The sequence below is a fragment of the Sylvia atricapilla genome, chromosome 1 (assembly GCF_009819655.1).
Source record: "Sylvia atricapilla isolate bSylAtr1 chromosome 1, bSylAtr1.pri, whole genome shotgun sequence".
Classification (NCBI taxonomy): Eukaryota; Metazoa; Chordata; class Aves; order Passeriformes; family Sylviidae; genus Sylvia; species Sylvia atricapilla.
The window spans coordinates 6,021,914-6,598,629 of NC_089140.1; the positions used below are offsets into that span (position 1 = coordinate 6,021,914).

Genomic DNA, 576,716 nt, shown 5'->3' on the forward strand with positions numbered 1-576,716 from the left:
CTTTAAGAATTAGCATTGCTACATATACCAGTATTACCCAGACTTTTCCGCACTTGGCTGTGTTTAACAAGAGTTCGTCCTTCACTGTTTTTTTTGGCAAAGGTTCATATGCTCACAGCCTTGAGTAAACGTTAAATCCAGCTCTGCAGTCCTGATTGTCAACTCTTGTATGCAGGAGCTCTGGGCACTCGGCATGAAAACAACCTGAGTGACTTCCACAGCTTCAGTGCCACTCCTGACACAAGTCACTGTACTTGGAAGAAAGTTACCTCTTCATCTAGGAAGATTTCAGATGTTTTGTACTTGATTTGTTGTTTTGTTTTGGCTTTTTTTTTTTTCCAGCACAATGAAGGAAATGTCCTGCTTCTGCTTGACTTTTTCTTCCTTGTTGGAACAGATGGTAAAGGCTTACAAATACGTGACTGGTATTTTTTCAGTGACTCATAGCTCAGAGCCACAGGTTTCAGATGGTGATAAGAAGCTCACCAAGATGGATGTAAGCGTACTTGAGGAGCAGTATGACCATATAAAACAGAAGCAAAAACTGCAGCCACACATTATTGTATATAAAACAGGTACGCTTATATTTGTAGAAAAGAAATGCATACGTAATGTAAAGATTATATCTTTAAATCTTTAATAACAGCTAGCTTGTTCTTTTCGTGTTCAGCTTCAAAAGAGGTAGAAGTAAATTCCTTTTCTGTCATTTTGGGGTTTTATCCGTTTTGTTGAAAGGTGGTTTTATATTTATAGCAAGAAGCTTCACGTCAGTGAAATATTATTATGTTTTTGAAACAGATGAACCGATTGGAGGTAAGGTTTTACAGGTTTTATATCAGTAAAATAAAGTTCTAAATATAAATAGTAACCCTTACAGTAACATGTTCTTCATGTCTATGAATAATGTATTTGTGAAACATTTTCTGTAATATTTCTGCTCTTTTGAATGCTCCCATCAGAACCAGAAATTCTGGGTCATCTTTCTCTTTTTCCCTTCTCTATCTGTGTAAAGAAAGACTACAGGAAGCATCAGCAAATATCAAGAAACAAGCACAAGCTGGGGTTTTGTTAAAAAAAAACTTTAATTAAAAGTCATAGTGGCTAACTAAGATATAAGCTTTGAACAAAAGGTTCTGTTTTGAAAGTATTTTCAGTGCATATTGCTTGGAAAGTGCATACATAGAAAAACAAGTAAGAATATGTATCACTCATCTACCTGCCACGTCAAACAGATTTTATATAAGAAACCTGCAATTATTTTAAAATTTCTTGTTAGACTACTGCTGACAATACTGCATTGATACATTAGCTTTCCAAGTTAAAGTGATATTGAGAATACTAAGACAACTAATGAAGTTGTCTTTTGATTTTAACATAAAACCCATGCTTCATTCACCTCTCATATTAATGAGTAAATATTAGTATTTAGCTCAACAAATGTAGAACTTGGTTTATTTCATTCTTTGCATTTTCCTCTACGTTTTTCAGCAGTTCTAGCATTTGGCTGTGTCAGACTTCATGATCAAATCAATCAGAAAAAAACCATGTAATGATGAACTATAAAACAGATTTGCTTCTTCAATATTCTTTCATCCAAGTGTTTTGAAATTTTCCTATTAAAAGAATTAAGATCTCTGTGAGGAAGAAAATATATATATATACAAACTTATTTTCTCAGGTATCAAAAAGCAGCTAACTTGAAGACAAAACAGCCCATCTAATCAGTTATAGCAAAAATATGCTAGTTAAAGAAAGGGAGCAGAAGCCTTTATTCAGATTAATTCAAATGAAGTTTCAGATATAATGAATGTAATCAAAGCAGATTTTTTGCAAGGCCATTTGAAAATTAAAATATGTAAGTAGAACTGCACAGTTTCTGGGGAGTTTAAAATGTAGTAGGGCTAAAAAATCCACGTAGAAGTATTCTTTTACACATGCACATTCCCCAAAACATTCACAAAACCACATAACCTGCTGCACTGAACTTCTATCTTCAAACAACCTGTGTGGAAAGAATTTATGTCACTGTTAGAAGAAGTCAGAATTTGGGCATTTTTTGTTATGCTGGGTTCTCAAGGTCCTAAAAGTTTATCTTACACATTCCTGTGGAAGCTGGGAAAACCTATTACATGGCTCAGCACTTTGCACCTGTTACATGCACCAGTTTTCAGGAATATGTGGAGCAGAATAGAACATTGCCATATCAGGACTGCCCTACACTACCCCGAAATTCCAGGTAATTCCAAAAGGCAGTCCATGTATGTATCAGTGATTTGTACTGACAGCAAAGTGGGTGAAATTATGGCTGTGCTGGGAAAGGGGGGGAAACAACAGCACCACCACAAACCCCATACATACACACAAACCTCAAAGGCCAGGCACACAAACCCTCATGGAAGGAGAGCACCTTCAGTCCCTCGTGGTCTTACAAGTCCTTGCCAAAAGTCTTTGTTCATACCAGTTAAACCCTGCTTCTCTCCTGCCTGGCAGAGCAGCTGTCCCTCCGTGTAACCACAGGGGTTTTGAGCACTGTAGGTTTGTTGCACTAATGTTGGAACAGTAATTCCAAGTTTTCTGGAGGACTTTTAGCTTTGTTGGTCACTTCCTGTCTGCAGGACTCATGAAATCATGTATCTTTAAGCATTATTTAAAACTCTCTAACTTCCCTATTTTTTTGACAGAGGAGTTAGTAACCTAGAAGTCACCTGAAAACAACTTTGTTCTGTTTCTTCCCCAATACACACAGCCACATTCATGCTTCTGCCCACTCCTGATTATTTGAGAACAAAGACCATGACAAGATTTGAAAGGCACCAGTTAGGGGATAACACAGCAGTGTATTCATTACTTATTGGCTAAGAAGATGAAAAACAGTATTTACTTTAGGAATTAAGTGGGAGTATTCAGCACATGCAGTCACAACAGAATAAATACTGGAGCTCTGACTGCAGAAATCTCTTCCAAGTATTTCCCAAGCTAACTTGAGATAAGATTAACTTTTGCCACTCTGGAACCTTTAAAGTATCTATTAATGATGGCAGCATATGGCCAGATAGTAAACAACTCTGCAACAAGGCTATAACACACAATTTACATGGAGAAAAAAAAAAGACAGAAAAACAGAAAGAAAGGTCCATATAGTTGCAGCTTTCTTGAGAAGTTTGGACAGTGCTGGAGGTGGGTTAATTCAACACCCAGTGGCTCAGGACTATCGCATTTCTATCCAAGGTCATTGCTCAACTTTGTGTGCTGCACCTGTAGCCAAGCAAGAAATCAAATCAACCTTGAACTAAAAACCACTGCACACTATTAAAATTCTACTAGATGTGTCATTCTGAACTTTCTGATCCGCTCAAGACAGATCATAATTATTCTGATGACCTGTTCATAAGGCTCTAGATGTTCTGATGCTGCCTATCAATGTCAGTCCAGCCAAGAGCACAGTTAACACCACAAGAACATACAAAGGTGCTTCACCTCAGTCTCTCAGTCCCATTCTCTCTTGATTTTTCCCTCACATATGGAGAACAAGGTCTGCTTTTCACAGCTTGGTGCTACACTGTGCTGTTCTGCAGAACACACAGGGCTCTGATTTGCACGTGGACCTTTTTGTAGCCAGCCAAGCTCAGCTTTATTTCTTGGATGAGGTCCAGTCATAACTTTGATTCTCACTGTTGCATGATAGAGAGCTGTGTGTCCTTATCTCTCTGAGTGGTGTCACCCTGAGAAATTCTGTTAACACACCTCTCTGTACAGACGGATGCACAAATACACCTGTATCTCAAAGCTCTGCACGTGCCTCAGTCTCCAGTAACTCAGCACAAGAGCCAGTGTGGCCTGACGTGTTTCTCCCTCCTAGCCATGCTGCAAAACAACTCTTATCAGATCAACCCTTCATGGCCAAGGAGCAGAGAAAGTTCTGTGATATTATGCTGGGGTCGTTGTTTTGGCAGTGGGAGCCAAAGGCAGCAGTGAAAGCCCTTGCTTTGCAAAATCCCTGTTGTACAGGTGCGTTTACTGCCAGTAAATCAGCTGGGTCTGACATCTCCTAGTATTTATTCCTAAAGATGACACAGAAGGCAGCTACAAAGCAGAGGTTGTGCTGTTGGGTATTTGTGAAGGCAGAAATCTACTCAAACTAGCTTCATTTCAAATTCAGGGTTACAATCCTTTTAAAACAGTTGCTCAGAGACACTCAAAATAGAATCAGCACTCTTCTATGTCTACTTTTCTCCCTTTAATGTGTTTCAAAACTCATACTGCAGAGTATGAGTCAGTCATACAGACTGATATACAGACAGTCACTGTACGTCAACCCTGTAAATAAGGCCAGCATTCTGCACAACCTCTACTTTAAACTATATTTATACCAACTGAAGTATATTTCATTGGTGTCAACAGATTATCTTTAGTGTAATAGATTAGTTTCTGTTCATTTACAAGACACAGAAAACCAGTCATGTCCAGCAATTTGATGACTCCTACCTGTAATTAAAGTAGCATTAGCATTTCTGTCTCTAACATCTTAAACATTTTTAACAGTGACTTTCCTAGTGCTTTAGAAATTAGGCTATAGGGGTAGAAGAATAAAAAACAAAGAAGACCAGAATCTCTCCAACTGTTACAGCTACTCTATATCTTTCACAGAGGAAGTAGATTTCTCTAAGTTATCATTCAGGCAACACTATTGTGATAGGCTATTTACACATTTTATACTGACTGGAATAGTAAAATTGCAGTAAAATATTAAAATACAAGCCTATAATGTTAATGATGCCTCATTAAGAAAAACAAGACATTCACAACTTGTTTCATCTGGAAATAGTCACAATATTATTAAGCTGTGAATACAAACTTCAAACAGTTATCAAACATCACATTTTTGTCTTTCAAATTACAGCACTTGCCAACACCCTGAGGAAGTCCCTACTCACCTAAAGAACTTTTGCTTACAAGCAATTAATTACTGAAAGTCGATTCTCAATCTGTGCTGTTAATGAGTCTTAGAGTACCAGTTAGATCAATATTGTCTTGATAAATTTCCATTTTCATTTGACTAAAATTAGGATATCATTTATGTCCTCAGAACTGCAAAAACAAGCACAAGTAGGTCTACTCATTAACCTGGCATCAAAAGAACCTGCACTACTCTCAGCCACTGAAAGAAAGAGCACAGCTTAAACTCATGTCAAAGCTTTTCAGATGAGTTGACGCTGCAGAAATCACCCCCTTGCCTTTTGCCACCATAGTAACGTGCACAAATGTATTTCTCCTGCAGGTGGGCACGAATCTGCTCTGCCAGAATCAATGGTCAACCCTGTTTTAATTAATAAGAAAGTTAAAAGATCAAAGTCATGTAGAGGAGACGTCCCTGTCAGAAAGGTCACACTGGAGACAATCTACGGTGGCAACTCAGAAGATGACTTGCTATGGCACGTCCACCTGGGAGCACACCGCCTGGGGCAGGCCCCTGGACAAGGAGATTCCTGGGATCTTTCCCACTGCAACAGCTCACCATGGAGTTTCGACAACCAGAGACTGATTTCAAAGGGAAACTTCACACTGCAGACCAAGGAACCAGCAGGAACAAGTGAACTGTCTGAGCTCAGGAAAATGGGAAGCTCAGGCGTGTTGAACAGTCTCAGCAAAGAGAACGGCTGCAACATTCCCTGCCAAAAGCCTCCTCTGAAATCTGCCACTGCAGCACTTTGGGCTCATCAGCAGATTTCTGCTATAAAACGCATGCCAGCCTGCAACAAACTGACCTTTTACCCTTTCCCAAATAGGAAAGGGCCCAGAATTTCTGAAGCAGCAAGGAAGCTTGGTTTATATGTCTCACAATGAAGATATTCAGTAATACTTGACTAAAAGTTAAAATAGTTACACAGATCAACCTGCTGAGGGTCTACTACTTTTATTAGCCACAGAAGATTGTGGCTACACAATCTTTAATATCTTTAAAATTTTTAGCATATGATTTCATCATTTACTTTCGAGATATTCAAGATAATTTCTGATGTATTTTTAAAATCAATTAATAAACCCTCTGCTCATTTCTATTGTTGCACTGTGACTTAGTAAATATAATTCCTCTCTGATTGATAAATTTTATCATAATATATTTTTGGTTCCCATCTATTCCCAGTGTTTCATTAAAAAACTAATGAGATCTCCCCTTCTGCAAGATTTAGAGGGAGGAGACTCTTTCTTGCAGGAACTTTTCAATGACCTGCAATGAGTTCTGTATCACCCACATCTGCCTGCTAGTGTTCATACAGCTCTCTTTTTCAAATGTAGGTTTCACAAAAATTTGAGATGGGAAATGCCTCCCCATTTCCTAGTGGGTAGCCATGGGACACCAAAGTAAATGGGTTTTTTTCTTCACAGTAGTTCAGTATTTAAAGAATGATTAGGAAGGAAAAAAAAAAAAAAAAAGATAAAGCATAAATATACTTAATAGGTATAACAGGGAAAAATACTAGATAACAATTAGTCCACATGAAACAAGAAATTACCTGGAAGGAAATACTTCAAAACTTAATTGTCCTTTGGTTGATTTAGTTATCTTAATTAAACACGGACCTTGAAAACCTTGGTTTTAAAGTCAGTGTGGGTTTATGCATGGACTAAGTAACTAACTCCTTTGTAAAGTTTTTCATACAAACACTTTGTCCTTTCCTCAGGCTTCTCTAGCATATTACTGTGCTTTGTACTGACTGGAACTAATTTAGACAAGGCATTTTTGCTTTGGAGAATCTTTCAATTTAATTTCCAAGGACATTATGAAAGAGTATTTTCACTTGTTAGTGGAGTAATGAGAAAAGTCGCTATACCAACATTTCAAAAGAAAATTACGGGGTTTTTTCCTAAAGCAGCTGTAGTGAAAATGAAACAGAAAAATAAGAAAAAAATCCTAAAATTTCAAATACTAGAAAGTCTCACTTCTGAGGGGCACCTGCATCTGCAAAACCTTTCCTGTTAACTTCTGCGTGTTTGACCATCATGGGCAGAAGCTTTCATCACTGTTATCACAGATGTAGCCAAGTTTCAGCACTGAACTCAAGACTGCCATAAAGCAAGTTTACTGTGAGTTTATCAGTAGGCAAGCCCGACTGATTTATGCACGTTGGGGAAAACGGAATCCTGAAAATCTAGTTCAGTGTCTTGTTCACAAGCCCATGACCCTCTGAGATTCCCACCTCCAAAGCTGGAAACAGGACCCTCAGGGTAGTTTGCCTGACTTCCTAAGGAAAATGTTAGGACAGTCCTGAAGGTCCATCCATTCTAGAATAAAACACACTGCTGAGCAATTATTTCAGTCACACATAAATAAAATAGAGTAAAATAGAATGAAATCCCTTTGCTGTTGGGACAGTATGCTGTTGGTCACCTGAAAGATTTGGCCCACATGAGTTACTTGTAACTTGTGTTACCCATTGAAAGGAAAGTTCATGTCTTTTACAGGGACCAAAAACATTCCAGGAACAAGCCCCAATCCCCTGAGAACCTCAAATACAAAACACAGTATTGAGCAGCCCATGTTGTACAGCCAAATCCCTAAGGCTTTGCACCCTGCTCCCATTCCAGGATATTTTGGGGACTAGAAGTGACACTGAGCCACAGTCAGCCTGAGGTGGTGTTTAGCACCAGGTGATATTTAGCACCAGGTTTTCCACACCCCTCATGTATTCTTCCAGCTCAGTCTCTGAACTCAGTTTAACTTCTGACAGCCCCACAACCAGGCAAACCCTGCCCACCGCACTGATGGGGAAATACAAACTCCTGTGCTAAATCTTACCTGCAACACAGCTGCCTTCAAAAAATACAGGAAAAACCTCCACCTGCACACTTCTGCCTCACACACACACAGGTGGCAGGTCAGAGGTGGCTGCAGAACACTCACCCCCAACCCAGCTCCAGCCTCTCCTGGAGGGACAGACCCTCAAGCAGCCCTGGGACCCCCACCACATCACAGGGATGAGCCATCAGATACTCTGGAGCCAGAAGCTCCTGCTGTTGTCACAGCACTGGATTCATTAACCAGCATACAACAAGCCAATAATTACACACTTGAGAGAGACATTCTTTATTTTAGAGTTGTACAAGCACTGGGTGCTAGTGGTCTTCCACAAATCAAACATATTCACCATCAAAACTTTTTAATATTTATACATTTTAGCCATTTAGCCATTATTGTTCATCTGCTGCAAGTTAGTTCTTTTCTTAATTAGTATTCTATCTTCTACTGGTTAATGATTCTCTCACTTCTTACGCTAATAAGCACTTTCTCACTTTTGAGTCTGTGGGTTTTCTTGGGTCAGTATTTGTGATGTGTCCCTGCCAGAATCACCTTTTACCCAATTGGAACTGATTTCAGCACAGTTACTGAGTTTGTTTTATTTATTTTTTCCTTATCTTGGGAGTTTTGCCAAATGTCCTTGTGGCCTGTAAATTCTACATTCTTTGTGTATCAGTAGTAGCTCCTTCTTCCCAAGCTTTGTTAACCTTCCCCAAGGTCTGAGATCATTGAAATATGTCGAGCCCTAAACCTTAACACGGCAATTCTACCAACAGTTAATTTATTTTTCTAACATCTGGACGTCACTTAGAACTTGTAAGTTGCTGTTTCATGGATTATGTCTCACAGAACCACAGAATGGGTCAGGTTGGAAGGGACCACAGTGGTCATCTGGTCCCACCTCCTTGCTCAAGCAGGGCCATCCCATGGCACAGGATTGTGTCCAGATGGTTCTGGAATATCTCCAGTGAGGGAGACTCCACAGCCTCTCCGGGCAATCTGTTCTGGGCTCAGTCACTGCTCAGGGAAGAATTTTTCCTCGTGTTTAGATAGAATTTCCTGTGCATCAGTTTCTGCCCATTGGGTCCTGTCCTATTGCTGGACACTGTCACTGCTAGGGACACAAAAGAATGAGGCAGGCAGCAGAAAGGTCAGCAGGAAAAGCTTTCCACTTTATTTTTTTGACTCTCTATATACAGTTTTACAAGCAGGCTGAAGACTGGCTACACAGGGAGCCACCTCTTTGATCTCGCTGGTGAATATCACCATCAATCATCTTTCTCCTCCCAGAGGAGAAATATGTGAACAAATACATGAATTCTAAAAATATATATAGTTTACTCGAAGCTGCGTGAGAACAAAATGCAAACAGTGAAAAGCGGGCAAACTTGAGGTAACAGGGCACCACCAAGAGCCCAGTTCATGCTCTTGGCCCCTCTCTTTAGGTACTTAAACACATCGATGGGGTAAATCTCCACAGGACAAGGGGACATGGCCTTAACTGTGCCAACTTTTGGTTGGATATTTGCAGGAATTTCTTCATGGAAAGGAAGATTAGACACTGGAACTGAGATATTAATTTTGAAGAATTGAGGACTTTAGTTAAACTAGATATTGCTGACGTAGATTTCCCTTTGCTAACTAGATATTGTTGAGGTAAACTTCCCTTTCTTTAACAGAAGCTGGATTTAAGGAACAGCTAAATCAGGAGACCTGTCAACTTAATCAATAGACTCCAAGAACACAATGTGATCATAAATCAGATAGTCTTGAGAAAACAGGATCCAGGTGTCACCAACACTAAAAGGTTAAAAAGTCAAAGCGAGGAAGACCCATTTTACTTCATCATTTTGAGACCCCACCCCATAAGAAGGACCACCGACCCATTTCAAAGAACAAACCACGCATGCTTAATTGCTTTTTGCCTAATTACCATACGAAGCGGGGAATGGGATGGACCAGAGTTATGAATATGCATTTGTGTTTTGGGTATTCAACACTTTTGTACATAAAAAGACCCTGTCATCATCTGTAAATTGCGGCGTGTATTTGGGAGCTTTCCCGCACGCTGCCCGGCGTCGTAATAAACATACACTTTCTAACTTCAAACTGTTAGAGAATCTTTGTCCGTCATAGTGGGATATCGGTATTAGATCAATATCCATATTTTTTTAAACAAATCAGAACGGGCAGTCCAGGGAGGTGGTGGAGTCACCGTCCCTGGTCTGTGTAAGGATGAAGACGGGACATGTCACTGAGGGCCATGGTCTGGTTGTCACGGTGGTGTCCCACCATATGTCAGACTCGAAGACCTCAGAGCTCTTTTCCACGCCTAACTAACGCTTTGATTGTGTGATCCCTTCCCTTTTCACTAGGCCAGAGGAGACCAAACTCCGCACAACACCAAAGCGACCCAAACGACTCCTGCCGCACGGCGCACCGGGCGCTCCCCTCAGGGCTCCGGAGGGCGCGGCCATGGCGGGCGGGGCGCGGCTTCGCGCACGTCACAGCCGCCTTCTTGGGCCTTCCCGGCTGCCGTAGGAGCCGCTCCCCGTCCGCTCCCTCAGGGACTGCGGCCCTCGCCTGCCTCCCTCCTTCCCTCCCGGGAAACGGCTCAGGGAGCGCCTGCTTCCATCCCCGAGCTTCCCCCGGCGGCGGCTGTGCCCAGCCCGCGGGGCGCAGGTGGGTGCCCGAGGCCGGGGCCGGGCTGACACCGCCGCGGTGACGGCGGGGGACCGGCGGTGGCGGCGCCGCCTGGGCACGGGAGGCGCTTGGATGTGCTCCCGGGGAGGGATGAGGATGCCCGGGCACTCCGGGCCCGCAGGGATGAGGCTGCCGTCCCTGTGGGTTTATTTCCTCATGACGCTGCTTCAGTGCTTCCTCTCCGTCAGCTGGAGAAATCTGTCAGGGCTGTGCTCGCCTCCTTTTAAGGGAAAATTGATATGTCGTGTTTTGTTACCGAACCATTCTGACCACCCCCAGTTCCTTCCATCGACAATTCGCCTTTCGAACCTGGTTGTTGCATCTTATGTCACGCATTTTACTTCTCCAGTTGTTTTATTTCATGTATGAGGCAAACTGCCCTCAGAGGATGACACGTTATTTACAAAAGCTGAGTCTTGCATTCAGAGTGTTTCTGAGGAAATACCCCTGTTATTGACTCAAATGAGTTTTGGGAAAGTACCTTTAAACTCATACCGAAAGTGAAATTGCCTCAGAAGCGCTTGTGGTGTTTCATGGCTGATGGACGAACAAGTGTTTTTGCTATGCATTCTAATGCAATTTAGTGATGGAATTTATTATAAGTGTTAGGAAATGTTGCATATAAAATCACAAGTTTTGTGTTTGTGAAAGCAAAAGTTTGTTTTTTTAAATAGAGAACTTGTAAGAATTAGTTTAATTGGAGACTACAGTGTTGTTTCCTATTTTGATGGCTTAATTAGAAATCACAAATTTACCAGGCTGTAATATTGATAAACAGATGAATGACCAATTTATAAATGTCACCTGTATTTACAATTCTTAGTCTCAAGCATAGATTGCCATTTTAACTTTTATCTGGGTGACCCAAAACCATGAGTAACTTTTTTTGTAAGTGTTTAAATAGAATTATGGCCATAAATTGGGAAAGTGGGAAAATTATGGTTACAGGCCATTCATGAGAATTCCCTGCTGTGTTTTGGGATAGGGGGAAAGCTGCATTAATAGCTACAGTGCAATGTTTTGAAATTTGAGTGATTTTGTCACTTTTGGCTTTGCAAATGCCATTGTTTACCTTGGCTCTAAAATAATAGCAGCAGCATCCCAGCAGGAAAAAGAATGTCTGTTTGCCAGTTTTGACAGACACTGGACAAATTACAGCAATCCCACTGGAAGGGTTATTATCTAATTGCCCAGTTCATCCCTCTGACTCCTGTTTGGAGGAGACTGTTGTCAGTCCAGCTTCCAGGGAATTCTTTGTAGCTTAATAAAGCTGGGCTTGAGGCAAGGCTGACCAGTAAACTTACAACCTATTGGATATTTGCCTGCTTTTTTTTTTTTTTTTTTTTTTTTTTTTTTTTTTTTTTTTTTTTTTCCCCTCTCAAATAGTGTTTTTCTGGGCCAGGAGCAGTTTGTGGAACTGGGGGAATTCTTCCCTTTTCTCCTGACAGCTGTGTGCCAGTAAACAAGAATGGGAGATGGAAACCACTCTGAAAGAAAAGTGAAACTGATTAGTTGAATTTCATGGCCACCTTAGTGCGTGTATACCAACATTTTAAATGCTTTTCTGTATAATTTAAAAGACATTTTCCATCTGGTTCCCAGTGTCAAAGAGCCACAACTCTCCCATGCTTTGTTATGCACTTAAAGTTTGGGGGTTTTTTCTGTTGAGACCTCTGCACCCACCTTTCCTGGCCCTCTGTGTGGTTTCCAGGGTTTGGGTTTTTTTCCCAGGGACATGCTGATTATCTCAGAGCTTTCTGCTTTGTCTGAGCTGAATCAGAAGTGGTGGATTGAGCAGCTGCATCCAGAGCAGGGCAGAACAACTGAATTGTCAATTTTGATGTATTGACTCTTTCTGCAATCCCAGTTCACATGAGGGGATAGGAAGAGGTTTAATTTGTCTTGAAATAACTTATAAGTTATCCCTACTCCAGTCCAAATTTCACCCTCTTTTCAATAATTTTTCCCCCTATTTTTTCTCATAGTTTGGCTTCAGTTTCCCCTCTCCACCAAAATGTATGGAATGCATTTAATACTCATCATTCATTGCAGAAATCCAAAATGTCACTTAGACTTCTTGAAAAGCAGAATATCTTACTCTATGAAAACTATATTAAAGGATTGTTTATTTTTCTCTCTCTTCTCCCTTCCAACTGTGCTTTTATTTTAAAAGAATGGCGCAAAAGAAGTATTTGATAGCAAAACTGACAAGCTGCTTAAGAGAGGACAAAATTCAGCTATGGAAACCACCGTATACAAATGAAAAAAAAGAAGCTGGTGAAGAGATGAAGGTAAATATTTTCTCTGAGTTGATGTCATCCATCTTCCCTGTGATACTGCTGCTGCATTTTCCCGGTTTTCCTTCTCATTTTCTCAGGAGCTTGTACAAAAATATTCATCCAAGCTGAATATCAATGAGAATGATACAGAGAATATGCTTGAAGAAATACGGTGTAAAGCAATTGAGCGTGGGGCAGGAAATGAGAATTTTAAAGTGACTGGGATTGCAAGACTTGATATATATCTGCCCCGTAGAAAAGTGAGTAATGCTGCAGAAAAGTCTGCATAAGTAGCTTTACTTTGAGGTTTGATTTCTAGATCTGTGTCTGTGCAGATGTTTTCACTACAACTTTTTCAGGTGTTTTGTATGTGTGATCTGTGTCAGGTATAGAGAAAATGGGGAGGGGGAAATTACATATTTTAATTTTCCAGGTGTATGTGAATATTATGGCAAAGGAATATAATATTGAGGAGCTGAGTAATTTTCCCCTTTAGGATTAAATGGCCAATAATCTTTCAATTAAGAAAAGTAAATTAGATTTAAGTGTCTATTTCAGTTTGATTCCTTCTGATGTAACTGCTCGTATTAGCAATTAAGAGCAGATGTATTTTTTCAGCTGTAGAATACCTAAAGTTGATTCAGCATATTAATGTCACTTCAACTTGGAAATGAGAAGCAGGATTTTCTGTTGTGATGGCACTCACCTGTTCCCTTCATAGATCATAGAATTACAGAGTCACGGAACCACTAAGGTTGGAAAAGACCTCCAAGATCATCCAGTCCAGTCTTTACCAACCACCACCTTGTGAACTGAACCATGGCACTCAGTGCTTCTTGCAGTTGTTTCTTGAGAACTTGCAGGAATGGAGATCCCACCACTTCCCTGGGCAGCCCATTCCAAAGCTCAGCCTTCTAGAGCAGGCTCCTAAGAGCTTCTCCAACAGAGAACTGAATTAAGTTTTTGCCCTTTTGAAGTCAGGTTTCAACTTCTATTTCCATGCATAAAATACTCCTGAAATGAAAAATAATTACCTGGGCTAAAGGGTAGAGAGTTTTAAGTGATTGCCATGCAGTTAAAACAACTGAATAGTTTCATAATTCTACTTTATAGTGCTGCTGGGCAAATAGAGGCATGAATTAATTTAAAATTTCAGTTTATCTAATCTGGGACCAGAGACACTAATTAATTCCTATTCCTATAACTTAGCCAGTCACAGGTGAGTGGCATAATTGCAAAGCACAGTTAAGATCGGAGGTGCATAATTAAAATAATTGAAATTGTTTGGTTCTGAATTTAGATTTATTTAATTCTGAATATTCTGCTGTTATAATGCTTATTTTTAGCAGTATAGCAAGTGCAGTAGTGGAAATTACTACTATGTATGTCAAGCCATAACCCTCTAAATGTGATTGCTATTTGGAAAAGAAATGTTATTGTAGAAAGTTAATTGAGAAAATGTCCAAAGTATCTTGATATCGTGCTTTTCCTTCCCTTTTTCTTTTCCTCACCCAATACAATATCTACAGAGCAGGAAAATCCCTCTGGAAACCAGTCTGTTCATCACAGGAAAAGAGCTCAGATCCCAGTAAGTCCAATCACCCTTTGTGCTTCTCTCATGAGACACCACCCTGTCACAGAGCATTTTAAAGAAATGCAAACAAACCCTTATTTTTGTTTGATTTAAGCTTTTTCTTAGCAAGTATTCTCTGAACAGGATGTCCAGTGTCCCTGTAGGGCAGTTCTTCGTGGGAACAGCTGTGGTTTAACAGATGGAAAACAGGAAAAAGATAGTTCTGTGTATATCCCCAGCAAGTACCAGTGTTGCACATCTATAACCAGGCAGATCCTCTGAACAGTGAACATTACCTTCTCTTTCTTTTGTGTTTTTAAGCCTAAAAAAAATCAGATTCTTTTCTGTCTGTTTTGCTTTTCCCCTTTTTGTGTCCCAGGTTTTCTCTGTACAGTACACGAAGCTGTCTGACAATGTTATTTTCTGGCAGCCTTTTGTAGCAAAAATTTAAGTCATTTATAAGCACGAGTTTTTAGGTTTTATTGCTGTTGTAACAATATTCTATAACCTTATAAATTTATGTTCATGGATGAAATTATTTATTTCACAGGATAGCACAGGAATATGCATTGCAAGAAAATGCTGTCAAAATAATCATAAATAAGAAGCAGCTTGATCTGGGTATGTACCTCTATTTAAAGATACTTTTATGATAATTTTCTCATTTTCTGATTCTCAGAAGAAAAACTGCCTTCAACTATTAAATATCAGAAATTTCAAAAAAAAAGCTGTTACATTTGTCAAGTTCTGCTTTACAGGAAATGTATGAAATTATTATAATCCAAGTTCTTAAATAGAATAGATCAATTAAAGGAATACTGTAATGAATGTAGAAAATCCCCTTTCCTAGTGTTGAAACACTGAAAATGCACATTTAGGAGAAACTCTAAATTTCTTCAGAAACCCTATTGTATAATAGCACTTTCAAAGACTTTTTGAAATGCTTTGCCCATGCTCAACCTGTCAGACATATGGGAAGTGATGATACAGCTTTTTCTTTGCTGATGGCCCTGGAATAGATCAGAATTAGAACCACTGAACTGACAGAAGGAACTTGGATTCAGTTCACAATTCCTCTGTCCTGTACTCTTGTGGAGTATGATCCTGGACATGTTCCTATTTGCAGTTTTTTGCCTGAAGATCAATAAACTGAAATAGAAATCATGGTATTTTTTGAATGTTTGGAAAAAACAAGGAAAGAAACATGCCAGGAAAGTCACTTTAAAAGCTCTTTTAGGATGCTAGACTGATTTTGACTTTTGCTGACTGAGTCAGTAATTTTTAGGGGCTTTGACTGAGTTCTCAAATCTTACAATTTCAGTAGTTGCAGTAGTTGAATGATAATAATCACACTCTATTTTGCAGGTAAAACCCTTGAAGACCAGGGTGTCACACACAATGCAAAAGTGATGGTACTTCAGCTGGAACAGAGTGATGAGGAAACCAAAAGAAAAGTTCAGGAGGAAGAGCTTCAGTGTAAGAAGGAAAAAGAAATAAATGACAAGATGCAAAGAACTAAGAAGGGTTTGGAAATTCTAGCAGAGAGAGGTAAGTGGGCTTGTTGGGTTGGGGGGGAGGTGAGTGTTCATTAATTTTTGTGCATCAAAAATTACATTCTCAGAAGCCTTTCAACATGGAAGGGTGCCTATAGCATGGCTGAATTTCAATTCACAGTCTTCTATGTTTCTGCCTAGTTGAAAACTAGATTTTAAGTTGGCTAAAACTTTTCCCACCCTTTCTACACAACTAGAATGCTACAGAGAAACTTTGACACTTGGAGAAGGATGTAATATGAATCAATTGTTTAATTGGCACTTGGCAGTTAAGGGACTGATGACTTGTGAGAAGCTTTAGATTTATTGTAGACAAAATCACAGTGGCATAATGTGTTTTAAGACATTAAACACTTTTTTTTTTTTTGTAGTTTAGCTGTGGCTATGTGTAACCATGGTTTCACTGTGCAGAGCAGCTCATTTGTCACTGTCACCTGCAGCATGGCTGTGGTGTTCTCATTCCCTGGGATGCTGATTCTTGGCTACTGTGGATTAAGTTAAAGGGATCTAGTTAATTTAACAGTAATAATTCTTCAAAATGGGGTTGTGTTTGTGAACTGCAGTGCTTGATGGTGAGTTTAAATCACTTCTCTATTCCATTGTTTCACAAACCCACAAGCAAGGAACTGTGAAGTTGAGCAGGTAACAAATTCCTGCCAAATGCAGAAACACCCAAAAAGAGTTTCAAAGCTGGTGACTTCTGGTTTCTTACCACAATATCAGGTTTTGAACACATGACAGAAGTGTTTGCTTTGTTGGGACTTAAGGGGTGGTTTAGACCCCACGTTTTGAATCCTGAATTGAGTCTCTATGGTTTTTGCCACTGTCAGTTACAGCCAGTGCCAGAGTAAAGAGCAGAGTCTGTAATGGGCTCCCAGGCTGAGGGTTCTGTGGGAAGTGTCCTAAAGGTTTAACAATTCTTTTGTTTCCCCTGAGAGAAACCTCAGGGCAGAAACTTTTAATCTCAACAAACTCCATTAACAGTCTTTTGTCTACAAGAAAATCATCTTTTTATTGTTAATCGTATGGAAGTGAAAATAAAATTGATAGTTTGATAGCAAGCATTAAAGATGTGAGGAAGGAAACTAATGAGCTGTGATTTTTTTCCAGCTTTTATCAGCTGTGCTCAGTTGTGTTTTTCAAATATTCTATGCTTTAGTTGATAAATCATTTCAAATGCTATGTTGTGTAAAATGTAGATGTTTTGTCTTCTGCAAAAAAAAACTTCTTTATAATTCATGGAACTTCTGATATTGTGTCTAAATTTCTGTATGCACAAGGTCTTTTCTACAGTGACCTTTCCAGAAGTTCCTCATGTTTACCTGGCCAGAGCCACTGTTGGTTGGTATGTCCAGAAAAACACACAAGCAGCCTTAATATGTGATCTTTTTTGTTGTTGTTTGCTCTTTTGTTTAACAACATACTTACTAAAATAATCTTATGGCAGCAGAGTTGCTCTGTTGAAAGTGGTGTTTAAATTTTAAATTTTTTTATATCTTTCAGAGGAGTACTTGGATCCAGACTCTGTCCCATACCTAGATATAGCTAATCAAACTGGAAGGTCAATTGAGATTCCTCCTCAAGCTAAAAAAGTAGGTGAATGCAGCTTACACTGCCACTAAGATGGCTCTTTAAAGCTTAATCTGTGAAACATTTAAAATATGAGACTTTCTGGGGATGTAATCCTGGGCCCACTAGATGATTGTTTAATACAAATAATTTTGAAATACAATTGAAGTAGAACCCTATAGTGGGGAATATTTCAGTCATCTGGAGACAACCTCTGATTCCTGATCTCATTGCAGGTCTAATGTTGCACTAACCCCCGTGTGGTCCTTATCTTATTTGGGGGTTTAAGACAGGCTTTAATTTTCTTCATCTTAGTACCTATTATGAATTTGGGTGTCCTAGAAAGGCATGAAAGTAACTTGATTCTTAGGCCTTACTTCCATTTGGAAACTTGAGGAGTCTCTCTAAATTTGACTCTGTTAAAACAGTTTTTATGTCTTTTTCACTGTGTCCCCTTTCAAACTTAAATTTGCTCATCATTCAAGAAAGTTCCACATTCTCAACTGAAAATACCTTTGGTGGAGTGCAAGTATTTGAGCTACAGGAGGAGTGACACACCTGATGTTGGCCACTGAGGCAGAAGAATAGTGATAGGTGCTGCCTTTCAGGATTACTGGATTTTCTGAAGATAAATAAAATTTTACAAGTACTTGGAGTACAAAAGTGTGAAGAAATGAGCCAGTGTGTTCCAACTGCTGCTGCAGCCTCTCCTGAGGCCTGCTGTGATTTCTGCATCACCTGGAGTCTCTGGGTGATGGGGATGACATTGCACTCTCACAGTGCATGCTCTTCTGATGAAGTGCTGAATGTAATAATTCACCTGAAGAGTTAAATCATCCAGTGCTCAAGTAAATGAGATTTCATCAGTATTGATCAAGGATCAGAGGAAATTTTGCAGGTTGTTTCTATCCAGAATTATTATTACATTTTCATTTGTTATACAGGAGGAATTTCCCTGCCACATTCAAAATTTAATTTTCAGTAAGAGGTTTTTCAGGAGGTGTATTTTTAGGTTTTGCAAGATAATTGTGATAGCAAAGCAAAACAAGTTTGGTGTTAGGAAGTGCAGCGCCCAGAAAAATGCTGAGCTTTGTATCACTCACCATTGAAAATCTCTCTGGGGTTGCATACTTAAAGTAAGCCTGGTGCAGCATTTCATATGCCAGTAACATCCATTGCTTTTAACTAGACAATATCTGACATTGTCAGAGAAAAGTGTGAAGCAGTGTGAAATAGCACTGACCTTACAGTACTGTTGCAGTGATATTTTTCTAGGAAGAGCAAGGACTCTGATGGATTACTTGGATATTTCCTTTTAGCTCTTTGATTTGGGGAGGTGCAGTCAAAAGTCTCAATCTGTTTCTCTAGGCTCTTGTGCTGGCAATGGGTTACCATGAGAAGGGCAGAGCATTAATGAAGAAGAAAGAATATGAAATAGCACTGCCATATTTGTTGGATGCTGATAAGCACTTCTGGTAAGAACATTTTGAGTCCTTGTGTCTGTCTTTACTGTCAGCCCATAAAGGAACAGCACAACCTCTACCTGTGCATATAAATCAGGGCCAGTTTTGCCTGAGGTTGCTTCACACCCCCTCTTGCAGATGGGAAACAGCAGATAAAGCTCTGACTTGCAGTGACAGGTGGCTTCATGTAGAACAGCTGAAACAGATACTGCCACTGGGCAAGTTAATCTTTCATAACAGCATAAACAGAAACTGTCAATATTCATGTACCAGGTTATAAATTGCATTAGCTTGAGAGACAGTTACGGATATTCATTTGCAGTCGCTCCTGTGAAGTAATAATTTCTTGTAAAAGGTGGAGCAGATAGCTGAGGTCAGTAACCATACCAGGGCTTCTGCAAGTAAATTAGTTTCCTATCAGCTGTCAGAGCCCTAAATTGCTCTTTTGAGGTCCCAAAGGTAATACTGTCCCTGTCTGTTTCTCATCTGTGTGGGTGTGCAAGGAGACTGGCACAGTACTCAGCATGTTTGTGTGCAGAGACAGTTTCTCAGTCCTCCCAAAAATTACACTGGGTTTAATTCCATTATGCTTTTAGAGATGCCTTAATAAACAGTAGCCACAGCTCATTTTGTTACTGCAATAAGCTTTAAGATGTAGCATTGGCATCAGTCCTGTGTGTCAGTGAATGGAATGGGAGATCAGCATTTGATTGCGTCAGTTTGCTGCCTCAGATACAAAGGGTGTGCTTTCTCCAACATGAGTGTGCACACTTCTGATGTTGTTTTATGAATGTTAAAAAGTGATGGGGAGGGCAAAATAAACAACCTTTTCCCAGAAAAAACCAAAAATGAGTTGTTTTCTTTTCCAGTGAGTGTAGCACGGAGCTGCTGAACACGGTTGATAACTATGCAGTGCTGCAGCTGGATATAGTGTGGTGCTACTTCCGTCTGGAGCAGCTGGACTGCCTGGATGATGCAGAGAAAAAGCTGTCCACAGCACAGAGATGCTTCCAGAGGTGCTATGGGGAGAACCATGAAAGGCTTATTGACATCAAAGTATGCTGGGTTTGATTTAACTAGGGTGGGATTTAGTTCTACATGTATTCAGTTACTATTCAAGTATTGCAAAATTGGCTTTTAGAAGCTTAAAGTTTTCCTCTGTATCATTAGCTTGTCATCTGGTTCTGTCAGCACAGGGAAAAAGGTTGGGCCTGGCAAAAAGGTCATGGCAAACCTGTGTTTATATGCACAGGCATTATCAGGGGTTTAGGTGTGGTGCTTTATCTGCACACTGAGTTTCACAAAGTCCTGACTGTGTCTCCTCTAAATGTGTGGAGAGTTCTGTTGATAATGAAACAGTTTTTCTACCACATGCTTCTATCTACATGATCCCCCCCTCCTTCTTTAAACAACTCCTAGGGAAGCTGTGGTCGTGAGAAGGTTTTATTTCTGCGGCTTTACCTCCTTCAAGGGATTTGGCACTACCACAGTGGCAGAGAAAAGGAGGCTGCAGAGTACATTCAGAAGGTAAGACACCTTTAGGTAAAACTCTTGAGTCCTTCACTCCAGCCCCTCAGTTTGGGTTCCATCTTTCACCTGTTCTTTGCTTACTCAGAGAAACGGGAAGGCTTTTTTTTTTGTTTGTATTCTAACAGTACAAGTGATGTCATTTTGTTCTTGCTCTATCCAGGCATCTTCTTTGTACGGAGAGCTGTCCATAGATCCCGATAAAGTGGATCGCCTGTCGCTCCTGGGGTTCTCAGAACAGGAGGCTCGCCTTGCCCTGCGAGCGTGCCACGGGAATGTGGAGCATGCTGCCAATCTCATCACCAACAGGAGAGAGGTAAGGGCTCTGAGAGCATTCAGTCATGGGTCACCATGACATGTGTGTTGTGTGGCCGGAGCAGTGTGGTGCTAAATTAAGGACATGGATTAATCCCGCTCCAGCACTGTTGGTGTAGCTGACATTTGGATGTGTTGGCACAAGTTTGAACCCCAAACTTAATGCACTAACAAGGGAAGCCCTGTCTCAATACAGATGGGATGAGAGTGCCAAAGACCTGTGGTTGTACTGCAGAGGCACATGGGAAGGCTTTGCACCAGTGTTTGCTACTCATTAGTGATCTGTATGGGAATTAGCCACCAGGGCCAAGCTGTCACTCCCAGGCTTGGCTGCCTCCTATTGTGGCTTTGTACTTAGAAGGTCCTGGAGGGAAAAAAGATTTTTTTTTTTTTTTTTTATGCTAAGAGTGAGTGAAGACAGTGCTGTCCAGATCCAAAGTGATGCTTGGTAAGCTGAGGAGGCACTTCCAGACTTCAGACAGTGAAGTGTGGACAGAAAAGCCAACAGGCTGAGGGAAGGCTGAACAGAACTCCCTGGCTCCCTGCCCAGTTCTGACTGTCTGTCCTTGGCAAGTCTTGTCTGTGGGCCCATCTGCCAAACAGGTTTGTCACTTACCACACAGGGCCTGGAATAGCTGTGATGGCACCAGATCCTATCTGCAGAGCGGAAGTGAGGCGACAGGGCTGGCTCATGGAAATGCAGCTTTATTTAGGAATGAGTGTCTGGCAGCACAGTCTGTATTTACAAAAAAAAAAAAGCCTTTTCCTCAAGGGATTCAAACTTGAAGCAAAAAAATCCAAGAAACCCTGCATGCACAGGCTATGTGTTAAAGCATTCCCATGCACAGTGAGCTTTGCAGGGTCTGTGCTCTTGCAGGAAAAGGCACAGATCAGGAGGGAGGAGAGAGCAAAAAGGCGGCGGCGGCTGGAAGACATCAATACCCTGAAGAGTATGGGCTACTCAGAGAGAGCTGCTCAGGTAGCTCTTCAGAAGACACAAGGAAACCTGGACCAAGCCTTTAAGGTAAGTGATTTTTCAGTAGAAGTAGTGTTGTACAAAAGAAATCTGGTTGGGGGTTTTTTTATTGTTTAGCAGATTCTTATTTTCTGTAGTCTACATTTTTTTAGTTCATAGCTACCCTTTCTGAACTATAATGACTGAATTTGCACTTCCTGACCCAATAAATCAGATATCACTTCAGTTGGCTGAGGTTTGCTTATATCAACCATTGGGCTGCATTCATAACTGTGTTGAGGGCTGTGGTAGCTCTGTTACTCTGTTCTGATCTCTATCTGTTTTCTTGCAGTTTATTCTTGACAATCCTGAGTTACTCTTGGAAGATGATGATGATGATTCCGTGGCCACAGACCAGTTTCAGGTTTCCCAAGAAAGTATTGAGCAAGTAAGCTACACCACTTGCTTTCTTTTGAGTTGGTTGTCTTGTTTCTGAGTTGAGCTTGCAAAGACAGCAGATTTTCCTTAAGTAAAGCTGTACAAATATTCTTTAACCCGTGTCACTCAGGCTGTTGCACTCCACGGCCTGGCATCCACTCCTCACAGTGAAGTCACTGGGGCTAACATGTAATTTGTGTCCACTTCCTGCCCATTGCACCAACCTGCCATGCATGGATGGGGATGAAAAGTGTGTGCACTGTAATGCTCTATCCCAAAAAAGACAGCAAATGAGAAATTTATTCAAGTCTCTAAACTCTGCAGTACACAAGGGAGTTGGAGTGTATATTTCTCATGACAGGCTGTCTGACAAGCTTGTCAGTAGTTAGAGTGGCTGTGTAATTGATGTCAGGCAAGAAAACTTTATTGCCTAGGAAAAGTAAACAGCACATGCACTCCCCCCGATACGCTGGAGTGCTTTGAAGTTTCCTTTTGAAAACAGAAAAATAATTGGTCTGGTACTAGACAAGAGGCTCTTGATCCTGCTCAACATCCTCATGCCTTTAATAGGTCACTGCCCTGTTGTTAACTGTTCCAGTAAACCAGAGTCAGTGTCCTGGAATTCCTGGCATGCAGCGCTTTTCTCTGTGTGAGAGGATGACTGTCAGATGCAGAGTCAGATTCCTGTCAGACCCTGGTGTGAGATGAGCTTGGATTTCCCCAGATTTTCTGTATTATTCCTTTTCCCCCTCCTGCAGCTGACGTACATGGGTTTCAGCCGTGAGTCGGCAGAACAAGCTCTAAAGGTCTTCAAAGGGAACATCCACGTGGCTTCCCAAACCCTTGCTCATTATGGGGGAGTTCTTCCCCCTTCACTGCTGCTGTCCTCAGAGGGGTCCAGCCCATCAGAGGAATCCACTTCTTCCAAGGACCTGCTCACAGAGTCTGCAGGTGAGAATGTTGCATCCAGCAGGACGGGAAGGGGAGGCAAGGCTTTAGTAGGAAACAGTTAAGCAATTTCTGCTGAAATAGTGGCACAGGGCTCCAGTAATGCCCCAGGCTGTTTTATTGGGAACACAGTTAAGGAAAGGCAGCTGTTCCCTGCAGTGACACCACAAAGGGACCAGAGCACACAGGTACCAGCTGCAGGCAGGTGCAGCCCAGGAGAAAAGGTGACACTCAGAGTGTCCTAGGCAGGGCTGAGGAGTTTATTCCAGATGTGTGCTCTGTAGGTGGCTGACTTGCCTTCATACTCCATCATGTCCCTTACAGGATAGAACCATAAATAGTAACTTTCCACTTAACAAAGAAGAAACTTGCACGTATTTTTTACTCTCGTTATTTGTCAGAGCTGCAGTGATCCCTGCTGTATAATTAAAGGCTTTCCTACACCATGTTTAAATAATAAGGAAAAATGGCCATCCTGCCCTGTCCTTTGCAGAGTAGTTGTAAGAGGTGGTTGTGCAGGAAGGGGCTGGCAGAGCAGCCACACTGGTGAAACAGGGAGAGCACCAACTTCTTTCAGTGGTGAATTCACTGCTGCTGCTTTTTATTGGAAGGTTCCTCCAGTTCACCAACAGATGAAGACATGGAGACTGATGCAGTCAATGAAATCCTAGAGGATATTCCTGAACATGAAGAGGATTATCTGGATTTAACACTCGAGGAAGAAGAACAGATAATTCATGAATACTTATCCTATATACAAGTACCGCAGCCCTAAATCCCATTAAATCTTCTTCAGTTATATGTATTTACCTTGTCAAATTGAGTTTGGATTATAAATGCACCTTCAGCTTATCTCTTACTAAGGGCCTTGAATTCTGTTAAACTATAGTTGGAATACTTAATTCCTGCTTATTTGTAACTCTGCTTAAAACCTACATTTGTGATACATTGTAATTTATTGTCATAGAAAAATAGAAACATTTATTTTCAGAAGAAAATTTAATAGAACTAAACTATATTTTTATTGTGAAACAAGTTTACTCGCTTAGTAAAGAAGCATTTATATACCACTTCAAAATACCAGCTTTAAAAGAAGAACATGAGTTTGTAAATGAGAAACCGTTAGCTCATGAGGCTGTAGAGGTATATCAGCTTTCCAGCTTTTCTTCTGAAAGATTTCTAAGAGACATTAATATATCTGTTGTGCATGGGTTTATACCGTGTTCTGCTTGTCCCTTCCTGCAGGTGTTACACAGGCAATAAAGGTTACTCTGTGCTGCTTCTGCCTTCGGTGAGAGAGCTCTGTGCTTTGTTAAAAAAGTGGGAACCACCGAGCGGGCCCTGTCCTGGGACTGGGGGAGTGATGTTCTGCAATTTCCTTTTGTAACTAAATAGCCACTTTCCCCAAGCAGCTCTGTTTAACCTCTGCAGGTGTGTGGCTTAAGGTGGATGGATTTCCAGGGGACTGCAGGATTTTCTGCCATTAGCTGTTGAGCAGAGCTTGGTTCAGGCGCTCTTTCAGTAGTTGTGTGCAGCTCCAGCGCTCTGAAGAAGCGTTTGGGGGCTTCTGTGGTTTTATAACATCCCGTTTCCTGCCGTGTAAGCGCTCCTTTTCGCCGGGAACACATTCCTCTGCCTGGCAGCTTTCCTCGGACGTGGTTTACTGGTTTTCCATGACTCCCCGCTCTCGGTAGAGGGAGCCCAGGCCCCGTCTGGAGCCGGTGGGAGCAGGGAAGCGGCCGCGCTCTCCGCTTCCAGCCAGAACACCAACCCTGCGTGTGTGACAGCGTCTCCTTAGCCGGCACTTGGCGGCCGGGAAATGAGGGCGTGAACTGTTGTGCGCTGCAGGGAGCGGGGCCGCGGCCTGCGGGGTGACTGCTCAGCTCCAGCGGGGACTGAACGGGCTGCGGCAGAGGATGGGGTTTGATGCTGATGCCCTCAGCCAAATACAGCAAAAAGCAGGCAGTGATTACACTGTTAAGGAATTATTTGTATTTCGTTCTTCTCTATCAAGGCAAGTGCTGTAAAAATTGAATGGGTTTGTATCTCTACCCTGAAAGCTGAAGGATTTCCAAACCCAGTAACCCAGTATTTGCTGAGGCAAATTCAGCCTCAGCACCCATTATATCCTATTTCTTTACAGGCCAGCACTGAGGAACCCCTGGACAAAATGAAGAGCAAAACCAGAACAGAGAAAAGAATTTAGAACTGAAAACATACAAGTCATGGATGTCGTTTCAACAAGAAGGAGGTGGAAACACAAATTTACTCCTCTCTTCCCAAGCCCCTAGCATTGGCTGCCAGCCCCTGGGCATGCACTGAAGGCAGCATTGAGCTGCACATGCAGCAATTCTCCTTTTTGAAGTGGCTTGTGCAGCAAACTGGCAGCGACAACTTCAGAAGGGAAGGTTTGTCCTTGGGGAATTTAAAATTAGCATCATAACATGCAGTGCTTGTCAGAGCAGCCATTCATCAATGATGTAACTCTGCCAGCACAGTTGTAAGTGATCAGTCGAGCAGGAGGCATTGGCTGAAAGCTGTAAGTTAATTTTGACCGTGTATTTGGAGGCACTGTGATATGTTTAGCAACAGGCAGAAGTGGTAATGACTCATTAATTCCACTTTTTGAGATCTCTCTCTGCTGCCTGCATGTGCAGCTGCTGGGTGCCCAGATAGGCTCGTGTCTCACATACTGTGTGTGAAGTTTAAACACAAAATACAGCCCAGGTGGTCTGGGAAACTCTGTCCAGCTCCTAAAGGCCTCCTACGTAGTGTTGTCCTCAGAAGCAAATACAGTCAGCTGCATGGCAAGCCAGCACCAGCTCACAGATGTGTCACTGAGCTGCAGTGACCAGCCTGAGAGGGTTACAGTGGAATTAAGTCTGCATGATGCAATGACCTCCCAAAGTAGTCTCTTGGTAGGCATTTCACATCATTTAAATGCTGTTTCTTACTAGATGTGGAAACCTGCCAGGTAAGAACTACCCTAGCTGCTCAGCAGGAGAGGAGAGCAGGGTCTGTGCTGGGCCTGACCCACTGACACAGTGTTAAGGTGTCAGAACAGGAGGTTTTGGTGCCAGCAGGGCAGTGCGGAGTCAGGGACTGTAGCTCTTTGTCATCCCTGATTTCCCTTAAGTCTGTGCTTTTTTGTGTGGTCCCTCCTTCCCCAGAGAGGGGAACTGAGCTTTGGCACTTTGGTGCCTGGTGGGAGGCAGGACAGCTCCATACACACACAACTCCAACCCCAGCGTTGAGGAAAAGGTTAAGAAATGTTTCCAAAAGTGTATGTGGGGGGTTTTCCCCCTCTTCCATCCATTCTTAACTGCTGTGCTTCTTCTGCCAGGCCACACCCCCTGCCCTATAAAAATAAAAACTAGACAGTCAGTTGTCTGGAGATTCCACATGTTTATTAATCCATTCTAAAAAAAGATTACAGCATTTTTATCTTGCTGTTGTACAGAATAAATAAAGCCATAAAAATAAAAACATGTGGTTAGATATTTTTGTACTGGTTCTACAAAGAGCTATATCTGCAAATAGAAAAATATAAGAACCCTTGTTAATTCATGGCTCAGTGGTTATCAGAGAAGGATGAACCTGGAAAAAGACTGGGAAAACTCTTGAGTTTGACTGGTTATCCAATGCTACTGGCAATCTAGCAAGACACAGCTTTGGGAAGAGGAAAGACAACACAAAGTTGGCAAACAGCTGACCTTGGCACAAATGGGCTGAGGTTTAGCTTGCTCTGTGGCTTATGTTTTGTTAAAAAAACAATTAAATTAATTTCTTTCCTACTACTCCCAGCCGCGCACAGAGATGTCCAGTCTGCTTTAAATTCCTGCTGCAGAGTCAAACCCTCCTGCATTGGCCTTGTCAGCCAGTGGCCAAAGGCCAGCTGTGAATTGGGATTCAAGGCCACCTTTCACTGCAGGACAACTGCCACACTGGGCTGAACAGGGGTCATGGGAGTGGGCAACAGGAACAGGAAAACATCTCATTAGACACTGGGCAGCCGGAGGTGAAACACCTCTGTGCCCCAGGGAGCAGGCTAAGGAAAGTTCCTAATTGCACCCACACAGTGGTACCTCAGCTGAACCACGCTGCCTCCCCTCCCCAGAGCTGCTCAGCTGAGTCATCACAGTCACAGGAGCTGACCTGAGTCCATCTGGCAGCCACAGAGAATCCTGGCTCCTCACACACAGGTTCAGGCAAAGCCACTTCCCATCTCTTTCCAAGTTCTGGTTTACATGGACACAGTGGTGCAGAAAATAAAAGGTTCAGCTTTGGTCACTGACATAAAGCTTGCCCTGGACAGTCACATCAGTTCAACAGCCTCGTGTTCCCTGTTCTCCTGCTGTACCATACAGCCAACTTTATTGTTGAAGAGACGAGACAAACTCCCCTTCTGGGAGCTCCTGCCCTGCACGGACCTCTCCTTCTTCAAGCGCCGCTTATTTCTCTTGCATATCCCCCGGATGTCCCAAATCCGTAGCGTGCCATCGTGGGAAGCTGTGTAGAGCAGCTCGTTGTGGATCTGGAACAACAGGGTCACACTTAATACTGAGCCATACTGCCTGGAATCAGCACAATCAAACTCAAAAATCAGAGCAAACACAGCTTGATCCCAACACTTAAGGCCTGAGCTCCTTGCAAAAGCCAGTATAAATTAGCACAAAAGCTGCTGAAGTGGGATGAGACATTACCAAGTCAGGACTCATTTCTCAGCCACTTCACAGGGCCATAAACAGCAAAAGTTATTTATAACCCAGACCCTCTAGAAAAGCAATGGAGAACTAAACCCAATGTCAGAGGGGGCTGTGGCTGGGAATTTCTGATGTGGAGCTTAAGGAGGCACCAAAATCATCATCAATGGACAGTGGGGGGTTCAGGAATGTTTCCTTTCTTGCTTCCCTTCTTCCTTTGAACTAAGTTATAGGTACAATTCCTCCTTCAAACTCCACCGTTCTTCAAAACCTGCAGTAATTTAATCTGGATTCACTGCTGTTGTTTCGTTTCCTTTATGAACCATTCCTGCAATTGGCAATGTTTCCAATTGTCCTTGTCCTGCCCTGGAAGCCAGACATCAGTCCTGGTGATTTTCCTGTCCCTGTATCAGTCTGTGCACCCCGTGGGTGCCCTGTGGCTGCCTGTCCATGCTGTGACAGTGAGCATTTCCCTGGATTATGTGAAGTACCACAGCCACCACACCCCTCATCCAGCCCTCCTTATTATACTTAAGATCATCTTAAGGTTGCCGCTTCTCAGTCCTCTCTCTTCTCAGGTTTGTTTTTTTTTTTCCCCTGTACAATTGGAAATTAAGTTACAAAGAAGAATACAAAGCCAAGCTTTGGTCTTGTCAATACTCAGGGCTGCCCAGGTAGATTCTCAGGTACACCCCAGGTGCCTGCCTGCCACACAACTGCCCAGTCCCAAGAGTTTGCAGTTTAAGATCATCCAGACACTTGCTAATTCAGAAGAATATACAAGAGAAAACCAAATTTACAACTTTATGTGCCTGGGATCAGCTGCAAAAGGAACTTAGTCTCCTCTCTTTTTCTTTGGATTGTCAGCCTGCTGGAATTACCAACAATGTCTCACATCGTTAATGAAAATCTTCATCCTGCACACAGCTTACACTGAGATCCCAGTGCAGGGACATGCAGATTCTTGGAGTGGCTGCCCCATCCGTGGAAGTGTTCAAGGCCAAATTAGAAGGGGCATTGAGCAACCTGGTCTAGTGGAAGGTGTCCCTGCCCACAGCAAGGGGGGTGGAATGAGGTCACTTCCAATGCAAGCCCCTCTATGATTCCATGGTCTTTGCATGGCCACCAAGGATTACTAATTCCTGCTCTTTTAACTACTAAATGCCAGTCTCACTTGAGCCTAGAAAACATTAGCTTTCAGTTTTAAGCCAGTGGCAGAAGCTCCTCCATTTGCCTGGCAGGATGTGGGTCAGGTATCACTACTGAGCTGCTTCAGACTGTTCAGGGATGCCATGGCCCCGGGTGTTTGGGGGACAATGCTGTAATTATTCTGCCTGCATAAGGCAGGAACTTCTTTTCCCCTTAGAGCACTGCAAACACTTATCATTAGTGTCTTGTAATGGAAAGGGTCTCATGAGGCTGGAGTCCATTCTGTGCTCCACAAGCATCAGTTCATCTGTCTCAGTTGTCGTGGCTGCTTATCCAACCTGACCTGAAAAAAAACTGATCCCAGACACGGGGCTGTCCCTGAGGACTTGTTCCATCATTTTCACTTATCCTTATTATTATTATTATTATTATTATTATTATTATTATTATTATTATTATTAACAAGCTTTTGTAAAATTACATACAGAATATTCAAGTCTTATGCTAGAACAACAGTCAGCCACACCACAGTTCCCACGAAACAAATGAGGGAGCAATCAACAGGAAGAAACCCCACCAAGAAACCCCTTCCTGACCTGGATACAGTTGATGATGAACTTGTGTCCTCGGAAGATCTTCTGCAGGACTCCACTCCTGGAATTGAAAGCTCTTGCACAGGCATCACCACTTCCTGTGAACACTGACACACAACCACACAACACAGCCAGATGTGAGCAGCCACATGAGGACAGTTCATACAAGTTCAAAAATGTACCAAAACCAGCTCCTAGGGGGCATGACATATTTTAATTCTCTCCTCAGATGAACCAGATCATTTTAATTTTGCTGACCCCAGCATGCTTGTTTTAGGTTGCATTTTTTAAAACACTGAACTGATTTAAACCTGAAGTTCCTACACACACCAGAATTTCACTCTACACATGCTTCAAGTATCTATTTCTGCTCTTCTCTTCCACAGCTATTTCCCTGCCTAAACGTGCCTCAATAACTCTAAGCAGGCAATTTATCTCAAGTCTGGTTTTAAGGATTTCCACTCAACCTTTCATTTGTTTTACCAGAGTTATTTACAGCTTTCCATTCAGTACTCCAGTGTTTCCATCACCTCTGCTGCTGCAAGAGGGGCAGGGCTGGGGTAACTAAATTGAGCATGACCAGGAATTTTGGCTATTTATCAGGCTTCCTTAGAGTACCTTACACGTTCAAGGAACAACTTCTCAACACTTCAGGATCTTCACATCAGATCCCCAGACTGCTGCATCCAGAAACTGTAAGGCACTATTTAGATGTTTTACTTAGCAATAATGTCAAAAAGGAGCCCATTTGTGCACATTAAAGGTTACAAACTCTCTTGATAAATACTTTCTTTCCATTAAGCCAAACTCCTCAAGTTTATCCAGAGATAAGTATTTCAGAGCTCCAAAAAGCTATATATTCACTCCTCCTTGCATTTCATGTCTTTCTAAGAGCCACGAGCATGGAAAGATTTTTACAAAACTGGAGTGCCTGAAGCCAACAAATTCCTTATCTTTTGGGAGAAGTCATGAAACTGAATCTCTAAAGAGAGGTGAAAAAATTACCACGGTTGTAAATTCAGGACTACAATAACAGATGACAGAACAGACTATGTACTGCCACGAGCTTTTTAAATTCAAATGAAACAGCAAGGAACTGGGCACCTCCTGGGTGCACCTCCAAGAAACATCTGGATGTGGAAAATCAATGTCACTTTATATGGGCCACTATAATTCAGTTTCCAGCAGAGTCCTGAAAAAGCATCATGTCCCACTCTCCAAATGAGCAGCAACAAAGTAAAGCAGGGAACAGGTACAGATTTTTTCCCAGCAAATGGAAATCACTTAATTCTATTACAGACATACAGAGAGTAGGAACCAATTAAGAGCTGTTTTCACTATGCAGCTGCCAGTTTACTTCAGCTGTTGCTATCAGAACTTTGCTTTTGACAGACTGTCTTTACATCTTTTGAACTGCCACTTCTGGATTTAGGAAGTCTCTCTCCACCTCTGAATTTCAAAGAAGAGCTGTTGATCTAACCCACATTTAGCATTTAAATATATACTTATACATACCACCTGTGAAATAAACAACAACAAAATAAAATTAATTTTCATTTTTTTACTTAATTTTCAGACCCTTGGGAATTTTGAAACGTTCCCCTGGAGCTTTTGCAACATGAAAAAAATATAAACCACATTAAATTTTAAAAGGCTGTGCACATACTTTTAAGAGAAAAGTAATCAACATATCATTAAATAAATTAGTTTGAGAACCAGCTGCAATATTCCCGATGCTATTAATTACACAAGCAGACTGAGGAAAGGCACTGGAAACACATTCTGATGATTTAATGCTTAGTTTTCACATCTTTCTGGACTCTCTGTATACTATGAAGTGATTTTGTAAACAGATGTATTTTTCCTCTCTTTTTTCTACCCTATTTTCTTATTAGACCACAAACTCTTTGGGGCAATGAGCCTTTGGGCACTGATCAGAGAGAAAGCAGCAGAATTAAGATCTTCTAACAGAAGATTACCACTTCTTGGCAGAGATGTTGTTTTCATTTTCTTGCACTGGTGCAAATGTGACATAAACCATAACAAACATAATTTAAATAATTTTCTCTCAAATATTTTTGAGAGACAGTTCTGATCTGTCACAAGTAAACAGATACATTTTTAAGCTACACTAAATTTAAGCTACTAGTTCCAACACTAGTATCCAGTGAACATGTCTTTATAATCCTAATTCTAACAAAATTATTAGATACTGTGGAAATAAGTGATGAATGCACCACAATGATGCAAGCATAATTTATAAATCAATTCTTAAGGGGAAAATTCCTCTTTCATTAATTAAAGTGCAATAATACACTCAAACAAGTTCCTAATATTTTTCCAGGACTTTTTTTCTGGCATTCAAATGGAACAATTCGATACTCCCTGTTTGATATTTTCAGTATTTTTGCATTTGATTTAAAACAAGATCTTAAATAATTCTGTGAACTGTTCTATCACACTATCAGGATGTTCTTCACAGGTCTGACTAAATGCAGCAATATTGTCTGCATTTTAATTAAAAAATAAAAGAGTGTTGTGGAAAAATGATGTGTGTGTACGGCAGGGAGAGGGTGGCAGAATGAGGGGGAAAAGAGAGAAAGAGCTGATGAGGGTGGCATCAGATAATGAAACTTTTGTTTGAGCTAAAACTTTCTTTTCTTTGCAGTTTGGTCAGGTCTCTACAGATTGCATGAAGAGTAGGATCAACACCGAAAAAATGCAGCTCTGGAGGTCTCACTAATGAAGGAGACAATCTCTGTCTCCTACCCAGAGCTGAGTGTTTGTCACAGGATCAGGCAAACATCAGCTTAGCACAGATAGCTCACCTTTGGCCAGTCTTGACAAAATCAGTGTTTTGGTTTGTGTCTTTATAATTAGAAGGGGGAAAACACACAAAATCATCAGAACTTTGTCTACGAGTGATCATCCTAGATTACAATTTCTGGATCATTTCCCTTGCTCTACCTGCCTGCATCTTAGAGCAATAATAACTTGAAGGTGCAGTGTAGGTCAGACCCTTTCCCCTTCCATTTCAGCCTTCCAGCCAACTGCAGAAGCTGAAATCAGCAGAAATTACAACCTGCAGGTAGGGGAGAATGGGGTAATTCTGCCATATAGGTGAAAAGAGCTGAAATAACCATAAATTATAAATAAATATTTTCATTTATATGTATTTTTTATGCTGAAAGGAAGACCAAAACAAGGTTTCCTGACTGAAATTCTACCTGTGGGCTTGTTTACATGCTAAACATAATTAACATAATTTACATTCCAAACATAATTAAGAAATTCAGTTACTGGGTTATAAATGTAGTCAGGCAAGCATGGTGCCAGACAACTGCCACTAAAGTGTGCAGGTACAACTCTGCTAATGTGCACCATCTTGCATCTGTCAGCCATTTATCACCATCACACTGAGGAGCTGCCAAAAGAGATATCAAGGCCCGGATAGCAACCACTCATTTAGTGTGATGTGTTCACTTCAAAGCTGAAGTGCAGGAATCAAAATCAGGAAAGTGCTGTGAATGTCTAGGTTAGCTTAAGACAGCCATGGCCACCTCCTTCAGGGTAGGAGAGGAGAGAAGTTATTTTTTGGGAAGCAAGTGAAGGTACATCAAGTCAAACACCAGAGGCAGGATAAGACCAGGATGACAGAGAGGCTCACTGATAAAAACAGAGGTGCTATCTGGCAACCCAAACCCAGACATGCAGCAGGAAAGTCAGCACAGAGAGGGATTTAAAGAGGGAGGTTTCATGGTCAGAATATGTCAGCAATAGGCACTGATGTACAGAAACCACTGTAAACAGGACTGAAAGTAGGAGAGCTGAGTCCTGAGCATGTAAGGCAAGCACTGCCTGGCTACTGGAGGAAAGTGATTTGGGGAACAAATCCATGAATGATGACAGAACAGGAAAAGAACGCGTGCAAAGTGAGTCTAGGAGATGGTGAGAGCCTGAACAGGAAGCCTAACACTTAGAAAGGAGCAGTGAGCAACTGAGGTGTGATTCTGGTTTAGGACAGGGTGTTACACAGAGCCTACAAGGCAGCAGAGAGAGGCACAGGGCTGTGTCCAGCAGCAGCATGTCCCCAGCATGCAGCAGAAGCAGGTGACAGACACCAGACTAGTAAGGTTAAACCACAGCTACATAAACAACCCCCGGACAGCTCAGGATTTAAGCCACTTCCCTTGGTAACAGAAACAAAACAGCTACCTCTTCATTTGTGAGAAGAGGGAGGGTGAAAATGGAGGGAAAGCCTAAACTTCCCACACGGAGTGGTGAAGCAGTTTGGTACTGAACATAAAACATGCTGGAGTTGAAAAAATGTGACTTCACAAGCGTTCAAAATTATTCTGCATTAGTAACCTTGAATCAAAGACACACATTGAAAAGGAGACTGGAGGGGGCTGGAGAACATAGGAAAGGCTACTTACAGATGCCAGCATGGTATTTCAAAGTGCTAACACTGTGTTTGTGAGCCTTGTAGGTCTGGATCCGCTCCCCAGTGTCCACAAACCAGCACTTCACTGTCCTGTCCGCGCTCCCCGAGTACAGGTGACGATTCACCAGCTGAGGGGAGAGAAAAACACATCAGCAATGGCCCCTCAAGGAACCTTTGTGAAACAACTGCACTGAAGAGATCCCATCCCAAGTCACGTTTTCCAACTCGGAGAGCAACAAGCTGTGCCTTGAAACAGAGCAGTGGTGAGCAAACCAACCTTGAGTTCTTCATAGTCACATCTCCCATTGACTTCTGGGTCTTAACAACAGCCCCCAGCTTTCAGAACATAAAAGCTTAGCCCATCTGCTTGTGCCAGCAGGGAGGATTCCAGGGAGCTTAACAATCCAGCCTACATCCATAATCAGTTACATTATTACAGCCTCAAAAAAAATCCCAGCAGTGTTGTTTCTGCACAGCACATTTGACAAGAACTCTTACCAGATTGTTACGTTTTAATTACAAAATAAATCAGAACAATTCTGAGTAACAAAACTTTTTTAAAGATAAATTAAAACTAAAATCCTACACACCATAAACCAGGGTCTATGTTTAGTATGATCACCCTGTACAAGGTCAGTATTCAGAAACAATAACTCTTCCTTGAAATTGTTCTGTATCTGCATTTCCACAAGTCTTTTTAAACTGCTATTGAATGATTAAATAAGTAACTATCCTGACACAGGTTTATAAACATCTTCAAGAAGATTGCCTTCTCCTGTGTGCTACCCCTCACTGCACCAGTCACCCTGCACATTGTGAGAACTCACTGGTGGGGAGGATGGGGTTTGTTCCACATAGAGAGGACAGAGAATGATGGAAGGAAGGACTGCAGCCGGGGAACACAGAGCAAAATAACTGACCTGTGCAAGACTAAAGACCAACCAGTTCAAAATAAACAAACTACACAAAGCCTGGGAGCTCAGCAAGGAAAAACTCCATAGTGCATAGAAAAATCTGGCATTTTCTGCCTGTGTAAAGACATAAAACTGAAGGGTTTCCACAGCCATTGTCATGTAGAGCCCAACTCCTGCTGAAAGAGAGCCAGAAGGGAGAACCCTGACCCCCCAGAAGAAGTGGAATTTGCCCAAGGAGTAAAGAATGGTACCCTTTTGTTCACCAGACACACATATCAGAAGGTTTGAATGACCAGCAGTGCACAAACCCCTGATGCTTCTCTGGTATCTCCAGGAAACCAGCAAATGACAAATCAATCCACTTGTTGTGGTCCTGCTTGTAGAGCACTTTTATGGGTTGGTTTTCTTGCCACTTTAGATTTGGTCCCTACTCTTTGCACACTCTGTATCTGTAAGGTTGGAATGTTGTTCATGCTCTTCCATCTCCACTGGAATAACCCCATTCCCAAAAGGCATCAGTAGTGAGCTTTGTACAAAAAAAAATATTGTGGTATGCTACAACATGAAACAAAAGGTATTTTAAGATACAAAGCACTATGGTGATGGGACTGTGATAACCCACACAAGAAATGTGTGCAGGCAGACCAAGAGGTTCCCACCAGCTCAGCTAAAGAAGGACAGGCCACACTTCCTCCCAGCAGAACCTGGCCCATGGGAGAGACTTCATAGCTGAATGCCAGGAGCTTGTAAAGCACAAACCACTGTAAAAAGCCAGCAGTACTTTGAAATGTCACTTCCTATTACTTTTAAGCTGTTTTAGCAATCGCATTAATGCTACATCTCCGTGAGGAGAGAACGAATGGCCAGCAGTGCTAACAAAACCAAGAACCACAAGTTAGCCTGAGGAAGGACTTTTAAATTTCAGTCTCTCCCTGAACAGGCAGGAATAGCATTGTCATGTGCACCTGCTAAATGGAAAAGGATGCTTTGAGTTGAAATCCTGCTGCGTGGTTTGTGGCCGAGTTGTTGCATTTCTTTTTTATAGTCTTGCTAGAAGCATCAGCCCGCCCACTGAGCGAGGAAAAACACTAAATTATAACCTCCCACAGGTAAATGCCACTCTGCATTAATGGTACATTAGGTTATACTGCCTCATTTCTACATTTAAGTGGGTGTATCAATGAACAGGAGGGCTACAGCTTGCCTAGATTGCTAATTTGTTAGATACAAAAATGTTTCAAGTTATGTAGACTTACTCAGGTAATTTATAGCATCAGGATTTTAAGAGCCTTAGAATCATAGAACGGTTTGGATGGGAAAGGATCTTAAAGATCACCTTGTTCAAAAGCCCTGCCATGGGCAGTGACACCTTCCACTGTCTCAGGTTGCTCCTTCCAAACTGGCAAGCCTTGAAGACTTCCAGGAATGGGGCAGCCACAGCTTCTCTGGGCAACCTGTTCCAGTACCTCAACACTCTCAATACATCAACAGAATTTCTTCCTAATCTAAATCTACCCTCTTTTAGTTCAAAGCCATTTCCCTTTGTCCCATCACTCCACGCCCTCGTCCAAAGTCCCTCTCCAGCTCTCTTGGAGCCCCTTTAGGCACTGGAAGGGGCTCTGAGGTTTCCCCACAGCCCTCTCTCCTCCAGGCTGAACAACCCCAACTCTCTGTACTTGTCACCACAGCAGAGGTGCTCCATCCCTCTCCATCAGCTTCACAACCTCCTCTGGACATGCTCCAACAAATCCATGTCTTCCCTGAAGACTCTAGAGCTGGATGCAGCACTGCAGGAGGGGTCTCACAAGATAAGAACAGAGAAGAAGAACCTCCCTCCCTTGACCTGCTGCCCACACTGGCTTTGCTGCAGCCCTGGATAGGGTTGGCTTTCCAGTGTCTGAGTTCTGGTGAGGTGGTTGGCACACCAACCATCTCAATTAAATTCAAAGCCTCTGTACTGCCCCATGAAACTCTTCCATGCACCTTCCTTCCCCTCACCAAGTTAAGCAGGTGAGCACAGTAGCACAGGATTCTCAGTCTTGCATAGAAAAGGAAATAGTAACAGGTTAAACAATCTACCAGATTCCACAGACTGAGCCTGCAGCAGAGCCAACAGCAAAACCCAGGGCAGGCTCTGACTGTCACACAGCCCCTCATTCCCATGGCATTTTTATAAAACAGCATGAAATGGCTGTTAGTGAAGAAAGCCTTCAAGAGCTCTCCGCTCAGGCTGAAGTTGCCAATCAGATCTACCTTTAGTGATATGATACCCATAATCTAATCTAAATTGGTTCACATCTCCACAGCTAAGGACATCCCCCTTACAGTCACTGTGGTTAGGGCACAATTCCTCTCATCCTGAGGCACATCTGAAACAGATCATGCCTTAAAACTCGCTATTTCTCCTATCCAACAAGGACAACCTTCTCATTTTAGGTGAGATGACTCCTTCACGTGACTAAAGATAGGTCTAGTTTACAACTCCAGCCTAAGCTGCAACACTTCACATATCTGCATTTAATCTGCATTTAATCTGTATTTAAAATAATAATTATCATCACTTACTGTTCCCCCAGCAAAAACGCTTTACAAGCTCGCTCCACACTCTGTGGTTTCAAAATATTTAGCAGACACAGTTACATATTCCAGTCTGTGACTGCCCAGAGAAGAGGTGACATTTCTAAAGCTGTATTTTCCTTGGCTGGCTTTTTGAGCACTTGGTTCACATTGGCCAGCTGTCCAACAAAGCTCCTGACCACAGAAAATCATGGCCAGGCAAGGACATCTGTAGCAGAGTGGATGACACAGAACAGATTTGCAGCTCAGATACCAATGGGCTGAGTGGACATTTCAAACCCATGTAGCTTCAAAAATATTAAAAACCTGACAACAGTTTGATGCCCAGTTCTAAAGCCTCAGCCAGACAGCAGAAAAAAAAAATCACTGATTGCACTGATATTTGCAATTCTGGATTGTTAATTTTTCTCATGGCTCTGAGATCTTGCTTTGAACCAGATGAAACACTGACATGGGAATGGAGCAAATTTGTCTTAATCCTCAAGCCAAGTATTGGAGATGTAACTATTCCTGAAAAAGTTCAGTCAAAATGCTTGTGAGTTGCAGAGTAATAGCAATTTGCAGAACTTGTAAACACTTTAGTAGTTACAGGTCTCATTAATAAGAAAAAACCCTTGGTTGCAACCCACAAACACACCAGAATTTTAATAAAGAACAAATTATCACATCCAGGGTTGGACTCTCAAGACAATCACAATCCTATTGCTTCACAAGCTTGGCTGAACTGCAGCAGCTTAAAACAATTTCTATCTGTAAGAATGAAAATAAAATCAGCAAAAGAGCTGTTTAGCAGATATTTCAACCTTATAGGAATGGACTTTAACCTCCCAATTAACCTTTGCTATGAGAAACGATTTTTGGAGAGCCAAGGAGAAGCAATTGATTCTCCAAAGAGATTTGGACACACCCTTTTGCTGAGGGTCACTGCATTGAGACTGGCCCTCATGAACTTCAAGATGAGTTCACATGAGCAACCACATACCCCATCACCAGCTTATTCTTCTCCTGGGGGTGAGTGTTCCTACAATCAGGAATTTGGGTCTTCTGTTCACAGCCACTTCTAAGTCAAAAATCACCAAGCTGGACCAATCTCGAGTTACAACTATGTAAGCCTTGGGCCCAGTTAAGAGTTTCAGGATCCCGTTCAAACCACATTCATTTTAACGAGCTAACAAACTCCCTGTGGGCAAGAAATTGTTGTTTTTTTTTTTTTTTCCCTGAGATCCATCTAGAATGAGCTCTCTGGGCTGGCTGTTAAGAGAATGGTTTTCAACTTTTTTTACTGCAGTGCAAAGTGACGGCCCCTTGTTCCATTCTTACAGGTGTTGTGCACCTTCACGTTCTGCTCATTCACATCTTCATCCTCTGATGCAACAAATACAAACACAAATTACAAAAAATATGAGCACATAATTCAACTGGTGGGGCAAGAAAACATTTCTGTCCCCGTGATCACAACAGTTAAGCACATAAACAGAGTTCAGGCAGTGGCTTTGTTCAAAGCATTCTTTTCTTCTAGTCAGCTTTAAAGGCAACTGAAGGGAATGGTCCAAACAAAGGAACTTTTGCAGGAAAACCAGAAGCAAGTCCTTGCCCACTCATGTTCATGTTCTTCAAAAGGGAGTTTTCTTGCAAGAATGCTTGCTGTAGGATCCAAGCTAAATTCCAAGCTGGATCATTTCTCTCTGCCAGGTTTTGGCAGCATAATTTTGATAAATACTCGGAGGCAGAACAATCAGCAAAGGACAAAGCAATCCTTGTGAACAGTTTGCACAGCTACTTAAGAGAGACATTTAGAAAAACACACACAAGTAAATATTTAAATCAGGGTTATTCAGTCTATTGCAGGCAGTCACATCAACGAAAATGCATATTTGATTATTAATTGTAAATATTGGTCTTTAGCCAGGCCTGAAATTTTAAATGGAAGAATGAGCATGAGCTATGTGATTACACTCAGCCCACCCTTGCTTTTTCCCATTAGTTCCTATAAAATCTCATTATTGGCTCTTATATGAAGAGGGAGCTCCCAAAACAGCTGCTGTGCTTTGTCTGCCAAGCTATCAACACACTGCAGGAGGAGGAGAGTGAAGAGTTCTGGCTGCTCCACTGCGAGTTACCTTGCCTGACTGGGAAATTCAAGTAATCAGTGCTGCCAAAGCACCTAACATGGACACAGTTCCCATGGCAGACAGAAAGTCTCCCAGCAAAACCTCTCTCAGCCCAATTTCAATGGTAGAAGGAGAAGAGAAGTGGCATCACCACAAGCTGCAGAGCACACACAGTGGGTTCAGCTGGTCACAGTCACCAGACTGACCCCCAGACAGCAGGACAAGGCTGGGGAACACAAACAGCTCAACCTCATCACTCACCATGTCCTTGGTGGTTCTGGACAGGGGACAAGGGACAGCCCAAAGCTCACCAACACTTTCTCTTCTGCCATGCTAAATGAGAGTTGTTTCCAGGCTCTTCTACTTACACTATCTGGCAATAACACCTTAAAGGATCTTAGAGCAACTGGGGAACATGTTTAAAATCTAAACCTGTCTGTGGCATCACCCCTCTGCTTTCTGCACTGCAGGAAGCAGGGTGGAAAACATGGGTGTGCTTTATGGCTCTCTACCCAAAAATTCCTTCAAGAAGCTCCAGGAATTTCCATTCACTGCTACAGCAACACTATTGGTGTTTACTGGAAAGTAATGGGAGGTGACTGGAACAGGCCGGACCTAATTTGCAGTTCAGACCATCCCAGGGCATTCCCATTAACAACAGCTTTTTAAAGTTGGGGAAAATATGGTCTCAATATCCAAATTTTTCCTGATTTGTGTCCAGGATGAGAAATCACACTGAGCATTTCTCAAACTTTCTGAAAGGTCATCCTCCCTTAAGGATCTTTATTTGAATAAATAAAATGAGAAGAAGTCTTTATTCCTCTTTCCCTTTTTTCTCCCCACACAAGCATTGTACCACGCAGAGAAAAGGTAACTGCCTTCAATTCCTGGTACCAGCTCAGCTCCTCCAGGACAGCAGAGTGAAAATCTGATGTAATTAGCAGTTCACTGCTGCACTGAAGAAAATGAATTACTGTCAACAATTAAAACTTCATGCTACTGTGAGCAACTCACAACTACCTCCCAGTCCTTCCTGACCCAGAGTTTGAAAAATACTATCCCAACTCACTGCCATAGATTCCAATACAGTCACTGGAAAGCCTGAGGCAAAAAAAAGGTTCCAAACGATTTTTGAGAACAAAACAAAAATAATAATAATAAAAAAACCACCTCTATTGAGGAAGTTTCCTTTCTGTTGAAACATCTTTGTATGGATTCTGGTGATTGACCCCTTTCTAAAAGAATGAAAATACCATGTGGGTTGTGCTGAGTAGCAGCCAAGTGGAACAGAAGGGATAATGTTGAACCCAGAAAGGCAGAGGGAGGAATTAGGAAAGATCGACAGCCTAAAGCTATTCAACAGCAGTGACTGCTTAAGCTGGGATAATTTTGAGAGGCCTGGACACTAAATGCTCTCTGTGGGGGCTGTTTGTGCCTCAGCTGGACCCTCCCAGCTCCAAACATTAACTAGTGATGAGAGAAGAGAGGGGCTACCAGTCACTCAAGAAGATTTGGCCAGGACTGTCACCAACAAAGTCTTGGCAGCAGCAGCAGTCTTGTGTACTCTGAATTGTTCAGGTTTTCCAAATAGATGTATTGGTTTTGCTTTTCTTCTCCCCTACAAGAAGTTCTGTTTGTTTAAAGCCATTGCTTAACTCTGTGCTCACAGGCATTGCTCATTCCTGAGCATTCAAAGGGCATAATTGAATTTCCCAGGCTTCTGGGAGAGGGTCAAGCCAGCTTTGTGTAACAATTTTAGCAAGAACCCAATTAAATTAAGGCAAGCTCTGTTGTTGCCAATCTGTGCCTTGGAGAAGGTTACAATTAAACAACAAAACATAGCATGACACTAAGGACAGCAACAGATTTGCTTCAGCATCCTCAGAGTACATTACCACAATATCATAAAAACAAGATTTAACACTGAGAATTTACCCAAGCAAGACAAACATTACTCCAGGGCAATATGATATTGTGTGGCTTGTTTGTTTTTTGGGTTTTTTTTCCCTTTCTAAAAGTGAAGAAAAACAAAATTCCTTCAGTATTCTCAGGTTTATAGTCTGCTAGTGTCAGCTGTGACTACCTTATTTAGAAACAAAGGCAACTTTTATTAAACAGCTATTAAAGATACATCCTGCAGCCTCTGTAAGGGAAAAACACTTAAGGACAACAAACACAAACAGGGGGAGCAAGGAGAAAAACTACTGCCATAAACTTCAGTCAGACACATCCATGTATAAACATTTATGCTGACCTGAAACTGAGTGACAGACCATCATTTACTCTCTTTAAATACACTATCAGCATTTTCTGGTGGATAATGAGCATACAGGGTAAGTGCTTGTGTGATAGTTCCCCTCTTGCTTCATCTGCCTGACCTCCTCCTCCCCCCTGCAACATTAACAAAGCTGGCACCATTCAGCAGAAAAATACTGCAAACAGAAAAAAAGAGTATAGTTTTTCAGATTAGATTTTTCCCCCTCTCTCCTCCATAATTTCTTGATTTCTCTCCCCCATGCTCGGCTTCTTTTTTCCATTTTCCTTGCCTGTTTTCTTGTCTTGGCCATCTGTTTCTCCCTCTCTTTTCTCACATCTTGTCTGTCTGGTCTTTAATGTAGGATTTCTTTCAGCTTTATTATTATCTTCATTATTCTTTTAGCTTTCCTATTATCTTTTGCCCACAGTTTTGCGCTGGGCTTTGGGTTGGGTTTTTTGAAGTTATCTGGTTTACTGAGTGTTTTTCCTTTCCCTTTTTAAAATTACCTGACCCCTGTGTTACTTGCTCAGGTTATTTTCTTCAAAAGTCTGGTGAGCCTGACTACACAATCCCACTCAGATGAAATGTGCTTTCAGCACACCAACTCAGGAGTTCCACGATCTAGTGGAATCTGCCCTTACCTCTAGGCAAATTACTGATCCTTGGTGCTCTTTGAAGACTTTCAGCTGCTCTCCAGTGACAATATTCCAGGTCCTGATGGTGTAATCCGTGCTGCCAGAGAACAGCTCCCTGTTTGGTGCATCAAGTATAAGGCATAAGACGGCCCCAGTGTGTCCCAGCAGGGTCTGGTAGCAGCGCCCGCTGGACACCCACCAGACCTTCACAGTGCAGTCCGTGCTCCCTGTCACCAGCAGGTCCCTGCTCACTTTCTCCTCCTCCTCCTCTTCCTCCTCCTCCTCTTCCAGCACATCCCTGGAGGAATAGTGAGCTAGAGTCAGGACACAGTTCCGATGGCCCCGGAATTCCTGGATTTGTTTCTCCTTGTCCACGCTCCAGCAGCGGGCTGTCCTGTCATAGGAGCCACTGAAGAGATAGTCTTTAGCAACCAGGATCCTGCAAAAAATAAAGTTTGTGTATATGAACAGTACTGTTCTTTTTACATAACCATCTTTTGTCACAATTTCAGTGCTAAGTACCCTAAAGTATGAAACAACAGCATGAACATAACATCTTCGGCATTTTTAAAAATCAAACACTTCCCTGTTTCTACTTTTTAAATTGAGATCCCTCATTCAGGTACATTGATGCAGATATTTTTACACTATAGCATTGTAACTTTGTGCATTTTGTTTTGCTAAAATTCTTTCCAGCAAAGAATATGAACTTTCATATGTTATGTGTAATACCCAGAATTTTTTTTGTTGTTTGCTTTGTGTTTGTTCAGGTTTTTTACAATTTGCTAATTCTTGGTAATTATTAATTAATATTTCTTTATTTAAAATTATTTTAATTATTTTAACTTGACAATAACTTGGAATCAAAAGAACAACAAAGCAACAAAACAACACTCCAGGAATCTGAACTGTAACTGAAAGTGTGGAAAATAACCATCTTTCCATCATCAAATAAGAAGAATGCAAGAAAACAAAAAAACACTCAATTTCGCTGAGCTCAGGATCTAAAAAAGGTAGAGGAAGAGCACTTCAATAATAACCTAAGTTATATGCTCTATGAAGAGCAAACCAAAGATTACACCTCAGTAATTCAACTTCCTGGGCCTTCAAAATGATGAGTTGTAGCTGCACCAACACACAATAACAGAAAAAACTCTACAGTTCATGTTTCCAGATCAGAGATAGCAAACATCCATAACTTGCCTTCTTTGTCAGCTGAGCTTGGTCCTCTGGAACCTTTCAAACAGGCAACAAAGTCATACGAATGGGGAACACATTTCCCATTTGCTGATTCAAGCAAAAATCAGGCCTGTGCCAAAACACAGAACCAGCTTCCCTAACTATTTACAGAATCTCACTACACATCATATGTGTTTTGAGTTTAGAAAGGAGCTAAGAAGCCCACACACCTACCAGAAAAGAAATGTTAAAAAAATACCAATCTTTGACTGCTCTATTTGCCATTAATTAAATCCAGTCCAACTATTAATAAACACTTCAAATAGAAAGGCAAATCAGCCACACACAGTAGGTTTATTATTAAACTTCATTTGCCCAAACAGGAACAATAATTACAGAAAAATCGCTGACTTTATCCCTCTTGCTGACACAAAAGCTTGACAGGATGTTTTTAAACCTATTTATCAGAAGCATCTGTTATCAATTGGACAATTTCTTCTGGAATTTCATTCCTAGCCCTGGATTCCATTCCCCTGCTGTGTGCCTTTCATTTCCCTCCTATCTGTGTCAGCAATGTTGCTAGAAAAACTAATCGTTGCAGCACAGAACACGAACTCAGAGGTTTACACAGCCAATTTTATGAGTGTAGCAATGGGGAACTGCAGTGAAATGATAAACTGTGTGATAACAGATGACAGGAACACGAAGGGAAGAGCCTCACCTGTTGACAATGGACGTGTGGCCCCGGTAAATGGCCAAGCACTGCCCAGTCACCACGTCCCACTTCCGAATGGTGTGGTCAGCGCTGCACGTGAAGGCAGCCTCGTTCTCCAGGTGGCAAAAGGTGATGTAACTTTCATGTCCTAGGAATAACAAAGGAAATCAGTCACTGTGCAGGCAGAAAGGGCAGACTAATCCAGCTCTTCACCTTAACCAAAAGAAAAATACAAACAAATGTACCAAAGCTCCAGTTTTAAATGGGCCACCGTGCTTTTCATGTTAGAAGATTTGTGTAAAACACAACCATTTCAAGTCACAGCAGAAAACTTCACTGATGCAGGGATTAAGTGAAAGAGTAAAACAGTACAGTTCCACCAGTCAGGTAAATCAAACAGTATTATAAAAATGTAATGAGACAGACTAATATCAATATAATAAAACTCAAAGTAATGAAGCTTGAAATCAGTAAAAAAATAGCTTGTCTTTTTAATTAAAAATGCTTTTGCTTCCTTCTTATGAAAGCAGGGAGAAAAAGGCTGCATTTCAATCCAGCCCATTGACTGTCAGGACACAAACAGTCATAAATCAAAGCATAGAACTTGGAAAAAATGACCTGAGACTTACCAGCAAGCTTGATTTCATTGTCCAGGCAGAATGAAAAGCAAACAAAAAACATACCAGGTAAATAGTCGGCCAATACTTTCCCTCACATGACTAAAACCCACAATTTTCTAAGTATCAATTTTCTAAGTATTTTCCTTATACCTTCAAGGAAAAGAAAGGAAGGAAGAGAGGGAAAGGAGAGAAGGGAGGGAGAGAAGGATTAGAGCACAACTGCTTACACAATATTCAGAGTACACAGGGATTCTACAGTTACAATAAAAACAGACATAACCACAGCTCTAAAAATGTCATACTGACAAACAAGGCAATATCAAAAAAAGAGGAATCAATATTACCACCTCAAGCTTTTGTTGCTGCTTAGCAAGACGTGTCATTTTTCTATTGCAACACTGAACGCAGCACATGTAAAAATCACCTTAGGAATCAAGTCCCAGCTTCATCCAAGATCTCCTGTGTGAAATTGCTGTCTAATCATTCAACTACTATTACCTTGCACTCTTCTGTTTTTACATTTAGACTGTAAGCTTTCAGGAGCAGAACTGTTTCCACTTAAGTCACTATTACAAGAGTGACAGTTGTGGCTGAAGTTGGTGGGCCCTACTGTGACTTAAATATTATTCTTCGAGGAAAAAGAAGAAAAAATAAATCAAAGAAGGACAACTGTGATTAAAGAGAGACAGATGGACAAAGGTATTAGAAAAAGAGAATCTTGTAAAATAAAGAGATGGTACAAAACTGAGGGAAAGCAGACTGCCCAGTAAAACACTGTTTCACTGACTGCAACTAACAGATTTCACTACAATTCCTGAAGTTCAAAAGCCTTGTTGTAGTTCAAAAGCAAACCAGAATCCGCATTACAAACATATGGCTTGTTTCCTCTCAAACAAAGTCATCAGATGCCAAAAATTAAACAGATCACCAGGGCTATAAGCAAAACTACAGTCGTTCTCCCATATTTGTGAAACTTTTTGCAAAGCAGCCTGAATGGGTCAGGTTTCAATCACTGGGATTTTTCTCGCAGCATCACGAAATCCAGCTCTGAGATCAAAACAGCATCTTGATTACTGCACCAAAGTCTGCCAGGCAGATTTTAACCATCAGTAATACTCAATCCACACACAGGGTGCCAAAACCCCGTGTGGCAGACAAGGTCTGGTCTGGTGCTGGTCTGGCCAAAAGCAGCCACCACACAAGTCTGCTGCTTGTGCTGTGGTGGAGCTTGAAACTGCATTAGAGATACAGGTTTATCAGTAATTATAGCTTGTAAAATCGAAATTGACACAACAACTGTGTGTGTGCATAAGTAGAAAATACATACAATTATCTGATTCGACTGACAGTTCACAAACCACCCGGCCCAACCTTCTTCAGAGTTTACCCCAAACACTGGCAGTACTGGCAGATTCCATAATAATGAATGCTATCCAATACATTTCTCTTTCTAGTTAAAAGTTAATTAGTGGTTTAAAGGGATTTCTAAGCCTAAAGCAAATGCAGTGAGTTTTCCAGAAGCTAGAACCATGGCAGGATGTGGGGGGAAAAAAGACAATACTCCATAGTGAAAAACAAGCAAGCAAGCAAACAACAAGAAAATCACAGCTATGTGATTTCTTCTTTGGAAGAAAAAAAACAAACATGAGAAATTCCAAATGTAACAGCTTTATTTTTTTCTGTATGAAAAGAACATGAGTGGGAATACAAACATCTTAACCCCATATTTAGACTCTTGCATGACTGTACTGTCCAAAGGTTTTTTTCTTTTCAATTACTGACATGCCAGTCTAAGGATAATAATTTTTTTTAGATGCAAAATTAATTTAAATTGAAAAAGCCCTGCAATTAACATTTCTGTGCATCAAATAAGGAGGGAAAACAAAAGTAATCTATTTGGCAAGGTTCCTTTCCAGACTTCTGGGTCAAGAGATTCTAAATAAAGACCACCTGGAAACGAGATGATTAAAAGGACCAAAAAAAATTAAAAAAAAAAATAAAGAGAGAGAGAGAGAATAAACAAAAAGTCAGTACTTTTTCACAGTGTAAAACAGGGTTTCCAGAAAGTCACGTAAGTTAAACAACTCTGCACACCCTGAGATAAAGCATTCCGTGCATTCACTATTGCTGGTAACCTGATTTGGGTTGAAACAGCTTCTGCTTAACGTTGCTGTAACAAACACCAAAACAAAACAAGCACGATTTGGGACTGAAAGAGACCAGAACACGCCGTGTGTGGCCTGTGCCATGCCTCAGACGCCTTGGGGCGAAAAGCAGCTGCCGTACCTTGGAAGTGGCCGTGGCACTGGCTGTCGGCGGTGCTCCAGAGCCGCGCCGTGCCGTCCTCGCTGCCCGTCAGCAGCCGCTGCCCGTCGGGGCTCAGGCTCAGCCAGTTGATGCCCCCTTGGTGATCCGTGCACACCTTCACGGCCGAGCCGCTGTTCCCCATCCCGGCGGCAGATCACGGGCGCTTGGCAGCCCCCAGACCGTGCTCCGGAGCTCCGGCCGTGCCCCACAGACCGACTTCTGCCATTACCTCAACTCCGAAACATCACCGCGGCAGTCCAGGCTCCTGCACAGGGACACAAAGAGAGAACGGGAGAGCGCGTTAAATCGTTTCATCTCCCCGTGGCTGCATCGCCTCCTCGGCCAGGGTGAGCTGAAGGCACCGAGCGCGGTTTCCCCGCAGGATCCGAATGCCGCTAGATGGGCGCACACTGTGCCCTCTCCATGGGCATCGGGGCACATCCAGCGCTCGGGGGAACTGAGCCTGGGCAGCGGTACCGCTGCTTGGTGCCCTCGCCGAGGCTGCTTCTTTTGAAGCAATTTTAGGGCTGACCTTGGGCACGCCGAGGAGGAGACGCCTCCCAGAGCGGAGCCGGGCTCAGGCGGCCCTCAGCGCCCCGGGCTGCCTCCATCCCTCCCGCACGGCCCCCCGGCATCTCGGCACTCACCGGCCCGGGCACGGCTCCCGGAGCAGCGATCCCCACTCGCTGTCCGGGCACGGGGAACCTCCTCCCGCCGGGGCACCGGAGCCAGCGCCGGGCCGAGCACAGGGTCCCCGCGGCCACCGCCGCCTCCGCCCTGCGGGGAGGCGGGAAGGGCTCCCGCCGTGCCCCCTCAGCCCACCCCGGGGCGGGCCCTCACCCCCCGCCCCGGCCCTGCCTCCATTACTCCACGTTCCGGCTGCTTCCCCCGGCGGCGGCCGCTTTGCCCCGCCCGCGCAGCTTCCCCCGTGTTGCCGCTCTGCAGCTCGTCCTCCAGAGGTGCCCGGCAGTGCTGCCCCTCCGCCGGCAGCCACCCTCCCTTCCCGGGGCAGCGGCCTCCCCGGGGCTGCAGCCGCCCCTCCGGCACCTCGGTGTCCCAGCGGGGCGGGGGAAGCGCGGGGCCGGGAGGGTCTCTCCCGCCTGGGGTCTCGTTAACAAGCGCACAACAGCCGGAGCGGCCCGACAGCGGCCCCGCATCCGCGGCGGAGCCCCCGGGCTCATCCCGGGGGAGGCAGCGCTGCCTGCGGCACCGTCGCCCCTCAGGACCCCCGGGGACACCGGCGTTTCCTCTCTGGCTTCTCCGGTGCCTCCCGGCGGGGGCGAGGGAGAGGCTTGTGGTGGGAGCTGGGTTGAGGGAAACCATCGCCTTTTGTTCCTCTTCTCGCCCCTCTCCCTCTGCCACGTTTCGCCTCGGGAGCCCCCCAACGGGAGCCCCAAACCCGCTGTCTCGCTTTGCCCCGACCCCAAGCTTTTGGGGCTGTTTATAATGAGTGCAAACCCCTTGCCCATGCACCTCCTGCATGCCGTGGGCACGGCTTCGGCCATGGGCTTTGTGCTGCCGCAGACCACCTGGCCGAGGGCTGAAGGGTTCTGTCCCACCGTGGTGTAATTAAATGTAGGAAGGATAAATCCCCCGAGCAAAGTAACGTGGAGAGGCCGAGAGCTCCCAGTGAGGCAGCAGCAAGCGTCCGACGTGGATCCTCTCCTACAGAAAAAAAAGGGAGCCGCTGCTAATTTGCAGCTTAAAAACAAACTGGCAGGAGTAGGATAAACCACAAAACTTATTCTCCTAGCTTCTGGTTCATTTGATCAGAAAAGTACCTTTTTGTGTGAAATCCCCAGCCGGTGGCTCCATTTCACAGCAGTGTCAGGGTTTAAGCAGGCACTTGGTGACATGTAGTGAGGCACCAGCCCTGTTCTGGCCAGGGGTGTGGGCTGTACAGAAATTACCCATTAAATGGGTAATTCCCGGGATGTGTTATTTTGCACAGCGCCTTCTGGCAGAGGCCAAACAGGACCGATATGTCACACCCAGTGTAAACACGAGGTGATCCCAATTCAGCTGCCAGTTGTAGCCACGGAGGAGTTTTGCCAGACTGAGCTGCAAATTTGGGTTTTGTGAGGGTCAGGTCGAGCCCTGCGGCTTATGGTCCACAGCCAGCTCTTTTCTGAAGACAAACGTTTCCACACAACCCTTGTGCATTTAAGAAATGACCAAGAAGTTCTGGTGTGAGAAGTGAATTCTGTGTTTCTACTCTCTGAAAATCACATTATCTGTGAAAAGATATTTTTTTGGACATGGAGGCCTGGGAATCGGCTGCTCTCAGGGAGTGTCCCTCACCATCTGCTCGTACATCTGTCAAATCCACTCACAAACCCCTGCCCAGAGTTCTTGCTTGGGAAACTGTAGGATACATTAGCATTCCTTTTTATTTTCCTGTGTTTCTATGGTGTGAATAAGAGAAAAAAACCTCAGAGGGAAGGGATATTTTGTTAGGTTTGAAGCAGGTCTGCACATTTTAAACCCACAGTTTAAATCTCAAGGGGGAGGCTGAGCTAGAGGGGAAACCCTTGGCCACAGCTCAACCATGCATCAGCTGTGGGAGCAGAGGCTGTGCTGCTCCTCCCCTTGCTGTTTCTAAAGCCTTTTCGAGGTTTTTTATTATTATTTCAAATTAATATTTCCCTCCTGTGGTGACTAATGAAAACATCTGAGCTTTAAAATATTTTCATGAATATTTATTCTTTTTCTTGAGGGGTTTTTTGAATCTTTTTTTCTCAGTTAGTTTTATCCGCCTGAATTTTAGGTAAGTTTTCTTTGTTGTATTTGTGTTCTTCTGGCAGGTTTTTAATCGTAGCACAATGAAGAAAGTCAAAGAAAGTTACCTGCTGCTTGATTTTGCTCCTCAGGGCCCAAATCTTGTATTTGATCCTCCTTCATCCAGACAGATGTATTCATACACAGAAGCATGAGCTGCTCCTATAACATCCATGTAGTTAAAAAACCTTAGGAAAGCTTCTAGATGTTTATGGCTGGATTCGCAATACACGATTTGCAGGATCCAGTGGCTGTTGCTAAGTTTGGAGCCAAGTTTAGATTCTTTGGGCAGTCATCAGAAGTAAAGGAAGGATGCAGAGTTTAGATCAGCTACACTGTCTTTTGAAAGCGGAGAGGGATGCCTCTGCCCTTCACCATGGACTATGGCAGGGCTCCAACATCAGGAGGTTCCAAATTCTCCGCAATTAAGTAGAACAAATTGAGACTTTAATCTTCAAATCATACCTTAATTCCACCAAAGGTTCAGCCTGTTCTCACATTTCTGACCCAGCAACAACACAGTACAGGAAGACACTCTTGTTCCCACACACACAAGACAGTAATGATCAGGTGCAAAATCATCTGTGAACAACTTCATCCCAAATTATCCGTGCTTACACTCATTTGCCAGACCTTCAGAAACACAATGTAGGCTCCCAGGCCTTAGAAATTACTATGTCATTTTTTACATCACTATCTGCACTGATATAAATGCTGAAGAATATTTCCCTGGAAAATATTTCAGTAATGCTGCAAAATGCTTCCAATAATTTTACTGCTGTTGTTTGTGGAGGAAGGAACACAGACAGCTCCTCCATGTCCACCTCCCCCTCCTGGGGCCTTGGGTATCTGGATGGGTTGCAATGGTCTTTGATGGACAACAAAGGCTCTTTGTTCTGTCGAAGACACAGAGCCAATAACGCCCCAAAAGAAGTCAGCACAGAGATCTCCACCAAAAACAAAAGAATAAAGTGTGCAGCAATGCAAATTTTCTTTCTTAGAGAATTAACCCCTTCCAATCATCTCAGCCCCTCGTCCTTCTCTAAAGAAGGGCCTTTCCAGCTGCCAACGTCTTTTCTCTTTCATCTATTGGTTTGCTTCAGGCTGTCAACCTCAATCACTTTCAAAATTGCTAGTAATTAAGTATATTAAGTATTACCTCTTCCTTCACTTCAGAAAATTTCAAATGCCAACTAACTCTCTTAAAACTACTGTCAGATCTATAGTGGCACATCCTGCATAGACATCCAGCCTTGGTTGGTGTTTTTTTTTTTTTTTTATTTAATTCAACTAAATCATTATAGTCAATGAGAACTACAAACAAGAGCATGTTACATGGTGTCTCCAGAGGCAAGCTCCTTCACTGAGCCAACTACTCTAAGAAAATTTCCGTGGTAAAGTTTAATTTGATTTAAAAATCAATCCAGTTACATTGGTACAATGTAAATAAAATTTAACCTTAAATAGATTTAAATGTAGCTTCTACTGGTTTGATTTAATCCAAAATATTATCAACATCTAAGTGGCTTCACTTTGCAATAAGAGTTGACATTGGTGAAGGCAAATTAAGTTTACATGGGTTCAATTATCAGAATGGAGCAGATGTAGCTTTACTCTGAAGTGAGCATGAAGGGGTAGACTACAGACTTGCAGACCCAAAATGCACAGCTGAACTCAGCACTGCAGCTCCTCTGCAACTGGCCTCTTTTACAGGCAGTACAGTTCATTCCCTCCCTCATCTGAGTGTGAATTCTTTGCAGCTTAAAATGCCCCAGAGTGCTCAGAAATCTAGTTTGGGTATAAACATTCAGCAAATTCCCCTACAGGACAAAAGATGCTTTGAAACTGTCACTTACACTAGATTCTCCTGTTATTATATGTAACATTCTTTTGTTTTTTTAACCAGATCTGAAACTGTATTTCCAAAACGCTTATTTCCAAAAATACTTGGGTTTATGAGTTTCCTAACAAGAACGCCCATCTGCAAATCCCGTGTACATCCCTACTCCCCAGTGCTGCTTCACTGGGTGCCCCTAATCAATGCCAGGAAAAAGCCTGGCATCTGGAGATTCAACTGGCATCTAATGACCTAATGAATGGTTAGGTGATGGTAATGTTGCACAAATGGGCTCTTAATAGCTGACTCCAATGTCAGGCCCTGGTAGCAATGGGAATTTAGCTGTGAACTTGGAGCAGGCAGGGAGAGGATTGCATTAACTTTCTGCTGTGATGAAGCAATGGCTTAAAAGCACTGCTGCAAAGGCATCTTATCTCCCTGGCTAAGAAAGCAGCTGCAATTTCCTAGAAATTTTTAAGCTGTGACATGCCAGGAAGTGTAAGATCCCACGGCAGCTGTTTCAAAGATCACTGTAAATAGGTTTCTCCCCACACAGTCTATAGATGACAAGGCCCTTCCATCATGTCACGGCGTAGTGGGAACTTCACAGAACAATTCAAAATCACAAATATCTACAAAATTACAAAATAATAGTCAAAAGCTCATTTTACCCTGTTCCCTTCTTCGATAGGAGCCCTGCTGTTTCTTCCAGACGGTAAGTTGGCCTCTTGCCCAGACCATATATCTCTTATGACAGGCTCCTTAAGGACCACATCTAAATGCAAGCCAAAAGAAATATATCTTACTAAGTGACACAAGGGTAACTTTCTGAATTTGATTCTGAGCCCATTTAAACTGCTTTTGCATAGATACATCTCTGCTGGCTTTAACTGCATTAATCCAGATTTGTACTGATGCAAGCAGAGAGCCCCAGTGCCTTTGACATTGGTACAAAAACAAGTTTCCAAAAATGCTGAAGCTGCAGCCAGTGACCCAGGCAGTATTTTAACAATTGCATTCACATCTGGCCTCTGGAAGATTTCTCAGTTGTTTGTCTGCCTCGTTATTGGCAGAGCCAAACCCTGGGTGAGGGGAGAGCAGTCACGATCTCTTACACCTCGTTGTTGCTAAGAAAGTTTTGGGAACAACTGACACCAAACCCACTGACCACAGAATAATCTTCTGCAGCCTTGACTGAGCTTTGTAAGAGGCTTTCAGGGCCAGACTGCCCCTGCTTCTGACACAGCTGCCACAAGAAGTGCACAGCTCCTCCAGGAGTCTGAGAAAGGCAGGGAAGGTCTTAGATGGGTGTAGTTGGTGGTAGGAGTAAATTGTACCATTCCAAGGGATGTCAAAGGTTCTGCCCCACTCAGTGCCTCTGCCAGAGCATGTTTAGAGTCAGTGCTGTTCTTCATTTTCTCCACCAAATATGGGAGTGGTCCTTGGTAAAGAGAAGGACATCATTGAGCCCACCATGAGGTTTACAAGCACCTCCAAAGCTTGAACTGCTCAGCTGTAATTTCTCAAGTTGGACTCATAGAGAAAATATTCTTATGATGCACATCTTTTTTGGCACTTCATGCTCTTTTGTGCATTTCTCACCTCACAAGATCCATGGCCTTGCCTTCTCAGATACTCTCACCCTTAGGACTGGATTTTACTTCTGCCTGATCTAACATAGGTTTGCTCAGGGAAAGTGTGCTGTGACAACCTCCACCTCTGCTTGTGTGAGTTTGGGCTCACCAGTGGGCACAGTCTGTCTCTCATGTTCCTCTTGGGCTGAATAGAACTGGGACAGCAGCAGCATCATTGGGCCCACAGTGCCATCCCTGGCAAAATCCTATGGAAATCAATGGCATAATCCAAGTGCAAAACACAGATAGTGACTGATGTGTTGAGGAAGGGCATAAAGGAAACCTGATGCCATCCATACACTGATGCCAGCATTACAAATCAGGTCATGTCACTCCTTGATAATAGCTCACAGATCTCCTGGTGAATAAATCTTTCCCTGTGTCTGCCCTCCTTTTTATCTCCCCCGAGTTCCCAGGAGTGTTCATCCCACTCTTGTTTTGGAAAGGCACCCTAACTGAAGGGATTGCAGTTTAGCTGGTCTGTAACTGTCTGTTTCCATTCATTCCTGAGGTTTTCCAGCTGCCCACGAAAACAATGCATTGATACACCCTGTGCAGACTTGAACCACCTCCAGAACAAAGGGTTAGGTGGCGCTGGGAGATTCGAGGACTGTTCTTTGTCCTGGAAAATGGAGCAGATACTGGCATGATATGGTCAGAAAGATGATGGTAAAGGAGCAATCTGCTGATACCCCAACCCACACGTGGCCCAGCACCAGATTTTGGGCTCAAGCATCCAGCTCCTTGCTGAACAAGTGTCAAGAGTACCAAACTCAGGCATCTAAGCACTGGGAGGAAAAACAAATGGAATTCCAAGGGGGGGCTGATGCGGCACTTTCACAGATGTAGAGTAGACAGATTTCATCAGAAAGGTTGTAATATTTAATTTTCCAGTTAAACTCAATCCCTCCCTTTTATCTTCCCTTCCTTTTCACAAAGAGGCATAAAGTGAGTAATAAAAATTGCTAACAGCAAAACTTCATGATTTATACCACCAGATCTCAGACAGAATTCCCTGATGAGTTTGAGGGAACAGCCTGATTAAACATTGATGCCACAATATGGTCTGTCTTAGCAACAACATTCACAAGTGAAATTCATCAAGGATATAAACTCTGACATTTAAAATGCCTATTGGGTTAAACTTGACCAAAAAAAAAAAATAATACTGGTTGTGCGTGACTCTGGAAAATAAAGGCAATTGCTGTGCCACTTCATGGAATATTGTGTGTGAATCACTGAAGCTATTAAGTCTTCTGCTGCCTTTTTCCTGGCCTCAAGAGGTTAACTTCTTCCCAGAGCCATTCTCTGGGGGGGAAATAAGAACCACGTGCGTGTGCCACAGAGCTGTGTCTGGTCTGGGGAAGCGGGTGATCCAGATTTTGTGTAGTTTGCCTGAGAGACCCACTGGAGAGAATAATGAGGGGGTTCAAAAGAGGAATATTCTTCCTGCCAGAAGTGGTCGTTTAACTAGGCCTTCACTTATTTGTTGGGAGAGATTACTCACGGGGTCACCTGGCAAAAATGACTGGAAGTTAGGAAAGAAAGGGCCTCCTGCCAACTATTTAAGAGAAAGAGAGTGAGAAATTGAGAAGAAACAAGATAAAGAGCAGTGAGCTGTCTGCAGGGAAAGGGACATTTTGTGACTCAGAGAAGAAGCCAAGAACTGAGGCTGTGAGGAGTGAGAGAGGGCCCTAGGCTCCTCAGAAGGTTTGGTGCTGTATTCTGGTGGCATTCAAGAATAAATTGGCACAGAGAAATGTCACAGGCACTTACACATGGCTTGTGAAGCCCTTGCAGCAGAGGTGGAGCTCTGGGAAAGGGTGAGCAAAAGGCACCGGATTGCCCTGGGGCTCAGCCCTGGTTCTGGAGGTGCAGGGCAGCTGGGCTCCCCCATTCCATCTCCAAAGGGGGACAAAGAAAACCTGTGCAAGGAAACCAAGGCCAGGAGGCTCAGCCAAGTCACTCACGGGTTGATGGTTGTCCACTGCAGCCGAAGGGGTGCTTTGGAAATCTGCTTCTGAGATACCCTCATAAATCTCAGCCTGGACTGTTGTCTCACCAGGGACCTTCTGGGGGTCTGAGGCGGGGTGGACTCACACAGAATTTGCCCTTGATCATGCCAACAAAGGAAGTGTCGCAAGGCAGCAGTGATGCGCCCACTGAGATCCAAGGACAAAGGAAATACACAGACCCAGCACCATTCCCTGCTGCTTACACCACTTCAACAAAACATCTGCTCACCCAGAATAAAATCCCTCTCCTGTTCTGAGCAGATCAGTTCCCCCTGAAATAGCAATAGGAGCTGCTGCATCTGCTCACACCGTGGCCAGGCTTCAGCCCCAGGAGGATGAGGCCTTGGTTCAATCAGGCTGAACTGCCTGCTTTATCTTACAGTCTCCTGTGAATAACTTTTCTCTTTACACCTCTTTACACAAGCACCAAACCCCAAGCAGGCAGAAAAGCTGTCCAAAATGCAGAAGAATTATAACAGAGGCTCCAGCATCACGGGGTTTTGGAAAGGTTATTCATTTTGCAAAGAAGTAACTGCGCAAATCAGACTCTCTGGCAGCATTTGTGTGATGATAATCATGCTGATTAAGTGTTTGAGCCTCGGGATATGCTGGGAAAGGCACTAGGACCTAGGAAATGACCACCCCCTGCTTTTGGAAGGCAGCTGAGGGCTCTTCCTGTTCTGCTCTGTGAGTGATCCATCTCCTCTCACAGATCTGCTCATTTTGGATGCAGTTGCTCAAAATATGCATTACTTATGGTAATAAGTAATGGTCATACAGATAAATACAAAGGGGAGCAGCAGTTGTGCTGTTAACTCTTGGGTTCTCTGCTGACTGAGCCATGCAATGAGGAAAAGATTCAGAGCCCAGTTCTACAACTGACTTCAATTAACTCAAGTGAGTTGCATTAGCTAAGGTTATTAACTTAGGGAATATACTTTTCCTCTCTCCACTCTAAATTTGCTTTGGTGTCCATTACTCTTTTTTAATGAGGAAGGTGCATTCTAGTCTGATTTTTGTGTTGGTGAAAGAAAAGAGAAGCTGATTACACTAATGGTCTTAATTCAATTCCAGCCTTAAAGCTGACATACTGTTTTCATCTAATCAGCACTGTACAAGAGTGTCAGCAAATATCTGATGTTTAAGGCGTGGAGATAGATTCTCAAAGAGTTCCAAAGGCACAGAAGTGACAGAGGAAAAGAATTAGGACAGAGGAAATGCTATTTACCTCGGTTGGCTGTTCTGGGACTTTCCTCCGCCCCTTCTCCAAGCATGAATTTCACAACTAAACCACTGAAAAGATAAAAACAATAGCTACTTTCCAGAGGCACTACTGAAATATGCAGCCTTGGAGCGCTTGAACAGGAAGGGAAATGTGAAGAATGACTTTTAACCATCTAGGAACATGTGCACGCTGTGGGCCAGCTATTCAGCTGTGGTAAATTGGTGCAGTCATGCTAAATAAATGTGATTGAACTATCTGGCTTGCTTGATGAGCCAGTTCTGCACCAGGCTCCTAAAGCAGCCGGTGTCCCTCTGGGACAGTCTGCAGGAGCCAAGGCACAGCTCTGGGCCTGCCCTAATTCACACTAATTGCACCGACTGCCTTCAGTGCTGGGTAATCACCCTGTGCTGCCGGGAAATCAGAGCATCCCCTGCACTGCTGCACCCAGCAAGAGCAGCAAAGAACTGGGACTGACAACTCCTGACACAGTTTTGGGTCTTTTCCACACGAGCCAAAATACCCTGCTGCGTCTTTCAAGAGGTGATTTGAACCTAAATGGAAAAAAAAATCACTGTTTTGAATGTTTTTATTATTGTTGTTGTTACTATTATTAATGCTATTGTTATTCTGCCTTGCTTGGGAGGTGTTGGGGAAGGAACAACTCCTGCAGTAAATCAGTGCAAGCTTTGAGAAGCTGGTAATCTCTATCCTCCCCTGGAGCTTCCATCATCTTGACAGCAAGTTCATGCTGAGGAGTCAAATACCAAATTAAAAGAAAAAGGAAAAAAATAAACAAAGAACTAGAACAAGGGAAACTCTGTCTGGTCCTTTTCTCCAGCCAAAGAACCCTTTAATAGCAAACTATTAGACAAAATCCCAGGCCTGGGGGGTTGTTACAGAGATTTTGGATTCCTACCAGAATTTTTTTGTGTGTGTTTCCAAACCTGTATTGTCTGAATGCAGCTGAAAAGAAGAACCATTCTGTATAAGCAGAAGTATTTCAAGTGTTGTGGAAGCCTCTGGTTCTGATAGGATGTGTGATGTTTAATTGTCAAGGGAACCGACTATTAAATATAATTTATTAATAAGTTTTAAGAAGAGAAGTCTGGAACCTTTGAAATGCTGATTGTCAACTCTACAGAGGGACCTGAACACAAGTGATAAATTCCAGAAGTCAAAATGGTGTTTGCCTGGGTTTTTTCCTCTGTTTTAAAAAGGGAGATGACAAATGAATCTGGCCCCAACCCTCAGTGAAAAAAAAAAAAAGAAAAAAAAAAAAAAAAAAAAAAAAAAAAAAGAGGCTCTATTATTTTCAGAAGAATAATTTCGAAGGGCAAGTCAATAATAGCAGGACTCACACGAAATAAAACCTTTGAAATCCTATTATTATTATTATTATTATTATTACTACTACTATTATTATTGGTTCATATGACTCAAATGTTATTGTTTTCTTCTTGCATTACCAGCCAAGAAAACCATACAAAGTTTTGCAAATCTCAGCAGTTTTGATTCCCACTTACATTGCTGGAGCAGCTGTTGCCCTCACGGAGTTTAGCAGGTCAGCTCTGTGTGTGGAGTGGCCCACACTGTGCTTTGTCTTCCTGAAAACTTCATTTAAGAGCAGGATTTATGTACAGCCTGCCCTGCAGAACGAAAGGAAGTGTTAGTGTGTTAGTGTTCGGTGTGTTTCTGGGTTGGAGAGGGCTCAGATGTGTGCAAGAGGTCTGTCCCATGAACAGTCTTTTGCTGTTTCTTTCTAAGCTGTTGGTCTTCAACAGCACAAAAAAAAAAAAAAAAAAAAAAAGGAAGGGTAAGGTCAGCTGAAACCACAGAGTTTTGCCCATCTATGAGTCAGGATCATTCACCCACCTCCTCACCACCACGATCACAGGGCAGCAGCGTCAAAGCCTAAAAGCACCTCTCCCAAAACATGAACAAACCTGTGCTGGACATGAGCCTTGCCTGGTGTGGTGTCTTGCAGGGAAGGAGCTGCACTGCTTGCTTACCCCATCACAGATGATGAGCAGCACTGGTGGCCACCAAGAAATACTTCCATGAGAAAAGAACTTAGTTTATATCAGACTGAACAAACTGAGGGGCAGCATACCTGACCTTCTGCAATGAGTTAACCAAATATTTTTAAAACTGCATTTTTTCCCCTGGAATAGTAGGGACTAATCCTTCACCAGCCCAACCTCCCTAGCAGGAGCACATGAAACCATTCTGACTGAGAGGCAGCATTCAGTGCTTTTTGGACTGTGTGAGTGCAGGTGTGAATGCCTACAGGACATGTGGATTTACTGCAATCCACTAGAGATCATCATATCCAAAGAAGGAATTTACATTAACAATTTCTGTACGATTTCCTGTGTACTTCACGGACAATTTGACTGAATACACTGGTACATTCCTCCATATGTTCACATGCTTAAACCAGGACAGCTTGACTTGATTACAAACTGTCTCATTCTGAATCATGTAAAGATGGTCAGCTGTCCATGGAAAACCTGGTACACTCACTTGCTCTTTCTTCAGTGCTCCTGTTGCTCCGTGGAAAATTAATATTAATTTTATTTCTGTCCTTTTCCACTCTTTTCCACGTGTGTTTGGTTTCTGTCACAGCCACCAGTAAATATGGGAACAACTCAATTTGTGGGATTCTTCTGCTGACTGAAGGGTGACCCTTGGAAGAAAAAAAGCTCACCAGGGCCACTTGAGTCTCAACACTGAAGGTTGATTTAACTGAGTTTAACCTCTCCAATAAACCAGATAATTTAAAATTAAAACCCCAAACAACTCACCATTTGCAATGTTGATGATGCTGCCCACATTACGTAGATATTATCTGGTTCAGGACTTGTTAACTATATCAGATTTACTGCTGGACAAGAGTTTGAGCCCATGCATAGTAAAATTTCAAGGCCAAATGTGTTTTCACCCAAGTTAATTTTCCTTTGACTTCAACATCGAAGAAAATATGAAAAGAAAAGAAAGTGAAAACCAAACCAGATTAAGTATGAGAGCCAGAATATCCATCAATAGTCCCAAGTATCATAGAATCACAGAATGGATGAGGTTGGAAGGAATCACTGGAGGCCATCCAGTGCAACCTTCCTGCTCAAGCAGGGTCCCCTGGAGCACATTATTCAGGGTTGTGTCCAAAGAGCTTTTGAATATTTTCAGGGAAGGAGGCTTCATAACATCTCCGGGCAACCACTTCCAGAGCCCAGTCATTGTGTTCTCTCTACATCTTTACCTTGCTTAGGCTTTAACAATCACCAGGGCTCTCCTCCTGGTGCCAGATTTTGGAGAGACCTTTTGAAGCTCTTGATTTCCTTTCTGCACTCAGTCAAAGGGGTCACTGTTGAGCCAGAGTTTCTACTTAAAGAAGTAATAGAACAGGTCTAGCTGACACCAAGGAATGAATTCATTTCTGCCAGGTCCAGAGAGGTGTCTCTGGAGTAGGAGAGAAAAAAGCACTGGGGCGGCCTCAACAGCAGGATAACACCTCTTTGATTCTCCAGAGAAGAGAGATGGCTGTGCAGCCCTTTCGCCTCTGTAAGCAGTGATGAGAGATTCATTTGAACAGGACAACATCACACATGCAGTGGATCAGTAGGCAGTTTCCTCCTTACCTTCACTATATGTGCATGTACCAAGTAGTATAGCAAGGCAAAAGCACTGCAGTTCCTCAGATATTATCCATTTGAAAGAGATATTCCATCAAATTTGCACGTTATCCAGCTACAAAGAAAGGACATTCGTGTGTGCAGGCATTCTGGCAGGAGCTATTTGCTTTGAGGCCAGATGTAATTCAAAGTTATTCTGAGTATTACACTGCAGCATCTTAGCCAAGCACAGTAATGCTGATTATTAGGGTTTTTCTGGTTTTCCAGATGGAGCTGATTTCATTTAGTTCTCTCCATTGTAATTAATAACTTGTCCCTTTTGTTAATTTTGAATCTTTTTTTCATCTTCGGCATTTTGTGGAATAGTTTCCAATTTCCTTAATCCATTGCTTGCCTCCTTGGTTCACGTAGCAGAGCTCATTCAGCCATGCAGTTTAATGATGTGCAGCTTAAACCTCTGCTGCACAATCTCACATCCACTTCACATCGAGCTGGCATTTTTGTCATTTATATTTTATACGCTATAAACTCACAAATCATTCCATTTCATACTAGAGCTATGTCAATAATCTCTTTTTTTTTTTTTTTTTTTTTTTAGGGAAAAAACCCACCAACAAGCCACTAGCAAGCATATGGGATCTGTACGTTCTGTCCTTTAAACAAGTGCAGATTTAGCAAGGAGGGGGAGGGAAAAGGAAGAGAACGAGAGCCACGTTCCCCTACTGCCAACGCAATGCATGTTCCTGCAGCATCAGTGTTTGGATTAGGCCCATGGCCACCCTACTTAGGTTTCAAATAAGCAAAAAATAGATGGAATTCAATTCCCCGCTGCCAGTTTTTTAGTGAGATTAGGCTTGTGCACACAGAGGAATTTTTTTAATAGCCTTCACATGGGACCAGCTCTTTGCACTGGGGCTGTGCTCACAAATGGGATATCAGATGTCAATAAATGATGAATGTTTACTCTGTGGGCACATTACAGACTTGTGTAAAATGTACTACAGGTAACTAAACACTCGTTGGTTACAAACAGGGTTCCACACATCAACCAGACTATGTTTTTTGTACTTTTAACTCCTAGCACAAGGCATGGCTCAGTCCAGGACTGGGATCCTAATTACGCTTCCACAATTTAAGCAGCAACTATTAATCTACTAGAGCATATAAACAAATAGTTAGTTTGAAGTGTATAGATGAAGTGGGCTTGCACACAGTGGCTGGATGCTGGAGTCAGCCTGTACAACTGTGTGTACATGCACAGTCCCACGCTTCCACTCAGGGCAGGGATGTCAGTGGGTCCCTCTAACACTGCTCTGCAGTGGAACCATTGACCACTGGGAGCTGTAGAGCAAAATATCTGTGATGTCACAGCTCTGACCCCAACATCAGTGGGACAGTCACCTCCCCTGGCTGTGTGCACCAAGTGTTGAGGAACCCAGATGTGGGGGTGTCTGGGCTTATGCTGTTGTTCCCAGGGGAATGTGGGTGGATGGTTGTTCTCTGTTTTTTTTTTTCTTTTGTCCTCCAAATACTTGGAGCATCTGGGATTCCAGTTATTGTATATTTTAAAGCCTTTGTTTCTTTATCCTTCATGCAGCACCGTGACACTGAATGTGTTTCAAATGAATGAAAAGCCTCCTTTAAAGCTCATCCCAATTCAGTGCTTGTCTTTCTCTGGGACCACTTTGGGGTTTTTTTAGCAGATTAATGTCCAGGAGGTCACAACAGAGAGCACTGCATATAACTGAATATTAACTTTTAATAGAGTGCATTTTGCTCAGGAGCCGATTACATTCTTCATGAGGCAAGAGCAACGCTAATCCTGGAAGGACTCCTAAAATCTTTCATAAGCTGCATCTAATTAAAAGAAAATGAAATACGCAAGAGTTGATGCACGAGTTGTACATTTGTGCATCCCACTCAATGAATGAATCATTTCCCTGCCTTCTCTGACACAGAAATACCTTGCAACCCATTAAAGATCTTAAATATTTTTACAACCCTAATGGACCACATCATCACAAGCCACCCAGGACACGGCCACTGAAGTCCAGAGCTGAGCTGGTAAGTGCTTCTGTGATGATTTGCATGGAGGATACATCCAGACAACAGGCTGTCTACAAAAGGACATGATTGTCTGTATCACTGCTAAGGCAGACATCACCCAGACTGCTGTTGAATTCACAAGGTGGAACTTTTTTTTTTTGCATTTCCATATCCCCTCATAATACATATACAGCATATGTGCAGCTGGGGCAAATCTCTATCGATGCAACTCTGCCAAGGGTGTCACTTCATCACGGGAACAGCACGTGTCCTCACATAGGCCAAGTTGTTACCAGTCACCCCAGGCCTGGTACTGGTAGAGAGCCACAGGGAGCCAAGATCCAAGTGGAAGATGAATGAGAAGGTGGATGAGTGTGAGTTGGTGGAATGGCAGGCAGATCCGATGTCAGACTGGGATGCAGCACGGGACCAACCAGCCCCTGGCACAGAGCACGGTGCTGCTCCTCCCCATCGCTCAGGGAAGGGCAGATCGCCACTGCAGACCTGCAAAGCAGAGCAGCCCCGAAGGCACACACGCCTCAGTGTGCTGGGGACCTGTCAGCCTCACTCATGTCCCTTCAGAGGGCTGGGGTTAGATCAGCAGCCTTCCCACTGGATTAACACAGAGCTTTGCAGCTCTGCCGGCACCATGCCTGCGCCTGTCAGGATCTATCAGACAGCCAAGGCTTAACAGCTAATAGAGTAACAGAGTGAAGAGAATAAAATTAGCCCTTTCTGAAATAGCCACATACATCCTAGCGAAGGCTGAGCTCAGTTTATGATTTTACAGAAGGGAGGCTACTGCACTCCTGGGGGCTGCATGCCAGGGGAAGTCCCCAGGCTGCAGTGGATGGTCCATAGCTGAAGGGGCAGGGTGGTTCCCATCCCAACTGCCAACCATGGAATGGGGATCAGGGGCATCCCAAAACAACTGGGGTGGACTAGGAACACTGAAGGGGAAGAGGGTTTTGAAATAAATGGCAGTGCAGTGGCTGTTTTCCTTTGCTGCTGATCCCTTAAAACGTCATTGTCATCTGAAGGGTCGAGGGAACAAAGAGAAGGTTTTGTGCCTTCAGGCTTGGAGGTTTTTTTTAATATGTATTTTTAATGTGTACTGAGCTAGAGTAACTCAGGATGAATGGTTGCTTTCACCTTTTTATCAAGACCAGCATGTCATGGCCAGACAGACCCCACAAGTCACTCAGCTATGATCCTCACGTGTGTCCTCACATGGCCTCCAGTGGCTCTGCGCCTGCACTCCCCACCCATGTGTGCATCAACGTGACCCCCTCCAGGCATCAGGAGTCAGCTGGAGCCATCACATGGTGGCCCTGGTCGGGGCAGAGGGAACATGTCAGACCACAGCCACAACGGCAGGCGTGTTCCTAGATCTGCTTGTCACCACCAGTTCTGGCCCATCCTCCCATATCCTCCTTATAAACCACTGCAGAATAAGGAAGCAAATCCACAGCCTGAATCAAGCTTAGAAAGATTACCAGCCTCTTCTCTCTTGAACTCGTGTCAGTTACGGAAAAAAAAAAGTGCTTGTAGCCAACAGCTGGTGTTTGACAATTTATTCCAGGGGTCAGTGAGTGGAGAGGAGGGTGATGCTCAGTGTCAGCAGGCCATGGCTGGCAGGGTGAAAGCTCAGCTAGAAGTAGTTGACGACTCTCCTGATGGACTGGACGCTGGCGCTGCGCGCCTGCCACTCGTTGAAGCTGCTGAACTCTCCGCGCTCCACCACGTACATGCGTCCTCGGTAGTTGGGCTCCTCGTACAGCACCCACCTGGGCACAAAGGGAGGCTCACCTGGGACCCAGCCCCGTGCTCCTGCAAAGTGCCCACGCTGAGGGGTGCATTCAGGCCCCACTGCAAACACCAGGGCTGGCTGCCAGTCCCAGCCCGCACACAGAAATGCTCCCGGTGGAGTTCCCTGTGGGTGTTCCCCCTGCTCCCCACAGCGTGGCCTGGCAAATACCCACAGCCAGATTGCACCTGGCCTTTGGAAGGTGTTTTGGGTTACACCAGCAATAAAGCTTGGCCCCGAGGGCTCCCTGCTTCACATTACTGTAGGAATGGATCTCTCTGAGCTTCACCATGTGCAACAGAAGCAATTTAATAGCATTTGATAGTGCTAAAGAAGGACATGAATCCCCTCAGCCCCTGCATAAACCCCTTTTTTAGGGACTGTAAGGAGAAACATGCAATGCTTGATGGATGTTCTGCCTCTTTGAACTGACCATTACCTCTGATGGGAACCATATTTAGTAATTTCTCTGTTAGTAATTCCTAATGGCCTCTTTGATGCTTTCCAAGAGAGCAGGGCTTGGCTTGGTTATCTTTATCTCTACATCCAGAGTTAACGACAACTTTCCCTTGGAATGCAGTTAAATGGATACAACATGCAATAACTTTGGTGACTTTGGTATGCCTGACTTTTTCACCTGGCTTGGCTGCATTGTTCTCCATTGCCCTGGCTTGTGACACGTCTTTCTCCATTTGAATGTCAAGTCAGGAGCAATTCTGATGGTCAAGAAGGACAATTTTGCTGCTTTTTGCTGCCTTAACTTCACATGATTTGACTGTGGCCACAAGTGTCACCCCTCTCCTCTGTTTGAGTCTCCCATGCTCCTTAACCACATTTTGCCCTTGCTCTGACAGTTTTACAGTCAGGATTCCACCCTGTCATTGATGAGCTGCTCATCGCTGCCTCTTTCCTCTCATCCCCATATTTTTTAAGATTTTATGAGGATCTCTGCTGCTTTTCTCATCTATTTGTTCAGCAATGACAGCAAGGAAGAAATGCAATCCTCCAAATAATTTGGCTTCTGTGGTCTGTCGTTGCAGGAATCCAGCTGGGATATTGGGGTTGGGACTTACTGTATGTGGGATTTCCAGGGAGAAACTTCTTCAAGTATTGGAGGGGTCAAGGACTGCTGGGCTTTAAGGGTCAGACAACAGCTGGTGAACTCAGATCAGTCTAACCCAAAGCAAAAAGCTGGGGGCTTAGGAAAAAAAAGTTGTTTATAAAACCAGCCACCCACGGACATTATTTAAAAAACAAAACAAGAAAAGTTTGGGTCTTTATTCAAGGCACCTTACAGGTTCCTTGATGTATTTGTCTTGTGTTTCTGAGAGGACATGAGGTGGGACTGTGGTGGCCTCTTCTCTCAGATCCCTGTGCAGGCACAGGACCAGCACATGGATACCAGCATGGAATACTGTGCCTTGGTTTTGTGGAAGAACATCCTGTAGTATCAGAGCCCTGTGCATGGCATCGCTGACACGTGGTTCCTACAAACAAACAGCCTCATTCTCTGGCATTTGTTGCAGCCAGATTATATCCAAACTGGAATTTCAAAGTCATCCTCAGGCTTTTCCTTTGGTGCTCACTTTGCAGCACGAGGGGAAGGCTGCCCATTGTTCACTTGTGAGTGTAGTGTGTCCCCACCACATATCCCAATGTGCAGTGACAGAGTGTCCTCAGCTTAATTAACAACAATTTAAAATTTTTTCCTCCTCTTTCTTTTCAGCTCTGCAGCTCTAGGACATCTTTCAACAACAGGTGGACCCAGGGGAATAGAGCAGGGGGAAGAGCAGCCCCTCACAGTCACTGTCTTTCCCAAGATTTCTGTCCAGACACATGGTTGATGTGTCTGCACCATTACACGGAGGGAATGGGACAGGCTTTGGTGTAGATGGAAGCAGACTGAGTGACCTGGTGTGGTGATAAGAACCCCCGCTGGCTTGTTCCTCTGCTTAGGGGAAGGCTGAAAAAACCCAAACTCCAAAGGGATAAAAGGAATAGCAGGAAGATGGGAGAGAAGTGTGTTGGCAGTGCAAGGTGATGAGTGAAGGACTGTATGGCTTACTTAGCTCTTCCTTTATTGCCTAAAATTTACGTTCTCTGAGACCATCAGCAAGAGGGGAAATCAAGTCAGTCAGGAGCCCAGAAAACAGTAAAAAAAAAGAGATGATCCTGTCCTCAAGCCCAGCATGGGAGAGCTGATCCAGGCACATAGCACACAGCCCTCAAACATCTCAGTGCTGTGTTTCATTAGCACATAATCCCAGAGGACATGGGAATAAAACGCTCATGGAACCAACTCAAACTTCATAAGCCAAAACTGGCTGCTCAAACTGAAAAACGAGGAGAGGAATGCTGTAGCATCAGCCTGAATCAAGTAGGAGGCTTTCAGTGGAGCTCAAAGTCATTCATTCTCCATGCAGGACTTGAGCAGGTCCACGGGCAGGTATTGCCTTTGCTGGGAAATATGTGATGTTCATTGGGCTGCAGCATTTGGGTACCTGTTCTGCTTTGTATTTCACAGCCTGACTGCAGAACAGCTACCAAACACTAATGAATGCTTCAGCAGAATAAATGGTTGGTCTGGTTCTCTCAAGTTACTGCACTGTGGTGTAGAAAAGCTCTTTTTGGGGTATTCTCTCCTGGACCACAAGACAAATTCAGCTTTTTTAAATTGTTATTTCTAGGCCATCCTCTGTGGAGTGGCTGAGGCACAAAGGGGGGGGCAAGAACCACACATCTTCATCTAAAATCAGATGATACCATATGTGATACTGGAGCTGGCTCTGCCCGTGGGACGGGCTAAGCCACTCACCACAAACCTGCAGCAGCTTCCGAGGAGGCGGTGACACCTCAAAACTGCTCCGAAATAGCAATTCACTGCCAGCATGGCTTAAACAGCTTTGCCATCACCCTTTTTGGGTGTGAGGGGTAGCAATTGCCCAGCCCAGAAGGGAAGGTGCTGGACCCCCTCAGGCTCACCAAGCACCATGCCAAAGGGCAACGTTTGTCTCCATTCCCGTTTCCAGATGATCCATCATCACTTCCCGCAGGCACAGCCACCTCCACAAAGCGCAGGCAGCAACTTTTTATCAGCACATGACACCATCCATGGATTTTGAAATGGAAACAAATATTTCTGTATCCAAGAGATGTCGCATTGTGGGAATTGAGGGTGAAAATCACGGAGAGAGGCTGTGGCTGAAACTCCCTTTGTCTCCACTGACCCCATCTCCTCTGCTCCCCAAACAGCCAAGGATGAGTCCTGGAATGGCTTTGCCAGGTTATTTCCAGCACTACCTACTCCTGCAGCACCTCTGGAGGCACCTGAGTTTAGATGGTCCATCCAAAGGAGAAAAGTGGTGCTATAGGGTCCCTTTCTCTGCCTGCTCTCACCTCTCCACAGTGGTATCTCATCCTTCCCTCCCTCCTCCTGCAGCCTGGGACAGCAGGTCCCTCTGCATTGTCCTGCCTTTTAATTGCCTTTCCAGACCTTTCCAGGCATGTCCAACACCGATCTTCCCAGGATCTGAATGTAATGCTACAAACCTCAGCGAGTTTCCTCACCACACTCCTCTCTGCTTTATTTTTTACAATTTTTTTCTTACTATTCATAGACCTTGAGAAGTCCTGTAATGTTAACACGAACAATCCAGACTCCCATGTGAGGGAGAGCAAGCTTTGTGCCCTTTATACATTTTGTAGAGGAGGGGGAAAATCAATCTGAGAAATTCAAGTGCTTGAAAGTTTCTGGGCAGCTTCCCAATTTCTCAAGCTCCAGGCTCTGCTACAGGGACCCAAGCAGTAAATTGGCCCTAAGGCTCTTGCCAGAGTACTCCCTGTCTCCCTCTTGGCTTTGTAGGGTTGGTACTCAAATGCTCAGCACTAACAGGGTCCCTGGTGGGCTCCAGCCATTTCTTCCCATCAGGAGTGGGCAGCTCTGCTCCTTAATGAACTGCTATTGCTTAATCATAACCCTGGATTTTTGGAAGAGGAGACGCCTTGGCTGGATCAGAAAGGGTCCTGCAGGACACTCACTGCTGTCAGGGTGTCTTGAGCTCTGCTGGCAATAACCTTTCCCTATTCTTAGAAAAAAATGGACACAAAGGGTCCAGCATCTCACCCCAGGTGTCTGTGAGCTGCACAATATCCACTCCAGGGCAGGTGAAGAACAAAGTGTCTGTGCTCCCTCCTCTGCAGGGGCTTCCCTCTGCCCCAGTGTCTCCCTCCAGCCACCCTCTGCTTGGCTCTGGGAAGGTGTTATGGCATTCCCCAGCTCCCAGCATGTTTGCAGGGGAATTGCAATTGTCAGACAGAGGAAAGGGGAGACGGACAGATAACAGTCTGACAGAAAGAGAAAAAAAAAAACACAAAAAGGACCAACACCACTGAGAAAATACAAACATCAAGGAAAAGGCAAAACTGACATACTGCCCAGGCCTTCAGGAGCATCTGCAGGGACAGGAGGGTGGGGCTGAGCCTCAGTCTGGGCATCACCACTGCTGTCAGCCCTGTCTTTCAGAGGCACGATTTAATAAGTGAAGGGGAGGTGCTGCTGCCTCCATTTTGCCATCATAGGAAAAGGTGAAGGGTGAAGCCTTTTGCAAAGCAAAAGCCCTGACCTGCATCACCTGGAGCCATCCCTCCAACCTCTCTGAGAGCTTCAGCATGGATTTGAAAGGTGTGGAAGGCAGCCAGGCAGGCAGGAAGGCAGGAAGGTGGGAAGGAAGGAGATGGTTTTAGGCTTCTCGTGGAGTTGTCACACCACTTTGAAACAGCTCTCAGTGGGCAGGCACCAAGATTCACCTTTAACAACAGGCTTAACAACAGGCTTCTAGGCTTTCTCCAGGTGCCCCCAGCACTGACAGGGCTTTCCATGAGGGAGGAGTGTCTGCAGCCCCCTGTCCCCTGCAGTGCCCAGGGGAAGGAGCACAGCAGTGGCTGATGCCAGGACACATGGAATTACTTACGCGCCATCGCCGTACACTTTGAGGGCATTGATGCAGGTCTTGTCCCAGCCCTGTCCCTGCAGGAAGGAGCAATCTTCTGTCAGCTCCAGGCTGGGACCCCTAAAATGGCTCCCCTCGAATATTTCGATCCTGTAATGCTCGCCATGCTGGGGACAAAGGCATTGGAGTCAACACCAAAAAAGCGCAACCAATTATTTCCCTGGCTTTTATAAGACAAAGAGGGAGACAGAAGAGTGCTTTGGAAGGGGAATGAGAAGAGCAATCCAAGCCCACGGGTGCCAGCACAAGCAGAACACACACAAACTCATGCTGCCTCCCAGCACACCAACCATGAAAGCAGCCCAAAATCCTTCATCCCTGTGCCCGGCTGCACCTTCCTGCACTGCTGTCCGCATGCAAACACATCACAGGGTGCCAGTGCTCAGGAACATGCAGCCCCTAGTCCATCTGCAGATCCCCCCCACCAACCCACAAACCCTCCATCCCAAATGCAGCATCACCCGCAGCTCTGATGTTTTGTGCACTCAAACAGGAAAAAAGAAACATATCCTGAGTGTACAAAGATGTTGGACTATTCCCTTAAACTAATTCATATTGCCTTCAGTTTCATCCATAGCTGCTGCTCCTGATGAGTGATGTTGTGCCTTATTTTAGGAAAATAAAAACAGGAGAGGGGAAAGGAAACTTTCCCAGCATCACCGTCGCTGTGTGAGCCCTTGATGGTCACACAACACAAGTTACTCTGGGGAGATCTCCGCAGCCTGCAGCAGAGCTGTGTGGGACAGAGCGAGCTCAAAGGATATTTTTAAGCCGAATTCAAAGAATACCTAAATGCATTTTTCAAACAAACAACGTCAGTGCACGAGAAGGTCGGGCTGGGATGCCAAAGCCCACAGCAGGCAGCCGCCGGCAGCAGCCCAGCGGATACTGTGCCTGAGAAAACATTCCTCCGGGAATCTGCGCTGCACAAACGCCTCAAAGCCCTTGCTGGCATCTCACAGGGAAAATCTTGGGCCAGGAAAGGAGGAGGACATCCTTGTGCTGGCCAGGGTCCAGGGCCTGCGCCAGAGCATCTCTCCACGTACGGATCATGGAGGTGCTTTGGGAATGACGTTACAGACCTGTAAGAGACCCACTGCTGTGCCAAAAGCAGTTTTGGGGCCAGTGAGAAATCCCATCAGCTGCAGCTTGGCTCATCATTGCTCTGGAGGCCCTCAGTGATACGAGAATCAATGGAAAGACCCAACCCATATTCATTTCTCTTTGTTACATTTTAATCTTCCCATTTAAACCTTCCTCTGGACAGTGCTTTTAAAAGCTTGATAAGGGGAAGGGAAAATAATGGGTTTCGTTTAGGATTACCTGGGTCAGAGGCTGGTTTGCAACAGCAGAGAATTCAACTAAAACTTGCAAGGAGCAGCCCTTGGTCTGGTTAGAAAGCTCTCAGGCTGCCCTCTCTCTCCCTTTGGGTACGTGGGGAGATGGAGCTGCTACAGCTCAAACTTGCCTTGGGCAACAAATCTCCTCCTAAATTCCCCCATGAACATCTCAGAGCAGCTTGCATTAAAAGGAAAGGGACATGATACCAACAGGACCATGCCATATCATCTGGAAAACCACGGGAATATTTCATCCTGGTAAAGGCAGTGCATTTCACTGTGAAAGGAAGAAGATGTATCTTCCTCCTGTCTGGGGACACAGGAAACTCTCTCGGCTTTTGTGGCCTGCACAGACCACTCTGAAGGGGATAAACCCACCCAGGAAACTCTTTCCTGCTCAGTAGGACACCCTATTTTCTAAAGAGCACAAATTTTTTATGGCACTTACTCACGAGGCTCCTGTGACCAGGATAAACTACACCCAAGGGTGCTCCGGCTGGGAGAGCCACCACCAGCAGCATCCCACTCACCATCCCGATGGGCCGGCAGGAGCCCAGGTGGTCGCTGCGCCCATTCCAGCGGTAGAAATCGGGATACTCGCCGTGCTCCAGGATGTACTGCTGCCCTCGGAAGTCGGGGTGGTCGAAGCAGACCCAAGCTCCACTCTGGACACAGATGGAGTTCACTCGGTTGAGGAAACCTTGGTCCTGGAAGCTGTTGCAGCTGCCGCAGACGTCCAGCTTCCTGCCCGTGAAGCATTTGCCTTCGTAGAAAGTGATCTGAGGGGAGGGAGGAGAAAGGGCCCGTGGTGAGGAGCAGGGACATGGCCAGACTCCCATTCCAAGCAGATGGGAATCTCTTGCAGATGCATCATTTCAGGCTGGTTTGGGTTATTTTAGCTGCTTTCCAGCAAAAGGAGCACGGCATCGCTGGCATTTTTTCCTAAGAAGCGTATTTGTTTTTCTGGGAACGCAGCGTGTCCCGCGTTTATGACACTTCTCGCCGCCTCGTGCTCGCTCACACATACTTCCAGCAGGAATGTTTAAACAGGAAATTCAGCTCCTTCTGCAGCACCCTCCCCATCCCTGCCACCAGATTTGCTCCCGGGATCACCACTCACGCCACGTCTGCTGGCTCTATCATCCTCATCAGCTCCTTCCACCCGGAGGATGCTCGGGCTCTCCAGCCCCAGGCTGAAAGGGAAGCGGTTGGGTCGTTACTTACTTTTCCTGAGTATTGAGACATTTTCTGCTGGCTGCTATCCAAGACCAAGAGCGGGACCAGCCCCAAACGGCGATGGACAGATGGTTGGACACCCCACTATATAGGGGCCGCCGGGGAGGGGCCGGGCAGGGGCTGGTGTCGAGAGGGCTTTTTAACAAAGCCGCGGGAACCGGGGGCTTTGCGCTTTCCTGCTTCGTAGGCAGAACCGCCGGTAACGGGGCCTGCTGAGTCCGGGCTTTTGATTTTGGGCAGATGATCCCACAAAAGATTTGCTTGGCAGGGCTTTGGTTGATTAGCAGTGCACATTTACTGCTCCTTTTTGGAGGACTTCTTTTTTTTTTTTTTTACTTTTTTGACCTTTTCGTCGTCTTTATTTCTGTTCCTTGTTTCCACCCCCCCCCCTCTGTTTCCCCCTACTTTTCTTTTTTTTTTTACGTCCTTTTTCTTTTTCCTGAGAACAGATAACAAGTAAGTGAGGAAACAGCAGCATCTCTAAGGATGGCATATAATTTCTCTATCTCAGGTTTGCTTTTTCCCAGTTTCTTCCCACCTATTGCAGCGTGGCAGCCAAAAGAAGGTGTCCTTGATGACTCCTCACCAACAAATATTGCACTTCATCTGTCAAACCAATGGTTTCTCATTCAACCTTTGAACCTATCTAAATGGCACCTCTAAAAGCCAAGGGCCTGATCCGCTCCAAAGTGCAGAGGTTGGGCTCACAAACCCACTGATGTTACTCACGAGCATCGTTCTCTCAGGAATGTTTTGATCTTCCAGCACTGAAGCCCTGACTCACAGCTGTAAATCAGGATTAGAGGGACTTTTGGACTATAAAGTTACCATATTAAAGTAACTTACATTGCAGCTATATGGCACCATAAAGTCCTCATCTGTGTTATAAGAATATCCAGAGATTTTAACTGTCATATTCCCAGGACAAATAGCAAAGGAAGCTTCCAGCACATAAACCCCATCAGTTTATACTAACGAGCCAGGCTAGGAAGAGGTAAAGGCAGATGTATGGGGGTGGCCCATGGAGCAGCCTGCAGACACATACCAAGGGGCCACATTAAAAGGAGATTTGTCTTTTATGCTTTTTAATAGCTCTGGAAGAGACTTCACAAGCAGCTCCTGCTCACTGAATCCCCCTCCTCACCCACTGGGCTCCCATCACCTCCCCTTGCTGCTGCCTCTCTCCCTGGACCATCAGGCACACGTTTCAGATCCAAACTCAGATCCTTTCCTGGCAGGTCGCTCCCATCCTCACATGTGCCAGCAGCCCTCCTCTGCTGCCTGGGCTCACCACTTCATCTCGAGATTAAAGACTGCTTCAGGAGAAAGGATGTCATCATTTCAATTAAGATGTAAAAGTTAATAAGTGCGTGTGCAGACACACGTAGGCTGAGCCGGAGGACGTCGCTGACTGGGATGCACTGGAGGAGGAAAGAGGGAGGTGGCACTTTGTGCTGGGAGAGGAAGCACATCCTCCAGCTGATGCAGGCAAACCTGCCCTGGCATTGCAGGAACACGGTTCACACATATGTGCTGTGCTGTGAGGCAGGGAACAATCAAAAAACCCTCTTCTGAGTAAAGAAAAACAAAAAACAACAAACCAACCCTACCCAAAATCTCTTTGAAATGCTGGTACTAATTTTAAGGTGTTAAATTAATCACCAGATGGTGCAGGGAAAAGTGACAGCACGCAGAAAGTCCCACTTGGAAGAGCTGCAGCCAGGATGGGGGACATTAGTAGTGTTCCCAAGAACCAGCCATTCCTTGTGGCCTTGCAGTCAGTGCCCTGGGAGGGAAGGAGAAGGGTCCCTCAGATTCTGAGTCATGGCTGGGAGCACAGTGGGGTGACATTGTCACTGGCATTGGGACTCAGCTCTCCATCCTTTGGGGTCGCAGCTCACACTCTTTGCATTGGCCATGAGCTGTTGGGTGCCTGGAGAGGAAGACCTGTGTCATCTATGGCAAACTGCCCCAAAGCACCCAGGAAAGCAAATACTGCCTCAGGAGATTTTTATGGAACCATAAAAGCCTGGTTTCCTCCGTCTCATGAGGAGATTTTCTTGTTACTCTTAAGGTGTGACATTTAATTCAATGTGAAAGAACTTGATGAATCTGAGATTTGTGCCCAGCTGTCAGATTTCTTAGAAATTGTCCAACAGGTTCAAAAGCTATTTCAGGAGAGATGGAAAGAGGTTGTGGCAATTTTATCCCCATTTCTTTGAGAAACCACATGAAAGATATGAAATAAGAAAGGATCCATCTCTGGAATAAAACAAAAATGGGGACCAGAGAATATGGAACAATGGCAAATCATAATTCCTGGACAAACTCCCTTAACTCTTTGCCAAAGATGCAAAGGCTGCCAATGGAAGAGAGAAAAGAGCAGCCTGAGGAGCCTGTGGCCACTAAGCATTTCAGGCAAGTGATGCTGGGGCTGACCTCGCCTCCTGCTCGTGCCCAGGTGCATCTGACCATGAGCCCCACAACAAAAGGGTTGTGGGCAGCTTCCCTGCACTGTGGCTGCCTAAAGGATGAAACACTGGAAACTTGTAAGTTTGAGGTTTTGGCTTTAACAGTCAAAACCCAAAAATCTGAGATTGTTTTGTGGGTTTGGTTTAGAGGGAGGAATTGGGTTTGATGTCCACAAGGGCAGCTCCAGGCTGTGCTATCCGTGCTGCCCTTTGCTGCCACAAGGCTGAGGAGTGAAGTGGTGAGAGACAATTTGCTCTCCAGATTGTCCAGGCCAGAGCCAGGGGAGCTGAGCAGGGTGTGACTCCTGGAGGTGAATCTTTGAGAGTGACCTCACTTATGTGAACAGGAATATTCCGTGTCAGAGCTTTAGCAGGATTAGCATCCTGCTCAGAGGTACCTCCTACAGCTGGTACAGCCCCACACAAATAACCATTAATGCAGCAGCAGCCAAGAAGTTGCTCCACATCCTCTGAAAGTGCCACACTTCAGCTTCTGGAGGAGCCAGTAATATTTGCAAAGCAGTGTAAGACCTGGCAAGGAAAATCCCTAGCTCAGGGCTTTCAAAACACCACCTTGCTTTGAAAAGCTCATGGATTTTTCACATACCTCAGTATGGGATACTCTGAGCACATTAACCATGAAACCACCATGGGTCTTGCTTTGGCTTGCTGCTGGGAGTGATGAGCACATCCTGTGCTCCTCCTCAGAGCAATGACAGACCCGAATGAGAAACCATCTCCTGACCCAAGGGAGAGTTTCTGTGTGAAATACATGTTGCTTGTTGAAGGCCTGGCCCACCTCACACCAGCTGCCAAAATACCAATTTCTGCTGGTGATTAACCCACTCCCTCATGAGACTGAGTGCACCGTGTGCTGCTCCCAGAGCTGCCAGGGGGACTGGGTACACTGACTGCAGAACATCTCTGCAAAACATCCAACCCACACCCTCACTGACAAAATACGTCACCCGTTGCTGGAAATGGGGATCAGCTGCCAGGCAGTGGTTTGGGGTTCAATGTGCTGCCTTCAGCACAGATGCACTACAACATAAAAATCTCTGGAATATCTCTACCAAGGGTGGCCATCCCACACCCTGAACCACCACCCATCCCATGCCAGCAACACCTCGTGTCACCCATGTGGGGTAAGGACTCCAAAAAACCTCAGACTCAGCAAACCCAGCCACAAAATGATGGATCTGGCCAGGTTCCAGCCAAGAAAAACAGCTCCTCACCTTGGAGAGGGGATCTGCTGGTCAGGTTTAGCCAATTATAGTCTTGTTTTCAGTAATATTCTGTCCAGGGATCATCACACACCTCAGCATCTGACTGAGATGGGACTTGCACTTCATTTTGGAAAGCGTCAGAAAGCCTGGGAGGGGGTGACAGTTTTCACTGTATTTCAAAAAAATAAAAGGTCCAGTAGGGAAACAGGATATCCAAGGAAAAGCTGGATCAGAACACCCATCACCCAGACCAGTTTAGCCACACTTCTGCATACTCACAATAGTTGAAGGGATCTGTGCAAAGGTTTTCACTCCCTCTTTGACCTTATTAGATGAAGTTGTGAAGATGAGTCAGTATTAGCAAAACGCTCTGAAGATGAGCAGTCCTGATTACATAAGGGCTAATTAGAAGCTGTTGATTTCTCCTCCTGGAGAGGCTCAGCAGTGTTAATTAGCAGGTTAAGCCCAGCAAGCCCGGGCACATCATCAGCACCTGCACCGTGCTCGCACAGCACCTGGGACATCTGCACCTCGTCCAGATATGACAGCGTGGCTACTGCAGACACACAGGAACAAGGAAAAAGCTTTTCCAGCTTCTTCCTTCTCCAGCATGGACTCACCACCCTTTACAGAAGCTGGGAAGAAGCATTACAAGGTGATTCCTCACACTCCCTGTCATGGAGTTAACCAGGCAGAGACAAACTGCCTTAGGCATGGAAACAACAGGACGAAGGCAGCTCATATATCCATTCGGCACCTGCAGTCCATCCTGCCCCTGCCGAGCTCACCTGCCCCGCTGCCTTACTCATCCTCAGCTCTTCAGGCACAGCAGCCTGGGAGATGGGCAGCTCCAGCCCTGGGACTCAGGATTATTCACACAACAAAGGGAGGAATGTGGACAGGGGCACAACAAGGCAGGAGTCACTTCCAAACCAGGGCACTGTAAATCCACACAAGTCAGTAAGAACTTAACATTACTTGCAGCAGGTAATCTTCACATAACCACAGAAAGGCTGGGGTCAGCAGGGACCCCTGAAGGACACCATGACCACTGTTCATCAGGGCCACCCAGAGCTGGTTGCTTGGGACCATGTCCAAGTGGCTTTTGAGTATGTCCATGGTGGGAAACTGGTGGATTGTGCTCAGCCTCACAGTGAAGAAATTTTGCCCAACAGGAAAAGGATCTTTGCACTTTCACCTTTGCAAATGATCATCCCTTAAGAATAAGCTTATTAAGTCTACATAATTCTTCTCCTAGCCTGGATCAGAGAACTTCTACAAGGCTGTATAAATTCATCAACTCCAAGAAAACAACAGTTGGCTACAAAGCAGTATTTTTTCTGTAGATAACAGAACTTCCACAATTGCCCACCCTGTTCAGGGCTCTCAGGGTGATGAACCCAACCCGTGCCAGCTCAGTACAAAGAAGCACAAGGCTGCTCCAGCCTCTGTTAAACTCCAGCTGCTGAAGGTGCCACCCTGAGAAGCCAAGTGACATCTCTGCACAGCCAAGGATGAGGAGGAATTCACTGATCACGCTTGACAACACGTTTCAGACCTGCAAGACTATGGCACATGGCTGGTCTTTAGATCTTATTAGCAGTGAAAGGCTTGGATGAGCGGAATAATTTCCAATTTTTACTGGATGAAGCAGAAAAGAGGAAGAAGAAAACAACAGATATGGATGAGCTCAATACTTTAGCTGTTATGGAAAATGCAAGAGCAGTACACATCTCAGTGCTGAGTACATTAATTGTTTGGGCTGGAAGGGACCCAAAAGCCCACCCAGTTCCAACCCCCCTGCCATGGGCAGGTTCACTTTTGGCTAGACCAGGTTGCTCAGAGTCCTGTCTCCAACCGTGCTTTGTGGAGCATCCATAAACTCTGGGCAGCCTGTTCCAGTGTATCACTGCCTTAAGAATTTCTTTCTATTAATTATTGCAAACCTACTCTCTTGCAGTTTGAAGCCATTGCCACTTGTCCTATCACTACATGGCCTTGTGAAATGTCCCTTCCAAGTCTCTGAGACTCCCACCACAAATCATCCAGAGAATCTGCACTTGCCTTTAAGCCCTTCTGCAAAGCCTGACCTCTGGAAGGCAGGACCTCAGTTAGCCCAGACTGTTTACTGCACGTGCTCTCATGCATCTCCTTTAAAACTCTTAGCAGCTGGCACACCTCAAGAAGCTGTGATGGGGGCTAGACTCATGCCAGTATACCTGCAGCCAGTTTGACAAAAAAGTGGAGCAGATGTGATCACTGGGGTTTGTGTTACTCTAGAATTTCCAGCCTGTGACACAGAACACACGTTCTGTCCGTGATCCAGTACCACAGCCTCGGGTCATGCAGTAGCTCATCAGTCCTGGGGATCACTGAAGGATCACAGTGCACTGTCACAGCCCTGAGGTGCTGTGCTCCCCAGGCTGTGCTCTGCATCCTGAGCCATGCCACTGCCAGCCAAGTGACCCTCGCTCCACTGCTGCAGGTTCTTGGGCAGGAACAGGCCTGGCACAGTCTGGCTCCAAAATCAAAGTGTGGACTCATTTCCCTGAACGAGCTCTCTGCTGAACTCCAGCAATCCATCATGCATAACAATCATCCAGCTACTCAACCTGTGCTTGGCACAAGGCGTGAGAATTCACAGAAAACGGGTTTTCAGAAACATTGGAAAATATCCTAAGTGGAGAAAAAAGGCTTTTTTTTTTTTTACCAGTTACCCTCATGACGACCAAATTAAGTACCAAGCTTTCCTACATACACTGTTGAGAGGTTTAGATCATTTTTTGTATCATATGAGGAAACAACTGCACAAAGAAAAGAAAGGAATTAAATGCTTCATTTGTATCTTTTAGCACAGACTGGAAGGTAAAAGCTAATTTTGGTTGCAAAAACACTCTAACTTTCCCTTCCTATATTCTTCTGTCAGAAATTAAGTTCTCAAATGAACACAAAAATGCAGGCAAAACACTTCTTTTAATTAGCTGCTCCCCAAGTCAGCCTTGTTTGTTTTTACCGTTTTAGATTTTGTTCTGCTTTTCAATACAAAGTAGGTCAACTGCAAATTTTTAAAATATATAGTTGTGAGTAGTTTGTTTCTAGACTCGAGAGGTTACAGCTTGCTAAGCTTTCACTCCAAAAGGGAGGAAAAGCTTGGAGCTGGTCAGGGAAAGCTGTGAACTGTGCATGGCCAAACAGCAGGAGGCTGCTCACCTCTTACCAGGAGCACAGGAATTCACGACAAACAGCCCACACCAATTTGTTCAGGACGTGCAATTTATTTTAAATGACATTTTTGTTCTCTTAACAAGTCTACGCTTGTGACCTGGATAAATCCACTCCATCCTGACAGCACTCCCAGTCACAAGTCCGCGTGAACAGTCCGCAGCGCAGGAACTCGGGGCGGCTCTGCGCGCCCTTTACTCAACGCTTACAGGGGAAAAACACAGAGCAGGTTCTGACTGAAACCCAGGGCTTCCCTTCCAAATAAAGCTGGCACTTGTCTCTCCTTCCCATGACAGGGCACAAAGCAAAGCAGAGCTGCTTGGCCAGCCTGGAGTTCCAGTAGCAAAAAACGCTTGGGATCACTCGCAAACAACTTCCCGAGCAATAAGTCAAACAATCCATTGGCTCCAAGGATCTCACGCCTTCTCTTAAGGTCAGCAGGTGAACATTTTTCACAAAAAAAAAAAAAGAAAAAAAAAAAGAAAAAAAAAAAAGGAAAAAAAAAAAGTTGATATGGAGTAATCAACGAAAAATTATAAACAGAACATTTAAGGTTTGCAGCTATTTTATTTACAAGTATACATTTAACACAAAGAAACACTGATATCAAGCCTAGTTAATAGTAGTGTAACAATATGCATCATTTTGATGATTATTCTAACCAACAAACTACACTGAAAAATTAATGCCAGTAAAATTCTTGGTCATAATATTAAGAAATACAATATATAAATTGAAAATATGATTGCTTAAAATTTGAAAATGGAAGTGAAGCCATTTGCACAGGAGTCAGAGTTTAACATAATCTGAAGGGAAAGGCTCCAAACCAACTGTTTATCTTTCAGGTTAACAGAAGAAAAAAAAATAAAATTAAAAAAAGGAAGAAAAAAAAAAAAAAAAAGAAGCATAGTTTATCCTTAAAGATAATGGGCAGTTTTGCTTCTTCAGGTAGAATGTATTCCCAGTGTTTTCAGGTTCTGCAGTGGAATTACATTACTGAGCATGAAGACTTCCCTTGTGAAGCTGCCCCATCGATTTTTTCTGCCTCCAAAATTATCCTCTTAAAAACATCAACGGCAGTCTGCAAAGAGAGAGCACACTATTAGGAGGGAAGGCGGGACTGCCCACTTACTGAAAGAACAACTGAAAAATCGTTAGCACTTTTACCAACTACACCAGCAGATAAACACACATCCAATGCTTATTCCGAAAGTGAGGACGGCAAACACATTTTAGTTTCAAAGGAAAGCGCAAACGCTCATCCACAGCAATCCTCGGCAGGGAGGGCAGGCACAAACCGAGCCAGATTCACAACAGAGCTAATAACTGTAACCTTACTTTGCATGGTGAGCCTGCCCTGAGTGACTGACAGCACAGGTTTGGATGCTGTGCTGCTCCAGAGAATAAACCAACCCGTTTGCTCTCGATAATCTTTAAGATAATGAATAATTACAGAAGACAACAGATTTTTCAGGTCTCAGCACTGACTTTGCACAGCTCAGTAAGAGCAGTGACTTTCCTACTCCTGGTTTTCTCATTGTCCCTGTGAGTAAGATCAGTATTTGACGCAGTGCAAGGACACAAGTGGAAAGCACAAGCTGAACTATCACTGATATTAAGCAACATCCTCTGATAAAGCCCTCCTGAGAGAAAAGGGGCTACATTTTAAATAGCCTGAACTGCATGACTAGAACTTGGAAATGGTCTCCTGACCATCTCAGACTGCCATTTCATCTAACCTCTGGCCATCCACTTCAGGAATTCCAAGCACAGGAAAGTGCTTGGAACATAAAAAAGCAGTCATGCTAGAAAGAGGCTAAAAAGGCAGGTTTGTTGGTTTTAATCAGCAGGCTGAAGAGCACCCTGTGATTTATGGCTACAAGTCTGATTTCACAGATATTTTTCCACCTCCACAAGACATAATTCTTGACTGGATCACTTCCAAATTAATCTCATTGACTGAAGCCTCATAACAATCTTAACAAGATTAGACTTAATGTTAAAGTTTCCCACATTTATACTGTTTGTGCACAGTACAATCTCTGGAACTATATAAAGTATTTCACCAGCTGGAAAATAGGGTATTCCTCCCTATAACAGAGTTTCCTGCAATCAGAAGTGGCTTTTTAGTTCAGTAATGATACAACACATTTCCTGAGCAAATTAAGACTTTAAGACTGCAGTTGCTATCAAACTGCTTTCACTAATGAAGACTTTCCCCTAATCAAAACCTGGTGATGCACTGATTTACAAATACACTGCACCACCGTTTCCTTAGAATCAAAATTTTCAATGGTTTCATTTTAATACACAAGTTCTTTTTTGCCCACATTTCACAGCACCCATTAAAAAACCTCTACAACTTACTCTGTCAACCAAAAAACTGCACATTCCCTGTCAAAGACGTGCTGTTTGAAGGCACTAAGATGTAGGAGTTCACAGAGTTTGTTAATTCATTTAACAGAAAATACACATTCACTGGAAAGGTTTAATTACTGTCCTAGAGTGAACGCCTTGGAATTTGTAATTCAGCTCAAACGTGCTAAGGAGTTTTAGGCTGAGCCTTAAAACAACACAGGAAGATGTTTTGTGACGAGGAATGAAGGATGCAGCCAGACTTTATATGCATCTGCCTCCATATGGTCCAATTATGGAATGTGGGTCACACCTAGCCCACAGGAAGCCATCTGGCTTTTCCCTCTACCTTTCTCCCTGAGCAAACAAAAGAGATGCCAGCCTGGGCAACACCTGCTGCCCACAGAGCCCAGCAGTGAGCAGGGCACACCAGAGGCTCAGCTGCTGCTGCAGATGTGCCCTCAGTGTGAGCAGGACAGGCAGCTGGGGAGGCAGATTCCCTGCACAGCCAGAGAGTTGGGAATGTGCTGCCAGGAGCCAGCAGGAAAGTGGAACTACCCAAATCTAGCCCGCGGTGCTGGAGTCACCCTTTGGCAACTGGTTTATTATTCCGAAGAGGAAACTCTCAGCTGCTGGTTTACCCCAGCACACAACTGGGCACAGAAATTTGAACAATATCCAGGTAAAAGAGGGTTTTTTCCCCACATCCTTTGCCAGTCCAAACATGTCACATCCCCGGCTTCCTAACTACTCTGAAGCATTTACCAAACAGTGCATCTTCTGAGCTCCTAAATAAAGCTGCCCTTGAAAAAAGAAGCACAACCATGTAATGGCTTTTTAAGAGAGCTGCATTGTGGTAAGAAGCAAATTTTTTGCTACTTCCTTGCTCCTTTTGCCATTTATCTAATGCAATTTATCTAACACAATTGAGTTGCTTGTTACCTCCTAAATTCTTCCAGTAGAAGTTGGCTTGGAGCTTCACCTGGGTTTAAGACTACTTTGGATTCTGGCTGTATTTCCAAGAGTGAATTTATAACACTGATATTAAGATGAGGCACTCCACTACTGCCTAGGTGACACTGAGTAGGGAATTCCACAAGACTTGCAGTTCCTGAAGTTAGCCAGAGCAGTTCAACATGTCTGGTAATAATTAAGCAGCTTGAGAAGACATGACAGTAGCAGCCCAGCAGTCATCTCAGAGAGGTCTTTTCCATTGTCAGGACTGCCTTCCCAAAGCCCAGGGATTTCCCTTGATGACTAATGTGCTGGTGATATGCAGTCTCCTCCCAAAATCCTACCAGGTCACTCATGTCTGGAGGAGCTGGCACATACTCAAGTCTATCTGACCTTGAGAACTCCTGCCAGCCACCATCATTTATCATCACCACAGCTTTAATCTTTGCCTCTCTCCCTTTCCATCTACTCCATGTCATGCCACTTCTGGGACATGTTATCTTTTGATAACTCTTGGTGGAATAGCCACAGTTTGTTTAAATTAATCTCTAGAACTATTTTAATTGCCCAGTATAATTAGGTTATGCTCCTCAGACTCTCACAGATGCTCCAAGATGGATTTTTTGGGGGGCTGGAGGGTTAGAGCAGGAGGGTAGAAAAGGGAGAGAAGAGCCTTTGCTATCAGGGACACCCCCTCTCCTCACCACTGTGAAGAATGAAGAACGTCATGTACACAACCAATCTCAGACCAGCACACCAGAAACTGTTACATTTCTGCTCTAAATCCTCCAAATGCAGATGGGCTTGATTTCAGAGAGAATTAACAGATGTACCCTCAGTCAAGAAGGTTTGAACTCTCTGCTCAAGTTCGAAATCCCTCATTCAGTTTAGCTCATGCCTTAAGCATAAATCAGCTTTCTGTTAAGCAAAGAGAAGCTGAAACACTTTTGAAGGAGTTTGGAATTAATCTGTATAATCAAGTTACATTTGCAGTACCAAGCCGGTACAGGTGATTATTTGGATGACTTCCAAAGTGCCAACAGACTTCTTTTTCCAGTAACGTTGGCTTACGTAAGGTACCAGGAAAATGACAACACAGCTTGTTACCAAGTTCAAAACAAACCCTTTTACCTCCCCCCAGACCAAACAGAGTTACAGAGTAAGAGACGATGCCCTGTCCTGACAGAAGTCTATGTATCAGCCCTTTTGATCCTGTCAGATTAGGATTTGGAGGAGAAAACCCAAATGAGTTCAGAAGTGCTCCTGGTCCAACTCACGGGCAGGGATGTTACAATGCCTGGTGTCTCCTCTTCCCACAGCTCCAGACTCCACACTTGGCTCTCAAAACTCAATCTTCCACCTCTTCAGAGCTGGAGATGTGTGAGAAGACTGAGGCAGCTGTGCCAGTGTTGGGCTCCTTCACACTTTATTCCACACATCCCAAGCCTCCAAAGGAAAGACGCCAGAGAGCCTGAAGTATGGTCACGTGCTGTGGGTACCCATCTCAGAAGTGACATCTGATCTGCCAGACTTCTGAAGATGGACAAATTCACCAAGTGTATTATATATAGAAGGCATGAAGCAGGAATTGTGTTCAGGCACCTGCCTCTAACAACCTGCGGCTAAATCCAGAGGGATGGGATTTACAGCAACCTGTGATCACTGTTCTGAAGGATCCTGCAGAAAGGAAGACCAGTGACAGCCAGGATGCACAGGACTTCTGAATCTTTTGGTGGGATTTGTATAGGACTGTCCAGGATTTTGAGTATCTGACATACAATTGCTAGTTTGATTTCCCTGAAGGGTACCATGTTTGATATATAAACTCCAGCTGACAGCTTAACTTAAAACAGGAGCACAAATACATGGCAGTACAGGGGACTTAGTCAGGCAGCAAGTTAACACACAGGATATACCAAGCATCCTACAAAGCTTGTAGCTTCTTTACATAAATAAACATGACTTTTTTCTTCTTGGTTCAAGAACAATAAAAACTCCAGAAAAGTTACCAGTAAGATATTTTTCTGCTGGATATGAATTGCTGTGGTGTTACACATTGTGAACATATGCCAAATGAAAGAGAGCACAGGCAACAGCTTTGCCTAATCCAGAAGTATTAAGTCATTTAAAATACAGGGGTGGAAAAAAAGATCAGATTTTTTTAACAGCTTTATTCTTTACACCGTCAATTTAATTTCCTTTGGTATGTATTTGAAGCTCTCCAGCATACAGAGAAGATATTAAGAAATTTCATGCTTCCATCATGGCCAGTTTTGACAAGGTTAATGCAAGTCTTAGCCAGAAACAGAAATACTGATAAACTAACTCCAAGTGTTCCATATCTAGTGGCAAAAAATAATCCAAGTTTTTCTTTCAGGGAAATATCCAACTTTACTCAAGTACTCTTGTAGAATTGTTGACCATAAACATCAGACAAAATGATTACTCCCCCATTAGAGAGACTGAGCCTGCCCAGCACCTTAAAACAGGAGGTTCATCCTCTTCCACCAACTCACTGCTCTGCCAGCAGTGACTCCTGTTTGAGGGAACAGACCCTGCTCCACCCACCCCATGGATGTGAATTTTAATTTGTCACTAAGTGTTCTGATATGTTCAGTGAAGCTGAACTTTCAGTTCTTCATTTCCTCCTCCCATTGACAGTTGCAGGGAAAAACTTGTGTACATAAAGTGCAGACAGCCGTTCTGCTTCCATCTACACAAAATATCTGTGCAGTGCATGCAAGTATTTTAGCTTCCTTTATTTAGTGAAACTCTGAGTCATCCATTACACTGCTATTTGAATAAAGTGACTCTTAAATCCATTACCTGATTTTCTTTAGCAGAAGATTCCAAGAAAGCTGCATTCCAAGATTCTGCTAAAGCTTTCCCTTCTTCATAGCTGATCACCCTGATCAGAGAAAGAAAAATATGTTTCTTATAACTTGCAGAAGAATTGGAATCTGATATGTCAAGAAATACCTCAGAGTACCAAAGCACTTAAGTGCATTGTAATAGGAATGTCTTGTGAAGTCTGATCCAAAGCATTTGCTTTTGGCTGCTGTCGAATGCATTTCTGGGCCAGGTAAAACTGCTCTGTGACCCAGAAGAGCAGTTGTCCCAAAGTATTGCTTTGTTTTCATAATCTGTAATATCATCTGGTGTTGCTGCTGTGACAAATACACTTCTGTTACTTACTTTGAAAAAACCCCAGAGTGTCAAATGACTGTCCCTGGACCCTCACAGCAAAAATCAACATTACAACAGAAGTTCAAGGCTCATAGTTCACATTCTGGACACAATTCCTTTGCCAGTAACTTATTTTAACCTACAATTTGATTTTAGCTCTGGAAAGCCAAGAACAAAGGCAGCACGTTGCAGCCACAGGAATGCAGGCTGCTGCCTTGCATTTCCCACATTCTGGAGGTCACATACCGTTCCATATGCAGGTCTTTTTTATTTCCAACCAGCATAATGGGTATTCTGTGAAAGAAAGTTCAGAACTTCAGAACAGTTACAGTATACTGAACAAAGCACTAGCAACATGCCTGCAATGAAATGAGATGAAAGTGTCACTACTTACTGGACTTTTCCCACCATATCCAATAACTTGCCATGGATAACTTTTATCACTTCAAAACTGCAAAATAAAGGGATGAAGTCACACATGCACTCTGATGTTTATCCTCAATACCCAATACACAAGCAATTAAATGCATATGTAGGTTGTGTTTAAAACTTACTCTATGTATGCACAACTATAAAGAAGCTGGAAGTCTTACCCGTTTGTGTAACAACAGCAAACTGGTCCCAGCAGCAGCAGAGACCAGCCTGAGCCTACCCTTACAGCCTCCCCAGTTATGGTATTTGCAGAAATAAATAACATTACCCAGGACTGATGCATCTAATACAGAATCGCCCCAAGTCCCTCCCACCTCTCATCTGGTTTGTATCTGCAGTGAGAAATCTAACTGCTGCAGTCCAACAATCCTGGATGAGTATGTCAAATTAAAGCAAATTGGAAGAAAAAGTAATTAGTTAGGCAAGCTCCATCTTAAAAGAACACATTGCTTTTAATGAACATTTAGTTTATATATCATTATTAATTATGTAAAAGCCGAAAGAAGCCAAAATTCTAATTTTCTATGGAAAGTGAGTAAATTGATCTGCAAGATAATCACTGAAACAGTGATTATTCAAATACTCTTTGTTTGTTCCCTACAACGTGGGTGAAGTTTGGATGACAGGAGGTAAGAAGCAGTACTGTAGAATATCAAGTCAAAAACCTCACTAAAAAAATCCACTGCATTTGACATTCAGTACTTTTGAGAACAAGCTATAAACAGGGTTGGAGAGCAGATGTTGCACTCCTCTGGCTACACTATGGAAAAAATGCTGGTACATGAAGTGCATAACTTAAGAGAGCCATAGGCTCAGGGATGAGACACGCAACTAGACAACAGAAAAGGGACCAAACTTTTCCAGTTTCCAAGGTTGTTAGCTACAGGCAGTGGCTTGACTTGCACTGCATTTCAATTAGAATTGAAACTCTTAAAAATAGAGCAGCATTCGAACACACTTCCAGCTCAGAGCAAAGACCTGATGCCTAAAGACACCATTCAAAGCAGTAAAACCTTTCACTCCTAGAACAATAAACTCTACCATATTTAAGATGGATTTTCTGTGAAGTAGGTTAATTTGTTTCACTGCAGCAATAATATTTAAGACTGTGTGGAACACAATGCTTCTCCATGCTCAGCTCATAGTTTCAGTGTATCCTATCAAGAAAATGAGTTCTTTGTAAACAGAAGCATGACTTAGTCTGGCACAAATTGCTACTGGTAACTCAAGTTGGATTCTACAGATTACACTGTGGAAAATGTGGAATCAATGTAAAACGTGGAATCAATGAAAGGACTTTAGAAACACAGGGAGCTTATGCTGAAAGAGTATTAGTGAAATTTTAGTCATGAGAAGTCTTCTTGGATGCTCATAATTATTAAGAAAATAAGAGCTGAACGGAGTTAGGCTGTGACAGAGTCAAGAGGCATCACTACACACAAAACTACATGACCTTGCAAACTGAGAGAATAAAAATGCTACCAAAAAATCCATCTGCTACAGACCACAAAACTCTTTCTCAGTATGAAGCAAAGAGAAAGATCTTAGCACCCGATCCACAGGCTACCTGAATCCCTAGGACAGGGCAATCACTGTTTCCCCCTATTTAGTGTGCTGTTTCCAGCTAAGCCAGAAAAATGCCACAGCACAGCACCCTGGTGAGTCCTTGCCTGAGGCTCCCGTGTACAATGCTGCCAGGTGCTCTTGAGCCTGGGCTCTCCATTGCCCCACTTTGGGTACCTGTCTGCTTGTCTAAGACTGTTCACAAGCTTCCTTTTTTTAGTAAAAATACTACAAATAACAAAATCCTTGTTAACAGACCAAGGTGAAAACCTCAGGAGAAGTGCTATTTAAACTCCGACACAATTCTGACGCAGAAACAAGTTGCTAAGAACTGCCAAGAATGAAACTGGCTTGACCAATTAATGTTCTAGAAAGCTTTCCAAATTAATAATGTTGAAAGGAGCAAGGACAAAAAGGAGCAAGGACTGACCAATCCAAAAATAGCACCATCACATCAAGCTGTGAAACTGTGAGATTTGGAGACTCTAAGAGGTCCCTTCCAGTTCTGTCAAGCAAATGGGTTACAGCAAACAGCTCCATGTGTGAAATACAAAAAAAAACCCCACCATTACTAGCTGTCAGATAAATGTGTTACACAAAATCATGGAAGCTAGCAAGATACAAAATTGGAATTTAATTAAGCTGAACTAGAGCAAAAGCCTTTCAGTAACCTTGCTGCTGAGAGTCTGGGAATATGAAAAATGTAGGGCATTAGCTTTCATTCAAGTCCTATTCAAACTTCCCACTGGAGATCAGCTGGGAAGCTGATAACTTTAAAAAGAGCATTTCTATTAAGTCTGCTGTCAAAGCTCTTACCCAGCTGGATCAATATTTGGATCAATGTAGACACTTTGACAGAAGTCAGGACAGATGATGACTGTGATCTCATGGTCTGGGCAAGTCATCAAAGCTACCAGAGTACAGTGGAAGATTTTTTCTATAACACAAATACTGTCTTGATACAGAACATAAGGAACTGAACAAGATAGGATCATGGACACTTTGAAATTTTAAGGAAGAAACAACAACAATAAAAACTTGGAATAAACTGATGAAGATTAAATACTGATGAAAAGACTTTTGACCTACAGCCTTAACCCAGTCTGTCCTGTTTGTATTCTTAACATAGCTTGGTTTAACTGACTGAATGCTACCACAGAAAACAAGTTCATTTCTTCACTTGGTGAGCTCAAGACATCATGAGGCATCATGGAGTGTCTGAGAAGAAACATGTCCTTTAGGGGCCAAACAGGGACCAGCACAGGTTGCAGAATCCTGTGTCATGTACAGTGGTTCCAGTCAAAGTCATTTCTGTCCTCACAGCACCCATCTATCCGTGAACTTTTTTGTCCTTGCTTTAGGAGTGGAGCATTGCCTACCTAAGGCAGACAATACTGACTCCTATTTCATACAAGTTACTCAGCACCAACACTGAACTTCTAACTAAAAAACCCAGACCCAACAGAGTTTGGTAGCTTAGTATCTCTAGATACGCATAAAAGCCTGACACATGCTTGCCCTTCTCTGCTTCAGAACTTAAGATGAAAACCAAGAATGAAGAACTGTGAAATCCATTCAACACTAAAGACCTTGCAAGCAGCAGAAGTTTATAACCAGACTGTATCCTTCCTTTGAGAAGGAAAAAGAGCCAACAGGCAAGCTGCTTTACCTCTATTTTATGATGGTCTGTTCAAGAGCTTGAAATGACCAGTTGTGTTTGATTCAGAGGAAAATATATGAAACACTTCAGCACTTGTAAAAAGCTCATCAGCTGCCTTAAAAACAGAAGGGAAGCATCAACTTCTCTTGTACTTGATGAGACCGAAAGACCTAAGGTCTTAATCACTTTCTTCAAACAAAAATTTCAGAAAATATTCAGCTGACCTAATAAAGATACTGTACAATATTATAAAATCAACACTTATTCCAGGATAAGCAGTATTTAAACAAAGCAAGATGACCAGAGGAAGGGAAGAAATAAGAGAAGATGACAAAGCCACACAAAGGCTGATGCATCTCACATGATTCCAGGTACGATGGACTCTGGACAGGGAACAGGCCAGGACAAGAGGGATACTCTGGGACAACCTTCAGGGAGGATTTTTTGCTGCAGCATGCCAAGAGAGAGTCTACAGTCCAAAAGTAATTATTTGTTGTTTATATGACTTTTTCTATAGTTAATCAGGACAATTCAATATAAGAAGTCAAAGTAATCTCAGTACTGTAAAAAGCAACAAGGCTGAAGGAATGATCTGGCAACTAATTGGGTACTTCACATAAATGTACAGTGCCCTTTAGTTTTGTATTTACGTCTGCCTTTGTATCTGATGCAAGAGCAAGGAATTCTACTTATTTCTGAAATGATCCTTAGTACTTTTACTTACACCTCAAAACAATGTAGTTTAACACTGTCTCATTTCTTACATGGTACATTGCAGATTAGTCTGCAAAGTGTCTGTGACATTTGGGTCTGAGGGGACATTTCTGAAAAAGCATTATTATTCACTCCTATTATACTTCTAAGGGAGAGAGATTAATTGAAATAATCACACATAAAATATGGCAAAGGCAGGAGCTAAACCGAGAAAATATTTTAAGCAGAAGAACACAAACAGATTTTATTACCTTTTTATTGACGTGACTGAATAAACAAGAATGTAGCCATTGATGTCTATGGAGTACGTCTGAGGAAATATGGAGTATTCATCCTGTGGATGGAATATTACATTTAAAATTAAGGGTTCCACAGTTCAGACTTTGATGCCATCAGATCACCATCATAAGATGGTCATATCTCTAAGACATTTTGTATAGGTAGTACTTTCACAATCTTTTTATCATAATGTCACGAGGCATCTTTACCAAACCAAGAGAAAGCTGAAAGTCCATCTGTATACTCTACAATTTAATCTACAGCTTTTATGGTTTGCTCTCTCTAAGACTATGGATGAGCTGAAGCTCTTCCCAATCCTCTTACCCTGCTTAATTATCTGTTTGTATTAGTACAAAACATCCACTCTGTCCCACCACTAATTAGCAATTATGCCTCTTATCTTGCTGGTGATACATTTCCAAATCTTAATTTCAACAGCTGACAACAGGATCTAGCAGTTTGTAATTTCAAGTGACACTGATCACATCTAAATTACCTAAGGAATCTGGTAGGAAGTGAATAATTGTGGCTTACTAACTACTGCTTATCAAATGCAAAAAATAGAGTTATTAGTTGCTTTATGACAACTGTGAGTTTACATTATAGGGTAAGTGTTCACATAAATAAAAAAACAGACAAAACCACCAGAAACGTACTCAGTGAATTTATTACCCCTCTAGAAAAGGGACTGACCAAATAGGTGAACAAACCAGACTGACATACTGCAGATAATGCAAAACAAATACTTTGAATCCAATGCAAAAAGCCTGTTTCAACAGACATTCCCAGGAAACATTTCCATTTTCACAAGAGCCATACTTCCTAATGTATGAGTTCTCAAATTGTTAAACCTATGCCTTCGAAGATGTTAATTTTAGCTGAAAATCAAATAACCTCTCTGTTATTGTCATGGCTGAACAGATGGAGCAGTGCAATCACACAGCTTAAATCTAGACAGCCAAAAGGAATCAAACTTCCCTCATTGGCAGAAGAGGAAAAACTCCTTATAAATCAACTTCACAGATCCAACCAAAAAAAGTTTGAAAGAATAACACTTGGCAAAAGTTGCCCTCATTTGCCTTTATTGCTACACACTGAGGGCAGCCCTCTCTCATCTTCTCTGAAATGCCAAAGTGCCACTCCAATTGGATGCGAAATCCCAAAGTCAATACAGAAGGGATCTGAGCTAACTCTCTGCAAAAAAGGTGAAAGTGCAACTCTGTAGTGGCTTGACTTTACCCGGAATTTCCCAGGACTGCCCCAGCTGGAATTTCGCACTGGGTAAGATTTCCTCTTACACTCTTCTGTGAACCCTGCATCAAGACCCATGTTGGACTGAACTGCACAAACCTCAGTAAATAACCAGGAAAATAAACAGGCACAGGACAGAAGAGGAATACCAAGAAAAATAACTGCCATAATCTCAACTGTTCCTAATTCAGGACTTTGATTTTAGATTGTTAGGAGATGGAAGGAAAGTTGCTACACTCACTACAACTTACGGGTCAAATTAAGAAATTTGTCAAGTGATTAAACAATGCTGCTACAACTTTCCAAGCCATAGCCAGGTTTTCAAAAGTATGTAACATATTTGCAATACAATTCTTGCTGTGCTGTATACACATGAGGACTCCCTACGGGCCATTAAACAAGACAGACTTGAGAAAGAAATCTGTCCAAGCCACACCTTCCATAGCCCAAAATCATTTCTCCCCTCTAACCTGCACGCCAGAAATCAAAGTTCAAATCGTTCCATATAGAATTAAATCTAAAAATAACCACAGCCTGGGAAAGAAGCTATTTAGGTTCCACAATACTGTATAACATTAAATAATCCTCAGCAATAGAGGTATGTTAGTGGTGAGTCACACTGCCTTCCCAGAAGGCAATTTCCTCCTCAAAGAGGAATTTTTCTTTTATCACTATGCTACACAATTGGAGCTGTAATGGAAGTGAAGTTGCAGTGGCACTGAGTGACACCAATGGAGCTCATTCTGCTGCTCACTCTCCTCAGTCTGCCCCTCTCTCACCCTCTCCTCTGCAGAGCATTCCCCATCCAGCAGTTCTGCCCTGGGACGTGTGGCTGGTGGTGTGCTCAGACACCTCTGAGCGATTACACATGTTGCTGCTGATGAGCACCAAGGGCTGACACCATATAAATACAGCATGCCTATTCCCCACTCACACAGCTCTCTTCCAAGAAAGCAATCAAACATACCTAGAAAGTTACAGCCCCTCTGAACAGTCTCCCAGCTGTGAGCAGGCCTCCTGCAGCTTTAAAGCCTTAAGTACTGGCAGCCTATTTTACAACACCAACGTTGCTTAACACTACTCAGAGTTTGGAAAAACCCAAAGGCATCGTATGAGATCACAGAAGTCAAGAGCATGTAAGCAAAAAACTAAAAAGTTCAGGATAAAAATATAGGGGTTTAGTGGTCTCTGATGAGGTTTTTTTTCCTAATATAGTCCCTTAACAGACACAGCACTCTGATGCATGGGTTCAGCCAAGCAGCACCGTGTAATGAGCACCTGTACCTGCAAATAATGACACCTGCACTTCCCAAAGCTCCCCAGCACGCTGCAGGACACGTGCTCCCTGTCTCCTCACTCCATCATTACGTGGAGCTCGGACGCACACGTGAACCATCATGTTAAAATGCAGCAGTTTACTGGTAACTCAGTAAGTACCACCTACATGAATCTGTCTGCTCCCCATGACTGCTCCATGGATACAAGTTATGGTAGTGTAGAGAAATATGAAAAAGCCATGAAAAAAAATCCTCATGGTTTACTGAAGTGCCATTCTTCATCTAAAGCAAGATGAAGATATTTACTCCGCAAATATCACAAGCTACTGACGAACTTTTGGGAGTTAAGGTAGTTTCCTCTCCCTTTTTTTAGGCACTCATTCAATAGATAGGAAAAAAACCCAACCCAGTAACAAAACACAAACCAAAGCCTTTAAACAAACACTTCAGAAAAAAGTTCTTCAGACTAAACAATAAGTCAGGATCATTTTTAAGTTAACTTTCACCTCTGAATGCACAATCATTACCAACTTAGCTTAACAGAGTATGAATAGCTGTTGTCATAACTTGGAAGCAAGATTCAAAGAAAGATGATTTACCTGGCCAGCAGTGTCAACCAGCTGAAGGTGATATTCTTGGCCATTAACTGTGATCAGTTTTGTAAAAGCTGCAACAAACAAGAAATACATAAACAGGTCAGAGTTACACACAAGGAAGAGATCAGAAGTCACTCATCTGTGCTATCATCAGTAAGGCATGAAGAAAAAACTCCAGTTACAGGTTTTTAAGTAGCAATAAAAGGCTAATCAGGTACTGTACTTTTAAGTAGTCTGTTGCAGATAGCAAAACTCTGAAATTTAAGATTTCAAATTTCAGATGATTCTCACACTGGATGCAACAGCTTCTTTGCTCTGTTATAAGGAAAGAGGGAATAAGAGGAATAAAAAGGGGCATTTACAGACTTACAACCGCAATTTGGGGTAACAGAAGACACATTCAACTGGCATCAAAGCTATGTTTGAACTTATAATAAGAGCTTTTCTTTGCTTTTCAAGCAGTTTAGCAAGACCAATTTCCTAAACAGAAATACCATGAAGTAAGTGGTCTGGATTGAAAAAGAAAGGAAAAATCTTTGGGGGCTAAAACACACAGAACTTAGGATTATATTAAACCTAAATTATGACAATTAGCTAAGTTCACCATGTTGCTTTCACATTTGCTGTAGCTACCAGCCTATGCAGTCCCCAGTCACGAAGTACATTCAGTCCCTAAAAGTGCTGAGAATTGCTGCTCTTCCTTGGATTCATGAAATGCCAACGCGCTGTGAGCCGAGGAATCTTACTCAGTGTTTGTGTTATGCAACTGCAAAAGCAAACAGTGTCACAGCTCCTGCAGGAATAATGTCCCAACCAGAGCACACAAACCTGGCTCTGGAAGTCTCATGTGACCTTCAAGACACACTCTAAACACAAGTGCTGGACAGTACTGATACACTGAGTAAAGTCTGTGTTATCCTCTAGTTGGGGTGCTTTTCTCATCTAGTAACAGTCCTCAGAAACCTCATCTGCAGTGATGAGCAGGGACACAGTCAGATGGACAGGTCACTTAGGTGAGCTGAGCTGGCCAACAGTGTTCCACAGCTGCACAGCTGAATGTTCCTGACCCTGCTGTGCACTCTCTGCCCACGCCTGAAGTAGATGGAGTTGGCCAACTTTCCTCCTCCCAGCCAAAGCTCGTCCCTCTGTCAAGTCCCCACAATGTGAAGCATTATCTTGAGTAAGTGGGCTGAAATAGCTGAAACTGGAGGTTTACAACCCACCTCATAAATCCAATCCTCGAAAAAAAGGAGCAATTCAAACAGCAAAGCCAAGCTAACAGTATCTAAATCATCAGTGTAAAGTGTACCTATAGTTTCCATAACAAAATCAGCAAATGGCATTTGAAATGGAGCATTAAAGAGAGCTCCTGCCTTACCCTGGTCATCCCTTAAGAAAGCTGCTTTAGCACATGTGCTGCCTTCAAATCAGTCTGGATGCTCTTGTTATTGCTGCACAAAAGTTTTAGGTTATAAAACACAGACCCACAACAGCTCTTTGCCTTGGATGAATGCTGTGATGGGGACAAACTGTTTGAACAGATGTTAGCAGGCAGCGTTAATATATAACAATATCACTGCTTGGAGTCTGAGGGAAAACAGACTCCTCTGGAGACACACTGCATTTACAGGTGTGTGCAAGTAACAGCCTCTCCAGTCTCTTGACACTTCACATACACATCAAAGCAACTCTGCAGTCAAAGTAGCTTCAAGGGCATCATGAAGTTAATATTTAAAAAGGGACAGATGGCAGTTTTTTCAGACTATTCCAGAAGCCTAGAAGCGACACAGCAACAATGTCATCATCATCATTACTGAAAGCAGAGTGTGACAGAGACAGGAGAAGGGAAACAGTAAAGGAGTCACCACAGCCTGGTGAGGAGAGCTGTTAGTGCAGTGCAGAGCCTTGCAGCACTAAGCACAGCCCATTGTGTGGAGACAAATCTGCTTTGATGAAGTCACAACTAATGACTTCCATTTCTTTGCTGAAGCTTTTTAAAACATTCCTGGTTAAGAATTTAATTTTGTGAGAAACCTGGTCCCCTTGACTCAGCCAAAGTGTTCACTTCCAATTCCATCACCTATCATCCTGGGACTTCTGCTGTGTTTGTGCCCAAGACAAACAACAATAGGATCCCTGCACAATTTGGCTCTTCCTGGTAGACCAAGGACAGTTTTCAGCAGACCTGACCCGACATTAAATCATAATGTGAGCATCTCCAAAACACTGCTTATCAACTGGAGCACAGATTTTGGAACAGGACATTCTTACACCTTGCAACACGTAACTCCAGTGATCATTGCTACCTGAAAATCAAGTACACTGCAATCAGACCAGCATTAATGAAATGATTTGCATGTGCAACTCAATGACAGCTGCTGTGGAAACAAGCCATTAGGATACAAAAAAAAATCCCCCAAACAGTACTAGGCAAAGAAATTCAGGCCTTTAAATCAATAGTGATACTGAGGAAAGGTACAAGAGTGCTGTAACATCATTGCCATAATACGGCTGGTAGCTAAATACAACCACCTTGCAAGGGTTCCTTGGTTAGGAAGGAACCTACATCCCTTCCTACTCACCTGCACACCAAAGTCAATGCCTGCCACTAATCTACCAGGACATCTTTCACAACACTGAGATGTGTGATGCATCAGAGCTATTTTTAGTTTTCCTCAGAAGCCTCACTTGCACCCCTTAGAAGGCGGCTCACCAGGAGCTCCTGAGGAGAGGCACAGCTCAGCCTTCCAGGGCAGTTGCCAAGGCATGGGTAGATGTTTAGCCTTGAAGATTCTCTATCAGACTCTAAACCTACAGGTGCCCCCTCCACAACCAGCAGAGCCAGCCCCTTGCCCCTTTCTAATATGCTTCTACTCACATTTGTATTTAAAAAACATAGGATGGAGGTAGGAAGCATGGGGTATCATGCTCCTTTCCTTAGGGAGCTAGTGAGGCCATTTAGGGGAGAAAGGCAGCTACAGAGCTGTGAAACACTGCTAGAAGGCCTTCTAAAACTGCAACAAAAATCAAAAAGCAGCCAGGCAGGCTTTGGAGGATGCATTTGAGACCTGGGCAGTCAAGTCGCCTACCTTCCAACACAAGACATCCCTGTAAAGATGATGTGAGTGGAGGTAAGTGCACATCTTCATTACCTGTTCCTTCTGACCTATTTGAGTTTCAAATTCAGGCTCTAGTTTTCATTCCCATAAAATTGTTGCATTTTAATTTGCACTGGTCTCAGTTCATGTGAGCTGATCTGCCTGCAGAGCCCCATGCAGCCCAGTGTCCACAGAGTCCTTGCACACACTCCTTCCTGCCCTCTGAAGATCTTTCTCCTCTTTCCAACATTCCTGCAGGTAGTTCCACTCCTTTCTCAACCTGGTTGCCTCAAGAATAGCCACTCATTGAGATGTCACTCCTGTTGGGACATTCAGACAGGGAAAGTGTCCTCCCCAAAGTAATTATCTCGCACCTCCACTGCTGCCATATAAGGATACAAGTTACTCTTCCTGATGCACAATTTTAGAAGAAGCAACTGAATTCAACATGCTCCTTGCTAATGTAATACAAGCAAAGGAAAATGCAGCAGTGAAGCTGTCCTAACCTTCACAAACACGAAGCAAAATCTTATTTTCCTTTTATCACTTCCAAAGGCAGATTTCCACACTTAAAACCTGAAGTTTCTAAAATATTAGGTATTACTCCTATTGCTCAAGGCTTATAAACTTGTTCCTGTAAGAGCTTGACTACAGCTTGCCTTCCATACTCAACATTTTGTGCAAGTTTTATTATTTGAAGACAAAAATTACAAAGATGATAAAGACTGCATTACCAGCAGCACTGCAGCTTTCTACCCTTTCTTCACTGCTGGTAAAATACTGTAACAAATTATGAACAGCAATTTTCTGGAGACAAAACAGAAATCACACAGGCCAGACTATCCTTTCCCATGTATTCTTTTCATTTCCAAGTTTTGTTACATGTGTAGACCCAACCACCAGATGAAACTGAAAAGGTTTAACAACCTACTTTAATGCCCTGGAAAAATGCAACATCCTCCAACACTATCCCTAGTGTAAGAACCTGGACTTTCCAACCTTTTTTGCCAACAGTGTCTAGCAAATGTGAAATCATGAGCTAGGAAAAGTCTAAGAGTTGATCACGTACTTTGCATCTTATGACCCTACACAGAACCAGAAACACAGCTGGGAGTGTCCAAAGACTTCACTGACCAAAGATTTATATTTAGAAAAAAAAATAAAATAATGCATTACACTTTTAAGTCAAAGGAATTATTTTATGCTTAACCCATCAAAACTAGTTTCACATCTGTCTTAAAAAATTTTTCAATAAGTTATAAATTTTAGTGTTAAATTAGAATATATTCTCTTGTCTGTTCTTCACAGAAGCATGGTTAAAACATTCTGGAGCTTAAAGATGGAACAGATTTCCCACTGTTTTGAGCCTCAGGGCGTATCTTATCTTTTCAACCTTTACTTCCCAGCACTGTTTTCTGATGTCAGAAGGACCCTTCAATTCTCTACCTTTCAGAAAGCAAATTCTTCCAGCTATACCACAGATCACAAGATTTACACCAAATGAATCATGTTGTTTGTTTTTCCAAACAAGAAAGAAGTCAAGTGAAAGTTTTCAAGATGCCCCCTCCCAACAAATCTTCATTGCCAGGACAATGCTCAGTGCTTAGAACTCAGATCAAGCAAACAGGAGAGTCAAATAACAGCAAAATTCCTCTACAGAGTATTTTTTATAGTTCAGAAATGCTAAAGTTATGAGACAGACAACTACAGAGTTACAAACAGCAGCTACAGACAACAAGTAAAGGATAAAACATAACAAATCTTGTACCAATGTGTCAAAATTCTACAAGACACAGACTCAAGTATTTTGTAGAGACTTGGACCCCGCGTCTCTCAGTCTTTATTCATTCACATGTAGCTGCATAAAACTAAAAGATTGCTTTAAATAATTTGCATTTATATGGCACAGACAGAGAAAAATAACTTGCTCTAAGTGACATTAAGATTTAAAACACAGAAACTTAAACCCCAGTATTTTGCTAGTAGCTTTAATTCAAGACATACCTGACTTACAACTCAAACAAAGTAAAAAAGGATGATGTAGAGTATTAGTACTAATGACATCTGTATAACAGCTAACATTCAGACCAAGGGCCAAATTATCCACTCTGACTTGCTAAAGCAAATTGAGAGTTTCTCAAAGAGTAGCACTTGAATTTTAGTTCTAAGCAATAAAATAATCCCAAGTAAAATATCCTGATAGCTACTGATTTGTAGTTATATACCACATATATATACTCAAAAAACTTTGCTCTGCTGATTGCTTTATTCAAACTTCCAGAGTATCACATAGGCTTAACATCCTACTGCAGAAGTTCAAATCACTAAAAATGAGTGCTACAGCACTGCATTTCAGAAGTCATTAAAATACAAGAACCCCAGGGCTACGATCATGAAACCACTTTTATTTGCCACATGACTAAAGTAAGCCAACATGATCAAGTTACTCAGCCCAGCACTGCAGTTGCTCCAGTACTTTATGGTCACTGCTAGCTCAGAAAGAGGTGGCTGGATTGTAGTGAATGCCAGGTAACCTCTGATATGACTTCTTGCTCTTGGCAGCATTTTTAACTTGTGTCTTTACTCACCTGCTATGCCAGCTACTCACAAAGGTACAAAAATTATTTTTAAAAAAACTGCTAAGAGAGAAAAAAAAAACCACTTGAGAAGTCAAATATCCAGTATTTGCAGCAAGCTCATTGTGTACCAGCCTTGTTATCCAGGTGCTGGAAAGGAGTTAAGTAAAAGATTATCAAATTATCATAACCACACAGTCTACCTTCTAAGGCAGTGGTCTAATCCTGATGGGTATTGCTGGCTCTCTGTTCATCTGGATATACTGATCCTATGTGAGACTCTGGAATACTTGCATTTGGTGGCACATTTTCATACAGTGTGATGTAAGGAATTTAAAGTGCCCCAAGTACATTAGGGCAAGCAGATGCTCAATAACACACGAAAAATAAAAGGAAGTGCATTTTAGCCAAATTCATTAGGTGTCCCTTCATTTAGTGTTAAAAGTTCAGCTGTTTGGAGAAACAGGCACAAAATGATTCCTGTGTTGCAACAATGTAGCATTGCCTTTAAAGAATAATAAAACTTCTGTGGTAATTAATGGACTTTAATGCTAATATGTAAATACCCACATAAGTTACATGTATTACCCCAATGGCTTCTGATACAAGTTAGTTTGGTACAGAAGAGGAGCTTGGCAGCTATTTACTTACTGTTCTCTATGGTTGGATCATATGAATCAACAAACTGTCCTTCCACAAACTGGATCGTCAGTGAAGATTTTCCTGTAAAGCAAAGGAAAGAAAAATCTGGAATGAAACAAAGTGTTCAGGTTGTTATCAATTCATTGCTCACTAGCAGATACACCAATTTTGTATCTATCCAATATGAGCTCCGTGTGGTTCATTTAAACTATCTATACATGATAACTGACCTATTTTTTATTTAAGTGCCTATTTCTAGTAACTAGGTCTCCTGAACATATAAAAAGCAGTGCAAAAGCTACTTGGCATGTGTTCTGCTTTTGTCTTAACAGGGCATAATTTAAATGACTCCTCCAGTTTAAAACAAATCTAAAAGCAGCAGAGCACAATCCTCATAGAACTAAATTTAACAAACTGATATACTTGGAACATTTTTCTGCCAAGAAACAAGTAAAATTCAAAATAATTTTCAGTAACCACAGAGAAAACTTGGATAGAATTACCCAAATTTGGTATTACTAGGAGACTGGACAGATTCCCCATGACAAAAGGATGATCTCAAAATTCTTGAGACCAATACACTCTCCTATTAATCCTCCTACTGCCACACCACAACAGGCCAGTGGATGCTGTATTTTAAGCAGTGACTGAAGTGGCATAATTGGATTTTTCTTTAAAGCAATTTAACTGCTACTTTAGAAGACAACATTCCCCATTTCACTTAAAGAGTAATGCAAAGCAATGAACTCAGCGGCAGACTGAAAAAATGAGAACTCTTCTAGTCTTAAAAGATTTCACAAGATGATGAATCACATACATTGACCATAAAAAGCACCTCTAAAGCTCTGCAACTGAAGACTTCTCAAAACATTACTGAAGCCTTAACACAATTTCCATTACAGCACATCATCTACATTTGGGGATCTCCTAGATCCTCTTACATTATGTTTACTGGACAAATACCCTCTTACAAACATTGCCAAGTGCATTAGCTGCTTTTGGACACGAGCACATTCTTCATGCTCCTTTATACTCTTTTCATCGTCAAGAAGCACAAACAAAACACAACCTCAAGTTAAAATTTTGGCCCAAAACCACCCGACTCAGTAGAAACCTATCGATGACCTCTTAAGTAACCAACATTGTGGTGGAAATATACAGTATCATTGTTTTCAAGAATAAATTGCTTTGGGTAAAAACTGCCCTCTTCCAGTACTCAGAAAATGTTCTTTCTTAAGCAGTCCTTCAGGAGACATTAAAAAAAACAGTCTTCCATTTCACTCTCTGCCATGCTTACCCCTTTGCTGTCTCCTATCAACCATGAGAGTTCATTCAAGAAATGATGCTAAAAAAAAAAATTCCAAACCCCACAAAGAACAACCATCACCAAGATTTTATCAAGTTGCTTTTTCTAAAGTCAAGTTGTTAAGATACCATTTTCTAGTCTTATCTAACACCACAACTGAAGGTGTCATGCTCACAGTGCATGAGTTGACAGAGGACATTTCACTTTAAACTGCTGCTCCAGCAAAGAACACACACCACACCCCCAAATCATCCTAATAAAGTCAGATTAAAGATTGAAACTGTGTCTCCCAGGAACTTCCTGAACCTGTGTATTTTGGACACCACTTAGAAAGTGAGCAAACTTTCAAGCTATTTCTCCTTTAGCTATAAAGTTATGAAGTTGCTACCCAGAGTTCATGCTCCCAGATTCTTTGCCAATACCAGCATATTAAGCACTCCATGTAAAAAGGAAAAAAAGTTAACTGCTCCTATATTAGGCTGTTAGATCTTCAAGATAAGAGACCTAAGTTCAGTAAAGATGATCACTGAACTTTTTTTCCTCCTAAGTAGGATTCTGAAGTAACTGAAAGACTTGACTGCTGCTGTCTGTCTGCGCTAAGCCTGGAAACTGAATAGCAGAAACAAGTCAGAGCCAACATAAAATGCTGCATTTCACACCCAGCTGTATTAATTACTGCTTTCCTCCTAAGAGTGAAAGAGGAGGAAACAGACAAAATCAGTGTTCCAACACTCTCCTCCTAAATTCCTCCAAGCTTTATAACAAGCCTCCCAGTAACGATTGTGTTCGTGATCACGACAGGAAGCCTGCTTTCTTCCATAAGGCACAGGGAAACTCTCCAGTCTGGGATTCAGCACCCACCCCCTCGGGGTAAGTGCAGGCAACTGCATCCCACTAAAGCAAGGCTTCCATGGATATGAGAAATCTAAGCCCTGAGTCATTAACACCCTGCCACCCATGTGTCTCAGCCCACGAGCAAGCAGCAGGCAGAACCCTGTGACCAACAGCTCGGCTTGAACTTTGTCCCACAGGGTTCTATTCCAGGCCTCTGACCTATGCTCGTGGACAGAGCAGAAAATCAAGTTGACAACTTAGCTCCTATCTGCTCTTGTCCCAGAAAGATCAGGCAAGGCTTTCAGCAAGGATTGCAACACAAACACAACGTCCGTGAGGCCAAGGGACCACACGCAACCGCACCTGCCCATGTGCCAACTCCATCAGCGGGGAAGACACGGCTGTCTGGATGTGCAGGCACATTTCAAACCCAACAGCACTACAGAGTCTGACACCAGCAGCAAAGGCTTGATTAGCTGATTACTCAAGGGTGCACACCTCAAAGAGACTCAGCTCTAATGTGCGCTCCTTTGGAAAGCAGCCACGCTTTTCTGCAGTTTGCTAAGCTTCTCCTTGTAGCATACTCCGTGCTGGTGAATTCAACATATCCACTGTATTTGAGTTTTAGGAAAAATAAACATCCACCGAGACCCAAAAGAGAAGAGATACAAGCTGAAGCAAGGGGGGAAGCTGGCTGCAGAGCTTTGCTACAGTAACTAAAAGCACCAGATACTCCATGGCAGAGTTGTAAGCAAGATCCTCCAAGTTTACTCACTCTCCCTAAAGGAATGGGGCAGAAGAAATGAGAAGAGCTGCAAGAAATGAGTTTCATGAGTGTTTAGAATACAAGTCCCAGGTGGCTGAAAACTCAGCTCAAGTTGTCCCAAAGTGTATTTGCATACATAATTCATTATTTATGGTATTATGTGAGAGTGGTAAAGAAGAGTTTTCCACTGTCAAAACAGAAAAGGAGCAGATTTTCAGACAGAAAGCCAGCTCAAAAACTAAAGCTGTCGTGTTTCTGTTCATACACCAGACCACTTCCACCATAAAGCAGAACATCCCATAAACACTCTGACTAGTGCAATCACAGCACATCAATTTCAAATGCCATTGCAATTGTCAAGGCAAAACAATTGCCAAATTGTGTTTTACTCATCCTTTTACTACTTGGACAAGAGCTGTGGTATTTATAATCTAGCCTTAAAATTCAAGCTTTACAACATTAGGCAGTTTCCCAAGCAGATGAGTAATGGAGCCTGGGTGGGCTCGGGGACAGCTGGCCTCTCCAAAGAGGTCATGCCCTTCTTCTGTACACCACCACCTGCCTGCTGCCCCCATCTCACACCCTGTTCTCCTTGCAGCAGGCAGGGGGAAAGCCCAGATTAAACTCATCAGCAGCCAACTTCTCCTCAAACCCAGGAGACAAAAATGATGCAACCAGGCAGCGAGCAAGTCAAACAACAGCTCCACAAGCAGGGCATTGTGCAAGCGGGGCTGCACAGCTGCCCTCGGACGTGGCACGGCCACGGGCAGCACAGTGCAGCTTATCTCAACAGGAAGGGTTTCTCAATCCTTCAAACTGCCCACACAAGCCATCAGTAAACAGTTTGTCCTGCTCAAGAACAACAACTACTGAAGAGCTGCAGTTCTGTTGGCACCGTAGATGCAGTTGCTTTAACCCATCTTTTGCTATTAAAATGCACGATTATGCAGTTTGCATAATCATGAAACATTTAACAGCTGGCAGCATCTCACCCACAAGCCTTAAGCACCTTACCTGAGCTAGGCTCTAGACTAACTTACTAACTAGACTGACCTAGTTAGTCTCTTCAGATTCTCCTCAGGGTATCCAGTCTTGCCCACAGAACAAACTACTTCAGGCTTTGTCACAAAAACCACTCAACAAATTTCATAACGAAATGCTGTCAGTAACGTCAAATTAGTAAGTCTGGCTGCACACTTAACTTACTACACTGCACAGAGATGAAGTTTTCAAACCAAAAGATACACTTGATTTAACTTGAATGTTGGGATCTTTATATCCTTAATTTACAATACCGAGACACACAAAATGGAGACACTGGCATTTCCACAGTGCAGATTATCTGTTCATCCTCAGAGAGGGACTAAAGGACTTCCTGGAGCCGAGGGAGGTTGACTGGGTAGCAAAGAGGATTACAGCATCCCTCTTCTACAAAGATCTTCTCACAAGATCAGAGACTATCTCAGAACCCATCACTAGCTCATCATTCATCCCAGGCCACATCGTTAGCAACTTTCTACGTTTAATTAAGATACCACCCCCAGGTGCTAATTATGCCCGTGTAGTTGCTGTTTTGCTGATCACAGCTTTGTATTTGGTGAATTAGTCTAATGACTATAAAAATGATACATCTGGGTCAATAAAGAATTCTGTTTCTAAATCTCTGGAGACAGCAATACAACGAGCAGTTTGTGTTTTACTCAGATGCAACTTAATTCTACTATTGGACTTTCGATCATGAGGAATTCTATAAACATCTATTCTATAAATTCTATAAACATTGACCTGTACTTTTTATATTTTTGTAGTGATTTCCTCGTGATGTCAGCATTACGGTAACAGGACTAAAAAATTATTTTTTGATACTTAGAGACAAAACTCTTCCTCAATTCCTGCAAAGAGCTCAATTCCTGCAGTTGGTCGTGATATTTGTGCTTGATTTGCAACGCAGAGTGGTGGCACTCCTCTCTCAACATGTTCTCTGAGCTTTCTGGAGGATTAAAGGCTGTAATTCTGTAAGAGTGAAAGTCAGAGGACCTCAATGACATCTTTTGGTAACATAATAAGGACCCTCAAACACTGCAGAACCCCTTATGACAAACCAAAGACCAGATCAGCTTTGCAGAACAACAGAAGCTCTTCTTTAACTTCTTTGGCACTCTGTCTCATTGCTACAATTGTTCCCTGTCTTTTCCTGTCTTATTTTTTTTTATTAGCATATAAGGAAATACATTTGAAGTCTAAGTTTTGTAGCAAGAATTATTTCTGCTGTACAAGAGGAGTTCCTCATGATGGTCGAACACCCAAGAGCATGAGCCCGCTGGGAGATGCCCGTTTCCCTTCCATCTGCATTGCACAATCTTCTTGAGGTTTATCAAAGGTATTCTTCTGCAAGCCAGAGGAAATCTGAGAGCAGTCATTTAGAAACAAAGCCACGTGGCTTCCCTTATTTTCTTCAGATTTCAAAGCAATCAGTCACACTCACAGGAGTACTGCAGGCCCTTGCTAGGTTGGCAGCAATGAGCTCTCTGAACACAAACCAAGAGTCCTAATGCTATTTAGATCGTATTTCCTGTAAAGAAAGCAAGAAGAGAGCATGTGCTTTATTCCCTGATATTTAGCAGCAGGCTTGTTCCATCCTATAGCAGTGCTCATCGCTCAACGCTCACTTAAACTGTGTTGCAATGTATTACATGTCCAAGCAAGTATGTAAAGAAAAATTCCACTGTATTCCTGCAACAGCTTATACTTCCAGGCAGTCCATTTTGTCTCCAATAAAGTCAGTAACCACAGCAAACAATTGTCAAAAAGAAACTTTTAGTTATTTTAGCACACAGTCCAGTTACCCCTGCTTGTTACCCTTGCTTGAAGAAAAGCAGAGGACTGCAGGTTTCCTACTATTACCCTTTTAATAAGTTAATTTTAATTCTGTGTGTTTACTGTCACTTGTCAAAGATGGGAAAAGCTGCTACAAAACTTAAAGAAACAAAACAAAAAACCCACTCCTCTGTGGCATATACCTCACCTGCCCATGGAATGCATGCACACCTGGCTGCACCCAAGATGCTTTAAGTCAGTCAGGAGAATGCCATCCTGGTGCTCCCTAGCTGCAAAGGAAATTCAGACATTCATACCCCAGACAGTCAACCTGTATTTTCTCAGATAAATACCATCCTCTGGCTTCCTTTCAGACTTCCTGCAGAAACTATGCATCCCTGCAGCACCTTCCCACAGCACAAGGCCTAAAATACCTCAGGCAGCAGCAGAAATTCAATGGCAGCAGTAGGTGGGTGGTGAGCAACTAAGTTGTGCATCACTTGTATATTCCTTCACCATTACTATCATTTACCTTTCCTTTTGTGTCCTATTAAACTGTCTTTATCCCAATTCCATTTTATCTTTTCCCCTAACTGTGTCCCCATCCCACTCTGGGAAGTGAATGAATGGCTCTGTGTGGTGCTCAGCTGCCCAATGGGTTAAACCATAACAACTTCTAAAGGGAAGTTTATTCAAGATCAGCTCCTAACATTCCAGTTTATGACAGGCCTAAAGGTAAAGAGCCTGAAATTTGTACTTCCTTACTTCCTACCCAAAGGGGCAAAATTCACCTGCTGCTGCTGGGTAGAATCCAAGCCTTTTCTCCCTATACACAAACTTCAAGCAGCTCATTAGGTGTTTGAATAAACTTGACCTTTCCTTGGATCACCGGGTATGTACAACATGAAATGTCTTTGAAAGATCCTTTTAGGAACTGCCATTGTTTCATCATTATATCAGTTTTAAATGCTATGTCATTAGAAATAACACATCTCTCTCACTTTAAGGCATTCCATGCATCCCCCCTTTCTATCTTCAAGGTTTTAGGTTCCACACAAGGGATCAAACTCTCAAATTCCTGTCACTTCTTTCTTGCAGCTAAAGATTTCTGGGATGTACAACCTAAATTGCCTTTTTTTCTTCAAGTGGATTGTTCCAGCTGCAGTCACAGCACCAGTTCTCCACCCTCTGCACAGACACCGCCTATTAAACTTCCAAGTTCCACAGGAAACAGGATAAACTCTTCCTTCCAGAAATCTCACCTGAGATTTTCAGAGCAGTAGGAAAGAGAAGCCTTACCAAGATGCAAGACCTCAGTTCCAGACATGCAGGTCTTCCTTAAAAAGGACCTTGGGAAGCCACAGGATTCCCAGTTGCCAACACTACGGCCACTACACATCAATCACTGCTTACAGCCACCACCAAGCAGAGGGCCGAGTCTCTGAAAATGTCACCAAACCTTTTCCAGCATCATTTAAAAACACGAGTCTAGGAACATGACCCTGAGCACACTGCAACGCCAAGTAATACCAAAAGCAGCTGAAATGGCTGAGGAATAAACCATCCTGCCAGTACTACTGAAATGCACATGACCAGAGGGATTCAGGATCTTCCTGGAATTTCAAGAACAACAGTAGGAGATGTTTTCTTTGCAGGATGGCAGAAGGCAACTATCTGACAAAATCCTGACAGGACAGTAATGGTAATATTTTGTCTCTTGGCAACATCAGCCAATCAAATCATGTGATGCACATTCTGTAATATTGCTAAGAAGTTTCAGCCTTACTCTGAAGGGAAGTCCACAGAGCTCTCCACCAACTGTAGCAAAAGCTGGAAGATACAACTGATTTGTGCCAACAAGGGCAGGGTACTTGCACAACTTATTATAAAAAAATACATAAATCAAATGGCCTATTAACTACTGGAAGATCTTGGCAACAGCTCCACAGCAGCAGTGTGTAATTGTGAGACGGTCACTCAATGTTTCAGGCTCTTTGTGTCACCACTGATGGTCCAAGGTCTGACAAACCCAATGCCAGCAATGCACACGGGCAGTAAACCCTGACATTCACGGACAGCTGCTACCAGCATCCACCATCAGCACACAGCACCATTCACCTGCTTTTCCTACGCTGGGGGAAGTCCCCAAGGCTGCATGAGGCACCAGGCACTGCAGTACCAACCCTGACAACACCAGAACCTCTTAGCACAGAAAGGGAAGATGCTCTTTGGGGAGACTGACAAAGACTTGTGTTGACTCCTTCTTCCTCCAGCAGAGCAAAATATGGTCAACTCCATCACATCTCTGTCCAGAACTGGCAGACGCTCAGAGTTTTGATTAATGTTGATATTGCTGACCCTTGGCCATTTCTCCTGTGCTAACCTGATGGATCTGTACACAACCACACACCAACATAAAAACCAGTGTGTACCTGAACTGTTCCTTCCTCTACACAGCTCTCCCCCCACCACCACCTTCTGATCACTTTTTGTTGTTACTGTTGTCTCCATTTCAGCTCTAGACCTTCTCTGAATTAACTGTATAGGCACCATCCATGTTACTTCTGCTGATCACAGGAAGCTCCACCCCACTATTTATCAGGGTTGAAAAAAGCCACAATCTGTTAAATGCCACCTTCACAGCCTTGCACTTTACCCAGCTGGAATTAGTCATCAACCCCTCCTCACCAACGCTGGCTGCAAGCCTCCTGCATTTACACACTTACCCATCTACCCAGGAGGAGCTGCTGAATACAGTTGACAATCCATCAAGAGTAAGGAAGATTTAAAGTGATAATACATCAAAATATCTGCCTGATGCACATGGGTAAAACAGCAGGGCAAATATAAGACTCCAGGGTAAGAATAACATGATGCAGAGTACCAGAAGAATCATTAGAGCCCCCAACCTTGGGAAATGTTAAGGGAATTTAAGCCAAAGATCTGTCAGATATGACATGACCTAGTTGATTTTGCCACAGGGCAGAGAAGATAGTAAGATAGAACAAACAAGGGTTACCTATTCTATCTAGTTCTTGCCTGCCATGACAGCCAGCTGGTTCTCTTACCTTCCTAACTAGTACATATCCATCTGTGGGCTGAAAAGGTATTTCAAATTAAGAGGTTTTGGATAAGAATCATACTTTCCTATTCTCAGTCCTCATATTATGTAGTAATAAAAGGTCACAGTACAAAACTCTGACTTTTGCAGGGAAGCAGAAAAACACAGAACAAATTAAAAGAAAAAAAAAACACCACTGCCATCTCACTCCCACTCTTCCCCAACCACCTGAAAGTATCCCAGGGGGATAAATGAGGATGACACCTGCAACTTGAAAATAAATAATTTTTCCATTTTTTCACAAGTCAAGCATCTTCCAGCCAGTCCAGCTCCTGCAGCTGAAGAAGCCCTTGCAAAAACAAGCTGGATTCTTCACTACCCAGTGCTCCACTAGCACAACCACACAGCTTTGGACAAGCAGCTGAGCATTGAACTACAGCTTAAGACAACCTAAGGTCAGGCCAGGCTTCAAGAAACACAGTAGAACATTCTATTTGTCTGCTGCACAGGTGTCTGTCTGCACATCAACCATCAGCTCTGCAAGTTTCACATTAGATCCTCTCTGTCCTACCACTGCACTTGGGGATAAAAGTGCAGCTGTAGAAGGGCAAGCAGAAAAAAGGTTTAGGTGTCCTGAGACTCCTATACACTCTGTATAAGGAACAAGATTTCAAAACATTTAGACAACTTATTTTCCCTACCTTCACTGCTCAGAAAAACTTGCATTATCTTTCAACTGAACCATTTTTATATTTAAGTTTAGCAACCTCAAAAGGTTTATGAAGAGTTTGATGTTTTTTTTTTTCTCAAATAATGAAGGATGAGACAGCACAACCAACACCTTCCTTTAGAATTTATTCGCCAGGGTCAAACCATACAAAAGCAGCAAACACCATTTCCAAGAAAGCAATGACTAATAAGGTACTTCAGCACACTAAGAAACATGGTGCTTGTTTATATGCACGTTTCAAAGCCGAAACTTCCAGTTCTAATTAAAAAATGCTAATTTTAAAACAGATTTCAGAAGACCAAAAATTTGTTATTGATGGAATAACAAGCCTTGAAGGAAAATACACTTTACTGCATTAATGTCAAGTGCTTGATTGTTTTGACAGTCTGTAGGACAGATTTAATGGAGTTTTCCTACATATTATGCATCCCAGCTCTTTTGCATACAGCAAGAGTACCTTTAAAGGAGGTCATACATATTGAATGAAGTTTTGGCAATAAAATCTGACAAGTTGTTGAAGCTAGACAGATGTATCCCACTAACTCTGGAGACAATGTTGTCAAGAGATACTTTCATATCCTAATTTTGTATTACACTTGCACATGTTTATATCCACACACTGAGAACCACTTATATATTCCATCTTTTTCCAAATTAAAATTGATTTAACTCCATACCCCACAGAACACAAATAACTAAGTTTGGCACAAATTATGTTCTGGTTCCTGTAATCCAAAATACACAAGAACACTGACAGCCATCTCAGAAACACTGACTCCTCAATCTTTGAGATTTTAGTGTCATATTAAAAAAAGTGTTGAAAGAAAAATTCACTGCTTAAATCATAATTTATCAGGGAATTGATTTCTGCAGCTGATACCAAATTAACATAGAAAGACTACAACTTTTCTGAACTAATCCTTTAAGTGTCATCTTTCATTCCTTAAAAGTCCTTCAGAAATCATGCACTTAGTCTTATGCCTCATAACCTTTGGTCATTACCCACAATTTCCTGATGATTCCACCCAAGTCAAACTGCTGTACATTTCCTCCTTGTGTTCTAGCCTCAAGTTCTCTCATTCACATAAGAAGTCCTATATGAAATTCTAGAAGACTTCCCTTTTGCAGGTCTTTTGCTTGCCCTAACTTTATCTGGTGGAATATTGTGCTTGATAATCCAAAAACCTGCATTTTCAGTACCTGTGTCATCTGTTTGCACCAATGCCTCATTCACCACTGTCTCATCCAGCATCCTTCATACAGCTGCTCCTAAAATCTACATGCCCAGCAATCAGTGTGTGTATGTAAACTGAGGAAGAACCAGAGCACTTCAACAATTAATTAGCTGTGATTCATACACGCCAAGTGCTGATAAACACAACCAAAGGAGAGGTCATCCAAGTTGAGGAGTCAGCTGGCATTTGCCACAAACAGATACTTTGTAGGGTATCCTACCAAAGATAGAAGACCAAGCTAAAAAAATAACAAGGTCTAGATTTGTTTCCACTGCCTTTCCACCTAGGAAGGAAATCAATGACTCTAAATGCCTTTCACTTCCTTGATTATAGCAAAGTGGGAGTCAGCCTCATCTCCCAAATAACAATCAAAAAAACCCAGTTGTGCCAGGAGAGGTTTAGATTAGATGATAGGAAAACTTTCTTCCCAGAAGGTGTTGTCGAGCACTGGAACAGGCTGTCCAGGGAACCAGCTGAGTCACCAGCCCTGGAGGTATCTAAAAGATGAGTGGATATGGTTTAGTGGTGGACCTGGCACTGCTGGGTTAAGGGTTGGATTCCATGTTCTCAGAGGTCTTTTCCTGAAGCTTTGGCTTTGATCCATTGCAATGTCTTTACTAGCACACGTTTCCAGAAAATTCCAGACTGTATCACTTGAGGCATTATCTGAATTTAAAGGCTTTTGGAACAAGGTATAGGTTTACCCCAGGTCAAACATTTTCTTTTCCTCAATTCCGCATGAATTGATTAGATTTGACTACAGAAGGTTATTTAAACAAGAACCTTGAAAAACTCGATTTCTCCATGGCTCCCTAGCACACACCTCACCACCTGCACAAGGCCATCTTTTTCCGTAAAGAGAACGAGTCCAGTTCAGAGGTTCCACTGTTGAAAAGTTGGCCAAAAGGTGTCCATACCTATCTCAGGTGGTGGAGGACAGCACTTACAGATGTGGTTCCACAACAAGCCTGACTGAAGGAAAGTCTGCACTGCCACAAAGAGCCTACAGCCCCTCATCCCCCCCAAGCCTGTGCTCCTGACCCCATTCCCCCTGTCAGGGCTGCACTTACTGAGCTGACCAGCTGCAGGATACCAAAACTTTCCCTTCTTGTTGCTTTACTCAGCAAAGAAATCAATTCCCTGAGCTGGTGGATGGCCTTCCTCCACGCCAGTGCCAGCACCTGGACTGGGGTAGCAAGGTCCAACTTCCAGCCACAGTGCAGGATCAGCTTAACTTGGGCCAAGAGGTGCCCCACCCTTCAGAGTCATTTGCATCTGCCTTCATTACGTGACAATTGAAAAAAAAAAAAAGTGGCTTCGATGTTTCTTGAGAAAAGCTGCACCCCAAAGCCTGTTTCAACATTTTGTTCAAAAACTGCTTCAGTTTACTTCCTTGTGACAAATTCAATACAATCAACTTTACCCCACAAGAAACCCAATCCAGCATCGACTGTACTTTGTATTTCACAAAAAGAAAAACACATAACAGATTAATACATTTAAGTTTACTAAAAGCATATTAATATGGACCTGTAACAGTTCATATTATTAGGCTTTTCGTAAGCTTAATAATCTGAAATTGTGTTAAAAGGTCTGCCAGGCAACATCAAACATAGATTTTGTCCACATTTCTCTTTTCCCCCATCCCATACACCCTCATTTACAGAAGAGCTGCCCTCAGTGGGCAGGAACTACACTGAAATGCCAATGAAATGAAATCCTGTCCTGACCAGGATTGGAAGAGAGGAATTTTAAGGAACAACCACCCCCCAAACTCAAGAAGCAGATTTTCCTTTCTCACAGTACCAAATTCACAACAAATCTGCCATTCACTTCAAATATAGACCTTGGAAAACAAAAGGGAAACTCTCAAATCCTTAAGGAGGCCAATTCATGACTGACAAGGGCCCGCTTAGTGTTTTTACACACCGCACTTCACGTCTGCAGCTTCTGATTTCGGAAAATTTGAGATGACACCAGCCAATTGACTCATGCAGGATTCGCAGAGCTTGAGTGTATTATGAGCATCCCACAGAGAAGCTGTTTCGATTTTGGATGGAATGCACAATTAAGTTGAGCAGTTTTTAAAGCACGCCCTTGGATGTCACCTTCAGGAGAGCTACAGGAAGTTAATCATAATCGGCATTTATCACTTTTTAGCCTGCTCTTCTAATCCCGGCTGCGTGGTCACGCTGAGTTTCCGCAGCAGCCTGTACCACAGAGGTGGCTGCCTGAGCCAGAACCTACACTTAAGGCAGTGTAGTATATACAAACGAAGAGCCCCGACTTTATATAGCTAATAAATTACAGGATCTACGTTTCATTTGGCTTTTCCTGTCGATGTTAACTTCAAGTTGTGTAATCAAACACCAAAACGCCCCCACACATACAAGCAAAACGTGCAAGTGTTACCATTGACAGATCTGAGTAGGCAATTGAAGAGTTAATCCTGGAGCAGTGTCCTCAAATAACCCTACGGTGGCTTGATATTACAGCTGAACATGCTGCCTCTAGTGCTTCCAGCTACTGCTATCAAATGCTCTGTAGCAACTTTCGCTGCTGTAGCCACTATCGCAGTCACTAACACCGAAATGCAATTAAAGCTGCCATTTCCAGCCTCACGCCAGTCCCCTGGGAGCTGCAACCTTTCCTCCTCGCAGCATTGCCGCACCCTGGCCGAGCCAACTGCGGCCCTGGCAAGGGAAGGGCTGTGGAAGTCATCCTGCCACTTTCCAGGGGAAATGTTAACCTTCCCTATCAGCTGGCTCCCGAACCGCTCAATTTTCCTGTTAAATCTCAGGCTTTCCCCGTGTTGTGGACACAGCCGCTTGTGTAAACCAAATTACAGCACACGACAGCGGTAATTTCTCCATTCCTCCTCTGTTGACATTTACACGGGCAATTTATCGCCTGCTAAAATTACCACTTCCCCCGTCCAATCCCAGAGGGATCGCTGCTCGGGGCGGAACGCTGCTGTGCGAGCAGATGCCATCTTTCAGACGCGAACAGCAAAGCCTCAGCTCCATTTTACAGCGCCAACCTCCTAATATTCAAACAACTCGCCTTCTCAAACTGCGTTTTGCCACAGTTATTGTTATTATTTACAGGTCTGTACTGAAGGTACTTGCTTTTTCTGCCTTCCTTGCTTTTCAAGCAAAGTGGAGGGGGTGAGGCATTTTTTTAGCTTAATACAATCACCTGGAAGCCTTTCCATACAAATCTAACCCTGACAGATCATTTTGTTCCATCACAGGTTTTTTTGATACCTGCATGCCGCAGTCAGACCATGACTACTTTTGCCTGCAGCACGGTCTGCTCTACACCTACACACACAAAAGAAGTTGATTTATTTATCCAGGGAAAAAAATAGCTAAGTTCTCTACTATTAACTGGATTTTCCCCTCAGAGCCACAAACTGCCCGGGAGAACATTTTCAGATGACCAGTCCAAACGTGTAATATTCAGAAAGAGAATTCCTGTTTCTGCAAGTACAGCTGTAAAACCAGCAGCACAACTTATACAACCAGCAGAAAATAAATCAAGCCGAGATAGACCCACAACTGAAGCAGCTGATCCAAACAACACCTTCCTGCTTATCTTAAAATCCATCCATTCAATATAATTCAGAGAATCCCAGTATTAAGGTACTTTACAAGATGATCGAAGAAACCTTTCATACAGGCATTTGTGGTCTGAATTTGCATATCTGTTCTATAAACAGAAAGAATGAAACAGAGCACAAAGCATTTTTGGCGACTCTACGCTGCTTTTTAGAGTGGCTGTTACTCTGAAAAGATTCAGGAAATCTTAGTCCTGCTTGGTTTACTTCCAGGCAAATCCATTATTCCCAATTATATTTGGGATATTAAATTATGACCAAAATGCAAGTATGAAGATTCTTTTTAGTGAAGGCAAGGACTTTATAAAATTTTATGCTTCATCATGCATAAGACAGATATCTTCCAGAATCAAATCTCAAGTAGCTGCTCCACCCTCGTCACCTCCCAACTAACAGTAATGGAAGTCAAGTTCCTCTGCTGTGGAACTTGGATCTTGGTCATGATGAAATCCATCTGATTTCTACTGAGAACCTTGCTGAGACAAGCACACTTACATAATGGAATTTAACTTTCTTAGACCAATTTAAGCCTGAGCAAAACCCAACAGAAACATTCTTGCGTGATTTTGTCTCACGTCATGCCACGACCTGCACGCTATATCCACAGATGATCAACCTTCCTCACCAAAAGACAACTCCTGAAGCTCCTGGCAAATACTCTGTCTGCAGCTCAGAAAGTATGACTGCCTGGGAATTCACGAGGCTTCCACTATGATCTCTCCCATCAGCAAAGAAAGCCTTTCACATATGAAAGGCTTGATGGGGGTGCTGAAAGATAGAGGGAGTGTATTCAAACAAGCAGACTCCTGAATTTTCTATTCTGAGAACTATTCTACCAGAATACCACTCCCAACCTCTGGTTTACCTGACAACAGCACTGGGATAAGATTAAAATTTAATGTAAGTAAAATAAACAAGGCCTTAGCACCAATTCAGTATAATTTTCAGACCCTGTTTCACAAATCCCCACCCTTCACTGTACACACTCATACCCTGGGAGACCCGTGGTGTTGTTGGTCATCAGCTGTAGGGAACAGCTCACTGCTTGAAATGTATCACCAAAACCTGGTTGTTTCAGCACCTAACTGAGAGAGACAGGGCAAAAAGAGTTCCCCATTTTCTGCCAGCTTCATCTCAAGCCCTGTAGTTACCAGGGGAGCACCCAATTTCTCATAGCAGGTCACCTAAGCATTTAGGCCAACCCATAAAACTGCAAACGTTTTACAACTCACCAGAGTTCGCCCATTTCCAAGGTCCAGATTAATGTTAATGGCAAAACAATGCCATTCCCTAATTACAAAAGGAAATGTAGAAAGCATTTCCTTCCAGACCTTCAGATTCTGGAATTATTCCCCACTTTAATGAGTATTACCTCTATACAATGCAGCATTTCCTCCAACAGAAACATACTTCCTTTTCTACCACCCAAACACTTGTCCAAAAATGAGATTATATCCTTTCTTACCCAGGGTTCAAGTGATATTCTTGCCATCATAATACAAAGCAAGACTCCATCAAAAGTTTCCCTGAAGCCAAACTCTGTTCCAATCCTCCTACACTTTAGGAGGCATATTTGGGGAAGTAGAGGACAGCCCAAATCTCACAGGTTAACCTTCCTGCTTTTCTAACAGCTTTATAAGATGGAAATCAGACCTCAATGGCCCATTTCTAATGCTTGAACTTTTACCTAAGTATTTACCTAGAAATTTAATGACAATGAAAGGAAAATTCCAGTACACCAGATGTTTTTCCCCCCCCTCTTAATTCTATGTTCATAAAACTTGTAGCTCTCCTAATAAAATTGGTCTTGTCCAATCAAGCCCAATTCCACACTAGTCCCAGAAAACTTTAGTTGAAGAAGTTCAGAGGTAGGTCTTAACAATTAGGTAACTTTTTGGCCACCCTTTCCATGAGTACTATTGCTCACATCACCAAGCAAACTAACAACATTATACTACTTCTCTATTTTTCCTCAACTGTTCTTACACCCTTGCTAATATCTGATTTTTTGACTGCTGCTTGCCAATGTCAACAGATGAAGGACCAAAGCTCACCAGTACACACAGTCTCCACCACACACTTCCAAAGGACAGAATTTCAAGCATTCCCCCTTCCCACTTACACTGGCCGTTGCTTTGCTCCCACCAGTGCTCAAAGAAGAAACAAAACATAACACACGAGACAATGGACAGACTGCAACAAGTGATGTCATACAGGCTGCAAACTGATCAATCTACTACTCACTGTTCTGTTTAAGGACTGGACAAATTCATCATCCTTTGAACACCAACCTGTCAGCAGCTATGCACAGAATGCAAGAAAAAGCTTCCCTTATTTAGCCTTTTTTCCAAAAACTATTTTAAAAAGCTTTTTTAAGGGGTTCTTTATGCTGTGTGCCATGTAAGACAAATTACTGATATAGTCACTACTTTCAACGTAAATCCCCCTTTTACATCAGAGTAGTATCTCTCCGTAGCATCTTTTTTTTTTTTTTTTTCTCCAACCACACATTATCTTCCACATTGATCTGTGCTTTTAAGTTTGATCGATTAGCACCGGCTGCACTACAGCTTGTTCCCCTCTGCTTCCAAGAACCCGAATGCTGAAACATCTGAAACCGCTCTCCATCAAAGCCAGGGAACGCGGGAGAAAGGATCACACCTTTTGTAGGGAACAAACCCCTCCATCAGCTGCTACAGCCTCAGCGCTGGACGCTTCCAGGAAGTTCGTCCCAGCGGATGGTGATGCTGGATTGTCCCGGGAGCGCCGTGCGGGGACAGCTGCTGCCGCACCAAGCGGGGCACAAACACACCCCTGGCCTCCCCAGCATGTCAAACTGCCTCTACAGCACAGCACAGCACAACCGAGGCTGGAAAAGCGCTCCGAGATTCAACATCGCCGTGTCAACCACGGCGCTGAGCGCCACGTCCAGTCTCAGCTTAAACAGCGCCAGGGACGGTGACTCCACCGCCCCCCTGAGCTGCCCATTCCGGGGTCTAATCGCTCTTTCCGGCAATAAATTCTCCCTGATGGCCAAACTAAACCTTCCCTGGCGCAGCTTAAGACCGCGTCCTCTTGTCCTATGGCAGGTTGCCTGGGAGCAGAGCCCGACCCGCACCTGGCTGCACCCTCCTGTCACAGGCTTGTGGGAGCGATGAGGCCTCTCCTGCGCCTCCTTTTCTCCGGGCTCCGCTCCCCCGGCCGCTCCTCACGGGACACGCGCTCCAGACCCTTCCCCAGCTCCGCTGCCCTTCTCCGGGCTCGCTCCATACGGAGCCGGACCCCATATGGAGTCGGGGTTCCCATGCGGGAACCCTCTCCCCAACTCTCCCGACCCCGCTTTTCCAGGCTGCGTTCGGGGCGTGAGGGGGGGCCAAACTTCCTATTAAGGGCAGGGCGGCCGCGGGCCCGCAGCTCTGCGGCGCCGCCATGGCGGGGCCCTCCCTCGCTCCCTCCCTCGGGCCGCGGCTGCGCGCTCGGGGCGGCGGGAAGCGCCGCTGCCTCCGCTGCACCTGCCGCCGCCGCCGCCGCCGCCGCGGGGGAGGGCGATGCGGCGGCACTCGGGGCACCCCGCCCGCATCCCCGCCGCGACACCCGCGCCGCGCTCACCCACGCTCCGGTAGCCCAGGATCGCGATCTTGCGGGACTTGGACGGCGGCATCTTCTCCCCCGCCCGGCCCCGAACCACATCAAGGGCGGCGGCGGCTGCGGCGGAGGGCGGCGGCGGGCGGCTGCGGGGGCGCGGGGCGCGGCGCCAGCGACATGCGGGGGGCGCGGGGGGAGCGGCGGCGGCCGGAGCGCGCTCGGGACGCGCGGCGCTGGCAGCGGCGGGGCCGCACCACGTGACCGCCGCCGCCGCGCGCCGGCCCCGCGTACGCACCTGCGCGTCACAGGAAAAAACTCCCTGCGTCACCCCCGCCCGCCGCGCGCTCCCCCCCCTCATCCCGCCCGCCGATTGGCCAGCGGGGCGGCGGCGGCGGGCGGGGATTGGCCGGGGAGCGGCAACGGCCGCGTTCGAAGGGGAGGGGGCGGGGCCGGGCGGGCAAGGGCGAGCGGGGACGCGGGGGGGGGGGGGGGGGCAAAGGCGCGCGCCAAGGGCTCGGGCGCGTGCGCGCGCAGCGTGCGGCGGTTGGTGCGTCCCGCGCGCGCTGCACGGCCCCGGGCCGGCACCTCGGGCACCCGTCACCTGGGGCCGTCACCTGGGGCCGTCACCTCGGGGCCCTCACCTCGGGCACCCGTCACCTCGGGCCGTCACCTCGGGCCCCTCACCTCGGGCACCCGTCACCTCGGGCACCCGGCACCTCGGGGCCGGCACCTCGGGCACCCCCGGCCCTGTCCCTGTCCCTTCCCCTTCATTCCCCTCCTTCCTCATCCCTTTCCCAATCTCTGTACCCATCCCCAAGCACATCCCTGTTGCTATCCCCATCTACGGCCCTATCCCTGCTGGTGTCCCTATCCCCGTCCCTGTCTCCACTCCCATCCCCGTGCACATCCCTATCCCTGTCCCCGTCCCTGTCCCTATCCCTTTTCCCGTCTCTTTCCCCGTCCCTGTCTGCACTCCCATCCCGGTGCACATCCCTTTCCCCCTCTCCCTGTGGCTGTCCCCATCCCGGGGCCCGTCCCCGGGCGCTGGGATGTGGCGCTGTCCCTGCCGTGTCCCCGAGGCCCTGAGGCTCCCGGCCCGTGCCGGGAAAAGCCGCTCGGCCGGGATTGTTCGAATTTGTTTGAATTTATCTCGGTGCCTCTTCAGAGCGTTCCTCGTGCGCGCAGATGGTTTATGGAGAAGCGTCGGGTCGCAGCGTGGATAAAGTGCTGGGAATTGCACAGAAGGCAAGGCGGGAGGCGTTTGGGAGCTGGGGAAGGGTGAACTGTGAGATCCAAGCGGTGGAGAGTTTTCCGCTGTGAAAAGAGGGCTGCGTGTACTGGCGGTGACTGCAACACTTAATGGACGCAGAATTTAAGGGAGAAAGACACCAAGATAGAAAGTCATATTTCCCCCCTCTACTACTGATTTTAAACGTTTTGGGTTAATATTTACCCTCTACACATTTTATTGAGCAATGAATGTTAGTTAGAATTTTTTTTTTTTTAATGTGCGTTTTGTCTTCTTGGGAAACACTGATACCTAACATAAGGGACATAGATTGGCTTCTCCCTGATCTCACCCATCCATTCCCACATATTCATCTGACCCGGTGAAAGGGTTGGGAGCTAAAGGAAAAGAAAGCCATTTGTACACAAAAGGGATTCGCGTCTGGAAGAGCAGACAGGCTTTTAGGAGATACCTGCATTTTTTGGGATAGTCTAATTATACCATTCATCTTCTGGATTATGGGGTTTTACAGGAGAAGTGCTGGTAACCTCTTAAACAGCAGGAATAACAGCTTTCAGTGAATAGGTACATGATGGAAGAATAGTTATTTCGTGAGGAAACACGGGGGTTTTGTACTTTCTCAGTGATGGCTGTGATGATATAACTCTGCATGCTCATTCTCTGTGTCCAGCCTGTCTTTCCCACTCATTACAGTGCAGATTCCCACCTCATCCAGCCCTCGAGCATCACCCCACAGGGATTGGTGGGATTTGGGGGGCCTGCAAGAAAGCAGCAGCCTGTGGAAATGCAGCATTTGTGAACAGGGATCCAGTTCAAAGCTCCCCAAGAGGTGCAGAGGGACAGCCCTGCCTGATGTACAACACCATATTCCTCTTTTTCTTGTGCCTTGTAAAAGACACAATTGTTTATGAAGGATTGCAGTAGCCATCATCTTAACATCCAGTTCCTCTAGAACCATGCCATGGTCCAAAATTTGGGCTTTTTACTGAGCCAGAAGGCTGAGGGGACTGAGATAAGAATTACCTTCCAATGACATACGTGGATTTGGAAAAATAGCTGAAGTTTGTAGTAGTTTTTCAACTTCCACCTTACAGTTCTTGTTACTTGCCTGTTATATTTTGGCACTGGGCTTTTTACTCTGGTGAAACCCAATTTGTATTTTCAGGATATATATCTATACCCTTCCACATGCTCTGAGTGGTAAGCATCATAATTTTTTTTTTTTCATTTGTGGGAGTTTTTGGTTTTGTTCCCTCCACTTCTTTTGATTAGGTCTTTTCCCTTACTCTCTTTTTCTTATGCCATTCTCCTTCTGGAGCTGTGTCTGTTTATTTGTCTGTTTTTTTTTTTTTTGTTAACTTGCCCCTGGCTCGCTCTGTGCTTGTTTAGGGGAGTTCACTACTGCAGGGTTTCTGTTCCTCCCCCTTTATTGGCTTTATTGCCTCAAATTGCAATGGAGTTGCAAAAATCTCACCTTAGGATGGCTTGTCAGCAGCAACACAGAACTCATCCTTCCTGGGCATGGATTTATTTTGAAGAAAAGCCTTTAACTTCCTTTTCTTTCACTGTTCCTTTGGAGAGAATTGGCTAATAATCCTTCCTCCAGCAGAATCCTGTGCTTCATTTTGTCTTGGCTGGGAATACAGGGAAATACAGAGCTTTCAGGGAAGTTTGTTGTTTTTCCATGCTCTAGGGCTGGGTGACACTGCTGATGGCCTTTGGCAGCACTCTGAGATGCTGCTACTCCAGTGGCAGCAGCTTAAGCAGAGGTGAGAGGATCTGGACCGTGGGAAAGCTGTTACTGCATTTCTCCTGGCCAGGGGTGAAGTCTAAACACTTCTGGAGTGCTTTGAGCAGAGGGACAGCACAGCTGTGGCTGTGAGTGTCTATTCTGGGCATTGTGCATTATCTAAACTCTTAGTGTTTATATATTTAGGGCTGAACAGCCTCACACACCGAGTACCCCTTTGCTGAAATCCTCTCCCCCTGTAACAATCCAGGTGTGAATGCCTCAGGTTGTGTTTTCCCAGGGCAGCATTCCATAGCATTGGTTGCATTAGGAATTAGGGCTCTGCCTGTACATTCCCTGCTCCTGCTGCAGCCTCCTCACGTCTACAGTGTTTGCAAATTGTGAGCTCCAAAGGAGTTCAGGGAACTGTGGGACAAGTGACATACCCCATGTGACATGCCTCTGCACAGGCTGTGCTCCTTTTCCCAGGCCTTTTCCCTGTCTCCCTCTGACAGGTACTCCCTCAAATCAAACACAGCCTTGGGATCAGTTCAGATGATAGATGATATTAATGTTATTGTAAATGAGATAACACGCTCAATGCAACACATCAGATGTGGTTCTGAAAGACAAGCTACCAAAGGGGAAAACAGCAAGCAGGGGTGGAGTGAGTGTCTGTGGGGAGATCAGGATGCTGAGGGAGGCTGGACAAACAGTGCATGACTTTCTTTTGTTGCCTGTATCTACTTTTTCCTGATGAAGAACCACAATAGATTCACAGAGTAAAGGTAACTCCACAACCAAGTATTTTTATGCTAATCCAGTACGTGCAAACCCACAACCACTCGGCTCCTCAGCTCCCAAACACAGAACAGCTCTGACTTGTACCTTCAATTCCTGCAGCAGCAATTACCAGCACAATTACCTGCTCTGTCCTTCAGCAAAGCGGGACCTTCCCAAGGAGTGTTTTGAAGTGTGTCCAGTGTTTGCACTGGGCGTGCTTCCACAGGCACAGCACAGCCCTGGCTGCCCGCAGAGGTTACAAAGTACATTCCCTTCAGCCTTGCACTTGTTTCTGCTCCCTCCTGCCTTTGCACAGTTGATTGTATTTTGCAATATTCAGATAGAAACGCTGGCAAAATGTTAGGAGAAGCAAATGAAGGGACTAATTCAGTTCAGAGGGGCTGCTGACACCACGGGTTGGTGTAGGACGCCCTACAGGTCCTGCTGTGCAGCTGGCAGGGACACACATTCCATAGGGGTTTTTTCTGAAGGAATGAGTTTGATGTGTGAGTACAGGTCACCTCCTGCCCATTCACTTCAGCAGGAACAGGTCTGACTGCAACCACCAGAAAACAAATGAGTACCAAGAAAGTGACTTTCAAAACCACATTTAAATTAAGTCCTGAAGTGAAGAGTAAAGAGCAGTGTCTGCAGAACATTCTTTTTGCATAAATGCATTATGTGGGTACAAGGGTAGCATTAAATTATCCGGAATGGCATTTTCCTCTGGAAATTATCCTTAATAAGTGTTCAATATGGGTAAAAGTTCACAGAAACTTTAGAAGCAAACTGGTTACTTCTAAAGCTGCCTGGAGAGCTCAGTGGGAGCAGTTATGGGGCCTGCCACAAGACAGGATTAAGCACGTGTGGTTTCACTTCTAGCTGGACCAAAACTGAAAAATTCCAACTTACCCTCTAAAACTGGCAAGTGTTCTCCATGTGGAGTCTTGGAACTGCTTCAGTCAGATTCCTCCTGTCTGCCATGAGCACAAGAACTCAGGCCTTGGAAATCAAGGCTTGTTCTTTCTGTTTTACTCCAACATTCCCAGCACAACAGTATCACTTAATAAAAGATGAATAGGCCCCAGATACACAACAATTGGAATTCACTTCCTAGCAAGCAGCAAATACTGTCTGATCTCAGATCTTTTACCTAAAGGATTCCAGAAATAAAACAGGAAAGCATTTTTCATCAATGTCAGCAAAGGCTGATTTTTCCTTAGTTCAGAGCATCTCTAGGTTCTGAAAAATATTGAGGGCTGAAGTCTGCTAAGAAACATTTTCTTACACCTAAGCAGTTAAAAATATCCAGAGTAGGTAAAAGCCCTTCCAAGACAAGCCCTTCAGAATAATTATCTTTCACAGACATCTCTTGCTGGGCAAGGAAATGCACAGGAAAGCAAAGGCATCAATCACGTGTTATTACAGTCCTGCTGGTTAAAATAGAACCCATTTCTTCACCTGCACTGCTGAACAGCTTTCAGGAGTCACAGGGGACATTACTGACACCTCCATCTGCAGCATGGTCCTGTCTGTGACAAGGAAAGGAGCTTCTGGAGCTGTTGCTGTGGTCTCAGATCTATAGGTACTGCTTGCTGCCTGTCCAGAGGGGAGAATGCACAAGAACTGGAGTCTAATGACATTTTATTAATTCTTTCTCATGGCTGAGACCTCTAATGAGCTACATGAAGAGTCGTAGACTGAAGCTTTAGTTACACTGTCCCTTTAATCTGGAACATGCAGCAGCGCTGCTGAGTCACCCCTCTTCTCTCTAGCCTCATTTACTTCTCTCCCTCCCTTATGCTGGAACAAGCAATTTTCTAGCTCTGTACAAAACTGATCTGTATTAAAAACGACACCATTTCTTTAGCTTTGTTTACTGCATCAGCACTGGCACTTGTGCCAGCACAAGCAGAGTGCATTTTGATGGCACTGCTGTTTATTCCTGCTGGTGGGGTCACATCGCGGTTCTGCCACTCACAAATGCAGATTTCAGAGCTGAATTCCACAAAGGGTGGAAATTCTCTGAACACAGTTTTGTACCACTGAGGAGACCGTTCTCCATAATTTTGCCAGTCCTGTGTCCACAGCAGGTCAACAGCAGTTGTAAGAATGTGAAAATGGGAAGCTTGTATGTGGTTATCTGAAAACTGCAGATTCATTCTGGCTTTCTGCATACTGCAGCATGCAGCCAGGCCCAGAGCATCTGCATGAACAGGGACAGAAGAATTTGTGCTATAAAATATATATTAAAAACATGACCAGCGGTTCAACCCTTATCTTTAAAAATACCTTGAGCAGAGGGCCAGAGAATGTGCTCATGCAGACGAGTGATAGAGAGATCTCAGGATGCTTTTGGGCACCTCCCTGCCACCCCCTGTCCCAGAGGAGGCTGCAGTGCCTGTGCTGGAGCAGAACCCTGGTTTCACAAAGCTGCATTGACATGGTTAGTCTGGCATTTGCAGTAACACTACTGCCCACTTACCCTTCATCAGTTACCTACCACGAATTGTCCCCTCCACACACCCTAGGAAGAATGAGAGCCACTATTTTTAGTCTGAATCACTCCATCTCCCACAAGAGGATCATCAGAGCTGGTCTGGTATCAGCTCTGATGGCAGCAACCAGCACCAGGTTGTTGCTCTCAGGAAAAAAGCAGCTGCTCCAGTTCAGTATCACCAGGAATTGCAGGGAACAGAGTCAATATTTACCCAGTCAGAAAAGGTGCTGCAGAAGACTTGAAAATGTTTTTCACAAGTGGAAGAAAGTCTAGAGTGAACAGTTTCCATCGTGTGCTACAGGAATATTTTTAATCATGGAAGATACCTGTAAGAAGGAAGTTTTCACATATTTACTTCAAAATTTCAATTTTTGTGGAAAGGGGAAAAGTTTTGAAGAAAGTTTTTCATTACTGTTATTACATTTACATTTTATAAGCAAACTGAAAACTGTTCACCTTTTACCTCCACGTTTATAAATGAAAAAAAATAGTGTATCCCTTTCCTGCATTATTCCAGTGCAGTATTCAGGCTGGAAACACAGTAAAGAAGTCTTACCTGCAGTATTTCATCAGTGTAAGCCACCTTTACATTCAGAGGAAAATAAGAATGCTCCTGGTTTGCACTGATCCCAATGCATGTCCATTCATACATGCGAAAGAACTTGGCACGAACTGCTAAAACCAAACTGATGTTGTAGGGTTTAATTTCTTCCATCTACAAGAATCTACAATTATAAAAGTCTCATCTTCAAACTTTACAGTACATTTACATTAGCAAATACCCCACAGCTTTCCTCACTCCTCCACTTCTGTACAAATCATATACAATAAAAAGCTTTGGGTTTTCGTTGTACAAACATCATTTTACACTTTAATACAGGTGAAAATATTGTCCTCTGGCACCTCATTTCCTCCGTGGTGCCTGTGTATGACAGGACAGAGCATTTTCAATCCATGCTTCCGAAATCTTCAGCTCAAGTAACACAGACTGGTGAACAGGGCACAGCTTCTGCAACTCCAAAGTTTTAAATAATGAGAAAAATCTCCCACTTGTTTGTATAACAATCAACAGTTTATTAATGGATATGGTGAAATTTTAGCTATCCACCAAAGATGTGTAAAAAATTGTCATGAAAGTAAAAATAAATAAAGCTGTTTTTAAATCAGTCTTGTTTTACATTTCAGTTCAGAATGCAACATTGAACACAAAACTGTCATTGAAGTTTTAAAGAAGTCTACCGATACCCAAATTACAGCTTTTATGACAAATCTAATGAGAACTGAAACTGATTTGGTTTTAGGTTTAAAGACTTTCACATTCAAATACAGTGTCTCGTTTAGCACAACACTTCCTTTGACAGTGATGGGCAACAGTGATGACATATTGCTGTATTTTGACATAAGGCACTATGATATGAATATGCCATACACTTGCCTTATGTCACATATATCCATTGCTGACCAGTGACTTCTGTCAAATACAAAATGAAAAAGTTTCAGAATACAGTGCATTTTAATGAAGGACATCATGTGAAGTCTTCCAGCAAATGTTTTGAAGACATTTTGAAATACGAGCCTACATTTTAACATAAGCTTTTGTCATGCTGCTTTTTTTTTTGCGACATCACTGGGGGGAAGAGACTCATCATCCATCACTAAGTCCCAAAACACATTCTCAACCATCCTGCTCTGTTCCACTGCAGTCACTGCTCTTGAGACAAACGACCCAGAAACTCTGTTCAAGTTCTCCTACAAACGTGTACATTCACAGCAGTCATTCGCTCTCGTTCTCCTTTTGTTTGGCACCTGGGAACAGAAGAGGAGAGCAGCTGTCATTTCCTCGGGCACACAGAACTGGAGAAGCTCATTGCAACTGCTGCAACTTTCCCTGGTCACGTTACCAGAATCACAGTGCTGAATACAACATGTGTGAAAAATAAACGGCAGGACTTCTAAATGCCAATGTGAGACAGAGCAAGGGAGGCTCGAGCCCATCACTGCTTTAATTTCATTGCTAAATCGAAGTAACCCTTCTGGGAAGTTACTCCAAATGCCTTTGAAGATTCTCCCCAGCACAAAAAAAAAAATCAGTTTAAAAACTCTCAACTAAAAACCCACAGCCCAAACCTGTCCCTCAGCTTAGAGCCAAGCTTAATCATCATAACAGCCCCCGAAAAATGAGTCCTGCTTGAGCACCAACTACATAAGAATTTAGTTTAACTACATTGTGTTGATGGACCCATTTTTCCTGGCTCAGAGGCAAATTGTGCTTACAGCAGGATCTGAGAGACCTGTTCAGCAGGACTGTGCAGCATCTCACCTCTTCTCCAGGTACTGAAACATGCTGGGCAATGACTGAACCCTATGGTGAGCTTGCATTCAGCATCCAACTCTAGAGAATAAAAATCTCTTGCCAGAAACCTGGAGTTGCTACTTGTACTGTATAATCAAACACTGAAAGATTCATTAAATGCATCCAGTTTTCACATCACAACTGTTACTTTTTCCCAAATACAGGCTGATCTTAATTCCTGCCAGTCAATAAATTTTACTTTCCAGTCTGCGAAGAGAACTGGGCACGTGATTTATCTGGTGTTCTTAGGAGCAAAGTCACACTTCATACTCTACAAATCAGATTTACATCACAGACATCCTCCCTGCACGAGAAAAATTCTAATCTAAAATTGGGCAGTTGCCTGTGGAAATGCAATCTCATGCTCAACTGCTCCCAAAAACATCCTCCCTCACCTCCTCTCTACCAGTGGCATAATCCTGCCCTGTCTGTTGCTCTAACCCCTGTCCCCAGACTGTTCTGTGGGCAGGTTCAGTGTGCCAGGCTGACTAAACTGCAGCTTTTTTGCTGGCTCAGTTTCCTGTTATCTCAGTGAGTTACAGCAGCTCAGGGATCTCAGAGCCTGGTGCTGCCCCAGAGCAGGAGCAGGAACTGCCCTTTGCAATAATTCCAGAGCACTTTTAGCTCAGCTCAGAGTTCCAACGTAGGTGTCCATGTAACTCCAGCACAACAAAGCTCTTGGTTTGTCAGCATCCAAATGAATCTTTTCTGTCTGAACTTTGCACCATTAGCACTAAAATCTGCTCTCCTGGGATCCTTCTACCCTCCAGTCATGGATGAAACTTCCTCTCCTGCCCGGAGAGGCACTGGCTGCCTGTCTTTACACCTCCCCATTCTTTCTGCAGACAAGGATTCCATTTGACCCAGACCTCTGGGCTGATTTCTCATCCATGCTTTCACAGACAGATGGGTTCCTTGCTCTGCTCTTGCTCTTCCAGGTCATTAAAAGGAACCAGATGTACTGACACAACACCTCCAGCAGTACTGTTGATTACTTCTCTTCAGAACAGAAATATTTCTATTTAAACAAGGTGCATTACCCTTTTTTTTTCTTTCCTTTTTTTTTTTTTTGAAGTCTACAGAGGAAAAAACAATTTTACATAATTATGTTATCTATCAGGGCAAGTAGGTAAGAGATTTCTGTCAAGTTTACATACAGACTTTTTTTAAGGATGTACCTGGCTCTGTTTGTCTGTTTTTTTTTAAGACAATAATCTTCAAGACATTTGGCCTTCCTCACAGAGCCAAAACAGGGCTTTGCTTTAGTTCTTGTGACACTGAAGTAATTCATGAGGTCAAAGTTAAGTTACAATTAAGAACATAAAGCAGATTAAGAATTCGGTCAAACCTAAAACCAAAACCAAACAAAACTCAGCCAAACCAACACCCCACAACCAAGACAAAAGTAGCAGAAATAAACCTACTGCTGGATACTCTTGTTAAAAGGAACCTGATCACGTTTAGATTGATCACTAGAGATTTAACCTGATCACAAGAGAGTTTTATACTGGCAGAGTTCTGGTGGGCTGAGGTGCCATCTCGACTTCAGCTGTGCCAGCCAAGGATAGCTGGACAACAGCAAGGCTCCAAGAAGGCATTTTAGTGGAAAACACAGCTGTGACCACACTTGGCCAGGATACAAAAACTCAGAAGGTGGGGAAGGTGTTCTGTTGTGACATTCTCCATACATTCAGCTTCATCCACTTTAAACATTAATCAAGACTTTTTTTTTTTTCCCCCCCTAGAAAAGATACATGAACAGCAGGGACATTCATGAAGCTTCTGCATGCCCTCCTCAGTGAACAGGAAACTGACAATTAATATTCTGCCAGCTTTTTCCTGAAATGACTTGTGTATTTAAGAACTACAATCAGTTACAAAAGCTGGAAATCAGACGTTTATCACTGTGAAATAACTGAAAGCACCACGGCAGGGCCCTGGGGGCAGATCCATACCTGCAGGTGTGAGTACCAGAGCTTGTAGGATGTCAGAAAGGGAGATGATACCCACAATGCTATCAGCCTCATTCACTACCACCAAACGATGAACCTGCCAGCAGGGAGAAGAGCTGAGATGTATTTACCCCATTTAAAGTAGACAAAGCAAAGAAAAAAACCAAAGAAACAAACCAAACTCCTGAAATGAAGCAGTATGAAGACAAGTAGGAAAAAAACAACCCAAAATGGTTCAAATAGTCAGGAATAGCAATTCTCTCACAGTAACACAAATGAGCTTGCCCTACATAAATGAAAATAGTGCACGTTTAAAAAGCACACAGCTATCTGACATGGCAACAGATCTGACAGGAACTGACAGGTAAGTCGAGATCTAGGTCTTGAAAATACTTCTGCTCTCAAAATGTGGCACTCACATCAAACTTCCCCAAGTTAAAGCCTCTGCCCAGCTCAGCCTTTTGTCTCCAAAAAATTAAATACAATAAAAAAATGAGGGTTCCTTCTGAAAAATACTTCCTTACTTCCTCAGTGGAGAGGCACAACACTAAAACTTGTTGTATTTTGACATCTCTGAGTTGGTTTAAACTTCATTTTTCTCACAGGGCTACACAATGGAAAGTGAGTGCCAGATTGGCTTTAAAACAGTTTGTTTTAAACAGACTGTTTAAGACAGAAAAAAGATTCAATTTATCTATGTAAATAAACACAAGGACACAACTCGGAAGAAAGATTTATCAACAGTAAGATCATATTTTCAAATAATGATCTTATCTTTACAAACCTCTCCTATGGAACATTTTAGACCACAAAACTTTTGTCCTAAGTGTAGGGAAATTAGGTGGATGCTCCTGTATCCTGAGGCTTATTGGCCAGAGGAAGCTGTGAAAAGCCACTGCAGAACCAGGGAAGTGCCTGTCCAAAGTTCAGAGCCTACTACGTGTTTATTTTTACCCAAATTATCTCTCTTCACTATTAAGCTGAGAGAAAATATTTTATTTTTGATAAAACAATGGTGGTTGAATTTTAAACATGTTTATTAGTTTCTGCATATGCACATATTTAATAATTTTATTTTTTTAAATTAGTTTCTGCATATGCACATATTTAATGATTTTATTCCTCTCTCAGTGTAATGAATTCAAGAAAAATGGACAATGTTTCATTTGTTTAATTGCTTGTAAGATCAAGCAGTTGTCTGGCAGCTAAAAATAGCTTGGTAGTAGTTTTGACTGACTCATTTTTACATGTAATCTCACTCTGTTTAGACTGAACGAGAGGGTAGGAGTTGTTCTTAAAACCCAAATGTCTAAAGCTTCTTAAGATAGTAATAAAATAATCCAAGTTTGAAATCTGTGTATCAGGAATGCTAAAATTATTCCATTCAGGAGGAAGCTCAAGCAAATACAGAAAGTTACAAGCAGAAATCACCTAATGAGGTTCTAAGGGCTTGTTGACAACGTGGAAGTTTTCCTCATATCAAGTATATGCCTGGTTACAACCCCAAAAAATAAATAAATCTTGTAATTGATTAAGTTAAAGCATCTAAATGGAGCTGATCACACCTCAGAGATGACTGACACTGGGAATATTAATTTTCTTCTGCAGAGAAGCCTTACAGGGCAGGAAGACCTACAAACTCATTCACCTCTGTGTCTAAGAAAGCTCCCAGTAGTAACAAACAAGATGAACAGCACCAAAAGAATAAACAGCACACAGACAAAAAACTCACAAGAGCTGTTAGTGAAGACTTCTTCACAAGAATCTACTTTATAGCCCTGTTTCACTGCATTTCTGTGAGAGCAGTGCAGGATTCCATCATGCATCAAAATAAGTTGCACCCAATAAATTTTCTGAGCCAAGCTATAAACTAGAGTTAAACAAATGATTTGTTTGCAAAACTTATGACAGGCTTGGAAGAAACTTGGGAAAGTTTTGCATTCAGTTTAGTTAATGTCATGAAACAGAAATGCAAATAACTGAATATTATTACAGGTATATTGTAAAATATTTTGCACATCTCTGTATGCACCTAAATCCTAAGCCCATAGAGCAGACTAAGACCTAACACACATAATTATTCAAAAATACTTTCACCAAGTTATCAAAACAACTTGAAGAGGATAAATTTGTACTGTTTATCAGTTCCATAACACAAATTCCAACTTATTAAGCAGGGACTCACCTCAGCCTTCACTATTCTATCCACAATGGTCTCCAGTGTTTCCAGCATACTACACTTTACAACACCTTCAAAATACTGAGAGCGGTGCTGTAGGGCTTGTGTCACCGTGATATCTAAGTTATTATACGTTTTTTCAGCAGCAAGATTCTGCAAAAAAACAAACCCAGGCCACATCAGACAGCTCAGTACTTAGTAACAAAGTAGTCAATAAAGGAAATATTTTGGCATCAGGCAGATAGGCGTTTCTGGTCTAAGCTGAGTCCGTTCCAAGTAACACTTTAAACAAAGCAGATGCTCTTCAGCTTCAGGTTCTGGGAAGTGTCAAGCACAATGCTGCTAAAGACCATCTGACACCCTGGGTTAATTGATAAAACTGGGATATGCATCAGGCCAGTGAAAATCTTCCTTTGTATCTCATCCTTGGCTTGGTGCCACTCATCCTGCTTTTGCCATGAGTAGCAAATGTAAAGGTGAAGCTCTTCAGATTTCACGCCACACAGAATAAACAATTTTTTTGCTGTTTGTTTTTCATGGGGCAGAGGAAGACACCAACTGTTCTGAGCACCACCCACAGAGTAGATGTTGGTGGCTGAGAGCTAAGTAAAGAGCAAATGAATTCTTCACCTTTCTGATTTGTGGGCTCAAACTCCCTCTCCTGGACTCAGCTGGTGCTGTCATTCGATGACAACTCGTGTGTCTGGGTGTATTTTAACAAGTACCATGAGAATAATAACAATGAAATCCCATCCCCACCATTAAAAGGAAGAGATAAAAAGCATTTGAAAGCTGACATTTTTAACTTTCATTCTAAGAACAGGATCATGCCTGCAGTGAGAAGACTCTGTCCAGACCTGCAAAAGCTTTCTGTAGGTGAGACCTTGGTGGTATTTTAGTAGTGTTGGCACACCCTGGCCTACTGATTCTGCTGCTGAGGCACTGAAGGAAGAACAAAGAAGGAGCTTTTAAATGAAAGCACTGGACCAAACAATAAAATTAAATTAATTTTTGGCTTGAAGATACTCAGCTCAAGATTTTTTGATTGAATTACACCAAACGTGACAAGACAGGTTTGAGATGATCATGAAGATAAAACCAATTTTAGTTAATTAATTTAATCAGGTACTAATGAAGGTCATCGAGAGGACATAAAAAGCCTCTGCAAACTGAAGTCACCCTGTACACAATAATTGGTGCAATATAAAGGTATTTGTATACACCACTCCATTCCCAGGTTTCTCCAGTCAAGAACCTGAAAATTAATTCAGAACTCTTAAAATGAAAGAAATCTATCAACTTAGCCAGCTGCATACACAGACATAGCTTCAATCACCAAGCAAAGATACTAGCCACATGGTTAAAAGTTAAAAATCACCATCTTGGAAATTCTGTTTATTGGAAGTTCAGATCATACACTTCAGATTACATTTTTTTTCTTCTTCTTTTAAAGCTGAAGATCAGGTTGAAGCAGCCTGATGGAATCTGGAAGCTCAGAGGTGCTTATCTTTGAAGAATAGAATCTTTTTTACCCCAACTCAATAAGCAAACTAGGACATGTGAGGAAAATCCCAAGTAATCAATAGATGCCCTAACTCTTTCCCACGTTAGCTGGGTGCAAACAATTATATCCTAAAAATTGTATCTTTGTGGTGTGGGGATTTTATCCAGTTCCCAATAAATATTATTTTTTCTCAGACAAATGAGTTCTACCAGTTGGTAGAACTCAGATAAATCCTGTTTGTTGCCTCATCACTTAAAATGAGAAAAGAAGTGAAAAACATAAGGAGCCCTCCTCCTTTCAGTGTCTTTCTGAAGAAGAATAGGAAATGAAGGAAACACGTCCTGCCTCAAAATCTAACACAGTTATAAAATAAACTGAAACACTGATTCCACCAACTGTGAAATGTCATTGTCTTTGATACACCAGGTCATTCTCTCAACAGCTACTGCCTATTCTCTGACAAGCTTTTATGGAAGAGAAGGATCTTACACAGTTGAGAATCCCAAATAATGAAGACAAATGCCTAGGAGTGATAGGCAAGAGCAGTGACATCACAATCTTCAGTATTAAGAACGATTTTTGCAGCTAGAGATATTTATAAGCTTAAAGTATTTCCACTTGGGACTGTTCTCCACTTTACTGAAGGCCTTCTAGGCAGTGTTTCAGACATCTGGATTCTTCATTAGTACAGCTGGTTGGTAGCAACCTGGGCAGTGAAATCTCCAGAAAATAATGCAGTTGTCAGATGCTGCAATTAGAAAGCAGGTCCACACAGCTGGGAGGGGACAGGGATAAAAATACCTATATTTTTCAGGTTTCTGAAAGCCATGAGAATAGAAGACCCCTTGCTATATCAGAAGCTTGTAAATCATGGCATGAATCTGAGTATGCAACTGGAATCTTGAGGGAAATCCAGAAACAGTGTCGTGGGTTAGATCTGAAGCAGAAGGAATACAGATGCAAGACTCTGGATTCAGAGACACTAAAGAATGGGCCAAGTAGTTTTTACATCACTGAGAAGGTCAAGCTGTACAGAGTACTCAGACTGCAGGGAGAAATCTGCATTCTCTTTGAGAACAGACTGGAGTGGCAGCAGCTGGAAAAAGGAAGACCTCACTCAAAACCAGAAACCAACAAGAACAGAAGGGGACAGCTGTAAGGGACCTCCAGGGATCACCTGGTCCAAGTGCCTGACACAAGGGAGGAGCAAAAGCTGAGCTGTTTCATTAAGGGCACTGCCCAAGGGGCTCTTGGCACTGACAGGCTTGGGGCACTGACCACCTCTCTGGAAGCTCCGTGTCCAACCAGCTCTTGATAAATAAAAGCTTCCTAAAGCCCCACCTGAACCCTGCAGTGTGGCTTTGGACATTCCCACACGTACTGTCACTGCATCCCAGGGAGAAGAGCTCAGCACCTTATCCTCCACTTCCCCTCCTCAGGAAGCCTCAAGAGCAATGAGCCCATCACTCCCACTAATGCTAACTTAAATAGAAATAGTAATAAAAATAAATGCTGTGCAGGGTGAATTGGATCTCTTTCATTTAGTTTGTTAACTACAGCCAAATGAACAAAATAGAACTGTCACATCAACAAATTAATTTGCAAATTCTTACTATATGTAATATATACTTAATAGAATTTAAGAGATATACTTACTATTACATCAAATTTGGAATAAATATCTACAACTTTTCCTAAAAAGAAAAGAAAAACAAAAGTTAACGAAGTGCTTAAAATACAATATCAGTTTTCTTGCTTCCTGCTTTCATCTCTTAAAATTACACAGAAAGAAATGACAGGTCAAGAAGGAAAGACTGAAACAACCCCCCCAAATGACCTATCAAAAAATGAAATTCTTCTAAGCCCATCAACCTACATTTTGCATAAGTATTTCTTTATATTCCTTTTTTCCCCCATGCCTTTTTAATGATTTTTTTTGTACTTTTTCTTGTGTTTTCCCTTCTGCCCCAGCATCAGCCCAGGGCTCAGCAGCATTTCCCTTCCCACATTGTGAACCCACCTGACTCATCCACAACAGGTAACGCCGATATCCTTCGCTCTACAAATATATTCAAGGCTTTAATGATAGGAGTGTCTGGATGTATGAAGGCAATGTTGTGATAAGTTCCTATTCCAAGTTCATCCAGATTCTTCTTCATAAAGGCAGGCTTTGGCATCTCTGACATCTAGGGGAGTCAGAGGGAACGGGTTTACATTGACAGCCACTCATCCTCTGCAGACTCCAAGTGATGGTTATAGGTCACTGCAGTTTCCTGATTAATATAAATTAATACAAAACCCAAGAAACCTAAGGAGTTTCTATTCAAGGCAGCTCTAAGTTAAGACAATGTAACTAGGACTTTTGCTCCATTTTTTTTTGTAGTAGCACATCACTAAAAGCTGTAAGTCCTAAGCTATGTCATTCCCACTAAAACTGGAGAGAGAAGATAGAAAACATTAATCTGAACATTTATTCTGAATTCTTGTTGCTTTATTTGGCCTCCTGTTCATTGCTGTAACTAACATTACTACAGGGAGTAAGGACAATCTCATCTCTGGAGACAATTCATTTTTCTTTTCATGTAAACAAACTCCTGAAGCTGAGGAGATGTTCCAGAAACAACAGCAAATTACTCCAATAGCCAAGTCCTTGGTGTTTAGATTTCTTTAAAGGAGTAAAACGAAGTAAAGGTAAAACAGAGGCCTTGAATCAAGCCTTAATTTCCCTGCTACCAGTAAAAGATACACAAAGACACAATGAATACAGAATCTCATTATAAAATTTCTGCACTAAGACTTTAATTACTTAATTACATCAGATGTCTACTGTGGGGAAAAATCAGTTAGGCACAGCATAGCTTTAAATACTTACAAAAAGCTGGAGGAACTTGAGGATTCTTTTATGGGTAAGTATATAAAGTGCATTTCCACTGACTGGATCTATAACTGGCAATCTGTGGATTTTGTTTTTGATCAACGAATATACAGCATCAAAAAGGCTGAGGAGAAAAACATGTTATTTTTTTAATGAATTCCAGCTAATAGCAAGTAACACCAAGTGATATATATGCATACACTTATAAACCCACGTGAAGTATGTGTGGTGATTATTTGTATTCTTCAATGCTATTAAAAAAAACAGAAAAGGAGGGATTTCACATCAATTTTTGCACCTTTTTGCTTTGGAACACTTCAACAATTTTATGCTCATGGAAATCTAAATCCATTAAGAAAATGTGATGGAAAGTTCATTTTGTGCTATAAAGTATAGAAAAAATGTTTCTTAACAAGTGTTAACTGTTTTTCCAGAGAGTGCTGTGCTTGCAGTATCCCTGCACTCAGAATGGGTCTTTCTGTTAAGAGACAAACTGAAAAATGGGAGTTCTTGCACTTAATGAATCTCAATCCCAAACTTCTGAAACTTTTTCTACAAAGGGCATTTTTATGGCTACATGAATATATGCAAATAACCCCAAACAATAATTTCACTGAATTATCACTGGAGATTGGCAAAAAACTATCCTTAGGAGATCTAAAGCATTCCCATGCAGCACTGCAGACTAGGATTTAGCAATGCTCCAACCTGTGCAAGTCTGCTCTCCTTGCAAGTGACACTATTTTTTCCCTTGGTGTAGTAGGACCATGATAAAGCAGCTGACCAGCAACTGAGATAAATTAGCAAATAATAAAGTTGGTAGAACTCTGATAACTCCTACTTGCTTCTTCCCATACACAGGCTGTGTGTTCTGAGTCCAGCACAGGGATGAAACAGCCCCAGTTAATTAATGTACACAAAGCCAAGACTTCCCCACTGCTGCAGATTCCACTCCTGGAGTAAGTGTTTAACAATTCCTAAGTGCTGCAGTCTGACTGTCACAGCACCCAAGCCCATCTCTGGATCAGCTCTGAAGTTGACCTTTATGGAAGTTTTAACCTTTTATAAAAGTTTTACTGCATCTTCCTTATGGCAAGGCACCTCGTGCTGCACCTCTGACTGAAAACAACTAAGGCTTACTTTGTTGTCTTAATATTATTTGCAATGTGCCACCATTCAAAATCCATCTCTTGTGACTGAACTGAATGACTTATTCATGACTAAATGGCAATTAGCATATCATTCCTTCAATGGAATCAAGGGAGCTCCCTTCACCAGCTTCCTTTGCCAGGGCACAAACCATCCTGGTCCACAAACTGAAAGCAAGAACCAGAACCTCACTCACCAGTTCAGCAATTAAGTAGTACTCAAGATTTAAGCGCTCAACTGAATCTCTCTCTCAAGTTATTCAGTAAACAAGGCATAATGACCGTTTAAAAACTGTTTCTTTCAACTTGCATCAAGAAGAAAAGGACAGTCATTTACATTTTATGAAACAGAGCCTTACAGTAGAGCAGAACAAACCACAGAGATATTGTCTTTCCTTTAGTTAAGGAAAGTCACTTGCCTTGAAAAGGACTTTGAGTTTCCAATTACTGTGACTGCTGAGAACAAGACAGCTGAAGGGCTCTAAATGTTTTGATTTTTATGAAATAAAGATGACCTGCAGGCTAGCTTGAAGGGTCATCCTATTGCCTGTTTTGCATTTTAATTCTGACCCATGTCTAGCTCATTTACCAGAGCAGTTATGCTGATAAACGACAAAAATTCAATTAAAAATTCTTTTCTTTGGATAATAAAAAAAGTCCTCACTCACAAAAAAAAAAAAAAAAAAAAAAGCTCTTGCTCCTTCTTGATATTAAAAGATAGTTTTTCTTTATTGTGCTGTAGTTTACAATACAAATTGTTTCTTTTTATATAAAGACCCTTTAAATTCAGAGTTGAGACAGCGTTGGTGAATTTCAAGTTAGGCAGAGTGAACGGTGAAATCCTACCTTGCATCTGGGGAGATGTTCACTAAAGGTTTAAAAGTCTCTTGTAAATAAAGCTCTGTGGATAGAAAATTAATAGACTGTTACCACTTCACACGAAAACATCAGCTTTCTTATGAAAGCATTTCATTAATTCATTCATACAAAATTAAGTGGCAGACAGCAATTTACAGTTAATTATTCTGCCATTCATGCACAGTGCTCTATATTGACATTAAAAAGACATAAAATTTAAAAGCAGTAGTAAGCTTGATTCCAGCAGAGGTCACTGCAATTACAACAAATAATCCTTTACTCCTTCTGGTTCTGTGAGTGCTGCACACAGGTAACTCCATGCATCATTCCAGGGCATACAGACTACTTTTTACACGGAGCTGTCTCCCTGCATTCAGCACCTCTGCTCACACCCAGAATGTTGCATGAATTTCTGGCTGCATCGTGCAGCTCACTGGGGCACAGCTCTGCTCATTCCCACTCCACACGTGCCTCACTCCACTGCTTTGTTTTTCCTTTCTTCAAGAGCCATGAATGAGGGGCAAAGTGTTATATACAGCCCAGATCACCAGTTCATAGGTGTTTCAGATAGAAAAATAAGGAATAGAAGCCAAAAGAGAAGCTTTTACTATTCGTGCTTTCATTGAAAAATATGTGGAGAGAAGTCTATGATAAATTCAAAATCCACTATACTGGAAAATGTCAGAAGCTAGAAAATTATCAACCAAGTAGTAAACATTCTTACCCCTCCAGGTTTCTATCTTGTGCTCCTCCAATTCATAAATCTGAACCTACAATGAGTAGATGGAAGTTCAACTTGAAATCATTTAATATTAAATCCATCATTAACATTGAGAACACTTGAATAACTTTCTTTTATTTCATTGTCTAAAATCTAACAGAGCAAGAAGAGTCCAACACAACACTTCCTGTAACAAGGAGAAAGGATGCAGTCCTGTCCCTAATGCAGACTACAATCCTGGATTTGTCATTTCAGGGGACAGGAAAGCCTTTGACTGGTCTGGGTTTGCAATCCAGGTTTTTTCTGGACTCAAAGGCATCACCTCAGTAATCTGTATCACCTACAAACAACCATCCAGAGTAAACCCTCAGGTGATTCCTCACACACCCACACCAGTAAAAAGCTTATCCTGATCACCTGACTTCTTAATGCTAACAGAATAAAGTTACCTGATCACTAACGAGCAGGAGCACTTCTTTAGAGAGAAACTACCTGGATGTTCCTCATTCCTCAGTGGTGGGATATTATCTAGCACATGAGTAAGCAATGTGCTTCATACTATATGTCCTGATGTTTTCAGAAACAATGATTAATCCTTTAAGAATGATATTTTCTGCATCATTTCACAGATTAACACTAGAGCATTTCCTAATGGAACATTCATTTATTTATTTTTCTTACAGAAGACTGCATCAGTCACTTAAGTCAGATATTGTCCCTCCTCAGCTATTCCCCCTTACTGCTATTCCCAGTTTAAGCAGAACCTATGAATAGGACCTTAGATAATGTAAATGAGTGGGAAAAATCAGTAATACAGATGTAGAGGGTCATTACAACATGGAAACAATTTTAAAGAAGCCACCAGTGTGCAAGCACCTTTTATTTGTTCCTCTCCCCATTCCTTGTCAATCCCCAGGGAGAAAAGAAGAATTCTTTAACATGCAGAAAGGACAGTGCACCACACTAATGGCATCTGATGAGAATTTCACTACAAATTTTTAGAAGTAACATGAGCTTTGAGAAGGCAAATACATCAGATGTCTGCTCCATCCAATTGTTCTTGATTTTTTGTAGCTAGTAAATCATAGAACATATGTTTTAATTGGTAGAGGGGGAATTGTGATTTGACAGGAACAAGAAAGGGATGTAAATGTTTGTATGAACACGCAGGCTAGAGAATTTCATCAACTGACTGCCAATGGGAATTTCAAATTACAGTTAATTGAAGTCAACATCTCAAACTGATTGTGCAATTCAGCCACGTAACTACGATATTTGCATATATTTAACTAGTTTAACTTGCTTATTCTATACCATCACTCCAAGAACAGTGATTTTTTACAGCATCTGTAAGTTACCATCCACAGACTTAAATAATAATCACAATCATCATAAACTTCTCAGTTTGGCATTTTAGTCTCTGTACTGTATGGCAAATGATCAAATTATAACTTAACATCATACTTACCATTGGAGACTTATAGTATCTATGCAGTATGTTAATGAAATCTGTAATTGTTAACATTCCTGTAACAAGTGATACATAAAAAAGCAGGTGTTTAGATATATACTTAACATATGGAACTTTCAGCTGTTTTCTCAATTTATATTCACAATATGTAATATGATAAATGTTAAATCCATGTAAAATACTACTGGCATTGGACTGTTTAACAGCAGGATTTCAAACTCATGTCTGTTCACTTTCACACTCTTACAGTGCTTCAGAACAAAAAAACATCTGAAGTAATATTCAATATTATAATCCATGTGCTTCTCCTCATTTTCAATCTGACTCAAAAAAACCCCTTGAATTCAGACCACATCCACACCAAAAACATGGAAAGAAAAGAGGGGGTTTAGAATATCTTTCTAAGGTTGGAGAACTATTCTTGCCTTTCATTTTCTTTTTGAATAAGACACATTCTCATTATGCACTTGCCAAGTCAGGCAGACTCCTTGACTCAAATGAAGGAACAGCAGAATACATTTTTCTTGACTAATACTTATTTCAGAACTTCACTGAATCATTTCCATGGTAATCCTCAATGTCTGTATAGAAATGTGACTTTTCAAAAGAAAAAAATAGCACACCCATTGTATATATAAATATATATATAAAGCACCAACACCAAGCTATGTAATATAATACTGATGATTAGTTTAGTTACCTGAAAATATTAATCTTTTTTGAGCTTTCAAGTTCTAGATTTGAGAAGATGCAATTGCTCCACTGTTTACTACTCTTACATCTAAACTGAAGAAACTAAGAAATGGGGAAGGGAAAAATTAATCTGGAGGTCAGCTTTAAATCAGTAGAGCTTAGTTACAGACAGAACATGAAATCAAATGAAAAATAAAAAACACAGCTCTCCTATGGTGTATTGCAAGACTGCTCCTCCCCTCTTGGATTGAAAGTATTTTAACAAATGCTTTATTTGTTATTATTTATTTGTTATTAAGTATCTACCATTCATTTCCAGGAATCCTCAACGTTCCAGGTCACGAGACACACATACAATTCCTTTTGTCACTGCCACTGTGAGCTCATTTTCTAACTGCCAGAGAGATCTAGTTTTGGAAGATTATTGTTGTGGTAATTAACAACATGATTTTTCAAAAAGCAGTACATAGATCTAATGGTTTTCACCCAACAGGAGACATCTCTGTAGCTTCAGTCCTGGTTTTAGAGATCCTCACTGCACCTTACTGAGCACAGGCAGACAGGCTCCTCCTGCACTTATATTGGGATACTGGAATATTAAATTAATCTCTTTATAACTCCTGATTTCAAATTTTCCTTTCTGTGACCACTGCTTTTGTTTTTAAATACACACTGAAGTGCAAATATTAGAGACTGAATTTCAGAAGATTTGGACCTAAAAGAAGCATCATGGCTCTCAAGGCACAGCAACATAAAAGCTGGCACCATTTCACTGCTCATAAGGAGGGAAAAGAAACTCTTTGTCAGTATTTCTCTATGATGTTACATGATGGCCAGGCTCAGATCAACTTCTGAAACAATAAAGCACCTTGAAAATTCAAGTAATCCTGAAAAATGTCATAATTACTTACCTACAAAACTCTGTTTTTTACTCTCCCACAGTGGAGCTGCTCTCACACCATTTGCCACCAAGGCAAAAAAAGCTTTCTTTACCTGCAAAAATAAAAAAATAAATTAAAAAAAACTAAACAAATTTCACTTTTTTGCCTTGATTTAGCATACCAGACACCAACAGAAGGCTTTCCTTTTTCACCAGGAAAAAAACCCAAAAGCAGTATAAAAAGGTAGCTGGCATTCAAAAGGGAACAGAAACCACAAAGACAAACAAATTCTAAGGCCTTCACCTTTAAAATGGTTAAAAAGCTAGAAAAGGCTTAGCAAAACCAGATCTGTTTTTCTTTTATTTTGTGAATATTCGAAATGAAAGCCTCTGATATATTCATAAACTAGAGGGCCCTAAATTTAACCCATGAAGACTGAGCTATGTTCTAGTCAGTGTTTATTATAGCAAGTTGTTAAAAAATGACATTGAAACAACAGCAGTTCCATGTCTCCTACAGCTTATAGACACCTGATTTATACAGATTAAAAAAAGTTTGATTATTCTAAATATGACTGAAAGTTAAAATAATTACCTAGCTTGTTTTGTTGCTAAAGAAATCTGCCAGGTAGTTCATTTTTTTAGATGAATTAATCCTCCCCAGAATCAGAGGTTACAAGGTGGTGTCATTCTGGAAAGAAACACTTCCCTGTGAACTCTGGCTCTGTGAAAATGAAGGACTCAGGCACTGGTGCATCTAAAAATCCTGATCTGGTGATGTGCTGGAGTATGATCTCCTTCCTGCCCTGCCCACACCCCTGAGCAGTCTTCCTATGGAGAACACAACACAGAAGTGATGGTTCTTGCCCAGGTCTTGGCCTGGCACAGAACCAAGACACAACCAATCTTTATTTCTGTATCCATGAAATTCGTCCTTGGTGCAAATAACACAGAACTGCAATTGTTTGTTGACTGCAATCTGAACAGATCATGATTTCACATCAGTATTTTAAAGGTCTAGTTTAAATTATGTGCCAAGGGAATCCTCCCTGCAACAGATTAACAGGAATAAAAGGGCTTCACAGTGAATGGAATCACAATCCAATAAAGTAGTGGCAAAGAAAAAGGCAAGCAGTGATCTGTTTTAGTTGCTACATCTCTGCAGCCTGTCTGCTTCCCCTCTGACCATGAGAAGCAAATCCACCCTCCAAACATCAGCAGATGACAGATCTCAAAGCTGCCTCCTGACTTCAGAGATCCCATATCACCAATGAACAGCAATCAGCCATCATCCCTTAACTGCACTGAAACTGAAGAACCCATGTGGGGAAAAACAACAACAAAACCCCAGGGCCACAAGTAGGACCAAACACACAGGATTTATCTAGAAAATAGTTAAACAGAAAGGTGCCAGAGGTGCTCAGCCACCCAGCTGACACAAGGAGGAGTCAGCCTAAACAAACATTACCAAATCCACCACAGGAGCATCCTAACTCATGAGGAAGACTGAAACCACAAAGAAACCCTCTGGCCAAGATCCATGAGGTGTTCCCACATAACAGCATCACACTTGGAGTTAATGCAGCAAAAGCAGGGAGCTATTTGGAGAGCAGATATGAGACAGATGTGAGTTCACAGAGACCAAGTCCAGCTTGGGGCAAAATAAGTTCTAATCATTCTTCATCAAAAAAAGAGGAAAGGACACTCACACTGCCTGAAAATCCTGAGCCTTCAGCTTTGGTATCTTTCCCCAAGAAATGCCATCACACAAGGTCACAGTCACTATCAGCTCATGTCCCCAGTCTTTCACAAGAGAAAGATGTTCAAGGCTCCATCAGAGCAAGAACTGAACAGCTCATCTGTTGAGGCCAGGGGGGAAAAGCTTTCTCCCAGACAGCAATCAATCATGCAACACAACTCCTCCAGCAAGTTTACAAACCCTGTCATTGATAACCTGGAAAAGAAACATGCCAGCGGCAGAAAACATGTAGACAGCCAACTACAGCACTTCAAGCAGTGTCCAAAATCCTACTACTCCTTCTTTCCCAGACACACAGCAGCAAAGAACACCAGCTAGAAAAATGCTCAGATGGGTGAGACAGCAAGGCTGAGGTATTACTTTAGATTCAGAAAAGACACTTCAAGAGACAGAGTTCCAAAGATAAACTACTCAAGGTGCTGAGCTTGTAGACAATCCAGAAGGAAAAGAAAGGACACTTCAAAGGATAAGTTCTTGCCCTGATCCTGCTTTATTTACTTGCAAGATATTTGTCTCCAAGAATCACAAGAATCTTCAGTTAGGTGCCATCTTGTCTAGCTTTAAAAAATATGTTTTGGAAAACCTGAGGACTGCTGAACAGACACAGCTATTGAGACAGTTCAGAATTAAATCTTTCATAAAAGACAAGAATTTTAGCCTCAGCACTGGGATATTAAACATTTGATGTAATAAATCACCAAAATTTAGTAAAGAAATACTTAAACTCAACTCCTTGGGCTGTCCTCCTAGACCACAGCTCAAGTGACACTGCTATTGCTGCCTTCAGTTGTATTGTAGAAAGTGCTACATGGCCACCTTTTAAATAAAGTAATCATGCCATCAGTTCTTAATTGTAATACTTGTCTCTTATTTAAGTAAGGTAATTACAAAGCAAAACCCCTTAACTGCTTAATTAACCCTTAAACATCTTAATTCTTCTTTGCTAAAACTGCTTGCTAGTGCAAACATTCACCCACTCACCTTCCTGCAGTTTCTGTGGGTGACCACTTTCAGTTGCCCAAAGCACTGCTTGGTGGCCAGCCAAAGCACAGGGGTGTGGAGCTGGGCTTCTGTCCAGCACTTTTAGATGTTTCAGTGATGTTCATGCAGAAAATACCCACAAGGACCTTGCTTTCTGATGATATACTGTTAGCAGCCTTTGAAGATCTCCACCGTGTCCCATCTTTGGACCTCTGACAGTGTCAATAATTCTCAACCCCAGAGTTTTTGACTGGCCTGACCTTCACTAACCCATTGTTCAGCAGCCAGAGCACATAGATTGTTGCTGCTCAACACCATGTACAAACACTCTTTAAACAAAGTGCTTTTTTGTTCTTATTAACCATGTCCTAACACACACAATGAACCACTAAAAACGGGATTTATCTGCCCAAACTTAGACGTTGTTCTGACATTCACCCTGACCTTGCATATTCACTCTGACTTCACAGTCAGCTGGGGCACGACTCACCAGCCTTCCACAAGGATTAAGCTGTATCCCACAGATGCCTTCTCCCCCCACTAAGATGTCTAGATATTTATAATTAGAAGAGCAATCCTACTTTGTGGGACTGTCTTCTCCAAGATTCTACCCTTTAAGCAGAAGAGTCACATTTCAGCAAAAGAACACAGCAATTAAATACTAGATATATCATAGACCACCTCAACAATAGCTCCTATTCCACTACACTGAGCACAACAGGAACAAGCTTTTCTTACAGCATGAACTCATTACACTGGGAATATGCTGAATAAAAGAACAGACTAATTTAGGTCAGGCACAGCCTCTGGAGGTCACTGTTCCTGCACACTGTTCAAACATTTCCACTGCAAATCTGAAGGAGGACAAAGCCTCTTCCAATACAACAGTCATTACCAAGAAAGCAAGAGACACCCAGACATCAAAGTCCTGTTACTCAGGTAGAATATTTGGAAAACCTTGTCCCTTATGGTCAGCAAGCTCCTAAAATAGCTGGATTACCTGGCAGTGAAACCAGGAACAGCCACAGAAGATTTCACCACACTGCAGAGTAAGTTTTTCCTCACTGCTGGGAAACACTGAAAGAGACACTCCTTCTTCCGAGATCCCAGGAATTTTACAAGCCCTTGCAGAAATGCTCTCTCCAGTAAATATCTGTGAATGAGAGAACCACCTGAAAGGAAAACTCAGGCTGAGCTCGTTTTCAAAAATTCAGTGTGTGTACAACACACACAATTTGTTTTACCTAACCCTGTGTTATGTAAACTGTAACCATGTCCACAAGTAACCAGTGGTTTCAGACTTGTCTTCCTGGACTGTCCCATAAGGAAAGGAGGGTGACTGCTGCTGTTGGAATAATTGGCTTCATTTGCCTTGCAAGAAAATTCCTGTCCTTGACAAACTGCTGTGAGAAAAGAGCTGTCACAGTTCCTGGTGCTAAAGGGTCAGAGCTGAGTAGAGAATCCTACTGAGCTGAAAAACACAACTCAGCACCACTGCCTTATGACAAAATTCACTGAAAAGTCTCAAAGGTGGCAGAAGTAAGGAACAAAGCTCTGCAACCCCTTCAGATATGCCAGTATCAAGCAAGAGGATGATGCAAATCATGGTCCAGAGGCATGGGCAGCATTCAAAGACCTGCCAGAACATCTATGGTGTGGCTGCCATCAAAAGGCAGGATGATATATGTGTACCTGTTTCACTGTGTGAGCCAGCATCAGTCACCTGCCTCAAAAGCCCCTAATGTAACCCCAGGAAATGTCTATTTTATCAGATCACAACAGAAAGGAAGGAGCTCCTTACAATCTTTGGCACAGAGCTCCCATAAAAGCAGTATCAGACCCAGCAAATGCTTGACATTTTTATCATCTCTGATCCTTGATGGATGGATGCTCCAAGGTGATCCTGAACATTCATCATCATTTTCACGGATAAGTTGACAAATTCCTAGTGTATTTTTATTCCCAAGTATTTTTAAGGGAAACAAAACTATAGAGGACAAATACCTCCAAAAAGACACATGTGGACCACAGTATCACACCCAAATCTTTCAGGCAGACCCTGAGAAACAACCACCCTTCCTAGCATAACCAAGTATAAAGTTTGACATGCAGTTGAAAGGAATTTGCAAGAGGAAGGCACCCAGTCTTAGCAGACTGGGTAGGAATAGCTGAAAAACTAAAGGCAGTTGGATTTCTACAGCAGTACACTCACATGTTTTAAGAACCAAGCACCAAGGCATGGAGGGGCTTCTCAATGGCTTCCCCTTGCAAAGGGGGAAAAGTTGTATACTTTCAAAGGAATATGGTGTTATCTCTGTCTTCACAACATGAGCAAATGTGGCAAAGTCACTCCAGACACACACTTTGTTCTCACCATTAAGAGCATGAAGGTGGAAGAAAAAGTTACTCTGAGAATTCCTTCTTCAAGAGGCCAAGCACTCCCATTTCAATTGTTCTTACCAAGTAGGAAGACACCTGGTGTTTGCTGGAACAGGAAAACCATCAGGGCTTTGCTGTAACCTTTGTACAGCATAAAACCTGGGCAACCCACACTTTACTCCTTGGTTCAAGTGTGTTTATGAGCCAGGACTCCCGAATTAGGCAACAGTTCCTAGCCCAACATAAACAGGACTGTGTCTAAGTAGCATGGCGAGTTCTCTGGCTGCCCACATCTGAGCAAGTCTCCAAGAGACGAAAAAGAAAACACTGCTGCAGGTAAAGCTGATGGTGTGGCTAACAGGTCTCCCCTGCTCCTCTCTCACACCACCAGGATTTCAGGCAGTGCTCCCTCTGTACGAGGCTGCCACCTGAACAAAGCCCATGAAATATTATTTGGGAACATGTTATAAACATATTGCTGACTTGAAAATATAACTCTGCTACAGAGCTCTTTGGGCAGCTCTCCTCTTCCTTGCTGTTGGCATCACCTTCAAAGGACTTTCTCCTATGAGCTAAGTTGGAATACTCCTGCATTCATCCCCAGATCACACAATTATCATCCTGATAATACGAAAGCAATACAAGCTAGATATTCACCAAGTCCATAATGCACTTTCACTTTGAAGCAATTCACACTGGGAAACATATTTAACATGTAATTCCTTTTTTTTTTTTTTTTTTTTCTTCAAATAAAGCTGTGATGCCCAATCCAGATATCTTTTTAACTTACACAGAACTACTGTCCTGTAAAGGAGCTATTTTGAAAAGTTAAAAATCTCTCTTCTGGTGCATTTATATAATTCAGTGTTTTTACAAACTGGCTTGTCTGAGGAGACTAAACCAGAATGAAGAACACAACCAAACATCTCATCATTATGACTGCTGCACTCAAATTCATTTTCCAATAATTTTCTGCTCTGGTCTATGAATTTGTTAGAAGCATTTCCTCCTCAAAGGACTATACTGTTAAACAAAGAGCCTACTTAAGGACAATAAAGACTCTTGCCTAGGGCAAGGGACAAGCGCGCGAATTTCCTCTTTTACCTTCCCAAGTAGATTTGAGAAACACTGGACAAACCTGTTACTAACTGGGCAGCTACATTTCCTTCAACATCTGAAGGATGTCCTCTAGCTCAGGTGGAATTTTTGAAAGCTTGTATGAAACCAGACCAAAATTTATTTATCTTTTGCAGGTGATGGAAAGGGAACACTCCTGGTTAGATCATGCACTTCTTATTGCCATAGCTGAGTAAAATTTAAGATGAGATGGTTTAATACCCTTCAGGGCCAAGCCAAACCCCAGAAATAACTAATTATTATTAGGAGAGTCTTACCCTCAAGTTAAAACTATGCACATATTCTAGATTTCTCCCCCAGGAGCAAGTGCCATGTCCACATGTAATTCATCCCCACACCACATGCCTGTGGAAAGGTCCCAGTCCAGCTGAAGACACCAAACCAAGTCCTGCACTGATGTTGTGTGTCAATGTGTCCAAATTGGAGCTTTCTGCAGTCAGATTTCACACCACAATGGGCTGAGAGGGAACATCAGGTAAATCTGACAGGCAGAGCCAGTGGGATCAGATGTACAGGGAAGGGCACAGAAACTCCTTCACAGATCACAATCTTACCCAAAAAGGGGTGATGGGGCAGAGAAGGTAAGAAGAATAATACATAACTTTCACTCAGGCAAGCACAAACACCTTACCTACACCCTGTGTAGAAATTTCTGCTTCCTATTGATTCTGAGAGCTGCAGGAATTAAACTTCTGTGCTTGTATACCAGCAACAGGAGAAGTTCTGAAAAAACACAGCAGCCTTCCCATATTATGCTACTGATTCCAGCCTGATCTCAATGAAGGGAGCTTTTATGTGGCTGCTCAACTGCCTCAGCCCACATGCTGGTTAGAGGCTAAATTAGATGATTCTCTTACAGTTCTGTGGGCAGGGTAAGCAAGGAGGGGTATTCACACTCCTCAGAAATGCAGACAGCAGCAGCTTCATCGGGGAAAAACCTCAAAGCCAAGCAAGGGACAGACAGTCAACCCTTTTGTAAAGCTGTGTGACAGCAGACCCAGAGTCTGCTGTGTGGTTCTGGGAGCAAACCATTCTGCAGCATTATTCCTGGAAGCCTCATTTATCTCATTACCGTGGTGAGAGGCAACACCCCAGTCAAGAATGACCTGGAGAGAATCAGAATAATAAACCCACTTACTGAATACAGTCAGCACAAGGAAGAGAAATTAAATCTTCTTCCATGCTTCTAATGTTGAATCCATTGCATGCTCTGCAGAAGTTACAAGGTATATTTACTGTCAGCTTGTGAAATCACTGAAGAAGTTTCCAGAACACTGTTTAAAAGTGTTTTTTCAGTTATGTGGTAAAAAATTATTTGGGCTCTTACTAGAGTGACAGGTTCTGACAAAAGCCTGCACTGGTGATAACAACATCTGGTCCACTTACACCCTAAGCAATTTCATTAAACAGGTTAAATAATTTAACCGAGTCACGCAAAGATTTCTTCACCATACAGAAGGAAATAAAAGCAAAGAGTCTTTAGGATTCTGAAAGCTTATTCTGATGACTGTTTCCACATAAACACGATTTTTAATAGTTTATTAACTGCTGGACAAACGCTTTAAAAACAGTTTCAAGGTCATGGTGAGCAAAAGCTACTTATGTTTTACTACTATAACCCAAATTTACTAGTAACAGGTAAGAATATCATTTAGTCTAAGATCAGATAGAGCTTTTGACCCAAAGAGAGCTTATGCAAACTCCACAAGGCACAGTCACCACATCTGTTAACAGGTCATTTTTGGGCCTGGAGATTGTTGCTTGATACAAAGCAGGCAAGTCTCCATCTAATACTCACCTTCTACACTCCTCTTCAGGGGTTAATTGCTCTGTGCTAGAAAACAAGCTAATCCTTCTCATCTTTGTGTAGTCTGGGCAAAGCCACAACAAATTAATACATTTCTTTCAAGGTCAGACAAAAATCTGGCCTTAAGAAAGCTTTTGGAGTTAAGCTTCAGAGATTGCTATAAGCTAGGTAAGAGGCATTTCCTTAAAAAATGCTAATACAGTTCAGGATGGGGTGGGGGTGGAATGCATTGGTCTCCAAGAAAACCAGATGCATGCAGCAACAAGGAAAATCTGAAATCACATTAGATGGTGTTAGACAAAGTAACCTGGCAGGCAGAATGTGAACGGAGTGTTGCATTTCATTAATCTTTGAATTTAATACAGGAACTGTTTTGTTTTCCATCAAAGGAGAAGATCAGATTGCTGTGTCACTGAATGTACCTGATACAGGTTAAAACCAACAAAAAGAAAGGCAAGGCAGACCTGGGTGTCCCCTCCTTCCCCCAGATCATCTGCACACCAAATGCATGAACCCTTGCACAGTGCTCACATGCTGTGCTCAAGACACAAGCTGGTGACCAATAAATCTGCATTCAGCTCAGGGGTTTCCTGAAGTCTGTCAGGAAGACAATCCAGAGCCATTTATATTCAGCTTAATTAGAATGAAGAAGAACAGTTATGAAGAACAGTAAGTTAATACTTAGAGCAGCCCTTCAAGAGACAACCTCCCTAACCCCTCCCAGGGGCTGTGAAGGGTTTCTTCTCCTGTTTACATCCCAGGAGACGTGTAAAAGACAAGAAAGTTTATCCACTGTGAGCTGCACACTGTTGCAACTTGCCCAATTTCCCCATCATCCACAGAGTCAAATTTCCAGACTTCACAGGAAAGCTCATAACATCTAATTGCCTCCTGACTCCCTTCCTGGTCAGATGAGACTTTATGAAGTTTCTTTAATGTGTGCCAAGCAAAGACAGTATCTTCCCTGGGAAAATCCAAAGGCAGCAGCTTGTGACAAACAAGGAGCACTCGTGGGTCACAGGCAGGAGAATGCCACAGCCACGAAGTTCAATATGATTCTATAAATATTTATGAGGAGCAAAGAAGTATTAATAAACTGAAAAGGTGAAAGAACAGTCCACAGTCAGTCCAAAGCAAGAAAACTGAGCCAGCAAACACTTTCCCAGGCAACATCTGCCACTTCCAGGGTTCAGCATGGGACAGGCACCACTCCAGGCAGGCAGACCAGATGCAGATCCTGTTTTGGGGAAGCTCTAAATGAAACCTCACTGAGGCAAACTGAGCTGTGCAAGTTGGCCCCAGGCAGGTAAACAGAGCTCAGCACACTGCATTTATTTATTTAGTGTGGATGCTGGATGCCAAAGGGCACATTGTCCTGCTGAAGCACAGTTCTCCACCACAGGGGCTGATGCTCAGCAGAGGTGCGAGAGCCACAGCACAGCTGTCACAGCCACATGCAGGTGACAGATGAAACACACCACACGTGTGCTCTGGACACTCCAGCACTGGGAGCTGCCCATGCTGCAGTCAAGCTCCCCAAGCCTTCTCACTGACACATAAGCAGGGCTGAAGAGACTCAGCCCTTTCCTGCTCTTTATGAGCTGCTGTTTCAAACCTTCTATTTCCGATGTAAGGGCACCTCACCATTACCTCTCTTAGGGCTAAAACAAGATGCCTTTTGAAACTTCACAATTCCCTCACAGACACTGAGACTAAACATTTACTTTCATGAATCAGTGTTGCTTCAGTGGGACGACTGGGGCCACGTTATATAAGGGCAACATCTCCAATTTCCCCACAACTAACAACAGGTTTAGAATACTTTCCAAAGTATCTCATGAATAGTTTTCCAGGGTAGAAGCATTTGATGTGTGCTGTGAGTGCTGACCAGCAGAGGGAGACGGGATACTGTCACCAAACAAAAATCCAAAATCCAGAATCTTTCAAGGGATGCCAGGAGAACACAACCCATCTCCATTTTTCCTTCTTCCTCCACTCCAACTTTTATTAAGGCAGGCAAGAAGTGAGCGCCTAAATTGTTTGTTTTAGCTCTAATATTATTAAAAAACTGAATTCAAATCACTGGAGAACTTTCTCAAGGCACCAGGTCTTTTTTTTTTTTTTTTTTTTTTTTTTTTTTTTTTTTTTTTTTTTTTGGTGAATGTTTTCTGTTTGTTTTTATATTAGGTGAAACACTGATGTAGGTAGGATGAAACAGACCCAGGAAAGACAAATATCCATTTGAGAGGATTCATGGACGCTAAATGTTTCAGACCTGTGTCTTCAAAGTACAAACTGATACAAAGTCCTGAGGTACTGGACAATAAGTAATTTATACATTAAAAATTAAAACGCAAGGAACAGTTTGGAAGTTTTATTTGAGCACCCTTACTGGGTTAATTCTCCACCATGTACTTATTCTGCTGTTTTAGACAAATTAAAAAAGCTACTGTATTTTATATTCCATACATGTTTGTGCCCCAGCCACAATAAAACTGAATGACCATAATGTGTTTTGAAGACTGGATGGTGGCACATTAACACAGGGTGCCAGGTAAAGAACTAAACAGAAATACTGAACAGAAATATTTAAAACACCTCCTAACAGTGTAGGCCTGGTCAGCATTCACATCTACCTTTTTAGTGTTTTCTTAAATTGTTTTGCAAAACCTGCTAAGTTGCAAGATAGTGCTCATGCTGGAAGAGGACTCCTGCTTTACAGTATCATGACTTTATGAATTAAAAGTAATGCAAGTGGATTAAATGTAATAATGCAAAGTCAAAAAAATGCAGTTTAGAGGGGAAAAAAAAAGCTCCTCACTTGCAATACAAAGTCAAGATTTGGTAAATATTTATTGTATACTAGAGTCTGAATGAGACACTCCAGACTTCTCTTCTACCACCACTTCTTTCAAGTATCAGAAGAAGCAGACTGAGAATATGACTCCATGATCACAGACCAAGGCACTCCTCTAGCTGTAATCCATGACAATCATTAGCAATGCCAAATAAGACAGGGATTTTGGTGTAGTGCTGGTGGCAGTTTGTCCACCACCATTAAGTTACCTGTTCTCCTTTATGGTGAAAACTCCCAAGTTTCACTCACTCACACTCTGCTTCCCCAGGTGTTACCTTACACTGGCTCACCACCTGCAGAGGAAAACTCTCACTCCTTGACATTAACATCCTTTGCACAGCTCCAGCAATGACAACTGGTATCTGGTTTGATGTCACTCATCAAGAGATCCAGAGACTCCAAAAGGAATTGGTGGCCACCCCCAATGGCCTCAAGATTAACTGGTAAAAGGAATAAAGAACAAGCATCTCTCCAACTGCAAGTGACCAGGCTCAAACCTTTGACCCAGGTGAGCACAGATAATGCAGGTTTGTGGGTCATGCCCACTGCAGACACCAAGTCCCAGCACATTATCTCATAGAGCAAGGAAAAAAATATTTTGGAATGAAAAGAGGCCAACAGTCTTTGAGAAGAGCTGAAAGAGTGAACCTCATCATCCTAAATCTGATTTTTCAGCTCAAAGAGGTCTAAATTTTTTTATCAAGAGCTGACAGTCATCCTTTCTTTCAGGCAGAGGAAAGGGAACACTGCAGAACTTTTCCCCCTCTAAGATGGTCAAAAAGTCCATGTAGATTTTTCACCTTTCAGATCACAGCACTCAATCCAGCACTATATACAATTATCTGATACACAAGATGGTTCTGTGAATGTTTTGGGACTGAGTATGTGTTACATGGCTGCCCCTGACTCTGGAAAGCTGAGATCTGAGCAGACCAGACCAAAATTACTAAAGGGGCTTAGTTAAGTCAGAGTTGGAGCATCTTTACAAGGAAAAACACACTGAAACAGCAAAAACCAAAGCAAGCAAAAAAAATACCAATTGCAAAATCCAGGAAACAAAGAAAGCCACAGCATTCTACCACACTGCAGAACAGATTAGCCTGTTTCTATAGCAGGCAGTTAATGCCTTCTTTTGGCAAACAAATTCTCCAGACAGAGCCAAGAGTCTAGCAGATGATTTACTGATTAAATGCAAAATGAGAAGCTGAAAACAAAAATTTTCTGGAGAATGTAATAATTTGCATAATTAAGCCATCCATTTGAGTCCTAAACTGTCTTATCAGTAGAGCAGGAACAGGCTCAGAGCACCTGGGTACTCTTTAGCTGTTGCACAAGGATCTTACACCAAATGTCTTTACAGAGATTCAGGTAGCCAACACAAATCTGGGCTCATCTGAAATGTTTATTTTTGGACAGAGATTTCAACTGCAAACCAAATCCCATCCCCTCTTTTTGCTCTGCTAGGATGTCTTTCCCCAACTCCTCCTCCAGCATAACATGAAAGACACACTTGAAACAACACAGTTTTGCACAGTCAAAGCACAGCACGATGGCAGTGCTTCTCTTCAAGAGATCAAATTTCATTTAACGCTCAGGAAACACTCATTGGAAAAAAAAGAAAAAAAAAAAAGAACTGCAAGCAAAGGCAGACTGAAAGGAGGATACTCACTTGTAGCGTAGTGTCGAAAACAACAAGCTTAGAGCTTGTTGGAACAATGTCATAACACTTGTGTGACCTCATGAATCGCACATAAATGTCACTTTCCGATTCTTCAAGTGCTGCAAGTAAAAACATTACGTTGTTTTATTTAAGTAACCTTTAAAAAAATAAAAGAGTAGCAGAAAAAACATGCCAAATCAACTGAACACCGCTGCAGAAGGACAACCCTAAAGCAAAACTCAAATGCAAGCTTTCAGATCTGGGCAGACAGTCACAGGTTTGCACTTTGCATTTCAGACTCATCCTTCCTTTCAGATTAAATATGACAAAGACAAAATGCATTGTTCTTCTTTGATGAGAAAGGACTTCCATGCTGAGGAGTTACATTCTTAAAAAAAAAAAAAACAAAACTCGTTTCTTTTTTTTTTATCCTAACAGCAACCTACTGGAATATGCATCTCAACACTATTACACACAGAGGAAGACAGTTTGAAACTTAAGCAGTGTCAGGCTTCACTAACTCAAGCTCCTTAAATTAGTATTCTTGAATCTTTATTGCTACCTGTTTCACTTTTCACATAGTAATCTCATATTTTCTAAAGAGGCAGCAACCAAGTTCCGTAATCAGCTCCATTCTCTTCAGGCTGCACAGAAAATCACAACTCCAACACTTTGTTTCTAAAACCAGGATCCACGTGGCTGAAGTGATTTAAGTGTTGTATGTCTGTAGCAAGGACATGCAATCCTGTCCATATTACCTTAAATTTCCTCTGCATTTGTTCAGATGTATGTGCATACAACAAACCCAGATACATTAACTTTTTCCTTTTTTTAAGCAGTTTGGCTCTCCATTCTTTCCAGCAGGTATCTAGAACTTGGTCAAGGATAATCCCTCCATCAGAGATGTACCCTTTAGACCCTCTAATGATTCCATTACAGAAACTTGGATGCACATTACATTTTTGAAGAGCACAATAAAAAAAGACAAAAAAACCCAACCTTGAAATACCTACTGACCATAAAAGAACTCTATAGGGAGTTAAAACCTCAAAATTCTCATTTTCTAGATATGCACAAAATCAGTTCTCTTGCTCTGGATAAATTGTAATTTCCACCAAATGGCTCAGCACAACCTTTTTAGTCCAAATTTACAGAAGCAAAGCTGGATCTCCAGGATCCAGCACCTTCTACACACTGAGCCAAGTCCTTCATTTCCTACTCCCATAACTCTTAAAATAAATAAATGAACAAACAAACAATCAGCAAGTCTGGCCTTTAGAAAGTTATGGCTGTTTCTACAATCCAAAGTGCAGTCCCAAGAGTCCTTATTTACTTCAATCTCAAATTTGTAAACAGGTAAGATACCATAGGTAGAAATAAGCATGGGAACACCTCAAATGCCACCAGAATAGTGAAATCTCCATCCCTGGACATGTTTAAAAAATGTGTGCATGTGGCACTCGGGGACATGGGATGGTGAACACAGTGCTAACAGCTGGGCTTGATGATCTTAAAAGGTTTTTTCCAACCTAAATGATTCAATGATTCTATAAACCACAAAACAACCAGCTGAAACAAATGAACACCCTCACAGCACATCGTGGCTCCACTGAGTCTTGCCAACTCACTAACAATTTTTAAATGTATCAGGATAAGCACAATGAAGGTGTGCCCATAAACCCTCCTCTCACCATACATTCCCACCCTCCAAACACAACTTCACCTGGACCTCAGCAATCCCCAGCCAGATGCAAAGGAATGGTTAAATGTTATCTCACCCTGTGCTGTCTTCCTAGTTCAGGGGAGACACCACAAAGTGACTGCTTCCCTTTAATTTTAACTGGAGAGTTACAATTAAAAATACTCAGAAGCATGAGGTAGCCATGTGTGAGCACTGTTAACACCCCTGTAAATAGCTAGGAAACTCCAGCAGCATCTGGACAAGGATCCAATTGTCCAGCTGGAACTGAGGTTTGTTTCTACAGAAGATCCTTATACTCTAAGTAAGTACAATGCACCACTTTATGAGTTACTAACTAAACATGCAAAAAATCAGCAGCACTGATTTAACTCTCATGTCCTACACAGCTCCATCAAGTGCCTGTTGGAAAGGATATTTAAGACCTTCTACCACCTTCAGCTCCCTGGGAACACTGAAGAGCTGCCAGAGCCCAATTCTTTGTGCAGATGTGTGTTATGTCTACATTATGTACACAGCTGTTCAATAGAGAGGAAGGTCTCCCAAACCTAAGGCTCAGGGATGCACTCACATCCATCTTTCCTGCACAGCAAACTGCATAGGGCAAAATCTTCCTTACAGCTCCTCTCCCCTTCCAGAGGACAAACTCCTGCTTTGGGTTGTATCCAATCATCACTGCGCTGCAAGGGTAAGTGAGCAAATAACAACATTTCTACTTTATCATCTGCTTAGTTTCTTGTTCCAGTCTGATTTGTGTTCCCAATAACTGCCTTTTCATTCTGCAGCTTCTGCAGCACCTGCAAAGCAGTATTTCCTTTGGATGGACACAGACAGATCCCTTCTGACTTGACTTACAACCTCCCTCGGTCTCTGCACGTCATCTCTGGTCTGCACCCCAGATCATCTGCCCAGCAGGGAGGAGATATGAACAGGAGATAGAACAGAACTGCCTCCAGCCAAGCCCCAGCTCTCCACAGCTCATGATCTGGGAATCAGCTGGCTCACAGAGCACATTCCCAGCAGGAGACATCCGAATCTAGAGCAGGATCGGGGAGGAGAAGAATGCACTGATAAGTAGCTGAATGTGTATTTCTGTGGGGGTGCTCACTCATGCAAGCTCAGCTCCTGAAGATTCATCTGGAAGTTATTTTGCAAGTGGACATTGCCCATGTGCACCCCCTCTCCCCAAGCCATTGGTGAAGGCAAAAATATCCAAACTCCCAGTGCTGCTTTTTTGCCATTTTGAATGGAGCAGAAAGAGAAGTCACCTGGAAGGTTACAAATAAATCCTGTCAGACAATTTAACACCTGAAGTTGAGCACCTTGTCATACAGGATTTTACAGATTCTCTGCACTGGCATTTTATTTGCTTCTATTGTTAGAGATCCTTTAAAGAGCAAAAGATCAATCTATTTGTATTTCTGCCACTTTGCTCCCCAATCATATTCACCAAAATGACTTTTACTTTCTTCCTTTCACTGAGACATGCTTTTGTTTTTTATTGCAGTCAGTAGATGTTATTTATAAGAGCATCATAACTTTTTTTTTTGGACAGATTAATTATTCAACAATACTGACTCAGAGATTGCAGTGGGACTCAGCACTAAGCATAACTGTCTCTTCAGAGAATTCTAAGGTAGAGCTACCATCTGAAAATTCATGAATGACACAGAAACTTCGGCAGCATTGCTGAAGCCATTTCCTCAGAGATCTAGTGAACAGATGCCTTCAGTTCCAGTCATACTTTTGCCACCACACAGGGTGCTCTCCTGCTACAGCTTTCCTCTCAGAATTCCAAAGCCCTCAAAAGCAGAAAAAGAACACAAACAAACAAACATTTTTAAAAGAAAGTGTCTGCAGACAGAGAATAGGAATATAATGTCAACACTTATGGAAAAGCCTTCAAATACTGCAACATAAAAAACCTACAGAAAGTTCCTCAGAAGGGTCTATTGCAAGCCACAGGCAGCATTTCTGGGCTCTGCTCTTACTGGGCTGACCCAACACAATCCTGGACCACACAGTGCTTCCTGACTTCAACAATACAACATCACCACCTTTCCTACTGTATTTTATGTTACAGCTGTTTAATGCTCGTGGTATCAGTCATATTTCAAGTTGAGTCACTGGTTCCAGGAGCATTTGAAAGAAAGACACAGGTTCCACAGAGGCTGGGTTCTCTCACCTTCTTTAAAGTGTCAGCTCCACCACAGCACCCCTGTCCTCATGGTTAGATTGAGGGCTGGGACCTCTGGCAGCTCTCAGTCATTTGAAGAACTCAAACTTATGAACCTAAAGCTTCTTACTAACCTAAACAAGTGTCAGTATAACTGACTTCTCAAAGTTTCATAGGAAATTAACAGCCAAATTGAAAAGGCCCTTTAAAAAGCAGGGAAAAAGCAGCCGAGAGCAGTATGTAAAATATACACTCAGCTAACTGCCTAGGCTGGTGAACAGCTTGGAGGAAGACAGAAACCACAAATATACACAGTAATTGCCTCATTCTCTCTGATTTTTTAAATAAGAATCAGAATGGAAACTGTGCAACTTCAAAAGCTTAAGAGTTTTCTAAGTTTAAGAGTTTTCTTAGAGCAGCAGGAGCTGAGCTAAGCACTCCCAGCTCTACTTTTCACCTTGACTATTAAGGGCATAAGCATCTCCCCTCATCCAGATCCAATGGATAAAAAAGGAAATGGAGAAGTGGAAATGTAATTTTGTGATGTACTCACTTGTACTGAACAACCTAGTTAGGGGAAAACACATCTTATTTTCTGTTACTGCACATACATATATCTGCACTTCAGGGCACTCCAAGCCATACTTCTATTTTTAAAGCCACATGATATGCTGAATATCACATTTCACACGCCAGAAAATGAAAATATTGAAAGACCAAAGATTTTTCCATCACGGTGTTTACTATGGACCTAATCCAACAGCAATACATTAAGTCAAATTTATTAGTGTAATTACACTGATAAACTTAATGAAAAGGTGTCATGCCAAAGCACTCTATACTATTCTTATATGTATCTATAAATACAGACATGTATTTATATATACATATTTATATTTCTCCTGCCCTTTCCTTACCCTAGAAGCTACCCAGGACAATCTTTGCTAGGATCCACAGCAAAGATCAGCTTAGCTGTGCCAAATGCTGCCAGAAGTCACCAGGGTGAGTAATCACTTCAATAAGCCAGGACAAGTTACCCTCTCTCCCTCCTGTTACAGATAACCCTCGGCAGGGAAGACAACAGGTAAAAGACATCATTAACCTTGTAAATTGTTCTTCTGGCTGTGGTTTTATCTGAAAGCTGTCACCAAAACTGGCTTTAAAGTTTCTGATAACTCCTGGCCTGAATTTACTGAAGGAGTTCCTTAATATCCTTGAAAACCTCCCACACAGCTTTCACAGTGCTGGAGATTGTAGGAGTTCTAGTATAAGTCACTCACATAACATAAATCTGAAAAACCCATCCACAATGGATACAGCTCATCCACTCCAAGAGCAACAGTGACACTACTCAGAAGGAACCATGAACTATTCCTCATCACCAGGCTCTAGAACACAGCTTTTAAGGGAAATAGAGACATCTGAATGAAGCAAGGTTTCAAAAATAATGTTCTGGGAGTCAAATGACCAGGTAGGATTTTATCAGCATTTTTCAGCAATAGAAAGACAGGAACAATAGAAAGGCAGGACTCGCTGTGTACAGGATGTTGCTGTGATCATGAGCAGGAGCTTTACTTCAGCCTACCTTCTGTTACAAAATATGGCTCATTTAAGCAGATTTTTAGGTAGGTTTGAATGCTTCACAAATTAAAATGTACATGGGATAACCACTGAAGAGCTCAGGAACCGAGGAGCTGGCAGAGAAGTGCAGGAAACTGGAATTTTGTCACAGAATAATGCAGTAAGGGGACATGACTGCTCAGTCTGCTGAGCTGTCTGCTAAACAACCAAGAACACAGGAAACAGTGGACAAGAAACCAGACACCAGAAGCTGAACCAATGTCAGACTTGCTAAGAAGGGAATACTAACATAGTTTAAGAAGGGCAGGCACAGGAGAAAAGAAGTAGGTTCATGCTGTATTAATTTGATTTCTGTTTATTCATGAGGAAACTTATCTCAGAAAAAGAAAAAAAACCCCACCAAAATAACCACCCATTTAATCAGCCACAGGGTAAGACTAAGGGGTAAAAAAAGGCAGAAAAAGCAGGAAGAGATGGTCACAAGAATACCTGCTCTGTGTGGCAGGAGATACATCAGAGACTCAGAGAATATCCTGAGTTGGAAGGGACCCCCAAGGATCAGAGTTCAGCTCCTGGCTCTACACAGGACAGACCCAAAAGTTTCAGAATATGCAACAGAAAAACTCTGTTGCAGAGATGGCAGCCAAGACTAGCAATGTACTTCTTCCAATTATACAGAGGAAAAAACAAACAGGTTTACAGTCCAAGATATGAGAAATAGTATGATGATAGTGATAGGAGTTGACAACTCCACCACAAGCTGAACGGCTTTCGAATGCAAGGAGCAGGAATAAAGGATGTAGAAACAGAAACAAGACTTTCTTTTTCTTTCTGAGAACTGCAAAGAGCTTTAAAATATCCTGGAAGACCACACACTGAAGTTCCACAGTAGCATTATTCAGGCAGCCACAGGCTATGGGATATGGATGTTGCAGATTGAACATTTCCCACCCGGATCTAAAGGAATGTGTTAGCTGGCAGACACAGATTACAGCAAGTTTATAGATGTAAGAAACTCTGATACAAAGAATTGATAGGGAATGCATCAAGAGATCAGTATCAGGAGCTTCTTCAGCGTTCCAAGATTAATTCAATTGCACATTACAGCACAGATATATGATGTAGAAAAGAGAGGAAAAGGACTTTAAAAAGAAGTGTGAGCACATAGGAACAACAGAGAAAGGAGCTCTCCCCCTTGCTAACTGCACCTCATCCTGCAAATAGGAAGAGGGTCTAGAGGCACAGAAAATAAGAGAGGAGAACAGGTACAGGAACAGATAAATAACAGTGATTAGAGAAGTAAATGCACCATCTTGTTGCTCAGGTCTTCAGAAAAAGGTTAATCCTTCTAATAACAGTAACAAGCTAAAGAAACACATCTTTAAGAACGATATTCAAAATTGCTTAAGGCACTTTCAAACATAACCTTCTGCATTGCATACATCTACCTTTTATCTACCTTTTTTTTTTTTTTTTTTTTTTTTTTGGGCACACATTTTCGTGTCTTTTCTGAATTCTAGTCAGTGCAACTGTTCAGTCACTTTGGATCACCGAGGTAATTGAGATGTTTTCTCCCCTTGTCACAAGGAGCTGCTTCATGCAGAGACAGCAGGTTATTATGTGTGCAAACAGGAGTCACCCTAGCTAAAAACAATCATTCCTGAACTCTGCAAGTTCCTTAAGAGGAAGATATACCACCAGTCTATAGGAAAGTCAAACAAATTCAAACCGACCTAGAATTCCTAGAGTGTATTGAAGCAAGTTATTAAAATCAGTGTATTTGTAAGCACCTACAAAGGCAGCTCATCAAAAGCAAAGAAAAAAGGCAACATGGCTGTGTCAGGAACAGTTCATGCTAATCAGTTTTCACCCAGAATAAAACGATCAACTGGATGAAAAACAAGGTAGACACAAAATAAAAATAATATTAAAAATATCACAGTATGCTTGAGACACTAATTTTAAAGCAAGCATGGGTATCACTGCATGAGGAGAAGACAGGGCAGAGTCACCCCATGGCATCTGCCTAACGAGCAATCCCTGCTGCAGGAAAAAAAAAAAAAAAAAGTAATAAGCTTTTTTATCAGAAGGTTTGCAAGACTGGATGACAATTGTGTGTTTTTAAAAGACATGGACTCCAGTTCAAACTCTTCCCCAAGCTGCAGCATCTGCAAGGCTCACCTTATGCCAATCAGGTAGTGCAGAACAGCATGCAAGCTCATGCTGCAGGACTTTCCATTTCTACAACTCACTCTGGAAGTGCTTCTACCAGTAGTTTGGTACTTCCCATTACAACAGAGTAGCAGCAGATCAAGACTTCATTTTATTCAACATTCTCTTTAGTGATCTTCAAAACAGGAATAGGGCCTGCTTCAAAGAGCTTGCAGTGAGAGTTAGAAATTGTTGCAAGACTTAAAACTCCACAATATCTTCAAACTGAATTTTTAAGTGGCTTGGAGGTAATACAATTTTTCAGGAAATACCAAAATCTGAAAGAAACATTCAATTGGAAGAGTGCAAATTATGGAGTGACTAAATACCACCACAACTGAGAGAGAAGTACCTTGTTATTAACTAAATTTGCCACAGCAGTAGCAGGGAAGAAAAGGCAGTTTGCTGAAACAAAACTATAGGCAAACAAAAAAAACCACCACAGGCGTTAGAGGGCTATTAATGCATTCCACAAGCTGGTGAGGCAGGACCAAGCAATCTCAGGACACTGTACAACCTCCTTCCCTAAATGTGGAATGAGACAAGTGCCTTCAAAAGCACATCCTGCTTGGAACAAAATAGTTATTAGTTCTTGACAATACTTTAAAAGATCCACTTTTCTGGTTTTGAGGTTTAGATATCTACAGGTCTTCAAATTCCTGCAGTACCTAAGACTTGTAAGAGAAAACTGATACAAACAGTTTGAAACAATAAAAGATCTGGATTGTCTAGCAGTCTTACACTCAGAGCACACTTCAAAATCCTGCAGTGACTTTTGTTCCTCATTATTGGTGTCAGTAAGTCCTGGTAATTGGGCTGAGAAGTTAACATTTCTGTTTTACTGCAGCTCTCCATTGACAGTGTGGATAAGCAAATGATTATTGTAAGAATTGAGAAAGACAAAAAGAAGTGATGGGCAGCTTAAGAAACTCCACATTCCAGAGCTAATCATAGCAACTCTGAAGTTCCTTGTCCAGGCAGGCAGAGAAACTTATTTGTGTAGAAGCAAGAGCTGCCTTGTTTAGGAACTAACTGGTAAACACTATCATAAGTCCAACTGGATTCTTTTGAAAAATACTTTTGAAACAGCTCAGTATCTCTTAAATCAACTGTTGGTCAAAGGTTTGCACTTTGAGAAAAGCATCACTGTGGTTTTGTGAATAAAGGCAGCAACTTTAGCCTGCAACCTTAACACTTCCAGGATTTTCACCACAACAAAGCATAAGCTGACCTGAAGAATTTTCTAAAACATGTTCAAGATTTTCCCTCGACAAGAGGCACTGTGATTTTTCCCTAAGCATCCCAAAGAAAGATCTAAATTAAGATGTCGCCTGTCTGGAATGTGGGCCTGCTCTTCAAGATTGCGAGACACAAAACGCAAGAAACTAAAAATGGTATTAAACTCCTGAATATTAATATCAGCAATCACTCCGAGCAGAGCTGGATCCAAGGGAAGTTTAAAGTATGTGATTAATGAGAGAATAAACCAGCCTGTATCTCTGCTGCAAGATTAGTAAACAGTTTGAATTTTTGCTGTATCTTTAAAACAAGCCCAAGTCCTACTAGATACACAGTTTGCACAAACTTTTAACTCTTCTTTAAGTTTAAGATCAAACCTCAACATGCAGCTCAACCAAAGCAGTAATCACCCAACAAGCATTTTCAAAATGAGCACACAGCATCTTCACAAGCTGCAGCCATATCCCCACTGAACAGGGCAAATATTTAATCTGGAGAAAATCTTCCACTGGAGACTAAACTCAAAGTATCAATGCTTTAAGGGAGAAACACTTTTTTTAAGACTTCAGCCATCAGGACTTTGGACTATGTTCGCTGGAGAAACAGTTTTGTGAGGTCAAATAAATTGCTGGACTCAATCTGAATAGTTACTTACAACATCTTATGTTGAAGCTTTTAATAATTCAGTATTTACATTTCCATTTCTCTCTAGCTTGCCCTTGCACATTTCTTCTCCTTCCCTCCCTGTGCATGCCAACACCTTCTAAACAGCTATTACTGGCATTTCTTATAAAACTTTATGAATCCGTATGCACACTTTGATAGACTTGAATCAAGTGTTCTGTTCCAATATACCACTGAAGCTACACCAAGCAGGTGTAGCTTGAAGCTACACAGAAAAAGAACCAACAGCTCTGTAACTCAAGCAGGTGACATCCAACACACATTCAGTGCATTTGGAAACAGTTTTCTGGAACCCATTTCACAGGTTTTATTGATTCCTTCTCTATAGCACAGATAAACTGCAACTCTTCCCAATGCTGACCTTCCTCTGAGCTGACCTGATGTCTATGCAGAGTAGCTCTGGAGTTTTTGAGGGGTTCTTTTTGCCATATTTTTTTCAGGATCTGACTCAAAATTATGCTAGAGAAATTCAAGCAAGACTGTGGCAGGAGAGATCCATGCAATTAGAGCAGAGCATTCACCTTCTGCACTCTGCCATTCAGAGACTTCTATCAAAGGCAGCCACACAATCCCTTCCCTGAGTGATCCTGCTCCATCCTGAACCGAGTCAAAGCATTAAAGTCTTTCCTACAATCCATCTTACAGTAACTATGCTGGGAGTTGGAATATTGTTTCAAAGCTCTTATAGGAAGAGTTCACATCCATTTATTCTTGTGCCAATGTTGTTCTTCATTTAATTTCCCCCCCTGGTGTTTACCCCCCTTTCCCATCCCTTACAGGATGTTTTCAAGCATACAGTGTTATCACATGCCTTTTGGTTTTCTTTTTACTGAGTTAAATGAGCAAAGCCTTATGGTTTCCTCACAAATGGCTTTTTTCTACACCCATCTCAGTTTGCTCCATTCACCAGTAGCTCAGACATCTTTTTTCTCTCATCCTTGAAAATCAGCAGAAATTCAAAATAAGCAGCAGAAAAGGATGCTGGGTGTAAGGGACCAGTAGGGAAAAAAAAAATCCTTTTTGATTCTGTTTCTTATAATGCCCAGTGTCAGAATGAAATACTCTGTCACAATACAAAGACAAAAGCAAATAGTATAATAATGTCGTAAAAAAACCCCACAGAAGAAAACCAAAAAACAGCAACCTAAAAAACACCCTAAAAAAAGACAAAAAGAAAATCACATCACAAGTAAAACCAGTGGTCTGTAGCACAGGAAAATCGCTTTTAGACAAAATGCAGGAGTGCCATTAAATTCTGTCACAGTCAAAATGGGTAAAATCACCCAACTGGTTCACTGAAACAGTAAAATCCATAAAAACTTCAGCAGAGGAGTAAACAACCTAAAACCAAGTTAGTTTTATTCAAACAGTATTCAGAAGCTACCTTAAAGATAGCACAAAATACTCAAAAACCTTTTTGATGTGGTCCGCTCTTGGAAGGACAAAGTTATTTAAGCTCTCCAAAGTTCCATCTAGGTGCCAAACTGGAGGCTTAAAGGACAAATTCGACTTTGCTCGAACCTAGTTAGGCCTGTATTAAACTGCTTTGGCTTCATGTTAATCCCAGCCATTAGTGCAACCTTTCCACAGAAGGATATTCCCCTGAATTGTCAGATTTTCCATTTGTCAGTCTTCTCTACTCATAGAAGAGGCACAGTAAAACCCACCACAACAGGCACCCAAGGCAAACAGCCCCAGTATGGAGAGGAACATTTTGCTTCAAGACACAAGAACTGTTCTGAAAAAAACAATGCCATCAGCTCCTGCATGCTTTGGAAATGCTGCATTTCTTAACATGTTTCAGACTTCCCCAAACCCATCCAATGCTAATAGAGTTGTATGTTCTGGAAGCCAAAATCATTCAAATCAACAAAGTACCTGCAGACAGATCATTGCTACCCAAAGATCAAGCTCCTAACAAACAGCAGAACTGGTGCCAGTGTCGTGACTTCAGGCTCCAAATGCTGTGATCATGCACCCTCAAGTCATCAAAACCACGGTGCACATTACAAAAAGTCCTTTCTTACAGAACACCCACACCTGCTGCAGATGATTAACAAGCAGAAACATTTATGATTGTTTAGCAACAGTTAGGTCGAGCCAACTGATGCAAATATTCTGCTGTCATTCCTGTCACACTGGCATTATTTCAGCTCAAACCAAGCCACCTCCATGCAGCACTCAGCCATGCCCCAAGGCAGCAGGTTTTCCAAGAGCACTGACTTGATCAGCCAAATTTAACAGCAGAAAGAATCAAACCACCAAGACAGTAATCCTCTTTTATCCGTACTGTCCTGCCTCTGTAGGGCAGGGCGTTAAAGAAGTCTCTTGGATAAAACACTGGAGACCACCCCAGGAAGTTTCTCAAGGGAAGGACTCTGTAGTCACCCTCCTCCATCCTGGTAATGCTCAGCAGAGCAGACACAGACAAGGAACAAACAGCATTTTGGAGGCACCTACAAGGCCACACTGACACTGTCACGTCTTCCACATCTATCCTGCTAAAGCACAAGACACGGTGAACTCAATACCTCTAAACCAGAAAAAATTGAGATGATAATGGCCAAAAAGTCTTCCACCTCTTACCGAGCAGTTTACCAGCTGTAATAGTCCCACTGTCAAACCAAGCAGCTTTTGAACCAGGGAAGTTCTGCAGGGAAGCCCTTTGCAGAGCTGACATTGTCCCTCACCTGGTGCACACAGAAGTGGCAGCAGCAGCAGGAGTGGCTGGGGAAGGTGATTGTGAACCAGTCCTTGTCCATCAGACACTGACACACGTGCACAACCTGAAGCAGCAATGGCATTCAAGTGTAAGAATATCTCTCAGGGATAGGTGCTGGCCAACAATGGCTTTCCCTTGGGAGATAATGTCTGCAAGTCATGCAGGTGCAACCCTGGCCAGGACACAATGGCATTTCCTGTAAAACTGTTCCCTGTTCCCTGCAGTTTGCCAAAGCAACTACATGGAATTGCTGCCATGGTAAGCATTTTCTAGGAAGTCTCAGCCACTTGTTTCCATAAACAAGTTGGGGAAAATGTTTTGACCACATTCAAATTTTATGAAAGCTTTCTCATCAAGAAGCTCTTGCATCCCTCAAGACCCAAAGCAGAGTTTTGAAGCATGTCCTGTGTATCTTTTGCTGTGCTCAAACATCACTTCCCAGATAGGTAAGGCTTAAGAATTTTTGCTTCCTGAGAAAGACTGTAAACTTTAGCTGCTAAATGTTTTTTTTTTCCCTTGCCAAGACAGAGCAGGGCTTTGCTCACTGTAAGGCTAAATACCATGTTAAGAATAGGACAGCTGTATCTTCTGTAGGAGCAGGAAAACAGGACTGTCTGGAGTCAGTGTGCACTGGCTGACATGAACTCGTGCACAGATCAGAGGAACAGCCTTCACCAAAAACAGCCCTCACAACGAAACTTCCAACAGCTCCTCTTGCACTGCTAAATGAAGTTTTATACTTTGAATTATGCATCACTTTATACATAATTTTCATGTTTAAAAGATGAGCATGGAAGTTTCCTGGGGGGAAAAGAAAATCACATATGGTGTTCCTATACAGACAACTGGAAGGGAAAGAAAAAGGGTGCTCAGGACTGTGGAACACTCGATTGTGACTTTTTGCATAAACTAATAAAGCTGCACATCTGAAAACTCCAGATGTGTTGTTCTTGAACAACTTTGGAAAGTACATCATAGGAAAGACTGTATGAAATCCATTAATATCAGTTATCATCTCTGCTTAACAATTTCTTACCACGTTCACTCAGGATTCTAACCTATGGAAAGTTTAACACAAAACATCCCCTTATCACCACCACCACGTCCCCTGGTATCTCAAAGCACATCTTGTGGGCAAAATACCGTTTCTGTGTGCCAAAGAGCACCAGCTTTAACAATCACATAATGAATGTTTATTAGAAATTAATTACAGTCGCAAAACAACGGCTTAACTTTACCACCTCCTAACCCAAGCACTTGATCCTTCAGTCTTAAGAAGGAAACAAAACCCAACCTGCCTATTAACATGCATTAAAATGAAAATTAAAAGCTTCTTTTAATTATTTTCGGCCCCAGAGTGACATCTGTTTTCATACCTTGATTCAAATATTCACTTGACAGCAGGAGGCTGGCAGGCAGGAGGAGCGCAAGAAACTACTTTTAATAAGACACAGTAAGAAAATCCCCAGAGCAGGGAAGGAATGACCCCAGACACAAAAGCAGTGGAGATGCAATTACTGGTGAAAGTCTATTTGAGGAGACAGCCAGAAAGGAGCAGGTAACAGAAGAGCTGCATGATTCAGGGAGAGTGAGATGAAGGCCAGAACATTACCAGGGGAGATTCCACTCTAATGCAAACTGTTTATCCAATGTCTAAACGCTGCTTTGTGCAACAATCCAGAGAAGTAGAGCATTCAAGAGGGAGCACATCAGTCCCATGACGCTGATGCTACAACTGCTGCACACACTCTGCAGAATTCCCTTTTTCCAGACTAGGAACTGAGCACAGACACAGCAGAACCCTGCAATTAAATTAATTCAGTCTGCAGAAAACACCTCCAAAAGGGGGTTGCAGATGCTACAGAAAAGCAGTTAATTCTGCTTTCAGCAGCTACTACTTTGTTAGTCAAGGTGAGCAGAAGGAAAAGATTAACATGGATGAAAGACAACACTGCAACAAAACTGGTTTCCAAAATAACATGCTAGAACTATACCCACTGAATCAATACACCTGACAGGCATCCATTTGTTACTCTAACCTAGTTTCTCCTCTCAGAGGACAGGTAGATGTTGGAACACAACCACTTACGGAATTCCAGCTTAACAAAATAAAGCTTTTAAGTGTAAATCATTAACTAAAGTCCTTTTTCATATTAGATCTTCAGAATAATTTCTCCTTGTCCTTTTCCAAGCTCATCATATCACCCATAAAAGAAAACCCAGACCCCTTCTCGACACTGATCAGAAGCAGAAATAATCTTACTACAGAAACATTACTGCACATACACTAGAGCTGAAGAAGGAAATCCATCATGTGTATGAAGATAACCAGGTTCTGATCATTTATTACATTCATGAGAGGCCTCTCAGCACTGTATTTCAGGCCACAATGAAACACTCCACACCCATCAACAGGTAGCTCTCACACTTTTTGAGGAAATGTAGTAGGTCATTCCTATCCAAGGAATACTAAGCAGGATGAGTTGAGAATATTTTACTCAAAGTTTTCTGTTTATTTTTAGGCTGAGTACCCTTCTTTTAAAAAGAGACTCTGGACTTCTTACATGGGAGTTTTTCCTTTCCTGCTCTGATTGCTGCTTGGAGAAAGGTCCTTTAGGGAGCCCCAAATAAAATAAATATCCCTGACCTATCCAGTCCTTCTCCTCTGAGCACACACTGAGCCCACAGCCTGTTTCAGCTGTGGTGCACTAATGCAGTTTCACATCATCTCACTCACATCTAGACTTACACATCACCAAAGCAACATGATGAAGCCAGTCCCAGACCAGTGAGCCACCAGTAAGAAGTGACACTGATCTTAGAGAGTTCAGCCAGACATGAACATGTTTCAGGCTAAAAACATGACCAGCACTTCCCTCTGCAACAACAGCATCCTATCTAACACTGTCCACGCTAATTAGGTACCAAATAGTTTAAACACATTCTTCTGACATAATGAAAATTAAAATTGCTCTTCAGCTGACACCACTGTTTTATTTAGAAGTCACACCATCAGGCCAGACTCTGCATATTTCATTACAGTACTACATAAGATCATAAATCTTTCTAGCATCATATTTTTTTCAATTTCACCCTCTTAATTAGAATCCAAATTAAATGAATGCCTTCTGTGCCTTCACATTCTCATTTGTGTAACCTTTGAGGAGAGGGCCTAACAAATCCACATACTGGATGGCATTCAGCACACACATTGAGCCTCATTTTTCAGCTCATTTTATTAAGCTTCCTGTTTCAACAGAACTGCAGCATAATTTGATACACAAGATAGTTAGCAACTGTTGATGGATACAGAACTGGAAAGCTCACAAGAACAAGTACTCGAAAGCAGAGGCAGCCAGGAAAGCAGTTCCAAAACAAGTTTCAAATTTCTCATTCAACTCACAATTTTAAGTGTCAGTGGAGAAACTTTTTGACAAAAGATGATCAGTTACAGTTTGGCTGCAACCACTTAATGAAACCTTATCGAGATCTCAGAGGCGTTTCTCAACTCTTGAGCACTTACCACTCACCATCCAACAACAAAGCCAGCATCTCAGATGTCTTTTACTCTCCCACCTCCAATATTAGCACCAATACAACGGCAGCAACCAGTGCAAAAATTTAGGTCATAAAACAGGTACTGCAACTAAGCTGCTGCATTTCCAGCTGCATCTCAATTTTCTATGATTTTTCTCTGGGCAGCAGGTTTTGCTCTGACTCCCACACTCACTTTTACTCACACCCTAGGCTCTGAACACAGCACTCTACACCATTTACACTCGGCTTTAAAACCAGGCCTAAAGCCAGGTTCTCATTTAGTCTAAAAGCCTAATAAGGTGACTGCTCCTTTCAAAACCCACACCCTAATTTAAACTGGCCAGAGGTTTGCTATTACACATGATCTTTTGACAGGCCCCTGAACTGCTCTCACCTACCCAGCGGGAGCATCCAGAAAGCCTGAAATTTAGAGCCAAAAGAGAGACAAAGCAAAACAGAAGGCTGAAAATCAGAAAAAAAAAATACAAATTAAACTACTAAGCTTCTAAAGAATTCAGATTATTTTATTGCAGGAGTTTAGAAGAGCTTCACCCTTATCAAGTGTCTCCACATAACTCCATGTTACGCTTTTAAAAGCATAAAGGTGCCTCAAAACTGAAGGTTTGTTGTTTCATATTTTTTTTTAACCTAGAGATCCTTTCCAGACACCTAAATTTGTAAGATGTTTGAAACAGACTCCAAAATGGCTTAACTATTGATGATTCAGCAGGTTTTAGGAACCTGTATCTCACAGCAGCAAGCTTTATGTAAAAATCAATAAGTAAATTGGTCACTTTCTACTTCTCCATAAGCATAACATGAATGCCTAACTAAAAATAGTTAAACAATGTGAGGAAAAAAAAACCTGGAAGTTAGCAACAGATCCCCTGCACCAAATACTCACACTTCAGCATGTTCAAGATGCACAAAGGCACAAGCATTTCATTGCAATTCAAACTCTGTCTGGACTCCAAAAGAAAAGGAAAAAAAAAAAAAAAGAGGCAGCTCAAAGAATGCAATTGTTAAGAGCTTCCTTTTCTCACACACAGAAAGATTAAAATAAAAGGTGTTACTTTTCCAGACCAGTCCCACAACTGCAGGCAGCATACTAGTAACGAAGAATCTGCCTCATTAGCATACCAGCTTAGCTATATCTTCTCACAAAATGACTCAGCCTGCTATTTTCAAAGTTTTCCTTAAATATTTGTCCTACATTTTACAATAGGAGTTACCAGCTACAGAAAAACACATCCCATGAAGTCTTAGCCACTCCACGACGCTGAGCACAGAGATTAAGCCATGCGCCCACATTTGCATCCACTGAGCTAATCCTTTCTGAAAATGAAAGCTCGAGATATTCAGCACGGATCTTTCAGAGGTGAAGCGGCTGCTTGGTGCGAGTTGGAGAAAAAAAAAATAAAAAAATATCCATGCCTTCTCACAGCACGGTTTAGTGCCTGCAAGAAGGAAAAAAAAAAAAAAAAACTTGCCAGGAGTTGCCCTGTGAAAGCAGAGCGCACTCTGTCAGAGCACAGCGAAGAACCAGCACAGAGCGCAGCCACATAAGGAAAATTCAGCGTACAGCTGCCGCTTCGAACAGATGTATGCGCTGCCATAAGGAGTGGAAGCTTTAGTTGAAAGAGCTTTCCATCCCCGCGCCCAAAGCCTATATTTGGTATGGCAGACGTATTCGAGGAGCCGGGTGTCTCCCGGGGAGGAGGAGGGGGTGCCCTGAGGGAGCGGCTCCCGGCCGGATCGGGCACGGCCCGGCGGCGGCACCGGGACAACAGCAGCGGGATGGGGCTGGCCCCGCGACCCGCCCCGCAAGGACACGGCCCGGGGACATCCCCCGCCCCCGTGTCCCCGCCGGCCGCGTGGGTGTCCCCGGCCCGCCCGCCGCCCCCGTGGATTTTTACCTTCATCTTCGAGCTCTAGTTTCTCCAGCATCCCTTCGGAGGCGGCCGGGAGCTGCGAGGGAGCCGGAGCCGCTGCCGCCGCCTGCGGGAGGGAAGAGAGGAGAAGGAGATGAGCATCCAGGCGCGGACTCAGCGGCCCCGCGGCGGCACCGGGCGGGGAGTGGCGGCGGGGAGGGAAGGCGGGACGGCGGCAGCTGCCCCTCGGCCTCCGCACACGCTGCCGCTCACACACACCGCGGGGGGAGGAACCGGGGGGAGGAACCGCGGCTCGCCCTCCCCCAGCCCCGGGTGAAGCCCCGGGCGAAGCCCCGGGTGAAGCCGCGGGCTCCCCGGCCGTGCCTCCTGCGGGCGCCGCCTCTTCCCCGCTCGGCGGGAGCGGCTCCCCGGGCGCCCGTTCGCAGGACGGCGCTTCCCGCCACGCCTCGCCGCTCCCCCTCCCCCCGGCCCAGCGCTTGGTACGTTCCGTTTTGCTGCAGTCGAGCCCGTTGGTCAGCGGCGGGAGGGGGAGGGAGCTACCACTTCCGCGCGGAAAAGGGAGAACGAGGAGGGGAGGTTTAGTGCCCTCAGAGCTCTGCCGGGGCAGCCGCCTCTCGCAGCGCGTTCCACAGCCTCGGTGGTTCTCCGGGCTGCCCTGGGCTAGAGCGATACGACTGACGGCGGACCGGGGGAAACCCTTCGCTCCCCCCGCCGGCGGGGGTTGGTACGCTCCCGCGCGTTCACCTGCGAGGCAGCGGCGGGGAAGCGGACGGTTCCACTGGCCCCGGGGGGTGTCAGGGTGCTGAGGGGGTTTCCCCTGTGTGTGACGGGAGCTCCCGCAGTGCGCCGAGCCGTTATCCCGGGATACCCGCTGCAGCCTGGGACTGCCATCCCGCGGTGCCCTCTGTTCCGGGATACCCCCTCGCTCCTAGGGTGTCCTCTGTCGGGATACCCGCTCTATGTCAGGATGTCTTTTATGTCGGGATACCCCCTCTAAATCGGGATACCCCCTCTATCCCGGGGTGTCCGCAATCCCGGGTACCCTGTCCCAGGGTGTCCCCGATTTCGGGATACCCGCTCTGTCCCGAGGTGCCCTCTGTGCCGGGGAACCCGCTCTGGGCACGGGCGCGCTGGTTTCCATTTAAAACAATTCCAGATTAAGTTACAATTCCAGATCAGCCCGAATGTCGGCGTCTCCGGGGTCAGCGGGGGGAAAAAGCGCTCCCAAAGCCGCCCCGGGATCAGCGATGGCAGGACGGGGCTCACTCCGCTTCACGGGGGATTTACTGCGCCCAAACCTGCATCACAGCAAAGCCAGGCCACAGCAGAAGCGAGGGAAATGAGGAAATATTCGAAATAGATTGGTCATTTACATTTATTTTGAGCGTGAGGGAATGAGCAGGTCCCCGCAGCAGCAGCAGCTCAGACACAGATGCTGTAGAAGGGGATAAACAGATTATTTCTTGGGCGATGGCAGCGCATCTTGCGGGCGGACACACAGGGATGGTGCTCCCAAAGAGTCACAGGAGTCATCGAGACACATTTTAAAGCTGCTGGCCCCAAGGGGAAGCTCAGGATTCAAAAGTTCAGCAAGCCCTTCAAGGAGGGAAGGGTGATTAGAGGCAGCATAGCACAGTAAAGTGCATAAAACGTAGGGGAAAATGAAAGATAATGAGAATAAAACTGTGATGGGGGGAGAGAGCCAGCATTTATGGACAAACAGAAAGCTGTCTTCTAATTTCTCAAGTCCAGTGAAGCTTCAAGCAAGGAAACAAACTGCTGGTGACAGCTTTTTTCTTTTCCCAAGCTACCTCTTTCTAAAGACACTTTTAAGGATATATGAGGAAGTTAACAATAGCCAGTTCTTCTATACTGTAAAGATCCTTTGAAAAGAAAATTCTAAAATATTTCATTCAGAGATGTATTTTAAAGATGCTTCTAGGATTTCTCACTGACCAGTCACACAAAATACCAAAGCAGTTCCTATTAATTTATAATATTTTTCAGCCTACTAATCAAAAGGCTTTGGAAGCTTTTAATTACTTCTGGGAGCTGGCTTTAAAAGCTCTAAATTTTTAATCTTTCTTATCGTGTACCTTGCTACTGATAAGAGTTTTTAACACCTTTCCTTAATCAAAGGAAGAGAAGATGACATCTCTGATTGCAAATAACTGCCATGATTTGGTTTCTTTTTATTTTAATTTGCTCCCCATAATTACCTAGTAAGCACCAGCCATGAGGAAATACAACTCCGAGGTTGGTTGGAAGTGACACTGAGACTTGAAAGGCGTGCATTGAATTTCACTGCTACAGAACACGAGATGTTTATAAGAAGTTAGTTAAGCCAATTTCGTGCTGCAAACCTCAGAGCAAGATCAAGGTTTTACAGTGGCAGAACCTACATCCAGACCAAGAGCACTGTGAGAAACTCGGGATAATAAAAAGGCAGTAATTTAATATACAGCAAAGATTTGTGATGGAAACACGTACCACCCACACTGCTCAAAAAAGAAACCCAAAGGAAATGGAGAACTAAAGACTGAACCCCCATCCTTCAAGGTACCTGCAGTCTCACGATTTATTTAGACCAATTTTGAAACAAGCTGCTGATCATGGTGTCCGTTTTGCTCCTCACTTTGCATTCTGGCTCCTTTTGGCTTGTAGGCAACACAGTGACTCAGAGCAGGAAACTGATGCAGCTGAAAACCAAAGGGACTAAAAGAAAAGATTGGGTTTTGTCCAGATCAGCTCCTGATCCAACTCACTGTTTAGTTGTATCAGCACTGGCACATGAATTGTTCAGGGCAGGAGTGACAGTGGGACCACATCTTCTGGGAGCAACCCACTCTTAAGTCAGCCTAAATCATGGTCAAAACACCTTCTGGTTCCTTGCGGACAGGATTAGACAAAATAAAAGACATTTTTAACAGTATTGTCTCTCAACAAACTCCTTCTGTCATTTTACTCAAAGATTACTGGCTAAAGATAAAAAAAAATATTTATTGAAAAAGAGCTGTAATAAAATCTTGTAACATTTCCTACCTGGGTTTTTTTGGTGACTATTTGTTCTACTGCCACAGAAGGATTCCCTTAACTATAACCAAGGGATTTATCCAAGTTGTGCTTCAAAAGTTTGCAATCAGACTATGCCAGGTAACCCAATTTAACTGCTTGAGACACCCACTGTGACAGGACAGTACACACTTGTATCCTAAATATTGCCAGGTGACATAAATGCTAGAGAGAAAGGTTTAGAAGATGAATATGCACAAATGCATTTCTTCTTTGCCACATTTTTACAGGAATGTTATTTATGCTAATTAACGTGGACCTACAACATGACCTTAATACAGCAGTGGCATCAATCTTTGTAGACACAAAGTAAAAGAATTTATGGTTGATCGAACAGTAAAAGACACAAAAGGTAGATGTAAACAAAAGAGATTTTAGGATTTCTGGGAAGGCTGGGATGTAAATTTTAATAGCTAACTGCTTACTTTGTCTCTGGCTGTTCTCTTTAGCTTCCTAGGGTAAAGGGAGTGAGGAGTGACTAATGCTCTGTGGAAGTAAAATCAGTCCTGGAAATTATAGATGCACTTACAAGAAATACATTAAAGCTTATCTGATAATCTTTGTTTCTTTTTTCTGATAATCCAGGAGTCCTTTCAGTCCTTTGTCCTACTGAAGGAACCCCATCCTTTTCATAAGAGCATGCCAAGTATTTAAGCCACAGGGATGGTTCAGGGATGTGAACAACAACTAACATCAGCAGAAGATCATTTTTTATATAGTTTCCTGCCATCTTGCCTTACATTCTTTGGTGTAAGTTTGATTTTAAGATGATTAATAGAACAGCCACCCCCATTTTAAGCAGATACAGGAAAGAAGGAGCATCAGCAAAGTGTGCAACCAAAGCCAAAGCACCCTCAGCCTCTCCAATGAGAGGCTGGAAGAGCTGCAGGCGGCAGATCCAGTGTGAGTTCACTGGACTTGTGACACTCTTGCCTGACACACACACGAGCAAACCAGATTGTCTGGGTGAAACGAGGTCATAACAACGCTGGAGGTGCTAAAGGTCACAATATTCTCAAGGAAGATTTCTTTATCTTACTGGGAGGGTTTAAGAGAGGGTTCCACAGAGGTCTGTGTTCTGTCTAACATCATTCAGTGTTTCCACTGATGACTCAATGAAGAAATAATGAATAACCTGACCACATTTTCAAATGACTCAAAGTGACTCAATGGTAAAAGAAGCTGATTTTTTAGGGACAGGCCTAGAACTTAAAATAACTTTGAGAATTGCTGCAGTGCTTTGAAAAACAGGATGCACTTTGATATAGGTAAGTAGAATGTGTTACACAATAATCAAATGCAAAAATAAAATGGGAAGGGATTGACTTCCAGCAGTCATGCAAGGAAAAAACCTGGGAGTGAAACTAAATGTGAGACTACAATGTCAGTTTCTTGGAAATTAAAAAAAAAACAAAAATCACACTGTTTACAAATGTGTTATAGGTAAGACATGGAGCATCTGTGCTACACATTCCCTGGTTAGATGCCAGCTGGGATACTGCATTCAGTTTTAGGGATGAAACTCAAGAATGAACTAAAAGAGTCTAAAAAAAGAGGAACAGCAATGATCTACATGTTCAGAAAACATGACCTGTCAAGATGAACTTGAAAACTTCCCAGTTTCTTCATCTACAGAGGGAAAAAAGCAAACGAAAAACCACAAAAAAACAACAACCCCGCCCAAAAAAACCCAAACCAAACCAAAAAAACCCCAACCAACCCCCTCTTCCCCAAACCCCAAAAAACCACACCACCAGAAAAAGAAGACTGAAGGAAAATACCTCAACAGTCACCAAACATGATGTGTTTTTGCAAGAAGAAAAGTGATTAATTATCCTCTGTGTCCACTGGTTATGGGATGAGAAGTTATCTACTTAGCCTTTAGTAAAGAATTCTTAGGTTGGGCTTTGGGAGAACTTTCTGAGTGTAGCAGAAGCAAAAAACCAGCACGTTTTGCCAAAAAAATCCCTCTAAATTCTCTGTCACAGGAGGTTTTAAGCAAGGGATTAAAACCCCCCATTTGTTCATTTTTATTTCCCTACAGTTGATTTTGTTGATGGGGGAAAATGAATTTTTAATGTCTCTTTCAGACTTGTGGTTTTTTTTGTTTTTTTTTTTTTCAGTTTCTATTTTTGTCCAATCTTTACAAATATATATATAGTCTTAGTAGGGTAATTCAATGAGAATTCTTTAGATGTATGTTATGTACAAAACCAAGTTTACTAAACACCTATACAAATGTATTTTCCCCCCTCCCTTCAAACAAGTAGGCTTAATTCCGAAATAAAAATCTTCTAAAACAAATATTTTCTGAGTAATAATAAAGATTGTATATCAGTCTCTGCTGACTGGGTAAGAATAGAAAGAACAACCTAAAAAAAGAAATTCTGCTGCAAATCACAAGTCTGTGTGGAGCAGACTTACTCAGGCATTGCAACAAAAAATATTACCTGTGCTTTATTTAGAAATAGGCATTTCCAGGTAAATTCAAGGCTGCCTTTCTCTTTCCTGATGGCTCAAGATGGATATGCTGGGGTGTCACCTGCACAGTTCAGCAGGAAAACTGACTGCCTTTCCCAGCACTTCAGAAAAAATAAATAAAAATAAAAATAAAAAAGGCTACTTACCTTATAAAACCTAATGGATTGAAGAGCAACAGAAGGAATTCCCATCTAAATGCAAATCAAGGCAAAGCCATTTTGAATGCAAGAGTAAACTAGGAATGGTAATTTTCCCACCATTTGCTACTGCTCTGTACTACAATTACAGTTCAACACAACTGAAGTAGTTAACAACTCTTCTCCTGACGAGCTGTCAAAGAACAACTTAAAATTTTGTCCCAAATGTACGTCATAAATATGTTTATTCTCTTGCAATCTGTGCAAAATTAATTTCTAACAATTCCTGCTTGTTTTTGGTTTAATTTAGCCTGATTTGTGAAGTGGAAAAGGACAAGTTGTCAGGAAAAAAAAAAAAAAAAAAAAAGAGGTTTCATCTTCTGGTTAAAATGTAAATTAAACTTCTACTTGGTTTTTTGCTAGAGAGTAGTAACTGATACTGGTGAGTTTATGACAGCTGAGGACACTTGAATCAGTGAGGCTGAGGTCAGGATCCCAGCTTGGATCCCGTCTGTATTTGAAAATGCCACCTGTGTGCTGCAAAGGCTGCCAGAGTGACAGCCCCTGAGTCTGTTGGGTGTTTGGGGACACAGCTCTGGTGTGACAGAGTCCTCACCTCAAAAATCTCCGGGTGACCAGAGCAGCTGAGCAGGAGCTGTGCTTTCTACCATTTATTCTAAGGAAACTCTGCTCCAGGCACCGAACAAATCAGTAAGGAAGGGGATGTCTCATACAAAATACTGGATTAGAGGTTTTATTTCCCATATCTGGGAGGAATGCAGGAAAAACTGCTGTAGTCTTAAAAGGTATTTGGAATATCAAATGCTACAATCACGTCAGTGGATAGCATGTGTAAATGAAGGTGGTGGCAGCTCAGATTTCACCATTTGTTTAGGACAGAGTGAAAACAAGCCCCATAAAGAAGCCTGGCACTGACAGTGTCCCCCACTGGATCCTTACTGGATTCAGCTGGGTGCTCTGCTCCTAATCTGAGAGGCCTTTGATGAATTAGGGACACAAGTGTCCCACAGCAGGTAGGAAAGTGATGGAGTATCTATTCTAAATGTATCTCTAGTACGCAAAGTGAGGCTGAAAAAATGAATGATTTCATTTCAAAACACCTCAGACAGAGTTTGCCACTGGATGGGAACTCTACCCTGAAAGGATTTTTTTACTTCATCCCAATACCATCAGAGTATGGCTCGACCAGTGGGCCTAAGCAGGAGTCCTTTGGCATGAAATACAGAACAACTGTAATATTGCATTTTATAACTAGTAACCAGCCTCCTGCTACAGGGATCCTCCCACATAACAGCTATGATATGAATTACTTTACAGAGTTAATTACGAGTGATAAGCACTTGGGGATCTTTAGTAGGTCAAATGGATAACATAAATGTAACAACAATAAATTTTACCAAAATCCTAAAAAAAAAAATAGAGTGCAGGCTGCACTAGGAAAGATGATGAAATGGGCAATCCTAATTTCTTCATTTTTACTAAATCTTCACTGCAATACTGAGTATTGGAATCTGCTTACCCTGGAGATACATGAAAAAAAAATGTAGTTTTTAGAGGGGAGCTCTTCCTAAATATTTCTGTATGGAAATGAAGTTTAATCCCAGTGACTTTTGTTCCTGACTTCATTGAGAAGCAGAATACTTTTACAAAACTTCCTTTGATCTAACACCAGAAACAAAGAACTTGTTTTACACATAGTGTCCTCCAGCACCTCAGTTTAAGTCAAAGAAAAATGGTCCCAGTGAGAGAAGAGTTAAGCACTTCTGAAAAATAAACTTCAAAGAAAGTAAAATACGAAGGAACAGACTAGATCCCAAGCTATACTCCTAGAGAGAAATCAAGGCAGGAGTAGAAAAGAGGCAGGATTTGTTTACATAACCTCTAATCTGTAGCTGTGTCTGATCCTGTATCACTCTGCCACTCAGATAAGGTGGAGTTTAGAGTCAGGAATATCAGAGGCATTCTCTACACAAGCCCTTGTGGCCAACATTCCTTCCTCAGATTACTCCTGTTGAGTATAGGTGGAGGCCAAATCAAAATCATCAGTGTGACACGTTGTCAATCAAACAGCCCAACAATTTAAATCCTCTCCTTTTGAACACAACTTCCAAAGAAGTCAAGCACTTGTGAGGAGCTAACCTGAGTTTGTTATGAATACAGGTTTTACAAGTGTTCTGCCTGACTGCAAACACAGGGATGCCACTTAGTGTTAATCTCTTCCAGAGAGATTTTAAGTGTTCTTGTCTTAAATATTTGTTATTGTATATGATCAAAAAGATGTACTTCAGCTGCTTTTACATGTATGCTTGAGTGCTCCTTAGGTTCTTTGAAACAGGACCTGCCTCTCATCACACTCAGGGGCTCAGTTAAGAGCAAGGGGGAATTATTGCTGGAGAGCTGCAAGAACCAGATACTAAGCATGAATATAGTGGATATTTTCTGGGGGAAAACGTACATTTAAAAAAAAAAAAAACCCAAACAGAACAGATTAAGATACTACTAATGGTAAAACACAGGTGAGCATTCACTAATTTAAAGTGAATGGGAAAGAAGAAAGTGAGCCCACATCGATGTGTGTCTTCATGTGTCTGGCACTGAAGACAGGATTATTTGTGTTAGTTAAAGTTATGCACTTACTTAAGTACTTTAGCTGGATTGAGGCCAGAGTACTGATGAGTAATCTGCAGAACCGAGGCCACTGAGAATAACAAATGAAAAAAAAAATACTCAGAGCCAAATCTGATTTAAATAAACACATTTACTATCTACCATTTTGCTTTCTTCATCTTAGTTTTATATTTCAAAGCTTAGCCATGAGTAGTGACTAACTGTGTGGACATTTATTACACCAGCTTTCAGTGATATTTTTTAAACTTAAAAATGAAACATGTTCCCCCTAAAAAAGCCTGAAATTAGTTGATACAACACTTGAGGCTCGAGCGAACATCACAAAATTCTAGTAACCTAGTTGTAGTCTCATCGAAATGTGATTTTAGAATCACTGAATGGTTTAGGTCAGAAGAGACCTTAAAGATCATTTTGTTATAACCCTTTGCCCTGGTCAGAGACACCTTCCACTAGACCAGGTTGGCTCAGAGCCCCATCCACCCTGGCCTTGAACACTTTCAGACATGAGGAGCCCACAGCTTCAAGCCCAGTGCCTCGCCACCCTTACAATAAAAAATTTTTTCCTAAAATCTATTCTAAACCTTCCCTCCTTCAGCTCAAGACCATTTCTCCCTATCCAATCACTACATGCCATTGTGAAGAGTCTCTCTGCTGCTTTCTTGTAGCCCCTTAAGACACTTGAAGGTGCTCTAAAGGTCTCTCTGAACACTCTGCTCTCCATTCTGAGCAGCCCCAGCTCTCCCAGCCTGTCATTTTTATGACCATCAGCAGTTCTGAAAGGCTGAAATCAGATCTGTCGACCCTGGACATCAGATGTAGGGCAGAGTGACAAAGGTGGTTTTCTGAGAAGTGCAGACAACCTTCAGCTCGGAGCTGAGTCACCTCAATAAAACTTCATAAAATTTGCATAGACCTGGACTGAACAAATAACTCCCTCTGTGGCACGAGCTGCTGTGCCACAAGGTGCAGGTAACTGCAGCTAAACAGAAAATGAGCAGCTGCTACAGGTGGCCACTTTCTGCAGTGCTCATCACACAGAGGATCCCAGGAGGGCTCCCGAAGGAGATTTTGGAACTCTCTCAGAGCCAGGCAAAGATAAGGATGTATTCTTTCAGTTCTAGGAGGACTTTGAGCACTGAGGACTTGTAGCTCTTGGGGCTTGTGTGTTTGCCTTAGATTTCAAGCCCACCCCACAGCTGACAAACTGGAGGCGTGAGTGTTATCAGAGGCCCCACTAAGGCTTTGTGAGCCGTGTTATCTCACAGTGGCTGCTATTATATACAAACAAACCAATATATTAATGCACTTCCTTAACGCACAGAACACGGTTGGCCTGTAATCTCCCAGTAAATTAATTTTTGACTAAAAGCTGTTTTTCAGATGGCACGGAATGTACATAGCTTGAGGAACCTAAGCCTCTTCCTGAATTCATTCCAGATCTACTGCTGATCACTCCAGGCCTCGTTTTTGTGCACTGCTGCTTTTTTTTTATTGTTGTGCACGGAAAAAATCTGCAGTGACAGTAACACGCAATGGATACCCTCCCTCTGCCATGCATCTTTCCCTTTTCACAGCCTCTTAACTACATCCTTCCCTCATTCCAGGTACACTGGAACCAGACCTGGATCTGGATCAGTGAAACCAGATGGTGCTCAGTGCTGGTTCTGTGGTTTGATGCCCTCTGGAAGGACTGAAACGAGGGCTGTGCTGAGCAAGAAGCGTATCCAGCACGTGAGCCCAACGTTTCATGACTACAAACAAGACCATAAAGGGACATGCAAATAGTGGCAAGGCTTTGCCCTGTATTCCAGGAAGTAGAATTGAAAAAAAAATTGAAATTAGTTCCACACTAAGGACCAAGGGACACACCTCCAGCAAGCCAGCCACCCCATTCATGCTCCTGCAGAGCTGGGAGAGATGCAGATACAAAGGTTCCCTCATGGGCAGTGGGTGCTTTCACTGTGGATATGGCAAATACTGGGGTCGCAGCACAGCACATCATCTTAGATGCAGATTGAGTCTGTAGCTAAACGTCTCGAAGAGCTGAAATTATTTCTTGACACGCCTGCCTGGGGCTCAGAAGAGCAGCCAACTTGACAGAGATCTTTTGTGTAAATCTTGATGTGCTCTGAAAACAGGAGGGCTTGCTGGCCACAGTTACAGCCTGCAGTATAAAAGCCTGTTGCTACAAACTTTGAGCACAACAGATTCTATCTATGGGTAGCTTATCTTAAGCCACTTGCAACTCCTGTTCAAAAAAATCTGAGTTATGTAGAATTTTTTTTACATATTTATCACTATAACATTTCTGATTTAGAGCAGTGTAGCCCCATTTTTTTATAAATGGGAAACTGAGGCACTGAGAAATCAAATAACCTGGGGTTGCACAAGTGATCTCTGATGGGTGATTGCAGCCAGGTCTCTCTGATCAGCTACTAGCACTATTTTTCTCCTCTTCAAATTCTTGCTTTCCTTAATGACTCTGCAACTGAAACATTCATTGAATCCCAAGATCTTTTCCCTGAAATAGCAGCAGCCAACCCTCAAAGGCATGAGAAAAAGAAGGTTGAAGAACTCATCCGTATCTTCACAGTGCAACCTCTGCACCCATAAAATCTTTGATGATGGAAGAAACTACTTAGTGACCAGTTTATGCTGTACAATAGTCATTCCCTCACGGCACACTCCAGGAAAGAATGTCGTGTACTTTCTGTGCAGCTCTTTTGTATAAAGAATTGTGTCTGGCCAGCAGTGCCAGGGAAATGATTGCCCCTCTGCAGTCCAGTTCTGAGCTCACAACAAGAAAGGCACTGAGGGGCTGGAGCATGTCCAGAGAAGGGCAACAGAGCTGCAGAAAGGTCCAGAGAGTGAGTTCTCTTAGCAGCAGCTGAGGGAGCTGGGGCTTTCAGCCTGGAGAAAAGGAGGCTCAGGTGTGACCTTCTCCCTCTCTACAGCTCCTGACAGGAGGGTGCAGCCAGCTGGGGGTCAGCCTCTGCTCCTGGGAAACACTGACAGGACAAGAGGCCATAGCCTCAAGGGGCATGAGGAGAGGTTCAGTTTAGACATCAGAAGGAATTTCTTCATTGTAAGGGTTTTAAACACTGGAGTGGAGGCCCAAGGAAGTGGCAGAGTCACCATCCCTGGAGGTGCTCAAGAAATGGACATCGAAAGACTGGATATGGCACTCAGTGATCAGTGAAAGATTCAATGATCTTAGAGATCTTTTCCAGCCTGAATGATTCTGTGATTCTGTTTTCCTCACAGTGATTCCTAAGAGATCAGCTTTGGCAGTGTCCTGTTCCTGTGTGCAGGATGTCTCTTGGGATTTACTTTGTGCAGTTGTTTCTGGCAGGCTCAAGGGAAAGGGGTAGGAAAGGGTTCAGGTGTCTTCTCTCATAGGTCAAGTCTCCATTCTTTACACGAAGAGCTCTATCCTGAGGTGGGACACACCATGAATGTTTCCAAGTAAATACAACCCTGACACCCAAAGAAATGCCAGACACACAACAGCAGGGAGATAGCAATCTTCCAGCTGCTGCCCTCCTTACCACTCACTCAGCAGCACCATTTCCATTGTCACCAAAGCTCTCCTCTCCTCTCCTCTCCTCTCCTCTCCTCTCCTCTCCTCTCCTCTCCTCTCCTCTCCTCTCCTCTCCTCTCCTCTCCTCTCCTCTCCTCTCCTCTCCTCTCCTCTCCTCTCCTCTCCTCTCCTCTCCTCTCCTCTCCTCTCCTCTCCTCTCCTCTCCTCTCCTCTCCTCTCCTCTCCTCTCCTCTCCTCTCCTCTCCTCTCCTCTCCTCTCCTCTCCTCTCCTCTCCTCTCCTCTCCTCTCCTCTCCTCTCCTCCTCTCCTCTCCTCTCCTCTCCTCTCCTCTCCTCTCCTCTCCCTTAGGTTTTTTGAACATTTAATATTTTCCTCAACTTTTTTTCATCCTCTGTCCTTCAGCTTCCTTTCTCATACTCAGCACTGTTGTCATTTTAAAATATTTTAACAGACCACAAAAATTGCATGAAGACCCTGATCCAGCAAAGTGACTTGAAACACAGCTTTAAGTGCTGCAGTAGTGTTGACTCCAACAGAGCTACCACTGTGCTTAAACCCAGCCACACATTTAAGTGTTTTCCTGGATCAAGGCCATCACCACACTGACATCAGCCAGAACAACAAAACAGCACCTGAGATTCAGCAACATAAATACACAGCAACCCCAACCAAACCCAGTGCTGTAACCTTCAGGTTACCTTTCCTCAGTGCCTTCTGTCATTGCTAACTCTGTTGTGGCTACTTTGAGAATCTCTTCTGCAAGCACGCACTGGAAGCAGTGTTTGGGAACGACCCTGCTTAAGCCAATGCTTTCTTATGGTTTTAGGATTGCCTGGCCTGTTTTGCTAGCTCAGGCTCTTGGACAATAAGGCTCCCGTGGCAAAAAGCATGTTTATTTTTCTGCTTGAATCGTATGTGCTCATATACCACAAAATAGCAATTAGTAAGATGTTCAGAGGTACAAGGAAGAAGATTCTCTACATAGCACAGATGCCCTGACTTGTGCAGCTGTAAGTGAAGTATGACAGATCAAAATTTCAAAAGTCCAAAGTGTTAACCTGAGCACTGGCGCTTTACTGTAACCCTAAATGTGCAAAAAGACTGAAATAATCCCTCCCCTTCTGAATTCTGCTCCCTCCCTTTCTTTTGCTAACCTCCTGTCTCCATTATTTTTTCTCTTTTATTCTCAGTTGATTACTTCACAGGTTTACACTTCAGTTTATGAGTCTCATACAGTTGGAGCCTTGTCCTCTGTTAATCATAAAATAAAATAAGATTATGCACACCTTGGGCCCTGTACAAATCATTATTGTCTTCCTACAAATGTCTTCCACATGGCCCCACCCTCGGTTCCAGCTGAGAACTGAGCTGCTGTTGTGAACAAGCTCAAAGAGTAAATATTTTGCATTCATTGCACCAGCACAATGGAAACATTTTTCCAGGCTGCTGCCAAGATGGTATCTAGTCCTCCTCTGACTCAGCAGCCCATGCAGCTGACTTTCAAATGGCCAAACTTGCTTGATTGTAATCTTTAAAAAAAAAAAAAAAAAAACAAAAAAAAAACCAGCTGCATTTTTAAAGAGCTGTATTGCTCTCCTCTTGCACAAGCAGGTAGTGACACTATAAAATGTGAAAGCTGGGAGAAAGAAGCCAAACAGGAGTGAACCCTTTTTGAGATGTCCTCTTTATGTCTTCCAATTTCACCAGTTTATTTCATCCAGTCCCAGAGAAAGGGATTGGGGAATGTTGTGAGGAAGTGACAAAGGAATACGACTGCTTTGTGCAGAACATTTCCTCCTGGTATCAACCAGACTTTTACATTCTTTAAAGCCACTTTGGCCATTAAAGACAGTGTATCTAAAAACAAAATACAGACAAAACTGGGTTAAGAAAGATGAAGATGGGTAGGAATTCTGAGAGTTCATTTCCATAAGAATATTTTCCTTATTCTTGGGTCACTTTCCCTCTAGTCCAATCCAGAAGCAGGAAAGGTGAACCAAAGAGGTTCAAAGCTGCTTCTCTCCCTTCCATTCTCATGGGAAAACTATGGTCTATAATCCCTACTGCTTTGTGAATAAACAGCCCTGATGGTGAATAATTTTAGTGTTCCAAATTGTCCACGTACAGCTGGCGAGGAACTGTCAGTCACCCTGCAGGAAACTGCAGCTTTATATTAAATCACAGAGTAGGCATCCGGCTCCTAATCACTGATGGAGGTTACTCCTCCCAGAAGTTCTGATCTTCTAAGCAGAATAACAGGATGCTTATTAAATTAACAAGTCTGAAATTCCAAATAAACTGTGCCATGAGAAATCAGTCCAATGGGTAAAATGAGGCTGTCCCTCCAGCACCCTCTTACATCATGGTACTTAACCAAAAGATATCTATTTATATAGACACACGAGGCCAGATCCTTAGGTTTAGCCTTTTTATACCATGCACAGTGCAGGATTTAGGGTGATAAAAGTAATTTAGGTTTAAGCTACTAACTCTGTCTTCAGGCTGCTGGGGTCATGATTTCGGTACCAATGAGGATCTTAAAAAAGCCCCAGAGATGCTCTAGTTTTAATTGCCTTAGCTACTTATAGCCTTATGAGAGCTGTCAAAGCAGCTGGGAATTGATTGGACTCAGCATTCTGGCTATTCATCCTTTTCCACCTCGCCTTCCTCCTTTTGATCTAGGACTAGGAAGAACAGGAATTGTAGGACTTCATGTCATTAAAATAAATTCTCCACTGAGTGAACCCACAGATAGTTGATGGAATTATTTCTGTAGCTGCAGAAAAAGCCACAAGTTGACACAGACACACATTTCCTTAGGGTAGGAAAAAAAATCATCTTTATGCAATAAAATTTCTCTGCGTTGTAAGATTGATTGCATGGATCTGGACACTACACCCAGAATACAAATCTATGAGGACACCAGTGTTTCAGGAGGTTGTGGTTGAACATTTTTTCTTTTAAAACAAGTAAGTAGCTTTAAAAAAAAACCCAACAAATTAATCAATATAAAAGGGATAGCAAGATGCTTTTTGCATATTCTAAAATGGGACAAAAACACCAAATGAGATACAAAAGATATGACTAATAGGGAGAAAGTAAAGTGAGGAAACAGAATATTAATAAAATGGGAGCTGTGATTAAAAAGTAGTATGATATAGCTGAAGCTTTCTATTTTTGTAAAGTTCAGATTCATTTATTCTTTATGTCTATATGAACTATAGTCTACTATGGATTTCCCAACCATATAAAATAATTCTCCTATGAACTTATATTCGATTCAGCAGAGCCACCATCATGGTCTGTCAGATGAGATTGAAATTAAATCAGGTGGGCTCCAAACATTTTCCCAGCAGTATTTTCATAATTGTTGTAGGGTTCATCACAGAGTGATTCCATTACTAGGTTTGCAACTAATTAGTTATGTGCCCACTATTGGAGAAATATCTTAAATTTAAACACATTTTCACATGGATAGCAACAGCTCCCATAGGGAAAAAGGATTAAACAAGGATAGCTTGTAACAGCCCGTGGGATCTCTTAGGGAACACAATCACCTCCCAGGAGTGCTGCTGTTAAGGCACTTAAAAGGAGCCTGGACACACCAGCGCTGCCAGGGCTTTGTCACTGGTAAATGACAGCCTTTGGGGCTCTAATTTTGGTTTACTGTGGTGTGAATATTCACAGCTGAATCACAGTAATGTCTTGGCACTCTCATACACTGCCTTAAACCACACAGATACTGAAACAAGGAGTTCTGGTACATTGGAAAACTGGATTCCTTTCTTCTCAGCCTGCACTCTCTCTTTCTTTCTTTCTTTCTTTCTTTCTTTCTTTCTTTCTTTCTTTCTTTCTTTCTTTCTTTCTTTCTTTCTTTCTTTCTTTCTTTCTTTCTTTCTTTCTTTCTTTCTTCTTTCTTTCTTTCTTTCTTTCTCTCTCTCTCTCTCTCTCTCTCTCTCTCTTTCTTGCTCTTTCTCTCTTTTTTCTTTCTGTCTTTCTCTCTCTCTCTTTCTTGCTCTTTCTCTCTTTTTTCTTTCTGTCTTTCTCTCTCTCTCTTTCTTGCTCTTTCTCTCTTTTTTCTTTCTGTCTTTCTCTCTCTCTCTTTCTTTCTGTCTTTCTCTCTCTCTCTTTCTTTCTTTCTCTCTCTTTTTCTTTCTTTCTCTCTCTCTTTTTCTTTCTTTCTCTCTCTCTCTTTCTTTCTTTCTCTCTCTTTTTCTTTCTTTCTCTCTCTCTTTTTCTTTCTTTCTCTCTCTCTCTTTCTTTCTTTCTCTCTCTCTCTTTCTTTCTTTCTCTCTCTCTCTTTCTTTCTTTCTCTCTCTCTCTTTCTCTATCTCTCTTTCTTTCTCTCTCTTTTTCTTTCCTTCTTTCTTTCTTTCTCTCTTTTTCTTTCTTTCTTTCTTTCTCTCCCTCTCTCTTTTTTCTTTCTTTCTCTCCCTCTCTCTTTTTTCTTTCTTTCTCTCCCTCTCTCTTTTTTCTTTCTTTCTCTCTCTCTCTCTCTTTTTTTCTTTCTTTCTCTCTCTTTCTTTCAGACAACCTCAGAATCAAAGAGCACTTTTCTGTTCTCTCCATCAGCTTTCAATCTCTTTCCTCACCCAGCAGATCATGGAGCTCTGATGGGTGCGATGGCTCTTTGGAGAGAGCCAAAGGAGCTGCCGCACACATCCTGGTTCCCAGGCTCCCTGCCAGCGCAGGGTGTGCCGTAACAGCCTCTCTCTCGCTGAACAAGTTAACAGCCCTCTTTGGGAGTTTACTACATTTTGGCGAAGAAACAGCATGAATAGCTTTGCGGGGAAGCGCTACTGTTTAACAAGCGAGTAGCTGCAGGAACAATCTGGTTTCTCCCTTTTATCCAGGGCTGGAAGAGAGTCCCAGCTGTACTTTACATCGCTCCTCTCCCATATGCTGGAGCAGCAAGGACTGTGCACGGTGAATACAGACCAGAGTCCCTTCTTGTGTGCTCTGTCTGCACACAGGACTCATTCACACGAGCTAAGAGCAAGCTCCTGACTACCTTCTGGCTGACTTTTCCTCTGGTTAAGAACGCCCTGGGAAATTACTTGGCTTGGAAGTTATTTGGAGGACATGGCTCACTACACAATAATATGGAAAGGACCATGTTCTGCCTTTGTCACTTCTTGTGAGCAGAGGAAGCCCCAGCCTCGTTTTCCACCAAAAGAGACCCCAAAGGCAACTCTCTAGTTGCAAACTCTCCTTTGAGTTTCAACTCTCCTCCTTCTGGCCCATGGCTCCCCTCACGCTGGGAAAGGGGAAACCAGGAGATGAGGTACCACAGGAATTCTTGTGTTTGCAGGAAGCAGTGCTATTTTCACAGTGTCTTATGCATCAAGGGAAGAAGAAAAAAAAAATAAAAATTAAAGAAAAGGATACAACCACATAATGCCCAACGTGCCACATTCCACTCCAAAACCCAGACAAGGAGGAAACAGGGCAAACAGGTTCCTTACTGAATTTGCAACCTCTCTGCATTCCTTTCATGGCTCGTCATGTCACACCAGAGAAGAGTTATCATTTACCACTCACTGCCTGAAGGTTACACCATCCCAACAACGCCAGGCCAAAGTACAGAGTCGTGAACTGCATTGTGAGAAATCAGATTGCTCCTTTCCCGTTTAATGCAGCACACGGCGATCTTTAGGCGCAGCTTTGATCTCTTATCAGCCGAATTTCTCATTGTAACCTTCTCACTCAGCCACTAGAACACCTACACCTGCAGGGGAGAGCCTGGCAGAGCTGCTGCCGTGGTGTGTGACAGCTTTTTGGGCATCTGAGGAGCGCCTGGATCAGAAATGCAGCACCTGGAGTCAATCCCTTCCTTCACAGCCCCCTGAGGATGGGGTTCATCCCCTGCAAAGGGCTCTCTGGGGCATGCAGAGACAACTGCAGCTACTGTGCTCCCAGCTTAAGCAGCTCAGAGAGCTTTCTAAAGTTAGGTGGGATAAATCCAGACCTTGGTGATTAATTACCACAGACACCCATTTAGCATGAGGTTAATTGCTTAGCTTTGTGAGCTGTGTTGAGGTGATGCTTGCTGAAGGAGGATTCCCCTTTCTCAGGAACTGTCTCCCACTATTTATTTCCCTCCCTAGAATCAAAGGCTTAAAAAACACATGAAAATACCCACTGTTGGAAGTGCTACTACAACATGAAAGGTTTTGGTTACATCTGCTGGGAAATAAGTATTTTCATTCTTCCCTCCATGCCTTCTCTCTTACTGAACAGATTTATCTATTCTGCACCCGACTCTCAGACAGGTAAAAAAAAATTTCAAAACCAGCCTCAAATGCCATTAATTATAAAAATGGGTTAAAATTAAATCCAAATCCTGATATATCTTCCTATCATTATCTGTTCTTCTGGTTTGGTTTGTTTTGGGGTTTTTATTTGCAAATAATATTTCCAGGTCTGGGTCTAAGGGTTCCTCTTTCCTACTGTAATATATTTAGCAATCATGAATCATTTATAATAGTTCTAGGGTCTCACACATTATCATTAGTTAAGCAATGTAATAAGTAAATGAGATTTAAGTTGACAGAGCCCTGTAGATAAGAGTCAACTTCTCATTTCGGATGTCAACATAGAAGTTTTCATATCACTGAACTGATCACCTAACAGCATGGCCACTATGAAACCATTTAACATAAAATTTATAGTGTGTTTTTAAAATAACTGAAATTGTTCTGCCAGCAAATAGTGATATATGTAAAGAAGAAATTGAGTTAGCCTCTTACAGGTCTGCTTATGGCACATGATTGTGAAATGATGTATTTATTAACACACAGCTCAGAATAAATGAAATGTTTGAAATACAGTACCCAAGTCAAGAATGTTTTTCTACTGCTGTTGTATTTGCAAAGGAATGTTGGGTCAATAATTTGCAGGGATCAAAATACACAATAGTGCTGAGAGAACACTCATCAGCTTCAGATTCATATCCTTCAGCAGGAATTCAGCTTTCCCTCTAATAGATTCTCTTTCTAGAAGAGAATGGTAAATCTAATCTCTCTTCCTAGCCTCTGTTGAAAATTAAACATCCAGAGTTTTGTTCCTCACTGATCTCTGTCTGCTGACATTTACTGCCAAGTAAACCAAATCCCTAATGATTCCCTGGCAGCCCTGCACTGCTCTCAGACATAAATGAGCACAGAGGTACCAGTCAATCAGGTGCTACACACCTCGTCTATTTCTGTATCTGCAGAAATACAGCATTCTGAGTTACCCCTCAGACTCTCTCTTGTGCATATATACAACCACAACTGTTCATAAAAAACCTGCTGAGAATTCTGTTTCTTTATTCTGGCATCTTGTACTCAGCTTCATGTTGTCTGAATCAGCAAATAATCAAAAACAAAACAAACTTTTCAGTCTTTCAGTCGGTGGAATGTGCTAAGATTATGCTGTTTCTTCACTTCTATTCTAACAGGTACAAAAGACTCTTCTGTAGCTGCAGAACACAGATAAACACATTCACATGCAAATAATATGACTGACTGACTAAAACTACCCAAAATATTTTTGTACCCTACAAACCCTTGGGTTTAACAGACTCTGTATCCCAAGAATATACTGACATGGAAAAGCAGTGAGCTGGGTCCAGAAAGGTTACTGCTGGAGTTTCCTAACTATAAATGTAGAACTTATTTTATTTAAGATTTTAATGATTTACTTTTGCATAGCAGAAGAACAGAAAGTCTGTAATTTGTAGGGAGAGTTTGGCTTTCTTGATCTAAAAAAACAAAGTTTGGCTACTGGTACAACATGATGTGGCAAACAATGAATGAAAACTGCTATTAATTATAAGAGCAAATAGTTATAACCTGTCCATGAGAAAAATTATTTTGAAAATCAGAGACTCCCTAACCTTTACAGAAGGGCCCTCTCAAATAGGGCAGGTGCTTTATGGGATGTGTATGAATGACTTGAAAGTTTTAGCTGAACTCTGATCCAGGACCCAAATGCTTTCAGCATCACAACAGCTGCTGCTACTGGAGGTACCTCACACAAAGGCAAAAAGGCTTTGGGATTGCTGTGTTACTGTATCCAGATCCTGGAACAGCTTTCCCATGGGTGAGTGGGAGGAAACTTCCTGCTTTTAAATAAATTACTGAGAACTGGAATGAAACAGAACTCGTAGCTGTTCAACAGAGCAACTGACCTCATGAACCTGCGTGCCCTTTGCAGTTCTAGATTTCTAGATACAAAAGGTCTTGAAGATTTTATATTTTGGAGGAGGGGGGAAAAAAAAGGAAGAAAAGCTGGGCCAGGCAGATGCAGGGTAGTTACTCCGGTGACAGATCATGGACTGCTGGCTCCATGAGTCAGAGGAAAGATACAGGTAATGTGAAGGAAATAACACAAAAGGGAAAGAGGCCAAAAAGGCAGAGGAGAAAGAAAAGGAGGATAATGCCCTCTGAGGCTCAAGCTGGCCAAGGGAGAGGGGAGGAGGCACGGAGCTGTGCAGTACTGGAGAATATCAGAGGCTGGAATTCAGGTGTTCCCAGGAACTGCTTAGTTCATGCATTACCAGGAACTGAAGAAACCATTCTTATAAGATACCTTTGCTATGTGGGAGGCTGGATAAACACCCTGGTAGTGCTGCCCTTCTTCTTCTACTCTCTGAGCTGGGGCAGGAGGTGTGACAGCAACTTGTGCTATTAGTCACCAGCTGCCCCAGTCATCTCAGACACCAGAAGCAGCAGGAACTCAGAATCCCTACAGCTCAGACTGTGAATTTCTTTTTTTATGTGCTCTCTTTGGCTGCTAACTCTCTCATCAGCTCTTCTTAAGGGAGATAAAAGACAATCCTAAATACAATTTTATCCATCTCTGGGGTGGCATCTCAGCAGTGTATCCTGGGATCTGAAGCCACTGCAAAACTCACTTTGAAAGTAGTGCAAAGATTAGTTACTACCTGGGTAAATCAGAAGGGAGTCACCACCTTGGGATTCCCAGAGCCCTCTCAGCCAAACTCTGAAGTAAACTGAAGTAAAAAGCCTTGTTCTGGTTCTGTCCCACAGCACGGACACACACACTGCAGCCCATCAGCTGTAACACAAGACACAGCCCACACACACAACCCTGCACATTTCCCCGTGGAAAACCGGACACGAGCTTTACTTACTGGTTTTGAGGTAGCACAGGGAGCTGGTGTCATGATGGGAGGCTTGGCTGCACTTTGAGATGGAGGCAGAGAAAATCTCTGCCCTGTGTCCGGAGGCGAGGAACACTGAATCCGTGTTTCCAGTCTCTCAGGCTCATGCTTATAGGATTCCAGAGGAAACGTGGGCTGCTTGGTCACTTGTGTTGGGGTAGATGGAGAAGAGGAGAGGCTAGAGGCTGTGAACAACAATAATGGTCAAAGATCAGTTCACGTGAAAAGCAGAGGGAGATCTCAGCTTTACAGAAATCCTGTATTTTTTCATCACGTTTCCCCAAATTAAAAGTAGGGATCTCACTTATTTGTTTGTGAAAGGAATTTGTGTCTTGCCATAAAACTGTTTTAAGCTGGTTGAACTGTCTGATCCACTGCAGGGAGGCACAGTGGTAGGATGGAGTGCTGGAGGTTTGTGTTGTATTAACCTCCTGTCTGATTGCTTAGTTCTAAAATGACACTCAGCACAGACATTACTTTATTGTTGTCATTTTAATACTCCTGTGGGTCTCAGGATTACCTTTACCTCATGGCACATGGCTCAAAACCTTTAATGGTTGCTTTTTCTTCTTTTTCGTTATTTTAATAGCATTTCAGCCAGCAGTTAAAATACAATGAGGAGGAGAGACAAAGGAACAGGGCATATTTCTCCTGAGCCTCAGTTTGCTTTCTGTAAAGCTTCTGTACAGCCTTTGCACAAACTAAAATTGTTTTCAGCTGCCTTTGAGGAGAAAGATTGATCTTATCTTTTGCCAAAAATCAGTGTCAGCAGCAGATAATTTCTCTTGTGAGCACCCTGTTTTTATTTGACACGTGTATGTACCCCAGCTGTATTTTTGGTTCCTAGGGCAGCTCTGAATTGTGAACAAACAGATTTAAACTGTGTTTATTACCCACTTGAGAACCTGCAGACATCCACCACCGGTCAGAAAATTCAGGTTCCAACATCTGTGTTCCTGGTTACATGTACATCAGCAAACCAAGGATGGTTCTCTGGTGCCAGCATAAATCAGGACAGACTTAGATGCATAAAAACCATGAGGTTGAACTGGGGTATGTATTTTTAAATGAGATGTAGAACCTCTGAATTTGGCTCTTGTGCTTCCATAGATTTGTGTAGATGATCAGTTAGTCCAAAGGGAACTCAAACCCATCAAAAGAGAACAGATTAATGAGAATAAAATCCCAGGCCACTGAAAGGAGTGTTTGAGAACACAATGTTGCGTTTTCAGGGTAAGTCTGGCTCCTTGGTGTGAGCTTTCAGGGCTCCACCAGAGATTATTGAACCAGAGTCTTTTTCCTAAATTCCTAGACTTGGAACATTGGACATCCAACAACTCAGGGAGGGATCTATTACTTGAAGAAACTAATACTTTTGACATATCTGGAGAAGAGTTAGCATATTCTGTGTTTAAAGGAATTAACATGTAATATGGGTAACTGTTCTTTACCTATTATTCTTCTTTGAAAACAACCTTTCTGGATGGCATTTACATAATAAGAGACTTAACTCTATAATAATAGAGTCACTCAGCATGAAACCTGCAAAATAATTAGGCTCTTGTATGTTTTATTAATAGTGGGTTTAGTGGTACAGAGTACTGTATTTATTCCTTTCAAAGAAAATCTTAATTCTCACTGATAAATTTTAGCTGTGCTGGAATCAAAAAGGACCCCCTACTCAGCCCCTGTCTTTGGTCCTTTTCCAGACTTGCAGCTGGACTTCCATTTAATTTGATTTTTAATTTTTTTCCATTTAATTTGACTGCAGCTCTGCCAGTCAAGCAGCAATCCCTCCAACGCCAGGCTGGGGTTGGAGGCAGGGACAGATGTTGGCTGATGTGACATGCCACGGAGTGAGACAAGAGTAACCACCCTGGCATTTTGAATGTCCTCAGCCCCTGCTCATTTCAGGGGGACTGGAGAGTGTGTTCCACTTCCCTAAGGACTGAAAGGACATCTATAACTTGCCTGGTCAGTCTTTGCTTACAGATAAATTTAAATAAACAGTTCTGGGGAAAGATGCTCCTCTGTTTTTATGGAACAAACGTTCCCCGAGTGCTCAGACTGGTAGCTGAGATAGCTGTAATGGATGCAAATGGAAAACCACTAAAAGGGAGAAAACCACCATTAGATCTTAAAGTCTTGTGGGATGTGTTCATTGCGTGCTAATGTATCCAGCAAGCCCACAAGAAACATTCCCAGTGCCAGAAGAGCTTTTACCAGACATACAGGAACCACACACTCAGCAGCCGAGTGCAGAGGACATCTGTAGGACACAGGGACACAGATCCAAGGGGACCACGGAAGGAACGTCTCTTACATCCTGTGAAAACTACTGTCACCTCCTCACAGACATGTGCCAGCCCAGGCAGGACAGACAGCGTGGTTTCCATCTTATTCCTGGTGGTGAATCTCCTTTTGGATGCCAGCCTTTGATATTTGGCGTGAGCTTTTACGGATGAAGAGCATCTGTGCCTCCAGCACACTGAGCCTCAGAACTGTTTGTTCAACCAGGCACTTCAAACATAAAGTACTCACTGTGAGGAACAACCTAATATATCTGAGATTCAATTTCTCTGTCATTCAGTTTCTGCACAGAGTTGGAGGGAAAATACAGTTATTTTGCAGAGTACTTGATAAAATTAATGTAATTAAGCTTTTCAATCTTCTAGAAGCCTACCTTATAGCATTATTGTGGTATCCATGTTATTTACATTTGTACAATACTGAGATTGAAGTCATAATCACATAGGAAATGCTAATTTTTTTATGAATATTACAGCAAAATACTTTTGGTTGCTGTGATACAGCCTAACACCCTAAACCCTATGAAGCTTTTTATAAAAGCCTTCCACATCAAAGAAGGAAAATCTATAATATATCTCCAGAGCAAAATCAGTTCAGGAGTTACAGGACTTTGTGTTAACTTTACTCCTATTGGACTGACGACAGCAGCACTGGTGTAAATGTATTGTTACAAGCAGCAGGTGCCCTGCTCTACTACAGCAGAAGAAATCCAGTGAAGAGACAAGACACAACTCTATCCCATAGCTAAAATCAGTTTATTTGGGAGAATGTACTTAAAACAATTAAGCAGGGAAAACCAGACAACAATTCAGGATTCTTCTACAGTGGAGCTGAAACAATTCAGTATGTATGTAGTATTTGGAGGAAGAAACAAACTTTGACATTGGCTACAAACCCTACTAGTTCGGGTAACAATATGAACAAAATGTGCTGGTTTCATGCTATAAAACTAAATAGCTGTCCCTTTTTGTATAGCACAAAAGAATGTTAGAAAAAAAAATTAAAAAGAGAGAAAAAGGTCTAGCAGATTGGTTGCTCTGGCTAACAAAAGGGTTTGTCCTTTGGGGTTGGATGATCTGTAAGGTCTCTTCCAACACAAAACATTTGATGATTTAATGATTCTGCATTTCCTATTGATTGACCATACCCAGTTCTGAAACAATTAGAGAGTGTTGCTTTGTTCTGATTCATTCTCACATTACCTTTCTTGGGACAAAACAAGAGCAAATAAAGAGGATAACTTTGTGGCTTCCAAACTGATGAATCATAAGCACCACTATTTGCATAACTGATTATGCATCTGAATAAGAATATTCATGAGATTCACATGAATATGTGGTTCAAAACAACTTTCGTATTACAACTTTACGTGGAATGTGTACGTGAGATCTCAACAGGACTAAAAAGCACTAGACTTTGAGCAGGATGGGGCTGTCTCCAGCTGCCTTCCCCCTGTGACAGGGAGCACACAGGGATGGCCCAGCACTTAGTCTGGGCTCCTGTTTGAGCAATTTCAGCTGGATCAAGCCACACGTCATGGGTTGGATGCAAAAGCCCCAAGGAAGCACTGCTGGAATGGCAGTGCCCACACCTTTGGCTGGCACAGACATACAGAACCAATATCGCTCTCTTCACTTTTTTTCTCTGGGTATTTACAACAATTTCTCCTAAATAAAGCCCTTTTTTTGCACAGCATTACGTTTTACTGGGGCATTCTGCTCCAAAGCAGCCCTTCAGAAAGACATAACAGGAAAGGATGAAGTGCTGCGTTGTCATCCCTGTACTCCCAAGGGAAGAGGGGTGGATGCCCTCCTACATTTCCTACATTCCCAGGGTGACACCCACAATGAGTTCTGTCACCTACATTTCATGCCTGACCTGGCAGGATGCATCTGGTGGTTTCTGGGAGGAAGGATGCTCACAGCCCAGTGATTGCTGCCTGAGCCTCCCTTTTCATCCGCCCTTTTCCAGAAAGAAAAACAGCTGCTGCTGCCCTCATCAATGTTCGGAGCCACCTGCCCCACAGGATGCTGGAAGGATTTCAGGGATGTGCTCACACCCCTAAACAGAGGTTTGGCTTCAGGGGGACAGTAATAGAGTCACAAAGGTTTGAGGGCCCTAAGGATGGAACCAGCAGCTGGCCCTCAAACTTTTACATTTGTGTGCTGAAGTTGCTGAAACTGGAGAGAGTTACTGGCCCTGAAAATGAAACCACTCTTTGCACTTTCCCTACAAATCACACTTCAGTATTCCCTCATCCTGTACCCGATCAAGCAGATAATAACACTGCTAATACATGAAGCTGCGGCTAAAACAGTTTTCCGAGTTTATAGATAGGGACATATTCATTTACTATTTAGAGTGAAACTTCTCAGGAAAAACAAACAACCAAACAACAACAACAAAAACTACAACCCCCCCCCCCGAAAAAACCCCAACAACCTAACAAAAAAATTAACAAGACTCAAAACAACACCCGAAAGGAATTTCCATTTGCAGTGTCTCCATGTGACACTTTTTGTCTTGACTCTTTCCCAGGACAACGCTGTCCTTTCATTTACATTCTCAGCTGGCAGTGAAACAGAGAAGGCTGCAGGCTGTGGCTGCTGAATTTTAAGTACTCTGCAGCACAAGTGAATCTGAGTTGAGTTGCTGGTTCATTAAGCTGATTCACTCTTCAGACACAATACTATGTTAATTCTGACACATAAGCAAATCAATGCAAATTATCTGAAATGAGGTTTAATGCCACTTAATGGCAGTAAAGCTCTGAACCCATCAGCAGGTAGATGGGTTCTGCCTGTTTCCATCCAAACAGTACTGGTGACATTGGCACTGAATGTTATAAAATACCCGTTAGTTTAAAAAATAATAAATTAAGTCTGAAGAGTAAATCTGAAGAGCTCTTGTACAAAAAAAAATAGCATGGATACTGCCCAGGAAATTTCCTTTTTTTATCTAACATTGTCACTTGCACACCAGTTCAGGTGCCTCCCACCATATAAAAACTACAGCTCCTATTCTTGAACCTTACAGCTTTTGTCTGTGATTGACACTGCATCACCCATATATTGGCCAGACCTTCCAGCCCTTCCAAGCTCCCTGGTTCCAGCTGAGCAGCATCTATCCCAGCTGCATTAGCAAATGCATTTGTTTCAGTCTTACTGAAACAGCACCCTGGCTTTCCACGTAGAGGGTACACCACTCAAAGGGAAGCTTACTTGTTTCCAAAAACACGTGTCTGATGCTTTCATGAATCAGAGGAAGAGCAAAATACACCTCTGAAGTATTTAAAATATCATATGCTGTCTGAAAATTTCGCAGGAAAAGGTAGATTTTTGCAGCCTAAAAAAAATCTAAAATAAACTAATTTGTTTATAGTAGTTTGAACATAGTAAGGAAAACCACTTCTTAAGTGGTCTCAGCCATGAGAATATCTGAAGGCTCCACCTTTTGCTTCAGATGGTTTTTCACTTTGTAAAACCAAAGACAAAGCCTCACTGGTATCCAGAATTCAGCCTGTTCTACGCCACTTGTGGTCTATTTATGTACCAAGACCACACTTGTATCTGTGGAATCTGCAATGTAACACCTTTTCCTCATAAAAATGAGAAAATCAGGAGCCGAAGAGTTGAATTAGTGACGTTTTGAGAATTGTTCTTCTTTCTGAAGAGCTCAAGGCCCCTTTTTGAGGAAAGGCTGATCAGGAGAAGCTCTTGGCTGCACCTTTTAAAAAAGATTATATTGTATCCTTAAAGGTATTTACTGAAGATCTCCTCTGCAAAGATGATTAGACAGAGGATCTTCCCCCTTTCCCAGAACCACACATTGGTTATCTTCATTTCAAATCTGGAGAGGCTTGACACATTATGTCAGCTCATAAAGCAATAAACACATGAGACCCAAGATCAGGTGGAGAGCATCCCTCCCAAAGGGCTTTTTCTAGTTCTTACTGGCAGCAAGGTTCCAGACTGGCTTCTAACTACTAATTTTCTGCCAATGCTTCTCCTTTGTCTTGCAAACACTGGAGAAAAGACCAGGGCCAAATAATTCAGAGCAAAGAAAGGGGAATCACTCACAAGCTCGATGGCAAAGAAAGGCTTTTTTTTTTTTTTTTGAGACGGCCAAATGCACATTCCATTGCTGTTCGACAGCCTGACAGGTGATGAATGAAGAGGTCCTGGTAATGGTTGAGGTAGTCACTGAATAAGAGCCTGGGCTGGCACGAATAATTAACTGGGCATGGTAATTATACTGAGAGACTCAGCACCAAGACTTCGCCAGACACCAGATGGCTGCGGCCAAGACTCAGAAGCACAGACAACGTGAACCTTGCCAGCACAAGCGGCAGTGAGAGGAGAAAAGTATTAACAGAGATCCTCAGCAGGTAACAGCCTGATGGGGAGCCAGGAGAAGCTGGAGAAGGAGGTTTGGGCACGAATCTCTAGGAGAAGCACACACATGAGCAAAGAATGCTTCACCCTCCTGTGAATCCATCACCCACAGAGCAGGAGGTCAAGAAGTTTGCAGGTATCAGCTTTTCACTTTGGCCAGGTGTGGCAGCCTGTGACTGGGAGGAACAGTGGCTTAGCTCAGGTAGCTTCTGTGGAAGACTTCAACCTGAGACCACGGGAGGTGAGATACTGAAAAGATAAATGTTAGTCTGCTAATAGAATCATTCCATAATTTGCCATGGTTCTAGACCTGTCACACACAAGGTCATGCTCCTGTTCTGCACTCAGGATTGGATCCTTACCCTCAGATACCCCTATACATTGTTGAGTTTGTCACACCCCTTGGTCTTTGGATATTGCCCCTCAGATGGTACAGTTTCTGCAGTTTGTTATTTTCACTATTAAAGTCCTTTATTTTTCGGGCAATTTCATCGTTCCCGCCCCTCTATTTGCACCCCGCTGGCCCGGCCCCGGGGTGACAGCGACTGCGACAGCCGAGCAGGTCCCCTCTCCTGCCACCCAGGGCAGAGCAGGAGCAGCTGAGGGCCACCTCCCGAAGGGCACACTGCTGGCCATGGCGTGTGACATCCCTCAGCCCCGCCTGGGGACGGCCGCTGGGCCAGAACAAAACCCATCAGCGCCGCGATACCCATCTCAAGTCACTAAAATGAAAACCCATCACTCCTCTTCATTCAGAGCGCTGCAGACACACAGGACATCTGTGCAAACGCCGCGTTTCTCTGCCAAACCAGAGCAGTAAGGAGCCAAAGCGAACCCGGGCGAAGGAGCAGTTGGTGTCCTTATCGATGTCCTGGATAAAGAGAAGTCCCCGCCGCCTTCCCAGCGCCTGGGCCGGGCACAGGGCAGGGATTCCCATGGAACCGCTGCTGGCTACAGCCGGCTGCGGGAGGAACAATGCCTACAGCGGGACTGTTCCTTTATTTACCTAACACACCACCTGGCATTTCAACTTTCGCTGAGTACTCCGTGTTCAGAGCCCTTAATGAAACAACTTTTGTTTTCTGTTTTAGCAAAGAGGCTGGCTGCTCAGGCGGGCATTGAACAGCGCTCTCCACATTAACCTCGGGTGTCCTATCCAGGCTTTCTGCTGTTTAGAGCCAAGCTGAGCTAAATGCTCCCCTGCCATCACAGTTGTCGTCTTTGGAGACACTTTGGTGGCCAGCACTGTCTGTCCCTCCATCACCCTGCCCTCTGCCAGACGCTGCCAGAACTGTTTTCTGCCTCTCTCTCCCTGGTTTTTGCACAGCGAAGCTCCCAAAGCACAGCCCCCATCCTCACTGCTCGTGTTCTGCCTCTGGAGCACCCCAAAGTTCTTCCCAGACTGATGGGGAACAGAGACCCCAGCCCCGAAGGGTTTGCATTTTGACAGGCAAAGGAAAACAGGAGGAAAATTAGTGGGGGAAAGTTAGGGGAGGAATGCTGCATGCAGAGTATATAAAGACAAGTTTGGAAGCAATTATTTACTTGCTCTGATGCTTAACTTCACGTTTAGGGACTTCGTATTAAATCACTGAACTAAACGTCAGCTTTTTGAAAGCAGCTGCTTGAGGGGTTGCAGAACAGGGTAGGTTGTTGCTTCACCTATGATTTATGATCCATCCAGTGTAATTTTTTTAAAAAATGAGGTAATTAAGGCAAAGACTTGCTTACAATAAAACAGTGCCTTAACCACGTACCTTATTTCTGTAACACTAAAAGCAGAGGAACACCCCGCGGAATCGAAAAAAAAGCTGCAAACATTTTACAAATATGTCATTAGAGGTGCAAGCTGATGAAAAGAACAGTCTAAAAATAAGAGTCTGCAGAACCCCACTGAAATCCCTGTGGGTGATTTCATCTGCATAGTACATCCACTCGCTGTGTAACCCAGAGACAGAATATTAATGCACATAAAGACCAGTAGGGCACCTATTTGCAGGGTAGGCATGACAGCTCCAGGGCTGCTGCCAGAGGAACCCACACTGTACAGTGCACAAAACTAAAAGCCATGATCACACTGTGACACTTCCTGAGGTTGGGAATGGCAGGATATAAGGCTATCAGAGCAGAGACTGCAGGATTCAGGCCCCAGGACATGTTCTCTGTTTAATTTATCAGTTTATGTTACAGCCTCAGGTTCCTACTCTTGCAGTGAATAGGATAGCTCCAGAGGTGCCAGTAATAGCACCAGAGGTACAGCTGGAATGCCAGTCTGGCAGCACAGTTTAATTTTGTTTATTTTCTGCAGTGTTTACAAGGGCACTGAGGTGTGAGTAATTAAATATTTGCAAAGTACTCCAAATCCTCAGGAAAGCTGTAGCTAAAGAAAGAAGCCACAATTTGACATTTCTTTGCTTCTGATAGTAATTTTTAAAACCTTTTTTTTCTTCTTTTATTAAAAGGAAAGAAAAAATCTCTCGTTCTAGCTCTTTTCAAAATTCAGCAAGGTCCAGGCACTGCTTCAGCCCGTGGCATTTGCCTCTTCCCACTGTGTCTGAGTCAGACCTGTGCCTCATCATAATTCCTCCCTTGCTAACCTGGGAATTAATCTTTTTGTGCACATATGGCATGGCAGAGACAACGCAGTGCTCTCTAGCACACCTACCAAAGCCTTCTGAAGAAATAACTAATGACTTCATGGCTCCTGTTTGATTGAAAATAAATTGCTGTGGGACTGCTCCTGCTCCTCATGCCACTTGGTAGTATAATTTCCATTGCCTTAGTTGGTGCTGGATGGTGCTTTTAGCAGAACGTTAGTGCAGTGAACGGCTGCGTTCTCTAGACACCAGCCAGCACAGAACTTCCCCTCCCCTTCCCTGGAAAGGATCCGTGCAGCACCAGCTTTCTTCTGCCTTTCACAATTAGATCTCAAGGTGATGTGGATGACAAAGGACCTCAGGCCTCTGTCCTTCTGGTTAGTTCTAAACCGGACTGGTTTTCCAGCGCAGTACAAACACTCCTCCTGGCACAGGTAGGCACAGTGGGAAAGGGGCCAGGAGCAAAGCAGAATCACTTTGTGCAGCGCCACTGCTGGGTTTTACCCCTGGAAGTGTACAAACTATAGCCCAAGCTCTCCTGTGGGACAGAGCTGTCCATCTAGGATCTGGTGGGGGCACAAGGGAGGAAAAAGGAGAGAAGACAGCTGCACAGCCATGCAACAAACCCACAGCTTTATCAGTGCCCTGAATTGGGATGTACTTATCAAGCACAGGCGAGTCCGCACTGACCATACATGAGGAATTAGTTACCATGCTATTTTCTTTTCCCAGCACAGAAACTGGGTAAGATTAAAATCAAATTAAGCCCTGTCCTCTTGCTGTGACTGTCCTCACTCTTACCAATGAAGTACTGTTATAATACCCAGCAATGTAAGGCTGAGGAGCAGCAAAATCACATCTGTACATTTAAACTTCAGGATGGAGACAGCAAAGAAGCTATCCAAGGGTTACCAGAAGATATGTACAGAGTTTCAGATGCTGGTGTTGCCACAGCTGTGAAATCAAACAGGCTCAGCTATTGTGCTACCTGCTCAAGAGAGAAATGAACACTTGGGTCTATCCTACTTAAGGAGCTCAGCCAGAAATTAATTTCGTTAACATAATGAACTTTGTTAACATAAGCCTAAAAGGAATTTCAAACTCATACCTGGATAAATATCAGTTACATGGAATGAACAAAAACTCCACTTGGGATGTTCAATGATCTTATCAAGTAAAACTCCATCATCTTATTATTCTTACCTGCCCATGAATAAAATTCAGACTCATGGGAGGGGACAACATTTCAGTGATGCCCACTGCATTGGATCAACCAACACCTGGTGTGATTTCATGCCTCTGTTGTCAAGTGTTTCTACTGTCTGCAACACTTTTGATATTTCTGCACCAATTCCATGGCACAGGGTTGGCCTGTGCCTTCCCAGCCATGTATGCTTTCTTCACTCCTCACCTGCCTCCTTCTTCTTCTTCAGACCAACCATCTCCTCTCCCCTCCGTGTTTCCTGCTAAAATGTCATATCTGACTCTCCATTTCAGGACCAGTACAGACTGACGCTACGAGAATAATTAGAGGACTTCCTCAGACATTTACCTTTTTCTTGCAATTTCATCTTCAACATGCAGGCTCATTTAGACCTATCTCCACCACTTGCCAAGTCAACAGAGTGCCTGCAAGACCAGACCCCGAAACCTTGCATAGGGTGTCTTTATTTGTTTGGCTGCCCAGCAGATTACAGCTGATGCCTCCTCCCAACACCCAGCCCTGTGGTGCTGCAAACCTCTGGCAGGAAAGAGCACGAGAGCCCTTTGGCAGAGCACGTTTTCCCAAGGGCTAGTCAGGCAGTTTGCATCTCCAGGAAATCCTTTCCCTCCCCTGTCATCTAACCCCAGCTTCACCCCACAGCCCATCCCAGGTCACTACTACAGCGTGCCTCCAGCACATGATAAAGTGACATTCCTGGCTTGTTCTACTCCCCAGAGCTGTCATCCTGCAATAAGGCAAATGAAAACATAGGAGCCAAAAGGGCTCGGCATGTTGAGAATGAATCCCTCAACAGCAGGCTTGTTGGAGCAGAGGACACCTCCATGCCAGAGATTCCCCTGGCTCAGTGGGAAATGCGGTGTATTTGAGCAGATCTACCCCTGCCCTTTCATTCTGCTCCTCTCCATCACCCCAGTTCTCATCTTTTGCAAGTGTCTCCCAAAGTCTCCAGAGCCTTTGATCCCATTCCTGGCACAGCATCAGCTGTGGACAGGCAGCTCACACTGATATTCCAGCCCAGCCTCGTTTCCCACTCAAGTTAATTCTCCATAGTGGGGTAGGGATTTTACAGCTTCACTTCATCCTTGCACTCAGGAAGGCTGAGCCATGCCCCTCACAGCCAGCCAGGAGGACTGGCACACTGGAAGCTGCAAAAGCCAGGCAAGGTCAGCAGCCATAAAAATCACAAAAGGTGAACAGACTGTTTGGTATTTCCTTTGCATCAGGATAAAACTTGGCCCATCTCCAAGCAGATAGATTTCCATGAAGTTTGCTGCCTCTCTGCCTAGGGACAACACAATATCCAAAATCTTGGGCACCTGAGAGGCAGACAAAGTCTACAATATGAATGTTAAGATACTAAAAGGGAAGCAATTGCAGGAGCAGTTCTGACCTGCTAACATGCCAGAGAAAAGAAGCATGGACAGGACAGATCGTAAGTTACCTGCTCCAGGTGTTTCCCACCCGAGATGGATCAGTAGGAAAGCCACACTGATTACTCACAGAGCTCTGCTTTAGAGGGCAGCCTGTGGGCAGGGTCTGACTGACTGACTGAAGTCTTCTGTAACTGCAGTGGCCAAGGAAAGGAAATGCACAGAAGACTTGTAAGCTCTTCTAGTTAAGGCTTTAATCCTGTGAGAATCTGTGCACACAGGAGAGGGCCTTCAGAGGAGGCAGTGAGGAAGGGACACGAGGGCAGGACCAGATCTCCTGGGGAAGGGATGACTCCACCAGCCAGGACCAGATGGAGCAATTGGTGAGGCTGCTGGGACAGCCCTGGCAGAGCCACTCAAATGCTGCCCTTCAACTTGGAGCAGATGATAACTCCTCTCCACTCCCCTGCCCACTGAGACAGCTGGAACCAGGCAGGGGTCAGGGCTTCAAACCTGGAAGAAAGTCCATTCAACTTGAACCCTTCTGAAGAGCAGAAGGTCTCTTCCCAGGACACGTGTGAGCCCGGCAAGGCCAGCGGATGCTTCCCTGCCAACCTGCCCCAGCCCTGTGCAGGACTGAGCAGGGGGCTGGTTATGCAAGTACTGACTCAGATGTCAGGGAGCAAAGCCAACACCGCAAAGGCCACGGGGAACAACTGTGAAATGATAAAAGATTTCAGTCGCTGCTGACCAAAGCTAATTTAGGATTTAACCTAGCAGGGAAAGGCTCTCCTCACTTCCCTCCCAAGCTGCACTGTTTTGCTTTCATCCCTGAAAATAAATTATGAGTTATTTTCTCTTTGTAACAAGCAGCTATTGCAGTGGGAGACTGGTTGCTTTCAGTTGTTAAAGCACAGAAGTGCTGCAAGCTGTTCCTCGAAGCACTGGCAGCTCTGGGTCTCAGCACTGCTATCTCAGTGTCTGCATATCCCCAAGATACCCAGGGCTCCTGCTCAGGAAGCCGTTTAGATTGAATCTGCCTCCACAAACACTGTGACAAGTTCTCAGGAACTTCTGCGAGTAGTAAACCTCTCTCTATCACCCCAGTTTATGGAACACTGTTGAAAATGTATTTGGTGCTGGGAGTTTGCTGCTGCTGCTCAACACAAATGGATCAGTCTGGTGGTAAAAGACCTGCTGGCTCTAGAGGGCCACCCAGACAAGGGTTAGTGGTTAACAGCACATGGGCTGAGCCAGGTTTGCAAAAACAAGTTAGAAGAGGAGACTCGTTTCTAGTCCTTCCAGTCCAGACTCAGAGGACATAAGATTAGGAGACTGCACTTGCCAAGTAAACCACATCTTTTGCTTTCCCAAGCCTGTTTTTACTGAGGTATGTTCTCGATACCTCCAGAAAAATAGATTATAGTGCAGAGACAGCATGAGATCTTAAACTCCTATCAACCATAGATTCTAGATTGACTGCAGAGAACATTGGGAATTTTTGCAATGTTCTCCTTGTGAGAGAGGACAGGATGGTACAGAATAATGGTCATGGCTCTCCATAAATTTCCATAAATAAGGTTTATCCTTATGGGCTTTTGGAGAAACAAGAGGCTTCAGCAGTTCATGTGCACCACTTGTTCCATTACACTGTAAAGCTATGGCCAAAAGAAGCCTTTTTTTTCTCTTAAAAGAAAAAAAGAACCCCAACTATTGTGTTGATTAAACAGATGCAGTCTGCTGAAGTTTCACCACTGTAAAAGCAATTCAGTCACTGTTTTGGGGAAGGCAGCTGGTACTGATACCTTTTCTTGACACAGGATTGAAGCATCCCTGAAGTTCTGTAGGATTTGAACGGAATCCAGCTTGGAACAAGTCAGCTGTATCAGTGGTTGGTACAAGCTGAACACCAGCCCAGGCCAGCTGAGATCTCTGGACTATCACATGGCTGGCCACTGGCCTTGCAGAGCTTATGTCCAAGGTATTCACACCATGTGGAGCCAAGTGTGGGATCTGTGATAGCCTTTGCCTCAGCCCTGTCCACCTCAGTGATGCCAAAAGAGTGCTCAGCCCTATTCCAAGCACAGATTGTGCCAAGTTCTGACACCCCACAAAGTCCTGGAGTTTGTATGAAAGTAACTTCCCAGCACAAACCTGAAACTTAGCAACCAGAAAACCAGTCAGTTTTTGGAGAAGGCACTGACTTCCATTCAAGTGCAGTAGCAGCAAGAGTGGCTGTGGGTTTAAACCAAGACAAGAAGGGAGCTGGGTGTGCTGGTACCACTGGTGCTAAGCAGGCAGAGCAGGAAGCTTGAGATCTCAGGAGCTGGGGGACCTGTTTCCCCAAAATTGAAATTACTTGTGTTACTCTGGGCTCTGAGTGTGTTGCCTCATCTTGGTAAACAAAGGCAGAGTGAAAATAAAGGGCTCTGACAGTGAATCAAAACTATTTAGTGTGAAGGAAAATAATCAGAGCTGGGCAGGGGGCACAGCTGGCCACAGGAGGAGGTGAGAGCTGCAGAAACAAATGGGTATGAACCAGAGACTCACCACCACTAAAATGGCCAAGGTAAACAAGGCCAAAACTGTGAGAGCCCCTCAGCAATACGCAAAAGGAAAAAGGATCCCTGATGGACATAATTATGTAACTCTGTCATTGCTGAGACACAATGGCACCAGTTGGTGACCTTGCTCCCCACACCCTGTGTCCCACCACGGGTCACAGGGCTCCCGGCCACTGCACACCTTGGTACTGCAGCACAGGGCAAGAAACAAGCAGAAACAAATCCCTGCAGGAACAACAGAATGCATTGCTAACTTTTTGTTTCACTCCTTTGGTTGTCACCTGAAATCAGTCAAAATCCAAAAGAAAATATCCCAATCCCCGCACTTACAAATATATGCATCCCATAATGGTACTGTTCCGTTTTTCTCCTGTTGGCGTCCAGAGCTGGAGTTTTAATGACATTTTGCTCTGGCTCCGTTTTCAACACCCCTGATGATAAGCCCGTGCCAGCAGCTGCTGAAGCAACAGTTGCTGCAGATCCAGTGTCAGAGTGTGACAGACATGTGGACGGCTGCTGCAGAGGGGAGGACACCCTGTGATTCCGGCCACGCGCCACAATGTGATCAAGGAACACTGGCTCAGTCCTTTCCCTCGACTGCCTTCCTCTCCTCCTGCCCTTCCCTCTGGAGCTGGGTTTCCTCTCTCACACCTGGAGCCCTCTGGTTTGGCTGACACAGGGGATTTGTCTCAATTAAATTAAGGTAAGAAAGGAGAAATGTGTGCTGAACACAGGGAAACTGCCTGCCACCAATATATACAAAGTGAAGGGTGCAGGAAACGCCTCAATAATCACAGTCACCCACAGCCACTTCATCCTTCCTTTACTCAGCCCTGGGCTCTCCCAGCAGCATTTCAGGCAGCTCTAAAACCTTTTAGCCAAAGGCTAAAGCACCAGGGAACAGGATCCAGATTCAGGACAAAGGCTGGAAATAATCATGCAGTTGCACGGGCAGATGTGTGTCTTTGATGACATCACCAGTGGAGATGGGGACCTTGCTGGCAGCCAGGTGCTGTCCTTGATTTCGTTCCCTCATGGAGGTTACAGGGATGATTCCTGAAAATGTGGAGGTTGCCATGTCCTTCTATATTCCTGTGGGGATTACCAGACCCTGTGAACAAATCCCTTCCTTCCCTCCTGCATCCTGGTGCTCACGGTGCTCCTGCTCCCATTGCTTTGCTGAGGCAGAGGAAGCAGGAGCACGATGTGCTCACATCATCCCTCTCCCTGGTGGCACCCACCGGTGACCTGGCCTTGCCAAAGGAGGGGAAGATTTCTGCAGAATTCTGCAAATCCCAGGAGAACCGGCATCAAATACAAATATGTCCATCAGCCCTGCAACACTGCCACGGATCAGCGATGCCATTACAAATACTGAGCACTTTGCAGAGAAAAAACAACCAAACAGCCCTCACAATAAGCTCTTCTGCAGCAGATTATTAATCACTGTACAGATCCCTTTCAGGCTGCAGTTCTCTTCTCTCTGGAGAGTTGTATTTGCCAATACCACTGTCTTAAATGTGTGGCAAGGCATGTTAGAAGCAACTATACATTTGCTTAGGACAACAGGCATTTTTAAAGACCAAAGCCAACATTTGGTGGTGGAGACTTTGGAACACAAAGTCGTGATTCAGGAGGGAGAACTTCTTCCTAAGAAAGTTTTCCAGCTGCAGAACTACTTAAAGTGTTGGTTTTATGCACTAAAGTTGTTTATTCCCATAGCACAACACATATCAATTGATCAAACTGCAACTTCAAAGGGATCTCAGGTGCTTGGAAGCAGCAGAATGGTTAATTAATTATGTGAAACAAAACCCAACAAAGGCAAGACATCCGCAGTATGCGCCGGGCTCTGCAGAAATTAGCTTGCATTAGATTTAACCAGAGCAGCATCTCTTACTCCCCTGAGAACAGAGATGCAATTTATCCCTTGAGCTACACACTTCTTTTGGAGCCAGACCCATTGTACCATTTACATCAAATAGGTGGAGCATTATCCACAACGAGACCGAAATAACAACCCACACATCTCAGTTTACAAACCCCGTAATTCACATGTTCTCCCGGGGTTAAAAGCCTCTCTTTGAACGGGGGACTGAAGCACAAACCGGCTCATTCCCTTCCTTCCCGAGAGGCCCCAGCACATCCCTGTTCCTCGGTAGACATGCATTAATTCATGAGTTTTCCTGGGCAGCCGCGGCTGGCGGCGATCCCGGCGCGCCGAGCGGAATGCGAATGCCCGTTCCTGGCAGGCTCTGGGGTCAGCCCTGCCAGTGACTCCAGTGCCCTCGCCTGCTCCTGGGCTGCCCGTCTGATCCCTCCAGCCCCGCACAGGAGAGCACTCCTGCTCACACATTCGTGAGAGGCAGATAACACGCGAAACGGAACGTGCCGCAGAAACTCACGGGGAAAGCACGTGATGGTGATGGCCCTAGCCTGACCATGGCTAACCACCAATTTGTTCATTTGGTTTTTCCTGAAGAAAAGCTGTCTTGCTTCAGGGAGCTTTCAGATCTCATCTGCTTTCCATCTTCTATACATTTCATCCCACTTGGATAATAAAATTGATTCTTATTTGACTTTACTTCAAGTGGCACCTGGGCTTCCCAGTTGTCCCAGTGGGAAAAGTGCAAGGCTGCAATGCACAGGCCTGTGCTGCAGACAGAAACAAGTGAAATTCATTGAAACACTGTGAAACCTTTCTTACATCAGCATCTGTAATACATATCTATTTCAATAATAAAGTACATATGCTATTTCCGTTTCACTTCCCCTTGCTCCAGTCCCACTCCCAGGGGATCTTCATGGCTTATCTCTAATATGGAACTCACCCTCTCTGCTTGAGGATGCCAGATCCACCCTCACTCCTGTGCACAGGCCTAAAAACCTCCCCAGCCATCCTGCTGAAGTTGAGGGTGGGTTTTTCTGCTGTTTCCAAACTGAGTTGCTGACCTTGTCACACAGTTTTTCCAAGAAATTCCCTCTGGGATTCACGGGGGGTCATTTATACATTATTAAGTCAATGTAACTAATCTAGGTTTGGATTCTTAGGCTGTTTATCTATTCCACGCATAAGGGAAGACTGTCACTTCTGAGAGCTGTGGCTTCTGCTGGCCGTAACACCAGAGCGTGGCCGAGCTGAACGTGCCCCCAAACCTCCCAAACACCTTGTTTTGCTCAGGGTGTTTCAGATCCCCTGGCACAAATGCTGGATGTCACACTCTGAGTTAGGTACAGCAACACCAACGCACCATTCCCCTCTCCAATGTAAATATAACCCAACATCTCAATAGCTGTGTTGTTATAAGTGGGCTTGATATGGCCACAAGCAGAGCCACCAAAACACTGGATTAGACGTGGATGCCTCACAAGCCAATCCAATTTTAACTCATTCATTGATTGGCATCGCAGGCAGCTCAGCCACCTTTGCTTGAGCGTTGCACAACACAGAACAGGAGCCAAAATTTTCAAAGAACTGTGCCTAAAGCTGTGCTTGTGGAGCCTGTGTAATGCAGCTCTGATGATGAAGCCAACTTCTGGTTTAGCTTCCTGGTTTTCCGTGGACATTTCCCAGGATTAAACAAACAGAAGTCCACTGGGCATTTTAATACATTTGTCCTACTGTGATGAACACAACATTTGTGTGAACACACACTATTCATCGCTAAGACTGGTTTCAAATGCCTCAAAAAATCACCAACTCAACCCTTAAAGTGGCATGGTATTTAAACTTATAAATGTCAGGATTCCTATGTTTTCCTCTTTTGAAACATTAAGTCTTTCCAATATTTCTCTCCACTCTGAGGGGCTATAAATTCCAAGGAGACAAAATATAAAAGCTTTCATTTTTTAGTTTAATTTTTTTTAATAGAAAGAAAATTAAAGCTTTTATAAAATAACATATTTCCAGAAGCCAGGGACATTAGAGACTACAGATTCAATAAGCTGCAATAAATTTAGACTGGTAATTCTGCTTCATAAATTACTTTTGATTTCTTTTCTCATTTATATACACATATGAAAAATGAATACTTCAACTTACTCCTGATTTGTACCTATTTATGCAGCAACAATCAGACTTCCATTGTACATAATATGATCATAAACCCAGCAATTATTCATGAGTTACGATCACAAAAAATTGTAAATGTTCAACTGAAATAATGACATAGGATATAAAAACAAGGGCAATTAAAGAGCATTTCAGCTCCACAATCTTATTTTCCTCTGATTCTGCTTCCCTTTCTGTGAATCCTGGGGACATTTCTACCTACCACACAGCAATGATTTATGACTTGCTATATCATGCTATGAAAATCTAAGAAACCTCTTGAATTTTATACAAAAAGTATTGGCAAAATGTAAAATAGAATACCACACCATCTTAGCAACACTGAAATGTGTGCTCAACATCTACAAAACTGATGGAACAAGCCACAATAAGCTGATTTGTTTAATTATTGTTGCTATTTAGTGAGGCTAAATTTTGGAAGAGAGGAAATGGTTTGTGATTGATTCCATCTCTCATTTCACTCTCAAGCAAAAGTCTTGATCTAAATCCCAATAAAAAAAATCAATAGAGACATTTCCAGTGAACATTACCTGGACTCCAAGTAAGTTAACAACTCACTCAGCAGATCTGTTCATGCACTTCCTGCCTCAGAGTAACTTCTAGAGCAAGTTGTTCATACCTGACTTGCACAGTCTCTGCCACTTTTATTGCCCATTGTTCTAAAATTCAAAAGAACTTAAACTACTGTATTCTGAGTTGGGGGTTTTTTGCCTCTACTTAAGCATAGCTTTGTCATGCATACATTAGCTTCTGTAGAAATGTGTGTTGTAACTTCAGTCATGCTCAGGAACTGTATTTTGATTTGGCTGTGACATTTGATTTGCTACCAGATTTACAGGTTACCAACTTCCAGCTGCCTGTACCTGTAACTGTACCCATGCGTACATATAAATAAGCAAAATTTAAAAAAAAAAAATCATAACTCAGGCTTTTAGAACAACCATTCCATGTAAAAAAATCCAAGCTGGACATCTTTCAGATTTCCTGTGTGTAAAACTATACTAGAGATGTTTGGGGACTTTAGTATAAAGCCATGTGTAAGAAAAAAGAAGAAAAACAACATTCTTTCTGATGTCCCATAACGTGGGGTAAAGAAACTTAAATAGAAAGACCTATGATATTAAAAAAAAAAATGATTCCCTCACTAGTGGAAACAGAAGCATTTATAGACTTTATTGTATTTATAATAATGTGGAGAATGAGAAGACACAATTACAATCCCACCAGCCAGAATGAAGGGTATTTTACATGTCAGTGAAAGGACTATGGAGCCCAGATCCATCAGAAGTCCCCAAGAGGAATCCCACCAACAGTGGATTAAATTAATGCAATATTTGCCTAATTGACTGCCTCTACATAAAATGGCACTTTTTAAATCCTGAGCACTAAATGCACGAGAGAACAGGGCAGTGAAGATGCCTTACTCACTTCACAGCCGTGCTGAGAAGCCTTTCCATGACTCCTTTATATTCCATTTTGCTTACACAAAATAGTTACACAACTCCCAAACTTGTCCCGATGCCATTTAATTAATTGAAATCACTCCTGCAGCCCGAGACTGAACACTGAGTGTTGTAATCCCTCTTGTTTAAATCAAGATCCTTTCAAATGTGGGCAAACATGCTGCCTGGTAGGTGTGCCTCTCTAAACATGTCAAAGAATAATCCGCCTGCATGTCCGATTGCCAAGGCACGTGGTTTGGCAGCCTTGCTGCAGTGGGATAAATATTATACCACTCAGTACAGAGAGACACCTGGGCTTGGGGCATGCCTGGGTGACACACCCCGAGGTTAAGCCTCCCATTTTTACATTCCTTGCTCTGTGCTGAGGATTTAGCACATGCTTTCGTGCCACGGCCAAACCTGCTGGACGCAGAGGTGAAAGGTCTCCATAACACCAGGCAAACACAGTTTGGGACAGGCAGGACATGGAGAGGCTCTGGGGGAGACATCTCTGGCCTCTGCTGCAGCAAGGATGGGGCAGAGATGGGCCAAACCAGCCAAAGCATGGCTGAGGACTGAGGGATGAGTTCAAACCTTCCTCCTCCCCAGCAAGGTCTTTGTGTTCATATTCTCAGGATAGAGAGGAGCTTTGCCTTGGCAAGTCATTTTTTGCCTTCCACCAACTTTATGTCTGTGCTGGATCCAAGCTGATGAAGGGCTAAGGATGCTCTCAGAAAGGGGCAGAGGCAACCACAGCCACAAACACATTCGCCACCATCCATAAAACAGTTGCCACAGCCCTGGATTCACCTCTGCTGCTCCACAGCTCACAGAGGAGATTCTCCCCTTTGCTCTCTCCAGACAGCCTGGGTGCAGCCTGGTTTACAAGTTATGGGGATCTGGATGGAGACTGATAATGTATTCTTAGATCTAAGTGGCTGCCAAAAAACCCCTCGTGGAAATCAAGCAAAGCTGCCTGTGAGAACAGTTGAAGACAAGCATTTGTCAGACAGCTACAGATAACTGCCAGGCTCCAATACTCAAAACAGTACCAGGAATTTAGTCCTAGAAAATCCTGAAGCCCAGCCCGCCTGACTGCCAAACCCTGTGTTTTTAACAAGGCTTGAAAAACAGTTTAAAGTAACTTTGCTGGTTGTGCAGAAGGTACAGTACAGTCTGATGCTTTTTAAACAGGAAGTAAAATTCAGCTCCTATTACATCTTCTAAGAAGAGAAAAAACGTAACAGCAATCCCAGGCAAACATGATCCTGGAGTAAGAAATAGCTGTACATTTCTGCCCTGAAACCCCTCTGCTGATTGCCACCCCCATGCCTATGTTTCAATATTATCTCCTACAAAAAGTTGAATTCTATAATGTCACTGAGACAGATGCTCCCTGTCCTGTCTGTATGGCAAGGCTTTGCAAAATAAAATAGAAATCCTTAGGGCTGGGAGAAGCAGTTATTGCTATGAATAGTCCCTCCGTGAGTTATTCACATAAGGAAGCTTTTACAGTGTGGAAAAGCTAAGCCCAGAAATTCTGCTGGGATTTCTTTAATGCCACGAAAACCTACATTTACTCACAGCATTAAAAGCCATATGGACACAGAATAACTCACTGAAAAGCACAATGGGCTGTGTCATTAGATGTTCTGTCACCAGTTATTGTGCACAGCCACACTGCTTTAGATTCTTGTGCGTTACCATTCCCTCTACACAACTAAAATTCTGTGCCTAATGTGGCATAATATTTGGGTTGAAACCATATGACAACAGGAAAGCCTAGTCACATATATTTTATATATAAAACAAAATCACAGGGGAGTAGAAGTTTGTGATCTGTAGCTCATGTATTTCAGGTTCAAGCATCACATGAGCTTGATTCACACTGAGTCTGCTTTTGGAAGAGTCATGCTCAGCATGTGCCCGAGAAGGCAGGACAGGAAACCTACCCAGAGGCCCCACCTGCAAACCTCTTCTATCACGAGATGAAAGGCTGAAGTGAAAGAAGGTCTATGTCAGCTAATGAGCCCTGACAGGACCAGTTGAGATTTTTATAGGTGGATTAGATTCCAAGAACTCACCCACGTACCTTCAACAGCCCATTAAATCATTAGAATGAAACACAGGCAGTTAGAAAGCAAAAAAAGCCAAACGACTTTCACAGTTTCTTCTCCTTTCTTTCCAGTTCTGGGAGTTTGACACTTCCACCTCCTTTTCAGAAATCTTTCAGAAGCTTGTTTTCTGGGGAAGAAAACCTGTTCCTGGCTTTTTTTTTTTGCTGCGTGGTGACACATGGCATTACTACTTGTGCTACCAACACCTCCTTCCCAGAAGCATCAGCATGCCTTTGACTTTAAGACTCTTGGCTGCACGTCCTGCTTCTCCCTCACTGACTGCACTGGTAAAATAAAGTCCATGAGCTCCAGCACAGCTGCCTCTCCCTACAGAAAAACCCACAGCTGAGGACACAGCAGTTCCAGACTCCTTCCCAGAACTGCAGGATGAGTCAAAGCTCACTGAGAATGCAGCAAAGGGACAGCAAATACCAGCTCCTTTTCCAAAAGCTTTACAATGCTTCAACCACCATTCCCTATTTGCCTCAGATCAATGACTCTTCAAATCTCCATCCTATATTAATGTGCATCAGATACTGATAGCTCAGCTAAATTGAATTAGGGAAGATTGGTGATGATGGTGAATGTAGTGAAATTGTTGCCAAATGAGGCTCTCCCTGCACATTCAGCACTCTTATGAAATGCAGCCTCACAACAGGGAACTCACTATTCCACGTTTTTCACCAGCTGGGTAAACAGAGAGCTTAAGGCAAGATCTGTCAACTTGCACTCACACCCAAATCCATAGAAATTGTTTAAATAATTGCCCAAGTGCCTTAGCTAAGGCAAAGGGCACTCACTGGATTCAGAGATTCCACTGATGACTGTTCTGGCATTTTGCCACAGGGTTTTCGGAAATGAGATGCAAGAACCTGAATGGGAAAATTTTTATCTGATTGATCCAAAATCACTCAGCAAGCTCTGATGAACAAAATCTAAACCTTTCATTTACTTTCTCTCTGTTCTAAGCAGTACATGCACCAACATCCCAATCTGAAATGGCAATCCCAGCCATCTGAAACTCAGCAGAATATTTTCTTGAGCATCCTTTTAAACTTCCCAGTACAAAAATCTGGGCAAACAGCATACTGATTGCAATAAAGAGCGTGTCTACACCACAACCAAGAGATGTGAAAATGCAACCATGCACTCACCAGGCCTGCCAACACCTCAGGGTATTTATGCAGAGAGTTCCCTGCCAGAGGGTGACCTGATTTAACTAAATTAAAGCCTACTCATACACCTGCAAGGTGGCTGTATGTCATCACAGCATGTCAGAGGCAGACAGACTCACACAGGCCTTCAGACTTCCTCCAGGAGAGGCAACAAAGTGCATTAAAACAGGCTGGTTTCCTCTCTGTGTGCTCAGCAATATCTGTCATAACTACAAAATTAAAGATTATTCCATGTGTCCGTTTGGTTTTCCCAAACATCAAGATATAATCTCACATTTAAATGGACTCAGTTCCCACAAAAAGCTCATTCTGCCTGAGATTCTCTGCTTGCTCTTACTCACCAATAACTAAATTACTGTTCAGCAGGAAGTCAGTGTTTGTGCTTCTACCCTCCATAAAACTATTTCTGTTGGAAAATTTAACAAAGATCTCTGTAAATGCACCTGCCCATGGGAAACACATACTGATGGGAGGCCTGAGGATAAGATACCTGGAGGAGATAACAAAGCACAAAACGCTCTCTTTGGATATGAGGATGGAAAACAGGCACTGATACAACTGAAGGCATCCTGAGCAAACCAGGCCCTGAGTGACCTGCTTTGTATCCCCAAGGAGGAGATGTGGTTTGTCTGGTCTACTCTCCAAAGTCTCCTCCAGCAACAAGCAGGAGTGAATGAGTGCTGTGATAGAAAAAAGCCCAAGAAAAACGGGAGTTCAGGAATGCTAATTTAAATAGAAGCACCTGTTACACACAAATTAGGTGAGCCAGCCAGCAGGAAAGGTCCCCTTTGTGTGAGCAGACAAGTGCAGTTTGAAATAGAAAAATTTAAAATTTCAGTTCTGACTTTGATACTGAATCCCTCCTGACAGAATTCCTCCCCCTTTCTGTGGCTGAGGTTTATCATATTCTGGAAAAAACAGGGAATGAAGACTGAAACTGCTACTACTACCCCCACCCATGACACATTATGGCAGAGAGCAAATAGATCAGAAAGACTCTTTGGAACTGCTACAATAAGACTTTTGAAAAGAAATATTCAGGCAAAATATGGTTTGGGTGAGTAATACTAAAATGTTGCACATATAAACAATTAGTCTTTGTCAAATTCTCTAATTATTGTCACCATCCTGCTACAGTCCCTCACACCCTGTTACATCCCCTCTTACCCTCTTTGTGCTCCTTGCCCTCTCCTGTAGGAGCTGTCTGCCACTATTAGCCAGGATTTACTATATTTGATTTCTTCCCTGTGAATGATAGTAAAAAAAAAAAAAAAAAACAAAACCCAAAAAAACCAAAAACAGCAACAACAACAAAAAACAACCAAAAAAACCCCCAAAAACCCCCGCCAGACCTACTGGCTTGAGCAGGGTCAGCAACACAGACCCCTCTGAGCAAAGCAGCTCAGCTTTGGAGCATCCCTCAATCGAAATTAGAACCTCTTGCATGTGAGCAGGAGTCAGCTGGGGTCAAACTCAAGCTACCAGTGCAGTGAACACAACTCTGATTTTCATCTGCTACATTAATCTCTCTTCTTATGGCAACACATTTTCCTGAACGACCTCACCTAAGGGGCTTTAAAATCGAATGGGTCAGATTTCTTTTGTCAGGTCTTTTCTCAAGGCTGGAAAGAGCTGCAGGAGACTGAGAGCAAGGGGGGGATCGATCTGCATCGTTTTATGACTTCCCTGCAAAATACTGCATTTGAATACAACTCAGCTGTTTTGTTCTCACATCCTTCCCAATGCCTGAGTAAGCAACACGGAGCTGAGATTTGCTACTTTTCAAGTCTATAACTAACGTTTGTCAGCTCAGATTTCTGTTTAACCAGAAAGACATCTCAGCCTCTTTGAAGAAGAATATTATTGCAAAGAACATAATCAGCTTCCTCTGTCCTGAAATGTTCCTTTTGCCATTAGACAATGGAACAAATCCAAGAACTCCTGTGAGTTCCTGTTTCCAATCATCAGTGCACAGTGTCTTAGCTTTGAGCTCTTTAGCTGGTCTCCTACACTGCATGTTTCCTGTTCTTCCAGATTCCAGTGGAGCTGGGATGGAGAGCTCTGGCACCTGCCACTAAACACAGCATCACAGTGAGCAGAGAGTAGGTTCAGGCTGGGATAATGAGCCTGAATTTCAGAATCCAAAAAATGGATACAGACCTGTTCCATTATGCCCTTAGAGCTGCATAAAGGGGGTTTGTTCTGTCTCCCTCTCTCAGGTTGTACCCTTAAGAATTTAAATATCCAGCTCTTCACGGCAGGAGGGTGATTGTGCTGGGTCATGTAACCCAACAAGGGACAGAAGTCTGCCCTGATGCAGAGTGAGCTGACACCTCATCTGTCTTTTAGTTATCCAAACCACTAAAAAATGCAAAAACTCTCTCATTTCCATTTAGTTGATTAGCAGCTTTTGGGAGGAGAATGTTCTTTATGTACAGAGCAATGTCAAATTCTGCATTTTATAAATATGGATGAATACTTTCCAGGAATGGTTTCGAAGTATATACATTAAAGAATAATTTGATAAGCAATGTCTGCCCTGGAGTGTATGTCAGGACAGGTCTTGTCACAAAAACCTCTAAAATGAAAAAGCTCTTCATTTCAAGTCTCACCTATTTCTGTCTCATTGTCTTACCACGACAAGCAGGGACACTGGATATGGGCAGGGCTGAACACGGGGAATGAACAGCAGCACACCAATGGCTCACCCACAGTTTTCCCCTCCTGCACCCAGGAAAGGTGTGGTAACCCTGAATTTAGGATCAAACTTTGCTGAATTTGGGATCAAACTTTGCTGAATTTGTCCTACTCATCACTTCTAACCTTGCTTTTACCTGCTCAGCATCTCACACCTTCCCTCTGCAGCATCAGATTTGTGCTTACAGGCTCTCCTTACACCTTGATAACCTTGTAACAGTGATGTGAATCCAAATATGGGAAGAAGAGAGCCAAGGAGGATATGGACAGACAATCCTGAGGCTGAAGAGTAGCCAGGTAACAGGCAGATTGCTCACATCAGGATTGATAACAATTTAGGACACTGAGGAGCCACGAGGACCACAGAGTGAGGCTTCTTTTGTAATTCTTAGCTACTTTCAGAACATCTTGATGGGATGGATGATATTATCAAAATTGTACAGACAGGAAAATAGATCTTCTGATCCTAATTGTGGCATCCTTATGACGAAACTGTGGGCCCACCTATACATCAGCATTTCTTCCCATGGCACATGTACACCTCTGTGCCTCCATCTGCCACATCACCTCACATGTGAGTAAGAGCACATCTGTCACCACCAGGCTGGAACAGGTCTAACCAGGCATGGAGGCATCCAGTGGGAGCTGGCCCGCTGTCAGGGAAGTGCTGCTTCAGGAGAAATTTGGTTATATCATATCAGGAAGGAGAAAAAAAACCAAAAAACAACCAAACCCAAAGCCAAAAACTCATTTGCACGTATAAGGTTTTCCTCCTCAGCTAGAGGAATGCAAATACCAGGCAGCCTTTACATTGCCTCCAACGGTTTGGCTGATTATCACATTTCTAATTCCAGTTCACACAATCCACACAGCACTTTCTTATTATGGATGTGCTGCTGACATGTACAAAGACTGATTAGATAGTCAGACACAAGGCAAGGAAATAATAAATATACAACTCCACTTTTCAGAGAATTATTTTACTATAGGCACAGTGGTGTGCAGAGTTGCATTTGTCTTCGAGGCAGTCTGATCTGCCTTTTCTTTGCAAAAAGCTTTCCAGCTATTGAGTTAAATCTTCCAGATAGATAAATCACATAATAACATTTTTGGGTTTATCATTTTCCCATCTGCCAAACAGGGAACTATTTTTGACTTCTCTTATTACAGGTCTTACAAAGCTACTTTCCTAATCCTATCAGAGAGCCAAGAAATGCTTTTCCTCTTTCACGTCCCACCTTGCAGATGCACCCACTCCTTGTAGGAATGTACCCATTCTTTGGGGGAGAAAAATACACCACAAAGGCCAAGCTCACTTCTTTTCAGGTAAGCAGTGCCTTGGGTGGCCAAGGGTTGCACACCAGAGTAGACAATCTACAGAGGTAAATGGATGGGCTGCAGAACAAAAATAACCTTTATTTTGATTTTTTTGATCCCCCAAGCTCTAGGGGTCAGGGCCAAGGGTGGCCTCAGTGGTGGCCTTTTCCTGTCTAGCTGGTCACTTACAGGCTGTGCTCAAAGGCAGCTTCATGATACAGAGGTGCAGAGTGAGCTGCAGTTAGACACTGCAATAGATGACCGTGGCTTTCTACTGAGCTAGCTCCAACAGGACTCAGGAGAGCCAGAGACGATGCAGAAAAGGCTGATAAGGTTGATCAAAGGTCCAGGGTGACTCTTCATTTTAGGAAAATATGACTGCAAGCAAAGAATATGACAGAACCTGTAAAATTGGGCATGAGATGGAGATGGTAAACAGGGAAGGAGCATTAGATAAAACTAGCAGGTGGCTCAAAGCAAATACAAATAAATATTTCTGATACATCACATTCTTAAACAGCAGAGCAGGTGCTGTTGTAGTTGCTAGAAGTTTGGTTTTGAAATGAAATTGGACAAGATCCTGGAAAGAAACTATTTAAAGCCTACCAAACATCAGCTTTAGCTTAGGATGTGAGCACGAAGTGCTGGGAGAGTACAAGGGGAAAGGTGTCTCTTATGTTCCTGTCCTGTTCTTACCCTACCTGTGTCAGTGGCAATTGGCACCAAAGAGACTGAACTGGATGGATAATTGGCCTGACCTGGTACATTTATTCTTGTGCTTTAACTGAAAGTGAGTTTCAAAGCAGTAAAAATAGTAATGTAACCTTACACTCAAGCAGGACATGCCTTTATTCTGGTGCCATCCACACCATGGTTAGGATAAAACATTATTATGTTAATTTTCTACGTAATAGGGAGTTCGGGTGTTATTTTTGACAAATCTTATTTTCTACAGCATAAACTTTACCATTTGTGAAATTATACTAATGGTGCCCATCTTTTAGAGTTACTCCATGATCTACGAGTGAACAAATAACACAATGACAAGGAGTTGCTCATGTTATTAGCCAAAACCTTCCAGCCACTAAATGTGTTTTTATGTGCTGGTCCAATTAGTCAAGGATCTGTGGAAAGGTCTTAAAAGAAGGGGTAAAAAGACATTTAATCAGGCATTAAATTTGATTTTCAGAAGCCCTAACTGTTGAAGAGTATTTAATGCCTTTTGAGGACAAATTCTCCTTTTTGTGCTCCTTTTGGAGCCCAGGATGAGGGGCTCAGGCTGCTGTTTTCAGGAGTGTGAAGAGTCAAGTCCAAGCTTACGTGGCACGTTTATGGCTACAAGATATTGCAACAGCAGTGAGAGGATCAGACCTGGTGGATTCCTTATTCCTATTAGGAAAGAAGCTGGGGGGACAAAAAGCAAACTGAAATTGTCATGCCTGCAATGCAGAGAGGATGGATCCAAGTCACCTTTAAACACAGTACCCGGATAAAGCCGTGTCAGCACAGCTGGGGGCTGCCTGGGGAGCAAGGTGAATTACAAACTCCATTCCAGGGCAGTTGGGAAGTGCTGCTCTCCTTTAAACCGGCCAGCAGCTAATTTGAAGTTGGCTTCTGTGGAGTCATTTTGCACAGCAGGACTGCAGCAGAGGCACACTCCAGTCTGTGTGCTCACCCAGGATGGGGCAGGGACACAAACCCAGCTGCAGTGAGACTATTCCCTATCCCCACACAGAGGGAAAAACTTCTACTGGTACTCTTTCTTCAGCCTAATTCTTTTCTCTAGGCTGACTTTCCTCTTCATATACGAGCCTCACAGATCTCACTTTTGGCTGACAGCCAGCACCAGGTGTATCATTCCAGGTCCTGACCACTCACCAGCTCCACCCAACAGAGAAGCAGCATCTCTTGATCTCTCAGCGAGTTTTGTAATTAAATATTAAAGTGCTGCTTTCCAGGCTTTCATTTCAGCTGGCACTTCAAACCCATAACATCATAATTTCTCTACAAGTCTCCTCAGTTAGGATTAGTTTTGTCAGTCTTGAGTGTTTTACAGTTTTTCTGCATTAGTCTCCTACATCTCAAGGTTAGTTTATGCTGCTGGGATTTCTTGTACGGGTACATTGCTGCTTTGCTTTAGGCTCTGTATCAGACTGGTGCTTATTTTAAGGAAAAAAAAAAAAAGTAATGATTTACAATAAGACCTTTGTTTACAACCCGTAAAGTTCAAATAGACTTCACATAGTCTCCAGTTTTCTATTTCTGCTGCCCGGAAGGATCTCCATGAAGTTTTAAACAAGGACCTGGCTGACAGAAAGGAAAACTTTGGTATCCTATTATAGGACAGGGGGAGAAAACAGGGGAGAAAATAAACCCAAATCTGACAGCAGGAGAAAGTTGTCACCTGCTCTGGGGTATGAAGGGGAGTTTTACTGCATCTCAGTGGAAGCAGCAGCTTCTTTAGAGGCAGAAGGAGCACTTCTAATAGTCTTTCCAGCTAAATGAGGAAAAAAACCCAGTTTACTGTCATGAAAAGCTCATGGGAGGAGAATAGTGGTACTGGGTACCCTGCTCTTTCCTGCAGCAAATTTTATAACTCTGCCAAATCTGCTGCCAGGCTGGAGCTGGGAATAAAAGCATTAGACAGGGCATTTATTGGCACTAACTCCAACAATTTGGGGGAACTTCTGCCTTTTGGCAAATACAGTACTGTCATCACTGAGTGATAGCAACCAGCACCTCCAGAAGACTTGTGACTACTCCTGTACAACTCTTTGAATGATAGGACAGTTAATTTATTGTTCTCCTCATTAACATCTGTGTGTTAAGAGACATTCATCCAAATGTTGATAAAGATTTTGCACCCCAAAATGCAGTGACAGAGGGCTGGAGTCATGCCTGGGGTGGGCTTAGCATCACAGGACCTTTTGCAATGAATGATTTTTTTCTGTTTACAAAGCTTACATTTCTATTTTCACACCTCCATGCCTGCTGTTTGGGAATACACTTAGGATAGCTAATAACTTTGCAGTGCAGTTCCTTCACAGCTCCAATGCTGATTAAAAAGATCATCTGGTAAAGAGAAAGGTGAGGAATATGGATCTGATCCCCAGATAATGTCAAAACAGTGGATCTCAAGTGAGGTAAAAAAATGTACTAAGAACTAATTCTATATTTTGCAATAATATCCTAGAAAAGGATGGAGGGAATTTGGGGTTGGTGCCACCTCTCACCCTCCTGTGTTGCACCCTCTCAAAAGCTGCTTATCTTGGTTCTTGGAAGATTAACTAAATGTAAAAGACACAGTTTATAATACTAAACAAAAGAAGAATCAGTATATTCAGGGCGGGGGCTGTTAAGAACCTACACATTTTAATATCAGCTGTGTCTGCAAACTCTCAGCTCTAAAAGGTCATTAAAATTACCTGGCCCTTGATCAATTCTTGCTGACTGATAATTCTGAATACCTGATGCTAATTCCAGCCATCTCTACAAGCTAAATTAACCCTTTCCTGAGCATCATATGTGCTGCCTGTCATACACGAGCTGTCTTTATACAAATTCTGTTCTTTTCCCATCAAAGGCATTTTCAGTTCATTCTGCAGTCCTTTAACAAACTTTTGATCTGATTGCTCTTTTCCCTTCACACCTTCTGCCCTGTCTTCATAAGGATAAGATGTAGGCACTAGCTGGGTTTGGAGGGAAAATAGGATCAAGTATCATTTACACGTCCCTCACAGAGGGTCCCGTCCCTATCAGGTGCCAAAACACTCAGCTCCCCTTAACTGCAACGTGAGATAGCAGCGACTTCACCAACAGCACTTGGCTTTTTCCAGGTTTGGGTTTCCCTCACAGACTCCTGCAGACACCAGCAACCATTTTATAAATGAGCAGGGGTTTTGATAACTTACATACAAGAGGCTATCAGCTCTAGTGACAGAGCTGCAGGGCTGCTTATAGGGAAGATAAGATCCTTTACATGTCTTAACCAGCCAAACAACATCCCACAGGGATTCACATCCCGTGTGCTGGCTCGTAGCTGCAAACACATCCCTCTGATAAAGTCATGTCCTCTGCTACAGCTTCCAACCCATGCACAGAGGGGCTCCTGGATTAATAGATTCCCCTGAAATACTTGTTTTATGTGATAGATTATTCCTAAGAGGTTTCAAATGCTCCAGACTTCGGTCAATATCTGACTCCACAGCTCTTGCTGCCACTGCCCCTTTTGATTTCCTTTGGTTTTCTTTCCTTGAGATCAAGGTGATCTATTTTTAGTGCAGGGACTGGGTAAGTGAGGAGTTGCTATAGTGACAGATACTGATACAAACTGAGTCCCAGTGCAATTCCTGGGGCTGGGAAAGGAACTCTCCCTGAAGTGGGGCAGCAGCTGGGGGTGCTCAGACTCTGTCAGCTCAGGGGGCATTAAAAACTGCCCAGGAGTCTCGGGGTGATGCTGAATGCATCAGAAACAGCCAGAAGGCAGCCTGGGTACCTGCTGTAGGACACAGACACATCTTGCTGCCTCTGTTTGCCCAGTAAATGTGCTGCTGTTGGTCTTCAGCTTTGCAGTGGTCCCCTTCTCCAAATCAGCTGCACAAATACCCCCACCAAGAAGTCACTCTGCTGTTGAGTGTTCATGAAAACGAGAACGATTCTGTGCCTGTGCTGAGAACTGGGAAAGGGTGTAAAGTCACAATGTTTGTAACTTCAGCTTTCCTTGCAACTGAACAAGTGAGCATCACAGAAAGGTGGTTGGAAAGGATGTCTGGAGGCCCCTTCTCCTATGTCCCACTCAAAACAGGTCTGGTATCAACCAAGACCAGGTCAACCATGGTTTTGATTAGAAGAGTCTTGAAAATTGCTTAGGATGGAGGCCACAGCCTCTCAGGTTACCTGTGCCAGCACCACACCAACCACTCGAGAGAGTTTCTGCTGAGCCTGATCCTCCTCAGGCACAAATTCTCGCCTTGTCCTCTTTCTTTTACCATCTGTGACAACTGAGAAGAGTTTGGCTCTATCACCTTTGAAACTGCCCTTCAGGCAGTTGCAAGCTGCTATTAAAATGCACCTTAGCCTTCTCTCTGCTGGACAAAAGCAACCCTGCCATTTTCCTCAGCCTCTCCTCACAGATCCCAAAACACCTGCTGTAGGGCACAAAACATTTTCACAGCCCTCCAGGAAAACCCTCTTCAGTTTTCCAGCCTCCTTCTGTCCTTCTGTTGGGGAGGAACCAGAAACTGGGCACCTTGTTGCAGGTGCAGCCCAGCAGGCCAAGGGAGACAGGGATAATAACTCCCTAGACTGGATTGCTCCCTTCCTCCTGGTGTAACCCAGTATGTGATTCACCTGCTGATAGTGACAGCACATTTCTGGATCATTTTCCAGTTATATCCACCACAACCCCAAGTCCTGGGGTGACTGACTCACGGGGAGTCAGGACCCAGCACGTCCTGCTGCAGGCTCACCTCACCACCCTGATGAACATTTCCAGTGCCCAGATCCCTGGATTTTAACTGTCCTTAAATTCAGTAATATAACTGGTTCCCTTAGGAAATGCCAGTGTTATCCCAGCTTCTCATCCTCTCAGCTCAGTCCTCCTCTCAAGAAGAGTGGTGCAACCCTCACCTCTGAACACCCACCCAACTTTTGTAGTCACTTCTGCAGCAAGAACCCTTCCATTGCAAGCTTTCCATCTCCTTCATGTCTCAGTTTCACTTGCCATCTCATTTCTGCCTCATCTGCATTTCTTAAATTGATTTATTGCCCTGTTCTTGCTTATTATCCCTAATTATACTCCACACAAGCAGTGAAAATGTCACCAATCATCTGCTCCTCTCCAGGAGCACGGCCCTCCAGGAAAGCTGGATTGTCACAGGGATCCTGGGTTCACTGCCATCACTCTTGCTCTGACTGAAATAAAACCACGGGGCCAGATGGGCAGGAGCTGTTAAACAATCCAGTGACTGTGGCTCTGAGTGTGTCAAAAGGGTCCTTGTTGTCCCACAGGGAACAGAGCATTGGGAAGCAGCTGTTTTCCAATGCCTGGAAAAAAAAAAAAAACAACTCCAAAGAAACAACAGGATGCTATTAATTAATGTCAGCTAATCCCATCACTTGTCCTCCAGCTGAACTGCCGCAACATTATCAAAGGAGGAGCAGAAAAAGGACAGAACTCTGCAGTGCAAGGGCTGGGGTCTGTCCTTAAGCCAAGCCAGGCTGGGTGACCTTTCCAGCAGGGGGAATTCAGGCCCCTGAGCCAAGGCTGCCAGCTGCACCACGATATCTCACAGAGCAGCCCTTCACCTCCTGAGAGCCAAGCCTTCACATGTCAGTGTGACTCTGGAATGACAATCAAATGGCTCAAACGATTTCAAGGCGTTCAATCTCAGCGTGAGGAGCACTTTTAAGTCCTTGAACTGCTTTGAGCTTGGACGTGAATAGAGGTGAAAGCAGAAAACAGCTGAATCTTGGTAATTCCTGGGATTTGCTGATCCACTAAACCTGACAAACAAACTGCCTGAACAACAGCTTTGAAATTGCAGTCTTGGGCAATTCGCTGAAACTTTGAGCAAGGAGTCAATAGTCCAAAACATTGATTTGTAATTAAACAAAAGTACCCATCTACCTAAATGCTACTGTCAAGTGCAATTTTAGGCTGTAAAAACAGACCTGGCCTTGAAATTTGCTTTCAAAGTCTGACAACAGGATTTCTAATATAGTTGCATGGGAGTATAAATAAATTGTAGTCTAGCTTAGCACATTCAAATCAGTAGAAAGTCAGTCTAGGATAACAACTTCTCATGCAGATATTCTTTTGAAGTGAGAACCCTTGGAAAGTACAGGAAAAGCAGGGGGAAAATTATCTCTATCCTACTCCCAACAGGTGCAATAAAGATGAGAGAGGATGCATGGAAATAAGTAATTCCAGTGATTTTTAGTATGTAGGCTGTGACCCTCCAGCATCCATCATGAAGGCACTCCAGGCTGTGCTCATTAAACTGAGGTGCCACATATGAAAGTCTTATCTACGTTATTTTATTTCAGCCTCAAAAATGAATCAGATATTTATTTCTATCAGAAGTAACAGAGATAGTGTTCCGGCCTTACATACATATCAGAAATGACTTGTTACCTGAAGATAATAGAAGTGGAGGATGGAAAAAGGAAATACCGATAAAGGCATAAATATTATTTGCTGTCAGAAAAAGGTAGAATGTGCAAACTCTTTTACTCACAGTCAATATCCAGCTTCCTTCTATCTCAGTTTCCCTTTTTCCACTTCAATGAACTCCTCCTCATACTTGCATTTCACACCTTTGCTCAGATTCAATTCAGATTCAAGATTTGCTTTTAATTTATTCCTCTCAGGAATAACATTTATCCCACTTTTCAAATATCACTGTTTGAATAGTTGCAGAATTACAGGGAAGTGTCCTTCAGACAGTTAAAAATGAAGTCTTTCTGCCATCGCTGTGTCTGGGGGACAAACACCTGCACCCACAAGTAGCAACAAGGATCAGAACCACATGGATTCCTCCCAGACAGGAGCTCTCCCTGCCCAGAAACCACAATTTGTAAAGCAGCCCATCAAAAGGGAGGCTTGGCCCTGCTGCTCTCACCACGTTGTTGACAGCAGCACGTCAGTGCTGAGTAATTCAGTCATTTATAGTAATACAGATATTTTTGACCAAATTTTGTGATGAGACACGCAGAGCTGCCTGGAGCAGGACTGGGAGGAAGAGTCAGTGGGCAGATTCATTTGCAGCACTGATCTGGAAATTTGTGCCTCGAGAACACACTGTATTTTTACATGTCTAACCTGCCCTCCAGGCAAAAATAACTTCTTTGAAAATAAATTACTCAGAGAATTTGCATTCTTGGACAACTCATCGTGAGGGCAGAGTCTACATCTTCTTTAAGCCTGCAAAGGGCTGCAGAGCCAGGATGCTGCACTCTGCTCAATCCACCTCCATTTCAGTTTCCACCAAATCAGTGGAGGTCTTATGGGGTTTATTACCATCTGAACTTGCAGAAAACACCTTGCTGTTTTACTGCTTCATGGCCAGAGTCCTTTTCCCCCCATGCAGAATGCCTCAAAGCTGTGCACAAAGCCAGGATGTGCCAGAAAGCACCAGGACAGACTATAAGGAAGCAGAAAATAGCAAATGAAACAGTCTCAAACATTTAATCAGGCTTTTCACTGCTTTTCTCTTTCCCAACTACCAACTATGGAAATTTCACAGCTTCCACGTCTTGGTGCTCTCTGTAGTACAAGATTAATCAGTACTGATCAGCCAGGGCTGCACATCTTCTAAAATCACTGTCAGCTTAACAGAGCATGAAAACCAGTAGAGAAAATCATTAACAAACCAAAGCTGTCTCAGTTTCTCATGCCCAGTCTCTGAGGATGGTGGTTTTAAGCTGCTTTACTGGAGCAACAGGATTTTGCTCTTTCAGATCATTTATGACAGCGCTGGAACATGCAGCAATTCCTTCACTCTCATTTATTTCTCCGGAATTTTTTCACTATGGTTTCTCCCCCACTGCCTCATAACAAAAACATCCCACCAGAACGAGAAGAATAAATATCTCTGATCCTCCCACAGGCAGCACCACCCACTTCGGGGTGAAGCTCTGGGTGAGCTGCAGCTCTCCAGGCTGGAAGAGAAGGATATAAAGCCCTGTTTCCTTTTTGCAATTACTTCTCCATCACGTTTTCTGTGCTTCGTGTTTTCAGCCAGCACTTCTCCCACGTTTTCTGGCCCTGTTCTCAGGCTTGTGCCAATGAACAGTGATGAGAGCCAGGCTGAATTATCCCCTGGGTTTTGATTTGCACTTGGAGAGGCCGTGAAGCATCAGCTCTTTGGTTTGGTGTAAGCCCCTGCCCATGGACAGCTGTGTGAGCTGGTCACATCCCAAGGCACGTTACCTGCACAAGGTAATCATGGATGCAGTCACCTCAGCCTCATTACTGGGAATGAAGAACATGATTTCTCTGCTCAACACGTGATCCACACCCACACCCAACCCTGGGTCATGGGAAGGACCATGACAAGAGACAGAAGAAGCCCCTTGAGTTTTTGACTGAGGGGAATGAAGACATTTCCCTTTAGGTTGTGTATTTAAGGACACCCCACAGCACCTCCCAGATGCACTGCAGAGCCCCAGCAGCCCTCCATTCCATGGTGGCTACAGAGACATGAGATAAAATGTGCACTGAGCAAGTCACAGAGTGACTCTGGGACCACCTGATTCACATGGGGCTGAGGCATCTTTGCACTTGTGTTTCTTGGGGTCTGAGACATCCAGCAGATCTACTTTAGTCCTAATATGGGCCTAATTATAACAACTGACAAGGAAATTATCCTCAAGGGAGCTGCTGAGGTGGGACAGGACAGGGCTGAGGGGCAGTCCAGAGGTTTGTTAGGAGCCCCTTGGGCCTGGCTTGTTGGGGCTCAGCTTTGGCACCTCAGGATTAAAACCCACCTGATTAAAGTAACAAACCCCAAGAGGAGCAACATGGGCAAGGAGAAGCTCCTGAGTGTTTCCACGCAGCTAAAAGTCTCCAAAACAAGTGTTTTGAGGCTAAATGCCTGGCATGAGACAGCCCTAGTGCAGCCCCACAGTAGCCACATGTGCTGGAGAGCAGTTCCATCACTGGGCACTCATGACTTGGGTAAAGAAAAACCACTTTAACCATTACTCCATTTGCATACGTCACTGAGTCCTTTGTGGAATACATGGTGTTCTTTAAAGGGCAGAGCAAAGAGCCTCTCTGGGGTCAAAAACTTTTCCCTTTCAGAAATGCCACAGAGCCTATCCATTTACAACACATCGGGCTGCTGCCAGGAGGAGAAACTGCCAGAACCCTGCACAGCAGCTGCAAGAGGAAGGAGGAAACTATGCAGCAGTGATCTAGAGGCTGCAGAAATTTTGGGTAATCCCTGTTCTCAGCCCTGCCAAAATCCTATTGCATAAATCAGCTTCCCTGCTGTTTGGTGGACAGCTCGAGCTTTGAGGTCTCCCTCTTGGCTGCTCCTCTCCCAGAGCAAACTGTGGGATCTCTGCCTTCATTTCTGCTCTCGTTTGCTCCTGGTACTCATCCATGGTTATCTCCTTTCCCTCTCTGTGTGTTCTCTGCTTCTGCTTGCATTTAGGTCTCCCCTTGCTGTGCACTTGGAATAAAAGGACTGTGAGGGTCCAAATCTAGAGAATTACAGAGATGATGATCCTTGGCAATGCCACCCTTTGTTTCTCCACCAGGATGTGACCTCTGCACCAGTGCAGAGGAGGGAAGGGGTTTAGCTCAGCTGACACACAAAAGAATGGTACTACTTGATAATTTTAGTTGCAGTAGCCTGATGGCATCTAGCTCTGGGAAGCCAAGGAGCTGCACTGCCCCAATCCTATTTATCAGGATTGGTAAAAAAATACCCTAAAACACTTAGAGAAGTGGCCAAGAAAAATCAAAAATTCCAAATTGAACCAGTCTAGGTGTAAGATTACCCCATTTGGATAAATATCAGGGGATATTTTCCTCTTGTTTCCTTTTCCAATCCTTTTCTGAATACAATCCAAGCTCATTTAGTAACAGGGAGGCTGCTCTCATTCATTTCTCACTCCTGATGGTTCATGACAACCAAATGGGATGTGCTGGTGTGTGATCAACCCCGAGGGGCCACCAAGCCAGGCTGCTACCAGCGCTCCTGCACACACTAATACTGATCATAAAACCTGCTGAGAGCCAGCAGTTCTCTCAAAAGCTGCTCAGAAAGTGTTTATTGAGGCCTAATAGCTACAAGATACAGACTAAATGTGGCAAATGATGCAAAACCTTTGTTTAGCACTTCCCTGCAGTTAATTGAGGCCATTGGAGTGGGGGCATGAGGGGAAGGCATTTGCAAGTGTGTTAACCTGTTCCCTGAAAGGAGCCCAGTTGGCATGGCAGAGGCAATCCCCACAGCAGGACATCCAAGGAAGGCAGAAACTCAGGCACATCCCATTTGATTTTTCCCCTCCTTTGTGACTTGGTTGTTCTCTGTTGATGGAAGTGCAGGGAGCTGACCTGGTCACACTCTTACAAGAATGGCACCTGAAAAATCTGTAGAGTAAAAACTGTGCACAAAACTCAGCTGCAATAATAGGAATGAGGAAAAGAAGGGGCAAGTATTGTGGCACTGCTGGCATTATTACACTTCCAATTTCTTTTATATAACTCTGTCACAAACAGTACAGTTCATATAATCAGGTTTTTTGGTGCAGAACAAATTATTTTCTCTATGGAGGGAGTTGAGGACAGGGTTTAGAGTTAGACTCAGAGGAAGGAAACACGCAACACTATGTTTAGTGCTTCCAGCAGTGAATCCTTCAGCAGATAATAGCTATTCCCCTCTGTTGATTAAACCACAATAAAACAGTGAATTAGTGGTCCAAAGCACCATTCAACATTCAGTCAACAAATTGCACGTTTGTTTCTATCTCTTCTATAGGAGAATTTAGGATGTTTAATTAGAAATTTGGGAAGGAATTTTATGTCTTTAAGATAAATATTCCCCTTCTTGTTGCATAAACCCTGTGATTATGTTGCTGACACTGTGAAACTCCAAACACTGGGGTCATTTCGCATTCACATCACCTTGACCTTCCTACCACTCCCACAGAAACCCCCAGGTGGGTTTAGGGAAACACAGAACAAGACACAGTTAACAGTCCTAGACTTAAAATCACTAAACTGTACATAACAGGAACAAAAGGAGAAGTATTTGCAAGGATTACAACTTAAAAATAACACAACCAATCACTAAATAAATTGGAAAGCATTAAATAGAAAACCAAGCCCCCTGGGCAGCTACCCCTCCAACAGCTGTAATTCCCCATCACTAAATGTACATGTATGTCTGCACATTGTCCATTTGGTCCAACACTGCTCCTAGTTTCATCATTCTGCTGGATTTGACACAGTGACTCCGGATCAACAGAGTGTAGAAGAGCCTTGCCCACCCTTTGTACATGTCAGCCTCTCTAAACTGAGCCTTCTTCAGCTGATTCAGTGTAATATCAGTTTTAACCCTCTTAGCACAGAACAGAATTGTTCAGTAACACTCATGGCCTTCAGAGAACCAGCTACCATTAGTCCATATAGGAAATTCATTAAAATCGGTCCTTCTCCATTTTTAAGAAAACAGCCAGATCCTATTGAAAAATCCCTTTTCTCCTGACCAGCTGATCCCTATGTGATGCACAGATTCTCTCTGACTCACACAGCTCAGCACCTGCATTGGAGCTAATACTCAGTGACCAGGAAAAAACTTTTGATTAAGAGAGAACTGCCCTAATTGCAACTCAAACACAATTATACCGATAACTGCAGCATCAGAAAGATGTTCTTAAATGCATTAGTTACAAGACTGATAAGAATTTTTCCTCTACTTAAAATTCATGCTTCAATAGGTATTATTAGGCCTAACTTATTTATTATTGTTCAATTAAAGTGACATCAGGCAAGAGCCCCTTCTAAGTGCATTTACTGTAAAGTTTCCTGTTCCACCACTCTTTTCCTAAAGGTTTTGGCCAACGTGTGCTACAGGTGTCAACTCAGATTTTCATCTCTGCTGCAAACCAACACCAAAATAACCTCCCTGCAACAAATGCACGATTCAGTGGGTGAAAAACTGGGGAGCACAACACTGTTGCTCGATTATTCCCTATCACCCTCTCCCAAAGAGCAGTGCCCCTTCTTTCTGGACGCAGTGAGTCCTTACCAGACAGGCCCTGGGGGTCGGAGTGGCGCCTTTCCAGGATTTTGCATCGCTCCTTTCTCTTCTTGCTCCCTCTGAAGCTGCCAAAACGCTTCATGAGCTGCAACATGCACTCGCGTGGCGGCAGCTGTCGCTCATGCCCGGGCTTGGAGAAAAAAAGAGCAAGCACCAGGGGCAAGGCGAGGTGATGCTCACACCAAAAGCCCAAGAGCGAGGAAATAAATCTCCAGAAAGACGGCGTGGCTGCAAAAGAAGTCCAGCTGGCCAGCAGCTCAGCCCTGAGGCGCCTGGCTGTGGTCTCTGTGGAGGGCTGTCCTGCAGCAGGCTGCTGACCCTTGCTCGCCAGGCGCTTCCAGCCTTAATTCCGGCATACAGCAACTGCCCTGCAAGTCTCTGTGGATACAGGGAGAAGTTCAAAGTCTGCCCGGCTTGCAGCCACACAGCTCTTATACATCAGCTGTCAGAAAGCCTTGGAGACCACAACAACATTTCCCAGTGGATCAGCTCATGTGGAAAAGGTCAGGAGCCGCCTGATAAGCTCCCTTGTTTAAAAAATACTGACTGTGCGAAGGAGCCACCAGCCCTCTTGAAGGGAACTGTCATGTGCAGCTTGGCATGATGACTCTTTCAACAGGCTGTAAAAGGAAACCACCCCTGGACAGACAATTCCTGGCAGCAGTGCCCCAGGCACACTGGCACCATGACGTGACATCACCCAACTATTTTGATTCACGTGTGCTGGGTCTTGGGAGTGACAGGAGAGCCCAGCTGACTGTCCATGAGCTCAGGAATGCCCAGCCCTCCCCAGCTAATGACTGATGGATTCATGGGCTCCAGTTCCTGCCAATTCATGAAAAGAAGGTTGATACTTTCTGGAAAGTATAGCTGGAGTGATGGGCTGGAGCTTCTCTGTGCCATGCTCTCCCTGTGCTCAGTACAGATTGCTCTGTTCAAATTCGCTTTCTGCAAAGCAAAAGGCACTGGCACAGCAATTTGTAACACAGATAAATCCACCTCGTGGTCCTTCCAATGAGACAGATGTGCACGAGGCTCTTGTTCATCCCAGTCAGACAGGCTGTAGGATGATGTTCGGCTCTCAGTCTGTACATTTAGAGCTCTTTATTTTAGAAAAGGGTTGAGCATCGTGGGCTGGATCTTTAACAGCTGGAAAGGGGTTCAAGTGTGACCAAGGCGTGGTCAAACCATCATAGCCAACCTTCCTAAGATTATAGTAAATGCTCTGTTAAATCAAAAGCTTTTTTTAAAGTTGCAGAACATCAGCCTTTCCTCTGGACATCGCTATATTGTGATGGCTCAGCTCTTTCAAAAATCAAACCCTGTATGAGAAATGAGAAACTCACCTTTTTTATTCCTATGAGGAATTGAAGGTTATTTCACCTTTTTCCTCCACAAAGAAACATGACATTTTCCTTGTGCCCATGATTGCTTCTGGGACCTAATATCATTAGGAAGAAAAATTAAACCCAGCCTTGAATACTGCAGAAAAAGCCTTTATCAAGACAGATTCCTTGCAAGCTCTGGTTTTTCAGAAAGATGCACTAATGCAAGGATGTCCTGGGCCTTCAGGGACCCCAAGAATATGTGCAGAGGTGACAGCAGGTTCCTCTGTCATCTTCAGCTACCAGCGGCTCCCCCAAGTCTACCCAGTGGAGAATGTGGAAGAAAGTACAGAGGACACCATTGTTCTTTCACCTAGCAACCAAAACAATCAAATTATTACCAAGGCACTTAATTACCTTCCACACAAGGCTCTGAACTGATATCCAAGTGAGGCATGATGATAATTAACGGGAAGCTGTTCTCAGGCTTTCCCCTTTTGATTAGTCCTCCCACTTTCTTTTACCCTGATCTCTGTGCTCCTGTTTCAGCTCTGCAAGTGAACATCCCGCTGCTTTTTAACCAAATAACAATCCTTTGTTAATCAAATCCCCTGTCAGCACAGTGTGTTTGCAAAGCCCCTTCTCCAGCCCCGAGCCTCACTGTTCACCCACAGCACAGAGGAGAAGCAAATGGAGCAACGAGTTGAGGAATTAACAGGGGAAAGTGTCTGAGTGACTTAAAATATTGGGTTTAATGTAGCTGTAAAAGTCTTAAGCTCTGCACAGCCCATCCGGCTTTGTGTGACCACCACATTTACCTCTGCATTTTCATCTTCACTCTTGCCATGATCATGGCACCGCCACAGCAGCTGCTGTGGGACAAGCTCTGGCTCTCCCCACAAGCACATTTCAACTGCTGATTCTCAGCCTACTTCCACAGGTACCTCTCAATTGAAAACCAGCTCCCCAAATCCAAACTTGGGTTGTCCTTGCTGCAAACTGAGTCAATCTTCTCTTACCATGCACATGGAAAACAGAATGTTCCTTTCTGATCCAGAGTCACCCCTGGCATATTTGACAACAGTTATCTAGCTCCCTTTCCAGTCTTTACTTGGCCAAAAACACAAGAAATGTTGCCTGCACCCCCAATGCAGTCTGAACCTCAGGCTCCTTCTATTTCAGAAAAGCATTCCTCATTCTTCAGTGGCCAAAGGATTGCTAAGAACGACTTAATGTTATCAGAAAGCAAAAAAATTAAATCCCTTTTTAATGAGGTAAGAATTGCTATTGCTTCAGCACGGAAACAGCCCCCTTTTTGATAGAGACCAAGGGTAAATAGTGGCTGATGACCTTTTCAAGCAGGGCCATTGCACCAGGAGGGCTCATTTCCCCTTATTAAGAGAAGCAGCAAGGCTCTAATGTTTCTACACAGAGCGACTAGAAGATGAAACAACACTGTTTAACAACTGACTTTCACAGTAATTTATTTAAAAAAGCACTAAGTGTTTTGAGTATAATCAGCCTGTCTCCCACAGCTAATGGTCTAGCAGATTCTTGCACATTTACACCAGGTACTACATCTTCTTAATGATTCCAGTGCAAGGATCTTGTAAAACTAATAATAAAAAGCTGTGCTTCAAAGTGTTCCTTTGGGGCCATCTATGTTCTGGAGATTGAAAACACAAATCCCTTCCATCCCTTCCAAACAACCATGAAATGGACTCTTGTCAGGCTACATTAAAGTCTCCCAAATTACTTATCCCATATTATGTTTTTTTAGCTGCATAAGGATAACACCGTGCTCCTTCAAAAATCCTACACGAACTCACTCTGAGAGACACCAAGCAATGGGCAGCTTAATAAAATGGTTTTTGGAGGAAGGAGCAAACAAACACTGGTGTATGTGTGTGAAACACTTCCCTAACCCCACTGGATCTGCAAAGCTCCCCAGACCTCAGCCCAAAAACCCCCCAGCCCTGGCTGGGCTCCCTCTTTTTAACACTCCTTGCTTTTAGGTTCTCCATCTCTCAGGATAAAAGAACCTGCTCCCGGTGATTTACCATGACTCTTCAGGCACAGACATAACAAAAACTATTTTTCTCTGGATGTGAAGATTTGTTCTATGAGGTAGAATTGAGGGTGTCTGCTCAGATTTGGTCACCAGACAGAAAATATGGAAGATGCCGTCACACCAAAAAAGTGCAGCCACTGGATGTCAGAGCTCTGAAACACAAACTGATCCATCCATCTCATGGAGGTGTAAATTCTGTGCCATGGGGAAAATACTTTAAAAACTGATATTTCAAACCATTTCCTCAGTTGCCTTTTTAACAAGAGTTTGAGCCTGACATAAAAATGCAGCAGCAGAACACAGGGCAGGCAGTGGGGACCAGTTAGTGCTATCTAATTTATTTTGATGTGAAAATGGAAAAAACAATGTTTTTCTCCTCGAAATTTAAGAGCTCATTTAGCTCAAAACAGGAAGGCTAAGAGGAATATGTATCCCCTCAGTGACAATTACTGTTTGAACTGGCTGCTGACTGCAAATCAGCAAAACCAAGTATTTCCCTTTCCTCATTGCTGAGAATTTCCTTGTCCAAAATGCCCTCTGTTTTTTCATTGCTAAGAGAAATAAAGTTCAGATCCATGACCAGAAAGGTAAAGCACGAATCATGCTTGCATTCTACATGGATCATGTTTCTCTGCCACGTTGTCCTAAAAATTTTGCCTAAATTGGAATTTTTTTTTTTTCTAATTTTTGCTTTTTTAAACTCTACATAATGATGTTGGCAACATTGAACATTTTCTAATGCTGTCAGTGGTGCTGGCACATGCTTACACATCTTACAACACCAGACTGATCTTAACTGCAACCATATTTCATATAAATAGAAAATGTGGAAAATATTTCAAAATAACACGCAAATAAATATGTAAAAGAGATCTTTGCTCTAAAAAAAAAGCCACCCCAATCCAGGTGATGCAATGCACAAGAACAGAAAGCCTGTTTAGCCTGAACACCATTTGCAGGCTGGTGGAATAGAACATACAGCCCATGTTTTCAAAGAGAAACACAAACTACCACTTTCTCCATCTGGTCCAAGCCCAGCTCACACCCCATAAAAGAATTGCAAGTTTATGACTCCAAACTGGGCTCAATTACTTCCCATAATCATAACCAAGTGTTTCCCTGTAACGAGTTTTCATCCCCCTTTTTTAATACTACTTCATGCTGCTTTCACTGTGCATTAAGAAAGATTTCAATCTCTGAAAAATCTGTCAGAAAAAATCTAAAAGTTTAATTTCACTTCTTTCCAGCAGTCCCCTAAAAGTGTACACTGTATTCCTCAGAACTCTTGGTAAATTACTTATAAATTACATCCTGGCGTCTTTGTGATGTTTTCCTATCCTACCTTTCCAGAGCTGGTAACACAAACCAGCAGGAGCAGGAGTTACAGTGATGGGAGTGTTGGCATACTGGTGATTTCTAGTAAGAAAAACACTGTTTCAGACCCAGAGCCTCTATCCCAGCAGAGCAATAAGCTGGGACTGATGACTGTGATCCCATCCAAATGATAATTTCATCATTTCCCGGCATCCTTCTAATAAACTTGGTGCATATGTTCCCAGCACTCACTTCTTCAGCAATTTCAGATCTTATTGTGAAAAACTGAGCTGTTTTTAAATGCATCACAATCTGCCTGTGCTCAAAACACCAAAACAGTATTCGATCCAGCAAGTACAAGATGTCTGGTGACAACACCACTTCTAAAATTTAGTAAGTTCTCAGCTAAAGAAAAACATTTCAGCAGTAACTTTTACAAAAAAAAAAAAAAACCAAAACCAAACAACAACACCAAAACAAAAAACCAACCAACAAAGCAGCAAAGATAATAAATTCCTTAGAAGCATTTTCCACTTGGGCTTTTCTCATCTCTTCTTGCTTCTCTTTCTTCTTGCTTCTATCAGGTCTTTCAAATATATTGATCCACAAAACCTTGAGAAAGAGATAGGATTCACTGGAACATCACAAATCTCCTTTTTGTTCTCTTTTTGTCCTCCTTTCTTTTACTGCTTCTTCACTTTTCATGCAAAATTGGAACAGATTAAATGATGTTAAAGTTAAAATGGGCATAGTAGGGCTGAACAAAACACCCCCTTCAGTTTAAATTAAAGTCTTAAAACCAGCACTGAATGCATCACAAAGGGAATGTCAGCAAATGACTTGAGACAGAGATTGCTCAAAAGAAGTGATATGTTAGGGATGGCCTGAAAGTGAAATTCATACAACTATCCCAATACTGAACTTCCAGGAAACATAAGAGACTAAAAAACCAGAGCATCACAACTCTACAGAAATACAAGGCAGCACTGATTCTGGTTTTGGAGATTTATTTGGAGAGAAGAGAAAAACTCACTGAATTAGCAGCAGTTGGCACCAGTGCTCAGCTGTCCTTGCATGTCAACCCTACACAAACCCCAAAGTCACCCCAAAACGACCCAAAGTTGTGCCACAGTGAGTGAAATAAAGACATATATGCTATATATATATATATATATATATATATATAAAATCAGAGACAGTGGCCAAAAGCATCCTATTAGACCTGTGAGACAACACAGAAATGCTGACTGAAGAGAAAATTGAACCCCACCTTGAAAAGTTTAATGTTTAGATAATGCTTGAGAATCCTTTCCCATTCCTGGCTCGAGCAGTTTCACTGATGACTCTCCCATTCTTCACTGATTAAAAATGGACCTCATAGTTCAGCTTCAAAGGAGCAGCAACTCCCTGAGGAATTAAACATTCCCTACAAGTCTCAAGGGCAAAGGAGCATTTTTTCTCTCCTGCTCTTTGGTGCTGTGATGGTGCAGAAGAACCTGAAACCTACATTGAGGTCACCTATAGGTGTTGACATAAATGTTATTTTGGCAGTGAAACAGGATCTTGTAGCAGGGAGCTGAATTGCTCTTTGAACTCAGAGCTCACAAAATCCCAAGGACTAGCCAGGGTATCCATGGGAAGGACTTCAACTAATTCCATAGCCTCTGCCAGTCTGGTTACATCAGTGGCCAAGGACATGGCACAGGACTCCATCCTGATGAACTAAACACAGCAGGGATGCCAAGAGGGAAAATTCCTACAAGATCACCCCATGCTGCATTGTTAACTGAAGTGGGAAGCAAGGGGAATACAACAGAAAGGGAGAATTCATCTGTATGTAGACAGAGACTGCACTGAAATCCACCCCCCTGCACAGTCTTTTTGAATTGCAGCAAACCCTTTCATCTGTTTGTTCAAACCATCCTTAGCAAAATACAGTCGACATTCAGGTCTTTAAAAAACAATACAAAGGATTAAAAAAAAAAGCCCAAACCTGCACAAAAAAAGACACCAAACCAAACCAAAAAAAAAAAAAACCACCTCACAAAAATCCCCCAAAACCACCACCACCAAAACCCCAAACAAACAAAGAAAAAAAAAAAAAAAAGGCAAAAACATCAAACAAACAAAAACAAAACCCAAAACAACCCACAGAAAACAAATCCACAAAAAAACCCCCTCAAGATCAGTCTTCATTTTCTACCTTTACTTTTCCAAGAAATTAATGATTCAGATGCATCATTAGTTGTAAGCAAAGGAATAAAGCCCAGTGCTTTGCATGCTTTAGTGTCATGATGACTGAACAACTGGCAAACCAGCTCTGTTATCTTCCCAAGATACCACCACCACCTTATATACAGAGAGAGGGAGAGAGAGGAAGTTTCCTAGGATTAGTTTTCCAATATGCCAAAAGAGATGGGAATATAGAGGAGAAAACACACATTATCACACACATGAGGTCTGGAAGAGAAAATCTTTCTGGTTTCTTTTTCCAGGTTTTGTTGTTGTTTGTTTTAATGGGGTTTGTTTTACATTTTTTGCACCCAGATTACAGCAAGCAAGTTTGATAGCAAAAGAAAACTTTACTGACTTTTCAAAGAGAAAGACAGACCCTGCAGCTTTTTGAGGTGGTGCAGAGGCACCTTAACAATCTCCGAAGCTACAGAAGGGACAAAGAAAGAGATATTGGACATGTAAGTGAAAACTGGATTGTTTTACTCTTGACAATGATCTAGAAACCCCCAAAGTATTTCCCATTTATTGATGATTTTACTTGTAACTGGGAGACAGATGACTTGGAAAAAAGGATCTACAGGATCCAGCTAAAAAGCTGCTGTGACTGTGGGAGCCACAATCCTATGATTCAAAGGATAGTGTGGAACAGCCTGGGTGGTGAAAAGTTCCCTGTTCATTCATTGTATGAGTGAAAACACCAAGCACTGTAAAGTTCAGAGCTGTTATTTTTAGGATTGTGTGAAAAAATCTCAGTGGGTTGGCTGGGACCGATGCAGACACGAACCAGAGAAAGCTTTGAGTCTTTATGCCTCGAGATGACAGAGGGGCTGGAAACCTGGGAGCTACAAGGCAGCAAGAGAATATTCCTGGAGGAGCCAACCCTGCCAGTCTACACACACAATACCTGGCAGGAGAAAAAATAGTCTGAAACTTTTCACAACAGCTAATGACAAAAGAAGAGACTGAAAAGGCTGTCAGCTGTGTCCTTGGGGATCTGCTTGAAAGCCAGAGACAGAGTGGGAAAGGGGCAACACCACTGTCACTCCTTACACAACGCTTGGTCATTTATGGGTTAGGATCCCCTGATGAATCAGAGGACCAGTGCTCAGGCACATCCCAGTTGGCACTTAATTTGCAGCAGCATATTTTCCTGTTCACTTCCTCAAAACACATTGAGCCTCAAACTGAGAGACTTCTGGAATCATGGAATTTCTTTTAGTGGTGACTTAGCTTAGCAGTACATTGGGTCAAACACAATACTCTTTGTCCCTTGTCAAATAATTTGAAAATTATCTATAATAGTACCACAGATGACCAGAACTTGTGGTAGAGAGCCATAAGGTTCCCAGATCTTGTCAAGGTTCATGCAGTGGCTTCAGTGCTTAAAGTAGAAAGCACTCTACCCAGCAGTTCTCATGTCACTAATCCTTAAATTCCACATCAAGAAACAAAGCAGAAACTCAGTGTCAATGGTCACAGAGCTCTGGATATACCCAGCAGCAGAGACTCTTGAATTTCTTGGTCTGCCCTCCTGCATCCTTAGTGCCTCACTCAGGTGTTTCTGTTCTCAGGGGCACATTTCTAACACAGGCCCAGGAGAGCTTTCTCCCACCTGGTGCAGTTCTGGCTCTCAGAGTCAAGGTTGCCTAAAACAGCCTATAAAAAACCTGTTCCAGACTGAACACTTCTGTTATTGTTACATATTTGTGGAAAAAACCCCCACTCTATCATCACCTGGCAGCTGGCAATAAAGCCTGGCAAATATGATGCTCAGCTTATTTGCAAGCACGTCACTGGAGTTAAAAAAAAAATAAATTAAAACCTCTGTGCTAACAGATGCAAACAGAAATTACTGCTCTAAGCCACATATTCCTTTAAACCAGGTAGGTTGTCTCCAGTCATAATAAAATACTTTCAGGGCAGAGGAGGGGAGAAAGAAACACTGAAATTGGACTGAGTATGGCATTAATAGACTGGTTTTATTCTAAACTCTGCTATCAGGCAACTGCACAACCAGGGAAACCCCACATCATCTCTGTGACAGCTTCAGATGAAAATCTGCTTTCAGATGTTACTGCACTGCAAGAGTCTCATGCTTAGACTAATCCCTTTTGTACTCCTATTAACCAGAAAGTTAATTAAAAATATTAAAGAAAATAAAGACCCAGAGTAGATGAAGTAGATTTTTATGGTGACCACAGATTTCTGGCTTTCCTCCCTGTTTATTTGCTGCCTATATCCATTACAGGCCTATGTGTTCAAAGGCAAACAGCAAAATTCCTATGGCTTCAGGAATTGCTCAGACAAGGGTAAGTCCAGGGTGGAAAGCACCAACCCTCAACCCAAACTTCCACTGGCCTCAGTAGTAAAACCCAGGCTCACTGCAGCAAAACTGAGCTACTCAAGATGTCTTTAAATTAATTTCTGAGTGGGTTTTTTTCCTGCACGTGTTAAAAGATGTGATACAAGCTCCTGTGCCAAGCACAGCACTGACTAGGAAAATCCTGCTGATCTTTGAATCAGAGCCCTCAACACCACCAGCCTAAATCACTCCATCAAATTCCCCCTGCACACTTCAGTCCTCCCTATTTACCTGCTACAAAATTAACACTCTTCAACTACATTAATTAATGAAACTTCACCAAAACATGGGAAAAGCCCAAAGGGCTTTCTGCAGCTTAGCAGCTCCCTCTGCATCTCCTCCTAATGTGCTCAGCTACTTAGCCAGCAGTGAGCTCAGCATCTTCCTGTCAGCAGCAAGTTTTCACCGGGTTTTTGTGGTTATCCCCTTCACGGCTGGGAACTCCTCGTGTCTTCACAACCTTTCCTTGGTTGCTGTCACCAGGCACTTCCCGAGGTGACAGATGGTTTTGCTGTCTGCTGCAAGGGCACAAAGCATGCAGCCACTGGGGAGTGGTGCTCCCTGAGTTGGCCCATGGTGAAGAATGAAGCTGGCTCTTCAACAGTTTTGACTGCTCAGCTCCAAGAAAATTCCACTGTGTTAACAACACCAGCACAAAATCACTTGCACTTCTCCAAGGACATGGCAAACAAATGACCTTTCTTTACAGCACTGAGCCCACCAGGCTGCACTACTCTGTGCCCACATTAGCCCTTTGAGGCTGCAAATCAAGGGCTTCTTCCCCTCCAATATTAGCATTATTAGCATATTAATGAAGCTCTCAACCTCATTTACCTCTTTGGCTTTTGCACCATGTAAAAAGAGCTAGGAAAGAAGAGCTAGAGGCTTCCTTAGCACAGCAAAGGGCTGCTCTAATCCTGCAGCCTTCAGTGAAGTGGCAGAAATTGCTTATAAATGGCTTAACTGAACAAGATTCCTTCCCCAGTGCACAGCAAGTATCTGTGTCCGAGGCAGAGGATGAGAAACTTTGGGGAAACAAAGTGCCAGGTTTAGAGAGAAACACAAGTTCCTAGCCATGAACCCATCACAGGATTTTCCCTCGGAGTTTTTGCAAGATGTGCACGTGCTGTGTGCTGCTGAGCCTCGCATCTGCTGGATGGACAAGAAAGTAATTTCTAAGAATGTCAGTGATGTCAGGCATTTGCTTTTTTAAAATGTGACCATAAAGTGGCAAAAGCTGTCAGCGGTACTGGCAGAAGCTTAAGAAAAAATGTTGACGTTGCCTGGATACTGAGTCCTGCTCCAGCCTTGGATTTGCCTGTGGGTCTGCATTTGACAGAAGTAACTCCTTGGGATTTTAGGTTTTCTTTAATATTTTGAGATCCGTGCAAATATCTCTCCTTATTCAGATCCCTCCTTCTCTCTCCTCTCCCACTTTTCGGCTTTGTAAAATGCAAACTAATTCCTCAACCATAGTAAAGCCATAAATAAGAAGTCGTAAAAATATTTTTTCTAGCTTTTTTTTTTTTTTTTTTGCTTCAGGTTAATCCTTTCAGTTATATAAACACTTTATAAAATAGCATGGCAAAAGTGTATGAGAATCTGTTTATGTGATTAAGACTTGGCTCCTTCTTTCCCAGTGACAGTATTTCATTTGCTCAGCTGTCTCTCCGTGACCTCCAAAGCAGAAGGCAGCAGGATTTAACATTGCTTTTCATGGAGTACTTACAGTAAATCACTACTGGTGGGTATCCATGGAGTCTTGGGAAAAAAGAGCATTATTAAGTACCTGCTAATTTTGTGTTACAGTGGATGGATTCCAGGTTTTCGCTGATGGCAAAAATCCAGCTGCTCCAAAGGGAAGCGAATTTCCCCCGATCCTTCCCTTTATTGCTGTTCTGCTCCCAATCTGATTTGTGCTTTAGTGTTTGAAGAAAAGAGTTCTGGATGCCATTTAATGAAGTCCTGCAGTGTTTTATTATCCTTTATGGTAAAGAATTTGGAAGGACTTTAGAGAGCTTCATGAAGAGACAGAAACAGGACCAAAGTGCATATACAAAATACAGCACTAAACTACTCTTCCTGGCAGCTAGATGACAGAGAAGTAAAAAACATCTACTGCAGACAATTTTTCCAGTCTGGTCCCTGACAGGATTCCCAAGTGAGGAACGATGTGCAGTTATCCCAGTGCCCCACAGCAGCGATTTCACCCCCCTGCAGGGTTATTTTCCAAAGGAAATTATGTGCTGTTCAGATACTTTCTTTAGTGTCATTTGTTTTATTTATCTAATAATGTCACAGGATTTGAATAAGCAAGCAGGTCTTTCAATAATGCCACCCCAAACGTCAGGTCCCCATTCCTTCTGCCCTGGGGAATGACTCAGTTTAGCCATGCTGAAGCAAAGACCATACTCTCCTTCCTCCTCCAGTTCTTGGTCAAAAAATCCATCTATTTTTACACTAAACATCACAACTGCATCATCTCAAAAGGGTCGATAAAACTTGAATGCAACAAGAACATGTTGTACACATATGTACCACAATCTCACAACTCTTCCCAGCTGATGCCAAGCACAAAGCATTGTGAACACATTATGAGGTTCATCTATCCAATGTTATCCTGTTTTACCTCTCATTAGAGTGGTAGCAAACATGAGATTTTGGGCACTGTCAACATCAACAGCTCTGTGAGGAGAAGACACTTTCCTGTTGGAGCACTCCAAATCCTAAAATTTAAGTACTGGCAAAAAAAACTGCTCTGAAAACCTTGATGTTGACAAAAGCTAGATGGAAACCTAGAAGCAGAAACAAGCCCTGAAAAGTATCTCTCTTCTTCTCAGCTTTAAAACTGGAACGGACAAAATGACAGGCAGAGGAAAGAAAGGTAGAGATGACTCAAGGCTTGTTTTGTGGTGATGCCTTTTGATGTTGCCTTCCCCGAGTCTGATGCTGCTGGAACCACCAGAGCACTTGGATGTGTTTGAGGATGAAAAAGTCAGTGCCTGGAGGCAGTGCCAGGATGCACCCACTGAATACACACTTGTGCACAAGAAAAGCCTTCTCTCATTGCACAGCTCTTCTTTAATTGAAAATGCAATAAGGAGTGAGAATGGTGGTGTGAGTCCTATAATCACACTCTCCAATTCTCTTTTCCAAGCACAGGTGAGACTCCCAGCCCAGCTCGAGGCAGCTGGATCCTCTCTTGTCTCTCTTGGCTAAACCAGAACCAAGAACTGCTAAAGCTCTGGCACCATCGCTGTAGGTCTGCTGGCATTCCCCCTTCCTGAGGTTGTAGCTGGGCTCTCCAGGGAAGGAGCTGCATGCCCTGGATATAAGTTTCCCATTCTGCAGCACAGATTTTTACACATTCTGCTCTGTAAACTCCTCCACTGACAATGTTCACTGTCTCCATCTCCTGGCTTTCCCAACAGAGGGGCTGTAGGGACTTTCTGTGATAGCCACTGTGGCTTCCAGCTGCCCCAAACAAAGCTCCAGACACTCAAAGCTCATCCCAAAATGCTGGGTGACTCTAACAGCAGCATGATTCCTGGCCAGCCCTCAGCAGCAGCTGGGTTGACTTTAATGCCATTTAATTGCAGTGACATGTCTGTAACAAAACCCATGCCAAATAACTGTCTTTGGAACAAGAGCTGACCTAAGGCCAGTTTCCAAAAGGTTCTCAATCCCCTCTTCTCTGACCTGTGGTTTCCTGGGTGCTGCACAACCTCTCCTGGGTCACTGAGGGGACTGCAGCCACCCACAGCTTCTCCAGCTGTCAGCACAGCCAAACATCATGAGGAGCCTTACCCCAAATGTCACCCTCTGGAAAAGCCACGTGCTCCTCCAGCACCATTCTCTGAGGCTGGGGAGGGTCCCAAGGTAGCCACCATCCTCGAGTGTGGGGCTTTCTCCTTTAAAAAACATCTGAGATTTCAACTCTTCATCACCCCTAAACTCTGTGGTTAAATGAAAAAGCAACACAACAGCATGGGGCAGAACCCCTCTGCTGACATCTCTCCTGCACAGAAACTCCACACACCCCCCCACACCACCAAAAATCAGGAGAGCCTTATCTTTCAGGATTTATCTGGCAGCATGGATATGTGTGACTATTGCTACATGGAGATGTTCCATATAACATACAGAAATACGACATGCTAATCTTCTTATTTGCATTTTCATATTCTAGTGTTTTTTACACGTTCTTCACTCCAGTGGCCTGGATAGCACCAGAGCAGAAGTCCTCTTTGCTTAAACAATCTTCAAGGGAATGTGGCCCATTGCAAAGGAATCCCAAAGGCATGGCTATTTATTATATACATCAATGAAATTGAGAAAAATGTTAAATCTCAGCTTCATTTTCAGTCTTGTTTCTACAACAAACAAGGAAAAAGAAAAATGTTTTTAACATCTGCAACAAAGCCCAAATCTGTCACTCCACAGCCACGGCTTTGACCATTTCTGTAAATTTAGAATGTCTCTCCCTACCTGTCTTCCCTTGGCACTAGTAAGAATTTGCTGATAATCCACCAATTTTTCTGCAGACTGGGCTCCTGATCCAACAAAATCTAGACAGCTGTACAAATGGGTTTGCACTAATCCCCACCATTTGTTTGAAAGATTTCTGTGAACACCAGCAAACATACAAGATGTCAGATCAGCAAAACTCCTCCCAACTTACTATTTATCCCCTTGATTGCATTAGAAGTAAGGATTTTCCTCTGGCTTTTAAGGACAAAACCCAACACTTAGATCCACATGTAGGAAACTATTGCTTATTGTTCACCACCTTGACAGGGGGGATGAGCAAATATTGCTGAAATTAGTCAAGATATTTCTGGTTGTTTGGTTTGGTGGGTTGGTGGTTTTGGGGTTGTTTGTTAGTTTGGGGTTTTGGTTTGTTTAGTTCAGTTTTAAGGAGGTTTTTGCTTTTTTCTTCAGATCAACTGACTTAGATGGCTCAGCAGGGATTTACTATTAATTTCAGGCAGGCAAGTCTGGAAATTGTTCCACTGGGTTCAGAGCCCAGTGATCAAATCTTCCCCTGTGTCACTGTGAAAAAGTCAGGTGTAGTAAATCCAATGCATTTAAATGCATATAACAGAGCAAAATTTAATCTTCACAGAGGTAGAAATACATTTGAACCAGCTTTGCTGCACGAGGCAATACTTTCTTCTAAAAGGTGAAAAAACTCAGCTAACCCCTCATTCATTTCATCATTCTCCTGACCAAGTTTAGGCTGGTGCTGCCTTGCTGGGGGCTCCTTTGCCAAAAGCCCAGTTTATTAGCTGGCTACTCATTTCAGCTGCCACTGGTGCTTCTTGTCTTTCAGAAATCCTTCAAGGTGCACTGAACACGGCCAAACTCAGCCCTTCTCTACTACACACAAAGGAGGCAGCACTAATAGAGCTGCTAAACAGAATAAACCACTCGGGCAATATTTGCCACCTGTAGCTACTCTTGCTCCTGTATTAAGGTGAAATTCTTTCACTTTCCCCCCAGAAAGTCTTGACCTTTGTGGAGTTTAGATATTTTGCATGGATTAAAGCCAGTTTTGCATGGATTAAAGCCAGTTTTGGCCTCTGGGTGCTCATGCTTTGGGGCATGTCAGTGCAAAAGTGGAATTAGAGAAAAGGCTTTAGTGCAAAGTGTCATCCTGTTGGAGCCATGGCCAAGTACAGTCTCTCACCACTAAACAGCTTCATGGAAAGACTGTGAACATGAAGAGCTGTGGAAACCTTATCCTGAGGTTAAACAAACAAATCTGACACCAGACCTTCTGCCCAGCTCAGGCAGGAGATGAAGCAGATACATTCACAGTGACCCTGAAATGAAATGCTCTGTTATCCCCAAATAATGGTGTTTGTGGAAGAAAATTTGATTAATGGCTTACCTCCACGTGTGTTCCTCAGCCAAAAATTAACAGCATGATGGTCCATGCATTTATCAACGCAATTAAATGTCCACCTTGATATGGAGTGTCCTATCCTGACCTGAGGGCAATGTCAAACTCTCCTGGGATGAGGGGAGGAGAAGCTGATTTCCTGACCAGGCTGCTGAAATTGCAGTTTGGAGGAGGGATGCTTTTAGTCCCTGATGTTTTAATTGGTTTAGAAGTGGAGGGAAAAACAAAAAAACAAAAACCACCAAAAAAACCCCACAAAAAACCAAAATACCAACCAACCAACCAAAAAAACAAAACAAACAAACAAAAAACCCCACCAAAAACAAACAAACAAAAATATCAAAAAAACCCCCAACAACAACAAAAAGCAGCAACAAAACGAAACAACAGCAAACACAGTCAAAGGCTCTTAGCTCAAACCCTAACCCAAAGCATCTCCAGGCAGGCAAACAAGCAGGAGAAGCAGTGGGATGCCCACAGGAGGGCACCTACATCTCACAGTGCTGCAGGAGCTGCCAGGGAGGTGCAGTCTGGGCTGGCACAGTGTGGCAGTGTCTGGCACAGCTGCTCCCACGCTCTTGTCACCGCAGTCCCGTGTCACACGCCCACACAGGGCTCCCAACCCTGCACTCACTCAATTCTGGGGCTCAGAGAGCCGTAAACAGCAGGAGATGCTGCAAGAAGCAAACTACAAAGAAACCCACCACAGCTGCCAACCAATGCAGTGTGCGTACAGGAAACCCAAGGCAAGCTTCAAAATAAATTTAACTAAAGGACTGAGGTGCTTTGATGGTTGATCATCAAAAGCTCTGAGTACTTGTTTTACATATCAGCTACACACATTAATATTTTCATCATCTAAGACAAGAATATTTTTTTTTAGTTACAGAAGAATGTTCAAATACTCTGTGAACTGCAAAAGAAAAGGGCATAGCTGAAAGTTTATATCGAAAACAATCCAAAACAACAACAAATCAAAACCAAACAATCCACAACCCATTTTTTGTTGTTGTTTGTGGGGTTTTGGGGGTGTGTTTTTTTTTGTTGTTGTTTGTTTTGTTTTCTGTTTTTTGGGGGTTTTGGGGGGTTTTGGGGGGTTTTTTTGTTTGTTTGTTTGTTTGTTTGTTTTTTGTTTTTTGTTTTTTTTTTTTTAGTTGGTTGGTTTTAGTAATTTTTTTCTCTTTTGCTTTTGTTTTAAAACTAAAATAAGAAAATTGGATTTCATTAACCCTTGGTGCCATTTCTAGAACCAGCCTTCCCTGGTGGTTGGGTGGTTGATGGATCTACTGATCCATCTCAGAGATCCCAGGCACAGGGACCTCTGTAAGCTCTCTGCTGGCTTTGGGTTTGTCACTTAGCCCTCACCACTGCTGGATTTAGGGCTGTCATAAATCAGGTAATTTCTGACATTTGGATCTTTCAGCAATGCTCTGTAGATGCACTGGTTTAGCTGTTCAGCTGGATAACAAATCCTCATACCCAAGCAGAGCAAAGGGGAAGCACTGTGTGAGAATACCAATTGCAGATTGTAGCCAGAGATGGATCATCAGAGATGATTCTACTGACTAAAATCTTCCCTTTAGAAATTTTTCTATTCCGGGCATGACTCTAAAAATGGCATTCACTACAACATTTTTGCTTACTCCAGCCTCACACTGTACCCCCACAGATCCTCATCTCCCTGCCTTATCCTCTGCACCTTTTTTTGTGGAGCATCCACACACCACCCACTCAGCAGCACAAACCATTTCATACAACACTGGCACAGCACAGAGAGGTAAAAACAGAAAATAGTGCAAAATTTGGGGAGCATGGACCTCTGGTTAAAATGTGAGTGCCTGTGAGTAACAAAGTGCTTTTATAAACCTGAACTGGGTGCTTTGCACAGTGATGTCCTTTATTCAGTATTCAGTCCCACACTGTGCCAGGGAAGCTTGTCAGAAGTTTTGATGGATTATCAAACAGATTTATTGAAAGGTTCAGGTGGATGGGAATCGTTCATAGATCACTGTCCAAAAATCAGACCCAAGACCTGTTTTCTGATGTGAGTAGAAGACTTTGCCTGTCATTTCACACTAAGAACATGATTTCTAGCTTTCTCCAGCTGATGTATTTATTATTCTACTCACAATAAACCTCAAATCAATTAACTCACTGGGCTAGAAAATACTAAACTAATTAATTTTAAGAAGTGGCATCTCTGCTCTCCTTGGCTTTGACAAAGGAAACATGAGCTCGCTTTGGTCAAAGAGAAAGCAGCATGGAAAGATTCAGCTGCACTACACAGATTCAGGAGAACAGGAATTAGATCAGTGACACAGGTTGGAATTACCCCATTTCCACAGCAGTTTCACCTCTGTCAGACTGCAAGGACAAAAGACTGCTTCCTAGATCTCCTAATTCAGACTGATATTTATCAGATTTACTATGACAATGGGGGAAAAAAATCCTAAACCTGGCACCAAGCAGAGCTTTATACTTTTTTCTCTGTTTTTCCACATATCCTTCTCCCAGTAACAACCTGCTTCTAAATTTGCTGTACAGATCAAATGGGCTAATGACAACTCCACTGTCAGATGATCACTGCACAACTTGAAGGTGTTCCAGCCCCTGAGTGAATCCAAAGAGATGATCCAGGTTCTCCCTGCCCAGTTTGTGACTCTGCCAGTGACTGCTGGAAGTGAGGAGTTGCTAAAGCAGCTGCTGGAAGCTCATGTGATGGTTTGTACCAGCTCAGCTGTGACACTGCAGTGCTGCCCATGGTTACTTCCCACACAAATGGGAATGTTACCTTTATGGTCAGTGGAAAATGCACATGTGAAAGCAGCAAACAGATCTAGAAAACCTTGCAAGCAAGTGGCAGAGTCTGCATGAAGTCTATAAAACCCTCTCAGTCAAACCACTGGTTCTCAGCAGGGCTCTCCTTCAAGATGTTTTCACGGCCACAAAGGCTGAAAAAAGCAAAGGCTCATTTCCACAAAGCCCATAAACTGAGACATGAGAGTGATCAGCTCCTTGCCCTATTGACCCTAATGCACAGCGATTTACCATCATTTTTATGGGGCTTATTTTATTGTTAAAATCAGACCAAGCTCAGTCATAACTCACACTGACCCAAGAAGGGCCATAAGAGCTGAGCCTGGGATTTCACTGTCTTTTACCCACTCTACTACACACACTGTATTCCTCAACCCAGTTACTCTCCTGCCTTGTAACCTTCCATTACATATTTTTCCAAATCATAAAACCGATTGAGTTAATATTTATCATGTTTATTCAGTCCATTTTTGAGGTATTTTCCAAGCACTTTATCTAAGAGGCTGGAAAACCCCATGATATCTGTAAAACTTGGATCTGATACCTGAAGTCATTATTGCTCCTCCAGACTCCAACTACACAGTAAAGAATCTTGGATGCACAATGCTTTTTCAGTGGAATTATGACAAGCATTCACTTAGAATCAGGAAAAGCAAGGTACTTTTAAATGTGTGAACAAACCTACTAAAATGAATTAGACTTCTCCACCATTTATAAAAAAATACTTGCTTAGAGACCAGATTCTGAAATGATTGATCAAAATGGAAAATGGACACATAAATACAATTGAAGGTCTGCTCCTACATATATTCTCAGATCTGTAAAATACAGTTAAATATAAACAGCACAACCACAAAAATTTCCCCCACAATTTATTTCCAAATTATTTCCTCTGATTAAGGAAGCTTAAGGCAGCAAAGCTTTACTATTTACTACTCTTTAGCTTTACTACTGCTTACATTGCTGCCTGTGTGGAAAAGTCACCTGCACATCAGCAGTGCCCTTCAGACAACTTTCATCAAAAGACACAAAGAAGAGCAGCAGTTCATCAGCCCTTGGAGATGTTCAAACTGCAGTTTCTATTTCCCCTTCATGCCAGCAGCAGTCTCTAAAAGAGCAAATACAAAACTAAGGTCTTGTCCATACATCACAAGGAGTTATTAAAAAGTTTGGTTATTTGCAGTATGTTCCACAGCTGAAATCCCAGGAAAGAGATATAAAATGAGAATCAATCTGGTCACAGGTCTGTCCCATATCCTACAGATGAAGGTCAGAGACTGAAAAAAAAATCTTTCTTTTTTTTTTCCTATATTTTTTTTCCTTTTTTAAAAATGATTGAATATAAATAATCAGGAATTTGAAAAGTCTGAAAAATCCTTCTTGCCTAGACAGAGAGGGGAGAAATAAAAATATACTGAATGTACTCCCCCTGTGCAGACAACACCAACCATAAGGAACTAAGGTGAAAAGGGAAGCACATTGAAAGATATCTCCAAATAAACTAAGAACAATCACCATAGGCACGTTTTAACCAGACAAATCATCTGCTGCTGACAGCAGACATCAGTAACTGGCAGGAGAAATGATGCTGAACGTGGCTGGTCTCTGGCCATGTGTGCAGCACCAGCTTAGCTGCAGCAGTGCTGACACATTTTGTCTGCAAAAAGTCATTTTTCTGGTGTAGATGAGACCAAAATGAACAGCGTTGGTCCCCTTGTCTGCCTCTGAGGGCAAAGCCAGCTTGAAAAAAGATGATTAGATGCCCTTGCACACCAGTACTGGAGAATAAAGCAAGGCAAACAGCTTTTCTCCTTTTCCAGGTTTTATGGGATGACTGTGGAAGAGTCTACATCATCCTCCCAAGGTGGACCTGGACCAAATAGCTCTGTCCTTCCCCACCTTGCTCCTCCTGTCCTGCACAGCAGTCACAGCCACAGACCAAAGCTGCCTCCTGCCCTTTCCCTCTGCATCCCCCCTGCCTGCCCATCCAGCATGGGGAAAGAAGAGCTGGAAATGGAGTGGCCTCAGCTTCAGAGTCAGTGCAGGCTGGAATTGATGAGTGGTTGTGGTCTGAAGGCTGGGGGGCTCCAGGACCACGGGAGGAATGTATTGATTTAGCAAAGAAAAATCCAAATGTATCTTGTAGCAGGTGGCATGAGGAAGGACGCCCCATTGCACGGTGCCATTCTGCAGGAAAACATTCCTGAAGAGAAATGGTGGGAAATAGTTTGAGGAAAGGGAAGGTGAAATGTCTGTGCCCAGCAGCCAACCCTCCACAAACAGCCTCTCCTGGGCTAAACTCACTTCTCTGCAAGCTGTCACCTAAACACCACAAATACGGAGTAAAATCTTGGGAGGGAATGAACTTCAGTCTAGTGCTTGAAGAAAAATTTTAGCAGAGATCAGCCACAATCCAAAGGCCTCCAATCTGGCAGCAGTGTGGCAGGTTTCCCAATTTCCTCCCCGGGTTACTGCAAATGAGAGCTACTTGCTCCATCTATGGGTAAAAATTAGTAGAGTCATAGGCATTTGGTCACACATCATCTAACCACGAGATGTTCTACAAAACAATGAATTATTAGAATGAATCAGGTGAATGACAATCATTCTGTCTTGCTTCTTACAGTCTTTTGAAAAAATACAACCTGGACCATTATTATGAGAGCACCAGGAGTCCTCCTTATGGATTACTTCAGGCACCACAGTTAATAATATTGAATTTCAGAAGGAGAAAAAGTATTAAGAGGAAGCAGAACACTAAAACTTTATACTGAAAAACATTCCCTTTCTCAAGTGCACTGAAAATTAACCATTATTCAAATCTGACCACCAGCATCAAGCATTTCGAAGCTGTGTAATTTTCAATTCAATATTCCAAAAGCAAGTTTTAATTCTGAGCTAAATTTATCTTTTGCTCTCATGCACCACAAGCCAAAGCTTTAGGTCAATGGATGCTTTTAATTGATTTCTTTTGCTGGTCAAACTGACAGATCATTAATGTATCATGAGTACTGCTGCTACTTGAACCAATTGTTTCAGAAGGAAAAGGAGCACTGAAAATCCTCTGATGTCTTTCAAATGAGGCACTCAGACCCATCAGAAAAGCTACATTTCAATGACTTAAATTTCATACAACCATCTACTTCTAATAAAATAATTCAGTATTTGATTTCAGCCTATCTGCAGGGATAACTCCCTGATTTCCACTCGGTGAAATGAAGCTGTTCTCATTTATTTGTACATGTTTTGGCTGTGCAGGGAGAGCTCATAGAAGAAAAGTGTCACCTGCATTGTGTTTTTTCCCAGTGCAGGTCATCCTCCTGTGTTTGCTTTGGATCACCTCCGTTTGCTTTACTGAGATGTGTCACTGCTTTCTCTTGGCATTACAGCCCTCACAAAAGTGGCACACATGGGAAGTGCCTCCCCACTGCAGCCAGGACTCAACAATGTCTTGGAGCAGCAGGTCCCCACTTGTCTCACGAGAGCAGTTCATGCAGTTTTGAGCCAGCCTAAAACAAACTGGAAAGCAGCTCCCCAATGACAATTTTGAAATCACTTTTCACAGCGCCTCAAACTTCAACTTGCACCTCTTCGCTCACCCTTTCCTCCTGTTAGAGGAAAATAATTTTCTTTCCTTGAAGAAAATCTGTGAAAATTGTGTCAGTGCTGTAGAAGCCTACTGTAAGCTACAGGTCATACTAATGCACTCATATCCAATTAAAATGTAATTATTTTAATGTTCCATGGCTGCTCATGTGCCCAGGCTGCTGCTGGTGGTACTGAGCCGTACATCCTCAATTGTTCAGGATATTTTCCTGTTCTTAAATGTGATTCCAGAGGTGCTACCACTATTGCTGATGGGCTCAGCCTCATCCAGCAGTGAGTCCTTCTTGGAGCCATCTGGCATTGGCTCTGTTGGACGTGCAGCTTCTCCCAGAAGCCACCCCACTACCAAAACCTGGCCACACAAATCCAGTGCAGTTACCAATGTTATTGCCTCACTGAATCCAAAATACAGCACTGTACCAGCCACTGGAAGGAAAATTAACTCTATCCCAGCCCAAACCAGGATGGTATCCAGCCCTTGTCCTATGCTGTGATGTCATGCCCAGGTCCAACATTTTCCAATGCATCCCAATAAATCACAGTCACCTTTCCTGTCCTTTGACACACACCCCCAGTGTTGGATTGTTGCAGGCTGAAGCCAGCTCTGGATCCAGGTGCTGGAGCCAATCTCCACTTGCAGAAAGCACCTGGCTCTGGGAGGTGTAAGGTGAGCAGCACTGAGGGGATGCATTTACCAAACATCACAATTCAGAGAACAGCACTAGAAAATCCTCTGCACCACCTCAAAGCCAGGCTTAATTCACCCCCAATTCATACTCAGTTTTCAGCTGTTGGTCTAACAGTGCTGTTGCAAAGAAATTCTCAGACAAAAAAAGAAGTGAAAAATTAAATAAATTGGATAATTAAATTTCAGAGCACTTGTAGAGAAACCCAGCATGCAAAGAGCTGTCTTAGATTTTTCTGCAGTGAACTTCTCAAAGTGAAGGGGCTACAACAGTGGCCAAGCACACACCTCACCCAAAAAAGTCACTGCAGAGCCTCTCCCAGAGGGGCCTGAGGTGGGTTTTTGGCAAAGGTGGGATGCTGAATGTGAAGCCCCAGCCAGCAGTTTATTGCTGTACTTATGAACTACCTGAAGTGGCTGGCAGCCAAGCACATGTTGTGGGATGATATTCTTTCTTTCAAGGCAAATCTTTTGTCAGATCAGAGCTGTGGGATTATGAGCAGATACTGAGCTGGGGCAGCCAAAGAGGAGAGGCACAAAGACGAGCTCTTGGATATTGCCAAAACCAATGACAAAATATTGAAGATGAGCAAAACATTTAAACTCCCAGCCCGAAGTGGAAAATATTTAAAGTTTCACATCTGCAAATCACTTTCTATTTTAACATTGTCCTAGCCCAGCCCTTCTTAACTGTGTATATTCAAAAGGCAAAATAACTTAGCTGGGAAAAGAGCAACTACATGGGAAAGCAGGCGCTGCAAATACCACACATAGTCTTTAAAATGAAAACAAGCTAGGAAGAAGTTGCTTCCAAGAAAAACAAGGAATATGCAGAGTAACAGGTTAGTCTGTGTTTTGAACAATGTGTGGGAGGAGGAAGTGGAGGGAAGACGGGGTATGTTATTTAAAACAAAGACTGCACCTACTTTCCCCCACATACTGCTCACGATGACAGGAAAGGAGTGCAACACAGACTCCTTTCAGATAAAGTGGGGGACAAAAACAAACCCCAGGTCCCTGTGAACTTTTATCTGATGCTTTTGTTGTTTATTTTTTAATTGCTGATTGCCTGGATAAAACACAGATTTGCTATAAACCCAAAGGGAAGACTCCAGTACAGAGTTTCCCAGAAGAGCCACAGCTGGGAGGGACATCTGCAGATCTCTGGTCTGATCCCTGCTCAAAGCAACTTTAAACTGGGGTGCTCAGAGCCTAGTCCAGTCAATTTATTAAAATCTGCCAGGGCAGCCATTTCACAGCCCCTTTGCACCCCTGCTGCCACACCAGCCTCATGAAGAACATTTTTCCTACACGCTCCTGGCATTTCCCTTGCTGACTCCTGCACTTTTTCTGGGCATCCCTGGACAGCCTGGCACTGTTGTCATGACCCCACAAGGAAACCGAAGACAGCACAAAGGTCTTCTCCTCCTTTTTCTTCCTCCCCCTACACCAGCTGCTGCAGCCCCAGTGCAGTGGCCCTTTGCTGGATCAGTGTGTCCCCACCTTTCTTGTACTGGGGAGCCCACAACTGGACCCAGCCCTGCTGATGTGTGTCACTGGTGCCAAGCAGAGGGGGAGGATGACTTCCCTCGACCTGCTGGTGATCCTCAGAGTGCAGTCCAGCACAGAGCTAATTAATAAATAATAAATTAATCCAGCACTGGCAGGGATGTAAAGGCAAGCAAACATAACCAGCCCAGCTGATCTCAGTGCACTCACAGTTTGAGAACTATAAAACAACCTGAGTCCCATTCGCTTTTAACACAGCTATCCTAAGCTGTTTAAGAAAATGGGGTTTTAATCACATAAATTGTGACAATTTTGAGCTGTCAAGCCTTTAAGCACCTTTAGAAATGTGGAGCCATGTGCTGGTTTAGCTTTTTTCAGAACTCTTTAGAAGAGGATCTCTGCAAAAGTCTGAAGCATCTGGTCTGAGGAGTGTCTGAGAACAAGGAATGCTCCTTGTCTCTTAGGAAATGCTGTCCAAGACACAGACACCTTGTTTTGAGTAGCACACAACCAGTTAACTTACTGTTCTTAGTACATGGGGTTACCCCATTTGCAAAGTAGCAGACTGCAGAAGTATTGCTTGTAAAAAGATAATAATACAGCAGAAATGCTAACCCCTACTTTTCCAGAAGTCCTGAAAGGGTTTTACTAAATAAAATCCTATCAAAGTTAATTAAATATAGTAAACTCCAAGAATGCAGTTGATTGCTGCCCGCTGTTTAGCACATTCTGAATAAAACTAATGTGGTAGTGAAGGGTGGGTGCCTGCATTAGATTCACTCTAAGAGAGCTAAATGCTGTGAAAGCAAGATAAGAAATGTCCTGTTTTGCAAAAAGCTGTGGAAAGAGAGGAGTTCTCAATTTAAACAGCAATCAAAATCAGCATACCCTTTCCAAGAGGCTGTCTCTCTTGCCTTAAGAACAAAAGACCACGAGCACCCAAGCCCAGTGCAATTCCTGCAAGGCTCCCAGAGCAGCAGGGTCATGACACTTTCTGTTAGCTCAAATATAGCATGGCCCCATTCCAAGCCTGTTCCTGAGGCAGAAATGTGACCTTATCAAAAGGATTTTGCTGACTCCTGGAAGATTTCTTTATTTAATATTCTGTTGTACCTTGCTAGGGCTTAAATAGTGCTGGCTGCTTAGATAAGTTGATTACAAAGTCCCAGGATGGCTTTGCTCTGCAGTCTAAATTGCTGCTATTCATGCAGCAGAGAGCCCTCCTCTGCCTGCTCCATCAGCAGAATGCTGCCAATATTTAAAGGCCATGTTTAAACCAATGTGGACTAGCAAGAAGAGCTTAAATGGATTTTAATTATTGTGAAGTTTTAACAGGAGGGGAGCATAAAAATCATACTTGAACTTCAAGTAGGGACGAACAAATATCCTTGAATAGATGTTCAGAGCTTTCTCTGAGTCCTTCAGAAACACTGACTCCTACTTTTCAATCTCCTGATGGTGTTTTAGAGAGAAGTAAGGAGTGGAAAAGACACCATTTCAATGAACCTTCAGCAGCACTTCTGATAGAGAAAGAGAAAAATCCTGTATGGGTCTGTACTGTTGTGTTCTTGTGCACAAGTCATTCTGAAACTACTTGTTCTGATTAAAGCCAACGATTTTAAGAGAAATTCTCATAAAGAAAACTGACAAGGTCCCCCTCTACTATTTAAAATTACTGAAAACAATCAATACATTGCAGGAAATGCACAGTCCAACAGAGGCATATGACCAATTCTACATTGTCACAGAAGATTTGCCAACAATTTTTTCTTCCATTTAAAGACTGAAAACTCACTGTGATCTGACAATCCAGCAAAATACTACTCCTCTCTTTCCCCTGTAACTCTGCTCCTTTCCCACAGCCACTAAACCCTCATGCAGACCAGGTTTGGTTTGTTGACCAGCACTGGGAAACTCTGTTCAGTAAGAAAGTTTTAAAATTGAAGCTTTTCTCAACCCTGCTCATTTCTGAGTTCCAGCAGTGTGTGAACAGCACACAGGCTGCTGAAGAGCTAAAATCTTCCCCAGGTATAAAGCTGCATACAGCAAGTGCCCTGAGCCAATTAGGCTTGTTCTGCCTTTCATATTCTTGCAGAAGAGCTCAAATATCCCCTTAATGGTCATTTGACTGGAAACAAATACAATTTATTTCCATCCAGTAAAGGTCACTCGCCCTCCCTACAAAAGGGCAGATAAATACCAATTAAAAAGCACAGCTGAAATTCCCTATGGGTTCTAGAGAACCTGTAACTCCTGAGTGACATCAATGAGTGCCCACCACCACATATCCCACGAATGTCTCCAACCACCTTTGGTGAAAACACCCAGAAAACTCCCACTAACGTGGACAAAGGATTTCTAAACAAAGCACAGGAGTGTGATTTCCATCCTCAGGCCTGTGTAGGTGCCCCTGAGGCGTCCATGGCCCTGCATAAGTCACACCTAATGGCCAGCACATCAGAAACCCACAACACTCTGTCAGTGAAAGAGAGAAGGAACAATCAGCACATGCCTCATCTGCACTTACTTCACTACCGCAGGTAAAGAATGGGCCAAGCCCAGAGGTACCGTGTATCTTCCTGAAATAACATGAGCAATGTCTTACTTTTTCTTGATCTGGAGAAAAACTTGATGCCCCCAGGAGAGGTAGACGGGTTAGAATTGGGGGAAGACTCTTTGGAGGAGGACCTGAAGATCCCACTGAAGCTCATTCGGCGTGGGGAGCGTGGGGGAGACTCCTGGTAGGGGAAGGGGAACACTGTTTTGGGTGAGCCAGGACTGTGTTTGGACCTCACAGGGGCAGAAACGGGGCTGGAAGGTCGGTTCTGGAGCCCTTTTGAGAAAAGGCCTTTGGAAGGACTGCCGGCTGAGTAGCTTTCGTCCACCTGAGGAGGAGAGAAGAAGGAAGAAAAAAAAGAAAAAAATGTCCATTAATTCAGTTCAGTTCAGGCCTCCAGGATCTCTGAACTTGTCTCAACAGAGCCAACTTCTGTTTGTTGGGGTGGCGGATTAGCCAGAGCTCACCTTCCCCAGCACCTCCCTCCACTGACACAGGTGTGTGTGTGCCACCTCTCTGGCCTCATGGTGCCCCTTGCTCCTAAAGACACCCTGAATCTCACAAAAACCTTTCAAGGTGTGCATACATTTTATTATCACACATATAATGCAGGAATTATCTACTGCTTTTATTTGTCACACATCCCTCTTCCTTCCCTGGACAAGTGAGAGGTGACTGGCAAGGAATTAATTTAAGGCAATGGATGATGGTGGTTAGAGGAAACATGGTGCCCCAAAGTCTTCCCCACGAATTTAAGCATCCACCCACAGCACTTAAATCTCCATCCCATGACGTGACTCAGCACAACACACAAGTCCCCAAGTGCCCAACAGGTCTCCATGACGCCAGCCACAGCCACAACTGTGGGATTGCAGCTCCTAGGCCAAAAATAGAGGAACCATTTTAAGAGTGATGACGCTCCTGCTAATTACCTGAGCTGGGATCTGACCTTTCTAACAGCTGTATCCCTTTTGGGACCTGTGCTGCCTTTCCAGTAGTGTAAATATCTGTGCGTAGCACAGCTCTGCACTGTGAGGGCTCCCCAATGAAGAGAACCCAGAAAAACAAACAGGAAAAAAAAGGAACTGAGATTAAATTCTCCTCCCCATACAATTAACAGAAGCTGACCCAAAATCTCTGTGGGATTTGCACGTGCCTGGGCTATATGAAGAGTTTATTTCCTTCTGGAAGCACACAGTAGTTCTGTGGGTATAAGGCTGCTGTTTTAGCTCGGGGCATTTCTCATGAATGAAGGGCTCTGTTCCTGGCAGAAGGCAGCAGTGGGTTTCAGGTCGCCAGGGAATGCTCAAGCCAAGGCCAAGGTGGATGTGCCCACAGCCTCTGCTCCTCTTTGCCCAATTACTCAACTCAGGAGGAGGAGCAGGCAGCAGCTCCTGCCTCTGAAGAGGCCTCCTGATGTGTGTCAGTCCAGTTTGGTAAGGGCAGTGCTGCCATGGGAGTCATTTTAGGGGAAAACAGCATCTTTCATTAGGAGGATTTAGCTGAAAGGAAACCTCCATAGGCAAATGTGCTCTCCTTTGGGTTTGTGTGTATGAGCCCAACTAAAAATGGCCAGCAAAGTTTAAAACCCATGCAAATGACTCCCTTTTCAAAATAATGTTTATTCATGGCTCCAAAACACTTGTAGAAACATGTACAAGCATCATAATGGCCAAATAGCTGCTCCCTCCATAACTCAGGGCCCCCCTTCTTGTAGTCCTTCTGTGTCCTGCACACACACTTTAGACCAGCTCCTCTTTCCACTTGGGATGGGACAGAGCTGGAGCAGGTCGTGATGTGTGGAACTGCAGAACAGCCTGCAGAGATTCCAGTCTCCCTTTTGGGAAGGTTTCTGACCTACAGAGCAATTGGCACCTTGTCTGGGAGATGGACACAAATAGTGTGGGTCACTAAGAGGAGCACAGACGTGTGCCAGCACAGCCCTGGTTAGATGATGAATTCTGCCCTGTGTTCCTCTGCACAGCACACAAATGTCAGACAAGAGACAGAACAACTCTTTTATAACTGCGTTCCTGTTTTTGTCAGTGTGGGCAAAAATGTCTCAAGCATATACCTGTCCTTTTACAGATGAATTAGGGGAGAAGCTGCCCTCAAGGGGAAGTTTTTAAAGAAGATAAATCAATTCTAACTGAAGCAATAGCAACTACCAAAAGCAACAACAGACTCTGGACAGTCTCCACAAGAGAAGAAAAAAGTAATGTTTCATGGTTAATGCAGTTGCCTGAGGCTCAGGTTTGCCTCCTAACTCTGTCACGGATTCTACCTGCAATCTTGAAAACTCATTCCAAATTACAAATCTATTCTGCCATGAGGACTGTATCTCCTTTATTCCCACTCTAAGTCCTCCAGCACTTAGACTGTCTCCCAGTGAGTATTTATCAGGAATAATAGGGCACAGTCCCCCAGCTGAGACCTGGAATAATAACCACACTATAGGAAATTCATAAACAAATTGCACTTTTGTTCATGGGTAAAACAATCCTAAAGTGATAGCTTTCTCATAAAGCTTATTAAATTTACTAAAATATCATCTGTAAATCATCTGAGACTACTTAAGCCTTGTTCTCCTCACAACTTACACAGTTCAAGGAATAACCAAGCAGCACAATGGCACCTCTTTCTGCATGGCAGTTTAAATAGGTCTGCTGCCAAATCTACTGTCTGAAAGTGAGCAGTGAGAACATTTTCTAGCTTATTTTAATCATGATGCAAATATGCCACTGCTACTGTAATTTAGGTGTGTTTCCAGGATGGTAAGTTCATGATATTTTTTTCTAAAGTGACAAGCCATGACATTTGTAAAGCCAAGGGTCTCGCTCTGGCACTACCCTTCATGCTTCATGTTATCTTTTTTTGCATGCTTGTTTGGTTAAAATGACACACTGATAGGAGACACTTCAAAACTACCGTGGTGTCCTTACACACTAAAGCAATTTTCGAGATGTAAAATGTCAAACAACAATTTGTCAAAAAGGTCAGTGTTCCCTTCTACATGGAAGCCAGACACAAAAGCAAATTGTTCTCAGATTCTGAGCATAAGCAGCAGGGTGTTTTTATTTATTGCAATCACAACCAGTTGCCTTCTCTCCATCATGCCAAGCAGATGAATTAATTAATTGTCAGAGCACCAGGGGCACACTGCTAAATACACATGTGCATGCTACCAAATTAAAGGAAATTACTACATTGAATTCTTCCCCAGCTTGTTAATTACACACAGGTTACACCCACCATCACGGTGGGTAAATACTTGTGATTTTGCTTGGGGAATTACAACAGGATTGCTTGCTTAGAATATCATTTGTGGTTAATGGATTGCAAGTTTTAAAAGATGATTAGGTGCTTCTGCAAGTAAAATCAGCAGCAACAGTCATCAGAGCATATCCAAAAGTCATAAGGCAATGTTCATTTTCATGCTTCAGCTGGAAATGCAGAAGAATCTTTGCTGTGGAATAAACCCCATCAGTCCATGCAGACTTGGTGTGACAACTCTGGCAGTGATGCTAGAGGCAGGTCACACAGCTAGATCATTCATCAGCCTGTTCTTCAGGCTTTTTGGACTCATTCCCTGAAGCTGTGATAGGCAGGTGGGCTGAAAACTCCCACATGTTCTTTGGCAAGATAACTATTCCCCCAGCCGAGCTGTAGTAGCAAAATAAAAGTATTACACCCTGGTTTCTCACATTAGTAAGCACTGTGAATCAATTTGTGCTGGTCAAGGAGGAGCTGTAAAAAGAGAATGGGCAGAAATACAAAACAGACCTAAAAAACAATATAAATGCACATGGGGATATGGTTCATTTTATCCCAAAAAGACAGTTGGCCTCTTGGAGATAAAAAAGCCAAACACACAGTGCAAGTACAATATTAATCCACGCACAAGTACGATTGAATTTAAAAAATTGAAGAATTCTTCTAAGTACTAAGACTGTTCACCTAATTTATAAAAAAACCAAACAACCAAAACCAAAAAACAAAACCGAAACAACATCCCCCCAGTCAACCAACTAACAACAAAACATTTCCTGTGCTGGCTTTGTGCAAAGCATAAATGGGATCTTTGAGCTCTCTGCCCAACCCTGGAGTCCTTATACCTTAAAAATGGTTATGCTGGAGAGAAATGTCAGCCCCTGACCTTATCCTGCAGAGAACAGAGGAGCTGGAATAGGGCTAAATTAGCAGCTGGTGATAGTGCCAGTGTAACCCTACCCTCAGCCCACAGCAGTGTGCTGCTCCCCAGGGAGGTGAAGCAACAGAGCAGAGCCCTGTTCTACATCAGATGTGCTGGTGCTAGTGCCCAACTGCATTTGTTCAAGGCTAAACTGGTTATCTCACACAGCGCTGATAAAAAAATCTAAACTGCTCTAAGTTGTTATCAGTTTTCACATTTCACTGCACAAAAGGATCCCCAGCTGGGGACCAGGGAGAGATTTTGCCCTGTTGTACACACAAAGTGATCACAGGCACGTGTTGAAATACATCCAGAACTATCCACTGCTGGAAACAAAGCAATGAAATGAGATGTGTCTTACAGTGTTTGGCATCTAGCAGACTCAGCATTCCATTTTTTGAAACAGAAAGTGATAGTGGGGGCACTTGCCCCAAGTCAAGCAGCTCTGGAAGATTTCACTATGAGGAATTAATGTTATGAAGGCTGCCCCTGTCATTTCACCTGGATGATGGAATCTTTCTCTCTTCCTAATCTCTTCTTCCTTTCTTCTAGCCTAGAGTTTGGCTCTGTAACAGGATTGTGGCCAAACCCTTCATCTCCAGGCCAAGAGAATATTCCCTGAACTCTTTTACTTGTTGCTCTGGTTAACATACATCAAGGGAATAACCCTATGCTGTTAAGAATTATCCATCCTGAAGGTCATCCAGGTCTTCCTGTACAAGATCCCTCCCTGCGATTAAAAAAACACCTTCCTTTGCATGTTTAACAAATCTGGTTACTGTGCTTCTATTCTTTGTCTCAGATTGACTGGCAAATACCCAAGAGTGACGCTGGGGAAACCCCACTGGTTGTGTCCCTCCATCCAGCACTCATCCTGTCAATACCAATCTTTTCCTTCATCTTTTTTCTTACCTGGCTTGCAATTCTTCATCTTATTTCACAAGAAATATTGAAGTGAACTATATTTGATCACTACCATATGATAATCCTCAGTGCAATGGGCTAAGATAGCAAACTATTCCTATTTCATCACAAACTAGTCCCTCGTCATCCTCACAGCACCCATCTCAGCCCTGCCACAGGCAGAAATGCTCTCAACATTGTGATTTTTGTTCCTTTGCTTTATGGTGGATATCTGATCCCTCTTTTTTCACCAGATAAAGTCCTCTTTAAGAAGAAATTTCTGGTCCCAACATAGAATTTAAGGAGCACTGAACTGCAGGGGAGAGAAGTGTCCTGCCAAAGCTATATGGCCAGAAAAATGAATGAGAATACCCTGACCATGGACAGGCAGAGACTGTGCTGGAAATCCAGGCACTGCCTGTGCCCCTGCCACAGCATCTCTTCACAGGCATCCCCTCTGCTCTCCTGCCAAGGAGATCCTTGACTGAGCACACAGCCTTCCCCAGAGGATGCTCTCTCGGAAAAACCTCTGGCTCTGGTTCACTTTGTGGTGAATTTAGTTTCATTTCTCAGAACAGGTTGAAAAAATACTCTGTCGAATACAAACGGGCTCAATCTGAATAGACTTTCAAAATGCTTCTGAATTTAGGTGAAAGTTATAAAATGCTCCTGAGCTCTGTTCCCTTTTTCTTCAACCCTGAACAGTGAGGACATTTATGGAGCACTACGGAGTTCTGTTTGCTTTTACAACAGTGAGTTATCTGCCCTTTATTTTGCCACTTCACTTGAAAATTTTTTGAAAGGCAAGTAACAGAAAAGGAATTACCTCCCACCATCCTTGACAGGGACAGTAAACACAATTAGAGACAATACACCAGATAGAAGTCTGCACTTGTTTCCTGCCCTTCCACTGAATCCCAGCAAAAAAGCCCTTTGATAAAGTTAATTGGATGATTCTCTCGTCCTGCTGGAACAAAAGAGCTCACAGAGACAGAAGAGCTGACTTCATTAGGCTGAAAGGTAATGAAGGACTTGCTCTCCCAGCGTTCACATTCACCACCACCGGTCCCCTTCGTTCTGCATGAGCTGTACCGATTGAGATGGCATCGTGTTTTACAGGGTCAGGGATGTCACTTCCCAAAACGAAAGTACAATGACACTTTCCCAGATTAGAACACAATGGGATGAGGCTGGCTGCTCTGGCAGGCTCTGGGAGCTCAGCCCTGCTGCACACGCAGTCAGGGGAAGGTTTCCAGCAGTGAGCAGGGCTGCTCAAAGACAGACAGCAGGCATTAGGAAAGGGAAGAGCAGGGCTGGCTCCCTGTCCAATTCCTAACCCTTAAGGTCATTTATTTTAAAGCAGTGGATGGGGAGGAGCCGTGCATATCACAGTGCACTGGTTGTCAGACTTCCCTTGCCCTGAGGCTCCCTGCATCCACTGCAGGTGCCCCATTCCAAGGCTGTGGCATTATCCAGGATTTGCTCCCCATCTTCATCACTCATAAAAAATGGACAATTAAACAACTGTGAAAAAAAATCTAAAGGAGATTTATTTGCCAGTGAATGAGGAAGGAGGGGTTGAAAATGTTTTGGGTTTTTTTTTTTTTCTTTTCCTCCCTTACCCAGGGGTCGCTTGTGTCATTCCCATGAGTAACGGGACAAAACAAAAACAGTGGCAAGACAAAACACTCCTTGGAATCCTTCACTATTGGAGTCACTCCCCCAATAGTCTGATTGTATTTCACCAACACTTCCCTCCTGCATTGCTGATTGCAGAACAGTGAGTTAGTGCCAAAGGCAGTCAGAACAAAACCTCTACTTTCGCTCTATTCCTTTATTTGTAGGTTGTACATTTGCTCATTGAACCCAAACTAATCCTTTAACCACTGAGTCACATCCAGAACCCACAAACAGCTGATTGCCTGCAGCTGTTCTCAAAATCCAACCCAGGCTCTGTGAAAGACTTCCCAAGAGGTCTGCATTAGATGCTCCTAGGTGTAACTGATCACAGGTTGGCCAAATGGAGTTGGGCTGTTCTTCTGCAAATTGTGCTTTAAGTGAGTTACATCATTCTTCATCAGTCTCTCGCTCAGAATTTACCACTCTCAGTTTGCCACTCTCTCCCCTCTCATTTTTGTATGAACCACAAACTGTACCAGTAATGAGTCTATCTTTCAAACCACTGATAAGGTATGATATAGTACAGCAATAGAATGTTTTGTCTGCCTAGAAACAAAATTTTCCACTGTCGAGTCTCCATTTATTTTTGCAGCCAGGTTTTTATTCATTTACTAGGTTCCATGTTTATTCAGTCACATTCCAGTTCCTTAAATCAAAATGACTTGTTTTACTTTTCTATATATGTGACACCAACGCTATGACATTTCTCAACCAAATTTATAATTCATTTCAACTCCCACCTTTGCTCAATAAGAACCATTTACAATTAATTTCAATCCAAATGAGTCTATTATAACAGCCTCATTAACTAGCCAACATTAGCTATTTCATTGTTTTGCTCAGGACTAATGTTTGACAAACCTGTACATTATCCTAATTGCAAACATCATAAATATTAACACAGTAATTGCCTTTTTTGCAGTCTTTTGAAACTTCATCTCTGCTCCATGATTTATTCACAATCAACACTTGGCAGAGAAAGCTCTGCCACTTCATTCAAGAGTGTTTCATCAGAGTTGTTTGGATTTAATTTTAAAATATCTTACTTTAACAGCTTATGCTTTAAAGACACTTCAGCTATTAATAGGATAGAGCCACCTTTGTTATCTAAGATAAACATCTCACCAGCTTTCTCCCCACATAGAGAAAAGGATTTTTAATGAACACTTCTTTTCCAAGCCTTTGTCTATATTTTTGTGACAATTCTGTTATTTCCATAAAGAAATGGATCAATATTATTCTTCAAGCATCTTTTCTCCCACCTCCTCCCTCCTCCATCTATAATTTGCTAGCTGACTCCTCAAAAACAAGTTTCCTGTGTAATTTTTTTTTTCTTTTTGATCATTCACAATCCTAGGCTTTAAGCTGAAGCTAATGGCTGTCCTGCAATTCCTGTAATTTCCACACCTTATCCTTTAACCTACATTTGAGATGGAAGATCTATAAACGTTCAAGGTGTTAAGACCCGTAAAATTGATAGAGCCATTCGGGTGCAGAGGGGCACTCATCCCTGACTGCTGCCCTGCCACACTGTACCAGAATTATTTTCTGAATGATGCTCCCAACCACTCGTCATTTTCCAGGTCTCTAAACTGCCCCTCTTCCACTGTGTTTTCCCAGGAAATGCAGTAAATCTGATGGCTTTTCAGCTCCCAGACTATAGACTTTGTTCTTGACTATATTTCTGTCCCTAATGATCCTCTAAGGTCTCTGTGCAGGAAGGATTTAAAGCATTTCTGGAGAGCCCCACCTTTGTGCATGGGGCAGTCAGCAATACCAGTTGCTTTAGACAAACCCACCCACACAAGTTTTAAGACATTTTGTCTGGCAGTAAGAAGGGCAAAATTATCTGTCCCAGGCACCATTCTCCATCACACCCTGCCAAACATTTCTACACAAGATCCTTCAGGGTATTATATTCTCCATCTTCAAAAGAGGAGGGTGAAAACTATCCCTATCCTCTTCCTGCCATTAGTCATCAAGGAAAGCAGAATACATCATTTATAATAGTAGACATATTAATGAGAAGTGATTAAGGCTGAACTTCAGGAAATGTGTGTCACTTACCACTGCTGCCAAAAAATTCCTACGTGAACCTGAACAAATAATTCTAGACTTGAATTTCCTAGCTGTGTAACGAGGATTGTTGTCACAGGACAATGATTGAGAGACACTCGCATGGTAAACTGCTGAGAGTTCCTGTGAAAAATGTTAATTCAGTTTCTAAAAGCCTTTCAAAAAGAACAGAGAATTAAATTAATGGCAGATCGGGAAGATGGGTTGTGAACTACTCTTGATCTATATCCCAGGTGACAGAAGCCTTAAGTGCAGGAAGAGAAACCCACCCCTGATGGATTGCCTGTCTCCAGCATGATGTGTGAATGGAAAAAGCCAAGCTACTGATGAAAAACTGACCTTTAATAGACAAAAGTTACACACCATACAGCGATTTCAAACTTGAACTAAGAAGAGTTCTCCCTGAAGAGTAACTTGGGCACTTTTTTATGTATCAGAGACTGGTAATGTTTTAGTTAGAACTAAATAAATTCTGTACTCTGATGCTACTCATCATTCACTACCAGCAAAAATCTCATACTTCTCATTGAGGAAGATGACCTATTGATTATATGTGTGGCCATGGATTGTAAAAGATGATCTGGTTTTTATCAGAAGTGGGGAACTGCCAGCTCTCTTCTTACCACTTTGTTGCATGTGTTGAACAGAGCTCTAAGTACAATAGTAGAAAAAAACCTCAGGGTCTTACACACTCAGTCAAAAAGGCCAATTAAAAATACAACTTCACATATTAAGCCCCAGCTCTGTGGTTATTCCAAAGTCAGTTGCATTTCCATAAGCAGAATTTGCCCCAGCACTTAGCAATGCTACAAAAAAAGAGGCAACTATTGAAATGTCCATCCACTTTTCCCAAGACGTGAACTCATCAAAGGCCAGGTGGTGATCTAAGGTTGGACTCAATAATCTCAGAGGTCTTTTCCAACCTAAATGATTCTGTGCATTTGTGCAAAAAGAGTCCTGAGACCAGTTAGAAGAAAATGACAGGACTCAGGAATGGTAGAGTGGAAGTCATTCAATGATATCATGTAATTCTGCACATCAGTGCAATTAGCCTTGGCACATTATTTCCTCATGACTGAGATTCATGCAACTTTCTCACCTTTCTTTCTGAAAAGAAGGTGATAAGTGGAAAAAATTTAGCCAGAAAATCCTGTCTTCTTCCGGCATGACTATCCCTTCCAAAATCATCACATTGTTCACTTTATTCAAACCCTTCAAAGAGGCACCTTTGGGTAGCACTTTCTGGCATCTACAGGAGTCCCCCAGCATCAGCAATTCCCACCTCAGTCTAAAAGGTCCAACACAGAAAAGAACAAGGCCACTTTTATGAACTTATTCAATTGCTGATGGATTGAAGAAATTCTTAAAACATCTGTCCTTAGCTGTGAGGCACAAAGGAATAGAAACTCATGCTGTCAACAGAGCTAAGTTATTATTGCTCTAGATGCAGATCACCCTCACTGAGAAGTACTTATTACTTTGTCTGCCTTAAACTAAACCTACAGACTCTCTGCCCTGTGGCTTGTAGCAGGTTTAATGGTCATGGAGGTCCACATGTAAATACTGTGACAGGTGAAAGTGGTCTGCAGAGTGGCTGAAGATCAGCTCTTGGGGGTGTCTATGGGTCGGAGGAGAGTCCCTCTTTGCCAAGCCCAGAATGTGGCTGGTGGGAGGCTTCCATTTAGCAGACAATCTTGTACTTCAGTGCTTTGTGAAAATGAGGGGGCCAGGACCTGAAGATGACAGATCCCACCCACCATTTTTATTGCTTTGAAGATTGTGTAGGTGCAGTATAACCATCCCCAACGTCACCCATTGAATGTGCTGCCCTGATCCTTTTTAAAACAAGACAACTCTGTGACTACACTGGCTTAATTTAATAGCATCAGAAAAACAAATCAATGCCTCCACGAGGATAACCTTGAGTTAATCCCACACTGAGAAGGAACCTTTCTACTTTGTTCAGAGGAAGATTCTACCACTGTGGCTTCAGCAAATGAAGGCAGTTCATCTTCCCAGTGCCAAGGACAGAGAGATCAAGGACAATGAACAGTTAAACCCTCCATAGAGAGAGAGCAGCCATCAGGAGGCAATTCCAGGAAAACCTACTAACAACCACAGATTCCTCTTTGGGCAGTGTATATTTCTGCAGCAACACCTCAGATCTTGTAAGGTTAAAATATTCCTGAGCAGCTTTGCAACATCACCTCACTGATCTACAGCTGTGTTACACACAACACCTGCAGTATTTACAACAACACCACCAGCAGCTTGCAGGTTATTTACAGGTTATACTGCACAGGCACTGTCATGGGGAGGTCTGCAAAAGGCACTGGATTTGTCTTAGTGCAAATTTGTCTTACTCTCAACAGGTTAATGGTATGGCAGGGAAGATGAAAAGCCCAGGCTTTTTCAAGCCTAACAAACTGTGTGCACCACAAGGGATCCAAGCACTGCAAAGAAGGGGAAGCTTTGGATCTATCCTACCTTGCGAGAAGCATTTTTGTCTGTGCTCTCCACATCACCGTCCAGGAATGGCATGGCAAACGAGCTGAGATCCTGCCAGGACAGAGAATAGAAGAAAAACTGATGTCTTTTATTAATGCTTCCTTCCTCCCATCAGAGCATCCCATGACTGAAGCCCACAGATCTATTTCCAGACTGCCCACTGCTTCACCCATAGCAATTGCTGGCAAGCAGCAACACGGGCTCTGATGGTTCTCCTTGGCTGTGGAACAATGCCAGATGTAAGTCACAAGTGAACAGGGAACCCTCAGCAGCACTTGCACCACATCACCGTCAAAAACCACCTGCACAGCCAAAGCCAAAAGCCATGTGTTAAAACTTTCAAGGGGAGGTACCGAAATCCCACAGAAAATTTGGTAGGGAATTACAGTTTAAAAACATCCACTTGCTCAGCAAATGCCTATCTTGCCTTTAGTGGGATGCATGATCTTAAAGAGTATTTATGGCAATAAACACCACCTTAATGAAAATATATCAACATTCTGAGAAATATGTAACTGCTAAAAAAAAGACAGAGAAAACCGAGATGGTGCTCAGGGAGGAAATAATCAATTCACTTGCACAAATGGGAGAGGAGCACCCAATTCTGCAGGACTGAAGACAATAAAGCCATAAGAAAAGCACACATGCTCATTTTTAACTAACAAAAACAAACTGCAATTACATTCCACCTCCTGCCGTCTGTTCTGTTTATGATACTTCATGTTCCAGCCACAGGGTTTTTAGAGCTCCTTTCTACATGCATAAGGAAATTATGTTAGTGTCAAGTTTAGCATCTGTCTGATCAGAAAAGTACATAATGAGCAATTCCATGACCAGAAGTATGAGGCTGCCTGAAGCTATGTGCTGAAGAATTGAGTCTTGGGTCCTAAATGGTGTTCTAAATGTCAGGAATGCCTCCCCAGCACAGAACCTCCCAGATGCAAGGCATCACCCTTTCCATGCAATGATTCAGTGCTTCTCAACCACCACATCTGCATCCATTTAGAAGAGTTCAAAATATAAACAAATAGCAATTTCACGTAAACTTAATTTGTGATCAAACAGAGCTTAATTAAAAATTAGCACCATCCACGATGTCTGCAGGGCTTGCTTGTCTTCAGAATTCAGAGCAGCCACAGGTCTAATCACATCACTTTGTGTAATCATACTGAAGTCAAAATATGTTCAAAAATTGTGTACAACTCAGGCATAATTCTTACAAGTGTTTGAAAATATTCTGGTTACATAACGAGCAACAAAAATAAGGAACAAAATATTGAATTACTGGAACTAAAACACATGGGAGTAATTCATGCCAAGTTGAAAAGGGAAAAAAAAAAAAAAAAAAAAAAAAAAAAGCAGCAGCCAGGCTTGGCCAAGCTGGCCCCAAATCATTAGGCCCCAAACAAATATATTCCTGACAAATTCATCTGCTCCCGGCCCTAGCTATGCACATTCAGTGGGAATGATCTACAAAGCTCTGCTGTGTAACATCTCCCTCTTGTCTGGGCATCTGTGTTTCACATCACCTTTGTTTGCAAATAAAGCTATAGGGAAACATCTCAAAACCAAAGGAAGAGATTAAAATTAAAATTAAAATTAAGATTAAGATTAAATTTACTTACTCCATATAAAAATCCTTTAGCCGTAAATGGCATTTATAAACACCATCAATATATAGATTATCACCATTATTATTACTTCAAATGCTACTGCGGGACATAATTGAAGAATCTCTGTGAAGATATTTAAGAGCCTAATGAAAGTTATACAAAAACATATCCCCTTGTGTTTAATTCAGCCAAAGGATTCACCAACATTTTCCTCTACCCATCCTCAGTCGTGCAGAAGCTGGAATCTGACGTGTGCTAAGTAATTTTCCATGGAATAAATCAAGAAAATAACTGCTTTTGAGCTCCACATATTAGTATCTCTATATTACTCCCTAGTGTAACTTCCAGGGAGGAAAGCAGCTGTTTAGGAAGGCTGGAGACTGGATGGCAGAAACTGGGTTGAAGGGTACACATATCTACTGATCAGAGTTGAAAAAGCTGTTCAGAAAATCTAGAACTGCCAGGAATGAAAACAAAATGTCCTATTTGAGCAGAAACCTTCAAAACCAGGAGAGGGTAGATAGATATGACTATCTTTCTAGGAGCTAAATTTCAGTTCTTATTTACAATTCCAAATTTAAAGCCACATATGTATTAAATTCTGAAGTCTAACAGTATCATGAAACCCAGATGACAACTCTATTCTGATTTGTAACTCTCAGATACCGTGGAGGTATTGTGGCTTCATCTGTCTTTACATCCAGAACAAATCTCTATCTGTCAGCCAAAATAACTGGAGCTGCAGCTTTCTGGGCAGCATGAGACCTGTTTTTTTTTTTGTTAATACAGCACTGCTGAACATTTCAAAGTGGGTAATAATTGTACTTTTAGTCCTGTTAAAAAGTCTATGATTGTAACTACTACCTAACAATTTTTTAATCTTTCATGGGGCTCTATATACGAAGGCATCCACTCACAGAAGGGAAAAAAACCCACATATATCAAATACCAGGCTACAAATGCTGCTCTTTCAATTCCAGTCTGTTGGTTAAGCAAGGAAATTTTAGGTGGTTATTTCCCTTTCATGAATATTTCTGCAGAATACAGAGAGATGACAATTTCTGTTTTGTATTCCTCTTCATCCCGAAATATGTCAGGATGCAGTTGATGATACAGTAACTCTTAAAAAAAAAAATTTAAAAAACCCAAAATAAAGCCCCCCAACAAAAACATCAAAAACCCAAACTGCTCCAAAAGTATTGCAAAATACCACAGAACTCTTGACAGACCAATGGTGCAGCCCTTGCCCTTGTCCCAGATGTGACTGCTCTGATCTGATGCCAACAGATACACACAGAAGACTTGCTCTGCCAGTGACTGGGGACTGAAGCTGTTCTTAGACAGCTTTCCTGCCCTCCAGCTCTGCTTTACTCCACTTGGAAACAGCTCCCTGGACAACCACATCGTTCTGCAGGGACATTTAAAACTCCCTCAAAGGCACACAGTGACGTCCTGGTAGGAGGAAGAGTCCTTCAGACTGCAGAGCCCTGGCTGCAGAATGGCATCGTGCCCTGTGTCCCTCAGTCCTGCACCTTGGACAGAGACCACAGTCTGTAGTCTCCCCTGTATAGGGAAAAAGCAGGTCTTACTGCTGCTAGCCTGGAATTAAGAGTATGAAAAGCCTGTTTTTGAAATTTTGTTGGCTTTCCTGTCATGCTTGTGTCCCTTCGTCAGTCCTTCCATCACTCTGCTCCATCTGACAGCCACACATCACTCCTGCCATCCTGTCAGAAAAAAAAAATGACCTCTTGAGCATTTTAGATTTACTGTAAAGCCACAAAGTCACCTCAGATTTATTTTGTTTTCAAGCCACTTTTATTTACAAGAGGCTGTCCTGGCAGCTCCTGTTATATTCACTGAAGAACAGCCCCACGGACAGCAAAGGAGGACAGCAGGGCCATGACACAGCAGAACTGTGCCTCAGTGCTCCTGCCAGCAGTCTGCTCCCTCCTGGGAATGGAAATCTCCCACAGCACCTACTCAACAAGTGATTCTCCAGTGCAAGTCAAGATTATTCTGTCTGCATTTGCACTTTTCTTCTCTAACACTTCTTTCCCTATTTTCTCCGGGCAAATAACAGATATTTGGAAGATTCTTCAGGTGAACTTTTCCTCCAAAGGTGGGACTAACTCTAGCATGATTCTGGTCTGGGTTACCCCTACATCTAGAAGGTGATCCTTCTTAATTCCAGCCTGTTTTCCTCTGACATCTCTTATATCAGAGTATTTGGGGATTATGTGAAAAGAAGTAAGAATAAAATTTTTGTTCTTTGATATCCTGGGAAAACAAAGAAGTTTTTCTCAGAACTGTTTTGGAGAATAGGAAAGGAAACCACATTTGAGGATACAGAAAGCAAATACATTGGCTGGCATAGCACAGTCAAATAGCAGGAGCAAGATCTGGTTAGCCAAACCATTTTTTCACCTTTTCCAGCCAGTTTTACTGTTTTTTTCCTTACTGGGGAGAATTCCTGCCAAAAAGGCTTGCTCAGACACTCTGGTTTTGAGGTTGCTGCAGTTGGAGACCATAGTGTAAGAAGAAGCATACTTAAATAACAGACCTGCACACTTAAATAACAGACCACTAAAGCCTTGACTCCAGTAAACAACACAGAATAAACAGGATTCTTGTTGTATTATTGTTTAGTTTCAAGGCTACTTTGGCAGCCAGGCTGATAAAGCTTCTCTGCAAGGGATGAAACTAAAGAAGCCAGCCAGGGCTGGAGCATGCTGTGACTGACAGCCCAGAGACCAATTTCCAATGTATTTTGGGTGGAAGTAGGACCTTTTTATGGCCCTGCTCCACAGTGGTCCAAAATTTCAGGGCTGGGTATCCAAAGAATATTTCACAAACAGCTTCCTGCTGGCATCTTTTGCAAGTGTCTATTCAAACACGACAAACGACTGAACAACACGGGGATGTGAAATCTGTGCCCACAGTGGTGAGGCCCCATGAACATGGTCAACTTTTTGGCTACATTTCAGGGGTGACTCAGGTCAGAAGAGCTTCGTGGTAGCCCCATAAACAACCTCTGCTGGAAGTCTGGGTTCCTCAGCTATAAACATCTTCAGAGTCCTAGTGTGGGTAGTATCACATAGTCCTGACTACGGATGGTGTCACCTTTGAGGCATTATTTTTCTGCCTCACTAAGTTCTATATATGTGCTAGGATTGCACCAAATTTAAGGATGTGAAATGCCTGCCAGACATTACAGTTTCTTTTTACAACATAACTCTAGCAGAAGGTGACACTTTACTAAGGCAGTTTTCAATATGGGGAGACGGCTCCTTTAATAAAATAAACAAAGAAAACAACATTCAGAGGAATTAAGCTGAGTGCTGACAAGAGCTCTGATCTCACAAAAGATTGCTAAAAGCTGAGAGCATCCTCAGCATCACACCTTAACAAAGTCTCCTCCTCTGCTGGTATTACTGAGCTAGGAGCACTTCAAATATCCCAGCAAGGACAAAGAAGGTCAGGATTTTTATTAACATCAACTGTGAACAGTTTCTTTCATTGCATTCTGCACACCAGCAGGTTTTTTTTAGATCAACCTTGAATTTGTACCTATTACAAGCCTATGTAAAAGTCTGAATAGCAAATATGCTACATATGCTAATAGCCTTTGAGCAGAATCCACAGTTTGGTCTCTGTGGAATAGAGGGCAAAGCTTGGTAGCTCTGCTAGAATAGAAAATTGTCTTTTTCTGAGAACAATCCTATCTAGAAGCCTTTGGGGATTTATAACAGATCACTCCATTAGTGCACAAGGAAAGATGCAAAACTGACATACACAGGAATTTCTGCCCTTTTGTTACTCTTGTTTTGATACACCGCTTATAGTAAAGTGTAATAAGACTTGCTACATTCCTTTATTCCTTTAGGAGTAGGTTGCTCATTGCTTTGCTTTTCTCACTCCCCCATGCCATCTAGACTGTAGCATGTGTTTTGGAGAGAAATATATAAGTTGTACTGTGAGACTGAGGATGCTGGTGACTAAGACTCAGTATGACTCAATGGGAGTGGGCAGGAACAGATGTACAAAAGCTGGTTGGATCTGTGCAAGCCAGCTTTGTACTGCACAAGGCAATTCCAATTTATTTGTTTGCTATTGCTTTTATGGCTATTTGCATTAGAGGGAAAAAAAAAAAGATTAAAAAAAAAAAAAAAAAGGTAGGTCTGGAGAGTTAGAGAGGGTAGAAATAAGATAAAGAGACTTGATTGGTGAGGTTGTACCTTGAATCCTGTGCTCAGTTCTGGCCCCTCACTACATGAAAGATATTGAGGGACTGGGGAGTGTCCAGAAAAGGGCAAGGGGGATAGTGAAGGGTCCTATAAGGAGCAGCTGAGGGAGCTGGGGAAATTTAGCCTGGAGAAAAAGAGGCTCAGGGGAGACCTTATCACTCTCCACAAGTCCCTGAAAGGAAGTTGTAGCCAGATGGGGATTGGTCTCTTCTCCCAAAACAAGCCAGAGGACAAGAGGAAATAGTAGAGATGGCAGGTTTTCAGTAAACTCTTTAATCTTAGAGGCCTTTTCCCACCTTTATGACTGTATGATTTTGTCCACAGTGTGAAGATTCCAGAGGCAGCACAGTCCAGGGGTTATTGGGTGACTGTGCAGGAGCAGCTGTGTGCACCTCAAGGTGGATACAGCATCAGATAATCAGAAATAACAGAAGGTAAGTCCCCCTAAATGACACGCCTGGAACAAATGGGAAATGTTCACCCCCAAAGAGGCACTATCTAAAAGGTTGCAGAGTAATGGCTGACTGAAATCTAACCCAGATCTCCATATGTGAAAATCCCCATCCCTTGGGTGATTATTCCATGTTCTGTGTAAAGAAACTCACATATGAAAGCTTGGCAGAAGAAAACCAGCCTATGTGCAATTCAAAGGCATTTCTTCCAGCTGCAACAAGAAGTGGACAAGGTCCTAAAGAGCTACTGAAACCACTGTTCTCACCACAGGTCCTCCAGCTTGGATTACCACCACTTGGGCAGAAAAAACTGCTAAAATTATGAATTTCAAATGGAAGGGATTAAAAAGAGCCATGAAACCAACAAGCCCTTGATATTTCCCTGAAAACAGCTGTCTTCCAAGCTGTTCTTCCTGAGTTATCCTGATCATGGGATATTGGCAGCATCCAGCACACCCCTCTTAATTTCTGAAATTCTTAACTGATCCTGACAAGCATTAATCTCCAGCAGCCTACAGCAAATTCACTTTTTTTCTGGGGCTCTAGATAAGATCCACCAAGAAACTTTCAAGAGCGCATGGATTGTTTTTTGTTTTGCCCTCAATCTCTAGATTGAGAGCACATTCCTACGTTGTTTACAGAAAAAAATGAAGTTTCCTTTCAAGCCCTGTGCTCTCCTGCCTGGAAACCCCACCGTATCTCATTGGTAATTGAGCCTTTGCAGATGAGCTGAGCACAGACAGCCTGGGCTGGGCTGGAATCCTCGGAGCTCCATCCGAGGATTATGATGTGTTTGTGATGTGCAGAGAGCTCAGGGCTGTGTGGGAACGCTGTGCTGGAGGCTGCTGCTCCCCACCTCATCAGTAAGTCACAGAGCACCACAGAGGCACTCTGGCAAAGCCTGGCTAGGATCCCCAAGCACAGGACAGGCTGGTTTGTCAGCTCCTCCACACCACAAACCACACAGCAGTGACTGGCAGCGTGTTTATTACAGCAGCAGATGGACAACCTAGCGAACGTGCAAATAACAAAATGTCACTTAAAAAAGAGAGAAAGAGACAAAGTGAGAGGACAGCAGAGAAAGCACGCCAGGGAGGAAACCAAAATTCCCAACAATCCCTGTGACACCACCACGATGCACATACAAACCCATCATTAAGTGCTATTCCTGGGTGCTCAGGTAAAGACCTTTCTCTGGCGAGACATTTCATTCAAGAAGCACCCAAACTTTAGAAACACAAGGTAAAAGCAGAAAAAAATACACATCAGTCCTGGAAAATGTGGTTAGGTGAGTAATGAGGGAATTAAGAAACCAAGGCACAGGACTCTAAGGAACGACTACAGGAGACTGGAAATGTTACCCTTCAGATGGCACATAGTGCCAATGAAAGTGCTTACCAATACTTATGAGATTGTCTTACATAAATGAGACACAGGATCCCAACGCATTAGCAGAGAAAAGCCAGCATTTGCTACAAAGCACAATTTCAGCCACAGTGAAAAAGCAGAACTGCAGGAAACAAAAGATGATTTTGCCATAATGTAATAAAAACACTTGAGCCGCTGCAGCACAGGAGCAAACAATCTGAAGGGGATTCAATGCAAGGATCATACTGAGGCTTACTAGATCATCTCCACGCTTCAACTATTTTAAAAGACACTCTGTTTTGAATTTTTTAATGTTTTTCCCACTTTCTATTGGCCAAATCTCTTCAAAAATCACATCCTCAAGGAAGAGTATAACAAAACAGAATCAGAACTGAAAACCCCCAACCCATGGCCTTACCTGAGGAGGACTTGCAGGGTTCTCCTGTGCATATATAGAACTAAAAAAGGTGACATTCACACCAGGCAAAAGATCTCTGCCATAAATACTTGAACTGCAAAGTATTTTTTCCAGTTCACTGCATTTAGGAAGACAGCTGCCTGTTGCCTCCTCTTTCCATTCTTGTCAGTCAATAACCGTGAATAATCTTGACAATTAGAAGAAAGCTTACAGCTGGAAAGCCAGGCAAGTGAGGGGCCTGCTCTGATCTCCTAGCCCTTCAACTTAAAAAAAAAAAAAAAAAAAGGAAAAAAAGCAGAAGCAAAGAAGAAATTAGAGAAGGAAAGGAAGAACAAGATGATTCTGTGCTTTGTGTGCTGAAGACCTGAAAGGGAGGTCAAGGGGGAAAAGCACATGGTGTCCATAATGGAAAGATTCCCCTCTTGGTGCTTTCCTGACACATTTTCCTACATCAACTCTGCAGAGAACAACAATAAGTCACTTTGCTACAGCTTTTCCTATACCTTTAACACCACATGTAAAAAGAGACCAAAAAATGCAATATGCCTTATTTCATAAGATAAACTAGTAATTTCTTTCGCCCAAAGAATGGATGTCATCATTTGTCACACTCTGAACTCTTTAAATAAAGGTGTATTTTGCTGAAGTTGGCAACATAAAATGCCCTCAAGGACAGAGGAAAGCTCAGATTCTCAGAGACAACCCAGAAGACTTTCTCACACTCACAGCACAGTATTCTACCCAAACCCAGCCTGCATGTCCTTTAGGTTCCACCCCTGATTTTGAGCTAAGAGGTAGTGAGATTTTGTGCCATTCCTAGCTTTTCAATTAGCAGTGACATCCAATGCTAATAAATTACAACACATCATTCATGCTGTGGGAATCCAGAGCGCTTTACAAACTGCATATCCAGGCCAGAACAGCCTCATGAGTGCACTTCAGTGACGAGATTTTCATTGCCTGCTCTGGCTCTCTGGATTAGCTCTGGGAAGGCATTAAGGATATCTGTCACTAGTCATGACCCCACACTTTGTACCCAGCCTAGAGAGAAGGGGAAAGCCAGCATCTCCAACACACAATGGGGCAATGTGCTCCCATTTCCCTGATATGGGAGAGGCTGGACAACTTGCTTAAACTTCGGAGGATTCAAACTATGCATCTCACCTCTCCACTTTTACTGTCTCTAAAGTGTGAATAAAGTTGGGTGGGTTGGTTTTATTTTCATTTTCCCCCTCTATTTCGAAAGCTGTCCAAACAAGAGAAAGCCTCTTACTACGGTGTGTGCATGGAGCGTGCTTCGCTCCGGCTCCACACACGGCACCGGCGTAGCCATGACAACGCCGGGCTTGGGGAGACTGCTCCATCCCCGGGAGACTGAGCCACCACTCCGGCAGCACAGCCAGCTCCCGGCCCTTTAGGGTTCCAGGACCCAGCAGAGCCAGCTCCCGGCCCTTTAGGGTTCCAGGACCCCAGCACAGCCAGCTCCCGGCCCTTTAGGGTTCCAGGACCCCAGCAGAGCCAGCTCCCGGCCCTTTAGGGTTCCGGGACCCAGCACAGCCAGCTCCTAGCCCTTTAGGGTTCCAGGACCCATCAGAGCCAGCTCCCAGCCCTTTAGGGTTCCAGGACCCCGGCACAGCCAGCTCCTAGCCCTTTAGGGTTCCAGGACCCATCAGAGCCAGCTCCCGGCCCTTTAGGGTTCCAGGACCCCGGCAGAGTCAGCTCACGGCCCCTTGTTGGATTCCAGGACCCAGCACAGCCAGCTCCTTTAGGGTTCCAGGACCCCAGCAGAGCCAGCTCCCGGCCCTTGTTGGGCTACAGGACCCAGCAGAGCCAGCTCACGCTCCCATGTTGGATCCAGAACCCTGACAGAGCCAGCTCCCAGCCCTTTAGGGTTCCAGGACCCCAGCAGAGCCAGCTCCCAGCCCTTTAGGTTCCAGGACCCAGCAGAGCCAGCCCCCAGCCCCTTTAGAGTTCCAGGACCCCGGCAGAGCCAGCCCCTTTAGGGTTCCAGGACCCCAGCAGAGCCAGCTCCTTTAGGGTTCCAGGACCCTGGCAGAGCCAGCTCCCAGCCCTTTAGGGTTCCCGGACCCAGCAGAGCCAGCTCCCAGCCCTTTAGGGTTCCAGGACCCCAGCAGAGCCAGCTCCCAGCCCCTTTAGGGTTCCAGGACTCAGCAGAGCCAGCACCCAGCCCCTTGTTGGGCTGCAGGACCCAGCCAGGATCATTTCAGCCCAGTTTCAATCCCAGCTTTGCTCCCTTGTCGAGAGGCATCTCAGGCACCCCTGCACTAGGAGCACCAAGAGGCCCCAAGCTCTGGGGGCACTTACAAGTGTTACTGAGATGACATTTTCTTTGCACAGCTTTGGCTGCTGTGTAGAAAACAGGGTTAATTCTCTGATGCGGTGAGTGCCCAGTGGAGTAAGATGAAGGAACCACTGTGTCTAACTGAAAAATCACAGAATTTCAATTTTAAGAAAACAGGCCAGCTCTACAACTTCTGAGAAAAAGCATGTTTGTTAAGAGAATTGGAAATGTCCAAGGGATAGTAAATCTCTCACTTCCAGGCCCACACACACAAAGCCCTGGTCACTTGTTGAAGTCTGTCTCAAGGGATGTGCTTCAAAGAGCATCACAGTTCTGCTTGGAAGAAGGTGTTAGAAGACACCAATGATCATCTCTGGAAGAAATATGGATAAAATACTTGCCCATCTGGAAAATCTTTTGAACAATGAGACAAACAGAAGAACACAACAAAGAGATTACTCACTCACATCAGAAATAACCACCACTGAAAATAAATTTTTGCAGTGGGTCCAGTTTGGAAATAATCCTCATGCGGAAAGAGAAGGGAAGAAATGACACATACCCAGGTTTTTTTTCCTAATTATTGTACATGCAGTACTAAAATTTTGAGGAAGATATTTCCCCAAGTAAACTTCAGGCTTCTTTCAAGCTATGACCTTTTTTTCCCCCCCCCCCCCCCCCCCCCCCCCCCCCCCCCAAAATAGTTCCTAGTTTACATTTAGTGCAGGGAAGAAAACCTTACAAACAAGCCATATTAAATTCTGACTCTTTTAGCAGGAGTCTTCTGATTTTAGCCATCTTATTATCCTTTATGAGTCCATTTAAGCACCACAATTACAATGGACCAATCTGAACACGCTGTGGAGAAAGGACAAGCAAACACACGCTCAGGGAAACCCAACTGAAAACTTAAGCTCATTATCCACATGCACCAAAAGTCATTTCTGCCCTCTGCAATGGCTTTGAAACCCAGCAGGCACTGGTGAGCTGAAACAGGCAAATCTGCATTTGATTTGGCTGACAGTTTATGCATCAAAATGTGTTGAGAAGCATTTGATCCTGCTTGGAGAGTGTGGGAAACATTTCCAACTTAGCAGGACACCCTGGCCACAGTGACAGATGGGCAGAGTATGAGCCTGGCATGGGAGAGGACATTTTAGAACTAGCTGTTGCTCCAAGCCATGTGGCAGACAGTCCAAACCCATTTGTCACAAAAAAATAAAGCTCACACTGGAATTACCAAACCAAGGCTCTGGGAGAGCCCCTGCCTGCAGCTCAGCCTGGCATGGACAGCCACTCTGCCAAGGAGCATCACTGAAAACCGCCCATGAAATTAATGAGCACCCACGAAGGAAAAAAACACAAAATAAAACACAGTAAAGCTCTTCTTTCCCCCCCTCAAGATAAATTAAACCCACAATTTTATTTTTTCATTACTACCAAAAATCAAGTTCACGCCAGTAATATGGCTCTAAAAATATTGGGCATTTTTCCTCATCAGGAACATTAATTTCTACCTATATCTACTGAATAGTTGTACAACTATTAGTGTATATTTACACCCAAGTTTTATTAATACTTATTTTGAGGTTTATTAGAAATGGAAATTGGAGTTAGAACCACAATCAGGCACTAGAAGTCATCAAATACATGTTAGGAAAGTGTCCCTTACACCAGCACAGAAAGGGTGATTTTATCAAAATATACATCAGTTCTAAAAGCAAAGGCACTGGCACCTACACTGAGAAGCAGAAACAAACTGCCCTGGTGACTGTGTCCACCCAGCTGTAGATGTGACAGAGTTCAACTCACAGGGCATCACTATTTTTACACACATACAGAACATGGTCTCATAGAGGGCAATGCATACGGGAAACAAATATAATCATATGTGCATACAGACGCGGTCACAAGCTCTTACAGTTTTTTAACTGCCATTTATTTTAAAATTAGGATGACTAAATATTTCTTGTCTTCAAATCAGCTCGTCACTGCCCCTACTTGGGTGGCCAAACAGGCTGGAATGACAGCAGGATTTTCTCCTCCTGATGGAAACCCGATGGCTCTTGGCTGCCTGAAGCAAACTCTGGTTACAGGTGATTTCCATCAGCTCTGTGTTTTGCTTTTAAAGATTTGCAACAATATTGCATTTAATTCTCTGAGGTTCTTCTTGATGAATGTCAGACATCCTTGCACAGATTGATGGGGTGGATTTTTGGGGGTAGGTGAGCTTTTTTGCTTATTTCAAACTGGGGCATTTTTAAAAAATAAATACATTGGTGCTCCACTCATGAAAATGTACTAAATTGAAGTACAACCGAGTCTTCTTTTGCTGGGTTTCCCACTGCCTCCCTTTGAATTGAGGGCTGGCCCCTTGTCAGCAGGATCCTTTTCATCCTGCTGCCCATCATTCCCTCTTCCAGCAGATAATCCTGCCCCCCAGGCTCCCAACTGCAGCAGCTCCAGTTTCCTCACACCTCCCAGGGCTGCTCAAAGTCAGCACCGCCTCTGCTTTCCAGCCTCTCCTGCACTCAGGGCAGAGGGGACACAGCCCAGGGTGAAATCTTTATCCCAGAGGCTGAGCCCTCATCTCTCCCGTGGCCCACAACAGTGAACAACAAACAAAACACACAAGACGCTGGCAAAATACCCTGCATCTTATACTGGATTCAATTTCATTTGCTGTTCACCATCACACCACTAACAGAAGATCTCGAAACCCTTCAGGCTCTGATCCCAGGATGGAGCCGCCTCATCCGTTCTGGATGTTCATTATCTCACAGATCCATTAATTGCAGTGCAAATTGCATGTGTTCAGCACTAATTCTGGTAGTAAAAAGGGGAAAAAATGCAAGCAGGAACACACGAACCCAGTAATACACCTCTTTATCCTGACAAACCTCATCAAATATCAAATTAAAATCATTAAGCAAAACAGCAGTTCCTGAAAACCCGTGATTTGGGGTTTGCAGTGACTAGCCATGGCAATTAGTTGCTCAGCAGTTCAGGAGGCTCTGAGACGAGGAGTAGGAGAAACCGAGCACTGCAGGATGCAGAGACCAGATGGTTTTAGGCTGAAAATAAATGAGCACCCCCCAAATGATAATCTCTCTTTCCAAAACATTAACGAAAAGTTATGCAAGGGGAAAAAAAGCCCAAAACCAACCCCAGACCCAAGCTACATTCTTTAACTAGATAAAAGAACATTTTGTTCAGCCTTGGAGTATCTATTGTAATTAAATGCTCTAAAAACAGGACAACAGCCCCGTGCCAGTCATGCATACAAAAGAGACAAAACACCATGAAAAAACCCAAAATACCTAAGAACCATGCATTTCTTACACAGCCTGAAGAATTCCTGCCTCTTGGCAGACTCCTGCAGTGCACTCGGGCATCCACCTAAATGAATGCAAACCCTATTTTCCCCCTGCTTCGATAAATTAATTTAATAATAAAAAACAATCAAATCCAGAGAAACCCGGGGACAACCGAGCCCCCCGCTCTGACTTACAGCTCTGAAAAATCCTGCAGTCTGGCTGGAAACGTCCATCGAAGAACTGCATTGAAAGCTTTTCCCTAAAGGCAAGCGCATTGAAACATCTCGGGCTCTGCTACTGGAGCCGATGCTGCAACAGATGGGGAGCAGGGCTGGGTGTGTTCGTGCCTCCCATCGCGGCACGGATGGGGATGGGGATGGCGATGGGGATGGGGATGGCAGCACCGCAGCAGGAGGAGGGCGGGAGGGATTCTCTCTGCCCGGCTCCCCGCGGGCTCCGAGCCAAAAGCGCTCCGGGCATCGCCGCCAGCTTCGGGTCCCCGGCTGCAGAAGCTGCCACATGAACCCGCCCCGGGGCTCGGACGGGTCATTAAACAGCGCTGCGGGTGCTTTTGGAGAGATGTTCAGGGTGCACGGGGGATGCCGGAGGGTTCAAATAACCGCAGGCGTTTTTAATGCCATCTGAAGGGGGGAAAAAAGATCCCGTTTTCAATAGTAGAAGTTTCAGATGACTGAGGCTGCGTCTGCATCAGTATCGAATACCTCGGGGAAGGCAGCACAGAGCAGTAAATGCATTTTCAAGGCTGGAGTCTCTGCTGCTCCATAACAGCCCTATTCCACACTTAACCACAGCTCCTCTTTGTAGCTGCACAAAAGTCGCATTATTTCTCTGGGCTTAAGTTTTCCCATCTGCAGCATGAACAGGGCATGACTTGGCTGACTTTTTAATTTATTATAAAGACCACACTGGGAAAATAAAGTGCCTGAGCACAAAGTATAACCATCAAAAGTATCACCGAAAAAAAAAAAAAAAAAAAAAAAAAAAAAAAAAAAAAAAAAAAAAAAAAAAAAAAAAAAAAAAGAAAGATGATAGTTATTTTGAAAAGGCACCACAAGAGCAAGTGCTCAGCAGAGCAATGCAAATGTGCTCAGTAGGAGCTGAAGGATGGTGGGGATTTGAGTTTTCTTCTTCATCAAGATAAATCCCTCTTTTATAACCGCATTCAGCTTTAATTACTCCAACCCATCTCACAGTGTCCTTTACTGGCAGTGAAATTGTTCCCAGCCCATGGGGACATATCCTTGGCCAAGATGCTGTCGAAGGTTGGCTCAGCTGAGGACACCTCAGCTAGAACAAAGCAAAAGAAAGCAGAAGGCAGAAAGGTAATTCCTGCAGCTTCCAATACTTGAACAGAGGCATCAAAATACTGTGCAATGAATTGTCACCTCTCTGGAGAAACAGGTGGCCAGATCCTGAGCATTGCTAATCTTTTCTTGGTCATCCCAAAATACCATTTGTTATGATCTGTTGAAAAACTCCCCGAGATGGAAGGTTTGCTTTAATTAATGACTCCACGTCACTAAACTATTAGATCAGTGGAGTGGACTTGGCCTACACATCACTCTCAGTTTATTTATCCCATTCACTGGAAGATGCTGCACCCTTTTGCAAGAGAACGCAGACGACTCTGACCTTAATTTTGTCTACATCAAATAATAAGTATCACTGAGGCTGGGCAGTACCTTTTCTACAGCAGCAAGAGATGAGGTGCAGGTGTCACCCCTGGTGTGTCAGGCAGACAGCACATCCCAGGAACCATCCACTGCTCTCCCTTCCTTGGGTTTGCTAAGTGCCTCTGATAACACAAGCCCCTCGGGAGCAAAAATGCTGAAAATGGTACACAGTGTTCACCCACAAATGGCAGCTATTACTTGAATACTTTCAAGACAAGATTACTGGCATCTTTTTTTTAACAGAAACAGGCACAAATATTTGGTGTTTAGAAGATTTTTTTTTCCCCTGCTAAATGAATATTTTATGCATGCAGAATGTACAAATAGTTTAGGAAAATAAACAAGCTTTCTCTTAAATTCTGTTTAGGGGGTACAAGAGAAACAAGTCAACCAGCTGGAGCAAGCAAAACACATTTTGTCTCTCCTCCTTGAGCTGTAGGAGAAAGAGAGGAATCTGTGGGTCACCTAGAGAGAGTAAAAGGGAAGATTGGATTCATATTGGAATAAAAAGGGTTCTTCTGCAAAGCACAGGTCAGGTCAAATGCTTCATTGTATAGTTAACTTCTAAGGATTATTCTGATTGGCAATCAGATCAAATAAAAAGTGGCATTAACAGCCAGGAAAATGTCCCATATCCGCAAATCATCCCTTTCAAATCACTCACAGGGCTCAGTTGGATGCAGCCAATGTCAAGAATCATCCAGACCAATAAAGATATTAAAAAAAAAAAAATCTATCTTAAAACCGTTTCTGGTCTCAAAGTCAGATCGGCACAAATTCTACCTCAAAAACATGTCTTTTCCTCCCCCACCTTTGGATAAGGAGTATGAAACAGATTGCACAACTACTTCTCAGATAAGCAGAACAGTTAATGGTTTAGATACCATTTCATAAATATTTGCTGAACTAGATTTTGGATTCTGTCCAGTTTCTGACAACCATTAAAAACACTGAATAATTTGCCATTTTCTTTCACCCTTCTGGGATGAAAAACAGGCAGGGAGGTTTTATTGGTATCATTTCTTACCATTATTTAATGACTACTCACATTTATGTTGATGTGTCCTGCCAAAGAAGCCCAAGTGATTCTTGAATGTACATGTCTGAGGTGTCCAAATCCCATTTATGTAAATATTTATATATTCTTTATTAAATATTCCCATACTGAATACCTGGGCTCATATGCTGCTGTGTAAGCAAGGGGTGAAGACCTGAGAGAAACCAACTAATTTCTGAATAAATACCTTGTTTCACATTGGGATTTCAAGTGTCTGTGCTCTATCAGAGATGCTGAGGCTCAGCGACTAAAAGCAGCAGTGAGTTACTGCACATCATCTAGCACAAGATGGTGCAATATGGGAAATCACACAAATAAAGTTGTTTGATAAATTTTCAACCATACTTTACCAACAAGATCTAGGAGTCTCTATGAACAGGGATCCAAAACCCCAGCCATTTCCTTGCTTCCTTACATATTAAGGACAATTCAGGAGGTTCCAGAAAATGCTTTATATAATCAACTTTCCATGACAATAAAATTTTCAGATATTTTCAATTTTTCACCCCCAATTTTTAAGTCCTTGCATCTCAAGCTCAGCAGTCATTATTCATTTTATAAATAGATATCTCAAAAAAAGAAAAAAAGTTCCTTTTAAGCACTTCTAGATCACTCATATTTGGACTGACTGTAGGATTTTCACACTTTACCAGGCAGCAGCACTGGAGGGAAAACAAATCACCAAAACCTGCTTGTGCCTTAGACTGTGAATCACACGCTCACTCACGGCCCAAAGACCAAACTCTGAGCAAAGCAGATTTCTGACTGTCACATTCTCACCAGTATAAAGCTACAGAATTCCTTGCCCAACTGAAACAGGAATTGTTGTACTGGTTTATTTTTCCATTGGAAGAGTTTGGTTTTCAAAAATTCAGAGCTAGAACCCCTCAATCAGCTTCAGATTTGACTGCACATAATTCCTGCGCAATTTCTTTAAACTGTTCCAAAACACCAACTCTATTTCATCTTTTTGGTCCAAATGCAAGCCTAAAATATCATAAATTTCTATCTGGCAGTACAGCAACCTTCCACAATTTCCCAGAGGAGACTGAAAATGTCCGGCTATTGGTTGTTTTTATTTATAGTCCATAATTTTCCACCAAGATGTGGTGGGTTTGTAACTACTACATATATTAGATGAGTTCATGGGGCCAGCTTCTATTACAGTTTCCTTTTTCTTACAAGGCAAATAGTGCCCTGAAATCAATGGAGCCTCTGTCTGTGAAGATATCACTTCAGAACACAGCAGATACAGCAATTATTGAAGTGCATGGTGAGCCAGAGCTCTGCATGGCAGGGCAGGGCTTTTGTCCAGTGTGCAATTAAAAAAGATTTTTCATAATTTTTACAGCAAACCCAGCCATCATATTCATGGTTGCCCTATTCCCCACTCCTACTGAGCATGAGCAGTGACCAAAAGCAGATGTGCAGCCTCCAGCCAAGAAGCCAAAGCACCTGAGCAGTGCTCAGATGAGAGATGGAGCTCCTTGAAGGGCAGGGAAAGCCACAGCAGCAGCTGGGAGAGCAGCAGAGCCCAAGGGGAGGATGAAATGGGGAGGAAAAATCCTAAACTGCAGCATAAAACACACCAGCTCTTAGCAGAACGCCCAAAGTAGTCTCTCAAGAGTTGATGTCAGACAAAGGGCAGCTGTGATCTGCAACAATTGGGAAAGGGAGTACAAGAAAAAAACTGAAGCATTTAGCCCCAAGAGTAAGGCTGGGATGAACTGTGGAGTCCACTCCACCCAAATTAGGCAAAACTGCAATGCAGGGTGATGGAGACTGTACAAAATGGAAAGAGAGAGGAGCAGAGAAAAATATCCCATGACAAACAAAATCCACAGTTTACTCCTTTTTTTCATCTCAAACAGCCACGAACGTTTCCTTGCAATCTTTCAGCATGATCTACCAAGCAATGAACCAAGTAGCTGAGATTCCTGACTCACTGCTGACAAGCCAGAAGGAGAACATCCATGTGAGAAACATCAAACCCCAGTGAGCAATCACCCATCTCTCCCGGGGGAGGGAGCACCCTGCCAGCCTCTGCAATGAAGATGGATCACACTGCACCAGGGATGCCTCAGCCAGCTCGGGCACCAATAGTAGGATTTTTCTCAAATCTAATTCTTCAGCAGGACTCACACAGAGGAGTTTTTCCCCTCTGTATTTGCATATATATCCAGATGCAAATGACATTGAAATGATGAGGTGTTCATACAAAGGCAGTACTGGAGGCTGCACAGCAGCAGCCTTGTGCCTGCTCCACATGGACCCCACTGCCCTTCCCATCTGTCCAAGTCTCACAGATGGAGGGATAGAGCCTCTTCCCTGCATCGTGGTGGGGAGGAAGAGGGTGGAGGCATTTCTGGAGAGGTGCCAGTGCAGAGCTGTGCTGTGTCTGGGGTCAGTGGAGGTCTCTGGGTGCCTGGGGGGAATTACAAAGTCTGAGCTAGAACACAACGTTCAATAACTCAGCGAGTGAGGGACCAACACTTTGGATTATAATCCTCTGTGGTGAGGGTGAAACCCCTCATAGATGTCCTGGTGTCTGAGGATGAATAAACCAGAGAGCAAAATTAATGTCAGGAACTTGGTGGTGCCTCATTCAGCTTTGCTCAAGGCTGCCACACTGGTACCAGTGATGCTCTGGGAGGTTTTGAATCAGCAGCTACTGGTGGTTCAGGATGACCAGATTTAAACACTGTGGACTAGCTCAGAGCCCACTGCCTTTGTTCTGTACAAAGGCACTGAATTTTAAAAGTTTTGAAGGACACAGGATGAATCTTACCTTGTTTCTACTGCATTCCTTAAGAGCTTGGATGAGAAACACTCTATGTGGGCCAGAAGCAGTCCCACCAGGCAAGAATGCTACAGCATTCATACAGCTACAGTCCCACAGAAGAATGCTACAGCAGCATCCAGAAATGGGAGAAAAGCACAGGGAAGTAGGATCTGGTGGGTTATGGGTAAGAACTCAAACCAGGCATTTCAGCATAAAATCCTTTCATATCTGTGTGCAAAGGCTATTGGGATCTATAAAAATGTGAATTCTGCCATGTTCCTTTCAGCTTTGCTGGTCCCAGAGTGGGATCTCTAAGGACCAGCATTTCCATGAGGACACAGCAGTGGCCACACGGATGAATGGAGATGCCTCAGCTCTGCTGCTGCCTCCTCGATCTCTGCTTTTGGGCTGCTCTGTGCTCCCACCCCTGGCAACACACACTGCTCTGGGGGCTGTGGCAGCAACAGGGATAGGGGAGTCCGTGCCAAAAAAGCCAGGGTAAAAAAAATGAGACAGGAAGGAGAAAAAGGTGATGGTAATTAGCTGCACATAAACCCAGCTCCATCTGAGCAGTCTGTAATGTTTTAAGACTGACTGAGAGATTGTGGTGGAGAACATATAATGCTACAGCACATCTGCAGCCCTCAGGAGAGCACTAATTATTTACCCAAAAGAAAACATCCCACTACAATAACATCCCAGCACACCTATCCAGGAATTAAGATGCTCTTGCACGCTCATAGCGAGTTTTATTTTCTTTGAAACTCATGACTTAGCTTTGACTGCTGTGGTAGATGTTGAGTTATTTCATTGAAGCTGTCCCCGCGCCTGCAGGGCTCAGGTGAATTATCCACATCCTCACACCTTTGTACAGCCTGGCTAGGGACAATATGTTCTTCAGGTCAGGGATTCTGGGCTTTCTAAGGCACTCTGTGCACGTAGCAACTTTGCTCTATGTAGGTTTTACCTTTTGTAGATGTGCAATAAATAGTAACCATTAACTTTGAATTGAAGCAAGGGCCCACCTAGAAAAGGATAAAGTGGCCGCCTACATACAGGAATGAACAGTTAAAATGTCATCAAAGGTTTAGAAGCTGAAGTACAAAGATCTCTGCTGGAATCAACTGGCTGTTAGAAAAGAAAAAAAAAAAAGGAAGCAAAAGCACCTTACAGCATTTAAAGTAGGTCAGCACTGCCAGAAAAGAAATACTTTTAAACACATCCTGATGCAGAAACCTGACACTGAGTTACAAATTCACCAAAAAGTATTTGTCAGCTTAACCAAAAAAGAAGTAAATGAGTTTATCCACTCAGTTTAGAGACAGGCAGCAGCTGGGGCTGAATGTAAGGGGTCGGAGCCACATCAACACTTACAGGCTGGCATGAACACCCTGGGAATAGTTACAATTACAGTACTGCGCTGGTTCCTACTGGAATGAGCAGTCAGAGTTGCACACTGTAACTAGGGATGACCACAGGGATTTCTGGAATACAGACGGACCATTTCCCTGAGAGCTGGCGCATCCACTGCCACAGCACTGGTGGCTGCCCAGCTCTCAGGGAAGGGGTTCCACAGGGCTGGTGTCACAGCAGACACCTCACACAGGGCTGGTGTCACAGCAGACACCTCACACAGGGCTGGTGTCACAGCAGACACGTCACACAGCGCTGGTGTCACAGCAGACACCTCACACAGGGCTGGTGTCACAGCAGACACCTCACACAGCGCTGGTGTCACAGCAGACACGTCACACAGCGCTGGTGTCACAGCAGACACCTCACACAGGGCTGGTGTCACAGCAGACACCTCACACAGGGCTGGTGTCACAGCAGACACCTCACACAGGGCTGGTGTCACAGCAGACACGTCACACAGCGCTGGTGTCACAGCAGACACGTCACACAGGGCTGGTGTCACAGCAGACACCTCACACAGGGCTGGTGTCACAGCAGACACGTCACACAGGGCTGGTGTCACAGCAGACAGGTCACACAGGGCTGGTGTCACAGCAGACACGTCACACAGCGCTGGTGTCACAGCAGACACCTCACACAGCGCGGGTGTCACAGCAGACACGTCACACAGCGCTGGTGTCACAGCAGACAGGTCACACAGCGCTGGTGTCAGAGCAGACACCTCACACAGGGCTGGTGTCAGAGCAGACAGGTCACACAGCGCTGGTGTCACAGCAGACACCTCACACAGCGCTGGTGTCACAGCAGACACGTCACACAGCGCTGGTGTCACAGCAGACACCTCACACAGGGCTGGTGTCACAGCAGACACCTCACACAGGGCTGGTGTCACAGCAGACACCTCACACAGCGCTGGTGTCACAGCAGACACCTCACACAGCGCTGGTGTCACAGCAGACACGTCACACGGGGCTGGTGTCACAGCAGACACCTCACACAGGGCTGGTGTCACAGCAGACACGTCACACAGCGCTGGTGTCACAGCAGACACCTCACACAGCGCTGGTGTCACAGCAGACACCTCACACAGGGCTGGTGTCACAGCAGACAGGTCACACAGCGCTGGTGTCACAGCAGACACCTCACACAGGGCTGGTGTCACAGCAGACACGTCACACAGCGCGGGTGTCACAGCAGACACCTCACACAGGGCTGGTGTCACAGCAGACACGTCACACAGCGCTGGTGTCACAGCAGACAGGTCACACAGGGCTGGTGTCACAGCAGACACCTCACACAGCGCTGGTGTCACAGCAGACAGGTCACACAGGGCTGGTGTCACAGCAGACACCTCACACAGGGCTGGTGTCACAGCAGACACCTCACACAGGGCTGGTGTCACAGCAGACAGGTCACACAGGGCTGGTGTCACAGCAGACACCTCACACAGGGCTGGTGTCACAGCAGACACCTCACACAGGGCTGGTGTCACAGCAGACACCTCACACAGGGCTGGTGTCACAGCAGACACCTCACACAGGGCTGGTGTCACAGCAGACACCTCACACAGCGCTGGTGTCACAGCAGACACGTCACACAGCGCTGGTGTCACAGCAGACACCTCACACAGGGCTGGTGTCACAGCAGACACCTCACACAGGGCTGGTGTCACAGCAGACAGGTCACACAGGGCTGGTGTCACAGCAGACACGTCACACAGCGCTGGTGTCACAGCAGACACGTCACACAGCGCTGGTGTCACAGCAGACACCTCACACAGGGCTGGTGTCACAGCAGACACCTCACACAGCGCTGGTGTCACAGCAGACAGGTCACACAGGGCTGGTGTCAGAGCAGACAGGTCACACAGCGCTGGTGTCACAGCAGACACGTCACACAGCGCGGGTGTCACAGCAGACACCTCACACAGGGCTGGTGTCAGAGCAGACAGGTCACACAGGGCTGGTGTCACAGCAGACACCTCACACAGCGCTGGTGTCACAGCAGACACCTCACACAGGGCTGGTGTCACAGCAGACACGTCACACAGCGCTGGTGTCACAGCAGACACCTCACACAGGGCTGGTGTCACAGCAGACACGTCACACAGCGCTGGTGTCACAGCAGACAGGTCACACAGGGCTGGTGTCACAGCAGACACCTCACACAGGGCTGGTGTCACAGCAGACACCTCACACGGGGCTGGTGTCACAGCAGACACGTGTGTGATTTCAGTTAAAGAATGAACTTTATGTCCATGTACAAGGATGCACATGAACAATATTATTCCTTAAACTTTATAAAACCTAAGGTTAAATTTAACCTAAACTTAATCGGGCCCAAATTTAACAGAACTTAAAATAATACAATTTAAACTGCGCATTATTTAAACTTAAACTAAACCATATTAAAATTTAATATAAATTAATCTTAATGTTAACAGAATATTAATATAATAACATTAATCAGACCTAAATATAGTAAATTACTCCAATTTAAAATGTACTTTTTTTTAATTCCTCATCATGACAGTAGGTCTTATTCCCATACTGTGATAGGTTTTTGTACAACAAAGGAATGAAGAGCTGCTCTCTTCCCTTTAGGTCCTTTAGCTGTAATTATGCACTTGCTTTGTAGGCATCAGGTCAGACGTGGCTGGTGTCAGAGCAGACGTGTCACACAGAGCTGCTGGCACTGGTGCTGCAGCTCAGGGACCCTCCCAACAGAGCCACATCCCCTCCCCAAAATGCTTTTTGGAGGCAAAGCCCCACTGTTCCATTGTGGCAAAGCCCAGTGGAAGCCCTGTGCTGATGAGCTCTGAAATAAATGCCATCAATTATAAGAGTCCAAGGTTTATTTAAGCATCATTCTGGATATAGGATGCAACCAATGAGAGTGAAGTAATTTTAAGATCAAATATTTGATTGCCACCACAGGGACTTATTTACAAAAAAAAAAAAAAAAAAAAAACAAAATACCAACAACCAACCAATCTGCCCAAGTAAGAGCATATACAGGTTTAGGTTTTACTCCCTAGTTTGGTCATGTAAATAATTATTTAAAATATTTCTCACACTGGAAAGAGAAGTGTGCTCTCAAAGTCTCTCACCACAGGCAGCAGCACTTAAAATACATCCTGGAAACAAAATCTGCCTAAAGTAAAGTGATTTCCAAGCAATTTGATTTCAAAGAACCCAACTAATAAAGAACCAACAAAATTGTAAAAAATCAAATGCAAATTATCACATCAGAAGAAACACTCATGTCAATTTCTGCAGTATTCTGGTTTTAATTTTGGTTTTTTGTTTCCTTGGGTTGGGTTTTTTAAAGGTAAGACAAGTTGCACACAAAGCAATCACTGAGGCATGTATATAAAATAAGCTTTTTTCATTTAAGAGGTTCATGAAATAATTTAAAAGGGCAAGTCTTTTAAAGGCTGTAACTTTTCACCTTACCAAAAAAAAAAAAGTGTAAACGATCACTCAATTAATTTTACTCATACCGTGACCTGGTTAATAAGAATAATAATGTGTGTGAATAGATGTAAATTTATCTAAAAAAATACACACACATATATATAAATACAGACACATGCATAAAAACTACTGTTGCAGGTGAATATTTTTAGTTCTCCCCGCCTTCCATGGCCTCCCTGTTACATCTATATTTTAAATGAGGAAGGATGACTTTGTGGTTGAGGTTGGCGGGGTACCCACATTCTATTCCCAGTAGATAAATTCCAGCAAGCCCTGAAGGCTGATGGCTCTCTTCTCTCAATCATATCATGACTATGTTTACTTAGGAAGAGTTAATTTATTTTTTTTAATACTTTCAGCATTTTGTAGAACTGAAAGAAAAATAATTTTTTTTTAAAACTTTGTACATTTGACACAATATTGACTTAAACACACAAATAAAATAGCAGCAACAACTATAACCTACACACAAAGCATCACTTGTTTGATTCCTCACACAGAAGTTGTACTCCACAGACATCTGGGCTTCCAAACCCCAGATTCCACTGGGGCAGCACCACAAGCCCCAGACCTGTTTGGGGGAGTTTCTATGAATTACGCTGAAAAAATACTGATGACTGCAATCAGAACATTAATTATGTCATATCTGTTTAAAAGATCAACCAATTTGATCCAACTTTACCCAAAGACACAGAATAGCCCAAGTTGGAAAAGACCTCAAAAAATCATCTGGACCAGCCTTTCCTGGAATGGAAAGGGAGCCTAGATGAGATTATCCAGCACCCTGCCCAGTTACACCCTAAAAACCTCCTGGAAGGACTAATTCCATAAGTAAAATACCACATTTATATAGTATTGGTTTTAATCGCTATGTTATAGTGCTGCATTGGGTAACTAAAGTCCAAAAAGGCTTTTGAGCTGACAGAAATCCCCCTGTGAGTGCCCAACCACGTCCTTCCAGCTGTCAGCACCAGGGCAGCTTCTGAACAGGAACACATCCCATAAACAGCAGGATCATCTGTTTTCAAGGTTGGAGACTGAAATCTGTTTCTTGGCAACATTCAGTAATACAAAGCACATTCTTATGTGCTTCAAAAAAGTCTTTTTCTTCCTTTTCTAGTACTTTTGAGCCTATACACATTTTCCAGGGAGAACAGGGGTGGTGGACATGGTCCCGGTCCCAGTCCCAATCCCCGAGTTGACTCCCCACATGGACCTGGGCAAAATTGTGCTTTGCTATGACAGGTCTAATGAGATCTGAGAGACCCAATACAAGATCTAATAATGCTTCCATTGATTTATCAGCAAGAATCACTCTTCCACACCAGGCTATGCAGCCACATTTGAAAAACGCAGGAGTATCAGTTTAGAACAAGCAGGTATAACCACAACTCTTCTTTATTTATCATGTAATGGAAAAATTATTAATGGCTGTTCAAAAAGCTTTGCTGTTTTCATTTCTCCCCTTCTGGCTGTTGTTTTTTTTAGACTACACTCTATTCAGAGGTACCACCTTTTAACAGAATATGCAGTAACAAGTATTGTTTAGTGAAATCCTGATATAAAGGTAGTAATATGACATTAAATAAGGGAGCACCAAGAAACCTGAGAAATCATTCTGCCACAACACCAGCATTAAGTATGACAAACAGCAGCTTTGGATCTCAATCAACAAACAGCCAGTGGTCGAGGGCTTTGCAAACAACTCCAGACAGGCTTTCGACCTTGCCTTTGTTGTTGGATACCTCTGTACTGCTCCTGCCAAAGATAATTCTCCCCTGCAGACCAGCAATATATTCCAAAAAGAGAATTTTATTTACTTTAGGATATGTTAATTACTATTTGTGTGTGCTATTAGCAGCAAACTCTTAAGAATGCACAAGTTGTCAGCTATTTTGGAAGGAAAAAAAAAAAAAAAAGGAGGAATTGCAGCTACAAAATACTCGTGGGTTTACCCTCTCCTAGTACTTGAATTAAAACATTATGAGCATAGCCTAATATACCAGCTACCATGTCCTAAAATAGAATAAACATTCCCATCCATGTAGAGCTCAAGATATTTGTTTCTTCAGGACCACTGTTTCTCTTGATTGCAAAGCAGCTTTTGAAAACAGATTTCTCAGTCCCTCGGCTTTCCACTCTGAAATGCTTCTGAAATATGCCCATTTAACAAGGAGGACCTTGGGGACCTCCTGCTGAAACTCTGACAGTGCACAGACATTGTAATAAACTGATCCCCACTTCAGCTAAAGCTTTTTTATGAAAGGTTTTTCCATACAGAATTCATTCCTTGGTGTTAAGAGTCTGATTATCTATCTTCAGAGCATCAGTTCAGATTTCCACTGAAAGCTTTTCAGCAGAGACTGTTTCTGGGAAAGGAATAAGAGAAATATATCTAACTTGAACCTTGCAGTGCAGCCTTTCACTGCATTTGAAGCTATGCTGTGAAGTCAGATTTTTGTGTAATACACTTGACAACATCTCAAGCATCAGTAGAAAAGGAGCTAATTTGGTTTATTTGCTCTAGGGCAGGAAGAAGGGAAGCAGAAAGCATCTGGAAGAAGAAAATTAAAACCCTTACAGCTGCCTGGAAAACACCATTTCAAATGCTAGATTTCAAGGTCACAGAAGGAAGTGACCACTGACTGGACTATATTTAAATGCACCATGAAGCTCAATACTGTGCTTATTTTTAGGCAAGAATAATAACTATTCCCCTTTCTTCTGTACAAACTTATTCCTAACAGGCATCCTGTCCATACAGTCATCCAGGGCAACTCCTAACACTGACAGGAGCACAGTATGGTGCTATATGGCTGCCTACAGGAACACTCAGTTTTTCCTACCACCAGAGAGATATTAGCAGTGTGTTTTCAGCATGGAGTTTCCTTCCTCAGGTCCAACATCTATTCCAGTCAGTGATGATCCAGATGTCACATCAGACTCTAGATTACATCCCAGCTGAAAGGCAGTCCAGCCAGTATCCCTCAAAATGTCTTACTGTTAACCTGTCTGTGATATTTTTAGCTGTGGTCTTCCAACCCAGAGCTTGCCCAGACAAGTGCTTCAGAATTGTCCAGAGAAAACTGAGCACCAGCAACATCCACTAGCTTATGACATGGTTAACTTTTCTGAAGCCATTCCACACTTCAGTTTTACAAAAATTAAGAGGCTTATCTAACTCAGGGATAGAGTTTGAGCTTCATGTACCAAAGGACAAACATAATGTTCTTGCATGAACTGATTATTGGCTCACTAGGAGAATAAAAGGTGATTCACATGCTGGAGGTTAAAACAGATGGAGGTGTTCAGGACAGAAAGGATTTCCTCTTCTTCCTTCCTTCCTACACCAGTGTGAAAGTGCTTTGTATGGTTGGTTTTCATCTTTTTATGTGTGGTCCCATTTCCAGGGCCACTTCAGAAAATTATCTAACAAATCCTTCCTGCTGGGAAAGTAAATTTCAGAATAAGAAGCTGGCAGCATTCCTGATTACTCCAGCCCCTTCCCTGCAGCACATCATGGTGGTGGATTTTGGTTTCAGTGACACTCTACTGAAGCTGTGACGTGCTCTGGACTGAAGTGGGTCCCTGTGTATGGGACATAACAAATGTTGTAGCATGAAACCTTTGGAGATGGCAACTACCAACGCTGACAGAGGAGCACCTTTTGGAAAGAACTGATACCAGACATGGAACAAAAAGCAAACACAGCACTTCAGGGATGTATCTCCAAGTTTCTGTCTATCACAAACATCCCCACAGACACCCCACCAACAGGCTCATGGCAACCACTGCTGCTGCACACTGATTTTTTGAGACATTAATTTTGTTGTGCTAAGCAACCACCAGATCAGCTTGTTCCTCCCGATGTAACCACAAACATTCAGCAGTTTAAGCTAAGCTCTCTGGCCAATTAATTGTCTCTCTTTTTTTTTTTTTTTTTTTTTTGGGGTAATGAGGTAACAGGACAATGCAGAGCAGTCTATATCGATCTTACCCCACTACTAAATTTATTCAGTTTATGAAAATCATTAAGAGGTAGTTTCTGTGTCAGCTACTCAGAAAGCTGTACAGCAAGTCAGTGCCTCCAATACATTACAAAACCATTGTAAAGCTTTAAGCTTGATGTATGGCTTCAGCTACAGTCACATGCTCAAAACAAGGATTGCATCTGAATCCAGTGTTTTGCAATTGCTATTTTAACAACCTGTTTTAAGTTGCCTTCAAGCCTTGCCAAATGTAATGAGAAAGAGCAGGAATTTTCCAAAGCTGCGTCTGCCCAAAGAGGAACTATCTGAGAAAACTTCAGCCAAAATATTTAACTGTTCCTAAAAAATGTTGAGAATATTTCTATATAAGAAACAATTTTCTGGTGAATTTTAGAGGGGGATTTCTAGCTCCTCTTCGGTTTGGGCCTAGGAGTTATGACTTGGCAGGACCACATAAGGCAAACATTTCTGTTCTCTATACAAAAATGAACCTAAATTAAACTACTTTATACAGGGACTTTCACGCTTACTTTGGAGAAAAGAACTGGCAGCAGTGGGACTGACAAACTGAATTTTTTCAAATAAGGGGAGCAAAAATATGGGAGATAATGAGGCCAGACCAACAAGTAAGCAGCTGTGGCATCTGAGAATATCTCAAAAGCAGCAAGGGATTGAAAGGGAGAGGACAGGGAGACTGAAATTGAGTTCAGGCATCCACAGAATGGAAATTGGGATTAGGAAGCTTGGACAGGGCAAAGTGGCTGAAGGCATGGGATGTGACACAGCTTTATTGGGAATAGGCAAAAGAGACTTCACTTCCTATCCATCTCCAAAAGATTAAACAGAATCAATTCCTCCTGAAGAAAGCAACAGGACTGGGTAAACTGACATTATGGGCAGGAGTCAACTAAGACTGAGGCACCCAAGTCCAGGTGTCTCACCACAAACGCCTATGTCTGACCTACTGTTTGAATCCCCAGGACAGAACACAGATGTGAAGAGCGGCATTCAGTGGCTGAAACAGAGGTCCTTATTGCCATCTGAGACAGCACAGGTGAGGGCACGAGGCTGAACATGTGCCACAGCATCTGCATGGGCCTGCTCTCCATGGGAGAACACTTCACCAAGTTGCCTGGAGTCCTTAGGCAGAAAATATGTTACAGTTTGTGACTGACATATCCTCCCCAGAGAGGGGACAGCAGCAGTATCCCACTGTCGATGAGGAAAGCTGAAGGTGCCTTAGCACAGCTCCAGTGGTAGCTTACAGGTTTATAAATGGGCATCCTAATGGATCTGCAGAAAACAACGGAATTGGAGTCGGACAAACGTTGTGTCCAAATGTTTCTCAGCTTTTGAGGCACTGATTTTGTAACCTTACCAATATTTATTTCAACATTTTTGCATATTATTATATAAAGGCCTTATATATGAATTTGGGCTGGGGTAGCCAGAAGCATCTGATGAAATTCAAACAAACCTTTGATTTGTGATAGTCCATAAAACAGCACTAGGCATACATAATGCACAGCATGTTCTCTACAGATTGGTACCTTTGCCAACTAAAGCAACCCCAGAGATGGTTTTCCTAACCACTAAAGACAAATATGCTTAAACAAATGGTTTATGAAATCCAATAGCAAGGCACTGAGAGCAAGGCCAGTCTAGTTTGATTTCTCTGCTTTCTGTTTATCTCTCTTTGAGGAATTCAAACTGAAAAGTCCTTGTGTAACTCGTGAAGACCAAAGAGGAAGCTCAAAGCACTGTGAAAAGGTTAGTGAAGACAACAACTGGAAACAGACACGTGCTTTGCACTATGTTAATCACGAACGGGTTTTTGTTTGAAATCTCAAACACAAGCCCAAGCAATTCGGGCCCCAAACCTGATGCGGATATTTGGCAATCACCAATCTCTGTGCAAAAGAATAAAGAAAACTCTGCTCTTTGTACTGCTGTTAGAGCTGTTTACTTTCTGGCCTGAGTTCGCAGTTCCTGAGATCTTAGAATAAGTTCTGTAACCACGGAGCTGCAAAAGTTTGAGAACTGTACCAGACCTTGGGCCAGCAGTTCAACAAACAACTACAAAAGAAGAATTCGGAACTTCAAAGAGAAAGAGGAAGGAAATCAGCTGTAAGCTAGCTTAAAAAAAAAAAAAAAAAAAAAAAGAAAAAAAGAAAAAAGATGCAGATGATTTATCGCTTACCGGTTTACCTAAGAAAAAATCCCAACAACCATGAGCCTGTGAGAGACTAACTGTGAGAGAGAATGGAAGCTGAAATTTTTCCCTTCAAGGGGACACAGTATTTTTTTCAGCAGGGGTGTGATGTGTGGACCTTCACAGAGGCACTAAAGAGCAGCCTGTGCCAACCCCTGTGCCTCAGCCCATCACACTGAGCAGCACCAGGTGCTTCTTCAGGAGTCAGACACATCCCAAGCTCTCACTGAAATTACCTTCTCCACACTCAGGGGACTGTGATTTCTATCACACACTGAGAAAGGCTAAATCAAAGCCATCTCAGCAAACTCAACTTTTTAGGCCCAGTCCTGTAGCTGTACAGTATTTCAGTAAGAAATTCACAGCTTCACACCGGATCCTCTAAGTGGGAATGCAAAGGTGCCCTTGGGGGAAAAAAAATCCATAATATCTCCAGGATAATGCTACTGTGTCAGCCCAAAATTACTAACACCTAATACATTTCAACTGGCTTTGATAATATTCTGTTGCTATTTATTCTCACCAAAACTTTTTGATTTGTTGCTTTCACTGAAGGAAGAAGATGAGATTAAAAAAAAAAAACAGGCAGCAGAAGAGAGAAGTATGGGATCCCAAGACAAAACAGGAATAAAACGCACATATTACAGCATGATTACATCTCTTCTCAGTGTTGTTGCCATGTGGATCAAGTCTATGAGATAAATTTTGTTCCTCAGGGGCTGAAGTAAGCCAAACACCCCAATAAAGATGTATATGAGAAAAACAAGGCAGAATCCCAAAGTTACCATCCATAGCCACAAAAACAAGCTGAGAAAAACACGTCAGACGCCCATGTAAAGCTGTATAGGCATCATTCCTGGCCAGGGGTTGAGCAACTGAGATGTGCACATTTCTTCTAAGAGTTACTAAAGGAAATGACAATCTATAATTTAGCTTATTTTTCTATGTGGGAATGCAGCATGAGCAAAGGAAAACATGATTGACAGCCCACATATAACTCAATATGTTCCACTTAGGAGATCTTAGAGCATTGTAATTAGTGAAAAACAAAATACATGTTTTTGCTGAAGAGCTGTCACCAGCTCAACTCACAGGAATTGCACTTTCAGTTTGAAAGAGTGCAGGCTTAGTTTGGAAAATTCAGTTTAATGTTATCCCAAATGACATTGAGCTTTGCTAGTGAAGGAGCCAAGAAAGCCCAAAATGACCCACAGCAGACCTCCCAGTGACTGACAACCCTCAAATATTGTTTGCTAACAAATATATATTAATATCAATAGCAACCCAGAGTCTGTATTACATTGCCAACAACAGCAAGCTCCACAGGTCATGTTTCCTTTCTGATATCCATGAATATTTTTGACCACAAACAGTATTACATAAAACTAAAGGAATATTTGTATCAACTATGGCAACTAAGAACAACTCCAGGAAAAACATCCTACCTTCCTGTAGTACCTCAACACCTTAAAATGGTAATTCGGTTCTCTTTGTTTATCCTACGTGGTTGAAAGCTCTTTGAGTAATTCCTAAATAATGCCACTTTCAAGTCAAAAAGATCTGAATTCTGGGAGCCAAGGCAGCCCAGCAGACAAACCCTCAGGGTGCTGGGAGCAGAAGGAAACTCTGAAGCCAAAATGCTATTCAGAAGTTTGAAAATAAGTTAGGAATTTCCCCCAGAAAAGCTCTGCAGCAAAGAGGCCTGGCTGAGCTGCTGGGGAAACGTGAATCTAGATGGTCCTCAATGGCCAAGGCATCCACCTGCTGCCAAGGAGCAGCAGGTCTGCTCCCATCCCTGAGCCGCCAGCAGGCTGAAGCAGTCTTTGAAACACACAGGGTAAATTAGCATGAAAATTAAAATAAACGAATTTAAAAAGTTATGCAGATGGAGACAAAGTGGCCCCAAATTAGGATTTTCCAGACTGCAACTGATTTGTGGCTTGTTGTTCAATTACTTCGGGTTTATAAGATCATTACTATGAACATACTCATTAGGCCACTGCAAAATGTGGTGAAGCTGCTCACTTGGTATTCATTTCTATGGAATCACAGACAATATTTGTAGGCCAAAGATTACCATCAAAGTTCAGAGAAATTCTGGCAAGGTTAATAAAGAGGAACATTCAAATAAAAACTTCTCATGGCCAAAACTCAACAAACACGTCCCAATTCATCCTCCCAATAGCTCCACCGGGGAGATAGGGACAAATGCTTCTCCTGTTTAGGAACTAAGGAAAGAAAAGCAGAGAAAGCCATTCCTCCAGAGTCACTGCAGGAGCAAGCAGGAGGTAAGAAGCTTTAGATCTTTAGTCACACACTCGTTGGCACAAGTGTTGGATCTACCCGAGCCCTTCTCTCACCACAGCTCCCAGGGCTGAGGAGAATTCCTCATTGCCAGCACTGAGTCAGTACTGCTGACTGAAACTCCGACAGGAAGACATGGAAATACTTCCTAATCAAAGTTTGGCAGCCAGGAGAATTAAGAACCAATTCTCCTTGCAGGCTTGGCACATAAGTCTCATTAAAGTTAACAACAGATATGAGACTCATGTGCAAGGGAAAGTGATTAGAGCCTTAAATCCAATCAACGTCAGGTCTGCCACATTGTTCCACCTCAACAACTTTACTGCCCACGGTGAGGCTGCCTTCCCAAGCAACTTTATTTGTACTTACATTTTCCTTTCTGTGGTTGTTTTTTGGCTTTTTTTTTTTTGGTTGGTTTGGGGTTTTTTGGGGGTGGGTTTTTGGGGGGGAGTTTTGGGTTTGGTTTTTTTTGAGAAATTTAAACATTATGTGTTTGGCATTGGTGCTAACAGAGGTGCCTCTAAAAGTAAAAATGGTCACACCTGGATAATTGGGAAGGTGAGGATTAGGGACTGTTACAGAATTAAGAACTAAAAAAAAAAAAAAAAAAAAAAAAAAAAAAGCTCATAATTCAGTGAAGGCTGAGAAACTGCCCAGAGGGATGAACAGATGAATAAGTGGATGATTTTGGAAAAATGGCTTTTTGGGAATCTTTTTGATTAGCAAGATGCTGCTTTCAGAGCCAGGATAGCTCTGCAGTTCAGATCTTACACAAGCAGCTCAAACTACTGTTCAAACCAACAGCCTAAAACTGGGCTTGATCTGTCTGTTTTAATCAAAAACAGCTGGAATCAACTCAGGGAAGGACTCCACAGTGACCTTTGGGCTCCACAAACCCCACTTTTCCTACCTGCTTGGCACAGAACTGCTCTCCTCTCCTTTGCTCACCAGAGCCCCTTCCCAGGTTTGTTTCCATCCCAGACCCTCCAGGTCACAAATCAGTAGAGCCTTTTCAAGACCCTCACTGTGTTTACCTGTGAAAACTTAAAAATGGCACACTTGTTATTACTCAAACCTTAAAAAATAAAGCAACTCAAGAAAACATTGTCTACATACAGATGCTTCAAGATGTCAGAGCAGAGAATATTTCTAGAGATGCCCGATGTGTTATATGACAGAACAGTCTTAGACTGGCAACAAAACCACAAAATAATATAATGTTAGGTAATTTTCAAGTACAGAAAGAGAAAAAAAGAAAAAAAAAAAAAAGAAAGAAAGAAAAAAAGAAAAAAAAAGGTGTCTAGAAGCTTCTCAAACACTCCTGTTTCCAAAGGAAATAATGCTCTGCTCTCCACCAACATGAGAAGCACTTTCTGTCCACTCAAATAACAGCCATACTGTCACTTATGTGGCCACTGAGGTCTGCAGAGAAAATCTTTCATTCTTTTTTCTCAATTTCTACACAGGCAGTAAACAAAGGTTTCCAAAAATAGATAGGAAAAAAAAGTTACTGCACTGATGTTTTCTTCTCTCAGACGGGTACTTTCAATTTTCTAAATCATGGAATGACAGAAAAAATGACAGAGTAGAAGGCACAAAATTATTCAGTAATTTAGGATTATTTGGAGGACCAATGAATTGTTGCCATATGACAGCAAGATAAATATCTTCCATAGGCAGGTAATAAATTTTACACAGGCAGTTACAAATAAATCTACAAATAACAACTCCCACAAACGAATCTAATATAATCTGAAGCAGTTTTTTAAAGGCCTGTGAACCAAGAAGGAAGAGTAGATGTGACATGCCTTGAATGCTGTAAAACTTCTTATGTTCTTGCACAGCACATTCTCATAACCAGCTTAGAGAAATAAGGTACAGATAAAAAAAAATATCACTGTGAAAGTGCCCCCTCTCAGAAAGCTCTCAAAAGAAGAGTTAGTAACTTATCACTAAGGCTGGAAGTCTCCTGCATAGCATCACTGTTGGTCTGGTTACAGGCAGTGCCTTATTTATCATCTGGATAACTGATTTGAGAAGATACTTCATAATAATGATGAAATCATTTTATTTAGACTGTATGAGGTTTCTCAGCTGGTTTAGGGACAGTAAAAGTAACAATGTGATCTTGCAATCCAAGAAAAGATCCTCATCCATGAAATGAAACACTGAAAACTACGACAGGTTAGAGAAAGAAGGGAGACAACACCTAAATATGAAGCAGGGAACAGCTGGCTATTAGCCAGGCTGCTAAAAGGGAGAACTACTCGAGGATGAGTCAGTGAGATGAAACTGCAAAAAAAACCCCAAATGTATCCAAATGGGTGCATTAGGAGAGCTGTCAGACAGCATTACAGGCAATTTTCCCACTCCATAAGACTTCTGTGAGTCTAATTTTAGATGTTGTTTGGCTAGAGCATCTTCAAAACAACACAGTGCTCCAAAATGGAGCAGTCCAGAGAACCAGAGGAGCATTATAACATAGTCTATGTGTTGATAGAACTGGGAAAGACAAGGACTAGGAAAGAGAAGACAAAAAGCAAACATGTCAGTGGTCAAATACTCTCCATGGTCATTAAGCCAAGAACAAAGATAAATTAACTTAATTTGCAGGAAGTAAGATTTAGGTTGGACAGCGGGGATAATTTCCTGTCAATATGACCACAAAGTTTAAGAGACAGCCAAGGGATGCTGAAGAACCTGCTGCTTTGGGAGGTGGTAGATCTTTCTAGGAAGAACTTCTATCAAAAGAAGCTTAGCCAGAGATGGTCTGATAGCTTTGGAGGCTGCATCTAAGTTTTGTAGCATCCCACACACTCTACTTTCATGGAGAGGGTTGTCTTGGATGAGGGAAACTATCTCCTCTTCCCACCCGGATTTACCAGAGGCAGGGCCAGGATGGGAGAGTTGGCTGTGGAAGCACCATCTCCTGCTTTAGCAGGCACTCCCTCTTTTCATTGATCCTGCTGGATTTTTGTGACCAGTCTGCCATCCATGGCCTCAGTCCAGCTACACCTATCCTGCTTTAATGCAAGAGCCTGGACTGAGTGATCTCCTAAGATCCAGAATGGGAAGCCAACTTCCAGAGGGTGTCTCACAACAGTGGGGCTTAAGACCTTGTCTTTGATTTCATAAAGGCCGAATCCATTCTAGTTTCAATTGTTTTCTCCCACAACAGACAATCATTAACTATCTGATGACTCACAGCAGGAATGAAATATAGTTTTTGTTACATTAGATCTGCTTCCCTTTATTCCATATAACAAACAGAAAGAAAAAGAAACATTTGAATAGTGCTGGTTTTAAGTGTCCCAAGAGCCCTCTCACATGCTGCAGTCTTCAAGGTAATCTTACAAGAACATGATTTGTAATATTTTTTTTCTTTTAGTCAGTGCTTAGGTATTCAATTTGTGGTACCAAACAACATTCCACAAACAGGACTCTATGTAAAAATCTATAGTTTTCAATAAATAATATAATTACCAAAGAAAATAACCCTTAAAGCAAACACATACACAGTGATAGCCATTCTTGCTCCTTCGAACACATCAAATCCACTTTCTATGTGCACTCAGAACTCCATGTGAGATTGGTGGACAGAAGGGGTTAGGCCATCCTCTGCTCCCACAGTGAATGGGGAACATGCTGCAGGTGCCAGCCTTTGTGTCTCAAGTCCTCTTGTTTGGCACCAGAAACGTTTGGCATTACTTTAGCAGAAACTGTACCTGTCCTCCAGCAAGAGCCAGGGATCATGCTGGAAAAGAAAGAGAGCTCCAGAAAAAGTGCAAAGTTCAACTCACAAACAGGTCAAGTAGATTTTCTGATCTCTTTTTTTATGCTATATTTACACTGCAAAATGCTCCAAGCAGGCTAAGATCCCACACAGGCTGTTCATCAAACACTTCAGCTACCTCTAAGCATTCTTGCAAAACCCAAAAGCATTTTCCATTCAGTTTCCTAAGAACACAGCACAAAGAGTGCCCATAAAGTCATCAATCACAGGTTCAACAGCAAAAAGCTTCCTGACTCATTAATGTTCCTCAGCCACACACCCTTCTTCATCTTCTCATGGATTATGGAACTGGCTGAAGACTGGAGTTGGAAAAGGTGAACTGGTTTTCCCAGCACTGTCCTTGTCTGCTTTGCTGTTTATGAATTTTCCTTCACGTGCTCTCTGGGTAACACTGAGGAAAGCCCTGTTCTACCACACTGGGCTTGCTGTGAAAATATTTATATAATAAAAGAGTTTCTGAGAGTGCAAGGGTGAAATACAACCCCGGCATAGTATGACATTTAATAATTAAGCCAGTTTCGGAGTTTTGAGATACAGAAACACTGCCCTGATTGGCATCAAAGTAGTAAACACTGTCTTCAAAAGGGTTTTGTTAGAAATGTAGAAGTGAAGAAAGAGAATTCACAGCAGCCAAAGATGTAAAGTTTTCATTTCAACACAATTCTCCATTCCTTTTGTTTTAGCTGGAGAAACACAGGCACGGTACAATGCCCAACCAGCCATGCAGCAACCTGTCCAATTTATAGCAGTGCTTGGCAATTTAAGATTTTCCTTCAGGTGCTGACAATCATGCTGCAAAAGAAAAGCCACATGACTGATTACAGCCTGCATTCTCTGAGAAGACAAAATAAAAGAGAAATGGGGAAAAAAAAATATCCCTGAACCTTCCTGTTTGGCTGTCATTTGGAGCTAGACAGAGAGATTATACTGTTATATGTCCATTTTTCTGTCCCTGATGAAAGCATTCCTCAGGATGACAATAAGGAAAGGCCACTGTGGTGACAGGTCAGGGCTGGCAGCCACAAGAGCAGGACATTCTTCCTTTGGTCCCCAATTCCCAAATATCAGATGCAGATTTTAACTCTCAGGTTACCAAAGATGGATCCCAGAAGTGGCACTGAGCCCATGGTCATCTTCTTACTTAGAAATGAGGCCTTATTTCAATCAAACAAATTTTGAATTGCTGATTTCTAAATCTGGTCATCTCTTGGTTAGTAGTTCTTGGGTACATCACTGAGCCTAATGCATTCTTTTGCTCTGAACTATATTGACTTCTATAGAAAAAAACACATTACCTCAGAAAAGTTAGAAACCTGGGGAAAGTCTTCTGTCCACTTCTGAGGGGAGGGGAACAAAAACCAGGTTTACAGTCTGAAACCTTCTGTACCAAATTTGAAATTTTAAAATATGGGTCAAATTTGCAGTGTAAAGAGCTTAATTATTCTTTAAAAACACAATCTGTTTTCCCACAGTTATCCTATACTGCAAGTATATAACATACAAGTAACCAGCTCAACTGTACAAGGGATGCTGAGAAAAAGAGAACAAATTTTCACCACAGCCACAAAGCCTGACAACTGCTGGAGGCAGGTTACCAGACATAACTGACAAATTATTTCACCTGCTATTGCAAATCCTGCATTCCTAAGTACTTTAGACAAACCTCTTAATCCACCACTTGAAACAATTCCCAGGCTGAAACGTTCAAATCGAAGTATTTTACAGTTAACCCTCAACAAAGAAAACTCATGGCTTTACAAGGATGTGCTCTACAGGAAATTTAGCTTGAGTCAGATACTTGCAAATTCATTCAAACATGACTGATCTGCAAAGGCAGAGGTTTTTCTTTTAAGAAAAGATCTAAAAGGAAATGAACAGTTAAAAAAAATATACAAATCACACAAATTAAGAAAGCACAAAGAAACAGGAACTGTCAGCCAGTTATTTTTAACAAAACTCAAACCACCAAGGTATTGCTGTGTGGTAAAAAAGGTAACTCATTAAACCGACAATAAAAATAGATTAATACAGCCACAAAGTTTTTCTTAACTGCTTTAACATTAAAATATGTGCATATGAACCAGGTCAACAGCAATTTTACTTGTGAATTAAATTCTGTTGTCACAAAATATAAAATCTTCCCAGATGTAGGTTACAATTCCTCAGTCCTAGAATACTTGTTTTATCAGGCCATCAGGTCAGGAATTAAGAGTTGCCTCTGTCACTGATATACTTTCTGACTTTGATTAAAGTAAAGCAAAAATCCAGCTTTCAGTCCTGCGTAAACAGAGAATTTAAAGCCAAAATGCACTGGAAAGACAACCTGTGTCCTGTCACCTGATAATTTGTAGTCTGTTTTTGACAAGGATTTACTAATGCTTATTTAAGGAGATCTGTGCATGATTCAAAGTCATAAAACAATTCAAAGGGGAAGGAATTTCTAAGTCTTTAGACCCAGCTCTGACTGAAAGTAGGGTCAACAGAGAACTTAAACCAGCGTGCACAGGGCTTTTGACCAGTCTTGTCTCGAAAATCCAAATATTCATTATCTTTAAGATCTGAAAGAAACAACTCCTTTCAAAATTACATAGGAGTTCTTGTCTCAAAACAGTGGTTTTGTGTGATACTCCTCTAATTATCTCTGACATGGAAGTATTTTATTTATTTATAATTATTTATTTCTTTATACTGAACATATTTTTATATAATCTTCTCTCTTTTAGTTCAGCAGGCTCAAGACACACCTGCAGTCTTAAAAATCCCAGATGTACTGATGATAGAGTGAAATTCTGGGACTATGTAAGCTGGAAATGGAATTTCCTCAGGTTTCAGTAGCACTGATCACTGGCTAACGGACCCCAAATATGAAGAGAAAAAACCTCAAACTCAAATTCTTACAAGGCATTATTAGAGTTTATAATTTTATTCATTTTAATGGGACAAACTGTGTTTTCAGCAGCCTATCAGTTTATTAATCAGCAGATGAGCCTAAAAGGCATTTCTCTAAGATCTAAAGCAGGACTGTGAGATCAGAGAATAGTTCAGGTTGGGAGGGAACTACATTAATCTTTGTCCCAAACATCAAGTTTTAAACGTGGTTAGCTATAAGGTCAGAAAAGGGGTTTAAAAAAGACTACACCCATACCTTCAAAGTGGTTCTACAAACACCAAATATGTCAGAAAAAAATGGAGGAAAAAAGGTTTTTAATTCAATCTCAGGTTTTGGAAAACATGGTTTGGAACATTTCGTTTTGGTTACGCAGGAAACAGACATTATTGGGTGGATAGTGAACTGTTTTGGTGTTAGATAACACATTGGTTAAAAATCCATGTGACTTCAAAGGGAGATTACACAAGATTATAGACCTAGGGTGAAATTCTGGCTCTGATTACGATCACTGGCAAAAATCCCACTGGCTTAACCACTGCCAGGATTCTGCCTCTAACATGTCCCTGTTTTACCAGGCAAAGCCACACATGCAGACCCAGATGTACCTTACAAGTGCATATCTTTGCAATAATTAAACTTGGAAAACTTTTTGTGATCTCCTCTAGAGCTCTGTGGGGATTTTCCTTATTTTTAAGATATTCTCTCTTCCACTGTAGATTTTTCTTTCTATACAAACTAGGAAGATTGTGGATGTAAACAAAAACAATGGAACCGTCTGGGAAAAAAAGCTGTGAAATGGATTTTCCTGTTGTTTTTGAAGCTGTGCCTTTAGAAATAACAGAGAATACAGAAACCTTCCTCCCACTTCACTGCCTTTCCCACTCCTGGTGAAGCTGGACCATGGTCCAACTTCAACAGTGGCATGAGGGTGCTATTCTGACACACAGGAGCTTGCAGAGCACCCTTTAGAAAAGTACCCTGAGACAGGGCAGACCTGATCCAGAGATCCTGAGTGCTGATGTGGGAATATTGCTCACACACACATTTTATCTGCATATCCAGATTTTCCCTTTTAATGTCCACCTGCCTTTAGCACAGAGATGCTGCCAGGGGAACAACTCCATGACTGAATAAAACCCCAAAACAGTCTAAAAGCATTCACTGGAGCGTTCCTTGTGCCACAGATAACGTTTCACGTGCAGACCAGCAGCCCAAAGGCAGTCAGATTAAAAGCAAATTCTGATCCTGATTTTTACAGAGTTTCCTCATTCTCCCAGACCAATCCTGACTGTTCCAGCCTGCCCTGCACCAGCAAGTGAATGAGCACAAGGTGAACACCTCTGCAAGTGATCAACACAACAGCAGAGAGCCAGCCAGACACCTTCCACACTATCTGACAGGAAAGCACCTGCAGCTGTCAGTGTACAGCTGAAAACATGCAGAGCACAGCCCCTTCGGATGCCTGCTCTTCCCAGCAGGTACAGAGGTTATGCATTATCATATATTCTCCCTTGCCAGGTAAACCCAAGGCATCCTGCCTTTTTCTGGCAAAAGGTGTTGTTGGAATCTGTCCCAACGGCACCATTTGTTTCCCTCCTGCTTTCAACACAGCCCTGCACTTCAGCACAAGGTTTCCCCACATTAAAAAAAATAAAATGAACCTAACGCTCATTTACAGCAGAATTGTTGTGACAGTTAACTGTGTAATGCTGGTAGAAAATAAAAATCACTATAGTGTTGAATTTTTAACCTTGATTATTATTGCTTATGCAGTGGTTAGGGCTCACAAAGGCAAGGGGAGATTAATTATAACTTGTCCCAAAAGCAAAATAGGAGGAAGTGGAACACCCTCAGTTTTGCTCTCATGCAAAACCACGTCACTTAGGGCAGCCCGAAGGTGCTGAGATCACTGAACTCATTAGGCAATGGTCAAGGCTGCTCCAGTGAGCACGGAGCACTCAGCCCACAGAACAGGGATCAGTCAGCTCCTGCCTCTCAGCAGCACATGGACCAGCTCCACAAACGTATCAAATGCTCCTTTTCTCAGACTGGCCCAGTGACAAACCTGAACATGTACACAACTGAAAAGCATCAGCTTAGGAAAGAACCTCTTCCCAAAACCACAACCCTGCGTTTTGTCATAAAGCTTGCTTTTTGTCGTCTGCTTCTGACAGGAACTTCACCCCAGAATTTAAATTATTGTTGCTGTGTTAAGAGAAAATATCAGAGTCTTCAGAGCAAGATTTAAATGCAAGCAGTGTGCCCTTCTGGGCCCGATGTAAACAGTGCACAACTGCTGCCCTGCTGGGCTGTGGAAGGAGCAGGAGAGGCAGCTGTGGCTGCAGGGCAGTGGGTGCTTTATTTGTGTGTGCTCTGAACTGACATGGAAAAACACAAGTTCTCTGTGAAATCACACCCCTTGTGATACTGGAAATGTATATAAAACAGTATGGGAAATACAGGCAGCACTGGTGTTCCTGTGAGAGAAGTTAACTGCCTGGTTTCTCCAAAAGGCCTGAAGGATCCACAAGTTGCTTTAATTCCTTCCCAAAACGATTAAATCATAGACTTAAATCTGCCACGGGCATCTTGCACTATGAACACTACCCTCCAAAAGTACTGACATCCTTGCACTTGTCATTGCCCAAACAGGTGAAAGACCAAAATAACAAGAAAAATTAACCCATTGCTGGCAACAAAGTCAGCAATTTTTTAAACTTGGTCATATCTCCCTAAGGAAAGCAGCACTGCCCTTTAGAGAACCTCAATACAAGGATTATCAGAGCAGCTTAGATACCTCTGCAAGTGAGAATAATTTTTTCAGAGTATGGGGGTATTAGCTTAGACCTCTTTGGCTGAACACACTGCATGTGCTAGTCACAATTAACATGCTTGATTCAACCACTCTCTATTTGGATCCGAAAGTTCACAAAAACAGCAGGGATTTTTTTTTTTTTTTTTAAATCTTGCTGCAGATGGAAATTTCCATACGACATTCTGCAATAATTGTAAACAAGAGGTTTCAACACCATCAGATCTTAACCTTTTATAAGAAGAGTGGCTGAATAATCTGTAGGGAGGGAGATCAGGGAAATCCAACGAGGGCTTTCTGCAAAAAGGAGGAACTGAGACTGAAAGCCAGAATTCTGCTGCTCCCCATTTTTGAACTCTAAAGAAGACAAGGCAAAAGACAGGGGGGAGGGGATGGAAAGAAAAAAAAAAAAAAAAAAAAGATAAAAGGTCGTTAACTTTGCAGAACTTAAAACTTTAACAGCAAAGTCTGCATCTGCTCCTTAATACAATATAATATGTTAGTTTTCATTTGAGAAAGTAAATGAGTCATAGGAGAAAAGCCTCTACAAATGCTACAGGATTCCTCCCTCTCCCACACCTAGTTCAAGACACTTCACAGACACTTTCCAGTACTGGTTTACTTCGATTTTGAGCCATGACATCCAAAACACAACATATTTAATTTTTTTTTTTCATTAACCTGAGGAGTGAACAGGGACAGAGTTTGCTTCCTAAAATACAAACTTTCTCAACCACATTCCCAGGCTGCTTTCAGGGAGAAGCAGCAGAAGATGCTGAACTTCCACATCCATGCTCCATATCCCTCCAATTTGCTGCACATCCTGGAGATGCAGTGGATCTGCTTCTGTCATACCTTTAACAGATCGTGTTTTCACATGCACACAGGAAAACACAGGGTTTCTGCATTTCCAACACTTGTCCTCTGCATTGATTTTTAAGCTACTTCATGATTTACCTCAGTCTTCAGACATCAGTAGAGGGATTGAATGTTTCAAGGGTGTATTTACATAAGCAGGGCTAAATTATCTCAGGAACAAATTGTCCCTGCCACACCTCTCCATGGCAGCAGCCAGGCAGATTAGCTTTGTTTTCCCTCCGAGGAAGAATAAAGTAAAATAATAATAAAATAACAGTTTTTTAAACCCCAATATTTAAACACTTAACAAGTTTCATGGTGATTGGGGGTTAAATCCCAAATCCCAGGTCTTCCTTAAGGCTTAAATTATAAATCAAGTGCAAAACTGCCAAAACCTTGCGTCATATCTAGCAAACACAGACACACATTTCAAGTGCAGAAAGAACATTTCAAACCCTTGAAACACAACCAAACTGGTTAACAAACCCACATTTTCCAAGCAGAGATGTTCTGGTTCATGACTTCTGAACTTTGTACAGAGAAGTGACCCAGCCTTGTGCAAAGTTATCTCCATTGGAGAGGACTTCCCCCAAAGTCTCATTTGACCATTCCCACCTTTCATAAAATTCACTAGACTCATTTACTTGTTTATCAGGCTATTTTCACAAAATACTCTCACTATGCTGTTACAGCAGTCTGAACAAAACCAAATGCTTAAATTTCCTTCCATCCCATTTTGGCCAGCAAGGGACTATCATTTGCTCTCTGCAGTTTCCTATCCACTAATTAAAGAGTGCATCTCATCTGCACTGCACCACTAACCATGCAAATCCAATCAGGCACCCGTCACACTTGTGAATTGAACTCTATGAAGTATCACAGCACCAATAAAATCAGATGTTATGCTGTCCTTTCAAAATCAGATGAATCATTTTCCTTAGAGTGGTTTTTGTGTTTTGGTGGTGGGAAGGGGGGTTTTGGTTGGGGTTTTTTTTGTTTTTCTTAAACCTAACAGGAGGGATTTGGAAAGCCTGGTTCTTTATGAGTACCAGTCCCTTTAATTCTTGTTCAAGTTTGCAACCTATTTATAATTTTTGATTAATATCTACTTGACCATTTTGACTTCCTTTTGAGTTCTGCATATCATACTGGGCCTGGTTTTAGTAATCTGGCAGCAATACCTGTAAATTAAATTTTGTATTTTTTAACATTTACAGGGATACCTTTCGAGACTCTATTTTTGTTTTTTAAAAACCAACAAAAACACTGCCACACAGAAAAATGGCTACTTTCATACACTTGTGAGCAGTGACTACGGTTTGCTGCTGAATTATTGCATAGATTGGAAAACACAGCTCCGAGAAAAGATCTGTAATTGTTTAGTGGTTGGGCTGCTGGCAGAATTCCCTGCCTGGGGCTGTTTTTATAAATAGGCCTGAGGACAAACAAACAAGCTACTAATAACAAGTCAACTATTATGTTTTGAAGCAGCCCTGTTTTATGTTGTCCAGCACACGAGAAGCTCAGATGGCAAATATAGCAAAATCCATGGCAAGAAGCAAGGATAGATCATGCCCATGACAAAATTTCAGTCTGCTAAAATAAACTTAATCTGGGGGAAATACCAAAATACACAAGGCTGTGTATGGCTGTGCTGTGCCAGATCTCCATTTCCAGCATTACTAGGTATGGTTAGGAAATGAGGGAAAATGGCTCCATAACCAACATCACCTACTCCAGAAATCCTAGTCAGTGCCTCAAGTCAGCTGGTCTTGCTTTTTCCACGAGTTCTTTTCACCGTGTCCTACTCAGAACAATATCAACAACCTGGGCATTGTTCAGAGCATCCTGTTTGACTCTGAAAAAGTTCTCAGGTTTATCAGAAACACAAAGGTATCTCATCACAGCCTTTACTGGATAATCTGGTGGCTACTTCACCAAGAGCAAAGGTCAGATTTTCTGCCACCTCTACTTCAGGCTGTTCATCTAATCTCAGCACACTGCATTTTATTTTTTTTTTTTCTTCTAATGTTTTCTGAAGATAATTTAGAATTCCCAGCTAAATACTCAAATCCATTTACTGGTTCTTCACTACCTTCCCTTGAGAAAGACCTTCTGTCTCGGATATCATTCTCTGCTATTTCATATACTTCTTTCTGCTTCAAGAAATAATTACATCAGTAGAAGATATTTTTAACCTTTGGTGTTGGAGCTTATTTGTTAGCAATCAATGGAAGCCAGGGGAGTTTATATGGGAAGAACCCATCCTAATGCAGTAACTCTTACAAACACTGCAGCTAAATTAAAATAGCTTGGAGGAGGGTGAGGAAAATTAGGGCCCTTACCTTTAACATTTCTCTCCTGCTGTTTATGAGTCTTATCTCTGTTATGTGGAGGATGATCTTCACCAGCCTCTGTTGGCCCTGGCTTCCTTGACACAGACATCACAACTTTCCTTACTGGTGCCCATCTTCTCTGCTAAGCTTTGTCTTGGAGGAGCTTACTTTTTCTTTCCAGAATTGGTTTTGTTTTTTTTTTCCCTTTCTTTTGTCTTTTGTATCCTCCTTGGAGAGCGCACTTTGTCCCCACGACCCTCCTCAAAGACTTAGCAGCTCTCTTATCTCTTTATGTCATTCAGCATTAGCAGCTTAGCCCTTGAAAACAAATCCTCTTTTTTTTTTTGCTGATAAGAAGAGCCACTTAGGCTCTTCCTTCCCCTGTGTTTTCTTCTCTCTTTGGAGGGAAGATCTCTCCAGTTCTAACACCACTCCATGTGGTGACGCAGGCAAGGACATGAAGTCCAGTGGACCATGTGTAATTGCTACCGAGGTGAGCACTTTCCTGACAATACCCAGAAACGGTGGAGTCAGCACGGATTAAGGCAACAACGAAGCGCTCAGCATTTATGGCAACACACTGACGCATTTCAGGGTGCGTGCTGCAGCCCCGGGGGAAGCAGCAGTAACATCACCAGCACAGATGAAAGGGCTCTAGGTAGTGCTAAAAACAAAACCGAGCCAAAACAATGCATTTTCCCAGAAGAAAATATTTTTTTTTCCCCAGAAGAAGAGTTCTATCTCTCTGGTAGAATATTGGTGCTAATAGAAGCAGAGCAGAAAGAGGAGCTGGTAGGAATAACAGGCAGCAGCAGCAGCTGGTTTCTCTCCAGAATCACGAGCCACACAGACACAGTTCCCTTGGCACAGCAAATGCCCTCCCTGACAGTGCCCTTGTAAATCTGCTTCACCTCCACCAGATGAACCTGCACTTGGTTGGATTTTTTATGGTCCAGAGTCTGCAACACAAAACTATCACAGCTTTCAGCAGAGCTTAACTTCTCCCACCTCCACAGGTGGGGTGGGCAGACACCAGCATCCTCTTCACAGAATCTTGGCAGGTGAGCCAAAGGAAATGCCAGGCCAGGGGCTGGACCTGCTCCCTGGATAAATGGACCACTACAGGGCTGTTCATCCAGCAATTCTGCCACAAGCACTAAATCCATAAGAAAGAAAAAACCCCAAACTTACCTAAAGCTTAAGCATTACCAAATAATTATCTAAACATTTCACTATGTAAGTTTACCTACATGCAAACAGCTTTGTTCTTGAAATCCTGCTCTTTCTCAGCAGGTATTTAACAGCACAAGAAAACCTTCAGAGCACCTACTTACACAAGAGGGGACGAAAACAACATTCCTTCTCAGCTTTAACAAAACCAGTTGTTTCTGCAAGTTTCTGCTGCCCTGCTGTACCACAGCTGTTCCAGCCCCACCGTCAGCTTTAGCCAATTGTAAGTCATCAGTTTTCAGCACACAATGCAGCTGAAGGCCAATTCTGCTGGTAGCACTGTTGGAAATGAATCATTATTTGCCCAGATCTTTTATTAACCTTTTATTTCCCCTGAACATCACCACAGCTCACACCTTTCAAAGAGACCTGAGAAAAGAGATTGCAAAAATAAAATTAAAAAAATAAAGAGATTAGTCAGGGAAACAGGGAATAAGAAAAGTTTCTAAAATGCAGCATAAAAAACAAGGAAACAAAACTTCAAAAATTATTTAAAGCATTATCTGCATCTCAAGGCAGCTGAAGACCTTGAAAAAGGATCTCAACAACTTCTGCTTTACATGAGCTCAGTTCCTTTCAAAAAGCATGCACCCCATCAATAATAAAAGTGTGGAATGCAGGTAACCCTGAATAGAGGGAGACAAAGTGTAAATAGGTTCAGCTCCAAAGGTCACATTGTTTTAGTTAAACCACCCAAAATCTGCTCCATCCACTTGCTCTGATCACTCTCTCTACTGTATATTTAAAGCTCTAGACAGCTGCTACTGCTGCAAGGATGATAGATGTAGTCTTAACTAAACAGGAAAACCTGTTAAATACTGTCCTAACAACTTGGTCAGATAATTACTTTTCCTTCCTGCACAAAACCAATCTATTTTCATTCACAGTTCTGCAACAAGAGGTCTATAGGCCATAAAACCTGTAGGTTTTATATACAAAAATATTTTTACACAAATACTTGGAAAAAAATTCCTGTCTTTGTGGGCTGTAATTCAACAAAAATGACAGATGTTCCCTTATGGTATAATTTTTTTCAAGCTAAGTTTTAGATAAAATTAAGATTAAAAAGGAACATTTAGAAAAATATATTATTTGTCAAATAAAAGAAAATACAATATTGAATCACAAAGATCTGTCACTATGACCATGAAATCTGGTAGGATCTCCTGGTCTGTCCTGTACCATCTCTGTGAGACTCTCTCCAACTCTGGCCTAGCAATAAACCAGACAGCTGTGGGAGACATCTCAATTTCTTACTAAATTGTGCCAGGATTTAGTTTGCACCCAGAAAACCCTTGTTACCCCCTTTACATCCTCTTGCTGTTTTTCTTTGCCACCCAAGTGCCAGCTAACATTGCTGAGAAAAAGGGGAAGTCTCTTGTGCTCTCTCTTGCTGGCATCCCAGGCAGCCTGGAAGACAACTAGGAATTTCAAGTCCCAAGTGCAAAGAGAAGCAATAATTTTTCTTCTTGTGAAACAATTTCCTGAAATCTGGGTAAACAACAGCACTGTGTTTAAGCTAAGCCAGGCACCTTGGTGATGATACCAAGATACTGGGCTCACTCTCTAAGAGAAACATGAGAATCTCTCATTAAAAGTGATGATCAGAACAAGTGGAGGAACAGAAATCAGGTTAATTTCATCAATTGAATTTAATTATTTTATCTTAGTCCTTAATCCTTCATTAATGTATTCAAGGACTATAATTTCATCTAAAACTTGAGCACTCAACTGGATAGAGACAAACTGAAGAGCACCTGTCTCAAAAGGTTAACTGGGAGCTGGCATGGTCATGCTGCTACGGATAAAGCACAGTTCAAAACAGGCATCAGGAGGCCTCCAGAACAGACAAAAAGCTTTAATCCCATATTGAGATATATATATAAGCAGTGTGAAAACTCATCTGGAATAATGTGTGCAGTTCTGGTCATCTGCTGAGGGAAGGTTAATTCAGCTGGCAACAGGTGCAGCAGCAGAGGCTGTTTTGAGGATGAGAGGAACAGAGAGTCTCTCCCGTGGGACGTGACTAAAGGAGCTTGGCTCGCTGGGTTCTGCAGTTGACAGCTGAGAGTGTGTGTGACCCCTCTCCACAGTTACATAAGGTGCATAAACACCAACAAAGGAGAAGAGGTAAAGGACACCTTGTAGGTGCAATTAGAAAATGGGAAATTATTGTGCATAAAATAAGGTTTGGAAATTAGGAAGGGGAAAAAAGAGTGACAATCTGGAGGACAGGTCTAATGAGAGCAAGAAACACCACCACTTTGCAAACTGATGAAGTTTATTCACTGCAGGGAAGATGTGATGGCACTGCCAAAAGGGTTTTCCTACAGGAGGCAGGAAATAAAGAGCAAGTTAAAGAAGGCTCCTTCTTGCTTTATGCATCCCCTAGAGCAAAAAGGGAAATAAATAATGATTATTTCTACCTTTTTTTCCCCCTAGACTCAAGAAATTCTGATCCTCCTGTTGAGACCCAATAACTGACTGATCTCCAGAAGAAAACCAGCTCTGATGCCTAACAACTGAAAGATGAGGAAGGACTACAGACACGGGAAAGGAGTCATTCTAGGTATAAGGTGAGGGTCAACAAGATAGGATGATTCAGGCAGGTTTATTCTGAAGTGTTCTCCAAATCTAGAAAGAGTCTGGTCCACAACCTGTGGCTACATGTCAGAATGTGACCTTTGCCACGTTCAGAGTGTGATAACCATCTTCTTTGGCTACACCTGCATCAAAACATACCAGACATGTCATAAGAAATCCTTGCTCCCTGATGCCATGATTCTGGTCCTTCTCAAAAGCCTCAGATCAGATGTGCCCCAAGGATTATATGCAAAAAATACACATGGAAATATGGGTGTGTGCAGGCACACCCACATACACACATACAGAACATGGGATACTGCCCATAAAAATGTACCATCTGTTTATTTAAGAGTTTCAAATGCCCCAAGTTTTGATGAAGAGCTGTATAATGACTCCAAAAGGGAATCAAATGGATCCTACCTATGTAAACTAACAAGCAGAAATTATCTTTGTAACCTACTGAACAGCCTGGGAAAACAAACAGACAAGCAAACACAGTTTCTGCGAATCTGAACGGAATTTCTTTTTAACAGATTTGAAAGAGAAGACCAGAAAGAGGAAGGAAGAGCTTTAAAAGTGAAATTACAAGTAAACAAGGACAGAGAAAGAAAAGAAAAAAAAAAAACCAGCTTCCTGAAAATGGATTGGAAAGACCACCTAGAAATACACAGGACTGGTATTTCCATCATTAGACCAGCCACCACCACAGTCCCAACCTTCACCTGTCTCAGCCACATGGCTGATTTCTTTTATCACAATGAGAAAAAGCAGAGCCTCATTTGGGGGAGTTCTGAACCCATCTGTCACGGTCCTTGCAGGTTCAAAGCACAGTTCCCACGGTGAGGGAGTCCTTTGCAGCACAGGCTCTTCCTCAGCTCTCCCCAGGGCTTAGGGAACACACGGCTCTCCAGAGGCTTCAGCTGCTGGAACTTTGGGACTCTGGTGACCTGCCTTTTCAAATAGTGGGAGTAACTTCCGCTGCTGCCCCTGCAGTGCTTTTAGGAGCCCAGAGCATGCCAAAACACTGCCTGCCCTCGCAGCTGTACTCAGTTTAAGGCAGGATGATGCTTTCCCACCCCTTATTTAACACTGGCTTCTTTCCATCAGCCCTAACAACAGTGTTACGAATGGCAGGGAAGGGATGTTTTATAGGGAGCCAGAGGCTCACAGTCCTCTTTGATTTTGCTTCAAGTGAGTCAAATTGGCTTCACTTACAACTGAAGGCAGTAAATGTATTGACACAGAGGTGTGGCGACAGACCTCATCACAGGTAAACTCCTGAGGCCAAAGGGAGCCATGTTACAGATGATTTTATATAGAGAAAGCTCCAAACAGGCCCAGTGCAGAATCAGGAGCAGAGTGGGGCCAAGACATCTGCAGTCCTGAATTACCTACAGTGGTCTGGCTTTGAGCATGATGGGTTTTTACCTTACATACATATAAGACTAGGGAGTCATTGCACTCTACTTCCCAGCATGCTATAGTCTTGGGCAGATTACTTCTTAAATTTTTGCTTTCCAAGCTTCACATCAGAAATAATAATACTTCCAGGGCAACATTAAATCAACCATTTCTTCTGAGCATTTAGAAATTTGCAGAAAGAAGGACATGGAGGGGGCAGTGCATTAGGGTTATTACATTGGCTCTTCCCCAGGCTTTCTTTCGAGGACAGTTTTAAAAGAAATGCTTGGATCAAACACCCGTTCAATAAAAAACCTGGATATCCTCCAAGAGTCCACTTCTTTGGCAAAGGCAAATAAAGCAGGTCTCCTGGTGTTTGAGGTGTAAGTGAAACCCTGAGTGCACAGGAGGTTGATATTAGAAGGCACATTTGTCTGATAAGAGCTGCAAGTGGATAAACCGAATACCATACGGATAACAAGATAGAAATGGGGAAAATCAGGATCTTGCATGTATCCAAAAATTGGCAGTTCAATGACTGATGATACTTTACATTCCTGATCCAGATTAGTTAGGGTACGGATGTTACCTGGTTCACCAGGAACCAAACCAGGCCAGTGCAGGCACACAAAGCACTATGGAGGAAATTGAGTTTACATGGAATGAACAAAATCATGCTTTTCTCCAGACACAGAGAAGTAAACTTCTTGTGTTCATTCAGGATCTCACAACAGTTTCCTTCAGAAAATGAATTCTTACTCTAAACTCTGCTCCACACTTCACATTTTTTGGCAAAGTCCTCCCTATCAAGTAGTCCAAGTGAAGTAACTTCCTTGAATTCCAGCATAAATGTTCCTAGCACTGCTAAACACCAGCAAAGCAGTTAGTGATTGCTGCCACAGATATCTAAGATAGCTATCTATATTCAGTCATGTATGACAAAACATAACTCCTAAAGCACTTCAGGGCTTTTCATATGCAAAAGTTTCTATCAGCTCCAGAGTTTACTCCACTCTCTGTTCCCAGGCAAGTAATGAAGCACCCAAAGGTCAGTGGAGTGAGAGCTTGGTTTGGGCTACACACTCCCTCCACAATGAAGAACAAAGCCATCAGGGTGCCAGGGTCAAGACTGCCATGTTTCACACTTCAGGGACATCCTCTTCCTCCTCAGGCCTGACCCGTGGAAGGAGAAGCAGCTGGATCCAGGATAAAGCAAGCTTGTGGTCTGGAGGTCATACTGCTGCTCTGTCTGGCCAAACTTGGCTTTAACCACCAAATCGACTGTGTATTTTCTGACTGGTGAGGAAATGAGATGTTCATGACCTGATTTAGGAACTAAAGCTTTGGACAAAGTTTTAGATGAATCTGTTAATGAATTACCAGCAACAGCTGAGCTTATGTTTGACTGAATTTCCATGGTCAGCTTAATGAATACTTGTACTTAGAAAAGACTTTGCTGAGATAAACATTTGTGCTCACTCTGCTTTGAAGTTTTACATAAAATACAGAAATATGTTGCACCAGTCGCAGTTGCTTTACATGCAATTTCCCAACAGTAAAAAGAGCAAGAAAGGCTTTTCTCATAACATATAATTAAATTTCCTTCCTAAAGCTATAAACTTCCTGCGAAGCCCAACCAATGCACCAGACCAAGAACTGCAGCTCTGGCCATCAAAGTCCTGTCCTTCCACTGGTGTTACTGATCTTTTTCTGAGCAGTTCTGTAAAGTGACACAGAAAGCCAGCAGACTCACAGACAGCTGTGCTGAAAGGCCTGAGAAACAGAACATCCTAGAAAGGAAAACAAGAAGTTTTAAGGCCTATTTTTAATTAATTACCAGATGGAAATAGACCTTTCTTGGAAATTCTGGAAACTTCTTGGAAAAGTCAACCTTTCCCTCAAACTGGCCTTGTGCACAAATTAGGACAGATAAAAGACAGGGTTTTTTCTATTAATGAAATTGTGATAAATTCTGAGACGATGCTTAGAAAAGAAAACAACATTAACTAAATCACCATGATCATTCCAACAACAAAAACATCTAGGCAAGTATATGTACTACACATAAAACCCCCTCAAATATTATATAAACATGCATAAAACCGTTTGAATTTGCAAATTGTCAGCCTGAGCACAAAGGCATACTTTATTTAAATGGCTGTTATAAATCCATATAAAGTACAGGACTTAGCTTGATAACTGTCTCTTCATCTCATATAGTTACCAAACCTCTATATAAACAAAATATGGTCTGTCAGATTTCGGTTTGGCCTTTTTGTATTCTGTCTCTACAATGGGAACGTGAAAGAGAAAGGTGGAACATAATTATTCTGGTCTGGGCATCTAGCCAAAAGTAAAAGAGATATTTTACATTTCCTGGCTCACAGTGAGTTCAGCCTCTTACCTGCCTCCCCCTTTTAGACCACAGCTACAGAATTACAGCTGTAACACAACCAGAATAGCAGAGAGGGTGCATCACAGCATTAGCCATAAATATTACCACTGTACCCTGGTTTCCCTCCCCCATCTCCATCACAGCTCTCTTATATCAGATACTTTGCACTATCCTCTCACACGTGGTAAGACTTGTGGTAAGCAGAGCTGTAAAATTTGTGTGCAAGGAGAGAAAGCTCTCAGCACAACAACTTGAAGAAACCTGGTTGTTTGTCAAATGGACTTATTGCAAAATCAAACACAGAAATACTGATATTTTGGTATCCATCCATGAGGTATTTCTGGTGCACCGTATTTTGCTCGTTTATATTTTATACACTCACAAGTTTTAAGTGGTTCCTTCTCCCATCCCTCTGAGCTGCACAGAGCCATAATGAAATCCTAACACTTCCATCCCATGCAGAAAGAGTGTCTCCAGCTCCAACCCCACTGTCATAGCAGCTCCAGTGACAGGGAAAATGTCCCTGCTAAGTAACACCAGAATGGCACTCAGCATATCTAGTGCTGAGCAGCTCAGAAAGCTGGAAATCTTCCTCCAGCAGCTTCAGCTGCTCCATGCTCTGCACTGAACTGGTTACCTAAGCTGTATAAAATAATTTTTAAATCTCCTAAAATGCTAATTGTGGGTACCTTCCATAAAAGCAAGAACTTTGTGACACACATTAGCATTAAATACTCCAGCTGTGAGCAAAGTCACCAGAATTCTAAAAAACAAGACATTGATCCCTGAAGTTTGCCTATGTCTCAGGAATGTAATCAAATCTAAAAATCTTTCTCATACAGACCCAACACATAATTCTGTGAACCTGATTTCTTCATATTTTGTGCTAGGTTTTGGAAACTCTAGAGACAGCAGCTAGTGCTTTTGGCTCGGGGAATACTGCTCAGGGAATATTCACAGCATCACAGAACAGGTCAGGTTGGAAGGTACAAGAGGGACATCTGGTCCCATCTCCCTGCTCAAGCAGGGCCATCCCAGAGCACATGGCACAGGATTGAGTCCAGATGGTTCTGGAATATCTCCAGTGAGGGAGACTCCACACCCTCTCTGGACAATCTGTCCCAGTGTATCATCACCTCCACAATAGAGAAGTTTAAATAAAGAATGTTACTTGTGTGGAGGTTGCCTTTAAAGTGGCTTTTGGAAATCACAGGATTACAAAAACGGGAGCAGATCATAAAGAGAAACCTGATGTGAAAACTAGAAGACTGGGAAGAAACTGAGATCTTTTGGCAATGTGCTCAGAATCAGCCTTAGTCAGCAGAGATGTTCAGGAGATTACTGTGAAATGAGGTTCCCAGCCCAGTGCCAGGAAGTCAGATTTCCACACTACAATGATAAATATTTTCAGTGGTAATCGCTGGGGGCCAATCCTGCCTGTCAAAATAGAAGTGCCACAATGGACTGTTTTGATGAATTTCATTCACTCTGCCCCACAATTGGTCCTTACAGCTGTCCTTGTGATAACTTTCACAGCACTGAATTTACATAGTTTTAACTAAAAAGGAATCAATCTAACTGCTTGGATAAAACCACGATATCTTTCTGCAGTGTCTCTTTTCTGCAACGCTATAAGCAATCATATTTATACTGTTTAAGAGTTTTCCATCTCCCTCTTTCCATTTAAAGCACATTTTGGCATAATCAGAGTGCTTTTCAATCACTCCTGGTAAGAACCAGCCTCTGTCTTGGAGAAAAAGCAATTGCATTGGCATGATCAAGTTACTAATGACAGACCCATTATATAATCAACAAATTGGTGTTTCTGCTGGCTATCCCCTTTCCTCTTGCCTCTGTAATAGTTCTCAGCTCAGTCAGACATTTGCAATTCATTTAGTAAATGGACAAAGTAAGCATTTAGATTTTTACCAGTTGTGTTGCATTGTGCTGATTACTAATGGCAGCTGTTGCACCTCACTGCAGAAATATCAGCACAGGGAGGATGATCCTTCAGGCACAGGTGAACATGCAAGTGCCCTGTGCATCATCTGTATTTTCTGCTTCCTTGATGTTAAAACCCTGTCCCTCTCCAAGGGATGAGGAAGCCCAGCACAGGCTGGTAGTTTACCTGTGTACAAAAATTTCCATTGTAAATCTACTAATTCTACTTTATGAATCTCACTAAATTTACTAACTTCATTTTTAGTTGTTCATAAATCCATATAGCTTCTGTTCTATAGATTAAATGTGCCATTTTCAGGCTCATCCTACCAAATGATAATGTCTTCATCACTGTTTTTACTTCTTGTGTTTCTGAGTTTAAGGAAATTACATTATAGATATTTCTGGAAATTCTATTTTGTCACTATGAATAATGTCCCCCCACCTCCTGCACTCATCCCAATCCAAGTATGTAATTTTTTTTACTTATTTTATACACTTAATCTGGAAATCACTCTACCCTGCTTTGGATTAGAGTACACAGTATGGAAGAGAGTTACTTAGATATTTAACTCCACCAGAATATATTTTGAAATGTTAGTGCCATGCTACATTAATAATTAAGTAATTCAAGTTTTCCATTTCCAATATTGAGGCAATATCAAATAACCAGAACCAAAAAGTAACAGATAATCTCAAGCTAGCTCAGCAGTAAAATGCAACTGTTACAATTTAAGGTTGCTGAAGTCCACAACCCCAAATAGCCAGAGAAGTCTCTAGAGGTAAATAAATAAAAAAAAAAAAAAAGAGACCTTCTAAAATTATCTGGCAGGGGCAGACTAAAGCAGAGGATTCCTGTCGTGGGAGTTCTCCTGTGCTACATTTACATTCCCACTAAGCAAGTCCAGGCATATTTGTTTTTACACATTCGTTTCCACACCAAGACACATTTCCATTCCCCCCTCCCTCCTTCTGCTTTTGTGTTCCATCATCCACATCAACAATTAGTGGAAATGCCTGGCTGTGCCTGTTCACATTGTTCCCAGACTTCTCTCTCCCCCAGTGAGCTCTGAAGACCATGCATTATTTGACATGACAAGACTTGGAGGCCTTCTACAGCAACGCCTGCATGCAGGGAAGCAGAGGCAAGGAAGAAGTTAGTCCTGGTTACATCTGGGACAGTAGGACAAGTCACTGTGTGTTAATCCCTTAACACAATAGCCCAGGTGACAGACCTTCAAATGACTGAAGTCTTGTAAACAAAAAACCACCAGAAATCAAAACAGCCTAAAGGTCAAGCTCATTGCTCTGTTTGTTTTGTGACAGGAAAACACAGGATATGCATAGCGTGGGGTTTTCCCCTGAAATAATTAAACATCTATTTTATTTTCCATCACAGCTCATTTCTCAATGCAACATGTGCAACATGTGCAATTTGCCAGCTTGTCTATACACACTGAATGTATTCAGTTTAGAGCAAACAGCTTCACACACACAAGCTCTGCTCATCACAGAATCACAAAATATGCTGAGTTGGAAGGGATCCACAAGAATCATCCAGTCTATCTCCTGGCTCTGTACGGGACCATCCCCAAGAGTCAAACCATGTGACCAAGAGCATTGTCCAAACACTTCTGGAGCTCTGTCAGGTTTGGTGCAGTGATCACTGCCCTGGGGAGCCTGTTCAGTGCCCAGCCACCCTCTGGGTGAAGAACCTTTCTCTAACATCCAACCTAAACCACAACTTCAGGCCATTCCCTCAGATGCTGTCACTGCTCACCACAAAGCAGAGATCAGTGTGCCTGCCCCTCCTAATCCCCTCACAAGTTGTAACTGCAGTGAGGTCTCCACTCAGTCTCCTCCAGGCTGAACAGACCAAGTACCCACAGCCCCTGCTCACACAGCTTCCCCTGCAGACCATTCACCATCCTCATGGCCCTCCTTTGGATGTTCTCCAATGGTTTAATGTCTTTCTTGTCATGTGGCTCCCAAAACTACCCCCAGGACTCAAGGTGGGGCTGCCCCAGCCCAGAGCAGTGCAGGACAATCCCCTCCCTGCTCAGATGCCAATGCTGGGCTGATGCCCCCCATGACTCTTTGGCCCTCCTGGCTCCAGAGCTCTGCTGACTCTCATTCAGCTTGCCATTGACCAGGTCCCGCTCTGTGGCTTTCCAGACCCTCATTCCATACATCCAGGGCTGCCCCATCCCAGGTGCAGAATCCAGCACTTTCTCTTGTTGAAGTTCATACAGTCCATAAGGACTTGTGTCCTTACCTGTCTCATAAATTTACCTAGTCAGGTGCACAGAATATTCAAGACCATAAAACACAAACAAAGGAACTCACTGCCCTCTGAAAGTGATCTTTCAGAAATATTTAGTGTGTTAGTTAATATCTTCTCTCACTTTGTTGCCGAAGTCGAGAAATTCGATTTTATCATTCCTCCAAGAGAAGACGATCAATCCCCAGACACATGTCCCCAGATTTCAGCCTGTGTGTCCCAACTCTCATCCATTAAAGTGCATAAACTGATCAATGCCATTGATTTTACAGCTTTTGCTTTTACATGTGTGCCTCTTTCTTGTCACTTCAACCCAAATCCTTCTACTTCATAAATATGCTGACAAAAAGGTTTATGCAGATTATGGCAGTGAAATACGTTTTTTTTAAATTTTTCAACATTTATATTTGAAAATAAATTTGAAATTACCCACAGAGAGTCTGAACACATTAAATGCCTACAGTAGCTCACAAAACTTTTGAAGTTTACCCAGGTAAAAAAATATATAAACAAAAAAATCCTCTCACGATTTTAAATGATTGCAGCCTTTTCTCAAGTTATGTTGAAAAGAAATTTCTGTCTGAAGTCTTTATCACATGTAATACTTGGTCCCTCTCAGTCAAATGTAAGACAAACATACACAGACTTTATTATGTGTCACAACAGATTGCAACGCACCAAGTATCAGTATTAGTTTCAGTCTTTATCATCAGGAGAGCAGCTGCTATTTATCTCTTCCCAAATTACTTCCTAGTATTACTTTCCATCTGTGTTCCATGGAAATAAAAACCAATTTCTGATTTTTTTGTTGTATTTTCTGTTTGCTTGTTTTTTTCCATTTTCGCTATCAGGCATAAGAGAATGTTACTGGAAGTGGAAAATGAGGAAAGTGGCTTGTTAGTAATGCAGGTATAAATAGCAAAGAGGGAAGAATGGCACCCTGAAAGTCTGAAAGATGTAAAGCTTAATTTTCAAATGTAATTAAGGATATCCTGATGCAAATGAACTGGCAGCATCTTCAAATACTGTAAAAGAACCTAGGATGCCTAAATTCCTTTGAAAATCCCATCTCTTTGAGCTACTAGCCTCCTTAGCATCTATTTTCTTTTCTCAAGGCTTAATCTTGTGAATGGCATTTCAAGTAAACTTGAGTCATCTGTTTGCAGATTTTTGGATCTGAGACTACAGACAGATGGGCATCAAAAGCGAGTGAGTTACCAAGGCTCACCAAGTTAGCACTCGTTTCATCTGACAATGAAAATAAAACAAACTGGCTAAGTAGGAAGGCATTGTAAGGCAACATGCTTTGTTCAGCATTGCAGGAGGATGGGAGGATGCACACAATCTGTTGGGAAATCCAGCTGGGGAACAGCAGCTTCCCTTGCCTTGGGAAATGGCTGAGGTCCACCGGGACAACTGAGGAATACTGGGTGAAGAACAATTTTGTCTGACTAAGTAATGGAGATGAGCCCATTCCAGTGCATGGTTAAGTAAGATGCTTCCTCTTTTACTAACTCCAGTGTTTTACAGCTGATAATCAGAAAAGTTCCATTAACAGCAACTCTTAAATGCCAATTGAAGACATGTTCACAGATCTGCAGCAGTGAAAAGAGCCAGAACTCTTAGTACAATACAGAAAAAAAAAGGGAATTGAAGTAATTACACTTTTTGAATAACTGGATTTACTTTATAAAGAAAAATTCTGGCATGTACTCTCCTGCCTCTGCGCAGATTAAAGCATGTAGAGTCATCCTAAAACACACAGAAAAATATAAGGAAAATGTATAAATAATTATCACCCAACTAATAGAAGTCTCTCAAATTAGTATTTACCATGAATACCAAGTCATTAAATAAAGATCAAAGGAAACAGCTGAATAATATCTTCTACTTCCTATTCTTTTCAGGCTATAGATTTTATGCCTATGAATAATGTTGGTTAAACTTTTCAAATGGCAGAATTTCCCCATTTTCCCATAAAAATGTGGAGTTGATCTAGGATTAGTGGAAGGAAGATCAAAATTGGTGTTGGGATCATGCTGGTAATATCTTTGCTGCTCTAGCTGGCAGCAGCACTAAAGAATACCCAGCTCCAGCAACTGGAAGGACAAGTCAGTGGAATTCAGGAAAGGAGACAGAATGCCTGCAAACTCTTTGGAGACTGATGCAGATTAAATATGGCAGGTAAAGAGTTGTTTCAGATGTACCCAAACTCCATTTTCTTGACAATGTAGATGACTACATGTGAAATAGCTGTAGATGCCTTGTTTCAAGAATTCTACAACTGATGTGCCACCAGCTATACAGAAAATAAAAGACTAACATTTCACAGCTTTCAGCATGAACCCCATGGAGGATGTGATAATCAGGAACACTCACTGGTACCACTTTTAATGCTGGAAATTAAAATTAGTCTCCTCTAATTTATCTCCTATCCTCAATCCTTGGTCTTCCTGATCAGGCTGCCAAGAGTCCTAATAGTGTTATTTTAAGACATGGCATGACTGCCTGTAGACATTAGACCGGAATCCTTTCACTTCACACATATTTTCGAAAAGCAAAAGGGAAAATACTTCCCATGACTGGTGCTTTAGGTTAATGTTATACACGGATCTGACTCGGGTTGAGCTTGTACATTGATCCTAATGGAACAAATACTAAAGGAAGGAGGTTTGGCTTGTAGTTAAGGCAGGGGAGCTGTGTCTGAAAACTTCAGGAGTCCAACTGTCACATTCCTATACAACATGGGAAAAGTTGCTTTAACTCCAGCCATCTCCTTGAATATCAGCACTGCAGGGATGAAGTTGTTTCTTCACACCTCCTCCAGCCAATACAATCTGTCGAGGCTTTAAATTCTTCAGGGAGTTTGTCTTTACTAACATATGTACAGACATCTAACAGCATTCAGTCACGGATGGAAAGAAGATCCCACGAGCTGTTTTGGTGTTTCAGTGTTGGCACACTGACACTTTAAAAGTTGATTCTTTGTGGACCTCAAGCCTCAGCCATTCATCAACGAACAGCTTACACCTCCTCTGCCCTCAGGCCACACAGTAGAGACTCAGACTGCTGAGGATTTAGTGCTCTTATCCCTGAACTGTCTTTCCTCACACGTCTTGGTCTAGATCACACTTCCAACATATGATTAATGCTCAGTAACAGCAAATCGCCCTCTAATGAATTTATGCAAATGGAATGGCAACACATGATGAAAACCACATTCCAGAAGATGCAATGATCTACTGAGAAGCTGGCAAGCTCATACACAGCATGGTAACACTGACTAAGCACCTTTTTTTACCTCTTCCTTACTCTTCATTCCTTTCTCAAGTCTAGTTGGGACAATTGTGCCCCCAGTTTTGATACTCATCTCAGAAAATCCTTTTCCCAGAAGTCTCTATACTCCTTCCAGCCAAATTCAATTTCACTCCTCAGACTGGCTCTATGCGTTTGGAACAAGATCCAACCAACTGTGGAGTTCAATTCCATGTGCCTGTGTAGTGGCTGAACAATAGTCTCTCTCCAGGAACTTTCACTTGCTCGAATGTGTTCCATCAGAGCAGTGAAACTCAGGAATTTCCATCCTTGGGGAAATTCAAAATCTGACTGGGCATAGTCCTGAGTCACCTGCTCTAGTTGACCCTTGGGTCGGGAGTAACATCTGGACTAGACAACCTCCAGATCTCTCTCTTCCAACATCAACAATTTCATGATTTGGTAAAAACACCTGTTTGCACTTACACCTCTTAAAGGCCACATGGCCAAAAGCAAGGCAACACAGTGCTTAGCAAACACGTTAAATGCACACTTATTTAAAGGCATTGAACAGTCCTATATGAGTGGAAATTTGTCAAGGATTAAGGCTAGGTAGCCTTAATAGAGTCATTGTGACCCACTTGAGAAATCTCTAAATAATTCCTCTTTTCTGATTTCCCTGTAGAGTCCATTCAAAGTAAGTGGCAAGCAGGTAACAATCCATTTCTTCCACTAGATAGCCGACAGGCAATGCTTATGGCACCTGTTTAGTTCACCACATTCCTAAAACTACCCCATTTCTATGTAGAGATTGTCTTCACCTGGAAGTTTCTTCTTGTTGGATTCAGATTTTACCCCTGATCTAGCTCACCAAGTACTGATTTCTACAATTCCATAGAAAACACATTTCCAACCTCTCCTAAAGGAATCAGTAGACATGTAGCTTCCACAAACCAGACCTAAACTTCAGTCATTCATAAAATAACCCTGGTAAATCCACAACTGAGCAGCAAAGTCTTGTGTTTTGTAGTATTGTCAGGCAGCACTCTGACTACTCAGAGAAGTTTGCTTTCTTCAGCTTGCAGAAGCAGAGTATTTTCCTATCTTCATTGTTCCAGCAGCATCACTGACATGAAAAGTTGACTGAAAATTGCACAATGGGTGTCATACATAAACGAAGATAAAGGCTCCATAACATGGCAGACAATGCTTATAATGCACACACTTCCTCCTAATGAATCCCCAGATATATGAATATGTCCTCCAGCAGCTTAAAAAAGGCATATAGCCCTCTCACCCTGGTCACAAAAATAGATTGAGTCTTCAGCTTATGACATAGGTTCTGTTTTTGGAGCAGAAGGTCACAGGCACCCTTTGCAATAATGACCGTAAGGTCTGAAGAATCACGGTGTGGAAAATAAATGACAGCCATGAAACTCACACTGTAATGCATTTGCTCTGCATCCCGCTGGGTCATGCCTACATAATGTAATTTACTGGCAAGCTAAATTTTGTGAAAATTTGAAGGATGTAATAAACCATTCTAAGAATCCTCAGTGTCAAAACCTGAAGCACGGCGTTATGTTTTGGTTCTCTACTGTGTAAATAATGCTCTCATGCTTTAAAGGTTTCATATGCAAGCAACTTAAGAGAGACAGTATTATAGAAGCAAACATTAAACTGAAGCATTGCACTCCAGTTTCTACAACTACATAAAGAATAAACACAAAAACCATTCTGCATATCTAACATACATCAGTGTTTTAGCTCACTGCTGGAATGAGAAATAGTTCAGTAGCAGTACAGCACTGTATCACCACACCAACAATAATATTTTATATTTATTGATGGCATTGTATATTCAGGTGTGTACATAAGTTTTCTTTTTCAGGAGAAAAAACACACTCCATTCAAGACTGAAATCTTTTTCTTTTAGCCTTTGAAGACATGCACAGGTCTCCCTGTTAGTGAGATTGTCATATTGTAATATTTTCTCCAGTATGTCTACAGTGCAAACAACAGCAGAAAACTGAGACAGCAGCACCCTGCAACCAGATCATGCCCTGAAGCCATTTCCCAAAGCCTGGTGGTCAGTCTAGGGCATAACAGTCCACATTGTGACATCCCTTTTATCTGCTGTTGATGTTTTCCTTGATGCTTCATTTCTCTTATAACCAAATCTGCTCTTTCCTTATCTCTGTGCATGGGATGCCTTTTGACAGAAACTCAGCTTTTCTTCAAAGGGATGAGAATTCCATGTGTTCCTTCACTCAACATGAATGTCCACAATTTGGGCAACCAATGCTGACTCAGTTTTGCCTCCTTTCTCCTCCCATTAGCCCTATCAACCTGGGCACAGCAACCTACTTTCATGGCTGTCCATATATCATCAACAAAATGAGGGTTGAATTCTCGTTTCAACCACATCTGAATAGCTCCTTTGAATGCCATGTGGTGAAGTTGAGCATTAGCTGAACCTTGTGGGTCCCTGACCAGGAGCTGGAACCTCCTAGGTGGAGATCATTACTCTCCACTTCACTCCTGATCCCTCTGCAGCATGACTTTTCTTCTAATTCCCAATACAAGCACAGTGTAAACTTCCCTGAGCCCAAGTCTCACCATCCACATTTCTGTGAGGTCCTTCCACATTTACAACTTATTTTTCCAAGGAAATTCACTTTTTTTCTGAGCCCACAGTCCTCAAAGGCTCAGGTATAAATAAAGGAAGTTGGGTGAGAAGCTTCAGGAGCAGAATCTCCAACCAGGAAAAGTAATATTTTGTAAGACACAACATGTTTCTGTACACTGGTGGTCTGTTTCTGTTTTGCTTTAGAACAAAAAAGGCTAATGCTTCCTTAATTGCAGTGGCAGCTATTATGATTGTAAACATGAATCCTTAAGATAATTTAAAGTACTATCTCAACACTCCTGAGTAAATACCTCTTACCCTTTCCTGTCTTAATATATCAGCCCTTGAGGGAGGAATCCAAATTTAAACTTCAAGGCCACAGAAGCTCAGGACAACTCACAGCCTGCCCCGTGAGAGCGAGAGGGAGAACAGTAGGAGATTTAATTTCAGGGAAACATTTCTCTCTCCTCAGTCTGTCTCTCTCTTCACCTCCTTTTCCCAAGAAAATAAACATTTCTTTCATTCCTAGATCACACTGGAAGCTGATTTCCTTTCACCTTTGAAAGAATTCACTAGATAATTCCCCATCTGCAGCTTCCTAAAGTGACTCCTAGACTGAAGTGCTGCTCTTATCAGCCCACCCTGCAATTACTGGGAGACAAGAAGCATCCTGTAAAAACTGTGACAGAACAAAATCACTTCACAGTGATTTATTAGGCATGCAGCCATTAGTGACTTTGCAAGTGTGGAAAGCAAGATGGAGGGGCAGAGCCTGAGCCAACAGTAGCTGTCAGAACATCATTGTCATCTAGCGGGTTAGAAATATTTAAGCCATCTGATGTTCAGCCTGGCATCCCAGCCTTACACCAGGCCTGGAAACAGCAAGCAATTTTGACATTGAGGACTCTCTTCAAAATCACAGAGGTTGACAAAGAAAAGGGAGAAACTGTGCAGAGATGTTTCTTTGTGTGGCATAGAAAATAAAGAATCCTGATCTCCAAGCACATCCTTCTAGTGCTTCACCTCTGCTGTCAGGGCTCAAGTACCAGAGGCAAGAGCCACCTCACTGAACTGAAAGGTGTTTTGATATCCATTCACAGATGTTGTTTTTGCGCTTATTGTGAAAAAAAACTCCTTTGTTCTTTTGGATAAAAAGTCACCTTGTGATGTATTTGGGAAAAATCCAAGGAAGTGCCAAGTTCTTGCAATTCCCACCTGCTGAGAGCAGCAGGTGCCTGGTGCCTGGCATAGTGAAGCTCTTGAGACAGGTTCTACCCTCAGTTGTGCTCATGTAAATACAACATAACTTTGCCAGCTCTGACTGAACCATCCCAGATGAAATTCAAAGTAAACAAGAACAGAATCTTTTTTTTTTTTTTTTTTTTTTTTTTTTTTTTTTTTTTGCAGCACCAGGGACCTACAATGGCAACGTTAACATTAGAACAGATCGATTTTGCAAGATGACAAAAGAACATTCTGATCTCACTGCTGTGAGCTCCTACTTAGCAGACAATTGCACCCCATCTCAGAATAGATAGAGATTTAAAAATGTTCAAAGCAATGTGCAGGCATTAACTTCTAATGGCTTAAAAAGGAATTTCATAATGCTAATGTCTTCATATTACAGATATGATGCATCTATAGAGCAAAGGTTTCTATTTAAATCTGTAGCAGCTTTCAAAGATATTTGGACCAGAAATTTCCATTTTAGGCATCTCTGATTTCAAGACTTCTGAATGTGCTGCTGAGACAGACAGAGGTTGATATGACCTTTAGAATGGCACCTTCAGTTATACTCTGGTCCATCTAAATTACTGGCTCAAGTCAGTTGTGTATTTACAAAGGAAAAAACAACTAAACAAGATGTTCCATCATCCCAGCCATTCAGCAAACACTCCCCTGCCATGCTACAGAATACAGTGGCCCCTACTTTATTCTTGGCTACTGAAAACAAGCTGAGAGCAGTGAGGAAAGCCAGCCTGCAGGAATTTAGTGGTCCATCACCACTCCCAGAAGCACAGGTTGGGCACCACCAACCTGTGCTGAAGGAGACTGAGCACAGAAAGAAGGTGAAAATAGAGTGTTTCCAAATTTTTTGTAACATGTCTTGTTCTTCCTTCAGAAAGGTGTACCTGAGAAATGCCCTGGAGTGTTGCAAGCCGCAAACTTGCTTTCTTCAAATTGATTTGTTTTTTCTCACTGTCACAGACAAACCCAAAGCAATAAAACTATGTGGGGGAGGGAAGACATGCATACAACTTTCTTTTTAGAAATCCCTGTCATTCCACAATCCTCTAACCTAATGACAGAGGTTACTTTGCATCCTTCACCTTCTTTTCCCCCAATATATATTACTATTTCAATCAGCATTTCTGCATGACCAATAAATATGTTTCAGCCTGCATCACAACAGTACCTCTCTGTCATGTTGCTTTCTCTTTCAGAATGGACTCCTCTCTCCCCTCCTACACAGACCCTGTTAGCTCTTCTCTTGTTCCCAATCTGAAGATCCAGATGAGCATGAATTATATGTCTCAGCAATAAACATGATCTCAGAGAAACACAAAGAAGAGGATGAACAAAATAAAAATTACTGTCTGGTGAAAGCTCCCTTGACAACTACAACTACACTGACAGGCGCCACTGAAATAATAGGAATGATGCTTCAAAACAACAGCCACGACAACGTTATGAAAGAGAAAAAAAAACAGTCGAAACAGATCTTTTCAAATGCAGATTCCTCTGTCAAGTAAGGAGAATGTGAAAAATGTTCTTTCTTATAGCACAGCCATGTTCAAACTCTGCCAGATTACAGAAAGCCACTAAAAATATGAGTGCAACCATGGGCTCAGTAGTCCAGTTGAGGAATGTTAGAATGATGCAGAATGGAAGAGAAGGATCATATTTTGGGCATGGAAAGGAAGGATGGAAGTCGTTATCTCATTACCGAATCTTGAAACTCTTCCAACTGGGTGAGCAACAAAACTTATGTTGATTTCAGTGCAGCATCAAGCATTTGAAAGCTTTTATTTCAGCCACTACCATTACCCAGGTGACAAACTGCATAGCAAAAAGCCAAGAGATGATAAACATAAAAAATTATGACCCACTACTAAAAATGTTCCATCCAAGACACAACTAAGACACCACTCATGAAGAAAGGTTGTCTACGGATTAGGGAGGAAATCAGAAAAAGCATTAGCATTCCTCTGTCAATAATGATTTGTGCTAAGGAGTTCCTTAAGTACTTTTTTCATGTTAGCTTCACACCATAAAAGGAGGAAAATCGTTCAAAATTCTAGTGTGGTAAGCAGATTATTTCAAAAACACCAGGTGGATGCTGTGAAATCCTGCAAGAACCATAGGAAACTCCAAAACTACTTATGGCTCCTCAGCAGGCAGAAAATGCAGCTCCTGGGAGCAGCAGTGGGGATCCAAGTGCACAAGAGTTTCTGGCTAGACTGAGTCAGGAGTGGGGGGGCCAGTGGAAAGAGATGGCAGAGACAATATTGCAGGCAGGGTGGGAAGGAAAAATGAGCACAGGGGGAGTGGTGCTTTGGTGTGGTACATTTTATTTGCTGGTATTTTACATCCCTATTGTGAAGTATCACTGGCAACATGGTGAAGTTTATAGCCTAAAATCTTCTGTCACAAATACATAGCCAACACCCATGTTAGCAGAAACAGACCCTTTTTTTCTAGTACTGAGTGCACTCTGAGCTCCAGAAGTTTGGCTTGGGCTTTTGGGCTTGCATTCCTCCCCAGAGAAAAATAAAATCTGCAGAAGAGTCATGTACTTTTCCTCCATTTTATTCCACACACTCAAGACACCTAATAAATTTGCTTTGACTTCTTATTCTTTCCTAAAACAAAGGAAAATCTTAGAACCAGAAATATCTTTTTGCTCCTTGGTGGCCTGGCAGAGATACAGGCAGAATTGTTTTCCACTTTTATATAACAAGATTTAAAACAAACTGATAAACAAAAAAAAACCCCCAAAAAATTCCAAACACCAGTTAGTAATAAAACAACAGAGTGCACACAAAAAAGATACAAGGACTGTGTCATTTCTTGCCAGAAGCACTGAAACCAAAACTACATCAGGACTGAGAATAGAAAACTAATAGCTACATGGATCACAAGAACATCCTAATAGTAAAGAAACCCAGCAATCTAAGTTTTGAAAGGCATGTAATTCTGAAGAAGGAGCCAGTCAGCCTTTTAGTACTCACTGGAAATAAAACCTTATATCTGTGGTTATTCTGTACCTGTATCTATAATTTCTTGCATGTTAACTTTATAGAGGAATATACAGAAGAGAGCTGGTGAACAGACTGCACCGCTCACTAGTTTGCTGTGAATACAAGTGCCCTGCTCTTTCGGCAATGACCAGACTGCTTGGATCCAAATCTGAGCGAGCCAGGGTTGCCCAGCCCTGGGAAATTCAGAAGTGGATTAATCTTGGGGGAGAGGGAAGAATCAGATTAAACGCTGGTTCAGCCACAGGCAGGGACAGTTCCCGGAGCCAAACCTGGGAATGTTGAGACCAGCCTTTGGGGGTGAACAAACCTTTTGCTAGACCGTGCTGCGAGTCTGAGAGGGAATGAAACAAACTGAGCCAAACCCACAGCCCAGGGCACAGGAGCACTTGTACAGCAGGGAGTAAGAGTCACTTCTGAAACTGGGATAGTGAGGATACTCCTCCGTGCCACGGACACTGCATCCTGCGCTCCCAGCACCGCACGGGGGGCCGAGAGCCCACTCTTCAGCCCACCCCAGATGTGGAGGACTCGGCTGCTGCAGGGGTGCACCCCCAGCCCAGCACGCCCCAAACTCCAGAGCTCGGCGCAGGAAACACCTCTCCCTGCCTTTCGCTCCGTGTCACAGAAAAACATGCCTAAGCCACGCCAGCTGCCGAAGGGGAGGAAGAGCCACTTACGGGGATGTGCACTCGCAACATGAGTTTCTTGTGGCTGGATATTTTCCTGCTGCTGCTGCTGGAGGCATCTTTCTTCTTGTCCATGGCAGTGCTTCCCATGCCTTCACCCAAGCGTGGTGCTGAGCGATGGATCTGCAGAGGGAGGCTCCTCTTCCACCTCTCCCCACCGTCCCACGGGCCGCAGTTACTCCAGCCTCCTTATTTTCTCTTTTCTTTTCTCTCTTCTTTTTTTTTTTCCCCCTTCCTAATGGCCTTAGGAAATTTTGGGGGGGTGGAGGAGGGGGCAGCAAGAGGAGGGGGGAGAATGAGAGAAGGCGAGGGAAGGGGAGGAGTTTCTCCAGCCCCGGTCTTTAATCCCAGCAGCGAGGTGTCAGGGGGGACCTTCGCCAGAGCATGAGATGCCCTTACAGACGCTGCTCCCTTTCTCACTCTTCCGCCCTTTCAAAAATATCCGGAGCATCCTGGGGGAGGGGGGGGGGGGAGAAAGTTTCCTTCCCCTCGCCCAGCCCGGCCGCACTCGCACCGAAAGAGAGAGAAAAAAAAAATAGAAAAAACCACCCAACCCCCAAAACACCCTAAGGCCACAGAGCCCGAAAAGGGGAAGGTGCTCGGGCGACGCTCCTGGCAGACTGGGGCGGCCCGCGGGGAGTCTGAGCGGGGAGGAAGAGAAGGAGGGCAGGAGGACGGGAGGAGGTGCCCGGGCGCCCCGGCAGGGTCTCCGGGAGCCGCAGGGTCTCCGGGAGCCGCAGGGTCTCCGGGAGCCGCAGGGTCTCCGGGAGCCGCAGGGTCTCCGGGAGCCGCAGGGTCTCCGGGAGCCGCAGGGTCTCCGGGAGATGCAGGTCTCCGGGAGATGCAGGGTCTCCGGGAGATGCAGGACGAGCACCACGCAACTTTTCCGCAGGTCCGGCCGCCTCCTCCGGCTGCCGCTCGCCCCGGGCCGCCCCGCCGGCCCCTTGGCGAGGGGATTGGAGCTGGAGCTGTGCCTGCATTCCCCGCGCTGCCGGAGCACGGAGCTGGGCGAAAAGGCTGCGTTTCACATTGCCAAAAACGCCCGAAGGCGGCGCGGTTCCTCTCCCTCTCCCGACCTCCCAGGCTGTTTCCTCGCCTCCCTCCCCGCAGGATTTCTCCTGGCCGTGCCCTAAGGGAGGAGGATTTCTTTCCCCCGAGGCACCGCTTCCCGGCCGCGCTCCCCGCAGCCCAGCCCGGGATGGCGCTGGCCAAGGAGGCGGCCTCGCCAGGCTTCGTTCCCGCTGGGCTAAAAACCCCAGGCTGCTCTCCCTCCGCCGGGCTGACAGGGAGCGTGTGCCAAGCCCAGGAGGGCCGCAGTCCACTCCTGAACGTAGATTTTTCCGCTCTCTCCCTCCAAAAAGCCTTTAACGCGCTTGCAGATTCAGCCGAGCGAAAGGGGCGGCTCAGCCCCCGCGGGAGGGTGGATTTGGCGTCTCGGAGAAAGAAAAGCTTCCAACATCCATCACCTGTGGCTGTGCTGCTGCCTCAGAGCAAAGCCACGGCACTGCCACCCCTGCTGCCACCAGGGCTGAGAGTCTGGGACAGCAGGGATGGAGAGGTGTCTTTTCTTTAGGACAGCAGGTGGTTGAAACAAGCATACACATCCTGCATCAAAATACGAGGGTTTGTTTCAGAAGTGGCTCATTTTCCCTTGACAATCTCTGCATCTTTTTACACTGCCTGAATTTGAGGATAAGACCAAGCCCGTTACAGCTGCAGACCTTTGATCACAGCACTTAAACTCAGGTTTTCCCTGGGTTCAAAGATGCGCGTGTATGCATTCACAAAGCCTACGCTGTAATCACTCCGTCAAATCTAAGGGCATTCTATAAAACAACGACTGAGGAGAGAAAGGAGAAGAGTTTTCCTTAAAAAGCTTGTCTTCTGAAAAAATGCCGGGTTGCAGTGGTTATCATCAAGAAATACAAGAATTCTGATTTATTTCCCTCCTTATGGAAGTCTCAGTATTTAACAGGTGCAAAGCTTGGTCGGGTGTAAAGCCTGTAGTCACTTCTCTAAAACCAAACAGAATTAAATAAAAATATGAGCCTTTTAATGTAATAGACAGCTGTCCTATAGGTCCCTACAGAATGCTGTGGAAAGAAACAGACCCAGAAATTAAACAGGGGTTAACATCACTGACACCAGGTCAGGAAGGGATGTGGATGGCTCTTTAACACTTGTTTTCTCCCAACATTTATATAAACTCTGCCGACAAAGTGCTGTTGCCAAGGGATATGGGAATGACTGGAATAAAGAAATGAAAAAATTACTAATAAGCATGCCTATGAAAAAACTGTCACAACATTTTTTTCTAGCAACTGTGCTCTTGAAAGTTAAAAAATTAAGGAAGAAAAGGCAGAATTTCTTTAGAAGGATTTTAGCAGTGGTAGATGCTTTATCATAAGCAAGCAGATCTCCTGGCCATTTTTCATTAAATCAACAAATCTTCAAGGTGGAATAAAACCTACCATATAAATAATCCTTTCCCTTGTTTATGTGAAATTGTTTCCCACAATATTATAATTTATTTTCTACATTTAGTATTTTCAATGTAAAATAATTCTTCTTCTTTTAGATTATTTGTATGCATAATTGTGGCTATTGTAAAATAAGTTTCAGAAAATTACATAAAGGCAGCATGACCAAACTCCCAAACCTAAAAAAATCCACAAATCAACCTCCCCCCATCAGGATATTGCCTTAAGCATGTTTATGACTTTCAGAATACCACAATAAGGGGTTATACTTATATTTTTTTTCTTTTGACCCTCTAGGATCTCAAATATGACCTTTGATCCTCCAGTCATATTTTTAAACTTTTCATTGCAGCTCTGAGGATTAGAGACACATTAAAAAAAAACAAAACAAACCACAAAAAAAAACCCCACGACAAACACCAAAACAAAGCTTAAATCCTCTTAGAGCTGCTAGACTTCAGGAGATTGACTCCTTGTAAAATAAAGTGTTAATAAGACCCTGCTATAAAATAATCACCTATTATTTCAGACATTAGGCCACCATGTTTTTATCCTCTACTTTTTATCTTTCATGGATAAATGTACGCAGCATATGAACAAACAACATTGTAAATACTTTTAATGAAATCTAAATTTATTTTGATTGATTTGACTGCCAACAACTATGTTTTCAGATGCATGTAAGCATCGAAATGACTACTTTCACAGACAAATGGGTACTGAAACACTTTGGAGAAAATCATAGAATCACAGAGTGGTTTGGGTTGGAAGAAACCTTAAAGATTATCTGGTTCCAACCCCTTTCCCATGGGCAAGGACACCTTCTACTAGACCAGGTTGCTCAGAGCTCCATCCAGCCTGGCTGTGAACACTCCCAGGGATGGGGCATCACATTTATCACCCACATACTTCGAGTTTCATGACCCCTCAGGGAGAAAAAGCATTTCAAACACACCAGCTACACTTTGCCTCTCCCCTACACCACCTGAATGCTCCCCATTAGAAAGCAGCCCTACCTGTAAATCAGCAGAAGCAGCACGTTTTGGGCTATGCCCTGCCACAGGACTTGTCCTAGTTAATCCTTTAATACAGGTTGAGTCAATTTTTCTATCATAAATTTTCCCGAGTACATTCCTAAGTTTATAAAATAGCCATTAAAGTTTGCTTTGAGCCTTGGTTGTATCAATTATAGTTGCTGTAAGGAAAAGAATATCTCACCAGTGAACTTTTGTGCTGAGGTTCCACATGCAATATGTAGAGATTTTCTAAAGGCTTTAAATTGCACTGAAAAAACATATTAAAAAAAAAAAAAGTGGTGAATGGGGAGAGACATGTGAGTTGTTGGAGGGTTTTAAATCTTTATTAAAACAAGTATTTTTTGGTATGCTTTATAGTTTGTTGTTGGTATACCATATATATTGTATTAGAGAAAAAAAAAGCTATCTGTGAAAAAAACTATTATTCTTTCTCTGCAGATGATATATTAATCATACCATGAGCATTTATTGTAGATTTTTCACACATGCCGTAGGTATATTTTAGGCACAACACTCTGCATCATTTTGGATGACTAAATTTCCTACCATAAATAATGTGTGTATTCCATACCAGGGTAAATATTGTAATTTCTCAGGTCAACCACATTATTTCTTAAATATATGTATGCATATATTCTTATTTGGGACTTTCAAACCTTTTAAAAATGTTTCAAGGATTTAGAGACAAGTTCTTAAAAATCAAGACCTTCAATCATTTCAAATAAATTTGAAATCTGGAAGCCCAAGACCTTGTCTGGCTGTTATTGATATTCAGCATCCTAGCATTGACAATGCTTAATTATAGCTATTTTTCTCTTTATTCCCTTCTTATGTTAATATTTGTCCATGTTGGTCTCTGCACTACCTCCTCTGCATGTCCCTTTCTTTTCACATTTCACCTCACATTCTCATCCTTCTGATTTTGTTCTCCATCTTTCTCTCTTCTCTAATTTACCTCTCAGCTCTTTGAGCACGCATGAAGTCGATTGCTTGGTTTCTGTTCAACGCATTTATTAGATTGAATCTGACCCTGCTGCATAGGGCTTCTTAACTTAATTACCAGTTCAATCTAATTAAGCTGATGCAGTATTGGGATGCAGTAGTCCCTGCACAAGTCTTCTGCAGAGGCCAGAGAGGACACAGCCCAGATATCTGTCTGCCCACACCCACTCACCTGCTACCTGCTGACACTCAGCACAGTGCAAGGTGCAGGTCTCAAGTCAAGCAGAATACAGGCTCAACGTGAGGAGATTCCTGTAGACAGCTAAACTGCATTGTTTGCAGAAAACTCAAATTAAAATTGCCTTCTGTGGGGAAATTTGTGGGAGAAATTGCAAGTCTGCCAGTATAGCCTGAGCTGGCTGAAGCAAGGCGAGGTAATGAGGTGAATGAGAGGAGCTTCTTGTCCTCAGAAGGTCTCCAGGAACATAACAGTAGCAAAGAGTGACAGATGTTTATGCTGAAAGAGAGGCTATGTGGACAGGTGGCTGTGCTGTCAGACACCTTCTGGTATGTAAGTGGTTACTGCAGTGGATCCTGTTGTCACCTGAGGCCCAGCAGCACAGTCTGCCCTGCAGCTCCCTCCCTACTGTCACCCCATTTCTGCTGGGTGCTGGTCACTGCCTGCAGAGCTGCTGCCCTGCTTCAGCCACTGAGTCACTGGGATGTCTTTTCACCTGGACCACGGTGCAGAGGAGAAGCAAAGCAGTTTCACAGGACCTTTTCAGGCTGTTTCTTTAATTTAACCTGACTGCTAATTTCTCTCAAATTGCCAAGGGAAGGGGCAGTTTTTTGAGTTTACTTCCTTTTCCACTTGCAGATCTTGTCCATCTTGACAATTGATCCTGGGTATCAAAAAGTTTCAGAAGTCTTTATTCAAACCAGTAGGCCCATGGAATGGGTTTGTTTGGTGCACAGAAGGCCGTGGCAGGGGCACTGGTGCCAGGATTGGCAGGAGTCTCCCTGTTTGGCAGCTGCAGTGCTTGCCTCACCATGTCCCATCTTCCCAGCTCCAGAGCCACAATCCCCATGAGGCTGTCCTCATGCTGCGCAGCACTGACCCCACAGGAAATGCAGGCACAGAAATCAGATGGGTGCATGGTGCTGTGACCTGAACCCCATCATGGCATTAGTGCCAGCACTGTTCCACAGACTGTGTTCAGAGGTAAGTTCTATTTCTCATTTGTATCTCTACACTGTAAGAGTAAAATAAGAAGAATATCCTCTGTCATCTCTGCTAGAAAGCATCTGGGAGACCTGACTAGGTACAAACATGAAAAACACATTTTCTTGTTTGAACCACAACAGCTTGATAAAACACCTTGAGACTGACTTTTCAAAGTTCACACAACCTTTGTTGGTTCTGAGAGCCAGGAGAGCCTTCCAAAGATCAAAGTACTTTATGAGACATTATTTTTTTTCTATTGGTTTCTATATATTAAAAAAATTCCATTAACTGCAATGATGCTATTCAGCCTCAAGTTTTCTTAGTACTTAAGAGTCATAGAAGAAATGACAAAGACTTTTTTAATGTAGCTAATTTCCTCCTTACTGATACAGGAAAATTTCTTTTGTGTTTTCTACTGATTCTGAGTCAGAATTTCTGGCTGTTAGCCAAACACAATACTTGGAGCTTTTGATTTGCATATATAGGCCTACAAATTAGACAGATAACCTCAATCAAAATTTAATATAACAGATAATATGCAAAACCAGTGAGAAAAGACTCGCTTCCCATATTGAGTGATTTTTGTCAGTTGTGCAAATTAACACAGAGAATTACAGATAGAATTCAAGAGGAGTCTGCCTTTCATTTTCTTTTCCAATAATATGCATAATGCAGTACATTAGCTAAAAGAACATTTAAAGGAGGCAGAGACATGGTTCTACCAGATACATGTGGGCATAAGAACAAAAAGTGTTTTCAGCAGCACGAATCTGAAAGTACTTCCATGTTCTTCTCAGTGAACTGGGAAGAATTCAGAGAGCTGAAGAATTACAAACACACTTTCTGTGAGCTTTCTCTGTGTGATAAAATCAGAATTTATGCCTTGGCATGAAGTGTGCTTGGCTTCAGACAGGACAGTGGGCAGGAACAACACTTCCCTTCTGGAGTGAAGGGGGTGAGACTGTCCCAAAATATAAGTCTGTTACTGCTTGCTGATGCAGATGCAAAAAAGAGGTGAGGTCTCCAAAGCAATCATAAACAGTCGATTCCAGGATGGTCTGTAAGAGCTCAAAGAAAATATATTTTGCATATTTAGCCTCAAATTTGTTGTGCTGCAAGGTACTGGTGGCACAGTGTCCCAGAACACACCTGGAGCAGTTTCCTCCACTTGACCTTGAGCCAAGGCCAGTGGCAAGTCTCCCTATAGGGAAGGCAAAATTGCAAGAACCGTAAAACAATCCGAACATGTTCTCTCACATGGTATTAAATAATAACAGGAGAGCCCCAGAAATCCCATTATGTGTGAACAATCAATGAGAAGGTGATAGTTTATGGATGAGACAGAGGACTGAATAAAAACCGGAAGAAAGAGCAGAATGATATGAAACCTCCTCTGCACAATGGCTTCCAAAGGATCAGAATGCACTGAAACTTTGCTTGGCTACACACCTTGGTATCCAGGACCTATGGATATCACAACTTGTGCAACAAGAACCAAGCACCCCAAAAGCATGAGAGGTGAAAGGCAAGTCCTCCTCATTTTCATAAGGAAATTGTATTTCTCTTGTATTGAGAGCACAGACTTTCCAAACTAGGGATGTTTGCTACAACGCCATCATCTTGTTTTGGTCCCAGGTCCCCTGTTCTGTGCAATTGAAGTGCTGCAGGATTTGTTTTTATGTTTCTCCATGCGTGATGGGCACAGGCAAGCACGATGAGCAGGTGTTTAGTGTGAATTCATGCAGATCCAAGATGACATCTCCCCAGGACAAAAGGTGACATGTAGGAAAGGTGGCTCAGAACTGTCATCTCCACCAGCAAACCAGAGCACCAGGACACAGGCCTGAGCACTGTCCTGGAACTGTCCTGATTGTTAAACTGTTCACAGTCCCTGCAGAGCTTTGGCTCAGGCTGTCTGCAGCTCTCCAAGACTCTGCCAAGGCATGGTTCAGGAATTAACACCAATCAGGGATCATTGCCAGTAGGAAGCCTGGTCATGGCTGCTCTGTCTGAGAGGTAAGAGTTTTCCTAAAAGCCTTGCTGTACCATCTGAAGTCTGCAGCTCAGACCTGTGCCAAGAGGATGGAAATGTTAGATCCTGGCTTCCCTGCATGCCTGGGCTCTCTGAAAACTTAACTACAGTTGTTCCTCAGTCTTTTCAATGCCTACCAGCAGACCACTTCCATAGGAAAAGGCCAGCACTGTTCCCACTATACTGCTCCTACTTGGGCAGAAAATGAGCTGTACAAGGAGGAATCTCCAGATGTACAGTGATGAAGGTACCAAGGGTAATGATAATTGGCAAATCATTCTGACAGATGAATGGTGATGGATATATCCAGTTAAAGACTGCAGATTGTACGTTACCACAGCAGTGATGGTATTACAAAATAAGTATACATTTATAACAAGTGCAGATTTAACAAATTTCATGCAGTCAGATTCTAAAGCCCAGAGAATCTGACTAACAGTGTTAGGAAATGATGAAAATAACATAATTTCATGTCAGGAAGAACTTTTGTTTCAAAATACATAAAAATATTTTATTTTTCTTAAGAAGAGGGTCTAAAATCATATCAGAAGGGCTTTAGAAGCAACAGATATCTAGAAATCATCCTAGAACATAAAAATTGTCCCCACAATGAATCCAGTGAGTTCCCAACAATAGTTAATGTAACTCATTGTAGCTTCTTTAAGATTATTATTTTATTCTCAATTAAAATTTTGATTATGTCTTATTATGCAAAGACTGGACTTTAGAGGGTTTAAATGAAAAATTACAAGGTAACATTAGTGCCAGCTCATTAGATACATTGAAGGTAAAGAGTGAGTTAAAAGAAAATAAATGGCTCAAAGAGAACTTCCAGGCGTTAAAGACAGACGGCAAAACAAACAAACAAAAATATTAATTTATTGTGCTCCATTATAGTTGTAATATTCCTAGATAGGCATGAATTAACATATGAAGGTAGCTACCCTGAGTCCTCAAAGTTATGCTGTCCATGCAATCAGAGTGTTTTCTACTGAATATCCTCGATAAAATAAAAAGAAAGTAGCTCTTACCTTTGTAATTAGTAACATTTTGGCCAGCTTAGTAACTTCCAGCAGAAAGCAGCCAGTCCTCTCAGCCCTCTGGGTACTCAACTCTGCAGGAGAGCACAGAGAAGTTTGAATTTTGGTGATTTGAAGTCAAATTGACTTTCCTATACATGGTCTTTATTCCTTCTTCAACAGTTAGCTTAGGGAGCCAAACAAATAGAAGCAACCAGCAGGAATATCTTGTTTTGAGGACACAGTCAGAAGCTCACACAAAGTGCTGGGAAAGTGAGCATCAGAACTGTGCAATCGCCTGCTGGAATCATGAGACATGGGATACAAAGATCTGTGTGGACAGAACAGATGTCAAGGTCATATCCACTTCTACAGACCAAGGAAGTCTGCCACAAAGTGTGGGAAAGTGCTGCTGTTGGAAGAATAAAATCAGGAATCACATGTAGGAGGGGCACAGAACTTAAGTACTGGAGGAGAGTGAAGAGCAGGGAGATGATTTAAAAACTTGTAAAGTCCTGTGTCAGGTGAGATGCAGATGATTTCTGTTTCTGCAAGCTTCATAGATGACAGAAGGGGTGTAATCTTGACTTTATGGTCCTCTAACTAAATACAAATTTAGTTTATTTTCTGGTATACATAAAAACATGGGTGGGAAGTGTGGGAGGTTCTCTTAAACTGAGTGAAATATGTTCTTTATGCCCAGCATTACTGTGGTCCACACAAGACCCATTTCCACTGCCCATGAGGTGAGTGGTGCCAAGAGTCTCAGAGCTGATCTCCAGTGGGTCTTGGTAAGATGCTTTGGGACCACAACAGTCATCCTCCTGTCAAATTTCCTCATGCCCATCCACATTTCTGATGGCACAAGGCTGATCGTGTGGAAGATATTTTTATTGTACAGTTGTAAGCTCCACTGGGCATTATTTTACTATCTGAACTAATAAAATTATCAGTTATTCAGAGTTATCAGAATTATGGATATCTGAACTGATATGTAATATTTAGAAGATTATAATGACAAGCATTTTGTGTCTGGGAATTTCAAATCAGGACTGTAACACATTTGTGTTTTGACTGCATACACTGCAAGAGTAATTAAATAATGTATAACTAATTAAGAATAAAGGAGAACCACCCATATGTAAAACCCACCATAAAAAGGTCTAATTTTATACCATATTAAAGATACTGAATTGCTGACATGCAGACATAAACATATGTGGCATATATATCTCAAACCAGGCTCAGGCATTCCATATGAAATTTGCTGGAAACAGGCCATTAATTACTGAGGCTAATCCTGCAATCTTATCATAACAGAAGTTTTGTTTTTATCAGGACTTAAGGATCCATATTCAACAAATATTATTTGATTGCCAAAATAAAATACAAAATACTTGGTACAAGGTGGTTGATTTAATAGAATAGTCAAATCTCACTCTTAGGCTGTTAATATTCAGGATTTACTTTTTGGTGTTTGGCCAGATATTTATGCTATTCTTCAAAGTGGTGAGGTTTGTTGTCATTCAGCTCATCAGCAAGACTTCCACTCCTGGGAGTGAAAACTCAGTTTATTTTAAGGTTTTTGTAGATAAGGGAACAACTCTTGCCATTCATGTTTGCAGAATCTGAGAGTAATTCCTTAGCAAAAAGCTTAGTCCCACCAGAGCACTGATGTCCCATAAAATTAGGGCAAGTTTAGGAAAAGTATTTTTAGTGCATTCTGCTCATTAACACTAAAAGAGAAGCTGAGGGAATCCTGATACCCAAACAAGTACACCCCAAAGGTCACACACATATTTATCACCAAATCACACAAAAAAATCACAGCTTCAGTGGTAAAGTTGAGTGAATGATACAATTTTCTTATCTATAAAAATATTATGTCCCTCATTAATTCTTTTCACAGCAAAGCTGCTCCATTATTTATCCTCTGGGTAAGCAATTAGTAGCAATGTTGCTCCTGGGTAGTATGTGCTGATTTTCTCTTTAATATCTGCTGTGAGAGATCACATATTTCAAGCTGCAAAAACAAAATTAAAAGTAATTCCCTAAACTGAAGAATTGTTCTAAGCAAATAAATAGCTCTTGGTATCAAAGGAGTGCTGGGCAGGAGAAAACATGTACTTTCTTCTTGAAGAAAACTGGAGGGCACTGGAATAACAGATTTATAAGCTCTTTCAAAAAACATCAGCCTGATTCTGGGAGTGTTCTCAGTCAAATCAAATAAGCTGAAATTTAAAGGTGCTATAAGAAAACGTTAAAGAAAAACAACCCTGTAATGAAAACATTTAGAATTGGAAGAAGTTTCTTATATATAAGAGTAAGTTCTGGAATAGATTTTCAATGAGAAACAAGGGCAAAAAAGATAATGGCAATATATTAATGAAAGGGATAATATTCAATATGATAACAGGGTAATAACATGTGATTGGAATATGTTCCCACCCAGAATGTACATGTTAATCTGAGAATTAGGCCAAATGAGGTCTGACTGCCAAAAGATTGGTGTCCAATTCTCAGCTGGATGCCAGGGCTGGGTCTGCCCTGTCATTATGTTGTTTAAATACAGCCCCCATCTTAACTCTTCATCAGAGAAAAAAAAAATAAAAAAAAGTAACCCTTAAATCCTTAAATTTTGGTGCTCTCAAGCTACAAAGCTGGAATTGAAAGCACCACAGATTAGCTCATGTCTCATGGTCACTGTGAGTTATAAACTGAATTAAAGAATGTACTCATTTGAGTGAAAGACTATTATTCCCTTACAACAATGTGAATAGAAGTTAACTATTCTAATGCTCCAAGTCCTCTGATGTTTTCCAAGTATATATATCCTTGCCCAGAAGGAAAGGTGAGTTCTCCCAAAAATTACTGAGAAAGGGCAAGAATGACTCATTTTAACCTCAGTCGTACAGACTGTGAGATAGTTTTCAACATTATGAGACTTTTCCAGAGGCTCTGGCATCATATGCAAGTACCATGAAGCCAAAGAAGGTGTGGCACCACCACAAGCATAGAAACTCAAAATTATTCTCAAAATTATACCAATTAGACTGGAAAGGAGAAGACTTTGAGGTGACCTAATTGCATCCTTCCAGTACCTGAAGGGAGCCCACAAGAAACATGGACAGAGACTATTTACAAAAGCATGGGACAAGGGGAAATGGCCTTAAAATGATAAAAATTCTTTTCTATGAGGAGAGTGAGGCACTGGAACACGTTGCCCAGAGAAGTTTTGGATACTCCATCTCTGAAAGTGTTTAAGGCCAGGTTGGATGGAGCTCTGAGCAGCCTGGTCTAATGGAAGGTGTCCTGCATAATGCAGAGAGGTTTGAACTGGGTGTTTTTTAAGGTACCTTCCAACCCAGGCTAGTTTATTATTCTGTGCTGATGATTCCATGAAAGATTAGTGTAGATGAAAGTAGCTCAGGGAAGAAATAGTCCTGTGGTATAAAATCTGTGGAAGTGAAATACTTCCAGGGCACAGGACAATTCTTGTTGGAGGAAAAGGAGTACAAAAGGCTGCAGACAAGTTAAGGAAGGCAAACAAGGGCGGAGGCCGAATCAATTCTCAGCTGCCACTGGACATGATAGCTCCAGGCCATGTCCCCTCTGCCACTACAGCTACAGGAATGCATTGTCCTCTTTGTCCCCCCAAGTGACCACAAGGACTTTCTGCTCTGAGGCAAATGTCACTGCTGAGCCTCAGTGTTCAAGTGGTTTGCAGACACATTGAGTAAATGCTGGATGTCTCGTGGAGCCCTCAGAGACTTCCTGAAGTCAAATGCTGAACTTGTCTCCTGTAACACAAAACCACAAACCTGTTGTTTCATGTGCCTTTATCACATTAGATCTGGAATTGGGGTTTTTTTTAAGTCTTACAATGAGCCAAAGTAAACCTATTTTTCATGCACTATTATTAAACTATAAAATCTAAATTTTCTCTTTTGTTAGAAGAGTTTTGTAGCTTTGGTGATATACACTGATAATCATTGCTCAACATTTAATATGTGCCTATTTAAACTTGGTGTGGGTATTCTGCAGATTTTTTTATATGTCCCTGTGAAGGGTTTGCATGCTTTCTGCAAAGAAAATAAATAGAACAAATAGTATGGCACCACAGGCTGGTCAATTATTAGCTTTTGCATACTCAGATCACGGCCTTTCTTTACAAGGACACGTGTTAATATATAATAGAAGCGTATTTCAGTTCTTTTTAAATTGATTTTTCAAACATATAATGCAATCTTATAAGGTCAGCTGGAAGTTAAGTGGCCAAAGACAGGCCTTTCAGAAAAAATGAGCCACTAGCCACACACCATGAGAAATAAAACTGGAATGAAACATATGAACAGGATTTTTATTTTGTAGTAGTCCCAGGCTGGCATTTGACATGTACTCACCAGCCTCACTTAAGTCTGGACAAACTGTCTGTAATGGCCTTAAACTGTAATTTGGACATTTCTCAGATCAGTGAGATTTAATAACTGTCATGGGCCAAGTTTACAACCCACTGCTTCAGGCTACTGGTGCTGACCACAGCTCTGACTGTCCCTGTGAAGCTGCAATTGCTAATTAATATCCAATTATCATTTTAAGGATGTAGAAGTTGTAAGTGGGGAATAGCAAACAAGTTTTATATGATTTTGTGCATAGAAAATGAGGTGGCAGGGAACTTGAAATGGCCAGGGTAAATACACAGAGCAATCAACATTTTTTGTGGCTACATTCAGAGACAGAACTAGGAAAATGTGAGAGAGAAATGTTTTATTTTGAGATGGATTAAGGCAAGTCAGAGTTTTGTGAATCAAAACATTCCTACCATACAGTTACAGATAAAAATGACCAGAGAAAAAATAGGCAGATAATGAAAAAACAGTAGCCAGAGAACTGCAAACTGATTCATGTAGCCTGAAGACAGAGACTGAGCCAAGGAACTAGAGACCAAGAATAGTCTGACTCACCAGCTCATTGGGAGACTTTTGATAAGATAAAGGAAATCATATCAGAACAGTCAGCTGCCTGAACTTTGTACTGTTATGCCTGGTACAGGCAATGTTAATGCAAGGAGGACTGTGTTACAGGGCTTCACACCATGGGACCGTGTTTATTCTGTACCAAGTTCAGTATCACACCGAAGTGAAAACACCTGAGAAAGGTTACAGCAGAGGTGGAAAGGTCTGAGGGCTCCACACTCCCATACACAACCCTGCACAAAACCAAAGAACCCTTTAGTGCTGTGTTTAACATATCTGGTGGCTAAACTCTCCCAGCTCTCTGCCAAGCTGGGGCTAAGGAGGAAAAGGCCCTTGAAATTAAGAGTTCCTAGAAACTTCAAACCTCCAAACACTTCAATTCCCATTTTTGTCATCCACTTATCTTCCTTAAATTGTTAAAAATTTAATTGCGTTAAATTCCTAAAAATGAGCAAACTTCAGCTTCATTTTCAAATGGAATTCTAATAATAATTTATTATTTATGAATTGCACATTATATATTTATAAGCTATGATTTGCAAAAATTATCACCCTGTCTGAAGGGACCTGTAAGGGGGAAAAAAAAAAACCCAACCAAAACCAAAACCAAAACCAATTCAAAACTGAAACCAAGAATGTGTTCTAATGAAACTGTACAACAAAATAAGGCTTTTACAGAGTACAGTAATGACCTTATCTCCTTCATTTATTTCAGTGCCTGATTGTAAGAGATAAGGGAAAGTGTTATCAGGTAGTTGACAAGATACTCTTCTTCAGGTTGGAAGAGCTATTCTAGCCTCTGAGTAACCTCTTTATCACTAGGATATGGAAAAGTTTTCTAGGTGAGCCAAGTCTGATGTGGACAGCAGAAACTAATCAGCCTCCTATTGCATGAGATGTTGGAACAGCTATGAAAGGGCTTTATTGACAAACATAATCCTAGTGACCCATCCTGTATATTTTTGTAATTTTTTTTCCATTATTGAAAATCTTGTGAGTCTAAGTATTATTTTATCCCCAGATCTTCTGTAGTGCTAAAACAGATTCTACACAGGTGGCATTTAATCCAGTGCTCCTATCGGCACTGTGGATCTGTTCCTTGGGGGGTAAATGGTAAACTCCTGGAATAGTTATTGCACACCAACTGTGGGACTTCCTTAAGACACCAGGGGAATCTATCACTGACTTGCAAGGCCCAAGCCACTGTCAGACAGCAAAAATTCCTGGGCTGGAAAGCCACACTTGTTCAGCAAGTCTGAGTCCAAGCAGTGGCAAGCACTGAAGTAATGGAGGGGTTGGAGACTGAGAGTAACCACTACAATGCCAGTTTTTACACTGACAATATAAATTACATCTCAACTTATATTGGTGAGATTCTTTACTATTACATATTTCATTTAATACATTAGTGAGATATCTGTTATCTAAGTACATCCAGAAACTTTGGAACCACTACAATGCCAGTTTTTACACTGACAATATAAATTACATCTCAACTTATATTGGTGAGATTCTTTACTATTACATATTTCATTTAATACATTAGTGAGATATCTGTTATCTAAGTACATCCAGAAACTTTGGAACCACTACAATGCCAGTTTTTACACTGACAATATAAATTACATCTCAACTTATATTGGTGAGATTCTTTACTATTATATATTTCATTTAATACATTAGTGAGATATCTGTTATCTAAGTACATCAAGAAACTTTGGAACTGTCTGGGTGAATCTAGGACAGAAGCCTGAATGTAGCAAATACTTTTCTGTTTACATTGTTTTGGGGTTTAAAGTGTGTTCACCAGTTTGGGATGGGCCCACGTGCTTTATGGGTTGTTTTTCATTTTGTTGCATCAGAAAAAAAAATCTATATATAAACCTGGAAACCCGAGACCTGAGTTTCTTTTAGCTGTATGGACTTTGACCTAGCTGTAGAACATATGTACACATGCTATTAAAGTTTCTATCTCTTAACAGCTGTAAGGAAAACCTCAAAGATTTGATCAGTACAGACAGATAGGTGTGCAAGGAAGCTGGAAAAAGAATTCTGAGACCTCTCTATTAGCTTAAATGCTTCCTAATGGCAATCTGAAGGCCAACATTGCTAAGAAAGTTAATATTAACTTATTAATATGTTCACAAATTTTAATTTTTGTTCATTACTGCATAAGAAAACAAAAACATGTCGAGACTTACAAACAAATAGCAAAATCCCTGGCAGTTTTCTTACAAGCAGTTAGAGGGTGACTACTCCAAATCACTGAAGATCTACCCTTCCAGAGCACTGTGTGCTCCCAGTTTTTATTGAAATATGTGAGAACAGGTCTGGTTATATCTTTTTAGCCCCTGTCTCCAGCATGGACACAATCCCACGTGGTTCATTCACATCACTGACATTTGTGGGGTGAGGCAAGGACAAGGAAGGCAACAGGCTCTTCCCGTGTGGGAATTTTGCCCAAGAGAAATCTTACAGGGGTTAAGTGCTGTGCTACTGTTTTCTCATTTGTAAACCAGGACTTACAAGCCTTTCCTATTTCAAAGGGCTGTGGAATGATAAAGGGTTTAACACAGATAGACTGCAGTAATAACATAATATGCTACATATCCATGGAACATTCTCTGGGAGCCTAACAGATTCAGACAAAAATGTTTTAAAAAGCCATAGCTGGAAAAGCAAAGCTGTCTTTTCCTTCTGTTCCAAGGCAGTTTTGGCAGGAAAGAGCTATACTGCAGAGAGCACACAATAATTTTTCTGGTTTAAAATGTGAAATAAAGTAAGGGCTGTGTTACAAGAACATGGCACTATAAAAAGGATGATCTAAGAAAGCCCACTGCATGTGGTTTACACAAATATTACTGAGCCCCACAATGTCTCCTGACAGGAGGACACCCATTATCTACTATCTGCAAACTGATAAAGATTTAATTCTAGGTGAACACTTTTGTCTATGGAAAAACCCACTGAAGTCAGCAGAGCTCCCTGTGTACACGTAATGATGGTAATTTTAGTCCAGCCACAGCATTAGACTTTTGGATCCTGACTTTCAGAACTTCAGTATGTTCAGCATGGCTCCAGCAGTGACCTGTAACAGGCAGGCAGGGAGCAAGAGGGTTTTAGCACCAGTCAGGCCCTTAGCACCATATTGGAGTGACCCTTCTGGTTTAAACTTTCCATGACAGGGCAGTGTGCATGAGCATTGCTCTGAGGGAATTTCTCTCTTCTGTCTGCTTTTGCCAACAATGTTGGCTAGTGAAGACTGCTGTGTAAAGAAAAAAACAAAAATCCCAGTTTACCCTCTCACTTCCAAGCCTTCATCCCTAGAACACACAGATTTAAAGGAACCTTTTGTGCAATACACAAAATAAAACAGCTGGCTGCCCACAAGGCCTCACCCAAGACAAAACAGTAACAGTTCTTCAGTTAATCTATCTTCCTGGCACAGCTAGATGCCAAGGAATCCAGAGCCTCCCAGACTTCTGGGAAGCAAGTAAATATCATAAAATGCCATAGGTCAAACCATCTAATGCTGCTTTGCTGCCCCTGATCTGTAGCTGTTGGGAACTGCTCATCCTCAGGCTCACAGCTCCTGCTGATTTTCTGGTGGCAGCAGTAGCTGGCAGGATGCTGTTGCTGCTAGGACTGTGCTGTTCCTCTTACCACAGCAAAACTGAAATCACCTCCCAGATTACATTCCAGAAAAGGCCAGGTATCTGCAATTTCCCCTTTGTGAAAAAGGGTGGGTGAATAAAAAAAAAAAGGCAAACATGAATGTGTGTGTGTTTCCTTGGTTGAGGTTTTTTTCCTTTTTTTTTTTTTTTTTTTTTTTTTTTTTTTTTTTTTTAGTTTAGGTAAATACTTCTGGTGTGTTGGAAGCAAAAAAACAGCCTTGGGCTAATACCTGCAGATTAAAAGGTGAAGTTGATCACTATCAAAGATACTTTGTGACCTAAAATAAATCTCTGAGTAATCATTGCAATTGGCTAAAAGGAAATGGAAGAATTAAAACTTCTCTAAAGCACTCAGTCATAAAATGGTTTGGGTTAGAGGGGACCTTTAAAGCTTATCTAGCCCCAGCAACAAGCAGGAACTTCAATCAGACCAGGCTGCTCAAACCCCATCTAAGCTGACCTCAAATGTTTCCAGGGATGGGGCATCCACCAGCTCTCACCACCCTCAGTGGAAAACATTTCTTCCTGGTAACTGTCCCCATCAAAGTGACTTTGTACCCCAAAGAGTACCCAAAATTTAAGTTCACTTCATCTCTGAAAGCTTAAAGAGTTTTAACTTTGCATGGTCTGCCTTTCTCCATAGGGGTGAAACACGATTTGATGGCAAGGTGCCAGCAGTGCTCTTCACATTTCTTAGTTGTTAGTAGCAAAGACTCTTGGCATTTCATCCCCGTTTCAGTTTTGTATATAGATCTCTGTTACTAGAAAATCAGAAAATCACACAAACTCCTTATCCTATCCCACTCTATTTCCTGTAAGACAAGAACATCTTCTTATTCCCACTGAGCTGAGAAATAGAGGTGGAGAGAAGGTGAAGAGCTGAGGAATGGAGGTACAGTGAAATGATTTGTATATGACCATCAGTGGTGTAAAAAGAAACTGAGCATAAATCTACAGAAATCATGGCTGTAAGCCAAACCAGATGACCACGTTTGAACCAAATCGAACTAAATTAAATAAAAGTTTTCTGTAGCACTCAGCATGATGTTATTTATGCCTTGAAACAGCATATCTCTTTCCCGGATCTTCCTGTCCAATTATTTGAAGCCTTGGTCCAAAAGAGATAACATAGAGAATCTGACTGTCAAAAGATCTGCTGCCAGCTGCAGTCACCTGCGGGGACTGGGAAGAAAGACATGACTGATGATAGCATCAAGACTTTGGCTGAGATTGTTAAGCTTCATAAAGCTGTCATTGTTTGAAAAGTGATGTCTGTTCCGTCTGCATCGTGATGGAACCAGCAATGATCCATCCCTTGGATTCCACCCAAGGAACGGCCAAAGAGAAACATTGAAAACAAAGGAAATGGGCAGACCACTGTTGCCAGCCTCTGCCCCCAACCACAACCCACATGAGCTCAGTTTGTTGTTTTGGCAGGAGAGAGGCACTGAATAAGCAAGAAGAGCTGAAACTGGCAGAACAGTCAGAAAAGTATTTAGAGTTGTTTATGTATGAATGATTGCAGGGTGGGAAGGGCAGACTTATTTGGATAGATCAGGTAAAGCCCTGGGGGCAGCGCTGAAAACAGAGCCCTTTGCAATAAGATGAGTAACATGATCCTGGACTGCTTTCTCTTTTCCCTCTGTGCACACTCCAAGTTGCAGTCAAGCTTTGCCTTGGAGTCCTTTTGAACGTTCCATTCACAGGTATTTGTTAAATCCTGCTCTAGCCCAGAGGATGCCTACCACTTTAATTCTCTATTAACAACTTAGATTTTAACAACTTGCTGACTCTCAGCCTCGAGAGGCCTTGGAATATTTCTGTGGTGTATTTATCTTCCTCTGATTTCATGACAAGAGTGACACTTGGCGCTTCTATACTACCTCCTCTAAAGGAGAGACAGGTCCATCACTGGTAGCACAGGTGTGACACCACCAGCCACGCTTAACTGCATTCAAATTCACAGTAGTAAACACAGGACCGTGCAAATGCAATGTATTAACTCTGTTTTGCAGAGTTAATAACCTGAATGAGGAACTGCTGCTATCTGAAATGTTCACCGCTGCCTTTGTTGTCGGGATTATTCCTTTTGTAAACGCAGCCACTGTGGGGCAGCAAGACACAAGCATTTAATAGTGTGCTTTGCCTCACCCACGATCCTGATGCAGCTTTAAGCGCTGTTACCCTCTGCCTGCAGCCAGTGGGACAAAGTAAATGTTAACGCCCTTTGCTGCAAGCACATTTCCCCGGTCAGGGTGACTTGGTGACTTGGGAATCATGATAAGTTTTGAAGGTAATGTTGAGATAAGGCAGCACGAAAACTGCTTTAAGTAGTTTATGTGTCTGTTCTGAGAGATGTCAACAAGTCATAGCTCGAGGACATTTGAACTTCGCCTGTGCACGGTGCCAAATCCTGCGTTCTCAGGAGGCTCACGCCCACATGCAAACAGACAAGTTGCTATATGCTTTTGCCATTTTCCCAGAGGAAATAATGGTGCCAGACAAGTGGGAGCAGACCAGCCTCATAGAGTGTGTCTGGCTGTGTGGTTTGTAACTCGGCAAGTTGAAATGGTGAGCATTCCCACCACTGGGGTCATTGCCCAGGGACACTGAAGGGTGACTCTAACCCAGGAGAGCATGAGAACCCCCCGTGTACATCAAGTCTCCAGACTCAGACAAGCTCTTCCCAAATCTGAATCAGGGAATTCTCACCTCTCTCCATTGCCCTGGATTCCTAGAGCATTTGCATTCAGCCTAAACAAAGATTTGGACCCCAGTTGAAGAAGGGGGATTAACTGATGCAAGTTTGATATTGGAGAGATAACTACTGGAGCTTGTAACTATCATTTAGAGACACAAGTCAACTAAAACAGTACAGAAGCTATTTTTTTTTCCAAGTTGGGTCTTGCCATCAAAACGAGGAGAAGCAGACTATTAAAACTGGTTTGGGTAAAACACAGAAGGTTCTATCTACCTACTTGCTAAGGACTGGAAATCAGATGTTATAGTCACCCCTGAGGATGAATTTTGAGCCAGATCTCTGACATAAAGTACTATCATGTTTATGTGTTCTGTGACAGCTTTTCCCATCTTCCATTTGAAAAACCAAGATTTTATGACTTTAAATATAGTTAATCATGAGTATGAGTTTTATTTAATGCAAGTTGGTTACGGAGCAAGAAAACAATAAATTTTAATTTTCAGTTTATCTCTGTAATACATAATGTAAGAATTTCCTAAACCTTTGCCCTTTAAACATAAATCACAAGGAATAAAACCTTTAGTTCAATCAAAATTTGTGCTTTTTGATAGGCTTCCACATGAATTGTCTAATCATTAATCAAATCATCATAATCAAATAAGCAGACTAAACAGATTCACTTAGTGAGCCTGGATAAGAGGGGAACAAAGGAGGAAGAAAAAATAATTCCAAGCCTCACAATAATGGAAATTGTCAGGTTTGATTTTTTTTTGTAGGTGTCACGATACGAGAACTGGACACTGAAGTTATCCTTAGGTAAGTTTCCCACAGTAAGAGTTAACCATTCCAAGTTAAATCAGTGTTACAAACTACACAATAAAGAGCCATGGGTTTAAACGTAGAAGTCTGAATGTCAGGAACAGCCTGGATGTGACAGTAGAGAGCTCACTGCAGGTTAAAGGATCCTCCCTCTCTGCAGGGTGAAGACACAATCTGAGACAGTAAAGAAGCCACTTGCCACTTTTAATGGACATTAAAAATATTGATAATATATAATTTCTTTTCCCCTTTTCTTTTCTATGAGACATTATTGGATACAGAGATTGGAAGCTTTGTGTTAGGTTTAGTTTTGGTCAGGTCCAGGGGGTAAATACTTCTCCATGTTAAATACACACATATAAAACACTTGGAAAGAAAGTTTTTGAAGGCTGCTACTAAAAAGTCTTTCTTTTAACACTAGTCAATTGATGCTGAATTGATTTTTGCCTTTTTTACTTGTATATATTCTCTATATTCTTTTCACATATATTTGTAGTTCTGTAGCCTATTATTATATCCACAGCTAGCTCCAGTACTTTTCCCTACCCTGACAGAGAGAAAGACAAAACACATTCCAGAGGCTCCAAACCTCGTGAGTCCAAGGCCCTTATCCCATCTGGGCTCTCTGGGAGCCAAGGTTGAAACCAGCTCTTTGAGACACATTTTTGTAAAAAAAAAGTTCAATTCCTATCTAAAAGGTGGCTACAGAAGTTGTGAAACCAAAAAAAGGGAGATTTTTACTTCACCACTTATGCTTCTAATTGGTGATTTTTGTCAATTATGCTAATTTGCTAAATTTATAGAACCGTATTCACCCTATGTGGGGTGGGCACTTTTCCACATCTGCCCCTTGGAGGCCTCCAGTAAAGACCAGCCTTTATATTACCTCCTATACTAATATTGTCTTGTTGCTTTATTTCTAGATCTTTAAGGCATCAAGTTAATACTTCACACACGTGGAAAGCATTTTTTTTTCTTTTTGACTAGTATAAAAAGTATCAAAGCATTAAAAATGATGTGATTTTGGAAAGGAAGTAAATCTATAATGCTGCCAATCACCAGCTTTTCATCACCCTTTGAAAGGTAAAATAATTGCAAAAATTGATGGGACTGAACCTAACTGGCTATCAAAACCCCTACACTGGTTTAAAATTCAATTTGAAATAGGCAAGTTTGAAATGCAATGGTCCTAGGAAGAACCAGCCCCTTTATGACAACTTCCCAGCACACTGATCACCAGACTGTGCATCAAAACACACGGTGTAGTGAACTTCTGCCAAAGGAAGTGAAAATAAAGCTGACAGGGAGATAAAGTTACCTGAGTGTGTTCAGGCTACTCAATAATTTCCGTCCCCAGTGCACTGTTGTGGGGACCCACCTAGTGAAACCACGAAGAATTGCACCAGTCCAAGAGCATGAAAGAAAGGGAATATTGAGCCAAGAAAACAAATAAGTGAACGATATAATTCAGTATACTGCAAGTGGTGAAACATGTGGCAAGACGAGAGAGACCGCAAATTCCGGCCAACCTACAGTCACCATCTGGTATTGCTTTGGAACTCTCAGATAACTTGGTTTCAAAATCTGGTGCAGCAGAAGCTTGCATTTAGGAGAATGGATAATATATTTTGGTTTAACTCAAACTGGTGCACTGCCAGACAACATATTTGGGACTTATGCTCAGCATTACCGGCCTGAGCATTAACAAAACCTGGAGTTGGTCACTGTAAAATCAGAAAAATGGCTTTGTTAAAAAATACTGTTTCCCTTTTTCTCTTCACTTATTTTTTATTTTTAATTTGACTCTGTAGGATGAGCCATCATTTTATGTATTTATCAAATCTTTAAGGCTTTATTCTTGTGATCACAAGAACCGGAGGCTTTCATTACAATGAAAGCTGAATTTTTTTATCTTCTTCCTTTTGGCAACAAACGCTGCAACACCACCAGGAATGTTTGGATTACACCAGATTTTTATGCAATGAAGTGCTGAAATGAAATTTTGTTACAGCCAATATTGATCTGTTCAAAGGGATTTTGCCCTCATTTCCTCATTTCCCTGTCCTCACTTATTCAATCCACAAGAAAACCAAAGTTTTCATTAGTAAAAAAATCTCCAAAATATGTGGACATTAAAATCAGATACTTGCTCAACCACTGATATTTTCTCTTAATGATACAAAATTATATACTCTTTTTTTTTTTCCATCTCAAGGACATAAAAAAAAGGATTGAGATTTGGCTAAGTTTACTTAGGAAAATAGTTTATAATACTCTTTTTCTTCTCAAATGAAGCAACAAACACATTTTGTTTTGTCATCCTCCAAAAGAGAGTTGCAAATACAAAACATCCAGCTATAAACAGGTAATTTATAGTGCAGGAGCTCCCCCTCAAACTCTTACAATCACCTGCTTTTGATTCTGCTCGTCTACACATATTTAGGTCCTTACGGTTAAAGTGACTTTATTTCTTGAAAGGTCTTGGATAATCAAAACCACAGAACAACTTCCTAGCATCTAGAACTGCCACTTAAGTTTGGAGAAGAGCCATCCATACCAATTTAGAGGCAACAGAATTCTAATTTATCTCCTCCCAACCACAGTTTTCTTCTCTCTTCCTTGACAAGACTATTCCAAGACAATCCTGACTTTTCTATAACCCCCTTGTGCCTACCAGCCTAATCTCAGACCTTAAAATATTTCCACTTTTCTCTTCTTACCTTATTCAAGACACTACTGGTACTTACTAGCATTTCTCCAACAGATGACACTTGACTTAAAAGTCTACCTGAGATCCATGGCTGCTGTAAGAGCATGCCCCAGTAGACACTGCACCACCACCTGGGACACAGGGAACTCTGCTCAGGGTTCTGAATTACACACAAATATCAAGGCACACAGGCCACACTTGATTTCTACCTGCCCAGCCACGGCTGTCCCTGAAAACAAGAGGAGCAGGCATTACTGTCAGAACACTGGTTCTTGGGAGCAGTGATTTTTCACCCCACTTATAGGAACAGAAATCCTTACTCTCTAAAGCCTTCCTCTTGGGCTCAGTACCTTCTATTCCTCCCTTCCCCTCTGCTGAAATAGTTCCTTTCCTCCTGTCCCCTCCTTGCTTCTTCCTCTTCATGGCAGCCCCAAACAAGTAGAATGTGCTGCAGGAAGAAGACAGAGTATATTGTGATTTGTGGTGAGGGGAGTTCAGACACGTTGCACAGGCAAGTTTGGGGATTCCCCTAACCCTCACAATGCTCTCTGTCATAAAGATACCAGGGTGAAGAATGGAACTCCTTTCTCTGGGGCTCTCCAAAGCCTCTCCAACCTCCCTTCCAGCTGTAACATCCATAAAATGCAGCTGACCCCTCCCCCAGCTGAATCCTCATCACCATACAGCATCCTCTAACCCCTGCTACTGAAAATGTTACCTAAATCTGAGTAGCTTACAGCTAATTCTTCTTATGGTAAATGGCAGTTAGATGCTAAGTCACATTGCTACCAATCCCTCTTCTGCAGCTTTGTGTCCTTCTGTACCTTTTACACTTTCCTATCCTCTGTCAATACTTCAGGAGTTCTGTCCTGGTGTTTTCTCCTGCTCTGGCAATGAGCAGTGTCTCAGCAGAAATACACCAGGGGGCATCTCACAGCTCACACAGAATTTTCTTGCTATTAACATGCTATTCCCTAGAACAGCAGGATGTCTATTCAGGATAGATTTCTGTGGTATTTATCTTCCAATTTCACCATTTTACTTAGGCAGTTCACTTCTTTCAGAGCTTGACATTTTCAGATAGTGAAATAATGGTTTCCTCCAGACATTCATTTAATTTAATGGGCCCCAAAATTGCCTTGAGCATTTTAATCATACTGATCTTGTTCATGCTAAAATAAAGAGTAAATTTACATGTAACTGCACAGCTCTTGGGTGCTGTATAGACCAATTAGAACACTTACTTTTGTTTTCATCATTTACTGAAATCAAGTTTACGACAATTCTAAAACTTGCATTTTAGAAATACTGGTTTTTACAGCCACTTTAACATATTTCTCTGCTAAACCACAAGTTAGTGGTGCAACAAAGAGTATGTTGCTGATGGGGATTTTCTTTTCTTGTTTTGCTTTTGATTTGCCTGGAAATTCAGAGAGAGGTCAGGCATCCCTGCTTTAATTGCCCAACTAGAAACTGTGTTTGGCTGCAAGTGGTTCTAATCTAAACAGATAAAGTAGGCACAGGCTGTGGGAGTAAGAATTTTATCAACATATATTGTATATAACAGAGACATCAAGCAATAAATCCAGATTCATGGAGAGAGCGCCTTGAGGGAGAATCATGTCTCCTAATTCTTGTCCTCTTAGCTACAGGAATATAATTTCCTCTGCAGTTTCTCACATGTGCAAAGGTAGGAAACACAACTACTCCTGAATTTCACATCTTCTTTGAAAAAACAATACAAAGAAGAGGTTTACTGTAAACATGTGTCAGGCCCCTGAAAAGGAAGAATGATTTAAAGTACAAGTTTGTAAATCACTGTCTGATTGTCCATGAAAACTGTCAAGTTGTGAAATTTTTTTTGGATGTGTCATTGAAACAGACAAGAAAGGCAAATTGGAGGAAGGGGTAGAAGAAAAAGAAGAAGGGTACCACTCTGTGATTAAAATTGCTTCTGAGAAGTGGGAATTACCCCCAGTTAATACAAATCAGAATAATTTTATAAAACCAATGGGGAAAATAGATCAAGAACTGGGACTATGATTACTACTGGATAATCACCCTTTCCTTGTTACACATACATCCTTTATATGCATTTCTAAGTTCTAGGAAAGTGAAAGCCCATTCCTGAGAATGCAGAAAAAAAATCCTGTAGTATGAAAAAGCAAAAATGCTCAGCATCCTGTGGTACAACAGATTTGAGGCTAGAGGCTAATATCTTTTGATGAAAGATTATACCTGCTATGAGAAAAAAAATACCAAAAAAGCCACCCCTGTATAACAGAAATGCCACAACTCAGGCATGGAGTCCTAGTCTCAGTTTGAACTCTATCTAACCTCAGTTTATGTGACTAAAGGTTTTTTCGGACTGTTCAGGAAGTCTGAATATTTCTCACATACTTACCTATGAAAATAACATTTTTTAAGTTTTCATCAAAACAGGAAGACAGAGTGATGCAACAGAAAAAGCACTGAGGGACTCACTTCTATTTTTTTGTTTGCCACTGCTTTGTTGGATGACCTGGAACAAACAACTTCATCTTTCTGTTCTTAACTTTCACATCTGTAAAAAGAAGATAATGAGAATGAACTCCCCTGCAAATAAACTTTTTTCCTTCTCTAATCAGGGAATTGAAACAATGATGTAAGGAAACTCTTGGTAGAGTTGTAATATCATTCAGTGGTAAAAAGCCAATTGAATTATGAGATTTCTTGGGTTTATGGGATTGTTTTCATTATCAAACTTTGCAAAACAGTCCAAAGTGGAAAAGAAATCAGCCCAGGCTGGCCCGGACTCCAGAGCCTGTGAAGTGATCTGAGCACAGTTGAGCAACACTGGACAGAATGTTTAGCCAATTACCTCCCTCCACAGATTCCAATAGAAGTTTTATTTCAGTAAAAAGAAATTCTAGAAAATGTAGCATCTCACTCCCAGATCTTAAGAATGAGAACTTCTGAACATGAAAACCAGATGGAATTTAGTCAGCAACACCTCAAAGATAAAACACAACTTTTCCACAGCTCTGGAGAGAAGAACTTAAAACTGTTAAGAAGTGCAGAAGAACAGCACAGCCTGGACTGAAAAATGAAGGACAAAAATTTGAAGGGAATTGAAGAGAGTGTGACAATAATACTCTGTATGCTCAGTGCTGCAATTCCTTGCTAAGACAAAACAACTCTTAGCAAGATCCTTAGATCTGTGAATTCTCCCAGGCACTGTATGTCACACAACTGGCTCTTTCCTCATATTCCTGCAGTTTTTAGGGCCACATCACACATACTCATCATTCCAGCTCACTACTTGTATCCTGCTTCATTAGCATGGGTTAATACATTGAGCTGGTTTGTAGATCTTATCTGCGTCTTGTGTATGGGAAAAGAGAGAGAACCTGTTCATTGTAATGTATTAGGTTTGCTCTCATCTCTGTCTGAGCAGGATATTTGAGAGGTACAATGCTCTCCTGACACCAGCAATGCTAGAAGGAAATATTTAGTATTTATTATTTAATATTTGTTATTTGTTATTTATTAAGTATTATTGTTTGTTGGTTATAGTTTATTGTTTATAGTTTATTGCACTATCAAAGCATTCTGTCAATAAACACCAAAAGTGCAGGAGCCCAGCTGGTGCCCAGTGAAGTCTGAAAAAAGCTTCATAGCTTGTTGTAGGATGTCCAGAAAAGAAACTCTTGAGCTCCTGACTTGTTTTGTTTGAACTTTCATCAGCCCAAGAGAACAGCATTAGTGCTAAAAGTTTTGTATTTCTGACAAGTAAATCATATGAAGCATGAGAGACTGAGAAAAAAACTGATTCAGCATTCCAAAACTCATTTAATTATCATCTGGCATTTCTGGTTATCCTTCTTTTTGATTTCTTTGCCCTGATTCTTAGCCTAAATTTTTCTTAGGCAAGTTGTGCTACTCTAACAAGACCTAACTGGTCTGATTCACAGACAACAGGGTGCAAAGCCTATCATTAACCAAATTTGTTCGATTTCCCTTTGTGAAAAAAAAAATCCCTTTCAGCTACAGGATTTAATGGTTTAAGAAGTGGCCCTTCTGGGTGTCAGCAGCAGTACCTGTGGTTGCCTCAGAGTCCTTGGCCACTGGGTACCTTCCAGGCCTAGGGAGTCATGTGTTCCAAGTGTCACTCCATATACACCATGATACAACACACTGGCACTAATACTTCACACAAGCCTCATTACCAACAGATCTGAGTATTTCAGGATGGCTTTTCATACAAAATCTCTTGGATTCTTCCCCTAAATCAATACTTGCTGAATCAACTCACTGGTCTGACTAGCTAAGGAAACTTCAGGAAGCAGCATTAAAAGCTAAGCAATATTCCTTTTGTACAGCCTGGCAAAGCCTACAAGCTCTAATACCTACACCGAAGTGTCCCCATGCTGCTGTCTTCATCTGCATGCAAATCCCTCCTACAGTCGATACAGAACCACTCCATACAGCTGATGAAGCAAAGAGCTCTTCAGCTGTTCAGAACACACTGATCTGTCTTGAGGTGGTCTGAGCAGCTTGCTGTGCAACCATGAGCAGGGTTCAGCTTGCCAACCTGTGCTCAGAGACAGCTGGGGTGGACTGAGATATCAAAAATTTCCACATGAGATTTCAGACAGAACAGGCTTTTTAGGATAGCTGCTGCTGCTTGGAGCAGGAGGCCAGGTAGAAAACTCCTCAGTGCCTAAACTGGCACTCGATGCCTGCCTTTATGTAACTAAATCCCACATTAATTCTCTGCTGCGTATAAGGGGAGCTTAGACATCTGGTTCACATGGAGACACCTACACAGCAAAAACCAAATTTAGGTGCCTTAATCTTCTGGCTGAACCCACCCCTTACTTGGAGATTTCCTCAGCTGGAAGCTGCAGTAGCATTATGCTTAAGAGGCTTCAATGGACATTTCTCTCATTTCCATTTCTAATCCACTCATGACAACATTTATACTTTTGGCCTCTCCAATACACTTGCAGCAATTTGCAACAATTGTAACTCTAGAGAAAATATACTTTCTTTTGTTTATTTTAAATTTATTGCCAGGAAATTTCACTCAGAACTCTAAATCTTATGCTGTAAGAAACATAGAATTCACTTTATTACAATAGATTTTTTTGACCATTATCACATTCACATTCCTTCATGGTCTTTTCCCAAATTAAACCATTCAAGTGTATTCAATCACTTTTTTTTTTTTTAAATAAAACAATTCCACATCTCCAATCAGTTCATTGTTTTTCTCTCTACCTTTCTTGGGGCTTTAGGGAGAATTCCACACAATATTCAGGATGTGCAAGCATTTTTGATTTTACAAATCATTCCATCTTGTTCTGTATTCCGGTCCTAATGTACTGAACATCCTTTTTGCCTTTTCACTTGTTCCAAAGCACAGAATTGATGCCTTCAATAGATGAGCCACAAGAGCTCCACAGATTCTTTCCTGAGTGCTTCTTATAAATTTAAGGGTATGTGGGATGACCTTGTCCTATGAGCTTTTCCTCAGTGGTGGATAACAGTCTCTCCTATTCAGACACCTGTTTTTGCAAAGCTATTTAGAATATAATCCCTCTGAGATCTCCACCCACTGTCAAATTCGATATATATGGCCCAAGATTTCAGAAATACTTGAGAAGAGACAGCAGAACAGATAAATCCATACACCTATTCTGAGTTGTCATTTGACCTTATTTCCTTGGGAAAGCAGGCAAAAAAACCCCACACATCAAGTGGTCTTCAGCAAAAGTAACAATAGGAAGGAAGAGGTTTGAGAGCAACCAGACAAATGTCCTGCTTCCTCAAACACTCCAAATAAACTCTCCAGCACTTCCAAGGGCTTTTCTTTGCCACTCAAAACCAGAATCACTTAGAAATTCTACTAGGGGATGTGCAGACTGACTTCAGTCCGTAGCCAAACAGTTGTAACAGGAAACCACTGAAACAAATGCAAGTCCCCCCAGTTACTGAAAGAATACTTTGGAGTTTCCTCCAGTCTGCTCTATCACAGCTGGTCAACAAGCACTACACATCAGCCGGACAATTTGGATTTGGAAAAATAATACCTATTAATTCTGTTTGGTTTTGGGACATTTGCCTCCTTTTTCACAAAGTAGACATGTCAATCTAAGAAAAGAGACAAGATTTAAGGAATATATTTTGTAGCTCACTGTACTTATCTCTTGTCTAATTTCTGTATTCAGGACATGTCAACAACAGAAATGTAATTCCAGTGCTTGAGTACATATGGAACCCAAATTTTGACCCCAACCTGCACTGACAAAGGATTACTTAGGGTTTGGCTTCTTGCCAGGACTTTTATATGAATTCTTGCCTCTTGCTGTGAGCACATAGCAAGTGGGTCAATTAGTTAACACTAAGGAGTTATCACAGATCTTATTAAGCAATTGGGCTGGACAGATTACCATTATCAGGAATTTTGAGAAGTGAAACATATCTCAAAGTCCTTACAGTAAATGACACTAAAAAGTATAGGTTTATTAATTCTGTTAATAAAATGATAATCCAAGCACCAGGGAAATTCTCATCAATAAGAATTAAAGGAGATTAAATAGCTGGAATTACAAGGTGGGCAACAACTGGCCAAATTAAGACTTCCAGGATAATGGTTCTGCAGAAAACAGATAGCACATATGCTGAGGTTGCTTTTACCTAAAAGATCTTGACACACACTTGCAGTCCTTGGGCTAAATTATTACGAGGGAGAGATCAAAGCTGCATGTTAGCCATGATGAAGCAGGAATTCTGAAAAGCTGTCTGATGGGAGGCTGCCTGTGTGGCTATCTCACAGAATTGCACCTTGCTTTCATCCTGATTCCTCCCTGCCATCCACCTACTAACCCCTCCACAAGCTGTAACTCCCTTTTCTCTCACTTCAGCTTCTCATTATGGATTTGCCTTTTTGCCCTCTGTACTCTACTGCTGCAGCTACAGCTCTTTGACAGGTTCTGGGTTCTGCTCTATTTTTGATATTATAAAGCACCTTTGCCATAATCTCTGGATATTGGGGGCAATATCCACCAAAGAATGGGCATGGATGTGTCAACGCAGTTTAATTTCCACTTCAATAAAATAAAATCTGCTGTATTCAAAGCGTCACTCAGGAGCTCAAGTTCTGTAATCTGGGTATTAATAAAATAAGCTCCCAGTCTCGACTACACCATGCAAATCTGCCGATGAGTTTGTTCTTAAACCTCACCAGGGTTTACAAAACCAACACGACTTCCAGTTTCACCCCTTTTCCTGGAGAAACGACACCTGCCAAGTCAGTGCTGCACAAAGATGGATCTGTGGTGTGGTGGGATTAGCAAACCAGTGGTTTGACCCTTTACTCTGGATATGAAATATCTGCGCTTTCAGGGTAACTCCCCACCTGTGAGCGTGTAAAATCTTGTCGCTGTGGAAATATATTAACTGCCAATCTCAGGTTATTTCACTGTAGTTGTGGTAGATTTTCCTCTGCTATCTCCCTCTTCCAGCTGAGGAAACCACCTCCTCACATTCCACACAGCAGCTCAGACTACAGGGTGAGGGGTCCACGGCTGCTCAGCCCAGACATCCTCCATCAACGTGACCTAGACACCTTTTTTTCCCTTCAAAGCCCCCTGGACAAGAGCAGGGACTGGAGTATCTCTTTTATGAGGGGAGATTGCAGGAGCTGGTCCTGTTCTGAAGACTGAGAAGGGATCTCATTAATACATACAAGTGTTTCAGAGCTGGGTGCCAAGAAGACAGCGATGGAGTCCTTTTGCTGGTGCTCAGCAACAGGACAAGGAACAGCGGCCATAAACTAAAACACAGGAAGTTTCGCTTCCAGATGAGTAAGACCTTCTTTACACTGAGCACTGGAGCAGGAGATGATGGAGTCTCCCCTCTCTGGATCCAAATCCACCGGGACACATCCCTGGTGTCACCTGCTCCATCTGAACCTGCCTTGGCAAGGTTGAGCTGGATGGGATCTCCAGGAATCCCTTCCAACACAAACGATTCTGTGACTCTGTACTTCGGTGGTGGATAACAGTCTCTCCTATTCAGACACCTGTTTCTGAGATCTCCACCCACTGTCAAATTTGATATATATGGCCCAAGATCTCAGAAATACTTGAGAAGAGACAGCAGAACAGATAAATCCATATACATATTCTGAGTTGTCATTTGACCTTGTTTCCTTGGGAAAGCAGGCAAAAAAACCCCACACATCAAGTGGTCTTCAGCAAAAGTAACAATAGGAAGGAAGAGGTAACTCTGTACTTCTGTGGGGCCAATTAAGGCGGAAAAGCCCGAAACAAATACCTCGAGGAGCTGGAAAAGGCTTTAATCGTCACAGAGCTCCCAGACCCCGCGTAAACCGGGTGGGATGAGCAGAGACACGCACTGCCTGTCTGAGGGGAGGGCAGCGAAAGCCGCACACCCAGAGCCCCGCACACCCAGAGCCCCGCACACCCAGAGCCCCGCACACCCAGAGCCCCGCACACCCAGAGCCCCGCACACCCAGAGCCCCGCACTCCTGATCCCCTCACAGCTCGGCAAAAGGGCCGTGGCCCCTCAGCCGCACCCCTCAGCGCTCGCCATGTTCCCCCGCGGGCCCAGCCCGTCATGGCGGCGGCGGCGGAGGAGGAGGAGGAAGAGGAGGAGAACGGGGAGGGGAAGGAGGAGGAGGCCGCGGTCACATGGCGCCGCCACAGCGGGCGCGGGGCGGGCGAAGGGGCGATGCCGCCGCCGCGGTGAGTGCGGAGCTGTGCCGGACCGTGTGGGGCCGTGCCGGACTGTGTGGGGCTGTGCCGGGCTGTACCGGACTGTGTGGGGCCATGCCGGGCTGTGCGGGGCCGTGCGGGGCTGTGCTGGACTGTGCGGGGCCGTGCGGGGCTGTTCGGGACCGTGCGGGGCCGTGCGGGACTGTTCGGGGCCGTGCCGGGCTGTTCGGGGCCGTGCCGGGCTGTTCGGGGCCATGCGGGGCCGTGCCGGGCTGTGCGGGGCCGTGCCGGGCTGTGCGGGGCCGTGCCGGGCTGTTCGGGACTGTGCGGGGCTGTGCCGGGCTGTGCGGACACGGGCCGCGGCGGGAGAAGCGGCGCCGGGCTGAGGGGCGGCCTGAGGGTGCGGGTCGGGCTCTCTGCGCACGGTGCTTGGTGCCCGGTCCTAAGGTTGGGCGCGATGAGCTCGGAGGTCTTTCCCAGCCTAACTGATCGGCGATTCTGTTTTCCCGCCCGCCCTGAGGCAGCGGCTCCTGAGCCCCGGGCGCGGTGCGGGGCTGTCCCGGCCGGGTCCCGCCTGCCCCGGCCCCTTCCCGAGGGCTGCCGCCTTAACCCGAGCCCGGGGGACACCCAGGAGCTGCACTGGGCTGTGCTGCGCGGCGTGGGAGAGAACCTAATTACTGTTTCTTGTCTTTAAATGCGTGTGGAGGAGCAGCAGCAGCCCGCCTACGGGTAGGCTGAAACTCTGCAAATCTGCCCCGAAATGTGAGTGTCGGTACGCGCTGCTGTTGCTGGCTCTGCTCCGTTCATTGATTCGTTTGTAGGGCGAGGTCAGGCGTTGCTTTTTGGAGCGCTGTGTGACCCCGTGAAGTATTAAAGCTTGCTTTTCTTTACGACTGGGAAATTTATTTTAAAACCGGTTTTTTCCCCTCTTCCCTCCTCCCAACACCCCGTCCTCTGCTTCCCCCTTGTTCTTCAGTGTATACTTATGTGCAACACTGAGGCTTCTCTCTTCCTTTTAGCAAATATGTATTCTTCTTCGTGGCTGGTCTCCAGCTCTTCTAGTCAGCTCGTTATTGCCATGTGGTATTTTTCTTTTTTTTTTTTTTTTTTTTTTTTTTTTTTTTTTTTTTTTTTTTTTTTTTTTTTTTTTTTTTTTTGTGTGTGTGTGTGTGTTAAAGCTTATAAGGAAAGCTTTAGCAGAACAAGCGAACGGACTGTCTCAAAGTTACTCACAAGGCAGGATAAAGATTCTCTGGTCCCTTGCTTGCAAGAAAACAGATGGATCTGAATAAGCCACCAAAAGCCCTGAGCTGCTGGCAGTGGGGGGCTTAGCAGGTCAGAATTCCCTGCTGTAGTGTGGTACTGGAAGCAAACACTGTGTTTAGAATTCACCTTTCCAGACAGCTTTTTTTTTACCTTTGTTCACTTTGTCACAGGTGTCAGCCTTAAAACTTCTGTTGAATTAGTTAGAACCCTGATGCTCTCTGTTACATCATCCCTGCCAAGCTGTATCCTGAGTTGTTTTAATGTCAGTTGCAGGGCAGCTGCAGTAGACGCTGCAGGACTTTATTATATAATTGAAGTGTAGCCCCTACTCTTACAGAGAAAAAAATTAAATCTCATGACCTGGCTTTGATGCTGTTTTGTAAACAGTCAGGGCTTTCTCCATTTGGTCCAGAGTATTTGGAGCATTGCTTGCTGTTCAAAGGAAGGGTGAAATCTCTCAGTGCCAGCACAGTAATTGTGCAAGTGGGCAGGGTTGTTAGCACTTAGCTTTGTTTTTCCCTGGAAAATGTGTTTCAACATGAGATCAAACCACTTGTTTCCTTAGAAAGAGTAGTCTGGTAGTCTGCAAGTTAAGTATTCTTGAATACTTTATGAGCTAGGATCTGCATTTTTTTTTTTTTTTCTTTTCCTGTGGATATCATCTTAATAGGAGACTATTCCTGGGTATCTCTGATTAGCTTAAGCTGATCCAAGTGCAGGCTGTGCCCAGGAAAGCATGGTACCAGCCTCTTCCTGCCAGGATGTTTCTGCCGTGCTACCCCATAGAGAACCTCTAAATATGTGAAATAGTCCAGCTGGGATTCCTGGGCCTCATTTTAAAACAGCTTAAATGTCCAGGTGGTTCCAGATAAGAGGCTTTTGATTAACAAGCAATTGGCCTCCCCTGGTAGAACTGTCTCTGAAGAACTGCATGCCTTCTGCATAAGCTTTTCCTCATCTCTGGGTAAGATAAGCTCCTGCAGAGTTTTAGGAGCTCTTCTGCAGCAGGGAAGGACAGAAATAACAGTGCAGCTCTAATGAGCCTTCGTCTCCCAGCCTCAGCTGAGGATGCCAGCAGGCAAAGTGGCATTTGTTCTGCTGGAAGAGAGTGTGCCTGCAGATTTCAGGGCCTGTGGCCTGGCTTCTGCTGTCTAATCACATTCTCAGAGGATGCAAATCAATACTGCATTATGCACTGGAGTGACGCTGAATACAGTTCCTGAAAAGCTTCTGTGTGACCTTAGTTTATGAGAATGGGTGAGTCTGATCATTTTCATAGTGATGTAAAATAACAGTAGGTGTGATTGAAGCACTTTGGTGGCAGAAAGCCTGGGAACAGCAGGATAAAGGGGAATAAAGGTAAATTATTGGTATTTTTAAAATGTAACTACAAAAAATAGGCTTCCTCACAATAAGTGATGGAAACCCCAAGTTTTTAATGGTAGGTATAGGGCATGCATGTGGTGTAGGGTCACATGGATGAGGTTAGAAGTGTCTGAGCACTAGTAAAAGTGGGGATTTTGGATCTTCCAGTGAGAAAGAACAGGGTACTGGGGGAAGTGAAAAGAACAGAGGCAAGATGGTTCTTTGGTGACATTCCCTGAAGGTCCTGTGGGTCGGTTGCAGTCTGAGCAGCCAGCAGGCTGAGTCTGGCAGTGTGGCAGCTGTGTGTGGATAACTTGAAGCAGAGAAGTAAAGGGAGACTTGCACTGAAGGGAAAAAGGAAAACTTCCAAGATTGCAGTAATCTCTTTCTATGACTGTTGTTTGTCAGCTTCCTAAAGAGTTCCATCTGCCTGGTGGATGATACTGCAGCTACATGTATCCCCAAAATCAAGCAATTTCCTTTGGTACCATTCACTTTGGAGAGGTGCTGCTTGCTGTTGCAGAGTGGAAGTATGTTCTTGTACTTCAAGTGCAGTAATGAATTTGTTTTTTCTTTCTCAAAAAGTATTACAGAGGTGAAATCTGTTTCAATTTCTGTTAGAGTGTGGGAGGCAGATAAACTGTCTTCTTATCTAAGGTTTCTTTTCAAAACATATGATGGTTTATGGAGATGAAAGCATTTGCTGTTGCAGCTACTGTGTTAATGTATAAAGTAGTGTCAGTGGCAAGGTCTCGGCTGTTCAGGCAGGGTTTTGTAGCATGGGTAAAAGCATTTGTTCAGCTCTCTTTGTATACGAGTCAATAGTGTGCACCACATCCTTCAGCCACATTCTAGCATGTTTCTCATGTGAGTCAGCATTGTGTAAGAATTAGTGTAAATGTTCTGTTTGAAAACTCTGTAAAAACCAGAAATACACTGCAGCGAAAAAGGTGGAAAATTAGGAAGCTGACTGTACTCTTTCATTCAAAAATTGACTTCAAGTATACTAAATTTTTGATATTTTGTTGTAGGAACTCCTGAACTTATTCCCTGAGATGTGAAAATATGCTAAATTTGTAGATTAAATAACTGATGGTGTTACTGAAATGTCGAGTAAGGAGTGAAGTGCCTGTAAACATGTGTTGAGTGTGTTGTATCTCAGCCCTTTCTTGGCTTGGCAGCCTGATCCTTTGCATGTCTGAAACTGGAACACAGCACTGGGCTGAATCAGCCTTTCCACTTCTGACACGGGTTAGAGACCCCTGATGCACGGACCTCAGGATTTGGTGCTGCCTGCTCTGTGCTTTAGAGGGTGAGCCAGAAGTTGTGCAGGCCATGGAGGAGTGCAGAGCTGCCACCCCACAGTGCTCACAGGTCTTTGATGTCTGTGGCTCGAAATTCAGTTGGGAGCTCTTGTGATTGTCTGTCTCATGGCACTAGTGGCATTGCAAGTTCGGCATTTCTGAGACTGAAATTGGCTGTGACTGACAAGTTCTACCTTACCAGCTCTGCTGCAGAGTTCACATTTGTACTCCAGCCTCTCTTGCCATGGAGCAGGACAAAAGTAACTCTTCTTGCTGCTCAAGAGGGCAGGAATATGTGCATGAGTGGCTGTTTGGAGGGTAACTGGCTACCTGCAATAACTTTCCATCATTCCCAAGACTTCAACTGCGGAGACACTGCACCATTTCAGAAGTCAGATTTTAAATTGACAGGCTAAGCTAATAAACTTGCAGAGGCATGCTGAAAGGAAGGTACCTCACTGAAGGGTTGCTATGTGCCAGACTGATTTAAGCAAATACTTAATGAATGTTAGAGGCATGTTCGTGGAGGTCTTTTTAGTTTGTGTAAAACCATCCAAATGTTGCTTGGCTAAATGACACGGATTTTCTTGTGCAGACAAGGAATAAATTGGGTGCTTTAAACCTTGGAGGTGGCCTTAATTAAAACACAGATACTTTTCCAGGAAGCACAAACTATCATGTTTTGATTTGAAACCTCTTATGAATCAATCTTTGTAGGTATTTTGACTATTTTGCCAATTCTTTAAGCATAACATCAAGAACAAAGGATGCCACTGTCTCCATTGATGCTTCCCATATTTGTTATTGAATATGTTTTCTAGAAGTGTTTTCCTTTAGTTTTCCATCTCCTGGAATACCTTGATTTTGTCAATTAGCATGAATCTCTTATCTTTGGTGTCAGCAGATGTCGAGACTCATCACCTATGAACCCAAGAGATGGCCAAGTTCTGGATTGCACATTAACCTTCTGTGCAAGCAGAGTGTTGGGAGGCATGGCTCCTACTGAAGTGGGAAAATGTATTTTTGATCTGCTATTCATTTTGTTGCAACATCCGTGATTTCAACATCAAAATCCCGAGGATGTTTTCGCGTTAGAAACGTTGGCAATAGATAAGTAGAAGAAAAGTGACCAAGTGGGGATGGAAAAGGAGTGGTCCACAACTCTTTCCTCAAAGGGATTTCTTGTGAGAAGGAAAGATTGAGTCTGTAAGATCACAGAGAAGGAATGCAAGACCAAAAAAAATTAATTTTTGGCATAACTTGTAGAAGTTTGCTCTCCTTACAGGCAGTGTACAATCTGTCTCTGCTAGTGACTTCTTTTAATCCAACAATTAAGGTGTTTGCCTTAATGCATGAGGAGAGAGATGAGACCTTGAGTTGCTGAGAATCTCATCAAAATCTGCAGGAGAGCAAATACTTCAACCAGTGTCCTTTGGCTCAGTCTGGTACCTGTCCTGGTGCAGTCAGTGAGTTGAAGAGAGAACACAGAGTAGGTTTATATCCTTAGGATTCCTCTCTTTTATTAATGTCTAGAGACATTTGTGAGAGGATAAAAGATGTCGATAGAAACCTGTGTGCAGAAAATACTTTAAACTTCTGGTGAGAAAAATGAATCCAAAGCAAGAGGATTGCAGGGTCTTGGTTCATCTCAGAAGTTCTTACTGGGGAAAAACGAACGTTCCAAATGGCATGGATAATGTGATTCTGTGCTAAAGCTTGGAGGGGAAAAACTCCAAGTGAAATTTCTTTCTGGACATGAGAAATGCAGATGGACATTAAGTTCAAATCATGCTTTTAGTATTTTTTCACTTCTACTATTTTTTTAAACCATGCCCATTCACATGGAAAAACATAGGACATGGTACATTGAGAAAATCACTTAGTGCCATCCTTAACAGCATGGAGAAATGTAACAGGGATAAGAACTCTGAGCAGTTTAGCATGAGTTAAATATTTTCCTCTTAGAGGTGAACTAGGGATTTAAACTGTAACTTGTTTTAACCTCACAGTTAATTCTGGGGCAATGTTTCACCTATTGTGTATATTTTTGTTTGTTTGTGTTTGCGTTTTGTTGTTTGGGGGTTTTTTAAACAAATAAATCCCTATGCTTAGATCAGTTACTCACGCTCCATAAAGATGTTTGATCCTGAGCAAGGTATTTTTATGTAAATTTCTGCCTACTGAGAAGGAAAACCCTGCAGAAAGAGAAATGAAGTAGACTTGGATGATTTGTGAGGAGCAGGCGGAGAGGTCTAGAAATTCTGTCATCTGATGCTGCAGGATAAGGTGCAATGTAACAATTCTCATTAAGGCAGTTTCTGGCTCTCTGGTACAAATAGTAACATAATTGCAGCACTTTTGCATTTTATACAAGTTCAGGTAGAGTCTTTGGAAGTTTCCTGGGTGAGTTGGCAGATGTCTTTTCTGTATTTTCTGTATCCAGCTGTTGATATCAGTGCTGAGTTCTGCACAAGTGGATGGTAGATGTCTTCTGGGAGCTGCTGCAGAACTGTGCCAAGTGCAGTTTCCATGGTGAGTAGTGACAGGTTTAAAACAGACTGGTCAGCCCCTCTTTTTACCATTGTCCCGCTCAAAAGTCCTTCAGTGAGGTCTGTTTTGTTGACAGAGTTGCTGCAGATTCTTTTGTCAGGAGGGTTGCACAAACGAGGCCTGAATTTTTTTTAAATTTTGTCTTTAAAAAAAAAAATAGAAAATGTGTTTTCACTTTCCTTGTAAAAGACTGGAAAAAAAGCCCAAAGCAATTCTGATGAAAATTTCTAAAGATGAAAACATACCTAGAAAATTTCTGTCAAAATGTGAGACTCTTATGAAGTTCCTAGTGATTTGGAAAATGAGGAGGAAGGGAATTTTTTATGCAACTTAATGATAATTTTCCTCTAGCATTACTGTGGTCTAGTCATGATGAAGAATGCTACTAATTGATTATGTGAGTGGCAGGCAAATGACCACGTCTATATTGCCAAATCCATGGATTGATACATGGAATCCTGCATCAGCTGAAAAAAAAAAAATCATAAAATAGATGTGAAAAATAATTACAGACAGAAAAACATATTTATTTTGGGGCAGCCAAATGAACATATGCAGTGTTGGTGTCCTCAGAGCCACCCAAACTGGCCTGTTTTCCTGGAGAAAGCTGTGCTGCTTACCCCAATCCCAGCCAGGACCTGCAAGCAGCAAAGTGTTAAGTTTCTGGCTCAGCGGTTCATTGTTCACTGGGAATGAAGACACGCTGCTGCTGCAGTCAATGTGCTCTCCCTGTGTAACCTTGCTCTGCTTTAGTGCCGGCTCTTCTGGAAAAAGGTGAGGCTTCTACAGTTCAGCCCTTCCTGTAGAAGTGTCACTAATCTAATTATTTTGCATGAATCTGCATTTTTGTTGGTCTTTCGGTGAGCTTTGCAGATGTAAAATGTGAGGGACAGCTAAGCAGGATTTGAACATTTAGAAAAGGTATTAAGCAGCTTATTTGTGTGTAGTTGACCTTGCAAGCTCTCTTACATTCTGCATTTGTATATAGTGCTGAAGGGTTGTTAAAACTAATATTTAAATGCGTGGATCTTTCCTGTGAGAGAGATGCAATGAAGAGCAACTTGTGGGGTGTTTAACCTTGCTGTTTTCTAAGCTCTCTGAAGAAGGAAGGGGCTTTATTACAAAATGCATTGCAGCTTTCTTTGGAGACATTCTGGCTTTCAGAGTTGCTTTTACTGATGAAAAGCAAATCTTGCTGTTTGAATCAGAAGAAAGTATTTATTAGCAACAAAAAAGGCTGAAGGTATTTTTAGGACTCCGGGAATGGCATGACATGTATTTGTGTGCCAGATGGCTTAAAGGAACATCCAGCCCAGCAGCCTACGGAGCATTTGTCAGGGGGATAGGTAAGAATTTCTCTCTTATAACTGTGCTTTGGGAAATAAGAAGCTTTATTTGGAGGGGAATGAGGACACTGCAACAGCATGAAAGTATAGCACTTATTTACTGGGAACTAGGATTTTGGTAAGCTTGTATTTCTAATCCATGAGTCCTTGTTTTCTCTAACCAGGCTGGGCTATTATGTTACTTTTCTAGATGCAATGTTGTACCACTGGTTGTAACTAAACCTAGTGTTCTTTTCAGCTGTTTGTTAACATGAGATCCTGACTTACAAAAGCTTTTCTTTCCAAAACATGTAACTGGGTTTTTTTTCCATTAAAATTGTGTCCTTAAATTAGAGCCCTCATGGAACACTCTCACTTCATGAAGTGGAGTAATATGTGGGGAGAAAGGAATCCTTTATCAACTGGGAAAAACCCAATATGTTTTATTGTTGACAAAGAAGTAGAAGATGTTACTGCAGAAGATACTTGAACATTTCTTTAAGGGTGCTTTTTTTGAAATGCAAGTGGATAAAGGAGGAATTTCACATTTTTATTATAAAAAACCTGAAGTGTTTGCATGCACTCTGGAATGGCAGCCTGCTAAGTAAAGCTATTTTACTGGAGTTGAGAAATTCCAAAAAGCTTGATAAGCAAATTTGTGTTCCAAGAGGGGATGTTTCAATGTATAGTTCACAGGTTTGAGATTTATACTATGCAATATTTAGACATCTCTGGTTAAAGCCCCAAAACTGAAATACAAATCAGTATATGAGTGAGTCATTTGACACTGGAAAAAAAAAAGTGAAGGCTGAGAATGTAAAGACTTCACAAGATGAATTTTTAAAGTGATGATGAATGATGGATTTAAGTATCCTAAAAAACTTGAAGCTTCTCAGACTTCATATACTCAGAGTATAGTTTCACAGGTCTTCAACAATTCATGCAACTAGTCTATGTGCCTTTCTTTATCTTTAAAATATAATGAATATTATTTGTATTTTAAGATTATCTGTTAAATGTTGCTCAAGATTTTGTATTCATTCCAGGAGGATTTATTTTAGGTGGTATGACATGGATTTGTATATCTGTGCTGAAATGACTAAACTATTGGCTCTCAAAGCTTGGAAAGTTGAATTTAGAAGGGACTTACAGAGGCTAATTAAAAATAGATCTTAATGTGTCATCTCATTAAAATGAATGGGAACAGTGGTCTTATGCAAGAGGACAGCCTGTGGTCCACAGGATATTTCTGTGAATGAGTGTTGGTGTGCCTGAACATTAGCATGATTTAACATTAGTCTTTTTTAGTTCTTTCTTTCTCCTGCCTTGCACCTCACTAAATATCCTGGGTCTGTTTTCTTGGTAACATCTCTATAGGTAGCAACAGGCTGCTATTTTAGTTCTCATCCCAAAGCTGTCCCTTCTGCAGGCTGAGGGAGCCCAGCATCCTCAGTTCTCACAGGGCAGGTGTTCCAGCCTGTGACTCTCTTGGTGGCCTTTCACTGAGCTCACTGCAGTTTCCTGGTGTCTTTCCTGTACTGGCAAATCCTTCCCTGGCTGCTGTCCTCACAGGGAGCTGTGGAATTGCAGCCTTGGCTCTGCTGCCTGTGCTCCTGGGGGTCCATCCCTCGGCTCTCCTTGCTGCAGGGCTGTGCTCTGCCTTGGGCTGCTCCTTGTCTGCAGAGCTGGTCCTCAGGCTGTGCCAGCAGCCTCGGAGTTTGTCTGTCCCAGGTGCAGCACTTGGCATCTGTCCTTGCTGATTGTCATGATTTAGTTTCCTCTAGGAAACCTTTCTTTGTATGAGTAGTTACCTGTCTATATTCTGTCAAAGAGAGCCACTTAATTCACAAAGTGCAGTCAACCCATCCCTCTCTAAGGTCAGAAATTAATGGTGGTTTTTAATTAAAAACAAACTGGTAGGTAGATCCAATTTAGTGATAAAGCAGTCCTGTAGGAATGTTTTTTTAAGAAGGAGTTAAATTGGCTCAGTGCTTAGATTCTGGAGCACATGAAGCACTTTTATTTGGAAGTGTCTATGACTTTTGCTCTGGCTGTATGTTCAGTGGATGTTGCTCCTAGTGATGTGTGTTGGATCTGAAGCAAAAGCTGCCCGAGGTGTCCCTTTTTCATCTTGCTGCTCTGTTAACTGTGACTTTCCCTGAAGAGAGAGATTCTAATGGAGAGGTTGCCTGGGAAAAAGGAATTCTTCTGCAAGTGCAGAAGGTGTGGGAATGGCATCTCTGTTTGTGTGATGAGTGTGTTTTATTGCAGTAATACACTAATTCTTCCTCAACTGGCCTCTGTTCATTGCACTGTTAATGCTGTTGTTTGATAGTGATTCAACCAGCAAATTGGAAAGTCTGTTCATGGGTAGTTGTAATATCTTGGAGGCCAAGAAAATTAGGAAGAGTTAAGGCTTTTAAAAGAGCAAAGTTGCATTCCTGAGTAATGTTTTTATATTCTTGTGTTCTGATCCCCCCAAAAAATAAGAAAGTGAAAAGTAGAGGCATCTGTAGAAGGTCATACACCAAATTATCCTAATACTCTGTAGAAAAATAAAGTAATTTAAATTCTTTTTTTTTTTTTTTTTTTTTTTTTAGAATGCTCTTTAAAAATGAAGATTATACACTTCCTTGCCTCAGTATAATTCCAAAATACACAGGTAGTCTTGCAGGGGACCTGGGTAGTATGAGTTGTGTATCTGTCTTTTCCTGTTAATTTTTTTTAAAGAAAAGCTGTTCTTGGAAAAACTACGAGCAGACTTTAAGGTTTTCTCAAATAATTTTTACTCCTATTTCAAAAAATCTTGAGGTTAGTCTGATCCTCTGTTTGACCTCTGACAAACAGGAGTTCTGGCACAGTTATGAAATACCTACTCATACGGTGTGTTTACTAAGCTGTTGAGGTTAATCCAAGCAGATGTCAGTGCTGAAGCAGTGGCAGGTCATAGAGTCTATAGCAAATATTGCTCTTTAAGCCAAAATCTTGTGGACTGTGGTTGACATTTGCAAAAAAATTTCCTTTAAAAATATCCAAGGCCAACACATTGGGCCAGTGTTACTGAGGGCTGCACAGGTTACTAACAACAAACCCTCCTGGGCTTTGGGGGGAACACAGTTGTATCCTTGTTGGGCCAGTTGTTAAATGAATGTAAATGTTCCCGGGCTTGATGTATGAAATGAATGTCATGGTGGTGGTGTAAGGCTGCTAAAAGAAACTGCTGTGACATGAAAAGCCTATTGCACAGTGAATACTGCAGCTCAGGTCTGGCAGGTGGGCTTCTGGAGAGTTTTTCAGCTTTGTGATTGATTGCATTTAAGAGATTTTTTACTGAGTTGCTAATATTTAACTTTTATAGTTCTCTTTAAAAAAAATCAATTATTTACTACTTGTGCAAGGAACTGAGAATTCTGTACTGGAATTTGTGGAAATTAGAGAGAAGTATTTTACTCCTGGCATTTCTGGTATGTGGGTCTGCAAACTCAGTTCCAAGGCTTTGCCAAAGGTAAACTGTCATGCAATAAATATATGACAGTCAAAATAGAGCAACAAGTGAGACACTGAAAGGCTGAATATTTGGTTAGAAATTCTCAGAATACTGTTCCTTTCAGTCTTGGTCTCTTCTGAGCTGATGCTGATGGAGACAGCTTCTATGATATGTTTTTTTCCTTTCTTGCCTCCAAACTGGATAGTAATTTCCTGATGCAGGAGATCCTGCCACCTTGGATGGTTTGTGTTTGTTATGTTGAAGTGTCTCGATTCCTGAGTGCACCAGAGTGAACAGCCATGAACTCCATGCATCTCTAGGGCACAGGATTGAATGCCTGTAAAATACTTCAAGGTGTTACAATTTATTACTTGCTCTGGAAGCTCCCATCTTGCCAAGGGAAAGGAAATGCCTTCTGTTTATTCTGGATGTTCTTAACTACTTGAGTTTTTGGAAAGGAGAATTGTTTGAGATTTTTTTTTTACTTTTGGCAGCTGTACTGCTTTTCAGAAATGAAGGGGAGATGTATGATAGACCCTCAAGCCTAGTCTCTTTCCAGGAAAATTTGTGAGGGACTGTATTGTAAAACAATTCTTCTTGCTATGTTTAAATAAATGGATTATTCTTTTGTTGCATTTAATATTTTTGTTTGCACTTGAATAAATAAATAGAAAAGCGTTTTAACTGTACTGTCCAAATAGCAGTTTATTGGTGACTGGACTCATTGTTACAGTATTGCATAGGTGAAAATTATTCTTAGGAGCCCACTGGTTGTTTGAATAATAGTTCTGCTTTTTTTAATTTCAGCTGTTTCTATGTAACAGTTCAAACCTGCCAGCTGTGCCTGCATTAGAAGAGCTTTAGGCTGTTGAGTTAAAAATACATATAATCTGGTTTTTTCATGCAGCATGTATCAGGGCTGAGAAAGATCCTAATACTTTGGATTTGAAAGGCATGTCCTTTGCATCTCCTGCATTCAGGACCAGGTTTTCTCTATTTAAGAAAAAAAAAATAAAAAAAAAAAAAAAAAAGAAAAAAAAAACCCCAAAAAACCCACAAAAAAAACCCATCAGGAAGAAATAAAGAAGGATTCAACTTTGCTTAAGTTTCAAAATCCTGCTTGGAGAAACAACTGTGAGAGGATGGATGTTTAAGACACTCATCAAAGCATTATGACCATCCATAGGCTGAGACAGTTGTTGGGTAAACTGGCAAAATGTATTTCCTAGAAGACTTCACAACACTGGAGAGCAAAGGAGTCTGGACAGAGGGAGGCTTTCATTCACAGTATGGAAGGAGGTCATGGATAGGGAGATGACTGAGGGAAGAGTCAAGGGCTGAGTGTCAGGCTCTGTGAACTGAACATTTCCTCCTGTGTCCTTGTGCCCAGCTGCAGTCCTCTCCTCCCTTTGGCATTTATCCAAGTGGCTGGTTTTTGTTGCACGCTGAAATGAGTGGAGGGATCATTGTTTCTTGGTGTGTTGAGGAGGGGCAGAGATACATTCATGTGATATGCTTTATATGCATAGGAGCGTAGGGCTGGGAAGGTTGTTTTGGTTCCTCTGGGCAGATCCCGAGCAGGGCTGACATGAGACCTCCTCTGGCCTAAAGCACATCTGTAAGAAGTCAGGCTAAAACTGGAGTGTGCAGCTCTGACACAGATCATGACTCTGGCTGCCTAAATGGTAGAAGTGGTTGAAATCTGAAGGACACTGGATACATGTGTTGGTGAGTGAAGTAAACTAATAAGCCTCAATGTGCTTTTCATACACAGGGTTAACTATTTTTTCCATTCTGTCTTCAAAATGGTCAACATAGTGAGTCTGTATTTTCCTGCCAAATGAATTACCAAATGCCTTGATTGAATAGCAAGGTACTGAACGGGCACAGGCTGTGCACTGTGGAGGTTCTGTCATTTGATTTAAATTCACTATTTCAACATTATTGTTTTACAAAATGCCAGAATAGTGAAGGAGAGGTAAAGAAGATGAAGCAGATCTAGCAAGGATCAGGTGGAAATAATGCTTGGTTTATTCAGCTTTGGTTTGCATTTGTTACTTTTGTAGCAGTAGGCAAGCATGAGCTTTTAGCCTGGTCAGAAATGGAGGGGGTGTACAGCAATGTCCTCACTCTGGTGATAAGTAATTCATCCCTTCTTTAATCTGAGTGTGCCTGATGTCAGCCACAGGAAACTTGAACCTTAGCCTGGATGGAAGTGCCATAGCAGCAGGTGTAGCTCTGAGCTATTAAAGAGATGCAAGGAACTAGGGAAATATTTAATCTGTGAGGAATTCTGCTCTGTGTGCCTGTCTTCTGACTGTTACCAGAGATAGAATAGATTATGTTAATTTTTTTCTGTGCAAGCTGCAGTGTAGATGTAACCTTAAACAACTCTGAAACGAAAAGGTTCCTTTTCTGTTAGAGTAATTTTTATCTTGCTAGGACAGTTCTGTCCCAAAGTGTCAGTGCGTGTTAGGATTGTCCACCTGTGTTACCATAGCAAATGGAAAAACACCTCTAGCAGTTTTTGAGGAGCAGTATGTTAGGCTTGGACAAATCCTACAGCAGATGACCTTCTGGTGGCCATGCAAAAAGAACCTGGCAAGGACCCAGATCCTCTTTTATGGGGAAACATTAATTGTCTGCAACCTGCCAAGCAAGAAGAGTTATTATAATGAGAGGACATAACTGTTTATCTGCTCTTGCTCCTCTGCAGCCTCATGTGCTTTCTCTGAGCCAAGGTTCACCTTGGTGAGGTCGTGTTAGCACAGGGCACGAGGCACTGGGAATTGGTCATCTGTGCTCCTCTAACTGGTAAGCCTATTCTGCTTGTGAAAATGAGGATTTTCTTCAGTCATTTCTGCCCCAGAGCATTCAGTGCCCGATAATTTCATGGCTTTGCAGTTAAGCAGTGAGATTTCTGTGTGACAGAGAGCCTGTTTCACAGAGAGTGCAATTCATCTGTATGCACAGGGTCAGCCTGAGATTTAAACCCTGTGTAAGACCTTTTTAAGCTCCTTGGGCTCAACTGCTCCTCAGAGATTGTTGCCTTGCAGAAGTGAGGGAGTTTGACATGGTAAGAGCAATGGATAAAATATTTTTGAGGAGGGTGAGTTTTGGTTTTTTTGCTTTCCTATCTGGGTATTTTATTCTCAGGAGATGATGACCTGCTGCAGTCTGGGAAATAAAAGCTTGAATTTGACATACATTCTTTTTGGGTGCAAGTCACTAAAGACTCAGAATTACACTGCCAAAGTAAAGGATGTCTTTATAATGTTCTTTGAGATCATTAACAGCTTCTACCTTTATTCAACAGTTTCCCGTATTGAGAAGGAATAATCAGTTTGTACTCATAAATGTTCTGGTTTGTTCTTTGCCACACTGACCTGAAAACTTCTGGTAGTTTCTGACTTTCTGAGTAGTTTGAAAAGTGCATCAGCATAAATGTTTGACTCCCATCCCAATATTTGTTATCTTAAAATAAAACTTTTGTTAGTTAAAAGGTGATTAAATTAGTTCTTGACTCTTTGTTACTGTACAAAGAATTTGTTGTGGTTAGATAGTGATGAAAGAAATCAAATTCTTTGAGTCAGCATTTTTCCCCCTTGAGTTTGGGGAACTGACCTGTACAGTTTTTCAGGCGTGTGGAGTTTTTTTGTTACTGTGGGGGTTTTTTGTGTGTTGTTTGGAGGTTTTGTTTTGTTGGTTTTCGTTGGTTCTTTGGGGTTTCTTTTGCAGGCTAGGGGGAGGATGTTGAGCCTTTTTTAGATTTGGGGGATTCCAGAAAGTCCACCCAATTCTACTGGCCCATAAGTAAAATATTTTCACCAGCTTCATTTGCTCCAGAGTTTTGCTTATGACAGTAATTTTCAGTATAGCTTGGGAAAATTATCTCGTGGATATCTAAATTAAAACTCTAGTCTGGGTTGCTTCCTTCCAGCTCTAGATGGGCATTCCTCCAGGGAATATGGAAGCTTTTCTGGAATCTGCAGAGGCCTGGAGGAGCCCAGTAAATTACCTTAGAACTTTTCTTCTTTTCTTATCCCGTCTTCTTTCTGTGGAGAAGATTATCTGTAAATGTGACAATCTTGGTGCTGTGTGTTGTTCAATTGCACCTCATCTTTTTCTGGAACTCCTGGGACACTTACGAGGGCATTTCTTAAATTTGGGGCAAGAAGAACTGAACCACGTAGGTTTTTTTGAATCTGTGGTCTCTCATTCCATGCTTTAGGATAGGATGTGAGCTACAAAAATGGATACACGTGGACCTCCTCTTGGGCAACAGGCTCAGAGTGGCCTGCTTGAGCAAGGGGGTTGGACAAAATGACCTCCAGATGTCCTTTCCAGCCAAAACAATTCCCTGAAGAATCAATTCCCTGTGTATAGCATATTTACTTATATATTTATATGTTTAAGTCAAGGCAGGCCTACTAGAAATATAGTGTTGTGGAACAGAGATAATTATATAACTATTCTGAGGAAAATGAATAGTTTTTACCTTTAATTGTGGTGTGTCATTGGGCTCTTAGTGATTGTTTGCTCCATATTTCAAAGCAGTGTTATCTACATTAAATGTGAAAACTGCTCATGTTTACTTTTTGAATGGGAGAATTAAAAGGGATTTACTTCTTAAGGTCTGTGCTTAAAGTTTAAGTTCTGAAAATCATTTAATGGAGGAGTAACCTACTGAATGTATTTCATGATGTATGAGGTAACAGGCAGCACTCTCAAAATGCATATTTTTGCTCTTTTTCAGGTAATTGAGAATGGGCCCTCAAGGATGCTGAGTGTACAATGGGAAGTGTCACACTTCGTTATTTCTGCTATGGGTGCCTCTTCACATCCGTGACCTGGACACTTCTGCTCTTTGTTTATTTCAACTTCAGTGAAGAGAACCAATCCTTCAAGAATGTGCCCATCAAGGGGCTGGAACCTCAGAGGCCATTTCCAAAAAAATTCTACCCCCGTTTTACACGGGGGCCAGTTCATATACCTGAATTGCAACAGAAAGAGAATAAGATAGGAAACGCTTTTGGAAATCATGTCCAGGATCCAGTTAAGGGGGAGATAGAATTCTCTCCTGAAATGGGTAAGTGGTTTTATGTGTTGGTGACAAACTTAGTAAAACAACAGGAGAAATGAGAGAGTTTTCTGAGAAGAAATAATCTCAGAAAAGTGTATAATGAAGAAGTTTTGTTTGTTAAAATGCAGGTGGTTCTCGTGGCTCTCTTCATTAGGAATTACTTGAAATTTATTCTACAGTGCTCAACCCAAAATACACTCCTCCTAACATTTACATCTGTGCTGTGTAAGTGCTGATGAAGGCTGGGTTACAGCAGGGGTCTGCCCTTGGTGAACTGAATCTTGCTGCCAGAAGGTTCAGTGTGTGCTTGTTTCATATCTTACTCCTGTATTAATTGGGCTCAAATACGTAAGCTTCAGTTAGCTACAGAGAAACTCTACTTACATGCAGTAATTAAAAATAGCTTGATGTCAATAAACAATGAAGGTGACCTGTTGATTTGGGAAATATGCTTGGAGTGCTACTTAATCTACAAGAAATGCAGGTAGGACAAATTTACAATGCAAGGTTGAGATGACAATGGTTAGAGCCAAGTCCTGGTTACTTTGTACCAGCAAAGGTCTGTATTTTTCACTAGGGCATGTTTCATCAATGAAGTGATTTAGTTTTGTGTTCCAAAATGATAAAATGCTTTGTGTATGCTAGTGCCCACAGCATATTCACTGCTGTGTTTAGATGTGCAAACAGTCACATTGTGTACTGGCTTAAAACTTGGTTTGAGTCTGGAGTCAGAGGTGTTGGGGTATTGGTTTGTGCTGCTGCTTTGGGAAATAAAAAGCACAGAAACCTTCATAGCCAGGGCTGAATGCTCAGATCTCAGTCAAGTCCCCCGTCATGACTGTGGATGAATGGTGAATCATGAGCTTCGTGAGTTTATAGAACTTACCCAACTTCATTTTCTGTCTTGGTCATTAGACCTGTGTGAATATGTTAGAAAAATGGCAGTTCATGTTGCCCTGTGGCATCACAAATGTTTTTTCATTTCGCTGCAAAAAGCCTGAGTGCCAAGTGAGGTGAAGGCCAGTCCAGAGGTGGCCATTTCTTTCCAGCTATTCAGTCTGGGCCAGGAAAGAAATGGAGCTTTTTAACTGAGAAGTCCTTTGATCTTCAAACCAGCTGACTGGTTTGTTTGGTGAAAGCCAAGGGGAGTTACAGTGCCAGGATAAATTCTACAGGAATCATCAGGAGACAGCTCTTAAGACGAGGTGTTTTAGGAAAGGGCTTCCTCAAGTCTGTTTAGGGTAGGACAGTAATAAACACAAAGGAAAAAAAAAAAGGAAAAAAAAAAAAAGAAAAAAAGGTGAAAAAGTTGGTGTATGATGGTCAAAACCAAGCTGTCATCTGATAGATCTATCTATCTTTTCTTTTTTCATTGATCTGTGAGAGCCACATAACACTGCTGAAATAAAACCTTAACTGAGGTTTTGATTGTGAGCCCCTTATTTTCTGAGGGCTTCTATCTGCTGTTAGAACTGAAATCTTTCAGGTCTTTTGCATGCATTTGATACTGTTCTTCATGAGAAGCTTTTAAAAATATTAGCACTCCTTGAATATATTCATAAGGTCAGAAAAATGTAGTGAGTGGTTGGCTATGGATAGATTGTAGAATGAAACATTTGGGATGTGTTTTAAGCTCGTTCTTGGTATGAGGAAAACATTTTAAGGTGACTACAGTACATTGGTCCACTGATTATACCAGAGTAATGGAGCTGGGTGTCTGAACTGACCAGCTGGAGATATTATTGTGGGAATAGACGTGGTTCATTAGAGGACTGACTGACCCCTTTGTGCTGCTAGGGCTGGAGGAGTGACACTGCCGCTGAGAACAGAGCTCATTGCTACCTCCTCATCTGCGGTGGGAGCACTCATCCCAGTCACAAGGCACTGCGTGGGTGTGTCCCGTGTATCTCACAGGTCTCACTACCCACCACTTCTCACTTGCTCCTGCACAAATGTCAGGGCATTGACTCTTGAGCTGCTGCATTGCCATTGCTGAACTGGAGACTGAAAGCCACAGGGTGGTAGATGTAAATGGTGGAGATGTGGATGCATGGAATTCTCTGAGGGTGTCACCTGGTACATGTAGGTAGACTTTGTCATTGAGACACGGCTGTGCTCTGAAGGCCTGGATGGATTACTTGTCTTGAAGCTTTTTTCCATTTCAAACTTTTAAAATTAGTTCCCTTTTATCCTTTTATGTTTAACCCAACTTATTTTCTCCAGGCTTGAGCTCAGCTGGCTTTTTTTTTTTTTTTTTTTTTTTTTGCATAGCTGGTGAAAATTGGAGAACATGAGGTGTGGAGACAGGCTGAGAGGATTGAGTTTATTCTGCCTCAGAGACAAGGCTGAGGGGTGGCATTTTATTGCTGTCAGCAGCAGCTGAATAGGAGGCTGTAGGGAAGATGGAGACAGCCTCCTTCCAGAGTGCTTGGGATTTTGATAAGAAATTGGAGCCAGGGCATTTCAGTTATGGAAGAGGGAAAGCACTTTCAGTGTGATGGTGATAAAATGCTTGAACAGGGAAATAAGAGCTTGTAGCATCTCCTTCTTTGGACATACCAAAGGCTTTCAAAACTTAAGTGCACTGGTTCTGAGCAACCTGATCTAGCTAGAACTGCTTTTGGGAAGGAGATTAAACCAAGCGCACCTTTTAATTAGAATGTGTGAAAGATATTTTCCTGGAAGTATGGTAGCATGTGAATGACTTGTTAACTATTTTCTGCAGATTTTGAATGAACTGGAAATGATGATCAGGCTGGAAGGAGAAAACTTACATAATCCTTACTCACTCCTTGTACTGAAATTACAGTGAAATTTCAGTGTAGCTTGATAATAACTGAAGAGGTGACAGGCATCTCATTCTGTGCAGCTAACTGAACAGAGACAATAAAAAATAATCACTCTGCTACCTGAATTGTTGGAGAAGTGGCTGGAGGCACAGGTGGTGGCAGACACCAGCTGTCTCTGCCTCATGGAGTTTTGTGAAGTGCCACAATGTTTTGGTTCTGTTCACACTGGTGAGCGCTTGGCTCAGTGAGAGAAGCCCATGGCACTGAGTCAGGGCAGGCAGGATGGCATGGAAAATTTCATCTTGGCTTATAGCAGTGCATTTCCTACTACCTACAGTTACTTCTGCCATGCTTAGTTGCCACATCTACTAAAATAATCAATAAACAGCAGCTCTGCTGGTGTTTTATTTGCTGTCAAAGTCCCAGGTGAGATCAACAAAAGTTTACAGTTCTTGCATAGCTATTTTTGTTACCACAGACTTTAGAACTGCATGAAATTGGAGCTGCCATTGTAAGGATTTTTTCCTACAATTCTAAATGTATTTCCTCTCTCAAAAATCACATTACAGACCCTGTCACCTGTAGGGATATTTGCTGATTCACTGTGTGCCAAAGTCTTTCCTCTGTTGCTTGTCTGATGTTGGTTTTAGGTGGTGCTAAGAATTAGAGGCCATGTGAGTGAAGGGAGGCAATAAACACAATGGAGCCAGCAGTCTTTGGAGAAAGGTCTAATTTTATTACAGCTGCAGGGGCTACTCATAAGTGCTGCCTGTTTGTGAGAGGGAGCAGAAATAGTTGCACAAATACACATCTTGCAAATCTGGAGGGATTTTTAAGAGCATAATGGGTTTCAGAAGAAGTTTAAGCATATGCTTCAATCCTTAATTTCTTTCAAATGATGTTTTTGATCCTGTTAGCTGATCTTGGCATGTTTCTCTTGCAGGAATGATTTTTAATGAAGAAGATCAGGAAGTGAGAGACTTGGGCTATCAGAAGCATGCTTTCAATATGCTTATCAGCAATCGACTGGGATACCACAGGGAGGTGCCTGATACAAGAGATGCAAAGTAGGTGCTGATTTTTGCAGAGAACATGGATAGTTTCATGTGCTCAATGGCTTGTTACACCTGATACAGTATTTAATATTTTTGGTATAACATTTCTGTCATACACTGTTCCATCCTCATGTGTTGCTGGATTTTTCAGCTATTTAACAGGAGTGCTTGAGGTTAGGATTTCTATCCTTTGGTCTTTCCTGTTTCTTTTGACTGAATATTGTTTCTGGAGATGCAATTTTTTGGTTTTTTTTGGTCAACTGCTAAAGGTATGTGATAGGTTGTGCACTGCTCTGAATATTTTCTATTAATAGATATTTTTCTGTAGTCTACCTGCTGCTTATGGGGGGGACAACTCACTTCTGTAACAACAATAAAAACTCCCAACACTGAAAAATAAACAAATGTGCATCAGTTTTTCTAGTAGTTTCTCTGGTGTGGGTGAATGTAATGAATAGTACTTGCTGATTGTTTTTTCCCAGAATTGAACTCATTCTAAGTAAATGAAAACCCAGAAGCATAGAAGAAAAGCTTTCATATATAATTTTGTATTTTTATTGGATCCCCCAATGCCTGGCACCTCCATATGGCATTAATCTGTGATACTTGGCCCTATTAAAAGTAAAGATGAACTTTGAAAATAAGAAGAAAGAATGATCTTTTGCTTTGAGTGGGATTCATCTTGCAGATTTAGATAACTGCTTGTTAGTCAGTTGTCTCTGCTTTTATTATAATTAGCAGAGATCCAGTCAGTGCAGTTAATGAAGCATGCAGAGCTCTTCAGCTGACAAAACACACTTGACAGCCTTAGGGTGAGCTGAACACTATTTAGACTGCACTGACAACAGTGACTAGACTGAAGTGTCTTAATCTGTCCTCTGAATCCCAGCGTTGGTTGTGTAAATAAGTATTTAGAACCAGTGGAGGTTTTCTGGGATATCCAACTGTCTCCAGCAGCTGACCAATAAAGCTGTGGCATTTTTGTGGGCCTCGTGTCATACTTGAACTGTCTGAGCTACCTGAGGGTACTAGACTGTGTTCTGACAGCTGAAACAAGCCTTCACTGTCTTCTGTTCTCTGTCTTGAGGATCTCTGGTTCTTATTCCCACCTCAGTCCATGATACCCTCTGTTTTCTAACAAGCAGCAGTGTTAACTAGGAGTCTGTGTTATGTGGAAGGTAATTTACTGTGCTGAGCCCTCCTATAGCTGTTACACGTCTGGGGTCATTATGTTCCCGTTAGGGGTTCCTGTGCATGTTAAATGTTTGCTTGTTATTTATCAAGTTTCAGCAGTGACCCAGCTCTATGGAAACCCCTCTGTAAATGGTGACGAAGGCTCTGTTCCTGTTTGCAGATGCAGAGAGAAGTCCTACCCCGCTGATCTGCCCTCTGCCAGCGTTGTGATTTGTTTCTACAACGAGGCGCTGTCGGCCCTGCTCCGCACGGTGCACAGCGTCCTGGACCGCACCCCCGCCCACCTCCTGCACGAGATCATCCTGGTGGACGACAACAGTGAGCTGGGTGAGGGGCTCTTTCAGGAATATTGCACTTCTGCACCTTCCTGTGCTTTACTGACTGGTCAAAATCAGTTGTGGAAGTCGTGATGCAAAACCAGTTTGTGCTGCAGCCCATCACCAGAGTGCCAGCCAGTACAGAGGTCTGGTGTCTGGAGATGCCCAAGGCGACATCCTCTTTGCCACTGGTGCCACTTTACTGATGAGCTTTGTATCATACAGGCTTTCACATTCAAAATCAGGTTTTGAATCATAGAATCAAAGAATGCTGGGGGGCTGGAAGGGACCTTAAAGATCATCTAGTCCCAACTCCTGCTGACATTGGCAGGGATACTTCCCACTAGACCAGGTTGCTCAAGGCCCTGTTCAACCTGGCCTTGAATGCTTCCAGAGATGGGGCATCCACAACTTCCCCGGTGTGAAAAATGAGATTCACTTTTTCTGTAAATTTTAAGAAATAGGTTTACTAAAAGATAAGACAATTAGGAGATAAAAGAGCAAAGTACAGCTGGTTGACTTGGCACTCAGCCAAGTCCACACCCTGCTATTTCAGAGACTTTCTTTAAATACCCTTTCTATTGTATCAATATGTTGAATATTCATACTTTTCCATAAACTAGTTTCCATATTCCAGGGACTGTTTTGCATGGCCCCTCCTTGGGTCTGCCCTTTTAGAGCTGTGTGTTTCTGGGCTGTGTCTTCATCATGACCTCCAGCTTGGGCCTTGGTCTGTGCTTTCTTCAGATGGGAGATGCTGATAGCTGGTGTATCAATAGCAGAGTCTTCTTTACATGTTCACTGGATGTTATCCCAGCCAAACAGACAGTTTAAGCATACTATATCACTACTACCACTATGCCTAATTTCCTTTACTAACAGCAGAAATAAAAACTTATATCCTTACCACAAAGTTGTTAATCATATAGCAAACACCTTGTGAAAAGCCAACTTTATAATAGGCATTTATAACACTGGGCAACCCATTTGAGTGTCTCACAACCCTCACAGTAAAGAATTTCTTCTTGATATGTAACCTTAATTTTCCCTCTTTCAATTTGTACTCCTTACACCTTATCCTGTCACTGCAGTTCCTGGTGAGTCCCCTCTTCAGCCTCCCTGTAGGGTTCCTTCAGATGCAGGAAGGTTGCAATGAGGTCTCCACCTTCTCTTCACCAGGCTGAACAGCCCCAGTTTTCCCCTGCCCTCACAGGAGAGGTGCTTATGTCTTGCACACACTGATCAATGGGGGCCATGAAGCAGTTGTTAATAGTTTGGGTTTTCTTAGTAGTTCCTTGCTTGGGCTGCTCTGAGCAGATGGCAGAGAGGCCACTCCTCGCTGCACGCATCCGAAAGGAGCTGGAGGCACACGGACACTCCCGGCTGCAGTGTCACCGATGGGTCGCTGTGGCAGGGTGGAAACAGTGCCGAGTTTTGTACTTGCTCAGCATTTGGTGCCGGGGCTCAGCGTGGCTCTCCAACAGCCCCTTGTGGCCACACCGGAGTGACTGTCCTGGCCCTGCAGAGCAGCCGTGGAGGGACCCTGCAGAGCTGCTTTGCTCCTGTTTCAGGATTGCTGCTTTTCTCTAGATTGATGGACAAGGCAGAGGCAGACACGCAATTCAAGCATGGCCCTCCAAAAGCCTTTCGTTTTGGCCCTTCAAAAGCCAAATTCCTGTTGAGGAATGTGTTAGCATAGCAGTTCTTGCCAGCAGGTCTCTGCAAGTTCCCTGCTCGCCTCTATACAAGTTTTTGCATTTTCAAAATTATTTTTAGGTTGTATTTTTATTTAATATGTGTAATTATAGTTCCCTTGGTCTCATTTTTTGGTTTCTGGTTTAAGGTCTCACTTGCTCCAAGAGACTGATTAGACACTTCTACTGTAGAATGGCATTCTCTTGTTATGCTGGAAGTTGATTTCTCTGAGGTCAGATCAAATGTCGAGATACAAGTGAGAACAAAGATCAAACACTGCTCTTTGCTGATAAGAACGTGTAGTTATTTAAAAGCTTGTTTTGTTTTGTGTTTTGGGAGCATATGCCTTGCTCTAAAGTGTCTTGTGCAATTTGTTTTGTATTCAGAGCTTGCCTTACTTCAAAACTCAGTCTTTTGAATGTGAGGATGCATTTGATTGATGCCTGTGTTGAGGCAGTAATAACATCACTCTTCTGGCCTGTTGTTAAAGTGAAGCAATTAGTGAATTTGAACCAAATTAAGTTCAAAACATTCAAGTAGCTATTTTGGTATTTCTGACTTCAAATTAACTTGTTCTGAAGCCAAAGGCAGGAGGAGGTATTGTTTACCATCACTGCTCCTATTGCTAATGATCTTATGTTTTTGCTGCTGCTTAATTTTAATGGATGGGTTCTTACAGCAGAAGAAAGGTGGGGACTGGGGATGGTTTGGGAACTGAGGAAATGGATAAAAACTTTAGCTGTGCTATAGATGTCATGAGCTCAAGCAGATTGCTTGATCGTTATGACTCTTCATTTTGTTTTTTTAATTAAATATTAATTTTCCTTCCATTGCCTGCTGTCTGAAGTAGTGTTCTAGATTAAATTCTCTCTAGTTCTTCTCCTGCAAATATGAGAGCTGTGCTACACATCAGTGCTGTTGTGCAAACCTTGGGCCTTTGCACCTACTTTTGCCTCAAAAAGCTTCTTAAACTCAGTCATCAACAGTTTTACTAGCTAAGCAGGCATTGCCATGGCTCAGCCAAGCCCACTGTTGTATTTTTTTTTCCATTCCCTGAAAGGCAGGATTTCTTTTTCTTTTTCTGGTATAACCTCTTTCTCTCTGATTTAGCCTTAACCTGTGATGGAAAAGCCTGAGGATGTGTTTTGAAGGCTGTTACTGGAGGCATTCTTCTGGGTAGAAGGAGAGATTGAAGAACAGAAAAGAAGCCAATTGTCTGCAACTCAGTAGTTTAGAATAGTTTAAAATAATAACACTCCAGGCTACCATCCTTGGGCCCATTTTGTTTTTGTTGCATAGAAATGGAAGAAGGTAATGCCTAAAAGAATTTTGGCTAAAAGGGTGCAATTCTCTCTTTGGGGCAAAATTTCTCAGACAGGCTGGATTGAAGCAATTTTTTGGGTTATATCAGAAGTAATCAGTGTTCCCAGTGGACATGAAGGTAACACACAAAACCCCATCAATAGCAAAAATCCCAAAATGTTTCTGAGACAAACCTGCCTGTTAAGAATGATCTGTGCTATGGACCCAGTTGCCAGCAGAATGCCGTTTTGTGTGGGTCAGAATTCTACTGGCCCTTACATTCTGCTGCTCAAGCTGATGTTGTGGACCTGGTTTAGCTCCTGGTATGGATGTGACATCCTTTATTTTATTTTTTTTTCTATTCTTTTCAGAAGTTTGCGGATGTGAAACTTTTCTCATTTATTTGCCTCATCTGCTGTAAGAGTTGAATTTGATAATTGAGCTTTTCTGCTTTGTGCTGGCCTATTGTTTCTGCAGGTGTACACTGTTCTTCTCTTGCTATAATGAATCAGGTGAAGAATGATTCAAACACTATTTTATTTTAGGTTTGCAAATCTGCCCTGCTTGTCTGGGCATCTCATTTGGGTGGCACTTTAAGAGATTATTTAATCAAATTTCTAGGAGATTTTCTCTGAAAACATCTTCCCTTCTATCTCTGGCGTATGATGTCATTATTCTAGACCGGGGAGAGAATTCCTGTGACCTAAATGAATTCTGTCTGTATCTCCCCAGAGAGTTTCCTTTGTCCTGGAGTATTCTCTAGCATCCTACTTGCTGTGCATTACCTTCTCCCTTCTGATCCACCACATTTCCTTGCAGTGCAAAGGCTGAGATCTTAACATTTGGAATTGCACCTGGGAATCTCCTGCCTGAAAGTTCTTATTCCTCCTTAAGGTTGCAGCTCTAATTTCCACATATATTCCATTGGCATTTAATCTTGTTAACAGCAACTTTAATGTTTGAGCTGACATTCATCAGAATAATGTTTATTTTGGCATATCCTCTGACAGAAGTCTGTCTGCCTCTCTACACCAAGGTTCTCTACGAAGTCTCAGTTGGGTTTTTGTTTTTCTTTCACATTTTATATTCTTTATTTCTCCATAAGCTTATTAACTTATGCTTTTCCATTACTTCAGTCTTTATGTCTCCATCTTCTCTTCAGTAGTTCTGCTTTAATGTTAGAAACCACTGACCTTGGGTGAAAGAAGTATTGTTACTCTTAAAATTGCCATTGATGTTAGCTAAGTTACAGTATAGTGCCCATAGACTCCAGTGAACTCTGCACTCCTTCAAAAGCACAGGCTTGCCAGCAGGATCTTTGATCCTTTTGGGTTTTAGAAAAGCAACCAGCTGTGAGTGAGTTGTACTTGGTATCTGTTGTTCTGTCAGTGAAGCAGGCACAGGTAATAAAAGGTGTCTTCCTGCTTCTTCTGAAACCTGTCAGCATTTGTTTTCATGTGTGGAAAAAACCCAGTAATAATTTAAATCATCTGCCTGCATGAAATGTTGATTGCATCTGTCTCAAATGCCAGTCATCATGAGAAGAACTTGGAAATGTGTTTCTTTAAACAGCAAAATTTTTTTGAGTCTAGTAGTTCCAGTTAACTTGAGTAATGTACTAAAGGCATTGGAGGGGAAGTGTAGGATGTGGGATGACTGACTGCCCTCATGGTACTCTTGATTTGAAGCTCCGCTGTTTTTATCAAGGTTTTGGCTGTTTTTAGGTTAAATGCCTTGAGATTTTAAATAGAGCTTTCAGAATTTCTGTCCTGTTGTTGAACTTGTGTTTTCCTTTTTTCAGCTGACTTGAAAAAAGACTTGAGTGAATATGTTAAAACTCAGCTTCCCAAAAGCACAAAATTGGTAAGAAATGAGAAGAGGGAAGGCTTGATCAGGGGAAGGATGGTTGGAGCCTCTCATGCCACAGGTACACTTGCTTTTTCTCTTCTCCTTGCATTATTTGATGATAAGTTGATTGGGTGACTTCTCTTTTTGTAGTGCAGCTTTTCCAATGTTGGATGTTTGACCTGTGATTAATTTAGCCCCCTGAAGGGGCTCTGCATGTCATGCCACACTCTAAGCTGTACAATTTAGCATTATCCCAAATCTTTCTTCCCCTGCACTACCTCCAATGATGACTGCAAATTTGGATCCACATACGAGTGGTGTTTAAAGCTTGAGATACTTTGAGTGTCTCAGCAGTTGATTCTTTCCTTTTTTTTTTTCCTGGAGACATTTGCTTTCAATAAAATTAGATACATTTTTTAGAGTGGGTAAGTGAAATTTTGAAAGAAAACCAGTATAGTGCTCTAAAAAAGTAACTCATTTTATTGAAAGTTAGGAACACAAGTTATCATGCCAAACCTTCCCTTGCACTGTATCTCAAACAATGGCTACAGTATTAGTGAGACAATGTTGAGTTTTTCCTATTCTTGCCCTAAAATAATGTTGTCTCAGGAGCACCTCCATGTGGTCAAGATACGGTAGTTGCAGAATATTTTCTGCATGTTTTATATGTGCAAACTTCTGCTCTAAAATGAAATCTGCTTCTTTTTAAAGTACACTGATTTTGTTTTTAATGCTCAAATCTAATAGCAATGTTAGATTGCTATTAGATTTGAGCATTAAACACTTCTCTTGAGTGAGTGTTAATTGGGAAAACCAATATTTGGTGCTTTATAAACAGCCTTTACCAGAATGTGCTTTCAGTTAAATTCTCTGGTATCTGAGAAAGTGTGTGCTACTTTCTTAAACAATTTTGAGTGGCAGATAAATCTCTTAATTGGTGTTTACTCATTAGCACTGTATAATCCAGAGCGAAGATTGTGCTTGCACTTTCCAAGCTGTGCTAAAATTCATTTCAGTTAGTGCAATTTTAAGTATTTTTCTCTTCTGAACTGCAGGAGTTCTATCCCCGTGCCTAGTCAAATACTGCCTGTGGGGTGACTTGTTATGCTCCAAAGTTGTTTACTTTAAAGCTGTTTCCCATCTCTTCCACGTTATTCTAATGTCACACACGTTTTATGTTGTGTCATGAAGATGCTGGTGCCTTTTTAGACCAAGTGAGCATGAGAGTGTGTCACAGATCAAACTGCTCTTACTGACTGTGGCAGGTATTTCCATGTCGATGACCAGGTATCGCTTTGCCGAACGCACAAATGTGAACGCACAAACGTTTGTGTTCACGGCGCCGTGGGTCTTTGCTGTGTGTGCCCTGCAGGGAAGGTGCTGGTGTTCCTGGACAGTCACTGTGAGGTGAACGAGATGTGGCTGCAGCCTCTGCTGACGCCCATCAGGGAGGACCGCAGGACCGTGGTGTGCCCCGTGATCGACATCATCAGCGCCGACACCCTGGCCTACAGCTCGTCCCCCGTGGTGCGTGGTGGCTTCAACTGGGGCCTGCACTTCAAATGGGACCTCGTCCCTCTGGCAGAGCTGGAAGGACCCGAGGGAGCCACTGCTCCAATCAAGTAAGGCTCCTCCTCTGGGGGAAAAGCTGTGTCACACCGGGATGATCAGGGGCGCTTGAATGCGCTAGGGAATGTTCTCTCGCTGTGCAAGTTTAGGAGCAGGTGCCTAAGGTGTCAAATATCTGACTTGTTTATTTCACTTAGGGAATAGTAACCAAAACTATTTCACTTTGATTTCTTGCATTTAATCATGAATTAGATATATCTGTCTTAATAGGTCAAGAAAGCACACTTGTAGACAATGCTTATACAGTAGCAGCTTTTGCTGAAGACGAAATTCTAAGGGAGCTTATGGTAGTCTGTATTAAATCTGTCCAATAGTTTCACTTTTGAGCTGTGCATTGATGTTTGTTTCCAGTCTGTTGATGTGCTTGGCTTAATGATAATTTCGATACTGCCTTTGTTCTAGGAGTGGCCTACGTATCCCACTAATACAAACTGTATAATCTCTGTGATGAAATGCTAAAGGAATTACTGGATTGTGAAAATCTGTTTGTGGTAATAGGAATTTGGTTTTGCTCTCTTTTGAGAGTTGTTTTGAAACGAAAGTCTCTGTGAAGCTCAACACTGGGACTTGAAAGTTACCTTCCTTATCTTTTAACCATTGATGGCTGTGTGACCTGTACAGAATTGGCAAAATCTGGTTCTAGTGGCAATATCTGGTTCTAGTGGATGTGTAGCTGATGTAAAATGGTGTCAGCAAGCATTTTTCATTAGGAGCAGACATGGATAGTTCAGACACAAGAATAGAACTGTCCCAAGTGAATCCCCAAAGAACCAGAGCTGCTATAGCAAAGGCAATAGCTCACCTTGCTTTCTTTAGATGCAGGTATCAATCTCAGTACAGAATTCAGGTTTGTCAGGTGGAGGAACTTCCCCTTTTTTACAAACTGACTCCTTGTGGATAAGATTTGCCAAGTGAATTAGAAATTGGGTGTGTTTTCACTTCTCTCTCATTCTCTTTTGGATGGTAAAGGAAGAGCATTTCTGCTGCCACAAACAGTTCCAGCACAAGGTTCTCTGCTGTCATCTGGCAGCTCTGCAGTTGGCCTTCCCATGTCTCCCCATCCCAAGATTTTCTCTGAGAAGCCAGGAAAATTATTAAATTATTTAACAGTTTGACCAGCTTGTTTGGAGAGTGGCAGTTTCTGAACCCAGAAGTAAAGGACAGACTGAAAAAATCTGAGTGGAGAATCAGCACTAAGTGTTAAAATCCATATTCTGCTAAGAGCTATTCTCACATTTGATTTGGTCAGTGGCTGAAGCTTAGCTGTTGCTGTGTTCAACACTGTTGTTGCTTTCCTTCAACTCACTTTTATGAAAAAGTCCTATGCTAATAAGACAGAGAACTTTATAGTTAAAGCAAGTGTAATAATCTGAAAAGATTACCTTTTCAGAGTATGAATGACATTTCCTACCTAAAGGTCTCTGCCTCCTTTAAAAAAGGATCTTAGATTGCTATTTAACCCTGAAAATGGCTTTCCATCCAACAGAAAGTGTTGCATTTTAGAGATCTTCCACAATGAAGCATTTTGGTGTCAGAGTGGGAAAACTGAGAACAACCAGTTTTTTAAGGTGACAGAAACTGTAGTAGAAATTTGTGAGAGAAGAAGCAATGAAATCTTGACCTAGACTTAGTTTCATCACAGGGGTTTTATTTTGCAAGGATGGGAAAAAGCCTTTTTCCTGCCCATTGGACGTTCCAACTATCATACCATGCTTTTTTATGTAGTGTTTTTACTCTGTTAAAGTCTTGTATAATCCACATATTCCAGTGTAGTGATACAGTAGGAATTCAATCTAGACACTGAAGAGTGTGGATCATATGCAGATTTTTACAGAATAGAACACATTCTAGTAACATAGAGGCAAGGTGAAAAACTGGGAAATGCCAGAGGGACCATCTGTATAAATACACAAACTGTAAATAACTTGCCAGTAAACTGATAATTGAGTCAGTGATGAAACAAAGCTGCCTCTGGCATTTGTTGTTCCTCTTTCTCTGTCCTATCCCTTTTCCTCAGTTTTACCAGGTAAAGAAGTAAGATTTATAGGTATTGCAACAATGGAAGATGACAAATATCACTTACAGATCTGCTTTTGAAAATGCTTTGAGACTAGAATTCATGTCTAAGTGACTGAAGGATTTAAATTGAGTTATGTCAGTTTATAAATTTGGACTTTAGGTTTTTTCCCATCTCTTTAAAAGAAAATGAACTTCTTTCCTTGTACCTTTTTAGGTCACCCACCATGGCTGGAGGGCTGTTTGCCATGGATCGTGAGTACTTCAATGAGCTTGGGCAGTACGACAGTGGCATGGACATCTGGGGAGGGGAAAACCTGGAAATATCTTTTCGGGTAATCAGAGAATTTACAGCTCTGGAGTTGAATGTTTGTGGCTTTTTCTCGGTTTGGTGGTGGAGCATTTCATAATAGCTGGAAAGAAGCATAGGAAAAGAAGAATTATGCAAGTTTTTAAAATTAGTTTATGGGCAGTATCTGCTGAATTTCACAAGTTGATTAGAGATGTGTGGCTCACAGCAGTATTGCTAAGATATTGCTTAGGTGTATTTCCTTGGAGAGTTCAGCTTCCTTTTTGAGGACCTGGAAATGTAAAGTTTTCTGGAACTAAATTAAGAGTCGTGTAGAGGAGTCATCTTGGTTGGAAAAAGGAGTAAATCATATTTAAAATGCCCTTCATTTCAATCTGAAAATGGTGCTGCATTGGGCTTCCTATATTTTCTCTCATCTTCCCTGTCACTCCACTGAAAGAAAAACAACTTACTGTGCTTCATGTCATTCTTATCTCTTTACTTTTGTAAAGGGCATTCATCAACAGGTTTGACAAGAGTCTGCCTGAAAATTATATGCTATCATGACAGATATGAAAAGGAGATTAAAATGTGAAGTTAGTATTAAAAAACCAAACATAAAACTAGACACACAACTCCCAAAATTTTAGAGAATCTGTCAATTAGAGAAATCAAGATTAGAGTTCACAAATAAGAACTGGAATTTCATACATTTGAGTGACTTTGAAGGAGTGTGTACTGAATAAATAAAATCTTGCAATTTTCATTACAAATGTAATCTTTAGGTATCTGGGTAGAAGTGTGTGGAGAGTGAGGAAATTATTATTGTTATCTTGTAATACACAGTTTCAATAAAAGGCTTTGAAAAACTGGAGCACATTCAGAGAACTCAGAGCCTCTGGAAGTCCCCATCTCTTTGGGGAGGCTTGGAAAGCAGGGGAGTGTTTATCTTGTCTAGAAGGAGTTTTAAAAGTGACTTGATTATAAGGGCCAGTGCTGGTAATTTGCTGAAAGATGAAGTTAAAAAAGAAATTTTAAAAAAAGAAATGGAAGTAGTGTGTAAATAAAATGTAGGTGCCACAGATGAAGACTCCTAAATGTAGCATCTGAGTGGGAACAGTGTTTCTGAGTTCCCCTATGTTAACAGAAACAAACAGCTCTCTCCAATAAGATTTCATACTTAGTTGAAAAGCTCTCCAGGCTCACTTGATAACGAAGATTGGCCACAGAATTGTGGACAATTTTCACACAGGTAAATGAATTTAGGTAACTTAATCTACAGGATGAGTCCTATCCCATATATCCCAGTCTTTTCTGATAGGTCATTAGAGCAAAACATTTCAGAAAATTTTCCGTTTGTCACTTGAAAACCATGATGTGTCTCGTGGAAAATGTAGTCATATGAGAAAAATAATCTTTTGTAACGTGGAGATCTAAAAATCTAATTTGTCAGAAAACATGACATGAAGGCCAACATTGCTGACCCCTAATCCTGCATAATGGATAGCCCTACTGAGGTATCCCTTGAAGAAGGGGAGAAGTGAGTGAGCAATCTGAATATGTTCTATGTTTTTGTGGACAGATCTGGATGTGTGGTGGCAGACTCCTGATCATCCCCTGCTCCAGGGTGGGACACATTTTCCGTAAGAGGCGTCCCTATGGCTCCCCTGGGGGACAGGACACTATGGCTCACAACTCACTGAGGCTGGCACATGTGTGGATGGATGAATACAAGGTGAGAGACTGTCCTAGGTCATGAAATAAGGTTATTAAATGGTTATTAACTGTCTTGTTTGTCAAAAAACTGTCACAGTGGGATCTGTTACGCCTCTGATGGGGTCTTCCTTCTGTAGTCTGAACTTCTAAATTCTGTAAAATCGTTATTTGGCTTTTGAGTGCTCAAGTCTCCTAATTGTTACTTTACTGCCTGCAGGGGATTGAGTTTTATGCCTTTTTAGTGAAGTAAAATATGATGGATGAGCTTTTGTAAGCTCTGCATTGCTTTGTGTCCAAAGCAGTATTATGCAGCAGCCGAGTACTGTGCCTTCAGGTAGTTTCCATGTTGGTGAGACAGGGATTTTTTTGGCTGCTTGTTTCTTTTCTGTTTTAATTAGCAGTCTCTTTCTTAGTCTGTCTTGCCCTGGAAGAGCAATCAGGATTAACTTCTGGATTCGAGGGCAAGTGTATTCCTTCCTTGTCTTCAGATCTTGATACTGATGCTTTTAAACACAAATGAGGTGTTTCTGAGTCCCTCATCTCTGAGATGTTTAATGACTTTTTGCCCTCTGAGGCCATAGGATTTGCAGTGTGCTCAGCTCCTGTGGTCCCTACAATTTCTATACAAGACATATTTTATTAATTTTATATTCTTTGGAGGTTTATGTTTCATTCCCCATCTTTTATCTTGATCTTAAGTTCGAGGAACCTATTAGAGGCCATTAAGTTTTATCTCCATTCTCCATCTCTGTAATGCTTTGGTAGTTCTGATCTATCACTTTTCCTTTTACCAATGTCTGGGCAGTTGTTTTGTGATTAATGACGGCTTTCTCTGAAGCTTGGACTTGATTCTTTCTTATAATTTCCAGCTGAACTGCTTTATCCAACAAACACTTGAACTGCTGATTCTAGCAGTTTCTTATCAGATTTGTGTCCAGAGCTTTTCCAGCTGTTTCTGGTCTGATTCTCTGATAGCTGCCAGAGAATATATGGAAGACAAGCTTGGAAATATTTTTGTTTTTATAAGAATAATGCAAATATTTAGGGCAAGTATAATTTACCAAAGCAATCTAACAATGCACAGTACAAAGATAAGACTTAAAGGAGTAAATATCAGTATTTAATAAATGAAATGGCATAAGGGACATGATTCAGCAAAATTTTAATAACTGTCGAAAGCAAAATGCTAAAGTATAAGTTCATGTATACAGTGGTAATAAATAACACATGAAAGGTAGGATACCAACATTTGAACTTCAACCAGGAAAGAGGAAATTGGAATAGCAGAGCTACTTTTTGAAGCAGACCAGATAGTGATGTCAGATTTGTCTCCAAACTTCCTTGGAGCTGGCCAACAGTCACTAGTATGTGTGTACACCAAATACACACTTCTCCTTCCTTTGCTGTTAAAATAGCAGTGATACATCGAGCACATCCAAATACTCAAGGATCTTGATGAGGAGAGATATGTAACTTGTCCAGAGGTGATGCTGTCTGTCATCTGAGTATCAGATGGCAAGAAATAATTGAAAACTGTCAGAACCACATCATGGTGGGTAGATTCCAGATACCTTCCAGAGATGAATCCAGCAAAACACCATGGTTCACTGCCCTGAAAACTGAATTCTAAATGGCACCTAGTAAACAAATTATTGTGCAAATACAGTGCCTTTTCTGTAGGCTCTGTAAATCTACCTGGAATTAAATGCTGAAAGGGGATTTTTTTTCTAGTTTTAGCAATAGGATTTGTGCCACGTCCATTCATGAGTTCATGTTTGTTCCCATAGTCTCTGCACAGGAGTCAAACATGAGATTGGCTTGGAATCTTAATCTGTCTTCACCTAACCTGTAAGATTCTGAGTATCATCATAAAATAGAATGTGAAAAAAATAACACTGTGGGAGCCTTTTTGGAGATGGTGCAGATGAATGGAAAGAACCGGACTTCCCAGAAATGCCAGTGACAGTTCTCATTATTCACATGAATAAGGTGTGATCCCACTGAATTTCATTATATTAGTCCCGTTTATAGGTCTATTCTGGAATGGTTTTACCCTGATCATTTGTAAAGTTAGAAGGCTGGGAACTCTGCAAGACAACACACACTGGAATCCCACAACAATGGAAACAATTCATTGAACAATCAAAATAATTTCAAGGAAGTTAAGTCAGATGAGGCTGCTGATGATACATGTGTCTGTTTTTTACTTACTGATTTTAGCCTGTATTGCCAATGGAATAAAGTCAGGGACTGATTTGTTTCTTCCTCAAGTCTGCTTCTAAAAAAGATCAGCAAATTTGTACCCAAGAATTCTCTTTGTCAAAAAAACCCCTCAGTTAAAAAGATGAGCTCAGAGTTAGGCAAGATTAAATCTTGCTTCCTGTGACAATCCAAGTGTTGCAATTTCCTACTGCCAGTTTCAAACTTACTGGTTGAAAGCACTAGCATAATGAAATGAAATTTTGGGAGTTCTGGAAACAGGAAAAAAATTGTAATCTGAAATTCTTCTCCCCTTTTCCCCAACCTTTTTTTCTTAAATACAGGAGCAGTATTTTGCTTTGAGACCTGAGCTGAGGATGAGGAGCTATGGGAATATCACCGACCGTGTAGAACTGAGGAAGAGATTGAACTGCAAGTCATTTAAGTGGTATTTAGATAACATCTATCCTGAGATGCAAATATCTGGGCCCAATGCCAAAGCTCCACAGCCAGTTTTTATTAATAGAGCACAGAAACGACCAAAAATAATCCAGCGTGGAAGGGTAAGAGGAACTTAAAAATGTAGAATTCTGGTGTGTTAATTATTATGAGACTTTTTTTCTTAAAGATTTACTCAAATGCAACAAAAATTGTCTGTGTCCATGAGTTTTGCAACAAGCTGTCTTGAAAATAACAGGATTTTTGTCAAATCAGTTCCAGTCTGATCTGTATTTCAGGTCATCCTCAGACTAGATACTGTTCCATCAGGTTTCTTACCTGGAAGTTCTGAGTTAGGAAGTTTTGCTGTCTTTAGAATGGTTTTCATGGCTGTTGATTTTGAAGATAGATTTGGATAGAGAGAGATTTGGCCTCAAATATTCATGCTCTGTTGGTTTATGATAAGACTACAGTGTAATTAGTTCCCAAACTCATTGCTTTTTCTGGGTAATTTTCTGCAAAGGTGAAAATTTGCATCTGAAGCTGATGATGGCTTTTCTAGTCTTGGCTGTTAGCTAATGAACAGAAAGGGAGTTTTTCTCCTCTCCTTTTTTCTTCAAAGTAGAACAGAAGAGAGACTTTTTATGTGTATTCATGAAAGAAATCATTATTAAATTCATGCCTTAGCTCTGACACCTTTGCTTATGGGTTTTTAGGGAGGCAAAGTCACCAGACAGTTGCTTCTGCTCTTTCCAGAGTCAGATTCACTTGATGTGTGCTTTTTATGCTTCCCAAAAATAATGGATAATTTCAAACCCAAGACAACTTTCTCAGTGTCTTCTCTGTGGAAGAGAATACTCTGGAATACACTGCTTCATGTTCACAGAGATTATGGATAGCAGGTTCCCTTTTAGCTCAGTGGTTGGAAGCATTTAGTAGTGATGTCCCCACAGGGGACACTGGCTGCAGTAGCTACTGACCATTGCTGGTTCTGCAAGAAGTGAGTCAAGAGGACCTGTGTTTGTTCATGCAGGACCTGTTGACACCATTAGGTCTTTTCCTTGGAAGCAGCTCTCTGGGAATCCTCAATTTGTGCAGTATTTTTGTAGGAATATTGCTGCCAAGCTGTGAAGTTAGTTATGTGGTTTCCCTGAATAAAACTGATACAATGGGCTCATTCCCCTAGTTGTTGGATGCTATTACTCCCCTAGTCAGACCTTTTTTTCTCCTTTTTTTTAAATTTAATAGCTTTCTGCTTTCATTCAGACAGAAATTTAACCGAGGAGTTGTTGATGTTGGAGAGATCTACTTGAGGGATCTGAATATCTCATCAACATTTAAGGTTAAATCTTCCCAGCAGTTATTTACCATGGTTTAATTTTGAGAAAAACTCTGTGCACCCCTTAAGAAACAGGGAAAAGAAGCAGAAAAATGCAGTTCCTTGGCTTGGTTCTGTGGGGTTCAAGAATTATACCCAGCATCGTATGAGAGAGTCAGCTTTGGCTCTGATGGTTCTATAAACTATTTCCAGATGCCTGCAAGGAACAGAATGATCAGCCAATGTCACCACTGCATGCCAGACTCTTTAGGATTTGGGAGGAATCACTCCAAATCTCAGTTTATTCTCAAAAACTAATTGGGCCACAGATAAGTGGTGGTTTGACAGCTGGGAAGAAATGTAATGATCACAAATGGTTGCAGCTGTTAACAGTGTTAACCAATGCTGGCCATCATGGCCAATTAAAAAAAAGGGCAAAAATCATACAAAACTCATGTACTCTATGGTTTAAAAGCCTTCTGTTGAGTGAGGAATGATGAAAATGAGATCTGTGCTAGATCTGGGGTGTGAGGAAATGTTACTTGGAATGTTTTGTGTAATTCGTTTTAGATGTGTGTGGGGAACAGGACAAAGATGATGCGCCCAAGGCGATTGTTGATGTGCCTTGGGACAGCTATTTCCAAAAATGGTGTTTAGTGAAAAATGTTGTTTGGTATTTGCGCTAATTGTTGCTATAATGTGACCAAGCAATTTGTTCCTTTTATTACTGGAAGTGTATTTTGGTTTCTAAAAATTTGTAGAGTCAATAGCAATGCCAAGACAGCTATAGATGTCTTCATAATAGAGTTCAGCTGGCTAGTTAATCAGCCTGGCCTGGAGTGCAGAACAGTAAATTCTTTTTTTCCTCTACATTCAGCTCCAGATTGGAAATAAGTATTTTTAATGTGGGTGTCAGATCTGAGGCCCTGCCATCTCTCAGCTCATAGTGTTCAGGCAGTGTTTGGTGCCTGAAGAGCCTGATCCCCACCATGTCAGGGGAAGAAAAATAATCAGGCTGAAAACAGTTAGTTCTGAGCATGTGTGTAATTCAAAGCCAGAATTAGAGGTGTTTAGTCTCCCTGAGTATCTCTGTGGGGATACATCAAGATCTTAATGATTTTTTTGATTCTTGAAATAGAGCAACCTAAACTTTGTACAGCAGAAAATGTCTTGGATGTCTCTTAGGGTGGGTGTCATTGTTCAAATCAGGAGAGATTGCCAACTTGCTGAGAGCTCCTTTGTTTGCTTTGATGGTAGGTGCTTACAGCTCTGCATCACAGGACAGGCTTCTGAGCTGAATTCAGTCCTCTGATACACCATTCCCCTAAATCAGACTAGGTGGGGCATTAGAGCAAAAAGAGCATTTGGATGTTTGTAAAATGTTCTCTTCCTCCCTGATCCATCAGTAAAATACCACTGATAACAGTGGCTTTTCAGTTACGTAAATGCTCTTGAAAATCAACTTGCAAACAACATAAATCTCTGACGTTGTTTTTATTTCAGTAATTCCTTCTCCTTTCTCAGGGAGATGGTCCTGTTCCATGAAGAGAAGCTGTAGGAGGAGACCTATGTTTAGGCTAAACTATGGTAAAATGCAGTTTATGCAGTACAGTCAATATTCCTGAGCAGAATTTGTGGGACCTCAGATTTCCGTGGAGAGTGAAGAGGACAGAGAAGCTTGACAGAGTAGAGCCAGCATGTGCTGAGCCAGGATGTGTGTACTGCACTTGTAGCAGAGAGAGAAATCTTGATGTAATTAAAAAGCAAATTGGAACTGTTTAATGCAGTTTTTTCTCCAAATTATCTGAAAAGCAGAATGGTATTTTAAAAGGCAAGATTTTTTTAATTACTGGAAGGGTTATCTGAGTTTTTTTTGAGCACACTGGGGATCTAGGGCTTTGAGCACACTTTGAGAGCTAGAGCTGTTTCTCACTCTGACTATCAAACTGTTTTCCTTTCATAGCTGTATCACCTCCAAACCAACAAATGCCTGGTTGCCCAGGGCCACCCAAGTCAGAAAGGAGGCCTGGTGGTGGTTCGGGAATGTGACTACAACGATCAGAACCAGGTAGGAGATTCCCAATTCCACTGAATACTGATTCATGTCTTTAAAATGACCAATGTGTTTTCCTGCTGCCAGAGTGCCCTGGTGGGACATCTCATCAGCAGACAGATCAACATCAACAATTCCTCCTGCTTACAGAATCATTCAAACCACAGGGCTGGCCAAGGACACTGTGGAGCTCCTACTGATGCTGAGTGTTGGATATTATAATCTCCTGTCTTTATGGCATAAATCTCTGTATTTGGCTGAAGGCTGCCCTAAATGGCTCCTGATGGGTTAATAATCCACTGATTGGCACTTCAGCGTTTGTAGCAGCCCTTTCAGTTGGTTTCTCATACTGGAATTTAAAGCAGCCCTTTCCTGCCCTGCTGGTGTTTGTGTACTGTACAATCAGTCCTCTGCTGCTGGAGTGGCTGCAGTTTGGGATAAATGAATGATTTGTTGTTAAATAAAAGGAATTCAGAAGATTCTTTGGCTACAGGTGAATTGCTGATGTGGAGATAAATGAGGGATAGATGTGAAAACCTAATGAGGATTTTTGTATTACTACATGAAGCCTTTGCTCTTTCACTTCTTTCAGGTGACAGAAATTCAGGACTTGGATAAAAAGTCTCCAGGATAGAGATCTTCAGCTAATGCCATAAAGGCTTACATAGCTAAGACCTACTCTGAGAACATTATGATTTAGGAGCCCATGGGACCCAATTCTAAAAGCTAGGTTGGATCTAAAGAGAAAATTAATCAAAGCCACAGGATAAATGGAGCATGGGATGTAAAGCAGCATAGCTTTAGTAAAGGTGGGTTGTGCTGGACTAACTTGATGCTTTATGACACGGGCAACAGTTTCCAGGGTAAGGAAACTGCAGCAGTGGAAGCAGAGTGATTTGTGACAAAGCATACAGCATTTTGTTGGGACTGTCACTTAATGAGATCTGCCTCCTGCTTGTGGCCTCACCAGCTGAGTGTGACAGAGGAAGACAGAGAGGTGTTTGCAGTTCTCTGGATAAGTGTGGCTGGCTTTTGACACAGCCTTCAGGTCCAGCTCCTGTCAGACAGGAGCAAGTACAAATACATCCTTGTCCTTCACCTCTGGAGCACTAAGAAATCATCAGTGTGACCAAATTGCGAGTTCCTGTGTTAAAGGTGGATTAATTAAAGCTGGAATGGGAATGGAGGTTTTCCTATTTGCTCTATTCCATTAGCTGTAAGACAGTCAGCAAGTCTTTGCTAATAAAAGGCTGTGTAAGTGGAATAGTAACTAATGGGCACCATCATCACCAAGTGACTGTACATTTACAGTGCAAAGCTGAGCCATTCTGTCTTTGGGTGAGAAAGCCTGGGCATGATGTCCACACAGTTATGGTTTCCTTCTCCTTGCTGCAATATTTCTCATACTGAAGTGCCACATGCCTGAAGGAGAAACTCTCTTGGTTTTCCATATCAAAGCTTTTTTGACTTTTTTTAATCCAGGAAACTAAACTTCAGTTATCCCTTTGGTGCTGAGAAAGACAAATCTGTGCTCTGATTGTTGATCTTTGGCTTCTTTTCTCGTGAATCTGGTTTACTTACTAGTGGTAAATTTAGCAATTAGTTCTCATAAAAAACCTGGCTGTGCTATCTTCTTTCTCAGTGATTTTGTTCTACAACCAAGTATGTCAACCAGCACTGTGTTTCTGCTATTAGACTTACTTTGTTCTCCTAATAAATCCCAAGAGTGCATTCAGCCAACTTGCTGTCATAACCTCTTGAACAATCTTGCTATAGATATGTGAGGACAATGTAGAGAAAGATGATTCTTATTTAGCAGCTTCTGCTTATAAAAATAGCAAGAAGCATCCTGACTATTGGAAGGTTTTAGCTGTTGTTTCACTCAACTTGTTGGCATTGTCAGCTGGTTTTGCTCTAGAATTATCTGTTATAAAATGCCTTTGTCCTAGGAAAAAAAGCCTGTGTTTGGTCTGGTGAATGCATGTGAGAGCTGACCAGCCTCTCTAAAGTCTTGGGACTTTAAACCAATTCTGTCTTGCCCTTGGTTTATGCTTGCTTTGTTTTCTCTAGCCTTCATGGCTGCTAAGGAATTTCAAATTCTCATTTAACTTGGATTTAAAAGAAATAATAGGTATTCTGTAGCTTTCAATTGTATCAGCATATTATGGGCAATCCTTTTCATTGTAGTTGACTTAGATGGTCATCATTATGTAGAGGTGAAAATTAGTCAAGCACATCACACTCCTGTTTTCTCAGGCTTGACATGAAGACTGAATAATGTCTTATATGTCTTAAAGAAAATGATGTCTTATTCTCTTTCTATAGAAAGAAAATAACAAGGGAAGTGGTTCTCTTATCTAGAAAACATATTAAAAATTATATCTTTAAGTTATAATGAAAACTAGGATGCTCCATTAGCTGTAATAGAAACAGTCTGGGATAGTTCTGGGGACTGAACAGAAATTTAGGAATAAGTAATGAAAATCCTGTTAGAAATAGCACAAGTGGAAGAGGTGATGGAATCTTACAGAACAGAGGTTTGAAGTGACAGAAGAGGCATCTGTGCTCTGCACCTTGAAAAAATGTACTCAAGCACAGGACTTCAGAAAAGGTCTGTTAATATTCCTGTAGCACTTAATAAGTGTAAGAATATGTCCTTTACAAGTTGTCCAAGACTCAGGCTCTACAAGGTTTTGCTCCTATGTGCTATTCTTCTGTAAGATCTCTCTCTCTCTCTCTGTGTGTGGCTATTAGTTAGCTTTTCTGACACAGCACAGGTCTGGAGTGAGTGTCAAGTTGTGTAAATTCAATCTTGCTGCTTTTCCATGAACTACTGAAGGCACAATTCTCTGGTCCCTCTAATGTTTGCCATGAAGCATTAGTGGAGCACTGAGCTGTGGAGCAGAGGTCACATATCTGCTTGGGAATGACCCTCAGGAGGATGTGGTATTTTCAGAGTAGCAGTAGCTTCAGACAGTGGTTACAGCCCACCACACTTGGCTGCTTGTGGTGATTGTCACAGGCTGCTTGGTGCTGTGATGCCACTGCTGTCCATAATAACAGGAGCTGAAGCATCTGCAGATGGATGTGATGGTGCAAATGGCTGGGCACATCTCCTCCTCAGGGCTGAGACAGCTTTTTTGTGCTCCTAAGCTGAATTTTTGTCTTTTACAAACTGTCTGACAGAATAATATAGCCATGCCAAGCTAAGCAACAGATTGTAACTGATGGAAGTACTGGAATAATCCATGGGTTGTGGCAGGGATTTTGTTTCAGACAAAGGGCTGTTTCTGCAGTAGCTACTGTCTTGTATTTACTGAACGTTTTCAATGTATTTCACTAGTACTAATGAAATTTGCAGATCAGAAAAAAATGTGTGTCCATGAAGCTTTGCCAGTTGGCTAGCCACGCCTTTGCTGCACTCCACTGATCTCTGAAAGCCAAAGGGCAGGCAGATGTTTCCTGGTTTATTTAAGATCATTTTGAAATTCAGGAGAAGGCTGTGGGATTTGTCTGAGTCACATGGATGAAGTCAAGTCCTGAAGGTACTGAAGTCCTAGGAAGCCTCAGTCTTAAATCTGTAAATTGCTTGAACTGCATTTTGAGGGATCTGAATTAAACATCCAGTTTTTCCTAAGCTGCACCTGTGTAAAAGAAGTTTAGACTAACAGAGCTCATACATCAGACCTCCTCCCATTTATTTGGTCACAAGATCTACTGTAGCAGATGCTGTGCACTTGCCTCAAGGTGTCCATGCACCTTTCATGAACCTGTTGCCTGTGTTGAGAGGTCGAGAGAAAAAGCTGCTAGAAAGAGGCCAGTTCTACAGCATTCACCAAGTTAAATGTTTTCTTTAACAACAAATGTGATAAATTTCATTACGGAGAGGGGATTTTTCCGTAACATCTTCATTTAGGTTTTATTTGAAAACAGAAATGATTCATTATATTCTAATTGCATCTCACTGATTTTGTTTGATCATTGAGTAGATCATCATTTGAGCAGATCATTGCTATGTGTCTCTGGGGGACAGCAATTAAAGATGCTGCTTTCCTGAGTGTGGGAACTGGACACAATCTCAGTTTTACAACCCAAAGTCTTCACAGTGATGCTCTCCTAACTCTGCTAGTTAGGAAGTGCATGCATGTTGAAAATATCCTATTTTTTTAAATAGATTAGATTTTTTAATGGTTGGGTTTGTTGGCTTGTTTGGTTTTGTTTTGTTTTTGCAAATGCATAGGAGGATAAAATAAGAGAGCTCCCAGAAATGAGACATAAATCCTGGGAAGCACCTTTCTGCTTGTAGACTTTAGATACTGTGCTGCCTGCCAGGAGTTTCTTTCCTTTATGGAGCTGTTGCTGCTGACAGCCTTTAGCAACAAGACCTGAACATTATCCTATCAGAAAATTAGTCTTCAGCAGAAAATTAGTTAATGCTTTTTGGAATATGCTAAGGCTTGCAATTGTGTAACAAAGAAACCTCATGGGGTGGCTCTGCTTTCCCAGTGCTTGAATCTGTTAATAATCTGTAAATTCATAGTGATACTCTAATCTAGATGGAACCAAATTTAGGCCTATTTTTCTTCTTTCCTTTGTTTTCTGCACTAAACACATAATTAATTTGAAATTAATTTTGGCTGTCTTGTGTAAGCCTTTCTGGAGAAGTATCACACTGGATTTAACCACTGTCTTGTGTTCTTTGCCATTACTCAGCTCTTGGTTGAAGATCTGTTCCCTGTGTCACTGCAGTCTTCTCTCTCCATTCTTACCAGTTCATCTCTTGTTTGGATTTGGCTCCATCGTTATTCTTCCAAAAGTAATTCTCTGGCAAGTCCTGCCATTTCTCTATTCTCTCCTCCCTCTTTAATCTTGCCATGCTTTCTTTTTCATGACAGGGTTTAAACAGAAAAGAGTATTTTAGAAGGCACAAAATGCCTGAGGTTGGGGCAAATTTTAATGTGATCCCTACACTTCTTCTGAGGAGGCCTTCCTTGTGTTTTAGTAGTCACTGTGATAATGAGCTGTGTGCTTTCCAGTCATGCTGTCCAACTGAGGCTGTGTCACAAATCCCAGCACCCTCCAGAAGGCTGGCTTTAGTTTCACAGGCCAAAAAAAGAGACAAATCAAAATTTATGTGCCTGACTTTTCTGCCTGGAGTTTGATATTCCATACTCTGAGTGTGAAACTCTTGCAGACTTAATGAAAAAAAAAATTAAAAAATAAAAAAAGATTACTTATACAGTGGGCATGGCAATTGAAGCACTGAGCTGTGAGAAATGGAACAGGAGCACACCATAAGAAGTTTGTGTGTCTGTAGGTACTTCAGGGACAGGAATGAGGGGCTCAGCTCCTGTTGTTCACAGGCTCACAAGTCAGGGGGAAGGGAGTTGCCTTGCTCTGTAACTCCAGGGGCTGGGAAGTGCTGCCCTGTGAATGCCAGGGCTCCTCCACTGTGCATTTGGAATAGCTGTTGTTGGATGTTGAGCCAGATGGTCCCAGGATCTTCCCTGCACTGCTACATTTTCCATTTACTTTCTTCTCTTTTCTCTTGCCCCTCTGTACCCCAGGATATTTTGAGGTGCACACCCCCAAGTTCCTTCATTTCTTTGCTTTCTGGCTTGGGATTCAGAGTTGGTTATGAGAGCTCCAGGTCTTCCACAGATCTGATGTTGGCCCAAGTCTTTGCAGCCCTGAAGGAGCTAAACAAGGGAGGGAGAATCAGCAGCTCCTGCAGTTGGACCAGGCTGCTGTTTCTGCTTCCCTGAACATCCAGCTGTGCCAGATGTGCCTTGCTGAGAGCCAGCAGGGTGTGGGCATGAACAGCAGCAGCTGAAGGTGCCTGACACATTTCTGTGCCAAGAGTAGAAATACCTGCTCTGCTCAAGCAGCATGTGGGAGAGGACAGACTGACGGCCCGAGTGTGTCCTTGCTGCTTGCTGGGGCTGACAGTGGTTTGCAGTGTGATCACAGAGAAACTCCTCTGTCATGTAAATTCAGGACCCCAATTGCAGCTGAAGCTGCAGATATGAACCAGTGCATTCCTGCTCTCACCCCTCACTGCAAGGCCCATCTCTGACGTCCAGATGTTGAAGCATCTCCTCTGTAGGCGAACAGAAGATTCAAGGAAACCGCCCCGAAACATTGCAATAAATGTCTTTTTATCTTCTCTCTTCCAGGTCTGGATTTACAATGAGGATCATGAGCTGATTTTAAATAATCTGCTTTGCTTGGACGTTTCGGAAACTCGCTCGTCCGATCCCCCTCGTCTGATGAAATGCCACGGCTCCGGTGGCTCTCAGCAGTGGACATTTGGGGTGAGTGCAGAGGCTGGCATATGGCTCATTACTTGTACTCCATGTAGCACTAACAGGATCCTCATCAGGGTTGAGTTTAATTGTGATTAAACCTCAGATGTACTAAGGCACTTGCACTGTACCAGGCCCAGCCCATGGTTCAAACATTCTCTACAGAAGTTGCACAGGCTTTGATGGCTGCATTTCAGTTTTAGTAAGGCTTTTGCTGAGCACTGGGGCATGCAGGCCCTTTGCAGCATGGAAAGGTTTCTGCAGCTCCACTGAGCCTTTCTTCTGCCAGTCACAGCCACCCACAGCACTGTGGCTCATCTGGGATATGCCAGAGAGAACAAAATCTACCCCAGAGCTTTCTTGTGTTGTGTTTGCAGGCCTGGGAGACAGGAGGACTCCATGTGGTGATTCCTGCTTAGTGCTTGAAGAAGCACAGGGCAGAGCAGTTGCTTCTGCCCTGTAATTGATCTCGTTAGTTTAATTGTTAAAGCCTGGAGTGGCCAATTCCACAAAACTGAGCCAGTTCTGCTCGCACATGGAATTGTCTCCTGGGTATTCACTCAGAGGCTGCCCCTCACATGCCCTCAGCCCAGCAGGAAGTCTGTAGCACCAACATGGTTGAACAAAGGGAGGGAGAGTCCTGCCAGCACTGCCAATGGTGCTTCCAGCCTTGCTCTGCACAGCCTGTCCCAGGTTCATACCTGCTGCTGGTTGGCAGCTCGAGTTCCCAAGGGGAGTCCCACAAGTCCTGTTGCAGCCCAGGATGGTGTGGAGATAGATACTGTGTGAGCCCAGGGTTGTGTGTGACACCAGCACTGCTACAACTGCCAGGGGCAGTGGGAATAGTGAGCTGGACAATTCTGCTGAGCAGAGGTTATTGAAGACTCTGCAGCTTGTGTTTGCGGGTAGGGATTTTACAGGAGTGAGGAAATGGCCAGACAGTGGGTCCATGTGGCTGTTGGTGCTGCCTGTGGCAGGGGTGAGGAATCTGCACTTCATGTGTGAGCATGGAGTGAAAAGACAAGGGGGAATGGCTTTAAACTAACAGAGGGCAAGTTCAGGTTAGATATTAGGAAGAAATTCTTTGCTGTGAGGCTGGTGTGATGCTGGAACAGGTTGCTCAGAGAAGCTGTGGGTGCCCCATCCCTAGAAATGTTCATAGCAAAGTTGTATGGGACTTGGAGCAACCTGGTCTAGTGGAAGGTGTCCCTGCCCATGGCAGGAGAGTTTGGTACCTAAATGATTTATCTGTAAGGTCCCTCCCAACTCAAACCATTCTAGGATTCTATGACCTGACTGTGCCCACTCAGCCTAGTGGGCTCTCTCTTTGCTGAGTGCTGGGGAATGGGTTTCATCATCCCTCCACCTCATTAAAAACCTTGGTGTAAACAAAATCCACACTGGGGGCCTGTGAGGACGTGAGAGCCTTTGTTTCAAAGGCTGGATGTGGTTATGGGGTGTGCTGTACTCTGCTGCTGTGGGTCTGGAGTGTCAGGGAGGCTGCTGAAAGGCCCATCTGTCAGGAAGGAGCATCCCCTCCCCTTGGGCATCACTTTCAGCTCCAGTTGGACAATGGAGAACAGAAGTTTCAGTAAATAAATCCCATGTGTCTTTCTGTCTGCTCTAGAAGAACAACCGCCTGTACCAGGTCTCCGTGGGGCAGTGCCTGAAGGTGGTGGATCCACTGAGCCACAAGGGCTACGTGACCGTGGCCATCTGCGACGGGTCCCTTCCTCAGCAGTGGCACTTTGAGAGCTGAGACAGCGAGGGGGTGGCCGAGGAGAGTTCAGCTGAGCCCTGGTTCCCCTTCGGCCACCATCTGGAGTCATTCTGGAGGGTTTTGTGCAGAGCCCTTGGCTGCTACATCTGCCACATCCATGGAAGGACCTGCTGGAAATGCCCTGCCCTGAGGAGCTGAGCGTGGCAGGGTCCAGGTGGTCACTGGTCCCTGCAGCAGCAGCCCCACTGCAGCACGAAGTGAAATTTATCATCGTTTCCTTGGATGATCCTGGAGTATTGGACTGGTTTTAAGTAAGAGAAATCATTAGAGCAGTGTAATTTAAATGGTGAGATTTCAGCTTTGTGGGTCTTCTAAATGAATATGACAGAAAGGAGTCCTCCTTGACTATTTCATGTGCAGTATCTCAATAATTTACATTTCTAGTATGAGTTTACTGGCCAAAATTATTTTACTTTTTCTGGAAAAATATTTTTATTCCCTTTCATCTTCTGATAATTGTCATTTGTAATATTTAAATTTAGTTCTTTTAATTTTAGGACATTTCATGTAGTTTCTTTGCTGTCATTCGTCACCTCATATTTAAAACAAAGTAACTATTGCAAAGTCTATTTTGATGACTCATGACAGTAGCTGCATTTAAAATAAAAGTATCATTTTTTAATTAACTTGTATGTGCTTTACTCTTTGTAGCTGTTGGACCAGAATGCACCAGCTTAGACACTGATGCAAAATAATTTTCAGACAATTTGAGTTTCCCTTGTTTTTACTCCCTTCCTCCCTTCCTCACATCTTGGAAGGCTTGACAGATAATTTCTGAGTTTTTTCCTCCACTTCTCTGTTTTCATTTATTCTACTATTTCTTTGACTTCCTGCCTCAGCTTCTTCAGTGTGTGGAAGCTGCAGAAGAGAAAAGCTTCTCTTACCCCGTGTATTTTTCCTTAGCACCGTGGCTGGCCTCGTTTCCCACTCCACAGGGACCAGGGAACACACAGTTTGGACCTCAGCAGTGCCAGGACAGCCTTGCCCTTCCACTTGGGCAGCAGAAACATTCTCCAACTGCACCAACACTCCAGCATCCACTTACTGACCTTTCGGGCAGTGTGAAGTTACGACAGTGCTGCAATACTTACAGACCCACATCTTTCTGAGAGAGATTTTCTTGTGCCAGACTCTGTTTGGCCAGCACCTGGAAGGAGAAAAGGAAGATGGCAAAGGAGCAGGTAAGAGTGGCCTGGTCACAGGGCAGCTGCTTTGCTTCCTGCACTGGTCCTGGAGGGAGTGAGCCCCTGGCAGGGAGAACCAGGTACCAGGTTAAAAAGCAGAACCAGTTGGCTGAAGTTCTTCCAGATGAAGCATTACAACGGGAGTTATTAAGTCAGACACCAGCCAAGCTCCTTCCTACCATGAAAAGTCTCTAAAACCAGCGCCAGCCCCCTTGGTCAGCGGAGCCTGGTGCTCAGGAGCAGTTGGAGTCTTGCCCCCAGTTCCCAGGTGCCTCCTGCACTCAGGCAGGGCTGGAACATGGTGTCATCTCAGGTGAGCCCTTTCACTGGCAGCAATGGCAGCCTGCGTGGTGGCTGTGTTGAAATTCCAGTCTTTGCTGAAGTGAAAGGATGGGCTGCAGCTTCCTTTATGCCTGTCTGGTTCACCCTGACTGCAGGGAGTGCTGGCACAGCTGCTCCCAGCTGTGTGTGGGGCTTTTCTGTGACACTGGTGGTGGCAGCCACATTGTGCAGAAGCCTTGCTCGGCCTTTTCTTCTATTGCCTTGATGTTCTTTTTAAAAAAACAGTAAAAAAAATCAGGAAGCCCAAACAAATTCTCCATCAGCGAGAGCAGCAGCTTGTTTTATTTACGATCTGAGTCCGTTGCCACAGAGAATTTTTGACCTTTTGCTCCCAGTGGTGAAGAGTCGGAGGCTGCTGTCACCGGGAGCGGTGCCGGTTTCCAGGAACAGATGGAGGTGATGGAGTTTTGGATGGTGTCAGTTGTTCCTGCAGGGAGTTCCTGGCCACAGACAGCTCTGGTGCAGCCACACAGCCAGGCTATCAGCTGAGTGAGGGTAAGAGATCTCTGCTGAGAAGCCCCAGCCCTGGGCCCGTTCCCAGCTGGGCTGCCTGCTGGCAGCAGGGATTCAGTTCTGCCCTGTGTTTGAGTGACTGCTCCCAGCTGACCGAGGAGGTGAACAGGAAGCACAGGAGGAAAAGCCTCATCCCAGGGTTAGGCACTGTCACAGCCCCCAGCTTGCTGCTGTCACACTGAGAATTTATTTGTAAAGAAGGAAACTGCCTGAGGCTGGTTTTGAAGCCCGTGTCAGTCCCTCCTGGCTGGCTCCTGGAGTGGGTGGTGGCTATGGCTGCCAGAGGAGCAGACAGATCCCTCAGCAGCCCGAGTGCACCATGTAAATAACACCAGGGAACAGCTCTGGCCTGGCTGCTTCCCACTGCTCCGTGCTACGTCCTGGAGCCTTTTTCCAGGGTTTGCTGGGAATGTCTCTTGTGTCCAGGTGTCAGAGCAGCAACCTGGAGCTTTAACCCCGCTCAGGGCTTTGCTCACTCCCCCTCCTGCAGGCTGCAGGGGACTGGGGAAGGGTGGTGACTGCTCAAACTTGACTGAGATGAGGATGTGGCACCCACTGTGAGATTCAGGATGCACTGGAGAAGGGGGAAGGCAAAATACATCTCGAAGGTGGAAGCAGACACAGATCCTGGAAGAAGCAGAAAGCAGACACCTCAAATGACAACAGGAGGATGCACTTTATAGATGTAAAATATTTTTATTCGTAAATGCTGATCTTCTAAATCTGTTTCCACAAATTCCAAAACCCATAACACTCTGTATACTTCAAAAAATTCTTTTTTTTGTGTTGTTTTTGTATTTTTTTTGCCAACATTAGATACTATTATACAGAACAGAAAAAACTGTAGGACAAATACTGGTAGGATGTTGGAATATTGTACAAGAGAAGAAAAATATTCAAGAAACAATTTAATACAGCTATTTATCAAGAGAAAAATATATACAATTGATTTATTCTGTAAGATAAAAATACATCATGCCATATACATTACAAGTTCAGAACTGTATTACTGAATATACCAACAGTTTACAGTCCACTTTAATTGTGCACACAAAAAAAAAACTTCATTTTTTTTTTTTTATATTTAGCCTGTGAAGTGTCAGTACCAGAATTTTAAGTACAAAATAAAAAGCTAACCTGGTTCAAAATGCTGATTAAATTTCTACAAGCAAACACAAAACAGTGTTTATTTTTTTTAAAGAAATGTAAACAAAAACAATCCATACAAACACATCTTTAAATTACATTTTCCAAAACCCTATTGCCAGAGTCCTGCAGCTGCAAGCACATTACACCTAATTATTTTCCTTGTTTTCCTTTTAAGAAGGCTATCGCATCAGACTGAAGCTCCAACTCGTTCTATGCTGTTTACATGATTTAATGTAGGCTGAACACTCACCTAATCCTTGACTACTTTTGCTGAAGAATAAAAACCATGTCCAGCCTCTATTTTGGGTGGTTTTAGCAGTTATTCACAGTTATCACAAATTGTAAGCACAAAAAAACCTGACTTAAGAAATAGGGATGCAACAATATAATACAAATAAAATTAATCTAAATTACCCAAACATCTACAAAAGTCAGAGTCGTAATATACACGCCTTTACCAGGCTTAAGGTTTACTTAAAAAAATTCTCGTAAGACCACAGTTGAGACTGCTTGAAACATACAAAACCCCCTCTCTTTAAATTGAGATTTTGGTTATTCCGAACTGGGAATCGCATGTCCGTGAGTACATGAGATCATATTGTAACATCCCTATCGACGTTTGAGAATAAGCACCCGAACTGCTGCAGAGTCTGGTAGCATTTGGTCAATAACTATTTTTATACTGTATTTTTTTTTTCTCAAAATATTTACACTTTTATACAAAGTAACAGAGTTTGTTAGTTCTGCAGGTAACAGCAGCAGCTTGGCTTTCTTCTAACTTTCTTTTTAAAAATAGCTTCATTCACTTATTCAATAATAAATACAAAAAGGTTCTCTTATTTTACAGAAATCAAAAACTACAATAAACTGACTCATGGAATCAAGTATTTAAATGTATTTTAGTGCAAGTTATTTTTTCCCTTAGCTCTATCCCTAAGGAAGTCGTTTCAGTACATTCCTTGTTCAGTGGTGTCTACTTTTATTTAAAATTTTTTCTTTAATTAGAGGGCCTGCCCCTTTATCAAATAAGGCTGTGGCCAGCACTTTGGACTTCTCCCTTTCGCTGGTGATTTCAGTCTTACATTCATAGTGGCCACCTGCCCTCCTGCAGGTCAGCCAGCGGTTCTTTGCCCAAGTTAAACAGTTTCTCCTTAGTGAGCTCAAAAACAAAAGTGCTGGACCATTCTGTTAACTCAGTTTCACCTCCACGTGTCTGGAAAGTCAGCTTCAGATTTTGCCGGCTTGCTTCTGGTGCTTGTTGGTTGGTGAGTTATTTTTCCTTTTTTTTTTTCTATTTTTTTCTTTTTTTTTTTCTCTTTTTAAATACTCGTGTAGAAATCTGTATTTCCAGAAGTGATATTTTTTTTTCCCCCTTGAAAAAGGCAACAATTTTCTGTCGACAAAATCAAAATGTGAATCACTTCTTCCTAGGGACAAGCAACCCTCAAAGACAGCAAGGAATGCATTCTAGTTCATCCACTTTCGGCAGTTTACAGCTCCACAGTGACATGGAATCTTGTGCTGGTCGTCTTCAAAATCAAACTTGTAGTCATAGCAAAGCTGGAAGGAGAGGCACAGGAGTGGTTATGGAAGAGCTGGGATTTGCCACAGCTTTCCCTGTAGCTACAGGCTAAACACACAGCAGAGGCTGCACGCTAAGGGACAGGCAGATGACAGGGAAGAGAAAGGGAAATGTCACCTCCCCGCAGCACAAAGAAGTTGTGCCACTGGCCAGGAATCACAGAATGGATCCACATGGCAAGAGGGGTGTAAAGTCAGAACCTGCCCTACCTCCTCCCCCTTCTGGATTCTTCTGCTGGAGCTGATGATAATCTTGTGTCCTCTCTCAAAAGTGACCACCTCAGCCACGCAGTTGGGCGCACACGAGTGGTTGATGTACCTACGAAAGAAGAGTGGGACAGATGAAACCTTTTAGGAAAATCCATCCCTCGAGGGAAATCTGAACCAAACCTCGGGATGGCCTTAGCTCCACGGGCTCACCGCCTTTCCACATACAATTACATTACTCTGTACTTGTTTCTTTACCTAGAAAATGTTAAAAAAAAAAATCAAGTGTCAAAAAAAATCAAGGATCAAAAAAAATTTCCTTTCTTCACAGCTGCCATGAAATGTAACTGAAAGATGAGCAAAGCTGATGGAAGAGACAGTGGGACAGCCTGAAGACTGTACCGGCTCAGAGAATAAACCCCACAAGCTCAGAGCCTCCAACAGCCCCAGGCCAACACAGGAATGCCCCAGGAGGAGTCAGGGATCCCCCCAGGGCCACCCACCTCGCAGGGCCTCCCGTCAGGGTGGCGTCGATGACGTGGTCGTTGTCGATGCGGAACATGTACACGCCACGGTTCTGAAAGACACGAGCGGCACAAGGACTCTGGTGAGGTGTTACTGCACTGCCAGGGACGGGCCAGCTCCAAGGGCCTCCTGCATTCCAGATCAGGCACTGCCCACTGGCTGCCCAGGGAAAGCACTGCCATGTACTGCCTCTGGCCCCATGGGTTTGTGAGGGATGGCAGCTCATAAACAAACCTCTGGACAATTCAGTTTTCCCCAAGAGCTTCCTACTGCCTTTCATCTGGGATATCTGACTGCTTCCCACACAGACACTAACTGTTACAAAGCCATCTGGTCACACAAAGGAAGTGGCTTTAAATTTAAGAAGGTCTCATTAAAAATTGAGATCTTGACATGCCTGCCAGAGCTGTGTCCTGTGAAACAGAGGATGTGCCCTCCCTACCTAGCCAGGCTGCTGTGAGAGCTATTGAACATTGAAATACTCTGGTAACAACCACTGTACACTACACTGGTTTTATTTCAAGCCTACCTGCATTTATGACACTGCAGAAAACAAAGCAGGGGACCTGAATTCATCAGGCAGAACAGCATTTGTTTTGTTCTATCAATGTCTGAATGGGGAAGGGGAAAGAGAGAATGAACAAACACCACACCCTTACCTGAGACTCATAGAGCTTCTCCTTCCTGTTTGCTACCTCGTTCCGGATGATCGTCCCGATATATTCAATGACCATTGTGTGCTTTTCAATGTCACGAGCAGCATATAAGCCCAGGCCCTACAGAAAGTGCACTGAGAGTTAATAACTTTACACTCTGTGCTCCTCACTGCGCCCAAGGCCAGCAGTGGAAAGGGGAGAGAGAGAAGCAGCACTGATAAATAATTGATGCAGTAACAGCCCAATGCAGAATCCAGCCTCACACAGATCCCAGAAAACTTGGCTGCTGTCTCGGTGAGAAAGCTGCTCTTATCCCTCTGACACTGACTGTGTAAACATCATAAATTCACTGAGAAATAAAAGTGGGTCCTACTAGCCCAGAGACACCTGGGAGGAACGCAGGCATGGTGAAGTCCAGCCTGAAATAAACAACAACCATGCCCACACACGGCCAGATTAGTGACAAAGCTTTTCCAAAACAGACTGTGGGGCAAACCAGTAGCATCACAGAAAACAATGGATTTTATACTTCTGTGAAGGCAAACAAGTACTGAGCTCTTCCTGCTGCTCTCGTACCACTTCATCAGCTTGGCCTGAGCATCTCATGCTTCCACTGTGCATTTCTGGTTCTATTACATTTTAATGTGGTTTTGAGGAATAGGCTAAAAAAACCCGAACAACAAAGCACCCCAAATCTTACAAAAAATATTTTTTCTAGATGACCATAACATATGAATTTTAAGGTATTACAATTATTAGGAAAAAAATCTTACTTAAGATAAATCTGTACAATTGATGTGCCACATAAAAAACTGCCAGTTTTGGAACGAGACTGGAAGGAATTTAGCAGCAGGTTTAATTTCAAATTTTCATCTGGATTTGGAAAAATACTTATAGGTAAAATACAACATCTAAAAAACTTTAACTGTAAAACAGACACTAATAAAAGCCTATGTCGTTTTTTTAATCCCCCTTTCCTGAAGCTGGAGCTGACCTGGATGCGAGAGCGAGCCAGGTACACGTTGGATTTCCACTCGGTTTTCATCTTGCGGTACTGAGAGGACTTGGAATGGACGAACTGTTTGCTGTAAGGCGCGTTCAGCTCCCCCGTCACTGTGCTCTGAAAGGACTTCGATGTGCTGGTGCTATTCAAGGTGTGAGGCCTGTAGGGATTGGGCATGTAACAGGAAAGAATACAAGAAAAACTGAAGATTTCTCTGAAAAGAGCCAGGAAACCCAATAAAAATCCTCTCAGACATACAGACACTTAAAGCCAGCTAGCGGAGACACAAAGCAGTTCCTCTGACTGGGGCATGCACATTCACAGCCAAGGACGACAGGGTTTGTAAGCAGCAGACGAAAGCACAAATAACCCTACAGCAGCCTATAAACCCTGGGCTGTACTATGTGAAATTAAAACAAAATACCTTAACACAAACCTCTTGACATGGGTACTCATTTTAGGCTCGGCACGGGCACAGCCCGTGGGGTTGATGGCAAGAGGAAGTTCCATTAAGGGGTTTCGGCCATAGCGGAAAGTGTAGTTCTCACAGGCCTCAACCCCTGGCAGCTGCAAAAAAATAAGAGAGAGAGAAAGAAAAAAATACAAATAGTCACGTGTTTAATTCCATGTGCAACAAAATGTTTACTTCCCCACACTTCTTTCTGTTCCCCTTGTCATGTGTCTGTCCAGCAAGTGGGATGATCCAGCAAGGAGGGGTGAACTCACCGATTCTGCAATCCTGGCCACTGCAGACACTGTCAAACCAAAGAGGTCTTCACCCTTCAGATAGCCGGGGAACAGCTGGAGCATTTCAGATTCTTTTCTAACAGAAGCAACGGGCTCCAGGATTTTATCCCACACACCTACACAACCATTGGGAGAGAATTACAGTGATCAAAAAAATAAAAGCTGTTGCACTTGGTTTAAAAACAAACGCCTGAGGATATGGGAATCGGAACCCAGCACTGACAAAGCTTTTGTTTTTGACTGCCTATACAAACAGGCCAGGATCTAAAAAGTGAAGTGGAGAATGATTTGTTGAGTTGCTAATTTTGGGGATTTAACAAATCCCAAACGAACACACTGTTGATTCTGCACCCTCAGTTCTCAGAAATGAAGCTTTCAGTGTTCTCAGCATGGAAAGTTTTAGTCCTCTGACAAGAACACGGGCAGGTTTCTTTGAGAAATCCTGCAAAAGTACGATTTTCTGAAAATACACAATATATTCTATTTCCCCTGACTGTTTGCAGTCAGTACTAATTCTGTGAGGGTATCAGCACCCACAGCACCAAGGCCTTGAGACTTGGGGAGTTACAGGCCTCCAGCACATCCACAAGCCAATTTCCAAGCTGTGCCCATAGGTTCATGACACCCTGACAGAGACATTTCCCACCCTGAGAACAATGTGGTCACTCAGCTGTTTTTAGAGCTCCCCAACTTGAGCCCAGCTGATTCGATGATAACTGAGCACTTTGTTTAAACAAAGTCACTTTTCATGAAATGAAACCTGCACTGACTTTCCTACTGCTTTAATTCATTTTCAACACTCAATCTTGGGCCTCCTCTGTGGACTTGGAATGATTGTTCTGATCTGCAGCTTACACAATTTCTTCAGAGGTGTCCACAGTCTTCGCAGGGAAGTATTAAAAATGGGCCCTAGAAAGCTCACTATAAACACCACGTTAGAACAGCGCCTGCAACAGCTGCTTCAAACAGGTTCTGTACCACAGGAATCAGCAGCACCCCGACGAACAGCAAAGCCACAAATCCACGACCTCGGCTCCCAACACTTACCTTTAGGTGTTGTGTCAGTCAGAACCAGATCCTCGTGGCCCTGCTCCACCACCTTGATGACGAAGAGCGGGAGCCCGTCCTTCTCCTCGATGGAGCAGAGGTAGCGGCAGCGCCTGTTGGCGTACCTCATGCTCCAGTAGAGCCGGCTGGCCTCGTAGCCCACGGGGAAGAGGGCTTTGGAGGAGTGGAAGGCCTGCATCTGCTGCGGCAGCAGCTGTCCCACGGCGTGGAAGATGAGGCTGCCCACGCGGAAGGTGTGGTCGCGCTCCCCGCGCTGCACGATGCTGGCGATCTGCCGCACCTCGTCGCGCTGCACGTACACCCTCCGGAACACCGCGAAGTAGCTCAGCTCCTGCTCGTGAGCTCCCTTTGGTTTGTGCATGGGGCAAAGCATGGTCTTGTCTTTAAAAAACATGCATTGTGCTTTAATGGCACAGGTAAAGTGGTAAATATTGGTGCACCTTAACCTGTGGCAACCGCTGGTGGCACCCATTTTGTGACAGAACATGCATTTCATCTGCAGGCCTCTCCGCAGTGCTAGTTCCACGTTTATTAAGGCACCAGCTTGTGTCTCGTAGACTTCTGTAGACCAAAGAGCGCAGTTCAAATGGACCCAAAGGTCTAAATCCAGGTTGAGAAGCCTTGCTGGTCCATCAGTTAATCCGTCACCTTCCTCGTGACAGAAGCAACATTTCCTGTAGTCTTTAGGCACGGGGTCTGGTTTAAGGGTTGTGCCCAGTTTTTTAAGAAATTCATCTATTTCTTCTTCACAAGGAGGTTTGAACGACCCTTTAGGAATCACAATCTGAATGCTCCACTTTTTCCATTTCATCCCTTTCCATTTCTTACTGGGAGGCCGGCAGTCCTCCAGACTGCTGTGTATTGCTTTTAACCTGGGTTTGAGTTTCACCGTTACCTTCAGCTCGTCCGGTTTCGCCTCCACCTTGGCTGCTTCAAACGCAGGGGGGAACATGATGGGGGGTGAGGAGGGTGGAGAAACCTTTTCCTGCAGCTGAGGCAGACAGTGGACGTCCAAAGTGGAGATGTTGTTGCTGTACTGATGGAATGCTTTGGGCGGCCTCTCCTTCATCGGCGACTGTGGCAGGGTTGGGGCTGATTCCTGACCATCAACAGAAAACTCTTTAGGAAAAAGATCCCAAACTTGCTTATCACTAAATATAACCCAAAAACATGGGCAGCTCAGTATGGGAGAGGCTTCTCCAAATGCCTCAAATCACGATGCAGCAACAGAGAAAGACGGAATTTATCCTGACCCATGTTACCACAGCTTGGGCCAGGATTTGGAGCAGGAAATTCTCCCAGCCTACCTATCCCTTTATTACACGAGAGAAAACAGAAATAATCCTTTGTCCAGGTTCTGAATGCAAAACTCCTCAAACGCCCTTGGGAAGCTGACTGCCAGCTTTAGTTCCTAAGGATTCTTAGAAAGTTTTCTTTCAACACAAAGTAACCTTAAAATATGGGTCAGAGAACTAATTTAAAGCCTAAGAATCTGGTATTTGGTAGAAGTGGAAAATTTAGAACTAATGCCATGTATTTTTTTTCCTGGAAACAAGTGAGGAGGAATTCCTGCAGAGCTCTGGATTAGAAACAACTTGAGGACTTAAACTATTCAGTCACAGTAAACAAGAATTATACCTGCAGAGATTTGTGGGGGAAAAAAACCAAAATAAACCCCCAAAACAAATAACACAAAACAAAACAAAAACAAAAAAACCACCCCAAGAGAGAAAACGAGAACAACAAAAGAAGCTTAGATTATGAAGTGCTTAATGTGGTTTGTGTGATTAATCTTGAAAGAGTAAATTAAAGGATCAAGAGGCTGAACATGACATTTAATTAACTTAATCAGGTACATGCTGATGCACTTGTAGAGGAATATTATTTTGTTTATACACAACTGAAAATGAGCTACATGGGATACTAAAAGGATATGAATGTACACAGAGTTATCTTCTCTAGGGTTGTATTTTTTAAATTCAATTCCTCCTGAGAAAGTAACTAGGATGCACTTGAAGGAAGGCTTCAAACTCTAAAGTCTATACAGGACTACGAGAACACATTAATTAGGTAAAGCCTGAAGGACACAGCCTGTTCTGTCCAAGGGTTTAGGGGAAAAAAGATACACTTGATCTAGAAACAGCAGAAGACGAGTTAGTTAAAAGAACTACTCAAAAATTTTTAACTGTGAGAAACTCAGCATGATCATTAACGCTACTATGAAGATGATTTCATTTTTAATGACTAAATAATTAAATATTTTTAAATTCACCTTCCACTGACACTGAAGGACTCTTGACATAGCAAGATGTGATGCCCCTTTCTCTCAGGCACTGGACACCCCTCAGAGGTGTCTGCAGGTAGAGAACTACAGCAGAGTATTCAGGACCACCTTGGCCTAATTCCACCTTCAGCTGAAGGAACTTCTTCAGATGCACTTCTCCAGTAATAAGAACCTCCCTCTCCTGGTCACTATCAGCTCACAGGCTCCTTAATGGTGTTTTGGTAAACAGTGCTTTAAAATGGCAGCTTCACCCAAATAAAGTCAGGGAGCAGGATTCTATTTTCCCAGTTACACTGAACAAATTAAACTCTTTTTGCAAACTTGCTGCTCAATTATTATTTTCACAGCTGTAATTTGAATTGTAACTGTGTAAGCCAAACCCAAATGCAAGCTATACCTCTTAAAAACATGTCTGGGGGTGTTTATAATGCCCAGAGAACCTGAAAGACTGATTTTTTTGAGACTGCATCTTCAAAGTCTGGGAGGGCAGCCAAAGGTGGTGGCTTTTCTGCCATGCATCTGTCAGACACAAAGTTCTGCAAATAGAATTTTTACTTCATGCTGCTGGTTCAGAACCTCAACGTCTCAATGTAGAGCAATTAATTTATAAACCTCTCAAATGAAGTGCAAGCTTCCCTCTCAGCCCCTTCTGTTCTCCAACAAATAGCTGCAATAATTTCAGCTCACTCGGGTCTGCCAGTGTTTGATACTTACTTTGTTCTCTGAGTTTTTTGCTTGCACAGCTGCTGAATAAAGAACAAAGCAGTTGTTGCTACAGAATACAATGTCCTTCATTTTGTCTGAGCCTTCTTGGGAATCCTGGGAATCAAACACAGAATAGTGTAAGAAGTGCATTTTAATACCATTCTTCACATATTAAGTGTAATGAAACAGGTCTTCCTATCTGGCTGGAAACTCTTTTATTTGTAGAACATTTGTGAAATAATGAGGGATGCTGTGATATAAATACTTGAATATTTGACAGGTAATCTAACGTTACCACCACCTACACCCTTGTTCTTCAGCATTTCCTGCCTTTCACAGAAGTTTAACAATCAAAATAAAACATTCTACACCAAGCACCCATCTGCTCCATAGGCACTCTTGCAAAGCAAAATCCATTTTGTTTTATCTTTAAATGGCAAAAGAATGTCTCATTTCAGCCTAATCGAAGCCAGATCACACTGTTTTATCTACCGATCCATCTGCAAAACCTTACTGGGAATTCAGTGCATTCCTGGCTGCACAAACCCTTTACTCTCTGCAAGTCCTGGCTATGTCTTTGTGGTGTAGTCACCTCCTGGTCACTGAAGAGCAATGGCATTTTCTGAAGGAATGGCAGTTCCCAGTGCAAGGACAAGAGATTGCAACTGGAATCTGATTCCTGCCCAGAAGGAGTGCAAGTATTCCTGCTCTCACAGTAACTCCTGACACAGCAAAGTGGTGGCCTTACAAGTGAGCTTTTTTTGAGCTGAGGTCAGGGAAGGAGCTTGGTAGCAGAGCCTTGAGAACTCCCATAGATTGGATCTGTTTTATGAAACGTACTGGAGGTCATTTTGCATCGGTAACAACTACTGTGCAATTTTCACGCTGTACTACAAATGTGCTTGAATGTCCCACCCTGAATTTGGACACACGAGGAAAGGGGACTACCCAGGCAGCTGAAGTGCTCTTCTCTGGCAGGACAAGCAGGACTCTGTGCCACCCCTTGCTTTAAGGCCCTGCCCTGGGCCCCTCAGCACTGACCTGCTTGAGGAAGGGCAGGTCTTTGAAGGATTTCCTCACGCCACTGCCCAGAACCACGACCTTGCAGTGGGAGCACCAGCGAGGCCTCAGTGCTGAGCCTTCTGCCACGTTCTGGCTGTGATCCTTGTAGCCAGCCAGACCTAGGGAACAGAGCAGTTGTCAGAGGCTGTATCTATCAAACCACCTTTATCAGAGATCACAGCATTTTTCACTGCTCTAGACGACCAGCACCCTCCTGGACAGGGCATGGAAGGAGGGCTTTAAATCTTGACCTGATAAATTGTATAAATCACACCTAACACAATGCAAACCGGGCAAAAACACATTCTTGTGCAAAAAATGACAAACTAACATAGGAACATAGGCTTAAACAATTATGTCAAGCTTTCCAGCATGGGAACCCGCTTTCTGAATGATGTATTTAAAACCAGACTGGACAAAAAAAACCCCTAATAATGTTACGAATTATGAGAGAAATGCCTCACTGACAGTGATGTAAACAGACCAGGGAAATCAGAGATGGATGAGTTTTCACTCATGGTTAAATCCAGGAGCATCCACATGACCCCATAAGAAGAGAAGAGTTTTATTTGGAGTAAGAATCAGTTATTGAACACTAGAGCATGGATTAATGAGGCTGAAATGCATCAATACAGACTCAGTTGAACCCTGGTACTGAACACTTGGAAGTCAAAGCCCACTCACCATTGCTGTTGGCAGGGAATGGCACATTGGGCTGCTTCAGTCCATAGGGCCCCATGATCCTGGCAGGTCCCATGGATCCTGCAGGACCCTGGGGACCCTGCAGGAGCAAGTGCTGCCTGTACTCCATAGATGGGTTCCCTCTGTGGGTGTTGGTGGCTGCCATGGAGGATGGGACATCTGGAGCATTACTGACCTCGTAGCTGTTGGGAATTCTGACATGGAGCAGGTTGGAGAATGCTGCTACAACGCTGCTGATGTTCTAAAAACAGTAATAAAAACAAACCTTCACTTACATCTGACAAGCAGCTCAGACAGCAGAGATACAAACTATTAGAAAACTGCAACAGCATTTTAACCGCCTCAGAGTCACTATGTATCAACCAAATTAACTGCTGTTGTACTCTATGTATGTAATACAGGCTTATTCCTTTTACCTCAGCAGCTGTGGGATGTAAAGTAATTGCTACAGAGATAAGGCCAGATTTAGGACCATTCTGGGATGCTCCAAGCTGGGAGGAGAAGAAGCCAGAACCAGGCAACGCTCCTGAACCAGGTTCTGATTTTATGTAATTCCTTTTGGCTTCTGAACCTGAAAATAAAACAGAATACAACATGTTGAGCCTACATTCGTGAGAATAGAGAGAACAACAGTCCTAGCTGTAAGTGTTTCCTCTGCTGCAGCCTCACCTTTCCCAGTGCTGCTGGGCAGGATGGGAATGATGGGAGATGGGACAGGCTCTGGGTTCTCCTCCTTTACAACCGACAAGTCTGGGTAGCGGCTGATCTCCATCCCCACCACGCTTTCAGGAGAGGAAGAAGGAACAAAACTGTCAGGAGTGTCCCTGTCCTCACAGTGATCTTGAACCCTGGAACAAAACCCAAAAAAGCCATTTTGGAAATGGAGTAAACTATTGGTAAACCCAAGTTAGAAATCATGACAGGGAACTAAAATTAATTTGCTTGTTGCTACTGATCAGGGAACACGCCATCACCTCTGGGTATCTCCTATTCCATTGCACACATATTCCATTTCTTGGGAAAGGCCCATGAAGAAAAACAAAGACACTAACAAAGCCAAACCCTCTGTTCCCCATGGCTCTATCTACCAGGGTAAAAAATGAGCATTTAATATTTGAACTGTTTTAATATTTAAACTGTCTGGCCTTTGTCCACATATAGGCTCCAGTGTTTCACAGACACCCACATTCTGGGCAGGCAAGTGAAAGGGAAACAAAAGGGAAGATTTCTGCAGGGAGACTCATGTTCCAGCCAGTGTTTCTCACCTGGGAAACTGAGTGGAGCTGTGCAGTTTCAGGCTGGCTCTTGCAGAGTTTTGCTGCTGCTACAGCAGTCATCTGTCACTACAATACCACACTGCTCCAGGAAAAGCACCTATTTGCATCACTTTCTTCCACTTTTAAGAGATCAAGGTAAAGAATTTCTAACAATTGAACAGAATCTGGAGTCTAGCAATGGCTGGAATCACCTACTTCAATATGCTACTCTCTACACGTGGGATGGTAAAACTTAAAAAGGATCCCATTTCATTCTCTGCCCTTCTGTGCCTGTGCACAAAGGATTTTGTTCCTCCACACCTTCACAGTCTCACCTACTGAAAGATCACAGAATCTGCTCCAAATACCTTTTTGAAGATGTCAGGGAAAACCTACCTTAACTCCTCCTGGTTGTTGTGAGGCGGTGTTGGAAGTGAAGCAGGAACATCCACAGTTTTGGGGCCCTGAGCCATTGCTCTGGCTAATAAATCATCCTGTGGTCTGAAAGGCAACTGGAACTGCTTTGGCCCCAGAGCTTTGGTAACTGAAACCAGAAAGGCAGAGCACAATGAGACATCTGGACAGCTCTTGCAGTGACAGACAAGCTGCCTGCTGGCTGTGGGTGGGGCCTGATGGTGACACCACTCTCATTGGGAGTTCAGGAATTGTGACCATTCATGATTAACTCCTATCTTTACAAAAACCTGCAAATTCTGAGCAGGACTTGAAAGGACTTGAAACAGGACTTGAAAGGATCTTTGAGTGTGTATTTTGAGTGTGTCTTCTGCCACTGAGAGAATGTTTGTTTACTTTAAAATCCCACAAAAGTACAAAAAATCAATGATTCTGTAACAACAAAGGAAAAGGGATGTGAAAAAGAAGGATTTTAATCACTGAATAGTTCTTACAAATAGCCAGTATAAAGAATAGAAAGCAATTTTAACTGTCCAAATTGTAAGCATAAGGAAATACACACTAACAGCACACATTCTGGAGAGGCTGCTCTGAGCTCACTCAATCAAGGAGCTCATGCCAGTCATTTGTATTGGACCACAAAAACTGATCTTTAGGTTTTCTTTTTTTGTTTTCTAAGAGTGTGTCTCACTCTCAATATGTTTTTGAATGGGAACAAGGCAAAGGCACTGACACATGACATTACACTGGTGTAAAATACTGCTGGCTAGTAATGATTGTAACCTTGAAAAGTCTGGGCACTTGGTTTCTGTAAAGAGTACTGCAACTGAGAAGCATCCTAGGAGGTTAACCTGGAAGAGACTGAGGGGTGACCTCCCAGCAGCCTCCAGCTTCCTCATGATGGGGAGCAGAGGGGCAGGTGATGATCTCTTCTCTCTGGTCACCACCAAGGGAATGGCCTGAAGTTGTTGTCAGGGGAGGTTTAGGTTGGATATCAGAAAAAAGTTCTTCACCCAGAGGGTGGCAGGGCACTGAACAGTCTCCCCAGGGCAGTGGACACTGCACCAAACCTGACAGAGCTCCAAGAGCATTTGGACAAGGCTCTCAGGCACAAGGTGGGATTGCTGGGGGTGTCCTGCGCAGAGCTGGGAGTTGGGACTCAACGATCCTTGAAGGTCCCTTCTAGCTCAGCGCATTTTGTGATTCTAAGACCTGTTTTGCCGTTTGCAAAGAGCACTGACCCATCAGAAGCAGGAGACGTGAGCCTTACCATCGTGGCCTCCCAGCACTCCAGCCTTGCCAGCGAGCTCCTCCGTGGTGGCGAAGCCATTGACCAACTTCTGGCAGGCCACGGGCGGCGGCGTGGGAGGGAGAGAGGCCGGGGGCGTCGGGGGATTGCTCAGATTGTTCTGCTGCATGACAGGAATTAAACAGCCATCAGTCAGGGTGGGACACAGGGACACAGCTGGCCTTGTTCCGCTACCACACAATGTGACCCACTCACAGTTTTACACCCAGATGGAGAAATGATATGCGGCCACAGCTGATACTCAAACATGTGACAGAAAGGTATCTACTGTGCAAGACACAGTAACTGGCTTTTCTTGTATCAGAGAAACAGTTCACATCAGTAAACACTCATTAAATACATTACCAAATACTTTACCAAAAGATGTGGATAAACTGTTTACAAAAATGCACAAAGAACATTTTAAGGAACAGTTTCAAACGAGTTCCTACAGTTTCAGCAAAGGTCCCAGTTCCATGCGGAGTGAGCTGTTCCACAGTGACTCTCCAGCACCATGAACAAATCAGTTCAGCACAGGATGAGCTGTCACTGAAGCAGCTACCATGGAGCAGAAGATAACTCTGCAAGTTCATACTCTGGGCTACTTCTCACCAGTTTATTCATCTGCCCATATTTTAAATGAAAATTAAATGAGAACTTCAGTATCTTCGACTGTTGCTGCTGCAGTCATGCCCACAAAGCTAATCCTTATTGCTGACTTTTGACCACAACAACTATTTCTGTAGGTCCCATTCTCAGCTTACACACTGTGTAAGGCTGGAGAACACACCACTGGTTTTAATAGGTTTTTATATCAGGGTAACCAAGCAGCAAATTTGATTCTGTCTGTTCAGTATCCCACTGCCCTTCCCATATTGCCACTCTGATCTCAGAGACTGAGATTGAAATGCTGTGGGTTATTAACTCATTACATACAGTCTATTTTGTTCAGAGTTCCCAGGTTCTTAGTTAGGGCTTGGTGGGCAAATGAGAAAAAGTCTATTTCTTACTTAATTCACATTAAGAAATGTTTTAATGCTTTCAGTGAATTTGCAAAGTACTAAGAAAGTCTTCTCTGCTCCACGAAGCTGTAATTACAATTTTTATTATTTACCACCCAGTTATTAAGAGTTTGTAATTTTTAATTAGTTTACAATAACAGTTTCCAGAACCAATATCCACTTTCAGGAGTAAAACAATGGTGACTGTTTTGCACTATCTAGCCTAGCAATAGAAGGTTGTTTTTCTTCTAGTTGCATAAAAGGCAAGAACTCCAACTAATAGTAACAATACCATGGACTTCTCCCCCCAAACAACAGAAATCCAGATTAAAACCATACCTTGTAAATGAGCTGGGAATAGTAATCTGAAGCCCCATCAAGAGTAGCACTACCAAAACTTCCCACAAGTCGATTTCCACCATTTAGCTGGCCACTGCCATAGGGGAGAAAGTGTGCAAAGCTCACTCCAATTATGGGTTCCACCAAAGGCAGAAGAGAAAGTTGCTGTATTGAAAGAAAAAAAAAAAAAAGTCAGAAATTATGTATAAAACAGCACACGGCAATTCTCCTGTCAGTAGAGTGGTTTCTAATTTAAAAGAAGAATTGGAATTTATCCACTGTCAGGAAATTGTCAAACACAGGACACTCTGTTAAGGAATGTGGTCCCCTGTTCAGCTCCAGCTCCCTGCCAGCTCACCCAGAGGCTGGCAGAGCTGACAGAACTCTGTGGCTTTGGGACTACTGCTATGTCAGCCCACCTTCCAAAATTAAACAAACCCCAGACTTTAAATTCCCTGATTTTGTGGAAGTTCCCATTTTCCCCACCCTGTGCTCAAAATTCAACTTAACCATTCACCTCCACTGGGAGAAACTCAGTGTTCCAAGCAGCCCCTGGATTGCCTTTCCCAGCCCTTGCACACTCACCTGTTTCAGCTGGATGAAGGTATCTGCATTAGGATAAACACCCTGCTTTTCCTCTTCCTCTTTTTTCCTTTTCTTGGACCGAGGAGCTGCCTTCTCTCCTGTCCTCTGAGCTCGTTTGTTTCTCTGCTTCTTGGTTTCAGGTCCTACCTCTGTTCTCTGGAGCTGGCTGTTACTGCACCCAAATGCACCTTGCATCTGGGCTCCTGCAATTTGCTGGTGTGAAAAAAAGGAAGGGCAGCAGAATTTTTGACATGTTAATACACAGTTCGCTCTGATTTACTGCACGACTCCGAAAGCGCAGGCGGAGAGTAATAAATCTCATTGAAAACAAAGTGTATTTTACTGGCAGGTGGAACTGCTAAACTGTCCCTACAGACAGAATTACGACCTCCCATTAACACCACTGACATCTGAAAACATCATTAAAAACGCACAGGCTAGTAACATTCTCTTCTGAATACCCCCTAAAATAAAGTTACATGTGCATGAAACCTTGGAGATGTTCACGAGGGCCTAATGAAAGACAGACTTGGTGGCAGAAGAAAGGTGTGGAAGTTAATATAATACAAAAGTATTTTGAGGTTAGAAACAAACAAAAAAAAGTGTTGCGAAACATTTTTGGATTGTACCACTTGCTTAAATACTCCCAGCACAAATCTGCAAAGTCTTTCCTCCCACAGAAGCATAGCTGGGTAAAAGGGATCAGAATGGGACTCCAATGCTACAGGGGCAAACCAAAAGAAAGTCCATTAAAAAAAAAAACCATTATTATTTTAAAAAGCTCTACATGATCCCTACCACCAGTATTCTATTATTCCTATCACATGTTTTAACTGTGGATCTTTTATTATTTGCTGCTCACAATGACCTTAACTTTTATGAGAATTTTTTCCTTTTAAATACATTTAAATTCTATTTTAAGAATGAATTTAGGCAGTCAAAACCCAAAAGTAGAGATCAGGATTACAACAGAATGACCAAGAAGTCTATGTGTAAAGTGTATCCTACCTCCACAGAAAGCACTTTTCTTTAGGTCTGTTTTAAAAGACCTTATAAATTGATAAATCATACAGACAACTCAGGCGGAGGCACAGGAGAAAGAAGCACACAGACACACCATGTTCTGTACAGACACATACCAGTGAGCAATTAGGAATCTTACTGTAAAATCCTGCCTTAATATTAGGAACTGGTATTTTTTAAAGACAATTTTCTGAAGAAAAATCCTTTTTTTTGCATTTTAATTATTTCTGAATATGCTGACCTAAGAAGCCATATTAAAATTTATTCTTTTTTCAACACAGGTGATTTACTTGTGCAGAAAAGGCAGGAAAGAGGCAAAAGTTCCTTAAAAGCTGTTTCCTCCACCCTCATACACGTAGGTAGGCTACGTTCCCACCATGCCCACAGTAAGGCACAGACTAGGCTTGGACTGCTGACCACAGCGCAACAAAACCAGTACCAGGCTCACCATTCCTTCAGAGGGACTCTGCTTCTCCGCTAACTTTTTATCCCCAGAAACCTCTTCCTCTGCTCGGCCACTGCTCTCCAGTTTCTGATTCAGAAGAGATGAGGATTTCTTGTTTTTTAGCAGGTGTTTCAGCAGTTCATTCCCTGACTCCCCTTTGGCTGCCGGAGCCCCGGGCGGCTGCGCTGGACTCGGAGCTGAAGAGGTTGGCTGTGAGGTGACCTTATCCTCCTCCACTTTAATACTGCTTGGATTTTCTGGTTTAGGCTCAGCTTGACCTGAGCATTGATCAGTTTCTGCCTTTTCCAGTTTAACTTCTTGGAGGCTGCTGGGGGTGTCCGTTCTAGCCTTTTCAGCCTCTGCACTCCCCCCAGGCTGTTTCTGGGACACGCTGCTGCTGGGGAGCCTCCCCTCCAGCTCCGGGGAGCTCTGGCTCTCCCCTGTGCTGCCTGTCGAGGGGCCTGTTAGCTCCACAGGCTCCTGCTCATCCTGGTGCCGTGGCTCACTGGGGGTGTTCACTGTGGGCGTGGAGGTAGCATCAGAAATGGTTGGGGTTGATGGTGCGGTGATATCCGAGTGTGGAGTTGACGGGGCTTTTATGGACTCGGCATCGTCGTCCTTTTTCTTTTTCCGTGTCCTTTTCTTTTTGCCTTTCTCCTCCGGGATTATGTCAGAATACAGCTGGATGAGAGACTGGCCTGCTACAGGGATGTTAGCAGCCTGGGGCACACCGGTGTCCGACCCACACGGGGCACTGCCCCCCAGCACTGGAGATGAAGGTACAGCAGCAGGGAACGGAGGCCTGACCTGGTTCTGCGTAAAGGCAGCCCCGGGGAGGTTCCCATGAGCTTGTTTTACGTTATGGAAATTGGGAGCTCCACCTGCAACAGCAGATGCATCAGGTCCAAAAGCTGCAGGTCCCACTGGCCGTCTCTCTGTGCTTTGCATAAAATTGGTGGCAGGAGGGGAGGTCACAGCACCTTGCTGCAGGATCTGCCCCATCTGCTGCTGCTGCTGCTGCGGGGACGGCTGCAGGGGCCGAGGGGTTTGCATGAAATCACAAGGCAGCTCAGAATTGAAGAAAGGTATCTGAGATAAGGATGATTTGTTATTCAGTTCAGGCCCCATCATACCGTGCTGCTCCAGCTCCATCCTCTGCTGCAGAGCTCTCTGTCGATCCACCTCCTGCATCAGCTGGATGCGCTGCCGCTCCTGCTGCTCCCGTAAGCGCTCCTTCCGCTCCCGCTCCTGGAAACTTTCACTGAAAGGGTTGTTGTCCTCAAACTCCACCCTTGGGGGTGGCCCTGACTGCGCAGCTGCATTTGGGCCAGGCACAGGAGCCGGTGCACCAGGAGCAATTGGCAACGGTGTCATTGGAGGCTGCATCCTTGCTGGATTCATGGCGATGTGACTGGCAGGGGCGTTCGCAGGTTGCCATCCGGACAGGTTTGGCATCCTGGTGGGGTTGGACTGCCCAGGGATCACCACTGCGTGCTGCTGATGCTGGAGCTGCTGTGCCACCATGGGGAAGCTCTGCTGATTCATTGCTGGTGCTGTCCCTCCGGGAACCATGGGAGGCTGGGCCTGGACCCCCGGCATTATGGAGTGTGGGGCCATCCCACACTGCTGCTGCTGCTTGATGCGGTACTCCTCGATCAGCTCCGCGTGCTCCTTCTGCTGCTTCCGGATCTAAACATGGAGACAGTCGTTATTCCCCTCTGCCACAAACTGCCCGTGTAAGCACCATAAACCATCTAACTCACCGCTGTAATTCCAGGAGACAATGAACATCAGGCCAAATCAGCATTTCTTTAATGTTTTTAATGTGTTTTCTATGCTAAACAGCCATTATTTCATTAGAAATACTCCCCAGCCCAAGACTTCAGATGAAACAGCAGCACCTCAAAGTTGTAATTACACACCAAGACTGCAGTGTGCTAGAGAATACACAAACCTAAACCAGCAGTGATCCTTTTCCTACAGATCTTATCATCCATGCACAGGCTACAAACAGTTTGGAACAGACAGGAAAAGGGAAACAGTGAGATGGATGATGTTCACACATCAGCAACATCTTAGAAAGATGTAACTGGAAAAGTTTGCAGGAAAACAGTGAAGGATATTCCCATTTGTTCACAGGCAGATCCTAAAAATTCTCATGTCAGATGAAAATTGCAACTGCTGCTCAAAAATTTAAAATTTTAAGACCAAAATAAACTCAACATGGACACTGCAAGTTATGCCTTATAGCTTAGATAAACAGAAGCTGAGGGAAGGACACAACACTGCCAAGTGGACAAGCAAGAACCTTTCAGAAACTCTGCCGAGAGTGAACTAAGCTGATCTCTAAAAAAATACACAGATTTGCAACCCACTGGCTGATGATACATACATTGTGGAAAATTTCTCTCTCACTTCTATTCATTAGATTATGACTTTCACAGCTTACGTAGGGAGAGAAAAGCTCTGTAATGTATTTCAAGCTGTGTGATAGCCCTCTCCTTTATCTGAAGCAAGGACTAAGACAGAAAGCTCAGGGTAACAGTGATGCCACAGGACACACTTCAGGCTGCAGGACAGATGCACCCAAAAGGTGATTTACACAATAATCCCAGGTCCAAGATGATTTATGAGCTCTGCCTTGGCACTGACACTGCTGGATAAGCAGTGCCACTGACTGGATCCATCTGCACTGCACAGATCCAGTGCTCCAGGGCTGCTTCTGTGGGTCCTACAGCCCTGAACCTGTGCTGGCTCTGTGGGGCTGTGCCATGAGGCATCCAAAGCACCAGAACACCTCCAGGGCCTGCAGGTGTGGATCAGTGACTGCTCCTGCAATGAGCTGAGTGTCCAAGGCTGAGCACACCCAGGGGCTCAGAGCTGAGCTGGAGATTTCGGCAGAGCAGGCAGGGCAGAGCCTGTGAGCACACACATCTGGCAGAGTCTGTGTGGGTCCAGGCCTGGCCAATAACCCTGTCTCACATCAGTGGGGCACAGTCAGCTCCAGGTTCTCTGTGCCTGTGTCCAGGGCCAGCCACTCAGAGGGACAGAGGAGCTCTTTTCTCTCTCCATACATACAGAAGCTTTTCAAAAACTAACAGGAGCCTGACTGCAGAAAAATGACTTGATCTGATTTGAAAGAGTGGCAAATTGCTTCCAATAGAAGGTGGTTAAAACTATACTTTAAACCTCATTTAAGCTCCTAAGAGGTACAGAACAAAATGCTGCTCAGGATGTGGATGAAATCAACCACTGGTCTAAATCAGTGGCTAAAGGGCAGTGCACGGCTTCTGCCAGCAGTAGATTAAACTTAAATTTAAAAATTACAAATAGGAGAACCTTAATTATGGGGCAGTAAATGAATCTGCCAGCAATGTCATGGTTAGCAGCTGTTACTTCAGTCTAACTCCACCATAAGATTGGATTGTCGTATGTAAAATAAAGATTGGTTAAAGGGAATTATTTTTGCATTTATTCTACTTGTGATTCATTGTGGAAGGGGAAAAAAATTATGTAGAAATAATTTACCCACTCCATCCCTCTTCCACACAGTGGAAAGATGAGCCAACTCATATCTCATCCAGCACATACTTTGTCTTGAAGAAACACAACAGGAGAACTTGTGGGCCAGATATCTCTCAGGATTTCATTCCATGCTGTCTGCTGCCAAGTTTTTTTTTCTTCATAGTAGTAAAGGATAATTCTAAATAACTTTTATTTTCAGCAGGACTAGTTGATCCTGACAATCATGCCAGGTAATTTATGAAAAATGTCTTGAGGAACACAGCACTAACCACTGGTGAGTGAAGCATATTAACAAAACTATCAAGAGTTTCATCTCACTTACAATATCTGAAATTCCAACTGAATGTAGGGAAAGGAAAACAAAGCCCAGTGAAAGTGGTTACATGTAGAAACAGGGCCCCAGAGAGGCTGGGGAATCTCTTCCCTTGGAGACTAGACTCACAAGGTGCTGAGTAACCTGATTTAATCGTGAAGCTATTTCTGCTTTGATCATGACTAAAAGATCTCCAAACATCCCTCTGACCTGTGTTACTCCGTGACACAATACTGATGATCAGCATCTAGGAAGGAGACTGACCATAAAACTAGCCTAACAATAAAGATATAATTAAAAGAGATTTTCAAACTGTCAAAAAAGAAGACCGGGTTAGGAGGTTCATGCAAGCCTGAAACAAAGCCCTGCATGCTAAAACTTTTCTCCAAACGTTTCATTTTTGTTTTCCATAGTGCCAGGAACTCTGCTGCAAGTCATTTTGCCAAGGAATTTCCCTCTTCCCAAAGTACTAACCCAGCTTTTTGTCACAATGTTTGCCACAGAATGTTGCTTTGCAGCTCCAGGGTCACCTGCACTCCCGAGCAATGCTGCTACACACACAAAACAGAACAGGGAGTTGCTCCTTTGGGCAAAGCTCCACTGTGTCTTTCAGAAGATTTAAAGGAAAAGAGTTACTACCACTCTGACAGCTCAGTGCCAAGGTGAACAGTCTGGATTGCAGATGATTACCTGATCTAGCTGTTTTTGGACCATACTTTGCTGCTCAGTAACATGTTTCAGCTGTTCTGCATCTTCCTCTGGGAACTCCCGGCCGGCTTTCTTGGCAGTGCGCTGCTTGGCTGAAAGGGCCTTCTTGGATTTTCTGTGGGCTCCAATCTGCTCCTCCAGGTACTTCTGCTGCATTTGAAGAAGTTGTTGTGTATCCTGCAGCCATTCCTCGTATTGCTTTCTTTGTGAATCATCTAGAGAGAAGGGAAATGAAGTGTGATATGATCTCATCCTGGAGATGAGCAGATGAGCTCTGATCTCACTTTTTAAAGCTGAAGTTTAACCATCAGGTTCCCCCCTTATTTTAAGAAACTAGTGGTGAAATCCAGCGAAATTTGACAAAGAATTTGGTATTTCAAGAAGTAGTATGTTCTTGGAGTGACTTGAGTAAATGAGACAGATACCCAAATCACTATATTTGTGAGAGAAAACAGTTTTAACACAGATCATTTCAGGAGGTCTCAGCCAGCTGTTGAGGCAGCAAACATGCACTTGCCAGTGAGCAAATGTGGCTTTGAGAACTGCTACAGAACCCAGTGATTCCCTGTCCTGTCACACAAGAGGGGACATGGAAGATCTCTGGAACTCAAGTCCAAAGAGATTAGGGAGCAAGGATACAAACTTACAGGAAACACGGCCTGATTAATTCTGATGTTTGCAGAAAACCGCTGTACATACAAAATTTATTTTTATTACAACTTCTAAGAAAAATACTAAAATTATGAACGCCATCAAATATTCATGAAGTGAAAGAAAGATACTGTCTTTGTAAAAATCACTTCGTCAGTGTTAGCCCTCAGCATGGGGCCTTCAGCATCAGTGCCATTTCCTGCCCCCAAAATAAATGCCACTCGTTTAGGCTGCAACTGGGACACTGCTCTTCTTTCAAATGAGAAATGTTCATCTGCCACAGGCAGTCCACTGCTCTCTGATGTTTGTCTGGAGGCAAAACAACCACATCTGGTAACACTTGACCTGCACTAAGCACAGAAAGCAAGAGAGAAAGAACACTGGTGATGGTGTCAATTGTCCCCTGATCACATTTTGAGTAAGCACAGATCTTCCCTGTGAAGATCCTTGTTTAACAGAGATCCCACACAGCAGCGTGATTTCAATATAACCACATGCTCCAGACTCTGCCACCTTCTACACCACGAGTCACTGTGTCAGTGACAGTTTGACTGAACAGCTCAACCAAACCTGCTCAGGGTGAGCTACAGCCTCAAGGTGCTTTCAGGCAAAAAATCAGCAGAACTGATCCCAAAAACTGAGGGGACAATCGAGTGGAAACACTGGGTGTAACACCAGAAAGATCAAAGCACTGAAATTTTAATGAGTTCCAGGTAAGAGTAACTACTACTGAACTGAAAAAACAGATTTACTCAAGTGCTCAGAAGCCACCATCACTCAGCCAGAGCGAGGCCATGCTCAGTGCCATGTGAAATCTCACCACAAATAATTAATACAGATCATACTGTCAGAGCTCCTTATTGCATATTCAGTGCTGCTACTCTAGCTTCTGGAAAATGTGACGGAGTTTACTTCTGTTTCTTACTCATAAATACCAAGTGAAGTATTTCTAGTGACAGAAACACTTTTTTACACATGGTCTTCCTCTCCCAACATATGCTCAGTTTTAACTTCTGCTAATAAATCTTTCTCATCACAGAGACTAGGATTCACAACTGATCTAGGGCATCCAGAAATACGGAATCCAAAAAGCTAGTGCAGTATATTTTCTGCTTTCAACAACAGTGCTTCACAGACAGGCTTGCCTAACCAGTGCCTGGAAATTTGTGCCTGGAAATTCTGGTATTTGTTCAAATAACAATGACGCTGCACAAAACTTTCTGCTTCTGAAATAAAGAATTCCATCAATACATACAGTTGTTCTCTCACTGAGCTCAGAATATTCCAACACAACCCAAGACCAGGTTTCTGATACAGCAGTCTGCCAGCCAGACTATAGACTACTGCTCTCACACAAATCCAAGCAATGTTCATTTTCTGTTTCCCTCTTTCCTTATGGTGTTTTGTTGATGACAGCTTCTAGACAAAAAATGTTAGCAGCATTTAATATATACCCCTTCATTACCTAGCAGCATAATGATGAAATTACTCAATTTTAAAAATATGATTTTTTTTATAGACAGGATCCATTTAGGGATAGTTCATTTTAAAGAAAGGAGAAATGTAAAATTAAAAAAAAACCCCATACAATAAATTATTAAATCTGTACTTACTGACAAAACCAGGACCAAAATTGGGAGGATTAGGTCTAGAAATCTGAGGTGTCAAACTTCCATCCTAAAAATTTCAGTAAAAGAGATAGACAAGGATATTAAATCCTGATTCAGTTAGAATACCCAAAACCTAGTTCTCATTATTGAACAGCTTTGTTTCAAGCCCATATCAAGTTGCATTACCTGTGTAATTGCCTGCTGCATATGATTTTGGCCTTCACTGGTCTGAGCCCCTGGCACTGGCTGACCCATAAAGGGAAACCTATTGATAAGCAGAAAAAGAAACTGTAACCTTGGCAAACTGGCATTTTAGGAGAGAGAGGTAACTTTATTATAACTTAAACAAACCACCCAAATATTTTACAGACATTCACTTGAATTTCTGTACCAAACCTTTTCAACATCTGGAGAATACAGACAGCATTTTGCCCTTGGCTGAAACTTCTGCATTTTACATTTTTCAGAGAGATGATATAGATATGACCTACTGTGCTAGAACAGTGAAAACACACACATACATAGGTCTGTACTTGTATTTTAATATTTTATAATTTAAAGAATAAAAGCTGAATGTATTTAGGTTTCCTGGTCACCATCACAGCCAACTGGAGCTGGGTAAATTTACACCCTGGGTAAGCCATTTATTATCATAAATGGGCACTGGACAAAGAAAGGCACTGGACAAAGCCCAGTTTGAAGGGCCAAACAAAAAGAACAGGCACAGATCCTCCCTGGCCCATGGATCCCCACCTGCCCTAAGGACAGTCATGGTGCAGCCTGCACCGTTCATGGCTCCTTTTGTCCTCAGAAGGGATAAGGAGAGGATGGAACTTCCACTCCTTGGGCTAAATCTTACTCACACCCAGCATTAAATGATTTGCTGCAACATGAGGTTCCACTGTTACATGGCCACCCCCAGTTTTCTAGCACAACCCCTGGGAGATGTGTCATTACCTAATTAGCAAGTGGGAAAACAAGAAAGCATCAACAGTGAAGCCATGTTGACCCATGACATTACAACTGGAACACAAGTCTGATGCATTTGAATACCCTTTATAGTTCCCACTGCCACACTGGCTGAAGTCCTAGAAGATAATCCTGTGTTAGCATGGAATGCAAACTACATGACAGAATCTTCTTTCATTTTCTCCACAAAGTTTCCCTGAGCTCTGCCATCCTTCTACATTCAGCAGTCCTAAAGAATGTATCAAGTGTTGCCTACCTGTTCATGACCATTGGTGGCATCCCCATGTTACTCTGTGCCATGACTTTGTTGATCCCCTTAAGAGCCACCATTTTTGCTTTCATTATGGGATCCGTGATGGCATCAAAATCTATAAGGCAAAACCAGCAGCAGTGAACCCCACAGCTGAACATTACAAGTTACCAAATGGATAATGAATTGCTTGTTTACTTTTAGTTCACGTATAAATCTTCAGTAAAACATTAATTGCATTCCTATTTCACATTCGTTGTCTTCCCCACTTTGATATTCAAGGTTAATAAGGAGTTTCATGTGTCCTGCAGGAGAAGTTAGTCCAGCAAACAGCTGTCCTTGTTTTCAGCCACAACATACAACCAAAAGCAGGTCAGTCTGAGAGTCTGGGAAGGGCTCTAGACCAAATCTGGCCTATGACCTAACAGATTAATAAATTGTATTTATAGGTTTAAGACTCAGGAAGTTGTTTTGGTGATCTCAGCTGGCAATTGGCACACTATCACTAATGTGCTATGAGAATGGCCTTGATGGTCACTATAGATACAACTCTAACAATTCTCAAAATTTAGTGTTTTATTATCAGTTAAATGATGGCAATGCTCTTGATTTGAATGCTCAAATTACTAGGTTGTATTAAACAAGCAACCACAGTTTTTCTTAATTTTTTTTAGTACAAGCAGAATTATATGTGATATTTCTGGGCCTTGTCTAGACTGTGAATCAGTAAGAGCTACTGATAATCCCTTTTCTTGTCACACAACAAATATTGCAAAAAAAGTCATAAAACAGCCATGAGCATATAACTGATAGATCAAGTATCAAAAGGTCAGCTACTGCACTTGACCACTTGATTTTGTTTACAAAGGATGCATTTACTCCCCAGCTCGTATGAACCTTTAGTATAAGGAGAGTATGTGACACAGCTGATGTCACAAACATTATCAGCAAAGCAGAGTTACCCTGATCCTGGTAATGACAACAGGAGCCTTGCCACAGAGTTCAGAATTCCACCTACATGCTCAATTTCCATACTCCCTTCGTACAAATTCCCCTAATAAGCAGGTTGATTTTTATTATGCCACCTTCAAGCTCTACGTATTTACCTGCTTCTTGCAGTGCTGTGGATTATTTAACTATTTGTTGCGGCATTTCTGAAACACCAACCAGAACACAAACAAACAGGACACCCACATACCAATATTGGGGAAAAACGGCTCTGAACGCTGGCGAATCATGGCTTGCATCTGTCTCTGCTGCTGCTGCTCCTGCCTCTCCTGATCCAAGAGGTCCTGCAGGAGAAGTGGCTGCTCCTCCAGCAGAAGCGGCCTCTCTCGGTTTTGCTGCTGAGCTAATGGCTGAGGGAGCATCATCTGCTGGGGACCAGAGATGCCACTGGGACCAGGACGGTTTGGTACAGCCACAGTCTGGTTAGATGTCTGTCCTGCCCCGAAGTTATGATTAGATGACTGACCCTGAATAAATCCTGGATTCGGTGACCCTTGAGAAAAATTATGGTTCATTCGTGGAACCATGGGCAGATTTGAATTTAAAGTGTTTTCCAAGATCTGTCCAGCAGGTGTCATGAGTGTTTGTGGAATACCTGATCCATGGTTCATTTGTGTGGGTGGAAGAGATTGAGATGGAGATCCCAGAGTTCTTGCTTCAGCGTTGTCTGAGCTTTCACTAGACAACAAACTTGAGAGGACTGGGGTGGACCCAGAAATACTGCAGGAACTTACTGCTCCTTGAACAGGCAGTGGAGCAGATCCCTGAGCATCTGGAGGAGGCACAGTATCTTGACTAGGAACAGCAGGAGTTTTGTCAGGGAATTCTGGGTTAGCAGGTTGTGCAGGAGCCTTTTCTCCATCCTTTAACTCCGCTTCAGCAGCCTGCTGAGCACTTGTGGACTCAGTATTTCCATCACCTTTTTCATTTTCATTCCTCTTTTCTTCTTGAGTGTTTGGGGAAAGTACTTCCGTTTTAATTTCACTTTCTGTAGCTGATTTCTTTGGTGGAGACTGGGTCTCAGCAGGGGCAACAGTTACATCACCTTGTTCTTTCTGTTTGGGCTCTTCTGCCTTGCCCTGGATATCTAGTTTATCATCAATGGGGACATTAAGGTCTAGTTCCTCATTAAACATTCCTTTCTTATCCCCCACGTCAAGGTCTGGGTCTGTGTACGCAATTAAATCAAATTCCCCAGATCTCAGAAGATCATCAAGGTGAGGATCATTGGTTTCCAAATTATCTAGAGTGTCCAGTTCATCTCCTTTCCCATCCTCTGTGTCTAGGTTCAGATTTTCCAGATCCTCATCATCTAAATCCTTGACTTCAACCCCCTCGAGGTCTTTCACATCCAGATCTTTTACAGCAGGATCATCAGGATCAAGCTTTTCTTCTAGACCATCACTTGGCTGGTTGGGAATCTGCAAGTTCGCAGATTCATCGCTTGGCGCAGACGCAGACAAAGATCCCGGGAACGCATCAGCGACCGGCTGCCCCAGAGAACGCATTACCAGCGCAGGGGGGTTCTCAGGATTGATCTGATCCTGCTGGGACTGGGACATGTGCTCCAAACCGGCGGCCATCTGCAGCTGGTTCGGTATCCCTTGAGAACTGTGTCTCGGCGGCTCTGCCTGCCGGGGCCCTGGGAAATCCTGCCTGGGCAGGAACCCGGGGTGCCGCTGGTGCTGGGCTGCTGCGTCCAGCACGGAGGCAGCGGCAGCTGCGGGGCTGAAGGGCAGCCTTGGCCTCCCATCAGGAGCCCTGTGGCGCAGCTCGATGAACGCCTGGCCCAGGATGTTGTGCTGCTGCACCGGGATTCCCTGCGGCGGGAAGTGCTGCGGGAGCCCGGAGGAGTTATTGATCTGAGGGCTGCTCACCGGCCGGGCCATGTCAATATTCAGGGATCTCCTCAGCTGGGGGGGCACCCCAGGGCGCTGCAGGGGCTGCTGAGAGCCAAGGAAACGCTCCTGGCCCGAGGGAGCGCCGTGGCCGCCTCCCGGGAACCCGTATCTACAACAAAGCACGGAAGGCCACATCATCTCTCTTCTCAGCCTCAAATGGCTAAGTAACTGTTCACCAAAATGCTTTACGCGACGCGTTCATCAAGATATTTAAATAAATGTTTTGACTAATTATACTTACATTTAAATGAGCTTTACGACTACAATAAAATAATTGCGTTAATTATATTTAATAAACAACCTGTTTTCAATTTCAATAGTAGTAATAATGGATAGAAAACTCTTGACAGTCAGAACTAACCTAGTAATTAAAATTCATGTTAATGCAATTCAGGGTAAAAAAAATCCCAGTGTGTGGATTTAGAAATTACTGAAATAAATCCAGATACTGAAAAAATTAATTTCTGAGATGACAATGTATGTTGATACTGGTATTCATTTTACATTGTAGCATTCACTGTAAAAATGCCACACACAGAAGCTGATGTTTAATTCCATACTCATTAGAAATGAATTTATTCATTATTAAGACATGAAAAATAAAGTCTCATCTTTCTCTTTTTTTTTTTAAGAGATGCCCCAAAAGCCACGAACAAGATGTTTCAGGTCACACAAATCTGACCAGTTCTGCAATTTCTCCATTTATTCTTCTGAGTTATTCCCAAACAGTGTAAAATACTTAGTGTAAAACACACATTCTAATGTTACAGGAAAACCCACTGCACATACAGATTTCAGGAGGGTTACCAGCTCCTGTAGATGATTTTTCACCCTGTCCAAAAAGCCCTCTAACTACCCCTGCAATACCCTGAGTTTACGAGATCCAAGAGCTTACCTCAGACCATGAGGTCTCATCCCCATGGTGTTCATCTCCCCTGGAAACTGGGGCCTGTTGAACTGCCCATCCCCAGGGAATGGCCCACGCTGGTCCTTTGGGTACATGGAGAACCTTGGCCCACCTGGAGGGACCACAGAGGCCCTGATATTCCCAGGGTAGGGAGGAGGAGGGCGGTTAAAGATTTGATTTAAGTTGTCCTGCTGCCAGTGCTGAAGGGGGGCTGCATGGGGTGGAGCTGCTGCATCCTGCAAGGCTTTTTCCTGGCGAACTGCATTCTTCTTCTGCTGCTGCTGCTGCAGAATAATCTCACGGAGCTTCTGGCGCTGTTTAAAAGAAAGTAAGTCATTATGCTTGACACTGCAACTGACATCTTTTGAAGTGTTACACTCTGCTAGGTTAAGCCGTTTGGAGGAAAGAAATCCTTCAGCTGTTACAGGGAAATGTTATAAACCACAATGGCCACAGAAATGAGGAGGAGGATCAAATGGCGCACGGTGCCAACTTAACATCCAGATGTCTTGGTAAAGTGTATGGTGTGATCCCATTCTACCAATTAACATGGAAGCAACTCTTTTTCCCTTTTTCTATTCCAGTAATGCAGGCCCTTTCACCACAGGAAAAATGTGTTCTGAGGGACAATGGTGACTAGAGGCCCACTGAAGAAAATTCAGCAAGGGGTTTTTACACCACAACTGCAGAATTTACTCTAACTGTATGATAAATACCACCAGTTTTCCAGTAAATTCCATCCCTCCTTCCAAACAAAAGATTGAGCAGCTTTCCACAAGATGAATGTAATTCTATCCCTCAGCAAGAGCTGTTTGCCAAACATCCACGGACAGAAACACAGAGTAAATGTGCCTCAAGAAGAGCAGTGACCAAGGGAAGGATTCACCTCCAAATGCTGGCCAACTGCAAAGGCAGACATGTGGTCTGAGCTCTTTGCCTGTACTCCCTTCTCCAGCCAGTGAACAAGTCACTGACAATCAGTTCCACACCTCATTTGTTTCAGAATAGAACAAACTGACCTCGTAAAGTATTTTTTTTCCTCAGACTGTAGCTAAAAACACTATTACAGACCAACCATCTACATCTCCAACGGCTTCAAAATATAGTCTCTGCTTCTTTTTCTGGATCTTGTCCAAACTTCTTAAAAATTACTGATGTTTCTGTGTTCTGTAGATTCTGGTTCTATCCAGAAGGACCAAACTGATAAGTAAATTAGGATAATTTGTATCTTACACACAGTTATGTTTAATGGCAAGAAACTTCAAGTATTAACAAGAATGAGAGAAACTCTTCTACTTCCAGAATTTTAATATGATCAGAATTCTCACCTGTCTTAACTTCTCAGTATCTGCTTGAGACATATTCATGGTATTCTGTGTATCTGTTACTCCCGTGGTGAGTGCTGGGCCAGGAACCTGTGAAACTTTGGGAAACTGTTGTCCTTGAGAAGTCATTGGAGAATTTCCAGATGCACTGAAGGTGCCCTCAGATCCAGGCCGTGGCTGTTCAGCAGCATCATGGGCCAGCTGACCAGTTCCAAAAGATTCTGGCTGAGGTCTTGGAGTCATTGGTGGTTGATCATATGGGTCACGTGCTGGAGTAGCTGCACCATGGCTAAATGAATCTGTTATTGCAGGTCCTGCAGACCTGGGAGTTTGGGAACACGGGTCTGACGGCCTGACAAAAGTGCCCTGCAACCTGCTCTGTGGAGTCTGCAGGAAGGAATCTCTATTTGGTATTAGTCCTGGCCTCGTCATGGCAGGTCTGTTAAAACTCTCAGGAATCCCTGGCCTTGGGGTTGCTGGCTGCTGAGAGTAAGGATCACTGAGAACTGGCCGTGGTGTTCCAGGAGGCTGGGCGTAGGGGTCAGCATGTCTCTGGTTTGCTGGGGGCTGAGCAAACAGATCTGCTGGCTGAGCAGGTCTCGGCGTGGGCGGCTGCTGCATGTACGGATCCACTGTGGTGGGACGGGGAGTTCCTGGGGGCTGGGCGTAAGGATCAGCAACTGGCCGAGGAGTACCTGGAGGCTGGGAGTAAGGGTCCTGAGAAGCTGGCCTTGGCATGGGCCCAGACGGAGGGAAAGAGTCCCCCTGCTGCCGCACGATCCGCGGCGGGTGGGCAAAAGGCTCCTTCATCGCAGGGTGGGGAGTGAGGGGAGGCTGGCTGTAGGGATCGCTGGCCTGGCTATGGGGAAAGTTCTCCACCGGCCGCGGGGTCAGAGGGGGCCTTTCATAGGGGTCTACCGCAACGCGCCGGGGCGTGGCTGGCATGGAGGAGTAAGGATCCTGCGGGGACTGAGGAGGGCGCAGAGGAGTTTTGAAAGGCCCGGGGCTCCCATCCACAGGGGCAGGGGTTGGAGTCAATGGAGGCCGTGCATAGGCGTCGGCAGAGGTGACCCTCTGTCTCTGAAACGTGTCGGTCCTAGGAGCCGGCTTGGTGAATGGATCGCTGCCTCCAGCAGCTAAAGGAACCTTCCCTGACTGCTCCATAACTATGGGTGACCGCGGCACTCCCAGGGGTTTGGAGAACTGCTCCGATGGCATGACAGGCCTGGGTGTGTCTGGTGGCTTTGCATAGGGATCGCTGCTGCCTGGAGATGAAGAACATGAGTCCCTGACTGGAGAGGGCCTGCTTCCCGACGGCTCCCGAGATATGGAGGACTGTGCTGCGCAGGAATCTAACGGGGCAATGGTGTTCCTTCTAACAAAGTTCTGGTTGATGGGTGCTGGTCTGGGCGTTCCCACCATTTTAGCATACGGATCCATCGGAGAAGGAGGCCTTGTGCTGGTGGAACCTGGAGAGAACATCTGCTGTGATGATGTCTGGGGAGTCTGAGACTGAGACAGTGAATCGTGCACGGGGATTCGGGTGGGAGTGGGAGGTGGGGCCTGTGGCTTTAGGAACACATCATCTGAGGACGCTGACGTGGGCGTAGCAGGGAGCTGCTGCTTTGTGAACAGATCCTTGTGGAATGTCTGCTGTGCAGGAGACATATTTCCATTGCCGGTCTGCGGCGTTAAGGGGCTCTGGATCCCACTGCTGGGTGTGTCTGAGCCAGACTGGTTCAGGAGCTGCTGTGAACCAAACTGCTGCTGCTGCTGTTGTTGCTGCTGTTGCTGCTGCTCATTTTTCACCTGTTCAAGCTTCTGTGTGGCTTCTATTTTGGCCTGCTGCTTACTTTTTTGCCGCATTTGCTGTTTTAAAATGATGAGAAAAAATGTTACACTTCTAAGTTTCGGGTATACAAAATCTTTCTAATGACTGAATCTATAATGAAAACTTTGGGACACATCCAATATCAGTAACAAATAATTGCAAATTTTAAATGCAATGGCAGCAGAGAGTCTAGCTATTTGTGAAGTTCAATTACCTCGACATGCATCTTGCTTGCCTGGGAATAAGCATTTCCCAGGTTGCCTAAACAGCATCAGTGCTTTCCAACCTTATACTGTGGAGACAAAGGTTAGTGACATGTAGTAACTTTTGGTGTGGGCTTTGAGAGACATCCAGCCCCAGGTGAGGCAGCAGTCTGCAGGACAAGTTACTGCAACACAGGGTATGTAATAAAACCCTACTGCACCAGCCACTCACACAGAGAAAGAAACTGTTTCTATAACACCCAGGATTTAAGAGACAAAACTTAAAGAAAAGTTTTTTCACAAGCAGCTTCTCTTCTGATAACACCTATTTTCTTCCCAAGCGGAATGGCTGACTCTGTACTCTTCTACAAAGAAAGAATTAAATTGATTTTAATACAACAGATTCTGACAACGCAATAAAAAGCAGGGAGAAAATAACAAAACACCCTAAATGCTACACACCTGTCTGAATTTCCATTCCTGCTCATGTTCCGATTCCCTCTGTTTTAATGGATCTTTAAAGAGGTCGGAGTCGATGCGGGAGCTGGGATCAATGCTATCCTGTTGCTGCTGCCTTTTCATGGAGTCATTTGACATCTGTACTTTATTGATGCGCAAAGCAGCTCTATTATCTCTGGCTTTTTGCTGAAAGAAGAGAAAAGATGCAGTTAGAATTATTTTCTCCTACTAAGTGTGCACACTGCATCTGTTATTCCTACAAAATCTATCACCAAATTATTTGTACAGCCTGCTTTAATCACACACATCCTCGTGGAAATGACATTATGCACTTCAAGAAGAATTCCAAACAGAAAATACTTCACACCTCTACAGAAATTCCGTGTTTAACATATATGGAAGGAACTAAGAGGCTACTAGCAATTAGTAAATTAGTAAACCTATTAGCAAAGCTTTTCTATACAGGAGGCTGTCTGTTCCAGGCACTGTGCTGTGCCAAGAAATCATTAATCCCACCAGTTTACCTTTCAAATCACATATTGGTGTGGTCTAACAACGTGAAGGCTGAGTACAGCAGATGATGTTTGGATCAATAAAGGCCACTAATGTGGAGAACTTCAATGACAAGAAAAATACAGTCTAGTCCATTAAATGACCTCTACAGATCTGAGTCTGTTAACAGTTAACAGTATAAACATAGGATATGGGCTTATGGATCAGGAAAAACTGTATGGAGACACAGCAATTCCTCTCCAATGAGGCGTTTTACAGCCACAGTGACACTTTAAAGTATCTAATGGAAGTTTCAAAGAGCCTGTTTTACCACCAATCTAGGATGTGATTTCTTTTCTGAACCAAATCCTCACATCCTCTTTTTCACAAATTTATTTGCAGCTGTCAAGTAGGGGTTGCCTAGAGGAAAAGGCTTTAATACTTCTCCCCCTTCACAAAAATGAAATGATGACATGGATGAGAGCACCAATGTCACAGCAACAGAAAAATCACTGTCATTTTCCCTGTAAGTGATGGGATTGTGCATGCTAAGTAAAGTAAAAAGCCTACAGTGAAAATTTACTAGCACTCCTCTGAATTTCATTTCAGCCTTCACTCAACCCCTCAGAGTGCAGGTCCTTCAGGAGAGGCACCACAGCAGCTTCTGGTGTGCACAATGCCAGCAACACCAGCAGGAGCTGCATGGCAGGAGCACAAGGGCTGTTCTGAGAGGAATTAACCACATCTTGCTGTGTATTTATATTTATAGTATTTATACTGGGGTGGGCAGGAGGATGCCCTCTCCTCCTGTACACAAGGTAAGTAATTTTTGCTGCTGATTTTTGGATACCCATCACAAGCATACGACTGCATTGTTTAAGAACAATGGAAAATAAGGCAATCAGTAATAGAAATAATTGTGATGTGGTAAATGCCACCCATGTAAGGGGGTATTATCATATACTACAAAGAAGGAATCACCAAGATTAACTATATCCTGGGCAAGATGACATAGATGTCCTAAGGTGCTGAAATTGCAACACTGAATAGAAAGCAGCCTCAGTGATACGAAGAAGAAATGAGACAATTGTTCTTTCCAGTGGAAAGGGTTTCAGAAAGATCAAGAACTTCACTTCTCACAATGAGTTTGGGATATGATTTATCCTCTTAAGCCAGAGGTAAGGGAATTTTGAATTTGGACAGCAGAAGATGATGTAGTACTGCTGAACTCTGAGTCATCAATGTGCAGAGGAATGAGGTTTGTTTATGATGGGACTATATGAAAAAAAGGCAGGTAAGGGAAGGCTAAGAGACTGAAAACTGCAAAATCCACAGAAACCTGTGAAGTGAGAATGATCATCCAATATGAAAGATAAAACTTAAGGCATTACTGCTGTGAAGAAACAAAGATGAGAACCAGGAGAGAATGGAAGTTAAAGAAAAGTGCATTTGCCACCAATTGTTGGGAAAGTCCAAAAGAATCAATAATATAGGTTCTGAGATTTGGATGCACACAGGCTTCAACAGAGGCTTCAACAAAGCTTAAGGGTCACCCCCTCTGAATGGCAGAAGCTCTGCAGGGTGAAATCAATGCCCATGTACCTCCAGACAGCTGCTACAAGTACCTGTGTTCACTAACTCAGTTGTGAAAAAGGTGAATTATTTTTGAGAGAAAAATGGGAGTCCTTCATGCTCCCCACAAAACACTATCAGAAAAATGGTTATCAGAAGAGTTTCCATACAAAGCAATACAAGAGAATAAGCAGAGAAGGGAACAGTAAAGCAAGAACACAAGGAGAAGTAAATGAAGAAAAAGCAGAGGTGTAAGCACTGACACCTCTGGAATTGCTACTTCAACAGCTGAAAGACCTCAGCAACTCTAACAAGGAGCAAAGAATAGCCCAGGCAGAGGGGATGATGAAAGGGAGAGGAATCTCATGATCAGCTGTTATTATCCTTCTGAAGAAACTGGTGAGTTTCTGTGTAGAAAGAGGCAGAGCAAAGATGACTTGAAGCATGAATCAAATGCAGCTGAAAGGCAGTGGGAGCCACAAATGTTTTCATCTCAGCTGATGTCTTTAGATTGCACAGTACTAACAGAGTTTATTTCCAGACCGAAAAACAAAGAATAGAGGAAGAGGTATTCAGACTTAGAAGTTAAATCACAAACGTTTTCTTGGAGTAAGGGAACTTCCACTAAACCTAGAACTTGAGCTATTAAAAACAAAACAACAAAACCTTATAAATTAAACGTGTTTGCTGGAAGCATGCAAATGCAGGTGGGAATTGTTCTTACCACATAGGGAGCCCTCTCTTGAGAGCTTGCTTTCCTCCACAGTTTAGCAATTTGCTTCACTCTTGTAGCCCAGTCTGCAACCAAAAAATGTGTCAATACACAAGGCTGTGATAAGTCTATTAGAGATACCTTCAAATCAAGATGCAACAACTGCTGCGAAATATTCAACTTGATTCAGTGAACTACTCACCTGGGAATTCTTCCTTCAGGTTAGGGAAGTTGATATTTGTATAGAGAACAGGTGCTACAGTTGCCATTTCACCCAAAGCTTCTTCTTTCTCCCACTTCAGGGTGCTTCTTTGAGCGTTGGACATGGTATCGCCTTCACCTTCCAGGGGTGGAGCAGCTGGTGCCCATGAGCTGTTGGGGTCACTCACCATTGGGTTGAATGCTGGATTCTTATCCCTGGCAGACCAGAAAAGGGGTTTGTTTTACAGATTGTATGAAAACAACAAAACAAACCAACCCTCCATTAGCAAAGTACTCATTCTGTTTGCCGTTTCAGCAGTGAACACACTGCTACAATACACTAAGTTTTGTGGTGGATGTCAAGAACTAATAATATCACATTATTAGTAACCAACAGCACACTGTAAAATATATATTTTTTACACGTTAAATACACTAAATATCTTTTATTCCCCATGTGGACTTACCTGGCATCAGTGTAGGGCTGCTGTGTAATGGGAGAGAAGGTGCCCAGCCCACCTCCAGCAGCCAGAGCCGTGTGAGGCAGATGAGGGTTGGGGCCAATCAGACCATTCATGAGGGGCACTCTTGGAAATGCATTCTCTCCTGGGAAGAACAAGTTTAAGTCACTCATTGAAATTTTCAAGGGTGACTGCTTCTAAGGCAGAGATGGAACCTTCCACTGACAAAAAAACCTCCCCTAGTGAAAAACTAATCGCTTCAGAATTTTACAGTGCTGACCTTATTTTCTGGGAAGATTTTAAATTAGTTTAAAATCCTTCCCTATATGCTTAAAAGATTCTTTTCTACTCTATTACCTCCCCTGCACATATCTTTTTCTTCTCTAAAATACAGTATTTTTTCAAAAACAAGATTCCCAAAACTTCTGCAGTGGCCCAGGTCATGGTACTGCAGTTTTATATTAAGGTAATAAACTTAAAAGCTAATGGTCCTCGTGTTTGTTAGACCCAGACCCAAGCACCAAGCCATGGACAAGGCGGTTTTCAGTCTTTACAGGATGATCACTAGCCATCTGAATTAAACATCTCCTCTTCTGAGACTCCTGAACATTGTACCAACATAAGCCTCATTATCTACTAACTCCCTAATTTGTAACCAATGAAACGGATAACTCTACTCAAACGAGCATTAACATTTTCTAATTAAATGTCCAGTCCAGCAGTACAAAGGCAGAAAATGTTATTTATTTGATTACAGCATTACAAACGTGGCACAGGCAGAGTCATTCCAGCAGATGGTATTTGCAGCTGTTACTACACAGAATTAACTCTGGCCTTTGGATTCCATCACTTCAGTGAGATTGTCACTGCTGCCCCACTATTTCCTTAAAAGCACAGAAGTAGCCCAAGAATTGGATTCAACTGCAGGATGACACTTATCATTCTCCCATTTTAGGAGACTGTTTCTGATCTAAAGGTTATGTAAGCTATGGAGGAACTACAGTTGTAACACAAAATTTAAGGGGATGTTACCATGCTGGTAAACACAGTAACTAACTGTGAAGACCTGGCAAACAAACAGGATGGAGTCAGGCCTTGGGTTTGCACTGGGTGCTCACATGTCTTTATGAGAAGACAGCAATAATTTTATTTGAAATTGCTCAAACTTGATGCAAGCTGCCCCATTACTGAAGGATTTATCTCACAGAAATGTGTGGATCATTCCACTGGAGCAGAACCAAACTGTAAATCTAAAACTCTGTTATCATGGCAGTTCCCACAGGGAGGAGCTGAACAATCTCACAGAGCTCAAATGCTGGAGCCATCCCCAACTACTCGAGTAACTGGGAAACAGGCAATGATATCAATATTATCTTTTGCTTTAAATCAACTCATTATTTACTAAAAACACTCTCCTTTGTAAGAGGTTTTGAAGTATTTAGTTTTTAGGAAAACCGACCTAACTAGGAAACAAATCACTTTTCTTCTTATGATTAATTCACTGGTCAAATCACTTTGCATAGCCCCTCCTGTAGTACCATTATAAAAGATTGGACATTCTTCACATGAGCTCATGGAAAACCCACTACAGGTGATGTCTGATGAGAAATGGAGCACATTCAATTATATCCATATATACTGCTCAAAAAACCAGCTCTACTGATAACAATAATAAAATCATAAAATAATAAAATCAATCTGTCTCTTGCCTTCGATACAAGAGCAAGATAATGTATCAACTCAATAATTTTAGTAGTAATGAAGAAAAATAAAGTACAATTTCCAAGATAAATTTTAAATTTGTTTAGCTTCCTTTCTGTTACAACTAGCTAATAAATTAAACTGCATTCTTGCAGAAATTAAGACTCAGTAAATCAGTGTTACACAGACTCTTGCCTTACCCTTGAGGAGGTACTCAAAAGTAATTTAAGAGTGAAGTCAGAAGAGAACACATGCTTTATCACAGACTAATTTCCAAACCATCTAAGTGTCAGCTAAAATAAAAGCACCGATATGTCAGAAAAATCTCAAATCACTGTCCTTTTCTATTAGCAACGTTTACATGGGTGTTAATCACATTCTCCCTTCAGAACAGGTTTAGAATAATATTTCACAAATTAACAGTGGCAGATCCCACGATTTTTTGACACCATAATGTGTGTCCTACTTCCACATCATCATTTAAAAGGTGCACAACCCTCCTGGGCAGGCTGCTGCTGACAAAAGCACCAGAGGAACATACCTTGGCTGTGCAAAGACATGAGCTGTGGTGGAGGAGGAGGCTGTGGCAGAGGAGCTGGCTGTGTGGCTGCTGGACTCAACACAGCTGTGAACAAATCTTCAACATCCTTCCCTCCTAGCTCTGAAAAAAAACCCACCCTGCATGAGTTGCTCGCATTGCCTGTGAACTGTGCTCCACGAAAGACAAGGAGGATCAGAACACGTACCTGGGATTTTGTAGAGTTTGCCAAGAATAGCACCTGGACAAAGGAAAGGCAACACAGGGTAAGTAATCATCAGAGGGAGCAATAAAAGTAATTGTGCAACCAAGTCCAAATAGGTCTGTTACAATACAGAGATGTATCATTTCGGGGAAAGAAAAGAGAAAAGACGATTTCTACATAGGTTCTGTAGAAGATCAAGGTAAGGGACAGAACAATTACCATCTGTGACCATTTTGTCTAGTTCTGGACTGAGGATTCCATCTAACTGCTCTTCACTCAGTGGTGGCCGGGAGCTCTGGCTGACATTCGGCTGAGGCAGAGAAGAAGGATCATCAGAGATAGGGCCAATATCCAATCCAGCTGGAAGAAGAAAGAACATTAAATTAGAAATTAATTATTAGTATTGAATAAAGAACATAAACCCTGTTTTCTTCCCCTAGAATTCAGCTGTCAATTAAACCAGGACTTTCTAATATTTGAAAGGTAAGGCAAAACAAAAACACTGATTAGAAAAAAATAAAAAAAACCTTCCCACTCTTTACCTCCAGTTTATTGTATTGTTTGAGGAATGTTAATTGAATATAATGCAACTGGAAGAATGGGAAGTGAAGACTACTTTTTAGTTCAGCATGGTTTCTAATGTACAGGTTTCAGTAGATAGTTCCACTTTAACTATTTTTCACATTTTCAAAAGAATCACACCAGTAGTAAACATGGTTCATCCTCATGTACCTTAAGGTTCACTTCAAATGTTCTTCACTTCAAATATTAAATAAAATATTTACTGAAATGCTGCTGAAGTGTGGCCAATATAAAACAAGTTATAGAAGTTTATCTTTCAAAAACAAATCCTGACTATTACGGGTTACATCAAAGTGATTTGTTGGCACTAAGAAAACATAACTCACTACATAAATTTCCTAACATCCCTTACAAGTCAATAAATCTCTCAAATGAGAAAAATCTGGGAAAAAAGAACTATGTCCTTTAGTATTTATAATATATTTCTGTAATAACAACCAAATACCCCAAATTTAAAACAACGAAACATGCCATTCTACTTATTGTCAACCTGCCTTTTATATAAAGTGATGAACCATTATCCAGTGAAAACAAAAGGTAACTGACTGCCTTCATCATGCTTTAATATACTCACATTGATAAAAATGCTTCTCATTTACAAAGTATACCACTATGATAAAACTACACACTACTACAGGAAGTCATATTTACAGTGGCAGCAAGAAAATGCATGGGTTTGTATCATGAAACACAAAAAACTAAGGAACGTGTTCAAAAGCTGTAAGCAAAACTTGATGCAGGACTCTTGAAAGGCAGAGTGCAGAGTTTAGAGGTCGTGTTAGACTCAAACACCACACAGTGGAAAATGAAACACGAATTAGTGACACAGTAAAGGAGAAGTAATTTCTACACATGCAGTTCTTTCAGCTAAAACCACTAGGAAAAGAGGGCTACTGCTACCCATGGATCATCCATTGTTTAGATTCTTACCAAATGGGGAGGGTGAGTTCTCAACCTGGAAAGTGCTTAAATCAAGACCTACAGGACCCAAACCAGATAAAATGGATGATTACAACACGAAAACAAAAAAAAGTAAAGAAAAAGCTGCATGCTGAAAAAAGCTACGCAGGTATGAGAGACAACGGCAGCTACATTTTATCCTCTCTTAAGCAGCAAAGCGAAGAGCCAAGTAAAAACAAAATGTTGACAAGTTTGGGCATTTTTTTGGTAGAAGAAACCAAAATCGTTCCAAACCAAGGTATTCTTAAGATATGAAAACTGTATCTAAAATGACCTAGAGTATAACCTACGGATACTGTACAACACATACATCTATAATAAAGAGGGAAAAAGGGAACAATTACTAGAGAGACCCTATGGACACACATACCTGAATGATCTCCAGACTTTACCAAATCATCAGAAAGTATTCCAAGAATATCATCATCAGTATTTAAGACCTCAGAAAGATCGGCTAAAGGATCGTCGGTGCTGCCTGTAGGAGATGCAATGAACAAAATCAACATTTCTACATATTTGGTGATGTTCTGGAGCTGCAAACCCCAACAGAGATGTACCAGGCTCTAAGGGTCCCTGGGGTCAGGGACTGTGCTGACCAGCAGCCCCTCCCTGCCAGGACTGAGCCATCATGTGAAACAAAGACTGGATGATTTCAGGGGGAAAATTATCCCAAAATCTACTCTGAACTTGCAACCTCTAAGACACAAAGGCCAATGAATGTGTAAGTCAACAGAGAGGTTTTATACAGGATGGCTCACAGTAAATCTACAAAGTGTATGTTTTAAAAAAAAAAGATAATCAGTTATTTCTTTTACCACCACTCTCTTTCTCAATACAAAAGCAACTAGTTAATACACCCTGATAGGGAAGTGAAATCTAAGAGCAATAAAGAAGAGTAAAAAAAAATATAAATTGAAGATGATACTTTCAAGATCAGAAGAAAGCCTGAAGAAGTGAGAATGGCCAGAGAGAAAAACACCATGTTTGTTTGCCATCTAGGAAAACTGGCCTGGTCTAGCAATAAATTCTTTAATATTAAATAATAAATTCTGGATCCTATTATCTTCTTGACCTCCAATTCATCAGAGGGAAATTACTCCAAATGGCCCATCTGGTTTTATTAACTAGTTGCTTTGGACTCTTACAGATGTGCAACATTTGCAAAAAATGTTTTACAAACTAATAAAAGTTGAGAAAAATATTTTTCAGTAAAACTGCAGACTGTCATGACTACATGAGCAATCACTGCCAGACCAATAAAACATGATGAGATGGCAAATATAAATTAAATAGAAAAAAGGGATTAATACAAATCATAAAATCCACAATGTGGAAAACAAGTATATGGCCAGGTTGAAGAGGGACCAGCAAGCCAACGAACACACACATTCCACACAAACACAGATGTATTTCCCATTGTTACAATCCAACTGCCCCAGGAAAGTATACAGCTTAATACAGAGCCTGGTGCCAAGGATGTACTTCCATCATGAGGTTACTTTCCAAGCTGCTAGGTTTAACAATGAATTACAAATGCTTTCTGATTTTCAGAGACAACCCTTCTCCCTTCCTCCACTACCAAGTCAAAACAAAAATTGTTTCTCTTCACTTTACTGTTTTCATTCTTCACTTCTACCCTTTGTAACGCAGACAAGATGGAACCACTCTAATTAAACCAGGTTTTATATTTGCCACTCAGCAAGATGGATTAATGAGCCAGTGCAAACTAATCCATTTGCTCCTACTGATACCAGCAAAACTACCTAAACGTGCCTCAAAACCACACCACTTTGCAGGCACAATTGTGTACCTGATGAAAAGTCCTGTTAAATATAAGTCTCTCAACAAAACCTAGTTGTTGGGGTTTGGTGGTGTTTTTTTGGGGGGGTGTTAAGGTTATTTTGGTTTTTTCAGACACTTGTTTTCCTTCTGGTAATTCAGTCCAATTATGCAAGTAACTGTAACACCAAACACCAAGAGGTGATGTGATGACTTCAGCTGGCTGAAGGATGGATTTTAGCCCTTCTTTAATTTTCTTCAATTTCTGCTTGAAGACAGCTAAGTATCAGGGAGAAAACAGCCCATGAAGGAAGCATTGGGACTGTACTGGCAGCCTTTAATTCTTCTCTAGTATTTTATGTTATGGTGCTTTTCTCCACAGCCCTTGTGCTACGTCCCTAAGAATTCAACTTCTAATGTGAATATAAATATATTGGATAAACTCAGGGGTATATTGTATAGAGCTCAGGTGAAAAGATTGGGAAGTGCTCAGGTAAAAAGGTGAACTGTTTACATATACAAAGTTTACCACTGGTAGCTACAAACTGGCCATGAATAAATTCAGGCTTCAAATCGGAGGGTATCTAACTATGAAGGAAATCAGATTTCACAGTGGCCTTCAGAAAAGTTGGAAAAACCATCCTGCTTTCAAAATGGAGTTTGTTAAGCCTCTAGAAAGATTTGAGTGTTGGTGACAGCAGAGGGATAGAGTCTATAGTCCATAAAATTCACACAAGACATCTAATCTAAAGCATGTTTTTACTTTTCTTTTCATCTATTTTTTCCCTGTTTTAATTCCATGTGTGTTAAATATTATCTTGGAAACAACGAAGCCACTTGAGTCAGCTGCTTCAGATCACAATCAATAGCTGGTTGACATCTGCTGCCAAACAAATAGCTCAATACTGCTCATTAATTTGACTCTTTTCAGAGTGGAGATGAAAGCCAAGACAAAGCAAAAAGGAAAATAATTTGCTTGTAATGCTGGATCTCTAAGAGAGTACAGTGCTAATGCTATCTTGTGATCCTGATCCCTCAAATGCAGTTAGTTATTTATGAAGTTCTAAAATGATAAAAATGCCTCTCCCAAGGCTGCAGCCATCCCAAGACGTTTAATCACACAGTAACATTTCTAGTTATGAAACGTCCCAGCAGCACCTGAATTAGTTGCAGAGACTCTTTTGTCTAGGAACAATTTCTTCAGCATTCTCTGGAGACCTCACTTGAACAGAGAACTTTCTCAGCACTTCCAGAAAAAAACCCATGAATTTAAGCTATTTCAAACTAAAGGAAAGGTCACGTTGCCAGAGCCTTCACAGAACACACCTCATCAAGTGGCTTCTTTTTCATCAGGGACACACAGGTCAGGAAACTCAAGAGAGAGGCAGACAGTCCTCAGAATGCAAGAGATCTAAATCAACACCTTCAACTTCACCCTGAACAGACAGCGAGACCTGTGAGCAAACATTTGCACTCTGCTCCAGCACTTGGAAGTGATTTTAAGGGCTGGTGCCACGCAGAACAGAGTGCACAGAGTGCCACGTGTTAGAAAAACACAGGAAAGGTGAGTCTCCTAACTGAAAATAAAGCCAGCAACCTCTCTGCCAGACAAAAAGCAGGGCTAGGAGCCTAAAGCTCACTTCAGTCCATGTTCCTAGAAATTAACAATTAACAAAGGACTCCCAAACCCCTCTTCTGTCCAGCTCTGCCAATCCCCCCCACTACTGCAATCCTGGCTAGTGAAAGGTTCAGCCATCCTTAACCAAGGAGTGAGAACAAATAAATCACAGAACAGGTCCCTGCAACGCACTGTCAGTTCAGGAGCAGCTGGAACACATCCCTGCCCTCCCCAGCAGGGCTGGTACCTGCTGGAAAGCAGAGGAGGGTCACTTCTTTAGATGCTTGAGAGCCCTCTGGAAGATGAACAAACATATCTAACCCTTAATCCTGGGATGACACAAATGGAGTTTCCAAGGGAAGAACATTTTCCTTGTGGAAAAGACCCGTGCAATTAAGGAAGGACTCTCACAGGAATCAGCAATCCCTGTGGGAAGCAGCACTGCAGGAAAACAGCACAGCTGGTGACAACACAGTCCTGCAGCCCCCCAGTGCAGCAACAAACAGCTCATGTTGTTCCTGCTCCACAGCCAGGCCTGCGTGGAAATGATAAAAACAACATGAGTGCCCTACAACACTGTTCTCATCTGCAGCTCCTCTGCAAGTCCAGCAGAAGGGAGCTCAGCATTAGCCAGTGAACCAGGGCCTCTCACACGAGGGGATGCTATTGTGGAAATAACTGTGTCCCACAAAGGCAAAAAAAGAGCTCAGGACTGCACTGGAACGGATCAATTCTGGCAGATGACTTCACCCACTGGTGCCCCAACTACACCAAACAGCTCCATCTGGACACAGTTTTGGCTGGAAATCTGAACAGCTGCAAGAGAATTGAGAAAGACAACTGAGAACATTCCATGGCCAGAAAGCACTGCGTCATTTGAGTGTCTCACGCCTCAAATGGGAAAGGCAGCAGGTTATCTAAAGCCATTGTTAGTGATTGATTTATTTATTAACAGCCACCTCTTCATTATTTATTTCTGAATAAAAAGAAGATGAAACTACAAAGTTTTACAGCTCTGCTTTTTTATGAAGAACTTCCAGACTTTGGAAAACAGAACCTTAAATTAACATCTACTTCATGAATTTCTAAAACCCTGTACTGCCATAGCACATGAAAACACATCAGTGAGTTCAAGTCTACAGCTGGATAGGCCAGCAAAGACCTCTGAAGTTGAGTTTCTCCGGCTTCAAAAGAAAGCCAGGATGGAAAAAGTCGTATCTTCTTTTAGTAAAAGACCTTATCTTCTTGTAGTACTAAAACTAAGGCAACACAGACCATGAAACACTCAATTTCCAGCAGCTTCCCATTCAGGGGAAGCTACCTTTTGCATTCTCTATTACTCACAACTTCAACTGCAGAAGAATCAATGTTTAATTATAGTAAAGCTTTTCATTGAGCAGATTTTCACTGAGTAACAACCATAAATAGGAGACCTTTCTTCAAATGACTCTCTGGACAGTGGAAACTGCGACTTGTGTGCAAACAGTTTTAGATGCAAAACTCTGAGGGATCAGCTGAAACACAAGCCATAAATTAATATACAAAATAAAGACACTCTAGCTAACAGCATATACTACAAAACAGAGAAAAAAAAATTGAAGGAGACAGTAAGGTTTTAATTGGTCTTTTGTGTGAGGCTGCTCTTTCAGCAGCACTTTACAACCCTCTGGCTATTTGCAAAACTCTCAGCAGAACCTTCAGTAAGGTTTTGCAATAGCAGAAGCAAAAGACTGCCTAGGGGCTACAAACTGTACCTGGAAAGGGCACTCATGTTCAGAAACGACACAGTGAAACAAAAATTCCAAGGAGACTGGCAACCTAAAATAATCTACAACAGTAAAGAAAAGAATAGTTGGATGATGTGCATCCAACTACTATTCACTACTAAAAATACCATTAAATGAGAGTATCTATGTTTTCTTCTATTATGAACTGTATGCTTTTCCTTACACAGAGCTAATTTTCATGGATTTTATAGCCATGGATATTATAGTCAAGATGTTGCAGATTTGCACTAAGTGCCAATTGTTGTGTCATCCACTGCTCTTTCTGGAACAGCTGGAGCCCTTGAGAAGAATATCACTAAATATCAGCTTTAGTTAACCTCACAAGGACAGTTCATATATAGAATGCTGAAAAATACATCAGATAAACTGTGGGAGGAAAGTGGAAAAGAGAGTGCAGCCACCAGAATGCAATCAAACTACTGAGTCATCACTAAGTTTAGGTTTGCATACCTTGAGGTCCCAGTTTTGTGTGAGCTGGAGTGGAGGTGGAGCTAAGAAGGGGGTCAGATGAAGGATCCAGGAAATTGGTGGCCAAGTTTGTTTTACATGAAAGTGGAAGTGACTCTTCAGGTAAATTATCCAGGCTCATCTTGTTCTGTCTACTGGTATCCAGTAGGTCCTTCCCAAAGAAAGCTTCCTGCAAAGAAGACGAAATGATTTAGCAGAGGAAGAACATTGTATTGACTGAAAAACTTGAGTAAATGAGAAAGTTAAAATAAAAAGCTAAGGATTAATAAGAATATAAAAACACAGTCTCAGTCTCACAGACACTCCAGCATGGCCCAGGCTATGAGGAGTGGCTACAACTCACTTGAGGAAGCCACATTACCCAAATTTTAGGATGACATTAATGCCTTAGATTATACAGAAAAACTCCATTCTTCTTACACATATGTTGCACAGACAGTGTACCAATACAGTGTTATTATCTATCACAATTTGTTCATTATTTAAAATATTTCTCCTTGCACAAAAAGAACAGCTGAAGAAGGGGCACATTACCTGGCAACTTGGTTCAGTTTTGAGAATGACCATACATGGCATTTCACAAAATCATCCTCATGTCTAACTGCCCTAACAGAACACCTGAAGATAATGTTTAACTTACATTATGAAAGTGGCTTTTAAAATACTGTGTAACAGCTATCACTCACCTAAGCCTGAATATTCAGTAATTTGTCAACAACCTAGCAAATTTTCAAGTCAACCTTCATTCATTATGTAACAACCTTTCTTTTCCCCTATTGTCTTTAATACCTTGATTTACGATCCAGTTCTAAAATTAAATCTAGAAATAGATTTCTCAGTAGCAATTATTGTAATATCAACAAATAATCTAAAAAACATTCTATGTTTAACAGGAGTAAAACATGCATTAAAAGTATTTATCCTTGTAACTCAAAAGGAAATGTTGTTTAAGTATTTTCCCTCCAAGTCACCTCCTCACTTATGAAATACTATTTTTTAAAGAGAAAATGCTCTGCCTGTCTGTTAATTCTTTGCTTTCAATCCCAATACAGTTCATGTCATGAAGTTTTGGTGAACATCTACAAGACAATGACAGTTGCAACTTTAGAAAGTTCCCTTCACCATGAAGAAGGTGGCTGAGAAGAACAAGCCATATATATATATATATATATACATATAAACACCAGGCAGTTTATAACCTGATTAATGGAAGGAAGTATTAATATCCTGGTTATCATCCACAACCTGCTGCCTCTTACACCTGCTAGGGACACCATGAAATTAATGGGAAGGAAGAGCAGACATTATTGTGGTAGAGGGAGATACAGGGCACATCAATCCATAAAACTGTAGGAAACAAGTTTCTCTTATCAAATCATGTTCTACAATCCTCAAAAAGCAAAGTGAGAAGCTGAGGAAGTGGCCTGATCAGGCTAAGACATCCTACAGCACATGTGGAAACACGATGTGTCAGTTCAGAGAGCAAAGGAATGGGTTTTCCACCCCATCTCATCCCTCAGAACAAGGAGAAATCCAAATTCATTACGAAGGATTCTCCAGAATCCTGGAGATTTAACATAATATACAAGCTCATGAATATTCTTTGCAGAAAACCCATTTCATTTAAATCATCAGTTTGGAATCAGAAAAGAAACATCAACGGTTTAAATGAACTCTGAAACAACACACGAAGGTCAGGCTTTTAAATGGATTTACAATACAAGGAACAGACCACCAGCTTTACCTGCAAGTAGGCAGGAAAGGTTTCCTCCAGTTTATTTTTCTTCTTCCTGTAACGCTTTTTGATTTTCTCAGTACTCTCAGAAGCTGGGGTGGATTCCTCCACAGGAGTGTCTGGCAGCTGCTCTGTCCAACCTACAAAGGAACATTCAGGGCACAAATGACTAAAACACTCAGTGTTTTTGCTCTGAAGGCACAGTGGCAGCACATCTGGGTGCAATGGGTTACTGCACTTCACTCCAGATGCATTCCAAAGGTGGCTTTTATCCAGCTGTGAACTGCCCTGGCCACCCAGACTCTGGCACCAGGAAATGTCAGATGTGACACCAGCCACATCGCTGTTGTCCTTCCCAGGTACAGACAGACCTTTAACTTCTGTATTCCCAGGCAACCTAAGAATTTGCTAATTTGACAGAAATTATATGTGCCATTCAGCCAGATATTTGAAAAACAATTCCACTGAAGAAGTATCTCCAGTGTCATCAGTGCTGTTACACATTAACCACCTTTCATTTCCTACACCATTTTTTCTCAAATTAGAAGTAAAAAACTTAATTTTTTAAAAATCTGAGAAAGAACTATCATATAAATAATGAACAACCTAGAAAAAGAAATCTATAAAGAAGCTCTTCAAGAAAAATTACACATTTATTCAGCTGTCATATTTCAAAGTGGCACTGCTTTTTCTAATAAACACAAAAGCACACAGTGCTCATCAATCATTCACTGTTTTATTACAACAGAGCAAGAAAAACACTGCAGGTAATGCAGAACTTTTCAAGTCCTGCCACTTCTGTCTTGCAAAGCAAATTACATGAAGTTAAGAACTCCGGCAAGTTATTTAACAAACTACGTTATCATGGTAATAAAATCAACTTGCTTTGTAGTGCAGTGATCTCCTGTAGCACATCCAGAGGACCATGAGTGGAATGAGGTTCACCAACACTGTGACCCCTGCACTGTCTGAGAGGGAGATTTTACAGAGAAAAGGAGTGGATCTGACAAGGGTGCAAAAAAATCCTGGTAAAGCTGATGAGTATTGGCCACTGAGAAGCAGGCTCTTGGCAAGCCATGATTTGTATTTTTCACAAGTATTGTGAAAAATACAAATCATTGTGCCTGAGCAGACAAAATGAAGCTCCAACTTTCAACTGAAGAATACTTGTTTAAGAATACTCCTTTTTAACAATGTGCATTGTAGTGTTACCCAGAATGGGGAATTAGCTTTTAAGCCAATTTTAAGAACAATTTTTGCTTAAAGGAGCAGACTCCTATGGAGATGGAAACATTTAACACAAGATTTTCAGCACCACACGAAGTAAGGCAGTATGCCACACTGAAATATTATTTACAAAGTAGAAACACAGCTGTAACACTCATATTAAAGAGAAAGCAAAAACTATACCAAGATTGGGAACTTTTTTCCAAGATTTTGGAACTGAACTAAACATATTCCTCATCTCTCTTGAACGATACCTCAACATTCTCTAGGTTAATGTGAGCAACTCCAGATGGATGGAATAATTTAGTCTAATCACACACAGCAAGAAAGAGAAAACAGCCCATGAATAAAATGAAGACTTCTTGTTAGGTGCCCAATGTACCAAGAATTGCAGTGTCAGAGGCATGAAAATGACTCTGCCATGGGAAATGACACCCAGCAAAGTCAAGGATTCTTCAGCCCTGAAAAAGGCAACACTGATGGGGAAATATGATACACATCTAAAAGATATTTCTGTATTACAAATTAACATGAATGACTTTTTAAAAATAATCTTTCAAAACAATAAAAATGATGGCAGCTTATGAAACTCTCAGATATCTGGTATCTGGTTTAAAATAAAAAGGAATTATTTCTTCATGCAATAATAATGTGCCACTAAACTCTCTAATAAAGGATTTTCCAGAGCATAAACTAATGTAAAAAAATTGATTAGACACACTCATGGAATATGGGATACTGTTGAGTATTAAAAATGATGGTCCAGAAGACACCTTTGGACCAGGGCTACATCTGGAGAAAGGCACATCAGAAAGAGGACTGCTTGAAATCTAACTCAGTAATAATAATAATAATTCTCACTATTTATCCCCTACAACAGCCTGCAATTCATTGTTTTCAGTTTCTTTGTACATCATGGGCTCTGTTGAAATTATAGCTATGCAGGAAAGGGTATTTTCAGTTGAATTAATAAAGCCATCATAACAAACATACATGTTGCTTTTACTGCATTAAGCATGAACAAACCTTTAACACCAAATTCCTGCCCTTACCTTCATCTCTGCCAGGAAGCTGTTCAGTGACAGATCCAGAAGAATCTTTCCTGGAGAGGGATCTTTTTGTCTTCCCCTGCCCTGTACGACTTCTCTGACGTACCATAAATCCACCAATACCTGAACAAAGAAGTAAAAATTCAACATATTGAATAAAAACTGTGTTTCAGAGTATGAATGAGAGCCAAGATTACTCTGCAGGTCAAGGGGACTGCTGCATCTAAATGTCTAAGAACGAATCTGAGATACTTGAGGAGTTTCCACCTGGAATCTTAGGAAACATTTCTGAATTTTTATGTCTCAGTGGGTATACATATAATGAAAAATGATCAGAATTTCAGGACTGTAGAACATCCACAAAGAGTTCAAATCACCAAACCTGGCAACTTTCAGACGTTGGTTTTCCTCTCCCTTGAGGCAAACTGATGAGCTGCTGGAATTAGCTGTCAATCTACCAAATGAAACCTATTAAAGAACCTCAAAGGACCACAAAAAGTTCTCTGCAAACAGCTCTAGAGAGCCCACCACTTCCAGTGATGCTACTAGAGAAGGACATATCCCAAATAAAAGGATAATTAATCAACATCATAGTGCCTGAAACTCCTGAATCCTTCACTAGAGACTGCAGAGTCCCTGATCCTTTGCAGTTGGTATGTATTTAAATGTATCAGACACAGATCTGTTTCACTTTCCAGGGGAACTGTTGGCTGCAGAAAATGAAAGGATAACTAATAGATGTATTCTACGTGGATACAGCTCCACTGTTTGTGCACCCAAGACATACAGTTAATTAATTCAGTCAGGATAATTAAGAGTCAACTACACAAAGAAATTAAAATAAATGAATTCCTACAATAACTGAATTCATTACAATTCACCTGTCAGAAGTAATCTGCAAATACCTGGTGAAGTCCTCTTTTAAAATATTTCAGAAAACAAGTAAAATAACTGCAAAAACTTCTCTGAAGTTCAGATAATTCCATATGTATATACACTTATACACCTAAAACCTCTCCTTCACCAAGTATAGAAATACAGCACAATTTCCTATCAACTTAAGAATCAATACAAAGCACAGGTCTGAACTACTACAAGTAACTGACAAGCACACCAAGAACAAGTGCACTGCTGACCAGTAACCTTTGGAAATGTGTTTTGGCAAGAAGAAAGAAAGGAAACTTAGAAAAGAATAGGAAAAAATCTACAGTCAACAGTGAGCAGTAGATTACTTCAGAATTTCACAGTAGGGGTTGGTTTTTTTGGTGGGTGATTTTTTCTTTTTTTTTCTTTTTTTCTTTTTTTCTTTTTTTGTAATTATACAAGAAAAAAAATGAACAATGGACACACAATGATCCAAGTTACTTCATCCTACCAGGTCTGTATGGTTTTCGCTTCCTTTTTTTAATCCCATCAGCTCCTTCAGCCACTTTGGTATCATCATCCACAGCTTCTCGTTCTGGGCTGGAATCTGATTTTCCATCACAATCCATAAGATCACCTTCTGCAGAAAAGAAGCAACGGTAACTTTAAATGGAAAAGGGAAAGAAAATTATTTTTTCTAGAATTTCCACATCTGACTGTTTTATGAGAAATTGGCTGAATGGTAAGATTTTTCAAAAGGGTGACAGATAATCATAATCCCTGGACACTTCTGGGAAACCCATTCTGTCTATACACACATTTCCTATGAGATGCTGTTTAGACAAAACCAGCAAATAAATGCTATAATTAGTATATGTAAATCAGAGAAAGTTTTTGGTACCTCCTTCAGAAGCATGGGCTGTCAAAGTGTCTGAGTAATCTCTAGCTATTCTATCAAAGAATATAGATCCAATTTACCAAAATAAACTTCCTTTTCTTCACTGCCCTCCTCAGTTTTCTTTGACAGGGCTTTATTTTTTTTATTCTCAAAAACTGCAGCCTACACTTGGGAAGGTAAAGTGTAATGACTTTTAGCATGGTGAGTTCATGACTTGAAGCCGTGTGACTGACTGAAAGCAGACTGATCTATGAAGAGGAATTTGATTTATGTAATACAAAATTCAGCCCAAAGGAATTCCTCAGTCTTGAAGATGAAGACTGCAATTCAAAGTTAGAGTTTATGTTCGGTGAGAAAGCAGGGTAGGAACAGATGTAAAGTATGCTGACATTAAAAAGCCTTTGGTGTTGAGGAGAGAGAGAACTAATTCCTCCTGATATCCCCAAAAAGACCTTGCATCTTCATTTTATCATAAACCTTCTGAACTGTTAAATGTTAAATACTCTCATCCCTGAAAAGATACTAGAATTCTCATGTTCTGCTTTGGATATAGGTGTGTAATTCCTGATGGAGTAAAACCCCATGCAGTTGTAAGAGGGAGAAATTTTTGTTATAACAGAGCTGGACTCTTTCACACCACTTTTGCTGTGGCAGAACTGCAACCCTCACCCTTCCACAGGGCAGGTGATGGCCCAGACTGTCCCACTGATAAAGACCTCACTGAATTCTACCAACAAAGGCAGTGGATGGCAAAGGCCACCAAGCTGAAGCTCCCAAAGCAAGCTCAACTTTCCAGCAGATTCTAAAACGTCCAAGACCCAATGAAAGCTGAACCTGGTACAAGCCTACAGACGAGATGGTAAGGAAACTCCATGAGCTCACTTTTCTCAGATAAAGCCTCTTTTTTCCCACCTGGAATGTCAAGAGCCAAAATAAGGAGTTTTTTCTTTTCCACTGGGATTACTACACTGTGTGACTCCAATCAAAGCTTTACTCATCCTGATGCTCATACAAAAATTCCAGATGTTTGGAGACAGACACTGATCCCCTCTGCAGGGCAGAGCCCTACACACCCAGAGCTTCAAGGAAACTCAGCCCATCTCCCATGTACTCTGTGCTGTCACCATCACACACATGAATGTACTTTAACTCTCAAAAGGGCAACAAAAGGTGATCAGAAACTGAAGTTGTGGACACTCTGGCTCTCCCTTTCATATCCTGCTATCATATCTATATATCCTGTTATCTAAATGAAAAGACCTACCACCTATAGAAGCGCCAACAAGCAGGTAATGAAGTCAGAGAAAGTCATATAGAATACAGGCACACATTTTTAAAAGTAAAGATTATTAACCACTGAAGGAGAACAAGGGAAGTGACTAGCTGCCTCCAAATTCAAAAGCATTTTTTGCTTTCAAAAATCTAGCTGATGGAGAATATGAAAATATGAGATGAAATTTCAGAGTCCGTGTAATGCTAGGATAATGTACAAAATCCTGTGACTACTGAAAGAAATGAAAGAAAACCAAATTGTTTAAAAGGCTATAAAGAAATAAAAGAAAGCTATTTTTATAAAAGAATAGCTCTAGTCAACAACAGAGGGTTAGAATGTGCTCATCAAACGACAGGAACAATACTTCTATCAACAAGTTAACACTGCGACTTCACTGATGGCTGAGCTACCCAGTTGTCTCAAGTACACTCTGCAGCTAAAATAAGCTCCTTATGAAATTCAATCTGATTAACCAGGCAGTGTTGCATTAACAGAACTGTGAGGAGGTGAGGTGCCTGTGTGCCTCAGTTCCTCTCCAAAGACACACCTACAAGACCAATGACTTTCTCACCTGCCACTGGAAGGAGCCTCGCCCCAGGTCATGGATTCAAGTGTTAGCCAAGATCACTGACTCAGGTCAGCTCACCTTACTTCTTTCAGAAAAGAGAAATACTCTCAGCAAAGAACTGCTCCACTTTCCCACTTGATTTTAATGCCAGCCTCTCAGTGACACAGATGTTGCTTTGCTGAGCCAACACTTTCAAACCGTTTGCACTGAATTTGAGTACACTTGTACTCGGTGAGTGCACAACCTTTCCCACAGGTAACCCGAAGATTAACCAAAAAATCACCCCTATTTCCAGTGCTGGCAGTCCTAAAAAAGTGAGTTTCCTATAGGATGGATGACCCATAAACAGAACACCAAAGAAAATCCCTGAAATGGACAACAATAAGCCATGGCCACTGTTCAAGAAATTTCCATAAAACATTCTGTACAGAACACAGGAGTATCAGTGTAACAAAAACTCCCAGGCGTATTTGCAATACACACAGGTACTGCAACACTCCAAGCTACAAGACATGCCAAAAGTAGACTGCTACCTCTACTGTCATCCATCTCCCCATCTCTTGAGTGTTCTGACTGGGCATCTGGGGGTGTCTGAAGCACAGCCACACTGTTCTGATTTATAATCTTCAGTTTAAGCTTTGGTTTCGTCCGTTTTCTTCTCGGCACTGTAACAGTGAGGCTCTGTAACTGAGACATGCCGGATTCTGTCAAGCAGACTCCATCCTGGGTGTATGTCTTCGGTGGGTCTATAAAAGTTGAATGAATCATAACAGCAATATAAAACTCTTTTAATTTACAAGTCGTAGATTTTTTTTTTTTAATTTTTTTTTTTTTAGAAATAGCACTTACAAGAGTTAATAATCCACATGTATGGAGCTGACCCGTGAGTGAAGAAATTGGTATAAATAAACCAGAGATATCTGACACTGTCTTACACATTACAATTACAGCTTTATGATTTAGAGTCTGATGTCAAATCCAGCAATAATCCATTACATTGCTATGAAACAACTTATACAAAAGACTTACTAGAAATAACAATTTGATTATGGAAACTGGTGCCTTGCAGGATATTCCTGTATTACTGGCACCCACAGAAAACTGTGCAAGTCGTACTTTGGGTCCCTGTTGCTTATCAGCCTTATCAGGTTGCTTATCAGGTCCCCATCCAGCTCTCAGCACTTTTCCTTCATCTTATTACTAACTTAAACCTCCAAGAACTCCTGGTAACTCAGAGAAGTTATCAGCCCTATTTTATAGGCAGACAAAAACCCCAAGTTGTATCAAGTGAGCTGCTTAAGATCAAAAAGGAGAAAGTGGACAGAACCCAAGTCTACCAAGACCTGCAAGACTGCTTCCTCCTCAGGCTGTTAGTGACAATTGAGCCCACTGATAAGCTCTAATATTCCTTAATTCAGCATGCAGAAAGGCCCTGTCACTTGTGCTGGGGCCCAGGTGGAAGCTTGGGAACTTTCAGCCAAATAATGAAGAGGCTGCAATGATGCTTCAGCTCTCTGCAGCCAATTAAATCATGATTTGATAACACAGCTTTTGAAAACATACAAATATAATAACGTTTGTTCCATTTAACCAAAAGGACCTCCTCGTGTAACATCTGACAATACAGCTGGTTCTGAACAAATTCTTCCCACTTGACTGCCTTCCTACATTGAACTTGAAAGGTGTGTGTTTCAAAAACATCTCACACCCTTTTTCAGATTGAATATTTGAGGGGAGAACCTTCTCTCAGGTGTCAAATAGAAAAAAAACCCTCTGATGTGATGGAAACTGTCCTAACATGACAGAAGCTGCTGGTTGCTATCGTTATGAAGACTGACTTGTGAGTAGGCTTGTCAGGATTATAAATTCCTAGCACAAACCAGACAAATACAGAAAAGCTGCATCCTCCTAACAGCTCAAGCCTGTAAACATCTGTGTACATGCTTGACTCAGCCACACTTGTGTTATCACCACTGATATTAAGGCAAGCAACTAAGACTGCACGATCAAAGCATAATTTAAGTAGTTATTATAGTGCAGGTATGGCAGGCAAGAGAGAAGAAAGAAGAGAGAATGAGGAAAAAAATGGAAAGCATGCTGTGGTAACTGAAGGGTAGTTAATGCTGCATGTTACAAAACCACGGGAAAAAGAATTTTTGTCTCATGTAAAAATATACCCTTAAAATATGCTAAATGATCAGATATTAAGCATTTCCATTCTTTACCTAGTTCTTTTGATTTTGAAATAATCTGAGCTCCAACTGATGAATCACAACAGTCCAAAGAAGGCACTGAAAAATATAAGGAAAATAATTTCAACTTTTAAAAATGGTGACTTGATTTAAATTGAAACTATCCATTTTCCTTCAAACAGTTCTGTTACACTCCCTGATTTATACTGCTGGCAATTATTTACTTGCACCTTTAAAATAAAGTGCTTTTCAGTGTCACAGGCCTGATACAAACAGAAGTTCTCCAACTTCCTAAAGCCAAGAATGGCAGTGGAATAGCACTGAGCACAATGGGAAATTATCTCCTTCTACTGGACCAAGGACAAATGAATACACTGGATCCTTCGGGTTGGAAAGCAACCTCTACACTAAGTCATGATGTTCAGGTTTTGCTGCCCTAATCATTAAAAATTATTTTTAATCATTTTTTACGCCCTAATCATTTAAAATGAGGGTTTTATGAAGTGGGTATTGATCAGTATTTCCCCAAGGAGGGGCCAGCACACTCCAAGAGCTTTGTAAACAAGATTCTCACTGTGTCTGTGCTGTCAGGCCTCTTACACAGCACTTGGAGAAGGCTGATGTATCTCAGAACAGATAACACTGGACTTGTTGAAGTTAGATAGGGAAATTCTTATTCCAGATGAGACTGCTGATAAATGGAAGAGCAGAAACTCAAAAACTACACCTTGCATGCTACAGGGCAGCAGTAGGACAATGTGACTGAAAAAATAATAATCAAAATGTCCCACAACACAAGGCTACTTTTGCAGCGGGCAGAAATGCTCTTCCCTTTTGCCTTAATTACATAACTGCAATCATGCTTCACTCACCTATGATGTGTAGACTAAACTTTTAATTTTAATTAGTAGTGACTTCACAGAGATTATGTAGACAGAGCAGTAAGTGAAAATTAGGAGCTTCTATCTCGCAAACACCAAACTAGAATCACAAAACCTGTTAGTCTGGCACAGTTAGAATTACCACAGAGGCAAGTTCATCCACACATTTTCCTGGGTTTTTTGGGTTTTTTTCTGCCTACAAATTTTATTCATGCTGAACATAGACTCAAGATAACATCTGGAGTATTTCCTTTGTGCCTGTCACACAAGATGAGACCCCTGAGGCAGAGAATCCATGGGGGGATCCGTGTGTCACGTCGACCTCGGCACTGGTTTTGTCACATATGTGCTGCTGTTCCCACCTCACACACACCAGGGGAGCCAGGGCAAGACCAGGAAAAGCAAAAAAAAGCTTCCAAGTAACACTTAAAATGAGTATGAGATGCACAGGATGCATTCTAGAATATAAACAAATTTAAGGAAAGTGCAAGTTTGTCTTCAAAAACTACAGCGCTTCCAAAGATTTGTGTAATGTGCAACTAATGCACAGGGTATAACCTACAGAAAACCAGTGTTTCATGCAATTAGTAAATGAAAGAAGCCTAAGGGAACCACTGAAAAACTGAACTCAACGGAGGAGAGAAAAGACAAGAAGAAAATAAATTGAAAACGACTTTTTGAAAGAGACATGGAGCCAGAAAGAAACAAAAAATAGGGGACAAGCTGAAGAAAGGAAGATACTCAAAACACTCAGTTGAAACAACAGAAAATAGGCAGATTGTAAAGAACTATTCAAAGTGAAATAAGACATCATCTGTTCATTTAATTTGTTATTATTTACAAGATGGTTTTAAGACTGAAGTAGCAATTATTGAATCGGAATCTAAAGGTAAACAAGAAATTCAGACAGACAGTTGTGAACAGGAATTTGAAATCTTTCATTTAAAGTCAAACAACAGAGAGATCTTCTCATTCAGGTCAGACTGAACAATTTTAGCTCTGGAGACTGAATAGAATTGAATAGCTCAAATAAACAAGCTGATAGTGACAGAGGTGAGGCCTTCAGAGACCCACTCACAGAAACTGCACGAACAAACAGCGTTTGAAGACGGTATCAGACTTCAGAAAAGGAGCTAATTAGAGTGCACATTAAGGATTATAATCAATAAAATGGATAGCAGAAAAGCATAGTAGTGTTAGACAAAGCCTATCCAAAGGGGAAAAAAGTAAAAAATGGACAAAAATAGAGCTTTCTGAGGCATTCAGCTGAAGTTTAATCAAAATTGCTAAACTTATCTGCAAAAAGGTTTAAATGTGCTGAACACTGTACAGCATTTAGTAGCCTCAACTGAAAGCAAATAATTGCACAGAATACAGTATGATGAGAAAAAGAAAGCAGAGTTCATTTTTAAGGCTGTAATAGAGAAGAACAATTCTATGAAGAAATGAAACCAGCATATGGAACAGAGTGGAACGGCTGATGTTGAAATACAGCACTAGTAGAGCACTCTTTATTGGGTGCCTGCATAACTGTGTCAATGACACAGGATTTTTTTTGGTAAATACAGTAACACAAGAACATTAGAGCTGACATAGTAAATGTGCCAAATAATAATAAAAAAAATTAAAAATTAGTTTTTTAACACGTAGCACATTTTATGTTGGATTCGTATCTTGTATTTGTAAAGCACAGAGAATTAAGTTTCAGAATGAAGAAAAACTTACATCAGTTTAATGGAAATGATACAAGAGAGACTGCCAGCCATCAAGTGTCTCGCTGGCAGTAACAGGCACCCCTGGACAGGGGTAAGTGTTACCAAATCCTCACTGCCTCCATGAGCATGTTTACCAGAGCCCCAGGAGGAACAACTGCACACAGGCAGCTTCAGAAACTGCACCCAGAGCAGTTCTAACTGGCGATAAAAAACCAGGCAGAGCTGGTCCCGCTGCATCCTACCGAGGAACAAAAACAGCACCAAGGGAGGAGGAGGAGGCTGGAGCCTGCACAGAGACAGGATGGGAGTCAGTGAGGAGGGAGGAAATTTACAGATGGGGCATATGACACACGAGGGCAAATGACAAAAAGGCAGAACTGATGAGGACGTGGTCAAGAATTGCTTGTCCAAGAGCAGATGAGAGACACACACAGCTCTCCTGAACATGCAGAATTACAGCACAGGGGAGAAGCTGCTGCTGCCTAATGCACCTGCCTAGCATCTAGTCATGAGAATTTGTCATTTTCTCTACAAGACACAGCAATATGCTGCAGGACATCTGTTATAACTTGAGACAGTACTAAAACACTGATCAGAGATGGTTATTTCATAATAACCTAGTAATGAAGGTTTCTGGTACACTGCGCTGGAGCAGATCCTACACCATTCTGGCTTTTGATGTTTATGTATATTCAAGAAGAAAAACACTGTGTTTTACTTCTGTTTCCTGAAGAAGATGCCTTTTTAAGAGTATCAGGTACGATGAGACAGGGAAGAGCTCCTACAAATTTTTAAAAGGTTTCCACTTTCTGAAGAAAGAAAAATGAAAGTTCCTTCTCAACACCTAGACACCAGAACCATTTTATTCTTCACCATGGGTACCCTGCAATGTTTTGTTTATTTATTAGGTTGAGAGGCTTTTGTTTCTTCTAGAAAGAAAGTGGTTAAAACCCCTGTAATAATACTTCCAACACATCTATGACACATGAAATGGAAAGAGCAAGAATCATCCCAGTAAGAATCCCACAATATGATACCTTTTTACAAGCTTTCTACTGCTGACTAACATTTATTTCTCTAAGTTTATCAAATGCTAATTCTTCTGACTTTGAAACAAAACCTTACAGAAAACTCTCAAGAGGAGTTTTAGAAGAATTCATGAAAGAACAAAACATTTCACATAAAAGTACACATGCAGGTATTTCTATGAACATGCATCAAATGACATATTCAGACATGCAACTGTGCAAGTGTACATGTGTTAGAGGGGTTTTAATACTGAGTCAAAACAGGAAAGAATAAACAGAAAAACTTGTCTTATAAAAAAGGTGAAAAAAAACTGCAAAGAAAACTTGGGAACTCTCAAGGGACTGGTTCCTACTCCTTGGAACCCAAACCTAAGCAACACTGACTCCACAGAGGTGGTGCAGGAAGAACTAACTCAGGGATCAGCTTCTGCCTGGAAGTGGAACACCTCTGGTGAAACTGTTCCATCTTATATATTGTGGGCTTTAATTATTTCTAAAATGTAGCTCTACCAGCTCCAAAAAGAAAGGATTAAATATTTCTTACTTGGATCTTTTTGATTTAAGTACTCAAAGCTTATTATAAAAATAAACAAAAGCCTGTGTTGCATCTACAAGTTTCTTGCTTTTCTCACTTTACAAAAAGTTTTTCCTTCTGAATTTTTGGAAGGAGATCTTTACAATGAAGTGACTTGCAGAAATACAGAAGCATTAGTCGTCCTTCTATTAGTGATAAAAATGGGTTACTTGGAACTGTTCCAGCAAGGAGTATATAAACCTCCAAGGTCAGTAAGTTACAATTACTGCTGTGATGATGACACGCCAGTGTTAAGGGACATTAGATGCTCTACTGAACTTTTCTTGGCAGACCTCTCAAGTCTATGCCTCACAACATCTTCCATCTCAATGAGGAAAACCAATCTTACTGCCAACTTCTTGGTGGATACGAATTTTTCTTGAAATATTTGCTTAGTTCTTTGTGCCTTCCTTCTACTGTTCTCTTGTGACACCCCAGTGAAGGGGTAATATGAACACTTTCATGTGCTTATGCTAAAAATGGGAGCAGGTGTCAATGTTAAAGGAGCTGACTGAAGCAGCAACTTCCCTGAGCTGCCATGCAGGGAAAACAGACCTGGGCTATCACCCCTGCAGCAAGACTAAAATATAAAACTACAAATCATGTCACAGGCCAACCTAACTGCTGACAGGCCACTCACAGGAACATTAACCAGCACCATCCCATGGAACCAGATGCTGTAAATGTGCTTAAACTGCAGTAACCTCAGCTCCTAAAGTGCCACTGCTGCAGAACTGTGATACAGACCAACAAGGCTGTTGGTATCCTTGTCCAGGGAAGTGCAAAGTCCATGAGAAGAACTCACACATTTTAATTCATAAGGGATAACTCCCAAACAAAGAAGTATGGCCAATTCTTTTCAAAACTGCAGCTAAGGAGGGAAGCATTGGTCTTGAATACTGGGAGAGCTGAGGAAAAGGCATTAAAAAAAATGAGAGAGGAGGGGAAAAATCCTTACGCAGACTCTTGTTAGAACCACTGCTGCTGCCTCACACAGCCTCAAAGCATCAAAATACACAAACTTTTTCTGCTCAGAATTAATTTTCAGATTCTTTTGCAGATGTAACTTTAGAGAACTGGGCTTTCTTCCTTCCACTTGACAAAGTGATATGCCTTTGACCCCCTCCCTACCAAACACATTTAGCAGTTTATCCCTATCTTCAATACCTCTACCCAGAATTCCCACGAGGTTTCCCCTGGCCTGAATCACTTGAGGGTGCAATAAAGAGCCTAGCACACTTCCACAAGAGCCCTTAAAACAAACACGAAGCAAATCTTACTTCTACCACGAGCCAAACCTCGGTGAGAGCACAGAACACATTCCCAAACCTATTCATTGCAGTGTGCAATCCTGCCATTGGTTTCGATCGTCTTCTTACCGTTCGTTGGTGGAATGTATGGCCTACAAATGGTACAGTCAAAACCCATATCAGCTATGTTTTCCACTTCCTCCTCTGTGTTTAAGTTCTGACAGATTGCATGCATCCATCTAGAAATTAAGTGGGGGAAAAAATACAATTTAAAGGAAACAGGTGGTGTTTTAGGAGACCCAAGTATCAGTCTATGGTCCAAGTAAATGGGAAATAGCTGTTCAGTTTGAATTCTTTGAGGGAGAAAGCACAGAATCAGGTTTTCCACATACAGCATCCCCTACAGTGGTGTGTGCTACATCCTGGATATGGAGCAGCAGATCAACTATCTCCCTCCACAGAAAGGAATTCTATATAAAATAATCTCCCAAGTATGTTTTTGTATGATAATTTTCTCCCTATATTGCAATAATTTTAATTACTTTATACAATGTAATCTAGATTCAGCCTCACAATAATAGTCTTGTGAGGTAAATTAATTTTATTTTTACAGGGCAGGGGGAAGAGGCACAGAGTGATTAATTAATTTGCCCAGAGTCAGACACTTAAGTCTGTGGTACAACCAGGAATGAAGTATTAAAGAGATTTCTGAGACTCGGCAATCCAGTGTTCTTTACCACGAGATCATTTCCTTCATCTCTACACTTTTACATTAGGGGGAAAAATTAAAACAAGACTTGAACAGGAGAAATATATAGTGAACTATTAGAAGTCCTTACCGATCACACTGCCTACACTGAATTATAAGCTCCTCGTCCCTGTACGTGCGGTAGCAGATTGGGCAGGTAGACAAACTTGCACAGGGAGCACACTGTGTGTAATTATTTTGCCATTCACATCTTAAACCTGGAGAAGTTGCTCCACAGTGTCTGCACCAAACACACCTGCAGAACAGACAAAAAGATCTATTACTGTCAGTTCACAGGAAAATCATTTTGTGGCTTTAAATCTCTTCCACCTAGAACGAGGTGAGCAATTAAGTTTTAACTTAACAACATGTTTAACCACAAACGTTTAACAACATTTTTCGTACTTTTTGAAGAAAGTTCCTAATTAATAATTCCCCTGAAACTGCAAAAGCAGGCAGCTGGGTTCTTGTAACAGCTCAACGGGTCAAAGGGGTTCCTGCTTCCAGTTGCCATTCACTTTGAGATCCAGAGACTTAACCACGAGAGAGGTCTGGTCTGTTTGTGTTTCACCCAAGTAAAACAAATGGTTGTCACAGGGTTTTATCTTGAGAACACTTGGGTGAAGCACCCATTCATTTTTGCAACTGAACATTGGAACAATTACAATGAATGTAAATTGGAGTTTTTTAATTTTTTTTTTTTTGCTATGAGTTTCAAAAGAGAAATTCTGTCTATCTCTACTTCTGTGTTTTTTTAGTATGAAGAAGCAGTTCTGAGAGGAGGTAAGAGTTTCCCTTACAGATTGATAATTGAATGAAACAACTCAGAAGCATTTTGCTGGCTTTGTTTAATACACCTGACTTAGACACAATTTAAACCTCATTACAGATCACCAGAGGTGACAGAGAGAAGCAGAGGCCAGCAGCCAGCATCTCTGACCCAGGCCCAGACACACCATTTGCACTTCCAGCCTCCCTTTGGCACGGTCTGCAGGGGTGGATCCAGGCAGTAGGTGTGGTAGCTGATGTCGCAGTCGTCACACAGGAGGAGTCTCCCTGGATCTGTGGCTTTTCCACAGGCTTCACACACCGTGCACTCCAGGCACCTCCAGCCTTTGCTAAGTACCACTTTAGTAATCTGAGAAGAAATGCAAGGGGAGAGTTAGTTGAAAATGGCTCGGTGAAGTGTGATCAATGTATAAATGAAGGTCTGGTTTGTGGAGCTCGGGATGCTCTTCTGGGCACACCACCCACATCTCAAGGAGCTCTTTATCAATTACACTTTCCAAAACTTCAGCCAGCAGGGATGCATTAAACAGAAAGAAACTGTCCTCCCTTCTACTCTTTTTAAAAACAGGTGCAGTGCTTCCTCTTTTAAGTCACCTGGGACTTCACCTGACTGCCAGGACTTTTCAAATATCACAGAAAGTGGCGTGGCAGCTGCATCAGCCAACTCCCTCAGGACTCTGGGATGCATCCTGTCAGCTCCCAGAGACTTGTGTACATTCTGGTTCCTCAGGGTCACAAACCTGATCCTCTCACATCATGATGTGATCACAGCGCTGGAGTTTTAGGCATCTGAAGCAAACAGCTAACTTACTGCAATTAATATATAATGCAAGAGCAGTGTATAAACAAAAAGTCAAATTATAATTGCATGAAATACGCATATGGCATTTTGTAAAGTACGTGCAAAACAAAGTTTTTTGACAAGTTTTAAATAAAAAAATCCCACTTTTACACAGATATACTTACATCACAACCAATGAAAAAGTGTATAGTGTATATATTGCAGTAAATAGCTTATTTTGTGCTTGCTAGGTCATTTCACAGCATTCAAATTTAATTTTCACACATTCTCTCCTAAACTAATGAATGTAAAATGTATTAATTAACCACTCCAACTGCTGTCAATTCTGACAGCCAACAGGCAAATTGAATCAACTAAACCTTATGCCCCAAGTAAATGAAGATGCAGTACAATTTTTTCTTTGTTTTTAATTCTGCTTGTATCTAGGTTTAAAGCTTATATCTCAAACTGTTATTTTAACCAACTGCTGGATAATCAGCGCTATTTATGGTTGCGAAATTACAAAAAGGTTAATTTCTCTTGAGGCTATGCATACTATAAAATGACATTTAATTAAAGTCTTTCACAAGTCGCATACAAATAATGGTCACATTAGCTGATGAATATCTAACAAGTTAATGACTCCCCTAATTACCACAAAACCAAAGGCAGCACAGCGCTATTAAAGCACAATACGAAAACAGCGTAATCAAGTGATTTTTGTGCGTAACAATAACACTCACCTTAATACTGACACAGTAAGGATGGTAACACTGGCCACACTGGGAACAGGCCAGCAGCCGGCCCTCAGCACCTTGGCCAAAGCTCCCACAGACCACACACATATCCTGCAATGACACACAAGAGCAGACTCTCAACACGGGCCAGACACTGCACTCTGAAAAGGTGGAACTGTAAAACCCAAATAGCCTGCTGTACAGTTTAACTGTACAAGGATGTTCATTCACTCTTTCCTAATTAAGAGCAGGGAAACAAAATGAAAAATCATAACGGTTGTCCTAACCTGATGGAGAGTGAACTTGTCACTGTTAGAGAAGAGGACAACTGTATTATGCATAGAGTTTTCTTCCTCATCTTTATTAGATGAAATATCCATGGTTGTGACCTATTAAAAAAAAATCACAAAATATAAATAGCAAGCATATCACATTTTCTAAGACATGAGACAAAATGAAACATTCTCTAAATAAGAGTTCTGCAAATATTTATTCATACAGTTTAAACGTTCAGAAAAAGCTACCTCGATCAGAAATTACTGCATTCATTCACATTTTCTCATCATCAGTATTACAGCTTTACACATATTCTCTTCTTCTTTTTTCACCTTCACATAATATCCCATTACACTTCTAAATGGAAATGGAAGGAAAGGCATAGTTTAAGAAAAAAAATCACTAAGCAGAAATTGTCATACTGTGCCCAGTCTGCTCTGTTCCCTGCATGTAAACACTGAAGTTCTTTTCATCAAAAAGTTAATTGCAGTGACAGACTTTCGTGTATTAATTCAAAGAGCAACTGCAGACATGTAGTTTGTCCCATATTGCCTAAAATGTGGTTTAGCTAATGCTCCAAGTATGTTAGAGGAATAAGCAAGAGCTCTAAAGTTACTCACTGCAAGCAGTTTATGAGGTTTATCTATCTTCATTATAAAAGCTTGCAGTGAACTTGAAACAGCTGTTTTGATCTCAATCCATCAGCTCTTGGTATAGACAGTAATTCTTCTTTTTCATCAAGTGATTTTTATTCTGACCTGCCTCTTACTAATCCATGTACATATTCATGTACAGCTTCTCATGAAGAGAAAAAAGAATGAAAGATTTCAACTGTGCTCTGATCTTTATGTGAATCTTGCAGTACAGAATTTTCTGTCCATGAATTTGAACTAATAGGCCCAACTGTTATCTCTGAATCAGGAATATAAGGGCACACAGTTCCATATAAAAGATCAAAAGCATGACAGAGAAATGTAACTTTGTTTTATCAGCTGTTCCAATAATATATATATGGATTATTTTAAATACAGTGTAAGTCCTACATGGATAAGTTTTGTTTAAATGATAGTTCAAATATTTCACAAATCCAAATATAACTCTAGGGGCAAATGTAAATATCATTACATCAGAGGCATCCTAGAGGAATCCTTCTGATACACAGTTGCTGAAACTCAGCATTTACTTAGAAACAGCTAAAAAGGGAATAAATTCTTTATGTGTTTTGATTACCAAATATTTGAGAGCACTGCAGCTGTAACTAACCCGTTTACTCCTTGATACACCTGAAACACCTTGATAACTTCAGGGACAACATCTCCCTTACCTGTTTTTCCACAGGTTTCACAAAGTTCTTTTAACTGCACATTCAAAAGAGCAGAATTTGAAGGACTGAATGACTGCAGTGCTGGTGTTTGCTGAACCCCAGCACTGACCCACCATGGGTTAACCTGTAGCCATCTTTCTCCCCATTCCCATCTTTCTCCCCATTCCAAATCCGTGTGGCTGTCCACTGAATCCATGCTAAATAAGAATTATTTTGTGCAGATTGACTGAAAACACTCCCATTTCAAACATTTATCTGGCAAAAGGCTGATCCTCTTGGTACTGCTAAATTCATCTGCTCTATCACAAGGCAGCCCCATCTCTGAACCTCTGGAGCTGCCATCTATGTGATGACTCAAAGGATCGAATTTCAGTAGGAAACTGTGGAGAGTGATGTCCATTTTGTATTTATAGCAAGTTACCTAAATCGCTCTCCTCTGCTCAACAGCAAAAACTTTTAGAAGTTTGATCTATAAACCCCAGCATCTCTTGAAGTACAGATTTGTGCTTTGTAACACCAAAATAATTATGTGAATGCCTCCAATTCATTAAGGTGCTGTAGCCAGCCTAAGTGGAATTCATCCTGTGTGTTTAAAATCACCTATTTGCTTATAAATCTTGACCATCCAATGCATTAAAAGGGAAAAGTGATAGAGATGATTGTTCCTTCTCCAAATCATGAACACCAGATTATCCCAACATATTATTACACAGGTAGCAGAAAGTGTGACAAACAGATTACATCTAAGAACACAAAACACAGCCCTAAAGAGAGTCTCAGGAATTACTTCACAAAGACATAAAAATGAGAAAGTCCCTCTTTGAACACAAGTAAAAGGATGTCTCTCAAAGTATTCAGAGCTAGTTGGTAATCAAAGTTTAAAAAGAACATTCAAATAGAACAAGTCCACAGTAGGGAGGAAAAAAAAAGAATTGTTATAAAGTCCAGATTTCCAAGTTTTTCATACCAAAGTCGCTCTTCTTATGAGGAGCAGACTAGGACTGTGTAGGATTTTCAAGTTTTAAAAACACTTCAAGTATTAAGTAGCTTAACTATCAACTGGGGTGAGCAATCACTTGCATACAATCACTTCAGTGCTTCTGACGGAAAGGAGACAGCAAATGTAATCATTATTTTCTCAAGGGTTTCTGGACAGAAGCTGTGTACAGAATAGTAGACATCTGATCACAACAAAGAACTGAGAGGCACTGATATATTAATTCATTAAAGAGTCAAGGAAGCTTTAGTTATGGTAAATCATGATCTGTAAGGGCTCTCTGAAGGAGTCAGCAATTCTGGGGCCAGGGAAATCTGACTGATGCAACTTACTTCACTACCAAACTCTTTAGGCAAAGTCCTCCACCAAAGCCAATTTAAAAAAAGTTAAACTGAAGAGGAATGGTCCCTACACTGATACAAGACACAAAATAAAGAGGGGAATAGATTATCAGTTTTGTATGTGGGAGAAGAGCACTAGCTGAAATCTGACAGGGCCCACCTGCTAACAGGTGGTGGTGCTCAACACACTCCTGTGCAAGCTGAAACATCAAGTAAGAAGCAAGGTGACAAAACTTGCCAACAGGATTGGGATATTCAGAGTAATAAAATCTGAAAGACAAGTGCAAAGAACTCCACAAGAATGTCATAAAGCTGAGTGCTGGGCTATCAAATGGCAGACAGAAGTCCGCAAATAAGGAAATTAACATGACAAAAGAATTGGTACTGATGATCAGAAATAGGGAGTAGCTTCCATAAAGGAACAACTCAAAATACTGGCATTCTCCGTACTTGCAAGTACAGAGTGGAAGGAGAAGGAGAAGTAATGATGGAGGTCTATAGAAACTGAGTGGTATGGATGGAGAAGTGAACAGAAACCAGCTTTCCACTGTCTCTTCTCTAAAAACACTGAGGGGCAGGCAGCTAATCCAGGAGGCAGCCACTTTGAAACACAAGCTGAGGAGCTGCAGAACTGAAAAAGGCTAACATGGTTTTCCTGAAGTTTCTTTGAAGTGAATGGGTAAATTCATGAAAGAAAGCTCCAACACAGGCTGGCCAAGACAAAGACACCACCTCTTGTTCAGCAAGTCCCCGAGCCACAAACTGTTGAAATGTGTTTCAACATGTCCTCTTCTGTTCTGCACTTTTGCATCACCACTCAGACCAGAGGAACCTCTGCTCTGATCTCCTATGGCTGCTGTTACATTCTCATGTCCAAGCCCTGCTCTCTCCTTCTGGGTTGTTCCAGTCAGTGCTGCCTTTACCCAGCACGTTCTGCATCTGAGGAAATGGAAGGAGTACTTTAAGACTCCCAACTGTTGTGTCTTTAAATGGCAAGAGCAGCACAGAATTGCCTCGGGCCCACTGAGCTGTAGTGCTCTAGTTCATCATCACAGGCAGTAACAGCCAGGCTTCTTTGAACACCCCTGGCTCTGTAGAGGACATTGTTTTTTTATATAGTATTTAAGTACAAGAATTATAGCTGAATAAAAGTGTTACATTAACAGACTGCAATACGACTTCAAAGAAGATGTCCTTACCCCTGGAATGACCACAGCCCCGACTCCATTCTTCAGTTTTGATCTTCCTCTGCCACCTCGTCCTGACAGACCCGCTCCACGCGGTCTCCGCTTCCCGGGGAATCCTGATCCTCGGCCCTATGCAATGCAAGGGAACAATGTAAATGCAACCTCTAAAGTTCTTTTGTTACATGGCACTCAAACTTGTTCAGCTCATCTAGGGAAAAGCCTAAGTAAAAAAAGCACCCTGTGATTTCAGGTGAGTAGGAGCACACCAGGGCATGGTCATTAAATAGCTGCACAAATCTGTGTGAAATACCTTTAATTACTTACATGCCATAATATGATCACCTTTATCATCAGTGAGAAAGCAGACAAAACCAAGAATGTTTTCTGCTTAGGAGTAACTGGAAATAAGGATTTCCCCCACCACTTCCCCTCCACCTCAGCTACAAAGTTTCCAAAATCCATCTTTTATTCTATGATTCATGTTTCTTTTCTCTCTAAACAGTCAGCCCAGACAGTCATGGGACTTCTGCACAAGGTCTGGACAGTTGATTACTGGTAATCATAGATGCTTTTCTTACACTATGAATAATCAAGTGAAACCTGGAATTTATTAGGATTGAGTCCCACTCACAAAGCCAAGTAGGAGCTGGCTCCAGGGAACTCTCCTAATCCAGGATATACAGAGAGAGTTTTTTATATTATTTCTATCAGTTACACTCAGATCAACATTCCCCACAACATGGAGTTTTTATTATACAATCTCCACTTATTTATTAACAGACAGCTTCTTTTCCCCCTTCCTAATTTAAGATGCAGAGTTGTGCTTTGGAGTATTCAGTGTGTTCAACTAAAGTTATCTTTGGGAGAGCAAGTATATTTTTACTAATAATTACCTGTTATTCATACAGCGACTTAAGTTTGAAATTTTGTGGGTTTTTGGTTTTTTTTTTCTCTAATTTCAGAAGGAACTACGCACAAGAGGATTCCTAATCCTCCCTAATCACTTCCAGAGAGAAAAAGAACATATTTACGTCCCCAAACTCGGGCTGATGTATCAGACATCTTTACGATGTGTCTCAGAGCCTCGAATTTGTGTAACTGATAATTATGGAAGGTACTCAAATAAGTACCTTTCCTACTACAAAACAAGCACTGAGATTATTTATTGCATTTCATATTTGTCAATGATCTTGGCTCCTAATACAGCCCAAGGATGGAGTACAGAATATCCAAATGTTTGCTGCAAAATACTTTTAATACCACAGCAAAACATTTGTCCCGTAAAACAATGCTGATGGAAGCAACAAAGTCCTGTGGGGATTGTCACCAACAGACACAAAGGGTCTTTACTGATGGAGGCAGGAGGTTTTTCCTTGGATGGAAAAACCACTGTGCGCTCAATATTCCCTACAGTATTTCTTAAATATTCCAACTCCTGCTTTAAAGAAGATATAGAACTTTATGGTCATAATTAAAGGGAGAACTGAAGGATCCCAATGGTAAAATTTTATTAACATCCATCTAATAAAGGAAAGAGAAATTAAACTGACTCACACACCAAGTTAATGTAACACAATGGTATCTGAGGAGTGAGAGGAAGGATGCTGCTGGAGGCTGAGGTGAAACAAAAAATGTCCTTAGATATCTATGGAGCTAATATATATGCACACATAAGACATACAATCATCAGTTTTTTAACGTGGAAACTCTTCTGGTAAGTTTTTTATTTTCTGTTTCAGAACAGGTGTCAGTATTGTTATTTTCACACAACTAGTAACAGGAATAAGCACATACGTGTATCAATGTTAATGCTGAATATTAAGCTGAAAATTAATGCTCAAAGCAGCAAAAGCTAAGCTGATGTCAAATTAAAATAAAATTAGCATGAGAGTTAAAGTGAGATGAACTTAAATCATTGGGAAGCTACAGCTATTTGTCAGTTTTATAATTTAGCTTTTCTTAGCCTTTACCTTAACCAAATAATTCTACTTTAGTTACTTCAGGTGTTTTTAATGATAAATGTCACCATGGATACAAGTTTTGGTCCATCTAACCAGGTAGGAAAGTTGTTATTTATTCCCCCATCAGCTAGAAAGGATGTCACTTTGAATCCACTCTGCAAGAGTTCTCCACAGCAACAAATTCAAGCCATCCTCCAGACCTCTGCTCCTTTCCATGCCTGGCTTACCTTACTGCCAGTCTTAAGGACATTTTCCTTCTCAGGTAATTTATTTTGACAGCTACGTAGAGCCAAGCACAAGAAGTGATGTACTTAACACACACAAAATTTGGGTAATACAAAGTGTTCTTTGCCATTGAAACTCAAGGCAATGCCATCATACTGTGCACTCTGGAGAGCTCACGTCTTTTAACCTGAAAGCTCCAGAGTTTTAATAATTTTTAGAGGCCTTTAACACTAAGAGAATGGAAGATTTAATTCAGGTGTGAGATACAGAATTTCACCACTAATCTCTACAGCAGAAAGATAGCAATGGATACATGAAAATAAATTCAAGTTATTTACCACTTTGATGCTCCAAATGGCACTGCCAGGAAGCTGTCTGGATTTAAAAATGTCCCGACCTTCTGAAATGTCTGGGGACCAGGAAGGTGGGCTGACTGTATTATTGGTACTCCAAGCCCCCTAGGATACGGTAGGTGAGAAAATAGATGTATAAAACTTTGCAACGTAAAAAAATAAAAAAAGAAAAAAAAAAAAGAAAACAAGCAAAAAAAGCAAAAAGCAAGCAACCAAAAAAAAAAAAAATCTGAAAAGCAAAGCACATGCAGGCATAGGCATTTCTACATTAACTTAAGTAGTCAATTAGTTCACTGAGTGAGTAGAAAGTGGGAAATTTTTAGGTTCTCATTGAAACACACCCTAAAATCAATATTTACTTCCAACTGATGGTTAAGTATAACAAAATGAGTCTTATAAACAAAGTTTAATACAAATCTAAAGCAAGCAATCATAACAACAATAAATTATATGTCTAAATTTTTTTGCATCAGTGAAGACGACAGTAGTTGAAGGTGGAGACATCCCCTTTTATATTCCAAATCACATTTTGAAAGAACTGATGACCTCAGCTGACTCTGGAAGTTAAACTACCTCCAATCACAGCAGCAACTAGTCTGAGAAGCACAGCAAAAAGAAGGAGTATGAATAAACCACTGGACAAAAGAAAAGGAAAACAGCCATGGTAATCAACAAAGCAGCTCATTCCTGCAAGTCTGCCACAAATAAACCATTATAAAATCCTACCACTGATTTTTTTCACCCCAGCGTTCTCATGTTATGCTGTGGTATCACATTTTAACATGTTATTATGTACATCTAATAATATACATCTATATGGTGTACCTATAAGCTCTTTTTAACTAATTATTATCCCTATTTATGTAGTTCCAGCATGGTGAGATATTTTATGACTGTCACTAGAAATAAAGCAAAGTGAGAAGAAAAGGCGAAGACAGACAAGGGAAAAAAAATGCTGTAGAAAGTAAAATCTGTGAAAGACTTTCTCAAGCACGGAAGAAAGACTGTGGGAGACAGGCATCACAAATAACTTCACTCCCAATTTACACATTAGACTAATAAAGGACAGTACATTTTCCTAATTCTACATTTGTAAGAGTAAAAAACACTGAATAGCAGGATGAGAAGTGGAACTGATGAGGAGTGTAGGTTTACCTTCCCCAGAATGCCACTCAGCACCATAATCCCAGGGCTGATATGGAATAACCTCATGCATACAAACAATCCCAACTATTCCCAACTGCTCACAAGGGCAAGCCCAAACACATTTACACCTTTGCACACTGGGATCTACAATAATAATAAGCATCAAGGAAAATGAGATGGCTTTGCAAAATGCGTTGGGGTTTTGGTTTGTTTGGGTTTTTTTTTTTCTGAAATGCAATTTCTCCATCAAGAACGTATGGAAAATAAGTTTCTTTAGAATCAACAACTCCATCAAAACATATATTTATCTCAGACTGCTAAGAGGTGTCTTGCTAACAGCTGTAGTGGCTGGAAACAGGGTGATCTGGCACAGCAGAACCAAAAGAGAAAGTTTGTCAGTGACCTAAAAGCCTAATTTATGGATAAAAGTCACATGGCAAAAACACCAACACTCGGTACAACCCCCAGTGAGGACACAGTGGTATTCAGCAAAAATCTGCTTCCTGGGAGTTTAGCTCTGCCTGCACAGGAGGAGGAATACGGATAATGTAACCATCAAAAAAATCTTAACAACCTGACAATTCTGCCCACAGGAGGTGAAAATTGGACATACTTCCAATTGGGCTACCAAAAGCCACTCCAGAAGAACAGCTCCTGACACAGCAGCTCAAGGGTTCCAGTCTATGTGCTGGAATCAACACCTTGGACTGGAAGATTTTGTTACCCCAGTTTTATCCTGACTTCACAGAGGTGGTCATCACACAGACAACTCAGAAGATGAAGAGGTTCAGTGCTGGGCACAAACCTTCTGCACCTTCAGACCTAGAGATGGACAAGTCCCTGCTCACACCCAGGGCACAAGGACAGAACATGTGTGAAAGACCAGGGACATCATGTCAAAAATGGGGAGGGAAAAAGGAAATTTGATACACTGGCAGAAAACTGTATCAGCAGGTCTATGGCACAGGAGATTTGCCTTAATTCCAGACACGAATTTAATACCAAGTAATAGTGAATTTTAGCAGGTAAAATTCGAACTTCCATTGAATTTTTATTAGTTTCCCCATTCCTTCTAATATTCATAATGCATGGTAGGTAACTGTTCTTATACAATGGCAACTAAAAATCTGTATAGCAAAACAAAGAAAATTTATTTATCAAAGAAACAATCTTTTCATCAATCTATAAAGGAGGCAACATGCTGACTGTCAAAATTCAAGATCTTAAACATGCTGCAAATACTTTATCACCAACTAAAATTACCTACTCTTAGTTTGGAGGTATGAAGTTTTTCTCCTTTCAAGAAAATAACTTTTCTAGTGATTAAATACATTCAAAAGATTAAAAAGCTAAAAGAACATTAAATCTGAATATGAAATATTCATTCTTGCAAAACAAGATGATTTGTATATGATTCATGAACCATATTGTTAAGAATTAAATTGGAAATTTAATCCAAGTTTTATTGTAGATCCGAAAAATTTGAATTCTTGGTCAGATAAACTTAATTAAAAACACACATTTCCACAATACCAGGAACAAATGAATTACATCAAAGAGATGCATTAATTATATTTTGGCTTTTAATTAATGCCTATTACCACACAACACTGAAGAGAAAGTTCTATTCAGTTCATTTATATCAGAACCCCAGCAATAATTATGTACTGTGACAGAAACAGGAAGTTCTAATTCTCCATCATATTCTCGAGTCCTCAAAATTGAACAACACAGCTGCAAGTAAATTATAACAAAAGGAAACCCAGTGTCAGCCAGGGTCAGGAGATCTCACTAAATTACCACTGACTGTGTCTAGCTGCTTAACGCTTTATGAATCCTGCTGCAATTGCAAATGCACAAAGCTGGATTTGCAATTTAATATTTAATGTAATTTTAGGGTTGTGAACAAACTTTAATCACTTGAAAATACAGCTCTCCTCATTAAAAAAAAAATCAAAAAAAAAAATCAAGCACTGAGCATAAAAACCGTAACAAAAACTGATCCTTGAAATACTCTTTTTCCATCTTTTTTCCCAACATCTACCTTTACAACAAAATACTTAGTGATACCATTTAAGTGAAGACTTAAAAAAAAAAGTTAAAAAGCCATACCACCCAAGACAGCACACATCCAAACCCATCACAGTGCTCTTTTTCAGTCTCATTTAAACAGATCTCTTAGAACATCAACGGATATTCAGTGTATTGCATAACAGTGATCATCAACATTGTCATTAAGAAAATGGAATACATCTGAACATGGTATTTCTCAAAGAATATATTCTGGAATAATATTAAAATAGTATTTATGGAATTTACAAAACCAACAGAAGTTTACTGGGTTTTATTCAGAATTATTCTACAGAATGCTCTCAACTCTTCACCTACCAGTGTTTCAGTGCCAAAATTTGTAATGCCTTCCATTTACTGACTTCATCCTGTGCTTTCCAGTGCACTGTGCCATAGCAAAAATTACTATTTCAAATCTGTTCAATTCGGATACACAGAATAAACACAACACCATTTAACATAGACCTCCACAGAAAACAGTGATTTTCCTTGAGAAGATTCATTTGAAATTGGATCTATGTCAGATTAGTCATTAATAAACTTACATGAAAATTTCTACTAAGATTAATTCTTCAGAAAAGAGAAATTTGGAAATGGTTAAAGAGTGGTCCTGCCCCTGACATGAATTTGCAGTTTACAGGCAAGAGTGGAGCATCTCCATGTTCCATGGAGAAGAAACTGGACAGACACAACTCTAAGGACAGCACTGTAAAAACCTGACCGTGCTGGCAGCTCAGGGTAAGTATCTGTGATCTACAAATACTTAAATTTCAAATACAGGTCAAAATTAATTTGGCTGCACTATGGAGCAGGGGAACAGGAACAGCAGACATGGAACAAACCCAGTGAGATGCTGAGCCTGGCAGAAGAGGGTCCTCTCACAGGGCAGAATGCAGCCTGCCTGCAGCTGAGGGCAGGGATAACATGCTGCCCCAAAAAACACTCTCAGCACAAGGGCACCTCACTGTCAGGAGCTGACACATTCCTCAAAGTGGAGTAGGTTTGTGCCAGACAAAGCAATTCAGACAGTTCCCAACTGTACCTACACTTTATACCATTTATACAATCTATACACAACTCCCCTTTTGGTTAGAAGCTGCATTTTTTCCTGTTGCATTTAAGCAAAGCTGGGATGCCTGCAGAAATGCCAGGGGGCAGAGGGATGCTGACATCAGTGACACTGACTGCAGCCCTGGAAGGGGTTCATGAAGTCTCTTTAAGCAGAATATTGTCTTCATTTTTGAGATGGGTTTTAGTCCTTTCCAAACAGAAGCAATGTGCTGTTGCAGATACATCACTAAAGCAAACTACTAGACAGGAAATTACTTCAGATTATGCATTACTTTGTATTCAGTGGCAAATCAGAATAATTATTCAAATATATTTTACTAGCAATTGTATTAACAGATTCTGAAGAAAGGGTGGATAATTCGTCCTACTGTCCAGCACAAGACATTAATTTAATGAGAACAAATCCAAATCAGAAACTATCCTTCTACATGGATCCTCCTGACTCCAGTGAAGCATGTCTTATAAAATTGAGGAGAAATATATTCAGGATGCAGTGAAATTTTTTTCTTTTCCCTCTTTATAGGAAGTTCCATAAACAAATTGCAATGGATATATTACTGCATTTTTACATCAGGAAAAGGACATTCCAACAAAGTAAACTGCATATTAGGAGCTTTCAAACTTCTAGGAGAAAGTGCAAAATATTACACCTAATGTTAATGTTTGTCAAATTACATTGGCTTGTCTTTGGGGTTCACAAAGTGATTAGACTCCAAAAAGGAACTACTTTAAACCTGAGCAGTCCTGGACAAGGAACAACTTCTTCAATGGAAATTCCTTTGCACAACAGAAGAAAGCAGGCAGACACAGGAGCCACAATCTCTTTAATTAATAAAACCCACCCAATTTGTGTAACTTTCTGCCCTCCCCTCCTTGACAGGCTGCCAAAAACCCCTGCAGCTGCCAGGTAACATTTATATGGCATAACCCCACACCTAACACAAAACCACACAACAGCAGTATCTGCTATTTTATAAACAGAGAGAGGGCAGACCCCAAACCCATAAAATTAACCTGATTTTGAGAAGACAACTCCTCTTCAGTGCCACCCAGAGAAGAATCACACATGACCTGGTTTACTCTAAACAGCTACACTTACAATTTTATAGAAGCACCTTTCCTCCAGTATTGTTTTCCCCATTTTTTACTTTCTTTTAGATCAATGTGATCACCTCCAGCTGAACAAGAACTGAAACACTATGTTAGGTTAAAATGTTTTAAAATAAGCTTATGTCTCTTCTTGATCTGTGGAGTTCCAATGGCATGGAAAATAAGATGGAATGTCACCAAGGAGCACTTTTCTCTGCTGCCAGCACCTGCCCTGTATGATGCTTTCCAAAAGCCAGAACTGGAGAAAGATCCATTCTGAAGTGTCTATAGTACTGACACAAACAAACAATAGGTGTGTTATTTCTCTGGGTTTGTTATACCTGGTGAAAAACTGCCTGCTTATTCAAACTACTACTTCCAACCCACCCCTCAGAATCCCCATGTAACAGGAAACCAGACTGTCTGCATGCAATCCTGTGCCATGTGCTCTGGGATGACCCTGCCTGAGCAGCAAGGTGGGACCAGATGGCCCATTGTGATCCCTTCCAACCCGACCCATTCTGTGATTTTGCTTCTGCTCCTATCCACAACTCTCCCTTTGGAAAAATACACAATTCTTTAAAAAATTGAATGTTTTCAGCAGAAAGAATAATTTAAAACCCTCACAAAATAAATCTAAACCTATTTCTGTCTGCAATCCAAAGTGATTTCAATACATCGTGGATTTGTCCAATTACACCTTGCTCAAAAGGAAAACACCTGCCTGCAACTGGACATTTAAAAATCTCCTTTCTTCACAGTCTACATAACATCATTTAAGCTTTCAGTCCCTCATCAAAAGCCCAGAGCAGGAACTTAAAGAGTACTGAAGAGAAAAGTGTTTAAGGCATTAACATATTTCTGCAAATATGATATATACACCTGACTGTACAGTGACCTTGGAAAACCAAACTGCAGCACAACAAACAGAGATCTCCTAAACTCAGTGGAAACAGCACAAAAACTTTCCAGAACACTCTCTCATACCTTAGGAAGCAAAAGTTTTGAACCCTGAAGTGACATGTAAAAATTGAAAGAATTGTGAAATATATAAAAAAAAGCTTTGCTAACACCAAGTCCAGAAAGGCATTAAATCATCAACCTCCAATTCCCAAAGACTAAAAATAAATTGTGATGAGAAGATGAAACACTAACATGTTACACTGACACACTTTTTGTACAGAATTTCACCAACAAGAAATTAATACCCTGGGCTGATAAACCATTTTCTCCAGAACACAACCCAAATGCAGAGAAAGACGCTGCAAAAAGTGACAGACTTGAGGATTCTTCTCACTTATCAAATTTAATCCTAGTCAAACCACAACGATTTGTACAAGATAGTTCCTGCATGGTATTCCCTAATGTAGCAAAACCACAAAATTATTTACCACATCGTTAGAAATGTTGATCAAGAAAATATCTGGCAGAGTAATGGACAGAGAGTTCCAGACGGTTCTTCTCTAAACCAGTTTAAGAAGCTTTAACACACTTTTAAAGTACAAGCCAAAATAAATGTATATGTGGAAAATATTAGAAGGTAAGTAGCACAACATTACGTCTACTTGCATTTGTTGCATACTGTATGAAAAATACAACAAATTTTCTTCCAGTTTGCTTTAACCATGAGCCAAAAGGAACTTACATTCTCACCACATTTATGATGGCTGACTTCTCCATTATTTACCAGAACATTAATCCCTTGAAAAAATAAACTACACGTTCACTTAGGAGACTAAACGCATGTGATAAGAAACAAGTGAACCTGGTGAGTTACACTGCAATTCCACAAACACATCATGAAACAGTGATGTGCTTACCTGTCTGGATCGGGGTCTGCCAGGGGAGAACTTGCGTTTGGTGATGGCCGGTTTGCCCATGCCGATTTTTGGAGTGACTGATATGTAGGTGGTTGGGAGAGTGCTCCCAGCAGCTGGAGGCAGCACTGGGGGCTGGCTGTGCTGCACGTCTCGTGCAGAATGCAAGTCTAGGGAAACATCTGGTGAGGAAGACACGTTTGTCTTGTTTAGATTAAGTGATGGGGGAAGCGAGGGGCAAGTCTCCGCTGGTGGTTTTATGGGTTTGTCTCCGACTGGTGAACTATTTGCAACACCTCCATTTGAAGCAGTGGTTTCTACTTCTGGAAGAGCTGGTGCTTCTGACTTCTCACAGGTTTCTTCCTTTTCTACATCTTTCTGCACTTTTATTATTTCCAGTTGTTGTTCTACGGGGACAGAAATATCTCCTTTTCTTTCAGTCTCCAGCATTTCTGGTGTCACAGTCATGGTCTCAGGCACTGAAGACAGAGACCGAGAGTCTGCTGTGGACACTTCTGATACCTCCACACCACCCTGAGGCAGCTGTGTCTCCTCAGCTTGTTTGTCCATCTCCTGCTGTGCCACAGCTTGAACACCTTCTACCACTTCCATCATTTTCTCAGTCTGACTGTCACCAGATGTTGGTGTCTTTTTAGGAGATATTTCCATTTCAGCTGGATTCATTTCAACAGAGACTTCTGCTTCCAGTTGTGTGGTCTTTTCTTCTGGTGATATGCCTGCAATTAAGTAGAACCATGTTAAAGGGCCACTGTGAAAAAGAAAAAAAACCTTCTGGTGTACTGGTCAACAAGTATACTTGGTGCACATCATGCAGGCCAACACATATCACTTTACTTCAGTGTAAAGCTTAGCTTAAAATATACTTCATGTAGCTTAAAATATACTTCATAAATATCTTTCTTTGTACCTATTTTTTCAGTAGTCTGTATTTTTAGGTCATTATTTTTCTTCCCTGCAAAAACAGCAGAGTAAATTACAAGAAAATATACCCAAGATTAATTTTTGAGGAACTGAACAGACATTTCCAGGTAGGCATCCAGAAGTAGTTTCTTTTTAATTTCTGTGTATTGAGGACGCATGCTATCATAAATTAATGTAATTTAAGCTACTGCCTCAACACTTCCAAAAAGCTAAGAAGAACAGGAAAAGTACTAATAAAAAACATTTTCCTCCTAAAACTCTTTCAGACTTTAGGAAATCAACTGAAATGAAAACAGCTGCCACTGGTTTAATTTATTTTACTAATGTATTATGAATTTCTTTCAAAAATATTTATCTAGCCCTCCCTTGAACCAAATCAAGCACCTTTCATCCATAACTTTCTTCATCAAGGAGTTCCAGAGCTCTTGTTCCACTCTATAAAGAACCACATTCTTTGCTCTGAATCTGGCTTCTCACATTTTCTTTTGATGGGCCCTGGTTCTCTTACAGGCCTCTGATCTTCTATTACACTTGTACTCTTCTTAAACCCGCACTGCTACAACTTCCTCAGCCACTAAGTTGACAGCCAGCATTTTATTCTGACTATTTCTTCACAGTTTAAATCATGGCCCTTCCACCACAGGCTGTGACACACAACTGAGAGATCAAAGCTAATTTGACAAGTTGCTTTTTTCTTTACTTTGTCTTTAAATACAAGTTTCTTGTCTCCCCTTACAGCAACCATCCTCCAACATCATCTGGGACCAAATGGGACATCCTGGCAAGTTCTTTACCCTTGATATTGGTCACTAACACATCTAGTGGATTTGACTCCTCCATAGCTGCTCCTCCCTGTGTGTTTGGAAAGATGCAGTTTCTCCCAAAACAAAAATGATCAGCTGCTGCAACCCTGTCTGGAAGTCACAAAGGGGGGAAAAAAACACCAACCAGAAAATCCTTAACCAAGTATGCCAGTGGAGTTGCAAGCACAAAGCACTTAAGAGGAAGTGTGAGTGGCAGTATTTGAATAGCATCAAGCCATTGGGTTTTACAATAAACTTCCAGCATACAAAGCATTCAGCGATTTTTCCAGCTTGGAAAAAGCCAGTCCCCACAAAAAAAGTAAAACAAACAAACAAAAGTAAAGCAACACAAATATTCTGAAGATTCTCTTTGCCTTCAATAAAATACTTCCTTTACTAAGCAAAGAAGTTCATACTCTGCTTGAGAGCTCAGAACTGTTGCAGTGTGTCTTCTACTGTTTTCCAGGCGCTTTTCCCTCCTGCATTTATAAAGCACTGCAAACCTTACTGACTGGAAGAAGGTTCTGGTTCTGAAGGGTTCTGAACTGGTATTTTCTCAATGTGTAAAACTCTTTCTTACCTTCTGTAACACACCCAATGGCCGATTCCTGATCGGGGCCATCACCAGTAATGGGCTGTTCCTGAAATGCCATTTCCTCTCCACCACTTTCCATTTCCATTTCACCTGTACAAGCTTAAGGAGAAGCAAAGCAGTTATTAAAATTGATGTGTTTATTCTACTACTTAGGTATCAGCAACTGCTGTCACTGTTTGACCTTTTGGCTAAAGAGAGACTCATATTTAATGATGGTAGGATTTAGGACAAGTCAGGTCAGTGAGAAGGTTAAAGAGACTACACTGTACTCCTAAAAATTAACAACATGTTACTCCTTAACACTGTTTTATACTTTTCAGATAGTAAAACATGTCTGTAAGGCAACTGCATATGCCTAGAAGTGAAAATATGCACACAGTCACAGACTTCTGCACAACTGGAGCAATACAAGAAAGAATTTTCTTAAATTCCGTGTCTATAAAATTCAACAGAACTGGCAGCATGAAAGCTTTAAATTTGTATACAAATACTACAATGCATTATGGCACAGATAGGATGTTCCATCTACTATCAGCACTGGGAACACTGATTTTCACCCTACATGGTTATCTTAATCTTTGCATGCAAAAGGCACTAGTTGAGTGCTTTTTTGGCTGACAGGATCATAATAGAGCACAGAAACAGGAAATACTTTTTTTTATCCCCTTGTGTAAAAGCTCTTTCACAGTTAAGGAAATTAATTAAAAAGCACTAGATGAAGTATGGAAAACAAAGTATACAGCAAGAAGCATTAACTTGAAGAGAACTGATCCTCCATGGATGTTAGCACAAAAAAAAGTGAAACAAATACAGCTTTCTGCATCAAGAAAGTATTTCATAAGTTCAAAAAGCCAGCAACTATTAGGTGATACTACTTTTAGCACCCTAAAAGCTCTTCCCAGACTCTGCCAACTTTAAAGTGATATTTTAACTTCAAGGAAATGATCATTTACATTGGCTCCAAATCTGATTTTCAAGTACAGAAGTGCTCTCCTGGGTATAAAACACTGCATGACTGTACTGATGTAATAGCTCCAGATTACTCCTAGAAGCTGAGATGACAGTCTTGTTCTTCCTTTGGGACAAGGGCATGCTTGTCAATGTTTCTAGCAGCTAGAAATCCTAATAGAAGCATTGCTTAAAAGTTCAGCCTTCCAGATAAACCTGGTACTTACTCAAAAGGGGTTTTTGTAGGAGACTGGGAGTTGTGCCAGGTTATGTTTTGCTTTGGACATCTTCAAAATGCTCTAAGAACACTGCCTGTGAGTCCACAGCCTCTCCTAAGCTTTCAGAAGAGAAATGATCTGCAAAGGCTGAAGTGGCCACTCTTCCTGACCTGGTGGCGATGTTCACTGACAGAGTGAACCCATTTACAGACATTTACCTCCTGTCACTGCCCTTCCTCCAGGAGCACCCTTTCCATCATGTATTTACTGCTTACAAAAGGTAATGTACAGGCCAACATCAAAGGGGTGACTTGTTTGTACAAAACATCAGTTTGAACACAAACATTAGAGTTTCCTTGTAGTCCAACACTTCCCCTTTCCTGCCAAAGTTTAAAATTTACCAGGCTTTCAAAACTTATGAATAACAAAAGATCAGTTTTTTACAAGCACTTGCTGCTTAAGCCCAAAAAACGCACATGGCAGTGGCTGTGCAGTGAATCTGTTAAATTTTACCTTGCTTCTGAATTTAACCACAGCTGTACTTCACCAGGGAAATTCGGCCTGGATAAGAACAGGTGCTGCCCAACAGATCATGTGGGGTGAAACACACAAAAGCATTTAGTTCTGAGTTTATAACACGGCTCTTGTGGATGACCCACTGGGCTCAGATCAGCAGATCCAAGTCCTCTCTGTGCTTCCTTACTGTTGCTGACTTATTCTTCAAAAGATACTTTACACTTCTCAACAGCTTTCTGTCTTCTGCTTGATTTGTCCACTTAGACAAGACTGTCTCAGAAACAAGATGACTGATCATATATTGCTTTGAAAAATGGACATCTATTAAAAGGTGTCTAGTTAAATCAACACCTGTCCCTTGAACACAGCCCAGCTCCCACTGCTCTGTCCTCCCTGGATACAGTGAGGAGAACAGGCACTATGAGACTGACCAGCAGCCAGAGAGAAACAGAACTGAATGTCTCCAGGAACATCTACCAGGCACCAATGAGTGAAACAGCCAGGCTTCAAATGAATACAGCTATGAACTGTAGCATATCCAAAATAAATTAGTGAAATTTCCAGCTACAGGCTGAGAGGCTGGAGCTGGAAGGTTGAGAGCTGTAATTATGGTGCTCACTAGCCCATGTTTGTATCCAGGATCCTGAAGCCAGAAAGAGAAGCCACCCATGGATTGCTTGAGCAGCTGCTGTTAGACAGGGGAAGGGATGAACCTCACAGAACAGAATTTGAGTGGCTGGTCCACAAAAGGCTTGGTGAGACTGCAGATATTAGATCTGATGTTAGCATTTTGGAACCGTGAGGTTTAAGTTTCATTACCTGTTATACTGTCAGGTCCAGGAATGAGTTCAGAAGTGTTCATTACATCACATGACTGAGTCTGATCCCCTTCTCCTTGTCTACAAAGAGTGCAGATGTAGTCTTTCAATTGAGACTCCAATTCACTACCTGGACATCTGTCACATTCTATGTGAATCCATCTGGGGAGATTAATTTATTGTGATTTAATTTATTGTGACAGCGATTTTAGTAATGAAAATATAAAGCATCATAGTAAAAATCCATTTAAAAATAGCACTGTTTCCCATTCCTGTGGGGAGATAAAGATTTTTCAACCACTGCTTGATTATGGAAAATTTTAGAGGAATAAGTATCATATGTCAGCATGTCAAACAGTGAACAAACTTAAACATGAAGACTAAAATTGTCCCCAAAGCCAATCACACTCCACAAGACGTAGAGCATCATCATGATGTTGTACAGTGAGATACAATACCATTGGATACGAAACATAGCTTACATTCTGGATGTTCCAAATAGTGTATTTTTAATTTTTTTAAATTACTAAAATAGAAAAAGACATAAAATTAAACAAGCTTGAAAATACAAAAAAACCTCCAAAAAACCAGGTCACTGCAAACAATAGTCTTTAAACTTTAGGACAATGACCTTTTTAGCCTGCTTCCTCACAAAACAGGTGAAATGCAAGAGGCAGCAGTAGCCAGCAGCAAGTAACTGCCACGTACCCTCAGGTAACTGCCAATTAATACTCATTTGCTAAGATTAAAATAAAACCACCTGCTATTGTTCACTGTATTTAGGGATGAAGGATCAAGGAGCTGCCCAAGATCCTGTGGCACTGTACATCAAACACAGGGGACATCCTCCCCAGAAACCCATCAGTGTCACACAGTTCATCAGAACTCAACACATTTTAGTATAAATTAACAAAAGGTGGATACTTACCTTTTGCACATGTGACAATGCAACATATCTTTCTGGAAGTCTTGGAGGCACAGTTTTTCACAGAAAGGACAAGATAAGTTGTCTTGCTGTTGGTAACAACTGTCACATACCAAACAATTATGGTGCCACTGACAACTTGTTCGTGTGCCACACTCAGCACATACTCTACAGTTCTAGAGATCACAAGAATTTAGTAGTTAATTATGGTATTTCACAGTGTGATAGAACTGCCATTAACTGACATTTTCCTGTTTTGAATTAAATTTAATAGATTTGGTCCCTAATAACACAGAAAGGTATCCAAGATCTGATAGCATAGCATGAATAATCTGTACAACAGCAAGAAGTTTCCTGACACTACTCCCTGATTTGAAAGGAGGATTTCTTATGAGATCAAATTTTTTTATTGCTACTCTCAGTTATCTTAGGACCACCACAAACTGATATAACATTACATACATCTCAAATACAGGGATTTCCCACATTATGTTGCAATTACTTACAAAGTTACTGATAAAACAACAAACTCATCCTGCCTGCCTCAAATGCAAAGGAACCCACAAACTGCAGAACTGCTTTGGTAACCAGGGAAGAGTTGAATATAAAGAAACTTCAAGTATAGATTACATATACACTATACAGCCTTGAGTTTACATTTTTGTTCCCACTGTATCACGAGAGCAGCTGTTATTAACTGCAGGTTATCCACTGCACCTGGATCCTACACTTCTCTTTTCCCTGTGGAGGCTGATTTACTGTCCTGCACAGGCTGCTTCAGCCACAGCACTGCCAGCCCCACCCATGGAGCAGCTGCAGAGCCACAGGATTTACATCCAAGTGGGATTTCTTCAGAAATTAACAATTGTATTACAAGGCAACAGCAATCCACAGTACACCTGGAACAGCACAGTGTGGATAACCAAGTTTGGGCTCCTACAAATGACAAGGAGTTACTCTGAAACCTTTCCACTTACTTTACATTTCCAGCCATTTGTTGGTACAGCATCCATAACTGGCTGTAGACAGAAAGTGTGGTAGCCTTTGTCACATGTATCACACACCAGCATCTTGTTGTCTTCCCCAGAGTGTCTAAGGAAAGTAACAAGGGATCAAAAAGTACTTCAATAAGCAGCAACAAAATACCTGTTTCAAGAGAAGTCTAAACAGGAAGACACAGGTGTGCACATAAAAATATACAAACACTACTTACGAATATCTCCAGAGACAATGCCTTCATAATCATTTTTAAATATGAGTACAGACCTCTATGTTTATTCACCCAGAGCTGAGCCTCTGTACCCATTCTGAACACTAGGTATTGGCCCATTTCCATTTACACATGTGTAGACAGATTAAATGGCCTTTCCATACTGAAATCAATTCAAAATCTGCAATATACATTTTATTTCTTTCTGAAGAGAACATCCAACTGTACTTGTTTCTGAAATTTTACTGTAATTTTTCAAAGGAAAAAAAGGAGCCATCAAGTCTGACTATCGGAGCTCCTACAATGTCAGACAATATGACTGTAAGAGCAAAACAAACATTAAAGAAAGAGATTTCAATTTTTCTACAATGATGTATTACAGAGCTCCACCAGAGATTCCAGTGATAAAATAAATTTGCTGAGAAGAAGACAAATAGTTTGGTAATATCTAAAGGCATTGTGTTCTGCCTTAGCTTAAATAAATTAATTCAGAAAGTAAACATGCAACAAGATTTGCCTAGATAAAGCCTTGCAGTATATGGCATTACACATGCTAGATACGACCTCATTACCTGAGAGACCTGGGATTTTAAAAACCCCTCTCTTTGCATAAGATATGCTTCAAATGCTGTTCTTCCAGTGATAGTGGGAAAACTGCCATACTGCATTAATTATAGAATGAAACAACGTTTTGGGTTGGAAGAGACCTTAAAGACCATCCAGATCTATGGGCAGGGACACCTCTCACTAGACCAGGTTGCTCTGAGCCCATCCAGGCTGGCCTTGAACACTTCCAGGGTGAGACATCCACGGCTCCTCCAGGCAACCTGCTCTGAGTGCCCTTCTGCCCTTCTCCTGGGGCTGCCCCAATGCAGGTGCAGAGCACTGCACACCTGGCTGTTCATGAGGTTCACACAGCCCCACCTCTCCAGCCTGCTGAGGTCCCCCTGGATGGGGTCCCTTCAGCATCAGCTGCCCCACACAGCTGGGTGCTGCTGGCAAACTTGCTGAGGTGCCCTTGACTCCACTGCCCCCGTGACCCAATTCCCCAATTCTGACCCCTGGAGAACAACACTCATCACTGGTTTCCACCTGAGTCTTTGACCTCAGCTCTTGAATCCATGGAGTGCTTCATCTGTCAAATCCATTTCTCTCCAGTTTAGAGACAAAGACACTGTGTTGGACAGTGCTGAACACTTTGTACAAGTCCAGGTAGGTGACATCAGCTGCTCTTCCTCCACAAACTCTGTAACTCAATCACAGCAGGCCCCAAATTTTTCAGCCAGTGATTGCCCTCAGTGAAGTCATGGTGTCTCTCACCATCACCTCCTTATGCCCCACGTGTCTCACCACAGTTTCCAGGAGGATCTGCTCCATGACCCTCGATAGGCAGGAGGGGAAACCAGCCTGTGGTTCCTCATGTCTTCCTTACTTCCCTTTGTAAAATGGGAGCTCTTATGCTTCTCCTTTTCCAGTCAATGGGAACTTCACCAGACTGCCAAAACTTCTCAAATATGATGGACAGTGGCATAGCCACTCCATCCACCAGCTCCCTCAGAACCCATGGATGTATCTCACGTGGTCCCATGGACTGGGTGTGAACACATCACATTTTCTCTACTTCTCCACTAAAGAGAAGATATGTTACCAGATGCTGAAACTACCCATGACAACATTTTAGGGATACTTTTTAGAATGTGCTTCTCTATTCTAGCTTCATTGCTGAGATTTGCTATCTGCTGTGTGTGATCAGGGAACGCCCTTTTTTTGAAGTGAATGCTAGAAAATACCAAGTGTTCTGCTAGGAAAACAGGAAAGCAGTGACTGATCACATACATGAGGCAGCAGTAGAGTGGGGTTTTTTTCCTTCATAGGGTCCAACAAAACTCTTCTCCAGTAAGTCCTTTAAAAAAACCAAGCAAGTGAAAGAACCCTGCAGTGCCCACCAGATGAAGTTGTGAGAGAACAAGCCCACAAGCAGTCAGCATGTTTTAAGTGAACTCTCACAGTGCCACTGTCATTAGGCTTCACTGTCCCTGTCTTTGGCTGGTGCAACTACTCAATCAGGGCCACTCATGTCACTGTCTTTGCTCAACTAAGCCAGGGTTTTGTTGTCAAAATGACTCTTTATCTGCCTCTGAAAGACATCATATGAGAGGGCCTAATGCAGGAGACCTGCCCAGTGTGTAGGCACAGCCACAACTGAACTGTCAGCTGAGTAAAAGCACAGCTTCTCAGACTGTGAAGGCACCATATTAAAATTATTTATTTTGTAAACTTGAAAAGAAATCTCCTGTATTATAAAAGGAGGGGAAAAAAACAGAATGTTGTACTGCTTTCCAGAACCTGACAAGATAATGTTAACTCGGGGGGTAAAATACACAAGACTTTCAGCTCAGCTCTTCTAGAACAAAGTTTTGCTCAGCTACTTAATACAGCATCTCAACCAGATGGGCAAATAATCTACACTTCTTGGAAAAAAAAAAAAAAACCCAAACATTTAATGAAATATGTATTTCAAAATCACATAAATCTCACACCATCCTCCTCCATGTCCTGTAAGTCTCACTTACTTGCAGTTCTGGCACACTTTGCAATCAGGACACTGCCAACCTGCTCTTTTCAAAGGCGTGACTTGAATGTCCAGACACATCCCATGGTAGTGCTGGCCACAGGTAGTACAAAAAAGTTGATCTAAGAGGTCTCCAGGGCTGTCGCACACTGCACAATTTGCTTCTTCCTTTGCTAAAAAGAAATAATCTTTTCAATTATTATTTTGTTGAAAATTATGAATAATTCAATGAACCAAAAAAATTTCTCAGTAGTTCTTATTCATACAAAACTTCATCATTCTTATGAAATTCAAATTTAATTAATATATTTAATAACCACTACTTTAATTCAGTTTTCTCAACTAATCTTCTCATAACAAAAGTACACTCATTTTAAACCTTAATGAAGTCTTACAAAAAGAAACAGTTTTATTCTCCTCAAGATAAAGCTGAGAGCTTTGTAACCAACTCCTCTGTGGAACAAGTACAAAACAAAGCTCATAATGGAACTAAATCTATTATTTAGCTGAAGTGTTTGCAAGAAGGTTGCTCTAACTTGAGGCAGGAAAAGCAACTCTATCAATTTCAACTAAAACCTGACAGAAAACAAGCCTTACCAGTAAACTTCTTCCTTGTTCTGTCATTAAAAGAAAAATACTTTGCTGTGCAGCACTGCTGGTCTTTAACAACAGCAGAATATGAACTCACATCTTTTCTATCCCTGAACATATGTGAATTCTTGGGTACAGGAATTGTGACAGCGCATCTGAACAAATGCATTCTTAAGCTGATCCTATGACAGAGCAGTTTTCATAAAACCTGGTATTAATTGTGTCATCTGAACACTGTGTACTTACATCTTTCAGGAGCCTGATCAATGTGGTCTGGACAAAGGAGGGACAAGTTACTGAAATCCTGAAATGTGCCTGCTCCAGCAGCACAGGGGTAATGGTACATCTGGGTACATTTCTCTTCACAGCATTTGATAGTGGCTCCAAGGTGCTTACAAAATGCACATCGCTGAAAAACAAACAGAACAAGTCATTAAGAAATTCCTTTCTCTTCTGATTTTTTTTAGCCAGATCTTTTCCCCTCCTTCATTTAGCAGATGAACACCTTGGCCAGTAGGAGGTAGTGAATACTGAGAAGGAAACTAGTGGGTAGTGTCTTTCAGTGCCACTTCCAAATCTTTACTTAAAATGTTTAATGAAACCCACTCGAAACGCACTCTGATGATTAAGATTCTTCTTGTCACAGAAAAGCGTTTTCATTCGATGTTATCTAACTTGAGCTATGCCTTCAGTAATGGGGCTGAAAACTTATTCTGAAAATAAAGGCAGATGACACCATGCTGTCAATAGGTTATGACTAAAAACCACATGGCTCTCTAAGCTGTAATGTAAAACCACAGACACTGTAATCAGAAATGCAAATGGAAATCAAGTATGATGTACTCCTGAAAATCTTACTGGCATTATACAATTCTCTCTGGGACAATAATGCATTACATAACCCTGCATTTTCTTCTCATCTTGCCTTTCAAGACTACACAAATATCACCACCGAACTTTGAGAAGTCATAAATAAGCACGATTATTATTAGACACCAGAGGAATAATTTCTCAGAAAGAGCTATGCAACGATCCTCCAGTTCTCTAGTCAAGAGAAAGCAGAGTCTATCAGTCTGCTTGTAAAAAATCACCCACACCTTTCTGATTCAGTTAATCAGTCTTTTCTCTTCCTCGGATTCATTACAGTCCCTGAAGCACTGTAACATCCTTTTGCACTTTTTCACCAAGGCAACAATACTTCTTAAGGCACAGCACCGTAAGATTTTGAGTAAACTTCAGAAAAAACAGGTCAGTGGCTCACAGGAAGGCGTACATAAAATACACAGCAACAACTGAGCTCAGGGACTCTCATTTTTCACAATAGAAATACAACACTAACACTGGCGTGTTTGATTACTAGCTGAAGTGTCAAGTAACATCCAAATATGCACATAAACCAAATGAAAGAAAAGTTATGTACTGCATCTGCTTAATTCTCAGAATACAGACAATATTTATTACCATAATTCTTCTCTGTTTCAAAGGCTGGCATGAAATTAGGCATGAAATAGTGCTACTACAAGTCTACAGATATCAAAACCAGCCCATATGAAAACACAAATCACAAAGCTGCCTGTGTCAACAGCTACCTCGATATTCTTTAAAGCCAGATGAAATAAACATCTTCAGGAAAATATCTGCCTGTACCACAACTCGTGGACAAGAGACAGAAAAAATATTAGTGTATGCTAAGCAGAACTGCAGCGTAAAGAGATAAAATGCTCTGGCACAGAAATTGAAGGGGATCACCAAGAAGAACTACTGCCAAGTTTGTGGGCTACAATGCTTAGTTCTGTCCTCTGATCTGCAGGACATCTTACCTCTACCCGTGTCTAACACCTGCTGACAGCATGGGAAAGGTGCATTCTGCTACTTTACCAGCTGAAATGCAGAGGAGAGAAGGGGGGAACAAGATAAGCAAACAGTAACACGCAGCTCCTGAAGGAGGGAAAAGCAGCAGCAATGGTAATTACATTTATGGACTGCCAACAAAACTGAAGTCCTGCAAGAAATTCCTTTTAGGAAATGACACCTTCAATGAGAATTTGCTGAGGGTGCTGCACAAGGTAAATCCTGAACTTAGATGTAAAACCAAGAAAGTACAGCTGAAAGCCTTCAACTTGAGAACTGCAGCTCCACACTGAGCCACACACAACCACTGCCATATTTTGTCCTTGATGTTCCAAAAACCTACGGAGATGGAGCAGGTTTAGCTAAGACACAACTCCTACAGGCTACACTTTTTTCAAAGATTTTACTTGGTAAAAAAAAAAAATAGGGGAACTTGAGAGGAGCTAAGGTCTAAATTGTATCCCTCAAAAAAGTATTCCACAAGACTTTGCTGGATCTCATCATTGACCCCTAGTAACTACTTAACCAGGAAAAGAAAATTATGGAAGAACTGTAAGCGCTCAAATAATCCAACATTTATTTATTAAAAGCTGGGAATAATGGAATAAAATAGCAATATAAATAGCATTTTTAAATACCACATCTGTTTTTCAAAACCACCAATCAACCAGGGTACATAGCAAATACAAAATCAGAATGTAACTTTTCCCAAATGCTTTATGACTGAACTATGAAATTGTTGAAAATGAGCAAACTGCAGGATTACTAAAAAACCTTGAAAAATGTTGATGTTGGTTTAAGGAACCACATAAAGATGCTGGAAGAAAAATGGAAGCCCAAGTTACATGTAATTGAACTCTTCAAACCCATCTGCTAAACTGCACTGGCAATGAAAACCATTTGGCAGATAAGTGAAACATACTTTGAAAACAATGTGGAATGTATCATCTGAAGCAAATAAAAAGCACAGAATATCAACATTTGCTGAATTTGTAAGAGAGATAAAACAGTCTGAAGAAACTAATGCCCAAAGGGATTTTTTTGGCAGCAGATGTTGGTGGGAAGAGTCACTTTTCCAGCACTAGAAGCCAACACTCCTCTGAAGCCAGGCCCCATGCTATGACCCCAAAAGAGCAGCAAAAATGGATTAAATTAAACAAAAAAATTAAAAGCTCTGCTAAATAAAATCAGTAACGAATACTACTTTATTACTGCTACAATATGGAATCATGACAGCAGGAGATGGAATGAAGCAATAAATCATATTGCCCATGAGATGCATGCCCATATGAGGACAGAGCCAGAGCCAGGGACAGCCTGGAGTCTCCAGTTTCATTAGTATGAGCACAAAGTAAGGTGTTATGTGAAGGGGGTGGAAGCTGAATCTGAGTATTCGAAGGGTAGGTACTGGAAAATGGTAAGCTGTCAAGGCAAGACAAACACTGTTTTGTTTATGGATCAAATAATTTTACATTCCCGTTCTACAGGAAAAAAAAATGAACTTTACAAGGTGTCAGAAAGCTGGAGAGATAGTTTATTACTTATTCATAGTACACTCAAGGAAATAAACTAAAGCAGAGCCAGCAGACTATTTTCCTACTCAGAAAATCCTTCAGTAGTTACCAAGTGTCCCTTCAGTAAGTTCCTTGTGCACTTGTCCACCGCAAGAAAGCTCTGAGTCCATCCCTACTTGTACTACTTCTTGCCATTGTGACTTCCCTCATTTAAAACTATCCACTCCTCTTTCTACTTGGCAATTTTGACTTTTTTTTTTTTTTACATCCAATTTTTCAGACAGAAAAAGAAATTATTTTTAAAAGCAAAAGCTATGCCATCTTTAAAATTTAATTTTAAAATTCTCTTCATTTACTAATCCCACTGGCTCAAATATGACATTGTTGCATAAATACAGTGGAAGAAGGAGAACTAGCTGAACTAACACGAAACAAAACCTGATCAATCACCTCCTCTGTATTCTACTTCTATGGGAGAACATCCTCCATGAAATAAGAGTGGCAGAAACCACACAGAAGATTTCCAGGAAGACAAATACCTCCTTGCTACAACTGTAATTGCACCAAAACCAGCTAAACAAAAACATTAATTCTGCCTTGTTTAGCTCAGCTGATGTCACAAATCCTACTGGCTTTACTGGAAACAGATGGCCCAAGTGGAAAATGGTGACAAGAGCAGCAGCTTTTTGTTCATGTATTTCTAACCTTCCTGCTGCTCCATACTTTAGAGTACTACAAAATTCAAATTATAAAAAGATGCCTGTAAGACAACGTAAGAGTTTATCCAGATAGTACCAAGAATTAATCAGAGGTCATGTTTTATCACTATTTTATTGCCTTTAGAATTACTTCATAGTATTACTGTCTCAGCAACTGGACAAGTAACAACTCTTAGAAGGCAGATATTAAAGAAAGGCTAAAATAGACTCTTTGAGTAAATACTTTCCAACTTGGTTAATGTCCTAGACCTTAATATTAGTACTGTGAATTGCAAAATGACAGGTTTTTAACTGATTATGAATTTTTTCTTTAAAAAAGATCAGGCGACAAAACCTACGAGAACAATAAGAAATTTTAATTATATGTTAGTGTACCAAAAATACACACAAGCAATCTGTCCTTGGTTAAACAACTTAATGTATTATCTATAAGAACAAATTTGAGACAGTTTAGCTATTGGGAAATGCTGTCACACAAACCTGCGACTGAAGAGAACTGGACCTTAACAACCTGTCATTAATGAGAGCATGAAGAAATTTTTCTATAAACAGTGATTAATGAAGTATGCTCTCTGCTAGTTCTGATAATCTTCATTGATTACTCCATCATCTAGAAAAAGCTTTATATTGCTTGCAGACACTAATGACCATTAGCACCTCTCTTGTCAAATACACTGGTTTAAGTACCATAAAGCACTAAAGAGCACAATGCAGTAAGATGGCAACATAAAAACAATTAATGGCTTTTGACTGAACTACTGATTAGAAGTACTAAAGACAACACCTTTCCAGCAGTACTAGAAATTACCTTCTAGCTTTCTGATCTTAAACGATTCATGTCACAAATTTGGAAATTACTTCCATTTCTAACAAGCAAGTCAATCAGAGATCAGTCATTCTTCCTCAAACCTTAACACAGTCACTCAACACACGCAATCAAGGCAGAAAGCAGAAGTCTCTTTAACTGTGGAAATTTCAGGCTCTCTACAAGTCACTACTTTGTTTCTCATTCCTACCAATCACCTCTCACCTTCATTAGAAAGTGCATTAAATAAATTGTGTTGATATTAAGGCATTTAAGAACTCAGAGAAAAAAGCATTCAAGTATGGAGGTGGGCTTTTTTTTTAGTGGCAAATACGTTAAAAACTTGCAAGAATCAAGTTTGCTAAGCAAAATACCATTTTTTACTTGAAACCTGAAATAGGTGGAGGAAAACATGCAAACTTTATGGAACACAAACTCTTCCTCATATAACCTGAAATGTTCCCAAACCCTGTTAATTCAGAAGCTCCATGGAAGGGTTTGGGTGCCTTAGAGCTGTGTTCTCCTCATCATTACATAAGCTAGTAGAATAACTTCATGCATATCATTTCCCTCACAGACTCTGCCTTTGCTGCTTTTTTCACACTTTCATGAGGAAAAAAGGGGGGGGCTTTTTATTCACCTCCTCGCTTTCTGCAAGATTTAGGATAATGTAAATGTTTTGAGTGAGGCTAAGCTTTTCCACAGCTAACAACTCCCTTAATTCCCATCTAATATCCACCGTGGCAGAAGAGCACACACGAGCCTGTTGTTTAGTTAGACTGTCAACAACAAGAAGGTCAATAATGTTTAATGTAATTTAAACTGTGGTTATTAGGCTTCAGCATCAGCAACTCCAGGACAAACAAGGCAAGAACAAAAATCATCAGCTTTGGTTTGAGGCTGCTTTTTGGCAGGCTCAGAAAACAGACTATTGTGCCAGTTCCATTTGATTCATGCTCGGAAGGTCTTAAGAAGTGTGTGTAGACATTTCTTTGTGTTGGCAGAGCACAAGCTGAGCCACAAATTTTTGGAGGCTTGAGAAAAAATAATTGAGGGAAACATTGCTACATGCTTGTTGTTTAATGATCATCTCTAGGCATCTGTTACTGGTCACTGCAGAACATACTGGGATGAAGTCAACTTTCTGTCAAATCCAGCACAGCTCCTAAACTCCTAAATGATATGTGAGATTCTGGAGTAGCTCAAGCATTCTATAGGTTATGTCATAAAGTACATTTATAAAGGTATTTAAAGTAAAAAGAGAATTTATTGCTCATACAGTCACATCATGCTTCCAAACAACACAAGGCTTGATGAGGACATCCAAACTTCATTATACTTAATAAGGCTTAGTCATTTTATGGAATTCACTTCATGGCAATTCAGTCGGCCAAACAGTGGGTGTCCATTTTCAAGCTACAGTACTAGCCAGATCTCCAGTGCCTGCAGCTGGAATTGGAACACAGCTCACAGGTAGGCACATCCACAAGGACACTTATCAAAATTTAGGCAAGAGTCTTGAACTGTCCTATGTTGACCCAAGTTCTCTCCTGGTACCACAACCAAGTCCACACCAAAGTTTTTGTCAGCATAACACTATCAAAGAAGAGCATGTTCATGGAGACTGTTTAAAGATACTTTCATATAAATCCTCTCAAGTTTTCTGAACAATGAGAAGTTAGGCTAAACTTTTCATAACACATCTCTAAATTCTCTTTGTATTCTTGGAATACTTAGACAAAACTTTCCAGCCATTTCTGAGAATAGAAAAGTCATTAACAAAAACATCAGGAGTTTTGGTGTGGGGGGATGTAACTTGTGCCCTCTCCCTGAATATCTATCCAGATGTGGCCAAGCTTGAGAAAACTATCTCCTTTTCCTTTTTTTTTTTTTTTTTCTTAATGTAAAACATTTCCAGAAGTTTGTCAGTGAAATATCACAGAAAAACCTACTCTGACTGATCATGACTGATTCTCTCCAATTTCTAGCACTGACTGGACATCATGCACCTCCTACAAGGATTCCTGCAGTCTGACAAGGCTTAGAGGGAGGAAGTCTGTAATAAATACTCTAAAGCCTAAGCACAAAAAGCCACTGGCATGGAAAGCAGACATCCCTAAGGATCCTGATACTCCTGCCACTTAGGAATATCCAGCACACAGGCAGATGGACAAGTAAGGAGCAGTGGGACAAAAGGGATTCACTGTGTGAATGAACCTGATGAGACTGGGAGGAGAAACCATGGATGGAGATGGAAGCTGAGGAGGGGCAGGGACAACACTTGAAGGGCAAATGAATCAAACCTCAGCACTCAAACTGGATAAAGACATAAGGGAACTCAGGTGCCAAGACCCAGGAAACGGTGATGGGACAGATTTAAGAAAGAATCTAGGCAAAAGGGATGAGAAATATTAAGGACAGATGAAGAGTGGAAGCGGCTAAAAATACCAACTTGAACAAAAAGTCAGAAGCCTGAGGCAACTGAAATTGGATGAAGACTACAGGGAGGAAAAGTACACTGTTCTCTGACACCTAATGCTGGATCAGTATCACCCAGCCAGCTCAGATAGCAGTGCTCTCATGTAGCCACAAAGGCTTTAAACCTGCAGTTTGGGAGGTCTGCCTTTTCCTTTTTCTCCCTGACAAAAGGAAATGATACAGGCAGACAAATACAAGGCAACAAAGAGCCACGGAGACACAGATAAAGGAATGAGCAGACACGCACACATGTGAGTGCATTAAAACACAAGGAGGATTACAGATCAAATGTGGATTTTGTGCATAAAACAGATCTTTTAAGAGGAGTCGCTGCATTAAAGAAACCTATTACCTGTGAGACTGTGCTTAATTTATAGAGGGAAAAAAGGGAAATATTGGAAGAGGTTGTGGATGACTTGTGGAAGAAGAAAATCACTTAGTTGTGGCAACTGAGCAATGGCCTGCAAAGGACTTGAGTTTCATTTCTTCCATGAAGATCCTTGATGATACTGGGCAGTGCACTAAGTAAATTTTTTTTTCTTACTTTTTTTGCTTAGCTCTTGATCTTATTGTTAAAAGCCTGGAATTCTCTTTGCTCTGTAAAAATTCAGCCTTAATTTCTATACAGATTGTGCATTCAACTGCAACAGACTGAAGGAAGAACTGCAGCATCAGTGCAACCTTTTCAACTAAGTCTGAGTATTTTTAAAACTCTTTCAATTTGCCATCCAAATTAGCAGATATAAATAAATTCCACTTCTCTGGGGGAAAATGTAGCCTAAGATACATAACAGTGCCATATAAATCTGCTATTTAAAAAAATATTAAAAAATTATCTACATGTTCATTATAGTAAAAACATTATAGGAAAACTCATGCAGAAAAGAGGAATTCTTTCTTTTCAGCAGTATCTGCGTAGTCTACATACCTACACACTAAACTATAATGAAAAAATGGAATATTGAAGAGGTTTATACTAAGAAAGCAATGTCCATCCTATGGACTGAACTGAGCACAAACTGTTCTGCATGTGACCGCACAATTAAAGATGCATAATCAGGCCTAGGCACAAAAGACATTAATTGTGTGCCAAGGACACTAACAGTGTGCAAAGGATGTTAACTGTGTGCAGACAACCTGTCTTCTGACATGGCCTTAACTTTGTATTTTCATTTTATAGTCTTTATAATACAGTCTTTCAAGAAAGATTTTGTAGGTACATTACCCTGATTTAACAGAAAGTTAATGTCAGCCAAAGTCACTATATACACTCAATGATACATATAATTTATGAGGCAATAGAAGGGATGGAGTGACAAGAAACTCTGGATTATGTAGAGACATAAAAAAATGCAAGAATTTCCTGCCTTTAATACCTTCCTCATTAGTGAGCACCTCCTTAGTATTCCTTCCCCACTGACTGCAATCAGTACCTTATTGTTCATAATTCCTATTTCCTTGGCTGTTCCTAAATTGCACTCTCCAAATGGCACAAAGTCATCGTAAACAAAATCCTACATCTCCAGTTCACTAATTTTTGTAAATTGAGCTCAAACAAAGCAATTAGGTGGCATACATTGAAACCACCAGCTTGAACATTAATATCATTTCTTTCCTAATAAAAACTTGACATATTTTATCTGGCTGGGGCTTTTAGCTTTTTTTTTTTTTTTCCGATTTGACTAAATTAGTCACTTACATGTATTTGTCCCATTGCTTCTCCCAAGACACGGTATTCCCTAACATTATATAATTCTTTAACTCACTAGCCACTGAAATAAATAAATAAGCCCCATGTCTTTCCACCCTGCTCCTTCTACCCTGCTATTTCTTGGGCAAGCTTTGTGGAGTGCAACACCTTGACCCAGAATTTAAAACCCTGAATTTACTGGTCAAACACTGAAGCAGGTTATTCAACTGTTGTTTTGGCCTTCAGGGAGGTGAGGGTAAGAAGAGGCTGTTTGTTTCAGTTTTGCAGAATGCTGCCTCAGTAGCTTGTGAAGAAAAAAGCTGCCAAATTTTGTAATGAATTCCACAGAACATTAAGTCTGATGCTTAGCAGAAGCCATAACTGTTAAGTAAATGATATCCTTTTGATGAATACCCTTATTTGAAAACAACGTTGATTCTTCTAACCCTCTAGCAGTGTCCCAAAACAGATGTGCACAACTGCAAATTCTGTTTGCTTTCAGGTTTACGAAGTGTGATGACATTTTTACAATCCTGCATGAGCCCTTTTACCCAGGAGTAAAATAAAGCACAATAATTCTTCACCATCTGTTTGTTAATTTTGCATTCATTTAACTTTGCATTTTAAACTAATAATCATTTTCTTATAATATAGTTTGCTCCATTGGTAGAAATTACAGCTGTTCAATTAAAAAAAGAATGGTTTATAACACAGTTTTCCTCTAAATAATTCCATTGCTCTTAATTATAGAAATGTTAGTGCCATCAAATGGAAAAGAACTGCCAGAGATTAGTGTTGTGCTTTATATGTCACAGATTCCCTCAGTAAATGTACATATTTTCTTCTGTTCCAGAACCAATTCCTACTTGGTCTTTAACATTAAACCCATTTTTCTCCATTACAAGATTCTGTGTGTTTTTTAACATTATTATGTGCAAAGGTATAAACAATTAAATGAAGCTTCTGTTTTATTTGTGGCACTAAGTCAAACCACGCACAGTCCTACTTCTTCATAAAGCTTTTCCTTAATCTCTAATGACAGGGCAAGGAGGTTTTGATATTTATATTTCAGCTGGTTACAGCTAAACTAGGGCTGGAATAATGTCCTAAAAGCTTTTTCTCACCATGTTTACAGTCAAATGGGGAAATCCCATTCCTTTATCAAAAGTAAAACCACATTGAAATAACATGAATAATACATCAGAGCTAGTGAAGGAGAAACAATTTGGGTCAACAAAAGATGTGGTGCCTGGAGAGAGAGCAGGAGCCGGTTTGAGATGCTGAGAGTTCCACTGTGGACTCTGTGTTATGCTCTGGACAGGGCATTTTCCACACACACCAGCCCTAAACACAGACTGCCTCCATGCTGACACGGTGGAGAGTCCACTTCACTGAGGTTCCTGGGCTTCATTATCATCATCAGCTACAAATAAACTCCTCAAGAGACACAGGCTGCTCAGCTAATTCATGTCAGCAGTCCAGTAGTATTAGAGAGCTGTTCAGATGGTTAAAACAATCAAGATGATTGCACTGTTTTCTAAAACCAATTTTATCTGATGGCACAGAAATCTCAGCATCAGATGACATCCTAATGCTGTGACAGTGCTAAGATAACAATTCTGTCACAGTACTAGAATGAGTATTTTACTTAAAACACCCATAAGGCAAGAGATGGTTTACCACAAAATTGATTTATTTAAAGGAGTTCAAGAAAGGCTGAGAAACACTCAGCTGGTGCCTAAGATTGTAACAGAGCACTCAGCTACAGAAATGAACTTCCAGAAGCACCACACACAACAGGCTCACATAAAATTAGGAGTGAAGGTACCACCACATGTTAGTGAGATGCTCAGCTCCCAGTCCTACCAGAATCCTGGGCATCCTGACCTTTCAGCTTCTCAGACGAGTGAGCATTGCTGCCAGGGCCGACCTTTACTGGGGGATTTATCCATCACGGTGTTTTACGTCTGACAGGAAGCAAACATTCTGGAGGTGCCCAAGGCACAGTCTGATGTGATGGATGAGTAATGGTAACAGTCTTCCCAATGATTTGCCGTCTATTTCAAGTTACTCTCATTAAAAAAAAAACCTCACCTGGTATGACATTTGAGAAAACTGAAACTCCTACTTATTGAACATATCAAATCCATTTGTATTTTGGGAAATGCACATTTCCTTCACAAAGCTCAGAGAATAATACTAACAACTGAACTGACTTCTTGTGTCATTTCTCTAGAAGTTCTCCATTTGCTTTTAAAGGTTTATGATTTGTCAACACATCTCCCTGGAAATACCACACAAACACCACCTAATATTCTGTAACAACCTGCAGTAATTGAAAGAAAAAAAGTCCCTACAAGTTTTTGCTTGGATATTCAGCTGGATTGAGTATTTAGATCTAGATTCACTACTTATTCTGCAGATTCTCCATCCCATTTCTTTGCAAAGCCATTTCATATTGAAGCAGAGTGGGCGAAAATTTTTGGAACAGAAAGGAAATATTATAGTATAAATTAAAAACTGCAAAGGGAAAGGCTAGATGTGGAAGCACTTGCAGTTTAATAAAAAAAAAAAGAAAAAAAAAAAAAAAAAAGTGTCTAAATTGCAGCTTGAGTACATGTATCTGAAGTAAGACCGTGACACCGCAATCTAGTGTATCAAGTTGCTTTTCCCATGTTAGATACTTCAGGAAATAAATATTTATTTATTTCATAACAGCTACTTTCCTCCCTGATGTACTGAAGAACAAAGTGGCATCTTTGAGGGAAACCATTAATATCACTGAAAACACACTAGTAAAAAAAACAACTTATGTGAAGCGCTGCTTTGAGAACATGCCACTTCATCAGCCCTTCAATTAATATTATTTAATAGGATTCTTATAATTAATCATGACTATGACTCATGAAACACCCACACATTCATTACTGGCAGCAGACCTACTATTGTCTGCCTACTTTTTATTCCCAGGTCAGAGCTGCAGAATGGGGAGGACAACTATACACATGAAAATAAACAGTATTAATTCTTCCACATAAATAAATGACTATCAACAGCGGCCTATTAGGACAAATAGCTTTAATGCAAGCATTCTGTGTATTTCCCACTGAGGTGATGCACTTGCACAGGAAGGGCAGTTGCTCCACATTTGTGAAGATTCCTAAGATGACTCTCTCATGCCTGATTTGCTCCATGTTATTAAAAAAACCACTCAACGACACCTGCATTAATGGCACTACTTCATACTGATGTCTGCAATATTTATGCTCAATCTGCAACTCTGGGACAGAACTTACACTAATGGAAGTCAATAACAAAATCTTCAGGGAGTTCAAAACTATTTTTTGCTAATGGTTTGATTTTGCGAGCTGCTGAGTACACCAATCTCAGAAGTAGTTTTTAGGCTACTCCTTAAAAGCAAACTGATGCCAACAGACTAAGATGAGGAGTACTCCTGAGTTTTAAAGCGTGTTTGTAAGATTTTTTTTTTGAGGATGGGTGAAAATCCCAAATGAAAACCCACAATATGATTTATACTAATCAGGAAAAAAAAAAATCTTCAGACTCTTTTGACCGGAATAATCACAAACCCTTTTACAATTCTAATTTCATTAGAGAGTCTGGATTGTAAAGCTCTCACTCAAAAAAAAAAAAAAAAAAAAAAAAAAAAAACCCTCCAAAACCCACGTGATTCACATTCATGATAAATTTAACAGACATGTTTAAATAAAATACTATATAAAAGGGAAACTGCTGTGAAACCTAGATTAGAGTCAGTTGTGTAACACTAAGCAAACAATGCTACAGCTGAGCAAATACACCTACTAGCCCCACTGAGGTATTTTTTCCTTTTATTCCTGTGCTATATATTAAGGAGAAAGCTGCTGAAGAGGCCTTTTTATTTCTATAATGCTCAAAGCATAATGAGGACCCGTCCTTATGTGAAACTAACCAATATTAACTCCAAAAGACTGATTAGTCTTTTTTCATAAATATAACCATCACACAAAAGGCAAAATTAGACCCTTCAGCACTAACAATAAAACCCCCCAGATTAGCTATGGAAAAGACTGAATATAAAATATTTGAATCAGAAGCAACCATGAGTGAGGTGGTAATAAGGTTGGAAAAGGAGGGCTGCATTAAAACACCTACAAAATTGAGGAGACTGGTGGTACTGCCACATTTCCTTGTGTAAATTTTTATAAACTTACTGCTGGCATGCTGGTTAAGAGATGGGTGTGGTTTCCTGACTTTTTAAATACATACAGAGCTCCACTTTTCTTATTCGATGAAAATACTAATGGCGTAATAATTTAAATAAATTTGTTAATATTTTCATACATTTTAAAATGAGATTTTTATTTCCTTGTTCCACATCCAGAGTTTGGGGGCATCCACTGACATTTTCTCTCTTCTGTAGACATGAAGGAATATGCCACTGCTGCTGAGCACAGAAAGACAGGAGAAAGGGAGAGTCCAAGTCCTGCATTCTCATTTTCTACACCAAAGCCCCAAAATGAGACATTTCCAAGGAAGAAGGTACATTCTTGATAGGAGAGAGAGTGTGATTTTCATTCAGTTTTCTGAATTTTTTTTTTCTACAAAGAAAAGTAGGGTTTTCTTTGCTCTTCAGAGATCAGGTTCTCCCTGGTTTTAACACATAACCCTCTCCCCCAGATTATAAAATCTTGCAATAGAATGTTAGTGAACTACTGTATCATCGCCTTAATGCTCAGAGTAACATCTGTGAAATACACCAAGGGAAGTGAGGGGAGGGGAAGGAAAAAAAAAAAAAAAAAAAAAAGAGGATTTCTTTTGACGTATTATGAAAAAAAGTGTTTTCTACTCAAGTCATGCAAAAGGAAGAAAAGGTCTTTGTGAAACACACTTCAGCAGTTTGGAACACACACTGAACAATTTCACTTCAGAGCTTTCAGTAAATTATTTCAGTGAATGTTTGCGAATAAAGGAAACCTGCACTGGAAATTCCTCCAGGAACACAGGCCCTTTCATGTTTCTCAGCAAGGCTCTTCAGCTTTCATTCCTGGGCTGTTGCTGTTTCTCAGTCTCTTTCTGTGCCCCCAGTCCATTCTGTCTGGTTCCTACACCTCAGCCTGCCCTCAGTGCCTATCATCAATTCAGCATCAAAACCCTCTCAGAAACGTTTCTGCAGCTACAAACTCTCTCCCAATTCTGGTACCCACCTATCCTACATCTGGAGTTCAAGAAAGGTGCGTTTTTCAAAGCATTCAGCTTGAAAAAAAAAAAAAAACCCACACTGAAAACTCTAAGGCTGACTCTGCTTTTCCTACTTGAGTGTCCTGGGAGTGCTCCCAGGGTGAGCTCCAGAGCAGGAACCCAGCAGCATCACTGCTCTGGGAGAGAAAAACAATGGATCAGGCTGAAAAATCAAACACTTCCCCCTCTGGATCAAGCCACACAAACCATCTTAAGGAAAGACACTTAGTGCTGCTTAAGTAACCCAAGTATTTTCCTCTCTCGTTTGCTGCTGTGTTCACAAATGCAGTTATAACAGGAAAGATCATTTAGGCAGATTCACCTGCCAGAAATGACACCGTGCTTCTGTTCAGATATGCCAAACTGCAGGGGACACAGAGCCACGGAAGTGAGAGAAATTGCATTTCTGCACTGGAAAGAAGTGACAGTTTATGAGAAGTTCTGTTTCACTGTGAAAAAAAGTTTATTACTTAAACCTGAAACATTAATATTAGAATTCATGCATTGGTCGTTCTCTCTAGAACTCGGTTCTTACGGCCTAAATAAGGAACAAAACACAGTTTTACTCTAAGCAGTGAGTTCCAGTGTGCACTCACAGTACCACTCGATCTGCACACAAATTCACAGTATTTTTTTTTCATATACTTGGGAACAAATAGGTAGGGATACAAGCATATAGACTTTATTTCACAGAAAGTTTGTGGCAAAGAACATCAAAAGAAAAATCTCAAAAAAAATTGTTTAAAAATGTGCATCTTTTGTTCTGCTTCATCTGAGAAGGCAAATTCTTCTCCGAACCATGATTCACAAATTAAAGCCTGCCTTTCTCTTGTAAATACAATAAACATGAGGAAGAAAATATAAAAAATAACGATAGCTAAATAAGTTTCACATGACCATGTGCTCCTTCTTCCAGGCAAGAGGTCAGAATCACACTGATAACAGGTTATCAAACAAGGAACTACTACAGAGACTAGAAAGTGACATTTAAGTATCTGCACTTGATAAGAATCAAGCTCCATAAACAAGTACACAGAAAAAGCTCTAAACCAAACACTTTGCTGATATATGGTATATTGATACTCTACTGTACATCAGCACATAAACAGATCAGTGTCTCTAAAGAAAGGAACCTCTTTTTTTTTTTTTTTCTTCTTGAATGCTAATTTTAAAAAGTGCTAAACTGGACATGTGCCATATAGTCTTGAAATAAGTATTTCTTCATATTCCTAATAAACTTTTCCACTTGTAAAAATCCCAAAGACCTTAACAGGCTGAAGCATAGTACTGGCTTTACAGAAATACTAATAATAAAAATGTTTAATTACTGGAAAATTACTTTAAAATTCTGTATTTATTTTAAATGAAATTTTGGCTAGGGGAAAAGCCTAATATTCCTCAGATTATTTTAGAAACAACTTTTAAATTAAATATTTTCTGTTTAATACTGTAACTTTGTATGCCTGTATTTTTTTCACTGGCTGGCTGACTTGGAAAATTACTTAATGATAACAGAGTATCCCACACCACATAGCACAAATCAAGTATCAACCCATCTAACAATTGGTGGGGAAAGAAAAACCAGACCAGCTCTTCACTCAGTAAAGTTCAATTACATCACAACAATTAACCCTCACTACCTGCCTCTCCCTCAGCCATGTTCCCAGACCTACTCAAGTAACAAAGTATTCTGAGATGAACAATTACCTCAGAAAGACTAGGAAAATAAATGTATGGTTTTTTCTCAATAAATAGAAAATTCAAAATTAAAATCCTTTCCAGACCCCTTCAATCATCAGAAGTGCTTAGCCTTTACTTTAGTCATGTATTTCCCATGTGTTACTGCCTCTTACTTTATGACCAGACAGTCATAAGACTCAGACAGACCAGTCTAGTTTATAGTAATCCTTACAAACTTTTAAATACACCACTGAAGACTGCCATACAAATGTGGAGTCTAATTATATCCCAAGGTATCCATAATTTAGGTGCCAAAATAATTACAAAAATGTACAAGAAGAAGAGAATCTCAAAGCTCTTAATTCGCATTTACTTCATTGTCTTAAATACCAGCAGGGATTTAGAGAAACGTATTTCATTTTGTTCTGAAAATGTGGTCGACCAGACAACTGGAGAAATGGAAACTGTGTTTTGAAAGCTGAGTCCCTAAGTCTGTAGCTTCAAAGGTGCTGTGTTTTGATAGGTAGCAAAACTTTTCTGTCAGCACTGTAATTTACATTTTTCTGTTCTATGTTTCACTGCAGAAGAAAAAAAACCAGAATCACAGAGTCAAAGAATGGTTTGGGTTAGAAGGGACATTAAAGATCATCCAGTTCCAACTCCTGCCATGTGCAGGGACACCTTCCACCAGGCCAAGCTGCCCAAAGCTCCACCCAACCCAGCCCTGAGCACTTCCAGGGATGGGGCAGCCACAGCTTCTCTGGGCAGCCTGTTCCAGTCCTCACCCCCCTCACAGGAAAGAACTGCTTCCACTCCAAACACAGTCTAAACCTACACTCTTTCTGTTTGAAGCCATTCCCCCTTGTCCTCCCACTGCATGGAGCTTTGGGCAACATGGCTGGAGTGAGTCTCTGCCCACTGCAGGGGAGTTGGAACTGGATTATCTTTAATGTCCCTCCCAACTCAAACCATTCTGTGATTCTGTGACCTCCAATGAGCAACGCTCTTGTTATGGCAAAGCTTATTTTGATCCAAATGAAAGAATACTTTAATCACTGCTCATTTGACAATGCCAATGAGAATTAAGTTGTAGATCTTACTAAGCACCAAATATCTGCTCTCAAACTGCTGGACTTGCAACAAATCTGAACACAAAGAGGTCCCATGGCAGCTCTGTAACCTGAACAGATTTACCCAAGCTGTCCTGACATTTATGGTGTAACAAAGGTGTTCCAGAAGAATTACACATGAAAATCAGAGCAAACTATGGTAATTTTAAGATACCACAGCTGCTTTCCAGAACTCGAGAAAATACAGCTATAAAACAACTGACACAGGCTTTCTGATGTCATTTGCAAGCTCTAAGAACAATTCACATTCTTCAAGACAACAAGGATCTGGCTTCAAGTGACCAAAATCCAAACCATTATGGAACAGAGTCAATCATGGAAGATAATTTACAATGTTAAACCATCCCTGAAGTTGTACCCACAGTCAGTAAGGACCTTAAAAACAATGCTTATCCTCATCAGCAGGAAAAGGCTACAGATCTCTAGAGAAAATCCAAGTAACAACAGGGAAATTAAAGGAAAACTTGAATAGCCCATGGTCCCCATTGCTGAACTGTTACAGTATGTCTAAAACATGCAAAGAATCAATCGACTAAATTGACCAAAAGCACATGCAAGTGTCTTCTTGAGATGTATGTCAATATTTCTCCAGTCTTTCTTTCTGCGCCGGAGTTCTATAAGGGACAGCAACCCATAAAAAAAGAGTAGATTTTATTTTGGAAGAAAACTTCCTGCAGTACTTCCTCAGTTGCAGGACAAAACCAACTACAGGAAAAAAAAAAAACTCGATAAGATAAAATCAGAAGCCACTCCCAAAAGCAGCCAGGTAGTCTCTCCCAAGCTGCAGTGAAGAGAGATGAGGAGAAGCCAAGTGCCTGCTGGGTGCAAAACCACCATAAAAAACTTAAGGGTTGAGAAAGGAACTTGTGAATACCAGAGCTGCTCCTTCAGTTTCATGTTACAAAACTCATCCTTGAAAAATGGGCAAATGCAGAGAACACTGCCTAGAAATGGTATAAATTATGATAGATTACATTCCCTTCATGCATTTTTCTCTGGATTTAAGAATTAGCAGTTCTTCCAGGAATGAAAAAGGAAGAAGGGAGCTTTCAAAGCACCAAAGAACTGCAAATCCTGCACTCTGTCTAGAAAAAACCCACATCACTCCATGCTCTCTTCAGCTTGGTTGCAACACACACAAAGCCACCACCATCCCTACATTCAGGATTCTGTCATCTAAGCCATTTCTCACACCGTTTTTCTCAACAGAAAGTAAAACCAAACTAAAAATTGCTGTGGTTAAATGGGCACAATCCTCCCCAGGGTATGAAGTTAACAGCACACTAGGATGTTGATGCTCACTTTTACATACGAGGAACAGCAAAAGGAAGTATCATTTTAGCCCAACTGGTTTTCAACTTGGAGCAGCACAAATAAAACACACACACCATGAAAAACAAGGACAATTTTCAAGGTAAGGAGTGCACTGAGATTGAGGGATGAAGACACATTCAAAATATGGACAGTTTTAGAGGATGTATAAACGTGTTCCCCATCTTTACCCTCACCTTATTTCTTTCTGATCTAGCTTGGTAGGCAGCACGCTAGAATCAAGTTTTGAACAAAGCATTTAAAACAGACTTTTCATTACTATCATGTTTTTCTATTCAGTCTTCAAGCAGATAGGAACCTCCTCCTTGGTTTCCACCAACACTGTTTTCTTTGACTTTCGTGTCCTTGACAAACTCCTCCAAACTTAAAAACTGCTTCCTAAATCTTATCAGAAGAGAAAGCTGGCTGGGAAAGTTATCCCTGCATTCCTTTCTTGTGCCCAGTTTGCTCAAAAGTAGTTTAAACACATTATCTACTTCCTTAAACTCACTTTCTGAATTGAGCTATTTACATTTTGGGGGACAAAAAGCAGTCCACCTTACTTGGGACTCTGCAGCATACACAGCAGCTATGGCTAGACAATATAAGGCAGGTAATTGGCAAACTTTATTTTTCCTCAGCTGACTGCAGACAAACAAACAGCAACCCACTGAATATATGCAAAATATCCATCAAGATTATAAAGTATTATTTAAAAATACCTGAAAATATTTCAGAACTGCTAGTTCAGAAACCAGCCTTGTTAGAAGTTGAACAAGTGCAAGCCTTAAAGGCCTCTACATTTTACAGGATAATTTAAGTTTACATTTCCAAATATCTAAAAGCAGGAGAGTTACAAAAGTGTAAGACTGAAACCAGAAATCCAAGAAAAAGTTGTAAACTCCACTTGTCCACATGTATTACATTTTTTCCAGGGGAAAAAAACTCTGTTTGATCAGATTCTTTTACTTGGTTTATCTTATTATGTCTACAATTCACATTGTTTTTGCATCTTACACTAAGCACCTGTAGAAACACCAATAAAAGCCTATCTTCCTGAAGCTGACAACATGACAGCTTCTTTACTATGGTGAATCTTACATACTGAGGAAATCACTTATGAATTATAAGAAAATTGAGTTAAGTTCTGGATCAAACCAATCACTGGAACTTTTGTCTCCCCCACTTATATTTTGAAGAGTTGTTTTCTTTCAAACCTTGACACAAAATGACTCCCAAACCCCATGAAAAGCTATTAAAGTAGCAGGGGAAGGTGCTGCCAGGTCGGGGTGTTGAAGCTCTACCTTACACACAGCACCAGGATAACGAGGTGAATTCCTAGGAGTCATCCTGAGAAAAGCTCTGGCCCCAGGTTTGTCACCAACAGCACCAGTTTTTCCTTGTCCTCCTAAACTTAGAAAGCAGTTCTGAGAAAACCCATGACTGTCCCTTGCTGAGATAAGCAAAAAACAAGCAATGAGATGAACTGAGGCACCTCCATCACAGATCTGACTGTATATTCCAGCTTTTCTTTGTCACTTGTCACAAACCAACGGCGACACACAGGATTTCAAACACCTCACAGATGCAGGTCTGTGCACTCATGAATAGTAAAGAATGGCAAACCCCAGACTTTGAAAGAAAGACAAAGAATCCAGCCCTGTCTAGACAAAAATACATGAAACAAGCTGGTCAGGTGCCTTTGCCAGGCCTTCACAATGAGCAAATCAAAAGAACTGGAGAAGAAAGACATGCTAAGCAGGGTATTTTGTGAGACATTCACTAATTCTGAGATCTCTGCAGTGCTGTGTTTTAAAACCTTCAGCAAACAAGGGCCCAGAAGAAAACCAAAATGGATAAAAATATGTATTTTGGAACACGTCAATGAAGTATGTCCACACAAGCCTTATTAATGCAATCACAAGTTCAGTGAAGCCAAATGGACATCTCAACTGGTAAACAGAGTAATAAGAAACACTGTCATATCCAGTTAAAGCAGATTTGCAAACAATAGGCAGCCTAACTAATGAGAAACATGAATGTAGCTTACAAATTAAAGAGTCCCTCAAGGTAAGAACAGGCCCAAAATGTTCTCTAAAAACAGAAAGACCTAAACCGATGGACTTGTAGTATCAAAAGCTGGTGACACTTCAAATATGCATTTTTACATGAACAGAAGGAAAAGAAAATGTACTTTCCCAGTAAAGAAAAGATTTCAGTGCTGCAGACCACATCACAAACCAGTTCCATGCCAAAAGGACTTCCAAGAAGACAGAAATCCCCTACCAAGCAAACAACAACAAACCCAAAGCAAATTTGGGTGGCAAGCAGAGGAAACAGCATACAGCTTGGTTTTATTTAATCTGTTTTTCTGTGTGCCCTGAGCACATAGTTATATTTGCATGGCCAACAGATTTCAGAACATCTGAACAGAACTTTTCTTTTAAAATGCAGGAACACCCCACTAGAAAGAAGCCCAAATGAAAAGAAGCACAAGATGCTGCAAATACAAACACACACTTTCATTCTAAACTTTTTAAAAATAACACACAAAGATGAGCTTTTCCACTACCACACAGGACAAGCAGGACCTCATATTTTTTCTTCCTTCTTAATCTTAGTAACACGTAAAAAATAGTGGAAAAATTATTACCAAGCATTACAGCCTGGACACAAGCAAATATAGGATTACTTGGGCTCCAAGCCAGCTCCACACAAACATCCTGAGCAATCACTACACTTCTCTGTATTCAGGCACAGAGAACTACAGAAGAGTTTGGTCCTTATTTTTCGAAGAAATAAAATGAAATAAAAAGCAAACAAATTCCTGGTGTGACAGTGAGATAAAGAAGTCCAATTCCATCTAGCTATTCTTCCACAATCACAGTTGTGCCTTTACTCAGCTCTCCCTGGAGATATCACAAGAAGGATAAAAGAGAATATCCAAATCAGCATTATTCTTCGCTGGCTGACTGCTGGACTACACAAAGAAAGTTTCCCAACGGCTTCAGCGAAGACTGAATAGAAAATTCACAGAGTGGCACTGGATTCAAACTCCTCTCCTCTCTCTGCATTGCCATGAAACGTGTGCAACAGTGGGATCTAAACATTACTTGCAGAATTTGAAAAGATCAGTAGGGAACGTTCAGTGCAGCACACAAAAGGACGGGGCGAAATGGAAACTGCAACACCAGAGATGTTTGTTCTTCAAAAAACCTGTAGTTCAGTAATTCCACTGTAAACACCTATGCAAAACTTAAAAAGGTTCTGATGACATAAAGGTGAGGCACCATCACCCTGAGCAGGGGAGGAGCAAGGTACTGGACAGAAAGAAATGAAACTGAAATAACGAAAACAGGATGAAATTCAATATAACAAAACACAAACTTGAATAGCTCAACCAGGATTTCTGTTAGGAGAAATGACTATGGACAGGAAGGAGCTGATCATAAAATAACTGCAAGCCAAAAACAAAGGGCAAAAACATTTCAGCAGCGAGATTAAAAAAAAAAAGTATTCAATTTTCAATATTCTTTCTATTCTTACTGTCATTTTTTTATACCTACACACACACACAAATGTTTTAACATTTTCAAGCTCATCTAGAACTTAATACTGTCAGGTTCACTCATTTTGAATAGTTTTATTTTGAAAGCAGAAACACAGAAATTAAATAAATTATTCAAAACAAAGCATTTACTTAAAGGAATAGAAGAAGTTGCAAAGAAAGCTGTATTCTATGGCTTGTATTGAAAGGCTGATGTAAAGCACCTTTTTAGTCCAAATGATGGAGAACACCTACCAGTATCTTATGCCAAATTTTTTTTGTTCTATTATGCATGAAAACAAGAAGACTCAAGTGAAAAAAGGCCAAAGCGTAACCACAGGAAAACCAGCAAAAATTACAAAGATTTGTTTACAGCATGGCTGATCTAATATAAAAAATAATAAAATTATTAAAAAAATCTCTTGGGGCCTTATTAAATATGACCAAAAAACACAGCTACATGTGGCAAAACCATTGTGGAATACATCTCAAATTATTTCAAAATGGTACCAGAATATGACACCAGAACACGTTCATCTTTTTCAAAGGTACTTACTTTTCCCAAGACATTACCACTTCAGTTTAATAGATTAAATATTTATCTGTGTATTTCTGTGAGCATTTAGAGTATCAACATAAGTTTCATGGCAAACACTGGCTTTCTTATACTAACGTGCTTTTTGAAACTGGCATGAAAGTAATTGAGAAATCATTTTAATATATTTGAGTCATATAATTTCAGGATATAAACCAGTACAATAAATATTTCCTCTACACAGCAGAGCATTTGCTAATTGAATTCAGCTTTTCTTTTGTCTCTAATTTGTTTTGGTCAGTTTGGGTCTTCCTACATTCTAGTTACCTCAAAGCTAATTAATAATTCTGTACAACTCCATAAAACTTTTTTAATAAATTGCAACGGAAGTTTTTAGCACCGAGATCTTCCCAAGGAAACCTTATTAAAAACGTGAGCTCAGCGATCCACACATGGATATTTTTAGCCACACTCAGCATTGCATTTACCTTTTCACCAACCCTACCCACCCTGATTTCTTACAGATTTGAGCATTCAGGGGTTTTTTACTCACTTCTGTGCTCCCTGAGACAACAGCTTTGTCCACGTTCAGCGATACCTGCTCCTCAGTCTGGCAGACTCCCACAGACCACTCCGCACAGCGGTGATGAGCCCAGCAGTGACCTGTGGGCACAGAGACAAAGGGCCAGGGTAGCACAGCTCTGTCAAGCACTCCCTACAAGTATGGGACTCAGCTCTGGCAGTAAATGCTTGCCAGAAAAAACACAGAAGTCTTGTCCCGCTTTTTTTTTCTTGTTGCAACACTGAAAAGCCATATTACCATGCACTGAATATACTGCAGTTACTATCAGACACTAAAAACACTGCAGGGGTTTTTTATATACAACACACCTTTTGTATCTGTTTATAATTTTCAAAAGCCTGATCATGTAATCATAGCACTGGGGTGCACAGCATCCCCTGAATTTGATTCTACCCTCAATGCTTGTGTGACACACACACACACAGAGAGCTCCTTATATTTCATTGCAGATAACATTTCCCTAGGTTTGTACTCTTAATTTATGATTCCCAAGGATTGGATATCTGTACTTTCATGTAGAATATGCTTGCATGATGCTTTAGGAGTCTACACCAAGTGTTTAAAAGCTCAAAATATAGCATGAACAGAAACTCCTATAAACGATTGAGAGAATGGTGTCTATAGAACAAACATAGTATAGAGAAAAATCAGAATTTGTAGAATTCAACAGGTAACTGTTACAAGAAGTATCTAATTCAATTCTAGGAAAAAACAATGCTAATGATGCATACTTCAAAAGGAATTCTCTGTCTGTTTTTATACAAAAATTAAAAATCATGGTTTACACTAGCTGTTGAAATTAGGTACTGGCCAACTTATTAATTCAAGCTACAGAAAAAAAAACCCAAAGATCTCTGTATGGGTTTGAGAAGAGTCAATTACAAATAACAGCAACTTTAAAAATGTAGATTGATAAATCTACACCCATCCATCTACAAACACTACAGTAAAACTATTTAAACAAAACCATTGGATTTTTTTTTCTTTTAATCAGACCTTGAAATAAGTTTCCACACTCATGAAAGAGTGACATTTTTATTATTACGTAAATGTATTTCCATTTTTTGAAGCAAAATGTGCAAATGGACTACTGGCATCAAAGCATTTGGACACAGATGCCTTCTGGAAAAGTAATTAATAACTTAATTAATAAAAAAGTTCAACTGAAATGAAAGAGCAGATGATAAACCAGACATTTTCCTGACAGAAAACCTGCAGATTGTGGAAACATACACGTGCATTATGCCTCTACTGCTCCTAATGATGCTGCTCTTTTAAATCTTCTATTCCATTGTGTCCAATAACATTTGCAGCAAAAGATCAGGTAACGTCATAGAATTAAGATTTTTGAGAATTATATTAAGCTGTGCCTCATTCCTTTTCCTTTTTGTCCCCAGAACAGAATCATGGTACTGAAGGTTATTACTACCTGAACACCAGTTCAGCAGCAGATTACAAATATTTCCCTACACAAATCTGAGGATTCACTTTTCTGGAGAGAAGACTACAAAAACACAACCTAACATGGACAAAAGCTACCAAAGCATCATCAAAGACCTGACAAACACCACAGCACAAAAAACCAACAGCTGCAAAACTTCATGAGGCTACTGTAAAGGCAGAAAAAGGAGGATAAACAATGGATCTTACCTGTTGGCTCAAATAAGGCTTGAACATCAATGTCATCTGGTAAGCCAACTAAACTGAGTTCATCCCAGAATTTGACAACCTGATCGTCAGAAGCAGTTTGGGTGCTCACACTTGTACATGATGCTATACTCGATCGAGATCTGGATCAGGAAGCAGAAAAAACTTGGAAGTGATCACATTCTTTATTTGATGCAAGACATTCATAAATAATCCAAAACTCCTGGCAATTGAGTAGATTTTTTTCCTAATACAATAAAATACAAATCAACATGAACAAAAGCCTTCCTTGTATTTTATCCCAATCCTTTCACCAGTAACAGTTTCCAGTAAAAGCTCCTATTCAGCAAACAAGCCTGCCCTCTTCCAGTTCTTCAGGACACATGTGCTTCTTTAAGTTTGATTCTGTTCGATAATAAAACTTGTCCAACCCTTGGAATTCAGAATGAGGTAACTACATTCAGAGGTGAGGTGCCTATAGAAAATACTACAGCTATGGGGGGAAGGTAGAAAAAAGAACCGGACTTCAGAATCTGTTTGGAAACAAGCATCTTTCTACAACGCCATCAGATTTAAAAAAAAAAAACAAAACCAAAACCAACAAAACAAAACAAAACACCAACAAAAAAAAAGTGGGAGCTGTAGAAAAGGTAAGGATGGAGATTTAAAAAATGCAGCGATATAAAGACTACTATATAGTACTAGTTTACAACCTTATTAATTTGTTCCCCAAACTCTAATCTCAACAGAAAACAATTCACACAACTGCATCTAAAAAAAACCAGAAGCAACAACTCTGACTTTATTTCCCACAGGCTAAAGAATATCTTGGACATCTAAGGGTGTGCATTTAGACCTACTGATAAGAGACCCAACGACTGATACCTCAGCAATTGGTAGGAAAGGTGGTGCTGCATTTTCCATTAAGGTTCTTTCAGTTTGATTATTCTCTGCTATTAATAACTCAATTGTATACAGTAATGTCTGGAATTTTAACCTGTGATAACTCTTGCTTTCCTGAGAACCATGCTTTACTTCAGCCATTACACACGTAAATACATTTAAAACCCTCTTAGTTTATGGGGAAAAGAGTAACATCTCTCTTGCAGCACCCAAGAAATCCTAAAAATTTTCTATGATTACACGGAATCTTCATGACCTGCATAATTAAAAAAAGAAACAAACCATCTCCCCCAAAACCTATTAATTCTGACACTATCAACATTTAACACCTCCTTAACAAATCATTATGTTCTGTTTGACAAAACTGGTTCCTGAGAATACCATTCATGCTCACTGGAATTACAGAATGATTTGGGTTGGAAAAAATCTCGTTCCAACTCTCCCACATTGGGCAGGGACATCTTCCACTATCCCAAGTTCTCTAAGCCCTTGAACACTTCCAGAGATGGAGAATCCTCAACTGCTCTGGGCCTGTGACAGTGCTTCCCCCCATGACAGTGGAGCCTGCTCAAACTGCTACTCACAACACCACAGCCTAAAGGATCTTTAAGAAAAAATAACCTCAACTGAGAAGGCATTTTTCTGTATAGAAAAACTTTCTCACAATATCAAACCAATCCATTTACTGAACTTCTCGATTTATTCTGCAGTCTCACCCTGCACAGAAACACTTTCCACAGACTTCTCTGAAAACAGTATCTTATATACCTATAGAATACAGCCTGAGATGAGCGTGTTACTTTTATTAGCTTTAAGAAAAGCCACTTTTCTATACCAGCATTATACCATGTGCACTCTTCTACCACCAACATGATGACAGAGGATGTACCCAAGGAAGCTCAGGAGAGGGTGGAACACTGTGAGCAGCTTCTGCAGCAGCAGCACAGCCGCGGACAGGTCTGACTCCAGGAGTCTGGCAGAGCCGGGAGCCGCCTCCCTCATTGTTTCCGTCCCCGGCTGGAGCCAATCCCCCAGTGCGGGGTCTGTGCACTGCCCACAGCCCTGCATCATCATTCCGCCCTCAACCCGGCATCCCTGCCCCACATCCCTGCCCCACAGCACCAACACCGCCCCAGATCACAGCCCTGCATCATCACCCTGTCCTCAACCCGGCATCCCTGCCCCACATCCCTGCCCCACAGCACCAACATCCCGGATCACAGCCCTGCATCAGCACCCTGTCCTCAACCCGGCATCCCTGCCCCACAACCCTGCCCCACAACCCTGCCCCACAGCACCACCAACACCCCGGATCATAGCCCTGCATCCTCATCCTGCCCTCAACCCGGCATCCCTGCCCCACATCCCTGCCCCACAGCACCAACACCGCCCTGGATCACAGCCCTGCATCATCACCCTGTCCCCAACCCTTCATCCCTGCCCCACAGCACCACTGCCCCAGATCATAGACCTGCATCAGCACCCTGTCCTCAACCCGGCATCCCTGCCCCACATCCCTGCCCCACAGCACCACCACTGCCCCAGATCACAGCCCTGCATCAGCACCCTGTCCTCAACCCTCCATCCCTGCCCCACAACCCTACCCCACAGCACCAACACCCCGGATCACAGCCCTGCATCAGCACCCTGTCCTCAACCCCACATCCCTGCCCCACAGCACCACTGCCCCGCACCACCCGCAGTCCCAGATCACCATCCCATCCTCGACCCCTCAGTTGTTGCCCCTCCTGCACCTCCACGTCACCACCCCGCATTTATCACATCACCATCCCACATCACCGCCTTGCCCTCTGCCCCACAGCGCCCTCAAACACGTATCACTGCCCCACATCACCCATACGGCCCCTGACCCTGCACGGCCCTCAACCCCACACCATCCTGAACCCCACAGCACCCTCAACCCCACACCACCACACTGCCCTCAACCCCACAGCACCCACACTGCCCTCAACCTCACACCACCCTCAACCCCACACTGCCCTCAACCCCACACTGCCCACACTGCCCTCAACCCCACACTGCCCTCAACCCCACACTGCCCTCAACCCCACACTGCCCTCAACCCCACAGCACCCACATCACCCTCAACACTTCACTGCCCCTGGCTCCACATCACCACAGTGCCCTCACCCTCCCACCACCCGCAGCCCCTCACCAGCCTCAACCCTGCAGCACCCACAGCTCTTCACTATCCTCAATCCCACACCACGCACAGCTCCTCACCACCCTGAACCCCACAGCACCCACAGTCCCTCACTATCCACAGCCCCACACCACGCACAGCTCCTCATTACCCTCAACCCCACAGCACCCACAGCTCCTCACTATCCACAGCCCCACACCACGCACAGCTCCTCATTACCCTCAACCCCACAGCACCCACAGCTCCTCACTATCCACAGCCCCACAGCACGCACAGTCCCTCACTATCCACAGCCCCACAGCACCCACAGTCCCTCACTATCCACAGCCCCACACCACGCACAGCTCCTCACTATCCACAGCCCCACACCACGCACAGTCCCTCACTATCCACAGCCCCACAGCACCCACAGTCCCTCACTATCCACAGCCCCACAGCACGCACAGTCCCTCACTATCCACAGCCCCACAGCACCCACAGTCCCTCACTATCCACAGCCCCACACCACGCACAGCTCCTCACTATCCACAGCCCCACACCACGCACAGCTCCTCACTATCCACAGCCCCACACCACGCACAGCTCCTCACTATCCACAGCCCCACACCACGCACAGCTCCTCACTATCCACAGCCCCACACCACGCACAGCTCCTCACCACCCTGAACCCCACATGGTCCATCCCACAGCCAGGCCTGTAGCCCTGCATCACCACTGGCTCCCTTCATGTTTCTGTAGGGTTGCAGCCCCTCTGTCACGCAGACAGCACTGAGTGATCCCACATTCACCATCAGTTGTGAATGAAGCCAGGTCAACACAGCCCCTTGGTGACAGGACCCCAGTGTTATCCCAGTGCCCTTGCCAAACACACCGTGTACTGACAACTGAGGGGCCAGGTATGTCTCAGCCATCTCTCACAATCACAGAGAAGCCTGGGGACCATAACCAAACCCCGCTGTCTGGGAGAGCTGCCAGCAAACCCCACTCCTGCAGGGCAGGATCCGCTGCTGGGTGCCCTCAACAGCACTGGCACCATGCAAAATCCAGGGCTGGAGGGCAAGACGGGAGGCTCTAACCAGGTGGGCAGAGGCTGACCACTACTCCACAACACAAGAAGAGTCAAAAGTCCATCCTCTTCCACCCTTCATGTGCACTTTTACTTCAGCATCACAAGTAGATCTGTGCTTTACAGTAGCTATGTCTCTTTTCTGCTTTCTTCCAGAGTGAAGATTCTCAGTTGGGGAAGAAACAAATCCATTTTTACAAAGCAGAGGAGACAGCCACTGCTAAACCACTCACGTGTTGGTTGCTCTGGGGCTCTCTTTTTAGTTAGGTTTTGGTATGTGTTAATTTTCCTTACAAACATCTATTAATATTAAACCCCCACATTTACACAAATACAAGTCAGTTGCCTATTGCAGTACAGAACCAGTAATGATCCTTCCTGAATTTAGTGCAAAATAAAACATCTACATATTTATTGCAGACACACTTACTTCTTCTGGCCTCTCTGTTTGCGCTGCACTGAGTTTTGCCTTGGAGTTCTCTCACAAGCTCCATCGGTGCTGTCGCTGGCTTCACTCTTATTTAAAGGCTGGTTTTTCCATGGGATAACATACCCAGGAGTGGGACCGAATTGTTTTAAGTCTCCTTGTCCTAATGAGCTCCGTTCTCCACAGTAACAAAAGGCGCAGAGTTGTTCGCTGTAAAAGGGAAGATCATTACTTCTTTATTGGGGGGGAAACTAGCAGAGGATATCCCATCAAAGAGCAAATTTCATGCTAATTTAACCCTTTGTAACAAGACAATAAAACCTCCCATGTGCTATCAGAATTCAGCATTCAGAAACACTATTTCCAGCTAATTAACGGTTACATTAAAAGAACTTTTCTTCTGTTCACAAAACTGCCTGATTAAAGAGGCAAACACAGAAAATGTCCATGTTATATTCAAATGATTAGAATTTCCAAAATTCTGTGTGTCTAGACACATGGTTGCTAAAAGGCATCAAAATGTTGCAGAACACACAGAACATTATAACACATACATCTTTCTGGAAGCATATACAAATTATGTCTAACACAACGTGCAAATACTATACACTAGAAGGTTTACCAACATGGAGAAAAATGGAATAATGAGAAAACCACAGTAATGGCTGCAGTCACACATGCCAGAGCACACCACACATACAAATTCAACCATCCTCATTTACTTCAATATTTAAAAACAAAATTATGTCTGAAAGTTTTACTGGAGGAATTTTATATTTACAGAACTGTGACCGCTGCAATACCCTGTACCATTTGCAATTATGTTTTAACATGCACAACATAGTGACAGGATGGAAATGACAGCTCTGACAGCACTCCTTGTGTCACATCATATGGAAGCTACTGAAAAATATTTCTATAATAAACATACCCACAAACTTAAAATGTGAACTTCTGCAACTAATGCAGTTTGCATTAAAGGAAGGCCATTTAACACTTTTTTTTTTTAATGCTTAAATGAGCAATTCTGTTTTCTTCGTATTTATGCCCCGAAGACCCCAAAAAGATGCCTCAGGGAATCAGGCACTTGGATAGAGGCTTGGTTATGCCTGGATTCCATTTAAGTAGATTTCAGTGCATCTCCAAGGTGGCACATTTTGCATTTGGGACACCGTGCTGTGTGAGTGAGAGGAGGGAAGTGAAGTGGGAGGAAGAGAAAACCTTAAAGCTAAACTGCTGTAAAATATTTACTAAATTCTGGGGGGAAAAATAAAGCCTCCTGTGCCTTTCAGCCTGGAGAGACAAGAGCAGCAACAGAAAAAAGTGAAAGTGGAAAAGGAAAGTTCCAGATCGGAAGAGAAAACCTGAGAATCCAACAAAGCCACTGAGATTTGGTTTTTATAGTACTCTGGGATGGTTCCTTTTGATCTCACCATAGGGCAACAATAGGAAGAAAGAAAAAGAAACCTGAACTGATCTACTACTACTGGTAATACCAGGCAGTCAGATGCTAAGGAGGGGAGAAAGTGTGTCTTGAGTCCAAAATGAAGCCCAGAATGAAGCCAAATGCTTTTATTTATGGTTGATAGGTAAGATTGCACTTTCACATGCAGGCTGGTGGGCAGATAAAGTAAGTCCCATTCATGGAACTGAAATTACACCTTCCCATGGTACTGTTAGGAAACATTTGTCCTCGTCTCGTGGCCTCAGCTGCTCATCCCTCACTGATCTGCCTCAACACACAACCAGCATGAGCCAGCACAACCCCCGGAGCCGATGGCAAATGTCTGACACGTTCCAGAAATCTTAAGGAAAAGATATCCAAGGACAAAAAAAATCCAAAGAAAATATGGATAAAGGTAGTGTGAGAGCAGTGAAAAGTGAATAGTTACACTGAGCAGTCCATATTTCTATTTCATAGCTAGCTTTCAGTGTGAGAGAGCAACAAATACACTATTATTTGTCTGTCAGTGACTGTAACCATTGGACTGCCAGTGAAACCTGATCTGCCCTCACAGGCAGAGCTCCTAAGCAGGGAAAGCAAAGCTATTTATGCTGGTTGAGACTAGAGAGACTTGTGAGGAGACTTAAGAGATTTCAACAGGCAACACCACGGTATATAAGTTACACTAGTTACAAACACAAGATTATCCACAGTGGAATAAATAATTATTCATACATCCTGTTAGGACAGACTAACAGTGCTCATTAGAAGACTTGAGGATAACTACAAACAAATAAACAAAGTTCTTTAAAGTGGAGTCATAGCAAATACGCAATAATGTTAAAGTCTATAAAAGAGAAATATGAAACAGTAATTAAGAAAAATAAGTAACTTTTCAAGTGGTATTATTTGAAAAGGCATACAGGAGTAAAGCTGGTATTTCTGGAGCCTGTAAGGCAGCTCCAGCATCACAACTTCCAGCAGTAGGCTTTCCGCAGGCGGAGTGGAGCGAAACAACAGGAGCAGTGAGTTTCACAGCCACTCTGCAGCGTGGTGAAGACAGCTGTGAGGCTGTCAAGAATCATATGGCCTGTGCTCCTGCTCCAGCAGAGCTGGGGAACGCAGCTGAACCGGGTGCTCACCACGGGGAGGGGGCTGCGGGAGCCTGCGCTGAAGGCTGTGAGCACAGGGATGCAGAAGTTGAAGACAGGAGCAGCAAAACGTGCCCAGAGCACTGCCAGGACACTGTGAGGCTGAGATAGACAGGAGAGATTATACAAAGGGGAAAAAAAGGGTTTCACGCTTTCCAGGGGGGAAAACAGAGGGGCTTCAATTGTACCCACAGCCAGACACCCACAAACACTCAGTGGCAGTGAACTCCCAGCCTCTGCTGGATGCTGGAGAGACTCCATGCAGGAAAGCCATGCTCCTCTGCCTCCTGACATGCCACACAAAGTGGCCAGTTCCATCACGTTAGCCTTTTAGCTTTAAGTGCTCAGTAAATATTTTAAGTTATGTCTGTATGGGCAGAAGGTAGAGATTTTTTTTCCTATCATCTGAGGACTGCGGAAAGTACTTACAAATCTACTTTCCATATGTCAATATGCAATTAGAGGATCTAAATCTGTGATGCAAGAAGAGCTCTCATATTGAAGATAACGAAATAGAGATACTGGCAAATCTTTAAGATCAAACTCTAGATCTGTTATCATAATTAACATATTTTAAGAACAGGATAATTCAAAATGGGATAAAAAGCAAGAGACGATGTGTCACAAATCTTTTTATAAGCTACTAAGAAAAAAGAGAAAGAAGCTCATCATTTAAGATACATCCTGGGTGCTCCAACCCAGAATGTAAGTTCATCATTATCTGAAACTTCAACTTAAATTACATATTTCCCCATGACAAATGCTACTTTCTTATAACGGTTTAAAGATCCAGAGGTGGTTTATCACCAGGAGGTGCTCCTCTACCTCACCTCATCCCAGAGGGTTTCATAGATTTGAATGCACAGAAATTTTAATTCCTAACGTTGAGGAAAAGCTGTGTTTAGAATGAACCAGGCATATTGGGTTTTGGGGATGCAGTAAGAAGAAGAAAAACTAGTCACGTCTGAAGCTGATGTCTGTTCCCATCAAGCCACAGGAGGAGATCCAGATTTGGATCTTGCTTGAAGGATGCCCTTTCTAACAAGAAACACGTTGACCCCATCACTCTTCCTGAGCCATTCTCTTCTACAGGTTCTTATTTCATCGGGTCAGTGTCTCTTCCTCACGCAGAATTTACTCAACCCCCTTGACAAGAATCTAAAGTGCTATAATCCTCCCTGTCCACATCCTCACAAAGGATAACAAAATGCCCCGCAGACACTTAATCCTGAAGGAAGGGAGACCAGTCACTATTTCCTCTACTTGACTGATGACAGCCATCAGGACTCATCCTAAAACACAGACTTTCCCACTGAAACAACTTCATTTCAACACATACAGTATTGGGCAACTAATTGCACAATATTAAATCACAACCAGAGGAGGAGAAACATCTGGTTTGCTAGCAAATATTCAGTCAGAGAATTAAGGTAAAACTCAGAGTCCCTCAAAAAAATTTTTAGCAGGATTGAGCCTTAGCATCAGGATTACCAACACCTGTAGTTGGACTTCCAGGAGTAAGCAGAAGCCCCTCCTGGATCTTCTGAGCTGGGAAATGGCCCTGGGTTATCCTGTGTCAGCAAAGGCTCCTTGATAACAAGCAGATGTGCAGACTGGCTCATGCAAACATGTTTTGTTTATGCTGTGGCCCGTATCTCACAGATGCGCACTCGTGCCCACGTGAGCACTGTGCAGCTTCTGGAAACCTTCAGATGTGTCCACGGGAGGTTGTGTGAGCCTCAGCAGTATCTCACTCTCCTGCCTGTTTTTCACACACAGGGAGAACACACCACAAGCTGCAGTGATACGGGCACTGCCATGCCCCCACATATACAGCTGGGGGAATAAATCTTCCTTCCTCATTCTCACAGGAATAACTTCCATGTCTCCAGGGCCCCCACACAGCCGAATGCCAGGCAAGGCAGCCAGTGGCCCATGCTGAGCACGTCTGTCAGTGAGATGTTTGAAGTTATCCAACGCTTTCAGTACTCAATGGTGAGGGTGGCAGGCTAAAGGAAATCCTGCAGCTGCCTGTTCTGCAGAAAGGTTTAAAGGTGCCCTTCTTTCAGGAGAGGCTGCATAGGGAATCCAAGCTTCACACGGAGATAATGGGGAGGATGCCAACAGCAGGAGAAATTCAAACTCTTGGATTGAGCTCAAGAGATCCTCACCTTGCAACTTTCCTGAAATCTCTCCCAGCCTTCTGTGGGACTGCTATTACCAAAGGAGTTTTGCTGTGCATTCACCTTTTCCAGTTAATCATGCTAAAACCAGGTTTAAATAATAAAAAACCAATAGATTGTAATATTTGAAAAAATGCAAGGCATGGCAATTCCAGTAAGATCCAGTAGCTATAGCCATTGCCTCAGCATTAAACACTAGGCTGCAGATGAGCACTACTGCCATTTTTCACAATAACAATTGCACTGAAGTTAAAAAGAAACCCAACTCTAACAGCATTAAGATCTCTTTCATTCATGGTTTGGGTTGAAAAAGAAAGTGAAGAGGGTATCATGTGACTTTTGCTAAGAATTTGTTTTTAAAGGAATTATGCAGTAATTTTTCTCAATGCCTGGAAATACCTTCAGAATGTCTTTTTCACACACGTCTTGTTACAGAAATTTACGGTGTTTTTAACATCTATTTTTCATAATTAAAATTTAAGCTCAACACAATGAAATGGAGTATTTGGGAACAAATCAGAACTTCAGAGCATCGTTTGTACTAATTACTGAAGCAAACTGATGAGAATTGGCCTTGAGAATTCTTCTTCCACCTAACCCTGTTAGTAGTTTTAACATATGCTAAAAGGTGAAATTAAACGCTACAGGGGACCTACTATTTATTTAGCTCTGCCAAGTTGTGCTAATGCACAAAACACCTCTGCTCTCATTTTATGTTGTGTTATTTAAAGAGTAAAATGTTTTTCTCCTCAGTGAAGATCCACCATTGTACCATTTATGTAAATTCAAACCAATACTTGCAAGCCACATTTTAAGTGAAGAAAAAAAAAAAAAAAAGTCTGACTTGAAACAATACCAGGGATCTGCATCAGTGTGAGTTCAAATATATGTGAGATACTAACATAGCTAAAGTTACTCTAAAATTCAGATTCAGATGAAGGTTTTCAGCATCATCTAAATACTCTAAGTATCTGGACCTCAATAATAATGAAGCTTGAAAGGAAACCACTGAAGAAACCTCATTAGATGAGGCATAACAGCTTCACACTGATACAGGACTAACAACCCAATAAATCACCCTTCTGAATGAAGGATACTAAGGACAGACAAGGATGGAAAGGGCAAATGGAGACATCACAAAGAGAAAGAAGCAAAAAATCTCTGCTAAAAGCTGTATTTGTTTGAAACACAGTCTCCTTCCAATAGGTAACTGAATCACAGAACAACCTGAAATTGTGAAGTGGTTTGACACTGCCATACTATTATAGAGATTTGGGGTTGAAATAAGTATTTAACTTATGCAGCATAATTCTTAAAAAAAGGAGGTGGGACAGAGTTCATATGAGCTTCAGGTCAAGAATTTTAAAAGTTTATACAAAGCAATTAAAAGGCATTAGACAAATAACTGCTTTCCAATTTCTTCAAACCAGCACAGTTGGAGTTCTACAGCCATATAATCAACTTAATGATACTCTTCTCATTTGAAAGAAAGAAAACATTACCCTCCAAACACAACCAAAACACATCTTACTGACATTTTGAAATTTAGAAAATATGTTCTTATTCACCACTAATTGTGTCAGCTTTAATTTAAACACGTATTCAAAGCTCAGTTAGTGTTTAACATACCCTAGATGCAAGAGGAATTACCAGAATGCCAATGCTGAAAAAACGTGAATTTAGAGCTCTAATCCAAGGCTCTCTAGATAATTCCTTAAGGTCCATGTGAACTGACCTGTACTCTCAAATAACAATCTCCAACAGAATGCAATTGATTGTACCTGAAAAGTGGCAATTCATGCAATTCTGAGACTTATCTTCACCTCTGAGGGATAAAAGTCAAAGACTAAGAAGTCCTGTAGCCCCAACCTTCAGAATACATCTGTGCTCAGAAAGCATTGCCTACGTAAGTCAAATTCTCTCTCTTGGTAATTAATACATAATACACAGAATAGTTTGGTTTGGAGGGACCTTAAATATCCAGTTCTAACCCTCCTGCCAGGGCAGGGACACCTTCCACTGCAACAGGCTGCTCAAAGCCCCATCCACACCCAATTCACGCAGAGGTGCCAACCTCTGTGAGGCAACTTCATACAAATATTAACTAGGGTCTTACTATCTAAAAATTACTGAGGTTTACCATTTAGCAAGCTGGCCTTAAACAGCAGTTTTTCAAGAAATCTTCATCTAAGCAGGATAAGCAGAGGGACAGGGAATTTAAGAGGAGGTAGACAATTTACTATCCGTGTCCCTGGTATGCTCAGTTCAGGGCCTCCCTGGGTCAACCGTGATTCCTGTACATTGATTCTCAGTTTCTCTCTCATGAACTTGCCCATTCTGCTCTTGACCACACCTAAAGTTTCAGCAAACCACATCCTTTGGCAAGGATGTCACTCTAGGCAACTCTCTGCTCTACAAAGAATCACCTTTTATTCTGCATCTATCCCTAAAAAGTTTCACTTGATAACCCTCAGTTTCTTGCACTAAAAGAAACTAAACAGTCAGGATACAGCCCACAAGTCTCTCTAGTCTCAACCCATTCCATCTCTGATTCTGAAGCTTATCTTCCTTCTCTAACATCTTTTACAGACTGAAGGGTCCTGAATTAACTGGCATCTGTTTCCGATCTTTGATCAACCTTTCTGTTGTTCTGTAAAACGTTTTAAGTTTTACTATATTAATTTCTGAAGTTACAGACAACCTGTAACCCTATGAAAACTTGTCCAAATTCATTTCTTTAAATGATTCTATCCTCACCAAGCAGAGCCCATGTGCTTCAGAAGAGCTTTAGCCGATTGAAGCTACAAACACAAAGATTCTCTCTTCACTAAGCAAACTCCAATCTCTCTCAGTCCCTACGTGAAAGCAGACTCCATATGCACCATCCATTCCCTGTCAATGAACATCCTCCTGGCAAAGGTCAGAGACACTCACAGGGATCATCTCTGCAAATACAGCTCTGGGGTGCTGAGAGTCCAGATTTTACCATTTAAATCGCTTGTCCTTTCCATCAGCTTCAGTATGGAAGCAAGGAAGGAGTGCAGGGCACAACACAAGAGTTTGCTGAGTGAGGGAAATGGAAGGTGCTGGAGAAACAGGACTATCAACTACGGGAAATAACAAAGATCACACAGACAGCAGAAGGAAGCAAGAAGAAAACAGTCACAGCTGACAAGGAAATGAACAAGGAAATGGATAAAGGGATGAGAAGAACTACAGTGTAACAAACACCTGTCTAAAAACCACTGGAAATGGATGGGAGGAAACTGCACACCAGGCAAACAGACAAAGAGTAAACCTCAACTAAATGAACCCTGAAACAGTGATTAAAACTGATGAGCAGTTTAGAATTAGCAAAGAGAATGGGATATGAGCATTCAACAACATAAAAAACCCCAAGAGGCTGGCAAAGAAAGCCGGAGGCAAAAAAAAAACAAACACACAAATGGAAGAGGTGATATTTGGAAGGAACGAGAGAAAACGCTGTATTCACTCAACAGTGGAACAGAGGATCCCAGACTATTAAAACTGTCTGTGAATACCCTGTATCTGTGCAGCCCCTGACAAAGCAGGCATTCCATGCTGTAATGACCACTGCCCTCAGCCTTCAGCAGGGCCTGACACACTGCCAGCCATGGGCTGCTTCTGTCTGTCTGACTGCCATCTCCTAGAGGACAGAAAACCTGTCCAGCCATCAGACCCCTGACCTGCCAGCGCTCAGCTTGCTGCTCACCACTGCACGACTGGTAAGGAGCAGGGCAGACCCAAGTGGAGACAGACAGTCTTAGGATGAGACAGAAAAACTGCCTAAGAACATCTACAAGATGCTGAGAGTGGGACTCCAGAAACCTGGAGCACCTGTGAGCACCTGCTCACGCTGGGGAGGAGACACCTCATGGTTTCTGTGGTGGGACCTTTCTACAGAACAGATTAAATCATCGAGCAAAGGTCTAGGCAACTTAAAGGCCCAGCCATGAATCTCATGGATTATGGTGTCAAATCCCACGAGGCACAAGTCCTACATGAGAGCATTAAACACATTATGGCCACAATGGCAATTGTTCAGCCTAAGCAAAAGGCAGGATTTTGGCTGCCTGTGAAACCCTTCTTTGGCCCCATTTGTGTGACACGCCTTCTGCGCACTGAGAAAGACACAGACCATCTGGAGAAAACTCAAACCAGCAAGAAGGATCTGAGCTCAAGAAAACATCATCTACAAAGAAAGCAGGAACAAATTTGGGATTTCTGTTACGAGGTAAAGCATGCTGGGGAAATAAATGAGAGACTTTTGCACAAAGCTGTCCTCCATTATCCTTGGCAGATGGTACGAGTAGTAATGGAATAAACCCAGAATAAAGAGAGTGTGGGTTAGATGTGAGCAAAGTGGTTCCAACAGTAAAAACAAAGAAGAGACTGGAAGGGACTGTTTAAGGAAGATATGGAGTTTTTATTACTGGAAGATTTAAGAGCAGTTGATGTAAGCTTGTGTCAGGAATGACAGCTGTAGATAACTGCGCTGGAAAAGGAGGTGAACAAGATGAGTTCCAAAGGTCTCTTCCTGCCCTATAAATCCAAGGCAAAGTTGCTTTAACAATGATTCGTCAAGGATTCTCCTTGAGACCATTTCCCTAATAATGCATGAACAAACAGGATGATAAACCAGTAAATATTTAACTTTTTTCTCATTTTTCAGTGTGTGGTCTTAGTCTTTGTTGTGCCCTGCTAGCCAAATCAGTAATTTCACTCTGGGTTAGATTGGTCATTAATATAAAAGCTGAAGTAGTACTTTACTTTGGAAGACAAAGGAATGGGATGACCTCTTTCCAGATGTAAATCACTGGCTTCAGAGGAAGATCCCATAAATGCTTATATGGATCTAGAGCTGGAAATGTGAAGGCTAAACTCTGCAATGACTTCAAATGCCCTGTGTCATGCATAAGGTCCGTTCTCTGCAGACACAATTCTTGGAGAAAAACATTCATGTAGAACTACAAACAGTATCACAGTACATGTTATGAAAAGAAATAACCAGCTTCAAAATTAATCTTAATACTGGTATCTCCTCAAAACATGTGCTTGACTTTACAACTTCAATGAATTTCTGAACATATTTTAGTATTAAATCTTTTCTCTAACCTCCTCCTGCCTAGAGATCTAGCTTTTCCTTCCATCACTGCAGTATTATTCAGTCCAGCCTGTCTACTCTGCCACTCCACAATTTCTTTTTCCACTGAGTGTTGCTCTTACTGTTACGAATTTTGTAATGTGCTTTAATATTATTAAAAAAAAAAGTAACAAAGATAAAGAACTTCACTGCTACTTTTCCACTCTTTTCTTTGTTCACACAATCTACAGATGTTCACCAACCACTTCTTTTTGATGGAATAAAGTATCCAAGCCCTCCATCTCCACACTCCAGATTTCATCTTAGCAGCAGCAACAAAATAACAGGGAATGGCGCAATTGGTCTGGAATGAAAATTACGTGCTTTGTCCAATTACAAGTGAAGCAAGAAAGAAGGAAGGTGTTTTGCCAGTTCTTTGGTGGGTTTTTTTTTCTTTTTTTTTTGGTAGTTTTAGCAACAATCTCACAAGAGCAGATATTTAAGCAGGCTAAAGCACCAAAATCAAAAAGAGCTGTGTGAAAACCTCAGCTTCTACTTATTTAAGAATGTTCCGTCTTCATGATCATGGCCAAAGGACCGAAAACATGCAATTAATGCAATTCACAGTCTCCGAGAGCAGACAGAACGTAAAATGAATCAAAAGGTGTTTTGTTCTTCTACGAAATTGTGTTTCTAGGCCATTCTCGTCAGCTTTTAATGCCAGGGGTTGCCAATGTGGGAAAGAGAGCAGGAAGGTGGAAGTGGGCTCTGCCCTGAGTCGCAGCCGGCTCCTGGCTCCCTGCCTTCCCCAAGGGCTGCACTTCCCCTGCTCTCTGCAGGCAGCACAGACCAAGGCAGCAGATTCCTTTGGAAGGAGCTGGATTCCACTCAGCCATAAGTCCCAGGCTGACAGAAGCTCCTCACAAGGCTTATAAAAAGAAAAAAGGGAACAACCGAAGGAAAAGGCTCCAAACCCCATGACACTCATGATATATAGGAGCTGGCAGTGTTACTCCTGCCACTGCCAGGCTTGGGAGTTTATCTTTGCTTGATGTTATTGCCCCTCCCCACATGTGGTCAATAATTCACTCACTCCTTTCAAGCACACGCCTCATCCCTTTCAGTCTCCCTACCCAGACTCTCTTTATTTTAATGGGGTTTTAACACATTGCTTTCTGAAGCACTAATCCTGAATCTGTTGTTTAATTCCCTGCTCCAACCCCACTCGCTGTCAGTAGTTCTCTTGGTTTCCCATATCCTACCTCAGGAAGGTTCCAAATTTTACCAGCTCTCTCGCCTCTCTCTTGGATGTTTTTATTTAGCCATAGTCTCGGGAAGGATCCAGAGAAAAATACCACACAAGCCAGGCTCTGGCTAATCTCTCAGCTACTGAAATCCCCAGCCTAGATTTGACATGTCTTACTATATTAAAATCACTGTTTCCCAGTAGCAAATTATTTAATTTTTTTTCATGGGAAAGCCTTTATTTCACACCCTGTGTCCTGTGCTTCTCTAATTCCTTTATCTTCACTACCAAAGACAGAAACACAGAATTGTCTTATACTCAACTCTGAAAAAAGCAATGCAAAAGTAGCTCCACCTACACCTATATCTACTTCTAGTAGAGGCTTGGATTCTTTTCTGTCTTCCAGGCAATTTCTGCTCTGTCTGTTATGATATACTCTCATAATTCTCCTATGTCTAACATACCTAAAGCTATTTTTAAATATACAAACCCTTCCATTTTATTAAAAAGTGAGTTACTTATAATATAAAACAGAAAAGCTTACCAAGAAAGAGATTAAGCTGAACATGACTTATTTGTAAATCAGCTTTAAAACCACTTGCCCAACTTACAGTTTTAAGGCACTGTGGAGTCCCACTTTATCCTAAATCCAGACACATTTCCTCCAATCATTACACAACCATTATCAGTGTCTGTTATCTCACACACTCTATTTTCTCCTAAGAAAACAGACTCAAGCCTCCAGAACTCAGACCCCCAACCTCTGCAATGACACAGTGGCAGCACTACACAGTGACACAAGTGATCGACCAAAAGTCACAGATCAGAAGAGGCTTTTTTCAAGACTCACTTCCACAGAAACCCTGACACGTGGGGTTTTTCCACTGCTATGAGGACATCAGTGACTTCTGCAACTAACCCCCATTCTGCAGATAAGTTTGAAATCAAGATTACCTGGGGTCAGAGAAACCCTCTGATTCCCAATTAACAGTGTCATACCTCCTCAATACATTTCTTTCCAAAATGTCAGAGACAGAGTCTGATCACTATTATTTTAATTAAAAATTGATAGTACTCAGCTTTTTAATGCTTTGATCAGCCAAAGCAATGAGCACATAATAGCCATTCCATCCTGACTGATCAAAGTCAACACTTTCAGTTGGAAGGAAGAATAAGTTGAGGGCAAATAAGGGCTGGCTCAGAACCAGGCCAAAGTTTTTTCAGGAGACTGTTGTCCAGCTTTTAAGAAACAATTCTATGGTTATGAGAAGTCCTGTAATCAAATATTCATGATAACAGCAAAAAAGTAACCTTGAGAAGAACAGAGAGAGGATGAAACAGCACAAAAATTTTTGCAAATGATCCAAAACAGGGTCAAATAATGAAGCAGAGCAGCTGCTCAGTTCAAGTTTCTCTACATATTTCATGCAATTTAATCTCAGCCTTGGAAAATTCCATCAAGAACAGAAATTTTTACGTATTTCACTCAGGTATACACAGAAGAACTATTTAAGTGAATTTTCTGTAAGAAGGAAAGTAGCTCTTGAAATCTAAGACGTTTGTGAGCACGTAAAACATGGAAATCATATATGTATCAAGTAGATTAAGTAAGTTTTTGTGCATGGAAAGTATGTTTTGTGTTGGATTAGGAGGAAGAAAAATGATGACGACAGTTCTCTCCAAGTCTGTCAAAACATAATTACACCTGTAACTGTCTGGTAGCTGGTAAGAGCACCTTCTGCAGGAGAGACCTGCTACAGGGTTAGGAGCTGTTATCAGAGCTTCAGCAGAGAAGTTCTGCTAGAATTGTGTGACACCATTTCAACAGTGATCACAGACAGAGTGTTCTGGTTTCCCTCATATAACATAATTAATACTTTCACTGCTTTTAGGCTAATTTGTATTAATAAAAAGTTAAAAAAAATACAAACATTATTTTCTCTGTTATAAATTCCAAAACAAGGAAGAACACAGCCGATGTGACAAGCGATTTGGTTTACTTTGTTCCTCCAAATACACTCATACAAGCTGAAACATCAAAAATAACTTTCTATAAATTTGCAAATACACCATTTCCTACACAGCAGGAAAGCTGCAGTAATCACATTTTATCTCCTATCACTGATGCCTCCTTTAATTTACCCAGCTAATATGCAGTAACTCAAGGGTTTCCTGGAGCAGTGTGAGGACAGCACTCACGGAACGCGCTTTTCACCTTGATCTCCCCGGACGCCAATTAAGGCACCAGTCCCAGGCACTTCAAAGCAGCAGTCCCAGCCCTGTGCCCCGAGCACTCTGCACCCCAGAGCCCCAGCCCTGCCCCTGATTCAGCAGCCTCCTCCTCCTCCTGACTCTCTCACTCACCTGGTTTTGACTTCCACACCCACGGAGGCGGTGGAGCTCGTGGACTCCTCGGACACGGAGTGCTGAAGGATTGGTGTTAGCTGCTTGGTGCTCTCCACTTCTGTCTGGGCATCCTCTTCTGCAGACTGCTCTTTGACTTCTGGGCAAAAAAATATTAAAAAAAAATTAATGTTTTATCTGCATCTGGAAGCAGACGTTCATTTTATTTATCGACAAGTAAATAGCTTCTGCCACACAACAAAATTAAAAGAATAGGAAATTACCACATCTAGCTAAAACGTGAAACTGGATGCTCACAACTTTATTCCCATAACACAAAGTACCACTGTGAACTAAAGCTGCTCAATAGCAACAAGGGATGGGGTAAGGGAAGAGCTGTTCAGTGATGAACTTCATACAAGTTTTAGACATTTCCATTCTTTTAGACGTTTCCATTCTCCTCACATCTCCCATGCACCTGCTGTGTCGACCCTCAACAAACATCACAGTGAGCATGTCAGTGTGGGGTATGTTAAACTTTTTTCCCCTCCTCTATTACTTTTAACGTTGTTTAATTCCCTGCACAAATTCATTCCCAGGTACACTAACTATGGCACAGGGTTGAGGAGGTGAAGGAATGAAGGACATGGTTTATGTCAGCTTAAACTTCATTCTGAACTGAAGGAACATAACCAATTTTTTAGCATGTTTTCACATTACCTTAGCTGTTAGACAGAAAAATGTATACATCTACAGCTGACAATGCTGGATTTGACTACAAAGTTTGGTTTTGCTGTGAAACACGAAACATGAAGTTGCCACTGTCTGTGCAACTTTAAATCCTCTTCCCAATCATTTCCCCCTTTGCTTGGAGCGAGTCAGAGATTTACCAGAAGGACATGGCAAAGCACTGTTCCAAGTGCACCAGAATGCACAGGAACAAGGTTCAAGGCTGTACAGCAACAGAATTTGGTGTTTCTGCACTCCTCTGTACTTTGATTTTGAAACCTAAGCAACATAAAAATCACGGGACTCTGCCAGATGTGCTCTGGCATATCCAGCTTAAGATGCACGTGCCTCATCCTGCCTGTGTCCACAGCTTTTACATCTGTCTCACAGCAGTCCCCTTCAAAACTCCCAGTGAACATGGGTTTGAGCTCAGAGACCAGTACATACAGCTCTTGCAAAGAAGTCCACTTAGAGTAAAGCAGCAGATTATTTAGTAAACTTCAGCAGAAGATACGTTCACATTTTTCAAAAAATTAATGTACAACATGTCAAAATATAATTAAATATTGCAAAGGATAAGTGACAAGTGGAGAATTGAAAGGGTAGAAGAATCTGCGACATGGGTGGGCACGCATAAAAACCTGCTACAAGCTTTAATCTTATAAATAAAACCAAGAAAAGAGAGGAAAAGTCTCAGAACATAAAACTGCGCAGCTTGGTCTAAAATACTGAAATCATATGCCTGCTACAGCACATGGAAAATGGCAAATCTGTCTTGTTTCATGCACAGAGACTGAAGTAAAATTTTTCTTTAACCTAAAGTGAACTCATTTAGGGAGACAATGAGTAACATTTAAAGCCCTCAGTGAACACCTCTAAACCATACTGAAGTGAAATACAACATTAAGGAAAAAAAAAATTCCTGTTTATGACTGGGTGTTCCAAGTATATATATGTATGAGCTGGTGTAAACTGAAACTGCTTCTCCTATTTCAGTTAAACTACTCAGTAACATACATCTGAAATGTTTTTTGGACACCTGAAACATCCAAAAGTGACCACATGTCCAAAATCCAAATGGCTTGTGTTCAATTCAACCCATTTCACCAACCTATTCTGAAAAAACATGCTGGATGATGATTTGCCACTAAATAAATATCCTCTTGGGAATACACCCCTTGGAATAGTAAATATCCCTGTACAGAAAACAAAACTAAATAAACCCAAACTCCACACCCTCCGTTTTTGGCACTTCTGAACAAACATCCCTGGACGCTTCCTGGATGAAAATTCCCTAAACAGGCAGTGCCCAGCGGAGCCATTCACAACGGTCTGCGGTGCGTTTCCAAGTATGTTGGACCCAAAGGACAACCTTGTGCCAGTAACCCCCAAATTTCTAAATGCAACCTCAATGAAGAGAGCAAAACATAAACACCTAGAAGACAGGCAGACGCCGAAGCACTCAGAAGAAAACCCACAACACAGCCCGGGACAACCACGCCTGAAGCGCTCCAGGAAGACCACCGGAAACCCTGGCCTTGCTCTGCTCCATCTTGGCAGCTTTCTTTAACCTAGTTACACTGTGCAAAAGGAACTCTGTCTTCATTGTGCGCCCGCTGAAACTTTCAATCAACTAAAGGAAAAAAGCCATTTACTCTCTGCCAGCTTTCATCTCATTACCATTGCTGGGCACCCAGCACACTGGGAAGGCGAAGTTCAGAGGCACTCACACTCACTCCCAGGAACTCTGGGCTGTGTGAGAAGACACAGATTGTTTCACTACACATGACAACTATATGAGCTTACATCCTTATGGTGCATTTCCCCTGCTGTTTGCTTCTCCAGAGAAGGAGGGACCCAAATTATACTAAATGAGACAAACAACATCTCAGTCGCTGTCTCTGCAATAAAGCAAACTGTGCCTCAATATGCCGTTGGAAGACTGAAAACACGGTGCTCACTAAATAGCATGAAAGTAGTGCGTGTTACTTCTGAAAAATAAAAAACTTTGTGCAAGTTTTCCTGCAGAAGATTAAGGAAGAATAGGAGCACTGCATTTCATGAATCAAATCCCTAGGAGATGGATCCCAGCACTGGCCTAGCAAGGAGACATCTCAGATACATTCTTGGAAGCAGCTGGCACAGTATATTTAATGACCATCATCAGATTTGGGTATGGCATTCTACTTTGAAGCTACTGGGAATGAAGGATCCATGAATGATTAATAAACGTGAAGCTCATCTGCAGATTCATATATAATGCTTTATTCTGCATCCTCCTTTCATGGTTGTTTCTGGCACAGTGAAGGTCTTGCCTATGTATAGTGAGTTAGTGGGGAGACCGAGATTTAAAAAACCTTATTGTACAATTCCCCAGTGTCTCTAGGTTATTTTTTAATGTCATTATCCTTTGCTAAAACTTTAGGAAAATAATAGGAAACACTGCACGTAAAATTTTATTATTCGAACACAACTATATTCATAATTCTTTCTCACCTGGCTGCTGAGGACAGAAAAGCTTTCTTTTCTTACTAAAAGAAACCTACCAAAAGTACAAGACTGAAGTTCCTGTCCATATGGGCCATCAAAAGGCTTGAGACTTCCACATGCTTTACAACTTGGGTAATTCACAGAATCACCACTGGCTGAGGCTGGAAGGCAGCCCAGGGCCACCTTGTCCAAACCTCTGCTAAAGCAGAGCCACCAGAGCCAGCTGCCCAGACGGTTTTTGAGTACCTCCAAAGATGGAGATATGAAATGATAGGGAAAGAAATTAAATTGTCTAACACTGACAGGGGACAGACATGCAGGGAAGTCACCGGGACTGGTGAGATTTACAGCACGTGTATTACACTTCTCTTTTAATTAACGCTTCCATCACATTTGCTTCAGTAACATGTGGTGAAAAGACAATCCTTAGATTTTACACTATTTAAGTTGTAATTTAGATTTTTTCCAAATGAGGAGAAAAACACTTTACAGAGGTTCCAAGATTTCTTCTCTAATTATTTTATACTCCTTTACAGAGCAGAATGCAAAGAACACTCAAAATAACAAACAGCACGTAGCTCCCCCAGTCGACTATGCAGACTACCCACCTTCCTAACACTAGCTGGTCTCCCTATTTACATGTAGAGATTTACAACGTTCTGAGTAGTAATTGTGTCGATAATTTCCCATTTTCCTGCTCTGTTTTCAGACCCTTTGGAAACCTCTCCCCATGTGAGACACAGGTGGGACATGCAGACTCTTTTCTGTAAGCCCCCCCTGTGGCAGGGGATGGCTGGGATTTTATCACACAATCACAGCTTGCCTTGGGGATGTGATGAAGCAACACCAACTTAAGACTTAAAAATGTCCTCTTGTTACAAACAATCCTTTTTTGTTTTCTCACAATCACAAGGCTCTATTCTACGAGCTACTGGGTCAACATAAAGCAAATAAGGAAATGTATGTGTGGGCTCTGCTGTGGCAATCAAAGGACAGACATCAGCATATCCAAAAGGTTTTCTTTTAAAAACTCAGAAACTACCTGTCAAGTCAGAATCTAAAAATACCGTAAGAGTTCTACCAGAAAAAAAATCTTTAAAATATAATATTCATTATGAAGTGACACTTAAAAAAACCCCAAACAAACAAAAGCCAAAAAGCTGTCATAAACATAAAATTAATATTCTACTACTAAATTAATATTTCGATGCAGCAGGTCGACTGCTTAACCACTTTACTTTATTGTCAGACCAACTATTATTCCATGAAGCACATGTCATGAGCTCACAAAACTTTCACTAAGAACAGAAAGTATTGCAGACTGGAAAACACCAAGATCACCAAACACAGTGGGGACACACCAGGGCTCTCAACTGGTGCCTACCAAGATGTTCTGTGAGAGGCAGTAATGAGCTTTTGAAGGCAGACACAGCTATTTTTGCACAAGGAAGGGATAGTGGTGTGTCAGGAAACAGCCAAAGGGACCAGGTGCTTTACACATCCCATAGGGGTCTGCAGAACTACAAACACCACCAAAATTAACAGTTTTGACAGATAAAAACCAGCTCAGTGCAGCAGCAATATGAAAAGAAACCTTAACAAAGGAATGCAAACTGTGAATTTAAAATGCCTACCTGTCCTGGTTTTGGCTAGCATAGTTGGTTTTCTTTTTAGTATTGGGTACAGGGCTGCGTTTTGGATTTTGGACGAGATTTAATTTTGGTAACACACTGATGTTTTAGCTGCTGCTGAACAGTGCTTACTCCAAAGGACTCTTCAGTTTCCCATGTTCTGCCAGCAAACAGGTGCAAAAAGGAGCCAGGAGAGAGCATGGCCAGGACAGCTGACCACACCTGGCCAGAGGGATGCTCCACACCATAGAATACCATGCCCAGTTTGAGTTGAAAGGGTCGTGAAAGATCATCCAGTCCAGGCCTCCTGCCCCGGGCAGGGACACCTTTCACTAGTCCAGGTTGCTCAGACCCCATCCAACCCATCCTTGAACACTTAAGAGAGATGGAGCAGCCACAGCTTGCTTCTCTGGTCAACCTGTGTCAGGGGCTCAGCACTGTTCTAATCTTAACCCAGGGGTTTTACCTTTTTCCAATTCTCCTGTGCGGTACTCAGCAGACAACTGGGATAAACCATGACACTATCCAGTACTATAATTACCAAGTTTCACTCACTGTCCCAGTTATGGAACAAAACAACTTTCCACTACTCAGAGCTCCTAATTCTGTTACTGCTCTGGACACGATTTGATAGTAACAGCACCTCTCCTGCCAGTGTCTGAGGAAGTCACCTGCAGAGATCTCCCAGGCACAGAAATATTTTACTATGATCTGACAGAGGGTGGTTTTAGATTACTATTAGAAAAGAATCCTTCCTGTGAGGGTGGTGAGACCCTGGCACAGGCTGCCCAGAGAAGCTGTGGATGCCCCATCCCTGGAAGTGTTCAAGGCCAAGCTGGACAGGGTTTTGAGAAATGTGGCCTAGGGGTCCCTGTCCATGGCAGGGGGTTGAAACTGGATGATCTTAAAGGTCCTTTCCAATCCAAACTATTCTATAATTCTCTGATTTACTAACTGCAAGAGGCATTAGATGGAGACAAGAAGAAAATCTGCAGTTATTCTAGTTGTGTACATTCCACTGTATATTTTGATACTTTTCATTCAAAAGAAATGAGCTTTTAACTGCTCTTAACTGTTAAATGCATTTCGTACAGAAAATAACTGCAAATTTTGTATTAGTTATAAAATAAAAACAAGATTCTCAATGTAGGACCATTTAAACTGCAATTCTGTTCACCTGAAAAACATGGAGCTATATTATGGATATAACATGGAACCTCCATGACTGAGGAACTTCCTAAGCTAGGAGTGGTATTCAACAGCCTCTGATTATCTTCCCACTAATTTGTTTAGGTCTTTTTGAAACCCATGTCAAGTTGTTCATGCCCAAAGCATCCAGGAACAATGAATTCTGTAATTGCAGTAGATGCTGAGTGCAAATGCACCTGCCCTTGTACTCTCTGAACACAACCTGATGCCTCCTAATTTTTGTGTTGCACAAGAAGATGAATCACCGTGCCCTGTCCATTTTCTCCATACCACTCATCATTTTTTGGACCCTATTAAATTCCTCCTCAGTAAAATCACTTCAGATTGAAGGCTTTTACCTTAACTGATACCCACACAGAAGCTATTACTTATTTCTTGTCACAGTTGTTGGCCTTTCCTGTACTTCCCCACTTACAGCTCATCCTTTTGGAGAAGGGAAAGCAGAACTGCACGTGGCATTTAACATGCCAAGGATTTATAAAGCAAGAGTAGAAAGAGGAAAAAAACCTTGCTGACGCTTTATTCTTCTCATCCCTTTGCCAGTAATTCCTAGAATTTTTCTCTCTTTGACTTATAAAAGCTCCTGCAATTCTCAGAAGAACTGAAGCACCACTTGCTCAGGGAGCAAAAGCTATTTGACAGTGATTTTTGTTTATAAAAAAGCAGGATGGTAATTTTGCCCTGCATGTTCTTTTACATGAAGTACAACTGAATTAAGAGCAATTTAATTTCCTACGGTCACTCTTCAATGCCTTGCAAATGGACACCTCTTTTATTATCCTAAATAAGTTCATTTTACCCACTACAATGTTTCCCTTTGAACCCGACCCAGAAAAGGGCTACCAGGGTAGGTGTTTGTGAAACTGCAAGACCAGCCTGGTTTATACTGTGATTTTAATTCATCAGCAGTGAATTTCTCTTCTATTTCTTTTACCAAACTGAAGAGTCAACCTCAACACAGCATTACTTTAATAAAAATTAAGACAGGTCTACAGAATCAGCAAGTGGTTCCTGCTCATGGCAGAAGGGATGGAACAAGATGATTTTTGAGGTCCCTTCCAGACCATTCTGTGTTTCTATGGACTAAAACGTGCACAGAACAGCCCTTTTTCCAGTGAAGAGCATATAGCACACAAAGCAACTATTTCAATGTATTTGACTGGTAATGGCCATACAGATCTTCCACCACATCACTAATGACACAGCAGCAGAGTTAAACATCAAGAAAAATGGAAAATTCTAGGTCCTTGGAAATGTTCAAAACCTGTTGGAGTATGTTTAACAAAGCATAATTTGATGCAAAACCACTATTGAATAAATAAGCAAAACCAAAAAAAACTTGCATTTCAGAAAAAAACCTCCAGAAGGAAAAACTCAGTGAGGTTAGAATTGATCTGGAATTTACAGATTCCAGCAGGTCTCAAAACACCTGAGACAGAGATATTGGTCAGAAGGTAAAAAGAATTGGATTTTTCTAAATGGCCCATTTTAAGCATGCATGATGATAAATGGTATTATTGAGCAAGCCTGTAATGGTTTAAATGCAATTATCAAGTAACCTCCTCTTCTGTTTGTTTTCCTCATTACAAACAAATTACCAGAATAAAAAGCAAAAATAATAAGATGTTTGTAATAATTACAACAACATGCTTCAGTTCTGCTAATTTTTCCAGTGGCTGAGCAGGTAGGAGTCAGCAGGATAAGAAAGAAGAAATTACTCCTTTTCTAATGAGTACACAGAATATTAGTAGCCTTAAAAATACTTTAATGCATTTCTAAGCACATATTTGCCACAAATACATTTGGCCAAGTTTAATCTGAAGGCAAGCCCTCAGTGGTGTTAGTTGTTCCTTTCATTAAATTCAGAAAAGATGGGTGGTAATGATGAGGCCAAAGTATCTGCCTGGATTTTAAAACTGGATTTTGTTTGTTACACATTGCCAAGAGCTTTTGCCATCGATTCACCCAAACCAAGACTTGCTCTCAGGTGTATTTTAGTTTGCTTCAATGAGAGGTTCTACTCAGTATGGTCCATGTAATTGCAAAGGATGCCTATATTTCCTTTAATAAGCAGGATATTTCAGATTTTTTTTTTCTCTAGGAAAGTGCTTTTCAGGCTGCTTCAAAGCTGATGAGATTCTGAGCTAGTCCAAAATTCCCTGGCAACTTCTGCATGAATAACTTTCCTCCAGTGAGACATGTTTGATTCTGGTTCTTCAGTGCTTTGCCCAGAGACAAATGAGGCTGGTCAGAGGAAGCTTTATCTTCAGGAAGTTAGTGTAAAGTCCAGCAAGAAATCAACTGGCCAGGCAACGTCACTGGGTCTGATAAAAATGTCAGTAACAAAAAGAACATAGATAAGGAACTACTGGTTGATAAAATCATCCAGGCTCTTTTATCTATTATCAACTCTGAAGCCTCTGAACATCATGGAGAGATGAGGGTCTGGTAGAAAGCACTGGCTGACATGGTATGGATAGTTAACAGAATAAATACCTGATGGATTTATTCATAATTTCCCAAGAGATTCAGCAGATCAAATAAACTTATTTTACTGCTTTTCTTCCAGATCTGAATCTCAACGTTTTTATGGGACATAGATAGGAAGAATTAGAGACTCTAGAATGAGTTGGCATATTTCACAAGTGTTCTCCAATAAAAAAAAAAAAAGGGGGGGAAAATCAGATAATTAACACACAGAATTCAGTTTCAACTCAAATGCAGAGCCAAGAAAATATCAAGTACAGAAACTTGCTGAAACTAACAGAAGATGGGGAAAAGAAGCAGAAGCCAAGTCTTCATTAGTAGCAAAAGGGCTACCAAACCTACAGAAAGTATATCAGGAGCTACTTGGTGTATTATTTTTCTTTGCATTAGCAGTTTTATATATGCATATATCCCTATGCACAAAGCCACACGCTTTCCAGAATTTTCTGTAATTTTGTAATTTTTTGGTCACTAGAAACTCGCTCCTCAGAAGAAAACTGTTCTTACGGAGAGGAGAAGCAGAAGAGGATCCAGAGGGGGACACAGTATTCTGCAGCAAACAGTATTTAACTGATAGCCAGAAAGGTGGAAGATGTTGACAGCTGGAAGGTCTGGACAGGACCAGAAGCACAAGGCACAAACTAAACACAGGAGGCTCCCTCTGAACATCAGGAAACCCTTTTTTACTGTGAGGGCGCCTGAACACTGCCACAGCTTGTCCAGGACAGATTGTGGAGGCTCAACCCTTGGAAATAAAAGCTGTCTGGACATGGTACTGGACAAGCAGCTCTGGGAGACTCTGCTGGAACAGCGGTGTGGAGAAGATGATCCCCAGTCTCAGCCATCTTTAACCATGCTGTGGTGCCAAACTGATGGAAAGAATGGGTAACCACAACATCAGCTGGAGAGAGAAACACCAGCACAACATCCCTGGGGGAACCACAGTAAGAACAATGAAGGAGCAGACAGCTGGGAAGACCCATACAAAGCTGAAGAGCAGAACAGACATAAAGTGAGGAGCCAAAGGATCAGCAAGAGAGAGAGGGCTGGTGGGTAAATGAAAGGAGCCTGTCCTGAGGTTTACAAGAAGCTGAAAATCTATTGATTCAGTAGAAGCAGTTGTCAACACCCTTTTTTCAGGAAAAAGTTTACCGAGCTCCAAACAGATCCTTTTTTCCAAATTCCAGAATTTCCTTTCTCCAAATCCAAATCCCTCCTCCTCTCTTTCCGTCCTGAAGAATTCATCTACACCAAAGGGAACCCAGTTCTTGGCAGAAGAGGCCCAGGGCTCAGGAATCGCTGCAGTTGGCAGGAGAAGCAGCCATACTGAACTGATCAGAGCAGCACTCAGCCTCCCCTGCTCTGCTTCCAACTCTGCCTCCTTTCACATGTGAAATTAAAGAATTTTGGGAAGGGCAGCAACTCGTTTCCCAAACTGCAATTAGAGTGACTGTGCCTCAGCATTGCAAAAGACCCCCTTTGGGAAGAATTTTTGCCTTTTTTGTTTTTTAATTTAAACAAACATTTGTGTCAACATTACCAATGGAAATAATGTTTGGTACTTGCACACTCCTTGCTTTTTCTCCCCATAAAAGATTTGCCAGCTACCAATCACTTCTTTATCTTAGGTGGGATTATATGGGTCATATCCTTTTTCCCTCCCTGTGAGAGGAGGTCTTATTCCTCCTGCATTGCTACCTTTCCTAGAAGCAGAACTCATTAAACTGAATACAACATTAGTAACATGGACTTCTCTCATTTTATGAAACTAAGTTAAATAAAGCAGAAACGACCTCAAACTCACACAGTAAAAAAATTTCTGATTATTCTCAACATACGAATCAAACAATGGAGAAGAATCTAGGAACACAGAGACTCAAAATATGTCACAAATCACATGTCAAGGTCTTTAGACATTTCAAGTTTTGTAATATTACTGTATTGTGTTTTGGTTTGCCAACTACTGCAGAAAATTGCTGGCAAGACCACTCTTTGCAAGCAAAGAAAACAAAACCCTTTTTTAATTTTTAAGTAGAAATTAATTAATAAACTAGTATAGAAATAGTCTGGATTAACACAGTTTACACAGAGCAGCAAACTCAGATTATTCCTTCTCCCATACTTTTGTACTAACACAAGTAAGTGCTTAGATTAAGTTTTAGAGGTAGCAGCCTTTTCAGATAATATGATTAAACCTCTAGCAAGTCACATGGTGCCCAATTTTTAAAATAACATAATTGTGATTCTGTCTCTATCAAACTGCTCAACATGATAATGTTCTTGCAAGTCTATTTTGGTTCTCCCACAAAAAACGGGATTTCAGACCTATGTATTTTTATTAGGCATCTTTTCAGTGAAGAGTGCAGTCTGTAAACCCATCCTGGGCTCAGCACTGAAGTGATGGTGCCTCACTTCCAGCAGCAGACCCGGTGGAATCCTAGTCCATTGGGATTTCCAGCACTGTGTTCCTACTGCCCATACCTTTAGAAATGGCTATCAGCCCCCTTTGGCACTCAGGATTATTCTGATGAAAGATAATGGAGAGACTTATCTAAATGCACTCTCAGAGCCTTAAAAATAATTATATGTTCCTCTCTCTTCTGAAGCAAAAACTGCTCTCAGGGTTCTGTCGACGAACTTTGTTAAAAATTACAAAAGCAAAAAAAAAAAAAATACAGCTATCACTGAGTTCCCAACACAGTAGTGTGCCAGTTGTTAAGTTTGAATTTCTTTTTGGTTTTATTTTCTTTTTTTTAAACATATTTAAAATTTATAAAACTCATCACTTTACAGGGAGGCTTTCTGTCTCCTTCACTGACTTTCATAAGACTGCTTCTACCACACAGAATAGGAAGAGTAATCATCATCATCACCATCACCACGTAGTAATAATGATGTAATAATGGAACTAGAAGTAGTCTTCCTTTACCCCACTCTGCTTTTCTACACACAAATAACTGCTCCAACTATTTAATTTACTTATTAGTTTATTAACTAGTAATTACCTACTTGTAGAAGCTGCAAAACATCAGCCAAGTTCACTACCATCAGCAGTTTTATTTACAGGGGCAGGAAAACAATGGGCAGAATAAAACAATGAAACATCCACGTCCACATGCCGTTAACACTTAAATTCAACACAAGTTGTGACTATACCCTCCTGACACTCCCCAAAGCCTCGAGCCACAAGCACAAAGTCACTTCTCAGCATCATTCCACATCTAGTAAGTACGGAGCAAGTGGCCAGCACACATAAAGCCCATCCTCAGGAGAATTTCAGCCTCCTCCTCCTCCTCCTCTGTGGCTTTCACCACAGCAGCCAAGGTCCTGCATGGCCCATGAAAAATGCTGCTGCAAAAATGGCTCTTTTCAGGTCCTCTACTTGTTGTCCCTATAAACCTACACTAAGCACAGATCCTTGTCTTCATCTTTAAGGACTTCACTACTTGACTCCCTCCACTCGGCAGCTTTGGGAGGAACTGGACAACTCCCTAAACTCAGCTGCACTTCCATGTCAGCCATGACCAGCTTCTGCTGTCTCTGTGCTTCCTTCCACTCCTCTCATTACACATACAGGGCCACCTAATTAAATTTATAAACCCTTAGGTCTCAATGCATTTTCATGGCTTATTTCTGTCAAACCAACAAACTTCTGCCAAGCGGCCACAGAATCCTCCTTCCTGGTGACTTTCATTCTTCTACACTCAGTCCCTGGTTAAGAACAGGCAAATGGCTACAGACACGTGCCTGGCAAGGAGATGACAGTTCTCCACCATGGCCTTTATCTCATGTGTTGGCTCATCTGTTTGTCTCTTTAGGCTCCTGAACTGCCAGAACAGAAATCACAACCTGTTTTAACAGTTTTCAGTCCAGAACAATGAGATCCCTCTGGTAACTGAAGCATTTCGGTACCACCACAACAAATATTTACCAAAGCAAGAACAGAGATTTATCCTGTTTCCTAAGCAGCAGCAGGAAGCTTTAGCATTTGGTTATCCTGGTTATCCCTTTGGTATATAATCTGCTGTAGTTAGCTGAAGACACAGATCAGTAATAGTGTATTTTGGCGGGTATTCCAAAAACAGCAGCTGCCACTTCAGAGCTTTTATTTTTGTTACGTACAGCCTTGCAAAAAGTAGGAAAAGAACCTCTTACATATCTACAACACAAAGGCATTCCCATTACACTATTTAAAAATAATAGCTTCAATAGCTTTAAATTAATATAGGTTTAAATATAGAAGTTTTTTCCTTTTAAATCTGCCCAAATGCATATCTGGTACTAAAAAGTCAAAGAACTATTTCTTGTCTACCAAAATCCTGCAAAACTAAATGCACTTCTGAGAGAGAAGCAATACCCAGAGAGCATTAGTGCTATATTCTCAGTACCTGTTTCCACAGTGTTTTCTGTTTCTGCTGCCTCCAAACCATCCATACTGTCTTCATCCTCCACTGCAGTTTTTCCTCTACTCCGAGGCCTGCAAACATAAGAAGAAAAACTCTTTTTAGATTGAAAGCATTTGTAAAATTATAGGATTTAAATCACTTCATTTTGAAGGATGAATGTCAACACCTAATTATGTAATATTCAAGCTAACCCATGATTTCAGTCTTGTAAAAACTGGGAACTTTCTGTCCTTTTCTCCCATTCTAGGTTTATATCTCCAGCAAGGTACACTTGAATCAGCAGCTGGCTCCTGAGGTTTCTCTGATTTTTCTTACAAGAAAAATACAATAATGAACTTTTACTGATCCAACAACAGACTAACCCAGCCAGATTTTGATACACCCATCCTGTCTGCTTCATGTAACACACAGCCATACAGAGATAAGAGAGAACACTATCCAAAATCTGGGCAGTAGCTACTATAAAATAGACTGATCCATGCAGAGCACCCTCGGAAGAAATTTCCATAGAATAATAATAATGCTAAAGCAATGAAACTGAAACACACATTATTTTCAATGGAACAATATTTTGACACATGAAGTAAAATGTTATGAGAGATGACTAGATGTCATCCCATTAAAAAAGTCATCACGTGAGGACAGCCTGTCAAAACTAAAATACCTGGCAGACTTGTTTCAATTTCAACCAAGGTCTGATGGAAAGCAGACAGGTTTGTGCCACAAATTCCAGCCTTTTTTCCCCTGCCTGGCTCTTCAGTAACTATCATGGTGGGCTGTTGAGAAGCCCAGGCATCCAGATTCCCAGCTGTTCAGCAGCCCATTTGAAAGGGAGCCAAGAGCTTGGCAACCCGCCTCCCAAATTTTCAGGCTACTTGGCAACCTGCCTGGCATGCTGACGGAAAGCCTGGGAGACCCTGGGAGCTTCTGATTCCAAGTACACAAATTTTGAGCAGTTTGGGGCATCTCAGCAGTTCCAAAGTCCCGGAGCTCCCAGGCAACCATTCACCCAACCAACATGCCTTGAATCGGGATGCCACGCAGGCCAGCACATGGGCACCCCGCCTGCCCCCCCAGACAAAACCCCTCCAGTTCCTCTTTCACAGAGGATTCTGAAAGGTTTGGGTTTAGTTCTGCACTTGGGAGAAAAGGTTTTGGGGGTTTTTTTTTGAAGCGATTAAATCATTCCAAAACCAGCGTTTCCTTTTTTTGTACAGTCTGTTATAAGCACTTTGGTCCATCCAAACGACTTCCGCAGGACTGGATCTGCTAAATCAGCTACAGAAGAAATGCTACCCTGCAATGCCTTTGGTTCTCTTGGATCAAACTGGGCAGACCTGGAATCATCTCTGGAGTCTGTGCAGGTTGCTCTCCTGCTAGAAGAGGACTACCTAGCAAGACAACCTCTTCAGATTATGTTGGGACCATTTTAGTCGCTGTGAAGGAGGAAAAGACTAATTAAAATGAAGCTCAAAGCAAAGTCTGAAAACCTCCCACTCAATTTACAAAGGAGCTGGGGGGAAGAGAAAAGCAAGGAGAGATTAAGGACAGGAGGACTTTTCTTGGCATCCCTATAATATTTTTTCAGCATAATGCTGAAAAATGTGAGCAAAGTGGGAACCCTAGGGATTACAAGGTTATTGTTCCCCTTGCCTGCTTATCCATAAGCAGTGACAGCACACCCAGAACACCCAAAATAAGTAACAGCCTTTCTAACAACAGACAGAAGCATCCTTTTCACTTATTTGCCACTTCATCTTTACAAGCTCCCAGTGTAGTCTCTTAAAACTCACGTGTCACAAAAACTGAAAGCAGAATAAACTGCACAGTGACCAGAAGAAACTGTCTTGCACTCCTCTCTTCAGCCCCTGCATCAGCCCACCCAGGAGAACAGTGACCAGAGAGCTGGCCAGAACGGGGACACATGTTTTGGAAGAGGGAAAGACACAAACAGTGCTGGAAGCAGCATCTGAAGTGGTCACACAGATGGATTCCCATCCCTAAGAAAGAGTAGGGAGTGGAGCAAATGGAGTATCCCAGCCACTGGCTAAAACAGGCTCTTCCAGCAAGACTGAGATGCAGGAAGGAAGGTAACACTCCTCCAACACCCAGAAAAACAAAGCAGCAGGTAAAGAAGCCAAAAGCATTTAAAATTATTAAATTTCTTGCAGTTCTTCACAACATCCCAGCACATCATGCAGCACCCAGTGACAGGGCAGGAATGCAGGTGGAAACTCTTCCCTTGGTGCAGGAATCCTCAAAAGCTTTACAGAACACAATCAGCTAAGGACAGAGATTATTTCTAAATCCTATCCCAATTATTCTTCTACCAACTACCTGTCTGCAATGCAAAGTTACAAGTCTGTAATCCAAAGATTACAGTGAAATCATCACAAACATAAATGATAATTCTGCTTTTTCACAGCTATCCCTTTTCAGTATTCCCCAACACAACCCCGGAGGTAAAACTTGCTGAGTAGTGGAAGATGATGATTGTTTATGTTTATTTAATAATTTACAGATGATTTTAGAGTTTCTATTAAGCTACAGTATTAAACACCAAAGCACCTCACAAAGCCTTTTTAAACATTTTGTTTAAACAGGAGCAGTATTCACGCCTTGAACTCCCTATCGTATTTTAGCAACCTATTTAACACCAAGGAAAAGCAGAGGTTTCAATTAATTAAACGTAATTGCTTCTTTCAGCAGAAGATATAACCGTGTCTGGTGTTTTCTTGCCATTCCCCTCCCCCAAATATTCTACAAAAAGCCTTCCTAATGTTGTTGCAGGTTTTAAATAAAACCGAAGAAACAGTGGAAAACATGGTCGATTATATCATTAAATTATTTTTGCTGGTTACATGCATTTCCCAATCATCAGAAGAGATTTTATACCCTACAAATTTGTGTTTGCCTAAGAGCAAAAAAATATTTCAAGTCACAAACAGTGAAATATACACTGTACTGACAACTGTGATTTAATGTTTCCAGAGCAAATGCCATTTGAGAAGGCCATACAGCATACCTAATCGCTGCAACCACCATTTTTAATAAGAATGGATTGTTTCATGTTATTTGCATTAAGTTTACACATTTTATACATAAAGCTTTTGGCTGGTTTGCATAACACTGAATTTTTCCACTGACAAACCCTGTTAATATTTTTTTTTTCTCTATCCTTATTTCCACTTGCCCTTAAATACAGTGGGAAAAGCAGCCTGTGCTCTGTTCTTTGCCTGGGACTTGGTTTCTTCAAAATTCATCCTTCTGAAGGAGGATGTGAGAAGACAACAGGAGAAAGATGGTGTCGGGGGCCAGGTTTTACTGCCTTAAAGCAACTATGAAACAGCAGCAGCCCACGACTATTAATTACCCTTCACCCACACAAAGCCAGGCAGTCCTGTAACTGCTGTACTGAGCCCTACAACCTCAGTTCTGCTCTAGATCTTGAAGCCCAACCCCAAACTTTCTCACAGGAGGGGTAAGTACATCACCCATCCACGTAACACGGGAGAAGCCCCGGCAGCTCAGACGGCACAAGTATTGAACACAGATGAGTCACGTCTCCTACAGCTCGCTCCAGACCCAGAACAAAATGTACAGGCAGAGCCTGACCACTACACATCGGCCAGAAAACAATAAATGTCACTCAGTGGGCAGGCAGGGAGCTTGGTACGCCGGCTGAAGCCCTGCCAAGGTCCCTGCCATGGCTTCCTCTCCTACAACAGAGCTCAATTTAGGAGGGAAAAAACCAAGAGCACGTCTATTTATGCTCAAAAGAACTGATCCACTGAGAGAAATGTAACTTCTTCAAGTGTTTAAAGCACATTCAGCATTTCACGGGATAAAGTCAACAACAAAGACAGAACTACAGTTTTTTATTAACATGGGACTCCAGATGAATACAATTACTATCTACAGTAATTTTCTCCTACTTCCATACAATAATTTATCAGAATCCTTTGTGACCTACTCCTAAATTTTTTATCAATTAGCTTTTTTAGCTAATGACTTTCAATTATTTCCATCTTTAAATATACCATGGTAAACAAAAATCATGTAATTCTTCTCTGGGTAAGCAACTAATTAAATTTAGCCCTGAGGGGAAAAAAAAAGCCTGGAAAAACCTTTTTCAGGGCTCAGCAGAGCACTGGTTATTCCCTCTACACAGGGGGAAAGCCCTGCTGAGGCTGCCTCAAAGCCCTGAGGACTTGGGTAACACTGGGACATCACCAAGCACCTGAGCAGCTTCTGCTAAATGAATGGAGAGCAGCATGGGAGAAAATGAGAAAGTCTCTTATTCACCTGACAGTAATGAGATACCGTTTCTTTTCTTCTCTTTTCTGCATGATTGGGGGTTTTTTTTTGGTGTTTTGTTGTTTTTTGAAAGGTCTCAGCAATAGCACCGTAACTGGACAAGTACAATGTAGGTCAAAAGTACATCTTGGATCTTACTCATTCTTTCCACAAAGTGATCAGGAATAAGGCCATGGGCCAACAATTCCTGGAACCACATGAAATAACTGACAAAGCTACTATCCTCAGATGCCTGTCACTGCCAGGCCTCGTTTATGATTACCCAGAAGTTATTGCCAGACACCAGTTTCTATAAGTCTTCCCTAAGTTGTCACCAACAAAATCATGTGACAGCTTGTTGAAGAGCATCTATCAAATCTACCATACTCACACTGTGCCATTTTGTTCCAGGCTTAGGAAAACAGGTACACATGATCTACTCAGAAGTTTGCCCCTTTTTCCAAAATGCTGAAACCTCTACATGGCTCAGAAAAGAAGCCACCTTCCTTTGCATGCCTTGCAAACCATGGAGCAAACCGGCGGTGCTAAATATATAAACCAGGGCAAATAACCTTAAAAAGCAGTGTAACATCTGGGATACAGTAACATCCTAAACCAGCACAGATGTCTTGTTAAATGAACATCTGTCCACAGCCTCACGCTGGAAGATGGTGCAGGAATGATTTATAAAAAGGTTCAATTAGTGCTGCCATCAGCACGGCTAGTCACAAATTAATGTTCACAGGCACTTTCACAAGTGAAAGCTGTTAGCCGCTTTTCAAGAATCTTTTTAACAGGTGTGCAAAAGCCACATGCTCCCACTACACTACTACTGAACCGTGGAGTCCTAAATACAGCTGTAAAAGTTTAACTGTGCTTAAGTAGAAGCTAAAATACTCCAGGTTCAGCTGGTAGCCCCAAGCGAAGAGAACCACAGCAAGCAAGAATTAGTTCATGGAAGTACCTACGAGGAAAAAGGTTTTTTTCCCCTTCTCTGAACAGTACTTTACTCTTTCTTACTTCTAAGAGTTGAGAAAATTCTACACCCAAGTCTGGACAAAATGAAGAGCACAGCTCTGGAAACAAGATGCCGCCTAGTTAGAATTAACCTCAACAGCCCTAAACATTACCAAGCCTAAAATGGGAAACTCGCTTATATCGACTCCAAACTGATTCTGATTTAAAAGATTCTTCACAGGATTTTTTAATTGAGCAATCAGTAACAGGAAAAAATGTCTTCTGCATTTGCCCTCATTCTCCACTGTTTTCTTTTCTACATGGTAAAATAAAAGAATGCAACATAGAGTTTCTTCTTACTTCTTATGTTATATATGTGTGTACTAAAGGCTGAGGGATCTTGATGCATGGGAAAGATGTGCAACAGAAACATGTCAAGTGAAAGGTGACAAAAAGTTGACTGTTTACTAATAGAGAGAAGTGAAAACTTTCTTGTTTAACGTCTGCTGAGCCAGACTTCAATTAAGACCTCATAGAACTTGCAAAACCTTCAGTTTCATTATTAAAACATCTAAAAAATACACTTGATATTGCCCATTAGCCTCCCAGTACAATCAAAGACAAGTGTGTTTCTTACTACTTTTAATTTATAAAGCATAATACTCTTTAAATAAAATACTACATGAAAGAGAAGTGACCCAGCTTACATTTAAACCCAAAACACTGCAACTTCCTATCTTACATCTCTAACCAGTAACGATCTAAGAAGCATTATTCAGTGATTCAACGTTATTCCTTTACTCAGGCTGCAACATCTCCAGAGCTCAAACTTTTTCACATCCCTATTTCATGCAGTTACTACTGAGAGCAATAAACACCTGAAAAAAGATTATTATAGCCTTTGAGATCAGGGATGTCTTGTGAAAAAGCGTAGAAAGAACTTACCTCCACTGGACAATTCTCAGCTTAATTTTCCAGTACTCCCCTGTGACAGGGAGATTTGTCAAAGATTTCCCACACTGCCCAAAGAAATGCAAATATAATTCTTTTTAAGATTATTTGTACTTAATATCATAGATGGATCTTTGCTTTCATTCTAGAGTACAGTCACTGCTGAATAAAATAAGTAAATGCAAAGGAAACCCACTGGTAAAAGCAGAGCTCTGGAGGAAACAAGGCTGTCCTGAGAGGCTGGGAGTGAAGAATCAAAATGCATCTGCATTGCACAGTTCTAACAATTTAAAAGCCAAATAACTTAGTACTTTTAAGCAAATGTGAAGTTTGGGTTATCCGTATTTTTGACTTCAATTGTCCTCACACAATTACCTGTACTATGGAGGTTCTCAGGCCCATATTGTTGCAAAATTACTTTCCATGGGAGACTGAGAAAAAGCAAATAGGATGTGCTGCCTGTGGGCACTTGTCAGAGGACTGTCTACCCAAAGAAAAGAGCATCAGGAATGTAAACCCACTGTTGAAAAATCTCAACTCGGTTTTGCAGAAGGCCAGCAAATCCAAGAGGCTGAAGCTGCACTCTGTTGAGTGATGAGGCTGGTCTGGACAAAGCCACACCATATTCAGTGTTTTCTCTGTTCATCCCTGATGTTATTTACAGTTGTTTACTTTGAGTCTGAAACTGCTCTTTTAGGAGATAAAGCTGATGAAGGATATCACAGCTGAAACAGAGCTTTACTAACAATCTCAAGACTAGTATCAGCTTGTTACCCATTTGAGAACATCCTCAGTGGGTTGGCAAGAGAGACAGAGGGTCACACCAGCCAGAGACCAAACCAGAAAGCTTCAGATTCACTGATTACCAGTTCATTAACAGCTGCAGGTACATAAAATAATACATTTTTCACACGAGCCCACAAAATACCCAGGAAGTTACAGCTCTGCTACTGCCAGTTATGGCCTGAGACACTGACAATAAGCCTACTACACTGCAAGGACTTCTGCACACCTTTCTGTGATACCATTACAGGAGAAAAGCTGAGTTGGATGTTCAAAGTATGAAGCCAGGCTGCCTGATCTACATGTATGGACTTCAGATTTGGAGACAGTTCCCGTAACAGAGTGAGAAATCGTATAAAAGGCTTTCATATCTTTCAGCTTTCTTTTTTACTTTTCAAACTGACTGCTTAGACATCTATAAATTCTGTAAGTGAAAATTGCTTTCAGTCAACTATCTGTCACATTAACCCAGCAATGCACAGCATCAGAAACTGTTACAGGTTCTTCTTTCTCAAGAACCACATTCCCACTGATACGTAGCCTCATCTACAGTTTTGGTTCTGTAACACAAAATACTTTACGTGCAGACCTGAACAACTACACACTTTTCAGAAAAAATTGCAAAAAAATTTCAGATGCAATTACAACACATTATATATCTGAAGTTTTGAACAAACTACATCCTTTCTATATTTGTTACCAATGCACTTGGCCATATTCACCATCATAACGATGTAAAATCACGTACTAGAATTACAGCATTTCCAGTATTTTTTTTAACCTTTTCTAGAATCAAATTTATGGAGCACCAAGAGCTACCATCAAGTAGAGGCACCTGCAAGTTTCCAATTCCAGCAAGTTCTGTTTATCTACCTGGCTCCAGACTTGACAATGGCTCTGCCTTTGTAATTCCCCCAGGTAACAGTTACTGTGAAGCCCTTTGGTAAATTTGCTAAATAATGTTTAGCAAGTCCACTGACTGTTTTCACATGTTCTCTTCTGACAAAGACAATGAAATGGCAACACAAACAGCTGAGAGACCAGTGGCACTGTCAAGAGTACAAATATCTAACCTCTGCAAGACTTTCACAAGTGACAAATTCAACCTGCACCATTCAACACTGCTCCTGTCCACACTCCTCTGTCTTCTAAGTAAACAAAATTACATCAAAATATGCTACTGCACCCAACGCTGCATTTTCCTGACGGGAAGCGTAAGCATCCACTTTGATCCGAACACAAGATTTGTTTCTCCATGACGACGGGCTATGCCAAGCTCTAACTCCTCCAATCCTGTGAACAGCCATGGTGCCCAGAATTTTTTACCCACATCAGCACCAAGCTCATGTCTTTTTTAAGAATTATCCAGCTCCTTGTTCTTTCACACGCCGCAGGGTTTGCCTGCAACTCTCTTTTGACTAAAGGTGGCAACACAATGGTAAGGGCTGTAATTCTCATGTCTGGTGATTTCAAGATCCTGTACATAAAATTCAGCGGATCTGAGTCATCACGCAGGAGAAACAGCTGCCAAGTACTTGGAACTTGGTAGAAGTTTTGGTCTCTGTGAACAGATTTTTGTAATTTTAGCACCATTAATTAGAAGTCATTTTCAAAGATTTCCTTTTGGAACTTTGCAGTCTGACAGAGTCTTATCACAGGAACATCGAGAAGGTTCTTTTAAAGTGCATTTGTCTCCTTAAGTTAAATATCCTCGCTGGATGTATTTAGGTGCCAGGTGAAGGCTGTGCTCTCTGTCACTCAGCCACACACAGTGCAGGTATACAAATAATCCAATAATCTAGCACTAAAACCTAAAGTTTTTACTCAGGAAAGTGTTTTTATACCCAGCAAGTGTAGTCTGCATACACTGATTCTACAGTGTTGTAACCGTTGCTTTTACTCATCATTCATTCAGCTCGGACACTTAAAAAAGGATGCAAATATTCAACTACTTTATATTTTAGATTAACTAACCCCACTCACACAACATCATTTTGAGTGGTTTCCAGATCTTACATCAATCAAAATGCATCAGCCAGCTCAGAACATCTCATGCTTTCTCATCGAATAAAGCTCAGAATCTTTTGTCTCAAGTCACTTCTGCTAATGTCTTCAGACTTCATAGCAAACACAAGTCTTCCTGTAGATTATATGGAAAAAAATCCATTCTTTTTTGTGTTTTTGAAGTATTTCTGATGCCTCTAATACAACAAAAAATCCCAGTGCCTTTCTAGCCCTCAGGTATGTGTTACAGGATTTCCTGAGAAAGGCATCTGTCCACCAGCTTCACCTAAATCATGTTCATGAAAAGCAAAGAAGAACCTATGGGCAACAATTTCAGTGTATTCAATCTTAAACAAGCGTTTAAGCTTCAGCTAGAAGGATGAGGACATGAAAGGAAGGGCAGTACCCAAAGAGCTATAAATAACCTGCTTTTATACAAAATGCCGGCCTAGAATATATTAGATAGAATTTTCTTTATCGTACTCAAACTAACTGATGGGATGTAAGAAAAGTAGTTCTTGCATGTCAACCAGTTTGTCATTACCCATCTAAAATGAATTTAGACAGCAAAAAAAACACAACAACACAACAGAAATGAATGTCATATCACCACGTATCTTTTCCATCTGTTAGCACCCTTAGTGCTCCTTATAAAGAAATACATTTTTATTTCAGATAATGTCAACAAGTATTATGAAATATTTCTCTTTCAATAAAACTGCTAAACCTAGGAAAGCCAAAGGGAAAAAAAAAATCACAAGATCTGCTCACTAATTCACTAATTAAAAATCCATTAAAACTGAGTTAGAAGGCTTGGAAAACCTCAGAAGAATAAAAATAGATCTAAGAAGAAAATGGGCAATGGAATCAGATGGGTGTCAGTGTATATTTATAATTCACATGAATTGTTTTTCTTTTAACAAAATTGTTTTCAAACTAGATGTAAATCCTAAAAGCCAGATCACCGAAACTATTTTTATACCAGAGTAAATAAAAGTCTGGAAATACAATTGTGAAATATAAACAACAATACAAGTAGCATAATAAGCAACATTCCATAGCACAGCACAAGTAATACAGATCTTCAACATGTCTAAAAGCTTCTGTATCAACAGACAGATCAATCCCTAGGGGTGTTGATGAGGTAGAAATTCTAAGGTTTTTGTAAGAAATTCTGCTAACAATAATATGCCTAAACCTTTTTTTTCCATCCCTGAAGAAGAGTCTTCTAACCTGGAGACATAAATTTACCTTCTGATTATACAGATAGCTTACAAGTAGCTCCAAGTAATTATAACAGAGAACTTTTAAGCTTCTGTTTAAAGGACTGTTAAATTACCATTATTATCTGGGACAGTGATCTTTGCTGTTCACCAACATCCTCAAAATTTCACCTATTTTTATTCAAGACCGCTACCAACTATATCAAACTGCTCTGTATATTTTTTTTCTCCATGCCAGACTTCAGCCCTTAAATATGAATTAATGCTCTTTTTTTTTTTTAATTACTGGGGAGAGTTAACTGGTTTTTTCAAGTCCTCATTTCTTTAGTATGCTCTTAAAGAAAGCATGAAGTTAATACAAAGATGCCAGCACTTTGGCCAAGTGGTGTATTGAAGTTAATACAAAGTGCTGCCCAGCACTTGATGCCAGGGGAGCTCTTACACCTGATCATCCCACTCCCATCCCTCCCCAGCCTGAGAAGGGCTCAGGCTGTCAGAACTGTGATCTACGGCTCAGCCTACGTCATGTGATACAGGTCAGAGTTATAAACAAAATTGTCCCTGTCACATGAGAGGGGCACGTCCCCAGCAAACCCTGCTGGAGCAACTACTACAATGGAAGTCATCCAAGAGGGCCAACTGATACCTCCAGGTCAAGTTCCTTTGAGGCCACCATCCAAGGACACAAGGCTGCAAGTTCATTCCATTTACTGCCCTGCAACTTGCACAAGGTCCTCAGGTTCGGCAGCTTCTCTCCAGTTCCACAAATACGCTCGGTTTAAACATTAAAATGTGTTTTTTAATGTAGCAGGAAACCAATTCTCAAAATCTGTGTTCACTGTGGAGAAAAACGTGGCAGTGTTCAAGATTCAAACATGTAGATCTGGTGACTTACAAATTATACTAAGTTCAATTAACTGATTGAATTTATACCCAGCAAAAGAGAGTTTTCACCCACGTCAGTTTGTTTCATTCATTAGAAGTTCATGAACGTCTGTGCTGGAAGCAGCCAGGGAGAAGAGCAGTGACAGGAAAGGGTTACTGGAGAAGGAGGAGAGAGAATAAAGCCACGGAGCTTCTTTTAGTGACAGTGCAAGTAACGCTGTCTAAAAGGATTTGGAAATCATAATCTGAATCCCTTTGCTTCCTAACTTTTATTTTTGCAAACCACAAGGAAAGAAGTAATGAAGATAATCAGAAATGATACTGCAGCTGATTTATAATGGGACAATTTGTATATTTACCTAATCTTTTCTGAGCACAGACCTTCTGGAATGACAGCTTCTTAGATATTTATACTTTTATTTCAGCTTGCTTTTAACATATACACATATGCTTCTAATTAACATTTACAGCATGGAAATTCAGTTCTACTCACCAGACCACACCACAGAGCCTTAAAAATTATCTTAATCAAACGTTTCAGAAGTACTTTCAGGTATAAAAAGCTGGCAGAGCAGCTCTGAAAGAGCTATACTGGCAACCACTTGTGAAGATGACACAGACAGCAAAGCACATATATGTAACTTAATGGCCCTAAAGCTACTCATATTTATCCAAGTACTGCCTTGGTGTCACAACAGGACACAGCGGTTCCCAGCTCACAGCCACACAAATTTCAGTATTAAAATGATTTTTTTTTTTTCTTAAGAGTATTCTGCATAATTTTTTTTTGCAGTATTTTTGCACATTGAAATTTCTCCTTGAAGTACCTGAAAGCCTTTATGCTAATAAAAGAAGTACAATTGAGGTATGCCTTGTCCTCGGAACCTTAGAAACCATTTGTCTTTTGCAATCAATGTATTAAAGAGAACGTTTGAAAAGAATCTTCAACCACAAAGGTGTTCAACATTCATTACACCATCCCTGGAAAAGCTGCTACAGGGAGTGCTATCAGAACAGAAGTCTGACTGCTCACAGATTCAGTGGACACAATGCCAGAATCATTATCCATGCCAGCCCAATATCCATAACTATCGCTCAATAACCGTAATTGATTGCAGCCCATCTTTCAGAAAGCCACTCACTTTGCCATTCCCCTTGTCGTTTGTTCCTCCTTCTGAATTCGTGCTCATTTCCTTTGTGAACTTCTCTGGTTTCAGCTTTCAACCACTGCTTCTCGTCCCTTTTCCTCTTACATTAGGGATCCCTTAAGAACTCTGTATTTTCTCTGCTAGAGATATCATTCACTGCTCTCTAACTATTACCTGTTTTTAGGGTTTAAATCCCCCACTCCCACAACCAAACAGACTGAGCACCTCCACCTTCCTCCCCAAAGTGATTTTCTCCAAGCTTTGCACAATCTCTGGTGCGTTTCACGACTTTTTGCCAATATTTCGGTCTTTCAGCTGTGGATATCTGAATCACATCGAAATGGCAGCAGCAAATCTCACAATCTCTATGATAAACAGAGCTTCAGTGCACAGCCACAAACATCCCACACTTCAAATCTCTTGCCAGAAATGCTCCTTTCTGGACTGCATCCCCATCCCTAAATCTCTACATGGCAACACCATCCCCTCTCCTTATTCTGAAGAGCATTTTGTTTAGCTGCTCTTCAGCCTCTTCCCCTGTGCTCATCCATGTCATTCCATATACAGATTTCAACGGCAGTAATTGTTATTAATATTGACTAATACCAGACTTCTCTGCTGGAGGACCACCCAAAAAACCCAAAGCAAAGCGATGACAGCTCCCAAAGACAACAAAGTGCTTGGTCAGCCAGCCCTTAAACCAATTACTGCAGGCTTTATTCCACTGAATAATTCAAACAAATAGTTTTAATCAGAGTATAAAACACTGTTAAGCCCAGCACCTTTAAAGAAATCCATTTACATTACATCTTCATTGAAAATGATGGATAAAGGACCACATCAGATGACCTAATATCTACATCAAAGGAAACTTGGAAAACCCACAGTGTGGATAAAAGGATGAAAAGGAATGGAAAGAATAAAAAAAAAGCTGACCAAACCTAGGAGTTTCTGCCTCTAAAAAACGCAGCAGATATTTTTATTTCTAAAACAAAAAGTATCCATATCTGCCAGAAAGTCATGCCTTCCACATTGTCCTCATTTCAGCGGGAACCACGGGATTTCACTATCTCACAGAAGCGAGCAGTATGTATTTCAATACACTTTGTAGCATAATAAAATACTCCACTGAAATTACAAGATCTAAAAAACAATTACTTTATTGCTTCTTACAACTTTTTTCACTGTAAAATTCAACTCCAAGGTAGTAATTGGCAGGGACAAAATTATGTAGCAATTAGGGCATGACAGCAAAAGCAAACAAGAACTGAAAATGGGTTCGACACTTCTGGTAACAAGCAGGTAATTATCACAGCAGCTTGAAAGGGGCATAATCAACCAAACTGACATCATCCCTCCCACATAATAAAATGTGAAATCCCTTTACGTGCAGTGTAGCTCTTACACACAGCTGGTAAATGCTGCTAGTCTAGTCTCTGTGTTTGCGTCTGCAGAGCAGCTGAGGTTACATTTGGGATGGTTCAAGAGTGGGTAATTTTATTTATTTATTTAGGATGGTAATAGCTACTACATGTTTACATCCACTGTGGACTATAGATATTATCACTAGA

General features: G+C 42.1%; 8 protein-coding genes and 3 long non-coding RNA genes across 28 annotated transcripts in view; 5 read left to right on the plus strand and 6 right to left on the minus strand.

Moving 5' to 3' along the window:
- The first annotated feature begins 313 nt into the window (after window positions 1-313).
- On the plus strand, window positions 314-5,872 carry C1H9orf152 (chromosome 1 C9orf152 homolog). Its single transcript, XM_066321586.1, has 2 exons — window positions 314-575; window positions 5,279-5,872. Exons 1-2 carry the CDS (start codon window positions 347-349, stop codon window positions 5,842-5,844), a joined length of 795 nt encoding a protein of 264 aa, XP_066177683.1. The 5' UTR covers window positions 314-346; the 3' UTR covers window positions 5,845-5,872.
- Window positions 5,873-10,358: 4,486 nt separating this feature from the next.
- On the plus strand, window positions 10,359-24,411 carry NUB1 (negative regulator of ubiquitin like proteins 1). 2 transcript variants are annotated; one of them, XM_066314186.1, is made up of 15 exons: window positions 10,359-10,480; window positions 12,675-12,792; window positions 12,879-13,040; window positions 14,310-14,368; window positions 14,904-14,974; window positions 15,719-15,901; window positions 17,410-17,498; window positions 18,844-18,950; window positions 19,808-19,994; window positions 20,358-20,465; window positions 20,629-20,781; window positions 21,658-21,804; window positions 22,088-22,183; window positions 22,932-23,124; window positions 23,733-24,411. In XM_066314186.1, exons 2-15 carry the CDS (start codon window positions 12,676-12,678, stop codon window positions 23,894-23,896), a joined length of 1,836 nt encoding a protein of 611 aa, XP_066170283.1. In that variant the 5' UTR covers window positions 10,359-10,480; window position 12,675; the 3' UTR covers window positions 23,897-24,411. The 2 variants fall into 2 exon arrangements, with proteins under 2 accessions (XP_066170283.1, XP_066170291.1); XM_066314194.1 differs by lacking the exon at window positions 10,359-10,480 and adding an exon at window positions 11,853-12,040.
- A 2,104-nt stretch (window positions 24,412-26,515) lies between these two features.
- On the minus strand, window positions 26,516-48,075 carry WDR86 (WD repeat domain 86). Of its 2 annotated transcripts, XM_066314217.1 has the most exons (8): window positions 47,973-48,075; window positions 47,305-47,590; window positions 44,405-44,546; window positions 42,704-42,943; window positions 42,511-42,619; window positions 34,003-34,138; window positions 29,570-29,673; window positions 26,516-27,655 (listed from the first exon to the last, which is right to left on the minus strand). In XM_066314217.1, the coding sequence occupies exons 2-8, from the start codon at window positions 47,465-47,467 to the stop codon at window positions 27,437-27,439; spliced, it is 1,113 nt and encodes a 370-aa protein (XP_066170314.1). In that variant the 5' UTR covers window positions 47,468-47,590; window positions 47,973-48,075; the 3' UTR covers window positions 26,516-27,436. The 2 variants fall into 2 exon arrangements, with proteins under 2 accessions (XP_066170314.1, XP_066170306.1); XM_066314209.1 differs by having other exon boundaries at window positions 42,511-42,943.
- Window positions 48,076-64,051: 15,976 nt separating this feature from the next.
- Window positions 64,052-71,686, minus strand: CRYGN (crystallin gamma N). Its single transcript, XM_066314230.1, has 3 exons — window positions 71,179-71,686; window positions 69,270-69,415; window positions 64,052-64,279 (listed from the first exon to the last, which is right to left on the minus strand). Exons 1-3 carry the CDS (start codon window positions 71,485-71,487, stop codon window positions 64,144-64,146), a joined length of 591 nt encoding a protein of 196 aa, XP_066170327.1. The 5' UTR covers window positions 71,488-71,686; the 3' UTR covers window positions 64,052-64,143.
- Window positions 71,687-78,836: 7,150 nt separating this feature from the next.
- On the minus strand, window positions 78,837-117,567 carry RHEB (Ras homolog, mTORC1 binding). Its single transcript, XM_066314243.1, has 8 exons — window positions 117,364-117,567; window positions 99,396-99,467; window positions 93,074-93,141; window positions 89,919-90,001; window positions 85,693-85,749; window positions 85,545-85,592; window positions 84,939-85,020; window positions 78,837-79,884 (listed from the first exon to the last, which is right to left on the minus strand). Exons 1-8 carry the CDS (start codon window positions 117,413-117,415, stop codon window positions 79,792-79,794), a joined length of 555 nt encoding a protein of 184 aa, XP_066170340.1. The 5' UTR covers window positions 117,416-117,567; the 3' UTR covers window positions 78,837-79,791.
- Window positions 103,544-106,719, minus strand: LOC136358269 (uncharacterized). The gene is made up of 2 exons (XR_010743036.1): window positions 105,318-106,719; window positions 103,544-104,864 (listed from the first exon to the last, which is right to left on the minus strand). It is a non-coding gene; the product is annotated as an uncharacterized lncRNA (long non-coding RNA).
- Window positions 117,568-124,650: 7,083 nt separating the features above from the next.
- PRKAG2 (protein kinase AMP-activated non-catalytic subunit gamma 2) lies at window positions 124,651-337,951 on the minus strand. Of its 3 annotated transcripts, none has more exons than XM_066314255.1 (16): window positions 337,396-337,951; window positions 269,385-269,456; window positions 258,095-258,374; window positions 191,575-191,789; window positions 170,580-170,661; window positions 152,824-152,933; window positions 140,266-140,347; window positions 138,659-138,717; window positions 137,194-137,239; window positions 136,458-136,512; window positions 134,461-134,587; window positions 133,609-133,774; window positions 133,245-133,282; window positions 130,091-130,237; window positions 127,909-128,002; window positions 124,651-125,406 (listed from the first exon to the last, which is right to left on the minus strand). In XM_066314255.1, exons 1-16 carry the CDS (start codon window positions 337,492-337,494, stop codon window positions 125,375-125,377), a joined length of 1,704 nt encoding a protein of 567 aa, XP_066170352.1. In that variant the 5' UTR covers window positions 337,495-337,951; the 3' UTR covers window positions 124,651-125,374. The 3 variants fall into 3 exon arrangements, with proteins under 3 accessions (XP_066170352.1, XP_066170353.1, XP_066170354.1); XM_066314256.1 differs by lacking the exon at window positions 337,396-337,951 and adding an exon at window positions 314,748-315,611; XM_066314257.1 differs by lacking the exons at window positions 258,095-258,374; window positions 269,385-269,456; window positions 337,396-337,951 and adding an exon at window positions 231,649-231,988.
- Window positions 337,952-369,721: 31,770 nt separating this feature from the next.
- GALNT11 (polypeptide N-acetylgalactosaminyltransferase 11) lies at window positions 369,722-416,687 on the plus strand. Of its 3 annotated transcripts, none has more exons than XM_066314362.1 (12): window positions 369,722-369,772; window positions 385,796-386,128; window positions 389,855-389,978; window positions 391,321-391,487; window positions 396,276-396,401; window positions 397,695-397,944; window positions 400,185-400,302; window positions 401,839-401,991; window positions 404,516-404,734; window positions 407,891-407,995; window positions 414,157-414,294; window positions 415,913-416,687. In XM_066314362.1, exons 2-12 carry the CDS (start codon window positions 385,834-385,836, stop codon window positions 416,042-416,044), a joined length of 1,827 nt encoding a protein of 608 aa, XP_066170459.1. In that variant the 5' UTR covers window positions 369,722-369,772; window positions 385,796-385,833; the 3' UTR covers window positions 416,045-416,687. The 3 variants fall into 3 exon arrangements, with proteins under 3 accessions (XP_066170459.1, XP_066170464.1, XP_066170469.1); XM_066314367.1 differs by lacking the exon at window positions 369,722-369,772 and adding an exon at window positions 371,881-371,972; XM_066314372.1 differs by lacking the exon at window positions 369,722-369,772 and adding an exon at window positions 376,921-377,001.
- The window catches only part of LOC136358485 (uncharacterized), a 1,172,843-nt gene continuing 966,956 nt past the window's right edge, over window positions 370,830-576,716 (plus strand). The window contains exon 1 of the long non-coding RNA XR_010743121.1: window positions 370,830-370,899. This is a non-coding gene — a long non-coding RNA (uncharacterized lncRNA). The remainder of the gene's footprint in view (window positions 370,900-576,716) is intronic.
- Window positions 418,781-576,716, minus strand: part of KMT2C (lysine methyltransferase 2C) — a 192,718-nt gene continuing 34,782 nt past the window's right edge. For 5 of the 12 annotated variants that reach the window (XM_066314259.1, XM_066314277.1, XM_066314258.1 and 2 more), the window contains 59 exons: window positions 562,881-562,969; window positions 549,968-550,106; window positions 536,479-536,685; window positions 531,919-532,058; window positions 530,239-530,348; window positions 507,431-507,593; window positions 506,595-506,766; window positions 503,789-503,903; window positions 502,815-502,987; window positions 501,888-502,048; window positions 499,372-499,485; window positions 497,050-497,783; window positions 489,839-489,958; window positions 487,327-487,443; window positions 483,477-483,578; window positions 483,196-483,300; window positions 481,839-482,020; window positions 480,974-481,138; window positions 480,264-480,373; window positions 474,720-474,785; window positions 473,028-473,240; window positions 470,267-470,395; window positions 468,895-469,014; window positions 466,625-466,755; window positions 464,863-465,049; window positions 459,599-459,703; window positions 459,199-459,246; window positions 457,906-458,046; window positions 457,690-457,722; window positions 457,485-457,604; window positions 455,249-455,387; window positions 454,783-454,997; window positions 454,593-454,666; window positions 451,808-451,990; window positions 449,315-451,180; window positions 447,975-448,300; window positions 445,369-447,188; window positions 444,177-444,288; window positions 443,138-443,216; window positions 442,955-443,018; window positions 440,673-440,905; window positions 436,148-437,833; window positions 434,677-434,889; window positions 434,092-434,256; window positions 432,734-432,875; window positions 431,446-431,593; window positions 430,463-430,641; window positions 430,210-430,364; window positions 429,776-430,034; window positions 429,071-429,210; window positions 428,039-428,143; window positions 425,020-426,139; window positions 423,952-424,088; window positions 423,650-423,792; window positions 423,217-423,385; window positions 422,226-422,342; window positions 421,545-421,618; window positions 421,045-421,153; window positions 418,781-420,813 (listed from right to left, as the gene is read on the minus strand). In XM_066314259.1, the coding sequence (XP_066170356.1) occupies window positions 420,721-420,813; window positions 421,045-421,153; window positions 421,545-421,618; window positions 422,226-422,342; window positions 423,217-423,385; window positions 423,650-423,792; window positions 423,952-424,088; window positions 425,020-426,139; window positions 428,039-428,143; window positions 429,071-429,210; window positions 429,776-430,034; window positions 430,210-430,364; window positions 430,463-430,641; window positions 431,446-431,593; window positions 432,734-432,875; window positions 434,092-434,256; window positions 434,677-434,889; window positions 436,148-437,833; window positions 440,673-440,905; window positions 442,955-443,018; window positions 443,138-443,216; window positions 444,177-444,288; window positions 445,369-447,188; window positions 447,975-448,300; window positions 449,315-451,180; window positions 451,808-451,990; window positions 454,593-454,666; window positions 454,783-454,997; window positions 455,249-455,387; window positions 457,485-457,604; window positions 457,690-457,722; window positions 457,906-458,046; window positions 459,199-459,246; window positions 459,599-459,703; window positions 464,863-465,049; window positions 466,625-466,755; window positions 468,895-469,014; window positions 470,267-470,395; window positions 473,028-473,240; window positions 474,720-474,785; window positions 480,264-480,373; window positions 480,974-481,138; window positions 481,839-482,020; window positions 483,196-483,300; window positions 483,477-483,578; window positions 487,327-487,443; window positions 489,839-489,958; window positions 497,050-497,783; window positions 499,372-499,485; window positions 501,888-502,048; window positions 502,815-502,987; window positions 503,789-503,903; window positions 506,595-506,766; window positions 507,431-507,593; window positions 530,239-530,348; window positions 531,919-532,058; window positions 536,479-536,685; window positions 549,968-550,106; window positions 562,881-562,969 (14,776 nt within the window). In that variant the 3' untranslated portion in view covers window positions 418,781-420,720. The remainder of the gene's footprint in view (window positions 420,814-421,044; window positions 421,154-421,544; window positions 421,619-422,225; window positions 422,343-423,216; window positions 423,386-423,649; window positions 423,793-423,951; window positions 424,089-425,019; window positions 426,140-428,038; window positions 428,144-429,070; window positions 429,211-429,775; window positions 430,035-430,209; window positions 430,365-430,462; window positions 430,642-431,445; window positions 431,594-432,733; window positions 432,876-434,091; window positions 434,257-434,676; window positions 434,890-436,147; window positions 437,834-440,672; window positions 440,906-442,954; window positions 443,019-443,137; window positions 443,217-444,176; window positions 444,289-445,368; window positions 447,189-447,974; window positions 448,301-449,314; window positions 451,181-451,807; window positions 451,991-454,592; window positions 454,667-454,782; window positions 454,998-455,248; window positions 455,388-457,484; window positions 457,605-457,689; window positions 457,723-457,905; window positions 458,047-459,198; window positions 459,247-459,598; window positions 459,704-464,862; window positions 465,050-466,624; window positions 466,756-468,894; window positions 469,015-470,266; window positions 470,396-473,027; window positions 473,241-474,719; window positions 474,786-480,263; window positions 480,374-480,973; window positions 481,139-481,838; window positions 482,021-483,195; window positions 483,301-483,476; window positions 483,579-487,326; window positions 487,444-489,838; window positions 489,959-497,049; window positions 497,784-499,371; window positions 499,486-501,887; window positions 502,049-502,814; window positions 502,988-503,788; window positions 503,904-506,594; window positions 506,767-507,430; window positions 507,594-530,238; window positions 530,349-531,918; window positions 532,059-536,478; window positions 536,686-549,967; window positions 550,107-562,880; window positions 562,970-576,716) is intronic. The other 7 variants (XM_066314319.1, XM_066314269.1, XM_066314263.1 and 4 more) reach the window with 6 other exon arrangements.
- LOC136362824 (uncharacterized) lies at window positions 519,912-521,020 on the plus strand. Its single transcript, XR_010743847.1, has 2 exons — window positions 519,912-520,822; window positions 520,856-521,020. It is a non-coding gene; the product is annotated as an uncharacterized lncRNA (long non-coding RNA).

Coding starts and splice junctions, on each gene's coding strand:
- C1H9orf152 (XM_066321586.1), top strand. CDS start 347: ATGAAGGAAATGTCCTGCTTCTGCTTGACTTTTTCTTCCTTGTTGGAA. Junction 576..5,278: donor CATTATTGTATATAAAACAG/GTACGCTTATAT, acceptor TTTCTCCTGCAG/GTGGGCACGAATCTGCTCTG.
- NUB1 (XM_066314186.1), top strand. CDS start 12,676: ATGGCGCAAAAGAAGTATTTGATAGCAAAACTGACAAGCTGCTTAAGA. Junction 20,466..20,628: donor CTGCAGAGTACATTCAGAAG/GTAAGACACCTT, acceptor TGCTCTATCCAG/GCATCTTCTTTGTACGGAGA. Junction 20,782..21,657: donor TCATCACCAACAGGAGAGAG/GTAAGGGCTCTG, acceptor GTGCTCTTGCAG/GAAAAGGCACAGATCAGGAG.
- WDR86 (XM_066314209.1), bottom strand. CDS start 47,467: ATGGGGAACAGCGGCTCGGCCGTGAAGGTGTGCACGGATCACCAAGGG. Junction 44,547..47,304: donor GTGCCACGGCCACTTCCAAG/GTACGGCAGCTG, acceptor TGTTATTCCTAG/GACATGAAAGTTACATCACC. Junction 34,139..42,510: donor GATCAGTAATTTGCCTAGAG/GTAAGGGCAGAT, acceptor CTCTCCCCTCAG/CTGGTGAATCGTCACCTGTA.
- CRYGN (XM_066314230.1), bottom strand. CDS start 71,487: ATGGGAGTCTGGCCATGTCCCTGCTCCTCACCACGGGCCCTTTCTCCT. Junction 69,416..71,178: donor CCTGCCGGCCCATCGGGATG/GTGAGTGGGATG, acceptor CTTTGTCCCCAG/CATGGCGAGCATTACAGGAT. Junction 64,280..69,269: donor AAAGTGTACGGCGATGGCGC/GTAAGTAATTCC, acceptor CTTTGTGCCCAG/GTGGGTGCTGTACGAGGAGC.
- RHEB (XM_066314243.1), bottom strand. CDS start 117,415: ATGCCGCCGTCCAAGTCCCGCAAGATCGCGATCCTGGGCTACCGGAGC. Junction 99,468..117,363: donor CCTGGGCTACCGGAGCGTGG/GTGAGCGCGGCG, acceptor TTTGCTTTACAG/GAAAATCTTCACTGACGATC. Junction 90,002..93,073: donor TGGTTGACACTGCTGGCCAG/GTAAATCATCTT, acceptor TTCCATCCACAG/GATGAATACTCCATATTTCC.
- PRKAG2 (XM_066314255.1), bottom strand. CDS start 337,494: ATGGGAAGCACTGCCATGGACAAGAAGAAAGATGCCTCCAGCAGCAGC. Junction 133,283..133,608: donor ACCTGTTGTGGATGAGTCAG/GTGGGTTCACAA, acceptor TTTTCTTTTTAG/GAAAAGTTGTAGATATTTAT. Junction 130,238..133,244: donor ATTCCAAATTTGATGTAATA/GTAAGTATATCT, acceptor GTTTTTTTGCAG/AATCTTGCTGCTGAAAAAAC.
- GALNT11 (XM_066314362.1), top strand. CDS start 385,834: ATGGGAAGTGTCACACTTCGTTATTTCTGCTATGGGTGCCTCTTCACA. Junction 397,945..400,184: donor GGAGCCACTGCTCCAATCAA/GTAAGGCTCCTC, acceptor GTACCTTTTTAG/GTCACCCACCATGGCTGGAG. Junction 414,295..415,912: donor CTCAGCAGTGGACATTTGGG/GTGAGTGCAGAG, acceptor TGTCTGCTCTAG/AAGAACAACCGCCTGTACCA.